Source organism: Topomyia yanbarensis, chromosome 3 (assembly GCF_030247195.1).
Source record: "Topomyia yanbarensis strain Yona2022 chromosome 3, ASM3024719v1, whole genome shotgun sequence".
NCBI classification, from domain to species: Eukaryota; Metazoa; Arthropoda; class Insecta; order Diptera; family Culicidae; genus Topomyia; species Topomyia yanbarensis.
In genome coordinates, this window is record NC_080672.1 from 98963893 (window position 1) to 99465444 (window position 501552).

Consider the following 501552-nt stretch of genomic DNA (forward strand, 5'->3'; position numbering starts at 1 on the left):
AGAAGTAATACCGAGAGGTAGTTCCTGGGAAGAACGATGGCGGAGCCCAATGGAGTTTAGTCGGTATTAATGGCAGCGTCACCATTCGAGCCCGACACGCCCCCAGTGCACCCCGTGCGGTAGATTGGACCCTACCAATAGCACGTGTACTGGGCTAGGACGTAAAGGTCTTCTTCATTGTAAAAAAAATGCTGGATACCCAGACACAGTGGAATCCGCGGAAAAGAGGAGTTGACCGCTTGGTTGCGTTCAGTCGCCACTCTCGCGTCCTATTTTCTAATGAGCTCTCGTCATCCGAAATCGCCTAGGCAAAGACCTTTCGGCACTTTATCACTCTTCGAGGCTACCCTTAGAAAGTCAAGGGAGACGTCGAAAGGTGAAACGAAAACCGAGTAGAACATAGAGCGCTTTCTTACCTCCGCGTGGGTCATACGAAGATCACCCATGCTCACACTATCACCCACGTCAACCCTTTACAACTTGCAGCACAAGACTCACGGTGGAGTACTTACTCATCAACTGCCTGGAGTTAGAAACACCACAACTTGCCTCCTCGATTTGGGAAACACTAGCAAACGACCCAGTACACGAAGAGGTACTGCTTGCTTTCTTAAAACAAGCCAATTTTCTCAAATCCATCAAAAACGGACCGCGAACAAGCTGACATCACACGATCCACCTACCACCATCGCCCAATGGGCCCTTCGCCACACTCAGACCGGGTGCTGGGGATGTTTTTTCCGTCGCGTCTTTACAAACCGCAAGTTGCGATCGTTCAGCGGATTTCAGCCGGAATTCAGGCTGGAATCTGCCACAATTTGGGTAGATATCAGCCTGAATTGCGGATTTTTTTACTGGATAGCAAAATACAAATTTTAAAATCGATGCGATGCTTTGTACCAGTTCTGATCTAGGGCAACTTGCAAACGATGGTGTGGTCTCTGTTACAGGGCTCAAAGCTGCCGATTTGTAAGGACCATTGCAAGATACTCTCGACAATCTGTCTGCTTGGGCTCTTCAGCTGGGTATCGAGTTTCCACGGATAAAACTGAGCTGGTCGTCTTTTCTAGGAAACGTGAGCCGGTGCAACTACAATTTCTATTAATGGGTGTAAGGATCAATAAGGTCTTCACACTTAAATACCTTGGGGTTTGGTTCGGCTGTTAAGTCATCTGGAGATGTCACATTAGGTATGCGAACGCCAACAAATACTTCATCAAACTGGAGAGAATCCAATATCGTTGCTTGCGCATTGCCTTCGGTTGCATGCACTCGACACATACGATGAGTCTCGAAGAGCTGGCAAGCGTTCTCCCGCTGAAAAACCGATTTAGGAAACTCTCATATCATCCGATGCGACATCTTGAACCCGTTAGTGATGGAAAATTTCGAGAGGCTCGTCGAGCGTAATTCTCAAACCAGATTTATGCCTTTGTACTTCGACTACATGGCTCAGAGCATCAATCCTTCTTCGCATAAGCCCAACCGTTTTCGTTTTATAGATACTTTTGATTCAACTGTATTCTTTGACACATCGACTGTGACAAAATGTTATACACTGATGGATCAATTCTCGATGGGTCCACTGGCTTCGATATGTTGTACATTGATATGATCTCCGCTTCATTCAAGCTCAATGATCCTGCTTCAGTGTACGTCGCAGAACTTGTTGCTATTGAGTATACCCTTGGGATCATCGATACAGTGCCCACAGATAACTACTTCATCGGTTCGGACAGACTCAGCTCTATCGAGGTTCTTCATGCGATGAACCCCAAAAGAACAATTCCCGTATTTACTGGGGAAGGCAAGGGAGTTCCTGCATACGTTAACTGTAAAACCGTATCGGAATACCTTTGTTTGTGTTTCTTTTCACTGCTCCATCCCGGGTAATGAAAAGTCTCTCCCTTTAGCAAAGTCAAGCGCTTTAGAAGGTGATATCTTTGAAAAACCAATTTGTTTCAATCATTTTTAGTATTTAGTAAACTCGTGGAGCAATGGGGAGCTTGGACGATGGCTACATTATATTATCCCAGTCTTGGTTCGGGGCGATTGCTATCACGACAACGAGCACGTTGTCTGGGTGTGCGCCGGATTTTGTGGCGCCTGGTCTCAGCTAAAAAATTCCCTTTCAAGACAATGGTAGACTCCCCCAAGTCCCAGTTTAGGATATCCTGGCAACACGCGATCTCCTCTATATGTCCCTTATTTATAACTTTATAAAAACGATAAATATCCCTATACAGCTGATTATTTTTCGTTTTTAGAAATCCCCTGTCCTGCTTTGTGGACCCGACTAGTACCATACTGCCTTCGCTGTCACCACTACGCCCGCACAAGAATAGTAAAAGTAATAAACGCTATCTTCTGATTCTGTGTGTGGTTCCACTAAGGAATCCTCCTAAAAATGAAATATCCCCCTAAAACAATTGGTTGAAAATCAATTATAAAAATGTTCATTAAAATATTGAAAAAAAAATTCGCCCGATAGAAATTTTGAAAAATTGTCTCATATCAAAGCTCTGTTATGGTTTTTTAATTGAGCTACAATCATTTACAAACTTATTGTACCTTTAGGGGAAGATGGGGTAAAACGCACCCCCTAAGGAAATATGATCATAACTCAGCTATAGAACATCAATCGGGAGAATTTAATTAATGATATCGTTTTGCCAACATTTTCCTCTGTAATCACAGTCACAATGCTTTGCAAAATAATCAAGAACATGAAAAATATTTGATTTTTCAAAATCATTAAAAATCACCTTTTGAAAAATAAGCGGAGCAAAACGCACCTGTTCGGGGGTAAAATGCACCACAACAACGGGGCATAATGCACTACAACAACGGGGCAGAATGCACCGCAACAACGGGGCAGAATGCTCGGTGAACAAGCAAGTAGTTTTGTTTTCTAACGAGATTTCACAAGAGTGTGCCATTAAATAGCCTTAGGTTATGCAATTAGTAGGTGTTCAGAACAATTTTTTTGCTTTCGATTAAAAAATCAGCCAAATCAAAGAAGAGTGCATTTTGCCCCCGATGGAGCAGAGATATAAATTTAGCAAATAGTGAATTATTTAGTAGATTTTTCATATATAGTGCGAAAGAATAATGAACAAAGGTATAATTAGAACTGGAATGCACTGATATAATAATACAAATTTCCCTTATAAGAGCTGAAAATCCTTATTGCACGAGCCACGATAATGACATGAGAAGAGCACGATATTGTCTTTTGTTTATTTCTCGAGCTGCTATTGAAGTACTTATGAAATTTTGACAAAGTATGTTTACTTTGGCGGACTTCTGTCTGGTGTTACCCTTTTCTATAAAGTTTCAGCAGTTTTCGATATAAGCAAGGGGTGCATTTTGCCTCGGGGGTGCGTTTTACCCCATCTTCCCCTAATTATTTTGGTCAGACGAGGTCGAGAAAAATCCCTTTAAAAATGTCGATAGAACAGAGATTGTGATTTGCGCTACGCTAACACAGAATACCTCCCTCATTCATGCCAGAAAAAAACAATCAAATTAAAAACAGACGTAAACACTGTCCCTGCCACATCACTTTTAGCTTAAAAATGACAGATGATGAATCTACCTGGGTTCCGGTTTGGCCGCATTGATTAACCTTCTGTGGAGCTCCGTTGGCTGTGCACAAACCATTATGGTGATCTTTTGTTGGAGTAACAAAAAAGAGCGGCTGCCAAAATGGAAATTAATTTAAAATTGTTCCACCCCATTTTTCACGTACACGTGTTCTATCTGCAATGGAGGACAGAACCTTGTCGCGTCCTATTTTGGTTTTCGCCGACTCTCTTTCAGAGGGTAGATCATTGAGTTATTGCTTTTTCGCCGATAATTTAATTCACCGCTCGTTCTCCGTTTTTCTTTTACCCCAGCACATGGCTTCGAAAAATTTTCGTTTTAATATCCGGCGTTGAATATCAGACAGTACAAATAATGGTGGACATTCCACGGTCATAAATAACCATCAAATTGAAGCCACTCCGGGCGCGTTAGGATCAAGAACATTGACGTCAGGAGACGTTACGCGTTGTGCAGTTCGCTCCCGTCAATCCGGATTAAATTAACCGATTTATAGAGTGAAGCTTTTTTCTGATTGTGTTATGCCAGGGTCCAGTGACATAACATCTATCGGATACAAGTGGTCACTAATGACAGGAGATTCATGGCTATAATTGAACACGGGATATCACTCACCAATTTCCGTAGCCGAACATTCAAATGTTTGGTCACCAATAGAGTTAATTATGATGACCAGGAACATTTGTTTGAAAATAATCATCGTTATGATAATGATCTCACAAATTGTCACCTTATCTGCGCCAGCATAAATCATTCCGGTAAATGATCCCATCAAAAGCTACAGAAAAGCAAGAGAACGTTAACAATAACCGCGCGTTCCCATTCCCAGTTTTCACTTAATTTGCGTCCAAAGCCCACCTAGTTATTTTCCAACCAGGATGGCAATTACATACTAATTATCAACGGTCAGTCAGGCCCGCCCTGAAGGGGATTTCAGCCGTCGATGTGTGCATGAATGCAAGCATTATTAAATTGCTACCGAATTCAAGCCAAAGGTCCTCACTACTTGCACCCACTGAAGCACTGGCTGCTTGTGGTATGCGAATGCAGATTCCAAATGAGGCGAAACAGACGACCGATGGATTGAGTTATTCGCAATATCCAACAAACAAGCTCCAACTTGTAAAACAAGGGAGCTTGATCTGATTGATTTTCGTTTGGAGAATGGAACATTAATGGAGGAGGGCATTACTGAAGCTGATGGGAAAATTTTGCTACGGGGAAATGTTGTTTGGTTGTATCGGAATATTCAAATTTTTGTAGGCAGACGTCATTATGATGCTCATTATTTTATAATCTCGTACATGACACCCTTTGTAGTTGTTGGACCTTGTTCGAAAATATTAATGAATAGTATTGCATATAAATTTGTGAAGAAAGCGTTTGTAAAACGGCTTCATGAAAAAATCGAGAAATCCGTATGAAAATTCCACTTACCAATTGAGAGATAAATGGATATTTCAGAACACTAAAATCGCTAAGTTCTGTTCATAACTCAAATTTCTACGCTCAAAGAAAAATTTCAAGATCAGGAACCAAAAATTGGCGTAGCTAGAAATTTTGTTACACGGAGCGGAGTACTTCGTCGTTTTTATCAGAAAAAAATTAAAAATCCTACAAACCAAAAGAGTAAATAATTGCGAATTTGCGTTTCGGCTTTTCTCATCAGAATTCGAAAAATAAATCAATGACAGTATCAAGCAAGCGTCGGATTGACGCTAACGAAAACACCTTTTGAATTTCTGGGCAAACCCTTATAAGCCTCCGTTTTTGGAACTACCGCCAATCCGGCGCTTGCTTTTAGGTTTTGTGCCCTTCACGCACAGAGGTGGAAACAAATAGTTTTACCTAATTTTTTCTCCACTAAAATAAATTGAAACACATTAGCTGACTAAGCCAAACCAAGTCTAGATTTCATCCTTTTTCGTTTCAAGTGGGTTCTCATATTTTTTTTAAGAATTTGATTTTTTTTGTATTTCTTAAAAGGTGTAAGTGTCCACCAAATTGTGCTAAACGGTTTTTTCGATCCAATCATCAAAAAAGTTTCTAGAGGCCATTGTTCGAAGTGCAGTTCTGGCCGCCATTGTACGCTCTCGGCTCGAGACGCGCGTCAGATATTTCGCGTGAGTTAACAACATAATAATTTAAGATGTTGTTGAAGTAGATAATCGAAACTATACGATCGAAAAAGAGAAAGAAAGAAAATCAAAAAAATGCTCCGAAGCGCAAATGTGATCGGCTCAGCAACCACGTGAGCTGGAATGCACAACTTCAATTCCACACTCTGGCGACGACGAGGACACCGAATAAGTCGTTTCCAAGTACAAAAACCAGACGCAGCTGCTGAAAAAACATGTTTTTTCAACATTTTCTTCCGCGGGTTCAGGATTTTTCCCATCATTTGCCATTTTCTCATTTTCTTACCTGAATGACGTCGATGGATTGCATTTATTATCTGTCTTATAATTTTTAAATAATCTGCAGTATTCAGGCTCTCAAAATTCGCCGCCGCTCGAAGACCGGTCTAATCACACGCTGATTAGACCGGTGGACTATGCTCGTGGAGGGCCGCGCCCTTGGAGTTTTCGAACGAAAAGTGTTGCGTACCATCTATAGTAGCGTGCAGATGTAAGACGGAACGTGGCACAGGCGAATGAACCATGAGCTGCATCAGCTGCTGTAAGAACCATTCATCACGCACACCGCAAAAATAGGACGTTTGCGGTGGGCTGGACACGTCGCAAGAATGTCAGACGACGACCCAGTAAAGATGATTCTTGAGGGCGACTCTACAGGAACAAGAAGACGGGGCGCATAGAGAGCACGTTGGATCAACCAGATAGAGGACGACCTGCGGACCCTTCGAAGACTGCGAGGCTGGCGACAAGCAGCAATGGACCGAGTGGAGTGGAGACGGCTTCTGCATACAGCAAGAAACAACAAGGCTCTAGCCTGAACGGTAAGTAAAGTAACTTCGAATATAGTGACATATCGAAACCCCAGATATTGAAAACATTGAAAAAAATACCTTCGCCTTATTTGATTTAGCATGAAAAATATTTTTATCAGGCATTAAATCATTATTGTTAAAGCATTGCCAGATATATAATTTTTCCAACTAGCGCTTATTTTTCAAAATCAGTGCAAAAATGCCTTTGCACGAAGTCGCCAAAAAAACTGACCTAGTCGACCCCACTCTACTCTACTTAGTATTTTAATAGTCAAAGGAAACAATACTAAACTGGCATTCAGAAGAAAATCACCTAAGGAAACATCCGAATGATTGAAACGGAAGCGCACCACCTCTAGTTATAAACTACACGTATTTGATTTAGTCACTTAAAAGCGAGTGTGTGTACAAATGCCAACATTGCCGAAAGTTCATAGCGTCTAGCGCTAATTTGACCGTCCAAATATTATAGTCATGATGTTGCTCGTATGGCATAAGAGCAACAACTGATTCAAATCTCTGAAAAAAAAATTCGTTAACTTTTCTATTTTATCGATTCACAATTGACTTGTTTTATTGCAGAGTTATTAAATTACCAATATCAAAGTTTCTAAATTGGCTTGTGTATAAGTGATTAAAACCCAACTAGTAATACCGTAATTACAAGCGTGCAAACCTTACATAGTTTCGTTACAGAGGAGATATATTAGATTTAAGAATGGCATCTAGCCCCAGATAGTGAGGTAAGACATTCAAAATATCAAAGAGTGCCACATTCGGATCGTACATCCACATGCTTCTCATTCGACTATCGAGTGACGAATGAGACTCAAAAACATATGCGAAATTTATATAATTTCCCAATATTGAATTGCTCGTGTTCCATATTGATGACCCTCTCTGAAATTAAACTGTTTTTTCGCATTACTTCAGGAAGATTTACGTTATTAATAGAAGACACACATACTTCGAAATTGGTAAAAAAATTATTTTAACTGGCAAACATTGTGTAATTTCAGTCAGTACAATGAATTATCATAACGTTCAAACCTTACACCTCTGTTCTATGTGATATTTTTATTACAAGATTAGTCGTAGCCTTGACAAAAAATTTGCGGTAAAGTACGGTTTTTTGTTTTAGTGTTTCGGATTCTCCTCGTCAGTAACTAGCACCAAATGGGTGTCTAGTTAGATGATGTATCTAAGCTAGTACCCAAATTAGCACTAGTTAGACACTAAAATCCAAAAAGTCACACGTCTTGTGTGAACACTAAACAACTGGCTTATACCGAGTGATGTCTCGATAGTAAGCACAGAAGTTCTGTTTGCCGACGAAGAATATGAACCGAAACTGTCTTGTGGTTTGAAGACCCAAACGCCTGAAATTATGCAAATTCCCAAAAAAAATTTAGACTAAGAGAACTGGTCACCCTAGCTGGAGAAAATCAGTCACCGGTGTATTCTCCATCGGAGTAAGGTAGATTTGCCGCTAGGAGCAATCTGACAAAATAGCAATCAAAGCTGGGTGCTAAATGGCTCACGAAAACGGACATCGATTTCGGGATAAATTCCGCCATCGTGCAGCTCGCAACAGCAGCTACGCTAGGGTTACCAAAGAATCCATAATGGCCACTAGACAGCCCAAAAAATAACGAATTTTTGAGAACTCAACCCCTGAGTCGATTCCTGGTACCACCAGGAATCCAGAAGTATTTACAACAAATTTGAAACAAATCGGACAAGTCTAGCTACCGGACCAACATCCCCGAGGTTTGTATGGGTTTTTCGACAATTTGCATGGAGAAAACCCACTAGCTCGCATTTTCACCGCTAGGTGGCACTGTGTGCATCGTATTATAACTGTAAGTGAAAATAAGAAAGATAATTTAATTGTCTACAACTTTCACGAAAACTGCTAGTCAATCCTGCTTCGTTAAAATAAGTTATTAAACTTTAATCGAAGTGATGTCTGAGTCAGTTTTGCATGAGGCCTAGCAGTGCATGGTTGTGTATCAGTACTCGTTTCCCACGAACTATACATGAAATAGTAACGTTGCGTGTTACCACTGTATTACTGGTAAGAAATAATTTCCAATAATGTATCTAGACCATTCTTTCAACTTTTAGAGTCATTTGATTTTTTTTTTCTAATCGGTTGAAAATTTGCAAAGTTATGGTTTATAAAAAAAAACAGTCAAAACCACGATTTGTTCACCTTTTTTTCAAGTCAATGTTTGTGTCATTTATTCAATAAATTCCGTACTTACACAGCTGTTTTCACAATTAAAAAGGGAGGAAATTATATATGACGAATTTCGCGCCAAATCGTATTCAGAGTTAGCAGATCCTAATGAAACTCTCTGTACATGAAGACTTTGTCACAAAAAGTCACTTTGCATATTTTGTATTTCCAAAAATAATCTAGACTGTCTTTTGAAAAGGGCCAAACTTTTTTCACCAATTTTTTTCAAATGGCTATAGTCTAAATATGACAAATCCTGCAAAAAAATGTTGTAGGAGTTGTTTTCACAAAATTAGTCAAATTTTCGAATAAAAATATTGAAAAAAATCTTCGTTGACTCCTACACTGAAAAAAGTCGTTTTTTAAAATTTTATGTAGATTTACAAAAAAAAACATTTTTGATTTGAATGAAATTTTGTTTCAAGGTAGATAATTATGTTCCCGTCTTCTCACAAACTGAGTTTTTTTTGGATTCCGAGATGATTATGACTTTCATTGGTTTAGTTATTGATAAAAATACACTGAAAAAATCAGTTTGGACACGAAGTTTTTTTTTTTCAAATAACTATCAAACCTATCTTGCAACAAAATTTCATCCAAATCAAAAATGTTTTTTTTTTTGTAAAATTGACTTTAAATTTTGTCGTGACTAACAACTTACATTCCAAAATAGGAGCCCATTTTCAAAATTTCGCAAGAAAAACGATGTAAGGTTTTGAACGCTTATATCTTTTGTTGTACTAATTGGATTTAATCAATTCTTTCGGCATTTTGTCGAAAATATTTGTAGCAATGTTGTATTAAATTTTGGAAGATATATTTTGCACTTTTCATATCACAGACCAATACTTTGTTTGATTGATTCAGTGATTTAATATGTAATCTGCAATATACAATACAGAAAAATTATAACCGGTTGACGACCTACACCTACACCTACACCAATCATATCAGAATCGCATTCATGAACAACATGATGAGCCTGAGCATAGTGAACAGAAGTCAGCAGCATCAACGATCCAGCGCATCGCCATCAACACTAACGCCGAAACCAAAGGTTCTTTTCAGAACCACCATTATTACCATAGAGATTTATTTGAAAATTTCCCATTCAAACGTGATTCCGTTGAATATCATTAGATTTAAATTAACGTCACGAAGTGAAGTCACGACGCTCCGGTTATGTCACAGACATTACATCTTTAATTGTGATTAACCCATTATATGACCCCCAGCGTATAAAAAATTCATACGCAAAACGATACACACTTTTTAAAGTCGATTTTTTTTCAGTGTAAGAGTAAATGTAGAATTTTTTCATTTTTTTTATTCAAAAATTTGACTAATTTTGTGAAAATCACTCCTACAACATTTTTTGTAGGATTTGTCATTTTAGACTATAGCCATTTGAAAAAAAAATTGGTAAAAAAAAGTTTGGCCCTTTTCAAAAGACAGTCTAGATCATTTTTGAAAATACAAAGTATGCAAAGTGGCTTTTTGTGACAAAGTTCTCATGTACAAAAATTTTCATTAAAATCTGAGAGGGTGTTGCCATCATTTGTTCGAGTTGGCGCAAAATTCGTCATATTATACAATTCTTTTGCTTGCATTTTTTCCTGTAAAAACTGCGATCAAACGCGTGGTGTACGTTTGTACCCCAGTGCAATATTCAAAGGTGGTAAAAGTAAATGTAACGTTCTAGGGTTAATATTGTGACCGAGTTCTAAGAGAAGCAGGCTTAGTTAATTTTTCAGTAAAAGAGCTTTTGATTGTTATGGGTTGCGAAAGGTATGCGTGCAAAGAAGTAACTTTATTATTGATAAAAAGCGCTGGAACGAAACAAAATTATGATGTTTCTTTCTCTTGATAAAAACTTGAAATGAAAATTTTTAAAATAATACAGAGTTTGAGTTTGGGCATTTAGGGTAAAATAAAGGATGTTTCCAAAAATCGTCGAAATTAATGGTATGTTCCTTAAGATAAGAACGGTTGGTAACCCTAGCTATACAGAAAAACACGAACAACGGAAGAAGAGCAAGAGCACAATACTAGAGATGGTCGGGTTCGGGTTTTTAGACCCGAAACCCGGACCCGACCCGAACCCGATAAGTTTCGGGTCGGGTTCTATAAATTTATGCTTCTCGGGTTCGGGTCGGGTTCCGGGTTTTCAAATTTGAAATTCTCGGGCTCGGGTTGGGTCCGGGTTGTTAAAATTTTGAACTTTCGGGCTCAGGTCGGGTTCGGGTTTTTCAAATTAGGAATTGTCGGGGTCGGGTCGGGTTCGGGTTTTGAACAAAACGACCCAACCATTTTTTGACGCTGTCTATACACAAAACCCAATCTCTTTTTATACTTCGTTATACGGATGGAAGACACATATAACCGTATCAAATGGTACCACCTTTAAATCACTAGAATTCGTCGTATTCTCTGGTGCTCGAATATAGTATTTTTTCATTCTTGTATAAAATTCTTTCTCTTCAGATTCGCAAACTGACTGAATTATTTTATGTTTTAAAAGAACATTCATGAGAGAGCTTTCAACAATACGTGTCTCACATCTAAAATCTCTTTGCGATTTACTTTTAATGATAATTAGTAATAAATCAAGTCATCGGAAATTATTGGTTCAACTGTCTGTTTTAAAATATTAATTTCGACAGGTACTTTAAAACCGATACGTAGGCCGCGGTCAGAGTAAACGCGTAAAACTCAGCTAAAGCGTACACCAAATAGTGTCTAAAGCAAAGCGAGTAGAAATCTACGGGAAGTAGAAACAATAAAAAACAATCTATTGATCCGCTCCTGATTGGTCGTTTTGACAGTCGCGAGAAATCGAGCAGTGGGTGTTGCGAGTGGGTGCGCGACGTTAGGCATACATACGTTAGGCATAAGTACGTTAGGCATAATGGACGATTGGCATAATGTACGTTAAGCATAATGGACGATAGGTATAATCCACTAAAATATAAAAATAATCGCAAAGCTTTCGTAATAATAGAGATTTCACTTGTTTTTTCAGATTAGAAAAAAGACGCTTTGCTATACCATACCGTCGCATAACTTTAGCGAGAAACTTCAAAATGAAAAATACTATGCGAGATATTTAATCCTTGCAAGTGTAGAGGTTTTTTCTATTTTTTTCTCTGGACGAGATGAAGAAAATATCCCTTCATTTAAGTGAACAGTTTAGGTACAAGCTCATTTCAAGCCTCTTAGATGTATTACCAATAGAGTTGCGTCCAAATATTTAAAAAAAGAAAAATAATGAACAGACATTAAGTTTTGGATCCTTTAGAAACTGGCAGAAACGATACCTTTTTCGTTCCGGTAACTCGTCACAGTACAGGATTAATCTCTCTCATATCAAAGAGTTTCCGTAGTTCTATTTGTGATGGCCTCGAGAATACGATCATTGTGCTTAAAAATATGGGAGATAAACAATATAGAACCAGCAATATTCGTATATTCGTTAAATGAACAGTAAAATGCATAATTCTTTCTATCATGAGCTGTTTTTCAAGGTTATATATTTTCTTCTTGAACAATTACATCTTGCATGCATGAAAAACTAATCTAAGTAAAGCATTACATGCCCACCTTTTTTATAGCGTTCATGTAGTTCAAGAAACACGAAAAACCCGCTTTGAAAGATGCTTCTTTAGCAGAGCTGGAAACTACTCAATATTCACCTTCCGGTGCTCAACACAATTCTCCTAGAAAATTTTCAATATTCTATAAGCTAGGAAAAGATAGTCGAAGGCGGTCCAAATTCAGTTTTCAATAATAATTTATCAACGCTAACTGTAAATAGTACTGTTCCAACAGAGTTATATCAAACTAAACTTCAGTTCTTCAGTTCTAAGTTCTATTAGTCCCAGTTACTGGTCTTACTTGTTCTTTGAGTAAATTCTTCCTAAATCAAAAGTTTTAGCAGTTTAAAAACGTTTTTGTTTACAAACAACATGGGCATGAAGGGGTTGATGTGCGTTATTTTTATTTATTTCGTCTTCGGCATATACTGTACAGATAATTCTTAATACAATTGTTAACGTCAATATTAAAAATTTTCAATTGCTAACTTATAACTAAATTTATAAGTTCACCGGATTATTCTGACCATAAGCTAGGAATCCACAAAGGCGGACGATTCCTTATACCACGAGGAGGAACAAACAATCAATTCATACCTATTCATACCTTAATATAAAATAGAACGATTTTAAACAAGAGTTTTATCCTATTTTAGAGATGTGTAATTTGTTCTGCATCTTTTATTTGAGTTCTTGAGGTATTTACAATAGAATAAAATGTAGATCGAGTTTTATCAGCTTCCAGAGTAATTCTACAACATCAAAAAATTTCAAACATTTGCGCTCTTACCACCCGAGGCTGTTATCACCAAAAAGTTATTTCCTTAAAGGATACTTCAACATGATAATTTATGCCTAACGTCCATTATGCCTAACGTACGTATGCCAAACGTCCGTATGCCTAACGTATTTATGCCTGATGGGGTACACCCGTTGCGAGTGCACTTAACGGTAATATTTTTTGCTACGTATTGAATAATAATTGTCCATTAACCCTACAACACATTCGTTTTCGAGCTCTCCATCGAGACAGAGGTTGTTTTTTCTAGTCTGTAGTGCTGTGTGAGGCGATAAAGAATAGTTTTCTAGATCTAGATTCTAGATGATTCGTGCAGTAGGCAAGCCGAAAAGTGTCCTTACTGTGCGGAGAGTCTGCATGATATCTCGGCATGTCCCGCGTACAAACTACGCGGGGATAAACTGAAACGTCCCCTTGCGGGGCGATCCAAACATTCTTTCGCAGAAATGTTAAAGAATGCTACGCCACCATCCTCAGCAAACATCTATACTCACTTGCCTCCTGACGAGGGCGAGGCTGGTAACCCACAAGAGGGAACATCTACTAGGGTGCCTAGAATTTATAGGAAGAGGAGGAACACTTCCTCTCGTAAAGTTCCTTGTAAAGGCCAGAAGGTGTCCCTTGAGGGGGCTCCGAAAGTCACATCTATTGGAAGTGTTGCAACCAAACCGAAGCAATTAGCTCCTGGTCTCGGAGGATTAAGCTCAGAGAAGGAGTTCCCAGCACTTCCAGGAACATCAAAAATCCCAAGTGTTCCTTTGTTTCAGTTCGAGAGTAATCACAGCACTGGAATTATAAAACTCTCAGACATAGTGGACTGGATAATAAAAACTTTCAATATTACTGATCCTATTAAAAGTCTTATGTTAGCTTTTCTCCCTACAGTGAGAACATTTTTGAAGCAGTTGACTGCTAAATGGCCCCTCCTCTCAGCGATTGTATCCTTCGATGGCTAACTCATCGAACGAGGTCACGGATTTGATCACTGTTCTACAGTGGAATTGCAGAAGTATCATCCCGAAAATCGATTCCTTCAAAATTTTAATAAATAATTTGAGTTGCGATGCATTTGCATTATGTGAAACTTGGTTAACTTCCGACATAGAACTCAACTTCCACGACTTTAATATTATTCGCCTGGATCGAGACACCCCCTATGGAGGAGTGCTTTTGGGGATCAAAAAGTGCTATTCCTTCTACAGAATTAACCTTCCCTCGATAACAGGTATTGAAGTTGTCGCTTGTCAAGTAACAACCAAAGGCAAAAGCCTTTGCATAGCTTCCATATATATTCCCCCCAACACCGCGGTTGGGCACCGACGGCTACAAGACATCTTAGAATCCCTGCCAGCACCGCGACTAGTTTTAGGAGACTTTAACTCTCACGGTACAGCATGGGGTTGCCTCTATGATGATAACCGGTCTTCCTTAATTCAGGATCTTTGCGATAACTTCAATTTGACAATTTTAAACACGGGTGAAATGACACGGATTCCTGCTCCTCCAGCGCGCCCGAGCGCCTTAGACTTGTCCCTTTGCTCAACATCGCTGCGGTTAAATTGCACGTGGAAGGTAATTCCTGATCCCCACGGCAGCGACCATCTGCCGATTGTAGTCTCAATCAATAACGGTTCAAGGCCATTGAAATCAATCAATATTTCGTATGACCTCACACGAAATATCGATTGGAAGAGCTATGCTGCCGCGATATCCGACAACATCGAATCTACCCAAGAACTTCCTCCGGAGGAAGAGTACAGCTTTTTGGCTGGCTTGATTCTCGACAGCGCGAATCAAGCTCAGACTAGGCCAGTACCCGGCGCGAACATACAAAAACGTTCTCCCAATCCCTGGTGGGATAAAGAGTGCTCAGACGTGTACGCAGAGAAGGCCGCCGCGTTTAAGACCTTCCGGAACGACGGGTTACCCGCCAGTTTTCGACAGTACGCGACGTTAGACAAGCGAATGAAGAGTTTGATGAAAGCCAAAAAACGCGATTATTGGCGCCGGTTCGTCGACGGATTAACGAGAGAAACATCGATGAGCACTCTTTGGGGAACAGCCCGACGTATGCGAAATCGAAACAGTACTAATGAGAGCGTGGAATATTCAAACCGTTGGATATTCGATTTCGCCAAGAAGGTTTGTCCGGATTCCGCCCCGGCACAGAAGATTTACCGCGCCGCGTCTCCTCACGATAGCGCGAACGAAACACCTTTTTCGATGGTGGAGTTCTCACTTGCTCTCTTGTCGTGTAACAATAAAGCTCCGGGGCCAGACAGAATCAAATTCAACTTGTTGAAGAATCTGCCTGACTCTGCCAAGAGACGCTTGTTGAACTTATTTAATAAGTTTCTCGAGGCTAACATTGTCCCACTCGATTGGAGACAAGTGAAGGTCATCGCCATCCAAAAACCAGGAAAACCAGCCTCCGACCACAATTCGTACCGTCCGATCGCAATGCTATCCTGTATCCGGAAGTTGTTCGAGAAAATGATCCTATCCCGCCTCGACAATTGGGTCGAAGCAAATGGCTTACTGTCAGATACACAATTTGGCTTTCGCAAAGGCAAAGGGACGAACGATTGTCTTGCGTTGCTCTCAACTGAAATTCAAATGGCCTATGCTAGCAAAGAGCAGATGGCATCAGTGTTCCTAGATATTAAGGGGGCTTTTGATTCAGTTTCGATCAACATTCTTTCAGAGAAGCTGCACCAGCATGGTCTTTCAGCGACTTTAAACAACTTTTTACTAAACTTGTTGTCGGAAAAGCACATGCATTTTTCGCATGGTGACTTATCGACATCACGATTTAGCTACATGGGCCTTCCCCAGGGCTCATGTCTAAGCCCCCTTTTATACAATTTCTATGTCAACGACATTGATGAATGTCTTGACAATTCCTGCACGTTAAGGCAACTTGCAGACGATGGCGTGGTGTCTGTTACGGGACCCAAAGCTGTCGATCTACAAGGACCATTACAGAATACCCTGGACAATTTGTCTGCTTGGGCTATTAAGCTGGGTATCGAATTCTCCACGGAGAAAACTGAGCTAGTTGTATTTTCAAGGAAGCGTGAACCAGCACAACTACAGCTTCTATTAATGGGTCAAACTATCGCCCAGGTCTTCACTGTAAAATATCTACGGGGTCTGGTTCGACTCGAAAGGTACTTGGGGATGCCATATTCGGTATCTGAAACAGAAATGCCAACAAAGGATCAACTTTCTTCGTACAATAACCGGAACATGGTGGGGTGCCCACCCAGGAGACCTAATTAGGTTGTATCAAACAACGATATTGTCGGTAATGGAATACGGATGCTTCTGCTTTCGCTCCGCCGCGAACATACATTTCATCAAACTCGAAAGAATTCAGTATCGTTGTTTGCGTATCGCCTTAGGGTGCATGCAGTCGACCCATACGATGAGTCTCGAAGTGCTGTCGGGCGTTCTCCCGTTGAAAAATCGATTTTGGGAACTCTCATATCGATTGCTCATTCGATGCGATATCTTGAACCCGGTCGTGATTGAAAATTTCGAAAGGCTTGTTGAGCTCAATTCTCAGACCCGTTTCATGTCCCTGTACTTTGACTACATGGCGCAGAATATTAACCCTTCTTCTTACAATCCCAACCGTGTGCATTTCATAAATACTTCTGAATCTACTGTTTTCTTCGACACATCCATGAAAGACGAGATTAGTGGAATTCCGGACCACATACGCCCACAAGTGGTTCCAAACATTTTTTATAATAAATTCCGAGAAGTCGACTGTTCTAAGATGTTTTATACTGACGGATCAAACCTCGAAGGATCCACTGGCTTCGGTATTTTCAATCAAAAGTTCACCGCCTCCTACAAACTCAGTGACCCTGCTTCAGTTTACGCCGCAGAACTAGCTGCCATTCAGTATACCCTTGGAGTCATTGAACGATTACCCGCAGACCATTACTTCATCGTTTCGGATAGCCTCAGTTCCATTGACGCTATTCGCTCGATGAAACAAGGCAAGCACTCCTCGTATTTTTTGGGGAAAATACGGGAGCTACTGAGTGCTTTATCTGACAACTCTTTCCAGATTACCTTGATATGGGTCCCTTCTCATTGCTCCATTCCGGGCAATGAGAAGGCAGACTCCTTAGCTAAGGTGGGTGCCTTAGAAGGAGACGTTTACGAAAGACCAATTTGCTTCAGCGAATTTTTCAGTATTACTCATCAGAGAACCCTCGAAAGTTGGCAAACTTCGTGGAGCAGTGGAGAGCTGGGAAGGTGGCTACATTCGATAATCCCTAAGGTATCGACGAAACCTTGGTTCAAGGGGATGGATGTGGGTCGTGACTTCATTCGTGTGATGTCCCGACTCATGGCAAACCATTACACGCTGGATGCACATCTCCGGCGTATTGGGCTCGTGGATAGTGGTATCTGCGCTTGTGGCGACGGCTATCACGACATCGAGCACATTGTCTGGGCGTGCACCGAGTACAGTTCCGCTAGGTCTCGGCTAATGGATACCCTGCGGGCCCGAGGAAGACCAACCAACGTCCCGGTTCGAGATGTGCTGGCAAGCCGCGACGTTCTCTATATGTCCCTTATATACACCTTTGTGAAAACCATCAATATACAAGTCTAACTGCCCCTTGTTATCTCCTTATCATTCTCAGAACGCTCTTCCACCTGTATCAAACCATCTGTATCGAATGAGCCAACAAACACGGGACCTACGGCACGAACATAACACGCTTAACTCGAAATGTAGCCGATCCACATCTGAGCCGTACTACGAAATCGTCTGGAAAAACCCCTGCCATCTTGAGGAGGACCACCCGGCGTCCCAGTACATGATTCTCCTGATGAAGGCCACCCGAGTTTGTAATCCATCCGTTGATCTCACGATGCCTGAAACTGAAATAATTTTCTCTCCCTGCCATCTTTGTCTACCCTCCCTCCCCTGACTCTTATACCCAGAAGTAACACCCCTACCCCCCCCCCCCCCCCCAATATCATCACGAAGCATTTAGCTCTTCTTGTCTCTTCTAGTTTTAACTATTATATTATATAATCTCGTTGAAATTGCCCAACTCTACTACCCACAAAAATAACTATAATTACGAATCTTTACAAAATTCAATCATGCCCTCTAGTTATGCCTAGTTTTAAGTTAGTCGTAAAAAATTGTCCCCCTTAATTAAACATTATTTGCTCCAATAATCTCACTGATAAAAATGTCAAACCATATTGCCACAAAAACTAAATGACCCCCCTAATCTTACGAAAACAATATTATCCCCTTGTGTAGATATATAAGATAGCTATAAAATCGCATTAGTTTCATTTTAAAAAAAATCAATATGTAATCCCCTAGTTTTAAGCAATTTAAAATGTAAAACAAAACAAAATTGGCACCTTTAAGCTAACGCAACGTGCCTTGTCAAATAAACGATTTGAATAAAAAAAAAACCCTACAACGGTTTCGTGACTTTTTATCTAAGTAAACGGTTTTGTGGGATACATTCGTACCCCAGATCTAAAATCGCTCTAATATGCCTAATTTTTATTAAATTTATAATAAAATTGGATAGTTCTATTCCAAAACATACAATTTTACACAAGTTTTTCGCTTACTGTGTATCGATATTTTTCTTTTAAAAAAAGATATAAGAATGTCTTCGGAATTATGTAAACATGATTGATTTATGATAAAGATTGCTTGCAGTTAAAATAAACTGTAACCATTGACTAAAAAGGGCGTTGTAGCCCGGGGACGATTTCACAATTCCCATATATTGAAATCACAAATTTGGTGGTACTGCTGTGGCCAATTACCATAGCTAATTTAATACATGTGATAAATTATACAAAACTGCCTTGCAGGAATGGTTTTACATTTATTAGAAAAGAAATGTATAGAATTCGCTTTTGATACGAAATTAGACATTTGGTTAAGTACGACGGACAAGGTTGTCTGAAACTGTCACCATTAAGTTTTTTGTTTCCCCATGAGTTAGCGACCGATTTATTCTACATTCCGGTTAATATATCGACGATTTGTAAGTTTCTCATAACATTACAAATTCGACGTTCAATAATAGCAAAAAAAATGCGGATTCTACTCGCCAGTGATTCGTTTTGCCATAGGCAAATATAACTCAACGCGTATGGTGCTACTTTAGATTCGAATGGTTCTACTATTCTAAGATGAGCCTAGGGTGCCTAAAATTAAAAATCTTCGAGATCTTTGGTGGATTCTCCATATGTGCAAGTTGGGTTCAGGATCGGGTTTCTCAAATTAAAAATTTTCGGGTTCGGGTTTTCAAATTTTAAAATTCTCGGGGTCGGGTCGGGTTCGGGTTTTACAAAATTTTCATTCTCGGGTACGGGTCGGGTCCAGGTTTTCTAATTTTAAAATTTTCGGGCTCGGGTCGGGTGCGGGTTTTTCAAATTTTAAGCTCTCGGGTTCGGGTCGGGTTCGGGTTCGAAAAAATTGAAACCCGACCATCTCTACACAATACCTCTCGAAATAGGACTATGCTGCTCATGATCGCATATCAGTCCCATAAAGATAGGAAATTCCATAGAAAAATTGGGACAACTATGCGATCATGGGTAGTATTTCAATATAAAATAGAAGAGACAACATGCTGGAATCTCTTAACTTTTAAATTTGAGTAGACTAGAAAAACTCTATAAAGAGAAATGCAGAGAGAAAAACTGTATTTTTGGTAACGTATATCCTGGCATTGTTTGAAAACACGTCCAATGTTGTGAGATAGGCAGGGGTTCGATTAGATTCGTTTCTCGACAAGTAAACCTCCAGGAATCCAAGCAATCCAATCGATCCAAAATGGAGTCTCCGTAGTGCTCTTCCTAGAGTTTTGTTACTTATTTGAAAAATTTGTCTTGCGAACAGTTTCACAACAAAGAAGGGTAAAAAAGAAGGTTGATTTACGGAAATAAGCCTCATTATGATATCGTCATTATCAAATAGTAAGATCCAGATAGATATTTACTTCAAGCTTTCCATGTTGTTGAATCAGCGGACTGAAAAGGCGGCTCTTCTACTGATGATAGATAATGTTTCAAACGCCAATGAAAGACTCACCTAACTGTATTCTTGTGGCACTCACACGTTTTGACCGAAACATTTTCAATTATTAATACAATTTCCATCATCCACCACTGACCGATATATTCCACCGTTCATCACGAACTGAAAGTAAGCCCTTTTGTTATAAATCACTCCTACCCATAAAAAGAACATTGTCCTTTTCGTAAGCATCTGTCGGAAAAGTTGGTTTATTACTTATATCCTTTTTATCATTTCAGCGGTTTTCCATTCTCCAAGCAAAAAAAATGAAAATAAACAAGGATGAAACTTTGTGACTTCTTGCCGACGTCATTCACCGTGTGTCAACCTACTGATTTTATGTTTCATTTATCGCACATGTTTTTCGCAGTTCCAGGGAACGGAAATTTGTTCGTTGTTTATTTCAATGAAATGATGATAAATCAAGATTTTTCGTTACACGGTTGTGTGTTTTCAGATTCCGCTGCTAGCATTCAGGAGGAACCCATATGTGTGTTCATAAAAAATATATATCTGTAATAAATTGGGATATACTTTGGTTTTAAGCCTCATTTTTACAGCCGGTTCTCGACTCGAATCGAGTATACGTAGAGGTATTTGACGATCTGTTACCGCACACGCACGCGGTTCCACATTAACGCATTTGGCGATTATGGTTTGATGATGATTGTTTGCTCAAGATTGCTCTTACATTGACGTTTTGCACGTGGGAACATATTTTTTCGCATATTCAAGGGTTTCTTTGATATCGATCGAATGAGGCAGAACAAAAAGCAAAATTTCTCCTTTTTACGGCAATTTAGAGCAATGGGGCAACCAGCCGGTTTTGGGCCTCTAGATGAAGTGGCTTTATGTTTACGTCGTAAATATGTATTTATCCGTGTTTTATATACAATATATACATTGGTTTGCTCCAAAGCTACTACTCTTGAGTATACTAATTGATGTTTTATTGATGTAAACCTGAAATTAAATATTTTGGACAGAATGAAATTATCCAAATTTTGACCCTTGCCAATTTGAACAATATCAACAATATATTTTGGACGTACTGCATCGAATATATTTTGGAAACTACATTTATAGTTGGGGGCGAAAGCTTAACAACAACAATTTTAGAATAATCACTCTATCAGAATAATCATCGTTCACTTTGCACTCTACAATAAAGAAACATAAACAAACAATGAATTGCCATAATCTGCTAGCTTACCAATTGGAGAAGAAATGCAAATAAAATCCGCGCTCGATCTACCGTTACATGATTCATCGGCGGTCCCAAATAAACATCTTATGATTCAAGAGCCTAACGACCAGTTCAGGGTATCATCCAAACAATATGTGGAATCGTTGCACTATATGGGTTAAAGTTCGTGCATAATATTTTTTTATTAGGGGTGTCCAAAATAAATTAGCAGCAGTTTTTACGATATATTTATTTATATATTCAATTATTTTGTATCTCCAACTAAAGCTTTTCAAAGGAATCTTTTCGAACACAGGAAATGCATAATCCAAGGACAAACAAAATTCCCAGATCATAGAAATACATTAAATTGAATCATATATGTATGTATTTTTATTTATCGGTTATGCAACTATTTTTTTTCAGATCTTATTTTAATGGAAATAATTCTGCCGTTCTACGCATAATTGTCCCATGTTACTTTTTGATCATTTTCACTATTTTTCATCAAACAGTCCTTTTTGAAGTATATTTTCAGAAAACACATCCAAATCATACAGTTTATTTGAGACTCAGTGCAAAAATGCCATATCTGTTTGTCCCATTGTTGAAATTCTACGCATAAATGTCCTACTAACAAATAACCCAAAAAAGTGCACAATAAAAAACTACAAGGGGCAGCTCTATGGGGTTGCACGAACTGTAGACGTAGGACTACACTACTTAATGTTTTTACATTTATTTTCTTAGTACTTAGTGTGTGGGAAAAAACTCCTGGACCGGTGAAGAAAAATCAAATTTTAGACAATATAATCACATCTCATGTATAGAACAAGCTTTCTAGTTGCTCTCGAACAGATCCTAAAAGTTCAAACACCCATGGATAACCCCAAGTTTGTAGATGTGTTTCGATGCCACAGGATTGTAAAATGGTTAATATTACGTCATGAAAATTCACTTCTTCCGTGACAATTTTTTTGCCTGCAAAATGCCCTGTGTGTATGCAAAGCTCATGATTGGCTGGGATATTAGCATTGATCGGAAAATGCTTTCCAACGCTTCGCATTGCATACATACAGGACATTTTTCAGGTCACCAGAAGCTGTTCATTTTACCACCGCCATATGTTCATTTTACCCACTCGCTATAAACATGTCTCATTTTTGGACATGTTTAGAAATCAAGAATCATGTTTGAAAAAATGTGTTTATGACGAAGTATTTTTACCAGATATGTACAAAACATGTCTAACAATAAACATAAGGTGATTGTAATATCTCATTCACTTATTAGTTAGAAAATAATGCTTGCTTAACGTGTTCATTTTACCGCCAGTTCCCCTACCTACCAACACATTCGCCAAAAAACATTGAACCCAAGCGCACAATGCAAAATAAGTCAACGCTGATGACGATGGGTAGAGCGAAAGAGACAACTAGTACCACCACGACACTATTAGCGGATTTCACCAAAATTCCACGCGGCCTTTCCCGATTGAAAGGAACGGTCGCGCTTAGCCCATCTGTCATAATATCGTGATTTTGCATAGCGAAGGGCTGAATGATAACACATTTTGTTCCAAAAAACAGCCCTGCGTTATGCAACACTTTGTGCAGGTTGATTATACCAGTTGCAAGTGGGGCCAAATTCACCAAGTTCCGTAATTACATTACTTAATTTCAAGCGCAAATAGCAAATACATGTGCTAATTAAACCAAAAATTTACTGGCAACATTACAGCGGCATTTAGGAAGCAGTTGGAGCGGTCGCCTGTTGGACGACACAGGGTAGCGTCCCTCCACAGCCAGTGTAACGGACTTCTAGCTCAGCTACACTGGCTGTAAAAAACACAGCGCAGTGATCTGCTTCGCCAGCCGTTCAACAGTGAACAGAGCGTGTCTGGCCAAGTCCGTTCTTTAAATAGTCGATGATGACGTCATTCATAGAAGCGTTGCGCGCTAGGTACACCAATCCGTCGTACAGGGCTTGGGAAGCGCTATCTTCTTTGTGTAAATGCGCGATATTTTGACAAGGTTGCATATTATTTAATTTTTTGATGCTATGATATCAAAAATCTTTGGGTTTATCTATTGGAATCTATTCTTAGAAGTATTTCGGGGCGATTTGTTCAAAAAATTTGAAAATTTATCATGAGATGGCTGAATTATATGCGTTTAAAATTGGACCACTTTTCGTTACATACTATTTTTGTAGAATTTGCAGAGTGCACCCCCATATCGAAAACAAAGACGTAGTCCTACGTCAAAAAATTAAGTAGCGTTTACTCATAACAAAAATTAACTGAAATGTAGTATTTTTCGAGATATTTTAAATTTTGTTTTAACTACACAATTATTTTATTTTATTACGACCTTTTCATAAGTTATTGGCGTTTCTCCATCTACAACAATAGGCTTTTCTAAAAGCCCATGTTTTCCATTTTTTTGCCCTTTGACATCAAGGCGATATTGTAAACCATTTGAAAGCAATACGAAAACAATCAAAATACTATTTAACCATAGGGTCCGATGATTAAACTATATAGTACAGTTCATGGTCTTCGGCACAAAAGGCGAACACGTAGACGAACCTTGTCAAAGAAGAGGAAGTTAGGTATGACAGACCCGGCGAAAGTCACCCGATAGGAGTCTGAGTTGATATATGTCCACCTTCCATCAGCAGCGACTGTTGCTGAATGCAAACGTTTTCACTCCAGTATCTTCACTGGCTACAGTATGGGGTCTTTTATACAGCCAACCTCTTGTTTCAAGATCCTCGCAATTCAAACTTGAATCGGAGACGACCCCGTCACATTCAACCCGATTAGCTGGTACATATACTCTGTACTACTTCGTAAAAGGCCGGTGGCTAGCAATATCATTTGCCTACGTCAAGCTATTTACCCCGACCCAAAGCTTATTGGAGCGAATTGACGATATTTCTGTCACGGCATATTTCTATCGGTTAGAACTCAGAAAATATGCAACAGATTTAAAAAAATGTTGTCGTTGGTCCGGAAGAAGATTACCAACGGTCCGGTTGAGGAGGGTGGGTAAAACTTCAGTCGGGGAGTAGTTTTTTTTCGATATTCATCTTGCCCTGAGACGAATCACTATTCGGGGAAAGCACTTTCGCCCAGTGCGGGATGGTAATAGAGACAAGAATGGAGAATTTAATATTATAGTGGTACATAACTTGTATATGTAACGGTATCCAGGCGGCCTATAAGAAAAGAAACATTTCACTAATGTTTCAAAGGTTTTCTTCCATTTAATTCCACTATGTTTATATGAAACATAGTGGAATTAAATGGAAGAAAATCTTTGAAAAATTACGTACATTCCACTAAGACCTCCGTTCGCGGATATATTGTGAACACTTCACTGCTCTGCTGGCCGAATAACGGTCAACGCACGCACATAAAAGAAGAAAAAATTCCGAAACCTCGAAGAGGTGGAGAACCTTGAAAGCTATTCTTCATTGCGTCACACTGCATGGACTGGGATGGTCCCTCTTATCGGTCTGAGAGTCACCGAATGAATGATAATTGGAAGAGTTATACCACCAAAGGTACCCCCGCGAACCCAATATCATTCTTGTCCACTGTAATGGTCGACGCCCCAGCTTACTGGTGCACAGGCTCGGCAAGGAGTATGACCATTTCTGAGAAGTGATTAAAAACTGTTATATTTAAGGAAAAACTCTTTTTATAGATTTATTTTTCGTTGTTCATTAGCTTTTTTCTAAAATTGTTTATTTTTCCATGCGTTATCGGAAGGAACAGTGAAAAAAGAACCTCTCGTTTGCAGTTAAGTTGTTTTCAAAAATAATGGTAGAAATATTCAAAATTGATTGCCCCTAATTTAAGATATTGCTAGTTATAGGGAAAAATGTGTAAAAATTGATCCACTTAACGAACCTTAGTAGAAATCAAACCCATAAAAGTCAATTATATTTCAAATGAACTATCCTAAATGAAATGCCTCCCAAACTAATAGGCCCCTATCCTCCATTTCCATTAAATATTTGGCTCATAGGTGGTATGGTAAAACAAGGCATCAAAAGCGCCAGTATTCGTGATCCGGAACACTGCCTTTAGCCCTGAACGCCAACATGATCTCATAATGCGATTTCGGAATAATCGCATCCCTCAGCGAAATATGCGTTCTAATTAAAATAGGCACTACCGGTGTTATGCATGTTGCATTCGAGTCACATTTAAACTGTCGTCGGCAGATATTGGACGCGGAAAATGTATGCCCTGTACCTACCGGATGGACCTCTAGTGAACCCGTGGCTGCTTGCTGTCACGTTTTTCGCATTGTGCATCCTGTTGCATTCTTGCATCATCAGCAAAAAGAGCAAAGGTTGCTTCAAATATTTAGGACCAAAAGCCTACTACGATAATACGGCCCTCCAAAAACCAATATTCTCGACAAACATATGATTACGGCTTAAAAGCCAACTGTCAATTCTCTTTGGCTGGGCTAAACTGGCTAAACACAGTTTGCAACAGTTAATGAAAGAGAAAACTTTTCTCTTTTGTTTACTACCAACATCTGTGATTGATGAGAAACGGTTTGTCCGGAATTTCCTTTCAAAGAGAATTTCGACAGTTGGCTTTTAAGCCGTAATCATATGTTTGTCGAGTATTGTTCGCAAATGTTGTATCCTGCAATGCCTTCGTATCCAAACATGTTTACAATAAAGTCCATCGTAATCATCTCCGGCCGAAAGCTACAACAATTAGGTACGTTGGAAATTCGTTCGGAAGAACCACCATCAGCACCAGAACTAACAAAACGCACATTTTTCAGTTATGCCAGCGGATGACACACCGTATCGGTACCGGATCGTTGATATATACCAACGTTTACATGGATGTTCATGATGATGGTGGCTATAATGAGAATAGCACCTGGAGCGAGGTTTCGATTATCGTTTGAAATGAGATAAAATTTGATTGTTATTCGAGATGGAAGCAAAAATTTTGGCATTATCTGCACTGCGAAACATACAGGAATCCTAGCAATATCCCGTATATCATACCATAACGAACACGGAGAAGCAAATACTACTTAGCATCGTACAACCAAAAGATACTCTTCTCAGCCTCAACATGGAATGTTGTTGCTACGTGTAGCAATAATTGGCATGATGAAATTAAGCTCGTTCATTCAATGGACTCTATCCACTGTCTTCAAGCCGAAATCGTGTCGATGCAGACACGCAATGTACGTTTCAGATCTGCTTAACGTAATGCAATCAATCTCTCCAATCCCCTGGAGCCATTGTTCGGTGAGTATATGAATGGCTTTCTCAACAACAAAGCACGCCCGCATGCAACATTGCTACGTACCTTCCATACCTGAACAATGTTGCGAATATTGCTTAGCTCAGTTCTTAATCAATTACTTTACATTTTCCCCAAATGGAATTAGTAAATTTTAATGCAGATCCTCTACTGCTTGGATACCGAGGTATGATGTTGATTTTATAAGTAAGCTCTCAAATGTTTGGGACCCACCAAAAGGAATAAGTAGTGAACCAATTTTACCCAACAGTGTACAAATTATCTAACGGAGAAAAATTTGAATTAAAATAAATTGTGTGCATGAGGCCACAATACTCAACCTAAACAACGTTGGATTGTTGCTTTTCGGATTTTGCTCCTCAGTAACTGACACCGCCTTCGCGCTAGGTAGGCACCAAACCCAAAAAGTCACACATCTTGCGTGAACACCGTATCCATTAATTTGTCATAAAAGGTATAAACATCTTTCACAAGAAAAATCTGCTTGATTTCGTGCGCAGTTACTCAGTTTTCAAGTCATCTATCCTAAGGCATCATACTTGTAGGATTGTATACGATCTAAAATATCGAGAAAAATGTATGTTTTTCTGCCAATCTACATGGGATTTTTCTTCGATTAACAAAAAAAATCGCTAGGTAAAGCTTTTAATTCACCGAGATCTGTTTCGGGCTGTCTCAGTAGCTTGAAATTCTATATTCATGTGATGAAATCAAAGCTTCAGCTTTCGTGAAGTATCATACTTCTCCATTTTCCATATGCAGGCATGGTGTGAACAGTTACAGGATAAAAGCTCACTGATTGAATGCATAAACTTTAGACTTTTACGCGTCAAAGCTTTTTATGGCAAGCGGAAGGATCTAGGTAGAAGGGAATTATGAAATGCGGTAGTAGAACTGCGAGTAAAGTTTTTAATTCTTTAACACTCCTTGCACGAATAACGGTGGGGGAATTACACGGTGCTACAAATTTTTTTGTACTTTTAAAGTGATATAGTAAACGTTGTAGGTATGGTCAAATACAACACAAAACCACGTTGGATCAATTTAATATGCGCTCAAAATCTTGATTTATAGCAAAAAAAAAACGATTTTTCGCAACTTTCGGCACTAAAAAAAAATTTTCGCGGTCATTTTTCAACCTATTTTCAATTGCTTGAGTGTTTTGGAAAGAAGAAGAAATGAAATTTTGAACGGTATGCTGTGTTATGTTCTTTTGTTAAAACTACTATGCGGTTTTGGGACAACAATAAGAAAATTACCATTATCTTGCTATTTTTTCATTAAAAATATGAAAATTGCTTAACATTTTTTATTAGAAAGCGACTTTATTTTAATAAAAATTTAAGAAGAACATTTAATTCCGTATCCAACTACCTATTTATGATCAAAATCGGTTGAAAAATGGCAAAGTTTCGAAAGTATGTGTGTGAACTCTGAACATGAAATTGGATAAAATAACGGAAGATATAATTATAGCATCTTATAGTGCGAGACAATACCTCACTAACCCCTTAAGAGTTCGTGCGAGCAGGATTCTAATTTGAAAAAAAAAATTAACTCAACCATTTTTCATCCGATTTTGATCAAAAATAGGTCATTGGATGCGAAATCAAATGCTCTCCTTAAACTTTTATTAAAACAAGAACGTTTCCGAATAAAAATGCTGAGCAATTTTTATATTTTATATTTAATTGAAAAAATAGTAAAATAATGGTAACTTTCATATTGTTGTCCCAAAACCGCATAGTACTTTTAATAAAAGAACATAACATAGCATACCGTTGGAAAGGAAATTTATTCTTCTTTCCAAAACACTCGAAAAGTTTAAAATCGGTTGAAAAATGATAACGCAAAAAAAAATTTTAACGCCGAAAGTTTCGAAAAATCTTTTTTTTTCTATAAATCAAGATTTGAGGGTATACAACATTTTTCATACATTGTTTGGTGTTGTATTTGATGAGATCTAGATCCTATACCAGGTCTCTTGAAAGTACAAAATCACTGTAGCACCGTGTTATGGTTAAAACCGACACCTTAAGCATGCCCAAGCAACCGTATAAGTTCGTATAAGGGAGCTGCATAAGCTTCTCGTTTTAAGTAATTTTGCGAAACGTTTGATGTTCTAATAGTGGCTTAAGCAGCTTTCAAGTTCCATTAAAGCTTAAGCAGCTTGAAAGTTCGCTAATAACTTTATATCAACTTTAAAGTGTACTTTTAAAGTATTATTCGAAATTCTGGTTGGTTGGGGGTGTTAATGGGTGTTTGTGGCGTGTTGTGTTGTATTAGCTGAATATAAACCCTAGTTTGTATAGAGTTTTTCAATGATCGTTGTGCTGTCTAGCTAACTGGAGTTTATTTTTATATTTGAATTACATGCATGATTATTTTTAATTTATTTGATCATTATTGATTTTATATTTGACTTTTAAATCGAACAGTTCGTTTCAATATTTATTTTAATCCTATCTAGCTAAATATTGATAAGTGATTTTACCACATATATATTAAAATTAATACTAAGGATTACGATAAAGCACAGTGAACCGACGAAAAATGAACGAAAGGTCACATGTCGCGAATAGAAATATACAGTAACAAAATCACAATTTTCACTGTGACAGTACAGTAATTCTACAATAATTTACAACAATAATCTTCAATTTTTTTACAGTAAATTTCAACGTAAAGTAGACTTTTACAGTAAAAACCGATTTACTCCACCTATCAGTGAGATGAGACATTTTTTACACATATCACTGTTGTATTATTCATTAGTTTGCCAAACACACGCAAAGTTGGCAAACAACCCAAACAACTAGATGTGAGATAAGCACAGTTTCTCGGCCTGCTCGAATAACACGTCGAATAAACTGAATAAATTAAAGAAAAATAATAAAGCATATAAAAATTTAAAATAATTATGAAGTAAAAAAATAAAGAAGAAGTTATTCATAAAATGGATAGAATGATTAATATGAATCAAATTAATAAAATAAATCAAATCAGCTCAAATGAAAATTAGACAATATTAAAAAAGTTATGAAATTAAGAGTGCAAATTAAATTGTCTCAAACTGTCATACAATAATAAAAAAAACTATCTAAACCGAATTAATAAAATGAAGAAACTGAATAAAATATATGAACTGGGAAAAATGAACAATTTAATAAAATGAATAAAATAAATGAAATAAAAAATATGAATAAAACTAAAACAAAGTTATTGAATTAATAAGATGAATAATATGAATAATATAGTTAAAACTAACCCTTTCATACATAAAACATATGGGTCATTCCATGCGAAGTGATCAAGGCACGTGTAATCGACCTCCACGGATTTGAACAAAATTTAGAGGAATTGTTCATCTGGGGCCAATATATAAAAAACCAAATTTTTGTGACAATTGAACCACCCCTCGGGTCATGGGAGCACCCCCCGTTTTGGCAAATTGCCAAAACCTTTGATTTCCTTTTGACCATATCTCTGGTTCTATTTACTCTAGAATCAAACCACAAGATGGCTTTTGAAGAAAATTGTTCAGAGTCTATAAAAAATATTATTTTTTGCCGACAGTGTTGCCAACTATGCAATTTTTTCAGTTGAATATTAAAAATTAGTTTTTCTCTCAATACGTATATTTTAGTTTTGAAAATTTTAATGCCATCGCGTTCCTCAGATATTTTTACATAAAAAACACTTATCATCCCAATATAATATGAGCGCATCTTGAGATACACCGTTTTGAAGAGAAAAAACCGCAATTTCCCATATAAAATCGCAAGCGCACAACACTAAAAAACCAACTTGAGTATTCTGAGTTCAAACATAATTAGAGACGTTAGAGTAGACGAGAAATGATGAAAAACAACGTATTTGGTTTGCTTCTAACAGATCAGGGTCGATTTTTATGACAGTTTGAAGATTTTCTCAATTTTGGCCAATAAAAATGGATTTTTATATGAGAAAATCGGAGTTTTTCCCTTCAAAACGGTATATCTCAGGATGCGCTAATATTATATTGGGACGATAAGTGTTTTTTATGTAAAAATGTCTGAGGAACGCGATGGCATTAAAATTTTCAAAATTAAAATATACGTATTGAGAGAAAAATTAACTTTTGATAATTAACTGAAAAAATTGCATAGTTGGCATCACTGTCGGCAAAAAAATAATATTTTTATAGACTCCTTGAACAATTTTCTTCAAAGGCCATCTTGTGGTTTGATTCTAGAGTAAATAGAACCGGAGATATGATCAAAAGAAAATCAAGGGCTTTGGCAATTTTCCAAAACGGGGGGTGCTCCCATGACCCGAGGGGTGGTTCAATTGACACAAAAATTTAGGTTTTTATATATTGGCCCTAGATGAACAATTCCTCCAAATTTTGTTCAAATCCGTGAAGGTCGATTTCAAGTTTACATCTTTTTTTGATCACTTCGCATGGAATGACCCATATATGGTTCCAAAACTGTTTTTCTTAAAAATGTTAGAGTAAAGATTCACAAAAAACCTGTTTTAATCAAAATAGATGCTTGTCTAGCAGTGTGAGAAGCTGCTTAATTTTCACATACCGATCCTTAATACACATCTCCTGCAAAGTTTTCAATAAAGGGCGAACACGAAATTATTGCGACACATTCAACAGGGCATAGCTTTTTTACCATTGGGTAAAAATCAACCAAATTTTGCACACTTTCTCATTGATGTGTATTGTTTGCATGCTGGCAAACTCGAAGTCGTGTTTTTAGATTCAACGAAAATGGAGGTGAACCAACGCGAGTCGAGAGAACAAATTATTTCCAAACACCTGGAATTTCCTGACCTGTCGCACCGGCAGTTGGGAAAAATGTTAAACATTCACCATTCAACCGTCTCCAGAGTGTTGAAGCGGTTCCAGGAGCGGTTGACGTTGGACCACGGCAAAGGAGTTGGAAGAAAACCGGGACCGGAGAACAAAAAAAGACGGAGGGAAAGGTGAAGCGGATGATTAAAGCAAATCCCAACGTCTCAAGCCGTGATTTGGCTAAAAAGATCGGCATGTCGCAGAACTACGTTCGGAATGCAAAGAAGAGAGCTGGACTACATACATACAATGTTCAGAACTTCCCAAACCGCGATGAGCGGCAACAATCGACGGCTAAAACTCGGGCACGGAAGCTCTACGAGAAGATGCTGACAAAATATGGCTGCTGTGTGATGGACGACGAAACGTATATAAAAGCCGATTTTAAGCAAATTCCGGGGTTGGAGTTTTTCACCGGCAAGAGCAAGTTCTATGTGGACGACAAATTTAAGAAGAAGAAAATGTCGAAGTTCGCCTCCAAATATCTCATTTGGCAGGTCATCTGCTCTTGCGGACTGAGGAGTGAGCCTTTCGTGACAAAGGGCACAGTAAATGGCGAGATCTACAAATCTGAGTGCCTCGAGAAGCGCCTTTTGCCGTTCTTGCAGCAGCACGACGAAGTTCCGCTATTTTGGCCAGATTTGGCATCATGCCACTATTCTAAAAGTGTCCTGGAGTGGTATGAGGGCAATTCTGTCCATTTTGTTCCAAAGGACATGAATCCGTCAAACTGTCCGGAACTGCGCCCGGTGGAGCAGTACTGGGCAATGATGAAGCGGGAACTTCGGAAGAGCAAGAAGACAGTCAAAAACGAGAAGGACATGTTAAGAAAATGGAAAAAAAAACTGAGAATCTGGTACCGGATGACACTGTAAAGACTTTGATGGAGGGCATCAAGCGAAAATGCGTTCAATTTTACACTCAAGGCTCCATCGATTAACTTTTCTTTTGATTTTTGAAGTAAATATATGTATAAAACTACCCTAAAATTTTGGTTTGATTTTAACATTATAAGAAAATTGGCATGACATTTTCAGTGTCGCAATAATTTCGTGTTCGCCCTTTAGTTCTATTAGACAGAAAAGATAGCCGATAGCAGTCTACATATTGATAAAATTTATCAGACAGAGAAATTATATCAAAATATAATTTTTCACCGATAACTGAAAATGTCTCTGGCAGCACAGCTCCAGTGAAATCCAATCAGAACAATTACAATAACTTCAGTTTTACTGATATTTCTTGTAACTATTAGCGCTAAATAAACGGTGATAGTCGCAATTATTAGTTTTACGAATATAATCCATGAAATGAATGATCTGGAAAAAATGAGAGCATAGAAAACAAATTTAAAAAAGTTAGTTAAATGAAGTAAATGAATAAAACGAATTTCTCAAATTCAAAAAACATTGTTTCAAAATATTCTGAAGTGCTTGTGAAAATCCCATTGCAAAGAGCACGTTTTCGTTTTTCTTTTCTTGACGGCGCTTCAAGATCATCTGGTGTTTCTACTTTATTGATGGGCCTTAACTAGTCATCAGGAAATCTAGAAATCAGGAATTTGTCTTAGAATTAGAAGATGTCTTTTTGGTCACAGATATCTGAAAAAATATTTTTGCCACGAATAGAATTTTCAGGTCCAGTATTCTAACGCGTAATTGGAAATAGTAAACTGAGATAAGGCCACCTGTAAATAGGATTCATTTGCATTGAAGTATATAGAAAAGAGCATTAAGGGACCATCCATAAATAACGTACCTTTTTTGAGTGATTTGTAACACCCCCTCCCCCATCGTAGCATTTCGTCACAAACCTCTAAATACCCCCTGGTAATTACGTAGCTTGACGGTAACCCTGCCCCCCTTGTCACAGTATTTTTTTTTTAAATTCTATTCCCCTTTAAAAAGCTACGTAGCATGACATGACCCCCTACCCTTCTGTCGTCACACATCATCACAAAGTACAAAACTCCCCCCTCCCCCATATAATCCTACGTTATTTATGGATGATCCCTAAGTATGCATGATATGTTGGCAATTATAATATTGTCGAAGGCACAAAAGCCGTACATTCAGTCGATTGCAATGCTGTTTCTTTCCACCCATCCTTATCACTTGCGTAATGTTTAGTTCGGGAATTATCGTTCTGCAGATATGGGTTTATGAGTCCTACACAAAACAATACCATGACAAAGGAATGTTTCAAACTACCAGTATTTAAATTCATCGAAAAGCCAGTAACCATTGAAAGTCTCCCTGGATATGCTTTTAGTCACATTGATCATGAAAAATGTATATTGGAGTTTTCAGTACAACTCAGTATCAGTTGTAGTTACACAGTAATATGTATGCCTTAAATTCAGTGAGATCAACTATCTGTCCATAGCATAAAGTGTGATTGTAATCCTCGCTAATTTACGTGTAGAACACGGAGCACTCAAACGAAAAGTCTATTGAATTGTCCAATGCCTGTCCAAATTCTGGCATTGCGGTTTCAATTGAACAGTTCTCTGCATAAGGTAAACTTGGGCAATTGAAACCCTCGCTATAAGGTAAATGCATCCTTTTACTGGGATGCAAGTATAGATCGATAGTTCGGAGGCCTTTGAGCGCCATTTTTTTCAGGATCTAATTTGTGGATATTTTTGGAATTTGATCCGTAATTCTACATAAAAGTTCATTCCAATACAATGAATCTGCATTTTCAATAATATTAACCCAAAACAGGTGTTCTCAATTTTCAAATAACACATTTGACCATATGTTTTATTCAAAATTCAGTTGAGATACGAAAAGTTTAGAAAAGTGCACGTGGGATGTCTCTTTTCAACTTTTTTGTCTTCAACCATATTACCTAATTTGAAATACCCAAGGATTTCCGTAATTATAGTATATGAGAACTCTCAGTATAGAATTGAATTAAATTGGAGTTGATGTAGTTTTCGGCTTTTGGTCGTATGACTCTCCTTAGTGCAACGTTTCGAAGGGATAGCCCCTCATCTTCAGAGGAAGGCAGAGTTTGAACATAAATTAGTTATAGTTTTCTCATAATACAACTATTTTGCAAATTTTGCCAGGACCACTACCCAGCCAACATTTTGATTCACTTTAATAAGTTGCAATTTGATTAACTGTACTCTTAAACGATATAAATTGATTGTATAAAATGCACAGATCCCTTCTATGTGAACAAAAGTGGAGGCCATATACGTACAACAAATCGGTATAGTAGAACTATGTGATTTACGACGAATTTTGATCTCATCAGAAGCATTATACAATCATCTAGCTTATCTGTTTATATGTGATCAACTTTACAATCACACATGAAGGTTTATGCAGCTTAAGGTCCCCAATGTGGTAACAAGGAGTATTTTTTTAAAAAAATCAGGATGAAATTTCTATAATTCTGTTATAAGACATAGTTACGCCCACACTGGTAGATATATGTTTTTCATGGGTGAGTTTGGAGTTACTGGAACATCAATTATTAAATTAGCTGCTACGATTTACTTCCACAGTTTCGAACCTGAGATCTTCGTATTCTCAGCATAGCCGCTATGTACTCACCTATTTATACACTGTCAAGCAACGATTATATTTGATCATTTTTATCGCTTTGTGATTACGATCTAAAAATACCATAATCCAACCTAAATATGGCCCTTCAAGATACCTTCTATACCTGTCAAATCAAAACCTACATTCTTTATTCAAGCCATTTTTATTGCTCAAATATTGTCTGGCAGAGAATTTGCGAAGTGCTATAAGGAGGCGACTATTTTTTTTTTTTGAACGATTTTGCAGTTTAATCCAATTGCAAATTAATTTCTATACAATGTTTCAAAATTTTCGCATGTACAATTTTGTTTTAAGTTGTAGTGGACTAATAAATAACTTCAAGTCAAAATTGCATTTCGATCACAGATTTGCATTTTATGTGAACTTTTTACAACAAAACATAATTTTTGTTTGCACTATTTGTAATTTTGATCTAGTCTGTCATTATTTGTAATTTATTGTAAACTTTTATATACGATTGCTGGTTTGCTGGGTAATATCTTCTTTTCCAAGTAGAATGTAATATTTAGTTTATTTCCGCAAGCGCCTCTGTTCTATACTAAAATGAAAAAATATTTATAGGGAAACAGAAGACAAAAAAAAGGTTTGTTTTCTTTAACCTGAACAAATACATCGCAAAATTAAATTAGCTTGGATACTAACAAATATTTCAGATTGGCTGAAGATCTTATGACACATCTTAGAAATGGATTTGGAAATATCAGGATAGATCTGAGTCATGACAGTTGCCACGAACACGATGGGTGGAGGTGGGGAGAGGCGACAAGTGAGGAATGGTAAATGATGGTTAGTGCTGGGACAGTATTTTTATATTTAGGGCGAAATTTTGATTCCTTACATCTTTATTATACATAATGTAACTGATAATTTTTACGCCATAATTAGTAAAACATAAATCTTGCAAATGAAGATAAACTTTCGCTACAATTTTGTTATCCAAAAATACAGTTGCTCTCGGTGATGCTACGAGTATAATATGAATATGAATTACGTTAGAAATTTATTTTCTCACCACTAGTTGGATTATTTGGTGACCTGTGCATTCATATACCATCCAACGTCTATCTCACGGCTGAACGCAACGTTTAATCCAACGGATAAATATATTAACTCTGGACAAATTTTTACTTTGAAGTGAATTTACATATTGTTTTGTCCTTAAAGTGAACTTGCGTAATAATTTTGGAGAAATAGTTAATTAACTAATAAGTAAATGTATAAGTAATCGAATTCCTTGAATCACGCAGATGTGTTTTCATACTTCAATATTCAAAATCGATTTGGTTTTGCCCCTAAAACACCCGTAAAGCAATACGCTGTATGTAACGATCTCATTTTCAGTTAGTGGAAATTGGTTAGCGAGGAATAAAAATACAAAATGTTTAGTATCTCAGCCGTTTGTAAACGGATTTTGACAATCTATAGCTTGTTCGAAAGGTATTTTGACAAGCTTTCTGATTTTGCGCACATAATACGACAATATTACATTTTTCGAAATTACTTTACCTTAAACCCTTTGTGTTTTGACAAAATCATCCGTATCTCAGAAAGTAAACAACATATCGAAAAACAAAAATAATAGTATCAAATGGCAACATTAGGCCTTTGAAACTAATTTCGTTAAAATCGGTTTAGCGGTTGCTGTGATAATTACATGACATTAGTGCACATACATACATACCCAGTGGGTATTACCCACACACACATACAGACATTGTCTCAATTTGTCGAGCTGAGTCGAGTTCGAGTCTCGTCTCTGGGGGGAATTTTTTTCACATGATTGCTTAGCTTCACTCACCATTTCCGATCGTTTTTCCCCGTTGGATACCACCAGTCCTAAATAAGGTATTGGCACTTAAGTCAAAAGACCAAAAAATTGAATTATTAGTTTAATTCGAACGGACGGGTTCGCTCCCGTTATACCTCTGTTCACTGGGCAAGGGACCAGAAATCGACAGTCTTCATTAGCTCTGTCACCCACCGAAGTACGATGGGTAATGAACTAAAATTAGACATCACACGGTAATAAAAAAAACCCGGGGAAATTAAATAGATCAAATGTGTTGTGGTGATCAGCTGCCGTTGTGTGTGATTCTCGCTTTGCAGGCAGGGTACGATCACTGTCGCCAGTGGGATAACCATATGTTATTTCTGGGATGTCACCATACCCAGGAATAGCATAAGGGTTAGTGCATTGGGCCGGAGTCTCAAAAGTTGCGAGTTCGAGTCTCGTCTCTGGGCCCTGGGGGGAATTTTTTCACATGATTGCTTAGCTTCACTCACCATTTCCGATCGTTTTTCCCCGTTGGATACCACCAGTCCGAGCTGAGTCGATTGGTATATGAGACTCGGCCCTCCGGGTCTCGGAAAAAGTTTTCAAAGTTTGAGCGAATCCTATACATTTCTTTTGTAAGAAATGTAAAAAAGGGAGTGGTTATGTATATTAATATTGAAAACAAAGATTTTTCTCCATACATTTTTTTCTTGAAAGCAATAAAATTTAATGTGAATTTACTGTATCAATTTTTTGATGAACAGTAAAATTTGTTGTTACATGAAATTTTATCGTAAATCTATTGCGAGAACTCTGCATCGAACAATGTTGAAACAGTAATAACTGGGGCATATCCGACCTAGTAAATGGTTTTGGCTGTAAAATGCTCATTTTACATCGGATCAAGTCGTTTTATATACCAAATTAAAGGTTAGACTTCTGGGTAACTTTCTATGTATAGCATTTTATTCGTACCTTGCTCGACGAATACTATATTCATTACATTTTTGTGTATTTCGTTTTGTAATTATGAACCATTGTGCAAGAAATAATAAATAATTACAATAAAAATATATTTCAATTTGATAAACGAACAGTTTCATACCAAAAAAGCGGTCTGATTTACCTCACTATTTAGAGGTCGGATTTGCCCCGCCGCGTCATTTTTCATTACGATGCAATTAAAAAAAATATGAAAAAAGTTGGACTAAATTCATCTATGCATTTTGTAGGACTTTAATCAAAGAATTCCTATAAAATTACATTTTTTATACAATCACTTTTAAAATCAAATTTATTGTAGTCAATGATGCACAAAAATCAAATCAAAAGTTGTAAAAACACACTTATTGTCATTTGAGCATCTCAATGTAGACTAATAAAATGACTAAATAAAATGCTTCCGACTTTCGATAACAGAGGGGGGTCGGGTTTACCCAAGGGTCGAATTTGCCCCACCTTACCCTATAATATTTATTGTTTTATGATTGTTTGTAGGGTAAATGCTGTTGTAAAATTCTATCCGGGATGCTTCATGTTACTTATAATGTAAACGATTATTGAAGCATCGTGATTATAGAATTGCCAAAAATGAATAAAAACCTTCGCGAAGATTATTTCGCTAACCTCAACCTCGTGACGCTAATGGTTGATATACGGTTTTTAAATACCAGACCCTTCAACTTGTACGTGTCAAAACGTGTCAAGTTGTCGTATTTTTCTCAATTTAAATCGAAATAAGTGTAGTATTCCTTTATAATAAACAAGAAGTCGTGAGTTTTTAATTTTAATATTAAAAATTTAAAAATGCGAGCGTTTTGCTGTCCCCCTTTAAAAAATTGGAAAAGGACCATCCATAAATGACGTAGCATTATATGGGGCAGGGGGGAGTTTTGTATTTTGTGATGATGTGTGACGACAGGGGGTAGGGGGTCTTGTCACGCTACGTAGCTTTTTTTAAGGGGAATAACTATCATCGTTTTTTTATTTTTTTTAAAGATTTTGCGGGAACAAGGGGGGTAGAGTTACCGTCAAGCTACGTAATTCCAGGGGGTATTTAGAAGTTTGTGACGAAATGCTACGATGGAGGAGGGGGGGGGGGTTAAAAATCGCTCAAAAAAAGCTACGTCATTTATGGATGGTCCCAAATGGCGGTTAAACGACTTTGAATATCCACCCTTCAGTTGTTCTGCTTCTTTAACCTTCTTTAGGTGTTGTGGTCAATATGACCCCATATGAACTTTTGAAATGCGATAACTTTTTAAGTTTTGCACCTAGAAGTTTAGATTTCATAACGTTTCATCTTTCATGGAAAGCAACGATTTTCAATAGAGTTCAAAATTTTCGTTCATTCCTGAAGGGCTGTACAAAAAAGTTATGAATAAGGTGTTAGCGGATCATATTGACCCAGATTTCGAACTCAGTTTTAAAACACATTTTCAACCAAAGCTATATGAATTTGTGCTTAAATTGTTTGTTAGAGTGTAAATTTTCAGTTTCTGGTAAATAATACCGTTTTTCACCCGGTTGGTCAGTGAGAATCGGTGCCGAATGGAGTCATGTTTGGCATCCATAGATGTATGCAGAACCGTCATCATAAATCACAAGTTTATTGACAGAATACTAATAATAATCACAAACAAAACAAAAATGTGAATGTATATATTAAATTTGCACATAATACGACCGATCTTGGATGTCCCAGATTGCGATCCCGATGCCGATTCTGGGGGTACAATAATATACCACCGGAATCGACCAAACATGACCCCATTCGGCACAGATTCTCACTAGCCAATAAGGTGAAAAACGGTAATATTTACCAGAAACTGAACATTTACACTCTAACAAACAATTTAAGTACCAATTCATATAGAATTGGTTGAAAATGTGTCTTAAAACTAATTTCGAAATCGGGGCCAATATAACCCGCTAACGCCTTATTCGTTACAACAATTTTACACCTAAAGAAGGTTAAGAAAATTTAGATTGTAATTTGTAATTTATTGAGGGTGATGATTTCAACAGAATTTTTAATTTGTGGAATCATACTATTTATATCAGTAAGCTTTCATCATTTCGGCAAGTTGTTATTAACAGCATACACCATTGAAGCTCTGGCGAAAAAGTATATTATTATTATTTACCACCTCATTTGGAATATCAATCACAACCCCTCTAACGTACCATTCAAATAAAAATGTTTTATAGCATATTTTGACACCATTATGGCATGTGCAATTACATTCACTCCTATCAGCGTGTGCGCCACTGCGCAATTGCGAACGTTCATAGATTCCGCCACATTCAAAACAAAATATTTTGGTAAAAACGTTTTTATTTGTACGTATATCGTTAAACAACAACATTATTATTTGATCGCCTTCATTTCTTTTTTGGGCCACAATTTGCGGTCACTCAATTCATTCATTTGTGCTTATCAACGCCTGATGCTCTGCACAGCCGATGCCACCAATACTCGTGCGAGGCGAGCACTTGTTGTTTTGACGGTCTATCATCGCCGTTCCGTTCGACCGTCGCGACGGCTCGGCCTAATTGGCCGATTGCAATTTTTCATGTGCAAGTAGGCAATGACTGTGTACATTGTCGAACGAAACCGTCAGAGAAAGCTTCTTCGTGCGTTATGAAGGAAGGGATAGATCTTATCGCGGAATTCGAAGGTTTTCCATTTGAGGCACTGCTGGTTTAGAACTTTTTTCTCGGTGATTTCTGTTCCGTTTGTTTTGTAACTTTTGGCGCTCAGTTTTGCTGCTGCGGTTTTAGTGATTTATGTACCTTGTGAGTTAATTCGTATCATAACTTACGCTTTCACTTGCGATTTCTCTGTGCTGAAATGTTTTGAGTTGCTAGTTCTAGAGAAAAAGTGATTCGTTTGATTACTTTGCGAAAGTGTTTAGTTTTGATTTATACGCCTTAAATTCACGTCATGAGTTTAGTTTCCAAAATTCGAAGAATATGGATGCCTCTTGGGGGCGTCACAGCGAGTGGCGCTGACCAGCGACGTCGACGTCGTGGAAGCCACAACGAGGATGGTTTGCTTTTGGATGAAAGCGATGAACGTAAGTGTTATGCTACTATTGATTCATAATCATGTTGGTTCATTGAAACTTTCATGGCGTGTAACTATAAATATCTAATCTAATTATAAATTATGACCGACGAAGTGAAACACGTATTTGTTTCAAACACACTTTGCAGTCACATAACCGCAACTGGATGTTTACTATAGATATTACTACAATGAAATTGACCCTGTGGGGTCAGACGAATTGTACTTTCTATTCCAACTGGGACCATAAAAGACAAATTATTGATTGGAAGATGAGACTTACTCGTGTTTCGTCACGGCAAGTGCAAATCTATTTGAGTCAGCAGCTGCTAGCAGGTTATCGACTGATAAGCTTAGCCAAGCAAAGGGAATGATTAAAAATTATATACGGGAAAAGCCGAAAGATAAAACCACGTTCTTATCGTAAATTTTCATGAAATTTGTGGAGTATTGAAGATCCATATCTTAGGGAGCTCGCTGATAGTTTCACATACTACTCCTATTTCTACGAGTTAAAGCACGTAGCGTGTGCAATGCTTGTTAGCTTATCAATTTTATAAGTGAACCGAAATAAACACAAATCAGCTGATATGGAATATGGAGCAGAAGAGAAGTGCACTCCTCGGTGCATACTTTTGGGGGCATACGATGCTATAAATTCAGAGGGACAGGTATATGTGTAGGTAGCTCGATGGCAGTTTATTGTAAGATATTTGTTCAAATCTCAGTATAGTATACATAAGCTGACCAACTGTGGGCTAGGAAAAATCCGTACACATTATATCTCAAAATTTATAACACTAAAACTATTTAGACTGTTTAGTATTTCTCTTGTTTACTATATTTTACTACATGTAATGGGATTTTTAAGAATGGTTTTAGGGGTTGGCAAAGCGTAGTTGGTAAATCGATTGGTTCAATTCCAAACCCCGCACGCAGGGTTAATGTTTTTTCAAAAGAGATTTTTCTACCACGAAAAAAGAAGCAAATGACGCTAATTTTAAAACCTCTATAATCGAAATATTCACTGAATTCAATGTAATTGATGGAGCACAGAAAATATATGTCTTAGTTTCTGTACTAGTGTCCTGGTCGGTTTTTCCCATGTACATTTGTTATTTAAGGGGTCTTCCACTCGCGAGGCATTGATAACTGCAAAGCGTGGTTTGTAGATTTATACTGTCGTGTTTTGTATTGTTGGTCCAGGTAGGAAGGACGCAATCTTACCGCGTAACCACTATTGAAATACCTAGGAATAATTAGTTTTTTCATGTGTCCTTTGTAATGATTCCACTTTTCAAAGACCGTATCGCAAGTTCGAGGTGCCATATCGTGCAGTCAAATCTCGATTTTGCCATTATCCATAAACAGGAGGATATTGATTTTGATTCTAATGCGTCACGATCAGCGACTTGTAGATTTTTTGCCAAATGATTTTATTTGCCTGGCGCAATCTATCGAAAATTATCATTATTGGATGTCTGATTTGATAGCATCTGATAGAAGGTGACTTTCGCAAGGCTAAGCTATGAAACCTGTGTGTAAATATTCCAAAAAACTCGGACTAATCCGAAATCACTCGAAGTCACGTTCTTTGACCTGAGTTCCTCTTTTGTTTTTCATATTCGCACATTTCTAAACAATCACTTCGGTAAGAATTAAAATATTACAGCGATTATTGTTCGAATTGGCACTTCCCGACAGATTCTACAATACAGTAATTCCTCCAAAACTCACCCAAAAATCTTTAAAATCGCGAAAGACCCATGAAACATTAGACTTTTTACCAGCATAGGTTCTGAGCACTTTGCACGGCAAAGCAAAGCATTTTGATTCAAGCGCAATACTTTAAAAGGGCCTAAGAGTTTTTGCAGGGTTTACAAAAAAAAATTGGCTTGAGTATTTTGTGCAGCAAAACACTTCGAGAAAAAATTACAGGGAATAATCTTTTCTTTGCAAAAAAACAAACGCTTAATAAAAAGTTTATAATTTTATCAAAATTTAAAACTACAAAAAAACTCATTTTTTAAAAACTTTTGTTTTTTGTCAACGAAAGTCTAAAGAGAATGGAAACATTTGTTGTGGTTACATCGCGGAGAAGTAATTGTTAAAAATGTTTTTCTTGTAACTGCTTTAAATATGTTTCTAAATTTCATACTAACTGGTAGACAAAATCATAATTTTATTACAGAATGCGATTCTTATAGATATTTTAAATTGTGTTTTCTTTCTTTCTTTTTAGAGATTTTTTTTATTCATTTCATTTATTTGATAGGCACAAATGCGTTAGCTTGGCGGTGCCAAATTCTTTTGTTTTTACATTTCGGATATCTTAAAACTAGGAGGTTACAATGTTGAAATATTTTTTTTTTACGAAAGAAAAAAAAGTTTACAGCTATTTTAAGACTAGAAATAAGATTCAATATACAAGAGAGGGCCAAAAGATTTTTTATGAAAAATTTTAAAACAAGGGATTCAGTTTGATATACAAGAAGGGGAGTAATAGTATTTTACGAAATAATTTTCAGTTATCTTAAAACTAACAATATAGTTCAGTACACAAAAGGGGGAACAATTATTTATGAGAAATTTCACAGATATCTTAAAACTAGGGATACAATTCTATTTACAAGATAGAGGACAAGAGTTTCAATAAAGAATAAAAATTACAGCTATCTTAAAACTAGGAATACAGAATACAAATTTGATTTTTTAACGAAGACTTATGCTTGGTCAAGATATTCAGAGGGGGGCTTATTTCCACATCAGTGTAGCAGTAGTTGTATCAAGGACAGGGGAGAGAAGATGTATATGGTGACAGGGAAAGAAGAGCAAAACTTGCAACTTTCGAGCAAACGGGAGATCAGCCAAACAAATTTGCGCCTCAGTCTAGTAAGTCGTCGAGTACCGGATTGGCGGATGGTATTCTTCGGACCCGCGGGGAATCCTTCAAAAGTCATCGGACATCGAGTCGCTCTCGCTTCAGTTTCCTGCTATGCAGGCGTAGTGGTAAGGGCGACAGCGGTTACATAGTGGCACTCTGGAGCTGATCGGTTCCACAAGGCAAGAGGAAATTTCTAAAAACGAGAAATAAAAGAGAGGGGCTAAATTGGGATATTTATCGTTTTCATGAAAGTATAAATAAGGGACATATAGAGGAAATCACGATTTGCCAGCATATCTCGGACTGGGACATTGGGTGGTCTATCTCGGGCCCGAAGGGAATCCTTTAACTGAGACCTGGCGTCGAAATACACGGCGCATACCCAGACAACGTGCTCGATGTCGTGATAGCCCTCGTCACAAGCGCACAGACTACTCTCCGCAAGCCCAATACGCCGCAAATGCGTATCCAATGTGGACATAAGTCGGGACATTACACGTATGAAATCTCGACCCATACCATATCCATCCCCCTGAACCAAGGCTTCCTTACCTTTGGGATAATCGAATGTAGCCATCGTCCAAGTTCCCCATTTACTCCACAAGGTTTGCCAACTGATGAGTGTCCTCTGACGACATATCCTTTTTTTCGAGAATTGTCCTACTGGAACTGTAGAGCTGAGTTCACGGAAGGGCTCCCCATCAAAATCACTCATTACTGCTTAAGTCCAATTGCAGCAGGCCATGATTCTGATTGTGATATCGAATGTACGGTTCAGTTGTGCGGGCATATGGGCTTTACGATCGCGTGGGAATGAGTGTTTATTGGTGTGTACTTGAGACCGCGTTAATGGGATTGGAAGTGCTGTAGGGGTCACTAAATCATTGGGGGCGTTTTTATGTTAGTGAAATCTTGGGCGTAGTTGTGCGTGGATGATCGCGATTGTATGTTTGTCTTTGTGTACCACAGCGAAGGGCTCGGGCGTTTGTATGTTATTGTGTTCGATTGCGTGGGCGTTTGTATGTCGCGTGTGCTAGCGTGTCACTTCGCATGTATAAATTCGATTTTAAAACCGGGTGTCCATTTCATATTAGCGTGTGTTCTTGGATAATCGCACGGACCATGAATCTAATACTTAATTTTCAGTGTATGGTTCAGATGCTAGAAGAGAGTGAGATCTCTATCACTATCAACTCTATCACTAAAGTTTCCGGTCATGTCGCCATGGAACGTATTGTCTAGTGGATATAAGCGTCATTTTTTTCTGATTGGTGCAGCTGAGGGCATGGTACCTAGACTGCTAGGGCCAAGAGGAAGAACTTCCGGACGTAATTAATTCATGATCGCAAGAACACGAGCGTGTGAAGGCTCATTCTTGAGACCGCATTCACGTTCACCGGAGGGCAGGCATGCACAAGAACGGTGCTGCACCGTGTACTATTCCTGTGCACTGGCTCATAATGTATCAGAGCTAAGTTCATTGAGCTATCAAGTAGCACGAGTACCTCTGCCCCGAGATATATCAAAGTAGAAAAATACAACGCGTTAGTGTGTGTAACAATGCTTGCATCGTTTTTTTTGCAGAAACTTGTCGCACATTTACCAACGTATAATTTTCGCTTTGTACTATTCTTTCGTTTAATGGATTACTCTATTGCATTCTACCTCATCGGGCAGGCTTACCGGTGCTAGTTCATTGAGCTAAATTGTGCCAGCTTACCGAGCTAGCTCATCGTGCTAACCCGTTGTGCTAGCTCTTCCAATCCTACAGCTCGAGCACGACGGATACCTAGCCCGATCGTTGTCAGTGATCATTGCATTTGGTTCGTTCAAAGCGGCCTCTCAGCTCGTTTTAGGCTCTCGTGCTGTGTTTCATGCATCCCTGCTGGAGTGTTATCCTGTTAGCAAGAGCGTAAGCGCAGGTATGCATGGATGATCGCGAAAGAATCAAGCGTTTGTATGTTAACGTGTTTGTCGCGTGTGCTAACGTGTAAACTTCGCGTGTATAAATTCGATTTTATAACCGTGTGGTTATTCGTATATTTGCGTGTATTCTTGAATTATCGCGTGCGGACCCTGAATCTGATTCTTAATTTGCAATGTATAATTCAGATACTAGAAGAGAGTAAGTTCTCCCATATCACTAGAGTTTCCGGTTATGGCCAAAGATGCTTCCATGTAAAATAAAATCACCCCAATAACTGAAATATAAGTAAAAAATGTCATCACAACTTACAGCAGTAAATATGAACGGTTTTTGATACAAACGAGCCTGATATATAACACGATTTCTATTATGCCATAATTTTATAAAAGCACAGCATTATAGTAAAAAACTGCTTCTTTGCACAAGAAGAAATTGATTACTGAATATAAAAATAAGAGTCCACGCATTTTGCACTTATGCTCATTATGTGTGTATCAAGCTGCCGGATCAGCTCATCTGGCTGAAAATCTAACGTAAAATTAAATACTCTATTGTACTTAACAGCCTCGTTTCTGTATCTAATGTTCTTCGAGTAGGTTGAAATTTTCGATAAAAACTTTCAAATCAAATTAAAGGAAAAACTAATTAATCTATATATGTAAATGGAAAATTTGAAAGAGTTCCATAATCTACTGCAGATTTTAATCGTATTATGTCTCAGAACTATAGAAAACAGTCGAACTGCAGTGGTAATATTTTGGTTCCGAAAATGATTAAAAATAGAAAATGTATAATCCGGATCATTTTCAGATACCTTCATTGGAGGCAAATTGAGTTGAATCAAATGTGTACATCGAGCACTATACTTTTCATAACGAAAATTAATCGAGGAAATTGCGATTCGACTTAGATAGAACGACTTGGCGGCTGCTAGACACTGCATTTCAAAATACCACCCAACTTGAGGCTTAATAGTCGAAGCGGATAGCGGGATATAAAGTTCAATTATTTCTTTAATATTAGAAAAAATCTTCAAGTTTACTTAGTCCCAAAGTTTATAAGAAAATTTACAAAACTCGATTTTTAGCACTCTTGTTCACTAGTTTCCTTGTGTTTTTGATTGCATTTTTGGAACCTGGGAAACTAGTTTGCAACATTATTTAGTCTGTTTCCATTTGTGTAAGATTTTTTGTTGTCCCGGGGGTACTTCCACTTCCACTGAGGTTGAAAATTCCGTGCAAATTCCGGACAAATCCTTTTCCGGACACACGACAAAAAATCCGTACTGTCCTCCCAAATTCCGTACGGTTGGTCAGCTTAAGTATACACAATCAATTAGGAGGATTTCTCAGTCCTGAAAATTGCAAAAACTTATAAGCGGTTTTTGAAAAATTAGAGTTACCGTCAAGCTACGTAATTACCAGGGGGGGTATTTAGAAGTTTGTGACGAAATGCTACGATGGCGGAGGGGGGTGTTAAAAATCGCTCAAAAATGCTACGTCATTTATGGATGGTCCCTATGAAGATGGGGGCATAAGAGGGAAGGTACGAGAAATGGATGGTGTGGTAGCCAGAGGGTTCTTCGTCATCCACCGGCACTGTAATTTCACGATCGCTATCTGCTCGTCCGTGTACTCGGGGGACCGAATCTTCTTCCGACAGATGATGTCCTCCATCTTGAGGGTTCAGTGAATCAAGATATGGGAGCAGTGATATTTTCGGCCGGCGTTAACGTTTCCTCCTCCTTCTTCGTCATTATCTTCGCTGGGCAGCCGCTACCGATCTTCCGCTTCTCGCACAGGGATACCAGAATCCGGTAAACTGTACTCACGGGCACGTTCTCGTCTCGAAAGTGTTCTTCCGTAAACTTTTTTCCACGATAACCATGCGTTTCGTAAAACCGTACAACTGACAGCATCCGAGCGAATAGAAACATGTCACCCATTTCTAGGAAGTCCAGAGAGCAATTCTCAGAGAGAGAAAATGTGCGCTCTTTAATTTAATTACAGAAAGGTATTGAAATCATTCTCATTTTTTATTGAACACCCGTTAAACCAGCAAATTCAAGTAATTTTGCACCCATTTTAATAAGTTTGCAGCATTTTGATATCACAGTGGCACCAGTTTACATGGACAATTACTGCGTGATCGCTCTCTTCAATTCGTAACTCCGAAACCGGAATTCTGATCGACATAAAATTCTATAGCAACCGATGGGAAGCATTTGAGACTAAGTTTGTGAAAATCAGTTGAGTGTATAAGAAAAATAAGTGACACACTTACAGGGAGCAGCAGAAACAGGCGAGAATCCAGGAGCGTAACGACTCTAACCCCCCCAACAAACATTAGGAGCTGAACTATAAGACTACGTGTTGATTTAAAGCAGATTAAAGGTTATATAAGCTGAATAAAACTTTCGCTGAACTATTTAAACATTAACAGTTTATTCAGCCTATTTAAAATCCAGTATTCGCCAATTCAAACTAGGCTGAACTATACTGCTAATAAATGTAATAGCGACAATATTAAAGCTTTTATTCAACCATCTTAATTAGACTGAATTGCGAGTTGAATAAACAATGCTGTTACCAATACTATTCCCTTTAATCATTAAGCTGCACTACATGTCTTCAAAAGGTTTTTTCTACCTTCACATTTGTCGTTATACCACCTTTGACTTTTAGCTGAATTATGTGTTTAACAAAGGTAATTGTAACTACAGGTATACCTCGATTTAACATACATTTTCCGATTCAATCATGTACGTTAAATCGAATTTTATGTAAAATCGAAACAAAAAAGAAATATTTGTTTTTGAACAGAATTACTTTTTTATTCATCGCACGATATATTTACGAGGATATTACTGATTGCATCCACCTAACAGTGACATAGAAGCCACATATTCACAATTAAACAATTAGATTGCTATTCTGAACATAAACAACATAGTTATCTTAACATTGCCAAGTATTCACCAATTCTAACAGATATTCATTTCATAAAGTTCGTCGCAAAATTTTCTCAGAATTCAGGATAACTTATAAGAATAGTATTATTGCAGTATTAGTTAATTCTTTTTCACGAGATTTTTTCTAAAATCAACAAAGTTGGATTAACCATTGTGTGCATGAAGAGCAAAATGCTTAACTTTAGTAAGTAGAAAATTTGTGTTTCTATTTTGTCTCATCTTTATCTTGGTAGACCAACCTGTCCGTCAGATAATCGCAGAATTCAAAAAGAGAACTAGTCACGAAGTTTTGTAAGCACAGGAGGTCTACGTGCAGAAAAAAACCAATTCGAGCCATTGTAGCGCTATAGTTCTCCTTAAGAAAAAAGTTGGATTAAATCATTTTGTGCACGACAGATACAATACCTCAGTTTAAAAGTCGAACTCATCAGAATGAATAGGATATTTTAATTACAATACAAAAATATTTAAAAAAATAGTTTAATCCTTATGTACGATGAGGAGGTGGAATTCACTAGAATGTTGATGTCACTATTATCGATCTCCAAAGTAGCCGCGTAGCAAGTGATGTTTAAAGCCAAGAATTGATCTACTGGTTTCCTGCTCCCACGTTGTAACAGGTGACAAAGACGGAAAGCTTCTTTTCATTTTTTGGATCTATCTCCTTTTTTATTTATTGGATCTATCTCCTATGGTACTCCTACCTATGGTATTTGGCCCCCATATCAAGAGTCTTCGATCATCTTAAATCGTATGCAAATGCTAGTATAGTTTATTCCAATCCCAATCTCTACTAACGACCATTCTCTACCCGTTGCAGTTGTTGAGAGTAATATATACAGATATACAGAATACGCAGTAATATATAAAGAATATCATCACAATCAGTGTCGGACTAACTTTTCTTTTGTGTGATTCCTTTGTTTACATTAAGTAATGACCGGCACCGGTATTGATAAATAAACACCGTGAGGTTACCAGGAGCCGTACATTGAAGGAAGACTTGTGTCTTCCATCATCATCATCTTTAGCATTTTTTGCAAGAGGATTTGATCCATAACGAAGCTTTATTTTGAAAAATGTCCACATGCACTGAAAAATTCACCTGTTCAATACAGCCTGAGAAAAGATATTATCTTTAGCAGGAATCGTGCTTACGTTCTTTCAAGCTCTAGTTGGGTGCGTTATCATCGAGGAACTGGCATGACTTCATTACAAATTTCCAACAGTTTCGTAATAACCGCTACAGCCCCAATGCCTATTAGTAGGACTCACCGTCCGCCAATATCTCGTCACCGCCCTACACCTTCTATCAACCATATCTTTCTAGTTATCTATTTTTAGCTTACACATAAAAACCTATAAAACTATTATCAGGAAATAACTTGAGCCACAAATTCGTGTATTCATGTTGTTGTGCGGTATCAAAATAAGAATGTTTTTGTATCTCAGAATCTTAAACATAATCTAGCGAAAAAACGAAAATAAATTATTTTTCTTTCAGAATTGGAAGTGGATCATAGAATAAAATTGATATTGATTCTTTACACTTCGTTTTAGTAACACTGAAATTAAAAAAAAATTCAAAGATTTTGCATGTATGTTAAATCGAGGTAAAAATTACGTTAAATCGAAATATGTTAAATCGAGGGTATGTTAAATCGTGAGTATGTTAAATCGAGGTATACCTGTACTACAAAAATTGGCGCGATTAGCAAATCATGAGGAATGGCAACCGACCTGGGTTCGAGTCCCAATACACACACAATATTTTTTTGCTATTAAGTGAAGGATTTTTTTATTATTTCGATATATTTAAATTGAGATGTTTTGCATATATTACAGTTAAGGAGCAATAGATCAATAGATTTATAAAGAAATAGAGAAAGTTTATTTAGCTTTTTTATATCTACTGAGTTTTCACCACGGGAAATACACGATTTACAGTTTTTCAATGTACAAGCTTACCAAATCACACGCGCCCTCGTTTATGTAAATTTACCTTTTAATTCGAAACGGTCTGTTTACTTGTGCAACATGAATATTCTCATATTGAACACAAAAGAAACTTTTTTTTCCAACGTTACTATAAATTTTTGACAACAGCATTGTTACCCTGATGTTTTTTTCTCTCCATCGACTTGCAAACAAAGGTACAATGAAATGATTATTCACGCTGGCGAACTTAATTGATATAAATAAATAAACTATTGAATTCGAACAGCGACTCCCGCTTACCAAAAAAAATCACAATGCAAAGAAAATCATTTGGCAGGGAGTGGTAAATAAATTGAGGAGATTGCCACCTTAGAATTATAAATGACTTCAATCCATCATTCAGTTACCACCACTTTCATATAACACCCATTTTTACTTATCTAAATGTTTTGTGACAACCATAAATCCTCACCTTGGAAACAAAAACGATTATAATCATCATTTTTTGAAATCAATTATCTAATTTAAAATTCCCGAATGTTCTAAAAATTATTAATTAAAAAAATTGAAATAAAAAATTATCGTAGGTTGGGATTCAAACCCAAGCCAGGTAGGTTCACTCACATCTATAGAAGGCTACTGTAGCCTTTGTACAGACTCTATTCAGCAGCCTAGACTTGTCGGTAGCAACTCCGCTAGCGAATGACGGATCTCAATAGTAGCATGTCTGTAATAACATACGTACATGGAACTATTGAGAACCAGAGCTACAGGTCCAAAGCCCTGGTAAAGGAGGATGGTTGTGATGATCCGGGCCGAGATCACCACGTAAAGCAAGGTAGGGCATAACCCCAATTCCAAGGCGTGAAGCGACCCGTGCCGAGGGATGAGTGATCGAGGGGGTGAAAAAGATGCTCGATCGTTAACGGAGCCTGTGGGGTACCTGGGCAACCCCCACAGTAAGCGTCCCTTACCACGCTAATGCGGAGCTCTGGCGTGGCGGACATTTATTTCTCGCGCGACTCGTGGGATTTGATATGGAGAGCAAAAATAAATATACTAAACAAACGGAGGTGCCAAACCCCTTCGCTAGAGGTGGTTTGGCGAGGTCTCCCCCCGTGGGGAGAGTAGTGGAGCGATGAGTGCTGCATCCGAAAGCACCAGTGACCCCCCAGCAGCGGTATGCAATAGCCCTACCAATGCATCGGAGGGGCCAATATCTGCGATGCGCAAAGTAGCGAAGCAACTCGATTCTATAATCGACTTCGCTAGCGCAAAGCAGAATATAGCCAAGGAGTTGAAGTTGAGCCTCCTGGAGCTCCGGAAAGCTGTTCGTGTCGCAAGACATGAACAGCAGGCCTATGTTAAGAGGGTGGAATGTCGGGAGAGGCCCGACAGAGAAACCCAGACAGTGGCCTCCAATAGGGAGGAAAGAGAGAAGGTCGATAGAGGTTCACAGACAGTGGCCTTTACCTTCTACGGAGCAGCCACGTCGATCGGAGCGGCGACCGAGTTCCCCTCGAAGGGAAAAGGAAAGGGCAATCGCAAGACGGCATCGAACGCGAAGCGCCCTAGGAAGTCGCCAGGCGAGGGTGCCAAAACCGACACCACTCGGCGTGCAACCGTCAAGGTCAAACGCCGTCTGGGCGAGGTAAGCGAAGGCGAGAGTGACCTCGCTGTGGAGAGCGATGGTACCAGCAACCCGGCACGACCGGGACAGGGGGGCTCAAACCCCTGGACGCTGGTCACCAAGAAAAATCCGGCACCGAAACCGGAGGTACCGCGGCCTGCGAAGAAGGCCAAGGACAGAGGCGAAGTCTTGTGGTTAAAAACCGACAAGGACAAATACGCCTATGTCCTTAAATCGATGAAGGCGGCCGAAAGCCTCTCGGCCCTTGGGCAGGATGTGCGCAGCGTAAGACGCACCAACACGGGAGAGATGCTTCTGGTGCTGAAGCGAGGCGCACAATCAAGTGCAGTATACAAGGCCTTGGCCCAAGAGGTCCTTGGTGAGGGCGCCCAAATCAGGTCGCTAGGTGCGGAAACAACTCTCCAGTGCAAGCACTTGGACGAGTTCACGACCGCAGAAGACGTCGTCGCAGCCGTCAAGGAGCACTGCGACGTCACAATCGAGCGGGCCTCTGTGCGATTGAGAGATGGACCCTCTGGCACCCAAGTAGCCTACCTCAGGCTACTGAAGGCGGATGCCAAAAAGGTAATCGAGAAAGGGAAGCTGAAGATCGGCTGGTCGGTATGCCCTATTAGTATACCCCAGCCGCCTTCAGTGGATAGGTGCTATCGGTGCCTTGAATCCGGCCACAAAGCATACGAATGCAAAGGCATAGATAGGAGCAAACTATGTCGTCGCTGCGGCGAGGAGGGACATAAAGAGCGGGGGTGCACTAAGGCATACAAGTGCCTTATCTGCACCGCTAAGAAGCAAGCCCATAAACATGCTATGGGCGGACCTTCGTGTCCCTTCGGTGAGTTAAATAAGAAGAAGCCGTGAAAGTCACACAGCTAAATCTTAACCATTGTGCAGCAGCCCAACAGCTGCTGTGGCAGTCGGTCTCGGAGTCGAGGACAGATGTCGCCCTCTTATCAGACCCGTACAGCATCCCTGCCGGCAACGGCAATTGGGTGTCGGACGGGTCTGGAATGGTGGCAATCTGTACAACGGGACGGTTCCCGGTTCAAGAGGTAATACACCCCTCCGCCGAGGGTGTGGCGATTGCCAAGATCAATGGTGTGTTCTATTGCAGCTGCTACGCCCCACCAAGGTGGCCAATAGAACAGTTCTACCAGATGATCGACAGGCTCTCGTCGGTCCTCGTGGGCCGGAAACCGGTAGTAATAGCGGGAGACTTTAACGCTTGGGCAGTGGAGTGGGGCAGCCGCTGTACAAATAGCAGGGGTCAAGCGCTAATGGAAGCGCTTGCGAAACTCGATACTGTGCTAGCTAATGATGGCTCCGCTAGTACATTCCGTAGAAACGGAGTGGAGGCGTGGATTGATGTGACCTTTGCCAGCCCGAGTCTGGCTCCAGGCATGGAATGGAGGGTAGACGAAGGCTACACCCATAGCGATCATTTAGCAATCCGCTTTAAGATCAACTATGGTGTGCAGCATCCAAGGGCGGGAGATCCCTGTCAGGTACGCGGGTGGAAGTCCAATCACTTCGACAGCGAAGCTTTCACCGCGGCCCTGGGACTGGAGGCCAACACCGACAGTCTAAGCGGGGATGCGCTGGTAGCTGTTCTATCACGCGCGTGCGACGCCACTATGCCGAGAAAAACACTGCCAAGAAACGGTAGATGCCCGGTATACTGGTGGAGTGCCGAGATTGCAGCTCTACGGTCAGCCTGTCTCAGAGCTAGACGTAGGATGCAAAGAGCTCGCACCGAGGATGCAAGAGAGAACCGCCGTGAAGTGTTTCGAGCTGCGAAATTAGCCCTTAACAAGGCTATTAAAAGCAGCAAGAGAGCGTGTTTCGACAACCTGTGTGAGAGTGCCAACGCGAATCCGTGGGGTGACGCCTACCGGATTGTGATGGCTAAGACCAAAGGGGGCTCCTCACCCCCAGAACGGTCTCCGGACCGGTGGGCAACGATTATCGAAGTACTCTTCCCGTCTCGAGCCACAAGCCCCTGGCCACCTGCACTACGAGACAGTGCGGGCACGGTCGAAATGGTGGCTCCAGTGACGAACGAAGAACTACTCGCAGTGGCTAAATCCCTAGCAATGAACAAAGCTCCAGGGCCGGATGGAGTTCTAAACAACGCTCTCAAGGCAGTGATTATAGCGAACCCGAACATGTTCAGGCTAGCTATGCAGAGATGCCTTGACGAGTGCCGTTTCCCCGATAGATGGAAAAGGCAGAAACTGGTGCTGTTGCCGAAGCCCGGGAAGCCGCCAGACGACCCATCGGCGTACAGACCAATCTGTCTGATAGACACGACTGGCAAACTGCTTGAGAGGATCATCCCCAACAGGCTCACCCCGTACGCGGAAGGTACGGACGGTCTGTCAAGCAACCAGTTTGGCTTTCGGAAGGGTAAGTCCACAGTGGACGCTCTCAACTCAGTGATAAATACTGCCGAGATAGCGATCCAACGAAAAAGGCGAGGTATTCGATACTGTGCGTTAGTGACACTTGACGTGAAGAACGCATTCAACAGCGCAAGCTGGGATGCCATCGCGCTCTCGTTACACCGGCTTAGCCTACCGGTGGGTCTGTACCGGATCCTGGAAAGTTACTTTTAAAACCGCGTACTGCTATACGAGACCGATGCCGGTCAGAAAAGGGTTCCGATTACCGCCGGAGTCCCGCAGGGCTCGATCCTAGGCCCGGTGCTATGGAACCTCATGTATGACGGGGTTCTGAGACTGAAGTTCCCTCTTGGGGTCAAGATCGTCGGCTTTGCCGACGACGTAACCTTGGAGGTCTACGGGGAGTCAATTCCTGAGGTAGAACTAACCGCAGAGCACGCGATTAGCACGGTGGAGGAATGGATGAGCGCGAGAGGCCTGGAGCTCGCTCATCATAAAACGGAGGTAGTTATCGTCAACAACCGCAAGTCGGCACAACATGCAGTTATCCATGTGGGAGAAGTCGCGATCACTTCACAGCGAAGTCTGAAGTCTCTCGGAGTCATTATAGACGACAAGCTGACCTTCGGCAGTCATGTCGACTATACGTGCAAGAGAGCGTCGACTGCTGTTGCGGCACTATCGAGAATGATGTCCAACAGCTCAAAGGTGTGCGCCAGTAGACGTAGGTTACTGGCAGGCGTTGCCGTATCTATCCTCAGGTACGGCGGCCCGTCATGGTCAAGAGCACTGAGGGTAACCAGTTACCTACAGAAACTGGAGAGCACCTACCGCGTGATGTGCCTCAGAGTGATATCTGCCTACCGCACGGTATCACACGATGCATCCTGCGTGATAGCGAGCATGATGCCAGTCGGGCTGGTCATTCGGGAAGATGAGGAGTGCTTTGAGCTACGTGGAAATAGGGGAGCCCGCGAGCGCACCAGAGCGACCTCGGTCGCCAGATGGCAGCGTGAGTGGGACAACTCCTCGAAAGGTAGGTGGACTCACCGGCTGATACCTAGCATATCGAGCTGGGTGGGAAGACCCCATGGGGAAGTTCACTTCCACCTGACACAATTCCTGTCAGGCCATGGCTGTTTCCGTCAGTACCTCCACAGGTTCGGGCACGCGGAGGTCCCAGTCTGCCCGGACTGCCCAGGTGTAGATGAAACTGCCGAACACATACTGTTCGTATGTCATCGGTTCGACGTCGAAAGAAGAGCAATGCTTGACGTCTGTGGCTGGGACACAACCCCTGATACCCTTATTCAGAGGATGTGTCAATCGGTGGAGAAGTGGAACGCAGTCTCGGCTGCTACCATCCAGATTGCCAGTAGGCTACAGGTAATCTGGCGAACCGAGCAACAGACGACTGGCACGGCTAACTAGTGATTGGTTAGCTGGAGCGAAAAAGGCCAAGCGCAAAATAAGAGAGTGAATGGTCTGTTCATGCCGAGGCAGGTTGGCGCAGCGAATGGCAACCGCGTAAGGGGTAAACCCAGCCACCCCGAAGCAAGACAGAAGAGTGAGTGTATAGGCGTATAAGTGGACTGCCTCATGCCAAGACGGGAGGGTCGTAGCGTAGTATGTTGGAACTAAGCTATCGATGCCTCATGGCGTGGCAGAGGAGTGAAAGGGTGAGCATCCAAGTCAGTCTCACACTGCATGTTAAGGGTGAGCATAAAAGTCTGCCTCACTGGTTGGTAGAGGCTAGCACAAAAGTCAGACTAGCAAGGAATGAAAAAGGTGAGCACAAAAGTCAGCCTCGCATGGTATGTCAGAAGTGGGGCCTAAGAAAAATGTCCCACATGGGATGCCAGAGGGAGTGACAAAGGTACAATAGAGTGGCACGACTGAGAGTGAATCAGGTGATAGGGTGAGCACCCAAGTCAGCCTCACATGGTATGGGTAGGGCGAGCACAAAAGTAAGCCTAGCAAGGAATGAGTAAGGTGAGCACACAAGTCAGCCTCGCATGGAACGTAAAAGCTGAGCACAAAAGTCAGCCTCATGTGGGAGTGTTTGAGAGTGAATCAAAGTGCGATTGAGAGAGCACCCAAGTAAGCCTCATACAGGATGTATGAACGAGTGAGTGAGAGTGAATGAGTACATTTAGTACAGCCATCCCCCCAGAAGTAATACCGAGAGGTAGTTCCTGGGAGGAATGATGGCGGAGCCCAATGGAGTTTAGTCGGTATTAATGGCTGGTCACCATTTGAGTCCGACACGCCCCCAGTGCACCCCGTGCGGTAGATTGGACCCTACCAATAGCACGTGTACTGGGCTAGGACATAAAGGTCTTCTCCATTGTAAAAAAAAAAAAGACTTGTCGGTACATCGGTGAAATCTTAAGCATTCGATGTATGCAAGATTGGTGCAGACAGTAAGGTAAGTGCTTAGTATTCAACAGGTTGCTGGTTCGGATCCAGGTACGTGATATGATATCCAACAAGGTAATACAATTTTTCTCTAACTGTAGCGTAACACTAATAAAAGAATATGGCTTCCAAAGAGATTGATGGTGTGTGTAACTTGAAATAAATGTCTTTTTTAACAATTTTCCTATGATAATTCTCTCAGCTGAATAGCGGTAACGAAAAGGTTTATTGATAAAGCTGAACTGTTGTTTTCTTCAGGTTATATACGTGCTGAAGAATTGTTCTTTCATGTGTTCTTATCAGACAAGCTGAATAAATTCTCCAAATCCCGGATGTTTAAGGGTGGAATAAACTATATATGATTACACGTATACTTCCAATGTTCAGCTAGAGCTGAATAAAGCAACTGTTAAAACGTTTTAAAACCACGAAAAATGTTTGTTGGCCCCCTCCACGAACTACCACGAGCAGGAGAGTTGTGGTGGAGTTTGGACAGCATTGGACTCTGTTAAACCTGCTAAGATTGCTTAGATTCTGTCAAAGATCTTAGCATAAAAGCATCCTAGCTCAACTGGTGTACCAATTGGTACATCAGGATCGACGCCAGTAACATCCTGATTGCAGTATACTAGTCATGACGAACGTCCATAGACAGGACACGGATCACGAATTCAACAGCGACTTTGGGCTGGCAGGCGTGCTATTCTACTCCTAAGTAAGAAAGGGTTGAAATGACAAGTTGGCTGCCAGCACGGCTGCCTCCGTCCCGGGTACGTTCAAAACCCGTCACCAATAGTTGATGGTACTAGGTTTGGAGGGACCCTTTCTGATTTAACGCCGACCCGACTCAGAACACTACTCCCCACGATGAATAGTGTCAATCCTGGCATGGCCTCCCTGCTTGCATAGATAACCATGGGATCACAAGAGCGACTACGTACAACGAGTGGAGATAGCGGCCAGGAGTTGGGGCCCAATAAAATGAAGAAAGAGCCATAAACTCACACTACGGAATACTCACGCGAATCCCTTCGCCGAAAATGTTTTAACGCGGTCACCACCTCGGCAAAAGCAATAAGTGCAACAACATCACGACCAGGAGAAACAGCAGCATCAGCTTCAACAACAGGAGCAGCAATCTCAACAACAACAGCAGTCGCAACCGCAACTTAAACAGTGGCAGCAAAAGCTGAAACAACAGGAGGTATGAAAGTAAATTAAAGTACCAAGCTCGCCCAGCGCAATAGCAGCTAAAACCTGGTGAACGAACTGGATAACTTCATCGACATAAGGAGTAATGTGCACAAGGATATCAAGACACTGGTTCTGGAGATACAAGTAAAACCTCGGATTGGCTGTCAAGGAATGAAGAACCCTGAAACAGGAAGCAGAGTTAACCGATAAGGAGTCGTCGGTGACCAAGAAGCCCTCGGAAATAAGGCAGTGGTTCCACCAAAAATCAGGAAAATCAACGAGGCGAAAGACAAACCCTAAGGAACGAAGACCGTGTCCTTCTCTACGCCAGGGTGATTAAGAATTTCACCAGGTGATGCGAGACCAGTAGGTTCCAAACACAAGGAGGCACCGTAGCCCGCGTAGCGAACGAAGCAGCCACTACCGCGGGTTAAAAATGTCCAATTGGCAATCCGAAAAACGAAAGCTCTCTAAGGGGCGAAACAAAGGTTAAGAACTCATAGTCAAATCTAACGATGGCTCGTAGGAGAAGGTACTGCGCTCAATGCGGATAAACCCGGCACTCAAGTAGCTGCTGGACTCAGACATTAAGAAAGACAAGAGCACCCGCACCGGGAAGATGATCCTGGAATTTAAAAAGAATCGAAAGTCAGACAGCTCTTACTCTCTTACTCTTGCTTACAGAGAGTTCTACGAGAAAGCCATGGATGACGTGGTGGAAGTGAGAGCCTTGAGCCCGCAGGAAACCACCCAATTCAAGGACTTGAATGAAGTATCCTCGGAGCTAACAGAAGCTCTGAAAGAACAGTGCAGATGACGATCCATATGAGAAAGGGACCTTTCGGTACGCAAGTGGCTTTCGTTAGGCTTCCAGTCGAAACAGCAAAAACGGCACTAAACCAGGAAGATAAAAGATGGTTGGTCGCTATGTCCACTGAGTGTCTTTCAACGACCAGAAATGTGCTTCAAGTGTCAAGAGTTCGACCATCTGACTAGAAACTTCGGTGGACATGACGGCAGCCAACTTTGCACAAGGTACGTGAAGAAAACCACAATACACAAGACTGCCGACAGGCTCCAAGATGTCTGGTCTGCGCAAACGAAAAAGCTAACAGCCACGTTACAGGAGGCCCACCATGTCCGGCCTTCAAACTGGCGATTGCAATGAAGTTACGATGTAGGTAAATCAACCTCAACAGTACAACACTTGCAGCGGTCTAGGTGCGATGTAGCTATAATATCGGAGCCATACCGTATTCCAGCCATTAATGGAAACTGGATATCAAATAATGCAAAATCAGCGACGACTATTCTAAGAAATGGTTTATCACGCAGATGCCAGTTTTGTAATCGCCAAAATTAATGGAGTCTTCTTCTGCAGCTGCAACGCACCTCCGCGGTGAACGATTGATCGATTTACAGATATGCTCGATAAGCTAACAGAAGAGCTTACTGATAGGAGACCAGTCATCATAGCTGGTGATTTCAACGCTAAGGCAGTAGAATAGGACAGCCGTCTCTTCAACTCAAGGGGGAGTAGTCTACCCTAGGCCTTTGCAAAGCTGAACCTAGATGCTGCAAACGATGGAACAACCAGCACCTACATCCGGGAAGGTCGAGAAACAATTATTGACGTTACCTTCTGCAGCCCGTGCTAGCTGGAAGTTTGAATTGGAGATTGTGCGGGGTGTACACTCACAGTGACAACCAAGCGATCCGGTACACTATCGCAAGCAATAGGTAGTGCGTGTGACTAAATCAAACGAGCGGATATAGAAAACAACGAAGTTCGACAAGAGAATTTTCGTTGATGCGTTGAGGCGTAAGTGCAAACACCTGTACTTTAGTGCAGATGAAGCGATAATCATGATGCAGTCGCAGTTCAGCTTTCTGGTGGAGCTCGACGTTTGCTGACCTACGTGACAGTTGCCACCGAGCCACATCGTCGTTGAAAAACAGCTCCTATGCATAAAACGACAAGAGCCACACTTGACAAGAAAGTCAAGCTCAGTAAGAAAGCCTGCTGCCTGGATGAGCTTTACCGCAACGCCAATTAAAATCCGTTGGGGTGACGTCTATAGAGTTGCCATGACGAAGCTAAGAGCTATGGAGGCTTCACAGAAGCAAAGGAGAAGATGAAACCGTAACTGCGGGGTACTAGTTGGGCTGCAATCGCCGATTCACTGCACAGATTGGAAGGTCCCGAGTACCTCTGTAGGATTCTGCGGAGGTATTTCCAACACCGGACACTGATCTACCCAACTGATACCGGAAAAAGAAGGCGATAATTTTGGTCGGAGGGTGTTTCATCAACTCAAAGCGAGAAGTCAGACAACTGGGAGTAGTGATAGACGATCGGCTAAACGTTAGTAGCCTTATCGACTACGCATGCGGGAGGGCCGTAAAAGTGATCTCGGCACAAACTCTGATCATGTCCAACAACTCAATGATCAACATCAGTAAAAAGCGACTGCTGGTGAGTGGTGACGGCACTGCAGACGAAGAGGAACACATCTCAGCAAATGAGATTATAACTACTAGTGGGAGCAAAGCGTTTCCATGTATTCACGGACTGAAACATGGGGTCTCGCTCTAGCTTGTTGTATCCCATTACTTTGACATATGTGTACCCGGGGCAATATGTGTCAAACTAATGGGTCTAGCATATGTAAGAGCGAGATGATAAATTATCAGTGTTTTTTTTTTATTCATTTCGTTTATTTGATAGGCACAAATGCGTTAGCTTGGCGGTGCCAAATACTTTTGTTTTTACATTTTGGATATCTTAAAACTAGGAGGTTACAATGTTGAAATATTTTTTTTTACAAAGGAAAAGAAAATTTACAGCTATCTTAAGACTAGAAATTCAATATACAAGAGAGGGCCAAAATATTTTTTTTATGAAAAAATTTAAAACAAGGGATTCACTTTGATATACAAGAGGGGGAGTAATAGTATTTTACGAAATATTTTACGGTTATCTTAAAACTAACAATATAGTTTAGTACACAAAAGGGGGAACAAATATTTATGAGAAATTTCACAGAAATCTTAAAACTAGGGATTCAATTCTATTTACAAGATGGAGGACAAGAGTTTCAATAAAGAGTAAAAATTATAGCTATCTTAAAACTAGGAATACAGAATACTAATTTGAATTTTTTAACTAAAACTTATGCTTGGTCAAGATATTCAGAGGGTGGCTTATTTCCGCATCAATGTAGCAGCAGTTGTATCAAGGACAGGGGAGAGACAGGGAAAGAAGAGCAAAAATTGCAACTTTCGCTCGAACCGGGGGGGGGGGGGATCAGCGAAACAAATTTGCGCCTCAGTCTAGTAAGTCGTCGAGTACCGAATTGGCGGATGGTATTCTTCGGACCCGCGGGGAATCCTTCAAAAGTCATCGGACCTCGAGTCGCTCTCGCTTCAGTTTCCTTCTATGCAGGCGTAGTGGTAAGGGCGACGGCGGTTACATAGTGGCACTCTGGAGAGTAGAGAAATAAAAGAGAGGGGCTAAATTGGGATATTTATCGTTTTTATGAAGGTATAAATAAGAGACATATAGGGGAAATCACGAGTTGCCAGCATATCTCGGACTGGTACATTGGGTGGTCTACCTCGGGCCCGAAGGGATTCCTTTAACTGAGACCTGGCGTCACAATACCCGGCGCATACCCAGGCAACGTGTTCGATGTCGTGATAGCCCTCGTCACAAGCGCACAGACTACTCTCCGCAAGCCCAATACGCCGCAAATGTGCATCTAAGGTGTAGTGGTTGGACATAAGTCGGGACATTACACGAATAAAATCCCGACCCACATCCATCCCCCTGAACCAAGGCTTCGTTGATACCTTTGGGATAATCGAATGTAGCCATCGTCCAAGTTCACCATTGCTCCACGAGGTTTGCCAACTGTTGAGTGTCCTCTGACGACAAATACTAAAAAATTCGTTGAAGCAGATTGGTCTTTCGTATATGTCACCATTTAATGCGCCCACCTTTGCTAATGAGTCGGCCTTTTCATTGCCCGGGATAGAACAATGAGAGGGGACCCAAACAAAGGTAATCTGATAAGATTTTTCAGATAACGTACACAAGGACTCCTGTATCTTCCCCAGAAAATACGGGAATTGCTTTTTAGGCTTCACCGCACGAAGAGCCTCGATAGAGCTGAGGCTGTCCGAAATGATGAAGTAGTGATCTGTGGGCAGAGTGTCGATGATCCCAAGGGTGTACTGAATTGCAGCTAACTCTGCGACGTAAACTGAAGCGGGATCATTGAGCTTGAATGAAGCGGTGATAGTATTGTTGAAGATACCGAAGCCAGTGGACCCATCGAGATTTGATCCGTCAGTGTAAAACATTTTGTCGCAGTTGACTTCTCGGAATTTATTATAAAATATATTGGGGATCACCTGCGGGCGTATATGGTCCGGGATTCCACGAATCTCTTCCTTCATGGATGTGTCGAAGAATACAGTAGAATCAGAAGTATCTAGGAAACGGACACGGTTGGGAGTATATGAAGAAGGATTAATGCTCTGTGCCATGTAGTCGAAGTACAAGGCCATAAATCGGGTTTGAGAATTAAGCTCGACGAGCCTCTCGAAGTTTTCAATCACCAACGGGTTCATAATGTCGCATCGGATGAGCAATCGATATGAGAGTTCCCAAAATCGATTTTTTAGCGGAAGAACGCCCGCCAGCACTTCAAGACTCATTGTATGGGTCGAGTGCATGCAACCCAAGGCAATGCGCAAGCAACGGTACTGGATTCTCTCCAGTTTGATGAAGTGTATGTTCGCAGCGGAGCGGAAACAGAAACACCCGTACTCCATCACCGACAATATCGTTGTTTGGTACAACCTGATCAGGTCTCCTGGGTGAGCACCCCACCTTGTTCCAGTTATTGTTCGGAGAAAATTGATCCTTTGTTGGCATTTCTGTTTCAGATACCTAATGTGACATCCCCAGGTACCTTTAGAGTCGAACCAGACCCCGAGATATTTAAATGTGAAAACCTGGTTGATCGTTGCACCCATTAATAAAAGCTGGAGTTGCGCCGGCTCACGCTTCCTAGAAAAAACAACCAACTCAGTTTTCTCCGTGGAGAACTCAATACCCAGCTGAAGAGCCCAAGCAGACAAATTGTCCAAGGTATTTTGTAATGGTCCTTGCAAGTCGGCAGCTTTGGGCCCTGTAACAGAGACCACCCCGTCGTCTGCAAGTTGCCTTAGCGTGCATGAATTGGCAAGACAATCGTCAATGTCATTCACGTAGAAATTGTAGAGCAGGGGACTTAGACATGAGCCCTGGGGAAGACCCATGTAGCTAAATCGCGATGTTGTTAAATCGCCATGCGAAAAGTGCATGTGCTTTTCAGACAACAGGTTTAGCAAAAAGTTATTTAAAATTGGCGAAAGACCATGCTGGTGCAGCTTCTCTGACAGAATGTTGATAGAAACTGAGTCAAAAGCCCCCTTAATATCCAAGAAGACTGATGCCATCTGCTCTTTGTTAGCATAGGCCATTTGGATTTCTGTAGAAAGCAACGCAAGGCAATCGTTCGTCCCTTTGCCTTTGCGGAAGCCAAATTGTGTATCTGACAGTAAGCCATTTGCTTCAACCCAATTGTCGAGGCGAAACAAGATCATTTTCTCAAACAACTTCCGAATACAGGACAGCATTGCAATCGGCCGATACGAGTTGTGGTCGGAGGCTGGTTTTCCTGGTTTTTGGATGGCGATGACCTTCACTTGCCTCCATTCATAAGGGACAATGTTACCCTCAAGAAACTTGTTAAATAAATTCAACAAGCGCCTTTTTGCAGTGTCAGGCAGATTCTTCAGCAAGTTGAATTTGATTCTGTCTAACCCTGGGGCGTTATTGTTGCACGATAAGAGAGCAAGTGAGAACTCCACCATCGAAAACGGTGTTTCGTTCGCGGTATCGTGAGGAGACGCGGCGCGGCACGTTTTCTGTACCGGGACAGAGTCCGGACAGATCTTCTTGGCGAAAGCGAATATCCAACGGTTTGAATATTCCACGTTCTCGTTGGTACTATTACGGTTACGCATACGTCGAGCCGTACCCCAAAGAGTGCTCATCGCTGTTTCTCTCGTTAACCCGTCGACGAACCGGCGCCAATAACTGCGTTTTTTGGCTTTCATTAGACTCTTCATTCGCCTTTCTAACGAAGCGTACTGTTGATAGCTAGCGGGTAGCCCGTCTTCCCGGAAGGCCTTATATGCAGTGGACTTTTCCGCGTACAGCTCCGAGCACTCTTTATCCCACCACAGGGTGGGAGACCGTCCATGGGTATTCGCGCTGGGTACTGGTTTAGTCTGAGCTTGATTCGCACTGTCGAGAATCAAGCCAGCCAAAAACCTGTACTCTTCCTCCGGAGGAAGTTCTTGAGTGGATTCGATTTTAACGGATATCGCGGTCGCGTAACTCTTCCAATCAATGTTCCGTGTGAGGTCATACGAGACATTGATTGTTTCCGATGGTCTTGAACCGTTAGCAATTGAAATCACGATAGGCAAATGATCGCTACCGTGGGGATCAGGGATCACCTTCCACATGCAATTTAACTGTAGCGATGTCGAGCAAAGCGACAAATCCAACGCGCTTGCGCGTGCTGGTGGTGTAGGAATCCGCGTCATTTCTCCCGTGTTTAAGAAGGTCATGTTGAAATTATCGCAAAGATCTTGGATTAATGTTGATCTATTATCATCATGAAGACAGCCCCATACCGTACCGTGCGAGTTAAAGTCTCCCAGAACTAGCCGCGGTGCCGGTAAGGATTCCGTGATATTACAAAGCGTTCGGTGCCCTACCGAGGCTCTAGGAGGAATGTAGATGGAAGCAATGCAAAGCTCTTTACCTTTGATTAAAACTTGACAAGCGACAATTTCAATGCCTGGTGTCGAAGGGAGGTTAATTCGGTTGAAAGAATAGCACTTTTTGATCCCCAAAAGTACTCCTCCATAGGGGTTTTCTCGATCCAGACGAATTATATTAAAGTCGTGGAAGTTGAGATTTATATCGGAAGTTAACCAAGTTTCGCATAATGCGAAAGCATCACATTTTAAGCTATTTAGTAAAAATTTAAAGGAATCGATTTTCGGGAGGATACTTCTGCTGTTCCACAGTGATCGAATCGGTGACCTCGTTCGATGACTTAGCCATCGAAGGATACGATCGCTGCAAGGAGGGGCCATTTAGTAGTCAACTGCTTCAAAAATGTTTGCACTATAGGGAGAAAACGTATCAGAAGGCTTTTAAGAGGATCAGTAACATTGAAAGCTGTGAAAATTAAGTCCACTATGTCAGAAAATTTCATTAGTCCGCTACTGGACTGAGTATCTGTTTGAAAAAAGGGGACACTTGGGGTTTTTGGTGTCCCTGGAAGTGGTGGGTACTCCTTGTTAGAATTAATATTTCCAAGTCCTGGAGCAAATTGCTTCGGCTTTTGTGCATCACTTCCGTTGGATTTATTGATTGTAGTTGGCGCACTCTGAGTGGACGACACCTTGGCACCCTTACGAGGCAATGTAGGAGAGGCTGGATTTCTCCTCTTCCTGGATTCCCCTGGGTTAACCAAAGATGTTCCCTCTCGTGGGTCGTCAGATTCTTGCTCAACGTTAGCCAAACCAGCATAGGGATTTTCGGACAGGACAGATGGCGAAGCATTCTTTAGCATTTCTGCATAAGAACGCCTTGAGCGTTCCTTAAGGGAGCGCTTAATTTTATCCCCGCGCTGCTTGTACGCAAGGAATGATTTAAGAGCATGTGAAGGGCCCCCGCAGCAAATACACTTTTCAGTTTCGTTGTCGCAAGAGTCATCCTCATGCTCTCCTTCGCATTTGCCGCATCGTTTCTTATTTCCACAATATGTGGCTGTGTGGCCCAACTGCTTGCAATTGCTGCAGCTCATGACCCGCGGTACAAACAGGCGAACTGGTAGGCGAACCCTGTCAAGGAGGATGTAGTTGGGAAGAGAGGACCCGGCGAATGTCACCCGAAGCGAGCCTGATAGAGAGTAGGTAGTCTTACCTCCCTCGGTGTTTGCGGTATACAATTGTTTGCATTCCAAGATCTTAATCTGTTCAAGTGAGGGGTCCTTAAAGCAGCTAACCCCGTGCTCCAACAGTTCTTCGCATTTCAGGCCCGGTTCGGACACTACCCCATCGATTTCACAGGCCACACAAGGCACGTACGCTTTAAATTCCCGCGTAAAGCGCTCACAGCAAGCAATCGCGTTTGCCTGGCCGAGATCATTCACTAGAACACGTATCTTGTTTGCCCGAACACGTGTTATCTGAGTTACGGCCGGGTAATTAGCAGTCAGATCTCGAGAAAGTTTTAATATATTAACCGGTTTCTCTCCGGTCCGAAAATATACCACCCATGGCCCAGAGGAACCTTCTGGGTACTGCTTTATACGGGGAGCAATGCGAGTATTAGGGGGATCAGGGACTTCCATGATTACATCAGATGGTATTTCGCCCTCGGCCATTTAAGCACGAGGGCAGACCGTTATATAAACGGGAATGTGTCTTATTATTTGATTACAAGGTAGAGTAAAAGTAGGGAAAAGGAAAGAAAGCAAACGAGGAAAAAAAAATAAAGCAAAACTTATCTGCAAATAACGTCGATTGTTCCGCACCAGCGAAAACAATGTACTGGATTTACTGCAGGCACCAGCAGAATGGCAGCTAACGAACGAACAAAGGATGACCTTGAATCACTGAAATTTACACACACCGAACACCACTGTGAAATATAACGATCCGTTCCGTTCAAAGGTTGGGAGACGTATGTAAAATTATCAGTGTTAACGGCGACATGCGACCTCTAGTAGTTATAATCTCTTTTATCTCAGCTGAACAGCTAGCTCATGATGATGGCCATTCAAATGTCTAGCGGAATCGAGGCACGAGAGGAGTCCGTAAACCCGAGCCCGAGCTGATATCTTATGCAAGTGGCAGTATCAGTGGGATAACACTGAAACCAGTAGATGGACCCATAAATTAATTCAATGCCTGTCTGTGTGGGTTAACATATCGCACGGCGAAGTGAACTTCCACATGACGCGGTTCTTGTCTGGCCATTGTCATGACCATGTTCGGCCCCGCGAGATCCCCGTCCTGCTTCGCGGGTGGTGATGCAGAAGAAACGCCCGACCTTTGACCAGTCAGTCTACTGAAGAGCGATAAAGGAGACCAGCGGGCTCGACCGCATTAATCTAAATTCACCGCCGGCGTCATCAGGGCACCTAAGAACCGAAAGTCATCCTCCACCCGGAATCGTAGGACTGATCTCACCTAACAGACCATCGAGATAACGGTTTCGAGAGAACTTTTAACGGGGAGAAATTCCTCCGTCAGAGTAGGCTACGCTCACCGCCTGGGACTAGTTTCAGTCGATCATGAAGTAGCACCGGCAACTGATCGTCAGGACGCCTGTGAACTGGAAGTCACCCTCCACCCAGAATCGCAGGAACGGCCTCGGCACCTGCCCCGGTAGCGTCAGTTTCGGAAGATCTTCCACTGGCGAAGAAATCTTCGTCGGAATAGGAAAGATCCACCATCAGGGACTATACCGAGTAGTCCGTAGCGAATCACCGGCTTGAATTGTCTACACCAGGGAACCGGACATAATCCTTAACCCGAAATCGCTGGACAGACCTAGGCACTCAGCTGGACATCATTGAAGCTAACTCAGACATACAAAAAAATTTCAATCTCGACGAACTGAGTCGAACTTCGCATCGAGGATGATAGCCAAGCCAGTTTATTCCAGTTGCAGACTTTTCGAAATGTCTGGTAAGACAATTCGTGAAGTAAAGCAATTGTTGAAGGTGAACATGAAGATCAACAGAAGTTAATGCTGTGCAGTTCCACCATCTACCTCATGAGGTACTGATTAAGTTCAAAAGCATCAACCAAGCAGTATCATTTGCTACGCAGAACAACTTGAAACACGTTGTCGATTGTAATGACATTTAATACAGCATCCTAACATACATAGACAATGATAAAATTGGGACGAGCATAGCGTAGTTGGTGAATCGATTGCCTTGTACGAAGCTCACCGGGTTCTTCAACCCGAAAAGAGGCGAATGACCCTAAGGTTAAAACCTCTATAATAAAAAAAGATACAGTCAAAGTTAACATGACCTGGCACCACATACTAATCCCGCGCTATGAAACAACTCATGCGTGGAAACCGTTAAGGAACTAGGAACTGCTTCCCTTGTCTCCGCAATGCACAGTGGTCCAGAATGCAAATTTAGCATGAACTTTGAGGTGTTACTAAAACTAAACAATATAGCCCTATAAAGCCTTTGAAAAAGTTGTCGTAGTTTGTGAGCCCTTTCTTTTTGTTAAAGCAACAATTAGGGTGGTTCTAATTTTACCAAGATAAAAAAATAACCTTTTAATCATTCTAGCTAGAGCCAAACGACCTTCAGCGAAGTTGTAGAACGACAAATTTTGGAAAAGTTTGCTGAAGACATGTAACCTCTATCTGTCGTACTTTTCATTGTACAACGAATTTAAAATCGAAGGTTAGGATGTTTTTAGTGTTTTTTTAGCAAAACGGTTTTATTCAAATAACTTTGGCGGTATTGATTTAAAACTGAAGTAATTTTCAGGAAACTTGAAGATTGTTTTAAAGCGGATCATTTATTTCATGGCACCACATATCTAATTATTTTCGTTGAAAAGTGTCGAGCGCTTTTTCGCCAAAAATTGGGGTTCTTTGGAATGTCAATATCACTAATTGGGGCAAACAAAAGATATTTTTTTTCAACCACATATAAAATTGAGCAAAAAATGGCGAGTGCTATATTTTTTCAAATTTCATTTAATTGATTTCAAAAAATCATTATTTGCTATTAAAAGTATTTATATTTTTTGAATAATAGAAGCTAGAGTTTTGATGTACTAGAAGATGATGTTCGTCTTCAAATACTCTGAAAACATCTAAAGGACATGCTAGTAAAAAATGAAAACTGCAAAAGTTATATCAAAAATTAGGTTTGTCGTGAATTGACCCTTGGTAGTATTTTAAATTACTTTCACGATGGACAATATAAAAGATATAGCTTCCTTTTTATGATAAAACTTTGCACTTTGTTACTATGTTTAAGCAGTATTTATAAAGTCATTAAGATGACTTTACAAATACTGTAAGATATATTGAAGAACAACAGTTTGTATTAATATACTGAACCTCTTACTTTTTTCGTTACAAAGTTATACAGACTTTTTACGAAAAATGAACTATTTTTTTAAGTAAATATTGCAAGATATGCAAAAATATCGTATTTGTCATTTTTGTTGATTTATATGACAGCAACGGCATTTAATGGTGAGTGCCCTAATCGAAAATAATGCTATTTGAAAAAGTTATATTTTTCTATAAAAGTTCTTATAACTTTGAAAAGAAAAAAGTTAAGTTGTTGGTGTATAAAAACAAATTATGCACCCTATAATAATCTTCAAACTGTCCAGACTGGTACTGGTACTTCACTTTACTGGAGAATAGAAACTACAAAAGTTATAGAAATAAAACCGTTTTTAAGGAACACCCTAAAGCTTACATTTTAATTTGTCGTGCAGTGAAAAGTATAAAAGATAGAACTTGCGTGTCTTCTGCATTTTTTTTCTAAAATGTGTTGTTCTACAACTTCACACAAGACAGATCTCGAACCGTTAAAAAGTTCAATTTCAAATCTTGCTAAAATTAGAACCATCCTAGCTTCTGTTTAACCCTTTCATGCCCAACTTTTTTCTAATGCATGTAGGGTTTCAAAACTATTATTCCTTGAAAACGATGGGGTCAAGAAACTCGAAAAAACTTTTTTCATAAAAGTAGGTGCTTTCCTTGCAGTTCTAGAAGCTGCTCAATTTTTACCTTCCAATGCTCAGTACAATTCTCCTAGAGTATTTACAATAGTCCAACTGCGTGAAAAACGTAGCCAAAAATAGTCTAAATTGATAAATTTTATCAGTTTTCAGTAATATTGCAACATGACGAAGTTATATGAAAAATTAATTTTCCGTCGTAAACGTAATCCCTGGCAGCACTGCTCCATCGCAGTTCAATCAGATTAATTGCAATAACTTCAGTTCTAGAGCTGATCCTTATAACTGTTAATACTCAAATGAAAGCCAATAGTCACATTTATTAGCCTTACTTGTTTTTGTGAGCAAATTTAGCCTCAATCAAATGTTATACCTGTTTAAAACCGTTGTTGTCCACAAACAACATGGGCATGGATGGGTTAAACGAAAAGAAGGGCCTTGCAAAGCATAACAACTTCCCTAAACATATTTGAAGGCTAAGTCATTTAGTTTTAGCCAAAAGTTCCTGCTGAATATGCATTCTAGACCACTATGCAATGGTTGCACAATTGCTAGTGAATCTTACACAATGTAAACAATACACATTGAACTACATTCACCCAAAATTTAAATAGAAAATACCTAATGGAAAAAAACTGCAGAAATATGAAAGTGATGCAATTTGATTCCAATCACTCTTTAAACACAAGAAAATATCAAGTTTTGCCAGAAATCTAAAAAATCTAAACTGCAGAACTTAGCTCGTGGAAAGTTCGGATGAACCAAAAAATTGTTTTGTGTCTAACTTTTGCAATAAATTAGAAAAAAAATCATATGGAACAGTCCCTGGTCCACCTTACCCCTGCGGGCATTCTTATTCCGTCTTCTCCTCACCTCTTCCATTCAACAACTAACGAAAGAATGCTTCGAAACTAAACAACCCCCAGGCGTGATAGGGGATTTCGACCACCGCACGCAATGATTTGATGATGTAGAAACCCATTAAAACTCACCACAAATAGAACGCTAATGACCTAAACGTGGACTTCGTTCCGCGACTAATTTCCAGGAATCAGCAATCCTTCTACTTGGGTAAACATTTGCCTTCGTATCGAATCAATCCAAAGTATGTAGGCCTCGCTGAGAATCCGCTGAAACTGTAATCAATAATGGTGTCATCATCACTATTCATTTAGGGGAAATATCTTCCCCCGATTGGATTGGATTGGATTGGCTTAGTGGCCGATAGAGCAGATTAGACATTGAGTAATGCTCTGGACTGTATTGGCACTCCCTTTCAGCAGCAGCAACTGAACTCGCACCGTTCCAACCGACGGCGAACTTTGGCACACCTTTTCGCTGACAGCTGTTTTGGGCTTCCAGATTGGATTCTACCACATTAAAATCTATCCTATCCGTGCGCTATCTATTTAGCCCGGTTAATGGATTTCCTGTGCGGGTTTGCCGCGAGAAATGGTGCTGCTTCCTGTTGGTATCAGAAAAGGACATTGTTGTTTCATAGCGGGACTGCTAACCAAGGTCGCCGATATTTTCTGCAGGACGCTTTTATACGTTTGGAAATAACTACAGCGGACAAACTTTGTTGATCGAAACGAGCTGGTCATTAATGTTCCTCGTAAAACGATATACCATTGTAATTGAACGTATGTTTAGGTGCTGCTTGCAGCCCAGACTTACAATGTAACGTTTATGGACGTAATAAAGTGACTGTGCAAATTATCGCGGAACAAGATAGCCATTTGTGTAGCCACGACTGAAAACTGTACATCTGTATTCCAGCAATTCCCCCATGATTCGTCCAATTTTTTTTTTAAATAGTGACCGACAGTCTTCGATTCAGATGAAACTTTACACATTTCATCGGCATGTAAGACTAAACATTCAAGAGTAGAAGTTTTTACTGGAAGCATTTTCCAAAAAATCGATTTCTGAATTTTGTACAGCAAAACTATACGAGAAAGAGTTACCGGAAATGAATAATTGCGCAAAAAAATACTCTAAAAAATTGTGCCCTTTTTTCAAACAAAAAAAAATCAAATCAAATCACAAAAACACGTTTTTTATTTTTTATGCAAAAGTCTAAAGAAAAAGTAAACACTTTAAATGTAATTGAATCAAGGAAGCTGTCAACGCTTCAACAGTGTATCATTTGTTTGATTTTCATATTAGTAAAGAATCGTTTAAATTAAAAATAGGTTTAAGTTAGTGTTTAGTCTAAGTCTGTGCGATGTAACTTTTTTAATCGAAGACAATACAACACAAGAGTAGCACCATGAATATAAACAATTTCTAACGAAAACTTTAAACATGTTTTTAAATTTCATAAGATGCGCTCAAAATTTGAAAACTTCTTCCGTGGCCCAGAGGGCCAAAACCGCTCATTTCAATCGACTCAGCTCGATTTATTAGGACAATATCTGTGTGCGTGTGTATGCGTGACCTAACGTAACACTTTGACCCTATTATTTTTGTTTATGGATATGTTGTTTACATTCTAAGATATAGGCGATTTTATCAAAACACAACAAGTTTAAAGCATATAAATATATAAAAAAAAGTCAGGTTGTATGCATGTAATTAGAAAGCTTATAAAAATGCCTTTCTAACAAGCTATAGATTGGTAATATCCATTCACGAACGACAAGAGCATTGTATATTCTTAATCACATTTACCAATCTTTAATAATTAAAAATGAGACGTCAAAGATGAAAAGTAACTTATTTGCGAAGTTGAGGCATTGGTCCTTTTGCATTTAACGTTACTTTTAAACGCGGGGTTGATTTTTGATGATATATGAATAGACAGTTCACTATGGAATCCACCTAGCAGTGAGGGAATGGCTTTCTCCTATATTTAAAGTTCACAGGGTGGCTGTTACGAAGTGTTAGCTAGCTAGAAACCTGTACCATTTTTCGTTCAAAAGTTTTCTTCTTTATACATTTTATATTTTTTATACATTTTATACATTTTATACATTTTATACATTTTATACATTTTATACATTTTATATCTGTATTTTAACACATTTTATTCATTCGATGCATTTTATTCCTTTTATCCATTTATTAATTTCCTTCATATTCGTCATTTTATGCTTTTTTTAATATTATTTTCTATTTGATTATATTGTTTTGTTCGCATTACATTTCTAATTTAGTATGTTGGGTGTTCAGCCACAAGTGGTGACTTTTCATCCCTATTGTTTACATGATTCAGTTAATTATTATTAAGATATAATATGCTTTCGCAGTTACGTATTTTTTTCAGTAGTATGTTTTAAACCTACTTGTCTTGTGAATAAGGAGCTAAACAGGTCGCTTCAAAATCATTTTCAGAATTTTATTCTGAATCCTTTGAAGCGTTTTCTTCCTAGTAGCACAACTTGCCCAAATTGGCACTGCATATAGCTTGTTCTTTAGGCAGAGCCTAGAATTCCTATTTATAAGAGGGTATAAACATTTTATATATTTATCGCATTTTGTTTGGATTCCTTCAATGTGATCCTTAAAAGTGAGTTTTTTATCGTAAATCAAACCCAAGTATTTAGCTTGATCTCACCACGTTTAATTCAAACCATTAAATTTAATAATATGGTTATTATTTGGTTTAAGAGAAGAAGCTCTTGGCTTATGCGGAAACACAATCAATTGTGTTTTTGCCGCATTAGTGGAAATTTTCCATTTTTACAGGTAATCATTGAAAATATTCAAGCTTCGTTGCAGTCGACTGCAGATAATACGAAGACTCCTCCCAGTGACTGAGATGCTAGTATCATCACAGAAAAGTGACTTTTTACAGCCTGTAGGTAGATTTGGAAGATCAGAGGTTAAAATATTGTATAGTATTGGTGCGACGCTTGATCCTTGAGGGACGCCTGCTTTAACAGGTAGCTTATTAGATTTACAATTCTGATAAGAAACCTGTAGGGTACGGTTAGTAAGATCATTTTTAATTATCTTAATTATGTAAATTGGAAAATTGAAATCCCACATTTTGGCAATTAAACCTTTGTGCCAAACACTGTCGAAAGCTTTTTCGATGTCTAGAAGAGCAACTCCAGTGGAATAGCCCTCTGAGATATTTGCCTTTATCATGTTAGTTACTCTCACAAGTTGATGAGTAGTTGAATGTCCAATACGAAATCCAAACTGCTCAGGAAGAAAAATAGAATTCTCATTGATATGTGACATCAGTCTAGTTAGGATGATTTTTTCAAATAATTTACTAATAGAAGAGAGTAAACTAATTGGTCGATAGATAGATGCTTCTGCTGGGTTTTTATCTGGCTTTAAAATAGGAATAATTTTGACATTTTTCCATCTTTTAGGGAAGTACGCTAATTTAAAACATTTGTTGAATATTTTGACCAAGTATCTCATGGTGATTTCGGAAAGGTTTTTAAGAAGAATGTTGAAAATTCCATCATAACCTGGAGCTATCATATTTTTTAACTTTTTCATGATGGATGCCTAGAGACGATACTTGATTTCAAACGTGGAAGCTGGAATGAGTTTCTGAGGTTTCTTAAGAACCTTCAGGGGCGGCGAAACACTTTACGCCCGAGTGGGTAGAAAGCATAAGGTGAGGGGTCCATTAGTAAGGATTTCTTCCCTTTTCGCAATGCACACGCTTACATTACATTCACATTAAATCACGTTCGTTTATGCAAATGGAATTGTGGTACATCGATGTTTTCAAATGTGTGTAGTGCGAGATACATGCGTTGCACATCTAAATTTTTTGAAATGGGTCAAAATTTCGAGTGGGTAATTACCCACTCGATTATTTTCGAGTGGGTAGTACTACCCATACTACCCACGCTTTCCGCCGGCCCTGAGAACCTTAGAAAGTTTCCAGAAAGGTTTAGAATTTGGCTTGATTTGTTAAACCTCTTTCGCGAAATTTTCATTTCTTAAGAGTGTGAATCTATGCTTAATTTCTTTTTGTAGATCCTGATAGATACATTTCATAGCAGGATCACGAGAACGTTGATATTGACGTCTTCGAACATTGTTCAAGCGAATCAGAAGTTGAAGATCGTCGTCAATAATAGGAGTATTAAATTTACTACTGATAAATTTGATTTTTTTGGTACTGATAAATTTCTAGCATCAACTATAGATATACTTAAATTTTGTAATGCCGTATCAATGTCAGCTTTATATTGTAAATCAAGGTCATGATTAAAATTATTCTCAATATAAGTTTTGTACCTTTCCCAATTCGCTTTATGATAATTGAACACTGAGCTAATGGGATTGGAAACAGCTTCTTGAGAAAGTGAAAAAGTTACTGGAAGATGATCAGAATCAAAGTCAGCATGTGTAATCAATTCGCTACAAAGGTGACTTTGATCTGTCAAAACCAAATCAATTGTTGATGGATTCCTTACAGACGAATAGCACGTAGGACCATTCGGGAACAAAATTGAATAATAACCAGCAGAGCAATCATTAAAAAGTAGTTTACCGTTGGAATTGCTTTGAGCATTATTCCAGGCTCGGTGTTTGGCGTTAAAATCACCGATTATGAAGAATTTCGACCGATTTCTTGTAAGTTTTTGTAAGTCTCCTTTCAAGAAATTATTTTGCTCGCCAGTGCACTGAAAAGGCAAATAGGCTGCAGCAATAAAAATGATACCAAGATCAGTTTCAACTTCGATACCCAAATTCTCGATCACCTTGGTGTCAAGAGACGGCGTAACGAAATGTTTGATCCTGCGATTAACCGCTATTGCTATTCCTCCGCCTTCCCCAATATATTTTATAATAAATTCCGAGAAGTCGACTGCGACAAAATGTTTTACACTGACGGATCAAATCTCGATGGGTCTACTGGCTTCGGTATCTTCAACAATACTATCACCGCTTCATTCAAGCGCAATGATCCCGCTTCAGTTTACGTCGCAAAGTTAGCTGCAATTCAGTACATTGGGATCATCGACACTCTGCCCACAGATCACTACTTCATCATTTCGGACAGCCTCAGCTCTATCGAGGCTCTTCGTGCGGTAAAGCCTAAAAAGCAATTCCCGTATTTTCTGGGGAAGATACGGGAGTCCTTGTGTACGTTATCTGAAAAATCTTATTAGATTACCTTTGTTTGGGTCCCCTCTCATTGCTCTATCCCGGGCAATTAAAAGGCCGACTCATTAGCAAAGGTGGGCGCATTAAATGGTGACATATACGAAAGACCAATCTGCTTCAACGAATTTTTTAGTATTTGTCGTCAGAGGACACTTAACAGCTGGCAAACCTAGTGGAGCAATGGGGAACTTGGACGATGGCTACATTCGATTATCCCAAAGGTATCAACGAAGCCTTGGTTCAGGGAGATGGATGTGGGTCGGGATTTTATTCGTGTAATGTCCCGACTTATGTTCAATCACTACACCATGAATGCGCATTTGCGGCGTATTGGGCTTGCGGAAAGTAGTCTGTGCGCTTGTGACGAGGGCTATCACGACATCGAGTACGTTGTCTGGGTATGCGCCGGGTATTGTGACGCCAGGTCTCAGTTAGAGGATTCCCTTCGGGCCCGAGGTAGACCACCCAATGTACCAGTCCGAGATATGCTGGAAACTCGTGATTTCCCTTATATGTTCCTTATTTATTCTTTCATAAAAACGATAAAGATCCCAATTTAGCCCCTCTCCTTTATTTCTCGTTTTTAGAGTTTCCTCCTGCCTTGTGGAAACGATCAGCTCCAGAGTGCCACTAAGTAACCGCCGTCGCCCTTACCACTACGCCTGCATAGAAGGAAACTGAAGCGAAAGCGACTCGAGGTCCGATGACTTTTGAAGGATTCCCCGCGGGTCCGAAGAATACCATCCGCCAATGCGGTACTCGACGACTTACTAGACTTAAGCGCAAATTTGTTTCGCTGATCCCCCTACCACCCCCCCCCCCCCCTCCCCCGTTCAAGCGAAAGTTGTAAGTCTTGCTCTTCTTTTCCTGTCACCATACGCTTTCTCTCCCCTGTCCTTGATACAACTGCTGCTACAATGATGCGGAAATAAGCCACCCTCTGAATATCTTGACCAAGCATAAGTTTTCGTTAAATAAATCAAATTAGTATTCTGTATTCCTAGTTTTAAGATAGCTATAATTTTTACTCTTTTTGAAGCTCTTGTCCTCCATCTTGTAAATAAAATTGTATCCCTAGTTTTAAGATATCTGTGTAATTTCTCATAAATATTTGTTCCCATTTTGTGTACTAAACTATATTGTTAGTTTTAAGAGAACCGTAAAATATTTCGTAAAATACTCCCCCTCTTGTATATCAAACTGAATCCCTTGTTTTAAAATTTTTCATAAAAAAATCTTTTGGCCCTCTCTTGTATATTGCATCTTATTTCTAGTCTTAAGATAGCTGTAAACTTTCTTTTCTTTTGTAAAAAAAAATATTTCAACATTGTAACCTCCTAGTTTTAAGATATCCAAAATGTAAAAACAAAAGAATTTGGCACCGCCAAGCTAACGCATTTGTGCCTATCAAATAAACGAAATGAATAAAAAAAATCCTCCGCCGAATCCAACTATTCGATCAAATCGAAGAATAACAAAATTAGAGTTATTCTTCAATTTAATATTTGGTTTTAAAAAAAGTTTCGGTCATAACGGCTATATACACATTATGTATCCTCAAGAAGTGGAAAAATCCATCTTCACACGTTTTTAAAGAATGAGCATTCCAATTTAATAAATTTAAATGATTATTTAAAGGCATTGTTAAACTTTAATTTCATTACAATTTTGTCAGCAAATTCCCACCTCGCTTGAATAGCTTCAAAGATGGAGGTAGAATTTAACATAGTAATCATCATAGGTAACATAGAGTCTTGCAAGTATTTTCATTTTTTTCCGTTACGCTACCTAGATCCATTGGACTAAAGAAAGCGTTGGGTGCAAACGAGTTTGTAAGCGTGGTAACGGTAGCCGTTATTTTGGCCTTGTTACCTGCCACTGAAGCATAAGATGGCACACCATTGTGGCAGTGGCATTAATAACCTCATTACGGTTAAAATGAATTAAATAAAGCTCCTGGATAAGTCCAGAGCGTACTGGCGTGTTATCGCAGCTAGCATTTCTCTTTATAAGAATAACTTGTGAAGGAGAAAAGCCAAGTATATATTTCAATTCGTTGGATATTTCATCCAAACTTTGACCTTGTGGTAGCCCTTTCAAGACAACCTTGAATGGTCTATCTATCTTGAAATCATAGTAATTTTATGCTTATTATTCATTTCTTTAGTTTATTCGAATTGGTTATGGGATTTGCGTTTCGACTTTGTCTCATCAGAATCCGTCACTAACTTAGTGACAGGAACAAAACTAGCGCCGGAATGACGCTAGCTCCAAAAACGTACAAAATGCGTGTTTCTGAGCAAACCGCTAGTCCTGCATGAAGTCCCTCAAGAAAAGGAGTACTGATAAGACAATAAGAAGAAAGTCGAAATTTGGTTTGGCTCAGCAAGTACAAATGAGGTTTAAAACAATTTTCTACTTAGTGGAAAAAAAGTTTTCACCTGAATATTTCTCAGTAAGAAAAAATATACATTGATCAGTTGATTCAGTTTATTAATTCTACTGATACAATTCGTTTGATTCATTTGATTAAGTTGGTTCATTCGATTCATTAGATTAATTTACATCATTTGCTCAATTTGCTTCATTTGCTTCATTCACCTCATTTACCACTTTTGCTTCATTTGCTTCATTTACTTCGTTTGCTTCATTTGCTGCATTTACCTTATTTACGTCTCTAACTGTTGTCAGATTGATTGTCAAAGTAAAGTTTACATAAGATCTTGTTATTCGAATGCTTTTTAGTAGAATAATGATCCAAGTAACGAGCTGTCCAGATAAAAAGTGTCCAACCAGCAAAACAGAACTGTATACTGATGATGAGGCCGTAACAATCGAAAGAGAAAGTAAGCAAAGAGAAGCTCAAATTTACATTTTGGACTCATTTTGTTCATTTTATTGATTTGATTGTTTCTATTCATTTTGTTTTGTTTATTGATTTACAACATTTTATGTATTTTATATATTTTATTCATTTGGTTTATTTTATTCATCCTGTTCTTTATATTGGTTTTGTTATTTTATTCGATTTAATAATTTCCTTATATTAATTTTGTTTGATAATTAATTATGTTCAATTTATGCGTTTTGTTTATTTAATACAATCTATTTAATTTCATCATGTTATTCAATTTCCTTATTTTATTTGTTGTATTCGCCTTATCCATTTGATACATTTCATTCGTTTTGTTTGTGAATGTGGTTTGTTTATTTGGTACATTTTAGTCATCCTTTTAACCTTTTCCGTTTTATTCATTTTGTTCATATTATTCACTATTCATTTATTTTATTCATTTTATCCACTTTATGTATGTCACTATTTCATACACTTTATTCAATATAATTACTTTCTTCACTTCATTCATTGTATAATGAATAATTGTCTTTTTTATACATTTGTTTCATTTCATTCTTCTTATTCATCTTATTCATTTTAATCGTTTTGTTAACTAATTTGATTTTATTTGTTTTATTACATTCTTCCTATCTCTAGTTGTGTACGTGTTTCCATTTTTTTAAATGATTAAAGGGCAATATTGTTATTAGCAATGTCTCATTTCACTCTTAGGTGGAGATTTTTGAGGAATAAATTGCGATGTATTTAATGAATAAATTTTCAATTTTACTTTTTGAACGGCGCCGGTGGTTGAGTGGTAAGCGTGACCGTCACTCATTCCAGTTGGCCTGGGTTCAATTCCAGCCGAGGTCGTTGAGATTTTTCTGAGGGGACAAAATCTGTGGTCACGTCTTCCTTCGGAAGGGAAGTAAAGCCGTTGGTCTCCGGTCCATGAGTTGATGGATCGATATCTAGTTCAGATTTCAGATAGTGGAGTCACCTCTCTGGTGTCGGTAAAGAAGAAGTAGAATGCAACTTCTATACTCACTAACAAAAGCTTTTCAAAAGCTATTCACATTTCTCCTTTAAGAACAATAACTTTTACAAAATGCTTATGAAATTTCCTATAACTTGTCTTTTTACTTCTAAGCGATATTGGGGAATCATATAAAAGCTGAAATAAAACAATGAATATATTATTATCATATATATATTCTAACTTTATTTCTAACCCACCTAATGATTTAATTATGCCTTTCTCGTGTAGCCATATAGAAATATATCAAAATACTAAGTAATAAATACCTCGATACAACCAGACCCCATTATAAATCATAGTTGCCGCAAATGAATTCTTGCCGCGGAAACATATTTTGCATTTCAAAGAAACACTGCATAATCTCATTAGCATTCACGGCCAATAAAATTGTATCCCCGTATTTTCGTGTCATCCCCTCGTTCATTCTTTTCTAATGACACACAATTTCTTCATCCAGCAAGCACTTCGTCCTACCTTGTACGTGTCGTATATCGGTTGGAAACAATCTAAAATTTCCGTCAATTTGGTCTTCCACTTTAATTTCCAACATATCGTCATACATGTTGACATATACGAAAAACCGTTAATCAAGTAGATAAAATTACCAGATAAAAGGATAACAAAACGAAAAATCAGCCATATCTAGCAATGTCATCGTCTGTGTCGTTTGAAGAACTGTGATCCAAGATGACGCGGTATTCTGCAAAATTATTCCAAACACGACCACCGTATCCAGTCCAACCTACCCCCATTAGAACCAACCCACCACCTCCATCGCCAGATGAGAATGAACTTCAAAGAAACGCGAAACAAGTCGATAATGGTGTACTAAATACAACACGAGCACGTTCACAATTCTACCGAAATTGTTCCTGCCATCGGTCGGTCATTCACAACGCAACGAGGATAATAAAATGTATGTGTTTGGCTCGGTTTACCGTGAAATTTTTTGCTTTGGAAACCCGGACTCGAACGATTCGAATAAACAAAACAAATGAAAAGCCTTTTTATCGGGGCACCCCCCACTCTGGACAATTCTCCTTTTTCACCAGTGTTCGTCCTTCGATTTTGGCAAGAATATACGAGCTTGGGAGGTCATATCCGAATCCTTATAAAAAAGACAAAGATTCATTGGCGTAAATGGAGGCAGTGATGTGCCACAGCAGTACAGATTTCGGAGGTGGATGTTCTCCCCTAGAACCAGCCTCTGATGTTCAGCTGGTCGCTGTTAGTTCTCTTGGAGTTTCAAGGGCAGATGATGATATTATTGTGACTATTGTTTTGCGGGGCAATTAGTACGATACAGTTTTTGGGCTGCCAACCAGTGCCCGCGAGTATTTAGTACCTTTCCAGTGCTGGGTTGACACCATCTTGGTAAAATGGTGGTGGATTACATCGGCGTTTGGTGTTGCTTTAACTCTCCTGAAGTCTACATTTAGACTACCGCCTGAAGCTCTAAGACTATGAATTTAGGTACGTTGGGCATTTAGTGTAATACGTTACTTCCAAAGAGTTGATTTATACTAGATGTAAAAAGAATTGAAAATTTATTTTTGAAAACAATATTTTATCATCGTTATTCAAAAAGATTTTTGGATTTTGTTTCAAGACATCTGTTGTTTTTAGCACGTTTTAAGGCGCGAGCTACATTAGTCCCTTAGATATTGAACATAGCGGTGGGCAAACGAAAATTCACTATTGACGATATTTACATGTCATAACTGAAGCATTACTGGTGTGCATATTGCCCGTGTTTGCGGCGTTCTACTTTCAGTTCGTGAATGCACTATGCTATAATTACATTTCATGAAAATTAAAATCATAATCAAAATTGCTGATTTAAAATTAAAACGAGATTGTATTTTCGTATTGTCAAGAAAACGACAGTCGCTATTTCTGCTATTCGCTTCCGTAGAATCAAAAGAAGAAACCGGCTCACAGTGTCGCCTAGCCGGACAAAACCTCAAAATTTTATTTTTGATTTTTCATGATTTAACATTTTTCTCTGTTTCTTAACAGGTTGAATAGAGTCTTCTCAAAATATTAAATCCTGAGGACGATAGTTCGATTTTTTACATGACTTCAAAGGTGAAATAGATGATAAATTCCGAGGAAAACTATTTTCAAATCTAAGTTATTCAAATGCATATATCTTTTTAGTTAAGTTTCCGATTTGGGTCAAACTGATTTCATGTGAAAGGTTATTCGCTGGACTTATAGCTGCCATTCAATTTAGTAGATACATGCCTTTCTTCTCGCTCAGACATGAAAAACAAATAATAAATCGAGCAATAGTTTAAAGTTATAATGTTCAAAGTGGCTGTACTTTTTTTTGAAACGGTTCGGAAAGATCGCTTGTTGTTCACGATACTCGAAAATTAGTGTACTTTCCGAAAATGAATATCTTGTTTTGCCCCTTTCTGCCCCGAGGTATGAAAAAAGGTGATTTTTCATGATACGTCTGAAGGAGACGCATGGTAGCCTTTGACTACCCAGGGTTCGCAATATAATTTATAGATGTATCATTATCAACAATTGAAAAAATGTGTGTTCTGCTAAAAAATTTACCGCACCTAATTTTTTGAAAGTGAATTTTTCGAAATAGTGCACTTTATATTTGTAAATGTTGAATTTTCGAACCACCCTAAGTGCCAAAATTTTGAGGAAATAAAAAAACAAAAAATAAACATCAAATATGAATTCAGCGTCACAAAATTACCCTAATGTGAAGTTTTCATCAAATTCGGGCCACTTTTGAGGTTTTGTCCGACTTTTGTATGGAAGGATATCACTGTGCGGCTTTGTCTTTTTTGTTTTGCTTTGTATGTATTTGTTTTCTATTTTTGGTCACCGTTGGTAAATGCTATCGTTTTTTATTGATATTTTTCGGTGATTAAATTAAAAAACTCTTACTGTTGACGTTTCAGCTTACTCGATTATAATATCAGCCATCTTCAGAACTCTTTACAATAAAAATACAAAAAAATAGAATAAATTTTACAGATCACAATTTACGTTAAAAACGATCACGACTTACATTTAACCCCATTCGCCTCTTGCTATCGCTGGGGGAAACAAATTTAAACTAAACCTACAGCGTCGTTGCCAGCGTCGTTGCTCCCTCGTCTCCTGTGAATTGCTGCGTTGATCGTAGCTTGTTGAGAAGTCCATTATACGTGCTAAAGAAGCTAGCTGCGTCACGTATGTATTTAGTATCACCATTCGGCCTAATGACGCTTCGGTCTAATGACCCTTCGGCCTAATGACCATTCGGTCTAATGACCATTCAGCCTAATGACCATTCGGCCAAAAGACCATTCAGCCTAATGACCCTTCGGCCTAATGACCCTTCGGCCTAATGACCCTTCGGCCTAATGACCCTTCGGCCTAATGACCCTTCGGCCTAATGACCCTTCGGCCTAATGACCCTTCGGCCTAATGACCCTTCGGCCTAATGACCCTTCGGCCTAATGACCCTTCGGCCTAATGACCCTTCGGCCTAATGACCCTTCGGCCTAATGACCCTTCGGCCTAATGACCCGTCGGCCTAATGACCCTTCGGCCTAATGACCCTTCGGCCTAATGACCCGTCGGCCTAATGGCCCTTCGGCCTAATGACCCTTCGGCCTAATGACCCTTCGGCCTAATGACCCTTCGGCCTAATGACCCTTCGGCCTAATGACCCGTCGGCCTAATGACCCGTCGGCCTAATGACCCTTCGGCCTAATGACCCTTCGGCCTAATGACCCTTCGGCCTAATGACCCTTCGGCCTAATGACCCTTCGGCCTAATGACCCTTCGGCCTAATGACCCTTCGGCCTAATGACCCTTCGGCCTAATGACCCTTCGGCCTAATGACCCTTCGGCCTAATGACCCTTCGGCCTAATGACCCTCCGGCCTAATGACCCTTCGGCCTAATGACCCTTCGGCCTAATGACCCTTCGGCCTAATGACCCTTCGGCCTAATGACCCTTCGGCCTAATGACCCTTCGGCCTAATGACCCTTCGGCCTAATGACCCTTCGGCCTAATGACCCTTCGGCCTAATGACCCTTCGGCCTAATGACCCTTCGGCCTAATGACCCTTCGGCCTAATGACCCTTCGGCCTAATGACCCTTCGGCCTAATGACCCTTCGGCCTAATGACCCTTCGGCCTAATGACCCTTCGGCCTAATGACCCTTCGGCCTAATGACCCTTCGGCCTAATGACCCTTCGGCCTAATGACCCTTCGGCCTAATGACCCTTCGGCCTAATGACCCTTCGGCCTAATGACCCTTCGGCCTAATGACCCTTCGGCCTAATGACCCTTCGGCCTAATGACCCTTCGGCCTAATGACCCTTCGGCCTAATGACCCTTCGGCCTAATGACCCTTCGGCCTAATGACCCTTCGGCCTAATGACCCTTCGGCCTAATGACCCTTCGGCCTAATGACCCTTCGGCCTAATGACCCTTCGGCCTAATGACCCTTCGGCCTAATGACCCTTCGGCCTAATGACCCTTCGGCCTAATGACCCTTCGGCCTAATGACCCTTCGGCCTAATGACCCTTCGGCCTAATGACCCTTCGGCCTAATGACCCTTCGGCCTAATGACCCTTCGGCCTAATGACCCTTCGGCCTAATGACCCTTCGGCCTAATGACCCTTCGGCCTAATGACCCTTCGGCCTAATGACCCTTCGGCCTAATGACCCTTCGGCCTAATGACCCTTCGGCCTAATGACCCTTCGGCCTAATGACCCTTCGGCCTAATGACCCTTCGGCCTAATGACCCTTCGGCCTAATGACCCTTCGGCCTAATGACCCTTCGGCCTAATGACCCTTCGGCCTAATGACCCTTCGGCCTAATGACCCTTCGGCCTAATGACCCTTCGGCCTAATGACCCTTCGGCCTAATGACCCTTCGGCCTAATGACCCTTCGGCCTAATGACCCTTCGGCCTAATGACCCTTCGGCCTAATGACCCTTCGGCCTAATGACCCTTCGGCCTAATGACCCTTCGGCCTAATGACCCTTCGGCCTAATGACCATTCGGCCTAATTGCCATTCAGCCTAATGACTAAATAACAGTCAGTCTAGAATCTAGATTGTGAACTCTGGACTCTGCACTCTTCACGCTGGATTATAGACACCGGGTTCTGCCCTTGATATTCTATGGACTCTGGACTCTGAACTATGATCTCTCGGGTTTTGATTCTGGACTCTGGAATCCGAACTCTAGACGCTAAACTCTGAAGTCTGGACGTTGAACTCTGGAATCTGCATTCGGGACTCTGGATTCTGTACTCTTGGCTCTCCCCTCGGCTATCTGAATTCTGGGTTCTGGTCTCTGGACTATGGACACTGAATTTGAGATTCTGGACTCTTCACTCTCATCGCTGGATGATTGACTCTTGGCACTGGCCTCGAATTTCTGTACTATGCATTCTGTACTCTGAACCATGGGCTCTGATATCTGGGGTCTTGATCCTTCATTCTGGAATCTAGGCTCTAGCCTCTGGACTCTGAACTTTAGGCTCTACACTCGGGTCTCGGGATTCTGGACCGTGGACTCTCTCCTCGGGACTCGGGATTTAATTTCTGGGCTCTGTGCTTTGGACTCTGAACTCGGGACACTGGGCTCAGTATTTTGGGTTGAGGACTCTGGGTTCTGGATTCTGAACTCTGATCTCAGGATTCTCGTCTCTGGACACTGAGCTCTAGATTCTGGACTTTGAACTGCTGCACTCTTCACGATGTGTTCTGGACTCTGGACTCTCGCCTCGAGATTCTGCATTATGGACTCTGGGCTCTGTGCTCTGGAGTCTGAACTCTTGCTTCAGCAATTTGGGTTAAGTATTTCGGGCTCTGGATTCTGGTCTCATAGCTCTGGACTCTGGCCACAGTAATTTAAGTTTAGGATTCTGGGCTCTGGACTCTGTACCCAGGATTCCCGACTCTGTTCTCTGCACTCTCAACTCTGGACTCTGCCTTCGTAACTCTGGGTTTTGAGCTCTCCACTCGAGATTCTGTGCTGTGGACTCTAGACTGTAGACTGTGGTCTCTGAGTTATGAGCTCTGCGTCTTGATTCTGGACTTTGTACTCTGAACTGTGGACTCTGGAGTCTAAACTCTGGACTATGCACTCTGCACTCGGGATTCTGGATTCCGGACCCTGGGCTCTCTCCTCGGGGCTATGGGCTCTGTTCGCTGGGTTATGAAATCTAAACTCTGTATTATCGAATCTGAATTCTGAGCTGTGGAATCTGGACTCTAAACTCTGGTCTCACTATTTTGGGTTAGGAGCTCTGGACTTTGGGCCCGGGGCTCTGGATTATGTGCTGAGGACTCTGGGCTCAGTATTTTGGGATAAGAACTCTAGACTCTGGTTTCTAGTCCTAGGCTCTGGATTCTAGATTTTGGACTCTGGGCTCTGGCATCTGAGCTCTGAACTCTGGATTCTGAACTCTGCGCTCTGGACTCTGAACTCTGCACTCGGAACTCTGGATTCTGGACTCAGAGCTCTGTGTTTGGAATTCTGGAGTTTGATCACTGCGCTATGGACTCTAGACTCTGCATTCTCGACACTGAACTCTGGGTTCTGGACTATAAAATCGCCTCAGTATTTTGGGTTAATGACTCGCGACTCTGGAGTCTGGTCTCTCTCTTCGGGACTCTGGGCTGTAGAATCTGGAGTCTGGGTTCTCTCCTCGGGATTATGGGTTCGGGTCTCTACATACAGAAAAAAAAATATTGGTAAAAGTAAGAGTGTTCCGCTCTTAGCAAAAAACAACCAACGCCAACTATTAGGTTGAAAGTAAAACTTTTAAATTTATCAAGAATAATAATCAAAGTAAAAGTTTTCCTTTTAAGCAAATGAAGAATAGTACTCAAAACAAAAGTTTTATATTTAAACTAAGAGTATGCGTTGGTTGTTTTTTGCTAAGAGTGAAAAACTCTGGTTTTTTTTTGTAAATCGTCTTTAAATTTTTAAAATCGATTTTTTTTTTCAGTGTAGAAGTCGCTGAAATTTTTTTTTTCAATATTTTTTCCAAAGTTTCACAAATTTTGTAAAAATCACTCCTGCAACATTTTTTTCGTGGATTTGTCATTTTAGACTATAGACATGTGAAAAAAATGGTCAAAAAAATTTGACTCTAGATCATTTTTGGAAAAACAAAGTATGCAAAAGTGGATTTCTGTGACAAAGTCTTCTTGTATAGAAAGTTTCGTTAAAATCTGAGAGGGTGTTGCCAACTCTGAATACGATTTAACGCGAAATTCGTCATTCGGCCTAATGTCCATTCGGGCTAATGTCCATTCGGGCTAATGTCCATTCGGGCTAATGTCCATTCGGGCTAATGTCCATTCGGGCTAATGTCCATTCGGGCTAATGTCCATTCGGGCTAATGTCCATTCGGGCTAATGTCCATTCGGGCTAATGTCCATTCGGGCTAATGTCCATTCGGGCTAATGTCCATTCGGGCTAATGTCCATTCGGGCTAATGTCCATTCGGGCTAATGTCCATTCGGGCTAATGTCCATTCGGGCTAATGTCCATTCGGGCTAATGTCCATTCGGGCTAATGTCCATTAGGGCTAATGACCATTCGGCCTAATGTCCATTCGGGCTAATGTCCATTAGGGCTAATGACCATTCGGCCTAATGTCCATTCAGTCTAATGTCCATTCGCCCTAATGTCCATTCGGCCTAATGCCCTTTTGGCCTAATGTCCATTCGGGCTAATGTCCATTCGGTCTAATGGCCGGTAATACACCTGCTAAATATTTAGAAAATTACAAATATAAAAACAATAATTTAATATTTCATTGCTCCCTACGCAGAAAATTGGATTCAACGATTCTGTGCTTGATGAACATAATACTTAAGTAAGTCCAGGAATTCGCGTTTCGTTTTATTTGTAAAAGCAAGTTTTTTTTACTTTTGAATTCAGTGTCTGTCTATTGTTGGAGGATTCGTCGACTTTTTTGAATTTAAGGCCATTCAGTCGCATTTGATACATATTACATTATCTTGATTTATTACTCTTTTATGGCTATACGATCAAAGAAGGACATGAAATGCTCTCAGAGAAATAACATTTATGTCAGCTTGGTCCCGCTAAAATAAGTCAGCCTGCAACTTGTATACAATGTATGTACTATACATGTCATCGATCATATTCCAAATCCTCGTTCGAATAAAAAACTATCACAAGCAATCTCATCCCAATGAACAACATTATCAGCTAATCAGAGTGTTGCAACCGCCACTACTATGTACGACTTATGTTACTGCAAAGAGTTTCCTTCCAAATGCTCAATTCTGCAATTTCCAAAGGGACCATAAACACATCACACACTCAACAACACACCAATTCAAGTAGGGCAAAGAGCTTCCCCGATTTTACGAACCCAACTTGGATAATGCTCAATCAAGTCACAGTTCCTCCTACCCCGCCCTCACAAGCAGTAGCATTTCTGCAGTCGCCTCCGCCTGGCAGCATAATCACAATGCCTAGTCAGAGTTATATGTACCTTATACGAATACCGGCAGTCCCACTGACGCCCCCATCGTCATTATCATCATCGTCGCCATCATCACCATCATCGTTATTATCCTTTTTAAAGGGCTTAGCACAGTGCAAACGTTCTCGGTCTGCTGTGGTTCTCCACTATGCACACTAAACAGTTTTCGGATGTTTTCAGTTCGTCGTTGTCTCTGGTACTGTAAGCATCAAAACTAACCCCCCCCCCCGTAGGCGGTGTTTGCATCAGGCAGGATACTATGTTGTGAAAATCCCCCCGTGCCCAAACGGGTCGAGATATTTGCCACCCACCGACCTTCAACCAGTTCGTGTGTCCTCGCTCCGACCACGCCGCCGTGCCTCCGTGAGAGGCAGGCCCATCTCGTCATCATCGCCGTCGTCGTCGTCGTCCTCATCGTCAGTGGGTGTTGTAGGCTTTTCGAATCGGTTTATGCCAGCAGTGCCTTTTTCGTCGTCCTCCAGAGTGGTCCTGTCACGGGAGTTCTAGTGCTTTGCCAAACGTCAACAAATCGGTGTGGTCGCGTGTGCAATGTTTGCCTTTTGGATGTGTTCTTGATTTATGGTTCCCGAAATTTGCATCATCCCAGCAGGTGCGCCGAGGGGCTCGTCAGCAACGGAGTAAACAAAAAGTGTAAAGTTTAGAGTGATCCAGCTGTTGAATGCTGCCTCTCTAGGTGAATGGTGATATCATGCTGGACCGACGGACGCCATCGGGAGCTGGGTATTGGGTGCGGATTTCGCGCCTTTAGTGCCTTTAGTTGGTATGAACTTGTACTTGGATGTCGTTAGGACCGGCGAACTGTTGGTTGGAATCGCAGAACGAAAGTACCGTCCTTGTTGCTGCTGTGTAGATTAAGTGCGGCTATGAGAACGAGTTTATGATGCTCCGGTGAACAATTTTCTGGATCGGTGACCAAATAGAGCGATGTTTATGAGGTGGAAGCAAACTTTCTTACACAATTGAGAATTTTTGAATGGTAACGGCTTTGGAATGAAATTTTGGTGTCGTAAGTGTTTGGTACATGACTTGCTCGAAAGAGTTTGATTTTCATTTACCAAAAATGAGTCTATTGGGTTAAGATGAAAACTTATTGGGTGAACAGAGTCTAGACATATAACGAATTTTAAGAGAGCTAATCAGATGCAAAGAAAACAAAATAAAACTATGATCAATCGGTCTCGAGATTCGGCTGATAGTATTCAAGTTTTGAACAGCTCAGTGCCTTCACTTTCTGATCCGCAGTCTAGAGCTTCTGTACTTCCTTCCTGAGACATCACTCGGGACCAATCAATTGCTTTAGACGTTCAAAAAACTTGTGTGACTACTCAGATTTAACTGGTGCCAATTTCGTGGTTCCAAATTAATACCAAGTACTGATGAGATGAATTCAAACCAAAAGTTCCCAATTTCAAGAAAGAGTTAAGACAATTCAACGATATTTTAAATGTCCTAAAACGTTATTGAAACCATAGATTGAAAACCTGTTTTAATCCACCTAGCAGTGTAATTGTGCCTTTCTCATTAATCCAAATTACACGGAAAAAAATTTGTTCCCAAAATCGTGAATAAAATGCCATGAATCCTGGAACAATCACGTTATTACGTTATGAAAACAGGACCATGAACAAAAATCATGTGTTTTATAATTATGTTCAATTTCTTTTCAGTAACGCCCGCATAACTCTTATTTTAGTGGAGCTATTTGTTTTTGTTTTGTGAACTTCAGTCACGGTTTTCGCCAAGTTATTTCTAATGCGATTTTCAGTACGCGAACTAGTTCACAACTTTATGAACATTATTCATAACACCAAAGGTTGACTCATGATGGTTTTCATAGATATAGAAGCCTTAGTTCACAAAATCAAAATATTCTGTATATGTTCTCGTGAACTATTTCGCGAGATTCAAAATTGTATTCATGAATCCATTTAATCCTCGTGAACTAATTCATGATATCTAATTTATTAGGTACGATCCAATGTCCGTGCTTGTGAAATAGTTCACGAAATCATTAAATATAATTCATGTATTCGTGAACTGGTCATGATATCTATTTTTTTTTTATTTCGATTATAGAGGTTTTAACCTTAAGGTAATTCGCCTCTTCGGGTTAGAAAAATCTCTTATGAAAAATTTCTAACCCTATGTGCGGGGTAGGGACTCGAACCCAGGTGCGCTGCGTACAAGGCAATCGATTTACCAATACGCTACGCCCACCCGTCATGATATCTAATATAAGTCACAACTCACGTTCATTTTTGTGAAATACTTCACGAAATCCTTAAATATTATTCGTGAACTGGTTCATGATTCCAAGTACATGATTTACAATCTATTTTGTGTGCTGGTGATATTTAGAAGATATCGCTAATCATTTACAATTTCATGCAACATGATAATGAAATTTTCCCGTGAACTCTTTTACAAAACTTTTTTACAAACGTGGAATCATTTTTATTCCATGCACTGTTTTATGAAATGTCCAGCTGCTCGTGACCATAGTAAAAGACACGAGCATTAGAAATTAAAAAAACTATTAGGAACCTCGAACATCGTTATTCGTTTGATAAGGCTAATGGTGATGTCTGGATAGAAAACGAATACTGCGCTGCGTGCAAATAGTGTGCGTGATACAATTCACAGAACAAGATATCGCGAATCAGTCACATTTTTATGATCCAGTTCATATTGTCACGTTATTCCGAATAAAAAAAAACCTGTTTTAATCCACCTAGCGGTGCAATTGTGCCTTTCTCAATCATGAACACTAGAATGTTTGCGTTGTTTATATTCATTAAAAGCTTTCAAATGCATGTATTATATTTTATTATTATACATGACATGACAAATATTCCAGACAAGAAATCATTATTCGAGTTCTAAAATTTTGCAAAAGAAAAAACAGCCACGGTAATATTGAACTGAAAAATGGTGCGAAATCGAAATCGAAAGTCCCAAAAAGTCGATTTTTATGAAAAAAAATTTTTCGTGATAACATAAAATCTCGACGTTTCATGCATTTTAAAGATGTTTGGCATCAAAAATACGAATTCGATTTCTGAAATTTCATGGGGTCCCCCCTTTGAAAAAAAAATGAGCTCCGGCTTATATGGGAATTTCATATGTGACCGGACGGTTCAGTCTATATTTCCGGAACCATATAAGCGATCCGTGCGTGTTTTTAGACATCTGTAGGGATAATATAGCTATCATTTGGGACTAAGTTTGTGAAAATCGACCCAACCATTTCCGAGAAACTGATATGAGTTTGCTAGTTTTGAAAGATGGCCGCTTTTCTCAGGCCCTTCCAGAACCGTCTATGGTGGTCAATGTAGTCAACGAAAGTTTGTTTGGCCGTTGGTGACCTAGAACTGCAAATAAAAGTTTGAGAGACATTTTAGCGATTTTTTTTACCTTTTTTGCTTTCATCGGAGTATCGGTTTGAATCGCAATTTGCTATGTGATCGCACGCCACAACCTGTAACTCCGGAACCGGAAGTTGGATCGGGATGAAATTAAATAGCCATACCGCAATACCTTTCATTTGAGACCAAGTTTAGTTGAATCGGTCTAGCCATCTCCGAGAAACTGATGTGACTGTTATTCTGAATTTAGATACTTCCGACGGGGCTTCCGGAACCGATGATGGTGGCCAATGTGGCCAAATAGACTTTGAATGGATGTTAGTGACCTAATACTACAAATCGAAGCAGCTGTGGTCATATTTTGGAAAAAATTTCACCTTTATACATTCATTGTAGAATTTATTAAAATCGACATTTTCTGCGTGATCGTGCTCACCACCCTGTAATTCCGGAACCGGAAGTCGGATCCATCAGAAATTCAATAGCAGCCTATGGGAACGTTGTATCTTTCATTTGAGACTAAGTTTTTCAAAATCGGTTCAGCCATCTCTGAGAAAAATGTGTGAAATTTTTGGTCACATACACACACACAGACGCACATACACACACAAACATACATACATACACACGCATAGACATTTGCCGAACTCGACGAACTGAATCGAATGGTATATGTCACTCGGGCCTCCGTTAAAAAGTCGGTTTTCAGAGCAATTGCAATACCTTTCTATTGAGAAAGGCAAAACGATTGTAACCAAAAAGTAATAGAACACAATTATGCGAAGAGAATTTACAAATACCATGGTAAAACTGCTGATATCATGAACATTAGTCATATTACTCTTCGTGTCAAATTTGGAAGTAAGTTCTAAAATATAACATTACGATAACATGAACGTAAATTACGAAAATCATGACTAAGATCCTGAAATTATGAACATGAATTACTCTACTTATGACTAAAATATTACGACAACATGAACAGCAGTTTCAAAAATCGTGACTTAGATCCTGAAAGCATGAACATGAAACCCTCTACCCATAACTTAAATATCACGATAACGTGAATAGAAATTACAAAAATCGCGACAAAGGTCCTGAAATCATGAATTTTAACCCCATTAATCTGACAGAAAAATGCGATAGTAAGCTCGTGAATAAGATAGCACAATAACGTGATGAGAAATCACAAGAATCACGAATAAGCTCTTGAAATCATGAACATCATTTGACTGTCGACTGTGTATTCCCAAATCATGAACTAGAATCACAACAAAAACTAAACATGTCCAGAGAACAACAACAGTACCCTAACCAAACATTCTAATGTAACGCCTTGTATATACTCGGAGCGAACTATTGTTTTGAAAAGACAAATGGTTTCATGAATTCGAGTTGTATTATCCATAATTTCAGCAACTTAGTTATGGTTTCCGTAAATTGTTCAGTTCACGAAATCGTGACCTTTTGTTCATAAATTTATGACTGGTTTTTTACGTGTACGATTCCATGGCTAGTTACGTTCAATGTAATGGTGGTCCATTACATATTCAGTACGATTTGTACATACTTACAATGGATCGACAGCCACGAACTTGAGAAGCCATGTGTCGAAGCTAAAACACTTGAACCCAGCAGTGGATCCAGGAGGAGAGTTCGGGGGTCCTTACCAAAAAGTTTCAACTTGTTAACAAATTTTAAATTAGTTTCAATTTCAAAGTAGTTTTCAAATTCAATATCATTTCAAACCAAATTTTTCACTGGTTTTACAGAGCTGCTAGAGAAGTTTATTTTGTAGGAACTAGGAAATTTTCCTTGGGGGGAGGAGAAGGGGTCTGAATTGATAAGGGAAGGATGGTGTGTGATGGGGGGATAGACTGGGATTAGGTTGATGATGTTTAGAGTGATTGCATAACCTTTCTATATGAGAAAGGTAAAAAAGTAAGGTGAACTTATAAATATGGGACATCACTTTTTTGACTTAAACCACCATAACAAACGAAAAAAAACGCACCTGGGCTTCTGAATTTCGAGAAACATCGTTGATTAAGCTTCAAAACAAACGCTATAAAATTTGAGCAGTTCGTTTGAATATACAAAAAAAAGTTATTCTGAAAAATTGGGGTGAACGTATAAATATGGGACACACTATATTTTCCCATGGAACCAATGTCAAAAACTTGAAGCAAAGTGGGCGGAGATCCAAAATTGTTCAAATGATATGAGTTTACTTTGCTATTAGGAGCCCTTTGAGATTTTGACACGATGGTCACACGCAGACATACACACATACGAATACACACGTTTTCAGAACTCAACGAAGTGAGTCGAATGGTACAAGAGTATCGGCCAACAATTTCAAGCAATTTGTAACACATTTTTTTATTTAGTATCATTTATACTTACAGGGTGTTTGGTTCATGGTTAAGAACCTCTCGAGGAATGATTGACTGTCTTATTTGGAGAGAAAAATCGTTCTACACATACTATCAAATCTCAACCGTTACTAAGTTATTGAACTTTTTGTGTTAAAAACTTAGTTGTCTTAAAATAGCTCTAACTCAAAAAGTATAATTTGTATTTCAAATCTTTTAGATCCATTGAATAGGTGAGAAAATTTTCCATTGAATGATGTCCTGACATGTTTCAGTTAATTAGGTTAAGTAACCTTTTCACAGTAATTTATTTAAAATTTAACAATTTTGATAGATTTTTCGTTCATTTCGCGAAAATCTTAATAGTTAACATAACCATTTTAATAATTCAGATAGTTAGTCTTAAAAAGCTGCATAATTTGTTCTTTTACATGATACCCTTATCTTTTCTTGTTTTCATGTGTTTGCGTTATTGAACTGTGATATTTTTATCTAATTTTCACTAATACTAGCTCTTTTTGAAAAAGTATGGCACTTATTGTACCTTTTCTTATTTTTATTCGAAAGCCAGAAAAATTTTGCAGAGGAAGATGTATCAATACCTTTCAGTTTAGTGCATTTAGTATTCTTTTAGAACTAAATTAGTTTAAAGTTTATGTTATTTTTAGCATTTTGTAAATAATAAACATCATCATTATCATCATCGAAATAATGTATGTCAGCAAGTTCTACAATTCTTTCTTTGACTCCATTCAATCATCTCTTTTAATTTCGAGCAGAATCAGTTTTATCACCTCGCTTCATATGCAAAAACAACGATTTCGAGCCCACTACATTGGTGGTGAGGTCATGCTGTGTTAACTATCAAATTGCAGCGAAATGAAAAGCGATAGGGATAAAGTGTCAAACAATAAGTTATAGAGAGTGTTAAGGGACACCAAATGAACAATAGTAACGATAAATTTAGTTAAATAATAATTAGAATAATTACAAAACTCTCCAAAAACGCTAATTTTACTAGTAAAAAGTCATTCAGTACACTTAACTAAAGGATATTTGTACATACATTGAAAGGAAATTTTCTCAGCTTTCCAATGAAGCCTTGGAAATAACGATATAGAGCATATTTTTTAGATTAGAACCTTTTAAACACTTGCAAATCGATTACAGGAAAAGTTTAGCAATGATATAACAAAGAAACTAGAAGAGATAGGAATATGATGTTGAAGAACAAATTATGAATCGTCCTAAAACCCAACTTTTGGATAATAGATGCTGCTATAATCATAATTCATTATTTTGAGAAAATTAACAAAAACCTCATCAAAAACGCCAACTTTTAACCACTTTACAACTTGATGGTAATTGAAACTAGTTAACTGAAAGATATGAGAACACCATTCAATAGAAAATTTTCGCACCTTTCCAATGGAACTAAAAGATTTAAAATACGATGTATACTTTTTGAGTTAGAGGTATTTTAAGATAAATAAGTTTTTTACACAAAATATAACTCTGTATAGGTTGAGATTTGATAGTATGTGTAGAACGATTTTTTTTCCAAATATAATCATCCCTCGAGAGGTTCTTCATCATGAACCAAACATCCTGTATATTGATTACCGGTTTATATGGAAATTTCGCATGTGGCCACATACGTCAACCCGCAACACAGGAACCAGAGCTCCGATTCAAAGGAAATTTAATAGCATTCAATAGGATTATTCTAGCTTTCATTTGAGACTGATTTTGCGAAAATCGAGTCAGACATTTCTGAGAAGCAGATGTGAATTCAACTCAGGAACATAACCACTTTCCCGAAGCTTCCGGTTCCGCCGAAGTTGTCCAATGTGGTCAACATGGATTTGATTGGGCATCCGTGAGCTGAAACCATAAATCCAAATATTTTCGAACATATTTTATGAAGTTTTGCATCTTTTAGATACCATGCTGATTCCGATTTATATGGGAATTTCATGCGCGACCTTACTCTTCAACCCATAACTCTGGAACCGGAAGTCAGAATTGAATGAAATTTAATATATGGAAACGTTGCACCTTTCATCTGAGACTAAATTTGAAAAAATTGGTTCGGCAATTCCTGAGTAACCTGTGTGCATATGTTTGGTCACATATACACGCACACACACGCACAGACATGTGCCTAACTCGACGAACTAAGTCAAATGGTATATGAGACTCAGCCCTCCGGGCCTCGGTTAAAAAATCGGTTTTCAGAGTGATTGCAGAGCCTTTCTACAGGAGAAAAGACAAAACCTGTTTTAACCCACCTAGTGGTGCAATTGTGCCTTTCTCAATTATTAAATCTATGATTTAATAACTGGTTCGTAACTTTTTTACGAACTAAATTCGAAATAACGAACTCTTTTTTGCGAACCAAGTTCGTAAAAAAGTTTGAGTAAGAAATTGTATATAATTTTACACATTCTTAGTTAACTATTATTAATAAAAGTTGGGAATTTTCGAAATCGGGTAAACGAGTTAAATGGCGCAAATCGATGTCTGAAGTCATTTTGAAATCCAAGATGGCGAATTCCAGTTTAGAACAATTCTCTATAACCTCAACAATATGGGTATTTTGGAATCGGATTGACAAGTGCATGACGGGAATCGATGTCTTGAGCCATTGCGTAATCCAAGATAGCGACTTCCGGTTTAGATAGATTTTGTAAAACCTCAACCTCAAGATGTGTATTTTCGGCACGGGGTTGACTAGTACATGACGAAAATCGACATCCAAAGATATTTTTACACATAAGATAGCGAATTCCGCTTTAAATTTCCATATTGTTAGGGTTACTGCTGAACCGGAAGTCGCCAACTTAGATTTCAAAAAGGTTTCAATTGTCCATTTTCATCATCTACTTTTCAAGCCCACTCAAAAAATACCCATATTGTTAGGGTTATCGCGAATATTGCTCAACCGACGAATTTTAATAAGAATGTGGAGCAAACTTACAAACTAGTAAGTATGTATATATGAGTGCACGACTTCCACGTACCTGATGAGCAAAATGTCAACGCTGACACACTAGAAACAAACAAAAGTATAATATTTAATTAGCTTAATTAGCGTGAGTTCAATGTTGTCTTCATGTTAGCATAATTTGAAAAACCAGGTGGTGGGGAAGGGTAGGGGGATAATTAGTGGGAGGGGAGGATGCGTTGAGAACAACCTAGCATATTTTGGTATACGGGTTGGAGAAGGGAATTCGGGTGTGACGTTTGTCTGAGATTGGAGGGGGAGAGAGAGTTGGGGAGGGGTGTGCGGGGTAGAAAGGAGAGGAGTGAATAGGGGGGAGGCAACCGCCAACTGCATATTATACCTTCCATTTGAGATTAGGTTAGTTAAAGTTAGTTCAGTCATCACCGAAGTGGTTTTAGTTCGGGAATATGTCCGGAACCTGCGACTTCCGGAATTATCGATAGTGGACAATATATTTCAAGAATCTTTGATTCACCATTAGTGATCCAGGCCAACGAATCGAGGTAATTTGATGTTCATTTCAATAAACGTGTGACCTATGAGGTATTACGATTGTACCGGTTTATATGAGAAATTCCTATGTGACTGCCATAACCAACCTGTAACTCCGTAACCAAATGTCAATACTGAATGAAATTCAATAGCAGTCAATGGAAGTATTATATCTTTCATTTAAAATCAAGTTTGTAAAAATCGGTTGAAAGTTCGCTGGAAAATAGGTGTGATATTAGCTTGGGCACTTGGCGAGATCAAGAACCGTCATAGGTGGCCAATGTGGGCAAAACTACTTTGATAGGTCGTTAGTGATCTAGACACGAAAATCCAAGTAATGTTGAACTTAATTGAATATGTCTTACATCACTCGGATACCGTTGTGTTACCAGTTTATAAGGGAATTTGCTGTGTGACCGTACTCTCCACCCCCCGTAACTCCGGAATTGGAAGTTTCATGCATTTTAACGACATTTGGCAGCAAAAATACGAATGCGATTTCATGGGGTTCCCGCTTTGAAATAAAAATTTTAGTTCCGGCTTATATGGGAATTTCTTCTGTGATCGGACGATTATTCAATATTTCCGAAACCATATAACCAATCCATACGTAATTTCATATCAGTCTATAGAAATTTTGTATATTTTGTTTGCGACTAAGTTTGTGAAAATCGGCCCAACCATCTCCGAAAAACTGATGTGAGTTTTTTTTATTTTGAAAGATGGCCATTTTTCCGAGCACTTCCAGAACCGTCTATGGTAGTCAATGTGGCCAACAAGATCTCGATCGGCCGTTAGGAACCTGTAACTGCAAATGCAAGATGTTTGACTCCGATTTTAGCAAAAAAAATCCTTTTTGCATTCATGGTGGTATCGGTTTGAAGTTTTCTCCGTGACCACACTCCAAAACCCGTAACTCCGCAACCGGAAGTCGGATCGAGATAATATATTTAATAACAGCTTTTGGTAACGCAACACCGTTCATTTGAGACTAAGTTTGGTCAAATTGGTCCAGCCATCACTGTGAAATCGGTGTAACTATTATTCTGAATTTGGACACTTCCGCTGGGGCTTCCGGAACCGTCGATGGTCGCCAATGTGGTTACAAAGACTTTGACTGGCTGTTAGTGACCTAGAACTACAAATTCAAGCAGATGTGGTCACATTTTGGAAAATTTTCACTTTTATACATTCATTGTTGTATATGTTGAAATCGGGATTTGCTGCGTTTTCGTACTCATCACCCTGTAATTCCGGAACCGGAAGTCGGATCAATTAGAAATTGAATAGCAGCCAATAAGAACGCTGTACTTTTCATTTGAGACCAAGTTTGTGAAAATCGGTAAAAAATTTGATGAGAAATAGGTACGACATTAACTTAGACACTTGGCAAAAACCCCGGGGGCCTCAAGAACCGTCATTCGTGACCAATGTGGTCAATGCGACTTCGATGGGTCATTAGTGATCTAAACACGCGAATCTAAGCAATGTTCTACAAATTTTAATATGTATTGAATCATTTGGACACAATGGTGGTCACAGTTTATATGGGAATTTTCTGTGTGATCGTACTCTTCAACCCGTAAGTCCGGAACCGGAAGTCGGATCAATAAAAAAAATCAATAACGACCGATTGGAAAGTTGTACTTTTCATTTGAGACTTATTTTGTGCAAATAGGTCCATAAACCTAATCCCGACCCGGAAGGTCGTGTCAGTTCGTCGAGATCGGAAAATGTCTGTGTATATGTATGTGGAAAAAATGTCGCCTCTGTTTCTCAGTAATGGCTGGACCGATTTGCACAAACTTAGTCTCAAATTAAAGGTACCCATCGGCTGCTATTGAATTTTTTATTGATTGGACTTCCGGTTCCGGAGTTACGAGTTGAAGAGTGCGACCACACAGCCAATTCCCATATAAACTGAAATAAAAAATTCTCAAAGGGGGTTTAGAGGAAAATTTCAAAATCGAATTTGTTTTTTTATGCCGAATGACTTCAAAATGCATGAAACGTTGAGGTTTGATTTAATCTCGAAAAAATGTTTTTTGACCAAATTTGACTTTTTTACTTTGGCACATTTTTGCCTTTCTTATGTAGAAAGTTTATGCAATCACTATAAAAATCTTCAACCTAATTCCGGCTGACTTGACTTTTATAGGCTTAGGTACAATTACGCAGTGAGTTGTTGGTACTTTAAACTTGAAACTAGTTTTAAATTTCTTAAGAAGTTGCAAATTTTCGGCATGGTCCGGGCCCCCCAGATCTTCCTTCTTGGTCCGTCGCTGGTTTTAAGCGATGATTCAGTGTCGACACATAGTATCTCAAGATCGTGGCTGTCGATCCATTGTATGTATGTGTAAATCATACTGAATATGAAATATACATTTCCACCATTGTATTGAGCATAACCAGCCATGGAATAGTAGTTTGGAGAAATGAGAAATGTGCAATTGCACCACTAGGTGGATTAAAACAGGTTTTTAATGGGGAAAATGGTGCCCACTAATAAAGAAAAAGAAGTGCAATAAACTGCTTGTCGTGAAAATGAACACCCATTTCAACCTCTGTTAAAAATTATTCAAACTTTTCTCTTTAAAACTCCTATTCAACCGCATCGCGCTGGCCAAAAAATTAGCATTATTGTATAACCATTATTTTAATTTCTGCCCTACTAAACTTATTCAGTATACCGCAGCTGCGGAGCTGGTCCACCTCCTTCTACCAAACCGTTCCCCCTCCCGCCGTGGACAAGAGGTAGGTCATAGTCGCGCTCTTGAACGTGCTTCGGCATATAAATATTCCCGATATCCTCCATACGATTTAGCCATTGCCCGTTTGCCAGTGGAATGTACTATGTACTACAAACACTACTATTGCCATTGCTATACTGTACTGTGCTGCTGCAAAATGAAAATTTAATTTGCTATGGCAAAAATATGCCACTATGAAAGTTTGCTTTTGCCTCACCAGACATCGAACCACACAAACAGGAGGCGGAAAAAAACCACCCACCGCAATCCGATCCATGCTGGAAAATCTGTGCCCCGCGGGAGGCCACATGCCCAGTGGACTGGCGTGTGATTCCATCATTTCTGTACGCTGCTTGCTTCTACGCGAACCGCAGTCCGTCGGTGCCATGAACCGGAAAAAAGTGTCCTGTGTGTTTGTTTATGTTATGATTTTGAATTTTTTTTTTTGCGTTCCTCGGTGAAGGTCCATTTTAAAGAGCCTGCTAGCGCTTTAAATCCACCAGTTAATGTTTCAAAACTTATTCCACTGCAATATGAAAAGTCGGGAGTTGATTGTATTTCGTTTTTTTCAACGAAGGTCTAGCAGCAGACCACAAATGGATTATGCAAATTATGCTGCTAGGGACTTTATGGAACGGTTCTGCCCACCTCATAATCAATACGGAAAGTGAATATTAAAATTTGTGTCAAAATCCTGTCATACTCGAAAATTTGTGCCACATTCAACGTCAAGCCAAACGAAGGAAAAATGAGGAAAAGTGCGAATAGTTTATCACCGATCTCACCGCTGCCGAATACACCCCCACCGCAACGGACTTCGCTGGGGGGACCAACGTCACCCAGCCTTTCGCCACCGAGCTCTGCGCACCTGCCGAGCTCAGCCTCCCGGCCGACTCTCAGCATCAACAACACCTCCAGCAATCGCTGCAGTAGTCTTCTGTTTGCCGACGAAACCACCCCCGTCACCTCGCCGCTGCCAAACATCCTCTGTCCGCAGGAGATCTACACCATCTTCAGCCGGGCGGACAGTGGTGCGGAAACCGGACCGGCGGCTAACGCACCCCCGATCGAATCTTCCCGCCTAACGACCAACAATCATAGGAATTCCTTCTTCCTGGCAAACAATGCAAGCGTCGGTGGGAAGTCCCGATCCCGACGGTCCTCGGAGCTATCGCAAAGCAACCGCGGGGATCGGTCGGCATCCGCGTCGATGAAATCGCACGGTTCGGGGACCGGGAAGAAACGCACCTCAACGCACATCGAGATGAACGCGAACGTGGAAAGGCCCCGCTGTTTGAAGTCGTCGTTTCTGCGGCGGAAGTGTAAGGAGTATGCAGGTGAGTTGCGATGCCGATGGATTTGTTTTGTAAAATTTCGCCAGAATGTATTGGGAGCTGGTTTTACCCGAGCTAACACCCCAATATGTTACGAAAAAATCAAAAAGGGCGTAGTTCCTATTTTTGATTTTTAAATTGATTCTTCATTAATTTATTACAATAATTCGATCAAATTTCCAGACAATTTTTTAGTTGGTTGAACTTTTTAATACCTATTTATTAATGTATCGTGGCCGAAAAATCTGGTTGTTCCGAATAATGACCGAACTTATTTCAGACTTCCAGGTAGCCGGCGAACAGGCTTGAGTCTCCTTATACTCAGTAAGTGTATAAAATTTCGATTTCTTTTGATGTAAAATACTTCTAACGCTTCAGCATAGCGGTCCCGTTTCAAAATTTCGACCGGAATTTTACCCGATTTTTTTTAACGTAAATATCTACCGTTGTACAGAATAAAAAATAGATGCTAGCGCTATCAAATTAGAAATGTGCACAACAATTTTGTTACTAATCCCGTAGAATGTCAAATACTAACAAAACGTAAATAATGGATTTTGTGAAAGCAATAATTATCTGCGCTATGATTGGTCCGTACGATTCGAACAAGCAGCGAGCGTTGCTAGGACTGTACCTTTGTCATCCAATGAACTGCGATGCCCGTATAAAAATGAAAGAACCTCTAGTTTCAAGTGCTTTAGCGAGTTTGCTTAAGAGGAGGTTTTCACTCAAATGACCAAAAAGTAAGTAAATTGTTTTTTTTTGTGGGCAAATGAAAAAACATAAAAGGAAACAGTTTTAGGATACAAAAGCTTATATTTTCGTCTTCATTTACAATTTTTTTCAAAGCGAAAAAACAAAATGGCACCCGTGGTTCTGTCTAAGATTAGGTGCGCGTGAAATTCCAAAACTACGTACAACCTGCTGCCTCACGATCGGTCCGAAATACAAAAATAATTATAAAGGTGTAAAGTAAAGTAAATTTATTGAAGAAATGACCTAATAACAGAAAAACACTTCAAATTTGACGTAATGGTGCAATATCAAACTTGTAGATCGATTTTTTATCCCTTTTTTGCCTTCAAGTTTTCTCTAAAATTAATGAATGCAAAGAATTTGTAAATTTTATAGGTCAGATTGCACGCAGTTTTGGAAAATCATGACATGAGATAAACGCATTTAAAGTTTTGAGAGCACTAACGACGAATTATTCGTGGTAGAATATTAGACACATTCTTTCGTGACGTTACTACGATTTGACGAATCTTCATTCGACAAATATGTTATAACTTTTTCAGAAGAACGCCTACATCAAAACTTATTACAGATTCAGAAAGTAGACAAAATTTCACGAAAGATTTGATCAACATTAACTGAATATACTGGAAGAGGATTGTTTTATGACCGATAATGTAACGTGACGTTACAACGCGTGACAAATTAGAGCTTTTAACGTATTTCAATAAATGCAAAATCATCAAATTCTAGTATATTCAGTTTATGTTGATTGAATCTTTCGTGAAATTCTGTCTACTTTCCGAATCTGTAATAAGCTTTGATGTAGGCGTTCATTTGATAAAATTATAACATATTTGCCGAATGAAGATTTGTGAAATCGTTGAACGTCAACGTAAACGTCGTCGTAAACGTCACGAAAGAATGTGTCATTAGTATTTTGTAACAATTACATGGAATTATGCGTTTTGGAGATCGATGATAACGACTTTGAAATCAGTTCAAAATTATCGATCCAATATGGCGGACCCCCACTAAAAATAATTAGTATTTATGCCAAAATCAAGAAAAAAGGTTTTGTGATTTATAAACACGAATTAATAAAAAACTACAAGGGGCAGCCCTATGGGGTTGCACGAACTGTAGACGTAGGACTATACTACTTAATGTAAAATATTTATTTTCTTAGTACATTTATAGTAATAATAAATCAAATATATTTCTTACGTATGGTTTAATCACAACCAATCAACATCGAGTATTACATATTGAACCAAACCTTCTTGGTTATCAGGTCATTTCATTTGTAGTAGGTGATCGAATCCGATTAAACTTATTTAAGAAGATCTAAAGAAAGAAGATAGAAAACTGTGACCGAACTAATATCTGGAACTAAATCTTTATAGAATATGATTAGCTTGTAAAAACTTTTCGATTGTGTGTGGTAAAAACCCGGATCAGTGAAGAAAAATCAAATTTTAGACAATATAATCACATTTCATGTATAGACCAGAATGCTTGGTCTAGTTATATTTTGCCATTATTGTAACTTTCGCACTCGGTATACGTACACGGATGTTTGAACTAGAGTTTGTACACCGTTCGCCTGGGTTCGATGTTCGAGGCGAGGCGCCTGGGTTCGATGTTCGAGGCGAACCTGTCCATCGAAACAAAGCATGTTTGAGGTTGAACGCGTGCACGAAATTTTGTACACAGGTACAAAATTGTTGATGTTGATAAGAAGTCAGCCAGCTGGTCGCTTCAGCCAAATCCTCACAGCGGATGATGGGTGTTGAAGTCCCCCATCACCAAGAAGGGCATGTTCAGTTGTTCCATCAACCGACGTTTAGCGCTTGGAATGGAATATATACGGAGGCCACTGTTCATCTGTGCGTTCGTGTTACGGATATAAGCTCTGTATAGAGTTGCACCGGTGTCGAAGAGATGTTAGTTCAGATTCCGAGGCCAATGGTCTGAAACAATTTGTCTCCAAATGCTTGGTCTAGTTATATTTTGCCATTATTGTGACTTTCCTAAAGTACGCATACAAATATAGCGAATGCAGTTGTCTTAATCATTTACGAAACTATAAATATACAAGAATCGAAAACATTTCTATATATGGACAAGATGCGTTTTTGCAACTGATTTTCAAGTGGCAGTGTATTCATTCATAAATAGGATTTATAGTATGTACCTATTAGTAGAATCAAAATACTATAGGCTGAGTGGAAATGAACCACGTGAAGGGGAAATGAATTGATCGAACGTAAATAATAAACTTTCGTTGTGCAATTTAGTAACAAATTAGATCTAACTACCTACACATTCGACTCAAACGTTAAACCCAAGCGCACAAAGCAAAATGAATCAACGCTGATGATGATGGGTAGAGCGAAAGAGACTACTAATACCACGGCACTATGTTAACCGTGTTTGCAAATGGAGCTCGCATGTACAAACTATTTTGTGTACGTATAAAGTGTGCTGGAAACGAGCACAACACAAAAGATAGCATAGTGTTTGAACGGAAAGCACAGTCGCATTCACTGGGTAGCGTACCTCCACAGGCAGTGTAACGGACTTCTAACTCAGCTACACTGGCTGTGAAAACACACAACGCAGTGACCTGCTTCATCTGCCGCTCAACAGGCAACTGAGCTGCACTGGCGAAATCCGTCCGTTTAAATAGTCGATGATGACGTCATTCATAGAAGCGTAGCCCGCTAGGTACACAAATCTGTCGTGCTGGGCTAGGGAAGCGCTATTCTCTGTGTGTAAATGCGCGATATTTTGACTAGGTTGTTCATTATTTAAATTTTTAATGCCATGATATCACAAATCGTTGGGTTTATCTATTGGAATCTATTCTTAGAAGTATTTCGGGGCGATATGCGCAAAAAATTTGAAAATTTATCGTGAGATGGCTGAATAATATGCGTTTAAAATTGGACCACTTTTCGTTACATACCATTTTTGTAGAATTTGCAACGTGCACCCCTATATCGAAAACAAAGACGTAGTCCTACGTCAAAAAAGGCGATTCCAATATGGCGGACTAAAATGAGACTATTTTGACCAAAATATTTCGTTTTTCACCGTTTTCTGTAGTTATTTGATAATTCACGATTAGTCTGCGATGCCCGTACAGATCAAACCGTGAAATACCTTCTCGAAACCTGTACACATGTACAGTGCAACGGGACGTATTCTGAGAACATGCATAATTCTCTGAAAAGGTTTCTACCTGAGGCGCGCGTCTCTTTCCAAATTCCGATTCGTAGCTTTGATGAACTTTACGCTAACTTATATACTGTGAGCTACGAACATGACAGCCTCATTATACTAATTTCTTGGAAATAATGCTATTGCAAATGCAAACATCAATCTGAAAGACTCTGATGGAGTACATAAGTAGTGCAAATGAGATGTTTCCTGTCGCCTAGCAAAAATTTTTAACCTATCGCTGCAAAAAGTTTCTTTCCCGTAAGATTCAAATTCTTTTACTTTTTCCAAATTCACAATAAGTGATATCTCGACTTGGACCTCAAGGCTACTTTCGATAGAGCTGACCACGGAATTCTTCTTGAAAATCTAAAGAAGTTAGGCTAGTTGTTGGCTATCGTTGCATGGTTCCGATCATACTTACCGAACCGCACTATCTGCGTGGAAATTAAGACATCCACCTCGGAACCTTTCACGATTCAGTCCGAAGTTCCACAAGGCAGCAACTTGGGACTGCTTCTGTTCTCAATCTTTATCAATGATGTTGCTTTGTTACTGTCACCAAACTGCCGTTTGTTCTATCCTAACGATACAAAATTATTTAAGGTCATTAACCACATTTTGGACTCTAGGCGCTTCAACGTAGTCTGAACATTTTCGTTAGGTGCTGTTCGTCGAACTTGCTGACGTTACGCATCGACACCCCTCACTCTATTCCATTTCATTGGAAGTTGAACCCAATCACCTTTGACTATACTATCTCTAAATGCTCCCTCGAACGCGTACAACACATCTTATCCTGGACCTGGATTAGTAATCAAAATTGTTTTAGATCGCTGTACTATTCTCTTGAGCGCTTTATTATTGAAACTAGCGCTGTCGTATGATATCCTTTACACGCTAACTGGTCTGCTATAATCGAGGCCACACAGAAAAGATTCATAAGCTATGCTCTCCGTTATGTTTGTTTAAATTTATTCCCAAACGGAACGGATAATCAATCACCACATCGGGAACGTTAGCTTAGTTGAAAATCCACTGCACAAAATGTAACAAGCATATTAGTGTGGGAAATCCACAATACATCTTTGAAAAAGCCTTCTTGCTCAATACAATCTAGCTTGAGTGTATTCCTATATATTGCGGGTGCTTTTGACAATGTGCCCTTCCCTGTCTGCAAGTATCTCGGGTGGGATAACCGCAATGCTTAGTAACCGAATTCTTTGGTCATCACTGAGATAGATAGATATAAGGAAGTTGAGTATTTGCGGCTGTCCTCAGGGTTCCCTCTCGAGAGGAAAGGTTGTCTGGCTATATTTGAAACAAAAAAAAACAAACGCAAGGGGTCTGTCACACTGACGGTTATCTGAGATTGCAACAATCTCATTCGCTGGGTAGATACTGTACTGTATTCCAAGCAGAAATCTTCGCGATCATGTGCGTGGTAAAATCGGCCCTTCAACAGAGCTTGCCCGACAAAATTATAAACTTCTGCTCCGATAATCAAGCTGCAATCAAGGCCCTAAGATCAAGGCCCCCAATCACGGTTCAAGCCAGTGATCGCAAGCCAAGCTCGAATCGAAGCACAAAGCATTGTCAACACTATCTACCTTGATTGGCTGCCTGGACATTTCGGTAATGCTGGAAATATGAGGGGGTGACGAATTGGCCAGCGCAGGTGCAGCGATTGACTTCGTTGGTCCTGAGCCCGCCTTGCCAATTTTGACAAGGTTGATAAGAGAAAAAATCCGGTCCTGGGTTTTGTCCGAGCACCGAAATTATTGGAGAAATCTACAAACGTAACGCAAAACAAAGGCGTTTCTAGAACAACCGTGTGATTTCGAATAAATTCCTACATTTTTCGAAATTCTACTGACCATGGCTTTGACAGAAAATGCAAACTCAATTATCACATGGCATCTATTCAGTGCGCTGAGTCATTTCCGTGTGATCTGTGTGCCCCGCAGTAGCGCAATTGCGATATCGAGCCCTGACATAGACGACACCGTATTTGGATGACTGAAACTCAGACATACTAAAATTTCAATGCGGTAAACAGCTTTAGATTTTCTCGCAGGCGATTTGAACTACTTACCTGCTGTTTGTGTTTATGCTGGTATTTTTCCCACTCTTCCAATTCTACTTACTACTTTCTCCTTCTATTTTACATCCGATCAGGGGAATGATGAGAAAACATGACAAGACACAAACCCCGGACCATACATGGGGAACGTGCCATTTGAACCAATATATTCTAATTCCTGATTCCAGTGGTGCCAGATCACAGCTAAACGATTAGGAAGTAAGAACCATCCACCATTCCGGTTTTTGATGTATAAGCTATCCGCGAACTCCTCTATATGTACCTCATCTGCCTAGTTTTAAAAACGATCATTATCCAAATCCAAGTACCTCTTCTCTTTCGTTTGTTTGTTATTCTACTTTCTTTTGTTTGTTTGTTATACTACTACGAGACTGCAAGGAAATTAAATGGTGCAATACTGGAAACCTAATGCCAATAGCTGTGTGGAAATCTCGCACCTCAAATAATTCCCTGTGTGTCCAAGGAGAACTAGCCGTCGCACAATGTCGCCTAGCCGAACAACATCTCAAAATTTTATTTTGGATTTTTCATAATTTAACTTTTTTCTCTGTGTGTAAACAGGTTAAATAGAGTCTTCTTAAAATATTAAATCTTGAAGACGGACGATTTACAGAACTTCAAAGATGAAATAGATTATCGATTATGAATAAATCAGTATTCAAACCTATGTAATTCAAATGAGAAGATCTTTTTAGTTGAGATTACGATTAGCGTCAAACTAGTTTTATTTAAAGGTTATTCACTGAACTTATACTTGCCATTCGATTTAGTCGATACAAGCCTTTCTTCTCGCTCAGATATGAAGAAAAATAATAAATAGTGCATTAAATTAAAATTATAATGTTCAAAGTGGTTCAATTCTCAAGGGCCCCCTCTCATATTATGTCAAAGTTCAAATGCCAAATTTCGCATCATTTGGAGAATTTTAGGCTCCCGCCCACTTCGCTTGCAATTTTTGAAATCGGTGCTATGGGAAAATATGGAGGAAACATATATTTAATCCTATAGCTTTTGAAGTAGCAATCAGAAAATTACAATTTATTCCTCTTTTTAAATGAAATAACCTTAGTATTTGAATGGAGATATTTTTGTTTTTAGAAAAATACGGGAAAGTGGGGTGCCGGGTCATTTTGGCCCCAAAGCCCCTATTTTTAATATTTTTCTGCTCCGTGATGCAAATCATACATATTTGGCTAAATACGAGAAATTGGGGCTACAGGATCTTTTGTCTTTCATATTAAATTTTATCACTTTCTCCAAATTACCCCTACATTGTAAAAGGATGGAAAAACGTAGATGTTTGCAAATCGTCGCCTAGCGCTGCCATTGAGTGGTGCAAATGAACCTTTTATGGCACCAAAATGTAGCTGAGGTTTCAAACTAATAATTAGGACCTTTGACCGCTAATTTTTTCACATCTATCCACCTACAAGGGCGATTTGCTTTAGTAGTTCCGAATAGCCGCGGGTTCCCCCATTTTTCCTCCATATTGTGCCATAGTACCAATTTCAAAAATTTTAAACGAAGTGGACGGGAGTCTAAAATTGTCCAAATGATGTGAAATTTGGCATCTCAGCTTACTTTGACATTTGTCACAATATGAGAGAAGGAGGGGGGCCTTCGAGAATTCAAAAAAAATTCTGGCGCCAGTCGCACACCCGATAAACATCAAAACCGAATGCAAGGAATATCTTTTAAGTACGCGAACTTATTCACGAGCATGTAGTATACTATTAACCATGAATCGGAATGAATAATATTCATAGTGTTTGAGAAATTGTTCACCTAACAATAATTATTATAATTATTATAATTATTATAATAGAACAACGCACAACATTGGTTACTATATGACCCATATCATGAAAATGGAAACCTACTGCATGGTTTTGTGAAATATTTCACGGGCATGAATGATTAATCGTGACAAATATAGTATGAATCAGGCATAAATTCTCGAGGCAGAAATAGATCAATGAACAAAATTCTGAATTTTGTGAAATAGTTAACAAACAAATAGTAAAACTGTTTTGATTTTTTGAACTAATTTACAATCACGAAAACCAGATCATAATCAAGATGTAATGAATCTTGAATCAATCCCCACCATATAAAATATCTCCACAAATAAAAGCGAGAGATTCCACGAGAAACCGGCCGACGCAAAATATGACCATCGTCGATTCGAACGAAACTTTGCAGCTATGTTCGGTTTATTAATCTCCACGATTTTCTGGGGCAATTGCAATATTTTGATGCAAGAGCAATTTTTCAAAGGGGCGTAGACGTTTCCATTTGCATCAGTTTAAAAAAAATTTTGTTCGAAAACTGTATTTTAATCAGCCAAACTATCTGAAAGCGAGTTATAGAGAATGAATACTTCTATAAGGAAAAAATATACACTGAAAAATATGTTGTGTCATTTTTTACAAACACAAAAATTTATATTCAAAATTTAAAGCATAGCATAGCATATACGATTGCACAAATCGTGGGTGGCTGTACAATGATCAGCTAATACTTACCAAGATATCCACCATATCGTGTCGCAAGAAAAAAAAACATTTGGGATTAACGTTTTTTCTTCATAGTGGAACAAGCATCACAGTGTACACCTGGCCACGTCCTTACAATCGTCGAGGAAGGGAAAGAATGTTTGTTCAACATCCACTTGCGAAAGTACAAGGAACCCATACTACTTTCATAGATGTTTCAGGAATAGGAGTTTGTGTTAGTAGGGCAGGTTATTTATGAGGAGCTTATTCAACAACATTTCAGTGCAAAATGGATATAGCATACCTCGATTAGCCCGTATTTACAATAAGAAAATTTTTTCGATAAAATATATAAGCATTGAAAAAATAATATAAGCAATTTCACCTGCTCTCAATTAATTAGTGGTGCAAGAATTCTCCTCGGCAGCCCTAAGTTTGCGCCGCTAAAACAACAAAAATGATCCATAAAAAATTTAAAAACGATCCACAAAAAAGTTCTTCATGTTCCATAAAACAAAACTGAAAATACATAAAACAGTGTGAATGATCCATAAAAAAGGGTGATTTGATCCATAAATTATGTAAAATTGAACCATAAAATTGTCGCAAAAGAGCACTAAAATAGTTATAAAAGAGCAATTGAAATCAACCAATGCCCCATAAAAATATTGGAAATTTTCCATAAAATGCTACATTTTGCGCCATAAATTAACTGGCATTGATCCATAGAATATTAACAATGTACATTAAAACACGTCGAAATGTTCCATAATATCGACAAAAATGTTCCACAGTATTACAAAATGGAGCAATAAAATGTTAGAAAAAGTTACATAAATTTGATGAAAATGATTACTAAATAATTTTTTCTTGGTCCATAGAAGATGTAAAAATGAACATTAGAAATGCTATGTTTTGACTCATATATCGAACGTTAAATTATGGTTCATGGATATTTATAAAACGATCCATAAGAAAAGAAAATGTAAAACGATCCATTAATATGTGCTTATGTACCAGAAAAATTAAATTTAATGAATTCATGCGAAATTTTTGCTATTCGAACTAATAATAAAGCATATTACATTTGGTTGAAATTCCAAACTACAACAAACAATAGTTAGAAAACCTAAGCTTTCATATCCCACTAGTCAGGTAACTGACCTTCGCTAACTTGAAAACATTGTGGCAACTCTTTAAAGGGCAGGGTATCTATAACATTAGCGCGCTGAGAGTTATCAGACCACTGATACAGGCTGGCATGACTAATGTGGCTACGCCACATCGCTTTCTAGTGCACTGCCCGACTTCTCTGCCGCTCAGTCGGCTTTTAACTAGCTATAGCCCCTATGTTTAAGTAAACCGGGCAAACGAGAGGAACACAGGTTCGCTTGCAATTCCAGCTACGGGTTAATCAACGCCTCGTCCAACGGATCCTCAGCGACTTTGCGCCGCTTCGGATCCTTGGCCTCGGATATGCGGCCAAGCCGCATCACACTAGCTGACAGTATAAGCTCACTTGTTAAAACACTGTCACTGTTATGAGTATTATTTAGTACAACTTATTTTTTCAGTTTACCATACTTTGGCTAATAATTTTACATTTCCGCTCTCGGATTCGATTTATTTAGGTTAAAATAGTTGCCACAATGATTTCAGGTTAGCGAAGGTCAGTTACCTGACTAATTGGATACGGAAGCTTAAGTTTTCTATCTATAATGTATGCATTGTTTGTTGTAGTTTGAAATTTCAACCAAATGTAATATACTTTATTATTAGTTCGAATAGCAAAAATTTCGCATGAATTCATTAAATTTAATTTTTCTGATGCATAAGCACATATTAATGGATCGTTTTACATTTTCTCATCTTATCGATCGTTTTGTAAATATCCATGAACCATAATTTAACGTTCGATATATGAATTAATACATAGCATTTCTAATGCTCATTTCTACATCTTCTATGTACCAAGAAAAATTATTTAGCAAACATTTTCATCAAATTTATGGAACTTTTTCTAACATTTTATTGCTCCATTTTGTAATACCGTGGAACGTTTTTGTCGATATTATGGAACATATCGACGTGTTTTAATGTACATTGTTTATTTTCTATGGATCAATGTTAGTTAATCTATGGCGCAAAATGCATCATTTTATGGAACATTTACAATATTTTTATGGGTCATTAGTTGATTTTAATTGCTCCTTTATTACTATTTTAGTGCTCTTTTGCGACCATTTTATGGTTCAATTTTACATAATCTATGGATCAAATCGCCCTTTTTATGGATCATTCACACTGTTTTATGGATTTTCAGTTTTGTTTTATGGAACATGGACAACTTTTTTATGGATCGTTTTACAATTCTTTATGGATTATTTTAAATATTTTATAAGCAAAAGTATATTTTCCCATTCTCCTCTATCATCAGTGAAATCGTTGTATCAGCTAGTCATTTATAGATGGCGCTACGCTGAACGAGCGGGTGTATTTTTGGCGGTTAGATACACGCGCATGCATTGCAATTAGCAATAAACGATAAAATCACTACGTAAAATCTCTCTATTTTCACGCTATTCCCACCTATTCACACGTAACTCTATAGAAGAGATGGTTATGTGAATGATTGACTATTGCACGAACAGAAAGACACGTCCGAGCGGTTCGGCAGTGCTGCCACCATTCAAAAATTTATATTCAAAATTTAAACTGCGAAAATAACCCCTTTTTTCTAATTTTTTTATATTTTGTCAACAAAAACCCAAAGAGAAAAAAAAACATTTTGAATATGATAGCATAATGAAAAACTTATCGGTAACTTTTTTTCTAACGATAATTTTATGCATATAATTCATAGTAATTGACATACAAAACTGTTGTTTTATTACAGTATATGACTCTAAGTATCATTTTAAATCAAAATGCATTTAACAAAAATCTTCCAAAATACGATCCCTGTGGAATTTGCTGAAACAAAAACAATATATTCATGCAATGATGACTTTTTTTAAAGTTATTTACGTTTTACCATCATAAAATGTCAGCAATCTAATGATTCTCGTTTTAAAGACGAAAAAGAAACTTTTTCAGTGTATTTGGTTCATGGAGAAGAAGCTTTCAATAAAAAAAAATGTTCCTAACAGCAACTTTTGACATATTTTTATGAGTCATAATGTTTGCAGTCAAAAATACAATTTACTTAAATACCATTCTAAATCAAAATGCTAAAAACAAAAATATTCGAAAATTTTGTAGGTTTCGAGATATTTTAAAATTGGTTTTAACCAAAACAATTGTATTCTTTTATTACGACCTTCTCATAAGCTATTCGCGTTTCTGCAATACGATTTAATTATACAGTTTAATCATCAGACGCTATCGTTGAATAATATTTTGATTGTTTTCGTGTAGCTTTCTAATGGTTCACAATATCGCCTTGTTGTCACAAAGAAAATTATAGGAAATTTTATTAGCTTTTGAAAAAACTTTTGTTGTTGAATGAGAAATCCAAATAACTCATGAAAAGGTCGTGATAGAACAAAATAATTGTGTTGTTAAAACAAAATTTAAAATATCTCGAGAATTACCACATTTCAGAAAATTTTTGTGATGAACATTTTGATTTGAAATGGCGTTTAGAATCATATCCAAAGAGAAAATTGTATTTTTGACTGCAAATAGTATGAATTATAAAAACATGTCAAAAGTTGTTGATAGGAAAACTTTTTTATTGAAAGCTTCTCCATGATCCAATTACACTGAAAAAGTTTCTTTTACGTCTTTAAAACGATAAACATTTTATAATGGGGAAACTCCACCAACTTTTAAAAAAGGCATAATAACTAGACCTGTGCGCCGCTGCGCCACGCCGCCGCCGCCGGTAATTTTTAACGTACGCCGACGCCGAACGGTAGATCGGCGGCGCGCCGCCGATGCATTTTTCCCGCGCCGACAATTCGCGAACTCTAAAATTGTTGACTCATAATTTTATCCACAATTTGTCTATGGACCGAATATACGACGTTAACTGATTGATGATTTATCACATCTTGATCATTATTTGGTATTAGTGGTCGTCAATTGGATTACAAAATTAAAATAATCTTGATATTTTCTCGAAAACCATTACACGACACTTGTTATATAATTCAAAGATCCATTCTTGCTTCGTCAACTGGTTATGATTGTGAGCATATAAGTTTCAATTCACCATTCGTGTGCGTCCACAAATTAAAAAAAAACTTCCACTTTTAAGATATATGTGCCTGAAATTTACGATTACAGGTATACTTCGATAGTACGTACACCTTCGCTTCGTTTAGTGTACGTTCTATCGAAACGTACGTACTATCGAATCACAAAAATAAATTTCAAAATATTACTTTTTATGTTTAATATTGCATGAAAACTTACAAAAATAAGATTTATCACTGAATTAATCCCCATATTAGTGATAAACTGTTCAATCACTGTGTACTTGGTTTTAGAAGAACGGTTTGCTACAACCAGAATGGTTGAAAATGGCATGTAAAAGCATTTCCTCGGACTTATTCAGTTCCTTGACTACGTACGATTTGTCTGAATTTTGCATAAAATATTCTGAATTTGTAATAAAAACCGAAAGGAATAAGATGCCTCTGAATATCGTAGAATATTGGAGAGTTATTGATAAATTCTTTGAATTTGGTAGCATTTCCGCGAGCGCGATGCCATTAACAACATAGGGGAGACCGGGGCTAGTTGGCGGTGTTTTCAGTTTTCATTTTTTACCGCTTTGATTTTGGTAGATCTTGCAAAATAGAACACGTTGTATGAAAGGGCAGACTGTTGGCAGCATCTCTGAATTTTATGAAAATGTTTCATACGTTGTCTTTATTTCTAGAGAAAAAAATATGTGACACGGAAAAGCCGCCAACTTACCCCAGCCTCGGGGTAAGTTGGCGGTATGTGTGGGGTAAAATGGCGGAATGCCCAAAAAATAAGCAATCAAATGGAAATTCGATTACATCAGTGGTCCCTATGAAATGTGCCGATTGTCTTTTCAATAAAAACTGTATATTATTCGACACTTTTCATTATATTCCAGTCTCAATACCCTGTCATTTTCACTTCTACGCGTACTCCATATTCAAAAGCAAATTTTCGAAATTCTTCAGGCAATTGGTCGAAATAATTGCATAGACGAGAGACACAAGAAAAAGTTTCTCTTACTTTGGAGTGAATTCGAGAAATGAAAATATTTGATGACTATTTTTGCACTGTAAATAGTACCGCCAACTTGCCCCAACCGCACTTTTTATAAAAAAGGATTAAAAAAATTACTTTTGTGTATGGATAGGTGTAATATCTATACGGATACTGAAAGCTCTTTTCACGCACTATCGAAAAATATTATCATTCGGGGAATATATTGAAAACCACCTTAAATAACACAAAATGTTTAAAATTAAGAAAATTCACAAAGTATGCTCAAAACACAATATGACCCACAGCTTCTATAAAAAAAATGTTTAACAACAAAAACACATTGGATAATGCGTTTCACATTACTTGAGGTTCACAACGAGAGAGAGCGCTTTATGTCTAATAGAAACGGAGAAAAGGAGATTCCGCCAACTTACCCCAACCGCCAACTAGCCCCGGGTTTTTCTATATCTTTATTTTTTGGTCGCAAAACGGATATTTAAATATATTTGCAATGGCGATTAAATTTTAAATATGTTTTATGACAACATATGAGCTTAAAGATATATAAAGCATAGTTCCCTTTCATACCTTAATCCTTGAACCATGCCAATATGTTGAATACTTCCTTTAATTGCTCGCACAAGTTTCACAAAAGAAGTATAGAAGGAAAAAGGCTCGTTTAGCTGTGTTTGTGCAGATCTGTAAGTCATATTAGTCTCCATCAAATTCGCTGGGCGTACTTGATCCGAATCTTACCCATTCTATTCAAAACATAGTATCTCCTAGAATGTAATGAATTCAGCACTCACATTTTATGGGCATAATATTTGAAAATCAATTAGCAAAAATCGTGTTATCATTGCTCTAGATAGTATACCTTGAAAGTTACTAAAATCATGGTCTTCAGAAAAACTTCTTTGAATTTTGCCGGTTACTTCGAAGTTAGTAATACTTCTCTGATACTTGTGAGACACCGTACATAAAGCATGCAAAAGTTTTTGGTCTACCTTCCATAATTTTGTGAAGTTAACTGTGAGTTTTAGAAATTTACTTGAGGTTCGTTGTAATTTATTTGTTTGAAGTAATATTGCAAAGCTTGAAGACACCCCTTGATGTTTGAATTTTTTTCCATAAATCCTTTAAATACTCTTGAAATTTCGTAAACTTCCCAGAAATTCTAAAGATTTCGATCAAGATCGTAAAATTTTTTGAAGTTCCTTTGTTAAAATTCAGAGAAATGTTCGGAATTAAATGAAACTGCGCTGAGCAAAATACATTACCTAGCCACAATTCATGTCCGTGATTTAATTTAGAAAACTATAAGACGCGTGACTCTGTGTAAAAAATCCAACGGTAAGCTCAATACTAAAATATCACGATAACACGACGAGAATTTACGAAAATCGTTGCACGTCGTTCAATTCTTGACTGTTTTAGTCAATAAAGTTAATACAAATCAATGTTTCATCGAGTTATGAATTAGAATCATAAAAATATTAAACAAATTCAGACGCAACCACCTACTAAACATTTCAGTATAATGTCATCTTTTTTTGCGTGAACTAGTTTTGTGAAAACACAAAAATTATTTTCAATACGAGGTTTATTTATAATTGATTGAATCGTGACCTATTTTAACATTTTTTTTTCTCGAAGAATAGTTGAGCAATGGTAAGATTTCTAGTCTCATAAATTATTCATCGTGTGATCTAGCCCCACTCAAGAAAGATTTTCAGTGTCAGTTGCACCAGCCCGGTATCACAGACAAATAAGACGTAACACGATATGAATTTTCATCACTCATAGAAAAAACGGTCGATTTCAATTACAAATCGGTGGCGTTAGTGAAGAGATTTTGACACAGAGCTAAATGCGTTACTTAGTTTCCGCACCCACCCGAAAACGTTACGGTCTTTTTAATTTCATGCAAACCAAAACAAACAATATGGGCCGGAAATGGGATATTCATTCTTGTCGAAGTGCCCAAGGTGGGAGTTGTTCACAACCATTTCTTAAGTTACAACACGATATCGATCGGTGAGTAAGCACATAACAGGATGTTAGTGATTTAATTGATTCGGTGTATCGAATGTATGCAATGGATTAGAATTTGTTGGTCCCCGGAACTGCTGGAGAAATTGGCGGGGTGCAGGTGCTACGAAAACTAGAGATACGCTCAGACCATTTTCAATCAAACTTGTTTAGTGATCAGTTTCAACCTAACAAGAGCTAACACGTCAAGTCGTGGAATGATTATGATTGATAGTAACTGTATATTTAGGTTTCGTCAGGGTGTAGATCTGTATGATTCCAACACATCGAGCATACTTTGCACTCAAGATAGAAGCAGACCGTACGTTGTATGAAAATGTAGTGCCAGGGAATCGTATTTCTTATCATCGTGGCGATTTTGTACTTAAAAGAAGAAAAAGTAAACACCAGCCTGGAAAATGAAGTAATGTGTCTACCTTGAAAGATGTCCTTACACGATCATTAAAAGTAACATTTCTGCGCAGTAATGCCAATAATAACGCCTCGTGTTAGGGTTCCTGATATCTGCGGGATTCTAAAAGAGCGACGGTAAACAACCCAGGGACAACTTGACAGATGGTGCTTGTTTCATATATGCACCACCGACTTGATGGTGGCGCTAGTATGCCTTCTCTGTATGAGTACCACGAACAACGAAACGAAAAAGTTTCAAGAAAAAAGCGTGTTTCGTTACGTGTGTTATGAACGCCGTCAATGCGGCTAGATCAACATTTAGAAAAAGCTTATTCCAAAATATGAATAAAGAAAACTATTATTAGAGAATAAATTTATCCCTAACTGAAAACCGTCAGCAAAGTTACATAAATCTTATTATATATTTAGCTGGAAGTCGTAGTTTTTAACAACCGGCTCTCTTCCATCCTAAACATGTTTTGGTTTTCTTGTTGTGTGAAGTTTGAAATCGTTAAATCATTGGTGCTTTTTATCTCGAGAAATGTAAATGAAAAACATTTTGGCCAATGAAAGTACATCACCACCAAGCTTAACAATTCGTTTTGAATAGAATTTGTGTTTTTATCAGAATTCTAGCAGCAAAAAGAAATGGTAGAAATGCTTAAATTTGAATATTTTCCACAGATATGGAAAATAATAAATGGGATGCGCCCTTTTTCAAATTTTGCTCCATTCAAGCCGCCATGATATCACCAAATCACCCCAAAATTTGCTTATGACTTCAATATATGGGAGCTGGCAATTGTCCCCGGGCTTACGGTAAAGATGACTAAATAGAAACAAAAAACGTTGCTTACTTTCCCAAATATAGAAGAATAAATAATTATTATGGGTCATTGAAATACAGTTGTTTCTCTGCATTCTTCAAATTTGTCCATTGCAATCATTATTTCATGCGAAGTCGTAGTATGCGACATCGACAATTTTTCTATTTCGTTCTCCAAATTTTACAACTGTAAAAATAGTTCCACCTTTCATTTATTATCTTGCATTTGGCAAGCAGGGTGGGCACTATTGGAGCTTCAGTTAAAAAAAATGGATATGGTTGCGAGAATTACATTTTGTGCAATGTGTTCAACAGATGTCGCTAGTACATCGTGGGCGATGATTTTTTTTTTAATATTTTCTTTAAGCTATAACGTTTGTTTGTATGTGCTGTGAAGTCTGTTACAATAGAAACCGAAAATTTGGGAAAGGAATTATACTGTTAAGATTTTTTTTAGTTACCTAGGCGTCAATATTCGTCACGCCGACACACGCCGGCGCGCCGCCGCCGATAGGTTCCAACGGCGTGACGCCGCCAACGCCGCCGCCGCCGGCCAAAAATGTCGCTTACGCCGCCGCCGATAAAAAATGCATCGGCGCACACCTCTAATAATAACACGAGTTAATTGTCTGTTGGACCAAAATTCGAAATATCTCGACAAACTATTGCATTTTGGAAGATTTTTGTTAAATGCATTTTGTTTTAGAATTATACTTAGTATCATATTCTATAATAAAATCACAGTTTTGTATGCCAATTGCTATGAAATTTAAAAACATGTGTAAAGTTATAGCCAGAAAAACTTTTTTACCAAAAAGTTCTCCATCATACAATTACATTTAAAATGTTTCTTTTATCTTTGGATTTTCGTTGACAAAATCTAAAAAATTAAAAACGTGGGTTCTTCTTGCAATTTAAATTTTTAACATAAATTTTTGTGTTTGTGAAAAGTGACACAACATTTTTTTCAGTGTATATTTTTTTCGTGCAGCAGAAGTAATCATTACCTGTAACCCGTTCTCAGATGATTTTGTTATTTTCAAAAATGGTACATGTATAAACTTTTACACCCTTTTTAAAAAAATAGCTCTTGAGTCAAAATAATCTTGACTGTGGAAAATATTTAGTCTTCCATTCCGGTGAAACGTGTAAAGTTTCATCGGAATCCAATATGGTCGGTCACGATTTTTAAGATTTTCGGATGGATTTTTGTAGAATTGCTCAGAAACGACCGAAGAAAAATAAAACACATGATTTTTATTCACCGTCCTGTTTTCGTAAGGCAAAATTTGATTGTTCCAGAATACATACAATTCACGATTTTGGGGACAATGCCAATTCGTACTTGAAAAAGTAAAGCGCTTCCTAATAAAAAATTTCCATAGAAAACCTAATCATACTTTTCTTTCTACGTTCATAGTTAATTTGCATATGCTTTTTACAATATTGACGTATTCAGCCAAGGTCATCCATACGCCGCCCGTCAGCAAGACTCGGGCAGGTGTCTGTGTCAAGTGTCAACACAACTCATCCCAGGGTACAGGGCGAGGTTCTCCGATCCAGCACTGTTTGTTCAGGTTTATATGAGACAAATAGCTTCAACAACAACGACAACAACAAGAACGCAGTCAGAAGCGGAAAAGCCTTTTCCGAGCGCATCCAATGAATAATAAATGGCCACGAATAGCAGCACAAAAGTCACGACCGTATGAAGAAAGTGAAAACGGGTGAAAGACGGAAGTAAGAGTCCTTATATAAGAGATACAATCCTAATGGGTTCTATGGGTGTAGAGTTGCTGAGGTGTTGCTTGGCAGGAGGTCGTGGGTAGAGCTTTGAGCATTGAATAACAGAATTGGGAATTGATTTCATGAAACGAAATGTGATTAATTTTGCAACACTGAGTCAGCTTATCGGTTTTCAAACAAGATCGCTCGTGCGGCTGCGAACCTGTTTTTTTCAGCTGGGTTTCTGTAACGAAGTGCACCTTCGCAAATTAAATGTAATGGAACAACAATTTTTCAACCTTAAAAAGTTCCTCAGAAATGTTCATGTATTCATTCGTATCATCAGTATCACGCACATTATCATAACCTCAGAACAGCTATAATAATACGAGAGAAAAGTACATTATTGTTCGTCTAAGTAGCTCAATTGCATATAGTAGAAGATATTTTCTCTGAATACCGCAAGCTTATCCTTGTTACTGTCGCCATTATCGTCAATTTAGCCGCATTATCCACTTTGAGCATGCATGACAATAAAAGTGAATTGCCACCCAATCGAATAAATCGATCTGTTTTTCTTGCTTCGGTGGCTTCAATGCATGCGACGGAAAATCGTTGCTTCGAAAGTAGTTCAGGGTGAATGCGTCACGCTGCGATTCGGACACAGCCTCCGGTACCTATAGTATTTGAACAGCCGCCTGATTTCTCAATTCTGCTTTTATTTGCGGTTTGTAGGGGAGAGTGGGATGTAGTGTACCGGATTTCGTGTTGAGCCTTAAACTAAGACGAACATCAGTTGTCAATGTTTCAACTCGTATTCGTAGTAATTTTTTAATTTCAAAATTTGACAAAAGATGTTTTATAAAATTAGTTTCGTAGGTAAAAATATTGTGATTTTTGTAACAAACATAAAATCAGTCCTCTTGATACGGAGTAGTGAACCATGGCAAACAATCGAAGAAAGTAACATATTTTCGGAACTTCTTTTATTTAGAGTTACAAAAGGTGAACATAATAATATCTCTGAAATAAAGTATCGTTGTATTCGTAATGAATCAGTGATCCACGCGTGACCAAGAGACATCACATCTATCGCTCTCTATCATGCTAATCATGGACCTTGGTTCTATACATCCCTGCCAAACCCATTGCGGAACCGGTCCTGATTCTGGAATCGGTTGCTGCATTGTCACTCGGCATATTTGTGACATCGTCACGACGCGACGTCTTCAAGCACTATATAATGTTTCAAATCATATTCTCTTTACCAGCAGGGCAGGAAATATTCGAACCGAACCTATATTCGAATACTTTCAAAGCGCGAAGCTTTGCGTAACTGGTTCGTATACACAAGCTTCGCATCACAATCGCTTACCATCGTAATTGCGGACATTTGGGCGATACTTTTGCATGCTCTTCGGCGAGGACAAATGAAGCTTCTTGTTCATTTCATTGATGTTCGGAAAGATATGTAAAAGCTTTTGCGTAGTTTTCGACGAACACGAGCTAAGCTCTTGGTTCGTGTGATCGATATTTTTGAAACATTTACATGGAGCTTCGAAACGATGTTCGCGAACACAGAAAATAAGATTACCTCGAAGTATTTCAGAATCACGAACATCGAAAGATTATATCAATTTAGCATCGCGAGGGCCATCGTTAACATGTTCGCCGGACGATATTAGTTTTTCTAATTCAAATACCTACCTACTAGTTATGCAAAAAAAGTATATTCTAGACAGAGGCCTTGTATTAAGAATGGAATAGGTGAAAAATAATTGTGACAATGTGTAGCTTATGGATGCTGGGGTTAACTGAAAAGTGACGTAACAAGTTTATTTAAGATACCCTACTGATATATTACCAGTAGGGATAAAATCAAGATTTCGTGACAGGGCGCGGATAAATTTTCAAATGAAATAAATTAGGGCTAGAAAATGAAGTTAAACACAATGTACACAACGTATTGAGTGGTTCGCTTATCTTAGTCATGTTCCTATAGTCACCTACCAGTTATGTCGGTTTCTTGAGGATAAAGATATCGATTTTCATTCAAAGGAAAAAATCGATTATCAGTTAAATAAATAACGTCATGATGTGTATGATGAATCCTAGAAATAAATAGGGAATGTCAATAAACTCGACCATTCCCGATTCATATTTGGCAGTTCTGGTCGTTTTGTAAATCTTGTTTTCGACTAACAGTAAAACCATTTTGATTCAGAAGTATGTTTTAGAAGGGCGCATGTTTTTTCGTGCACTTATTTTTAAAAAAACGCTTTGAATCCATCTACCAGTGTGATGAGACATTTTTTATAACTGTTTTCGAATATTATATCAGTTGAGAACTTTTAGAACATGATATTTCGAGAAATTTTGAAAGTGAAATTCAATCAGTTGTAAAGTTATAGAAAATAGCCTTTTAAAATGAACGGACAATTGAATTATTACTAATACTTTATGAATACATCATCTAAGTTCTTCATTCAATGCAATATGTATGCAAAAAGTTAAAAACTGGATTTCCCTTGAGAACTGGGCCAAAAAATCGAAAAAAATGTGTTGGCGATCCGAGAACTAGAACAACTCTTGGACCTCTGAAGTGCATACGTACAAAATGCTATAGTCTAATGTTTGTTTTCATTCATTTCATTTAAAAATTTTCAGTTGAGCAATTCTGTCGCAAACTGCATTGTGGAGCGAGGGTCATAACTTCCTAAATTTAAGTGTTCCTATTGATTTAGTACACTCTCTTTAACATAAACTACTCTAACGAATGAACGAATGGAAGTAGGTTCAATAAATTTTGAAAGAATCCGTTAAATCAACCACTTAAGGGATTACACCACCGTAAAATTAAAAAAAAAATCGAAATGGATCTTGATTGATTTTATTATTCCATATCAACATTTGAATAGGGCTAATAAGATTTGTGAACAAACTTTTGTTTTGCTGATTTCTCTTATGTGGTTTTTGTTTGGGCGAAACTGAGTCAGTTCCTAACCCCAACTGCTGTCAAAATGTATGAACTGACAGCGGTTGGGGTTAGAACCTGACTCAGTTTCAGGTTCAAGCGAAATCGCCATTAATTTGTTATCATTTCAACACAGAAAACATTTGAAATCGATTCTACCAAGGGCAAAGATGTTGATTCATGTGTATTTTTCATAAAATTCAACTCTGTAGCGGAAAAATGAGCGAAATAAGTTTATTTACAAAAGTCTCATTAGCCCTTTTGAAGAATTACTATTGTATTGAACTAAAATATGGGTCTTCAAAATAATAGATCAAAATATCGAATGCGACAAAAAGCGAATGATAATGGAAAGACAGTATTCGAAAAAGTTCGAGTTTAGAACGACTTTCATTCTACTTGGAGTTATTTATTTCGCTTCTCATTTTCCGAGATTTCCCTTATATAAAGCATTTCGGCTATAACTGATTCAAAAAAATACAGGGGGCCCTAAATATTTCTTACTTTTATTTTTTATTAGTAAAAGTCAAATAAGGAACGATTACATTATGGAGAAGATAAACCAAATTTTGTCCTTTTCAGAATTGTTTTTGGATTTCCAACAAAAAAAAATCACTAGAACATTGTTTGTAAGTTCTTTGCGTTTCTCCATCAGTAATTAGTTAACAAATACAATACAAACAAGTTGGAATATCCTTTTCATTATTTATAACAAAACACATGTACAGGAGTCAGGAAATAAATTTCATAAAAGTGGAACATGTAATAAGTTTGACACTTCATTTATTAAGTCAACAGATTCTGTCGAAAATGTTTGAAGATAAATATTTTGTCTCTTGTGATTAGGTAATCAACCAATAAACTTATAAAACAATATTATAAAAATCATTTGGAAGCTTTCCTCTTGGTTTGGTACAGGTGCCTGGAATGCAACATTATAATTCAACTAATGACAATAATAATGGATTCAAGTATGTAGGTACTAGGTTAATAATTCATTTGGTAAAATTAAAAATAACGTTTAACACACAAATCATCGCACATTATTGAGTGAATATGACTAGCCGATTTACGAATGTTGCGCAAGAACGTTAGAAACCGCAACAAGTTGAAAACAAAGGCCAATGGACTACGCCTAACTACCCCTCAGTGGATGCAAATAACTGAAGTTCGCCGTCTAACTGAACTCAGACGTCAGCTGTGAGATTCCATCCGGAAAATTGTTCTTTTTAGGAAGAATTTGTTTTAGATAGGTAGATTATTAAGAGAGAGGTAATAGTTTTAGCGTTAAAAAACACTATTTGCGATTTTTTTAGAAATTTGGGCGAAGAGAATTGATCAAAACTTTTGTACATTATAATGTATCATTTCATCCAAAAGAGCCATTCACCAAAAAAAAAAAATTCACGCTGAAACCCTCACCCCCTTAAACATACTTTATACATCTTCACCTAAACTCCTTGGCAGGGAAAATATACTCCGATTGAAGAAGAAAAGACGAGTTTGCAATCAAAGTAGCTAGTAAACATAATTGTATTCCGAAAAAAAGAATTTGAATTTCACTACCACTACGCTCATTCAAACTCGTGGCTCATAAATTGGTAAGGTATGCGACGCACCTTATCCCTAAATCCTAAATTATAATCTTAAAATGATCCATTTTATTTATACTCAAAATAAGATTTACAGTTTATGATTTTAAGACAGACAGTCACGTAGCGAACATGTTCGCGGTGGCCTCATGATGCTGATGCTTGAAGCGATATAAAACTTCGAAGTTCGCGATTCTCAAATAAACGAGGTATTCGCTTTATATGGGTTCACCGAATATCGCTTCGAAACTCTGTGGAAATGTTCCAAAAACGCAAAAACCACGAGCCAAGAGCTTACCTCGTGTTCGACGATGTGTGCTTCTAAGGTTAATGTGAACTTTTTCGAACATTGTAAAAAGCGAAATAAATGCGAAGCTCGCTTCGTCCGAGCAGAGATAAGTTTTACCCCTAAATGTTCGCAGCGATTGTGTCAAACTCATCGATTGCATGTGGTATGCTTGAGAAGGTGCTTCGTGAAGCTTCGAACAGCAATCAATTCATTTTTCGAACTTTTCCTGCCCTGTTTACCAGGACCGGAAGCCAACTGCAAAACCAACTACCATAAACTCAATTTTTCTTTGGAGATTTAATAAATAGATTAATATCAATCAATTGCGTGCCAACAGAAAGTAAGCTAACGTCAGCAGTGTTTACCCTAAACAGTGTATCGGATGTTGACACAAGTCACCATTGTCTGCTACCATTTTAACCATATAGCAAAGCTTGAAAATTGGCGCAGGGATATTTTTTATGTTTTGTGAAGCGGACACAACTAGCGAGGAATAAATTAATGTTTTTATATTTTGCCGTGTATTATCTTTGCAAGTTTTCAAGAACGATATTAGAATAAGTTGTATTTCGACATTCAACCTTTGACAGTTAGCTGTAGTAAATAAAATCTAACAGTCTCGTTTTATTGTATCTTTTCAGGTAAGTTCCATTTATACTTAAACATTAGCTGACAGTAATCGTAAAATATGTCGATCCAACGGGTTCCCAATACTCATGGTGGCAACTGTCAGGTGAGAGTAACAAAAATTAAGATTCCGAAGAACAAGGCACATTTTCGGAAATTCTCGGTGATTGTTTGTCGTTGTGCTATCCAGTGCCGTCTTTATGTAATTGCACTACTTGATAGCGCAACTCAGCGTTATAGCAACCCTCCCCCTACTAGAATAATGCAGTATCAAGAAAAAAGTAAAATAATGTTAAAATTAAATTAAATATTATAACAATTACATTCCAAAAGTATTATCTAATAAACATTTCAAAACCCTTTGTTTGAACATCATCAATTGTTCAAATTTATTGAATAATAACAATACTGGAACGAAAATATGATCCCCAATCTTCCATCAGTGCAAAACCTATTATCATCTCTTTTCTCTCTGATTTAAGAGATGAGCAAAAACAGAACGAAAGATTGTCACATACTGAAGACATGAAGTCGAAACATTTAACCCAACTTATTGGCTTATAGATTCAACCAGTTACAACATTTTAGTCGCTTTTCTTCCTCGCCTGCATTTTGGAGGGGCAGGGTGTTAATTTCTATCTTGCTATTGTACATTTCCGTGTCGTGTCATCATCGTAGTAGCTGCCTTTATATTCGCGAATATCTAATTTCTTCCTTACTTCTTGCCCTTACGGGTGTGAGCTTCCTTAATGATGATACTGGTTAAGATTTAGAGGTATTTGATGCAGCTTTTGCCGCTGTCAATAGCTTATTGTATTTGAAGCCGACCTCAGAATGTACGTGAATCGACAGGCATTCTTGAAATTGGTCGGTGTCTGTGCAGTAGAGCTGTCACCTTGCATCACTGGCGGCTCCGGGGGCTGCTTTGGGGGGGAGCACTTTCACGGTGTGGGAAGATGTGAGTGTAGGCTGAAGAATAATAATGATCGTCACAAAGCGATGAAATCTTACTTCACGCTGAATATCATGGGAGTCACCAAACCAAACAAGCTGCTTCTTGCCGAGCCTCTTGAGCAGAACAAGAAGAAGATGTCATGTCAAGAAGGGTTACGTGAGAAAACTGACTTCGGAAAAACTTCAAGAAAAACGTGTGCGTATTTGGTACCTACCTATACTGCCCATAAAAGCATAAGAGTCCTATATGGATTTTTGTCGATACTGGGTTATATGTTGGATAGTATTCTGTATCACCACTGAATCACAATGCACAAATATGATTACCAGTTTTCAAATAATATCGAAACCGAGAAAATACCAATCGAAATAATATAATCGAAAAAATACCAAAACATGGTTGTCCCATCCAATAATATCGAAAAAATACCAAAACATGGTTGTCCCATCCATAAGGCTCAATGAAAATATAAATCTTGAACAGCGTTTTTTCGTGGCTTGCTGTTTTTCCACGTGGGACTCTTATAGTTTAATGGGCAGTATATGGTCTATGGTGTTTCTTCAAACTCAGTCCCCCTGAAAGGTCCAGATCAGCTAACACCGTTAATGTCGGCACTAATCCATTTCCGTGAGTTCCGAGTATCAGTATGCGAGAACATCAGGGAGATGTTCCACCAAGTGCGAATGAGAGACGAAGACCAACATTGCCAGCACTTCTTCTGAAAAAGTACCACCGAGTCGAAGCCGTTTAGGACATTTGGCACAAGTTGTTCACCGAGCGCTGCACAACACGTCAGGAACCTGAATGCAAGACGATTCGAGCAGGACAATAAAGAGGCGGTCGATGCAATTATAAAACAACACTACGTTGATGACACAGAGGAAAACAGTGAAGCTCGCACAGTAAGTCGAAAAGATTCACGAGCAGCTAGGTAAGAAATTTAAAACTGAATATGGAACTCCGCCACGATCATGACAAACTTGATACAGACAACGCTTGAAGAAAAGAACCTAAATATCGATGACGAAGCTAGTACAGAAAAGGTGCCTAGAATGTGGTGGAATACGACAGACCGATTCACTTTCAAAATATCCTCCCGTTACGATGAAAATCCGCTCTCCTGCGGTCGCGGCCAACCAAACGCGAAGTTCTCCACACATTGATGATGGTGTACAATCCATTGGGTTTGATTACCCACCTGTGGATGATTTTTCAAGGTTCTGCTGCAAGAAATATGGAGAACATCAGTGGGCTGGAATGCTGCTATAGAAGACACGTAGATCGTTAAATGGTTAGTGTTCTGCTGGCTGAGATCCGACCACCGGTGATATAGCCCATTCGTTGCGTCTCTCGTCAGTGAAATTTTAGAGTCGACGGAAACTGGCGAGCGACGTTGAATTCCGACGAAGCAGAACGTTGCCGATGAGGGGACGCAGTGGACACGTGTACCCAATTTATTGCAAGACAATCGCTTGTTCTGGGGACCAGAAGTTCTTGGACAAAACGAACACGTCTAGCTATCGATTCCTAGCTTCGACAAACCGACAACAAACCGGCAAGTCACAATCTACTTATTCACTCCAGAATTATGGATCCTGTTACAAGGCCGCAAGAATACTCTAGATAGACCACTCTTCTGACTGGCATGGCTTTCGTTTTTCGGTACGTCGACAACTTGCAGCACTCTACGAGACAAGAACATCGTGTTATTGGACCACTGGTGCAACAAGAGCTAGCTAAAGCAGAGGACTATTTGTTCCGCCAAGGGCAGTTGGAAGTCTACATTGATGCGATCATCGTGCTAGCCGCAAATCACTTCGCGAGCTATGAGTGGACGAAGATAATTAAGAACAACCCACTTTTACACTGCGCCTTCCTCGACAAGAATGGAGTTGTACGTTTGCCGAACGCGATTTTGTTGAACCCGTCATTCTGCTTCGTAATCTTCGCATCAAACAGCTGATCATTGCTGACATTCCCGAACGTTTAAACCACCAAAAGCATTCCACAATCAACAACAAAGCTCTGCAACGCTACCATATTCCTCGTTTAAAGGCCACCTACCATGCGATCTGGAGTGATGCAAAAACGATCGAGCAAAACCGCAACCTTCAGCGATGACTGATCTTCCACATTCTCGTCTGGCCGCTCACCTACATGGGGGCGGATTATTTCGGGCCGATTCTGGTTTTGCTTGGACGACACTCGGAGAAAAGATGATTACCGACTCTTGCGAAATGGCAATTCGAAACATCATGGCTAGGAGGGAAGTACTGGCTGTCATCCATAGCGATCGCGGAACTAATTTCCAAGCTACAAGCAAGGTTATCGAGCAGCTCGATTCCGGAAAACTAGTTAGTGAATTGACCTCAAGTCGCACCCAGTAATTAATCTTCAATTTGTCGTGCTCACCCCACTTAAGAAGATTTGATCCACATCGTTGAGCTGAATTTAAGCAAGCTACAACCCAGTAGACTACCTACCGTCGAAGGGCATCAGAACGCTTTAATCGAGGTAGAAAACATTGTCAACTAGTGAGCACTGACCGACATTTCCCTGAATAACGACGAATCATCTGTGCTAACACCTAACCATTTTCTGTTATCGGAGGTGGAGATAGCGTGGTAGGTAAATCGATTGCCTTGTACGCAGCTCACCTGGGTTCAATTCCCAACCCCGCACATTGGATTAGAGATTTTTCTAAAGAGATTTCTCTAACCCGACAAAGAGGCGAATGAGCCTAAGGTCAAAACCTCTATAATCAAAATTTAAAAAAAAATCTGTTATGATCAGTGGTGGTGGGTTCACTTCGATTGCAGTCCGGTAAATAAAAGGAACTGTCGAACTCAAGTACAGATCATGGCGAACTTATTCTGGAAGCAGTGAATCCGTGACGATCACATGCAGAACTAATTGCTGTCGGCGACATTGTAGTAATCGACGACCCAAAGTTTGACAGAAACTGATGGCCTAAGTGTAAGGTTATCGCAACGCAACAGGCTCCCAATGTACGTGTACGGTACGCCAGTGTACAGACATCAACCGGTCGAATCAACGAGTGGCCTGTAGTACTTTTAGCTGTGCTCGACGTATGCGCTGTAGACAATACGCTGACGGATAACCTCTTGCGCATTCTGCAGGAGAGTGTTGACTACGCCCTATCATCAACCACACCTAATGACTGAGAACTGACATAAAAGTAAACTTTACAATATGTATAAGAAATAAAACAATTGTTTTTGAAATGCTACTAGGAAGTAGCAACTTGCCACTAGCCAGCGCTACGATCAGCCAGCAAACGCTATAGAGGGATTCCATGAGAAACCGGCCAACCGCAAAATATGACCATCGTCGATTCGAACGAAACTTTGCAGGTGTGTTCGCTGTATGAATCTCCATGATATTCTCTGGCAATTGGAATATTTTGGTACAAGAGTAATTTTTCAAAAGGGCGTAAACGTTTCTACGTGCATGAATTTCAAATTTTTTTTGTTCGATTACTGTATTTTATACAGCAAAACTATCTGAGAACAAGTTACAGGGAATGAATACTTCTGTCCGAAAAAAATATACACTGAAAAAAATGTTGTCATTTTTCAAAAAAAAAACAAAAATTTATGATAAAAATTTAAATTGCGAAAAAACCCATTTTTTTAAATTTTTTATATTTTGTTACCAAAAACCTAAAGAGAAAAGAAACATTTTGAATGTGATTTCATGATGGAGAAAAAATCGGTAAAAAAGTTTTCCTAACAATAAATTCGTATATGTTTTTAAATTGTAATTCTATTACAAATTGTAATTCTATTACAGAATATAATTCTAAGCACCATTTAAAATCAAAATGCATTTAACAAAAATCTTCCAAAATGCGATAGTTTTCGAGATATTTGAAATTTTGCTCCTTCAAAAACAATTAATTCGTATAATTATGCTCTTTTTAAAAGTTGTTCGCGTTACCCCATCAAAAAATGTCAAAAATTTAATGTTTATCGTTTTAAAGACGTCAAAGCAACTATTTTAGTGCATTTGGATCCTGGAGAAGCTTTCAATAAAAAAGTTTTCCTAACAACAACTTTTGACATTTTTTTATAATTCTTACTATTTGCTGTAAAAAATACAATTTTCTTTTTGAATATGATTCTAAACGCCATTTTAAATCGAAATGCTCTTAACAAAAATTTTCTAAAATGTAGTAGTTCTCGAGATATTTTAACTTTTGTTTTAACAACACAATTATTTTGTTTTATTACGACCTTTTCATAAGTTAGTCGCGTTTCTCCATCAGCAATAATAGGTTTTTCAAAAGGCCCGTAAACTTTCGTGCAACTTTCTCTTTGACATCAAGGCGATATTGTAAACCATTAACTTTTAAAAAGAGCATAATTACACGAATTAATTATTTTTGAAGGAGCAAAATTTCAAATATCTCGAAAACTATCGCATTTTGGAAGATTTTTGTTAAATGCATTTTGATTTTAAATGGTGCTTAGAATTATATTCTGTAATAGAATTACAATTTTGTATGTCTATTAGTATGAAATTTAAAAACATGTACGAAGTTATTGTTAGGAAAACTTTTTTACCGATTTTTTCTCTATCATGCAAAATGTTTCTTTTTTCTTTAGGTTTTTGGTAACAAAATATAAAAAATTAAAAAAATGGGTTTTTTCGCAATTTAAATTTTTATCATAATTTTTTGTTTTTTTTTTGAAAAATGACACAACATTTTTTCAGTGTATATTTTTTTCAGACAGAAGTATTCATTCCCTGTAACTCGTTCTCAGATAGTTTTGCTGTATAAAATACAGTAATCGAACAAAAAAAATTTTGAAATTCATACACGTAGAAACGTTTACGCCCTTTTGAAAAGTTGCTCTTGAGTCAAAATAATTTTATTACCTGTGGAAAATATTTAGTCTTGCATGACGGTGAAACGTGTAAAGTTTCATTGGAATCTAAGATGGTCGGTCACGATTTTAAAGATTTTCGGACGGATCTTCGTGGAATTCCTCTATAAGGGCGTCGCACAGTGCACTACCCTAGTAACAATTGAGGTTTTATGGTAGCTTTGTAGCCATTCATAAAACTTAGATTGTACTTGTAGCGCGCTATAAAACTTCAATTGTTACTTGGGTATGGTCCCAAAGCTGTATTTAGGAAGACAAAACTGTTTGCGCCAAAACTGTTGGTTTTAGATATATAGTATCTTCGGCAAACTTTGTTAGTACTTTCTTGCCGATTTTTTTATATTAGTTGAATTAGGGTGGTTCTTGTGGTTAGGGTGTTCAAAGTATCGACTTCTTAGATATGTAAAATTCAGCTACATAATGTTCTACAAAGTTATAAATCAATCAAATTGAAGCAACTTTTCTTAAGAAACTATGTGGCTATCTCTAATGGTTCATGTGCTATGATTTTGGCAATATTTAAGGTGGGGTGGCTCCTTAAAAATTGGTTTTCTATTAATATCTCTTTTTGTGTTAATTTCTCGTTAATACTTTGTTCTAGAGGTTTTTAGAACTTTTGTAAATACACATTTTTGCAGAAGCAATAAAGTTTCTATCTCTTTTGTTTGCATAGTTACAGGCGATTTTCAAAACAAAAATGGTTTTTTTCAAAGCTATATATCTTCCAACATTGCAAATAGATTTTCAATCTTTTAGTTTCATTTGAATGATTGAAACTTTTTTAGTTTTTGGTGAAAAAACTGCGAGAGCTTTATTTCTGTAAAATAAATAATTAATTTTTGAAAATGGTGTATTTTTCAACAAAAATCATTCATAACTTTTCAAATAGACGGAATAATAACTTTGTTACGTCAGCAAAAATCTTCGCCATGCAAAGTTCTGTAAACAAAGTATTTACGATAAATCAATGTATGAAGTGACAAATGAAAAATAGTGATTTTAAGTGGTCACGTTTTCATCGCTCAATCTCTTATGGTAAAATCAACTAAGAAATAGTCAATGTATGTTATAATGAAAATCTATTGAATATGTGACACTGTTTGAAAACACAACAATTTACCGTACAACTACATGTTAGCGTGAATTCACAATAGTGTTAATAGCGTACTATAGTAAACTCTAAATAAAAATTATCTATTACGGGGCCAATAAAGCAAGTACCGTCATCATGCATTATATAGATGCTAGGGAATTATGCTTTATGAGTTATTTTACCAGGTAGCGATTTTTAGATTTCTTACTTTTATTTATTTTGAAGTAACAAAAAATTGAGAATCTTTCCTTAACTTACCCACAGCCGTCATTGTAGTCGTTAATTAATGTATACTTTCAAACATTGCATAAATGTTGGAAAAGCATACAATAATTTCCGCTGTTATGAATAACAAACTCGTTTCAAGATTTTATTTTAAGATAACAAGACGTGAACTAAAACATTTTCTTTCTAACACTCGTTTTGAGCACTAGTCCAAACCAAAAAGGATTTACTTAAGTGAGCATAGATAACTTTTGTTGGCCGATTTAGAATTAACGATAGTCTGCAGCTCTACTGTAAATCCACTGTACTATTTAGATGTACGGTAGATTGTTCTTTCAAAAACGTTTACAAATCCAATAGAATTTTCCATGCCATTCGGTATTATCACACTCAATGACTATTTCTCAGTTGATTTTACCATAAGAGATTGAGCGATGAAAACGTGACCACTTAAAATCACTATTTTTCATTTGTCACTTCATACATTGATATATCGTAAATAGTTTGTTTGTAGCACTTTTGGAACTTTGCATGGCGAAGATTTTTGCTGAAGTAACAAAGTTATTATCTCGTCTATTTGAAAAGTTATCAACGATTTTTGTTGAAAAATACACCATTTTCAAAAATTAATTATTTATTTTACAGAAATAAAGCTCTCGCAGTTTTTTCACCGAAAACTAAAAAAGTTTCAATCTTTCCAATGAAATTAAAAGATTGAAAATCTATTTGCAATGTTGGAAGATATATAGCTTTGAAAAAAACCATTTTTGTTTTGAAAATCGCCTGTAACTATGCAAACAAAAGAGATAGAAACTTTATTGCTTCGGCAAAAATGTGTATTTACAAAAGTTCTAAAAACCTCTAGAACAAAGTATTAGCGAGAAATTAATACATAAAAAGATATTAATAGAAAACCAATTTTTAAAGAGCCACCCCACCTTAAATATTGCCAAAATCATAGCACATGAACCATTAGAGATAGCCACATAGTTTCTTAAGAAAAGTTGCTTCAATTTGAATGATTTATAACTTTGTAGAACATTATGTAGCTGAATTTTACATATCTAAGAAGTTGATACTTTGAACACCCTAACCACAAGGACCACCCTAATACAACTAATATAAAAAAATCGGTAAGAAAGTTCTGAGAAAGTTTGCCGAAGATACTATATATCTAAAACCAACGGTTTAGGCGCAAACAGTTTTGTCTTCCTAAATACAGCTTTGGGACCATAGTGCAGTGGGACGGAATCAAAAAAAGCCGGACATTGATATTTGCGACGAAACTATTGGTTATGGCACTTTGATGTCTTCGGAAAGGTTTCTTCATTTTTAAGTAGTTTAATATAATGTTGGAAAAATTTAATTTAAGGGGGTATATACGCAGATAAAAAAAAAACTTTGCAAGTTGTTGCCAAAATTGATAGTCAAGTATGGAAAGTTTGTAGACGAAATGATTTTATGAAACTTTGTTCAAGTAGCGAAATGGCTATCTGTTAAGTGAAAAAAGTTATTGGGTGAAATTGAAGTACATGTCGGAATACCCCCTTAAAAAGTGTTTTTTCATTGTAACTTTTTTATTTGATTTTTTACAGTTTCTCGATGTTCTAGAAAGTTGTTGATGCTTTCAAAACACACCTTTTTGCGAAATAGATGAATTCGCTATCTCTTCGTTTTTAGGATGTATGTCTGTTTTTTTTTGGTTTTTCTGTTATAAGGGGCTATGGTTTCTAGAGTAGCAGGTAGTAGCAGCTAAATTTATTTTTTGATATTCAGCAAGAAATACCCTATTGATACATATATAATTCATAGCGGGATCTAATAGGATCCTTGGAATAATGCGGGGTAAAATAGACTAGCGTTTCAATAAATTATTGGTATTATGAAGCATGAAAAATAAACTATTATGCGAAATTAATAAACATTTGAAATATTATAGTTCATTCCATATATTCCGACATTCAAAGCTATTCTTTTTGTTATTAACATGCTCATAAGTCATCAGTGTCCTGCCAATGATCTCCTTCGTCATTGGATGAACAAAGTAATAATATAACCGAGTATTTTAAGCAACGAAATACCTTGTTCATCCAATGACGAAGAAGATCATTGGCAGGACACTGATGACTTATGAGCATGTTAATAACAAAAAAAAATTACTTTGAATGTCGGAATATAGGGAATGAACTATAATATTTCAAATGTTTATTAATTTCGCATAATAGTTTATTTTTCATGCTTCATAATACCAATAATTTATTGAAACGCTAGTCTATTTTACCCCGCATTATTCCAAGGATCCTATTAGATCCCGCTATGAATTATATATGTATCAATAGGGTATTTCTTGCTGAATATCAAAAAATAAATTTAGCTGCTACTACCTGCTACTCTACAAACCATAGCCCTTAAAGTTAGCACAGAAAAACCAAAAAAACAGACATACACCCTAAAAACGAAGAGATAGCGAGTTGGTCCATTTCGCAAAAAGGTGTGTTTTGAAAGTATCAACAACTTTCTAGAACATCGAGAAACTGTAAAAAATCAAATAAAAAAGTTACAATGAATAAACACTTTTAAGGGGGTATTCCGACATGTACTTCAATTTCACCCAATAACTTTTTTCGCTTAACAGATGGCCATTTTACTACTTGAACAAAGTTTCATAAAATCATTTCGTCTACAAACTTTCCATACATGACTATCAATTTTGGCAACAACTTGCAAAGTTATTTTTTTTTATCTGCGTATATACCCCCTTAAATTAATTTTTTCCAACATTATATTAAACTACTTAAAAAATGAAGAAACCTTTCCGAAGACATCAAAGTGCCATAACCAATAGTTTCGTCGCAAATATCAATGTCCGGCTTTTTTTGATTCCGTCCCACTGTGCGTCGTGTGCAAATTTGGCTGCAATGGTAATCCATCCGTGCGAACCTTTATGCGATAGTGATTTTCAACGTATTTTCATTTAAATTTTTACACAGGTTTTTCAGAAAAGCACAGGTTTTTCAGGAAAGCTGTATGTCTGTTCTCTCTTATAGCAGCGATTGAAACAGATAGTGTTGCTAAAAAGTGTAAAACTCTTGAAGCGGGATTAATAAAAGTAGATAGTACAATTGACAAATTCCAATTGGCCTTCATTGCTGAGAACTCCTAAAACAATACACAAAAGCAATCTTCTCGTGGCAAATGATGGACAATTTAAAGGTGCTGCGTGCTCAAAAATAAATATTCTGATCCGACCGAATTAGGCTACTAAATACTTTCACACGGTTGTTTATCGCCAGTTCTTGTCCCATGGGACTAATATCTATTCCCGAATCTGAAATTATGTTTTGCCGACAAGCGATTTCACACAAATGGTTGTAGCTAAAGACGACTATGTATAAAAATATAAGCGAATTACACGAAAATGTGTTGGCCCCCGAACTTTTAAATCTTCTTTGTATTCCCAACAAAAAATTTTAGATGAAACCCCTACATTGAAAAGCAAAATGTAATTTCCAGCTTACGGAATTTTTTGAATCAATCGTGCATCGTACCGAAAGGATGTATGAACAGAGGGAAAAAAAGACGAGCGTTTCGATCCCGAAAAGACTTTACACGATCGGAACAGATGATCCTGAAAAACATTCCATTAAAATGGCAATCCATTGTTGTACAACAACAGATCTGACAACAAAACAACAAATATCGAATCCTTGAAAAAGGTCCCAAACGGACCGAAACGTCGGATGAAGACAAAATAGTTAGTTTTTGCTTAAAAATTAGACTGGAAAGCCATACACCTAACCTAAAAATTGGAAACAGTCGACTCCAGTTCAAAAACTAAGGCTGAAAGCCAATGAAGAATTCTTCACAGATTACATTTATACATACCTGCATGACGAACTATTAGTTTACTCCCTGACGTGGAACAGAAAGAGATCATCATCATGCTTTAATTATCTATTAAATTAATTGTTCATTTATTCACACATGAAGATATGTGTACAGCTTAAAGTATTGTTTAATGCAATATAGGTTAATCAGGTTACTATTTTCAATGTATTTATCTTCGGCGATGGCCCCAGCTGGATGCTCAAACGAATCCGGCCGACAGTGCGACATATAATCGATATTTATTAAATTCAGCACACATATCGAAATGGTACGTGTTTTCCGCAGTGCCGCATCTTCCCATGCCCACTTGTATATGGTATTTATTTCAATCTAGCGGCTTAGCACGTACATCAATTGCCTTGTTTTCGGAAAAGCAGCCCCTTTTAACGGGGTGGGCCGAGGAAGGTGTGATACATTGTTGCGATCGTGTAGATTGATATGAGTTGGATGTTTTACACCGAGCTAATTAGGTTGAATTATAATCTAAGAAACACGTTTCAAAATTATTTACGTTATTTGAAACACAAAAACCAAAACCAACACATTTGAAAAAGTAATGGTTCCCACCGGTTCCAGATCATTGATAATAGATATACAGACCGTATTGATTAAACATAGTTGGTGGCATCCAAGTTACTGATATTGGTTATTGCTATTTGGCAAAGCTCAATGTGCTGCTAGAATTCTAGCACATACCGTGGGTGGAAACTATCTTTGCGATGCGAATTTTTCATTGCCGGTTATAAAATGTTGCGCAAAATTTGAATTGTTTCAAACGTATTTTATCGGATCCTAATAAATTATTGTTTTCAGAAAAAGCGCTGGTATTTAAAACAATAACAAATATCCATATTTTTAAAGGCTTCATTTGCCAAATTTCAAAAAAAAATTGGATAAAATTATGAATGTTCATATTAAACATACGTAAAAAATACACGAATTTTCCAAATAAAACTTCATTCGCTTGGGAGCACGTACGATTCAATTCAGCACAATTGGTCCCTATACCTTGATTAATTTTGTGACCGTCGATGAACAAAATTCCAACGTCGCCAAAAATAGCTGCCACTCTAATGTACCCAAGTACTCACCTATTCTGCACCGTACGACAAATAGAGCTTCCTGCATACCAGGTCATTGGCGTCGAATGTCAATCATTCATTGGATGTTGTCTGTTCCGGTTCCTCACTTCCCGTATGGCATTCATTGATGGTACCCACCTATAAAACTATTAATAATAACGATTCCGTTAGAAGTGGTTGTTGGGTTTCACCTTAGTTGATGGAAATTCAGAACAAATAGAATGCTTTCGTGCTGATCAATTATGCAGATAAAATAGCTGTCAGACTTTCTAGAAATTCCTTTTAGTATTATTGAACGGAAAATCAAATTGGTTTTCAGAGTAAATACGAGAGAGAAAAGCCAAAATTTGTATTGTGTGCACATTATTATTTGAATAGTTAAATAAAAGTACGCCAAAATGTCAACAGTAACTTCGAGCACACACAAATTCCCTACCGCAGTTCTGAAGGTGCGAGGACACCACATGATTGTGGAACGGAAACCATTACCTACTCCTGATTCGTCCGGGGCCATTAACGCTTTCCTCGACTTTCTCTGCAGCCATCGTATATGGATGTACGTGTGTAGGTATGTAAGTTAAGACAGCTCGCGTGCCGCTGCGCCGTGTCCTTTCCGTACTATGAGCACATGTAGAACCATATCATAAAATGTTCTCCACACGAATCAAGCGGCCATTCCATGCTGAAAACGAGTTGTAAATAGGTACTTGTGCGAAAAGTTTACTCCAATAATGTCATCATTTGCCATTTCCGTTTCATTTTTCGCGCCGTTAGCGTTCACCACTTTTCCGCTAGCTACCTAGTTTGTTTGCGTTTCCAAGTGCTTCGTTCCAGGCCGTGAAGTGTGTCGATATTTCTGCATTCCACCAGCTAGTACAATGGCCAATATGTATAGGTATGACGATAAAGTTGTGCTAGGTTTTTCTTGGTGGGATTAAACTTTTGACTCTGCGCTATTTCCCCCCCAGGCTAAGACATACTGGATGCACTTCAGATGATTTGACACTCGACTGTTGTTGGAGTGTACAGGAAATGCAAGTTTTTCCTTTTTATTATGATTGTGGTGTTTACTGTTATGTTATTGTTCTCCTGGTGTCCTGGATTTATTAAGTCCAGGTAGCTTGTGGCAAATATCATTGATTTTTTTATATCAACGGTGGACTTTGCCTTTTTAATAATGTCTGATTCAAATTCATCAATACCCACAAAACTAACTAGCAGAGATTTAATATTTCTGCAAATTTATACTTTTTAAGTCATTTTAGATAAACAGTAACCAAATCAGTTCCCTCTAAATCTTTGAGCGAACCAGTACCCTTTTTTATATTCATGCAATAAAAAATTAAGGAAAGTTTGAATTTATTTGAAATAAATCGATTTAATTCACCTAGCAGTGAGATGAGACATTTCTTACACATATCACTATTGGATTAGTTTGCAGAACTCATGCGAAGTAAGCACCCAACCACATGAAAACAGTTTCTAGTCCTGCACGAATAAAACGAAATGAAATAAAAAAATAAAACAAAAATGAAATAAAAAGCTTTCAAATTCATAAAATCTGCAGAAGAAATAATATGAATCAAAATTATAAAATACATAAATCTAATTAGATTAGCTCATTAAATGAAAAATTAGACAAAATTAAAAAATAGTTATAAGATGGTTAATAGCAAAAAATAAATTGACTCAAACTAACAAATTGAAGGAAATATAAAAAAGGAATGACTGAACATGAAATGAATGAAAATAAATAAATTAACAAAATGAATTAAATCAATCAAAACAATCAAATGAGTCAAATGGGTCAAATGAATCAAATCAATCAAATGAATGAAATGAATCAAATGAATCAAATGAATCAAATGAATCAAATGAATCAAATGAATCAAATGAATCAAATCAATCAAATCAATCAAATGAATCAAATGAATCAAATGAATCAAATGAATCAAATGAATCAAATGAATCAAATGAATCAAATGAATCAAATGAATCAAATGAATCAAATGAATCAAATGAATCAAATGAATCAAATGAATCAAATGAATCAAATTAAGCAAATGAAGCAAATGAAGCAAATGAAGCAAACGAAGCAAATGAAGCAAATGAAGCAAATTAATCAAATTAATCAAATGAATCAAATGAATCAAATGAATCAAATGAATCAAATGAATCAAATGAATCAAATGAATCAAATGAATCAAATGAATCAAATGAATCAAATGAATCAAATGAATCAAATGAATCAAATGAATCAAATGAATCAAATGAATCAAATGAATCAAATGAATCAAATGAATCAAATGAATCAAATGAATCAAATGAATCAAATAAATCAAATGAATCAAATGAATCAAATGAATCAAATGAATCAAATGAATCAAATGAATCAAATGAATCAAATGAATCAAATTAAGCAAATGAAGCAAATGAAGCAAATGAAGCAAATGAAGCAAATGAAGCAAATGAAGCAAATGAAGCAAATTAATCAAATTAATCAAATTAATCAAATTAATCAAATTAATCAAATGAATCAAATGAATCAAATGAATCAAATGAATCAAATGAATCAAATGAATCAAATGAATCAAATGAATCAAATGAATCAAATGAATCAAATGAATCAAATGAATCAAATGAATCAAATGAATCAAATGAATCAAATGAATCAAATGAATCAAATGAATCAAATGAATCAAATGAATCAAATGAATCAAATGAGTCAAATTAAGCAAATGAAGCAAATGAAGCAAACGAAGCAAATGAAGCAAATGAAGCAAATGAAGCAAATTAATCAAATTAATCAAATGAATCAAATGAATCAAATGAATCAAATGAATCAAATGAATCAAATGAATCAAATGAATCAAATGAATCAAATGAATCAAATGAATCAAATGAATCAAATGAATCAAATGAATCAAATGAATCAAATGAATCAAATGAATCAAATGAATCAAATGAATCAAATGAATCAAATGAATCAAATGAATCAAATGAATCAAATGAATCAAATGATTCAAATGAATCAAATGATTCAAATGAATCAAATGAATCAAATGAATCAAATGAATCAAATGAATCAAATGAATCAAATGAATCAAATGAATCAAATGAATCAAATGAATCAAATGAATCAAATGAATCAAATGAATCAAATGAATCAAATGAATCAAATGAATCAAATGAATCAAATAAATCAAATGAATCAAATGAATCAAATGAATCAAATGAATCAAATGAATCAAATGAATCAAATGAATCAAATGAATCAAATGAATCAAATGAATCAAATGAATCAAATGAATCAAATGAATCAAATGAATCAAATGAATCAAATGAATCAAATGAATCAAATGAATCAAATGAATCAAATGAATCAAATGAATCAAATGAATCAAATGAATCAAATGAATCAAATGAATCAAATGAAGCAAATGAAGCAAATGAAGCAACTTAATCAAATTAATCAAATTAATCAAATGAAGCAAATAAAGCAAATGAAGCAAATGAATCAAATAAAGCAAATGAAGCAAATTAATCAAATTAATCAAATGAAGCAAATGAAGCAAATAAAGCAAATGAAGCAAATGAATCTAATGAATATAATGAACATAATGAATATAATGAATATAATGAATATAATGAATATAATGAATATAATGAATATAATGAATATAATGAATATAATGAATATAATGAATATAATGAATATAATGAATATAATGAATCAAATGAATCAAATGAACCAAATGAATCGAACGAGCAAATAAAAATCCCATCATCTGAAAAATGGCTAATTAATATACAATAGACTTTCTAGGGCTTCAAATCCTTTTTGTTTTAGCTTTTCCTTTTCGTTCTCCTTTATTCGAAGGCGTCGTTTAAGATTAACTGGTGGTTCTACTTTATAAAAGAAATTCTGTACGATGACCCAACACCACATATAATTCCTGCATCCTTTAAGAAAATTAGGTGCAGTAATGTACCAATATTGCTCTCATGTGTGACTCCTGCTTTATTGTTAAACTGAGAATAAACATGAAGAGCCAGGTATTATTTTCCAGACAAAAAAATCCCAATCAGTCAGTAGACGCCTAGTTATTCGGCCGAAGTCATCCTTTAAATTGACATTCTTTGCTTTTTACTAACTTAGGTAAATTCCTCATTCTACGAAAAACAAATTTCCGTTTAATTAGAACAATTTTATCTCAGCCCATAAGGTCGTGGTCGTCCCAACTTTATTATTGGAACCAGCATGTTCAGGAAAACCACAGAAAACAAAATAAGAGAACGACTAGCACAAGTCCAAGTACAAGTGGTGATTCAACCACATTCATTAACGGTCAACCTATTGAGAAGCATCATTTCTCAGTCGTTGACCAGTTGATTGAAATCCGATATCTAAATGCAACATTGAAGGGATAGTACATCATGTTCAAGCTTAGTTAAAATACCCATACGCTTCACACAAGGAAGTCACTTAGAACAATTGATCTTTGGTTTATTCGTTAAAAATCTATGCCATCATTGCGAAAAAACTGAACGCTGAACTATGCGGCGAATCCGTTCTCCGAGAAGGCTACAAATGTCACCTTGCAAGTAAACAACCAAACAGTAGTCCCAAACAACAGGAAACAGTTATCAGGACCCAGGCACGTTACGGCCAGGTGCTAACGAAACCCGACAGATGTTCCTTGATCGACAATGAAACTTATGCGAAAACCAATTTCAAATAGATTGATTAACACGGGGCTCGAATTTTACAAGGCGGTTTGTATCAGTTTAAAGTTTGTTTTCGCGAAAAAAATGATTTGGCAAGGAAACTGTTCCTGTGGCAGGAAAAATAGGTTCGGCAGTCCAATGATGCTTAATTGCGTTATAGTCACATCTAGCAAGTTTCTATAACAGCAAGGAGCATCCAGTTGTGTGTGTTAATCATCCCAACTCCCACTGGCTGGCAGCGGCTTTCAGAAATATTTGTTTTAATCCACCTAGTGATGCGATTATACTTTTCTCATTCATCCAAACTATGATGCATTAGATGGTCCAATATAAGTGCGCGGCGAAGTTCGACGTGGAATAACTTAGTTCCAAATTCTCAGCGTGATGCAAAGTACTAAAAGTTTCCCATATTATTGTTAATAGTTCATAAAAACAATAAACAAAAATGAGACTTTTCGGATCGGAAGAAATAACGATGGTAATATTTTTGCCAGAGAAATTATACCATAAACTTGAAAAAACTTCCTCTGGGGAATTCCTAACAGCGTTTGTGTAGTAAGAATGCCGGTCGAAAAACGTATTGCTTCCTACCAGACAATACCATTTAAAACATAACTTACAAAAGCTACGCAAACCACGCTAAGTACCGGCTGATCAGTTTGTGCCAATATTGTATTCAGGTGACAAACCTTGCTCGGAAGACTCCAAGAAAACAGCATCACAACCGATTGTTCACTCAATCGCTGTTATCAAATCCAAAACACGGCCTTGAATGTTATCATCTGATACACAAATGGCTGTCGAACTTATGGCTGCTTGCCAAATCATAGCGACAACTGCAAAAGCTGCATCCAGCACCTCCAACTGAACAGCACCCTCAGCGAGGAAGCTATTACAAATGACGGTGAGCTTACACTCATGTCCCGTAAGCGCGGGAGACAAGAATAAGAAGGAGAAATTTAACGATGGTGATATTAACATGAACGGTAAAAGGAGAAAATGAATGGTCCCCCAAGATACAGTAGGCTAGTAAACAAATGGTTCCCTGTCGGGAAATAAAGTTCCCGCGGGCAATAGCCTGTTGCGTGAACGAGATCTGACAGACACCGAGTAATATTTGGTTTCAGTAATTTTATTCCATTGCTCGAAAAGAATCTACGTCTGTTTTGAAGTGCGAAATGTTTTGGACTGTCTATTTTTTTCATAACCCTAAATCATTAACTGAGAATCTAAAACTTCGGTAATGTTTTAGCAACCAATGTTCATTTCAGCAGACTTAACAGGATCAAGACAAATATTCCAGGTTTGCCGAATCTTTTAGTTTTTAGTTACACAGAAAAAAAATATTTTGTAATTTTAAATTTATTTCCATGCACATATTTGGAGCATGAAAATAAATGTAAAATTAAGTTCCAGCACAAATACACACAACTTGTCGTGCTTTTGCTCTTGAATGTATTTTTAATCCCATATTTCTGTAAAATACATGACATGTAATATTACACGAACGGAAGTGTACCCAACTTTCGATCTACCCCTTACAAGTAGAAAAATTTGGAAACAAATTCCCAAAGAGTACTTTCCGATAAATCCAAAAAATCGTTTAATTATAAGTAGGTATTATACATCCCTTAAATAACTCTACCACATAACGCCTTAAATAGCACTACCCTTAAATAACACTATCCAAGAATGTAACATTCGAATAATATCTTCCTAAATTTTCATCGAAAAATACTGAAAATTGAGCACGTGACTGTGAATCTCCAGAGTCCCGAAAACAAACTTGTTTTGCGGTGTACATCATATACTCAAAATCTACTAGACCAATAGTTTCGAAATTATGCACAGTAATTCATAATTCCCTATATAGGTACCGGAGCATTTCTTCTTTGTTCGATGTTTGAATTTCTCATAGTACTTTTAAGCCAAAAATCCGATTTTCTATAAAAAAAATCAGTCAAAATGTTATAGTAAAAAAAATAATAAAAAAATTTAAAAAAAAATGTTTCCTGAGAAATGATGTGAACAAGAAATATGCAAAATTTCAAAATGATTGGTCCAGTAGCTTTTCAATTATGATGTACACCGTAAAACAAGATTATTTCGAGACACCTCTGGAGATTCACTGTCACTCGCTCAATTTTCAATATCTTGTAATGAAAATTTGAGGAAATATTGTTCAGTTGGTGTATTATTGTATGTGCAACGCATTTTTTGGAAGTGTCTGTGGAAGATTTGAGTACCTATGACTAATCGCAAAATTGTTGGGATGTAGGAAAACATATTTTTGGGTAAATGTTAGACGATCGTAAAATTACCAAAGACCTTCACATCCTTGCTACCAGCAAGCTTCAATTAGAACAGATATACGGTATACTTACAGGAAGATTGTCAGTTACTCAATTGGACGAGCACGGATTGAAACTGTTGATGAAAATAAATGTGGGAAAGTATGCAGACTGCTTTAACTCAATTAAGCCAAGACTTGTGTCGCGTCGTGCCACAAATCAGCCGGGCCACTGTCTAAATATTATCTCTTACGCGGAGCCGCAGGAACAATCATTCAAATGTATGCTAATTTCTGATCGTTGAACTAGGCTAAATTGGGTCATATGAGTCAATCAGTACGCATTTTGGTGTTAGGCGGATGAGAATATCGTTATTTCTTTTTGTCGTTTCAGTATGGAAAGTATCTTTAAATATTTTATATATATCTCGAAATGGCAACCAGAGCAAAGCTTTATTTCGTTGTGGAACTTGACCTTTTGTTTCGGCGTACTTCGCAGTTGGTTTTTTTAAAATGCGCAGTTCAATTGCAAGACTAGTGCTGCAATACTTCTGATCACTAAGAATCCTTTCTGATTCCGTGCTCGAATATACGGCTGGATGACTTACGAGACCCACGCCTTACCCTCTTAACCGCTGGAATTTTGCCAGTAGGGTTGCTGAGCGCGAGCTCATTTTTTCCCAAATGTGTCTTCATATGTACTCGTACGTCGAAAAAAATTCGTCAATATCCAAGACCTAGGGGTAAAGCTATCATGCACGTCGAAACACTGAAAAGCACGAAAAAATAGGCACATATTGGCAATTTTATTAGACGCAATAACGAATTAAATCAAGATTCTGTAAAATCGAGTTTGTAATATTGATTGAAAAGTACAAAAAACTTTTTTCAAGAAATTGAGTTAATTAAGTTAATTTTATCACAAGATGGCTATGCAGCATTTTAAAGCAAACGCGTTTGTTTGAAAGGATCAACGTTCGGAAATCTAGCCTTTTTATCAGTCCCTTGGTGTATCTTAAGCTAACAAAATGATGATTTTTACAGAATCGGAACATATTTTCTCTTTGCTTTTACTAAATCGAAGTTGTTAAAATATTCCTCTTTAGCCACTTGACATAGCCTCTTTCTGATAATTTAGTATAAATTTCCCTTAAGGCAGTTTTTCGATGATTATGCTCTCTTGGCTCAGTAAGAGCTCATCTCTGACGACCTCCTGAATAAATCTGAATGGCCCGTGGCGTGATCTTCCGACTTATTTGGTCTGGAGTCTTAGTTTTGCGCCCCTTTGGTTTACATTGGCTTTTTTTCAGTTCGACATTTAATAATTCAGTAGTTACCTGCCAATGGTACACTTACTCTGACTTATCTTATGTTATTGCATATTCTTCTTGTTTTACAAAGCAGATCAAAATTTCAGCGCACCCCAACGCTTGCGCCCTTGGCGGGTTAAACCGGGTGTGTCAACATCTAGAAGAATCCGATAATACGGTGCTACAGTGATTTTGTACTTTACAAGTGACCTAGTATAGGTTGTAGATTTCATCAAATGCAACACAAAATAGTGTATGAAAAATATTGTATATCCTCAAAATCTGGATTTATAGCAAAAAAACGGAACTTTCGTAACTAAAAAATTTCTATGCAATCGCTTTTAAATTTTTTGAGTGTTCTGGAAAGAAGAAGAAATGACCTTTCCAACGGTATGCTAGGTTATGGTCTTTTGTAAAAAGAACTTTGCGGTTATGGGACAGCAATATAAAAACTACCATTATTTTGCGATTTTTCTATGAAAATTATGCAAACTGCTCAACATTCTTCTAAAGCAGCGCCTTCGTTTCAATAAATTTTTAGATAGAACATTCAATTTCGCATTCAAAGACCTATTTATCATCGAAATCGGTTGAAAAATGGCAGAGTTATTAATGTTTTACATTTCTTATAAAAGAAATGTATAGAATTCGCTCAAACTTTCAAGATTTTTTCCGAGGCCCGGAGGGCCGAGTCTTTTTACCAATCGACTCAGCTCGACGATTTGGGACAATGTCTGTGTGTGTGTGTGTGTGTGTGTGTGTGTGTGTGTGTGTGTGTGTGTGTGTGTGTGTGTGTGTGTGTGTGTGTGTGTGTCTGTGTGTGTGTGTATGTAACGGACAAATTCTCATTCGTGTTTCTCAGCAATGGCTGAACCGATCTTATCCAAACCAATTTTAAATGAAAGAACTAAAAAACAGTATGAACGCTATTAATTTGTTTTTGATTCTGAGGTTTAGTTTCCAAGATATGAATGTTTGAATGCGCAAAAATGGCGTTTTTTGCAGTTTTTTTAAATTATCTGCCGAAATTGACAATGTAGATTAACAATTTATATGTTTTTAGACAGCTTTAACGAATACCTTTCGAACAAGCTATAGATTGTTGAAATCGGACTATTATCAAAAGAGATATTTAACATTAAATGCGGACGAAAGATTTTAATCATTTCCCATAGCCAGAAATATGACCAAAAACATGTAATCTATTATTAACGCCAAAACGGCTTATTTCAGGTCAATAGTATCTTCGGAGAATTTAATGGAGGCAATATGCCCTTTCTTTTGGTATTGTGCTTTTGCTGATTAATCCCCCTATGAGTGAGATATTTTCACAAATTTTTTTGGAAGTGATTTTATCGAAATGATGCCTTCAGCAAATTTGTAGCTCTTACTTTTGCGAATAACGTTACTGAAGACTTCAAATATCTATTTTGAATACTTTAAAATTTATGGCTTGTTGTTTGTTGATTACTCTTTGTCGCCTATTTATTGTCCAATATAGTAATAATCCATTGAAATAAGCCAAACATTATTTCGATAAAACGAATTTTGTATTTCATTTTACTATCTACAACCGCTAGAAATAATCACCGAACACTTCCAAGTTATCTGGAAGGAACTTGATAACTTATCAGTACAAAAATGTTCATTTGTGCGAACTTTCTGACTGCAATTTTGCTAACTTATAACCATCGGATCGATCTGAAACATATCGGACAATGAAAAGCGAAATAAATAACTCCAAGCAACGGCGTAGCCAAGAGAAGGTTTTGGGGTTTAACACCATACAACCCCCCCCCCCCCACAACACCCAAAAAAAAATTGGATTGAAGTTGAAAATTTATTGATGCAGACTGATTTAATTCAATATTACAATAACAATTATCTGATCCGTAGATTGATAACCTGTTGTTGTAAACATCATGAGGACTTTTGATAAATTGTCGGAATGGGGTCCTGATATGTAACTGATCTCTTGGTCTTGATTTCACAGTTGTCTAATAGCATCAATATCAAATTCCTGTCTGAAAACATTCCAATAGAAAATTCCAGAGTTCTGTAATCAATCATAATCCTCAGATTTATTTTCAAATTGATCTCGTTTTTGTAGAGATGTACTGTAATAAGGGTCTTTATTTAATAGGAAGCGAAGTTAAAATTGATTTAATTCTATGAAACATAGAACTGCTCAACGAAAAATGCATAAATTTCAACAATTGCTTAAAATGTTTTTGCCTTTCTCATTCACTCTAAAATTCGTCGATCTAATCCCGACCGGGAGGACCGAGTGTCATATGCTAATCGACTCAGTTCGTCGAGATCGGAAAATGTCTGTGTGTGTATGTATGTCTGTATGTATGTGTGTGTATGTGTGTGTATGTGTGTATGTGGAAAAAATGTGACCTCTGTTAATCAGAGATGGCTGGATCGATTTGCACAAAGTTAGTCTCAAATGAAAGGTACAATCTTCCCATCGGCTGCTATTGAAATTTTTATTGATTGGACTTCCGGTTCCGGAGTTACGAGTTGAAGAGTGCAATCACACAACAAATTCCCATATAAACTGAAATGAAAAATTTTCAAAATCAAATTTGTATTTTTGATGCCAAATGACATTATAATGCATGAAACATTGAGATTTGATGTAAACTCGAAAAAATAACGTTTGACAAAAATTGATTTTTTTGGACTTCAAAAATTACGGTTTCGGAATTATGCCGTTTAGACATTAAGATCGATCTTCACCAAACCCCCACCAATCGTAAAATTGGTATTGTAAAAAAACGTAAGGGCGATACTTCAATGCTGATAGGTGGGACCGAAAAAGTAAACAATCGCCAAAGGGACTATATACTATATATACAATCATTTTGTCAATTTCAATAGCAAACACAAATTTTAATTTAATAATTTCAAATACTTCATGAAGTTTTGGGTTTCGATCACTGAATCATGCAATCTAGGATGTAAAAAACACAATAGTTCTAAATTGGAAATAAAACCAAGTCTGGAAATATGCACTGTTGATTTTCTTTGAAGGCACTATGAGTCACAAGGGCGATTTTTCGGTACAAAAATCAATAACTCCCAAACCGTTCATTTTAGAGAAATTATGTCTGAGAGAATATTTTTGGGGATTAAATTCGCTTTCTTTTAAAGTAAAATGTAGCTAGGGTGGTCCTCTCAAACATTCTTTTCGAAAAATTATTTTTCGAACAAAATGGTATAGCAAGGTACTTACTTCAGCAAAGTTGTAGAAAAATGTTTTTCAGTTAACATTTTCAAATGAATTAAATCGGTTCGGTTTTTATGTTATAATTATTTTTATTCTTTAACTTAGGGTGTTTCTGAAAAAGTCAGTTTTTTAACTATAACTTTTTTAAATAGTTAGTCTATCTTCATACTCTCTATGAAGCAATTTTAGTACTTTTCATTGCGCATATTTCTGCTGAAGAATGTGAATCGATATCATTTTTCGTTATTGAATTACGATCATTTTTTTAAATAAAAATGATAGTTTTCAATGACCTCTAACTCAGAAGGTTGCAAAAACTAGCAGCTAAATTTGTACTCTTTTGAAAGTGCATCAAAAATACTATAAAATATTTCAAAATCAAAGTCAGCATTTTTGCCCTTCGATGTCAAAGATAAACAACAACACCACGAGTCGTGACAGTTTAATTGGTATCAATCTCATTCATGAATCGAATCGCAGTAGCCGACGACTGCTTTGATCAACGCGTGTAGTGCTTTGTATTATTAGTGCTGTTAAAATGCATAAAATAAAGTTGTTCGATCTCTGGAAAGTGGCCAAAGGTGAAAATAAAAATAAAATAAAAGTTGTGTTTGAGGAAATAATGAGATAATTTGATGTGGGACAAAATGAAAAAAATAAGTTCACTCAGAATGCAAAAGCTGTAACAATTAAAACATGTAAAAGGTTTGATCAATTTTGGAAAGACAGTAATCGAATTGAGACGAAAGTGCTCGATAAAAATTCGAAATATTTTGAGAAGCCGTTAACAGTTCCTACAAAAGATTCAAACTGCACTTCCTCCCAAACCAGCATTCACAGAAATTCGTCGCTTACTTAGAACAGAATGAAGGGTAATCCTTAATTCATTTGCTTTTTAAGGCAAAATGCGCTACATTTTATATTATGTCAACACTTCCATTACCAACAAGTTTCATGAGCGAACAAAGAGCTGAGGCTTCGGAACGATCGACTGAGTCACGGTAGAAATTGTTCAAGAGTCGCGAACATGGAAGATGTTTTCTTTAGAGCAATTGACTCGTCTAATCCGGTTCTTGCAGTTAGAAGATCCCGATACAGTAAACGCACTGAAATAAGTTCAATATTAAATGAGTTAGCACTTTGAGAAAAGAGACACGATTCAGATAACTATAACGACGACGATGCTGATGATGTTGATGATTGTGATTATAATAATTATGAGGATGACGATGATAATAAAGTAGTTACGTAGAATAGTAAAATAAATATCTGTCTGAGCCTAACGTTTTCAATATTTGTGTATATATATTTGACAAGCTCAAAAAATCATTTAACAACTCGACTTTTTGATCTAGTAAAGCAGGTTCTAAATGGCAATGACCAGACCCTTAAAAACAGCCGTATGCTGATGTCATTTAATCATAATGTTGATGTCAACATTTTTCGCTGAATGACAAAAAAGCAAAAGTTGATTTTGAGATATTTTACAGTATTTTTGATGCACTTTCGAAAGAGTACAAATTTAGCTGCTAGTTTTTGCAACCTTCTGAGTTAGAGGTCATTGAAAACTATCATTTTTATTTAAAAACATGATCGTAATTCGATAACGAAAAATGATATCGATTCACATTCTTCAGCAGAAATATGCGCAATGAAAAGTACTAAAATTGCTTCATAGAGAGTATGAAGATAGACTAACTATTTAAAAAAGTTATAGTTAAAAAACTGACTTTTTCAGAAACACTAAAATGACACCCTAAGATAAAGAAGAAAAATAATTATAACATGAAAACCGATAATGCTATAATGCTATAACTTTGATGCATTTGAAAATGTTACTTGAAAAACATTTTTCTACAACTTTGCTGAAGTAAGTACCTTGCTACACCATTTAGTTCTAAACATAATTTTTCGAAAATAATGTTTTAGAGGACCACCCGAGCTATATTTTGCTTTAAAAGTAAGAAAATTTAATTTCCAAAAATATTCTCTCAGACATAATTTCTCTAAAATGAACGGTTTGGAAGTTATTGATTTTTGTACCGAAAAACCGCCCTTGTGACCCATAGTGGAATGGTGGGTTTTTTCAAGAAAAAGCGTTGATTTCTTAATTCTCAGTCGCGTTGGAAATTTGAGTAAAGTATAAACTTCAAATCGATTAAAAAAAAATCGATTTTTTTTGGCTCAGTACAATATACATAACCCCTTTAGAAAAATCAGTTTTCCCACCACAATGCATTGATTGAGGAATTTAGATATTTTATTAACAGAGCATTAACAATAATACGTTTGTATGTCTATTTTATGGGCCATTTTTCGCCTTCTCATTGATTTGGTTTGAGATTTCTAGCACTGATGTTGTCCTATGCTGATTTGAGTGATTCTCTGAGTCCTGCCACTATCCCATGTAGTATGTGTTATCAAAAACATCGCGAAGCATCAAGTTCTAAATGTTCTCAAACGATATAATATCCGAAGAGAGTGATAAGAGTTATAAGAAATGTCTCGTCACACTGTTAGGTGGATTAAAAGCGTTTTTTTCTCTAAATTAGAAACATGCTCGCATGAACTCTTAAGGGCACGGTGTTCTTAAAACCGTTATTAACAAAAAAAATGACCATAAATTTGTCATACGGCATTCGAAATATACAGTATCCAATTGCAAAATGATCCATCGAGGGATTCGAGAGAAATTGCAATTTGAAGTTTTATGACACGTTTCATAAGGCTACCAGCAAACACCCACGGGTTTGGTCCTATCTCTACAAACAAATTTTTTTTGTCTACTTATTTAGTACATGGCATTTGATTACTATATCAAGTATATCCCCTGCAAGTTTGAAAATATTTCATTGACGGAATAGAAATTTATAACGGTTTGGATGTGGTATGCGGTCATAGATGCGTTTTCTACCAGACTTCAAGCGTGAATCCATGTTTGTCCATTGACTATTTAGATCGTTTATACGTGTCGCGATTTTTAAAGGAAAACCTTACCATTTAATTACATAAATATAATGTACAAAAGGTGTTATTTATATGGTACACTGAAGAAATATGAAAATAAGGTTGTCTACCAAACGTTAAATATAATGTGAAAACTTAAAAAATGAATAAAAGTTGGAATGTTTACTTCAAAAGGCCATATCTCAATGGTTTGTTGACCGATTCTAATTATTTTTTTCATTATTGAACAGGTAAACGTTTCATTGTTAATTTACATTAAGAAGAATATAAAACAGAGTCATCTACATCAATAAATAGGCGATATAGTTTATCTCAACTATATGTATAATCATTATTTGGTAAATATTTTTGTTTTAAAAATAGCGGCCTATCCATTTTTATATACTAGTAGATTGCAATTGCTGAATAAACATCTGAATGTCAAATTCTCATGATAAGTTCAATTCGACAATAAAACTGACAATAGTTAGAGATATGAGCAGATGAACTTGTACTAATAACATCCCCTTTGACCAGTTTTAACATCTGTCAACCCAACCAGCGATTGTACAAAATTTCCAACAAAAACCGTATCATAACATAAATTGATCTGAATCAGCAAATACCTTCATATTTTTTAAATATATGGTTTTATTTTTCCATCATTTGTAGTTTGCGTTCGTTGCATTCAACTAATGTATAGGTCATCGTTTTGAATACAAAGATATTCACTAAATAGTGATGATACATATAATTGAGGATAATTATGTTTGAAGTAGGCAACTCTATTTTATATTCTTCTTAATGAAAATTAACGATGAAACGTCTACTTGTTCAATAATAAAAAAATAATTAGAATCGGTCAACAAACCATTGAAATATGGCCTTTTGAAGTAAACATTCCGACTTTTATCCATTTTTTAATTTACACATTATATTTAACGTTTGGTAGACAACCTTATTTTCATATTTCTTCAGTGTACCATATAAATAACACCTTTTGTACATTATATTTATGTAATTAAATGGTAAGGTTTTCCTTTAAAAATCGCGACACGTATAAACGATCTAAATAGTCAATGGACAAACATGGATTCACGCTTGAAGTCTGGTAGAAAACGCATCTATGACCGCATACCACATCCAAACCGTTATAAATTTCTATTCCGTCAATGAAATATTTTCAAACTTGCAGGGGATATACTTGATATAGTAATCAAATGCCATGTACTAAATAAGTAGACAAAAAAAATTTGTTTGTAGAGATAGGACCAAACCCGTGGGTGTTTGCTGGTATGAAACGTGTCATAAAACTTCAAATTGCAATTTCTTTCGAATCCCTCGATGGATCATTTTGAAATTCACTGAGAAGATGCTTGGATACTGTATATTTCGAATGCCGTATGACAAATTTATGGTCATTTTTTTGTTAATAACGGTTTTAGGAACACCGTGAAGGGGTTAGTGAGGTATTGTCTCGCACTATAGGATTATTTTTTCTAATTTTAAGTTCAAAGTTCACACGCATTGCTTTAAATGGTACGTAATCGAGTCAAAAAAAATTTTTTTTTTGAAAATTTTTTTTAGGCCGTCCCCTTAAAAGTTCATGCGAGCAAGTTTCTAATTAGGAAAAAATAACAGCTCTGTCATTTTTCAACTGATTTTGATCATAAATAGGTCGTTAGATGCGTAATTAAATGTTCTCGCTAAATTTCTATTAAAACAAAGACGGTTCCTAATAAAAATGTTGAGCAATTTTTATATCTTTAACCTTTTAAAAGGCCTTGCGAATTAAGCAAAGAATCAATATCTTCTATGATAAATATTAAAATTCACATTGTTTAATGCACGCACATAATTTTTTCAATCAATAATATTCAATAATCATAGTGGCAATATAGTTGCCTTAGAAACCCAAAATGTTGGTGGCAATACAGTTGCCACTGCCCGGAAGGCCCAAAAAAATGTTGGTGGCAATATAGTTGTTACTGCCTTAGAGGTACGAAAACATTTTAATGTATTAACGGATAATAATCAAACTTGTTTTATTTATAGATTACAGGTCAACTCATGTGATAAACTTCACAATCTAACATCTACGGTCCTAACAAACGTCTGTATTTTAAAATATTTAGAATATTGTCGATATATTCAACGAAATTAAGCTTATTTTCTCCCGATGTTTAAAAACGGTAACATGGCCGACACGAGGGCCGGCGGAATACGTGAGTAGTATGGGTAGTACTACCCACTCGAAAATCACCGAGGGGGGAATTACCCACTCGAAAGTTTGGAACAAATCACAACCTGAAATTAATTACGTAGTGTCTCGCGCACAACATGCATGCATCTGAAATTCTCGATGTACAACAATTTCAAATTAAACTTGCAGTTTTTTGACGAACAGAAAATCACTGTCCGGACATCATGAAACGGTTCTACGATTGGCCTTCTTAGATCCGCTGGGAACAGTTTGGATCAGATTTCTAGGTAGCTGTTAGCATGTCAACCGAAAGAAAAGAGATAACTAAATTTGGATATTTATCGGGGGTTTAAAAATATGTGTATGAGAGACAAACAGGATCGGATAACTGGCGCTAGAACACTAGGCGCACGACCAGACAACATGTTTAATGTTGCGATAAACGTCACCAAAAGCGCAGAGACCGTTTTCCCCGACCCTAATACTCCGAAGATTCGCATTCAACGTACCATAATTCGACATGACCCGATATATCACCCAAAGGAATTCACGACCTTCATCCATCCCCTTTAACCATGGTTTGCTGATGCCTTTCGGATTCCAAAACTTTCATTGTTCTGGTCCCCAGAACCAGCGACTGCCCACCGCTAGATTGGGAACACGTATCCACTGCATTCCTTCATCGGCAATGTTCTGATTCGTCGGAATTCAACGCCACTCGCTAGCTTCCATCGACTTCAAAATTTTACTATCGAGAAACGCAACAAATGGGCAATATCGCCGGTGATTGGATCTCAGCCAGCATAACACGTCCTTGGAATCTGTCCAGAAGTACCGCGTGCTAACCGTGATAGACAGTGATGTCGATATCGTATCCGTCAATCGGACACCGAGTAAGGTTGCTTGCAGCCCGGACTTCGGAATGGACAGAAATTTCAATAGTGCTACTCTCGTTTTCGCTTCTACCAACTAGCTCTCAATCAATTTCCACCTCCGCCTTAAGATTCAGCAAAGAAAGCTTGGAAAAGCGGTCATCTTGGAAAACGAAAAAACAGACTTTTCTCACACCGTTGAAAAAATCTTCATGAAAATCTATAAATCCCCCTAATTAATTGATTCATTTTTATGAAGGTTTTTCCAACGGGAATTAGCTCAAGTTATCTTGATGTATAAGATGTTTTTATGTGTAAAACTATCTGAGAAACACAATGGCATAATCATTTTCAAAATAAAATTCAACGAACTGTGTGTAAAATGCAGTTTAAGTTTTAAACTGGAAATATATCATATTTGGCAACACTTTAACCAAAAAAAAACTATTTTTTCTAGATTCCCTGACTCATTTCCTTCAAAATGCATCTCACCGATTGTTTATAGACCAAATGAAGCCAAAGATATGAATAAAAGTTAATAAGAGATGATTTTTCTCTATGGAAAATTTTCCATGACCGATTATGACATGCCATAAAAATTTTGTCATCAATACACACCTATGACACGTGTGAGTGCGACTTTTGTTTACATTTATAGTAAAAACTCGAAACAAAGTCAACTGATCTTCGTAATATTTGAGAAATTAGTACAGAATAGATAGAAGCATCAATTGTCTTCTTTGAATTGTTTATACTATTTATAAGTTTCGACATATTCAATATCAAACTTTAAAAATCGCTTTTCTCGAAATGTGCAAAATGGCGCTTGTTATAAGATAGCCCAACAGCGACGAGATGCTAATAAACCTCAAAATATTTATTCAGAAAAAATCTGGGCTAGAGGAAGACGGAGTAAACATAATCGAATTTGTTCCTTTTATGATTTTATGACTAAAAAAATTTTTGTTTCTTTTCCGATTTCATATCTAAACTTTCCTAATGTCATTGTATTTAGTTTTCAAGTTTTAGTGGCGAAATATTTAGTTTAGGGTAAAATTTAGCATGGAATTCGTATTATTAAAAAAGCGCTCAATCCCGAAATGTTTGCAACGTACAAAAATGTTGTTTCTTCGGAAAGTATATTAATAATATTAAGACCTACAGTTTTTTTCTAAGACACAATATTTATATCCAGATTCATTGCAAAGTTGATAACAGCGTCACTCTAGCGCCTGAATTCCAAACTAGTTTGTTGTAATCAAGCATGGCGCTAGGTGCTACACAGAAACTTTTCCGAAGACACCCTAAAACAAAAGATAACAATCATTGCCACGTTTTTTTCATTTTCTGACCACTTTGTGCCGTATTTCTCTTGATCCCATATTTCTCGGGCAATTTTCAATGTGAAGACATAACACTTTCATTGGAATTTTCGAAAAAATGGGCTCACTAATCTAAAAGTATATTATTGAGTGCATTTTTTTTCAAAAATGCCAGTGAAAGTGTTATGTCTCGACATTGAAAATTGCAATGTCAAGAAATATATTCTAGATAAAAAATAGCCGTACATTGCAAGTATTTGAGCGGCCTTTAGGAACGGCTAAAAACAGTATTATGTCGAGTTCGCCGATATGCGAGCTACAACATAACATCGATAAAGTATTTTTTGTTAAACCTCGGAAAACGAGCGAGAAAACTCGAATTTCCTTAACACACAACGTGGGGCTACCCCTTTTGGACGCCAGTTAGTACTAGGTTTATCTTCATGGTCAACTTTGACTGCTAATAGCACAAAATCAAAAAAAAAATCATATTTCTCAAATGTCAGTACACGTGGATTACATAGAACAGTTAAAAAATATAATAAATGAATTTCTGCAAAAATGGTGGTTACCCCCTTTGGACGCCAGCCATTCTCGGGACATACGTCAACAGTACGTTGCGTTAGTATTGATGAAAAATACATTTCACGTGAATTGGTCATAATTTAACTAAATTTTTTAAAAAAATCGTTACTCTGTGAATAGTTCCCAATTAAACAGAAAAAATCCGAAAAATGGCGCGAAATGACTTTTCATATGAATATATAAAGAGCGATAAAACTGTAATTGTGACCAAAAATGGTATATGGGCAATTGATGACAATTTGAAATGAAGTTTGACAATATCGACAAAGCAGAACTGGAGATATTTGCGATGAGGTGGAAATACATTATTTTCAAAACACGACTATTAGTTGTACCGCGTATTGCAAAACTCGTTCCATGCCAAAAAAATTCTATGGAATTTTCGATTTCAACGAATTATTTCACTACAGAATGAACGTTATGAAAATATTCAAGGTACAATTTAGAGTAAACTAGTGGAATTTCAGATATCTGTTTACAGATTTTTGACACACAAAAATTAAAAAAAAACATGCTAATTTTTTATAAATCTGCATGTATTCTACCATTTTTAAAGTAAAAATCTCAAAGTCAGTGCTGATTTTTTGATCAGCACTGGTTTTGAGAAAACCTCTTTTTAACTTTTCAGTAGCATTTTACATTCAACTATGTTGGATGGAATCTTCATATTGGTTCATTATATGGGTGTATTGAACGATCTTAATTTTCGTCGCCAAATTTTCGAAGATCGAATATAATTTCTTTAAATTTAAATGTAAATTTGGGGAATAAATTAAAACTTTATTTATGAAGATGATATTTAACAAAAATAAAAATAGAAAGTGACGTATTATTCATTGTCATATTATTTTTGTCCGACACTGTACAACCTTCTGTTTTTCCGCGATGATGCATACGTCCCATCGGCGTTCCTCAATTCCATCAGTTTCCACTTTAGTGTTGGTGCATGTTACTTGTAGATTAGTGATGTTTCAACGGTTTCATTTTCATATTTTTTAAACATATATGCATCGAATGTTAATTTTAGAAGTTATCTACTAACAAAGCCCACGTGGTGTACTAAACTATTGTCTTGCCGGTACATTTATTCACAAACGTGTGTGACTCCCAAATGGTACTAATATATTGTATGGATCGGGTCTAGTGCTTCACGCGCACAACGTGCAAATGTAACTTCATTTATCCATCTTCTGCGATATGGATTGGCAGTCACCAACACAATGTTAGGCTAATGGTACATCCAAACGATATTATCAATGAGCACAGTGGGAATGTGATGGGTAAGTTAAAAAAGCTCAAATGGGGGAATACTGTATATTTGTCCATCATTTTTTCAAGAACTAATAATCCAATAATAATGTGTAAAAAGTGTAGGTAAACTCAAAATTATAATTCGAAAAAAATGTAGTTGATACTCTGTTTGCAAAATAAGATTCGGTATAAAGGTTAAATTAAAAAAAATATGTTCAAAAAAATTTCAGATAATTTACGTCTCCTGAATCTGAAATGAAGGAGATTCAGAAATAGAATGATTTTAATAGTATATGACGTTAGACTTCGTATAACTCGTAATTTGACTCCACAATAACGTTTATTGTAAATGTTTAAATATTTTAAAGTTTACTTTTATGAAATGCAGTTATATGTCGTCGATTCGTGGTTTACATTTTGTTTTACTGAAATTGCGTCAAAGATAAACTTTATATTATTGGTATGCATAGTTTGTTAAGACACAAGCTTCGTAAAAAATATATCATGACTTTGAATGTCACAAACATTCAGAATAACAGAAATTTCGCAAAGGCCACAAAATCCATTCAACAATCCGCTTTCGAAAGTATTTTATTCTATTCATGAGTATTAAGGTTAAACAGGTAACGAGAAAAAACGCGGTCAAATCTTTTTACAAAAAAAATGAAAACGGAAACAACAAATTAAACAAAAAGTTTTTGAATATGAAATTGCTCAACAAAACATTACAGTGAACACACTATGCAATCGTCCCCCAAACAAAACTCCAATCTTCATTCTCACACGATGCCCCACGATGTTTACAGAGCTCAGTACACTCACACACCCGAGACCGCCGGGCGCCCGTGGCAACTCTACGCTTGATGCCGTTGCACGCCACGGTCTGTGCACCAGTACCATCGCAGCAAGCCCCCTCATCAATCGATGTGCCTATCGGGTCTCGTCGCAGCTCGCAAGGTTTTTTGTGGTGTAGATTGGTAGGAAGGTACGTTTCACTCGCTAGTCGCTTGTCGCCCGTCGGTTTCGCGTAGGTACCTATTATTCAATATTCGCGGAAAGAAATTCAGTTTGCACACCCCACAGATATGATGTTGATAAACAGCAGGCAAAATATTTTAATCGAATGATAAATTGTGTATTGTGTGAACATTGAGCGAGAGGAAATTTGTCTGATTTTTCTGGGTCAACCAACCGAAGCGGTGGTGCTCGAGTGATGATGCACTACAAAGAAGCGCTGCTGGTGGAATTCTCACTCCCATTCACGACGGGGCGGGTGACAGTCGTCGACGCGTGTGAGTGCGTGGAAGATAGATACGTGTAGGCACTGATGACGAAGGTTGAAACTTTAAAGGAGAAGTGAGAATTGGTGTTGTTTTAATTGTGTTACGTACATAACTGCACAGTAGTACGTAATGGGCGATCTGTCGTAAATGCAGTACGGGATGTTTTGATTTGCGGTGTCTCACTGGTGAGCGGCAGCGGCGTGATCGTGCAGTGGGGAATGAGAAAATAATCTGTTGTTTAGCGTGAACCCCTGGAACCGATCATCAGTGATAGTATGAAAAAAAATTTTTTTTGTTAGTGCAATGTGTGAATTTGTCGAAGTTTTGTGTGTCTAATGAAGTCGGCACGCGCACTATACCTTATGTGTATTTGGTGATAGATTGCTCAGTGACTCATATTAATTTATTGTGATTGCATGTTTGAAGTAGTCGACGGGAAAGGGTTTCTATGGAGTCGTATCAGTGACACACACACACGGTGCTTGTATGTTTGATAATCGCAAACTAACGGAGAAGCATGAATTTTTCATCACTATCGATTTGTCGGCTCAGGAACGGCACTGACCGAGCAACAGTGCAGACTTGAAAGCCATCATTATCCAGTCCTACGTCATTCGTGTGGAATACAAAACAACATTTGCTAACCACCTGTAGTAAAAGGCTGGCCGGCTGAAGCCATACGCTTGCGGTTCTATTAAATACTGAGTATGAGTAAAACTATCGCCAAGTGTTTGTTGGTTTGTTGAAAAATTGTAGGATAAGTTTTACCATAGAGCGATACATTAGACTTTTAAATAGCATTTTATATAAAAAAAATCCTTTTTATTGAAACCATGAAATAAATCTTCGAATCTGAGATATGATTCGTAGGTGAATAATGAAATATAACTTCATATAAACTATATTCAATAATGCTTTTTACAAACCAATCTGAGGTTATAAACTTTCAATTTAATTTATATCTCTTAGAATATACTAGAACAATAAGATAAATTTAAAAGGTTTGTCGAATTTCAACGATTTCTATGAACTGTAGGATACCATAAACACTACCAAGTGTCGTCTGATTCCAGGAAAGCCACTTAATAATTTGTCCTTGATATGTACAAAGCGTACTCTGTATAATGATAGCGTCATATTATAAGGTCAGGTAAGAAGGAATAAGTCGGTTCAACCACAAGCTTGTCCTAAAACACCATTCCGGAATCAAGTAACTGAATTAATTTGATCGATTGTCACGTTCCCTATGTCATTTGAAGATTTATGCCTTGCCACCACATCTCTGTACCTTCCTTATCTAATTTAGTTTCTTATCAATGAATAGTGACACATAAGCATATTTCGTAAACAAATTTAGTTATCATATAACAATGGGGCTACATGATAAGCGCTTTCGACTGGCAGTTGTTTGCGAATAGCAAACACTAACTTCTCCTTGAATTCAAACGACTGTCATTTACACGTTTTCATCATTTGCAATAGCATGGAATACTTTTAAGGTTGAACACATTAAAACATCCGGTATCTTTTAGTCAAGTCAAATGTGTGAATCAATCATCCATCTGCCACAGTATCGTAGCCAGATCTTTGTTCTACGGGAGGCGATTGGTGAAATTCATAGCTTGTTTAAAAAAATTTCAAAATTCCTGCAAACTTAATAAATCTAGAACAGTTCCCCAAAAAAAAATTTTCCAATATGTCATTAAATTTGTTAGACAAACTGAGATTATGAAATAAAAAGTATTTTACAATACAAAAGTCCAACTTTTAAACAAATCAATATATCAATGTTCAAAGGTTCTTCGAAGAACTGTTCCCAGAGATCTAAACTTTTTCAGTTCATTTATTAAACACAGCTCGATGAGCAAGCTGAACAAGACAGATATTTTATGCTTACATTGGATAAATAAAGAAAAACTGCAACTGGATTATTAAATTCAGTAACGTCTTCACAAAGTCATCAATGCGTTCGTCGGCATTGGCGTTTTGTGACTTACGGTCGGTTGTTCAATTCTGGTATTAATAATAATAATTTGATAATAGTTTTCACTATTTTGTGCTACCCTGATTTCGAAATAGCGTCAAATATCTATTTCTGTCAACTCCTGACAACCCCTTTTGAAATAACACGCATATTAAAGATGAATTGCAGTGTTTCTCTGTAACCGGAAGCCGTCATCTTGAATTTTCAAATGACGTCAATCATCATTTTGCGATATCTTCTGACTACCCCTATCAAACGATACACAGATTGATGATAATTTTCACTGTTTTGTGATAATCAGAAGCTGCTATCTTGATTTTTAAAATTGCACCAATCATCATTTACCGGCATCTACTAACTACCGCTATTGAATGAAACCCATATCACAGCGTACAAATGTCTATCTCGAGCTTTTAACTAGTGTAAAACATAAAGGCTTGTTCACAGGTAATCGGGCTATTACCACTAGGTGCGCTACTGACTGAATTGAAAGTTAATAGCATAGAGATTTCAAAATGACTGACTGAATTTTGCTTATAGTTGCAAACGTCGGTATAAGGGCGCTATTATTTAAAAATATATTCGTTGAAATGTTAACACAATTGTTTAAAACATATTTATTCGATATTAGTCAGATTCCATGGTTGTCTGTTTTCTGTGCCTATATTTTCATTATTTTTTGTGGATAGCCAAATTTCAAAATGGCATATCTATTTCCGCCATCAACTGTCCACCCCCTTTCTAACACACCCATAGTGATGATGGTTTTCACTGTTTTGTGATAACGGGAAGCCGCCATCGTAGATTTCAAAATGGCGTCAATCTACTGACCTACTATCGAGATTTACTTGAAATTCTTTAGCAAGGGGAATTTCTCCAGTAAAATAACAACAAAATCGTGTTCAGCTACTAACCGTACCCTTTTCAAAGTCACTCATATTTAAAATGTGGTGGATTTCAAAATTTTGTCAGTCATCATGTTCCGTTGCATTGCGTTGTGACGATCATTTTGGCGGATTACACCACTGACTCCGTCTTGTTTGACTGCTGTTTAGAGTTGCTTAGGAAATGATAAGTAGGAATTCATACCAATCCAACCCACGATGAAACATGAACAGCACGATAGCCCTTGCCAGCCGACCCCATCTCCATCGTTCACGGGGAAGGATGAAGGATTAGGAAGACGGCTTAAATTAGATGCATACTAACACTCACTAACACAATCAATTGCACATTCTGTCATATACACTCACCATCGCTCCCATTCCAAACGTACAAACGCTCGTGGCCTTTGCGATTACACTAAATTGATCACAGACACGAACATGCAACTGCAATCATCCACACATACCTACGCCCGAGGTCTCACCAACATAATAACACCCCAGTAATTAACCCATCCATGCCCATTTTGTTTGTAGACAACAACGTTTTTAAACAGCTGTAACTTTTGATTGAGGCGAGATTTGCTCACAAAAACAAGTAAGGCTCATTAATGTGATTATTGCCTTTAATTTGAGTATTAACAGTTACAAGAATCAGCTCTAGAACTGAAGTTATTGCAGTTAGTCTGATTGGATTCCGATGGAGCAGTGCTGCCAGGGACAGTTTACGTTGACGACGGAAAATGATTTTTTCATATATCTTCGTTATGGTGCATTATTATTGAAAACTGATAAAAATTATTAATTTAGACTGTCGTTGGGTACATTTTCCACGTAATTGGACTATTGTAATTATTCTAGGAGAATTGTATTGAGCATCAGAAGGTGAAAATTGACCAGCTTCTAGCACTGCCTTGGAAGCACCTATCTTTATGAAAATAGGCTTGTCGTGTTTCTTAACCCCACCGTTTTCAAGGAAAAATAGTTTTGAAACCCTAAATGTACTAGAAAAAAGTTGGGCATGAAAGGGTTAAGTGAACTTCTTAGTACCTTTAACTTAGATTCAGTTGGACCAATCCAAAAAAGACGCTCATTTTCACTAGACAACACGTGCCATGGCGACATGGCCGGGAACTCTGCTGATCTGGGAGACTTCTCTTCCAGTATCTGAACCGTACACTGAAAATTAAGCCTCAGATTCACGGTCCGCGTGATCATTCTAGAACACATGCGAATAGGCGAGTGGCCACACGGTTATCAAATTAAATTTTTCCCTCGAAGTTACTATCATGCTAATAAACGAGACAAACACATTAACATACAAATACTTGAGCTTCATCCATGCACAACTACGCCCCAACTACCTACAACCACATGTGTTCGCGCGAGCATAAATCCGTCACGTCCTAAAGCTCCTTACTCTCGGCCCTAGTTGCAAAGGTCCATGCCTTCAGTTGGACCAATCGACGCACATATGAAGACTTTTTTTTCTCTAGGTCTAATCTTCAAAAGAGAGCCTCTCTTTATTTACTTTCTCTTCTGCGAATTACTCGTTCACATTCCTGATTTCCCTTCAACTGTTTGCGAAATAACCTTGTAAAAACCTTGGTATTTCGAAACTAATCAAAAGAGAAAGCGAAAAAAGAGGACTCTCATTTGCAGATTGGACCTAATGAAAAGAACAGTATTCATATCCACTAAACAAGCTCCATGGTGACATGACCGGGAACTTTGGTGATATGGAGAATCTCACTCTCTTCTAGCATCCATCTCGTTAACATACAAACGCATAAGACCTTCGCGATCATCTACGTACAACTACGGTCTCGCAAACATGAAAATACCCCGGTGATTAACTGAATTTGGTTGTATTAGTAAACTTAGAACCGCGATCTCAAGCGGGAACCTACAAATGCCCATGTTTGCGCGATAATGTGTTAGTCACGTCCGGAAATCACTTCTCTCGGTCTTAGCAGCCGAGTGAAAATGAAACTCATTTTCACTAGAGAGCACCTTCCATGGCAACATTACCGGGAACTCTAGCGATGTGGGGAAACTTAGTCTCTTCTAGCACCTGTACCATACACTAAAAATAAAGCATCAGAGTCACGGTCCGCGCGCGATCATTCAACAATACGCGCGAATATTCGAATGGCCACACGGTTATCAAATCGAATTTTTGCACGCATAGTTAAAAACACACTACCACACACGACAAACGCTCGAGCCCTTCGCGATCATCACGCACACCTACACCCGCGATCTTGCAAATAGGATAACGTCCCGGCGACTAAGTGAACGTTTTAGCACTTATTAATCTACAAACGTACCGGTTACGACAGGAAGTCCCTACTCTCAATCCTAGCCGCCTATATCCATGCCTGCAGTTTAACTAATAAAAATCATTACGCTCATATCCGTTGGACAACACCATGATGACATGCCCGGGAACTCTGGTGATATGAGAGAACTGTAGAGTGTCTTCTAGCATTTGAATCGTACACCGAAAATTAAGCAGATTCACGGTCCGCGTGCGATCATCTAAGAACACACGGGAATATGTGAATAGACACATCGTTAAAAAATTGAATTCATACACGCGAAGTTACATACACACTACCACACAAACGCCCACGCAATTGAACACGTTAACTCACGAACGGTCGAGTCCTTCGCGATGATACACGCGATTGTGCAGTCCTTATGCCCGTACATATCTGAACCGTATTATGAAAATCTCATTCAGAAGCACGGCCCGCTGCAATTGTCCTTAAGCAGTGCTTTAGTGGGTGACATTTCCCGTCTCGTCTGCAATTATAGTGCATGATTCTGACGGGGAGCCCTTCCAAAAACCTAGCTCTGCATCTCCAGTAGGACAACTCTTGACATTTTTATAATATATTTGGTTGGCGGCATATCACGTTGTGTAGCTATTCTAAAAATTATATTATTGTAGCAATTCAAACCTGTTCTAATCCACCTAGCGATGCAATTGTACCCTTTCTCATTTATCCAAACTATGATTTTAGGCCTGGTTACGTTCAATATAACATTGTGGAAATGTCTATTACATTCTTATCATACTTGATATGCATATATAAGTGTACGACTCTCACGAACCTGATAAGCAACATGTCGACACTGACATACTTGAAATAAACAAAAATGTAATATTTATATAGCTTAATCGGCGTGAGTTCAATGTTGTCTTCATGTTAACTTCATGGTGGAGAAGGGAAGGGATATAATTAGTGGGAGGTGGAGGATGCGTCGGGAATCACATAACTTATTTTAATATACGGGCTGGATGAAGGGAATGCAGAAGGGAGTTTGGTCTGAGAGGGTGAGAGAAGGGGGGGGGGGGGGTGAGAGGTAGGAGGTGGAGGAGTAGAAGAAGGGTTCAACACCGAACTTCATATTATACCTTCCATTTGAGACTAGTTTAATGAAATTTGGTTCAGTCATCGCCGAAGTCGCTTTAGATCTGAAATATGCCCGGAACCCGGGACTTCCAGAATTATCGATAGTGGACAATATATTCGAATAATCTTTGATTCACCATCAGTGATCTAGGCCTGCGAATCGAAATAATTTGATGTTTATTTCAATAGATTTTAAACCTATGAGGTATTACGATTATACCGGTTTATATGAAAAATTACTATGAGACCGCAGTAACCAACCTGTAACTCCGGAACCAACAGTCAGAACTGAATAGTTCTGATAGCAGTCATTGGGGGTATTATATTTTTCATTTGAAATCAAGTTTGTCAGAATCGGTTAAGAGTTTGCTGGAAAATAGGTGTGACATTAGCTCGGGAACTTGGCGAGTTCCCCGGTGGAATCAAGATCCGTTATAGGTGACCAATGTGGTCTAGTCTAGTAGTTTTCTACTTTGATTAGTCATTAGTGATCTAGACCCGCAAATCCAAATAATGTTGAACGTATTTGAATTTGTATTACATCATTCGGGCATCATAGGGTTACCAGTTTATATGGGAATTTGCTGTGTGACCGCACTCTTCAATCCGTAACTCCGGAACTGAAAGTCCGATCAACTAAAAATTCAATAGCGTCTTATGGGAGCGTTATACCATTCATTTGAAACTGAGTTTGTGTAAATCGGTTCAGCCATCTATGAGAAAATTGAGTGACATTATTTGACACACACATACATACCCACAGACATTTTGCGATCTCGACGAACTGAATCTAATAGGATATGACACTCCGATCCTATTCAAACTTTCAGGCAATAAATTATAACCCATTAGTAAACTTTTCCATATTTATTTCATTCAACTTCGATACCATAACCGTACGCTTGCGCCTTACGCTTAACTCCACACATTAGGATCTCTATGATATCTGGCTACAGTTTCTTCTGTATGGAAACCCACATAGTTGCACGAAGCTAGATCCGGCTAGAAGATCGTATGGCCCTCGTGTTGCTTCAACAGAGGAAGCAGACGCTTATGTAAACACTGTTTGAGGTAGATCTCCCCGTTTACAGTGCCGGTACTCACGAACGGTGCACTCCGTTTGCCACAGGAGCAAATCGCTTTCCAAATTATGCATTTATTGGCAATTTTTGAAAGTTTCTGGAACTTCTTTCGGAACATCAAACTTGTGCTGTGCGGTGAAGAACAGTAGCCCCGGAAGCTACGAACCAGAAGTCCGCCTTGACGTAAATCTCATCATCCATGATGACAATGAGACAGTTTACAGTTTCCGAGCCCGTGACTTTTCCAACGTACGTTCCACGTTTTGGAGCCTTCTGCACTTTGTACATATGCTGTTCCTTCCGATAATTAATCTCCGAACAAAAGACTTGGACAGTTGTTTTCCGATGTCCCGATTAGAAAGCTGATCACTTTCCAGGTGCTTGCGCAAAATCAATTCACAACGTTGCTTTTAAGCTGACCTTACACGACTAGAAATATTATCAATAAATTAATTATTGATCAATATATCAATCGTGTACGGCCAGTTTGAAAATATTTGTCTTGTAGAATTCAAATGGGATTGACGTATTGATGATGTCTTGTCAATATTTTTATTGACAATATTCTGATCTCATCTGGCTTTAGAGAGGCGCCATTTTTTCCAATTTTCTAAAAACTGACAGCGCGCTGCAGCGGACGAATTTCGCGCTAAATCGTATTCAGAGTTGGCAGCACCCTCTCAGATCTTAACGAAACTTTCTGTACGTGAGAGCTTTGTAACAAAAAGACACTTTGCATACTTTGTTTTCTCAAAAATGATCTAGACTGTCTTTTGAAAAGGGTCAAACTTTTTTAAAAAAAATTTCAAATGGCTATAGTCCAAAAATGACAAATCCTACAAAAAAATGTTGTAAGAGCGATTTTACTAAATTAGTTAAATTGAATAAAAATATTGAAAAAAATCTTCATCGACTCCTACACTGAAAAAATCGATTTTCAAAATTGAAAGTCGATTTACAAAAAAACATCTTTCATTTAAACGAAATTTTGTTCCAAGATAGATATATATGTTCCCTACCTACAGTCAAACATTCGAGTTGGGCACTTTTAAGGAAAAAAATTTTTTTTAATTTTTTTCCTTATCTAAACTGAATTTATTTTTTCAGTGTATTTTTATCGAAAACTAAACCAATGGAAGTCATAGGGTTCTTGAAGGAGCGAACCCCATACTTTGCCTTAATCCATGTTGGAGACTACACCATCAATCTCTATTTCCCGGGCGGGTACATAGACATGATACTTCTTCGTTCGCAGCCAAGTGGTATTTCGTTAAATCTCGCATATATCGATGATGTTAAATGGCTCATCTTTTCCATCATTCAAGTTTGTTATGATATATACCAAATTCATTACTGATACTTTTTGCATGTATCAGGCAACTAGTAGTTGGGAAATTGGATTCTGAGACTTTCATTGGTTCAGTTTTCGATAAAAATACACTGAAAAAAATGCAGTTTGAACAAGCAAGTTTTTTTCAAATAACTTTCTTTCCTTAAAAGTTCCCAACTTTAATTTTTAACGGTAGGTAGGGAACATAATTAGGGGAACTGTAAGTAAGACGGACAGGTGGGGTAAGACGAACACATGGTTATTTTAGGCATATAACATATAAAGTTCAAATGCTTTATATGAGTATCCTCTTTTTATGGATATCCTTGAATTATGAAGCACTCAGTAGGCCTTGAATATTGTTAAATATTGCAAACATTGATAATCAGTAGTGCATCTTCGAGCAGATGTAATTTTTACGTCTCTGATTTTAAGGTTTATCGAGGAAAAATCAATTTTTTTCGCGGATTTTTTCTTTTATTTCGATACTGTAACTCTTAAATGACAGCCTCGTGGAAAATAAGAGGTATATTTATATATGAGTAAATAAGTGTAAGCGTTAAAAATATATGTGTACTGATGGGACAAGACGGCCAGTCTTGATTAATTCTATTGATTCATCCTTATATTGGATCGTCATCACAATCCACTTGTATTGAAAATCGACTTTGTGTTCGCTGTGGCTGTGAATGACGATGGCGATTTATTTTACGATTTCAATCAATGCGATCATGATGAATTGAATGCGGAAATTTCACGTGTCAATTGGGCTGAGATATTAGCGACGGTCAGTTTGGATGAATCTGTGAACAGTTTTTATCGCGAACTAGATTCAGTTTTCCAACAACTTGTGCCTAGGAGGAAACGTATGCGCCGCCCGAATAACAAACGACCTTGGTGGACTGGAGAGCTACGGAATCTTCGGAATAGACTGAGAAAAGCTCGAAAACGTTTCTTCAGAACAAGAAGCGAAGCCGACAAATTGTTCGTGCGGGATTTGGAACGCGAATTTGACTTTATGAACGCCGCTCACTTTCGCTCGTATGTCTCCCGAATTGAATGCAGCATGAAGGATGATCCTAAGCAATTTTGGTCTTACCTGCGGAACAAAACGTCCTCCGGAGGAATCCCTACAAGCGTCAACTATCGAGACAGGACATCTACGACACCTGCAGAATCAGCAAATCTATTCTCGTCATTCTTTCAAAACATGCTAAGTAATAACTCACCACCTTTGTCTGAATCATACTTGAGTAGTTTGCCGATGTTCACGTTGAATTTGCCTGCAACATCATTCTCCGAACAAGAGGTTTATATCAAGCTACGCGGTATTGATAATTCGAAAGGACCGGGGTCGGACGGACTTAAACCATCGCTTATCAAGGAATGCTATTCATCGCTTGCTCTACCGGCATCTATACTTTCCAATCGTTCCCTCGCTGAAAATAGTTTTCCTACTAAGTGGAAAGAGGCTGTGATTAGCCCTATCCAAAAAACCGGTAATGTACACGATGTCACAAATTACAGAGGGATTTCTATTCTAAGCAGCCTCCCAAAAATCTTCGAGAGCATGTTGTTAGATGTTATCTATCCCGCCGTAAAACACATCATCAGTTCCGACCAGCATGGTTTTGTGAGAAAACGCTCTACAACTACTAACCTCATGAGCTATGTGTCGTCGCTGATTGACAAGATGGAAAAACGACAACATATCGATGCGGTGTATGTTGATTTTTCGAAAGCTTTCGATCGTGTTCCTCATCAACTTGCTGTAGAAAAACTAAGGCGCAATGGATTTCCGGACTGGCTGACAAATTGCATCTCATCGTACCTTTCAAATCGCAGTGCTTTTGTGCGACTTGGAACTACACTCTCAGATCCATTCCATATTACATCGGGCGTTCCTCAAGGAAGTCATCTTGGACCTCTTCTTTTTGTACTTTTCGTGAATTGTCGTCATCTAAAGTCATGTTTGCAGATGATTTGAAAATGTATCGTGTTATAACAACTATGGTGGACTGTAGCGCATTGCAAATGGACCTCGAAAGGGTTATGGATTGGTGTGACAGAAACGACATGAGTGTGAACATTCAGAAATGCAGCATAATTACTTTCGCACGAATTCGATCGCCCATTGTTTTCGAATACCTGATGTGTTCTGCTCCTGTACAACGAGTCGCATCAGTCAAAGATCTAGGTATCACTCTCGACTGTAAACTACGGTTCACCGCACATGTTTCTTCTGTCATAGCTAAATCCTATGCTGTACTCGGACTCATCAAGCGCAACACTCGTGATTTCAACGATGTTTACTGTCTTAAATCTCTAAACATCGCACTGGTACGCAGTGTTCTGTAATACGGAGTTACCATTTAGGCCCCGTATCACATCGTCCACATTAATCGTCTCGAACGGGTACAGAAGAATTTCATCAGGTTTGCCCTTCGTCGGCTGCCCTGGCAAAATCGATTACTTCTACCTCCATACGAAGATCGCTGCGCTCTTATCAATCTCCCCACGCTACAAAATAGGTGAATTTTTCTTCAACGACTCTTCATCTTCGACTTGCTTACTGACAACATATATTCCCCTGTGCTGCTAGCAAAGCTTGATTTCAACGTTCCGGGAAGGTCTTTTCGGAGAAATTATTTTTTCCGGCGCTCAACACATCGCACGCTATACGGCCAGAATAATCCGCTAGATGTTTACTGCCAGCTTTTCAACAATGTTTATCATCTCTTTGATTTTAGTATAAGCAAAGAATCATTCAAAGTACAAATAGTTTATAGTTAGATTATAGTTATAGTAGTCTGTGCGATGTAATATTTTTAGTCGAAGACAATATACAATGCAATATAATATGAATGTTTTGCGTGTAGAAACGAAATTCTAACAGCCAAACGTGGAGAACCATCCTGTTATGTTGTTATGTTTTATTCGAGTATACCCTTAACATGTCCGTCTTACCCCCAGTTCCCCTACCTACCTTGGAACAAAATTTCATCCAAATTAAAGATGGTTTTTTTTTGTAAATCGACATTAAATCTTTAAAACCAATTTTTTTCAGTGTAGAAGTCGATGAAGAATTTTTTCAATATTTTTGTGAAAATCACTCCTAAAACATTTTTTGTAGCATTTGTTTTTAGACTACAGCCATTTACAAAAAAAATAGTAAAAAAAAAGTTTGACTCTTTTCAAAAGATAGTCTAGATCATTTTTGGAAAACACAATATGCAAAGTGGTTTTTAGTGACAAAGTTCTCATGTACAGAAAGTTTCATTAAAATCGGAGAGGGTGCTGCCAACATTTGTTCGAGTTGGCGCGAAATTCGTCAGCGATAAAAATACAGTGTAAACAATACACTTAAAACTACTTCTACACAAATATTCAAGAGAAAATACCCAATGGGTTATTTTCTACAGCGATGCAATTTGATATGGGACATGCTTTATGATAGTGGTGAATCATAAAAAAATACATGAATATTATGATAAGTAGAAGAGCCCTGTTTAGAAATATTGCAATAAAACTAGGAAAATCAAATGAAGATTCAATTTCTTCGCTTAAATCTAATAATATCACCCAGGAACTTTAATTCGCCTGTTACTAACGTTATGTATTATGTGGCTGCGTGATTTTTTCGTGTTTCCAACACTTGTTCGACAAACTGTTTCGAACGGAATTCGAATGACCCACTGAAAATCTTTACTCAGGGCAATCTAGTTTACCAAATTCGTAAATACACTTGTCTTTCTCGTTTTCTCCACATTAACACGCTCTTTCCACGTTGGTAGGTTGTGTATCAGGTATATACAGCTGTACATATTCAACAACAGCATGTTAATTCGAACTACTGGAACATCGTGCTCGAATTCCAACATGAAGGTGTTTATTGACTGGTCAAACCCGCATCTACACAGAGGGTAGGCACGACGAAGACTGACTTGCGTTGATTGACTCACGGCGGGCGAGTGATATTGATTTCTTCCAAGAAGGTCAACTGACATCAGCCCGACTGGATGCCTACTGCTATAGGAGTCAGTCAGTGTCAGGGTGATTATAACACAACGAACGGATATGTGCCGGTAGTACACTAATGGGGACTATGCTGTTCATTAGTCACTGGGTGGGTGTCATTAAATCGCTGCAGAATGACTCTTTTGCCGGTTTGAATGCGTCGTTAGCCGAGCTAGGCTTTAGGCGTACACGTTCTAATAGTAAAATATTAATTTGCCTACCTTGATGGAAAGGAAAAATTCGCCTGAATGAATTTAAAACTCAAACCAGCTAATATTGTAATTTCTTTGTCAAAATAGCGGAAAACTGTGTGATTACTTATTTAAAACACAAACTCCCATTGGCAATCAGATTACAAAATCCTCTGAGCTGCGTTTCAGGTGCTTCCGACCGCGGAGGGGTTTAGTGGAAACAGATGTAGTGAAGGTCAAATTCACGTACGAACTACCGTTCGTGTTTATAGTTTACTATTTGTGTTCATCTCTCGACGCCAACAGATCGTCGACGGGTGGTTTCCACGAGGTCACATTCGCGTGGGAGTGTTTATAATGATGTAAAGAAACATTCCACAGAATTTCACGCCGAGTGAAACTTTTAACGGGAGGGAAAGGTAATTTTCCAACCAACCATCCCAAGGATTGGGTTTCTGTTTTCGATCGTGTATTTTTAGCACGGATATTTTGATATTGTCGAATTCGAATCGTGTGCAATGTATAGTTGTTAAATTCTGACAAATGAATGTTTCAACAGAACCGTTTTCAACATTTCAAGTTCAAATTTGTTTTTATTGCGTACGCTGGTAAACTAATCAAATTGCCGTCAGACTTAATTGATAGTTTTACTGTTCCCTCTCAGATGATATAACTTCGTCTGCGAAAATACTATACTCACATCAGTCACCATAAAACACTGTACTGACTCAGTTTCGACGTTACAACATATACGCCTGCCGTCTGCTAACAGTCGCTGTTTCTAATCAACACCATAGCATCTGACGCTAGATGATATTGCGCACATTGATGACCCCTAGGCGCCATAAGATGGCTCCACATGTGTATACGATGTGGGTAGAGAACGCTTTTTAATTAAGCTTTAATTGCATTTTGATCCCGCGAAGCTGCATCCTCCGGAAGCGTTTTGTTTTTGCATCTCCTCCCCCAGTCAGTTCTTTCCGCCATCGCGTCGGCAAGCGAAAGTAATGGTGTTGAACCTAATGTCACTTGAATGATCGAGGCGGTGGTGGTGTTCTAATGAGGAGACATCAAACCAAAAAAAAATGATTGACCTTTATATAAAAGGGTAAACCGAGATAGGTGGAACAGAGGAAAGTTGAAACAGCACCCATTGATTACTTTCAGGGATATGTAGCGTATATACAAAACGAATTGCCAGATCTCTGACAGTATTTTTTCGCAGGGCAGTTTTAACTCTTCTTTGTTTTAGATCACTACCCCTACATACCAAAAAAAAACTCAGAACAAGAGAACAGCGATAAGAAAAACTACATTTTTGACAATGCTCTGATATTGTATGGCAACACTTCCAATGTTACTAGTTGTTTAATTCAAAACAGAAAGTCGTTCTCTTTATAAGAGTTTTTTTTTAATACATACTGGTCATTAGTGTTGGAATACGCTTATCACCTACTCTTTTTATTCACTACCTCGTTTGATAAGTTGCAATTGCGTGTTTTAGTTAGTTATGTTTCGTTTTCCCGCAATTGAAGAGGGGATTTATCCACCCTTGACAGTTTTATCTATAACTGGGAGCAGAGGTGGGAAAATACCGGTTGAGTACCGGTACGGTAAACCAAATTTTCACAAGTGTTTATGTTTCCTTTACATTGTGTGCGGTCTTATCGCTGGTTGTGTTTATACGAGACACGAAAACCAAACCGAGTTTCGTTTACACAGCACCGCGGTTTGGTTTTGATTTTCGTTTACCGGTGCACGAGTATGGGAAGGAAACACGAGAATAACGAAACCAAACTTCGGTTGTGTTGCGGTTGTGTATTCGGGTTGATGTTTATCGGCTATGCTAGTGCTGCTAGTATTTTTATTAAGAATTCTAAACAAATTTTTTTATAATATAAGGTATATTTTCAGTAATTGAAAAAATGACTTCAGACATATTTCTGTTCAAATAAATTATGTTCGTGGTCATGAATGGCGTTCCTTAACTCAATATTGCGACATTTTCATAATGATTTATCATCAAGAAGTTTGCAATATGGGTATGTTTAGTATGGGAAACTGCCCAAAAATCGAAAATAAAAAGGAAATTTAATAGCCTCCGCTATTTTTATACCTATGATAGCAGATCAAAATTTAAGATGACAGTATATTCAAGATATTCTGTCATCTAGAATCACGCGACATGGACATTTTAAATATAAGAAATATGTCAAAAGATCGCAAATTGATGCCTGCCGTCATTTAAAATCTGAAATGACGAGCTATATTCAATACTACTGGTATTCAATAACGTTTTAATGGTAAAAATATCATGAAACAAGAGTATTTTTGGTATCGAAAAGTTGTGTAGAGATTAAAAATTGTTATTCATCGTCATTTTGCATCCCAACATGGTGTTATTTTCACGACGATTAAGCATTTAAAAGCGTGTATATTTAAATAGGCATATATTTCCAAGGAAACGAAACTTGAATTGCGTCGTAAATTAGCAATTCAAAATGGCGGCCTATTCATGATGATTTAACAACTAGCATGTGTACATTGTGGACCAATATTCACATTAATGATTGAAGGTCGTTTTACATGTTTTGTTGTAATGAGACAGACAACTTCGTGATTGGACACAATGTGAACATTTTTTTTATTCAAATAATTGCGCAACATTTTTAAAAAATTAATTGTTCTGCAATAGATTTACATACACACATTGACTTGTATCGCCGGAAATATTTTAAAGAAACTTATTTTTTAATGGCGGGCTATAAAATAAAAGTATTTTTGCTATTCGTTAGTTGGTTGCTGTTCTCAATGAATTAAGTTTTTTTGCAATTGAATAATTTAGTGGTAGTTTTCTCTAAACTCGAATGTTCGCGACCAAACCTTCTAGATGTTTCAAAACGATGTACAGTAACAGTAAAAATAACAGAAATACGTATTACCAGCACTGAGTAAATAAGAACCTAATCGTGAGTTTCCCCCACTTGCGTCTGAGTTGCTTACGATATGTGAATAACACATACATACACGCAATTGCCTCTGTGCAAGGATAGATGTATCAATACGATGCGCCGTAGCAGTAATAATAATACAAAATACAAAATGCGAGTGTGTGTTCGAGATTATTCGAGAATCGCCTAAGCGCAAACAGACATGGATTAGATCTCATTGATACGACTATTGGCGATATAAATACAGGCCACTTTGAATACATTGAGTGTTAATGTGAAGTTTCATGTGATTCAAGTCATGTTTAATTGATTTAATTAATTTTATTCATTTCATTAATTTAATTGATTTTATTGTTTTTGTTATTTTATTGACATCGCTGATTTCATTGTTTTCTTTAATTTCAATTTAAACATTTTGACATTAACATCAATTTGTATGCTCTAGACAACTTTGCCAAATCAAACATATCTACATTTCATGGTTCAGCATTGAAACAAACATCAATTGTTGAACTTTTAACAACTGCTCAGAACCAGCCATTTCGATATTACCCCATTAACTCTCAACAACTAATTGACCTCAATTCAGTTGTCTATTCGGCAGCACTGCAGACGAATTTACTGCTTCTTCTTTCAACCGAAGCACCGTGTACAGAAAAAAAACCAGGCTCGGTTTTCTAATGCCAAACTGAAACTGCTGCTGAGAATACATCAACACAAGTTGAAATTCGTACACACATGTAAACGGTGCTGAGTGGCTCGGTTTGGTTTTATAAACTGAGAGTCGGTGGAGGTTTTTCTTTCGTTTACCGTGTGAACGAAATCCAAACCGAGTACGATGTGCATCACTCGTTTACACGTGTTGAGATTTTGGGAACAATACCAGTGTATGTACGTACCGGTTGGTTTTCTTACCCACCTCTGACTGGGAGAGGGTGTCTGATCTACTTAGCACTTTACCCGATTTCAACATGGAAATTTAATGAATGTCACATTTGCTATCGAATTTCAAGTATTGAACTATCCTTTACTGTCTTAATCATAATGATTTGCGTTCTTCTTCTGCTTACATTATAAACAAACTAATTAAATCGCAACAAAACGAATAGGGCGTATAAGCCAACTGCCAAAATTCACTTTTAGCGAAGACTCCATATCAAGAAGACTAATATCTCTTTCCTTCCCCCATACAAACGAGAAGCGACAGAGGTTACAGCGCCTCTATTGGAAGAAGGGAGGAAGCTTTATGTAAAAATGTATATGTGTGTGTGCATCACTATGGAAAGTACCACCTTTACCCGCAAGTGGCGTTGCTGTTACTGTCTCCAGATTCTGGACAGAGTTGCCAGTCTTCTTGATATGGAGTCTTCGCTTTTAGGGAAAATTTCGAACAAACCGTTATGGGACAACCTCCTCTCTTTTGTTTACCATCAACAGCTGTGGTTGGCAGGGTGGCCAGATAGAATTCCTTAATATCGGTAGGGTCACTAAAAGTTTATCGGTAGGCCGGGTTGTTGTCCCAAAAACGTAGTGTTGACATAGAATTCTCGACAAACATATGATTACGGCCTAAAAGCCAACTGTGAAAATCCACTTTGAATGGAAATTCCGGACAAACCGTAACACGCCTATCACAGATGTTGGTAGTAAATGAAAGAGAAAAGTTTTTTCTTTCATAAACTGTTGTGAACTGTGTTCGACTAGTAACGGTTTGTATGGAATTTCCATTCAAAGTGGATTTTGACAGTTGGCTTTTAGGCCGTAATCATATGTTTGTCGAGAATTGTAAAATACTGAAAACACAGATCTCAGATCAAATCCAACCCAAAAAAATGAATGTTGAGTAGGATGTGTCCAAAATCAATAAAAATCGGTAGTTTTCGGTAGGGATAACAAAATATCGGTGGTTTTGCCATGGTCGTCTGTGAACCGGTAGGGAAGACCAAAATCGGTAGGACTACCGGTAAATCGGTAGGTCTGGTCACCCTGGTGGTTGGCGAGTAACGGTTTGTCCTGAATTCAATATTAATTCTTGAGCGTTTTTTCAAAAAGACATATCAATATCAATTCTTCAAAAGGGCTAATGAAATTTTTGTAAACAAACTTGTTTCGCTCATTATTCCGCTGTCGAGTTGAATTTCATGAAAGATACATATGAATCAACATCTTTACCCTTGATAGAATCAATTTTAAATGTCTTCTGTGTTGAAAATATAACAAATTAAGAGTAATCAGCAAAACAAAAGTTTGTTTACAAATCTTATTAGCCCTATTCTAATGTTGATATGGATATCTACAATGAGTGACTCTCTTTGTTTACTTCCTCTTTAGTCACTATAGCACTTTTCACTTATTTTACAGTACAGATCGAAATACGGTGATTTTGACTAGCATATTATGCAAAGAGTTGCGGGATAAAAGTTAAAACGACTGAATTATTAACAGAAGAGAAAGTAAACAAAGAGAGTCACTCATTGTAGATATGTCGTTTTGAATAAAAGGTCTAGAATTCTTCGAAAGGGCTAATGAGATTTTTGTAAACCAATTTATTTCGCTCATTATTCCACTGCCGAGTTGAATTTCATGAAAAATACACATGAATCAACATCTTTACACTTGGTAGAATCAATTTCAAATGTTTTTTGTGTTAAAATTATCACAAATTAAGAGAAATCAGCAACACAAAACTTTGTTTACAAATCTTATTAGGGGCCATCCGTATACCACGTGGACAGTTTGGGGAAGGGAAGAGGGTACAAAACAGTCCACGCTTGTCCATGCAGAGGGGGGGGGGGGGGGGGGTATAGAAATAGTCCACGTGAACTCATACTGATATTTTTTTCTCAATGAGGTCGTAATACAAATTTGCATCATTGGCATAAGCGTTTGATGTTTACCTTCAAATCATTCCAAAACTGTAAGACACTTAAAGAGCTCCTAACAGTATAGCATGTCCACGATATCAGTGAAAATCAACACCCAGTAAAGTGTTGCTCCTAGAAACATTTGATTAAATCTTCTATATCGTTGTCAACAACTATTTTAGAATTTTAAATCAAACTGTTGATTTTACACGACACATTTAAAGTACATAGTTTACTCAAATTTTTCCCCAAATTTTGTGTTAGTATGATGAATGCAAAAAAGTATCTTTAAATGGCTGGCGTCCAAGAGGGGCTAACCCACATTGTGCATTTTGTACAGGAAATAGAAAAAAACTTCCGCATTTCCAAATTAACATAGTTATTATTGTAAAAATACACGATTTTATTATTAGTTCATTGGCTCATGCTGTCTAGAAAATATAAGATCATTAAGGCTTCATGTAAGTTGCGGATAAAGAATGTTTGGTAATTTTTCTTATGTTCTTTAACCATGATGGTAACATTTTATTAAACAAGTTTTTCATAGTAATATTATGCATAATTTTAATTATTTTTGATATTATATAGTTCTTTGCATGAAGATTGTTTTCTATTTAGAAGGGAAAAGCCATTTGTGAATGGATATTCCTCTATCACGGGTAAAATCTATTTTCTTTTAATGAATGGTGTACATTCACATTTTTGGTTGCAATTAAAGTAATTATTTCAAGTAAAACAAAATACTTCTGTTGTACCTATTTAGAGTCATCCCTGTACCTAATATAATAATTGTCATTGAGAAGATATTGAAAATATTTAAAGTACATATTCGCAGTACTTAAAATACTTTGCATATTTATTTGCATACGAGTACGCTATACATAAAATCTCTTTTGCAAATTTTTCGAGAATTTTCGAAAAACTGCCAGTAATTAATGTAGTTAATGGTAAGTGATTAGTTAAGTACGACTTTTGACACTGCATCGTATTGAAGATATAGTGCTTGCCTCTAGAATCAAGTCCCATTTGAAGTAGGTTGATTACACATGATGGTTTTGAGTCCGATCTTCTTCCAGTAACCTTCCCGATTTTCAAAGAAACGGTTTCGAATTCCATTAACTCAGTACTTAACTATCACAACACGAAATAGGAAAGGTAGAAAGCTTATATCAAAATAGAATCATGAATAGTTCTGTTCTTATCATGATTATGATTTAAGGAACAATTCTAAAAATAGGGATATATTAGTTTTAAGTTACACAGTCCAAATACTGATGAATATGCTATGAAATAAATCGATCAGAATCTGCATAAAAGAAATGAAACACTAATTTTAAAAAATTCAAAATTTTGCGAAAGAGAAGAACTTTGCGTGAAGCGAATTGATCGAAACTTGTGTATATTATAACTTATCATTTCAATAACATTCTGTAATTTTTTATGCCAAAATATCGACAAACGACTCGGAGACGAAACTTTTTGTAAAACACGATTTGCGGTGTTACTTCCATTCAACAACTACTTAACAAATTTCTTTCAAAATTTGCAAATATCTCGACAAACATATGATTACGGCTTAAAAGCCAACTGTCAAAATTCTCTTTGAAAGGAAATTCCGGACAAACCGTTACTGGCTAACCACAGTTCATAGCAGTTAATGAAAGAGAAAACTTTTCTCTTTTGTTTACTACCAACATCTGTGATTGGTGAGTAACTGTTTGGCCGGAATTTTCAAAGAGAATTTTGACAGTTTGCTTTTAAGCCGTAATCATATGTTTGTCGAGATATATTCTATGTGAAAAATACCTAACCCCTACGTTGAGTTTTCGAGATAATTTTGTAATTGACGGGATTTTTTACTCACAAAAAGGCGGAATTTTTCGTGGAAAAAACCCCTTAATTGAAAAATTATCTCGGTTTAGGTATTTTTAAATGTTATTGAAATGATACACTATAATGTACAAAAGCTTTGATCAATTCGCTTCAGTCTACCCCCCCCCCCCCTAAAGAATCTCAATTTATTTCAATTCCAGCTTTGGCATAAGATTGATATTTTGAAAATAATAAATTAACATTTGTCTCCCAATGCCCATGGCAGAAGCAACGAACCGCACAAATACTTCCTGCACTTTAACGAGCGTCCATTCTGTCGATGTTCCGCCGCAGCGATAAGGAAGCTACTAAGCAGTCAAGCAGATCGAACGTCCCGACGTGTAAGTACATAGTACAAGTTCAATAGCAATCGAAGCCGGTCAAACTCAAAGTGGCATTAGGTGTATAGAGCGGTAATAACATGTGTAAAACAAAACAATTTGCGGTCACGCGAACGCAAGCATTGGTTTTACGTATGTGAGCCAACCCAGCGCACCTCTGCGAACCTTGAAATGTCTTGACCAAAAGTGCATACAGCGAGGCACGCCGGAACAAGCACCCGCTCCCGGTTTAGTCCAGCGACAAAAAAGAAAATAAAAGAAAATCGATTGATACAACATTTGACAACACTCATTGTTTATTTATTTGTCCTAGCTCAGCATAAGCTGGGCATACAATCAAAATTCTTTCGATAGATGCACCGTTTCGCGATACGTTAAATTACTGGTTATTGCGGCCTTCAAGGAAAACTAATAATTGTATTGAACGATTACTTCGATCAGCTTGTCTTTGGTATCGTACTTTAGCGCATTGCCTTTTGCGGATTTCTATCGGGAAGTGCAATACTGCTTAATGGTCAAAGAAGCCCTATAGTGTGGTGACACTGAATTATGAACCGAACCATGGCTACTTCAAATATGCATGAACACATAAGGGTAAAGCGTGTATGTGTGTGTGTGTGGGTGTGCAACTGCAAGTGAATGTAAATCAATATTTCTTACCGTTTTCCTCATTGACAAAGAAGCTCCAGTGAAAGTAGGTGGCATTTTACTGCAACCATAATGGGCTACAAAATGAAAATGCTTGATTAGTGCTATCTGCAGTTTCGAAGGAAAAAGTTTTAATAAGTCATGAAGTCCAGGTGATGAAACACCCAGGAGCCATAAGTTCCGGTTACTCCAGTGTCCCATATGGAAACTTGTCAGTTTGTGCGCTTTGTTAAAAATATGCTAAGCCCGGCATCAACAGGAACAAGTATCATAACAGCATAAAGACCGAAGCAGCACAACTGGCATAGTGAACATAATAGTGCCAGCAGCGAATACATCATCACATACGGCTGCGATAACATGCCAGAAGTACGAGACTTCCTGCGCGGAGTGACGATCAGAATTCGAAGAAACCGTCACATTCCGAACTTCTGCTGGAGTAAGAAAGCGAAAGCGGAAGGACGTAAGTAGACAATATTTTTCATTTAGTTTAATGTTTATTTAATATTTTGCAAAGTTATTTTATGAGATTTGAGACTGATTTAAGTGTAGTAATGACCCATCGTATGTAATTGTATATCTAAAGCAACAAATTTCTGGATCATATCTGCTATACAATAATAGCATCTTGCAATTTTCAATTCCTCTTCATCTTTTTTCCCATACTTATTTGGACATAATATGATAGCTAACAAAGCTTTATATAAAAAACTAAAAGTTTTAACATATCTAGTTATAATAGGTTAAAAACGGTCTTCCCATGGACATCGAAAAGTTTGCACCTGTATACAAAATTTCGTGCACGCGTTTAACCTCAAACTTACTTTGACTTTGTGTATAGGTTCGCCTCGAACACCGAACCCAAGCGAACAATGTACAAACTTAGGTTTAAAAACCGTGTACGTACACCGTGTGCGTACACAAGAACGGCACACACAAAACAGAATGATTCAACACTAGTGATGATGAGTGATAGAAAGAGAAAACTAGTGTCAAGAACCTGTGTGTACGAACCTGGTACATACATGGGGTTCCGTTGTGCAGACGAACATGTGTACGTGTTTTGGTACGCGCTAGCGCGTTCGAGTTTGCACACAAAATGTGGGTTTAAGATGAGCACAGAACTAGAGCGAATATAGTGTTCGATGTTCATTTGGGAAGTCTGGTTAAAAATGTTAAAATTCTAGAGACAATTCACTTGTAAAGCTTTTCAAAATATTAACGAAATTAAATCCTTTTTAATCCATAAAACCAGCTCCCGACACTTTTGTAAGTATTATGAACACTCTTGATTGACAAAACGACCAATCAGGAGCTGGTTCAATATTCAGGTTAAGACTGGATCAAATTAGCTCGCGATTGTCTTCTCTTCTCTTAGGAATATACATACAAACGTCCACTCCCAAACAATCATGAATCGTCCACGCTCGGAAGCCTCCACACTTGTCCATTCGTTTGGACCATTCTAAAGGAAAAAACTCATATACACTACATGGAAAAAAATCCGTTCATGACTTCATGAACAACAGGTCATGATTTCATGAACTGAAAGATTTACGTAAACCGTGACCAAGTTCCTGAAATTATGAAAAATAAACCTTGTATTCATGAAACTATTTGGTTGGGTTACTGTTGTTGTTCCAAGGACATGTTTAGTTTTTGCTGTGATTCTTGGTCATGATTTAGGAATATACAGCTGACAATCAAACGTTATTCATGATTTCAAGAGCTTATTCGCGGTTCTTGTGATTTCTCATCACGTTACCGTGCTATTTTATTCATGAGTTTTCTATCGGATTTTTCTGTCGGACTAACTGGATTGAAGCTAATGATTTCCGGATCTTAGTCGCGGCTTTCGTGATTTTTATTCACGTTATCGTGATAATTTAGTCATGAGTAGAGCGATTCACGTTCATGATTTTAGGATCTTAGTCACGATTTTAGATATTTATATTTTCGTAACGAGTTGTGTGATTTGTGTTTTTGATGATTTCAGGATCCTAGTCACGATTTTAGATATTTTTGTCACTAGATGCGTGATTTGTATTAATAATTTCAGGACCTTAGTGACGATTTTCGAAATTTCTGTTCGTGATATTTTATTTGTTTCAAAGAGCAATGTAACTAATGTTCATGATATCAGCCGTTTTATCATGGTATTCATAAATTCTTTTCGCCTTATAGTGATCTATTACTTTTTGGTTACGATCGATTTTTTTACTCGGAATACACGTGTTTGACAACTGCACTCCAATTCCCAGTAAAAAAAAATGCGGGCGAACATGGTCAGGCGATTTAAACAGTTTGAGCCTGTGCTAATTGCCCCTAGGAACAAATGCAATTTGCGAATGCGATTTAAAGGCAATTTCAATACTTAGACAAATTTTCCGGCGGCTGAAATGGACTTGGTTGTTTTTGCGCTTTTCAAACATGGCGGTTCATGTTTGGCTCAAGCTTAAAATAGTTTTTTTTAACAATTGGCGTGTTCTCGCTTGTATTTTTGTTTGTCTAGTGCACTTCATTTAGCCACCGAATGTGGGTAATTGTGCATCGTGTGTAAATATAGTGGAACAAGATCTCTGACCTAAAATCTTAATAAAAGTCAGATTGTGGTAAGTTTTGGTGTGCAATACCAATTTCACCGTTGATTCTTCCTATAGTTTGGTGGTGATTATCTAGTGTAGTGATAAGTTTATGTGAGTAGATAATGAATGCCCAAAAAAGTATATTTTGTAATTTTCATATTAGGCAATTAAGGGCGATTAAATGGCGCGTTCCCTGGGCGATTTGGTGGCGATTTAAGGGCAGGTAGAGTGGCAAAAAATGACGCCGGCAAATCGCTCAAATGTTGCATTTAAAATAGCCCCCTAATTGCCAGCAATTTGCCAACAACTCGCCCTTTTTGACTGGTCTTAATTGCCTTATATGAAAATTACAAATAATACTTATTTTCGGATTCGGAAAAACGCAAGTCCTTTTCAGCCACCAGAAAATTTGTCTATGTGTTATAATTGCTTTTAAATCGCATTCGCAAATTGCATTTATTCCTAGGGGCAATTAGCACAGGCGAGTTGAGTCAAACGTCAAACTATTTAAATCGCCTGACCATGCACGTCCGCATTTTTTTTTGACCGGGAGGGCGTTTAAATAGCGCGTTCCCTGGGCGATTTGGTGACGATTTAAGGGGGGGGGCAAAGCGGCAAAAAAATGACGCCGGCGAATCGCCCAAATGTTCTATTTGAAATAGCCCCCTAATTGGCAGCAATTTACCCTTTTTGACTGGGAACTGTATCGCGTCGATCACTGCGCTACCTACAAACGTTTGCCAGACGTGTTTCAGAGTCTGATTTTTGCGAAACTTCAATAGAGAGTATTTACAGGTTTTTCGAATCAAGCCTAACCGTCTGTTATCTGTGCTAATATCAAATCCTATATGTATAGAGATATAAATGTTAGTAGGTGGTTTTATTCATAATGACGTACATGCAAGAAAATTTAGCATATGTAAACTAGAATTATGTGTCACTGAATCCAATCATTAATTATTGTTTATCACATTAACCAACAAAATTATTGGCTTGAAATATTTAATATACAACAAAATTCTGCTTTCAATAAAACATTTTTAATTTTAATATTCTTTTAAGTTTAATAAAAAAAAATGTTAAAGAAAGGGAATGATATTTTTTTATTAAACAATAAAAAAGTTTTATTGAATTCAATAAATAAATTTATTGTCTCCCGACCAATAATTTTATTTATTGAATTCAACCAATATTTTAATTGGACCTACAAATCTTTTTTCTGTGTGTGCAAACGGGAACGCGCAAAAAAATGTGCACAATAGAAACATTGCCATGTCACGTGATGTCACATACACAAATTGCCTTCCAGTGGCAAAACCAACAAAAAAAATCACAAGGGAATGCACATTGCACATACAAACACATGAATATTTATGCCCCTTTGCGTTTGTTACCCGATATGTTGTAAAGCCGCCTTTCGCCAGGAGTGGTTACATTTCCCACAAGCCGCAAATATATCGCAACAACGCAACCAATTTCAGCGAAAAAGTCCCAACGGTGCTCGCAAATGTACACACAGCCCATGTGATGAAAAGTAATTCTCGGAGGAAGCTACCTTTATCACTACATATTTGCTCACATTTTTCCGTTCAAACCCCGGACTGACGACGAGCGGTGAAGAAGTACGGTAGTTTTACCGTTCCTCCTGCTTTTGCGCGACAGGTGAAGCTGCGAATAAAAATAACGATGCGAAATAATCAACCAAAGAGGAAAAACCAAAACAAACAACCTCGTGACACTCACACTAGTAGGACACATCAAAAGCGCAGAATAAAACACACACGATCATAGAAAGGAGTTCTCTCGCAGTTTTATCGCTCTCTGTTGTTCCCGTTTGCCCTATAGATTTGATCCCTTTCAGCAAGGTTTTTGTGAGTGATGGTTGGATGCATGTTGATATCGAATCGATATTAACTTTTCTGACTATCAACATATATTTCACATGGAAACGGTTTGAAATTTGTCTAAGTTTCAGAATCGCGTAAAAATGACATTAGATAAACACTAAAACGTGGCAATCCTGAGACAAATCTTTTTATAGCACTCGACTGCAATATTTTGTCAATGTTCGTTAAATTTCTAAAACTTATTTAGTATTTACGTCCCGGATCGAGAAAAAGATCATAATGACGTTGAACTTATTGTTTACATCCTACATTCAGTATAAAAAAATCAGTGGTTACTTCCCTGTTGTTTATTTCCCTACATTTTTGATGGAGACATTTTTGCAATGTTTACGTTATCGTGTGGCTATTGCTAGGCTAAAATTGAGAAATTGATTAATTACGCCGATAGTGGAATTTGAATTCGAATCCAACCATATCGATATCGATAAACCCACAAAGAACACACGTCAATTTATTCTCAAGCGTTTGAACTATGTAGAAACAAATAAAAATTATTTTTATTTGGTAGAAATTAATAAAGTTTGACTGACATTGATTTCAAAAAGTCCTCTACTGATGAGATCTGCGAGTTACACTTCATTTTGTGGTTTTTATCCAATAAATCTTACGAGCTAAAAGTTAAAAGTTAAATGAAATTCGGATTACGCTCGGACAAGTTTCACATCTACAGTCCATGAATACGTGACAAATGAAATTTTATTTTAAGTCACGTAAATAAAAACAAACAAACAAAAACAGTCGATGACTGTAGAAAATCCTTGCAAAAGGGAAATTTTCGTCCTGTCATCGCGTTCGCCCAGCTATAGTAAAATGAGTGATGCGCCAGTGTTGTTCGAGAATCAACGATGTGTGAGTGCGCGTAAACAGAGGCGATTCACAGCGAACAGGAGAGAAAACGAGAGGGACAGCATTGTGGAAAATAGTCCTTTTCCAAAATAAAACCCAAGGAGGACCTGACATTTCGCGTTTGAGCTCCATGACTGAAAAAAGTGTTTTCTTGCTGTGCTCAGATAAATAGTGTTTTGAATTCGGTTTCCGATCTAGGAAAATGTGCAAAACAGCTGTTTTTCTACCGAATTATCCTGCTAAAGTTGTTGAAATAAGTTGTAACCACGAAGTGGGAATCGTTTCCTGGTGAAATTGAATGCAGGAAAAGGATTGCAAGCCAAACATATGCTTTTGGGAGGGTGAGCTCAAAGAAAGCCCAGATTTTTCCTTCGGCTGCCTTATAGTCTCGTGAGCTGAAAAGTGAAAATTATCAATTAGTTGTAAAGTTAAGTGGAAAACTTGTGATACTAATTGTTAACTAGTGGTGCAAATGGTCGAATCAATTTGGAATATAGTCATGAAATATGCCATAGCGCTGCTACTTTCAAGCGGAAGGAAATATTGATCAGAAAGACTATGGTTGAAAAAAGTATTTTCCGAAGCTATGAATAAACTATTGCTCTCTTTAATCGGCGCGACGAATGCCATAATTACGGGCACTAATGAGTGAAAGCTACTGATTGTGTTAAGACACGCAAAACGATAGCAGTGGAATATTCTATTTTGACCAGGAACAACAACCAACCGAGAATGGCCTTCCACCATATGTATCGTGCGCTGAGGCTGCGTCTTGTGAATCGTAAGATGATTGGCATTTTCTTTTTGTTTAATTTGAAGCATAACATTTGTAAACCTACAGATAGGTACCTATGTAGATAATACCACAATCACTCAGACAGATCGATATTCCTTGCATCATGAACCTTTCGCAGTCAAGAAGCGAAAGTCAGAGGGTATCCTTGCATTGAAAACTTAAAATAGCTTTCACCACAACCGCAACGGGCGGCCTAAGTGGAAAGCTATACCGTCCAGTTACTCGACCCTGCAGGCGTATTGCATAGACCAGCATCTGTACCGGCAACAACCTTCTCGGGTTTAGGGCGATGACTATATTTTAGGTCTGAGTTCGAGTTTTTGTATTGTTTGCCACGTCCATTTGATTCGCTGTTAAATTTTCTCACTATGATTTAATAAGTCACCGAACCGAGGTTTCGGGTTGAAATAGGTTCGCTATCCTAGCCGTGTGGCTGTATACGTCGAGAATGTAAAATGGAAATTGTTTCCACCAACGGAACAGAAAATAATCACTCGAATTGTTGGAACCTTCAGCAGGGATGCATAGATATTAGGGTGGGGCAAAATGATCGTTTTTTCAGCACAGCACTTTTTTGGTTCCTTTTGGGGTCCCAAACAACTGTGCAAAATTTGTGGTCGATTGGTGTTGACCCGGCGTGGCGCATTGCGTTTGAAATTTGTATGGAGATTAGTATGGGAAAACCTACATTTTTGCATTTTTAATTCTACAGACTACAATTCTTCTTGCAGTATGTCAACAAATAGATAGAAGTATAGTACAGGACATGCTGAACAACTTTGCCGAAGGGTGTATGGTGTTAGAATGTCTCTAAGCCAAGTTATAGCTGTTCAAAGTTCGATACATCGAATTAAATGCCAAAAATCATTTTTATTGCCAACACTGCGGATGTACCAATGGTATTTCATATAGCATTCCAAGATAACATTATTTATTTTAGATTTACCACATTGGTACATACCAATTATTCGATGAATCATTCAAAAGCCTTAGCTGAATTTCATGAGCGTAGGTGGTTGAGCAATAGGGAGTAGTGAGGGGTGAGGGGGGGGGGGGGACTTTAAATATGTAGAAATTCGAACTGAAATGTTGTCGAGTTGGAATGTTCAGACGAATTATTTCAAAAAATTTACACAATATCCTACGCATAATAGTAACGTTGAAATAAAACATACTGTATCCTTTTGCCTTGACTTTTATCAATAAAAGATACGTTACAGACTGAATCAATTGATGTCGAGTTGATATGTCAGAGGATTGCATTGATTATATTTCAGTTTAATACGCACTATGATTTGATGGGATGCTCATTTCGATGCTGCTCGATCACCTGAAGCAAAAATTGATGTAGGGATCTGGTAGATTTCATGTTGAAATCCAGAAATTAGCTGCACGCCTCGTGATCGAACAGCATAGAAATGAGCATGCTATCAAATCATGCGTATTATACCGAAATATAATCCTCTGACATATCAACTCGACATCAATTGATTCAGTCTGTAACGTATCTTTTATTGATAAAAGTCAAGGCAAAAGGATACAGTATGTTTTATTTCAACGTTACTATTATGCGTAGGATATTGTGTAAATTTTTTGAAATAATTCGTCTGAACATTCCAACTCGACAACATTTCAGTTCGAATTTCTACATATTTAAAGTCCCCCCCCCTCACCCCTCACTACGCCCTATTGCTCAACCACCTACGCTCATGAAATTCAGCTAAGGCTTTTGAATGATTCATCGAATAATTGGTATGTACCAATGTGGTAAATCTAAAATAAATAATGTTATTTTGGAATGCTATATGAAATACCATTGGTACACCCGCAGTGTTGGCAATAAAAATGATTTTTGGCATTTAATTCGATGTATCGAACTTTGAACAGCTATAACTTGGCTTAGAGACATTCTAACACCATACACCCTTCGGCAAAGTTGTTCAGCATGTCCTGTACTATACTTCTATCTATTTGTTGACATACTGCAAGAAGAATTGTAGTCTGTAGAATTAAAAATGCAAAAATGTAGGTTTTCCCATACTAATCTCCATACAAATTTCAAACGCAATGCGCCACGCCGGGTCAACACCAATCGACCACAAATTTTGCACAGTTGTTTGGGACCCCAAAAGGAACCAAAAAAGTGCTGTGCTCGGTTGATGTGGCTATGATTACGTTTTTCCATATAACAATGCCCCACCCTAATAGATATATTAACAAATGGAGAATTATTAATAATGATAGTGCCCGTGATGTGCTTTTAGTCTGCCATTACAATTAACCCTTTCCTGCTTGTGATGTCTGCACAGCATCATAACTTTAAACAGCGATAGCTTTTGGTTTCCACAAGATTTGTTTTAAAAAAATTGATTGGATTCCGTTCAAGCAGTTCAGGCAAAGGCAAAAAATAAAGTTAGTAACTTTTTGGGCCTGGTTCTGGGCATTGGATTATAATAATGAAGCAGCTTGTAGCACTGCGAAAGAGGAACATATCTTGATCAATAAAGGTTTTTCGTGTTTCATGATCCTAACAGTTCTAAGGAAAAATAAGGTTCTAACCAAAGTCCCTCTAAACAAGGTCCTAGCATGCGTCAAAACTTTTAGTGGTAGTGAGCAGAGACAGCTTATAAAACGTGGTATTGATGACGTAGACGCTACCATTCGCCTTTAGAAACCGTCACACATACGATCACAGAGATAGTTTTCGTTTTGACGCATGCTAGGACCTTCCTATATAAGGACTTTGGGTTCTAACTACCTATATGTGATAGAAAAAAGTTGGCAATGAAAGGGTTACTTTGGGAAGAATTTATAATAACGATTTTTAATAACCAATACACAACCAAACCAACATGGCCTCTCTTGTCTTATTTTTTCAGTATTTCGAGATAAAAAATATGCTTAGTTATTTTGAGAATGGTTATAAATATTGGTTGACAAATATTCTTTCTAATTCTAGATCTGTTTGGCCCATGATTGCCCAAATAAATATGTTAACTGCCCATGAAAATCGCTTTTTACGTATTTTTGTTTCGGGCCGTCAGTCACAATAAACGGAGATCTTAAGAGTACTAAGCTAGCAGCTGACTGCGATTAAGTTCCGTAAATATGATGCGTAATGAGCATTTGGAGCTGCAGTGCAGTGCTGAACGCAGAGTTTGATAAATTCATTAATGATTACAACACAGCTGAACAATTTTACAGCTGTCTTAATACTTTGAATAAACTCTGATATAAGAAATGGAATAATTAACGGAATTGGATGGAATTGAAGCATTGGGTGGTATACATCGGGCCCGAAAGGAAACCTTCAACTGAGACCTGGTGTCAAAATGTTCAGCGCACAACCAGGCAACGTGCGTGAGGTTGTGATAGTCTTCGCCACAAGCCCAAAGACTACTCTTTGTAAAACAAATGCGCCGCATATCTTAATTATGATAACCACACGACTGTTTCTCCAGGTAAAACCGAAGAGGGTATATGTCCTCCCGAAGCTACCTTTGATACTGCACCCCCTCAAAGTCATTTTCGGTTCTAGTCTACCTTTGGACAACATACTTTCGGTTCGGTAGCTGACATTCATCTAGCCATGTGTATTTCAAGTTATGAAGACACCACGACTGTTCCTCCAGGTAAAAGCCAGGAATGTATATGTTCCCTCGAAGCTAGACATGCAGATATTGCCTCCGTTGAAATGAATTCACGTTTCTAACTCCGAATATACTACCAGAACGTCAAAGGACTTCCCACTAAGATCGATGAGCTGTTCGTAATTGTATCCGACGGTGTCATTATCCTGAAAGAAACATGCGTGAATGGCGAAATCAATTCTCTGCAGCTGTTCGGACCTAGATATACGGTATATCGAAACGATCGCGACCCATAGCTGCTTCTATTCGGTTAGCGTCTAAACAAACTCTGGGTAAAAATTAATAGCCATGGTACTAACACATGTGTGGCCGTCTTATTCCTCCCTCCGGACTTCGCAAATATCATAAACAGTATTCAGAATCATATTGAATACACACCTGACATTGCTAATTCGCTAGAGCCCCGAGCGTTTTTATTTGAAGATTACACCCAGCCTGGTCTTGTAAGGAAAACTAGTTTCTTTGGCTCTGCCTACGCCAACCATTCCGACTCATCCCTTTCCAGATCTAGCATTACTTTACTAGGTGGGATGTCGTTACTCAACATGTTAAAAATGCGTACGATGACGAAGACTAAATCGCACGTGGCATCTTCTGTTTATAAATGAGGATGCATACAAGACTTGCCGTGTGTATCGTGCAGATGAGCGACTCGTTGAAATAGATCACATCATCCACCCCTCTTAGTTAAGCACACCTGTCCTCGATACATTATTTTTGACGAGATGCTGTTTTAAAGAACCTCTGACAGACTACGGCTTTAAGATGGTAGCTGCATTTCGCCTCGATAATGGTGCATCGTGGATATCGAGAGGGCTTATGAGCCTTTTTTATGCTTTGTGTTTTTTAAAATTCCGCACCAGCGCAAACCAATTGTCAGCCAACAACCTACGCACACGGACGTGGCCGATTCTCAGGTCACCGTGGATTGACATTTTCTGTGGGCTATGTTTGCAGACATTGTTCAATAGCTTAACGGCAGTGTTTGTGAGCACGTCACGAAGTGGGAGTCATACTGTTTAGATTTATCGGTCGGCTTCGTTAACGTTCGCAGGCATATTAAAAAGTATAACACAACTAATAGGGTTCACGGAATGGATGCAGAACTGGCGTATATGATAGAATAGTGGGTAATCCTTCTTTTTATTGGTTGGTCATTTTTTACCGCTGTTCAACTCGTGCATTCGATTCGATTCATTCGGGAAGATCGGATTGGATAAATTAAAGTACGATTAATTTACCGACCCACGTGAATCATTCATTCACGGTCAGCATAGCGTGGAAAACTTCTAACGAAATGCAATCGTCGTTAATAGTAAATAAGTATCATTAGCTGGAATTTAGACGATTTCAGGTAGTTTGATTGCTTGTTACATGTGTTCTTTTATTATACTTCGTAAGTCTGTTTTTGTTGTCCTTCTAGTAGTTTGATTTTCCACTACTCATGTGTACCAAGATTATTAACGATCAATTTATACGCCTCTACTTAATTTATAAAATTAATAAAATAAATTGATTTTTCTTTCGTATACATTCACAATCCCTCTCATCCCAAATTTACAATCGTGGGCTTCGCGATAACACAAACTTGGTCACAAATGCGAATATGCAATTACGATCATCCACACATACTTATACCCAAGATCTCACCAATCTTAACACACCTCGGTATTAACCCTCCGGAAATCGCGCAAATGGATTGAAAAAATTGAAAAGACATACGAACTTCTGCTTTTTATCAATTATAGGCTCATATGCGCGGTCTCAAGCGCAGTCTTATTAATACATATGTTCGCGCGATCATGAATCGGTCACGTCCGAAAGCTCTTTACCCTCGGCCCTAGTAGCATAGGTCTATGCCTTCAGTTGAACCAATCGAAAAAATGACGCTCATACCAGATAAATAACACGTTCCATGGCGACATGACTGGAAACTTCAGTGGTATGAGGAATCTCACTCTCTTCTAGCATTCAGCACGTTAACATACAAATGCTCAAGACCTTCTTGATGACCCACGCACAACCACGCTCGCGATCACGCAAATATGAATCCACTCCGGCGATTAAGTGAATGTCTTAGCACTAATAAACTTATGAACGGGGTCTCAATCAGGAACCAACAAATACTCATGTTCGCGCTATATTGCATCGGTCACGTCCAGAAATCTCTTTCTTCGGTCTTAGCAACCAAAGTCCATGCCTTCAGTTGGATCAGTCAAAATGGCGACATGACCGGGAAATCGGAAAAGTGATATGGGGAAACTTACTCTCTTCTAGCATGTGTACTATACACTAAAAATTAAGCATCAGATTCACGATTCGCGCGATCATCCAAGTATACAAGCAAATATGCAAATGGATAGACGGTCATAAAATTGAATTTAGACACGTGAAATTACATACACGCTAGCACACGCCACATACAAACGTCCACGCGATCGAACATGTTAACTTACAAACGCCCGAATTCTTCGCGACAATACACAAAGACGAACACGCAATCGCAATCATCCACGCACAACTATGCCTAAGATTTCGCAAACACAAATATGCCCCACTGGTTTGACGAACGCTATAGCACTTCTAATCTGATTAACGTGGTCTCAAGCGCGTAAAAATAAACGCTCATTCCACGCGATCGTACAGTCTCTACGTTCGACCATCTGAATTGTATACTCAATATCACAATCATAATGACGGCCCGTTGCAATTAACCTTAATCAGTGTTTTAGTAGGTAACATTTCCCGTCTCGTCTGCAATTGTAATTAGTGATTCTGACGGGGAACCCTTACGAGAATCCAGCTCTAGTGCGTGTGAATGACCTTGAAGGTTGAAGCCCCAAATAAACAACAACCCAGCTCTGTATCGAAAAAAAATAAATGTAGTCTATTGAAAATTCGTAAAATTCAAAAATTTACGAAAAAAGGGAAAATTACCATTCATGAAGCAGCTTTCTTGTGCAGAGTCATCAATAGGAAGCACCTAAGAGGTTCAATCAAATATGACAGGTTATAAATAGAGGTGCCGCGTGTCTGTTTGATTCATTTGTTGCTACCATGCTACGAGGCTAAAGTGATTTTGTACTTCTCAAGTGACCTAGTATAGGTTGTTGATCTCATCAAATGCAACACAAGTTAATGTATGGAGAATGTTGTATACCTTCAAAATCTTGATTTATAGTCAAAAACCATTTTACGGAACTTTCGGCTCTTAAGAGATTGCTACGCGGTCATTTTTTAACCGATTTTAAATTTTTGATTGCTCTGAAAAGAAGAAGAAATAACCTTTCTAATGGTATGCCACGCTATGTACTTTTGTCAAAATACTTTGCGGTTTTGGGACAACAACATGAAAACTACTATAATTTTGCGATTTTTCTATGAAAATTACTCTATATTCTTCTAAAGAAACGTCTTTGTTTCAATAAAAAGGGTAGAGAGAATATTCAACGACCTGTTTATCATCAAAATTGGTTGAAAAATGGCAGAGTTATTATTTTTGTTCCAAACTAGAAACTTGCTCGCATGAACTCTTAAGGGGTCAGTGAGATATTGTCTCTCACTATAGGATTCTATAATTATATTATATTATTATTATATTTTTTTCCATTTCAAGTTCAAAGTTCATACACATACTTTTGAATGTATGCGTAATTGAGCAAAAAAAAATCCATCTTTTGAAAATTTCATATGAGACTGCCCCCTTAACAGTTCGTGCAAACAAGTTTATAATTTGGAAAAAAATAATAACTCTGCCATTTTCCAACCAATTTTGATCATAAATGGGTCGTTGGATGCGGAATTAAATTCTCTCTATTTTTTAACGAAGACCTTTTCTAATAAAAAAGGTTGAGCAATTTTCATATTTTTTTATAAAAAAAATTGCAAAAAAATGGTTACTTTTATATTGTTGTCCCTAAACCGCATAGTACTTTTGACGAAACAACATAACACAGCATACCGTTGGAAAGGTCAGTTCTTCTTCTTTCCAAAACACTCTGTTGAAAAATGACCGTTTAGAAAAAAAATTCAAATCGAAAGTCCTAAAATGTAGTTTTTTTTTGCCATCAATTAATATTTTGATGAGGGTATATTAAATTGATCAAACGTGGTTCTGTGTTGTATTTGACCAGACCTACAACCTTTAACAGATCACTTTCATTCATTTTTTTTTATTTTGTAGCGCCGTGCAATCGGTAGACGCTATGGGAATATCGTGCGCTCTTCACCAAGCTGCGCTATTCGTAACTTTGCATACATGTACGAGTACTATTTTTATGTTTGTGTGTGCGTTAGGTTAACGATACGGGGAAGTTCTTTTTTCGAGAGTCCTACTGGAGCTGTAGAGCTAGGTTCTCGGAAGAGCTCCCCGTCAGAATCATATACTACAATTTGCAGACGAGACAGGCAATGTCGCCCACTAAAACACTGCTTTAGGCCAATTGTAGCGGGCCGTGATTCTGAATGTGATATTCATTGTACGGTTCAGGTATGTGCGGGCGTAGGGACTCGCGATCGCGTGTATCATCGCGAAGGGCTCGAACATTTGTACGTTAACGTGCTCGATCGCGTACAGCGATGCCAAGTTTTTTTTCCAAGAAGTCTGTCATAATTTTCGAAAAAGTCTGGAATTGTCTGGATGGCCTAATTTTTTTGAAAAAGCTTGAGGATTGAATTTGAGGCTATGAGCTTTCAGCATCTTGGATTGTTGAAATTTCCAGCTGATGCAAACTCAACAAAATTTAATCGCTTTTAAGCGAACAAAAACTTTGCCATTTTGTGTTTCCAGCTATTCTAAAAAGTTTTGTTTTCAAAATCGTAGCTCGAAAAGGTGATTTAAAAATCAACGATGCATTCTTGTATCTCATTTTGTTATTTTTCAAATTGTCTGGATAAATCTGGACAAATTTTCTAAAATCTGGATCAGATAAACATAAATCTGTATGTCTGGACGACGCTTAAAAATCTGGAAGAATCCAGATAAATCTGGAAGGTTGGCACCCCTGATCGCGTATGTCGCGTGTGCTAACGTGTATGTAACTTCGCGTGTATAAATTCTATTTCATAACCGTGTGCCTTTCGCATATTCGCGTGTGTTCTAGAATGATCGCGCACGGACCGTGAATCTGATGCTTATTTTTTTGTGAACGGTTCAGATTCCAGAAGAAAGTGGGTTCTTCTATATCATTAGAGTTCCCAGTCATGTCGCCGTAGAACGTGTGGTCTAATGGATATGAGCTTTATTTTTTTAATTGGTCCAACTGAATGTATGGACCTAAATTGCTAGAAGGCTAACGATTTCCGGATGTGACCGATTCATGAGCACGCGTTTGCGGGTTCGCGTTTGTAACTTCGTAAGTACTAAAACGTTCACATAATTACCGGAGTGTTATCAAGTTTGCGCGATCGCGGGCATAGGTGTGCGTAGATGATCGCGAAGGGCTTAAGCGTTCGTATGTTGACGTGTTTGTCGCGTGCGCTAGCGTGTATAAATTCGATTTTGGAACCCTGCGGCTATTCATATATTCGCGGACCGTCATTCTGATATTTAGTTTTCGGTGTACAGATCACATTCTGACAGGGAGTGAGTTACCCCATATCACTAGAGTTCCCAGTCATGTCGCCATGGAACGTTTTGTCTAGTGGATATGGAAGTTATTTTTCTCTTAATTTTTAATTTTTTTTTATTAATTAACATGGACCTAGACTGTTGGTACCGAGGATAGAGTCTTCCGGACGATCCTGATTCATGATGGCGTGAACGCGGGAGATTGTAGATTGACGCTTGAGATTGCGTAGGTAAGTTTATGAGTGCTGAGACGTTCACCTTATCACCGGGGTATAATCATGTTTGCGAGTTCGTGGGCGCAGGTTGCTTGGAAAATCGCGAGGGGATCTAACGTTTGTACGCTGACGTGATTTTGTAACATATTTGCGTGTGTACTTGAATGATCGCGCCAACCGTGAGTCTGATATTAAATTTTTGGTGTGCGGTTAGAATTCTGGCAGAGAGTGGGATCCCTTATATCGATAGGGTTCCCGGTCATGTCGCCGTGAGACGTGTTGTCTAATAGGTATGAGCTTATTTTCTTATTTGGTCCAGCTGAAGGCATAGACCTAGGCTTCTAGGATCTAAGATAGACTTCCGGACGTGACCGATTCGTAATCACGTGCACGATGGCATTTTTGTAGGATCCCGCTTGAGACCGCTTTTGAGAATGTGTGAGTGCTCACTATCACCATCTTTGCTGACCCAGCTGAATGCGGATGTAGAATGGCAGTATAGGACTCGAAAAGAAGAAATAAAAGACAATCTATGAGAGACGTAATAGATTAGATAGGTATATGATACAGCTGAAGTTATGATCATCACATGAAAGACATACTTTAGTACTTCAAACTCTACCAATACTTGAATAGCCAACCACCACACATAGCACATCCTTTCTCATTTATCTATTTGTTACTGGTTCATTGTTGGTTATGAGTGGGTAAATAGAGGAAAGGTATAGAACAGAAAAAGGCTCATATCAGCCCTCCCGGCCTCCTCGATAATCCACTATCGAAGCGTATTGCAATCAACATCTATAAGCGGACTTCTTATATAAATAAAATCCTGAGTAGTCATAATGATTGGTGAATTTTTAACATGAGAACTAAATAACCTCTAGTAGTAGAACTTGGTGCAATTAGAAACTAAAAAGAGCGAAGGTCCTTATATTTAGATAACTATTGAATCTATTGTGGCACATGTTATTTAATCGGAATTTTTTGTTTTATTGGGAGACCGATCCGTTCAAGTACACCACAATCAATTTATCTTCAACAATCTTTTTGCCTTTCTCAATAGAAAGGTATTGCAATTGCTCTGAAAACCGACTTTTTAACGGAGGTCCGGAGGGCCGAGTGACATATACCATTCGATTCAGTTCGTCGAGTTCGGCAAATGTCTGTGTGTGTATGTATGTGTGTATGTATGTATGTGTGTATGTATGTATGTGTGTGTATGTGTGTGTGTATGTGACCGAAAATGTCACACATTTTTCTCAGAGATGGCTGAACCGATTTTGACAAACTTAGCCTCAAATGAAAGGTGCAACTTCCCATAGGCTGCTATTGAATTTCTAATGGACCCGACTTCCGGTTCCGGAATTACAGGGAGATAAGTACGAACACGCAGAAAATGTCGATTTTAATAAATTCTGCAATGAATGTATAAAGGTGAAAATTTTTCCAAAATATGACCACAACTGCTTCGATTTGTAGTATTAGGTCACTAACATCCATTCAAAGTCTATTTGGCCACATTGGCCACCATCATCGGTTCCGGAAGCCCCGGCGGAAGTATCTAAATTCAGAATAACAGTCACATCGGTTTCTTGGAGATGGCTAGACCGATTCGACTAAACTTGGCCTCAATTGAAAGGTATTGCGTCCCCGTAAATGGCTATTTAATTTAATCCCGATCCGACTTCCGGTTGCGGAGTTACAGGTTGTGGCGTGCGATCACATAGCAAATTGTGATTCAAACCGATACTCCGATGAAAGCAAAAAAGGTAAAAATTTCGCTAAAATGTCTCTCAAACAACTTAAATTTGCTGTTCTAGGTCACCGACGGCCAACCAAACTTTCGTTGACTACATTGACCACCATAGGCGGTTCCGGAAGTGCCCGGGAAAAGCGGCCATCTTTCAAAATTTACGAACTCACATCAGTTTCCCGGAAATGGTTGGGCCGATTTTCACAAACTTAGTTCCAAATGATAGCTATAATATCCCCATAGATGTCTATAAAATTTCGTACGGATCGCTTATATGGTTCCGGAAATATAGACTAAACCGTCCGGTCACATATGAAATTCCCATATAAGCCGGAACTCAAATTTTTTTTTCAAAGGGGGGACCTCATGAAATTTCAGAAATCGAATTCGTATTTTTGATGCCAAACATCTTTAAAATGCATGAAACGTCGAGATTTTATGTTATCTCGAAAAAATTTTTTTTTATAAAAATCGACTTTTTGGGACTTTGCCGATTTTGCACCTTTTTCAGTTCAATATTATCGTGGCTGTTTTTTCTTTTTCAAAATTTTAGAACTCGAATAATGATTTATTTTCCTGTATATAGTTGTCATGTGATGTATAATAATAAAATGTAATATATGCACTTAAAAGCTTTTAATGAATATAAACAACGCACACATTCTCGTGATTCATGATTGAGAAAGGCACAATTGCACCGCTAGGTGGATTAAAATAGGTTTTACTTTTTTGATTTCTGTTGAGCGGTTCGGCTGGGAGAGCGTTCACCGCAAACCTCTGCCAAAAAACACGTTTCGGGAGATAGGCCATAACTTCGCCAACCTTGAATATTTTTTAATTCAATCTGTTTTTTCGAACTTCGATAATACTACTAACGAACTGTCTTTCCCTTTTTCAAATAAAATTTGCATAAAACACTTTAAAAAAAATCACGAACTTAGCTCACTTTTTCGCCACAACGCCTTGATGATTCTTTGTCTTATACAAAACAATCTACAAAACGGGACTGTTTTTGTTTTCATTTTCTGTCTACGTCTGTGTTATTCAGCAATTCATTCTGAACATTTTATACAAAGGTACCAAGTCTCTGCGATGAATATATTCTCATTTATTTAAGTTTTACATGTCTTTGTCGGTGGTGCACTGGCAGTGTTGGAAGAAATAATGAATTTCTGTAATTGATTCGTACCATAAATTTTAAAATCGGTATAACTATTTTTTGAAATCTCGTAGCTAGTTACCGTCTTCGATAAAGATGTTAACCAAGGTTTGAACTATAGTTCTATACTGCTGATCACACTGAGTGAAATAGCGATCTTTATTAACGTAAATGCAAAATAATTGATGTCCCCATATAAAATCTCCTACAAACTTTGAACGCATTACGCAAACCCGAGAAGCAACCAATCGCTACCAAATTTTGCACAAGCATTTGGGACCACAAAAGGAACTCAAAAAGTGCCGTGCCCACTAGTTTAAATCATTTTTAAGTTTTCCCATACAACCGCTAGCCACTCTAATGGTCATATTTTGTAGTCGACCGGTTTCTCATGGAATTATCAGCTGTCAATACACATATACCATTCCACCAAATGGTGTTCTTGCGGGACATCACACAGGAATTGTAGGCTCAGAAACACAAATTGAGTTTTCGTTGTTTGGAGCTAGCGTCAATCTGCCGCTGCCCTGTCACTAAGTTAGTGTCGGATTCTGATGAAAGGAAATAAGTGTTGCTTGCAGAACTGCTCTTATTCCTTAGAATGGCTTTAAAAGCGACAATAAAGGTCGAACGGATTATTTAAGAATATCCATACCATAAATCATATGTTAAACGTTATTTATTCATAACAACACACATTCGAATTTGCTTCTTCTTGCTACGCGATGATACTCCAGAAAGCATAAATTTGCATTGTACATACATACTTATATACACATAATTACACTTTATCACGCATACACCACACATTTTTAATTAAAAATTGGACAAAAAGAAAGTTAAAAGAGTGTGTCGCTTTTACCCCTTCGGGGTGCCAGTCTTGACCACAGCTCTTTTAAAATGTCATTTTGTCCGTGTTATTACAACCAACTTTTTGAAATGCTGAAAAAATATCTCGTTAAAGCAAGGATTTTCCACAGAGTTTATAATTTTAAGAGCTTTGTGGTATTTTCGAAAAAAAGAGTACGCTCAAGGTTCCCCTTCATCTCCCACATGATGTTTCGATAGAAGATCTTCTCCTCTTGTGACTGACATTAGTGAAAAGGGGATGCCACAGCCAATTTTCTTTCTTCTTTTCGTCGCAACTTCTGGTCAACGGCGAAGTGTACAGCGGTCGGCGTTTGAAGATCCCAGTCGTCCCCAAGCTCGTCAACCACACCAGCTGCGTTTATTTTAAAAGTTCTTGTCAAACTTTTAAGGGAGGATCTGGTCGAACAATTTCGTGGCGTAAGCCGAAAAGGAACTAATCAATAAGGCGACCAGAGAGATGAAGAATATTCCAATATCTTTCTTTTCGTTTGCTATGGGAAAAGTTTCGGCCAACTGCCGAATTTGATAGAATCATGAATTGATACAGGAATCAATGAAAAATTGTTTTATTTTCATGCCTTTTATCGTACTTGCAAGCGTTATTTTTTAATTTAAAATAGTTTTCGGGCTACTACAGATAATTTTCCCAAAATAATTTCGTTTCGTCTGATTCGGTTTATCTATTCAATTAACGAATGTTCAACGTATCGACAAGTCGTCTCTGTGCGAAAGAACAAATTGTGCAGCTCTTTTGGAGGAACCATTTGATTGATTATAATAATGAAAACATCTTTATTCAGTTTTTCGAGCCACGAATGAAAACTTGACGGGAAACAATAATGTTCAAATACGAAGTTAGTTGGTTCTGGATGCAGTACGGTACCACCGGATCCGCCCAGCAATAATACGAACAAGGCTATATTTTCCGATATGTAACCAAAGAGTCAAAGGAAAAAAACGAATATGCAAATTTTTGCCGTGTTTCGCAGTTCTCGCAGGAAAATATCAATTTATGAAACAGGACAGCCCATCATTCCTCCACTACACATAAATATCCTCGATACTGCCTGAGCACGGCTCAATAAATAACCTGGCAATATGCGGTTTTTTGTTTGATTGTTGTGATTAACGATCTTTGAACAGTTGGTGATATAAAATAAGAGTTCTATAAACTACGTAAACCATATTATCGGGTACGGAAACTTTTCCAATCCTGTATCATATATTCTTAAGGATCCAAATGACTTAATAATTACTGTTCAGCTTAAAAGCAGTTCCACCTGCTATTTCGTGTTTCACTTTCTATCACTAGTACTAAACTTTAATCGATGTCAATCAGTACCCGTCAGTTTTCAAAAGTATACTATTCTATTTTTACTGTTCGCCTGTTAAAATCTAATACATATTTCAACTGCCGTTCAAGCTGGTTCCTCGTTAGATACACTCGAACAAATAAATCAGTCATCAAGCAAAATCGTAGTCTTTCATACACCAATGAGCGAAATGAAGGAAACTACAACAATGCTCTGTAATCAACATTAGCATATTGTTTTTTTTTCATAACCATTTGAGGTATTTTCCATAGGACTCTACGACTGTATCATTAAACAATCCAGCAAGCTCGAGCCGGTAGGTGTTCCGAGCTCCGACATTGATGTTTCATCGATTACCTATGAATGGAATTTAAAAATTCAAACATCCACTTAATTTCCCTCTGCGCTGACGTAGTTTCTAAGTCATCAACCTAGAGAACAAGTTTTGTTAGACGGTTTTTTTCCTGATAACTTTACATGCACAGTGGAACTAAACCTTCATCTTAACAAAGCGTCTTAATTACGAAAACCATATTATACGCTTGGAGATTTTAAAGGAAGCACGTTTAATATTGTCAGATTGGATCCTGTTTACAGTTCGTTTGGATCCAAAATGGAATCTTCACTGGTTTGCTTCAACGAGCTTTTTTCTAATTTCGATCAGACTTGTTTGCGAGCTATAACAGACCTATCGTCACATAGTGGCGTGCTGGTGGTTCGCACGCCTCTCCACATAACATTCTAGATTCTGGTGGTGAAAGCGTGATTTGCCTATCTTGCTTTCTTCATTCACTGACAGGACTCTATCTAGCTTAGACTTCTCTTCATTGTGCGGATGGTTTTACTTACGTGTTCCATCGTCTATGAAAAAATACTGTGTGGTTCAAATATTGGTTAGACAAATCCACGACTGTAAATATCGTTAAATCATTGGCAAAATACAACTACTCATAGCACAATGTTAATACTTTTTTTTTCTCCTATTTTGTTCCCCCTGCAGATGATGACGATGCCACAACCTCCGGGGTAACGTTGGAAGATAGTGATAAGAGGGCGATACTGTTGAATAAACCTCAACAACAAAAGTACTGCAACAATCATATCTCGACAGCGAAGTATAGGTAAGTGGATGGAAGAAATCGTTGAGCGTTCTGCGGTGGTTTACTGTGCAGTTGCATGCATGAATATGAGTTCCTGAAAACTTGCAAGTGGATTCTGAAATGCTTACGTTTTTACGTCATGAAAATAGGACCGGGGAGAAAAATTATGTAATTGTTCAGCTTTGCGCCCATAATTTTTTAAGAGCGTAATTCGAAACAGTAAGGATGTGTGTTTTAAACCAATTATTTTTCATTTAATTTATTAGTACAAAAAGGCTTATTTTATTGAGTAAAACATTCGTCAAAGCATTAAAATTAATTTTGTATGTTGTGCTACGATGAAGCCGTTGGGAAGGACGGAATCTTGATCAAAATTCTGTAATTAGGGAGTGACCGTCTGTACGAAGCAATTCACTGTGTGATCGGTATGATCAGCGTAGAAGAAGAAATACCTTCAGACTGGTTGGATGGCCTCTTACGCCCTATCTGCAAGAATACACTCGAGTGTATCAATAATTATCGAAGCATAACGATCCGTTATGGTACTCTCCCGCGTTCCTGTGTCATTTGGCAGAATTTTTTGTCGGCTAATACCAAAACAAACTGTTACCGATAATACTTGAATACGACAAAAATAAGATTAAGCTGATCCGCTGGCGATACGTGGGTCTGGTGTGTAAAGGAACGAAATTATTATCACAATATGTTTCATGCACCATGACCACAGATGTGGCGTTTGTGGTTTTTAAAGAACTTCGACAATCGTACTAACTATATACTCTGTCAGGTAGAACGGTGTTGATTCCGAGATGGAAATGGATGAGGTACGGTATTGGGTAGTCTACGAGTTCGTATATTTTGGATCGCTTGTGATCTGTGAAATAGTAGGACGCGAGATAAAAAAGCGAACAAACTGACAAAGAACGAAAGAAAACTTTTATGGTACTATATTACTGCCTGCGATCTCCAGCCATCCTCGTAATGTGTACGTGGGCGGAGAAGAGATCTTCCAAATTTCCGTTGCTGGTGGAACACTGAATACCAAGTCTTCCGACTGTATATTTTTGGTATACTACCAGAATATCAGTGGCATGCATATCAAATTCTCATGTCTACGCTTACTGGTATCCAGCTGCGATTACAATATAGTCGTGTTTAGTAAAAGTTGGCTAAGATCGGATAGGGACAGAATTTTTGTCCGATTTTACAATATTTCGATACGACCGTATCTCATTGACCAACATGGAGCGGAGGCGGAGAGCTGACTGCAGTTAAAAGGGGCTTGAGTTGTGAGCCTATTTCATTCCTAAATCGTGACCAGCTTGAACAAGCTTCAGTTCATGTAAAATCTTAACATCGGTTGCTCTATATTATTGCGATCTATCTTTCACCCAACGCTTCTATTGATATGTATACTGCCCATGATCGCATATTTGTCCATTTGAAACTTCAATGTTCCAAATCGCAGACGAAAACGTTAACGGCTATATTCCATCGAATGTTTCGTTAGAGATTGAACAATGCCTTATAGAAACCATATGCATAAGGTCAACGATATTGTAACTGTAAATGCTACCGACAGATACCCCGACCTTATGTGTTGGAATATATTTCGGAAGGTCCTTACAACAGCGCGTTTTTGTAGCGTTGTTTTTGTATTTCGCCAGTGTGATGGGCTACGTACTGCTTATATCGAACGTATCCACGACAATACTCTTTTCGAGTCTGTCCACAGAAACCGGCCGGTGATGTTCACTGTGTGGCTGTCGCTAACGGTCTTCATCAATCGCGCTCCCAGAACGGCGGCTTGTAACTCCATTGAGTTGAGGGTTGAGAGTTTTTTTCAATGGCGCCACCTTACTTTTGGCTATCACTAGCGAGCACTGCACAGTTCCGTTGGTAACTGCTCGGAAATACGCTGCACATCCGCAACCCGCTTCGCTGGCATCCGTGAATATGTGAAGTTGAAGAGATTGGTACGTACCGGGTCCTACGAGAAAAAAATAATACCGAGAAATCTGTAGCTTTTTTATTCCCGGGTGAAGCGTGGTCCATCGCTTCCATTTCTCGAACTCCGGATCGAGCATTTCTTCACCCCACAAAATACCAGAGCGCCAAGTATCCTGGATCAGCATACAACCGTGTATTGGGTAGGGGGCCAAGTGTCCAAGCGGGTCGAATAGACTCATTATACAGCGCAGAGCTATCCGTTTGGTCGGTCTTCTTTCTCCTAAGATGTATGGATCCAAAGTTTCTCGCATGCCGACAGAGAACAAGAATATGTCGTTGTTAGGATCCCACATCATTCTCAAAACTCTTTCCCACATCTCTTCTTTGTTGCACACGAACGAGAGGGGCTGATGAACGCTGTTTTCTTCCAGTACCTCCAGAACTTCGCGACTGCTGCTCACCCAGTTTCTCATCTCGAACCCTGCATAGCTGTGAACAGTTTTCACTTGCACCGCTCCGGGTTGATGCCTCCATTACTGAATCCGCGCTGTCGAAGTAGTCATCCATGTAGATGTTTGTGATGATGACCTTCGCAGCTTCAGGATACTGCCTCGTAGACTCTTCCGCATTTTTTTCTCATTATGTACTGGGCGGAGCATGGTGAGCATGTCGCCCGAATGTGGCTACATCCATCACGTAGTCATCTACTGGCTGATCCGGATCAAAACGAAAGAGAAACCACTGAGAATGCTTGTCCGCTGGTCTGATTAGGATTTGATGGAACATCTCCCGAATGTCGCCTCCGAAACGATATCGGCTTAGTCAAATCTATTCCTTCCTGCTAACGATTAAGATTAGGCGAACGAAGTTTTCTGTACCTCCAATAAAGGGAAGATAAATCTTTAAGGATGTTGGATTATATTTCGGAGGGTCCTCCATCACAGCTAGTTTTACTACCGGTCTTTTCAGCCTCCCTGAAGCCGTCTCCACAATCGCCTGTCGAACTCTACCATCTGCTGCAGTGATCACTTCTTCGATCCGTCCGCGGATCCAGTTTCTTCGGGTTCCTTCGGTTACGTAAACGACATCGCCAACTTTCACCGGCCTTGTATCGGCTAGCCGTTTCATTCGTTTGATCATGTTAGGGAAGTACTCCTTCTGCCATCGGTCCCAGATAGCGTCTGCTAGATATTAAGATCGCATATAGCTGCTTCGCAACGCTGCTCCCAGATCAGTTAGCATCCTCAGCTGCTCGTGAGCACCGGATGAGTTTCCAAAGACGAAGTGTCAGCGCCTCTCAGTTTCCATCAGTGAGTGTTCGTGAATTAACGAACCCTTCAACCTCCATCAGAACCGTAAGTAGAATCTCATCCGTCAGTTTGCGTCCGTCATCAATGGCTTTCATACCATCCTTCACGCTTCGAACCATGCGTTCCCAAACGCCACCCATGTGGGGAGCAGATGGGGCGTTGAATGTCCACTTGGTGTTTGCATCGGTGCATGTTTCAGCGCATTCCTCGTTGATTCGCTTAATCTGAGCTTGCAAAATCCGGTTTGCTCCAACGAAATTAGACCGTTGTCCGAGAATATCTCAACCGGTAATCCCCGTCGGTGGGTGAAGCGACGATTAGCCATCACGCACGAGTCGGTAGAAAGACTATGGGCGACCTCTAGATGGATTGCGCGAACTACCAGACACGTAAACACAGCCACGTATCTCTTCTCTTTTCTTCTGCCAACACTAACCTCATATGGCCCCATGTAATCCACGCCTACGTAGCTAAACGGTCGAACGTGCGATGTCCACCGTTGCTCAGGAAGCGGAGCCATTCTTGGAGCCTTCGGCTCGCATTTATTTATTTTGTACCACTGGATACTTTGAATAACATTGTCAACCGCAGATCGGATTTGTCTCACTTCAAATCGCTGTCGCAGCTCGTTCACCATTATCTCCTTTCCCGCGTGGCCCAGCTTACGATGGTAGTGATCTAGGATTCGAGAAATAATAAGGAGTTGCCTCGGCAAAATGATCGGAAATCGGGCGTCAAATGGCACGAACTCAGCGGTTGCTGTTCGACCGTCAACTCGAGACACGCCAAACTCGTCGGCAATCGGTGAATCCTTGTAAACTTTGCTAGATTTATCATCTTTTGTTCACCGATTGGTAGGTCTCGATTGTTATGCAATGTGTTCGTCTCATCAGGAGCAAAATTCACTCTGGGCGACTCGCTACAAAGACCTTCCCAAATATTGTAAGGACCTTCCCAAATATATTCCAACATTATGTTTGTCAGTGTACTGGGGCATATTGACCTCATAGCACTACCAAGATCACTTTTACCGATTGACGACCATCACGCGCTATTGATTCTACTAGTGCAATAGCAAAACCGCACTGGGCAATGATGTTGTGAGACTTGACCTATCGACACCCAATGTCTCCTATGAGCAGATCATCACCTCACCAGTTAGGAAATGGGGCAAACAGTGATAATAAATATCTCAAGCCTTGAGCGCAGTCCACGGGACCTAAAAATAAATAACGAGAGAGATTTGGCCCGATCGGTGAGAGGGAGAGGTGATGATCTGCTCATAGGAGACATTGGGGGTCGATAGGTCAATTGAGAGGTATTGGAGGGTGCAGCGGTGATCACAAAAACTGTTGGGAACATGTGATGGCATCATCACAGTTCCTCGATGGTGGAGTGGTTAACGCACCCAACTAGAGACTGACAGATCGCAGGTTCGATTCCTGCTTGAGGACATACCTTTTCTCAGTGTTTCCAAAAAAGGTGCATTTTCACCGTTTCTTCATTCTCACCGTTCCGGTCATTCTTTCTCTGTCTGTTTTCCAGTGGACACGTTCATGATAATTTAATTTATCGACACCTCTGTTCGACAGCTATTAATGCTTGTAGTGTTAACTCAAAGATTGTTCCGATGCAAAATCCATTAATTAGTATTTGGTAATCGTCAGCAAACCTGTAGGTTGTTGGTCATTGAGTTTACTCAACAAGCCATTGACAACCAGGTTCCATATCAAATGTGATAGAATACCACCCTGAGGACAGTCGCAAATACTCAATTTCTTTATCTATGCCTGTCTCAGTGACGAGTATAGAATGCTGTTACTAAGCATTGCGTTTATCTAACCCAAGATACATGCAAATACTCCATGATCACGAATCCCTCCCAGAATAGACTGTAAGGACAAAAGCACCTTCAATATCTAGGAATACACCCAAGCTAGTTTGCTTGAGCGAAAAGGCCTTCTCAACATCGAGAAGCAAAGTGATCATATATTCAACAAAGCTAACGTTCCTGATGCGAAAAACAACCCTGGAGTCACCATGATGACGCCGGTTCTAAGCTCTGCTCATAACCTTCATTCTCTCAAGCTCAGCCCTCCACCAAGGGGTTCCACTAGACGCTTTAACAGTGCAAAGTGGACAAGCTTCTTCGTAGGATGCTACTATGAATGAGTTTGTCGTATTCACGACGGCATCGTCCAGTCGTCTAGTTGTCTAATTGTTGGAAAATATCCATGAAATTCAATCGCTAAGTTTTTCAAAAAGAGGTCCTAGTTTGTATATTTAGGATTACGATATGTTACCACATTGAGGGTGACATCAAGATGATCGAAAATATACATTTGTGATCAGATAGAGACGGCTCAGTTTCAGGTCCCACGCCAATACCCCAGCTCATGCGAAACTCTTTCAGAGCAAAGCGTTATGCCTAACACCTCCTCTCTCCCAAACCTCGCAAAGTTTGGTCAGTTTCCTACATTTAGTATGAAGTAACTTTCCAAAATATAAGTGTCCTTATTGGAAGTACGGTGCTTGAATCAATGCTATGGAAGCTTTATCTTTCAGCAAAACTCGCGATAGATAGATAGAAAACTGAACTTTTCATTTCCAACATATATTGCATCAAAACTAAAGGACATCAAGCAAGCTGGGATGTAAACGCATGGTGCGAGCCATTGCTAATTTCAGTGGGACACGATCATTTGACTCCCACGTTTTGCGAAGAAAATAATGATCCACTGTGTCAGAGATTCACATAACACAAAAAATATGTAAAATCCAAAATGCTCCGTACGCGACTGGTATACTTTAAACCCTCCCGTCATCAAGTCCTCGGCACGGAACCACACCTCCTTAGTAAACAATTGAAGTTTTCAGTATGTTTTAGTCACTCTTAAAACTTAGATTGCACTTGTAGCGTGCTATAAAACTCAAATTGTTACTTGAGCTTGATGTAGGGGTTCCTTTTTTAGTCGCCTCTTGCGACAGGGGAGCAGGAATCCAATGACTCAATTCTAGGCCGGGTGCCACACGGCCTCTGGGCGGGTTCGTTTGTACACATCGAAATTTGATAATCGAAACCCAGCAAAACATCACCAAACTACCATCAGCCGAAGCCCAGCCAGGTTTTTAATAATGCCGATTTTCGACGAAAAAACTTCGGTGTATAGAGCGAACGTTCCGCGCGTAATGCAGCATAGTGAGGAGTTCGCCCGGCTCTTCCCAAACGCCATTGAGAATATTTTAAACCCCTCAACAATTTTAACCATAGGGTCGCATAACAATATGGAATTGGGGTTTGGTCTGTTCGGTAGGTTTTTCCCAACAGAACAGATGGGAAAATCGGCCCATCTCTAAGTTCATTTCCTAGTCCTACTAGCAAGGCTAGCTCTAAACTCGAAGCAAATCGGACAAGTCTAGCTACCGGACCAACGTACCTGAAGTTTGCATGGGATTTTTCGACAATTTATATGGAGAAAACCCACTATCTCGCATTTTTGCCGCTAGGTGGCACTGTATGCATCGTATTATCACTATAAGTGAAAATAAGAAAGATAATTTAATTCTCTACAACTTTGTCGAAGACTGCTACTCAATCCACCCTTGTTAAAAGAATTTATTAACCTTCTAGTGAAGTGATGTCTGAGTCAGTTTTGCATGGGGCCTAGCAGTGTACGGTTGTGTATCAGTATTCGATTACCACGAATCAAAAATTTTTGTGAAATAGTGGTAAGGTTAAGCTCAATAGAATGTACAGAAGAATTATAGCAAATAATACGAGTAATGTTTTGGTTAGAAAATTTTAGTTCCACCTGTTACCGCATAGAGGGCGCTAACACTAACTTTTCAACGGGTAGAGATAGAAAGTAGGTGTCTTCTACAAAGTTATAGAGCAGGCAATTTGCAGTAATTCTTCTGAACATCTCAATATTCTATCTCTCTTCCATAAAATGTTAGTATTAGTGCCCTCTATGCGGTCAAAGGGGGAACTAAAATTTTCTAACCAAACCATTACTCGCATCATGTATTACAATTCTTCTGAACATACTATTCAGCTAAATCTAACCATTATTTCACAAAAATGTATAGTTCGCGGAATTCGCGTACTGATACACAACCAAGCGCTGCTAGGCCCCATACAAAACTAACTCAGACATCATTTCGTTAAAAGTTTAATAACTTCTTTCAACAAAGCCGGATTTACTAGCAGTCTTCGAGAAAGTTGTAGACAATTAAATTATCTGTCTTATTTTCACTTGCAGTGATAATACTAGTCATACAGTGCCACCTAGCGACGAAAATGCGAGCTAGTGGGTTTTCTCCATGTAAATTGTCGAAAAATCCCATACAAATTTCAGGCACGTTGGTCCGGTAACTAGACTTGTCCAATTTGCTTCAAATTTGGAAAAAATACTCCTGGTGGGACTAGGAATCGACTCACTGGGGGGCCGATTGAGTTTTCAAAAAATCATTATTTTTCTGGGTAGTCTAGTGGGGAGTCTGCTTTTTGGTGGACCTGGATGCAGTCTGCTTAGTAAGTTACTATAACACTACTGCTTGTTGCTGCTACGACGAATGATAAGAAATTCAAACCAGAAGTTTCTTTTATGCGTTGCCCCGTTCAAAGTCATCAAATAAAGGCGGGGATAACAATGAAATAATATGCTAGCAAGCCGGTCGTATAGTATATACCAATTTACCTATAGAAGAATGAATTGCCTATAGAAGTGATACATACTTTGAAATGCAACACAAGATTGGTGCACACTTTTCCGACTGATTAATGCACCCATTGTGCAATTGCGTATAGTACAACTGAAGTTACCATCGCTCAAAAACTATTTCTTCTGAAATTTTGAAAAGGAGCCCCTATATTGAAAGGTTGGTCGTAGTCACGACGGAATGAAAATCCATCAATAACCAACAACACAATCGTTCCAAATTAGGGATCATCCATAAATGACGTAGCATTATATGGGGGAGGGGGGTGTTTTGTATTTTGTGATGATGTGTGACGACAGGGGGGTAGGGGGTCTTGTCACGCTACGTAGCTTTTTAAAGGGGAATAACTATCATCGTTTTTTAGTTTTTTTTTTTAAATTTTGCGGGGACAAGGGGGGGGGGGGTAGAGTTACCGTCAAGCTACGTAATTACCAGGGGGTATTTAGAAGTTTGTGACGAAATGCTACGATGGGGGAGGGGGGTGTTAAAAATCGCTCAAAAAATGCTACGTCATTTATGGATGGTCCCTTATGCATGTTGGATTTACACCAAGCTACATGAACGATGCACAGTGGAGTATTTGACCGAAAAAGCTGGCCGAAAGTCAAATTTTCAAAAACCGTTATCAAGGACATTATATTATATCATGATATTCCCTAGTAATTTCTGCATTAGATGGTAACCAAGTTGCGTGTATTTACTGAATTTTGGCAACGCTGTTGACTGTCAAAGGTAGGGGTTTTTAATATCCCAGGCTGATTTAAAGTTGCGCGTGGAAGCAAAATCTTCCAAATATTATTTATTCGAACTGTTTCGACTCAAATATCCCATGTTTTGAATAAACCAAGGTCAGGGTCATATTTTGGTGTAGATGGATCCATAGACTCTAAAAAATATTAGTCTTATTAAACTTAAATACAAAGAAAAAAAACCCGCCATTTTCTCACTTTTCAAAATTGAAAAAGTTCATGTTCCCAATCCGTCCCAGTGAAAACTCTTGTTCCCTGATTAAGTTTAACCCAAATACTACTAGATCGGCGAAAAAATCTTGCACATAATTGCTCCATTTTGAATGCGAGATATTTGAAAAATTTGCCATTTTTGACATTTTTCCTCGTTGTATTACATTGTCCGTGCGCAGTTCGAACATTTACAAGGATATTTCTTTTCGAAATAATGTGTAATACTTGGCAAGATGTAGGTTTAGTTAGCTGGGAAACGAAATGATGGTTTTATTGAATCAGAGCGCATCAAAGTGCTTCGACACCAGCTGATACATTTCGAAACACAGTTCAAGCAACATATGTAGTTCAATTCTGCACGAAAACAAATCGATTCGAAGCACTTTGAAGCGCTCTGGTTCAATAAAACCATCATTTTGTTTCACAGCTAACTAAACCTAAATCTTGCCAAGAATTACACATTATTTCGAAAAGAAATATCCTTGTAAAAGTTTGAACTTAGCACGGACAATGTAATAAAACGAGGAAAAATGTCAAAAATATCTAATTTTTCAAATAGCTCACATTCAAAAAAGAGCAATTATGCGCAAGTTTTTTTTCGCCGATCTGGTAGTATTTGGGTTAAACTTAATCAGGGCACAAGAGTTTTCACTGGGACGGATTGGGAACATGAACTTTTTCAATTTTGAGAAGTAAGAAAAAGGCGGATTTTTTTTCTTTGTATTTAAGTTTAATAAAACTAATATTTTTTCGAGTATGTGGATCCATCTACACCAAAATATGACCCTGACCTTGGTTTATTAAAAATATAGGATATTTCAGTCGAAACAATTCGAATCACTAATGTTTGGAAAATTTTGTTTCCACGCGTAGATTTAAATCAGCCTGGAATATCAAAAACCTTTACCTTGGACAGTGAACAGCGTTGCCAAACTTTAGTAAATACACGCAACGTGGTTGCCATCTAATGGAGAAATTACTAGGGAATATCATGATATAATATAATGTCCTTGAAAACGGTTTTTGAAAATATGACTTTCGGCCAGCTTTTTCGGTTAAATATTCCTCTGTGCGATGGTTTAGATGAAATCACTGACATTGAATTCAATTCTAAGTTGAAACTGCTAATTACTACTTTAGATTAGACAGTATGTTCCCCACGTTATAACTTCAACGTTACATTATGCGTGCGAAATTACCCCGTTGTTGCCAAACACCGAATGCTCTCGAAACAAAAACTATCTATAATAATAACAAATTCCTCGCGGGTAACTTTTGAGCGTCCGACTTGCAGCTGGGAGCTGAGATATTCCACTCGACCGCAAATTGCTTTCCCCGTTCACCGAGAAAATCAGTCCGGCATGAATGATATTGCAACACTCTATTGAGTTGAGGGTGGCATGTGCTGTTAATAACGGCTAGCAGCACGTGCTATTTATAGTAGCTGTCTAGTTAGAAACTATAATATTCGAATATCTTTGCCTTTTGGCCAATTTTCTCCACACCAGATTAAACGATTGCAGTCAATGCCGTAGGGTGGGTGTTCCAGTAGTGATGCTAGTTGGTTAAAGGATTATTTTCGATTTTTAAATAGTAGGGTATCAGGGTAGGGTATATATTTTCCGAATGCATATTGAAATTTCAAGTCTTGTTTCCTAACAAATTGAAAATAACACATTTATAGCATACAAAATCGATGTTTATCCGTGAGAGTCCGCAGCAACCCAGGGTGATTTCAAAGGGGGTCCGTGGTACGAAAAAGTTTGAGAACCGCTGAGGTAGAATGTTGAGCCTGTTTTGCCCATCAACAATCCAATGATTACATTGAAATGCAATAACTTATACTCCGATGAGCTTAGAGATGTCTAATAACACCGAGCATGGACAATTGGATTGGACTTATTCGCATGATTTGTAAAATTAATTTTAATTTCGCCCCCCGAACTCACTTTGAAATTTACGTTCCCGTAAAAAAAACGTGTCTAAAACAGAGAAAACTCTGTGAAAATAAATTTGAAATTTTCTAAAAATCTGTAAAAAATCCAAATATTTACAAAAATCTGTGGATATCTGTGAAATTTTCAGCAAAAAATAAAAAATCTCTATTCTGTGAATAAGAATTTGTAACCAAAAACTGTTAAATAAATCTGTGACATTATAAAAAAACATTGAATATAGCAACCCTGGCGTAAAAAGATCATACACATTAAAGAGACACATTAGTTGTCAGAAGAAGTGTCCCCGTAATCGCGCTCGTAGAGAAATTACCGTTCCCGGAGCGAACTGGTTATTACTAGTTTTACGCCCAGCATTGCCTTGTTATGATCCGGATTTCTTGGCAGATGAAAATTGAATCTCTTTCATCAGCAATCAGATCAATAACTTGAAGGAATTGATGACTTATACCTAGAATTGCTTTACAGTAAATTTTATAATTCATGTTTAGTTTAGTTCAGCGACACTGATGATTCTTTCCAGTGTGTTGGAGGCAGAATTATTAGGTTGATTGTGGTATTTGAAGCAACGTAGCGATAATTAGTACCAATGCAGCTCCGAATCACGTATTACAGCACTAGGCATATTCTATCCGTCGGTATCTTATTAACCGATTAATGAGGTATTCTACGAATAACGTTTTTTACTACTTTTTTGAGGATGGATTACAGTAACCGTTAATGCGAATGGGAGGAGATTTTTTGCGATCGAATCGTTTATTATTGAAATTTAAACATAAATGGTTTTTCGATGTTGTATGACCTCTTTCTGACCTTGAATTTACCCCTCTCAAAAATGTTAGGTCAAACGGTTGGCAGGACCCCAGTCATGCACTTCTTCTGAAACAGAAAATTTAAAAAAATTATTTTATGCCGTGGTAACGGTCTGACTCACAGTTTTTCCAAAATTCAAAGATCCAATTTCCAAAAATGTGCTGTATGCAAAAAACATTTTCCCGTGTTTTTGGTTAGAAAAAAATGCTGTAAGTTTGGTAAAAATGCAAAATTGAAGATAGGGCGTGTCAGATAGGCGATAGTAGCTCGTTTTTTAAACATTTCCCAAGTTGTTCCAAGTCTGTTCATAACCAGTTGCAAAAACACTACTTTTAGAAAACCTGCGCATAGTGAAACGAGCCTCATAATAGCTGATAATTTTGTGAGATTTTAGATGGTTTGGACCTAAATGAAATTTTGAAAGCTTTTTGAAGGGCACAACACAAGTGTTTTCGCATAATCTGTTCATAGGAACTATATCCGGTTAGTTTAAGTTTTCGAAGAAAGGGTTGATTTTATGCAATACATTACTTAAGCAAAATTATCCATTTGAATTTAGTACGTCGTAAAATCACCAAAAATAGGTCACTAATAATAGCCGTAAGCACAAAGCCGTACCAACAGTTTTTAAGCCGGACTAACTTTTAAACCGGACTAAAATATTTGGCTAAGCTTTAATCAAACGATGCTGTCATTTATATGGCTGCGTTCTGATCTGCGTTACACGTCAATGTTAAAAAAACAACAAATTCAAGTTAAAGAAAATATGTAAATTAGACAACATGGTGAATTGTTTTTCTTTCCGATATTTTCGTGCAGTAATATAGTTTTTCTTCGTCAAATGTCTCGTTCTATAGCTTTTGAGAACAATTTTTGTCAACTTGTAGCCGATATGTTTCTGAACTTTGAACTTTAACGTGTTGGATAGTTGAAAGTTGGCCGATGATGTACAGCGCTTTGTAGTGACATAATATTAAATGCACAAAAGAAAATAAATTGGTATACATATGCATGTTTTTATTCAGTTTGAATAGGCGCTCGTCGAGTTAGAGGTGGTGGTTGTAATTGGTGCCATGATAGTTATTTCTCGACAAACATATGATTACGGGTTAAAAGCCAACTGTCAAAATTCTCTTTGAAAGGAAATTCCGGACAAACTGTTACTGGATAAACACAGTTCATAGCAGTTACACACTTAAAATCTATTACCTACCAGCAGGTAATTTAATTTGCTGTCCTTATTTCACGGCCGGAAAACAAGGGAGAGGGAATGATTTTTTTACTCAAAATTAATGGGATGAAGTTTAGTCGGCTTTGGGGAATATCTCATTATTTTGGGGTAAATTTGGACTCCCTCTCTTTCGTTTTTCGTTGGAGGAAGTAGGATTCGCAGATTTAAGATTACCTACTGCTAGGAAATGCAAGTTTTCTGTGTAATGCGGATAAATATACACGGTAAAAAAACATTACCTATTGTATTCAAATTGCCCATTTTCGGAAATTATTCGAGCTGTCAAAAATGGGTATTTGTGCCACTGACAATGAGTGCTTTTTATCCATTTCACAACTACTCGATGAAAAATCATTAAGAATTATTTTAGGCGAGTTAACCTGCAAACTAAGGTTCGTAGCGGAACCTGCAAATTATCGCCCTGCATCTGAATCCGTGGCGGAAACGGAACATTTCGGCAACGCTCATAAAACAACGGCGTTTAGACTACTGAGGATGTTGCAAATATGCGCCAGTTCGGCATTTTTAGAGCAGCCAAAAGATCCAGCCGTCAAAAATATATCCAGTTGGCGATTTTATTTTGTTAAGTAGTTAAAGAGACAATAATGTTAAATGAATGTTAATTTTTGTTTTTTTTTTAAATTTGGAAATAATTCTATTGGCAGTATTTTTCATTATGGCGCGATTTTCATGAATGAATATTTTTTACGCATTTTGTTGTAACAATTCTACGAAAAATAATGGTTAAACATACCCAGGTTGACGTACAAGATCTGTATTCATTTATGGGTATGGACTCTTTACCCAGTTAATGAGTTATTCCACTTTTATTAAAAATGCATTAATTAGTACTTTATTTTATCAGTGTAGTTCGTCAGTGATTGTCTTTCCTACCTGATAAACGAGCAAAGGGAGCCATATTTATCCAGAAGAAAACCGAAGAGAGGATTGAAAATAACGAAATGTATGTAAGAGAAGCATGACAATTTTTTGCATATTTTTGTCTTCTTCCGGTAACATGATGCTGCCATTTGCATTGCTGCGTTCTGGTCAGCAATACACGGCAATGTTAAAAAACTGTACAGTGAAGTTAATTTAAAATTCACTGTTTATGCCATTTATTAGTCTATGTATTTATGTTTTTAAAACGATTTTGAAATTCTCGATTTAGCTTAAGGGGTTACACCACTGTAGAGCACGAAAACATAGCCTTATTTCGAGAATTTTTTTATTGCTCAATAAAAAGGTCAATCGACAGATTGTTGAATGGGATTTATAACATAAGTATTGAATCAAACAAAATAATTTTTTCGAGCAATTTTATCACAAGATGGCGGCTCTGCAGCTTTTTTTACCTTATGCGCGTTTTTTAAAAGGTATTCACGGCCGTGATGTTTAACCTAGTGCCAAAAACTAAAGTTTTTCTGATTCCTTATGTCAATAGCGACGTACGTAGGATATTTTCGATATTTTAATTTTACGCGGAGTGAGTGAAAAAACGTCGAAAATGTCATAAATCTAACTAATAATGCTAACCATGCATATGGAAGACCTACTTTGCTGAAAATGAAGTAATCCAAATTATCAGCACGATTACCCAATCAAGCCTGAAATACCAAAAGTTCAGAAATTGAATTAATAAAAATTACAATTAGTTACTTCCTATAGTCTGCGATCTGTCTGATAATGAATTGACCATTATAAATTTACAAAATGAATCTGATACTGGATGTAGACAGTGAATCTTCACGATCTCGACGAAATCCGGTGTAAATCATATCTCAAAATTTCTTGGACCAATCGTTTTGAATTTTGCACAGTTTTTCTTCTTCGCATTGCCCAGGCTACAACAGCTTTTTGCAAACTGCTTAATGTTATTATTTTACAATAACATGTTAATCGTTGTTTTAGCAATAATCGGACTTTGATTTTAAAGTGCTACGAAAAAATCGAAAATCGACCAAAAAATAAAAGCCTTAGTTACTTGTGAAATGCTGCGAAAAACAACTGTGCAAATGTCTCAACGTTTGGTCCTAAGACAAGACATGACAATAGAAAGGGGCGTTTTTGTTCCAATTTTACGTCAGAATGTTCCAGCTCCTGATTAATTGATTCTGACTTTTTGCACCGTACGCAATGTTACTGCAGGGATAGCTAAATGATGTTTGGCAGTGTTGCTATATTTATAGAAAAATTATGTAATTACTTTTGACAAATAATATTATTATCGTTAAAAGAGTAAAAATGAATAAATGAATCTAAAATTTGTCAGAAAATGGTTTCATCAAACCTTACTAAACATCCATGACATTGAAAAACGGTGCCCTTTATTAATATAATGGATTCAAGATACAAAATATTGCAGGCATAAAATAAATTAACAAGAATCCATTTTCATTTTAAAAAATAGCAACACTGTTTGGAAGATTTCGGCAGGGTGGAAATCTACGAAAAGAAGAATGTCGAATGAAAAACAAGATTGTCACGTCTTGTCTTAGGTTTGGTCCAGTAGATTTTGAGTTATAGTGTATACCGCAAAACAAGTTTTCGATGTGGCGCCTGACTGAAAAGACAAACAATCTTTGTATCGAAAATACCGATAATATTTTACACAACCTTCCTTAAGTTCCGACACGATTTAGGCGATTTTTCCGTATTCAACTTTTTGCTGTTCTATCATTAAGAATTAAACCAAAATTTGTACTTCAGCGGAAATGCAAATCGTTCAAGATATGCTAGAAAAGTATAAATTACGAAACAATATAAGCAAGCTCCGTTAACATTTAAATAACGATCAAAATGAGAATATTTGTAGCAGCTTGTTTGCCGTCATATTTAAAAGTGTTACTTAGGCTATATGGCATGGCTTAATTTCCATTTTTTAATCCAATCTTAGTTTTGAGCTCCTTCGAAAGCAGTAAAAATATAAATAAACTTCCACTTGCTTATTGTGTTTCTTGTGAGAAGATATAACTAGAAAAGGGTACAAATTGTGATTATATATTCTTTTCTTTTACTCTTGTTAATATAACTAAAAAAATGTGAGCAAATTAAACTTCACTCATTTTGATAGCCATAGGTAAACTAACAATTGAAAACAATTTTCATCTTTGAATCCAATTATAAAATGTTGTTCGACGGTTTGTTTCAAAATGATTCGACTTCTGCTAACCTGTAATATTACTCTTCGATGTGGCGTTTTGAAATGAGCGTGTAGCACCTTCTAGATATAGGACGATAAAGAATATTAAAAAAATTGCATTTACAATTCGATTACACCTGTTTTTCGTACGGGATAAAACTTGCTTACTTGCCCTCATATGGTTTGTGTGCAACATGGGTCATGATAATGCAAATGAAGGTCAAAAAGTTGATTCAAATTATTGAGATGTATGCAAGAGGAACATGGCGGCCTTTTACACTGTTTTCGTTTGGTTTCAGGATGCAGCCATTTCTGCAATGACAGGTACTAACGTCTTAGGCCGGACTAAACTCAGGCCTAAAATCAAAGATAGTACCGTGTGGCGGTACCAACTAATTTCAAGTTTACCGCTATAAGTGGTTTAATTATTGTTTAGTTTACTGTTTGTCATAAACTTTTATTGAATTCGAACTTCAGGTGCGCAAACAACAACGCCTCCCGCGAATACCCGCGATCACACTTTACTCATTCGAAAGCTTTCAATTTTCTCTTCAAAATGAGTTAATGCCAGTTTCTGCGAAATCTTGCGATAAGCGAAGTTTAAAAAAACTGTCCATGGAGACGCATGGTTGCTACTGATATTAAATTTAAATAATCACGCGAATACATGCACAACTTACGAATAACATTGAGAGCATGATCTACAATGGTTTCACAGTGAACAAGAGAGAGGAGCCGAGGGGAAGGGTGGATTCTTAAAATTTTAATGATTCATCAAATATTTTCAACCTATTGAAATATTTATGTCATTGAATATTTCTAGGACTATCGTAGGACTATTCGTAACTATCAAAAGGAGTGAACACAGCTGAGTTCAAATCATTCGGCATAACTGTTTTGATTTGAATTGTAGTAATTTATCTGAAGGATAAGCGATATTACCCAAATAAAATCATTTTTGAATTTCTGAATTATTGTAATGGTCCAAAAATGAATGTTAAATTATATTTAATGAAAGATATGAATCCTAATTAACTTAAAACCACAGCGCAATGCCCCAAATATTGCGAAAAAATATTCGTTAGCCACCTTGTTGATTAGTGAATATCATTAAACATTCCACTAAGTCGCTTAAAAAGTTTTATACCTCTGCCTGGAAAACTGTAGGCCACTTTCTCGTTGATATCGTTTCTTTAATTCTTGGTCCGTAGACTCCCGAGCCAGTCAGCTCACCCAATTTAGAACCGTCCGTATTAGGGTTGTGAAAATCCCGGGAATACCGACCGATTTTTGGTACCGTAATACCGGTACTGAACAAAATCCAGTATCGGTATTTTCGGTACCATTCAATTTTTTATGAAAAATATGTGGACTCTCTAGGAGGACCTGCTTCAAAATATTGGTCTGCAATATTACATAATTATGTTAATTACCTTTTAGATAAATCGTTGAGTTGAGTTTACGAGGAAATGAGGTAGGGCCATCATCATAATAATTCTAGAAGTTAAACATTAGTAGCTCTCGTTGTACTGAACGGTATGTTTAAATTCCTGCACTATTTTGTCGCAATAATTTTTTAACAATCTTGTACTAAATTCAAAATATTCACATCTAGCGTAAGAGACGTAAAACCTTTTAAACGTTTTAAACCTTTTAAACCTTTATCTACAAAGGAACGAACAGCGATTTAGTAGCTAACAATTTTAGACTTGCAATTTTAGACCTTAGCTTCAAATGGGGCGACTTGTAATTATTGGTGATCGGAAATTTCAGCAAAACTCCATAGTTTTACAGAAAAGCAAAGACCATCTTTTGAAGGCGACGAAAGTCGCACCGTTTAGCAGTGATTGATTTTAAAGTGGCCTAGATTTCGAAATAAAAGAAGGTGCCGCATACAAAAAATATCTTCTGCTGAAATGAGTCAAGCCATTCCAAAGCAATTAAAAGCAATAAACATGTTTTTGATCAGCACAAATAAATCATCTGAGAATAAGGTCATCAGTTTGAGCATTCAATTTCACTTTGAAGTTTTTTTTTTTTGAATTTAAAAAAAAAATATTCGTGTACCGGTATTTTACCGGTACTGAGGGTGTCAGTACCGTAGTACCGGTTCTCGCCAAAACGGTTGGTACTGCGAACTCTAATGTAACAGAGGCAGCCATAAAAGATAACCTGAATAGTGGTCGTCGCAGTGGCAAAGTTTCCCCTAACAAAAAAATTGCAATAACTTCAGTTCTACGGATGATTCTTGTAGCTGTTAGCGCTTAAATAAAATAGCATTACTTGTTCTTGTGAGGAAAAATTGTCTAAACGTTATTGTTTGTAAACAACATGGATATGCAGGGGGTTCATAAAATCAATAAAACGAATAGAATGAATAAAATAAACAAAATGAAAGAAAGATAAACAAAGAAAAAAATTAATAGAATAAAATCATTAAAATGAAAAATTAAACAATATTAAAAAAAAGTTATAGAAAATATGAGAAAAAAAATTGAATTAATCAAATTGTGTTTAATTAATATTTTGGATGAAATTAGAAAAATTAAAGACTGAAAAAAATTAGTCAGATAATGAAAATTAAAAGAATGAATAAAATGTATGAACTGGAAAAAATGAATAAAATGCATAACATGAAAAAAGTGAACAAAATAAGTTAGTTGAATGATACGAATAAAATGCGTGAAATGAATAAACTTTTCAGAACGCACCCAAGGAATGAAACGCATCAAATAGATAAAATCAGCTCAAATAAACAAAATGAATAAAAAGAATACTGAATGAAAGAAAAAAATTAAAATGAAACGATCATATATTTCAAATTAGTAATTAGTAACTTTTTCCGGATCAAATTTATGGATATTTTTCGACTTTCATCCGTTATTTTTCATAAAAGTTCGTTCCAGTATAATGAATATGGTGCTTCAATGATACCATCCCAAAACAGGTATTCTTAGTTTTCGAATGATGTATTTAAACATATGTTACATTCAAAATTCAATAAGGATACGAAAAGTTCAAAAACGCTCGTGAAATGTCTCTTTTCAAAATTTTTACCTTCAAGCATTTATATTACCAAGGGATTTCGTTGCTTATAGTAGGAGAGACTGAAGAGACTTGATCCCATCGTAACTCAAAGTCGACTCAGAAAACATTAATTGAATATACTAGAAAGTAGCGTGGATTTGTCTAAACATAAATTTCTTTCTTTTTCTTTTGAAAATGTATAACCAAATTTTCACCGATTTAAAAAAAATTTCCCAGAAGAACTGAAGAAGATTTATTATTTAAATTTATTAATTATTTAAATTTATTTAATTTAAATTTAATTTATTATTTACAAAATTTAATTATTTTAAATATAAAATCACACACTATACCTTTTTATACAGCATTCCAAGAGAATATCAAGTAGATGAACACGTTATGATTGACCTGATTTTTTTGTTCAACTATATTTTTACTAAACTATATTTATACATACCGCTGAGCATAACAAAATTCACACCATAACAATTAAAGTAATTGTTGCCATAATAATTTGTCGAAAATGAACGCTTCATCGTACTGTATTTTTTTACTACAGTATAAGTAGCAACAATGCATACCACATTTGACATTACCAACTATAACAACATACAGCTTTCGAATAATTGATCGGATTTTTAGGGAATTCATGTTAAAAAGTGAGAAATGTATTTAGTAACAAAAATGACAACATCTAATCAATATCGGTTTCCATTTAAAACATTGAATAAGGTAAAGGGCCTATTTTGACCCAATTAGGGAAGGTAGCACACTATTTCATTATTTTGGCATTTTTGCTGTTTTTGCAGTATAATAACAAAAATGGCATGATAATGGTGAAATTCTTCTGTTTGAGCGGAGCGAATCGAGTTCTCCAATTATCGCACTACCATTTGAGCCAATGCGTCTAGCAAAGATGGCGGGCGCTATTCTAACCAAGGGGTTCAAATGAGTAGGATGATAATAGAAACAAGGCAAAAATAGGCTCATTACCCTACATGATCTTTTAAACATGTTGTCAAAGATGAATCAAGTGTCCTCGAAGTAGAGATTGTATCTCCACTAATCTAAGTATTTTCCATTTGTTTGTTGTTGTTCATAGTTCTTATCCAGTATGATATTTCCATGTATATTTTCATGATTATTAGTCATCCATAGAAACTATAAAAAACTACAAAAAAATACTCAATTTTTTATCATTTCACGAAGTCTCCTCAGTCCTCCGTATATATAAACGCTCAGTATAGAATTGAATTAAATTGTAGTTGATATAGTTTTCGATTTTTGGTCACATGACTCTCCATAGTGCAACGTTTCGAAGAAACAACCCTTCATCTTGAGGTGAAAGCAGGAATTGAACATACCTTAGTTATAGTTTTCTCATAATACAAACATTTTTAAATTTTGTCTGGACTACAAATATTTTCTTTTTCAAGTGGTATGTAATATATAGTTTGCTTCCGCGAGTGTTCTGCTCTACACTAAAATGGAAAAACTATTCAAAGGGAAACAACAGACTAAAACGCTTTGTATTTTGAGGACCCCCTTAATGCCCAACCTACTATATACAGGGTGTTTGTTTGGAGGTTAAGAGCCTCTTGAGGGGTGATAGAGGATCATGTTTGAGGAACAAAATTGCTCTACACATACCATCAAATCTCAACCGCTACAAAGTTATTGTCCTCTTTCTGCAAATAATTTGCAAATTATTTTTATATATCTCTAACTCAAAAAAATAATTTGTGTTATATCATGACACGGTGCTACAGTGATTTTGTACTTTTCAAGTGGCCTAGTATAGCTTGTAGATCTCATCACATGCAACCCAAAAATATGTATGAAAAATGTTGTACGTCAAAATGGTGTGGAATAAATTTGATAGAAGACTGAGTATACACCAGATTATCACAACAAAGAAGACTACTCTATTGTCTATAACTTGGGTTGGAAAGTTTCATCGGATATCCTTTCAATGGAGTGAGATAGAAAGTTGGTGTCTTCCACAAATTTGCATGAAATACTTTTTTAGAATAATTCGTCTAAAGAAGTCAGCGGCCTATCGATGTTTTTTTTTTTTTTTTTTTTTTTTTTATATCGATTATAGAGGTTTAACCACTATAATCAAAATAAATTCGCCTCTTCGGGTTAGAAAAATCTCTTATGAAAAATTTCTAACCCTATGTGCGGGGTCGGGACTCGAACCCAGGTGCGCTGCGTACAAGGCAATCGATTTACCAACTACGCCACGCCCAACCCCATGAAAAGTTAGTGATGGCGCCCTCTATCTGACAGATTTCGGAACTAGTATTGTCATGCATTAAAATTTTTCGGAACATACCACTATTTAGCCAAATCCGACCATTTTTTGGCAAAACAAATAAGTTTATGGATATGTAGGGGACGGTGGGGAGTTGTGAACACCGCTATGCTATAAATCAACGATTCTCAAACTTTTTCGTACCACGGACCCCTTAAAAATTTCTGCGGACCCCACGCATAAACATTTTGTATACTTTCAATATGTTCTTTTCAGTTTGTTAGAAAACAAGACTTAAAATTTCAATATAAACTCGGAAAATATATTTTTTCTCGCGGACCCCCTGAATCGTCTTCACGGGCCCCTAGGGGTCCGATGATAAATGTGGCAATTACTGTTAAATGTTTCTACTGTCATGACATCACTTTCTGAATACCAATTTTATCCGAAGAACAGGATTCTACCATAATTTTAATCGCTTCGTGCCGCAACCGCGAATTCAGGTGGTTTGGCATTAATCAATTGTCACGTATCAATTGCGAATCAGATCACTTAGTTTAGAAACATCTTAAAATTTATCGTCTATAGACCTAATAAAAATAGATCACAATATTCCATTTCTCTTACTTTTTGTGGTTGTTCACAACACCCCACCGAACTAGAAAATGCCGATTCCATGCTTTTCACGCAATCTGCCATATCTGAAACAAGATATTGATTATTTTAAATTGTTTCAGTCTATGGATGTATCAAGGAGTCCTTCACAAATATCAGTTCAAATATTGCAAATCGACCAATATTAATGGTAGTTAAGCCCCGAAAACAAAACTATGTTCACAACTACCCACCGTCCCGTACTTATGAACCAACCGCTCGAAACACACTCAGATACAACTTTGCTAAAAGTTTTTAAAATGGAGTCCCATATCGATCTCTGGCATCTATTCTTCAAGTCCGTTTCAAAAATACCCATATTGTTTAGATTATAGAGAATTCAGCATTTGCCAAAAATGGGGTGCCGGAAACCGATTTTAGTAACGTTTTTGAAAATTGAAAAGAAAATATGGCATTCAATGTCGAATCACAGACCAGTAGCTGTTGACCACTTGAAGGCTACACTTAGTGTTCGATGCTACTGCATTTTTATGAAAAGTTCCTTTGCAACGAACATGATATCTCAGGAACCAATTTAACGATCATTCTAAAAAAATCACCAGTTGCTCCTTATTATATCATTCTGCGCGAAAATATTTTTATTTGAATGATCGCTTAATTTTTTTTCGACCGGAAAGCTTTGTTGTGCTACGCATAGAAAATATATTCAGCAATAATGGATTTATTGGCATAAACTTGAAAAAGACATTTCTTTATAGCATGACAGTTACTCATTTTGGACCCTTCCACGCTTATTTAGACTGCGTTGAAAATATATTTTATATGAGATATTACTCAACTTGGTGTGTTTTGACAATATAAAACCCGCCTGCTTAGCACCTGTAAACATTTTCCGCGCATGAGGAATAACATCATTTAGTAAGATAGACATGGCATTTTGCTTTCTTCGTACAAACAACTTGAAACACTAAGTTGAATATTTTGTTCTTATAAGCAGTATATATGGCCGATAATATAATCGCTGTACGTCTACATAATCTGTCATCGCTCACCGGTTCTGTTAAGAACTTCACACACATTTATTTCCAGACCCTTAACAATAGACGATGTGTGTAGAAAAGTCAGTTAACTCATAATATTCCATCCTTCTTGACCCTGGCTCATGATACGCCATATACTCAAACAAGTCTCTGTACTTATGAAAAGCAGATTGTCATGTGTCAATTCTGTTAGTAATATGCTGTATATGCATATAAAATCAACCACCAAATACGGTCGTTACTCACAAAATGAAAGCAATGACGATGACAGCATTCAAGCCAACATCTTAAGAGCAAACGAACTAAAGGATACCTAGACGCAGAAAATGTTTCTCCCGCTAGAAAAGGGATCCATGTGGGTGCTTGGAAACTGCTTGAGAAGAATCTATTTTTTTAATTATTAACTGTAAACAGAACAGACTCCCCGTCACCATTAATCTTACGCTTCGAGTCGCATAAATGTCTCTAGTTAAACGCTAAAATCTAAAAGAAATCCATTGAACTTTTTCGGACTTTGTATTCAATCTCACCCTCCTTTGCTGTCACTGATGTAATACGTGTACATATTTTTCGTTGAACATTTCGTTTATTATTATTGTTTTCCCCGATGGCAATAAAGATTGCATATTGTTTTCTGGCAATGATAAATGTTTCCACTCTCGAACTATTTGGCAAGAGATCAATTGCCCAACCATCGCTCATAATCGTTGGACTCAGTTCCGAGCATTAACGGAGATGTTTTTGTTCTGCTTTTTCCTCCCTTTTTCAGCGCAATAAGTTTTATACCGTCGTTTTTGTTCGAACAGTTCCGTCGGTATTCGAACTGTTTCTTTCTGTTCATCGCCCTGCTGCAGCAGATCCCGGATGTCTCGCCAACCGGTCGCTACACCACCCTAGTACCTTTAATATTTATTTTATCTGTGAGTGCCCTCAAAGAGATCGTCGAGGACATCAAGCGGCACCGGGCCGACGATGAGATCAACCATCGCGAAATTGAAACTCTGCAGGGCGGCCATTGGCGATGGATCAAGTGGAAAGAGCTGTCCGTCGGGGATATCGTCAAGGTGCAGAACAACACCTTCTTCCCGGCCGATTTGGTCCAGCTGTCCTCGAGCGAACCGCAGGGCATATCCTTCATCGAAACGTCCAACTTGGACGGGGAGACGAATCTCAAGATTCGCCAGGGCGTTCCCACAACGGCTAAAATCCTGGAGACTAGAGATTTCAACCAGTTTTCCGGTACGTTGGAGAGCGAACAACCCAACCGGCTCTTGTACGAGTTCAATGGGGTGCTGAAAGAGACCGGTAAAGCGTAAGTCATCTCAATAATATGGGGCCCGGCAGCTGCTCTTTTTAATTGTTGTTGTTCTTTCAGCGCGGTCGCCCTCGGTCCGGATCAGCTGCTGCTTCGGGGTGCAATGCTGCGCAACACCTCTTGGATATTCGGCATCGTTATCTACACCGGTCACGACACAAAACTTATGCGAAACTCTACCTCAGCGCCTCTCAAGGTGAGCTAATACTTGTGGATCTTCTAATCAAAAGTTACTAAAATGTAATCTGTTTTCTTTTTTTCAGCGCTCAACTGTTGACAGACTGACAAATACGCAAATTTTAATGTTATTTTTCATTCTCGTGTTTCTGTGCATCTTCAGTTGCATTGCTAATCAAATTTGGACTAAACAGCATTACAAAACCGATTGGTATCTAGGCATAGGCGGTATGTGGGGTGCAAAAGGGGTTTGGAATGCTTTGTGAAAAAATGATATTTTTGCCATTGCAGATCTACTAAGTAAAAACTTTGCCTACAATCTTCTTACGTTCATTATTTTGTACAACAATTTGATTCCGATATCGCTTCAAGTTACTCTAGAGTTAGTTAGGTTTCTTCAGGTTAGTTCCAATAAACTGTTATTTAATTGCTCCATTTTATCAATTTTACCTCTGCAAATTACTCCCCACAGGCAATCTTTATCAACATGGACATCGACATGTATCACGAGGAATCGGATACCCCGGCGATGGCTCGAACGTCCAACCTGAATGAGGAACTCGGTATGGTCAAGTACATTTTCTCAGACAAAACTGGCACACTGACGCGAAACGTGATGGAGTTTAAGAAATGTTCCGTTGCAAGGACCATCTACAATACGGAGGATAATCCAGCCCAGTCACAATTAGTTCAGGTTAGTGTGTCAATTTCCAGCTGACAGAACGGGTCAACAACCCGATGTAATTTTATATAAGTTTTCAATGTCAATTAGATTATCCATAAAACTATCGATTTCGTTCAGAACGAGAATCGATGCCGACCGACCGGTCCACGATACATTGCGACTTATAAATAATTGATTCAAGCATATCACGTTCAGTGTGACCAATAACAGAAAGAATGTTAGAAAGCGCTTGAACAGTCCCCACCCGAGAGCCTTGACTTGGCTACTGTTCTGCTGTTGCAATGCCAAAAAGCACAACAGTGGGAGTTATATTACCGGGCGGATATGATTTTAGGGCCAACACAGTATGTATGCAAAAGCCGGCAAAAAACGTTCTTTGTGGAGTGTAGCACACCATAAGGGAATTGCAGCGTGAATCAATAAATTGGACATGCGTTTCCTGCTTTCAATGACGTACCTATGCTTGTCTTTTCGGGCTTGTATGACGTAAATGCTACAGATGATGCAGTGTAATAAAGGAGAAATAAGTCACCGCAGTGCAGTAGTAGTGAGCCGGAAACATTTCCAGCACACATGTGCTGCCATGATACGCATCACATTCCCGTATGCAAATGTAGGTGGTACTGCCTGTCACAGCAGTGTAATAGATCTCATCCTGGATTCTTCGAAATAAAAAAAATCGCAGTTACATACATATTTGTGTTGGCAGCCTATTTGAAAATATATTGCACATAGAAAGTTGCAGGAATTGTTCTTGTATTGTCGATAAAATTTCTATCGGCCCTTTTGACCTTTTCGGTTACAGGTTAGAGTTTATGTTTATCCTTTATATTTTAGTCCTAGATTCAAATAGGATTCTGTCAAAAACGAGAGTCTTGAGGAAAGATTCTCATTAAAATGCGCAAAATTTGAATAATTTGGAGTTTTTTTGTGGGCTAATAAAAAAACATTTAACCCTCCGGCACTCGCGCCAAATTTTGTAACCCGAGCATTCGCGCGTTGTACTTTGTACAACACAGATAGTCTTTAGAATACTTTGTGATCCGTATGATTTGGAGCACTACTTTATTCTGCAAACTTGGGCAGTAGATAATGGCCTTTCGGATGGGCGAATTAACATGATGGAATTCTACCGCCAGGCGCCGCTAGTGAGCTTTAATTTTTTTCGATCTACTGTATCTAAAGTGTCTGATTTTTCAGCAGATATGTGTCTTCGGCAATTTTGTTCTGGTGATCAAAGCCTACGATGTGGTATGCGAAATAGTTCGATATTCTGGTACTACGTGGCCCTAGTGGCCATACCATTTTTGGTTCTACTGTATCTTGAATTCCTGATTTGTTAGCAGGACGGTATCTTCGATATAGTTGCACAAGCAGAGCTTTCACCATTCATTCAAATTCGATCCGAACGAACCACAATACAGTTCAGTAAAACGCTTGCCTTCACCCCAACCGAATGAATTGCCGCTATGGATACCGAAGCAACAACACGAGGAAACAGAAACAGGAACGAATATATCCACACACGCTTGCATAAGCACGTATTATTATAATGATGAACAGTTGTGAGTATCATTGAGAGAGAGGATATCAGTATTCTCTTCTCTCTTGAATAGTGGTTCCTCTTTGCTTGTTTGATTATTTAGTGAAATTGGTTCAAGAATATACAAGCTGTTGAACCATTCAGATTCATTGTGTAATGCTGAATCTGAATATAAAATTCGTCTGGCCATATTAGCGGTTTTCAGCGTCTTTCGCTACGTCAGTTAAGAACATATGGCTTGTGGAGCGGACATTAGGCAACAGGTACCGCTTATTTGATTCTGCTGAGGTTTAAGGGGGAAAAAATTGAACTTGTGTTCACGATGCATTATAAATTTAGGGAAATCGTGGATATTCAAACATCGATATGCATTTATCAGTTTTTTGGATGTTGGTTCCTCAGATGATTCAGCCCAACACATATAGGTTCATTTTTTTTCTAACATTGTATCTCTAGCTTACGAATATTTGGAATTTTATAATCGTGAACCAAAACGAAGTGGTTATAAGCTTGGTTATAAATTTTTCGCATTTAACAAGGACAATATATGTTTCAAACTATGATGTACTACATTCTTTTCCTAAATGTTGTACAGACAGGTTAAATGTTTACAAATATAATATTAACCACAAATTCGATGAGCAAGATTTATGACTGATTAAATTGGATACCTACTAACGGAGTGTTTAAAATGTACGGCATATTGTGGAATATTTAATAATCAAAAAATTACTTCGAGCTTCGTCTAAAGTTGAGCAGGAATAGCAAAATTACACATGCCTTTTAATCTTTGGGAAGAAATTAGTATCCCGCTTTAATGATTAAATTTAAAATTAGTGATCTGAACAGATTAGTTCGCTGCAATTATTCCGAGCTTGGCGAATAAAGTTTTATTCGGAATATCCTCCAAATGAATCTTGACAGTTGACTTTAATGCCTTTATTCTAAGTTACCCGAGATTTTTATTGCAACCAGGCAACCAAAAATGTTTTCAAATTTTGTTTAAATGGAAAAAATCACACTATATTTTTTCCCCATTCCATCAACATTACTATCCTATCATTCAAAATTTGTCAACTGGTTAATAAAAACTTGACACAATTTAACAAATTGCATTCATTGACATTTAAATCATGATTTACGAAATTCATAGTCATGTGAAATTAAAATTAAATCTAAAACATTTTTGATGCTCTTATATGTCAGGAGCAGAACACGTAAATTTTTACGATTTTTCTAGTTCTGTGTAATACTAAAAAACCCCCTGAGTTGAACTTGAACAACGACTTGCTTATGAATATTTTAAAATATATTGTATTCCATAAGACAAATTGTTTTTGGTTTAATAATTGAATGTATTCCAAAACTGGTTGAAATGTAATATGCAAAAGTATTCTGCGTATTAATGATTTTTTTTTTCAGAATTGATAATTTACTTTTTCAAAAGTTACAAAAGTTTTTCTTTGATCGTTTTTTCTGGTCAAGTCTACCCACCGCGGGAGCCTTGACCAAGGCTTGGGGAGCTTGACTAAGAGAATTTTAAAATATCAGAACAAAAAACAATGGCATATAACATGCTGTTATCTTTTCTTCCCATATTGTTGAGGTTCTTAGTACTACTTAAAAATATAAAACGATTGTATTTCATGAGCTTTGATTTTTTTTAATGCATTGCTTTTTTGGATTAACTGTACTGATTACATTGCAGGTTCACGTGTCACAAAATCAGCCATAAAAAAACATTAGTGTATCTATCTGTGGTGTCCTTGAACGATTTATTGAAAAAAATTTCTCTTCTTTTTGGAAACGGGAACGATTTTTCAAAAAAAAAACACCATTTTCACCTGAAAAAAATTATTAATAAATCCATAACATAAATATGAAAATTTTGACAAAAAAATGGAATCGTTCAAGGACACGGCAGTTAAATTACGAACAAGCAAAAATTAAGTTTCGAAATCCGTTGCAAACTCTTTCGGCACTCGTAGTCACCGCAAATATCGTGATAATCGCGTTTAAAGTTTCAAATATAAGCGTAAGGGAGCAAGATGAAAAACGAAATGAAGAAGATGAAAAATTAGCTGATGGGATCGAAACAAATATAAAAAAATTAAGTACCAAATGAAACACGTTATGAATAATTGTTGAATTTCGTGCTTGGTAAAGTCTCCCCATGTTCCCTTAACCCTATTTCTTGAGCGTTTTTTCAAAACGTCATATCTGCAATGAGTTACTCTCTTTGTTTACGTTCTCTTTCGCTTTTTACGGCGTCACTATAACACTTTTCACTTATTTTACAGGGCAGATCGAAAGACGGTGGTTTTAACTAGCATATTATGCAAAGAGTTGAGGGATAAATGTTAAAGTGACCGAATTATTAACAGAAGAGACTGTAAACAAAGAGAGTAACTCATTGCAGATATGACGTTTTGAAAAAACTCTCAAGATTTGTATTTTCACAATTCGACAGATTCAATAGGTTGAAGACAAAACTAAAAAATATTGCATATGAAACGCGCACAGAACATGTACCTATCTCGAATAAAAATAATAAAAGACAACAAACACATTCTCGTTATGAGCGCTGTTCTCCGGGGCAGCTGGGCGGCATCATTTTTCGTACCTACATTCGCACCCAACAAGCAAAGAGAATCTGGGTGCCTATGTACAGCTTGCTATGGAGAACGAATGATGCATAGCAGTTGATATCTTTTCGAATGGGAAAGAGAATGAGCAACGGGTACTATTACGCTATGCTCATATACCTACACTATAGAACAGCAATGATTCACCAGCCTCGGTGGTGGTGAACCAAAGCCGTCAACTCCGCAGCTCAGTGGTGAATGGTTCAATAGGGTGTATGTTCGTGAAGCAAAGAACGAATGAAGAGTGTTCGTTCTTTTTCAGCTGATTCGTTTTCCAAGCTCTGTGCACAAGAGATAAATACCTACGAAGCGAAACACTGAATAGTTTGGGATTCCGCCACTAAGTAGCGCTAGTTAGCATGCATAGTCATGATTTCTGAATCTCAAGATTGCGACTATTTAGAAGTATGATAGTATAATTCATGTCATAAGTGAGCTATACTATTTTCGAATCAAATCAGTGCGTTGAAGAAATTGAAGAACAATTGTGCTTGTTTAGCATTTTTCTGTACTTTGAAAGGTTGTGTCATTATCTCTGTGCATGTTATAAGCAGCCCCTTTTACAGATTACCATCGAGAGTGGTTGATTGGTGTTACAAAAATGGTACACATGAGTTTTACGATTTCCAAATCTTAATTTCTTTGCGTACATATTCCAAAATTATAAATTAATAAATTAGTTTAGTTGAGTTAGAGGAACGTCATGTGACAATTTAGTAAACTTATTTTCGGAATATCATCAATTTCTTTTTTCCCTTGGTGATATTCACCATTTTTGGTTTTAGTTCGAAGAAAAAATAGAACAACGACCTTCCAAAGAGACAGGAAACTAGATACAGTTGGTCGAAAAAAATTACATGCTCAAGTTCACTAGCGCCTCCTAGTGGAAGAATCCCATATTATTCGATGTATCACCTCGAAGGTTTTAATCTCGCGAGCAACTTTGCCTACTCGCTAATAAATCAGGAAATTGATATACATTAGGTTGAACAACTGACAAGCTCACTAGCGCCGCCTAACGGTAGTTTTCTGAAGCAGCCGTTATACCACCTCATAGGTTTTGATCTCCTTAGCAACTTCGTCGAAAATACTGCCTTTCTAAAAAATCTAGATCTTGAGATATAGTAAGCTGAAAAAATAACCTGCTCACTGGCGTCACCTAGCGGCAGAATTTTATATCTAACTATTTTATCTTCCACTGACTAATTCGTGATCTTCTGAACAAGTTTGCCGAAGGAAGTAACCCTCCACATGATCGAGATGACGAGATATATTGAACAGAATATTGTTTGGTCGAACTGCCCACATCGCGCGTTCTATTGGTCTGGTTTTATCAAACAATTTCAGATTGTATTGTTGCATTTGAGGTATATCAGTACACAAAAATTAGTGTATCTTGTCTAAAACATGATTTCTGAGGAATACATAGTGGTTTGGCATTGATAAATGTCTTTGCAACTAAATGATAACGAAATATCCCAAAGTGTTGTACAAAGTACAACAGCGCGAGTGCTCGAGGATTAAGGATTCAAAAAGCTTTCAAGACGAGCAAAAAACAAAATGGCGCCCGTGATGGCGTACTATCTAAGCTTAGGTGCGCGTGAACCATTCCAAAACAGCGTACCGCTTGCTGCCTCCGGATCGAAAACAAAACTAATAATGAGGCTCTAAAGTAAACTAAATTTATTGGAGGAATGACTTAGGAACGGGTAAAATGCTTCAAATTTGACGTAATGGTGTGATCTCAAACTCTGAGATCGATTTTTTTAGCCCTATTTCCACTTTAAGGCTTCACTAAAATTTCTGAATGAATTTGTACATTTTATAGGTCATTCCTCCAAGGTTTTCTTTCGAGAGGTCTTTAAATTGAACCGTTTTCAAATAAGATTGCACGCAGTTTTAAAAAATCAAATCCTGTTTTGAGATATAAACATTTAAGTTTTGAGAACACTTTCATTACTTGGTCGTTTCAATATTTAGTACAGAACTCTATGCATAATATTCTAGTAATAACCATCGGCTTTCGATATGTACTAGTAAATTAGTGCAAAGTGTTATAGTGGCGTCGTAATAATCGAAAGATAAAGTAAACACAGAGAGGCTCTCAATGTTACTTATGTCCTATTCTAAATTTTCTACAGAATTATGGGTTTTGAAGTTAGTTTTTCAAAATTCAAAATGGTCGTTTTCTGTGGTTGTTTGATAACTCACCTGACGACAGTGACACCCTCTACAGATCAAGCCGTGAAATACGTTCTCGAGACCTGTGCACATGTACAGTGCAACGCGAAGCATTCTGGGTACGTGCATAATGCCATGACAAGGTTTCTACCTGAAGCGCGCGTCTCGAGCCGAGAGCGTCCCGTGGCGCCGAGGACGCCGCTTCGAACAATGAACCTATAGAAATTATTTTGATGCGCGAATCCGAAAATCCGTTTAACACAATATAGTAGACACTTATACACTGCTGGCCAATAAAATAGGTGTGTTATAGATTATTTTGTTCTTCTCTCAATTACACATACCAAGTTACAGCAGTCTCAATCACACCTACCGCACACACAAGCCTTGGTATCTGTCAAGTTACTAGTGGGTTGTTGGCGCTGACTATATTTGCAATCTTTGTCAAGATGTAAGAACAGACTGCCACAGACTTTTTTGTGTGGTCAATATAATAGGTGTGTGAAATATATTAACTGGTTATTATTTTACTCAATACCATTATATGTTTAATTTGGTAAGGTTTGTATTCTGCGTGCTAATAAATGTATTTAAATGTTGAATAAGTCAAAGATTTGTTATAGAATGGGTCGAGCATCTCACTGTACTCAAGTGGAACGAGTTTTGCTAAGAAATTTTGTTAAAGAAGATAAGACGTACAAATAAATCGCGAATACACTTTGGAATTCCGAAAACTTCTTTACAAATGCCTTAAAACCTTTGAAAAAAGAAACACGCAAAAAAACCAAGAAAACATCTACAGCAACTGACCATTGTATTGCATTCTTAGCGAAATCTGATCCATTCGCGTCATCCAGGACTATTACAGCACAAATTGGAAATGTGGTAGGTCCGAGAAAAGTTCGCCATAGGCTGTAAAACACCAATCTTCCAGAAAGAATTGCTAAAAAGGTTCCACTATTGCGAAGCAAAAGACTTCGCAGAACTATGCAATTTACTTTTCAACACCGTTAATGGGCCTGGTTCAGAAGGAATCAAAATATGGCGACATATCCTTCGGAGGGACGAATCAAAGATAAACCTGTTTTCCTCCGATGCACAACGAAACGTTAGACGTCCAAAGTGCAAAAAGTTTGATCTGCGATACACGCAAAATATGGTAAAGCACGGAGGCGAGAACAATGAGGTTTGGGGCTACTTTTCGTGGAATGGCGCGGGTTCTATTTTTCGCAACACCACTATAATGGTATGATTCGAATGCAAGCCTAAAGAATGGACATCCTAAAGGATGTCATGCAGTCCTATGCCAAAGATAACGTGCCTCTATATGGCAGTTTCAGCAAGATATTGATCGAAAACACACATCGAAGTATGTAAAGGAATGATTTCGGGATAATAAAGTGACTATAATTTCGGACCCTACCAATCTGTCATTAATCCCGTAGAAAATCTACGGAATGTACTTAAAAAGAAGTTATCCGGTCAAAATTTCAGAAATAAGGGTCGTTTGTGGGAAGCAGCTTAAAAGGAATGGTACACTATGCCAACGGAAACTTATCAGCGTTTGAATGACTCAATGCCAAGGCGAATGGATAAAATTTGGTTGAATAAGGGAGGTTACACAAGCTACTAGTTGTCAAAAATATTAAAGTCTTAAAATCATTGGATTTGAAATTTTTTAATGCAATGGATTACAATACACCTATTTCATTGACCAGGGGCTTTTTTGGATTTCATGGGGAAGAGAGAGTTCCTGTAAAGCATAACAATTAATTTATAAAAAAAAGTGTTCTTTTTCATATTTAAGACTGTGCCTAACTATAAAATGTTGGAATAAAAAAATATTTTTAGAGAAAACTCAAAATTTCATGTATTTTTATCTCGCACTTATTTTATTGGCCAGCAGTGTACCTGCAAAAAAATCAAATTTTCTGGAAAATTTTGAATGAAAACCTCCCGTTAAATGAGAGGCTGAGAGTAAGGGTTGAATTTTTTTTTCAGGACAAAAGTGGGTTAAAATATTCGATTATATCAGAAATAATATATTTATCACAATTTCGCGCAAAAGTGGGTCAAATATTAATTAGTGTAAAAATGGTTCGTCCACATTATCAGGACAAAAAGGTATAGAATATTAACCAATTTTTGCACCAAGAAAATAATACGTAGGTTGATAACAAGCGTTAAAAACATTTCTTTCTCGGAGCTGTGGGTAATGAAAATTTAGTAAATCTTTCGACGCCCTAGAAATTGTGAGACATATGATCCGTATAGGTCAGTAGCTAGTGGAAATTGTTTATTGACGCCACAGTGAAAGCCAAGATGGCGACTTCCAGTTACCACCAAATAGATCGGTATGGATGTCATTCGAAAGTGGGTGGTCAGTACATATCGAGAATTGATGATTTGCGCCTTTTTGAAATCTAAGGTGGCGACTTCCGGTTACCACAAAAACGTGAGAACCATCATCAATATGGATGTCATTTGAAAAGTGGTGATCAGTAAACATCGGAATTCGATGGTTAGTGCCATTTTGAAGTCCAAGATGGCGATTTCCGATTTCAACAAAATAGTGAGAATCATCACCACTATGGATATCATTTGAGGGGGGGGGGGGGGGGGGTGATCAGTAGACAACGGAAATGGATCCACGTTGGGGACTTTTTTTTTCTTTTTTTTTCTTTTTTTTTTCGAAATGTAGAAGCGCATGATCGGATGGTGATCAATGAAAGAATGTGCAGGTTGATGATCAAGGTTCCGTTCTTCAACTTCAGCATAATTAACGTGCACAGCCCACACTCCGGAAGCACGGATGATGATATGGACGCATTCTACACGCAGCTCGAGCACGAATACGACAACTGCCCAAGCCACGACGTCAAAATCATCATAAGTGATTCAAACGCTCAGACTGGCCAGGAGAAGGAATTTAGACCGACTACGCAGTTCAACGCACACAAGCTGACGAACCACAACGGCCTAAGACTAATTAATTTCGCCGCTTCCAAGAACATGGCCATACGTAGGAGCTATTTTCAGCACAGCCTTCCATATAAGTACACCTGGCGGTCACCACAATAGACTGAATCACAAATTGACCACGTTTTGGCACATTTTAGACGTCAGCACTTATCGTGGCGCCAACATTGACTCGGACCACTACCTGGTATTGGTAAAACTGCGCCCAAGACTTTCCGTAATTAACAATGTACGATACCGACGCCTTCTTCCAAAAGTCCAGAAGTCACCACAACATAATATGGTACAACTGGCGATTAGCAAAATGAAGGCTTCAACCTCGGCAGGCCCAGATGGTATACCAACTATTATTCTAAAAAATGCTCTGCCGGTCTAATTGAACCTCTTTGTCATCTGTTTCAATTGTCGCTATCAACCGGAGTATTTCCCGAACTCTGGAAATCCTCCTTCATGTTTCCAGTTCACAAAAAAGGTGATAAAAAGGTAGTTGACAATTACCGTGGTATTACAACGCTAAGCGCAGTTCCTAAGCTGTTTGAAATGGCTGTGTTGGAACCCATCTCCAGCCACTGCAAACAGTATATCTCCGAGACTCAGCATGGATTTATGCCGAAACGTTCAACATCTACGAATCTTCTGTCGTTCACAACATATGTTACAGATGCTATGTCGGACGGCCTTCAAACTGACGTTATCTACACGGATCTTTCAGCTGCTTTTGACAAGATAAATCACGCTATTGCAGTGGCAAAATTGGATAGACTTGGCTTTGGTACTAATATTCTCCGTTGGATGCAATCGTATCTCAGTGATCGTCGTCTAGCAGTCAAGATAGGTGATTGTGTATCCGAAGAGTTCTTTGCATCATCTGGTATTCCGCAAGGCAGCCATCTCGGTCCATTGATTTTTCTTCTGTATTTCAACGACGTTAACTTTTGTTTAGAAGGACCACGGTTGTCTTTCGCCGACGACATCAAGTTATACCATAGAATACGGAATACTGATGATGCAGCTTTCCTTCAACGCCAACTGGAAACCTTTGCGGAATGGTGCGAGATCAACCGAATGACCCTAAACCCCAAGAAATGTACGGTCATTACGTTCTCGAGGAAAAAAACGCCAATTCGATTCAATTACTGTCTAGCTGAATCCACAATTGACAGAGCGAATTTCTTCAAAGATCTCGGAGTTTTTCTCGATGAACAACTGACGTTTAAACAGCATATCAGCTATATTGTCGCAAAGGCATCACGCTGTTTGGGGTTCGTAATGAGAATATCTAAGCACTTTTCAGATATTTACTGCTTGAAATCTCTCTACTGCTCACTCGTTCGATCAACTCTGGAATATTGTTCAGTTGTGTGGAACCCTCATTATCTCAACGGTGTCCATCGAATTGAGACAGTACAGCGCAGATTTGTTCGGTTTGCCCTTCGTCGAATGCCTTGGAGCAACCCTCACCAGCTGCCAAGTTATGAAAGCCGGGGTTTGCTTATTGGACTCGATACATTGCAAGTGCGACGGGATCTATTCCGTGCTATGACGATTTCGGATATTTTGCAAGATCGAATTGACTGCCCCGAGCTTCTCAGTGCGATAAATATGAATGTTCGCCCTCGCGCCCTTCGCAATAATTTATTCCTCCGATTACCTCTTCGCCGGACTAACTATGGAGTAAATGGTGCCATCATTGGTTTGCAGCGGACCTTCAACAGAGTGTCATCCGAGTTCGATCTTCACATTCCACGTAGCAGATTACATGTTGACTTTTTAAATAGATTCAGAAATTATCATTAGGACCAAAGTGTGTCTGTTGATATTAATTAATTATAAATAAATTATAAACATATGCGCAGAATCTGGAGACAGCGTTACCGAATGAAGGTGCACTCGATAGGGCCCCTCTTGAGGACTGCTGGAACATTATCAAAGCAGCCATAAACAACACAGCTGAATGCGTCTTAGGTTATGTGGAACGAAGTCAACGGAACGACTGGTAGAGGGGTTTTAGAAGAGAAGGAGGCAGCACGGGCATTGTTGCTGCACTATGAAACGCGGCTGAACGTAGAACGATACCGACTGAAGCGGAATCAACAGACCCGCCTATTCCAGAAGAAAAAAATACCGTCTGGAAGAAGCAGCGTGTGAATAAATGGAACAGTTGTAGGTACCGCTGTCAAGAAACCCGAAAATTCTATCAGAAGCTCAACGCATCCCGCAAAGACTTCGTGTCGCGAGCCGAAATGTGTAGGGATAAGGATGGAAACCTTCTGACGGATGGACGAGAAGTGACTGAAAGATGGAAGCAACACTGCTTTGAACACTTCAATGACAATGAAGAAACGGATGCAGAAGACCAAGGCAGCGGAGGAGAATACTACATCAGTACGGCGGACGATTCCCACGCTGGGGGAAGTTAAAGATGCCATTCAACAGCTCAAGAACAATAAAGCAGCTGGTAAGGATGGTATTGAACTCATCGAAATGTGTCAGGAAACGCTGGCCATTTGTCTACACACACTGATAGTCGGAATCTGAACAGCTACCGGAGGAGTGGAAGCAAGGGGTTATTTACCCCATCTATAAGAAGGGCAACAAGCTGGAATGTGAGAACTATAGAGCGATCACCATCATGAATGCCGCCTACAAAGTGTTATCCCAGGTTATCTTTCGACGCCTAGTTACGTATTAAGTTTTATAAATAGTTTATTGAAAAGATTACACCTGTCCGAAGACAGAGACTGAACTGAACTGACGACTGGGCTATCTGTTACCTACAACCTGGGTACCTAGTCGGGATCTGTTGTGTCGTGTAAATGATGACCTGGCGTCTCGCTTCTGATTACTGGCTGATGCAATATTGGTGACCAGATGCGTTCACTGGTGGTGCTTGTGCATGTGGAGATCGGGTGATTGACTTAGGTCAAACAGTAAACATGCACACTTGATGACTTCTGGGCACATGTATGCATAACTGCCTATCATCTATTACTAATGAGTTCGTGGGAAGCTATCAGGCCAGTTTTATCAATGGGTGCTCTACAACAGGCCAGATCTTCAGCGTGTGGTTAATCCTCCAAAAATACCGTGAATACAAGGTCCCAACGCACCACCTGTTCATCGATTTCAAGGCGGCATGCGACAGCACCAACCGCAAAGTGCTATGAAAAATTATGAATGAACATGGCTTCCCCGGAAGGGTGCAAATCTTTGAGAGGATATCGGGTAAACTCTCAAGCTCATTCGGAGCCGGGTTCAACAACCGAGGTACGATTTTTACACGTTTACAGCCAATTTGTTGTATGCTTTGCGGATAAAATGGACCTTATTATGAGAACATTTGAAACGGTGGCTGAGCTTTACACCCGACTGAAACGAGAAGCAGAAAAAGTTTGATTGAGTGGTGCGTGTGTCTAAAACAAAGTGCATGCTGATAGGAAGCACCGAACGGGAAAGAACGCTGATAAGACCGGTGGTCCTCTAAGGGCACGAAACCTGGGCAGGACACGTTGCGAGAATCCCGGACGACAACCCTACTAAAATTGTGTTCTGCTTAAATCCGGTAGGTACAAGACGACGAGGAGCACAGCGGGCTAGGTGGGCTGACCAGGTGCAGCAAGGTATCGAACGCAACCGTGGGTGGAGAGAGGCAGCCGTGAACCGAGTATTATGGAGAAGGATCATTGATCAGATATATCAAATTAATTGAAGTAACATCATATAAATAAAAATAAATAATAAAAAAGTTACCACAACATAGAGAGAACCGTTGTCAATATGAATTATTTGAAAGGCGGTAGTAAGTATACATCGGAATTTGATGATTAGCGCCACTTTGAAATCAATAAAATGGAATCATCTTAAATGCGGATGTCATTTGAAAGGAGGTGGTCAGCAGACACCGAATATTGATGATTAGCGCCATTTTGATGTACAAGATGGCGACTTCCGGTTAGCAAAATATGGTGAAAACCATCATCAAACATTGTAGGTGTCATTTGAAAGGGGGTAGTCAGCAGATATTGGAAATTGATGATTGAGGCCATTTTGAAATCCTAGATGGTGACTTCCGGTTACCACAAAATACTGAGAATTATCATCAATGTGGAATGCATTTGGAAGAGGTGGTCGGTAGAGAACGGAGATTGGTGATTATCGCCATTTTAAAATCCAAGATTGCGAATTCCAATTATCACAAAACAGTGGAAAGCATCATAATGAATCATATGATTACTTCAAAAAAATTAACAGAATCACTTCCTCTAATTTCATGCTAGATGCATTACAATGGCCTATTGTGGAGCAAATAATCTGTTGTTTCCCGAGCAAACGGAAAGTCCATAATACCCCCATGCTCATGCGGCTTGACATGGGTGTTTGAATGGGTTAAACCCATGAAAACACCATTACCATGGTCCGGTAGATCCCACGTAACACAATATGTGGGGATTTTATGGGTTATTCAGACCATTTTATGGTGTCTTGATGGTTGGGAATTTTGGCACGGACCATGTTTAAGGTCTGTGTGGTGTTTGAACCCATGAATATTTACTCGGGTTGACAATGATGTTCATGTTTTAAATTATGAATGGAAAGCTGCCTTGATATTTATGTGACCAAGTTGGAAGATGAGCTAATGGCTAGGTGCACTATAAGCGCGTCTAATGCAAGAACCATATTTTTTTTAGTTTATCACATAATTCCTTGTACAAAGAATAAGCTTTTTTTTAATTCGATGCCTAGATAGCTTCAACTTGCAGCGCCATTGACGAAGTTCAAAACACTATTTATTACAGGGTCCGGCACTCGAAGTGTAACCAATTGACCATAAATTCGGCTTCAAAAATTATTTTTATTTACTTTAAAATTCAGAATGTGTGAAAATAATCAAAAATTCAGAAATGATTCACTTTTACTCGATATGACCACCTTTTGCCTTGACTATGGCCTTGAGACGGTCAAAAAACGAATCGCAAGCTGCCCGAATGTGACTTGCCGGTATTTTGGCCCACACACGGACAATGGCTTTCTTGAGCGTCTCAAAGCTGGTGTATTTTTTTTTATTGCGGACCATGCTCTTCAAAATGGCCCAGAGAGAATAATCTATTGAATTCGGATCTGGTGAATTCGAGAGCCATTGTGTGGCCGAAATGAAATTCGGAACGTTGGTTGTCAACCATTCCTGGTTCACTCATGCTTTGTGGGACGGTGTCGAGTCTTGTTGAAACGTCTATCGTTTGCGACCGAAATGTGTGTCTGTCCACGGCTTCAAAGCAACCTTCAGAACACTTTTCCGTTGATATGTCAGATTGATTTTGACGCCATGATCGGTGAAAACGATTGAAAAGCACTCATCTGCGGTTACAGTGGCCCAAACTATTATTTGTGCGGGTGCTGCCTCCTGGTGGCCAACCCGATATCCTCATCTGAACGGTGGGTCAAGTGAACCTTATCGTTTGAGAGTTTACGAATTGCTCAATTTGCTTTTTTTTGCTATCGTCAGAAAACACGATGTGCGAAATTCGGCCAAGCGCAGCAACTCCTTCTTTTGAATTCTATCACAGATCACTTTGTTGCATTTACTTCTGGGAAAATGCTTTTGTGCGCTTATAAACTGGCGAACTGTCATTCAGACAATTTATAGACAGCTGATGCCAGTGCGAAAGCTGCACAACGGTCTGAAGTTGGTTCACAACAGCGTAGTATTTGATATAAGAGTTTCAAAGCACAAATGTTTCATTATTTAGAACAGTTTTTTTCGAGCTTTAAAAGTGGTTTACGACCGCCCTATTTCAAATGAAATCTATACTGATGATGGTTTTCACTATTTTGTGATAATCCGAAGTCGCCACCTTTGATTTCAAAATGGAGGTAATCATAAATTTTCGATGTCTTCTGACCACCCCTGTCGAGTGACTCTCATTTTGATTATGGTTTTCACTATTTTGTGATCACCCGAAGTCGCCATCTTGGATTACTAAATGGCGTAGTTAATTTAAATTTCCGATGTCTATTGATTGATGATAAGTTTCATTATTTCGTGATAACCGGATGTCGCCATCTTGGATTTCAAAATGGCGCTAGTAATGAATTTTCGATGTCTACTAATCACCTTCTTTCAAATGACATCCATATTGATGATGATTCTCTCTGTTTTTAGTAACCGGAAGTCGCCATTTTGGATTTAAAAATCGCGGTTATCATTGATTCCCAATGTTTACTGACCACCCCCTTTTCAAATGACATATTAATGATGGTTTTCATTATTTTGTGATAACCGGAATCCGCCATGTTCGATTCCAAAATGGCGCTAATCATCAATTTCCGATGTCTCCTAACCACCCTCTGCAAATGACATCCATATTGACGATAATTCTCACTATTATGTTGTAACCCGATGTCGCCATCTTGGATTTCAAAATGGCAGTCATAATAAATTTTTGATGTCCCCTGACCGCTTTCTTTCAAACGACTTTCATATTGATAATAGTTTTCTCTATTTTCTGGTAGCCGGAAGTCACCATTTTGGATTTGAAACTGGTGCTAATCATCAATTTCCGCTGTCTACTGACTACTCCCTTTCAAATAACATCCATATTGGCGATGGTTCTTACTATTTTGTGGTAACCAAAATTCGCCTTTTTTCATTTCAAAATGGCAGTAATAATGAATTTTCTATGTCAACTGACCACCCCTTTTCAGATAACATCCATATTGATAATAGTTTCCTCTATTTCCTGGTAACTGGAAGCCGGATTTCAAAATAGCGGTTAACATTCATTTCCGAAGTCTGCTGACCAACCCCTTTCAAATCACAACCACGATTAAGTTTGAGTCAATCGTAATTTTTGGGGCTATAAGCTTCTTCTTATGATGCTATGTTTTATTAATCGCCCTAAATCACCCTCCTGATACGGTTGTTGTTATGACGACGCCGTTGCCAACTAACTGTGTAACTGTGTCTTTCACTTTCCTCTACAGCACATTCTGAACAACCACCATACGGCTGCCATTCTGCGGGAGTTCCTCACACTGATGGCCATCTGTCACACAGTTATACCGGAGAAATCCGACAGCGACAATATTAACTACCACGCAGCCAGTCCGGACGAGCGAGCGCTGGTCTACGGGGCGAAAAAGTTTGGCTACGTATTCCACACCCGCACGCCCAACTACGTCGAGATCGAAGCCCTCGGAGTGCAGGAGCGGTTTGAAATACTGAACGTACTCGAGTTCACCTCAACGCGCAAACGAATGTCGGTTATCGCGAGGAACGCCAAGGGGGAAATCAAACTGTACTGCAAGGGAGCGGATACGGTGATCTACGAACGGTTGGCCGTAAACGGTCAAGTTTATCGGGACTCTACACTCCAACATCTGGAAGAATTTGCCACCGAAGGTCTACGGACACTATGCTGCGCGGTGGCCGTCATTCCCGACGATGTGTACGACGATTGGAAGCAAACGTACCACAAGGCGTCGACTTCACTGCAATACCGGGAACAGAAAGTCGACGATGCTGCGAATCTCATCGAAACCAATCTGATGCTACTGGGGGCCACCGCTATTGAGGACAAACTACAAGACGGTGTACCTGAAACGATTGCCTCACTGATCGAGGCCAAAATTAACGTTTGGGTGCTGACTGGCGATAAGCAGGAGACTGCAATCAACATAGGTTATTCGTGCAAGTTGCTATCGCACGGCATGGACTTAATTATTTTAAACGAAGATAGCTTAGATGTGAGTATAGTTTCAATATTCTGATCAATTCGCTTAAGTTTAGTTTTTTTTTTCTTACAACAGAACACACGAAATTGCATCCAGAGGCACATAGCGGACTTAGGCGACCAGCTGCGAAAGGAAAACAACGTTGCGCTGATAGTGGACGGCAAAACGCTAAAGTATGCACTCAGCTGCGATTTGCGGACGGATTTTCTAGATTTGTGCATTTCTTGCAAAGTGGTCATCTGCTGTCGGGTGTCGCCAATCCAAAAAGCAGAAGTAGTGGAGCTGGTCACTACCAACACGAAATCGGTGACGCTTGCCATCGGCGATGGTGCAAACGACGTTGCCATGATTCAAAAAGCTCACGTCGGAGTGGGCATTTCCGGCGTGGAAGGACTGCAGGCGGCATGCGCGTCCGATTATTCGATAGCACAAGTATTTAGTGCTGATATTGTTTATTAAATGATTAACCATCATCGTGCTTTTTTCTTCTTGAAATTACAGTTTAGTTATCTACGAAAGCTACTGTTGGTTCACGGAGCGTGGAACTACAGCCGAGTGTGTAAGCTGATTCTATACAGTTTCTATAAAAACGTCTGTCTGTACGTGATAGAGCTGTGGTTTGCAATGTACTCTGGGTGGTAGGTTTTCATCGTATTGTTTTGACGCTTCACCAAAATTATTGAACATTATTTGCACATTCTCACAGGTCTGGCCAAATATTATTCGAACGTTGGACAATCGGTTTATACAATGTGTTTTTCACTGCATTGCCTCCATTTGCGATGGGTCTCTTCGATAAGGTGACATCCGCGGAGCAAATGTTAAAGTACGTAATCTTTTTCATAGATGATCAAACATGATCTAATTTTTTTCTCGAAACGCAGAGAACCAAGGCTTTACGCACCATCCCAAAGTGCCCAACTATTTAACGTTAAAGTATTCTGGTACTGGATCCTAAACGCTCTGGTCCACTCGTTGCTGTTATATTGGCTGCCAAAATTCTCCTACGAGGGTGACGTGATCTGGGGGAACGGACGGGACGGTGGTTATTTAGTGTTAGGGAATATAGTTTATACTGTAAGTTACCTCTCGAAACAAATACCGGTATAACAGTAACCACTAATCGGATTTATTTTGTTTCAGTACGTAGTTGTTACGGTGTGTCTGAAAGCGGGTCTGCTGACAAACTCCTGGACGTGGCTGACGCATTGCTCCATTTGGGGCTCGATTTTGCTCTGGTTTGTGTTTATCTATATTTATAGGTGAGTTTTAATTGAAAATAATTGGTTCCATTATTTTTAATAACTTGTGGTTTATCCTTTCATCTCGGTGTGCAGTAATATCTGGCCAGCGCTGCCGGTTGGTGCGGTATTTACCGGCATGGATGATATGATTTTCTCATCACCCGCATTTTGGTTAGGTTTATTCCTGATACCTATTACGGCACTGTTACCCGACGTCGTGGTTAAAGTGTAAGTAAAAGCAATTTTATTTCAATCATTAACATAAAATAATCGATACGGTCCATAGCTTGGCAAGCGTTCCATGTTTCACCATCACCAGAAAGCTTACCGAAGTTGAAGTTTTCTATCAAATCAAGAAACCTCCGATAAGATGTAGTGCCTGTATCGTGGGGGATGAATGTACTATAACATCCACCCCTTCTGATCGGAATTCAGCTTGACTAGATATGATGAAGCAAAATGTTTTATTTTATTTTTACCTGTTTCCAACATATTTGGAAATGGACCAACTGATGGCATCGTTTACAATAAATGTTTCCTTCAAATACCTGAAAAAACTGAACGTATCGAATTGTATTTGAAGCTGATGTGCATCGTATTACTAAGTACTACATAATGTACAACTTTGATGGTGTCAAATCAACGAAATGTTGTTCGTAGGTAATGTAAAATGCTATCACACTTTAAACACAAGACCAGCCCAGTAAGATGCATACTGATACTGCATTTTCTTGTTCATCGTGCTTCAGTAATGACGTAGTCTCCGCTAGTAACAATTAAAGGTGTATGACCCTATTGTGACTTTTTTCAAACTTAGATTGTATTATAAACTAGAAATATTACTTGGGTCTGGAAGTAACGGTGACCAGACCGTATCAGACGCGTAAAAACCCAGAACGTTGTTCTTTGCGATGCAATTATGAGCTGTTTTGTAAAGAGAGGTGTAGAAGTCAAAGATTGGCTTTCGTCATCATGTTAAAATCGGACATGGTGAACCAACATTCGGTACGAGAGATTTTCATATAGATTTTTTTTATCTCTAATCACTGGAAAGGGATATTTTGAGGAAAGAAAATGTGCCTAGAGGTCAAAATTTGATATTCACCGAATTACAAAAATTCAAGGCGATCAATTATCATTTGAAACTACTGTTCTAACATTTTGGTTTGCTTCTTGTTTGATATCCAAGATCGCGACCCTGAATTGTAGATGGAGGCTTCTGGATCTGGGGCATAGGATCAGTTTCCCTGGTGGTGCAAAACAGTTAAAGAACAAAACGAACCTTGTGTATGTTTGTTTATTCAATATTGAAAGGATGTGCTAGTGTCTGATATCTGAGGAATTGCGCATACAGCTTTGTGTAGGATGTTGTTTAGATGGAGCAAGATGAACATCATCATTGTGTTCAATCAATCCGTTAACTTCGAATCATTATCGAATGTATTTTAGATTTTCAGCTTGCTCTATCTCGGGCCGTCATTCTCCAGTCTCTTTGAACGCCTGCCGTGCGCATCTGTCTGGGTTGCTTACTGCCAACGAGTGCCGGGTCTGCCCTAGCTCCTCTTCCATTCTTTGCTGAGCATAACTTTAGCCAATTTCTCTTACGCCGTTGGCGTTATAATCCCAGCCCACTGTAGTCTGCCTTGTTTTATAATCCTTCCGATGTAAGCATATTTCTATATTTGGTAAAGCTCGTTGTTCTTGCATCTGCGCCATTCTTCACTCTGTACTGAACCGCCGGGTATTGCATCTTTCAAACACACAAAGCACTCGATAGTATGCTTCAATCGACACCCAATATCTCAATATCCCAATATACAGATTGAATCGTTCCGTCTAAGGCCGTAATGTCCTTTGCTGTATCAAGAAGTCGTCCCCAGTTCACTCGATCCATGACTGTGTTCGTCACCAGCCTTGCATTTCCCCTTCAACTTGATCCCGCCTTGCTCGTTGTGCACCTTTCCTCCTTGTCATATTAGTTTCGAGAACGATGGGTGATTCTCCGAGCAACTATTACAATTCGTGGTTCATACGTCGTCTCCACATTCCGATCGTCCATGTTTGCTCCGTCTTCTTCGCTGTACGGTGCCACTGGTCAGGTAGTTGGATCGTGCTTCGGGAAGAGACGCCCAACGATTATCTTCAGCTTAGCCTGGCACATTCCGGCTGGCGTCAACGGGCCCTTCATTTTCGCCATCACAACTCGGTACGCGACTCCTTAGGGATTGGCGTCTGCCACTTCTTGAATGGAGAATCTACCCAAAACTTGCATCGCATCCGTTCCCGATCTATCCGCCACCCAGTTACCGTTATCAAGGGGGATTTGATACGGCTCTGAAATCAAAGCAACGTCATAAATTGTTTCTGTCGTAGACTGCCGCAACAGTTGCTGTACGGTGTCACAGTGTTTCAGGTTTATCTGAGCTATCTCCGTTACCTTTGACCTGCAGTCACCCTTTAGCAGGCAAAACATTTGAAGCCACCCGTCTAATGGTCGTTTCCGTCTACTGTAGTGCAAAACATGAACTTCGGCCATTGCGTGCAGTCTCTCGCAAGATGGTCGTCTCTCCGCATTTCCAGCACATCCGGGATCTATTCGGGCCTTTGCAAGCCACTGCCAAGTGTCCAAAGCCCAAACACTTCAAGCATTTATCCGTGTGTTTATTTATTCGAGGAGCGGCTCTCAATGGCCATCTCGACTGGCTCTAACTTTACCTACCTCCATCGCCTTATTGGCAGCGGTTACCGGTAAACGAATTATCGCTATCTGAGTTCCTCCTTATCCCTTCTTCAATCGGATCGTCATATGCACCTCGCCCATGTTATACTGTTGTTTCAGTGCGCCTCTCAGCTCGTCTTCCGTCGTGATTTCATCAAAGTCCTTGCATACAATCACCATTTCCGGGTTTAAGGATTTAACTTCTGCCTTTTCACCCATTGATTTAGGGATAGTCTCCTGCAAGGTCGAGCTGCTAGTCGTGGAATTCTTCTTCAGCTCGAGGAGCATATCGCCTTTTTGGGTACGCCTGACCCACGTTTTCCCCTAAATCCTTCAACTCCGGGTCCTCTATGACCTTCTTGAGCAACGCTGCATACGCCGTCGCGTCATCGGCTACGACGAGCACTCCTTCTCCCTTTGGCGCCTTCTGACAAGCTAGTGGTTTTCCGTTTCTCTCCGCTTTACTTTTAGTTCTTCCCGTGTTTTTCCTTCCGACCTACAACGGTACTCCAGCTTTCTCCCTGTTGCGTAACATCCTTTCCGTAACAGCGCCCTGGAGCATCTGCCTCTTGGGCCCGCCTAGCGAGGTTCCCGTCCTCTTAGAAGTCTCTCCACTTCAAACTGCTTCAAACTCCTTCCCCTGCTTCGGGGGGAGCCAACGCCAATGCTCGCTCAGCTACATCAATTCGGATTCTGAGAACCATCTCCTTAACGTCCTTATGGACTTTATTCTCAGATCCACAAACCTGTGGAGCTCCTCCACCAGGTACTTCGCTGGCTCTACTTTTGGCTTCTGTGGGGTGTAATTTATTCCGCTCTGCTGTGGCTGTTGTTGCTGCATGCTTCCCCTTCTCTTGTTCTTGCTGAATAACTTCAGCTGCTCCTGGTGGTGGTGACCTCACCAAACTACCTCTGGCGAACGGATTTGCCGCACCTGCTCCGTATGGGTGAGTTTCTATATTTTTCTCCATTTTATATTTTCTGATTATACTTCATATTAACATGATTTAATCTGTTCTACAATATTCCGCCACGTCACTCGGTCAGTTGCTGCTCGTCTCCAACCTCTCAGGTGCCCGATGATCGCCAGATCCTGCTCCACTTGGTCCAGCCACCGGGAACGCTGCGCTCCTCTCCGTCTTGTACCTGGACTGGGTTGGAGATGAAAACCAACTTGGTGGGGTTGTTGTCCGGCATTCTCACAACATGCCACGCCCACCGTACCCTTCCAGCTTGAGCTACTTTGCGGCTACTTGGCTCACCATAGAGTCGCGCAAGTTCGTGGTTCATCCTTCTCCTCCACACGCAATCCTCCTGCACACCACCGAAGATCGTTCTCAGCACCCTTCTTTCGAAGACTTCGAGTGCTTGCAGATCCTCCTCGAGCATTGTCCACATTTCGTGCCCGTAGAGAATCACCGGTCTGATCAGTATGTTGTACATGGCGCATTTCGTGCGGTGGTGAAGCTTCCTGAATCTCAAAGTTTTGTGGAGCCCATAGTAAGCACAACTTCCAGAAATAATACGCCTTCTGATCTCCTGGCTGGTATTATTGTCCGCAGTCACCAATGAGCCTAGATAGATGAACTCTTCAACCACCTCGAACTCGTCGCCGTCGATCGTAATACTACTGCCCAAGCGTTCCTATCGCGATCAGTTCCACCAGCCAGCATGTATTTCGTCTTAGACACATTTATCTTCAGTCCTACTCGTGCTGCTTCGCGCCTCAGGCGAGTATACAGATCTGCTACCGTCTCCTTGTTTCTACCGAATATGTCCACGTCGTCAGCGAAGCACACGAACTTTCCGGACCTCGTGAAAATCACGCCCCGCATGTTGAGCCCCGCTCTTCGCATTACACCTTCCAGCGCTATATTGAACAGCAGGCAGGACAACCCATCGCCTTGTTTTAGTCCCCTGCGTGTTTCAAATGGACCTGAGAGGCCGCCCGAAATTTTGACACAACACCTTACACCATCCATCGCAGCCTTAATCAGTCTTGTCAGTTTCCCAGGGAAGCTGTTCTCATCCATCATTTTCCATAGCTCTACACGGTCCACCGTGTCATATGCGGCTTTAAAGTCGATGAACAGGTGATGTGTCGGGACCTGGTATTCACGGCATTTTTGGAGGATTTGCCGTACAGTAAAGATTTGGTCGTTTGTTGATCTGCCGTTGATGAAACCTGCCTGATAACTTCTGGTAGGCGCCGGAACAGAATCTGGGATAGAACTTTGTAAGCGGCATTTGTCACTGTGATTGCTCTGTAGTTTTCACAGTCCAATTTGTCGCCTTTCTTGTATATCGGGGTGATGATCCCTTCCTTCCACTCCTCCGGTAGCTGTCCCAGATTCTTTCAATTATTCGGTGCATGCTTTCCGTCAGTTTCTCCGGACCCACCTTCCGCTCCTAGACCATCCTTACCAGCTGCCTTGTTGTTCTTGAGCTGTTGAATAGCCTCGTTAACCTCATTCATAGTGGGCGCCGGTACATCCCCGTCGGCTGCGACACTGACATAATCGTCCTCCTTGAACGCCCGATTGTCCGCCTGCGCACCATTCAGATGTTCATTGTAGTACTGCCTTCACCTTTCGACCACCTCACATTCGTCCGTCAAGATGCCACCTTCCTTGTCTCTACACATTTCGGCCCGCGGCACAAAACCGTTGCGAGAGTCATTCAGCTTCTTGAAGAACGCCCGCTTTTCCTGAGAGCGATACATAAGCAGCTCCATCTCCTCTCTCTCTCATACTCTTCCAGGGGGCGCTTTTTGTCCTGAAAAAGACGAGTCTGCTGTTTTCGCTTCCGTCGATATGACTCCACGTTCTGACGAGTGGCTTCAAGCAACATCGCTGCGCGTGCTGCATTCTTCTCGACCAATATCTCTTGGCACTCGCCATCGAACCAATCGTTCCGTCGACTCCTCTGTACGTATCCCAGGACGTTCTCCGCAGTGCTGCTTATGGCGACTTTAGTCCTGGTCCAGCAATCGTCAAGGGGAGCATCGATGAGGTTCTCCTCCGGTGGCAGCGCTGCTTCAAGATGCTGCGCGTACGTTGTCGCGACGTTGGTTTTCTCCATTTTGTTAGGTCCCAATCCCAGGGCCACTATCTCCACTCGTTGTACATAGTCGCCTCTCGTGATCCCATGATAATCTATGAAGCAGGATCGGCGTAAAATCGGGAATACTCCAACCGTACCTAGTACAACCAACTAAATGAACGTACCCGGAGATCTGCCAAGGTTTTGTCGGGACGGAGGCAGCCGCGCTGTTAGCCCACTCGCCATTTCAAGTCGGTGTCATCCTTCTTTACTCAGAGAGTAGAACAGCACGCCTGTCAACCCAAAGTCGCCGTCCAATTAGTGATCCACGTCCTTCCGTTAACGGTCAACGTTCGCCATGGCCAGTATGCCATAATCAGGATGTTACTGGCGTCGATCCTGATGTGCCGGTTGGCACTCCGGTTGCGCTAGAGTGCTTTTTTGCTAAGATTTTAGATTATTGGAATCTTAGGATCTTAGCAGAGCGGCAGAGCTTTTTTAGATGTTTAACAAGAGCTCAACCCACCATATCCTAGCAAGGCTTCCCAACTCTCAGTAGGACCGGCAGGGGAGGGGGTGGTCGTTAAGCCTCTAGACTCCTCGTCGCTGTTGTGCTATCTTATGACAAACGCCATTTTGAGGTGAACTGAGTTAGATATGCCATGTTACTAAATTTTAAAATCTATAAAGTCGCGTTTTCAGAATTTTGAAATTCTGCTGGGTTACTGAGATATAGCGAAACACGATTATGACAAGCGCTAATTTCTCGAGTGATCGAGTTGTGCTATCTTATGACAAAGAAAAAAGAGACAACATTCTCAGTTTGTTGGCTTGCTATAAGCCAAAAAGCTTATAGCACGCCAACAGATGTCTCTGATGACATAGGTAATTTCTATGCAGATCAACCATAACCATTAGCTAGGTTCTTGTCTCGGGAGCAAAACTTTTCCTACCATAGTTTTTTTCTGGGAATTGTTGGCTTACATTTTCAACATTATTGAACAAATTTCCTTTGGAGATTTCCACTAGTTTTGGAAAGTATACCGAAATGTAATGATGGATTATGCAACAAGAATATTTGTTTCTACAAGTCGCCAGACAACAATAACATTGTTTGATATATATTGTCTCTAAATTGTTGATGAAACCAACTTTTGTTTATTGTTTTCCCCGAATGAAGGAGGAAAATTGGGAAAACTTTGTGTTCCAATACCATCATTTTGTAACCTGATATTGCTGCTATCGCATGGAAAAGTATAGTATTGGTACCTATCTCTAACTCATAATTTTACGAAACAGTTATGATTCATTTTTATATGAAATCGTCTGTGTACATTTGTGACACGTGATACATATTTTATCATCAATATACACTTATAACACGTATGCGAGCGACTTTGGTTTACATTTTAAGCAAAAACTGTAGATATAGTCAACCGATCTTCGCACAAATCGAGAGATTACTTCAGAAAAGATAGAAGCATCGAATGCCTTCTCCGAAAAGCTTCCAACATTTATAAATTTTAAGATATTCAATCTCAAACTTTAAAAATCGTTTTTCTCGCTAAATGGCGCTTGTTATAAGATAGCACAACAGCGACGTCGACATCCTCCCTGCCCTTGCCATATTAGAGTGCAACTGGACCAAATAACACACGTCCCAAATCAAATATAGTTTTATTCGATAAATACAGTGTTGACCCGTTTCATTCAATCGCCATGGTGCATTTTTGGCTGACAAAATGGGGAATTATATTTGAGCACTGGCGAATCGCCCGGACGTGTTGTTGTTAACGTCCAATATTTTCCAAAGTTTTTCAGTGATATACAATATATTCAACAGGAAAACGAAGTCAATCGTTTAGTAGGTAGTTTTTCCTGTCACAACAAAGGTTCGGTTATGTTCGGCTATGTTCGGATTACGTGCAGCATCTGTGTGCGGTTAGAAAGTACTATACCGATATGAGATGGCACGCACACAAGCGTATCGTTCAGCAATCAGCTGACTGATTTTTGCACCACGTGTTTCATTTGTTTTGAAAAATAAAAGGGTACAAATTTCCCAAACGAATCAAAATTCATCAGCTTGTGCTAACATGCCTGCATACAGTGATACAATTTCTAAGCAATCTGATATAAGACATTCAAGTTACAAAAGATTTTGTCTTGCGCGCCAATGTAATGTTGTGATTTTGCATAGAAATTTGTCGTCACATATTTGGCATTGAAGTATGTGAAGCAAGACGCGAAAAAATATGCCCGTTCGTTCCGCTTAGCGCCTGCAGCGCCGCCTGGACCTGAGTAGCTGATGCAACAATTTTACGGATGGAGGAGATTTCTTAACAAAAATCTCATGAACTTATTTATTCAGAGCTGGTGAACTTATTTATTAATTTTTATGTCATTTTTTCAATGCTTGTCTACCTTCATAAATATTTTCCTTTTTGTAAATATGTGCCAGAATCAAAAATATGTTTCATTCTGGAAGTGCGAATATATTGCAAATATCCAATTGATACGTGGATGTATTCGCGTAGGGCTTATTGTGTATGAAGGCGGCCTCAGAATGTACGTGTAGGAACAGGCATTCTTGAAATGAGTCATTGGATGTTCAATAGAGCTATCGCCTTTCATAACCAGGGCCAAACATGAGTACATCTATCGATGAAAACAAATATATCATTACATAGGTGCAGACAAGTTTCTTCCATAAAAGCACTGCCGGACAGTGGGAAATGGATTGTATACACACACAAAATGGGGAATTATATTTTTCTTTCAATTTAATAAATCGAAGTTTAGAAGGGAACATAGGAGTTTTGTTTAACAGTGGTGCCAGGCATAATTTCAGTTAAAGATGAAAAACTAAAATTATATATATTTTCGTTGTTTTGAAAAATTATTGTAAACTGAACAAATTTGGACAGTTTTCGACTAGCTTCTCCTTGTGAAAAGACTATTGTAAATAAGCTATAAGAATTTTTTTTTGGCATCGAAAGGAAAAAAAATTTAACAGGGTTTTTGTGGTTCTTAGCCCCAATAGTCTCAAGAGAAAATAGTTTTGAAACCCTATATGCGCTAGAAAAAAGTTGGGCCCGATATCTCCATAGTCGCAGGACTGATCGATCTGTATGCAAGCTCTATTTTTTCCTAAAGGAAAAAATTGGTTGTACCAATTTGTGCTTAATGGCATAAAACCTAATTTAGAGAAGTTGGATTTGAATGTTTCGTGTTCCACTCGTCAGCAACTGACACCAACTTGCTACCAGTTAGACGATATATCCAAACTAACACCAAATTGGCGTCAGTTATATCAGTCTTATCCTGCATTACGACGTATCATTTTTTCGAACGAATGTGGTTCGCATTCTCAATAACGACAACAAAATCAAACGGGAGCCTACTTCGATCGAACCACATTCGCTCGAAAATGTGATACGTTGTAATGCAGAATAAGACTGTATATCTTATAAAGCTTGCATACTCACAGGCGTTTAGCTTTAATGCCAAAAGATAAGAGTTTGGTTCCCCATACTCGTTAATGACCCAGAGCTACTGTGCTTGGCTAACCGAGACATCACTCGGTACCAGACAGTTGCTTTAGACGTTCACACATGTTGTGCGCAGTGATGCCACAAGTATAGATTTATCTAGAAAGGCACAGATTTTTGAAGCATTTTTGGTACAAATTCTGTACGGTAAAGATTGCGGATTTTTTTAAAAAAATTACTGATTGGTACAGATTTTTTTATATGACAGCAAGGTAAAATAATTTAACGTTGAGTTAGGCAGCAGTCAAAAAGCTGTAGTGGAGCTGGTACTGATTGAGCTTGAACTAAAGCTGACATTAGAATGCGATATGCGAGAAACCTGCAGCAAATCAAAGGGATGATGTCTAAGTGAAAGCCGCGCGAATCTTCTCGGAGTGCATACGTTTACTCTGACCTGATCCATTTGAATTCCTGCAAGCAGGTTCCTCGAATCCTTTTGATATTACCAGCCTCATCTCAACTTCTCACCGCCACTCTGTTGGTTGCAGTCGCAGCGAGAATTTGAGCTGGAGCTGATATTGACATTACCCAGTCAAAGTCATCCGGAATTCTAACTGGTTTCTTGCAAAATTCCAGCTCAAATAAAACAACCGAGTCAGAATGTCTGGTTTGATTTCCCCTCAATGAAAAATATGTATAAGAAAAATGATTTTTAAAACAATCTTGTTATTGTTTGGGTACAGAATCCGGTACAGATTTTTCTATAGAAGAGTACAGATAGAAAAGTTTTTTCAACTCCCGGTACAGATTTAATTGTGGCAACACTGATGTGCGAACTGTTTGGTTTTAATGTCCAAGTGACGCCAATTTGGTGCTAGTTGGGATACATCGTCTAACTGGCAGAAAGTTGGTTTCAACTATTGACGAGGTCAACACGAAACATTGAAATCAATCTTCTCTGATCGATCTGATTTTTCCAGTAGTTTCTTATTTGAATTTTATTTTGGAGAAGATGTTGTTAAGTGGTCGCAAATTAAGAAGACATCATCTTCTGAGTGGATTCCAAGAAGTTCCGCCGGATTCTGACGAACATCGAGAGCAAGAAAAACGAAGGGCTTCTTGGAATGGAATCCCCAAGTTTTGCGAAAGGCTGACTGCAAAATTACCAGATGAAACGAACCGAAACCGTATAAAATACTTGTAAAATAATTATATATTTTAAAATATTATATGTTTTATTCCACAGAATCTAGAAGCCATCATAAACCGTGTAACTAAAAAAAATCTTTTGTGCCGTCCACAGGATACTAAACCGAAACCAGGATATCGCCGCCCCTCACCCCATCAAGGAATCGCGTTCTTCGTAAGTATTGCCCTCAATTGCTTTTACTTTATTGCTAAAAAAAATTGTCCACTGTGAAACATGAAAAGCACCACAAGCAAATGAACCCTCACGTGTCCCAAATACCCAACACTCATACAAAAAGAACTCGATAGAGAAGACAGCTACATTTTCAGATAGTCGTACTGTTCCATTGCTCACATTTGGACTTAATTCAACTTCTAGAATATTTCACGGCAAAATCTAAGATTGAATAGACAAAGTTAAGATTATTTTCTTTTTGTTTATGTTTTCCTTCTTACTTTCTAACCTTCTTCATTGACGATTTGTTTTTTTTCCGACAGTGATTGTTATTCTTGTTTAGTTAGAACTTATTTTCAGATGTTTCCTATCCAGTTCTCGGAATATATCCCCCTAGCTCCCACTCCTCCTACTACAGTTATCTGTCAAAATCTGTGTTTTATCAATGTTGCTGATGTTGTTTGTTTGTTGTTTCCTATAAATAATTTGATTTAATATCGTGTTGATTGTTAAACAAAGTTTGTTCTTGTATTTTAAAATTCAGCTTTATTTTCAATTTTTTTGTTCAATTCATATGATTATATGATTTTAAAAAAATCAATTAAGCCCAGTTTCTGTGTGTAATGTTGTGTGCTTCCATTATTAATTTTAATGATTGATTACTTCCAATTTATTTTTTGCGTGTTTGAATTCTGCTCTATTTTTGTTAGATGCTTTATTCGGAATTAGTTAATTCAATCTTCTATATACTAAAACTTTTGGTTTCGTTTGATAACAAATAATTCGCTTGATAACACCACTACCTCAGGATACGTCTCATCAAATCGACAGAATTCAACTCTTAACACCAAACAATGGAAAGCCATTGCACTTTTAAGATAGACAGCCATTCGAATCAATAAAAACGCTAAATCTCAACCTAACGCTAACACTGATCAGCATTTTCTTTCGGTATTTTATCATCTTTCATTCCACAACCTAACGTGTGCTCAATAGATCGAGCCCGGAGTTATCGGTTACGCACGTAACAGTTGCGATATCAACACACATGAAAGTTGAAAAATACAGGTTTTTATTGATGCTAAATAACCCTCTAGTATTCAAAGTTTCGCCCCTAACACTACCTATACCTAACAACTAACACCTATAATAACTGAATTCGTAGCAACAATGATCTTTCGCCTAAGCAATAGCTAGATTTTACTATTCAACAAGCACAGTAATACGAGAAAGACATTTTGTTTAGTAGAGCTATTAACTCTAGATAGTAGAAATTGGACCCTGCTCTAATGCATGCATTTCACGTAAAATAATTAGACAGTAGGACTAACACCCCGATGAGAGATTAAGAAGAGCTTGAAATGTATGTGTACCATCATTTGGTGAAGTATAGAAAGTAACCCTAGTAATAAGTTATAATTATAGTTGTTTCAGAAATTGATATCAGCTGGTAGAATAGGGACGTGTTTACACGATCAATCAATAAGGTAGTTAGACAGTGAAAGCGTGCACCGTCGTATATTTTTTTCCAACAACCTTCTTCCTTTTTGATTAAAAATGTATGCAAATGAAAGGTCAACTCATCGAGTGTTCGGTTGATAGTCATGTGGGTAAACAATGATTCGGCCATTTTTAAAGTTGATTGGATTATAGTACCACGTTAGTTCAAATGGTTTAAATTATACAATCATATGCAGTTATTGGGTGTATGTTGACTTGACAGACGTAATTACTATTGTATTATGTTTTATGTATGTTCCCGCACAGTAGACTAGAGATGGTCGGGTTTCATTGTTTTTCGTACTTTAACCCAAGAATTTTGAAATTGAAAAATTCAAAGTCAATTTTTAGAAGACTCGATCCAAATCTGAGAATTTTCAGATTTAAAACCCCGAATCCATTTCATAATTTGAAAATTGAAAAACCCAAACCCGACCCGAACTCGAAAATTTAAATTTAAAAAAATCAAGATGGACAAACAGTTAATTCGACAGTTAATTCTTTGTGGCAAAATTTGGAAATAATCAAAATCAGAGAGTTTTGATGAAGAAACTGAATCATTTGAAGGCCCCTCATAGATTGACAACACTATTATCTTGCTCCGAATATACCCATTAGAAATGTTCGGATTGTGTTCCTGCTCCATGGCGTACGATGTGACTCTCTTCTTGATTCCCTACATCTTTTAGACTTCCAAGTATATTATTCATTTCTTATCGGGCCCTATTCTCACAGTCACGTCACGTAGTAACTAGAACAAAATTTCCTTCTAGTCACTAGGTGACGTGACTGATAATAGAATAATAACAAACGAAGTGCGCGTGAAATTGTTAGTATGCCCGTCATACAAAGTGAGGCTTTCGGTACAGTTAATGCTTATTTCGGGCCGCTCAAAATTATTTCATATTCTCGTCGCCATGTATTCGATAGTTTTTTAGTTGTAACCTCAGTTTATGTACTGAATTTTTTTAAAACTATTTGATGCTTTTCCTTTGCCTACTTTTTTCTGTAGAAAATATTTGATGACTAGATATTTTCGCGTATTCCAATGAACAATATGGGATTACCAGGAGTTGCACATTTTGGGATGATTTGGTACTCCCAGCCATCATCATCTGTTGATTCTCTGCGATACTTCAGTTATTTGATTCTTCTTTAGAACCGAATATCATTGACAGTATTCATATCACAGACATAACACTCGAGGTCACCCGTGTTCAAATTTTCATTACTTGCTTATCATTTTCATTACATTCCCGGTTTTATCGCAAGAGTTGCTCAACCGTATAGCATGATTGGTGAGAATTATCAAATACACACTATAAGGTAATACACAAGACGTTGTTTGAGGACAAAGAATACTTTTAATTGTGGCAACACTGATGTGCGAACTGTTTGGTTTTAATGTCCAAGTGACGCCAATTTGGTGCTAGTTGGGATACATCGTCTAACTGGCAGAAAGTTGGTTTCAACTATTGACGAGGTCAACACGAAACATTGAAATCAATCTTCTCTGATCGATCTGATTTTTCCAGTAGTTTCTTATTTGAATTTTATTTTGGAGAAGATGTTGTTAAGTGGTCGCAAATTAAGAAGACATCATCTTCTGAGTGGATTCCAAGAAGTTTGAGGACAAAGAATACTTTGACTACGAAAGAAGAACGATGTGGTAGGACCGCTTGAACGCATGTATGTACACCACTTCGTTGTTCAGGCCAGGAAATAATTTTTCATAAGACACAATGTGTTGTGGGTCCTTTCATAAATGAATCGCTCCACTATTTTCGTTTTCTTTAAGTAGTAAGTAGAAAACTGGGTTTGAATGTTTTCTGTTGTCCATCAGTAACTGACACCATTAGACGATTGGCGTCAGTTAGACACTAGATCCAAACAGTTCACATAATATGTGTGGCCGCCTAAAGCAACTGGCTGATACCTAGTGACGTATCGGATAGCTAAACACAGAAGCTCTGAGTCGCTGACCAGTATAGCAAACTGAACTCTTGTCTTTTGATATGAAGACTAAACGCCTGCGAGTATGCAACATTTGTTTTTACCATAAACGAGAAAACGAATGTTGGAGAAACCGAGGAGGGTTGAAACAGAGGAGAGTTCAAACAACGCCCATTGGTAGCGAAACCATGCCGTTAGAAATCTGGTCGAAGTACTTTAGTTTCACATCTTTCGTATATGTTTAACGTAAGCATTTTTGTAAAATTCCCAACGGTATGGTCTTGCTAGAAATGGGAATTGTTTGAACTCTCCTCGGTTTCCTCCGGTTTGTGCATGAGTATGTATTTGAATGTTTCGTATACCATTCGTCAGTAACTGATGATATATCTAGTTTAAAAAAACAAATCTTTCATAAATTATAACCTGCAATAACAATATAACGCTTTGAATTCAAAGTTATGGGCCGAATGAAAGTTTACCATGCTTGATTGCCGCGCTTCCATTTATTATCGTTCGATAATGCGGCTCATGCTGTAACAGCCATGTTGGTCCATGCGGGTTCACGGCAACTTAAGCTGTTTACGCTTTCAATCTGTTGCTCGATATCCGTGCGCGGTAGAGTTTGGCGTGGAATAACTTAGTTACAAATGAAACGGGCATTTGTTCCTCGGTGATATCTTGTTGAGTACTAAATGTGGTATATCTTGATGGTTTCATTGCTGATTTATTCTTTAAAAACGGCCAATAAACTTAAAATCAGTCAAAAAACTTTAAGCTTTAAATACTAATACTCCAAAGACCCGTGTCTATCAGCTCCTTAGTGTATTTTAGGCATTTAGGATTGATCCACTGACTGAGTTCCCGCTCCCATCGGCGACATGATGATTTCAAAAGGGTTGTATCAGACTGTAGCAGAAATGGGTATCCACTCTTAATTGGCAGTGATGCAAACTCTTACAACATAATTTGAGAGGCACTGAATTGATGGAATACTTGAGTAGTACAAATCTGCACATGACTAATGCAGGAAATCGCCCAACATTGGCACGGGCTGGCATAAAAGATATAGATGTTAGATGTAACTCTCTGCTCTGTCGGTATTGAGATGGCAAAACTGGCTCGTATCCAAAGAGCTCGAACTGTCGTTATCTAATCGTCTTTGATCATTTAAATGTTTAGTTCGATATCGTCACATATCGTAATCCCAAATTTACGATCTTGAACCCCTTTCCAACGATTGAATATTCAAGTGACTTTGACGAAGTCGTGGATAAAACTAGCTCACTCATACCAGCAGCATACCAAGAGGCTTGTCCGGCTTCGAGTTATGCGTGCTTCTAGAAGTATCCCTTGGTGGAATACCAAACTTGTTCGACTCAAACGGTTATGTAGAAGAGCTTGGAATCGCAGATGCAGGGACAGGTCGGAGGCATTTAAGTCGATTCGCGAAAATAAGTGACATACTTTTTTGATGTAGAATACATTTAAGCTTTCAAGGTTCAAATTTTCACGTTTCAAAATATCGGCGCGTCAATTTTTCAACGTCAATAATTTTCGTTGTACTGAACGGATTGTTTAAGGTTTTTCACTGTAAGACTGAAAATAGTTAGGTGAGACTGAAAATAGTTACGAGAGCTTTCTCTCGGCTTAAGTGGTCGTTAAATCCGAGACGAGATCTCCTCTGTTATCCTAAAGAGACACATCGAAGCTTTGGTTACTCCAGTTGTACAGTACTTAAGTGACGAACAACACGGCTTCACGTCATACTGTATCTAACATGCTACGTTTAATATCCTACATAACAGAGAGCATGGAACGCTGCACTCAAACCAACGTCGATAAGATAAACCACGATATTTCAATAGCAATAATGGAGAGTTTTGGAATAAATGGTAGTGTTTTGCAGTGCTTTCGATCCGACCACACAAACTGAGAGATTGCGGTTGTCATAGGAGATTGCCAGGCCCCTACATTCACTTCTGTGCTAGGTGTACGCTTTACGCATAATTGTCCCATGTGTATAGGGAATCCCATAGCACATGTGACAGTTATGCGTATAGCGACAGTATACCTCAAGGTAGCCAGTTGCGAACGTTGATGTCCCAAGTAACAATTGAAGTTTTATAGTTTTATAGCACGCTACAAGTGCAATCTAAGTGTTATCAGTGGCTATAAAACTATCATAAAACCACGATTGTTACTAGGGGTTTCTGCTATACTTCAATGATGTACATCTAGTTCTGAAGATTCCACGCAAGAGATCTCGAGATGGTTTGTCTAATTCATTCGATTGATGATTGCAGAAGTGACACCCGAATTTTATCTTTTCAAATTTTTCATATTTTCGGCAAAGTTTTAGCAAATATCATTACAAAAAAAATTGCTGAAGACCCCAAGTGTCCTTTTCTTAAACTGATTGAAATATCAAGCATTTTTTACAAAAAACGCTACAACGGTTGTTGTATTTCCTTTCCAAAAAGCTGAAGAAACAGATGCAGCTGTCAAAATTAATCTTTTAGAATAGCGTTTCCACAAATATACACTAGGGTGGGGCATTGTTATATGGAAAAATGTAATCATAGCCACATCAACCGAGCACAACACTTTTTTGGTTCCTTTTGGGGTCCCAAACAACTGTGCAAAATTTGGGGTCGATTGGTGTTGACCCGGCGTAGCGCATTGCGTTTGAAATTTGTATGAAGATTAGTATGGGAAAACCTACATTTTTGCATTTTTAATCCTACAAACTACAATTCTTCCTTTAGTATGCAAACAAATAGATAGAAGTGTAGTCCAGGATACAACAACTTTGCCGAAGGATGTATGGTGTTAGAATGTCTCTAAGCCATGTTATAGCTGTTCAAAGTTCGATACATCGAATTAAATGCCAAAAATCATTTTTATTGCCAACACTGCGGGTGTACCAATGGTATTTCATATAGCATTCCAAAATAACATTATATATTTTAGTTTTACCACATTGATATGTTTGGATGAATTAATCAAAAGCCTTAGCTCAATTTCATGAGCGTAGGTAGTTGAGCAATAGAGCGTAGTGAGGGGGGATGGGGGGAGGCTTTAATATGTAGAAATTGGAACTGAAATGCTGTCGAGTTGGAATGTTCAGATGAATTATTTCAAAACAATTACACAATGTCCTACGCATAATAGTAACGATGAAAAAAACATACTGTATCGCTTTGCCTTGACTTTTACTTTGGGACCCCAAAAGGAACCAAAAAAGTGCTGTGCTGAAAAAACGATCATTTTGCCCCACCCTAATATACATCTGGTTTCACGCGTTTTTGCAAGGTCTTTTAAGCGTATTCCGCGTAAAAAAAACCGCGTTAATTGGAAAATCCGCGTAAAAAACCGCGTTAATTCGAAAATCCGCGTAAAAGAAAACCCTCAGCAAAAGAAATTTTTTGTAAGTTTTTTTGTGCGGATTTCACAAAAATATTCCTTTTGAATGCAAAAGACTTAGAAGATTATCGGAAAGATGGTAGAGACGGGCCTGGAAGAATTCTTACGGCTCGCACCTCAACAGTATGGGTATTTTCGGAACGGTCTTGACGAGTAGGTGCCAGAAATTGATTTTTGACGCCATTTTGAAATGCAAGATGGCGGCTTCCGGTTTAGCGAAATTCGCTATAACTCAGAAATTCTTCCGGACTTCCGGCTTAAAGAAATTCTTATGTGTATTTTCGGAACAGTCTTGACGAGTAGTAGACAAAGGTCGATGTTTGACGTCATTTTGAAATTCTAGAATGTCCCGCATAAAAAATCTGCTCGATCATCCAAAACATTCTCGCATATAAAATCTAATCATAAACCAGCGAAATGCAAAATATTTTTATGTGTTCATCTAGAAAAGTGCGGTGAGATTGGAAGTGCGAAGGGAAAAAGAAAGATGTGCTGTGAGTTGGGGGTTTGAATTGATGAAAATTAAACACATTGCTAAATTCAAGTAAATTCAACTGTTTAATTAAAACTATTTGTACTACAACTTCAACTTCCAAAAATCTCCTGATTGATTGAGTATAGCAAATTTCAGTAAACCGGAAGTCCACCTTGGATTTCAAAATAGCGTCAAAAATCAATTTCTGGCCCCTACTCGTCAAGATCATTTAGAAAATACCCATATTCATTGGGTTATAGCGAATTTCGCTAAACCGAAAGTCATCTTGGATTTCAAAATGGCGTCAAAAATCAATTTCTGAAACCTAGTGGTCTAGTCCATTCCAGAAATGCCCATGTTGCATGGGTTATAGCGAATTTCGCGAAACCGGAAGTCGCCATCTTGGATTTCAAAATGGCGTCAAAAATCAATCCCTGGCACCTACGCATCAATACCATTCCGAAAATATCCATATTGATTGGATAATAGCGAATTTCACTAAACCGGAAGTCGCCATTTCGGATTTCAAAATGGCGTCAAACATAAGTTTCTGGCACTTACTCGTCAATTCCATTCCGAAAATATTCATATTGTTGAGATGCGGGTCATAAGGAGTCTTCCAGACCCGTCTCTACCATCTTTTCAAAAATCTTCTAAGTCTTATGCATTAAATTGGACTTAAAATATTTTTTTGCAAAAACCATGTTAATTGTAAAATCCGCGCAAAAAAACTGCAAAAATTCTTCTAAGTTCTTTGCATTCAAAAGAACTAAGAATTTTTCCAGGAAAAAGTCTTAAGTCTTTTGCATTCAAATATTTTTGCGAATGCAAAAAAAGTCTTTTGCTAAGGGTTTTTTGCAAGGATTTTCGAATTCAAATGGTTTTTTACGCGGATTTTCCAATCAACGCGGTTTTTTAAGCGGTTCGTATCCCCGCGTAAAAAACCTGAGTGTAGTCAGAAAATCTTCGGGGTTCGAATTACCCCCACGATCTTAACAGCCCCGGGTTCTCCTCTACTGATTACGAAAGAGCCTAACTAGTTGTAAAAGGACCTAACTGTTTTAAAAGGGCCTAACTCGTTCAAAAGGGCCTAACTAGTTATATACTCATTATACAAGGATTATAAAGGATTATTATATTGTAACTGATTATAAATGAATTGTAAAGGCAACGCAACACCTGCTCGATGAATTAATCGAAACTACAACTGCTTTAAGCTCAACTTTCCCATAATTTATATAAAGGGCCAATCTGATTTTACATTGATCAAGGAAGCCAATCCGGTTATCAAATTAGATTTCACTTATTTCTTCGGTGCAATATCCAACCTGAAAAGTATTTACTTGTGCGGGGTGTCCAAGTAGAAAAAAGCCCAACCAAACGAAATAAAAAAGTATAAAGCTTCGTTTGCAATTTTCTCAATGTTTACGTTTGACAGTTAAGCTCTTTTAAAATGTTTAGCTACAAATGTTACTAGAGATCCATTGTAACAAAGAATTAAACAAGTGCCCTCCGTTGTAACCTTAGCTCCAGAACGGTGTGCCTTCACGCACCAAGGTCTGTTCAAAACGATCAATTGGAAGACCCGAAGCGGATTTTGGAAGTAATGGTCTCCTATGAAAACCGTCTTTTTCATGACAATAAGAAATTTGACTTCCGTACATTTGCGCTTGCAATGACACTTGGGCAGATTACTTTTTACCATTCCTTTCTATCAACATACTTGGCATTACTCAATCCATTGGTTTTGGTTTTGGAAAAGTAATTTCTTTCAACAATTCTTAAAAAAATTAAAACTTTTTGAGCGACTTAGTGGAATGTCACAATCAAACCTCTTAAGACGAATTTCTTCCGTTTACTTCCATTGCTTTCAATGCTTTTCGCCATCAAACAACAGATACTAATATTTCGACTATGAGGTATAGTTTTCGTCAGTATTCTTATCAGTTAGTCGGATCAGCCAGCAATTGTCTTTTATTACTATTGTAGTGCCATTAAACAGGAGACATCTGTCTTAAGAGGGTTATTTTCGTCTCTCTCCGCCAGGATAGGAAACTCGCAAATAATAAAACATACTTAAAGAAGAAAGACCTGCTGAAATTTTGGGTTTGTAAGAATAATGCTAATGTTACCGATAAAATTAATATGCTTACGCAAACGAAACTGCCTTATGAATCAACGTTCACGTTGGAGAGCATTGAGTTCTACAAGATGACGACACGAATGAACTCATGATGAATGTAGTTTCATGTTTGACAATTCTCGGTGGTTTGTTTACTTTGTCAGTTGCGTGAGTGCGACTGCAACGGGTGCTCATCTGTTACATTGGAACTCACGTAACTTCCATGTAAACAAACCACCGAGAATTGTCAAACGAAGTTCATCCGGCTTATTTTGTAGGGTGATATCTGTTGGTGTAAAACCTAATTTGCACATCTAGTAGAATGAAATGATAGGTATGAAACCGTGTTGTCAGCAGATTTTGAAGTTATTTTAATAATGTTAACGTGTTCCATGTATCAACCTGCCCTGATCGTTGAAGTTTCGGAATCGCCGAAGATGTTCTATACAAATACAAGAAGATAAAAACCGTCTGTTTTTATTCTCACTTGATTCGGTTGCATTTCCCCATGCAAGATAGGTTAACCTAGTAATTAAAATGAATTGAGCAAGACGATAATAACAAAGCAATTATAAGAAAACAAAGGAAATAGTTTTAACGTATCACAAACAATAACCTAATCTAATCCCCAATATCATCAAATAACTCATCATAAGTCTTGTCGGTGGTAGAGTCATCCGCTATATCTTTTCCATAGGAAGCATGAAGCATTTATTCGGTTGCCTTCGGCACACAATAATTACACACAAGTTTTTTTTATTCCAATTTATTCGTTTTTGCAGTATTTGAAAAAAATATCGCTTTCGATAAATTGTTATGTTCAAAAATTGTTTCTCAATACAATTACATTGAAAACATTCTCTTTTCTACACGTGTGTGGGTGTTTTGCACCTGCTGCTAATTGTTTATAGATTTTATAAAAATATAATCTAGAAAAAAATAATACTCTAGAATCAGCTTTCCGTTTTTGTTTTGACTTTCGATCGATTTCTTTGGCCTTTCCAATATCCGGATCATTATTCTCTGGTGGAATTTACATGTCGTTTATTTTGTTCTTTTCTTTCTTTCTTATGTTTTAAAAAACATAAAAAATCACCACCGAAACACGCTGTGCACCTCTTCCATTGAAATGCAAAAAAAAACAAACTCATCTCTCGTGGCCCCCCTCATGCATGTAGAAGTCTCGTGAAGACACTTACCTGGCGACGAAGGAATTCGGTGGCCCCGCAACCTGCTTGGAACCATAACAGTGTCAGTGTGACCGAGCTACACATCTAACCGTGTGGCGCTTACTTCCCAAACAAACGACGGTTTCAAAAACAGTATTAGCGAGTGCAGAGTCGAGTATAGTGTACAATAGATCAATTTGTAACTATCTCACTAAAAAAAGTAGGGAAAGCTAGTGTAGATGAGCTGTCATCAAAAGGAAATAAAGTTCTTGTGTAATCCAATGTAACGAATCCGCCCAATATATTGTGCTAACTGATATATAAAGAACGGATAGAAAAATAGGCAATTTAAAATTTTGTGATAATTAGGATAGGATAAACGCATTATTCATCGCAGTCACGAGTGCAATAAGTGAAAGCATTCCATAATATTTTTTATACTTAAATGATATCCTATGATCGTATTCATCATGGAAAATGTGTGTTACTGTGCGACAGTTTGTTATTTGTTTTTTACTCTGTAATAAAACGAACATTAACTCTATTGTATAAATAACAACCACCGATAAAGAATGTCAAAAGCAGTTTGTCATAATCTCTACAAAAGATTCTCACTACACTTCTTCTGTTCCGGTCAGTGTTTTGTTCTAACTTAACGTATGTTCGTTTAATAACCTGTAAATAACTGATGAATATATCAAATTAATTGAACTAGGAAGGTGCTAGAGATTCGCTTTGTGTCCAATCATGTCTCCGGTGATCCTGGGAAGCCCAAAAATGTAGCCTTTCAGACCTATAAAACATACGCTGAAAAACTGATACCATTGAATTGGTTTACTTATCGCCAGGTGAAGGGTTTCTATGTTGCGCGAAAAAGCGCGTCAGTCATCGCGCATAATGATTGATGAATGTCGTCCGCATTATATATTCTTCACAGGTTGTATTCCACCTTTACCCTGCTGGAGCCGATTAGTACAGACGATAGTTATCCGATATAGAAGATGGTGTTCTGTGCGGTGTGGAAGGAGTTAGCTTTCCAACAGGAAAGGTAATAATGATAGGATTAAATTACTCGTGGACCTCGCATCAATCACACTCGAATATGGTGGTTACAATAAACGCTAGATACTGTAGAGCGCTATTTTGCAGAAAGCTAGAATGTTTTGAAGATGAGAAAAAAGTCCTTCCCTTAGTTGTATGGTACATTCTGTAAAATTTTTATTTTATCTATTTTTAGTTTTTTATCTATTTTTAGTTCAATAATATAAGCAACACTACGTACACCTAAGATTTCCCCAGTGCAAATAATGCATTACAGAATATCGTGCATATTCCGAATTAGAATAATGCCTTCGTTGAATTGTAGGCCAAATATAGCTTTGGCATTGTACCTACCAATACATGCTACACAAATATGTCTCATTGGTGTTTTACGAACTTTTATCAACATACACAGGGACGCTGTTTTATCTGCAAACGACTCAATTTTGTACATGCTATGCCCTGGTACACATGTAACCTTTACACTAGTATGCGTGTGAAATACGCGGCGAGCCGTCCCACGGCGAAATTGATATATAGGTTCCGTGAACATGTATGAATATTTTTAGAACACTGGTCACTTATACATACGAATGCACATTTGTACAAGTGAAAGTGTGCTTTGCATGTCTATTAGTGCAGGGTTATTTCAATAGCAATACTCTGATAACTTTGAATTCCAATTATGGGATTGTGTAGGCTTCTACGGTGTAATAGCAGCATAATTCCTTTTTTGATTCGGACCAATAATCCTTTATATGCATTGTACCAGCTATAATGCATATTTCGCATTAGAGTCATACTTATTAGTTTGTAAATCATATGGCTCGCATTTTGGGTGTAGTGGTCTATCCCTCTACACTTGCGCATATGTCAATAGCTTGTGTCATCACTTATGCGACCACAGTCCTATATAAAAATACATTTAAACTGTCAGGTATTGGCAACTACGTCAAAACCTAAAAAGATTAATTAATTGTTTATTTCGAACGGCTGGTTCGCTCCCGTCATATTTCTGTTAACTGGGCAAGGGACCAGAAATCGACAGTCTCCATTAGCTCTGATACCAGCCGAAGTACGATGGGTAATGAACTAAAATCAGATATCAGACGATAATAAAGCCTTGGCATCTAGCGAGGAAATTAAATAGATCAAATATGTTGGGTGGCAGTGGTACGATCCCTGTTGCCACATGCGTTCTTTCTGGGATGTTATCGTAGCCGAGGGATAGCATAAGCGTTTGTGCATTGGGCCGGAATCCCAAGGGTTGCAGGTTCGAATCCTGCCTCTGGGAGGAAATTCGTTTAACTCACCTATTCAATCTCTTTCCCCCGTTTGATACCGCCAAAAGAGTCTATTTATTGTACAATCGAAGTTATAGACCGTTATTTGTTAATGACCCCTTAAAACCTTTTTTTGTAATATACCTTTTTAAATATCGTGGATAAAGCTCCAGCATGTTCCAGAAAGTTGTTCGTCTTATCTAGATACCTATCTTTCCAGAAGATATCATTGATCGATCTCTTGTGGCTTCCAAGTTATTGCGTAATTTTTGATAAAATTAGCAAAAATTTCAAAAATACAAAAGTGTACTAACTTTTGAACGAGCGAAAACGGGCAGCTAGTATAGTTGTAATTGGAAGAGCTACATCAACACTATAAAATACAACGGATTTCAGTTGTCTATAATTGTCTCTAGTAGATGATTTAAAAAAAACTATTGTTTTTCAAAAAAGGTTCAATATATTTCATGACTAGAATAACTTGATAGAATACATGAAACTCGTAGAAATGATAGTTGAAAAGATATTTAAAATAGAAAATTTGAAGATCATCTAAATATAATGAGCTATAACTTCTAAAGCAAATAAAGAGGAGACTTAGTGTGTTCAATAAAGATATTCGCGAAAGCGATTTCCACGATAAAACACTGTGCACTCGTACTTGCACATTGTGCATTAGAAACAATGAACAGTCTTCCTTATTCCTACTGTAAGGAAGACCGCATGAATAAAAAATGAGTGAAATTCAAAAGCAATAAGTGGCTCAACTTCAAATTAATATAGTTCCAGTTAATTTGAAATTCTGTAAAGTATGCCACTCTTTTCGCGAAAAAGAACATTTAGGCGTAGGGCAAATAGTGCTATGGATTATACAAAGTGAAGAAGAAAAAGTGAGCTAAGTTCGTGATATTTTTAAGAAACAAATTTTATTCGAAAAAGTGAAAGACAATTTGTTGGTAGTACTAAACCAAGTTGCATTTAAAGGAAATATTTAAAATATTCGGAGTATGACCCTCCCACGAAACGAGGTTTTTTTTGCAAAGACTTAAGGAGAACCGCTCAACTGAAACCAAAAAAGCAAAAAATATTGAGGAAAAATCTATTCTGGTGTACTTAAACGGTTCGGTTTCAATTAAATAAAAAATCTAGTTATCAAAAAAAATCGATTTATGGAGAGCTCAAAAATTCAAACGAAAATTCATTGCAAAAAATCAACATTTTTTGGATAAAAAAAACGTTTAGGTACACGAGAATGTAAATACGAATAATTAAAAAACATGAAAATCGGTTCAATAGTTTTTGAGATACAGTGAAGACCCGTTTTTATCAGCCCCTTAGTGAATTTTAGGCTGATAAAACGGGAGCATTGACAAAATCGGGACATATATTTTTCTTTCTTTTTAAGAAACCAAGGCTCTTAAAATATTCTTCTTCAGTCTCTAAATATAGCCTCATAACCTTTCCTGATTATTAGTTTAAATTTCCCTTAAGGGGGTCTGGTAGTGCAAAATTTAAATAAAATATTAAAAAATTTGCATATTTCGGATCTCCAAGATATAAAAAATATACTCAAGAAAGGATTTACTCGAATTCAACTTGATTCGTCTGCAAGAGCCCATCAAACTACCAACTGTTAATTTTTATATGGGTCTTCACTGTATCACGTTCATCGCAACGGTACTTTTCAAAAAAAAACTCCATTTCAAGATAATTGTGTTTAAAGTTTTGTGTTAACTTCATTCGTAGATGAAACCAGTGCGACTATAACGTTAAAAATCTAGAAGAAATTTCGCAAATATTTTCGAAAGTGTGTACTTTCAGAACATGCAATAAATTTGTATTTTTTCTATTTTAGATCCTCAACTTTGTACCTCAATAGACGTCTTCTCTCTAGTAATTTCTAGGATTTAATTAAACATATGAAAGGGCACTTGTAACAAAAATTGCGCTTGTAGTGTTCTAAAATGTTAATTAAGATGTATTCAGTTTCATCATGTGAGAAATAAAACATTGATTCGAACTTCTTTGAAAAATGCGTGTTCAACCACAGCAAAAATCGAGCACTTTACCAAATAGACTTGTCTAACAATAATAAAATCTCTTTGTTTACTTTCTTTTTTGATAATTAGGGGCCCTCACAAAACTTTCCAATACTTTACTTGTGTAAATTGAATGGTGATTGTTTTGGCTAGCTTATCATGCAAAGAGTTCAGGGGTAAACGTAAAAATGTCTGCATAATTAACAGAAGATAAGGTAAACAATGAGAGTCTTCAATTGTTAGATACGTCTTTTTTGAAAAAGTACTGCCGGGACTTCTGATCAGATTCTGTAGAGCCACCTCGTCCAATTTGTTCGCCGCGGAAAGCCAGTTTTCTTTAAGCTGGTTCTCACTTCCAATTGTTCTGTTGAACACATTTTAAACAAAAGGTTTTGTCGAGTTAGAGGAAGGCCATATTCAAAACACGAAAGACAAAGTTTTTCGTTTCAATTTCACTGTTATGTTGACATAGTGTAGATGGAATGCTAAGTTATAAGTGTGTTAGGTTTTTTAAATTTTCTTCCTTGGCCTTTAGTGCAGTGCTTCTCAATTCGGTCATTAAGCCATATGCTGTTTTTGATTAAGATACGTAATCAAACTTTTTTTCGCTTTTTTGTACACAAAATTACATTAAATTATTTTATAAAATTGAATTATCGCGACCACACCTTCCATTAAACTACCTTGATCCTTATCCTTTTTGCTGGAATAACTGTCAAAAATGCTAACTTATGTGAATGAATTCACTGTCAAGGAAGATCAATAGCAAACGAGAACGTGTTTACATTATTTTTTAAACAAATTAAAAATGATTCTGAAGTTTTAAAGGTTGACCATATATATTGTTATATTTGGAAAGATGACCCAATTGGGTGGCGGCATACCACTCCGTAGCCTTTTCCACAATGATAGGATGCAACAATAGTACAAAACAGCCCGAAATAATCGCTTTGCTTCAGGAAAGGTGGCAGACCCTCGTTCACGTAAGCTTCTTGGTTGACAGTCCCGGTTTCGATGATGTCACTTTTCAAGCACGGGTACAGATAGCCTGCCAAACCAGATATTCTTTAGCGAACTTTGACAGTTTCATATGATTGAAAACGTCTCGCTCCCCTTCCAATTACCATATAAAACTAAGTCCATAGAAGTCTGCTTTGACGTAGATTTCGTCATTCATTACCACGCAATTGTAGGTCAATATCGTCATGTACAACCTCCGGGATCGAACTTTGGCCATTTTTTCGTTTGTTCATCGTCGTGATTTCGAGTCACTATTTTCTTAAAAGTTGACAGTTGGGTTCGTTTTTCAGTTCAATGCAAGACACTCCTAGCTTGTATGCGTCTTTTAGGGCAAAGAGGTTGGGGTTCGGCGTGGAACCGCTGGCCACTTTATGCCGATGCTGCCAATTCCGAATTTCTATTTATCCCCGATTCGGGATTTTTATCAGTTGATAAACGTTCTCCGAACCCTTTTATTACATCGATGACGATTAATTGGTCCACTTTTCACAATTTTGTTAATTCGGGTTCGGGTTCGAACCAAATTTTGATACGTTGCTACTTTTCTTTTGACGCCATTGATAACTGAAAAAGGAATGTAAAAATGAAAAGAGAGGCATTATTCTGCACGCACCCACTCACAAAATTAGGAATGCTAAAGTAACAACGTTAAGGTCACCGACAAAACTAACATTCTGAGTAAAATCAGGTTTAAATTCCTTACACGATGTAACTGGATTATATAAATGATCCGTTTCAGGAACGGGTGGAGCAATTTACCCAAAATCAAGTGCCACTGTATTTTTTCGAATGTTTTTATATGTAACTATAGTGAAATACCTTCGTTTAGTCTTCTACTGCTAATTGAATATCATTGGAATGAAAATTAGTGGATAACAAACCGAAGAATTGAAGAGGTTTTTGAAAAACTGGATATATACTCAAGAAATCCTACTTTTGGGTTTTTGTCGTTAGAATTTGTTAGAATTTAGTTAATTAAAAATCCATATTATAACTCATTTCCTTTTAAACTAGACTAATTTTTAAAATTTTTAATGACGCTGGATTTTTATTTAAAAATAGCGATTCATGGTCGGAGAATATATGACTTGGTGGTATCCAACGGGGAAAAACGATCGGAAATGGTGAGTAAAGCTAAGCAATCATGTGAAAAAAATTCCCCCCAGAGGCGAGATACGATGGGTAATGAACTAAAAATTAGACATCAGACGATAATAAAAACCCGGGCCTTGGTATCTAGCGGGGAAATTAAATAGATCAAATGTGTTGGTTGGGGTGATCAGCTGTCGTCGTTGTGTGTGATTCTCGCTTTGCAGGCAGGGTACGATCACCGTCGCCAGTGGGATAATCATGTGTTATTTCTGGGATGTCACCATACCCAGGGATAGCATAAGGGTTAGTGCATTGGTCCGCAGTCTCAAAGGTTGCGAGTTCGTATCTCGCCTCTGGGGGGAATTTTTTTCACATGATTGCTTAGCTTCACTCACCATTTCCGATCGTTTTTCCCCGTTGGATACCACCAAGTCCTAAATAAGGTATTGGCACTTAAGTCAAAAGACCAAAAATTGAATTATTAGGAGAATATATTCTACAGCTTCGAAAATATTTTGGAAATGCATATTCTATTTGTCTGATTGAACACCTGTTTAAGATACATTCTTTGCATTTGCGAGATTGTTTATGATTTGTTTTATTATATTATTTTACACCTCAATATGTTAAACATGACGTTCAGTTAGTCTGCCTTCTCTCGCGTCATCGCCCACTTAAATATAGTCATCGCTACTGAAATATTGTTAGCGATCTGATGTGCTTGTTTGTTTCTTGTTCTTATGACCCGTTATTCTCTATCTGTCTTCATCGTAGTTTGCTTTTTCCTTCTGATGCTGCTTGTTTGTTTGGAGGAACTAGGCGCAATCATTGTTACTTCGCTGTTGGTACAGTTTCGAGATATACACTCCTGTCCTTGTTTACGAAGAATGTGAGATTCGAACGTAAGTGGTTCCTATTTTCGTTTACGACAGCAAAATGAAATGGGCTTACTATTCGTTCGAACAAATCTCGCATTCGACGCAAACAATAATAAAGATGAAGGTATCAGTTATTGGTTGGTTGTAAGATTGTGTTTTAGCAGCAGATGTCGAATGCTGTCGGTCTTGATTTATTTTTCCTAGCGACTTCCCATGGCTCTTTGTAGTGTGTCGTCTGCTTATCGAATTATTTCAATCTGGGAAAGGAGGCTTGAGGGATGCCCCAGAGGCAAACGGTCGATTGTACCTGCATTAGCGTCCACCTACAACTCCAAGCAAAAATAGTGATTATTGCGAAAATCTATGGAATGATGGGTAAAATCAGCTAAATCTTTATGGCCATGGTCCGGGACTACCGGCTTATTTTTAGTACCGAAATATCGGTACTGAATAAAAATAAGTACAGAAGGAAGTATGTGCCATTTTTGATGAAGAACAAATCTAAACTTTCAAAATATTGGCCAATAACGTAACGTCTTAAGTTTAACGTAAGTCAGTTTGAGTTTTGAAATACAGTTTTTAATTTTTTTATGTAAAAAGTCTTAGAGTTCTTATAACATGGCCACCCATAAACTCCACCATATAACCCTTTAAAAAGACCATAAATGTGTTCCGCGCTAAGCTTTGCAACTATCAAAACACCATAAAATGGTCTCAATAAGCCATAATCATGGTGTTTTCATTGGGTTGTTTTCAACTTGACGACACCATTCTCAACAACATATGAAGCTTGTTGCAACAAATTAAAAAATGTGCCAACGCAAATACCAGTGATAACCATCACCGAAACCATATGTAGGAGATCCAAGCCCATTGAGGTTCCTCAACCAGCCATCCCCGACAACATTCCATAAAAGCGGCGAGAGCACATCATTTTGAGGGCATCCGCCGACACTTAGTCTTCTAATATCTACTTGTCCTAATGATGAGAACAGATGTCGGTTGTTAAGCATTGCGTGTATCCTGTATCCAGTGTTTCGAAAATGGATTCGAAAGACACGTTATCAAACGCATTTTTAATATCTATCAAAACTTCTAAGCTTGATTGCTTCTGCAAAAAAAGCTTTCACAATATCTGTCTATAACAGTCCATCTAGTGTAACAGGGTGGTAGTAGACTTTCCACGTGACATGCATGTTGCATTACACGATGCGGGTTGAATTTTATAATTATTTGCTGCCCTGCTAATGGAATTTTTAAATAGAACTAGAATGAAGCTGTTTTAATTGTGAATTATACGGAGAAAATCTTTCAAGCGCCTCGATTCGGTTGTCAGTTCTATGACAAAATGCCCAAGATTCAGAACTCAGGACAATCTTCGATCATGGCTCCGTACAGCCTGGAAGGTGTGTTCAAAAAGACAGTTGAGTACTTCATCTTCGTTAAACGAGTATTCGTCATTTACAGTTCTAATTGAACCGACATCAAAGTCTTTCGATTTTGAAAGTAACTTATTTGATCTACTCGCCTTGTTGAGACTTGAGACCAGTGCAGTAAAATTTCATTTCATTCAATCGAAACTGAATGAACGCAGTCAATCAGTCGTCTACGGTAGCATTCATATTCATTTAACGCATCAGTTGCTGTTGATCTGAAGCTCAGTTCGTGGCACTTCACTCATCGATGCTTTCAAATGAGTTGCAATTCATATTCAACCTCCTTCGTTTGATCCTCCTCTGGTTTTCTGGTGGTAGAAACTAAACAGGCAAAAACGTCAAATGACCAGAACCTGTTATTCATTTGACAGTGAACTCTGAGTGACTCAAACGAAGACGGCAGCAGAACTCAATTGATATAGTGGTGGTATGCTTACAGTGAAAGACTCGCAGTTTCACTTGAAACGAATATTTTCGTTTGAAATTGATATTTTACCGCACTGCTTGAGACATGTGTGCAAAGGTTTTTCTCTTCGCAGAGAAGATCAAAAAAACGTTACGGTATGCTTTGTGAGCCGATATAAATGCCTCCGACCTGTCTTTGCTTCCGCTTGCAATCTAGCTCAACAAAACCTTTTAAGTACAGCCCGGTCTTCTTTCAACCAAAGGGTAGTTCATCTAGAAACACGCATAACTCGAAGCGGACAAGTCTCTTGGTATGTTGTTAAATACTATGAATGAGTTTGTTCCACTAACGGTCATATCCAAGTAACTTGGAAATTTAATCATTGAACGTTTAACTGATCCAAGATGATATATTTAGGATCAGATAACGACAGTTTGAGCTCGTTCGGTACGAGTCAGTTTGCCAAATTCTGTGTAATACTGTCGGCGCAGAGAGTTACAGCTAACACCTCTTTCCTGCTAAATCGGTCTAGGTCAGTGTAGTTCCAGTTCTTTCTCTCTCTCTCTCTCTCTCTCTCTCTCTCTTTCTCTTCCTCTCTCCCCCTTTCTCTGTCTTTAAGCTTATGAAGTACATGGTATTGACTAGTCACCAATAACATTTCAGCCGTCGTCTGCGGTTTCTGGTTATTCCTGTTTTTGTTGAACATACTTCGATAAAATAAATAATATGAAATGTACTGTAAAACGTGATAATATTGTGGGTAATTCTTTACAACTTTAAATTTTCCAATATTTGATAATAAAAAGCTTCACCCGATTCCCCTGAATCCTGCGATATGATTGAACCAAGACGTATTCTGCATTTACCTTTTATATACACGATCGATTTTTTTGTTTCAGTTACACTTACATATTATGTGAAGACTAATAAATGTATTCGTGAAATGTTTGTTTTAAAAACGCAGCTCGCCTTGTAAAGAATACACCTTACCGGACGCTCAATTTGTCTTACCAAAATTGTGTTAGATAACTGTTATTTAATTTTAGTAAAATAAGTACTCGAACTAAAATCCGTTGCTAGATAGGTAAACTTATGATAACAAAACAAAATGTGTATTCAAATTTGAAATTTTAAATAATAAATCGGAGGTTTTAAAAAAATATAATACCTACTTCTTGTGTGGCCAATAAACTTAAAACTTTCAAAATAAACACGAAATTTCCTTAGTTCAAGACTCTTCCTAATCTCTCTGTCTCCGGGGAAATCCTCCTAAAACCCATCTCGCACAGATATGCAGCACTTAGTGATTTGATTTGTCTCGTACAGTTGAATTAGTTATAGAAATGCGTTTCGACTTCGTCTCATCAGAATCCGGCGCTAACTTAGAGCCGAATCTCAGGAAGAAATATAGCTTAGTTTTCCGCAGTTTGTATATCATTGAAAATTTCCAAGCATTATTAAACCTAAATTAAAGATAAAGAAAAACATCTCTACTCTGTGCCTGATTTGAGTCTTCGACTAGAACCCAGTGTGTAGTTGACTTCATGTTAGGATAGGTACAAGGTCCGTCAATTGAGTACTTAATTTAACAATTATCTTTACTAAACGTTTAATATTTATACGCTACCGCTATCTGGGTTAATTGCTATAATAATGCAAATGTTTGGTTTGGCGATAAATAAACCATTAATCAAATAGATACTAAAAAGTGGAATGATCCGTGGTGAACGATTTAGTTATTTTTACATTAGAATATAGTGTTTGAAACGTTGTAATGATTTGTGTAGACTAGGATGACTTTTTCCCTATTAGTTTCTTTCTATCGCATCAGTAGTATTTATGATTGTAGTAGTACTTTACAATTTGTTTTATTTTTTAAATAGTCGCAATTAAAATTTCGTATTTTTAATGTCTAAACCTTTATGACAGTCCCAATGCAGACGCCATAATGAATGTTTCTGATCCCTGAACTAATTTAAAAAATAGAACTTCCCTTTAGTAATTCTGCCTTCAATATCCTCCAAGTATTAATATACTGCATTGAAATAAAAACAATTCACACACACCATCTATCACCGAAAAAACGTACATTCCCGTTCAGAAAAACACCCTTAACTTTGAATTTTTCGATTTTCTTCAGAACTATGCATGCCCTTGGATCAATAATCAGGTGTAAGTAAACACTACCAATGGTGACTCGCGGATAGTACAAACAAACCGGCCAAAACCCAAAATTTAGCTAAAGACAACACCAACACCACACAACCCAAGTGCTCAATAATAAAAAAACAGATGCTCAATTAGATAGTTAATTCGTAATTTCGCCAGTCATGAGTGAAACGAAAATTGGTTTTGATGGTCACCATTAGTAAAATAGTTTTGTACTCGAAAATACTTTCACAAAAAATAGAAAAAAACAATAAAAAAGTGTACATAAAACACATGAATTTGTATAGAACCGCACATTACCAACTCACTCATATCCACCAATCACTCAACCAATAAAAAGTAACAGTAATGTAAAACACTATGTACTATGTCTGCTCTCGTAAATATTTTTAGTTATTCACAAAAATCGCTTTTCGCTTTTCTGTACCTGAATATATAAATTGGTGTTTGCTGTCCTAAATCGAAAATATTCGCACTGCTCTTTCTCTCTCTGTCCTACCGTATTTCAAAGCACAATTTGTACATACACGAAAAACCAAACATATGTCATTGTTGCTCATTTTAGTTAAAATAAATGTGTGTGTCACAAACGCTACAGCAAAATACTTTGCGAGGCCAACTTATCAGAAAAAATTAAAATATATGTTTATATTTTGTTTACATTTTTTGTATATATATCCGGGTTGATGAGTTGTTTTGCATTCGTTTCTCCTAGTTTTGTTATTAAATCAGGAGTTTATTTTTAGTCAAAACTAACAGCATCAAACCATTATTTCGAAACCTCTCCGCAGAGGTTCTTTTTTGTTGTTTTTAAGTTTTTCCCAGTATACTATTTTCGTACTAAATCTGCATATGTATATTTGTTTGATTTTTTTTGTTTTAAAAATCTATCCTTCCCGTATCTGAGAAAAACCTACGATCATAGCAGAAAGAAAATAAAGTGTAGTATGCCAAGTATTTTACCATCTATCCTCCAACAAACAAAAACAAGAAACGACCCAAAACATATCTAAAAACCACATTGTACCTAAATATCGCCATAATAAAAAAAAAACAAAATGAAACACTCCCGAGTAAACGACAATAAAATTGAAATTCGCTCCGGCCTCTTCAAACCCAACCCCCCTTTTGCAGATTAACCGAAACCGCCCGCCTACTAAAGCGAAACGTACGAAGAGTCTTTACCGGCCGGTCGCACACAACCGAAACTAAAGAACTAGAACTGAAGCGTGAGTACCCCATATACAACCAACTATGCGAGTGTGAGTCTATTTATATATAATGTACAGGATTGCTGTGATTTATCACCATTTTTTTGGTTTGTTTTATTTTTGCAAGAAACTTTGCATTGTTTAGGCTAACAGTCAATTGTAGATTAAGACCAAGTGGGTAAATTCTACAAAGTGTGGCAACGTTTGCCTCGGGTAGATATTATTATGAAAATTGTTTAGATGGTATTGTGAAAACCAGCGAAACACTCGTTATCTCAATCGTTTATTTGCCATGTATCTGTCAGCGTCATTCCAATCCAGTACGAGATCTGTCAACAGTACTGAATTCGTGGGAAATCTCGGCGAACCCTTCTCGATCGACGGCCATTGACAAGTTTCATGCTAGATTAAAGATTAAATGACAGATGTCGTGTCTTTGTACCAGATATTCAGCATTTTTAGTGTTTGCGGCAAACATTGAATGTTTGATTCATGGATAGAGAAAGTGAAACTTGATGACGTAAGAACTCTGCGTGTAAAAAAAAATTATTCCTACGTAATCTGTAACTATTTCCTGATTATCGTTTTACTACCTACGCCTTGTAGAATTTACCTAATTTATTTGAAAGCTCTGTTCCATACTAGACAACGGCAGACATAACATAACCTATACTAACAACTGTTTTAGTTGGGCTTTGTTTCGTTGAGTTTAAGTTTTCTTCCGTTGAATATTGACATTTTCCTTGACTTCGTTTTTTTTCTGTTGTTTCTAATGATTTTAAACAAATGGATTAGTTTTGTTTTCCTTTTATCAATAGTTTATGTTTCTGTGAATTTAACTAGATATATGTTGTTTTTATTTGCTTCTGCTGCTAAAAGTAAATTTTATTCAGCATAGACATGTGGTATTGCAGTTTCTTTATATATTTATGTTAGTTTGGAAATGTTTAGAAATAGTTTACATTCCATCCATCCATCTACATTCCGCTGTAAACCGTGGTGAGCTTAATTTCCAGCTAGTGTAGTTCGTGGGCTTTGGAAATCGTATCATTGCTCTAGGTTTTAGCTGACCTAACATACAGGGTGAACACGAAATTATTGCGACACAGTTTATTTACTTGCAAATCTGGATGTATTCGTCGAATAAAAAAAATAGAATTTAAAGTTCAGTTTTATAATTGCTTCGGGTCGTTTATTGGATCAATTGTCAGCTGTGGACACTTTCGCTTCACGTCGTCCACAAGAAATTGAACAGTCAAATCCGGATTTTTTTCATTTTTATACCTCCTTTAACGTTCTTTAGGTGAACAAAAATAAGAATGTACGTATCAGTTTTCCACATAATTGAACCGATTTTGGATGTTCCGCATTACGCTTTCGATGCTGATTCCGGCGATAGTATAATGTTTCTTATAATACTGAACAAGTGACAATGTGGTTAATCATTGAAACTGATTCCAAAGTTTTGTAATATTCTTGAAAGCTTATGTAAAATCCCATCTAAAATGATATTGATACTATGATTCAAATACTGGATTCTACATGAAAATCAACCGGAACATCCGTAGAGCTGTCTAATTCAACAATTTAGTACCAGAATTCTGCAGTTTTTTCGAAAATATTTATTCACGTTGCATTGACATTCTAGTTCCGAGTGAAAAATTGACCGTATTGGTCACATAATTTTCTAATATTTTGAAGTCATTGGCACGAAACTTTTTTCAAAATTTATATTTGCAGTTTTCTTTTGTTTCGATACTAGATTTTGATGTTTCATGCTAAAAGTTTGCTTTTTCGAAACAATAAACATTTTCTACTTAGTTTAATGAGACAATAAAGATGATCATTTTTATTGCAGCTCTACTTATTGAACATCCCTAATTTTCCATACAAACTTTGGTTTTAAACTGCGAAGCACCGTCCTATTTTTTTTTAATTCTTCACCACGGTTTTTTTGGGACCCTAAACTTCGGGTACTTTTCTTTTTTTCTGCTCTCCGATCTAGTGGCGAACAGTGTAATTACTGGTGATGAAATGTGTAGTGCTGTGATCGACAACAGTTCGAGTAGTAAAAATTTATCTTCAGCATCAACGTCCAGTTACTATGAATCTATCCCGCCTTATACTGGAAGGAAATGCTTTCAATGCTTTGGCTCATGAACAGTATTTCCTTCAAGGAAACTTTTTTGTTGGAAAGTTACTTAACACCGTCTTTGTCGCTTACAACAAAAATATTATGACGAACCGAACCTGAAATGCCTCGTGCGAGTATACTTGCGAAAAGTGCTGTTGACGCATGTGTTATATTTGACCTCACAACTCGCGTTATTTGTGATTGCACAGCGAACATTAATATCAGCCAGTCTACTGTTCGGAATCACCTTCTGCTGATTTCAAAAAAGGTGTTATAGTTGTGGCAAAAATGGACCTCCATTCATAATTTGCAATGATTCATATGCCCATTGCATCATTAAAGGTAGCTCAGAAATAAATTTGAGGGCACATCATTGATGGAATACTCCAGCAGAACTAATCTGCATATGCAGTATACACTCATTGTAGTAAATCAACCAACATTTGCACGATCGGTCAGGGAAGAGGTGTTAGATGAAACTCTCTGCTCTGACAGTATTACGCAAAAGTTCGCAAGCTAGCTCGCACTGAACGAGTTCGAAGAGTCGTTGTCTGATCGTAAATAGATCATTATTGCTAATTTTAACGTCTCCATAGATATCGTCACATATCGTAATCCCAAATCTACGAACTGGGACCCCTACGAGAAGGGCTTGACGACTAAACTTTCTGGGTATACCCATCGATTCAATTTCAAGTGACTTGGATAATGTCAGGGTTAAGACTAACTTACTCATAGTAGCAGTATACCCAAGGGGCTTGCTTGCTTCCAGTTATGCATACATGCCCCTAGGTGGAACCCCTAAATTGCTAAAATCACAGACGCAGAGACGGGTTAGAGGTATTCTAGTCGGCTCGCAAAGATTACAGTCACTTTCGAAATCGAAATCAGTTCGATTAGAACTGCTAATGGTGAATATGGTCGGACGAAGAAGAAATACTCAACTGCCTTTATGACGCATGCTTACCAGGCTGTACGGAGTCATCACACACGATTGCCCCTGAGATCTTTTCAGGTCGTTCTAAATCTTAGGAATTTGATCGTACAATATGACAACCGAAGCGATCGAATGGGTGCTTGAAAGTTTTGCTCCCAAGCAGTTTCCGAGTAATGGATAAAACACACGAATATGGAGAACGTGCCAATCGGGTCCATTTATTCGTGATTCCTAATTGTATTGATTTATAAGCAGTAATGGACCTCATATCTCACTAGATGTTCAAATGAGTTCTATAGATAGAAATTCTTTGTCCTCTCCATTTTGAAAGCTTAAACTATACTGAAAGAGTAAAAATTTTACACAATGGAGATTATAAACCGACACTGAATACATGATTTAAAAAAAATGATAGCCTAAAATTATGGTAGAGAAAAGCTAAACATTTGAACTAAATTAATGTTGCTTGTTTCAAAAAATAAATGGTTCGGCTCGGTTGATTTGTTGAACTACAATTTATTTTCCGTTTTAGTTACACCTATTCTGAGACACCCTATTAATTTCACCAATGATAGTGCTTATTGTGATGATAATTTCTCTTCGCTATCCACAGGTACAAATTGCGTGCCAAATAAGGCATTTCGTTTGAATTTTGAACTTGTGATCCAATGTCATACATCTTTTGCATTAATGGCACGAAAATATAGCTCTCGCATACACGTTTCTCTGGAAATACCATGTGTAGTAGTTTGGATGTGTAAAATGGGTAACCCAATGGTTTTCACCCGGTCATCCTAGAAGGTGAATTATACCCCTCATCGCACACCCCTGTTAAAATCCAGAAAACCTGTCTATGTCAAACAAAATTGACTGGAGTTAGATTGCCTTTTTTTTTATATGAGAAAGGCAAAAATGTGCTAAATCAATTAAATCCAAAAAAGTCAATTTTCACCAAAAATGTTTTTCGAGATTACATCAAATCTCGACGTTTCATGCATTCCAAAGACATTTGGTATTAAAATTACAAATTTAATTTTTATATTTTTCTGAGTGTGTTCTTTGAACATTTTTCAGTTCCTGTTTATATGGAATGAAGAATCGTCGTAGGTGACAAATGTGGTCAAAGCAACTTTGGTTAGTCATTTTTGGTATAGACTGGGATTCAAGTAATTTTGCACCCATGCTAATAAGTTTTGCATCATGGTGGTACCCGTTTATAAGTAATATCGCTTCCTGGCTCCACTCTTCAACTCGTAACTCCGGAACCGAAACTTCGGTCGACAAAATATTCAATAGCAGCCGATGGGAAGGTTGTACCTTTCACTTGAGACTTTCAGAGTGTAAAAATGTAAAAATGTTGCACTCTCCAAGGCGAACAGCTCAACTGAAATAAAAAAGCAAAAAAAAAATAAGAAAAATATGTTGTGGTGTACTTCAACGGTTAGGTTTCCCAAATACAAAATTAACTGGCAAAAAACAGATTTTTGAGGTGCTTCGAAAAATTTCGATTTTTTGCGCATAAACTTTGTATATACCTTGTTAAACCATTCACCGCGGGAGACAACGGAAAAAACAATTCGTTTTTATTGTACTGAACCTACATCCATCTAAATGCTAATATTTCATAATGGTGAATGAAACATCTATTTATTGTGAAGCTGACGGTTGATAGCATCGCTTCGAACATTCGGGTTAAATTGTTTCTTATTGGAGATAATTTAATGTGTCAATTTGCTTTTATGCATTTCTGTCATCAGTACATCACTAGAATATTATGTATCATGGATCGCAGTATTTTTTTGAAAATTGAAAATAAAATGCGATGAAAGAGTACTCCAGAATATTATTAACCAGAGTTACAGTTATTCAAATTCATTGAATGAAAATTGATCATATTCAGCCGCATTCATTTTCAATATTCAGTGACGCAGCTGAAAACGTCAAGCGAACAAACCGGCCCATGCATCCATGCAGATTTTCATTCGTCTCCGATTATTACACGAAGTAAACGTACAGCACCGAATCAAACGCATCAAAGTAGGCCCTGGCACAATGTAAGCGGTGATAATTGTTGTTTTATACGCTTTACCGGCTTTTGTAAAGATTTGATTAGATAATTAGTGAAATGAATATTATTGTACGATATTCAAGTGAATGAATAAAATGAATTTTTGAATATTGAAATATTTTTTCTATTCACTACGAGTCGCATCAGGTTCATTTTCAGCCGTCAAAAAAGAGCTTAGATTATTTTTACCTCTGTTATTAACAATTATGCCGAAAACAATAACTTACTAGGAAATTCAAATTATTTATATGAATTTATTGTTTCTGTCAACAGTGTAAATATGCCACAAACGCCTACAGTTTAATCCTAAATATTTCAGAACACTTTTTTCATAAATATAGTTGGGATGTCAAAAAATCGATTTAATTCACCTAACAGTGAGATCGAACCATTCTGATTCATCACATCTATTATTTATAATCACTTAATTGTCAAGTTCTGATTGATACAAGACTCATAAAAAAGTGATTAGTTGTTAAACGCATTCTGGACAAACTTTTCATATGATTGGTTTTCAATTTGAGTGAAATAGCGATTTGAACGAAACGCGAATATTTAGGAAGCAACCAATAACCTCAAAATTTACAAAATTATTTGGAACCACAGAAGAAACTCAAAACGTGCTGTGCTGAAAAATTACTTATGCGAGTCGCTATGGTTTGCAAAATGAATTAACCAAACTGCAGATTTTAAGAAAGCTTTATACGTTATTAATGTATTTAATGCTTTATGTGTCAGTTCTGTATTCCTTCGTTTCGCACAAAACAACACCCAATCACTATCATTCAAAAACCTTTCATATGAGAAAGGCCAATTATCAAAATTGCACTTTAAAATTCAATCTTTAATACAGCACCTATCTATAAAAAAATTAAACTCGGAAAATACAATAAACTACTGTTCGGTAAACTGACAAACAAGAACTGAACATGCAGGTATCCATATAATCGCCACCACCGAGCACTAATCGAAAGAGCACCCATTATTTACTCACAAATCCATCAGCCTTTCACCAGTCACATCAATAATGCAACATAAAACATCAACAATGAAATCTCTGGTTAGAACCGGTTGATACCGGACAATACGGAAGTTTTTCTGTTCAGCATGTTCTTGATGCATACGACAATCCACGGTAACTACTCCATCATCGTATTAGCGTGTGCAAACGTAATCAGGGAAACTCGATTTGAGGTCGTTGCTTTAGTACATAAAACATAATCTAATAATAATTATTAGGGCTAGACTCTGGCGTAGAAAGTGAGCATTTTATACTTTCTGTTTTGTCAGCTACGTTTAGAACATAATAATATTACATTTGACGTAATATCGCATCGTATTTAATTTACAACTTTAATTTCTCGAGGCAACGATGACAAGCTGAAATTATTGGCCTTAGACATAGAAATTCTTTATTAGATAATTTTAATGTCCATACAAGCATTTGTTTATTGTACACTGTGTTCTATATATTTGGATACCCTTTCACGAGCATTTATAACTTTTCTCTGCGTATATATTTTTTTACATTTGTTGGTAACAGTTTTACCCTAATGTGTGCACTAACAAATACGCGTGGAGTAGGCTATCCCAAAAAAAATCTGTGCTCGAAAAGTCATGGTGCTCAAAACTGGAATGAAAGATATGCATATACGAAGCAGTTGTGTAGAGCAAATCAACTTTCTAAAAATCATTTAGAAGTTCTGCAAATGTGATTTATGAAAAATGGTCATTTTTGAGCAAAATTGTCGCATATAGGCAGTTTTTGCAACTAGTCTAGTCATACACTAGTCTAGTCATGAACAACCGTACCGACGGTTTCAGTTCAAAGGAGTTTCGACAAATCGTTAGGAGTGACTTAGCTAAGGTCGATTTCTTCAGCCTCGCTTAACTTTTAAACCTGGTTCGCCAGTACGTTTAAATCTAGCTTAAGCGAGGATGAAGAAATCGGCCCTAAGAAGGTTAATGTCACTCCTTTGGTCCCAAATTCCTGGGATGGGGCAGAGGTATTTGAACCTAGCTAATGAGCCTAGGTTAAAGCGACTTTACTCGCTCTTTGAAATAAAGAAAAGGAAAAGGCACAAGAAAATGAAACTAGGGACCTCGGGAGCCGTCGATGATGGACAATGTGTGCCACCACGGATTAAAGCCAACTTTGACATAAATCAGGCAGCTTTCAGCAAGATCTATATCACACATCCAACGCCAAACGTGGTAAAACGCGTACAAGAAAGTTTGGATCAAATATTAAGTGCTTACAGTAACTCAGACATGAATACTCTCGAGTATTTCATATCGGCCACAAGAACCGCCCAATACAATACAGATCATACATAAAAACGAATATAGTGAGATGCTGTAAGTAGCGGGTTGCCCACTACTGGGGTTATTTCCCCGGCACACCCTTTTGTCAGGGAGAGCTAGGTGCCTCTACAAGAACAAAAAGGGAAACAATAAATTAACTTAATTTTACCGTGTTTATTTTCTCCGACTCTCCCTTGTTGCTGTTCGCTGTCACTGCTGATTCGCTACTGCTGGTACCGGAAGGAAGGTGTCCTACCGGCTGGGACTACAACGGTCGAGTTCTCTCGATTTTCTTTGGCTGCTATCGCAGCGGTCCATTTCGATTAGCTAGGGATATGAGCAAGGCTCTTTTGTTGGAACCTCCCTAGCAACAGGGCTAATAATCACCCAGTACACTCACTCCCCGTAAATGGCCCAAGTATCTTCCGGGGTAAACTACCTCATCCGTAGATCCGTTGTCCTACCTGCTTCGCCCTTCTTTGCGATTATTTGTGGAGGAGATGCTCGTTTGACTGATCCTCCACAGTGAGGGAGGCGTGGTATCACTGGGTCCTTTGTTGTCGGCCGGAGTAAGCGAGTGGCTCCTTTGCAATAAGCTACCCTTTTCCAGCAACCCAACACTACAAACTTACGTACTCGAACCACGGGCCGGCACTTTCGACGGATATCTACCGTCGCACCCGCACACTAAACTTTTCGTTACGGTGGCGGGAAACTGTCCCAAAAAAGCAATAACTTTCTGGACATCTGATCACTATCATGGTTCGTCGCTCTCTCTTGACGATTAGCAGTGGAGGAGAGCGTTCGGTTGATCCACCACTGGGATAGCGGCTTGGCGTCTTCTGGGTCCTTTATGGCTAACCGGAGAAGCGGCTACTTAACGATTAGCTTCCCTAATAGGCGACGCGACACCAAACCAGAGCTCACGAACCACGAGTCTGCACTTTTGCGGGAATTTGCTTCCGCACACACGCGTTATTTGGTGGGTTGGATTTTCCCAGCACCAATTTGACACCACGAAACCAAACCGAACTGAACTGCAACGTGGTCCGAAACTAATTGGCTCAACTACGACGATCGCCTTTCGGACAATGTAAATAAATCGCTCGCCTTGCACGATCGCCGTAGCTGACAGAGGAGAATTGTAGCCTATCTAACCCTATGTTACTTATTCACAAACATAAAATAAAAATTATCTAACCTATCTGCACGAACAAAACTGTTCACAAACGCGAAAATGAACAAAAATTTACAACAAAATGTGAACAGCAGTGAGCATAATTTTGTGTAAACAAACACACTCTACGGAGTGTATACACAAAAACAGGTATATTTCCACCCAGTGCTAAATTGTTACCCTGACGGGCTACAATGACAACAATTGATATTCAGAGCTAAAGTTACGAAACCACGAAGCAGAGGATGAATAAACGGATTTTACCGTACACATGAAATTGCTTTCCATCGAAAATAGAGTTTTGCAGACAAATCGTTTATCCAACAAGCATAGGCGTGCGTAGCTTACTTCATTTGACACTTTCAGTTATCGCAAGGTATCATTATAAAGAAATCTAGAGACACCTAAACAGGTTGTTCTATTAGTTAATGAAACTTTTTTTTCTACTTTTGTCAATTTGACACGGCTCAATACTTTAGTATAACTGAGCGGTGGGTCTTTTTTAATTTTTAAATTATGTAAAAAAAAGAGTTAATTTTCACTATACCTGTCCATCGAGTCTTGTTGACGTAGCTTGCTACTGCGTGTTGAGATCTTCTTCGTTGGCGGTGAAACATTAGCTGCCGCAACTTGAGGGTCATTCAGTCTGCTTTCTCTCGCATTTTCGTTCACGTTCATGTCGTCATCGGTACAGCATTCATGTTACTCACGGTCGGATGTTTTCATTTGTTTTTTTGCGCTTACGGGTCGCTGTTGTAGATCGGTCTTCATCGGCATCTGATACTTCTTTTTATGTTGGTAGTTGATTTGGAAGCATTTGGTATGATCGTTGTAATTTCGCTATTCGTAACAGTAGTGTTCACATCATACTCAAACACGACATTGCCCGATAATTATGAAGTCTCGATTTGTTTCACATTTTATGGAGTGGAAATATGTGGACTGCTTTCCAGCAGGAAGGGAATATTCCAGTGGTGAGTGATACCTCGAAGCGTCGCCGTAGTGGTTCAATAAGCCTTTTTCTATAAAGCAATAATATCTCTTATTATTTGCTCTTCCTTTCGATTTTTCAAGGCACAATATCTCAAACTATTGCATGAAGTTCAGGTGTACTCAGAAGGTTGCAGCTTCTGTATGAATGGAAGCAGCCGTTTCAGCAGATACTCTTACGTAAACCTGTTGATTAGGCCGTATTTGCAGTTATGAAGATATTGCTGTTCAAACCACAACTACAGGTAGCGTGCCAAACCATATACTTCTTACGATCTTCTACAACCAGGAAACAGCTTAAACTCTACGTTCACATTTGTTTGGGGTTTTTATTATCTTGAATGATTTATATTCTGACCACACCATGGATGGAGGGATTCGGATTTCGCCTAATCATCCTGAGTACTGCATTCCGCTACGATATGAAGTTATCCTTCCTCTTACTACCAGATCTTGGTTTCTGATCGACATTTAACCGATCTTACTGTCGAGCGTTGGTTTCCGGTCGATTTTTATGTCTCATGATTCGACATAGTTGGACTCTCCACACTTATGTGCAAATTGTTCTTCTTTGACTCCATTTTCAAAACATCCCAGCAAGCTGTATGGTAAGACGTCCACAACCGCAATGACGTTACGTTAACGATGTCGGTTATATCTTTATAGCGACAAATAAAAACGATATCGTCGCTGTTGTGCTATCTTATGACAAACACCATTTTGGGGTAAACTGAGTTAGATATGCAACATTACTAATCTGAAAATTCTCTACAAAATGGCGTTTTCAGAATTTTGAAATTTTGCTTGGTTACTGAAATATAGCGAAAAAAGTGATAAGAAATTGTCAGTTTTTTGCTTTAAATCACTTTATCTTGGGATTCGCTTAAGTAATGTAGAAGTTTTAGATGTTTTTATATGTAAAAATGTCTGAGGAACACAATGGCATAATAGTTTTTAAAATAAAAATACATGTATTGCGAGAAATATGCAGTTTTACTTTTAAATTGGCAATATTTCATGTTTGGCAACACTGAAATTAAAAATTACTATTTTTTTCTAGATTGCTTGCTCAATTTCCTTCAAAATGCATCTAATCGATTGTTTCTAGGCCGAATAAAGCCGAAGATATTAATAAAAGTTAATAATTGATGCTTTTTTTCTATGGAAAATTTTACATGCACAATTATGACACGCCATACAAATTTTGTCATCAATACACGCCTACGACACGTGTAAGTGCGACTTTTGTTTACATTTATAGTGAAAACTCGCAACATAGTCAACCGAACTTCGTGATATTTGAGAGTTTAATACAGAATAGATAGAAGCATTAATTGTCTTCTTTGAATTGTTTTTACCATTTATAAGTTTCAAGATATTCAATCTCAAACTTTAAAAATCGTTTTTCTCGAAATATGCTAAATGGCGCTTGTCATAAGATAGCACAACAGCGACGATATGGCTAATAAACAACGGCTGTGCGCATACCTTATGTTGTAAAATGATTTTTAAACGACGACTGTGAACCGCTGAAATATATTTCGTGTCATATCAACATTTTTCGAAAAAATTCTCCACTTGAATCGACCTGTCAGCATGCTTGACGAAAGTATAATATCGTTGGCTCGTAGGGTTTTTAAGTTCTCTTTCACGCAGGTCTCGTCGTCCATAAAAATGAATACATCTGGACGCTGTAAAACTCTCGAATTCAAATTCCGGGCCCTTGTTGCAGTGAGCTGCTTTTGTTATACACTTTTTTGGCGACTTTCTGCTTTTTACAGGTTATTCCGTTTCTTGAAACATTGAATTATTTCGAGGTCCGTTCCCCTTTTAATTACCAAATCACATATCGACATTCATTTATTCTTCCTTATTGAACCAGAGGGATGTCATCCACTATGAAGATATACAGACTTTGACAGTAGTCAACATATGATGGACCTACACTGATAAAAAATCACACTATAAAACCAAAGGAAATTTAACATCATTTTCAAGTGCACTTGCCTGTTGAAAAGCAAATCAAATGATTTCCCTTCGAATTTCACATGAAAATCTATTAAAACGCAGTTCATGTGCTATTTCAAATTATTTTCATACTACTTTCACATGAATACGTTATGTTTTACCATTGAATTTTGGTTGCCATGCTATTGAGTCGCATAGTATGAACTTTCCACATGAAATTCATGTGAAAAACATATAGTGCATATCCATATGTAAAATTGATTTCGCCGATTCTTCTACCCATTAAATCTATAGGTAAAACTAATTGATATTCACGTATAATTGATTTGGAAATCTTAGTCAATGGTATTTCTTATGATGTTAATGTGATTTTCACATAATGTTCGCAAGAATTTCACTTGAAAATCATATTGTCCCCACTCTATTAGATATTCAATTGGCAAACGTATCCTTTTCATGTGTTTTACAATTGAATCAATTTAAGTGTTTTCCACATAATGTTAACGTGTCTAGTTTTTTCAGTGTAGCCGCTTCTAGGCACATGCAATAGCATTGGGTTGCTTTGATTTTAACAAAGGCAGCTGTTGGCTGGGACAAAGTGGCCGCCTAGCAGGAGCCTGAATTAAACCTTCCACTTTATGGTCTAATTTCGGGTTGGAAGATCCGGGTTTTCTACCTTTTCATGGCAGTTAATCCTCAATTTCATATCAATTTCAAATGAACGATATATTGAAAACGAAGAATTAGGCTGTGCACGCTGACGAAGTCGACTGATAAGCCAACATAAAATGACATTTACTGTGAGCCGTGTTTACCAACAATGCCATTAAGCTGTCAATCAATGTTGGTAAATACGGCTCGCAGTAAAAGTCAATTTAAACCGACTTGCTAGTCGACTTCGTCAGAATGCACAGGCTAATTCAAACCGTACAAAAACATAAACAAACGAAAGATGAGAGCCAAAAGCACAGCATACTGCGATAGGCACCTTAAAACCATCACAAATACATGTTTAAAACGCCAATGTGTTGGAATGCAGTATTCGACAATATGGGCAATATGGGACTATGGTTAGGTTTAAATAAAAAATTTAAAAATCGACATTACTAAATTGTGGCATATTTTACCGCAGAGTTGTTGATGCACCATATCATTAAAATATACTAACAAATTGAACATACAACCAAAGATAAACTCAAGATGGAGTAGTTAGAGATTTCCCATGTACCATCCAAATAAGACCCCTCGTTGAACCCGGTTCACCGTCAGAGTGACAGCTCCATAAAAAAACAAAGCAAGGTCGTAAGACCGCCGTCGACCTTTGCCAAGACGGATACGGGTGTGCACATTTTGTTCTGTGTGTGAGTGCGGTTTTCATTTTTCTTTGATGAAGCCGAAAAAACAAGAGAATATGAAGAAGAAAAGTACAAACAAATGACGTAGTAGGCCTTTCGGTTGCCATAAGTTTTGTTTCGGTTCGGCCATAGTTCATTTAATCGGTTTTTTCGTGGTAAAAAGTGTCCCTAAGTGTTCTAATCGGTAGATCGGATGTGAAGCCCAGCCTTTTCTCACTTTTCACCAAAGAATCATGATGATCGTTCGGATGTTTATGTTTACTTCAAGGGTCCCGGCGCTTGCTTAATTTTGCAAATATAAAACTAATACACTCAAAAGTGTCAAATGTTCCCTCCTTTCTCTCCATCTTGGACCTTTGCGTTGTATCTATTGGCGTTTTCGCTTGAACCCGAAACTGAGTCAGGTTCTAACCCCAACGGCTGTCAGTTCATACATTTTGACAGCAGTTGGGGTTAGAAACTGACTCAGTTTCACTTCAAGCAAAAACGACATATGACAATAGGTTGTTGTGAACATATGAACCAATTTTTCGGCAGCAAAATAACAGACCGTGTAGTTCTTATAGTTCGATAACTAGTGAATAGATAATGATTTTTTCACTATCGCGGATCATTTTTACACAATTAGAACATATATAAATGTTGCATAATGTTCCATGGAATATTCGACTTCGCACTATATTCTGCGTGAGAATTTAGTGAAATTTCAATTCGGCGCACCTATTTTAAATTACAACGTACGTTACACGGTAAAAAATCCTCACGTTGATGGAAAGTGATTTGCAGTTGATTTCGCACTACTTGCTCAACATTTCAATCTGTTGGAATGGATCATTTAAAGGCACTATGAAATCAACAGAAAATCACTTTCATTTGAAATGTGTTGTACATTGCTTCTAATAGATCTTGCATTTAACTATATACTCCTTACGGTATATCCCATTATGGATTACCTGAAAAAAAAAACAATTACATAATTAACTACAAGTAAAATATACAATACTCACGTTCTACATTACTTTAGAAATGCAAATTTTCTATTTTTGCTCCTATTTCCGAGCATACGTTTGCAGTCGATTAAAGACTTTAGTGTTTTGACACTTGTAATTAAAGATGGAACCACTCAAATTCAATAGATTAGTACAGTGGTGCGAATTCAACGGATGTTCATTTCAATTTAAAGATCATTTCTATTAAATAGCTTTCAAAGACCAGGTCATTCTGATACGAGTTATAAATCCTTAGAAAATCAATGCTAAATCACTTCAATTGTTAGTGATACATGATAAACTGATTCAAGTGCAACATCATTTGAATTAGACGTGACAATTTTTTACCGTGTTGTAATACCAACCGATCTGCAATGGTTCATGTCATAGTATGTCCTGAAACAACCATTCTCTTGCCGCACTATTTATTCAGAATATCCAGTGATCATGCTATGAATTCTTCGTAACGATTTGACATCATGATTACATACGGCACGAGAGCTTTTCCTTGTTTGTGTTGTAACCATAGCTTCCTGTAAACGCATTCAAATAAACATCGACGCCTATTAACGAGGGGGCAGCAAAAGCATAAAATCTTTTGTATGGGACATAGTAATCTTTAGTTTATCTTTGATACAACTGCTACATTTTACCAACTCATTCTGTAAGCCTGTTTGAATATATTGAACACGATGTATAATGATGCTACACTAATATCTACTACGTTAGCGTAGATAAGCAAACGAAGCTATATAAATCTACTACGGCAGGGTAAACCATTCAGACGAATTTAGCTAATTGAGCACACAATATTAGCAAATAGTATCAGTCATAAATCTTTGAAAAATACACTCAAAAATAAAACTAAAATTTTTCAAATGTCGCCATTTTTTCTTTTTTCTCTCCTCCCTATTTGTTCCCTCCGGAACACCATTTGTCTCCCTCTCCCTTTCCCTCTCCCTCACACAACACAGATGGTTTCGCTTTCTCCCAGGAGGAAGGTGGAACCGTAACGCAGACCGACGTCATCCGAGCCTACGACACCAATCTGCCCAAACCGGATGGGAACTGAGAGTGCCGACACGATTTCTGCTACGAAAACTATTTTTCCGTGTGCTGAAGCGGAAACGCAGGGGGCACCACCATCACCCCAACAACAACAACAGCCGCCGCCGGAAGCAGCATCTGAGCCTACTATGATCATCACACAGGGGGGAGGGGAGGATGTTGCTTATGGTCAACTGGTGTGCGTTCCGCCAAATTTTAAGGCCTTTCATGCTTTTAGGTATACTACTGAAAATCTCAACAGTAACTTATGCGTAAGTATGTTTGTGTAATTGTGTGTAATGTAAACAAAAAACACTATTATTTATATATGTACGCATGTCGGAAAGAATACAAACAGACGGATGTAGATCGGTCAAAGGAGGTATATTTATACTAGAGGAGTAGTAGATTATTTATTTTTCGTCAAGTAATGTGTAGTGAATATTTATAGTCGTTAGGATTAGTTAGGCGCAAAGTGAAGCGGTAATGTTTCCTGAGTGCCGGGGAAAAATTGAATCATTAATAACAAGAAGAAAGTATTATTTTTGTATCAAAAATGAATCAATTATACAAATTGTAAGCTTTTGTCTTGTTTAATAACTTATCTTAATTTCAAACGTTTATCTTCAACCGAAAGCTTTTCTACTCTACTCTAAGTTTAGTTTTCTACGAAAACAAGTTAACATTTGGAATAAAAAGGGTAAGCCAAAAACTAGGGAATCTATAATAAACCATACTTTACCAGACACCTTCAAGATCCAATATCCTAAATCAAAAACGAAAAAAAGTAAAACATTTGGTATCGCCTTGACCGAAACTAATCTACGATTGAAACACAACCTTATCTAGCAGTACACAATGTTATCACCAATAACAAACTACACAAAGAAAAACCTTAACAAAACTGATCAAATTGAAAATCTGTGAAGTGAAATGTGAATATAATAGATTAAAATGAGGCAAAACTATCACCAAAATCAGTAGATACCGTGGGTATGATTTTAGCCCTGCCGATGGAACTATCTGTCCGAGAGGCGATGGCTACAATCGACTATAGGATATATAGGAATACAGAAACTTTAAAATCTTGGTTAATGTTTGTTGATGGAACATTTAAGAACTGTCAAATATAATAAATATTATCTGGAAAATTGCAGTTATGTATTATTCGAAATATTTCTTTGCAAGAATCGCTTCGAAAATTCTCCCTCGAAAAAGTCGACCAGATGACAGCTGAATCTAAATCTTTGGTTTTTTTAGAAAGGATATACAACGTGTTTAATTTTTTCGTCATCCTCAAAACAAAAATCATTATAATGGTAAAACCGTGATTAAAGCAACAAATAAAAGTAAAAAAATAACAGATAAGAGCTTTGGAAAGCTTGAGGCTTCTATTTTATATAATTTGTTGTAAACACAGATATTGGGCGTTTACAACCATTTTTGGGTGTAAACACAGATATCTTCAAGACGCTCACCACTTTTATGCGAAATGAGCGTACTATTCTATTCGGACTCCCTACTCCATCAACAACCGTTCAGCGGCTTGCGGTTACACACGCGATTATTGTACATGCCACAGTAAAGAAAATACATGATTCGCTAAACTCGACAGCTTTGTTTCTCCAATAAATATTTCATAAGTAACGATAATTCTATTATTAAAAAATGACGGTCTGAATTATCCCAAAGGGAGGTCCGAATTACCCCTACATTGTAAAAGGATGGAAAAACAAAGAGTCAAATCGTCGCACAGCGCTGCCATGGAGTAGTGCTAATGAACTTTTATGGCACCAAAATGTAGCTCAGGTTTAAAATTAACAAATAAGACATTTGACTGATAAATTCTTTCACATCTTTGAGCTTGTGCGACCATCCCTGCTGCTTCTTCGTTATCGATCTAGACTAGCTGAAGTTGCACAGGGAATCAGTAGATAATTATGCTTGGGAGTAGTGAAACATCTTTCAATGTGCAACTCCTGGTAATCCTAAAGTTATTGATCAATAAAGGCGCCGGCCAGGCCCGAGCGTAGATCGCAGAAGGAATGTTAGTCCGATACTTGCTTTTACTAGAGGCCGTATATACTACTGCGCACTCCACAAGTATCACGTGAGGAGGATATTTGTTAGTAAGTATAGAACTTGGATTCTACTTCTTCTTTATCGACGTCAGAGAGATGAGACTCCACTATCTGGACTAGACATCGATCCATCAACTCATGGACCGGGGACCAACGGCTTTACTTCCCCTCCGAAGGAAGACGTGACCACAGATTTTTTCACCCCAGAAAAATCTCAACGACCTTGGCTGGAATTGAACTCAGGCCAACTGGAATGAGTGGCAGTCACGCTTATCACTCAACCACCGGCGCCGTCTCTTTGACCGATAAATTCTTTCACATCTATCCACCTAAAAGGGCGATTTGCTTAGGTAGGTCCGAATAGCCCCGGTTTCTCCTATTCAAACCCGTTTGAAGAACTGCAATCAATTGACAAAGTAAATCTTTGAAAAAAATTGTTTTTTTACCTTTTCCAAAAGTAGAATAAATCGGGATATTATTTTTGAAGATAAATAATTTTAAACGGAATCGTTTTTCATCGTACACAAAACTTCACTTGCGTAGCAGGTTGGTACATCGGTGTTCCTTGGGTAAAATCACTCGATAGCGGACGTCGTACGGTCGGCTGGAATTTTGGAGTCGACCAACCAAGTCGCAGAGTGCCATCAGCGTCGATGTAAGGAAATGATGTTTTTAGCTTACTATTGCACGGAAGGGGGATGTTCTTCATCAGACTACTTATTTCCAAGCCGTTGTGTCGCTGTCGGTCAATCCAGCACAAAATGCGCCGAATTTGCGCCAAATCTGAATAACGATTGAGCAGGAATGTCAGTGTTGCATGGTCTCCCCTGGGAGGTGGTGTAGCACTGACTAACAGACAGGTTGTCGTCGTCCGATTTTCTAGTAGGTCCTCCTCATCAATCGAACGTACTGAACATACTGACCACTTGTCTTTCATTTCAGGCAGCCAGCCGGTGCCCCTCCACCACAATGGATGTATCAATAGTTCTCAAGGTGTGCTAGCTCGTGAGGCGCAGTCAGCAGTGTTATCTCTTGATGACACATGGTGCCAGCGATTTCTCGGATGGTGTTCCAAGATCTTAGAAGTGCGATTGGCCACGAATGTCTTCCACTTTCTCGATAGCAACGAAAGACATCCGAATCGCTCCAAGCAAACAACTCCACCTCTAGATGTGAAAACGACTCCATCACCTTCATCATCAAGTCGACAAGTAGTTCGGCTACCATCAGTTCTAAGTGTGGCAGTGAAACCTGAAGAATAGGAGTCTTGGCCGCAACTAGATTCTTTTCAATCCTTCCATTTTTGTCAACCGAGCGTGCGTAGACGACAGCAACATACGCAGCTTTCGACGCGTCTGCAAACCCATGAAGTTGCAGCTTTCCTACAGAGTGTGGAATCCATCTATTGATTACAATCCTTTCAATGTGGTGCAGCGTTTCATTCAAAGTAATCACCTCCTCCAAAATGTAGGCAGGAAGTGGGTCGTCCCAACTCATATCATAGAGCCATAGATGTTGGAACAATATATTCATTCGCATGGTAACCGGCGCGATCTAGCCGAATGGATCGAAAAACTTCGACGAATCGGACAGCAGCTGACGCTTAGTATTCGCGCTGACGATGTCAAAGGTGATTTTGAAGCTGAATGTGTCTTATTGAGGAATCCATTTGATCCCTAAAGCCTTGACGGAATCACCCTCTTGTGCTAGCTTTAACGAAATAGCTATAACGGAATAAAAAGTTGCGGTACGTTAGAGCACCACTTTCGTAGTACGAAACCACAGCTTGCCAGAACTTCAGTGCACTGGGAAGTTTTGCTTCGTCGATGGAATCCGCTCCGGAGAGCAAATCATCTGCATAGAAATTTTTCAGATTCTGCTCAGCTGTCAGTGGGTGTGATTCTTTGTTGTCTTGAGCAACCTGTTGCAAGGCCGCCATGGCTTGGTACGCTGCGCTCACCGTACCGTAGGTAACGGTCAGCAAACGATAATGTTCTAGAGGTTGTTCCAGATTGTCGCGTCACGCCACTCGGAAATCGTAATCTTCCTTGCTAACAAGCACTTACCGATACATCTTTTCTATGTCGGCACAAAATGCAATCTTGTACGTACGCCAGCGGGAGAGTACGTTGAAGAGCGGCTCGTTCACATTTGTCCCACTAGCAGACGAGCATTCAATGACACTCCGGAAATACTCTTGCTCGAAGCGTCGAACACGACACGAAGTTTCGTCGTCGTACTGTCCATCTTCCAGATAGCGTGATTCGGAAGGTAGTACTCCATGTGACCGAGAGTTACATACTCAGCCATAAACTCTTGGTAGTGTTGCTCAACAGCACGAAGCTCGTCTGGGGTGAGCTGCTTGGTTTTAGATATTTCCACCACTTCCCAGAATTTCGGGAGTGTTTGGTCCAGGTTGATTGGTGTTGTTAAGCCGAGTACCGCACGACGTCTGTTGGTATCCGATGTGTTGAAATGACTTTCAACCCAGTAGCCAAAGACGGAATACTGTACTATTGGTATACCTCGAAAAAAGAGCTTCTATGTCCAACAGAAGATCGATCTTACCGCACTTGTTGTAGTTTGGATCAGCAAGAGGTGCCTCGGTCAAAGCACTAGTATGGACGTCAAACTGTTGACTCAGTTGATCCGGAACCAGATGATTCAAAATTAAGGCCTCCACCACAATAGCGATAGGATCGTCGAATCGCGATGATATTTGCAGCGTGACTGCTCCAGTTGTCTTGCTGGGTTTCCCGTTGGTGATACCGCTCACAAGAGTGTTAGCATTGCGCCTTTCCAGGCCAAGACGTTTGACGCTGATCAGCGAGCTCATGCAAGCAAAGTCGATCAATGCACATACTTCGTGGTAGATGTTGTTTTTACCCAATACCTTAATTACAGCCGTTGGTAACAAACTAAGAAAGTTCTCAGAGCAGCTAGTTTTGAGATTCGTGACGTATGCTGCTACGGAATCCGCTTGTTTCACTTCTTCCACCTTGGTTGACTGTTGATTCTTCGCATCTGCTGATTCTTCGCAGATCTGGCCGGAATCGGAGACAGGGCAGCTACTACTTCTGCAGAGCAGTGAATGATGCTTTTGTTTGCACTGTTTGCAAACTCCTGCGGACGTACAGTTCCTCACAACATGAGTAGGTTACAGACAATTGAAGCAGAGCTTGGTTCGCTGGATCAATTCCCGACGATCATTTACTGACTTTAGATTGTTCTGCTTAACTTCGGATATTGATTAACTCTTCGATCATGTTCCTTCTTCATTGTGGTGTCAGTTCCCTTCTTGTAAAAGGACGCACAGGTCTCCATGGCATCGCATCTTCGCTCGAGGAACTTGACAAAATCTAGGAAGCTTCATCGACATCGAGCCCACAACGAACGGGTTTCACGGTCGAGTTTCTCCAATAACACGGGTCTCGTACTCTTCGCTTAGAGCCTTGAGTTGCTGCACAACTTCCAACGAAGTGGATACAAGTTTGCGTAGATGACGCATTAACCGATGGTTGTTCCAAAATTTCTTTGACAAGTGCAGCCACAATGTACTTCTTCTTGTCGTAGAACTCGTTCAACTTGTCCCAAACATCCACGTAATCCACGTCGGTGATAGTGAAAGTACAAACCAACTTTTTCGCATCTCCTTCTAGGTGGGAAAGTAGGTACTGCAGCTTATTGGAATCCGTGAGGTTTTTTGAATGTATGCAGCTTTCATAGAGGTCCTTCAATGAGGACCATTGTTTTCGGTCGCCCTTGAAGATCGGCAATGTGATGGTAGACAATCGCACCTCGAATGGAAGTTGGGATCCGGGTGCTTGAGCATCAGCGAACGATCGGGAAGGATTACGGAACCAACTTGGCCAGCCATTTGTGACATGGTGTTCGAAGCTGCAGTCTGTGACGTCATCAGAATTCGTTGCGAATCGAGAAGCAACTTGATTGCTTCCTTCAGATCGTCTGTTGGTTCGACGATAGTTCCTTCACTGCTTCCGTGGAGGTTATGTGCACCGAGTAGCGTGATGTAGCGCACTTTCACATGGTAATACATTTCCTCGAATTCCAACCGGTTTATTTCTTCGAGCGACTTTGCACTTTGTCGAATTGTTCACAAAGACCAGTAAGTTTGTGCAAGCGCTCCTGGATCTCGCTAGCAGGAGGTTTTCATTTTTCCATTGCACTGGAATTCCCATGTGCTCGTAAAGTACATCGCGACGTTTCGGGATCGTTTCCATAGTGGTTTCGTAAAATATCCGGCGACGAAGGTCCAATGTTTCGGCGAAAGATAGCAAGCGGGATGAATTAAAACGCGGCCAACTACAAAAGAAAGAAAAAGTGGACTATATTTATTTCGCTTTAACATTTTGTTTTGGCACGTTTTTACGACTGGTTTGTCTGACGATTGATTTCATTGTGTTGTCTGGTTGTCTCTTGACGAAAGATTTTTATTTATGTTGGTAGCGCGCGGCGACGATGGTCTGACATCCGGTTGTACGAGGGGTAAGACCTCGAACGAAAGTCTGGTTGAGCGCATGAACATCCTATATTCCTTTGTTTTTTGTTTAACAGTTTATTAAAACAGTGATTCTCAACCTGGGGTCCGCGGAACCCATAGGGGGTCGTGAAGTCGTTACTGGAGGTTCGCGAAGAAAAACATATTTTCCGAGTGCGCATTGAAATTTCAAGACTTGTTTTCTAACAAACTGAAAATAACATATTGATAGCATACAAAATCGATGCAACACAGGGTGATTTCTAAGGGTTGAGAACCGCTGTATTAAAATATCGAGTCTTTAATCCTCCCTTTTTGCGACATTTGAGTAGTTAATATTTCTTGATGCAATGAAATTCGATATCATTTTTCAAATACTCTCAATTTCGTTTACAATTTGTGCAAAAGATATTATTGAATATGCTTTAAGCCCTTTTTCAACTTCAAGAAGCCAGAGGGGAGTGGAAAAGAGATTTTCGCATGATGCTAAAATGTTTTTTGAAGACCAAAGTGTGTTTACCATATGCAACCTCAATATATTTTGTCTTCCTGTTTTCAAGAACAGAACTTTGCAAATAAGTCAGAAAACATGATAAAAGCTATGATTCTAATCCCCATTAAATTATTTTTCGAAAGTTTAGTTAAAAGAGGAAGGCTAAAAAATACCAAGGGGCGCAAAACTAAGACCTCGCCAAGGGCGCCAAAATTCCACGCTATGGCTCTGCTTGCAAAAACTCAAAAACCAGCTGTCATAGCTACGAACTGTCTTTAGAAAAAGATGTGCTTTTTGAGTGAATCTCCCAAGTAACAAATGAAGTTTTATACCACGCTACAAGTGCAATCTAAGTTTTGTCAGTGGCTATAAAACTATCATAAAACCACAATTTTTACTAGGGCTGAAAGCGTTTTCGTTGTTTTCTTTGTGTTACACTGGTGTAGTGCAAAAAAAAATCAATAGACTGACTACACCCAAGTTTGAATGAGTGTAGCACCGGCTACACCGGTGTAGTGTACCTACTGTCAAAAACGAAAATGCCTTAAAATATAGCATACCATATATTTTTAAGAAGTGCAAGATGACATATTTCCGAGCTTCCTTCTTAGGCGAATATTTTGCTTTAAATGACGATCCGTTTCCTGAAAACCTTCTGATTTCGAGCATGCCATCGGCTCCATCACGTCCTTGCAATATGTCGGGACGCTTGGCACGTGGTGCCGACGGTTTGCGGTACTATACTACCAAAACGTCAGAGGGCTAAGGACGAAATTTGTCCACTTGTACTTGGCTGCTCTTGACGGCGACTACGATATTTACGTTCTGGCGGAAAGTTGGCTTGATGATCGTATTACATCGATGCAGTTCTTCGGGGATTCTTACGCGGTTTATCGTGCAGATCGAGGTGCTCGTAACAGTATCCAGCGGGGGAGTTTTGATCGCTGTTTCTTCCACACTTGCCTCCCGTGAATTTGGTGTGTATAGTTCATCAAGAATTGAAGCAATTTGGACGAAGATTACTACGCAGATGAAGAACACCTTATTGGAGCTGTTTACATTCTTCCAGAAAAAAACGACTTGATTGCTCTATTACGCAGCACCATCAAGATTCCATAGAGCGCGCTTCTTCTCATGCAGATGCAAGCGATGTGATGATAGTTCTTGGCGATTACCACTAACCAGAACTCATGTGGGTTTCTTCTGGACGTGGGTACGCTTACCCTAACCCATTACCGTCGACAACAAATCCTGCCAGTCGCTTACTTCTGGACGGGATGGCTTTTCACGCACTAAATCAAGTAAGTACGATTTCCAGCCATCAATCTCATTTTCTTGACTTTGTCTTCGTCAATGAGAATACTTTTTAAATTCAAAATGTAAAACAATGAAAAAATGGCACCTTTAAGCTAACGCATACGTGCCTTATCAAATAAACAAATTGAAAAAAAAATGAGAATACTTTGCCTGAGTGTTCTGTGAGTGAAGCTTCCAGTGTTGTCGTTCCTTTGGATAACTATCATCCCACTTTAGAAATATCCATTTCCACCATTAGTTCACCACTAGATGAAGAAGCTTTAGCTGAGCGTCGTCGCAATTTTCGCGAAACTGATCTAGTAGCTCTACGTTGCTCACTATTGCTAATCGACTGGAGTGTACTACTAGATCAAGTAGATGTAGATGCTGCGGTTGATCTCTATAATCGATTACTCCTTGACTGTATTGAAAATCGGAATCTGAAACGCATCCGTGCCAAAGCTCTACGTACGTACACAAATCGACGTTGCCTTACTCTCAAGCGCTTTTTCGCAATAGCCAGGGGTGGCATTCCGCATCTCGATTCGAGTGACTCGATTCGAAACGTTTTGAAGTCGTTTCGACTAATTTGCGGCATTACGTATCACATTCGACCAAGCGTTCGAGCTTGTTAGATTGCGGTACTAGATTTCGACTGCCTGTTCGAGCGCAAACTGTCAAATAAGAGTATACACTGAGAAAAAATATTTTTAATTCTGCTACGAATAAGTTTCATAAAACCAACTTTGGTAAAATATAGGAATTGTTTTAATTTGTTTTTGGTTGCTTGTTATCGAAATATATTTGGATAAGTTTCGCAAATCTAACATTTTTTTCTAGTACACAATAGGGGTGATCTCTTTGAAATAGAATAGATGTTGTCAAACATAGATCCAAAAAGATCCGATGTAATACGGAAATACGATTTTTTTCCTTTTATGTACGAAAAATAAATTTACCCTTTTCAAAAATATTTATACTATATAAAACAATTGATAAAAGTACGAATCATTTAGTTTCATTGACGAAAAATGTTTTAGACATCGATGATAACTTTTATGCACCGTACGGGCCAATCAACGTCAGATTTGCAAATAAAATTTTAGTTCATTCCAATTTTTTTTCTTGCATTCTTCAGCTAAAAATATTTGACAGGTATTTTTGTTATGGCTGAATATAATATTTACTTCAAGGTATGAGCTTTCAACTTTTGAAGTTAGAAAAATTTAACATTTTTCAATCGCTGATAGCTCGTAAAGTATTTGATGCATGGAAAAAATATTAAATATAAAAAGTTGCAGTTTCGCATGAGCTTGCCGGAAAAATCGAGTTTTTTTTTAAAGTTGAATCAAATTTTTTGCTTATTTTTTCATCAAATAATAAAAATCATGTTAGAAATATTGTGTAAAATTTTTGCAGTGGATCTCAAAATGTTTTGCGAGAAATTACAAATATATCGTTAAAGAGGGCAATTTTACATTAAACGCCATGTTATGAGCCAGCTTTAATTGAAATATCTCGTAAAGTAATAAGGTTCTCAATATAATTATAAATATTTTCATTGAATAAAAAACTTATTAGTCCAAGCTTGTTTTTTCGATATGTTTCTATCATTTACAGAATTCATAACATAAATAACAAAAAAACTATCAGATTTTTATTGGTGAATTCATTCGAAAGCGCACTTTTTATTATTAATAAATTTTTCGTACAACTAAGAGTTTCCGAGTTATCAGTGGTTGAAAAATGGTCCAATTCATAAAATTCAAAAACTCATAACTTGAAAAAATCTGTCGTATTCAGCCAAAACAAAAAATAGATGTAAATTATTTTGTGCTAAGAATGCAAGAAAATTTTTTGGCAGAAATTAAAATTGTGGTTGTAAATTTGACATGAAATAACCTGTACATTAAATATGTAAAACTACTAAACTTTTCGTTCATCAAGATGCCATTAGACGAAACGAACTATTTACAATGCAAATTTGCGATTACAAAAACGTGTAATGATTTTGTTCATATCGTATGATAATTTTAATTCCAACTAAGAATTTTTTTCAGTGTAAACAAAATTGCAGTTTGTTTTGTTTTTTTTTCGATGAGCGTCAAATTCACAGAATATAAATAGTGATAGTGGTAAATAAATTGACCCAAGCATGTTCATAATTTGTTCACGTCATTCTCCCTCACCACCTTTTTCAATGCTTGGGCATTATTTTAGTTTGATATAACTGTATTCTTGAACTTCTTACCACAAATTTTTAATATATCTCGCTGTTTAAGTTGATGCACCGAAACATCAAAATGCCTAGCTGGTAGTGTGTCTTATTCGGACCTCAGTCGCATGATGGAATGTATTATCTGCAGAATGAGTTATTCACAATCATTCTTAGAATAAAGACCATATTTAATATCTAAATAATTGTTTAAAACAACACAATTTCGGGACCGTTTTTTCTCAAATCTTTTGGAAAATAATCATAGCGAGCATTGCATTGAAATTTTGGTTTTCTGGGTTTTTTTTTCAGGAAACTGATAACTTCCAAAAGTAACAATTTTTTTCAGCAATTAATGACGCAAAAATTTAAAAGCTTAAAATTCGTTAAAATAGTCATTTTTAGTTGAAATAGTCAAGACAAAAATGCGTTTTCGTGTTTGCGGAGTTGTTCGTGTACTTGTTAGTTAATTATTCTGTTATAGCACACAGAGATAGGGAGAACACAATCAAAATGAAGTTTTTCCAGAAATTGCAGATGGCATAATTTCAATCGGTTGATGCATTCAAATTTGTTGGTAATTCAATTTGATTCAAATTTCTTTGCTATATAAGATAATATTCTGTATTTTCATGCATTTAATACAAATGACGATATAACAACTAATTCTGTTGGTGTATAAAACGTACATTATGACATTGAATTCAAGGCTGTATTGTGATATTGAAAACAATTGAGGTATAGTCGGGAACAAATGCATCAATTAGTTTTTTACATTTTAACGACATTCAATTAGCTAGAGTCATTAGTCATTAGACAGGCTTAATATCGTACAGGCTTAATCTTTGTCTTCTGTTAATGAGGGTCGAGCTTAGGCAGAATCAATTAGAATATAAAATTGTTTAAATCACCACTTTGAAATCAAGAATGATTGTGATTCTATACATCTATTAAATAGCGATTAGACAAGTCAAGGTGTCTTCACTTTGTTCCAACACTTTTTATTATTATTTGATGTAAGATAATTTATTATCAATATTTAGTATTACTTTTTCCAAAAAAGTATGTTCTTGATGGTGAAAATAGATATAACATAAAGAAACTCAAAGTACGTGGGAGCTTTTTACACCTTTTGGTAATTTTATATCCTCTAAGTATTCCGAAATAAAAACACAAATCATAATCTCGAACGACAGTCGACAGCAATAAAACTATCGAGCAAATACGTTCGACTCTAGTCGCTTTCGAGTTCGATTGTTATGGTTCCATAATGCCAACACTTCTCGATAATCTAGTACTTCTTCGAGCTAACTCGAACGAAAATTTACTTTCGAGCTCTGTTCGAAATACATAATGCGAAACAAGGTCGAGTCGATAGAATTTTGATCGAATCGAGATGCGTAATGCCACCCCAGTAATGAGTACCGCTGCTGTACAAAGGGTATGCGAACCGCATCCAACAAAACTTACGACGAAATTCGAAGGGATTCTGGACTTTTGTTAATACGAAAAGAAAGGAAACAGGTCTTCCGTTTACGATGGTCTACAATGGGGAAGTAGGGACTATGACGGCGACAAAGTGCTCCCTATTTGCTAGCTACTTCTCGAGTGTCTTCACGACTGATGCGCCATCTGCCATCGAGCTCGACAAAGCGGCCCGTGATGTTCCCGTTGGTGCGGTGGGTGTGGATGTATGTATCATTTCAGAACAATCGTTTTTCTCTCCAATACAAAAAAAACGAAAATATCTTATGCTCCAGGACTAAGTGCTATGCCTTCAGCTGTTCTGGAAAAAATGTTCCGATATTTTAGCGAATCCACTGATGCACCTTTTCAATGTGTCACTTCAGCAGCAAAAATTTCCCGATGATTGGAAGTGTTCAGTCATGTTTTTAGTACACAAGAAAGATGACAAAAGCAACATCGAGAACTACCGCGGAATCACTTTGCTGAGAGTCAAGTCCAAAATTTTCGAATCGCTTATCAACGAGGTGCTGTTTTCTGCTAGTAAACATTACACAAGCACTTTTCAGCACGGATTCTTCCCTGATCGATCGGTTAAGGCGAATCTAATTAGCTTCACATCGTTTAGCATAGAAAAAACATCCAAGAAACTCCAGGTGGACGCTGTCTACACCCATCTTTCGACACAGTTAACGAGATACTGCTAGCAAAGCCTGATAAACTAAGATGTACCAAGAGATTTTGCCACTGGCTGCGATCCTACCTTGTACGAGGTCGTCGTGCAAATTGGTGACAACGTGTCTGAATCCTTTTCTAATAATTCCGGAGTTTCTCAAGGTAATACACTAGGTCCGTTACTATTTTCATTGTTCGTAAATGATGCGGATTTTGTCAGTTTTGTCATCAGTTGTCATCGTACAAGAGACATGCTTAATTTCAACTACAAAATTGCTGGATCTCAGCTGCAACGCGTTGACCACGTAAAGGACTTAAGTGTTATTCTTGATGAAAGGCTTACTTATACCAATCAGTTATCAGCGACTATTGAGAAAGCGAATCGATTGCTGGGTTTAAAATTTCACGCGAATTCTGAAATCCTTTGTGTTTCAAGGCATTATATCGCTCAGTTGCGCTTGCAGTTGGAATTTGCAAACATTGCCTGGTGCCCTTATCATGCAACGTGGAGTGAAAGGATTGAAACTGTCCTGCGCAAATTTATACGGTATGCTTTACATCAACTTCCTTGGAGTGACCCGCTGAACCTGCCACCATATGAGAACCATTGCAGGCTATTAGGACTACATACTTTGCAAGAACGTAGACACGCTTCGCAGGCCATTTTCATACCAAAGCTTATGTTGGCTGAGTACGATGTACCCGATATTTTTGGAAAAATCAACCACTACGCTCCAACCTGAGTTCTTCGCCCTCGGACATTGCTACACATCGATATGCGTAACACTAACTATGCTGTTTCAACGAGTTTGCCGAGCACTTCGACTTCGACACCAATTCATCACAATTTCGTCACCGTTTGCTGTTGGGTTAATTATTTTAGGTTCAGTTCATTAAGACTAATAGTCAGTTGAACACCAATTTTTAAATATAAATATAAATATAAATATAAATGTAAATATAAATATAAATATAAATATAAATATAAATATAAATATAAATATAAATATAAATATAAATATAAATATAAATATAAATATAAATATAAATATAAATATAAATATAAATATAAATATAAATATAAATATAAATATAAATATAAATATAAATATAAATATAAATATAAATATAAATATAAATATAAATATAAATATAAATATAAATATAAATATAAATATAAATATAAATATAAATATAAATATAAATATAAATATAAATATAAATATAAATATAAATATAAATATAAATATAAATATAAATATAAATATAAATATAAATATAAATATAAATATAAATATAAATATAAATATAAATATAAATATAAATATAAATATAAATATAAATATAAATATAAATATAAATATAAATATAAATATAAATATAAATATAAATATAAATATAAATATAAATATAAATATAAATATAAATATAAATATAAATATAAATATAAATATAAATATAAATATAAATATAAATATAAATATAAATATAAATATAAATATAAATATAAATATAAATATAAATATAAATATAAATATAAATATAAATATAAATATAAATATAAATATAAATATAAATATAAATATAAATATAAATATAAATATAAATATAAATATAAATATAAATATAAATATAAATATAAATATAAATATAAATATAAATATAAATATAAATATAAATATAAATATAAATATAAATATAAATATAAATATAAATATAAATATAAATATAAATATAAATATAAATATAAATATAAATATAAATATAAATATAAATATAAATATAAATATAAATATAAATATAAATATAAATATAAATATAAATATAAATATAAATATAAATATAAATATAAATATGAATATAAAATATACATGCCTTCAAATTATTTGAATGTTTGGAAACCACCTTTTTTCATCACTACCACAACTACTAAGACCGCTGCCCTACATCATTTTCATTTTTTTTGGTAAAAGGCACTGCACCGATGTTGTAGCGTTTTCTTTTTTATCTGGTGTATTGGAGAAATTATACCAAAGTTTGAATGAGTGTAGCACCGGCTATACTCGTTCAAACTTGGGTGTAATCATTCTATCTCGCTTTTTTCGCACTACACCGGCGTAAGACCGGCTAAAAACGTTAAAAGACCAAAATGCCATGTAGGCTGTTAACTTATTTGTTACTTATTCGCTTCTGGCGCGCGTTCGATACACCACGTGTATTGAATCCCGCCTTAGCGCAAACCGATCCCGCCGCGCGCAACAAGCGTTGCTTCGCGTATAATTGCAGCGTAACCTTATACCGTGAAGTCAAAATGACATAAACGATTGACGTTTCATTACAACAAATACAACACTTCTGTCAGGCAATATTATTTTACCTCTTGGACGGTCCTGATTGTTCCGAAGAGCTCGAGTTTCGTCTGGATTTTTGTAATCCGGTTTTCGCAAATCGCATTATAACCATGAGGATTCCATTAGGCAAGAAACAAGCTGAACAGGCTTCGCTGTGGTGAGTACAATTTTGATTTTACGGTAGATTGTCTTCCTGCATAGGATAAATTGCAAGATCTCTAGATTACATAATGATTGAAATCAAAACTAAAAAACCAACAGGACCATTCTCGGACTGTAATTTAAACGAAAAACATTATTTTAATAGTTCCACTGCTAACCAAATTCATATACTAATGTTTAGAAACATTCATAGCATTAACTACATTGTGAGCAGTACAAAACCATGACTAAATCTGATGGCGTTTTTGCTTGACCCATGAACTGAGTCAGGTTCTAACCCCGACTGCCGTCAGTTCAAACGTTTTGACAGCAGTTGAAGTTGGAACCTGACCAGCAAAAACGACAAGAGTCCGGTTCTAATTCGAACAGCTGTCGCATGAGAAGATATATTTTGAAAGCAGTTGAGTTATAAGCAGACTCAGTTTCACCTAAAAAGTATATTCATAGATTAGCTTTGTCTTAACGCAAAATATTGGTCTACACACGATCTGATGTGGTTTGGGTGATTGTTTACTTTAGGTACTTTTCCCCCTGTAAGTGGAAAACATGTTTTTTTCGTGAATATGCTAGTTTAGTGTTGTAGATTCATAAAAAAAAGAGGCGGAAAGCGAAAATTTTAATAATTCATTAACAAGTTTAAACATAAGTTGTACCTACCAACCTTTCTCGTATGGTTATTGTGCTTTCAAAAGTAAGGCTTTTGGCGAAGCTGGCTTAATGCGGCTATGCCGCATAGTCAAGTCCAAGGATCCAAAGTGACGCAAAACCGCTGAGGATCTGCCAGACGAGGTGGCTGTGTTACTTGTCATCGGAATCGCAAGCAAACCTGTGATCCACTCGTTTGCTCGGTATACTCAAACATAGAGGCTATCCCTAGTTTCAAGTCCGACTGAGTGACAGCGAAGTCGGACAGCACAAGAATGAAACGGTGTGGCGCAGCCACATTAGGCAGCGGCAATATTTTATTTTTTTTGTCAATGAGTACTATTCTATTGTTAATAAATAAGACATTGTTAATGCCTAATGTGGCTACGCCACACCGATTTTTTCAAGTGAGGACTTAAACTAGAGATAGCCTCTATGTTTGAGTATACCGGGCAAACGAGTGGATCACAGGTTTGCTTGCGATTTCGATGACAAGCAACAAAGCCACCTCGTCCGGCAGATTCTAAGCGGCTTTGCGCCGCTTCGGATCGTTGGACTCGGTTATGCGGCATAGCCGCATTGTTAGCTTTTCCAAAAGCATTACTTTCGAGAGCACAATAAACATACGAGCAAGGTTAGTAGGTACAACTTCTTTTCAAGCTTATTAATGAATTATTAAAATTTTCGCTTTTCGCCACTTTTTTAAGAATCTACAACACTAAACTAGCATATTTTTAAAAGAAAAACATGTTTTCCGCCTACAAGGGAAGAAGTATCTAAAGTAAACAATTACCGTGGTTTGTATTAAATCAATTATGAAATTACTGCTGTAATCCAAAATTTAGTGAAAATCCAGCTATAACAATTATGCTCACTCTTGCAATGCAGGTGCTAGTACATTTAAAAAGACCGTAGATCAAAGATGTCAACGAAGTTTGCATTAAAACTTTAGTAATCAAGACATGATATTATTAAAGCTGAGACGAATGACTATAAGATTAAAACCTTTATAAACAAAAAATATACTGGAATCCTGAGTTTACAAATATCAAATATCCTAACACATTTAATGTTTGAAGAATATAAAAGTCATCTTAGACCAGCATAAATACAAACACGATATAGTAAGATGGCCAAATTCGCTCAACAATACTTTTCAATTTATTTTAGGCTCTCGTCAGCGATGGGATTCGGTGCAACCGCCTCTCTTTTTGGACTTTACCTCACCGACTGGAGAGTGATCGTCACGTACATCCCATTCTACGGTGGTAAATTCAAAGAGGAGAAGACAGAATAAACCATCCATTCTTCATAATACATCGTAAAATAACTTAGTGGCATTATTTTTGCCCTTTCAAAAACACATTGCGACATTCGACGAACATGTGTATTCGAGAAATCTAAATCTCCGTTCAGCGATGAGTTAGAATATATTAATCACGATAAAAACACAGTCTGTTGATCATAAATCATAGAGAAATAATACCTTCTACCTACAGCTCAAGCTGTCTGTGCTTCATTTGGGCTCAACGAGAAGTGATTTTGTGCGAAACTCACTGTAAGATTTGAGAATGTATTTCGTAAATAAATATAGATAACCAAAAGTAACATACTTCTCTTCCGCCTCCTTCCGCATCTTTTGCACGGCTAACTCTTGCGGATGCATTCGCTTCCGATGGGCGTAGTAATTGCCACTAGAGGCAAAAGTTCGCATGCAGAACTCACAGCTAAATTTCTTCAATCCAGTGTGCTGGACGTGATGATTAACCAGCGTGTTTTTCAACTTGAACTCCTTTCCACACACATCACAGGCAAACGGCTTCAGATCGGTATGCTGTACTCGCATGTGATTCCGCAGGCATTGCATATTAGCGGCCGAGTATTCGCACAGATTGCACTTGTGTCGTACCATCGAATGCTGGACCATGTGCTTTCGCAGACACAGTTTGTTCTTGAGCCACTTCTGGCACTGATCACATTGCACTTGATGAATTTTGGGTTGATGAGTGGTCAGATGATAGCCCAAATTACTCTTGGATGTGAACTGTTTTGCACAAATGTGACAAACGTACGCGTGTTGTTGATCTGACTTACAATGCACCGTTTGAATGTGGTCCGCTAATCGCTTCGCCATGCTGAAACGTTTGCCACACTCGTCGCACACATGCTGCGTTCGTTCCCCTTCCGGAAGGTGTGACTGGCAATGTGACATCAGAGCACTACCGTAAGTAAATCGTCGCGGACAGATGAGACACTGCAGCGGTCGTTCCTCCTCGGGTCGGTGGTTCTGTATGTGATACTGGAGGATTTTTGGGGTGGTCATCAGCTTGCCACACTCAGGACACCTAAAAACGAAAGGTAAAAATATATTTGAGGTGAACCTTGGAAACGTAATGTACATACTTAAAAGCTTCCGGTTGCAGGTGTCTCGCCATGTGCATTGCCATCATACGTGGTTTGGTGATTTTCTGACTACAGCACCAAACGTGACCCTTAACATTGTGAGCATCTTGGAAATGCGCGACGTATGCATCCATGTCCTGAAACTCTAACCGTTCGTTAAGGACCTCCAGGCAAAGCTCACAACTAACATCATAGAATTTTGCCATCAGACTGGACAGTTGCTTTCCCTTTATAGTCAATTTATTTTCATGGATTAGTTTGTTCGGAAATGCACCGTAATCGTTTGGTTTCTTCTCCTCGACTCCATCGCGCGACTCGGAGGGTTCTTCTGTCTCGTTTTCCAGTTGGGTGGTAAACTCTTCGTCATCATCGTCCACCTCATCGTCGTCTTCCTCTTCATAGTCCTGGTTGTTCTCTTCGAGCGGTTTCTCTTCCTGAGTTTCAACGTAATTAGCTGAAACATTGTTTTAATTAGATTGAAAATTTATTGTAACTCGCTTTAATTATTTTAACTACATTATACATCTACCAAACCCACTCTATTCCACGTGACGAATGAAGACCTTTTAAGGTCACGTAAATAAAACTAATAATAATAACAACACTACTCCGTCACTACTCTTGGAATTTGATGTCTTCAGCAGATAGCATGCATATGACTCTGTCAATAGTGGGGTTCTGAGATTCCGCAAGAAAACTCATCAATAGTGCGGAGAGTAATCACGATTGTCGCAAGATAGTTTGTTGATATTAGGTTGGCAAGCAATTTAAGGGCATCTCCAACATACCCGGAGAAACGGCTTAGGCGGTGGGACCGAAACAAATTTATTTTCGACTTCCATTCGTCCGGGGAAGGGCTCACATCGTGACCATCCTTTCGACGATCCTTCAAAGATGACAATACATACTTACCATCAACACCAATCTCTTGCTCGGTTACATCCAACCCAGCGACTGTCATCAAACTTTCCTGCCTGACACCCTCTTCCACTACGGCAATCGCCTGCATCTCTTTATTTTTCTGTGCTTCATCGTAGGTGGGTAAATCCGAAGTAATATCGTTAGGTGTATCGTCGCCCCCAGTGTCGCTGCTTACAGGCAGTATAACTCTAGTACCACTAGCGTCTATAGTGCTAATCACAGTCGTCGTTAGCTGACTAGGTAACTGTAGTAGAGTCAACTTTGTCGCTGTAGCATTTTCGCTTTGACCGGAATCAGAAGGTTTGTGAAACTGAATGCTGCTTTGAGCACTTAGACCTGAAATCTTTACGGACGAACTGCCGTCGTTCAACTCAATGCAGGATTGTCCAATCACTTCCTCCTCACGGAGGATGTAGGTTGTGTGTGAGCTCTGATCGCTAATCACTATCATTCCCGGTTGGCTACTGTAGGCAAAAACCGTTTGGTTCTGCGCAACCTCTTGGAAGAACACATGAAAATTTTCTACGGTTTGAAAACATTTCAAACATATTAGTTTTGGAAGACAATCATCTTCCTTCACCTAGAAAAAGTGATCGGTTTAACTGAAGTATGATTTTAAAAATGTCTGCATTGGACCTACCTCAAGATTCAAATATTGCTGTAATTTCTCTTGCAGCTTAGCTTCCCGCTGACGATCGCCAAATATCGGCAAAATATCTTCATTGTTGTATAAGCATAACCGGCAAACTAAGTTACCTTCCATCGTGAAACCCTAGCACCTCTATCCTTCAATAAAGTACCGTTATCCTGTCCTAATTAAACTAGATTGCAATTCCTGTGTAAGTACAACTTTCCCTGTTATGATTTTTGCACACTGTTTACAATCGAACCCGATTTCTCTTAGGACAGACACAAGTGTCACCTCATGAATGAACGCACACAATCACATTTAATGAATGAAATGAATTTTTATACATTGATGGTGATACACTGAAATAAAGAATGGTTGAAAAAAGATGTTATGAACCAAGAAAACGTTTCCAATCAATTTTAGCTGATGATCCTGTTCCCGGTCAAACCATTCGTAATTTGATTCGGAATCCTGAATGAAGTCAGTATGGATTCCAAATCAAATGCAACAACCGATTCTGAGTCGGAATCGGTTGTTGCATTTGATTTGGAATCCATAATGACTCCATTCAGAAATCCGAACCGGTTCCGGAATGAGTTTAACTGAGTTACTGCGTTGCGTAAGCACGGTATATTTCGTAGATTCCCGGATAGAATTTTACAATAGCATTTACCCTACAAACAATCATAAAAGAATAAATATTATAGTTATTACTGTTTCAACATTCTTCGATGCCAAGTTCTCACAGTAGATTTATAATAAAATTTCATGTAACAATAAATTTCACTGTTCAGCAAAAAACTGATACATTGCATTCACATTAAATTTTACTGTTTTTGAGAAAAAAAATGTATGAAGAAAAATTGATTTTTTTAATGTTAAGATACATAACCACCCCCCTTTTTCACTGTAAAAGTCTATTTTACATTGAAATTTACTGTAAAAACGTTAAAATTTTTTGTTTTTGTATTGTAGCATAACACTAAAACTTACTGTAAAATATTGTAAAATTACTGTACTGTCACAGTGAAAATCATAGTTTTGTTACAGTAGATTTCTATTCGGGTTGCAAACTGATGACACTCATTCCCACTCAGAATACTTGAAGAACAATGCTTGGGAATAACAATTATCCCTGTCCAGGTGAAAACTAGGCCTGAGAGCCATCATAGGAGTGTCACTGAGTCGGTGCCTTCCGTTAGTCAGGATTCATTTGAAGCAAGTCATACGATTGAGAATATAATTTTGTGTTGAAGAAGTTTTGTACACTCAGGTTTTTTACGCGGGAGATACAGGCCGCGTAAATGAAAACCGCGTAAATTTTAAAATCCGCGTGAATTTAAAAATCCGCGTAAATGAAAACCGCGTAAATTTCAAAATCCGCGTAAATGAAAACCGCGTAAATTTCGAAATCAGCGTAAATTTCAAAATCCGCGTAAATTTCAAAATCCGCGTAAATGAAGACCGCGCAAATATAAGAATCCGCGTTAATGGGGACCTAGTTAACGGATACCGCGTAAATTAAAAAAAAAATCGCGCAAATGAAAACCGCGTAAATTTCAAAAACCGCGTTAATTTCAAAATCCGCATAAATGAAAACCGCGTGAATTTCAAAATCCGCGTAAATGAAAACCGCGTAAATTTCAAAATCCGCGTAAAAAAATACCGCGCGAAAAAAACGCGTAAAAAAACCTGAGTGTATTTAATAAAAGCTGAACAGTTCACTATACAATTCGATGTAAAATATTGAGGCTCTGTATAACCCATTATCGAGACTAAATCCCATTAGAATCAACTTGAACTCCAGACAGCCGGCTATCGGGAGTGTTGTGAATCTGCAGAACTTGCTTCTTTATTGCTTGTAGACAACCGAAATTTTGTGCTCGTAGAAGGAGAGTAATCAATTCCTGTAACGTAATGTAGAGAAAATATACAAAGAAAGCGTCACGAAAAAAATTGATATTTAGTGCAACTTAACGGTGAATGCATCGGTAAATGTTCGGATATAATTTCCGAAAAGGCTTTCATGTTCACCAAAGGAAAGGATTGGTTGCTAGCAATATAGCGATCGACTATAACGTGTACCAAGTGTTTACGGTGTTCGAGATCCAACACACCGTGTTTTGCGTAGTAGTGTGTAATTATCTTCCTTTTTTCATTGTTAATCAATAACGAATACAATATTTGGGCCGTGATTTCAGTAGGTAGATACCTAAAGCGTTGGTTTGACGGGCCGGACTCATTCCAGGTATCTTGTTCTCCACAGCTGTTAGAGTAACACCTATGAGATGCATCTCGTGTGAATAAGACACTTTGCTCCCAGCAAACCAATTTTTGCCGGTAAGCGTGCTTGTGTGCCGTCCACTTTGCCACCGAAAATATATCCGCCAAAGCGCGATCATTTAATATTTGAAGTAATTTCTATTGACGCCGTGCTCTATCGGAAGGGAATATAATACTTAACACTTAAATTATTTGACAAGCATGAAAATCTTTAAAATTGCATTTCCAACATAACCTCAACTTACGGATCAAAATCGAATAAATTTCTGGACAAAGCGTAAATTCGTTGATAATAATGTCTTTTAATGCTTAATTTTCATCATGTTCTGGAAATTAGGATTTATTACACGGATGAATTATAAACATTACGTTTACTCAAGGTCTAAATAATTACCGCTCAAATATTGAGGATCCGCAAGGTAATCGTCAATTATTACCTCTGCCTCTTCATTTCTCTGACATTACACTGAACTTAAAGAACATCGAAAAATTTATAATTTTACACGCAGAGAAATGTATATTGAATTCCAAAATAATCCGCTTTGAATTCAAAAATATATTTTTTTGAACCACGGCCTAATTGCAATTTTTTTAGATTCAAAAATATTTATTTTTACCTTCAAAAAAAAGTTTGTTGTTTCTATTATTGGACTATGTTAGATTTAATAATGTTTTTATTTAAATCTATCATATGTTTATTTTTGAAACAACGCAAGTTTTTTTTTGCTTGAAATGCGCTTTTCATTTGAAAACAATGAAAAATATATTTAATCCAAAAGCATTTTTCTTTTGTTTAAAAAAAAAAGGTTTGGTTAATATTAATATTCTGATTATCATATTTTTCTGGAATCCGTATGTGCTCATATTTTGCGCCGATTCCTAATTTCGCTCATTGTGATCTAAACCAAGATTTTCAAAAAATGTCATAACTTACAGAAAATAAGTAATTTTTGAATTTTTGTTTTGAATTTTGCGATTAGATCGTGAACAGAATTAGAAGCCCGCGCAAAATATTGCAGCACCTCGTTATAGATTAAACGCAAGTCTGAGATTTTCGGCTTTTATGCTATATATATTATATTTACATAATTACAGTTTCTAAGGAACAACTTTCATGGATGTATGCATTTCGTCCTTTCCGCCAGAAAAACGTGTTGTGTTAGTCCCTCCACATCCTTATGTTCGATGAATTTTAGGGCATCAATAGTGTCTCCGTTTTGTGAAATATTAATATATTAGGTTTATATTACATTATTAACAATTAATTTACTCACCTATAAAAGCACTCACTATCACATCGCAATAATCAAACGATTTTAATATTTTAAAAATATCCAAATCTTCTAATACTAGTGTCTCGACCGCAATATCTGCCTGATGCGTTCATTTTTTCGTTTGCGTAATGTAACAAAATGACGGATATCTAACCATACACGGTCATTATTTTAAGCAATATTTTTAAATCTAAAGCAAGTATTTTTGTTTCAAATGGTATTATTTTAAAACCAATAAAATTTTCTTTTGGCTCAACTAATTCCTTGAATTTGAATCAAAGTTTCAATATATTTGATACGAATTTTCCTTTTTTCCCTAAAAGATTTTTGAATCAAATTGCAGTATTTTTGTTTCTAATATGAATATTTTTGAACCAACACTGTCCGGTATTTGAAAAAAATATTTTTTTCCCGTTTCAAATATTTTTTTGAATTTGATTCGAAGTCGCAAAATATTTGAATCCAGTATGCCTTATTTCTCTGCGTGTAGCATGTTGATATTCTAATTTTCTGTAGTTTTTACTCACCTGGTGCAATATAATTTAGTAAAAATTTAATTTATTTAATTTATTCCCATGTGTGTCACACATGAAACTTTTCACTGCAATGGCGGGGTCATGTAGAAATTCAAAATGAAAACACAAAAAAAATGACAAGATGTATAGTCAGTAGTAAGACACAGCATAGTCGAATTAAAAATACCATACGCCGAAAGGGCTTTAGACAAGGGTCACGTTCACATAAACAGTTATTTCAACAATGCATTCTTATAACGACTAAAACAAAAAGTAGTAATAACATTCTAGCTGATTTATATTTAAAGGTTTACATTTTTATTTATTCTATTTGTATATTGTTGGAGTGACCATGTTCGAAACGTCATAAATACCAACAACATAGTTAGACAGTAATCAAATTGTCTAGTATATTTTACGATACCGATCTCATGGTCGTTACTACTATTTTAGCGAATAGTTAAAATAATCAGGAAAGTCCAGTCATGGATACTGTTTTTTTTCTCTGTGTAGTCCTACGTCAAAAATCAACTAATTTTTTGGTTGAAATTGTTATGAATCGGTTTTCCGTGTCTTATGTGGCGTGCTCAGTTAAAATTTATATTATTTAGATATTGGTATTCACCAACGTGTGCTCACGGCTCCCCAGAGTGTAGTATGGTGGACACACGGGAGGGTGCATTGATGTATGCTCTTTGGATTACATTTTTTGTAAGGCAGTGCGACTTTACACTTGGCATGCAATAACAAGCTGATATTGTTTTCCGCTAAGGTTTGGTTTCCGTAAAGTAAAGTTTTACAAGCATTACTTTACGGAATATGTCAAGCTACTGAAAAAAAAAATTAAAATTTAGCATTGAATTGGTAATTTTAGGCGGCAATAATTTATTTACAGTCACCAAAATTTAGCGGGAGCCCGTTATATTTACTTGTCTCTAATTTTGGGTAAAAATCATTAAAACAGCTTCTCATTTGGCCTTTTAATGCTAAACTAGAACTGACGAGCGCGAATAATTTTTTCTCATTCAGATAGTTTATTTAACACGGAACGTTCGTAATAATTTGATATTTTCAATATCAAATTCAATTAAAAACAAAGGTGAACGATTTGTGAATTTCATTAAACTAAGATTACAAGTTGATTATTTTCATTTTGCTAAATGAATGGATTAAATTCACTTAAAACTAGGTAGATTTATTATTTCATTAAAGACAAGTGACTTACAGTGGTGGACACAGAATTAGCACACTCATATCCCCAACACTTATAGAACGGATAACGTAATAAAATCAAATAGATCATCAACTATTTCTTTCAAGACATGTACTGTACTGTTAGTGGGTACATGAAAATAAATCGTATGACATGGTATTAGACGAAATCTATAATTATATGAATGAAATTAACAAAGAAGTTCAATATAGCCTGGACACAGAATAACCACATTTTTAAAAATTGCTATTAATTTTGATCGGGATCAATACTGTTTAGTATTTAGTCGGGAAACATTTTTGTTTCAAAACTGTACCTAGACAACGGGAGACACTTTCAACCAGCTTACAATATTGCTCCATTACAAATAACTGGTCTCTAAATTTCGACTCATCGCTTCAAAAAACATTTGTGCATAAAGCTGCAGACTTATTTCCGTACAACTTAGGAAAGTTTATTCAAGTTCTCGAATTGTTTTTAAAAATAAGTGGCTTATGTTGTGCAATAAGGGAGATCAAACGCTCTTCATATGTAATATTCGTATGGTTTTGCTGCTCATTGACATGCCATGATCTTGTTCAACAATTTTTTTGATTTCAGTCGACGAAATTGATGGTTTTTTTTTATCGTGGAGGCGAATTACATTTCAGAGAATTGGTTGTAATATGTTGCTCAAAATGTTTTATTACATTATTGAACTGCTTCCTGGAATGCCCGACATATTCCGAGATTTATTTCACGCTATTTTCGTTATTTTTCACGTGGAAAATAATTTTCTGGTATGGTCGATGCATGATGCCCTAACCCATCGATAAAAGATATTCGAATAATGTACAGAAATATCGTATTTTAAAGCTTACTTGTTGTGAATACACAAGGTTTGTTTCGTTTATTCGGGAAATAGACACAAAAAACTTCAACTGTGCTAATTCTGTGTCCACACCTTTCCAACTACAAAGCACGTGTTTCGTCAGAATGACAGCTGCAACCAGAATATAGCAGCACTCACTAATTCAACTCCAAGAAGAATAGGTAGATTGTACGCATACAAAGTGTTTAAAACTGTGTAGTAACTATAACGCGCTCAGCACGCGCTGAAATGAAAATACATGTATCACTGTATAACTTAAGGAATATTTCAACATCGGAACAGTATAGTATCTAGACAGGTGATAGAGGATGGACAAGAGCGCGAATCCTCGTTGAGCACGGGCTTTTAATAATTTTCTCGTTGCTGGCAGAAACTAGGATTAGCGCATGACCAGGTTTTAGAGTTAAGACAAAACGACATTAATGTACACTGCCGTTCTACGCACAATTATCCCATGAGTATTCCCATAGAACACGGGACAATTCTGCGTTTAAAGGAATTTAGCTGCTATCTTCTGAATGATTATATTAGATCATTTATTCCGGAATCTATGAAAATCTACGACGAAATTTTATATAGTTTTTGGCAATGGGAAATTATCAAAAAATTCTATAGATTCTTGTATGATACCTCTGAAATAGGTTTTTAATTTTTCTAGTGTTTAATTGAAAACTTTCTTCATCATTCTAATGTTCCTGATTTTAATACAACATTTCCAAAGATAGTAACAATTGCTGCATGCAAATTAACAGGCTAAGGTGAATTCTATTTCACTCCGGTTATGTCTGTGACATTACCAAATCATCATTTTGAACTATATTTTTGTCACCATAAAGGATACGGTTTATAAAAATATGGGAAAATATTATGGTTCAGATATGATGACTGCACGCAGAAAAAAGATTTGTAGGTTCAATAAAATTATGCATTAAATTCAATAAATTAAATTATTGGTCGGGATACAATAAAATTATTTATTGAATTCAATAAAATTTAGGGTAACGAGGGTATTTTGGACCAGTACTATATTTTGGACCACCTGACGTTGATTTGTACATTTTTTCATTTAAAGCTCATAACAAATTGAAATATTGCTAATGTAACACTTAAATTATCATGTTAGAAAGCACCTCCCGTTATATTCTGAGTGAAATGGTTTAATTGGAAGCAATGAATTGAAAACTTTTAATCGTGTTTTTACATTTCAGCTGAACTGGTCCAAAATCAGGAGGAGGTAGCATTGTTGTAACCAACATCGAAGAGTTATTATTTCTAAAGTGTAAACATTTCATTCATGCAAATATCGTTATTATGCTTATAAAATTCATAAGAAATTGATTTTAGGTTGAAAAAAGCAATTAGATGTATGGAAATTGTTATTTTTGGTATGTCCAAAATATGTTAGCTATTTCCAAACGATAACATATTATCGCCATGCTCCCAATCAACTCTGACAGCTCTTGGCATATCTACTCTGCATTTAAAAAAAGTTCACTTTTTGTTCTTAGAAAAGCACTTCTTAGTCAATCATGTACAAATTCATCATACAAAGTAAGATATGTGAACATTTAGATGGTCCAAAATCTGCTGGTGTCATTTTTTGGATTTAGTGTCATTTTTTATTGTTGCGGTACCCCATCTAAGTGCCATAACGGTGGTTTCGGAAGCCTGCACCTGTTACAGACCAGCCAAGTGAATTTGGTGAGATAATTCTAATTTATAATTAATTTTTATTATCCATATAGTTAAATGTTATATAAATCACTCCAAACCCACATCTCAATTCCCTTCCCTACTAACCAATTCTAACATTGGAGATTGTGTGGGTTTCCCACATCTTCTTAAGCAGGTATTCAATTAACATTTCCTTCCCTTTGGCGATCGTAAGCACATGGCCAAGTGTGTAGTGAACTATACTATTGTATACAAAGATGTCACTGTACCAGCCACCCATGATGATTGCGGTCGTTTTTGTTATGCTATGCTATGCTATGCTATTTAGATGGTCCAAAATCTGTTTCGAGATTTATCCAAAATATGTTTGCAGCAATGGCACAAAGGATTATCGATGGTCCAAAATATGCTTTGTTTACGGTTCAAAATAAAGTTGAGTGGTCCAAAATAAGAAAAATGCGCGTTAACGATTATTCATTTTTCCCAAGTATTTTTGTTTATTTGACTATTTAGAACACTATTTATCCAAAAAATGATAAGTCCGTACATATTAGCCCTGTTAAATGATCCAAATTACGTAGCCAAACCGTATTTTTTCAGATTTTTTTCTCATGACTTCCTAAAGCGGTCCAAAATACCCCTGTTACCCTATTGTTTCAATAAAAAAAATTATCGTTCCGTTTTTCAATAATTATTTTATTGAAATTAAAAGAAAATTACTAGATACTAAAAATGTATTTATTGGAAGCAAAAATTTGTTGTTGTTTTAATAAAAAAATATTTTCAAACCAATAAGTTTGTTTGTTAAAGTGATAAACAATAAATGATTGGATTCAATAACACATATTTTTGGTTTAAATATGCTAAATTTTTCTGCGTGTGTTTTAATTACCCATCGTTTATAAGGTCGATTATGAAAAACCGAAATTGATATTCGATTTTATACTAAACAATGGTTATTATACTACTGATTGAACCATATTAAAATTGGATTTCCACGAGTAAAATTAACAGTTGTTAATATGGTGGCCATGTGTTGTACATACGAATAAAAGCAACAACTGCCCGCTGCGGGTCCCTCGCTACATATTCAGTGAATTTCTCCTTTATCCCACCCTGGCTAACTGCCTGGTTTGTCGGGTTCTCGTTCAAATACAAACGACTGGTTCATGAATCAACTTCGAATGCACCAACGTCATACAGCCACACTACACTAGTACAACAGCAATTACAACGGGAGTGAATGTTGATAGACGGAGCTAGCTACCCGCCGTACATTTATCTTGAATCCGCAATCTTGACACGCACACCACCCAAGGCTTAACAGTTCTTCAGTGGGTTCAGTAGATAGTCAAGAATGCCTCCTCGGCCAGGCCAGATCGAACCTTTTTGCTGCTTTTTCTCGCACCGCGCTCGGAATCACTATATATGCACATACATTCATACCTTCGTTTCTTCTGAAATTCCATTAATGAAAATCTGCCTGTAATTATACAAATTTCTATCGATAATTATCCGTTGTTTCGTTAGATCGTACAATTCGGAAATGTTGATTGCGCTACGGCTAAAATCCGCTCGGCCATTGTGAGAACAGAGCCTGCTGGAACCAGTTCAACATCCGGGGGTCATCGGTGCACACGAATGCGAAGCTATCTTTTTGCTCTCCTGTGGAGGGGTTGTGAAGTGTAAAAAATTCAAAAAATTGGAAAGGAGACGGGAGTTTACTGCTAAGTAAGGAATTGCATCCCAGCGAAAGGGTGACCGCAAGGAGATACGACTACTGCCCATCCAATGCGAGCCCTAGAGGTTTAAGTAAATTAGTGTATTTTTCTGCGATGGCCAAGATAATGGCAGTGAAAAGGAAATAAAAGAAGCCAGAATCTGGTGCTACAGGTTTCGGAGGTGTGTAATTGGCGAGCAAGTGCTTTTTATGAAAATGCGATGAAGGGAAATCATAAAAGTGTTGAAATCTTGGAATGTTGTGCAATATTTTGGGAAATATACAGAAATCGTGTAGTATATGTGCATATATAAGCTAGTGTTCTGCCAAGCAGAGGCGTTTCGTAGAAATCGGTGCAATAATTGCACGAGGATAGGATAAAATGGATGAAAGATTGCTGAACGATCTGCTGGAGTGCTCCGTGTGTTTGGAACGATTGGATACATCCTCCAAGGTGCTACCCTGTCAGCATACCTTCTGTCGGAAATGTCTGGAGGTAAGATGGGATCGTGATGATTACATCTCGATGTTTGAGTGGGGCTGGCGGAGGGAAGCCAAATCCCATAAGCGTGAAAATATGGTTTATGGGGATTGGCGAGGATGGGGAGGGGCGGCGAAATTCCTATCTCTTTGTACCATATCCAAATGCCTCATTCTCCATACCTCGCCGTACGCGCATGTGTTTACTTACTGCCGTGGCTCATTTTTGATGCTGGAATCTTGATGTATATACACGTATATACACGTTAACTTGACTCGATGGGCATCTCGGTTCAGTTCTTCCAGCCCTGGCGATAATGTTGGTGCTCAAGTGTTTGTCTTCACGTTTTTTATGCTGTTTTAGTTTCCCTCATTCGTTCACTGGGGGGCCTGAACTGGGATCTGCTTTCCATAATGTCGTTGGTCGCATTTGTTTTAACATAACCATACCCGATAGGATATTAAACGTTTTGTATGCATGATTTTTAAACAACTTGTTCATCACGCAGGGTTCTGTGAAGGATTTTATTTGTTGGTGCATTATTGCGGAACTAGATACAATTTTGTTGCATCTTATAATTAGGTCTTTTTCTATAAGGCGATGGAGCACATGTTCCAAAAGCCTTACGTCTAATTAATTTCAACGGTTTATTTTAGTTGCTTATGGAAAGATCATTCTGTTTGAAAAGTAATGAGAAAGAGAAGAATGGCATGTAGAAAAGAATGATCGAAAGGAAAATGAGAGAATTCCTTCTGGAATAACTGGAGATTTTTTTGCGATCAATACAATTAAAGTTGTGAAAGAGATCCTCTAAGGGGCCGTCCATATATCACGTGGGCAGTGAATGGGTGAGAAGGGGGTACGAAAAGTCCATGCTTGTCCATCGAGAGAGGGTGAAGGTATGAGAATTGTCCACGTGGAATTTTATCTTTTTTGAATGTAGAACAAATTTGCAGCCCATTTGCTTGCTTTTTTTCCATCCAAATTTTTCCCAATAGTGAGAAACACTTAAATCGCACATGCAACAGGTTTGTAACTGACAGCCCACTATTTTGCTCTCAGAAACATTTGATCCAATCTTCTGTAACTAATTTCGTAAATTCCAATTATTTTAATTTTTAGAAATTTGATAACTTGACACACGATGAATCCAAGAATTGATATGTTATTTTAATTTTACATTATTATGATGAATGCAAAACTGTATCTTTTACACTCAAAAATTTAAAAAACTTTGTTCAATAATGTGATGTTTTTACTAAAGGGGTTGGGAAGGGGAGGAGGGTTGCTTCTCTAATCTTCCGGCCATCACATCACATGATTTGATATTCTTAGGCTGTTTTCGATTTTAGAATCGAGTCGCTCTAGGTTCGCTCTAATGTTTACAGTTTCCATACAAAAATGACAGCTCCGAGCGAACCTAGAGCAACTCTGATCTAAAAACGAAATCAGCATTAGTATATATAACAAACATATAGATGTGACATAAGCAGAGCCATAGCGTGCGGTTGGTCAAGCTGGCCCCCGCCAAGGGTGCCAACCTTAAGGGGGGCGCTTCAATCTTGATCTGCTTCATAAAGTAAGTGAGGTTAGGCCATAAAAAAAAGTCAGAATAGGAGTATCATTCTTAGGTATAAACAAAATTACTCTTTGAAAGTCTAACTGAAACATAAAACCAATGCAGACAGCAAAAATGCACATAACTGAGAATCTACCAAAGTCGCCAGAAGAGTACGGTCCTGTTAAACAACGAACAAGGCAATGACTTCAAATTTCAACAAAAATAGCGAAAATTATTGCAAACTTTTTCGCTCGTTTTCTCAGTGTCATAGGAACAAGGGAAATGGAAATGTGGCCTCCTTTTTAAAGCTGTGGCAAAGATCGTAGAGTAAGCTAGATTAATTATCATCGACAAAATAATTCCATGTCGTACCGTGAAAATTGAAATCTCCTCGATGCAGGGAGGAGTTTCACAATACCATAAAGTTACCGGTTACCAACCTAGGTCCAACCAATCCTGTACTAAGTTGAATATCTGGTTAAAATATCACATGAGATTTTCGGTGTTCCTGGAAGCGCTGGATACTCTTTGTTTCGTCTCAATTGTCTAAGACGATGTGCTGTTTGCTTCGGATTTGTGACAGAGCTTCCTCTTGATGGTATATGACGGCCTCTTGGGAGAGAAAATAGACTTTTCTACGGCTCATGTACGTACACGCCACAGAACACAAATACTACATCACAAGCTGGTGGAAAATAATAAACAAAGACGGCAAAATTTAATGGGATTGTTTTCAACCAGAAAACTTCATTAGTGTTCGTGAGACCGGTCGCAAAGAACTCAATTGACGACCTCTCAAGAGAAAAAAAATAGCACTGCAAAGACCCCTTTTTTGCATGCATAACGCGCGGCCAACCGACCGATTATGCAGACGATCCTTGTCGAAGAAGATGCAAAGCAGTCTCGCCAAAGGTCACCCAACACTAGTTTGAAGAGACACACCATTTCGTATCGCCCGGTGCGATTGTCATTCAAAATCTCCACTCACTGGAGCAAGGGGTCTTTGAAACAGTCAATCCCGTCCTTCAGTAGATCCACGAATGCCAAATTCGAATCGATAACTACACCATCGATCTCCACTTTGTGAGCGGGTATGTAAACGCGTTAGTTCTTCATAAAAGTCTTGTCGCCAGTAACGTCATTTATTTGCTTTAGACAAAATATTACAATTCTGAGCTTATCTAAGCGAACTTTCGATATATATATATATATGGCACAGCTGAATATTTCTGTGTCTTGCGCAATATTAGAATACTTAGAGGACTCTCTTTAATCCGAAAGAAGATCGGACATGGTCGAACCCAGTTCAATGTGTTTGATTTTAAATGGAATCTCGGAGTCTTTGATGACGAATCTTATTCGACATCCATTAATTTGGGTCATTTCAAGAGAGTTCATTTATGCACGGGCCTAAAACCAGACGCAAAGTGCAAACTGTAGAATATGAAGGAAGAGACAGAAATCATGGGGGTATAATTTGAAAGTCAAGTTTGAATAAAGGAATAGTGTGTCTATCTTCACTCCTTCCCCAAGGTTGAGAGGTTTGACGGTATTGCAAAACCTCTGACAGACAATTGCTTTAAGATGGTTATTGCATTACGCCTCGATAGGGGTGCATCGAGAAGACCGAGAGGGCTTTTGCGCCTTTTTTATGTTCTATGTTCTTTCATACTCTGCACCTGCGCATACCAACGCTCAACCACTAGTCTGTGCGAGGTGACGTGGCCGACTGGCGGGTCGACGTGAATTGATTTTTGCTGTGTGCTGTGTTTGCAAACATTGTTTCACAATTTGATGGCGGTATTCGTGGACGGGGCGCACAGTGGGAGTCATTGTGTGTCCATTTATCGGTAGACTTCGTCATCGTGCATAGACTAGTTAAATTAATTTGATGATTAAATTAATTTAATAAATACATAAGTAGAAACCTATTAGTTGTCGTTTTGTAATAATCGTAGTGTTTCGTACTAGTGTACAACTCTCGCGTTGTTTTTTGAAAAGGGGCAATAAGCATACTGTCAGAATTCAATTGGAAAGGAAATTCTGGAAAAACCATTAATCGTCGATTATGAACCACAACAGCAGACGAAAAAGAAAACTTCCCTTTCATAAAATGTTAACATCCATCCTAGGCGAGCTACGGTTTGTCCGGAATTTTCTCTCAAAGTGAATTTTGGCAGCATGCTTATTGGCCATTTACAAAAAAACACGCGAGAATTGTTATGTACTAGTCGTATGTCTATTTGTGTTTGTCTGAGTATTTGTGATATTTGGGTCAGGGAATGGATGCGGAACTGGCGCATAATACTTCCGGTATTCAATTTGCGCATTTGGTTCTATTCATTCAGAAAGGTGGGATTGGATAAATTAGGGTATAATGAATTTACCGACGCACGTGAATCATCCATTCCCGGCCAGCACAGCATGATGAAAGAGTAACACAATGCAATTGTCGTTAATGGTAAATATACAACATTTGCTGCATTTAGATGTTACATGGCCAAGGCTCCGAAAATGGCTACCACAGGCGAATTTTTTTTTTTCAAACTTTGCGTTAACTACTTTTTTGTATGTATATAACCTCTAATATTTAACAAAATAAATTATGAGCCCAGATAAAAATTCCATGTCTGTCATTTATAAAAGTATGCTGATGCTTCTTGCATGACCTGAACATGACTAAAAGACTGTAAGCAGATAAGAGGTAAACAAAATCCATATTTTCAACTTTTTGCTTGGAACCACATTTTTTCATCGCAGGCTAATTTAAATTTTATGATATTGCTTGAAAATTTGAAGTAAATATGAATTAATATTTATTTTTAATTGTTAAGTAATGGAAACCAAATAACTTGTAACGTGACAGATCAAAAATTGGAAAAAGTTTTGTGGACCACACCGACAGCTTACATACAATGTCTAACCTACATTTTTTCTTACTACTTTGAGTCTACTTTTTGAAACTGTATTGTAAAAAACCTTAAAGTTTTATTCATTTTTGAGAAAACACAGTTGATCTCATGTAACGTGACAGATGTTTTCTGCTATAATCAAGTATTGTATCAAGTTTGATTCAATTACGTCAAAAATGGTGACCATCTTCGATTCTGATGAAACTTTTTACGTTTCATCTATATGGGAAACTAAGTATTTTGAATTGCTGAACAAACAATTTTTATTCAAGAGTAATATTTAAAAAGGTCGTATGCGATCTTGAATGCACTGCTTTCAAAATATATTCTTCGAGAATCGCCATTTGTACAGACAAACTATATGATAACGAATTTTAGGGAATTACTTCTTCTGTGTGAATATTTGTTGTTAAAATGTTTCAAAAAGAAAAGACAAAAAAGTTGAGAAAGTATAAGGCCATTGCAAATCTTTTTTAAAAATTATGTCACCCCCCCCCTTCAAAATCGCTGAAAAAAATCAGGGGGCAAATAATTTTTTTATAATAATCAAAATTCAAAAAATTGTCACGTTTTATAGAGCAACAATAGCTGCCATAGAGTTTTGCTTTTCGTAACTGAAAACTATTATGGTAGTTTTAGAAATTACCATCCCATGATAATTTTTATTTTGACCATTCTCGGGTAAATGTGAATTTTAAATGAGATCATCGATCCAGTCCAACATCAAATGAAACGTTTGCTGGTCGCGGAAGGAAGGACCCATCTGTGTATTATCAAACGAAAATCTCATGGCAAGGCTAATACAGACCGACTTCTGAATCGATTTCATTTTAAACGCAACAGTCGATAGAGACATAATCGATCGTTGCATTCGAAAATAATTTCGATAAGGAAACAATCTGAATTCAAATCAGACTCCTGGCGATTTATATGTGGTTCAATATTCAGTATACATGAGCTTTACCGAAAAGTTTTTGACAATTAAAGATTTCATATGGGATCGTAGTGTTCATACCGTATTTCCGCAGCCATATGTGCGATTCTTATGAACTTGATCAGATCAAAATCTGCTACCAAACCTTCCATTTAAGGCTAAGCTTGAAAATCGAATAAGTCGTTTTCCAAGAAGCCGAAGAGACATTAATTCTGAAATATTCCAAGAACCAGAAACGTGCGAAATTTTCGAGATAGACGCTGGAATCAAAAGAACTTTGTCTGGCCATCAGCGATCAAGAATGCTCTAGCAAAGCTAAATATAGATCTTACAAATAATGGTATCATCGGCACTTACCGCAGGGGGAACCGGCAATCCATTATCGATGTCAATTTTTGTAGCCTTGGAGTAACCGGAAAGATGGACTGAAAAGTGTGCGAGGATATATCCACAGCGACCACCAAGCGATCTGGTACAGCATTGATAACAGGACTATGAACCAAACATGAATTTGAATATGTGGGAGATATATAAACGAGTGAAGATGGAAAACAGCGATTTTTCACAGGAACGTGTCCGTCGAAGAACTTGAATTTGAAGGTATCCTCTTCAACCTAAATGCGAACGAGTTCACGGCACTACTAACAAGGGCGTGTAATGCGACCATACCAAGGGATGGGAAACCGAGAAACGGTCGCCGGGTGCAATACGACGATTATCGATCTACGTATAAGTTGCCTCCGAGCTTGGAGAAGAAGTCGGAGATCACTTCGGTTTCTCATCTCGCTCAGTTCAGAAGCTAGAAATCGCTCCGCTGCAATAGCAGGGCAAATAATCAAATTTACCCGCGCGACGCTTGGTCTATTTGCAAAGAAAAAATTGATTCCTTCTGCCTAGTGTGTGAAACGTGAACAAACAATGAGTGACGATGCAAAGCAAAAGTATATCACGATGCGGGCAAACTGTGTTGCTGTTGACTACACGAAATATCCGGTAATACCATCAATTCATGAAGGGGAGCAAATGTTGAAGGTGAACTTGAAGTTCAACGTAGCTTGCGGTACTTTATGCGGTGCAATTTCACCATTTACGTCATGCGGTACTGAATATGTTAAAAAACATTAGTCAAGCAGAATCATTCGCTTCCCAGAACAACATGAAACACGTCATCGAATGTAATGACATTTTATACAGTATCCCAACGTATATAGATGTTGACAGTATTGAAATAAAGATACATGACCTGGTACCACGTACTAGTTCCTTCGCTATCAAACAAATCCTGTCAAAATACGGAGAGGTGAATAGTGTTAAGGAAGATACTTGGAGGAACTTCTTCCCAAGACTCCGCAACGGCGTTCGTGTGGTGAGAATGCGTCCGACAAAACCTATTCCCTCTCACTTGATTTTCACATGCAAATTACCTCATGGTGTTGAATATTCTCAACGAACACTAGTCACAAACCTGTCATTATTGTGATCATCCGCTACACCACGGGAAACCTTGCGCAGAGACTGCTAAAGAAATTCCACCTGATACGACCAAAGCCGGTATACAATCATCGTATGTTAAACCACAACCAGTTGGTAAACCAACGACTGCAGACCGGGCATTCACAAGCACCAGCTTAACAACGATCGGCCCCAGTACCACTAAACCAACTGCCATTACCAACATCGAAGTAACAACGAGTACAGCAAATGTTTCTAAACCAACAACCAACACCACCAATAAGGAATCTAATACCGATGAAGAAGGATTTACAATAGCGACCCGTAAGCACAAACAACAAATAAGAACACCCGACGATGAGCAAGATGAATGCAGTACCGATGATGACATGGACGTAAACGAAAACGCGAGAGACGACGGACCAAATGACCCCCAAGGTGCGCTCCACGGCTCAGTTGTGCTAACGCATTGAGCCGTGTCAAATATATTTAAAATTAAAACAGATGTCAGAAAGCTCAAGGGAAGCGAGCTGCAAGAACCGCTCTCAACAAAGCAGTCAAGCTGTACAAGAAAGCCTTGCCACAAAGCCAACGCGAATTTCCTTAGGAGAGACCTACAAAGTTGGCATAACAAAGATAAAAGGCTCAGCTGCACCACCTGAAAGGTGCCCGGAAAAGATGGAGGTCACCATCGAAAGGTTTTCCCCACAACATGAATCTATTTTCGCCGTACAGTGAGGAGGTTGATCACAAAGATGAAGATCGATTTACCAACAAACAGCTTATCGAGATGGCGAAAGCCATAAAAGTGAAGTGATACATGAGAGACCGGATATATTCAAAACGATCCGATAATTGGAAGCGACAAAAGCTGATGTTGCTTCCGATGCCGGGACAACATGGAGATCTTTCAGCGTAGTCAATATATCCCTTGGTAATGTTAGAGAAAAGGAGTAATCCTGAACAAGCTAACGAAGTACGCGGACCGTGAGAACGGCATCTCATGTAATTCGGCTTCCTTATAGGCAGGTCTACAGTGAAATCCATCCAAACGGTTGTGGGAGCTTTGGAGACAGCAGAGATAAGGATATCGTTTTTGCGTGGTGGTTCCCTTAGATGTGAAGAATGCTTCAATAGTACTGGCTGGGAAGCAATCGCCCATTCGCTGTACAGCATGAGTAACTCTGCAGGATATTATAGAGCTACTTTCAGTACCGAACATTACGAGACAGACAAGGGAGAATCACAACTACAACTGACGTTCCTCGACTCGACGCTGTGGAACGCAGTGTACGATGGAGTATTGAAGCTGAACCTTCCCAGAGATATAACGATTTTCGGCTTCACGGATGATGTGGTGTTCCAAGTAATCGGACAATCGCTAGAAGAGGAGACACTCGACACGGAGACGATTGCCCATCATAAAACAGAGTTGGTGATGACTAGCAGCCGAAAGACAGCGCGGTGGGAAAATATATCATCGATTTGAACTTTTAAAGTTACGATGTATATGTTAAGGGGAAGGCTGTGAGAGCAACCACAGCTTTGCTTGAGGCGCCAGTGTACTGGGCATTACGAACCAGCTGGAATCGCCGGACCGAAGCATGTGAGCAGACTAGTTTCACCGTCAGGGACAAGATCGAGTAGGTCGAGTGAAGCACCAGCGGTGGGTCCTCGAGTTTTCAACGAACCGGAGTCAGCGAACCAGAAGCTACGCTCCATCCGGTATCGCCGAACCGTCCTCTCCAAGTACTGGTTGGCCCTTTGAGCAGGATTTATGGACTATGCGAGAAGATTGCGACAAAACTGGGAGCTAATTGACTCACGCAACAGGCATCGGTATCGGGAGAACTTCCGACGAGGAATTGAGATGGCTCGCGAAAACAGGAACTAAATACTTCACAGAAACGGGAGCCAAACGGCTAACGGAAGTTCACCACTGCGATTAGCCGGAAATGTGTTCGGAGCTAAACCGCTCTAATGTATCATTTTGTCTTAAGACTGAATCAGCCTCCCCACTATATAACACTTCAATGCAGTCTCGTGGAACAAAAGGAAGGAAGAGAAGTAAGGACTATTAGTAGCGGTTACGCACAAAAGTGAATCCCATCTAGAGCCAATGCACTTTTGAAGCTATTTAACCATACTATAAAACATACAGACATTTTCAGATATCGACGAACTGAATCTAGTGGTATATGACACTCGACACTCCGGGTGTAGCTTAAAAAGTCGAATTTCAGAGTGATTGCACAGTCTTCCTTATATGAAAAAGGCAAAAAATGAACTGATGATTGCTATACATTTCATAAATCCGTACGACTATCAAATGAATTTATCTGATTTGGCTACCTACTGCGCAACAAGATGGAGAAAAATGCAAAGATTTCGAAGATGTACACGGAACCGAGCCGAATTACTATCATGTACCAAACAAACAAATCTACAAGTCTTCAATCACAAGCGATAAACCAAAGCTGATGTTTCCACTAGAGTTTGAAAAAGTATAGTATGCACAGGATGTACGTTCGCCAGGCTACTGTATACGAAATACGCAATAGAAAAAAATATCAGAGAAAACCATATCTGAGATGAATAATTCCATTGACGCACACTTTACCTTTGGATTCATTCCAGAATGTTTTCCAAAAGTCCATAAGTGAAATGTTGCAATCCTGTTTCTGTACATTGTTATCAAGCAGGGTCATCTTTGACCGATTTTCATGCCTTGTGTGTAAAGACCGGTCCATGTGCCGCCACGACGGAACGAAAACTATTCAAACAACCAAAAGTTAATACCTTAAGGTACTCTTAAATGTTTACATTAAGTTCTTAGAGAACTTTCAAGCTTTTATTGGGAATTTAAAAATTGCACTATTGGGAAAATTATTTAAAACGAAAACTTTAGCATTCCTTTCCTATGTGAACTTTTGATTGATTCAGTAATGTTTGCTTGAATTTTTCTAGTAAAACAAATAGCTCAACCCCGCTATACGAAATCACCCTGCGGAAACGTCCACGAGAACAATCGAAAGAAAATGCAAAAAGATAAAAAAAATTGTGTTTATTAAAATAAATATTTATTTTTTGTTTGCCCCCCCCCTTCAGAAAAAAATTTGCACTTGGACATAATTTTTAAAAAAGATTTGTAATGGCCTAATTACAAAAAAACAATGTTTTTTTTGTTAACGCAAGCCTAAAAATAGAAGAAACAGTAATTGCATTATTCAGAAGTTATTAGTAAGAAAGCATTTTTCACAACGACTTTAGGTATGCTTCTAAATTTCCTAATATTTTCCAGTCATAAATATAATTTTTTTATACAATATTAATACAAAATATCATTTCGAAGCAAATTTCTCTTAAGAAAAATTTTGCGAAATATTCTATTTTTTTTAATATCCATAGTGAAACTACGCCCTTTTAATAAGTTATTGACAAATGCCAAACTCTTAAAAAACATAACGCATTTAAAATTTAATAAAACAAAAAGATTTAAAATATAATTGCATTGTGGAGAAAAAACCAATAATTGATTTTATAATAAAAATATTAAACATATTTCAAAAATCTTTTAATTTTTAATTATTAATTTATTTTTTTCTGTAAATAATTTAGTTATAGAATGTATTTCAAAATGTTTTTGCAATTCAAAATATTCAAGAAAAATTGTCCTTTAAAATGCAGATGTTTTTAAGTAATTTTAAATTTTCTTTCGACATAATGTGTTATTTCGTGAAACTACGACGTTTTCATAAATTATTCACGTTTGTTAATCAAAACCAACATATTCTTCAAAATAAACATAATATGTCCCGTTAATACTCAGTTCCCCAATCAAGGCTGATCTGTGTATGACAGTCTCGATATACTTGCTTCAATAAAAATACCGAATTGTAACGTGACAGATTCTGGTTGTAACGTGACAGATCATTCAGAATACTCCATAAAATCGAAAAAAAGTGTTTCTTCAGGAAAACTATATTTTAAAGTCTTCTCTGTTTTCCAAGCTTCAACTTAAGACTGTGTTCATGCAAATTTGGGGGCCAACGGAACAGACTTTTTCAATTTAGTCGGGCAACCTTCAAACTCACAGCGACAATTGTGTAACGTGACGGACGTATCAAAATTACAACAAAGCGAAAACCGTTTAAGATAGAAAATAACTTTCTGTAGAAAAAGTGTGTGGCTTAGTGACCATAATAATGTGCAATTGCGATAGAATCTGATTTTATTGTTTTTGCAGACTTATCTTATGAAATATACATAAACTTGTTACGTGATAGACAGAAGCCTTGACCACATGTGTTTTTATATTCTACTTTATTAGTCTGTTTCTTTTGTACATCTATTAGTTTGCTTTTCCATACACCTCTAATCAAGCTCTTTGTATCTTTTCTTCTTTATTCTGCATGTTATGATTCCTTTTATTAGTATATACCTACTATACGCTATTTATACTCATATAGGTACAAACGCTCGTGGCCTTCGCGATAACATAAATCTGGTTACAAACACGACCATGCAATTGTAATAATCCACTCATACTTACGCCCGCGATTTCGCCAACATGAAAACACGCCGGTAGTTAAGTAAACGTAGCACCTTTAAACTTACAAATGCGGTCTCAAACATTAACCCCCTACTCGCACGATCAGGAAACAGTCACGTCCGCAAGTCTTCCCTCGGCCCTAGCGGTCTGGACTAATGCCTTCAGTTTAACCAATAAAAACGTGACGCTCATATTCACTAAACAACACGTTCCATGGTGACATGACCTGGAACTCTAGCGATATGGGGAAACGGACTCTCTTCTAACATCTGTACCATACACTAAAAGTTAAGCATCAGATTCACGGTCCGCGCGCGATCATTCAGGAATACACGCTACATCATTATAAAATCGAAATTATACACGAGAAGTCACAAACACGTGACAAACACGTTAATATACAAATGCTTGAGCCCTTCGCGACCATCCCCGGCACCTACACCCGCGATCTGGTCAACATGATAACATCCCGGTGATAAAATGAATGTCTCAGCTCCTATAAATTTTCAAACGCGGTCTCAAGCGTGAACCTAAAAATTCCCGCACTCGCACGATCATGAATCATGACCGGGGATTCTAGTGATACGGGGTAACTTACTTCCTGTCAGAATGTGAAATGTACACCGAAAACTATCAGAATGAAGGTCCGCGTGACCATCCAAGAACGCACGCGTATATAGGAACGGATAAACGGTTACAAAATCCAGTTTTGTACACGCGAAGTCACATGCACGCGAGCACTCGTGACAAACACGTTAACGTACAAACGCTTAAGCCCTTCGCGATTAACAACGCACACCTACGTTCGCGATCGCGCAAACTTAATAACACCGCGGTAATAAGGAGAACGTTTTAGCACTCACGAAGTTTCAAACGCTGTCTCAAACACGAACCTACAAACGTCCGTTTTCGCGCGCTCATAAATCGGTCACGTCCGGAAACCATTACTCTCTGTACTAATAACTTAGGTCCATACATTCAGTAGTACCAAAAAAATAATAAAGCACATATCCACTAGACAACACGTTCCATGGCGACATCACTGGGCATTCTAGTGATAACGGTCCGCGCGCGATTATCCAAGAACACACGCGAATATGCGAAAGGCACACGGTTATAAAATAGAATTCATACACGCGAAGTTACATACACGTTAGCACACGCGACATACAAACGCATACGCGTTCAAACACGTGAACGTACAAATGCTCGAGCTCTTCGCGATGATACACGCGATCGCGAGTCCCTACGCCCGCACATACCTAAACCGTACAACGAATATCACATTCAGAATCACGGCCCGTTACAATTGGCCTAATGCAGTGTTTTAGTGGGCGACATTGCCTGTCTCGTCTGCGAATTGTAGTATGTGATTCTGACGGGGAGCCCTTCCGAGAACCTAGCTCTACAGCTCCAGTAGGACAACTCTCGGAAAAAAAAGAAATTGAAAACATTTTTGAACAAATATTTAAAAGTGGCCAATTTCAGGTAAAATCAGCCAGTCTTTTTCACCATACATCAGTACATGGTTTGAAAATGTTTAACGTGAAAAATTTGTGTTGCGTTGAAAAATATGTAATGATTACTTCGAAAAGTGATCAATGTCACTCCGATTTACGGTACCCGTTTTAGCCTAATTCTTCCCGTAATACAAATGTGAAGTTATATCTTATTCAATATTTTAGAACGAGACAGATCAAAAGTAATTTTATGTTAAATAACATAGTATAACCAACGAAACGTGTGTACCTCTTTTACCCCAATTTCCAGTGTAAAGTTAAACCTGACTCATTTTTTAAAGAGGCTGAAGTCAGCTGATCAAAAGTAATAATTCTTATGTAAAAAACTTCCGGAAATCGATTGCAGGTAGTTAGAATAACCACACGAAAAGTGTTAACCCGTTTTAGCCAAACTCCAGTTTGAAGCTAAACCTGGCTCTGCTTCTCGGAAAGAGGCTGAATGCGGCAGAAGTAGCGTTTCTTATGTAAACAATCCCATGGAATCGATTGCAAAAAGTCAATTTGATCGCATGAATCATGTGAATCTGTTTTATCCTCATTCTTTCCATTACTCAAGGTACCACTTAAAATGGCTTTCGATCTTTGAAGCATTTGAGATTAAATGGGGAAGTTTGTTTCGTGAGGTATTTTCCATTAAACGAAATCAGTCTCCATCCGAGATATATAGTCATACTCAACTGCAAACTTCAGTTATGGGAAGATTGAGGGTAAAATGATTCACTGAAAATTAAGCATCAGATTCCTAGTCCGCACGATCATTCATGAACACACGGGAATATGCGAATCGACCCATGGTTATAAAATCGAATTTCTTCACGCGTATTACATACACGCTAGTAGACACAGGAGGCACATTGAATATTTTACGACGTCACAAATGAGCTGAGTGTTCATTTTTGACAGTTCACTTGTACTGTTTACATGGACTTAGAAAAATTCTTTACGATTTGCTGCGAGTGAATCTAGTCGTCCACAAGCTTTTCTAAGTCCATGTAAACAGTACAAGCGAACTGTCAAGAAAAGTGAGGTTAACTGTGTCAATAAAGAACCTAATTAACATACAAACACTTGAGCTTCGCCCACTACGCTCACGATCTTACAAACATGAAAACACCCGGTGATTGAGTTAACGTTTTAACACCTATAAACATATACACGCAGTTTCAAGCGCGGACCTACAAACATTTGTACTCGCGCGATCATGGTCACGTTCTTTATGTCTTTAGTTGTACCGATAAAAAATGACGCTCATAGTGATATGAGAAATCTCACTCTCGCCTAGCATTCAGCATATTAGCATACAAACGCTTAAGACCTTCGAGATCATCCACGCACACCAAAGCTCACGCTCTCGTAACATGGAAACACCAGTATGATTAAGTAAGTGTGTTTTAGCACTAGTAACCTTATAAACGAGATCTTGAGAGGGAACCTAAAAACGCCCATGCTCGCGATCACGTTCAAAAATCTCAACCTTCAAGTACTAGCAATCTAGGTCCATGCATTTAGTTGCACCAATCAAAAAAATTACGCTCATACCCACTAGACAACACGTTCCGCGGCGACATGACCGAAAACTCTAGTGATATGGGGAAATTTCCTTTCTTCTAACATCTAAACCATACACCAAATATTAAGTTTCAAATTCACTGTCCGCGAGTGATCATTCAAGAATGCACGCGAATTTGCGAATGACCACAGAGTTATAAAATCGAACTCATGTATGCGAAGTTACACACACGCTAGGACACACGAAAAACACTTTAAAATATTACCACTCGAGCCCTTAGCGATCATCCACGTACACCTACAAACGCCCGTGTTCGCGCGATAGTAAATCGGTTGCTTTCGGTAGTTCATACTCTCGGCCCTAGCAGCATAGGTCCATGTCTTCAGTTGAACCAATCAGAAATAATGACGCTTATATTCACTAGACAACACGTTCCATGGCGACATGATCGGGAACTCTAGTGATATGGAAGAACTTATTCTCTTCTAGCATTTAAGCCGTACACTGAAAATTAAATATCAGATTCACGGTCCATGCGATCTCCCAAGAACACATGCGACTATGCGACTCCCATGCCCACGCGACATGCAAACGCCTACGTGATCGAACACGTTGACTTACAAACGCCCGAGCCCTTCGCGATGATACACGCGAGCATCCACGCACAACTACGGCCAAGATTTCACAAACACAACGATTTTTCGATCGCTACAGCACTTATAATCTGACTAAGACTCGCTCTGAAGCTGGCATAAATAAACGCTCATCATTCCCACGTGATCGGAAAGTCCTTACGCCCGCACATCTGAATCGTACACTCACTATCACAACCAGAATCACCGCCTTCTGAGAAATTATGACTCAAATGTTACCTTGAAGAAAAAATACTTTAATTTTTGAAATTTTGACCTCCGTTGAACCACTGTACGTTTACACAACCGCTTCTAACATGTTGCGGTGGGTCCATGAGTTAGGAAGCTTTCCGTATGATTTTATGGTGCACATATCAACCTCAATCTGGACCCATTTAGTCTTGGCTGTGTTCGCTCATGCTGTGTCTGGTATGGAAATCGGTGGGGCCCATGCCTAACAACAATAAGAAGAAATTCGCAAAATGCAATGCAAATATTTTCGCGATGTGCTGTGCACGAGTTCGCCTTTGCTCCACACTTTGTATTGGAATGGAACAGAGACAACCATTAAGACCCGGTTTTTCGAAGCAATGGGGGCCCACACTGAGCTGAGCCGAGAGAGTTGGACTTGGCTGAAAGCGTACAGTAAACCGGTATGTCTGGTATACGTGATGCATGAGCTACTAAGCACACACTTTGATCACGTTGTTCCCCTGCGAAGGTCTTCCGAAGTGCTGCCTGATATGTTAGGGGCGGCAATATGTACCTACATATCGTTGCTTAGCGGGACCTGTGTAGACAAGGTAGACAGTTCCATTCCAGTGCCTGAGAGCTGCATATAGGACATGGTTTGATGCTAAACATGCGGTCGGAAAACAAAGTGCCGGATCCAATGAAGCATGGTACATAAATGTCGGTTTGATGTGGCCAGGATAAACATACAAAGAAGCGCCAGGTACGTTGAAAAGAAGGAAAACTGCTTCCCTTGGAGATTTACGATATGTATTGTATTGACCTACTCGAAACAGTTACTAGAACATTTTCAGCATAATATTTGTTTTTATGTACATGTCACTTTTTTAACGCATGAAGCATTTTTCATAAATATATGCAAGAAATCGATTTGTTAAAAATGTCTAGTTGTTTTTTACCACTCTGAAATAATATACGAGCGAATTATGGCACAAAAAAGTCGGCCAATGGAATAACTTTTCACTTTGCCTTAGTTCTATGATCTAAATCTGAAAAGCCGCCCTACTCGCCCGGTAGTAAGTTTACTAGTAGTTCGTTCGAACTAAGGTTTTGATAGGTTTTAAAATGTTATTTATGTTTTTGTTGAGTACAAAAGCAAAAACTCTTCTTTTGACTGGGCGTAATTAATGACCGTTCGCAATACTCATGCGAATCTAGATCACCTAATCAATCATGATGACCCACTCCCAGTCACAATTCGATTGCGTGAATGATACGACGCTCGACAACTAAAAAAGATATAATCTTCAGCATCATCAGTAACGCAACCTCTCCCCCACATGGTCGGATCGTTGCGAACCTACTCGCAGTAGAACAAGTGTGTATTAAATTAATTCATGCACCAAGCAACTAGCAACGCCGTTTATCATTTGATTGCCGTTGAAATTATATGGCGGTTAACTGATTTCTCAGTCCCACTCGTCAAGGGAAACGGAACGATAATAACAGATGAGTTTCATCATGTGCTGCCTGTCATCGACGCTTGTGGTCGTCTCGCGCATGGTTGAATACGGAATGGTTTATTTACTACCATCCATCATGGGTGTATGCTTCTCAAGTTGATTTGCACTTTGAACCACAGTTTTAAATGACGTTGTTTGTTATTAGTTTCACAATTTCTAGGTTTAAGGTAAACGAAGCTAAGTTTTTCTCACCTACAAATATCAAATTAAACAGTAACCGGGCCTACTTTATGCACACAAGCTCTGAACTTTAAAAACTTATTTGTGTAATAACTAAAGAGGGTACTACCACATCAAGTATCGTATATCCGGTGAACCGTTCGAGAAAATCGTGAATGTTTATATAACTTCTGAAAAGTATTATAAAATAAATGTTAATCTGTATGTGCCTACTTATAACAGAATTAATAAAGACCAGTTAAAGATTAAATAAACACTTTTGCAATTGGAAACAGCTCTATTGCGCTGTAAATTCTGATGATGACCGGAGACTACTCTTCCGTTTACACGTATCGGAAAGTTTCGTCGGTCATGTATCATACAATAGGTACCCTAGTTCCATATAGCCGATTGTAGAATGTTTTCTAGCATAGAAACTCGTTCGCATAAGTTCTGAATAGAAAAGGTAGGATATTGAATAGCAACCTCTTCTTTTGTATGTCCTCGGAATGTTCCAGAAACATGTGAAAATTAGCATCCCGAACTAGAGCTGTGTGATGTGCATTAGACAATACAAAATAGTGCTGCGATACCAACTGGAGGTGAGTCTTCACCGTTAAATATTTGGTTGAGCTCACATAGGGAGACCGACTATGCACCGCTAAACATTGGTATTTATTTTTTTTTGTTTATTTAATATGTCTATCTTTAAAACGTGTGCATTAGAAAGCTCGAGCGGAGTTTTCGCTACACTTTAGGGAATACAGTATCTTGAATGGAACGGACGAGATCCAAATGACGCGCACGCAGTATCGAGCATCGAGAGTAACAGGAAAAAGTCTTGTTCACTTTGCAGGATGAAACACTAAATGGGGTGAGCTTGGTTTCAATGTTTTGAAACTTGCGGGCTTTTTTTAAAAAAAAACCTTTTTACTATATTGACGTGATTAAAGGTTTATTTTGTAACAGATTTAAAACTAATGTAATTTATCAAAACTATAATTTAGATTTTTTCGACGCAAAAAAGAATTTTTTTTCGAGAGTTATCCTACTGGAGCTGTAGAGCTAGGTTCTCGGAAGGGCTCCCCTTCAGAATCACATAGTACAATTTGCAGACGAGACAGGCAATGTCGTCCACTAAAACACTGCATTAGGCCAATTGTAGCGGGCCGTGATTCTGAATGTGATATTCATTGTACGGTTCAGGTATGTGCGGACGTAGGGACTTGCGATCGCGTGTATCATCGCGAAGAGCTCGAGCATTTGTATGTTAACGTGTTCGATCGCGTGTGCGTTTGTATGTCGCGTGTGCTAACGTATATGTAACTTCACGTGTATGAATTCTATTTTATAACCGTGTGCCTTTCGCATATTCGCGTGTGTTCTTGGATAATCGCACGCGGACTGTGGATCCAATACTTTATTTTTTGGTGTACTGCTAAGATGCTAAAAGAGTGTGAGATCTTCCATGTCACTAGAGTGCCCGGTGATGTAGCCATGGAACGTGTTGTCTAGTGGATATGTGCTTTATTTTTTTTTGTCCTACTGAATGTATGGACCTAAGTTATTAGGACAGAGAGTAATGGTTTCCGTTCCGGACGTGACCGATTCATGAGCGCGCGAAAACGCACGTTTGTAGGTTCGTGTTTGAGACAGCGTTTGAAACTTCGTGAGTGCTAAAACGTTCTCCTTATTACCGGGGTGTTATTAAGTTTGCGCGATCGCGAGCGTAACGTATGCGGAATGAAATTTGGACAACGCTTCCAGCATTAAAACAAAAATGCAACCGGTTGCAAGGCATCATACTAAACGTCATACTCTAGGCACACTTGTTTTAAACATCCAGTGGTAATTTCGACCCGTTAGGAGATACCATGTGAACGAAATGGCAGCGAGCGCCCAATCTGGAACCTGGCTATTATGCCAAAAAAAAGTTTTGGCGCATTGGAGGATTACGGCATACCTTTTGTACCAAAGGCTGATAAACCTCCAAATGTATCACAACTTCGCCCAAATGAGGATTTCTGGAATAATTTGAAGCAGAGAGTATATGCCAATAATTTTCGACCTAAAACAACCAAACGTGATAATCAAAATTAAGAAAGAAATTAAGAATATGCCAACATAATTTTTTTTTTGACTCCTTTGCAAAAAGTTCCTGTAAACTATCATAAAGCTTCTCGAATGCGCTCAATTTTTTCTGCATTAAGTTAATAAGCTGACAAATGTTTTCATACAGAGAGAACATTTAATAAATGGTTTTCTACAAAAAAATTGCCTTTTGAATTTTGTCCAAATTTTATTCCGCATACGTTAGGTGTGCGTTGTTAATCGCGAAGGGCTTAAGCGTTCGTACGTTAACGTGCTTGTCTCGTGTGCTCGCGTTCATGTGACTTCGCGTGTACAAGACTGGATTTTGTAACAGTGCGGCATTTCCGCGTGCGTTCTTGGATGGTCACGCGGACCTTCATTCTGATAGTTAGTTTTTGGTGTACAATTCACATTCTGACAGGGAGTAAGTTACCCCATATCACTAGAGTCCTCGGTCATGTCGCCATGTAAAGTGGTGTGCAGTGGATATGAGAGTTTTCTTTTTTTAATTGATCCAATTGAAGGCATAGACCTAGTCTGCTGATATCAAGGATAGAAACATCCGGAAGTGACCGATTCATGATCGTGCGAGTGCGGGAGTTTTTAGGTTCACGCTTGAGACCGCCTTTTCGAAAATTTTTAGGAGCTGAGACATTCACTTTATCACCGGGATGTTATCATGTTTACGAGATCGCGGGTGTAGATGCCGTGGATGGTCGCGAAGGGCTCAAGCATTTGTATATTAACGTGTTTGTCACGTGTATGTGACTTCACGTGTATAATTTTGATTTTTTAATGATGTAGTTTGTATTCTTGTTTGATCGCGCGCGGACCGTGAATCTGATGCTTAGTTTTTAGTGTATGGTACAGATGGTAGTCCGTTTCCCTATGGGGAAACTTGAGTTCCAGGTCATGTCACCATGAAACGTGTTGTTTAGTGAATATGAGCGTCACTTTTTTGATTGGTTCAACTGAAGGCATTAGTCCAGACTGATAAAACTTTTGGACGTGACCGTTTCATAATCGCGCGAGTGCTGGGTTAATGTTTGAGACCGCGTTTGAAAGTTTAAAGATGCCACGTTTACTTAACTACCGGGGTGTTTTCATGTAGGCGAAATGGCGGGCGTAAGTATATCTGGATTATTGCAATTGCATGGTAGCATTTGTGGCCAGGTTTTGTTTTATCACGAAGGCCACGAGCGTTTGTACCTATATCAGTATAGATAGCGTATAGCAGAGATATACTAATAAAAGGAATCATAACATGCTGAATGTAAGTATTGGTTTGCCCACTACTCGGGTTCTTGTTTGCCCGGCGAACCCTTCTTTTCAGGGCGGCCTAGGTGCTCCTACCGGAATTTCGGATTTTCGTATAATAACAAACAAAAAGAGAAAAAAAAACAAATAAATTCTAACTTTACCGTTTATTCTCCCGAAACTCTCCTCTGCTGGTCGTTCCTTACGGTCTGCTGCTGATGACGGCGGGAAGGCGACGGTTTTTTTTCCGACCGGCCGGGAACACAACGGCCGCGTTCTCCTTCTGGTGTCGTTGGCTGCTCCGGCAGCGGTCCTTGGCTTTTAGCTAGGGAGGTGAGCTTGGCTCCTTTGTTGGAACCTCCCTAGCGACGTTGGCGACGAATCGCCGGATCGTCTACTCGCCGTAAACGATCCCGGAAGTTACCGCAGTAAACTTCCCAGGGGGAACCTTTGTCCGCCCTGCTTCGTTCTCCTTGGCAATTAACTGTGGAGGAGAGCTTGGCTCGTTCGACTGATCCTCCACAGTGAGAACGGCACTGGTGTCACTTGGGTCCTTTTTATTTAGCCGGGGAAGCGAGTAGCTCCTTAGCGATTAGCTTCCCGTCTCGGCGACCCTACACCAGGACTTTTTGTATGCCCGGACCACACACCGATACACTGACGGATTTCACTTACCGTCACACGCGCGCACTGAACTTTTGTTACGGTGGCGGGAAACTGTCCCGAAAAAAAGGAATAAATTTGGAACGTCTGTTCCTGGCTGTGGTCCGTCACTTTCTGTTCACTCTAACACGATGGCCGCCTTCCGCACTCGACCAAAACAAGCACCAAAAAAACGCACCGCCGCATAGCTGTCATCGCTATAGCACAGCATAGTCAGACCACTTTTGCAGCGAAAGGAGAGCGGTAACCTAACTAAACCCTATGCTATTTATTTACAAATACACAACAAAAATTACTACACCTATCTGGACTAATAACAACGTTCATGGACTATTATTTAAACGAAATTTACATCAAAAACATGAACGAGCATAATGAGCAGCGGTGAGTTATGTTGCAATAACAATACACTCTACGGAGAGAGTACGCACAAATAGGTATATTTCCACCCAGCGCTAAATTGTTACCCTGACGGGTTACAATCTCGCCCACACCGGGTGGAAAAAAATTGGCAACAATTTTTTTCTAACCTAACACCTAACACCGATACAATAATAATACGCAATGAATAAATAAATAAATAAACAAAGAAAAACTAACTACACCTAATTATTTCTTCCGCAATTTATCAAAATTCATCAAAAAAAAATAATCGACCGGATGTCCTCATTGGTGAAAAGTTTGCCTGTGTTTGGTCCGATAATACTGACAGCATACGCGAAGCGAGAGGTTGTCAGCCATCGCCATTACTCGGTTATGGGTTGAACCCTAAATCCAATCCGAAAACAAGATCGGTAACAACTCGATATTCCTAAAATTCTGCAAGTGACATTGACAATTTTTAATCTTCCAACTTGCAGGGGAACGGTTGTCGGCATTATTTTGTTCGTTTTTTTTCCTCGACTGTCCAGAAATGTCTTACGTGTCCTTACGATACCAGTACTACACACCTGTGTTGGGGATTCCATCCAAATACATTCATACAATCCCATTCATTCATCCTCAATCACTGGCCTGCTCGATCATTCCCATTCCGATAAGCACTTCGAATTAACCCCAAAGCAATTTTATCTTATCATTCACACATGCATTCATTCACTCTGTTCGATTCCACACTCATACATTCACTCATACAATACCGCATAACACGTCATCGTTTCTCCCACTCACAGACATTCCGGACAAAAAATTTGTATATTCGTCTCTTTTCGCCTCAAAACGCTTCGTACAGGGCAAAAGAAACGTTTGAGAGGGACCAAAGAATGTCTTTCGCATAATTTTAAAAATATCAAAATGATTCCCGCTGGAATCAAACGAACCACCCCAGGTTTAACCACAAACCCAAAATTATGCGAAATAAAATTGTATCTATCGACCCGAAATCGAAGACACGGTATCGTTTTACCCCATTCGCTCTTCCACTTACACCACTCTGATCCAAATCGGGCTACACCTGCATGATGCAGAGCATTGATGCGAACATCGGGGAAACTGTCAAAATTGATGATGGTATCATCATCAAAACAAAACAATACGCGAAATCGGCGTCGCAAATTGTTTTTATTCGCGATTTTTTTTGTTTCCGCGCGATTTCGAGTATTATTTCGGTCGGGAATTAGCCGTGCTAATGTTTGTGTCCCTATTGGAAAAGGGAATAGTGATTTTGTGCTCCCAACAAGGAGATTTTTTTACATTTTCTGCACCCGTAGGTGCTGGTGTCCCCCTATTGAAAGGGGTTTTGAATAAATTTGTTTTGCCGGACACGGCGGAAAGTGATGTATTTGATGCGGTCGGGGACCACGGTGTGTTTATTGAAGTGGATAATTCTATCCTTCCGTGGCCAAGACGGGTCCCCGACCATACATTAAGTGAGATAATTTGATTACCTCACTGCGTGAGTGGGGCGCAAAAGAATTTCGCTTCTACTTGCCGAACACGGCAGGTTGTGTATTTAGATACGCCCGGTGCCCGGGAGAACGGCACGGTATAAGATTAGTGTTTTTGTTTTTAGTGGAGTATTCCACCCTACCGTAGTCGTCACCGGGGCCGGAGCATATATTTCGTGCGAGTGTTTGCTTACCACACTGCGCGAGTGTGGCTCTGAAAAATTGCAGGAGGGAGTGTTTTGAAGAACCTTCCCGCAGCAGTTTTGGTCTTCCTCGAATTTAATAGAGAGGACAGAGAAACTTATTTTATTTTATTCGGACCAAAGTCCGTGTTGTTACCGTCGGGAACTGACGGCTGCTTTTGGAAAACTCCCAAGTGAGTAATCCATATAAAAGCATACCGTCAGTCCACAAACGGCACGGAAAAGTTTTTTTTATGCTGGTTTAAGGAGATTTGCTGGCCAAACTCCGAGATTTTTACCTGCTAAATCCTCCAGCTCGTAGGAGGATACACCTTTTTTTGAGACAATTTTTGCCGGTAAGTATTGTGGTCCAAGTTTAGCATTGTAAGACTCGAGTGCATTCGACAACTTCATGTTTCGACGGTATACCATTTGTCCTGTTTCAAAAGGTTTGGAGAACTTTCGATGACGCAAGTTGTACTGATGTCGAATGCCCTCGCTTGCCTTTGCCAAATTTTTGACCACAATCTCCCGGATTTTGTCTATCTGTTGGTGTCTTGTTTCTAGGTCACCCTCACCGGAAATCCTGCTGAAGTCATCGGCAGATGCCATTTCACACCCGTGTATAATGAAATGAGGACTAAATCCAGTGGAGGAATGAACGGTAGTATTTAGGATGCGCTCCACATCACTGATGTGGACATCCCAGTTGCGCTGCTCGGTTCGAGCATATGCCCGGATTGCGGTGTTTATCGAGCGATTTGTTCGCTCCACTGGGTTAGCCTGCGAATGATAGCGGGAGTTCAGCCAATGTTTGACGTTGGTTTCTTTTATGAATTGACTGAACTCCTTCGAGGTGAAAGTGGAGGCATTGTCGCTTAGCAGAATTTCCGGGCTACCATGGCGATTGAACCACTGTTCGCGCAGTATCGTACAGAGTGACGTACTAGCGATTTTGCGAACGGGGGTTAACATGACGTACTTACTGAAGACGTCGAGGACGACAAGCAAGTGTTGATTGCCACGTTTGCTTTTTGGAAGAGGACCAATATAGTCCACAGAAACCATTCGCCATGGTGCATTAGTCGCACGCGACTTACCCATTTCGGGCTGGACTGGGACGAAAGGAGCTTTGATTTCCTTGCACGTCCCACATTCTCGAATAAACTTTCGTACTTCAGATCCCATACGAGGCCAGTAATATCGTAACTGCACTTCGTGGATCGTTTTATCGTATCCCACGTGAAGCAAATTTTCGTGGGTACGTTGAATCAAATCTTGACGGAACTCGGGTGCTGGGACGAGTTTCCAACTGAACCGCGAGTCGCACGGAACAACTTTCGAGTTTACATACTTGAAAAGTTGATCATTTTCTACTTTGAAGTCGGCATAGTCGTCAGGATTTTGGATAACTTTGGACTTCATGGAACAGTACCAGTCTGAGGTGGACAAAGCGGAAACGGCTGCTACGGCCCGGGATAACGCATCTGGAACGACATTGTCCTTGCCTTTCCGGTGCTCAATAGACATGTCGTAGAGTTGCAATTCTAAACTCCAACGACTCAAACGTGAACTGGTTTTCCATTTAGTCTTCAGTATCCATGTAATCGCTGACGAATCAGTGACCAGTCGAAAATGATAACCTTCCAAGTAACCTCGAAAGTGTTCAACCGCCATTATCACCGCCAGACCTTCCTTTTCAGTGGCATGATAGTTCCTTTGGGGAGTGGTCAGTTTGTGCGAAAAGTAAGCAACTACTTTCTCACCCTCGGGATACTCCTGCACCAGAACAGCAGCGACTGCTACGTCACTAGCGTCTGTCTGAAGAATGAATTCTTTGGAGAAGTCTGGTGGGATTAAAACTGGAGGAGTGACTAGAAGTTCCTTAATTTTAAGGAACGCGAGTTCTGCCTCGGAGTTCCAAACTAAGCTCTTGGTTTTCGTTTTGAGCAGATCGGTCAAGGGAGCAGTGACCTCACTGAACCGATCAATGAAACGGCGGTAATAACCGCACATCCCGAGGAAACGACGAAGTTTCGTCACGGTAACCGGTCTCTCGTAGTCGAGAATCGGCTGAATTTTGTCAGGATTAACCTTGAGTCCGTCCCGATTCAACAAATAACCAAGAAACTTTAGTTCGGGGACTCCAAAACGGGATTTTTCCAAATTGATGGTTAGATTGGCTCTTGCTAGACAATCGGCCACTGCTTTGAGCAACTGTATGTGATGCTCGAACGTTTCGCTTACCACGATGATGTCATCTAGGTAGACGAAAACGTAAGGTTCCCATTTACCTCGTCCTAGAACCTGGGCCATCAGTCGCGCCAGAGTAGCGGGGCTGTTGACGAGACCAAATGGTAGACGGGTAAATTGGAACATACCCCTGCCGGGAACACTGAATGCGGTATATTTGCGACTATCCTTAGCCAGGGGTACCTGGAGAAAGGCCTCCTTCAAGTCTATGGTAGACAGGTACTTCGCCTTGGGTAAGCCGCCCAATATTCGCCCAGGGTGGGGCAGAGGGTATGCATCCCGTACAGTACGCTCATTGAGAGGCCTAGCGTCTAGACAAAGGCGGATTGAGTCGTCTGGTTTCGTGACCGCCACAATATTAAGCGACCAATCCGAATCAGACTCCTCGATAATTCCCATAGACCGCCATCGGTCAACCTCTTCCCAGACCTTTGACAGTTTCTTTGGGCTCATGTGATAAGGATATCGGCAAACGGGTGCCGCACCTTGGAATTCATCTTTGATGACAATCCTGTGCTCTGTGAATGAGGTTGGGCTTAGCTTTCCGGGCTTTACTGCCTGGAAACACTTCTTTACTTCTTCTACGCGCGCTAACTGTTCCGAAGTGAGTATCGACTCACGCGGTACTTCATCTTCTTCATCGTCTTCTGATTCCTGACCTGAGTTCAACAGAGCACAGTTTTGTATCTCAGGAGAAATCCCAAAGGCGCGCCAAAAGTCCATACCTAGAATGGAGTTGACGGTCAGATGCTCTACTACAAGAGTGCATAGGACCTTTGTCAAATTTTGAAAAGTATACGGGAGATACGCTTGTCCAATGATTGGTAAGGATTGACCATTTGCAGAACGTAGTTCGAATGGTCGTTCCAACCTTTTCAAGGGACTTTTCGAAAACTTTCGGTATAGCTTTTTAGTTATAATTGTGGCGTTACTACCACTGTCGAGCAAGGCTTTGAAGGATTTGCCGTACACAGCGACTATTGCAAATGGACGGTTATCGAACGGGTCGTCAAGGACGATGGTTTCGACAGACAACGAATTATCATAGTCCTCATCACGAGCCGGTCGAAAACTGTCGTAAATCTGGGGATGGATTGTTAGTTGTTCTTTGGAGCGCTGCTTTACTGCCAACTGCGACTTCAGTTGGTTCTGATCCCGTTTTTTAGGCAGTAAGGGCAACGAGAAACATCAAAACCTTTAAACCCACACACGATACAGAAGACCCGTTTTGGTTTCCGGCATTCCTCATATCCGTGTCCTTTGTCTCCACAATTGTAGCAGACTCCGAGCACGGGAGGACGATGCTTTTCCACCAGATACTCCAGACACATTATAGGTTTCTGCGGTGGTTCGATTGGTTTTTGATTGTTTCCCTCGAGATTCTTGCCATCCTGATTCCCTTGCTGTTTCTTTTTCCGGTTGTCAGGAGGCTTGTTTGAATCAAGACCTGCCGGTTTGGCATTCTTGCTCCAAAACGTTTTGGATTTTGCGTTGCTGTTATTCTGTCCACCTCCCTTTTGGTTTTGATTATTTTGTTTTTGTTTGTTTTGTGGTGGATTATCAGAATAAGCAGCAACTTCCCGAGAAGAACCGAAAACTTTCTGATAAATCGGCGTCTTGGAGGCGTCGATCGATTTACCAAGACTCATCAATTCTGAAAGCGTGTTCACTGGCCTGAGAATCAGCATTTGTTTATAATCGGCTTTCAGGTTCCGCTTGAGCACGTCGAGTTTTTCGCTCGGTGCCATTGGAACCGTCATAGCACGAAATATTTTTTCCATTTCCAGGAAGTATTCCTGGAAAGATTCGTTACGCATCTGCCGGCGCTGGAGAGCCTTCATTTTAAGCGTAGCATCAAGTTCAGGATGTACGAAATTTACCTTGAGCTCGCAAACAAGATGGTTCCAGTTAAACAACCGGTTTTGCGCACGCATAGCCTGATACCAGGTCAAAGCATTGCCAGTGAACAAATGCATCGCAGAATTGAAAAGTTCATCTTCGCACATTTGTTCACACGCAGCGTAATTTGCTACGGTGTCCAAAAACTCATTAAGTCCAGTTCCTTCATCAGTTCCAGCATACTTCCGAATCTTCCAATCAGCGACGCGTTGCGGGTTTCGCGAGTAATTCCTGGGGGCCACTATCGGTCCGTTTCCCGCATTGGTGGATATCGAAAAGTTCGGATATGATGGTCCCGCCAGCTGTTCGGTCAATTCAGGAACGTAAGGCTGGTTCTGAGTTTGGTACGGGGCTGTGAATCCAGTATTCTGTTTCGGTTTCTCGATAGGAAGTGATGGACATAGATTTTGTTGACCCGAGAATCCTCGCTTCAACACAAATTGATCGGGACTGGGCGCCAGTGTTGGGCGAGGAATCTCTGGTGCATCAAATGAATCGGGTACGTCCATCAAACGCAAATCTTCCAGATCGGTCTGCAGATCCATCTCGGGAGCACTTTCCTTCTGATGTACTAGTGCCCGAAGTTCACTGACGGATTCACGAAGTGAGACAACTTCTTGAACCGTCTTTCTTAAAACTGACGAAATGGTTGTCAGTGAAGCAATCCCACCCATTAGCGTTTCAGTAGCTTTTGAAAAAGCATCAGACCCCTGAGACGCTAGGGCTCTATTATCGTCGGATTGCTGTCGCAATTGTCGAATCTCGTCCCTCATCTCGCACAAGACACGCAACAGGTCGTCTCCTACGAGCTGTTTAGAAAGAGATCCTTCGTTATCGGAAGGATTGGATCCCTGTGGAATTGCAGGTACGTCTGTACTCAGCAAATCTCCCAAAATCTCTCCATCCTCCCCTTCTTGGTTGTCGGGAGGAAGTGCTGCCTGTTCGTCACTGAAATGACTGGCATAAACTGCTAGAACTTCCTCCAGCAACCCCGAAATTTCCTGGTTAACCTCCCCTGCCGCATAATTTCGGATAACCTGGAGCCTAGACCCCAAATGAAGCAACCGTGTTCGGTAAATCTCCTTGTTTGGGCACCGGTACTGGAGATCTTCCTGGATTGTTAGTAATTTACCAAGGCAGATCTCCTTTTCTTCACCCACGTCACCCCGGAAATTGCGTACTAATTCCCTCCGAGACGACCGCTCATGCGACAAAATTCCCCGAAGACGCCGCTGCCGCTGGACACCCGAAAGATCCGAATCAGGAGAGATAAAAATGCTTCGAGATAGCAACTCAAAATCCAGCTCATCGAAATGCAAATGATCGACGCGCATGAACACACACGCTTGGTTGAATTTCTCCAACGCCATCATAACTTGCGCTATATTGGAAGAAATCACCAAGACACAAAGCATGTAAGTACTGACACGGTATTATTTTCGATTTTTCGTCCACTAACGATTCCCTTAAAATTTCAGGAAATCAAGCTGTTCCAAAAATGTCTCAAACCGGATTGAGAATTCAAGGCGATTGACCACCGCAACCGAATAATAACAACAACCTTCAAACTACTCGTCCGGCAGACCAAACACAAACAACGCAATCCACAAATTCGGACAAAAAAGGAAAATGCAAAAATCAAAGAAAAACAATACCAAAAATGTAAAAAAATAAATAATACGACCGCGAAACAATATTGCGGAAGAAACCTCACCGACTGTTCTACGAAAATCCTAGATTTAGTAGAAGCACCCCACACTCCGGAAGAAAAAAATATTTTCCAAAATAGGAAAATATTTTTTTCAGTGTGTTTTGCGCTGTGCGCCAAATGTAAGTATTGGTTTGCCCACTACTCGGGTTCTTGTTTGCCCGGCGAACCCTTCTTTTCAGGGCGGCCTAGGTGCTCCTACCGGAATTTCGGATTTTCGTATAATAACAAACAAAAAGAGAAAAAAAAACAAATAAATTCTAACTTTACCGTTTATTCTCCCGAAACTCTCCTCTGCTGGTCGTTCCTTACGGTCTGCTGCTGATGGCGGCGGGAAGGCGACGGTTTTTTTTCCGACCGGCCGGGAACACAACGGCCGCGTTCTCCTTCTGGTGTCGTTGGCTGCTCCGGCAGCGGTCCTTGGCTTTTAGCTAGGGAGGTGAGCTTGGCTCCTTTGTTGGAACCTCCCTAGCGACGTTGGCGACGAATCGCCGGATCGTCTACTCGCCGTAAACGATCCCGGAAGTTACCGCAGTAAACTTCCCAGGGGGAACCTTTGTCCGCCCTGCTTCGTTCTCCTTGGCAATTAACTGTGGAGGAGAGCTTGGCTCGTTCGACTGATCCTCCACAGTGAGAACGGCACTGGTGTCACTTGGGTCCTTTTTATTTAGCCGGGGAAGCGAGTAGCTCCTTAGCGATTAGCTTCCCGTCTCGGCGACCCTACACCAGGACTTTTTGTATGCCCGGACCACACACCGATACACTGACGGATTTCACTTACCGTCACACGCGCGCACTGAACTTTTGTTACGGTGGCGGGAAACTGTCCCGAAAAAAAGGAATAAATTTGGAACGTCTGTTCCTGGCTGTGGTCCGTCACTTTCTGTTCACTCTAACACGATGGCCGCCTTCCGCACTCGACCAAAACAAGCACCAAAAAAACGCACCGCCGCATAGCTGTCATCGCTATAGCACAGCATAGTCAGACCACTTTTGCAGCGAAAGGAGAGCGGTAACCTAACTAAACCCTATGCTATTTATTTACAAATACACAACAAAAATTACTACACCTATCTGGACTAATAACAACGTTCATGGACTATTATTTAAACGAAATTTACATCAAAAACATGAACGAGCATAATGAGCAGCGGTGAGTTATGTTGCAATAACAATACACTCTACGGAGAGAGTACGCACAAATAGGTATATTTCCACCCAGCGCTAAATTGTTACCCTGACGGGTTACATGAATAAAGAAAAAAAGATGCAAAGAGCTTGACTAGAAGTGTATAAATTGAACAATACTATTTTGGTATACATAAATAATAGAAAAGCAAACTAATAGATGTTCAAAAGAAACAGACTAATGAAGTAGAATAGAAAAACACATGTAACATGCAATCAAACTCGTCTAAATGCAGCAAATGTTGTATATTTATCATTAACGACAATTGCATGCTGTTAGACTTTCATCAGGCTATGCTGGCCGGGAATGGATGACTCACGTGCGTCGGTAAATTTATTTTACCCTAATTTATGCAACCCGACTTTCCCGAATAAATAGAACCAAATGCACAAATTGATCACCAAAAGTATTAGCCACTGATGTCGCTTACCCCTACGTTGTGATTCTTTAATTTACTTCGTTGCCAGAATCTCTCCGGTGAGACAAGGGCAATTATCGGTCCAAGTACCCTACTTGTTGCAGCTCATAACACCTGGCGCAGGTAACTAAAATCGTCACTGGGCAGCAGCCTCACGACGATGGTTTTCACCACCTACCAACAGCTCGCAATGAAGGCGAGCGAAAACCTCACGAAAAGCAGCAACAGCTAGCGAGATCTGCAATCGTCAGATGCACCGAATAAGCAGCAGTGGCGAAACTTAGCACGGAAATTCTTCAGCACGTAAGTATAGTGCAATTTCACGGTAAGTAGCAAACACTTTATTTCTTCTGCATACGACAAACAATTTTGCACTTAACTTTTTTAACTAGATTTTTATTTTTTCAGGAGGAGCGATCTAACTCGGTTGCAGGTTTAATTTGGACTGAATTTTCTGTGTCATTCTCACAGTGTGAGTTAATGTTGGCTCACCACTTCATATTATCGCCCGGTTGCCAGAAGGGCTAGAAAAACCGGTATAACTGGTGCCCGGTAGCACCGATCCTCGCGTGAGAACGAAACATCTCACGCAGTGGGGCCAAAACTAATAGTGCGAACGAACAGCCACTATTCTATCATATGCGCCAGTTCTGCATCCATTCCCTGGCCCAACTGTCACAAGTACTCAGTCGAACACATACATAGATAGACACACGACTAGCACATAACAGTTGTACACTAGTACGAAAACCTACGATTATTGCAAAGCTACAACTAATAGGTTTCTACTTATTCTACTTTTTAAATTAATTTGATTATTAAATTAATTTAATTAGTATATGCACGATGACGAAGTCGATCGAAAAATGGACAAAAAATGCGTAAATCGTTGAGATTTGATGTAATCTTGAAAAAAAAATTTGCCGAACATTGACTTTTTTGGACTTAAGCACATTTTTGGCTTTCTCATATAGAAAGGTTATGCAATCACTCTAAAAATCTCGGCCAAAATTTTTTTGACTTATGCAGGGTGTTTGGTTCATGGTTAAGAACCTCGCAAGGGGTGATTGACTGTCATATTTGAAGAAAAAAATCGTTCTACACATATCATCAAATCCCAACCGTTACAGAGTTATTGGACTTTTGGTGAAAAAACTTATTTGTCTTAAAATACCTTATTTTATACTATGTGGCGCGTCGGCTTCGCCTCATCAGAAACCGACACTAACTTATTGTCGGAATAGATTAGCGCCGGCTTGACGCAAATCCCTTAAAACTAAAACACACTATGTGTTTCAATCGAACGGCTGATCAAACGTGATGTCCCGTTCGAGCAGAAGTTCTGTTTATGCCGATGAGACACAGTGAAGCCGAAACTTGTCTTGGCTTAGCAGGCCTATGCGAAAGTATTATGCTATATTTCACCCTAAGGAGGAAAATTTGGTAAAAACCAAAATTTCTCAGTAGGGTGAAAATTTGTTGGTAAAAACCTTCTGCTCGAACGGGACATCACGTTTGATCAGTCGTTTGATTGGAACACATAGTGTGTTTTAGTTTTAAGGGATTTGCGTCAAGCCGGCGCTAATCTATTCCGACAATAAGTTAGTGTCGGTTTCTGATGAGGCGAAGCCGAAACGCAACATAGTATAAAATAAGGAGCCCTCCTTTACAAAGACTAAAAAATAAAGCCCTCCTTTACAAAGACTGGTTTTTACCAACAAATTTTCACCCTAGTGAGAAATTTTGGTTTTTACCAAATTTTCGTCCTTAGGGTGAAATATAGCATAATGCTTAAAATACCTGTAACTCAAAAAGTATATTTTGTATTTGAAATCGATTAGTTCCATTCGAAAGGTGAGAAAATTTCTTATTGTTAATTAGTTTTAATTACCTTTTAGTTATAAAGAAGTTAAAAGTTAGTGTTTTTGGTGGGGTTTTTGTTAATTTTCTCAAAATAATGAATTATGATTATAGCAATATCTAGTATCCGAAAGTTGGGTTTTAGGACGATTCATAATTTGTTCTTCAACATCATATTCCTATCATTTATTTCTTTATAATTTCATTCCTAAACTTTTCCTGTAAACGACTTGCAAGTGCTTAAAAGACTCTAAACTAGAAAATATTCTTTATATCGTTATTTAGAAGGTTCCATTGGAAGGCTGAGGAAATTTTCTGTCGGTGTAGGTACAAATATCTCTTAGTTAAGGGGAGATAAGGGTTTCAGCGTGAAAAAACACTGAAGCGAGTTGATCAAAAATTTTGTACATTTTAGTGTATCATTCCAATAACATGCTGTAATTTTTCTATGCAAAAATATTGACAAACGACTCGGTGACGACGATTTTTGTAGAACGTCTCTGAAAAAACACGATTTGCGGTGTTACTACTTAAACTACTTAACCGATTTCTTTCAAACTTTGCATACACATTCTATGTAAAAAATACCTAACCCCTACGTTGAGTTTTCGAAATAAATTTTCAATTAAATACTAAATTTGTAATAACGAACTATTTTTTTACGAACCAAGTTCGTAACAAAAGTCTGAGAAAGAAGTTGTGTACTGTGCGGTATCTTTGATCACCGGGGTAAGTTTGATCATATGAGACTTTTTTCAGTAACGTGCGATAAGATGATTCCTTCTAACAAAATCATCGAAACAAAAAATAAACCATATTCTCAATGAGTACAAATTCAAACTGAAAATGATACAACTCTTGTGCATCATTCCAATCTGTTCGAACAATACCTTGTATATCAATGAAATCAGTCAACTTCAACTAAACTGATTTTTTTTAAATGTTTTTGTCCAATAATTCATTTAAAAAGTCCGAGATTTATGTTGTTAACTATTTCTTTTCGAATATTTTCCTGAAAAAGTTCGATAAAAGCCAACTGCATCCTTCCAGGAAATTTTGTTCTTGTTCGAAACGTCACAATACCGGGCGATAAAATTGCCTGCATATATGCAATTTACGCAACATTTCAAGCGTCAAAGTTACCCCAAAAGCAACGAATGAAAATTTACAACAAAATAATTATTTTTTATATTGTAAAACCCAATAAAATACCCAACTATTTGAACATTGTCAATCTATGATTATCAGTACTTGTTTTAAAAATGCAAACAGTTACATCTACTTGAAGTGAAGATAGTTATTCGAAAAACTTTGGAAAAAGAGATCAATGTTCCCCGTTTTTCAGTACAATTTTACATATCCTTAGCTAACTGTTTCTAATAAAAGCTGCATATTTTCAGAATGGGGTTGACATTGACATAACAGGAATCGATATCTTGAGCCGTTTTGTAACCCAAGATGGCAACTTCCGGTTTAGATAAATTCTCTATAACCTCAACAATATGAGTATTTTCGGAATGGGGATGACGAGTGCATGACTTGTGTCTCGACCGAGCGTTCGAAAGCGAATGAGTAAAGGCGCTTTAACCTAGGCTTATAAGCAAGGGCAAGGTGTAAATACCTCTGTCCCATCCCAAAGGACCAAAGGAGTGACATTAACCTTCTTAGCCAAGTCACTCCCAACGTTTTATCATATTCCCTTTGAACTGGAACGGTCGGTACGGTTGTCCTCGTTTTTTCCTTCGGTAATTAAATTATTCACTAATTTAATAATTTAATTGCCGTCTAATTTTGAAACATTTTCAAACCCAACTCTGCGCAGTAGGCCTGGCCGTTTTAATATTTGCGACATATGAAAATATGCTTCAAACATTAATATTGACAAGAAAAACACCACAAACTAACTGCAGTGCTTTCCAGGATGCTTTTCAATACTGGTTGTGTAAGGGTTAAAATAGAATAGAATAAGTATTCCAGTATTACCGGTACTGTGATCTTCAGTACCGAAGAATCATTTCTCGCCAAAAAACGTCGTTACTAGGAACCCTACTGCGAATTGAACATAGTAAGATCAAACAAACCTATTGAAAATTAGCAGCTCTGTTTGGGACCACAAAGAGCGTTTAAAAAAGTGCAGTGCTCGCTAGTTATGATCATTTTTAATTTTTCCCATTCAACCTTAAGCCAGTCTAATGTTTATGCTACGTAGAGATTAATTTGTGCAGCTTCAGCTATTGTTACTCAGAGCTATGCACATTTCATCTCCAGCACTTTGATTTATTGACTACTGGTTGTGTTGCTTACGACGACACGGCAGCAGAAACCTGGTGAAATATTTGCTAGACTAAGATGAACCGGATGCCACACGGGTTGTGTGTTGGTTTCCTTAAAATAGTGTTTATTATATGCAACCAAAACTTCTATATGAAATTATTAAAAAAAGCATTAATTACCAACCAAAATTGAATAACTACATGAGTACATCTAGTCTAGTTAGTATATTTAAAACGGTGAATAGTTACAGGTACTTGGTATACCATATCACAATATAACTAGGTAATATCCATAATTAGATAAGAGATAGATTTGTTTATACTGCCACGATCATGATATGACGTCTTCTCTATGTACCCCTCAATTAGGCCTTGATATCATACGGTTCACCGTTATCTCCATAAAACGCGTTGCCCCCTATACTGCTCATATGTGACCCACTTGATAAAGCGTCATATATGTACGTTGATAATACGAAGTAACTTGAACTAACAGATGATTTGTTTCTCTCGGTTTTCAGGAAATTGTTGCCAGTCACCAGGAGCTGCGATGTCCCGAATGCCGAGTTCTTGTGGATATCAAAATCGACGAGCTTCCGCCAAATGTCTTGCTAATGCGGATCTTAGAGGGTAAGTTCGAACAGACAAATCCCAATTCGATTAGTGATTCCAAAAAAACCAAAAAAGCAAATCCGTTAAAGTCCCTGCTGCGCCGGGGCTTATCTCTTTTCATTATCACTTTTTTTTGCTATCTCTTGCATCAAACAGGCATGAAAACAGCTGAGCTGAACAATCAAAATACAAACATAAACAAAGCGGTACGCACTGGCGTCGGAGGTGGGGGCGGTAACATCTTTAACCTGCAACTACAGCAGCACAACAACCACCCAAGCATACCTTATCAGCATCAAGGCTCGTCTCAGCAACAACAACAGCAGCAGCTTGCGAAAAACAACAAAACTGACCAACTGCATCAGCAACCCCACCATCCTCACTCTCCGCAACAGAATCAGACCCAGAACCAGGCCCAGCAAGGTCAGCATGCAGCGAGCCGTATCATTGCGCCGTCCGGCAACAATGCACTGGATCTGTCGAAAATCCCACACGCAAAGGCATTCTACGATTTCGCCTCCAGCGAGACCAGGTATGCGAGTTAATACACTCATTGTAGGTAGCCCAGTAAAACGGCAGAGTCACTATATTATAGATTAAAGTAATGGGGGCAAATCACCATTATCAAACGCTTGGTGCGTGTTATTCCAAGATCATTCCGCATGTCGTGTGCCTATCGACATGTACTGAGATGTACTTATTGTCACGCTATTCAGAGAAGGGGGAAACAAACACCGGCAGCGGTAAGCCAATTTGAATAATATGGTGAGAATCGGAAGCCGTGATCTTTCCCAAAACAGTATCACATCCAGCCGGTTGTGTTGGGCTGTCTTTGATTGAGTCCGTTATTAATGTTATGTGACAGTACTCGGTGATTAACAAATCGTTTTTTATACAATTCATGTTCTATGTTAAAAATTCTTGGGTAGAAGTATATTTTCGTATCTAAAGTATTTTTGAATTTGATAGCTCATTCTCATAAAAGGTCATCGAACTGGTCGAAGTCGCATAACTATGTTTTATAGAAATAAAAAAAATCAATGTGCTTCATTTGTCATAAGACTCAACTGTAGGGTAGACGTACTATTTTTCGCCATCCTAAAACATTTGTTTAGAAAAACTCTTATAATTTTTATAATTTGGATTGCAATCACGAGTTTTATTGCATTATTCTAGTACAGCATCCTTTAATCTGCGATACCCATGACCAAAAGTTGTTTTAAATACTATTTTAATCGCAATTTTAGCATTAAGGCTCAAGTTACTTTCTTTGAGCATGAACGCTTGGTAGTATGCGTAGGAAAAATTGTGTACAGCTTTGCCGCCGATTTATCTTTATAAATCATTCATTAGACTCTAAAAGAAGAAAATCAGTCGATTTATTAGATAGTCGATTTATTAGATTATTAGTCGATTCAAATCATGCAAAATAGTTGGTGGAAAATCAATTGACCGAGCGGGATGGTGCTTTTGAAAAAGTGGCTGTGCTTTTTTCACTACGCAGTTGTGTTGCGTGCCCCGGGACAGTGTTGTGGTGTGACGAAAAATCACCGCCACTTTTTCAAAAGCACCATTCCACCCGGTCAATTGTTTTTCCACCAACTTTTTTGCATAATTTGAATCGTGATAATGTAATAAATCGACTGATTTTCTTCTTTTAAAGTTTAATCGAAGACTACATATTAAGAAAACTGATATCTCTTTCATTCTCTCATACAAACGAGAATCGACAGAGGTTACAGCACCTCTACTGTATGAAGGCAGGAAGCTTAATGTAAAAGTGTGTATGTGTGTGTGTGCATCACTATGGGAAGTACCACCTTTACCCGCAAGTGGCTTTTCTGTTACTGTCTCCAGATTCTGGACAGAGTTGCCAGTCTTTTTGATACGAAGTCTTCTGTTTAATAAATACTTTATATGGATAAACCGGTGACAAAGTTGAACGCATTTTTCCAACACATACTATCAAGCGTTCAATTCGTGTAGACGCTCACCGAAAGTTCTTTGAACCTTAATGATGTTTTGATTTTCGTCCCCTCAAATTTAATCTTGGTTAATCTTATGCTCTAATTTTGCCCTAATCACAAAGAACACAATAACCTTTCAGAAACTTGTTAATTGCATAATTATAGAAGATTTCATACTTCACGCGCTATCGATGCCAGCTAATTTTGCAAGCGAAAATTCGATTTTTCTCTCCTTTTTTTCGCTTCCGCATTATGACAACCAGCCTCCTGGCATCCCTACACTAATATATGGAGTTTGACAGCGACCTACATATATGGGGCGTTATAGCTATAAAGCCCCAAACAAACAATAATTTTTGCGCTTTGCATAATATTCAAGCATTTCAAACGACGTTTTGCATCTTACGGGATAATTAGACGCCATATCATTAAAAAAATCGACTTCGTATCCAAATACAGCATGTAGGGGAACTATGGGTAAGACGGACAGATGAGGTAAGACGGACACATGGTCATTTTAGGCATATAACATATAAAATTGTATTGAATTTTGAAACCCTCAGTAGGCTTTGAACACTGTTTAACGCATATCATTTAAGCAAAAATTGATAATCAGTAGTACTTCTTCGTTCGGATGTAATTTTTAAGTCTCTGGTTTTATGGTTTATCGAGGAAAAAGTCAATTATTTCGCGGATTTTTTCTTGTATTTGGATAATGTAACTCTTACATGACATCTTTGTGGAAAATAACAGGTATGTTGATGTATGAGTAAATAAGTGCAAACCTTTTAAAGGTATATGTACTGGAGGGGCAAGACGGACAAACTTAATTAATTTAATTGATTCAACCTTATAGGAATGTCTCGCATATAGAAACGAAAATCTAGTGATCAAACGTAGAGCACCGTCAAACTAGCTGAAGTCTGTAGTTTTCAGGATGCGCGTTAATGCGACCGAGGCTAAATACGGAATTCTTAGAGCCTGGAAAAGGTAGACGAATTCGTGCACGTCCCGCTTCCTGGCTATGATTGTATAGCTCTCTTTATGATAACATCAAAAACGATATAACACATCATTTGCTTCAACTCTAAATTGAACGTATTTTTCGCCTCGAATTGAACATACATATTAAGAACAACACCAGAGTATTCAAAAATATCCGTTAGAAACAGTAAACTGTGCTATTTTTTGTTGTGATCATCATATCCCCAACATGTCCGTCATACCCCCACCATATGTCCGTTTCACCCGCAATCTAGAAAAAGTTCAGACATTTCTTCGTTTTCTATTTCTTCAAAAAAAGATATTCCTTGATTTTTGTAACTTAATCCCTCTGAACCAGGGTTGTTAACCCGATGGATTCAACGTTATCGTTTTAACGCGATATCGTTGAATCGATATTTTTTCCGTTGAATTCAATGGCGTTGATTTTTGCGTTGATTTCATCGTTCATCGTCAACGCACATCGATGAATGTAACTTTAACGTTATCGGAAAATTTGCGTTGATTTCTTTTTTAATCCTCCAGAAGTCGCGAAAAAGGCTCGCTGAACGGGCAGGCGCTGTTGCTTTTCCAAAAATGATCTAGACTGTCTTTTGAAAAGGGCCTAACTTTTTTTACCAATTTTTTCAAATGGCTATAGTCTAAAAATGACAAATCCTACAAAAAAAATGTTGTAGGAGTGATTTTCACAAAATTAGTCAAATTTTTGAATAAAAATATTGAAAAAATTCTTCATCGACTTCTACACTGAAAAAAATCGATTTTAAAAATTTAAAGTCGATTTAAAAATAACCCATTTTTTATTTGGATTAAATTTTTTTTCCAAGATAGGTAAATATGTTCCCTACGTCAAAAATTCAAGTTGGGCACTTTAAAGAAAAAAAAGGCATTCGAAAAAAAATTTTCCTTGTCCAAACTATGTTTTGCAGTGAATTAAGCGCAGAATGGCATTTTTTGCAACATCCCATGGAAAATGACCCTCTCAAGCGAATGTCAAAAAGAGCCAGTCTTGCTCGCGACTATGAAAATACCATAACAACTTCCAGAGAGTTATACAACTGGGCAGTAGAACAAATGGATGAAAATATAACAAAATTAAGTTTCTGCTACATATCCACTGAACAGTACAACAAATGAAGTAATAATGGAATATTTATTTAATAACAAGAACTATTTTCAATGGGATTCTTGCATAATAAAAATATATATTTTTATTTATCGAGAATCCCATTGAAAAGAGTTCATGTCATTAAACAAATATTCCATTATTACTTCTTAGTATATACTTAGCTGCTAAATTAGACAATATCTTCTCACAAACTGAGTTTTATTGGATTCTGAGATGATTATTACTTTCATTGGTTTACTTTTCGATAAAAATACACTGCAAAAAATTAGTTTGGACAAGGAAATTTTTTTTCGAATAACTTTTTTTCCTTCAAAGTGCCCAACTTGAATTTTTGACGGAAGGCAGGGAACTTAATTACCTATCTTGAAGCAAAATTTCATCCAAATCAAAGATAGGTTTCTTTTTAATCCACTTTAAATTTTTAAAAGATTTTTTTCAGTGTAGGAGTTGATGAAGTTTTTTTTTTCAATATTTTTATTCAAAAATTTGATTAATTTTGTCAAAATCACTCCTACAACATTTTTTTGTAGGATTTGTAATTTTGAGACTATAGCCATTTGAAAAAAAAATCGGTAAAACAGTTTGACCCTTTTCAAAAAACAGTCTAGATCGTTTTTGGAAAAACTAAATATGCAAAGTGGCTTTTCGTGATAAAGTCTTCGTGTACAGAAGTTTCATTAAAATCTGAGAGGGTGCTGCCAACTCTGAATACGATTTAGCGCGAAATTCGTCAAATGCTTCAGAAACTAACATCAGAATTTGTATTTCAAATATAATTGAATTATATCTTTTTCTATAAACACAGCTGAATATAAAATTTAAACTTCTTATGAATACACTATATAATATCTCTGACGAAAAAAGGACGAAAACAGAAATCAACGCGAAAATTTACGATAACGTTAAAGTTAAATTCAACGCAGTGCGTTGACGATGACGATGAAATCAACGCCAAATTCAACGCCGATAATGGCGCTGAATTCATCGTTATCGGCGGTAAAGTTGAATTCAACGTTAACAACCCTGCTCTGAACACTCGAAAGCCAACATATGGAACTACAACATAGAGTATAACATGTTGACAAAAACAACCCCGGAAGAAGAAAAAAGTGAAGAAGAGGATACAGGAACGATTTTCTACCTGTTAATAAACCTATTGTTCAAACACTGGATCAATTTTGTTTATCACATGAACACTTATTTGTTCCATACTATGTTGCGTTTCGGCTTCGCCTCATCAGAAACCGACACTAACTTATTGTCGGAATAGATTAGCGCCGGCTTGACGCAAATCCCTTAAAACTAAAACACACTATGTGTTTCAATCGAACGACTGATCAAACGTGATGTCTTGTTCGAGCAGAAGTTCTGTTTATGCCGATGAGACACAGTGAAGCCGAAACTTGTCTTGGCTTAGCAGGCCTATGCGAAAGCATTATGCTATATTTCACCCTAAGGAGGAATATTTGGTAAAAACCAAAATTTCTCACTAGGGTGAAAATTTGTTGGTAAAAACCAGTATTTGTACAGGAGGGCACAAATCCTTACTATGTTGCAGAAACCGACACTAACTTATTGTCGGAATAGTTTTTACCAAATTTTCCTCCTTAGGGTGAAATATAGCATAATACTTATTTGTTATAAGGAATCAAAAATCTACCAAATCAATATTAAACAGATATTTCTGTAATCTTCCCAAGAGCAGACGTCTAAAGGAACAATTTCTAAATACATCTAAAAGAAACGCTTTCAAAAGAATTAAATTGAATAGAGAATTCAAGAAATTTAATGTAAAGAAACCTAGCGGTGCAATTGTGTCTTTCTCAATCATGAACACGAAAATTTTTGCGTTGTTCATATTCATTAAAAGCTTTCAAATGTATATATTACATTTTTATTATACACGACATGACAACTATATACAAAAAGAAAAGAAATCATTATTCGAGTTCTAAAATTTTTGAAAAGAGCGACGGTAATATTAAAGTGGTCTTGTTCTCTCGCTTCAAAAAAATTTTTTTTTAAATTTCCATATATATGCATCTGAGAATACGCCACAGAAAGGATTTGGTGAGAATCATAGTTTCTTGTTTTTTTTTGTGGACGAAATAATCGTACAGAAGAAAGAATGCGTCAGACATGTTGTGAAGCGTATGGGAACGAGATCACGAAAACTGAAGAAAGAAAACAAAGGTATCAGTGGGGAAGGAAAGGAAAATTTGACGGACAAATTAATCGGCGAGCTAACAAAATTTTATGAGCTTACAATTCGGAGAAACTTAAATTCTATAGAATATATGCGAAATGCAATCTGGGCTTCCCTCGTCATCGAACGAAAATCGCCAACAATCACAGCGTCCACCCGGCGAGGACAGTTGGTGAAAGTGGCGTCAGGCCGATGGAAAAAGGAACTTTAGAATCTTTCGAACATGTCAGGATCCCCATCGCTCCTTCCATCGTAGAATTATTGAAATTCTATCACCTAATGATTGAATAGAAAGATGCTTAGGAGCTCACACCCAAAACAACAATGAGTCTCTGAATAGTCTAATCTGGGGCCAAAACACTTGTACAAATTCTGGCAGGCAGGTGGTCAATGTTGCGACTTATTTGGCAGTCAGCATCTTCAACCATAAGGTTTTTCATCGATATTACAAGCTATGGAAGTGATTGGAAGTACCTTAAAGAATGAAGCTAAAAGATTTGCAACTCGAATCGACGTTGAACGTATAACTCATTCTTAACGTAAAATGGGCGTCGCGGCAAATCAGGCCCAAATTCAACAGAGGGAGCAAAATACGGACAGCAAAGACCATTTTCGTGATGAGGAAGGTGTGCTCAACGGCCCCGGTAAAGCAGATTAACTATTAAACACTTTTACCGTTGTCTTCCGTTTTAATTCCACTATGATGAACAAAAAAGCACTTTACTGTTACAGATACGTATTTCGGCAACGACTTGCAGTGTATTGTATAAGAATGAAGAAAATACCCTCTGTACCGCTTTATGTACCGAGTAGACAGGTAGAAATCAGGTAACTTAGGTGTGTAAAGATGATCATTAGCGTACGGGTAATGTTTGGAAAAGCCATGTATATCCGTTACTTTGATCTCGATTGAATAAAGGTGAAGGGGGTTGTTTAAAAAATTCTAGGCTCTCAGCTACATCCAATTTCCATGGATTAGAAGTTTGACGTTGAATTTTTATATCCTCGGTAGTCAGGTCATGTTTTTCTGAAAAGGAATACAGAGGGTATTTTCTTCATTCTGATACAATACACTGAAGAAGGCTGCAAGTCGTAGCCGAAATACGTATCTGTAACAGTAAAGTGCATTTTTGCAGATTAACTAGTAAGATACTACAATCGAGTTATACACTAGACTGATTCAATTCAAACAGGGTTGCTATGGTTACTAATAAAATTCACTTTTTTTGAAGTCTTACCGCTTCTTTAGTTAATAACTTTTCTCAACGAATTTTCATAAACTTGCAATGTTCCCCGAATGTGTTCAGTTGAAGAATACCTTTAGAAATATATAGTGTTCTGATTAATTGATTGATGAGGTGATTTTTTAAGAATTTATTTTCAATGATAACCGATTTTCCATACAAACTTCCATAAAAACTTTGAAATTTTTGGAGGGTCCATAGACACAACCGATCGGTACCAAAATTTGCACAATTACTAAGGACCATAAAAGGAATCAGTAGAGCCTGGTGGAGCTAAGAGTCAAAAATTGAAGCAGTCTATTATACACCGTACTTTATCTTTAAACGCGTTTTCCCGAAAGTAGTGTTTTTTAAGCGGTCAAATAAGACTTTTCATAGAAGTACTGGTCCTATTTCAATATTTTTTTCTCCAATTGTTCAGTAAACATACCTCTATGTTTTCCCGAGAGGGATTTTCAAAATGTCAATTTGCTTCATTTTTATAGCCACTAATAGCCCAAAAAATTATGAAAATATTGGAAATTTTCATAAATTGTTACATAACTTTAACAAATCGTAAAATAAAAAAAATCCCTCTCGGGAAAACATAACCGACATGACCATGGTTATTAAAAAAAATGAGTTTTCTGATTTCAGATTACCCAATTTGCCACAACTTTACTTAAGCGGGCCCCATGCAGTTTCAACATCAATGTCATCAATGAAGTTTCAAGGTCGCGAGAGATTTTTCTTTTCGTCTTGAAAAGTAAAATTGAAAAGTCAAAACATGTATCTTAAAAATAAAAAAAAAAAAAAAAGATTCAAAATCCATTGAGTAGATGCTTTACAATTTATTCCCAAAAAACTGTTCAATTTTAGGCCGTGCGAGTAGAAGACCCCCTTAAATTGAAAAAGGTGCGAAATCAGCAAAGTCCCAAAAAGTCGATTTTTATAAAAAAAATGTTTTCGAGATAACATAAAATCTCGACGTTGCATACATTTTGAAAATGTTTGGCATCAAAAATACGAATTCAATTTCTGAAATTTCACGGGGTCCTTTGAAACAAAATTTTGAGTTCCGGCTTATATGGGAATTTCATATGTGAGCGGACGGTTCAGTCTATATTTCTGGAACCATATAAGCGATCCGTATGAAATTTTATAGACATCTGTGGGAACAATATAGCTATCATTTGGGACTAAGTTTGTGAAAATCGGCCCAATCATTTCCAAAAAACTGATTCGAGTTTGTTAATTTTGAAAGATGGCCGCTTTTCCCGGGCACTTCCGGAACCGTTTATGGTGGTCAATATAGTGACGAAAGTTCGGTTGGCCGCCAGTGACCTACAACTGCAAATTTAAGTTTTTTGAGTGACATTTTACCGAATTTTTTAACGCTTTCATCGGAGTATCGGTTTGAATCGAAATTTGCTTTGTGACCGCACGCCGCAACCCGTAACTCCGGAACCGAAAGTCGGATCGGGATGAAATTTAATAGCCATTTACGGGGAAAAACACCGTTGATGTGAGACTAAGTTTGATCGAATCGGCTAAGCCATTTCCGAGAAACCGATGTGACTGCTATTCTGAATTTGGATACTTCCGCTTGGGTTTCCGGAACAAATGATGTTGGACAACGTGACTTTGAATGGTTGTTAGTGACCTAGTACTACAAATCCAAGCAGATGTTGCCACATTTTAGAAAAATTTTCACCTTTATACATTCATTGCCGAATTTGTTAAAATCGACATTTTCCGTGTGATCGTACTCATCACCCTGTAATTCCCGAACCGGATCTATTAGAAATTCAATAGCAGCCTATGAGAACTTTGCACCTTTCATTTAAGACTAAGTTTGTGAAAATCGGTTCAGCCATCTCTGAGAAAAGTGAGTGAGATTGTGTTCACATACACACACATACATACACAACTCGACGAACTGAATCGAATAGTATATGTCACTCGTCCCTCCGGGCCTCCGTTAATAAGTCAGAGCAATTGCAATACCTTTCTATTGAGAAAGGCTTAAAGATGCGTGGGTTATGTCAGAGACATAATCACTAAGTGGTAGAATACACCTAGGATTGTCTATATGAAAATGATACTCGACCACTACACACCGCTCATACAACTTTTTCAAAATACAGCTTTTCGTTATTTATAGTAGTTGCACATTTTACCAAATTAGATGCAACATTGGGATGAATACAGTCGGTCAGATAGTGCAAAAAGTTTGTCATTTCAAAAACTGGAAAAAAATTTCAGCATAAGATTTTTGAACCGGACCCCTGCATTGATGTTAGAACTTGTGTTCTAATAAAGTTTGTTGTGATTACCGTGTGTACCTCCAACGAATTCTAACATTTTCTGCGACGTATCTGCCAGATATATTAAAAAAAAATAAAAGCACACACGGGCAATGCCATTCAATCATAACATACACTCCTTCTAATGAGCTGCTTATCGACTATACCTTTTCCTTCCCATGCCTACCTAATCAACGACCGATGTATATAGTGACATCAGCTTCAAGAAGGGTGATATAATCATTCTGAAAAAGAAAATCGACCACAACTGGTGCGTGGGCGAAGTCAACGGAAAAGAGGGTGCGGTTCCATTGAACCACCTGCAGGTCATAGTGCCGCTACCGTACCCCCAGTGTAAGGCGCTGTACGACTTCAGCATGGGACCCAACGAGGAGGAAGGTTGTCTCACATTCAAAAAGGGAGCACTGATACACGTGCTCCGCCGAGTGGATCAAAATTGGGCCGAAGGTCGAATCGGTGATAAGATTGGGATATTTCCCATTTCCTTTGTGGAAATGAACATACTCGGAAAACAGCTGATGGACTCTGCGCTGAAACAGTAAGAATTTAATAAGTAGGAAGTTTTAACGTTATGCTATAACACATACGAATTTCAGTTTGCTGGCAAATGCTTCTAACAACCGAACCGTTCCTCCGACACCATTTGATCTGAATGCTAGCGATACGACAAGTTCCAGTGTGACAACGAGTCCGAACTCTTCCGCAAGTACGACAAGCTCAAACTCTAGCACTGCACCTAGTAGTCCAACTTCGCTGTTCCTAGCGACTCCGGCAACAGGTGCTGTTAGTGGACATTCAAAAAGGGACCATAAAGAAAAGCGCCATTCCCTGACTACCTTCATGGCCAATTCCAATGGAACAAATGGAGCCGCGGTGGGAGGGCCACTGAGTCAACCTAACCGGTAAGGAATGTTAAAACTATCAATACTTCAGCATGTGAAATTATTTTTTTTTTTTTCAAGCCACTCCGTTGAAATTCTTAATGTACCGGAAGCGGAACGATCACAGCAGCAGCCTGCATCACAATCATCGATGAACGAATCCACTGGGACAGGTGCTTCTGCTGCTGCCTCGGCAGATCATTCTCAGACCAGTCGACCAGATATGCTCAACTATCAGAAGTCTAGCACTGGCAAGACTAGTCAGTCATACCATCCAATTCCACAATTACCAGCTACCTATGTCGCTCTCTACCCCTACAAGCCTCAGAAACCGGATGAACTAGAACTTAAAAAAGGATGTAAGTTTAGTTTGATCATCAGACGTTTAAGATTTTTTAATTTTGTCATTTTTCCAGCAATCTACTACGTCACAGAACGATGTAAGGACGGTTGGTTCAAAGGTGCCAATCGGCAACAGAAGTGTGGAGTTTTTCCCGGTAACTACGTGACTGTGTTCAAAGGCCGCGAAAGTAGTCATTCCAACCGCAGCCCCAACCCCCAGGGACCATCCACCAGTACCCAAAATCCGTCCAGTAATATAGCCCAAATCACATTACCTGCCTTACCACCGCGAGATAACACGACAAACGCTGCCGGTCTCGTCTGGACCAAGCAACCGAATCAAACCGGAAACTATATTGATTCACTGTTTGGACGGAAATCCGGAAGTTCTCCAGCAGATAAAAACTCTACCGCAGCAGCTATTCCGGCAACTGTCGCAGGGGAACCCTCACATCCAACGAACCAAGTTGCTAAGGAAAAGAAAGATTCATCAGCGGTGAGCTTGATGAAACGATTGACCAACATCAAGCGATCGAAATCTCCGACATCTGCTGCTAACAGCGGAGGAACCGCTAATCCTGCCTATACGATGGACAATCCAATGTTTGAAGATAGTACGATTGCTGCGGTTTCGCCTGCAGCTAAGCCAAATCTACATCAAATGATAAACCCAGTGCATGTCAGGTGAGTGCTTTAAATTCACATCCGTCAACATTTCAAAAATGACTGGTTTTTCAGATCCGGATCCTGTCCCAGTCAACTTCTGCAAAATCTCCCGGTGGATCTCCTGATGGCCCAAGGCCGCGAAAATGTTCCTTACCTGTACGGATCCCAGCGGGTGAAACCCCACAAAGAACGACCATCGATGCACGGGTAAGAGTTGTTTACTCCTTAAGTTAAGCATTATCATGAATACTAACTAATCAATGCGTTCATTCGTAGTCTCAAAACCGAAGCTTCCAGGAAAAATTCTAGCAAACATTTGGCGGCTACTAACGCTGCCTCCAGCCAGCATCAGTCTCACGAAGCACCCGCTTCTACGTCATCTAGCGCACATGGAACTAAACAATCTCTACCATATCATCGCAAATCTCAAAGTCTCGACGCTTCAGCCATTATATCCCAGGTGAACGGGACGCCATCAAAGTCGAAATCGCACTCGCAAACGGTGCGAGAGAGGTGAGTTCAATTCTTTTTTCATGACATACACAGATGTGTCCCCTATCTTTTATTATGATCCTAATACGAAAAAGACTTCACGAAGAGTAGTTAATAGCTCATGCTGCACAATACAAGCATTTGGACAAACATTCTGTGGAGTGATGAGTTGAAGCTTAGTTTGCTTTCTGGTGCAGCATCAGTAGAAAAAAATATTTCAGGCTCATTTGGAGCCGTTTGCCGAAGAGAACTGGTCTTTTAGTTGGACATTTACGCATGACATCGGCCCCACACGCACATGTTGTTGCGTTGTTAAACAGTGGCTTTTTGATCAGAAGGTCAATTTATGACCATGGCCTCCACACAGTCCTGACTTAAATCGAGTAGAAAAAATGTGGAATGATGTGGAAACCTATGTTAAGCCAAAGAAGCCCAAGAACATGAATTGTTTTTGGATCGCTGTTGGTAATGGATGGATGTCGTTCCTGGTGCAACGAGGTTGTGAATTTGTAGGAGGCGTTTTTTGTCACTTGGAGACTGAGATCAATCAAAAAGGGTCTTCAACTGAATACTAGGTTACAATAAATAATTATTCCACATTTAGACTGAAAATAAGGGAATTGATAGGCTTATATTATTCTGTGTCCGCCGCTATATATCTAAAGTCGTTGGCTGCATTCTAGCTGTAATTAAAATGCTAACTAAAAATGACTGTTTCAATGAGAATTGGGATTCGTTTGTATTCCCAAGTTGCTCTAATTGCTACCACAGCTATAATTTTTTTTGTTGAAATATGAAACTATTTTGATTCAGCTTTGTTAGTTTTATTTTCAATCTGAAGGAAAAATAAGAATTTTAAGATTCCAAATAATAATGGAAATAATGGCTAATTACAGGTTCAAGTGCATTGTTCCGTACCCGCCGAACAGTGAGTACGAGCTAGAACTACGCATCGGAGATGTCGTGCTGGTGCACAAGAAGCGTGACAACGGCTGGTACAAGGGCACTCATCAGCGGTCGGGTAAGACTGGTCTGTTTCCGGCTTCGTTCGTCGAACCGGATATGTGACATCAAAACTAGACACTCGAGCGAATCTTCATTTGTTTTAAATGAAACCGAAGGTATTACACATTCGTGGAGCAGTATAACGGGCATGTCGTCAGCATGTGTTACTTGTTTAAGTGAAAGTGGTACTAGAAGTATATTTTAGCATTTAGCAATTCAATTGATTAGTGGTTAGTATCTTAATTAGGGCAAACAAATATGACAACACCTTGAATTAGACCAACAAAAGTGCAAATCTGTACCTAATCGTTCTTTATTGGGTCCCCAAAAAGTCTGATTGATTATGAAGTTAGAACATGTTTTAAAAACGTTATTATTCCGAAAACAATGAACCCACTAGCAATGAAAATCGATCCTGAATTTTAATAAAAAGAAAAAAGATCACCAAAAATACTCGATGGACTACAAACGATTACTCTAATTCGAATTAGTTGCAGTGTCATTTGCATTTCTATTCTTGTGCATTTTTATAAGCTAACAACAATCGTGCGAACATCTTGTATTGTGTGTCTAAAACTCTAAATATTGACTCATTCCAAGTAAGGTATAATCAAAGTGACAGAGATTACTGTACAAATGTTCTAGAAACATTAGCCAAATCATAGATGTTGTGTTTAATTGCGAAACTTTAACAACAATAGTAAAGGAAAACTTTATTCGTTTAGATAATCTATATAAGCAGCAGCAACAGCAACCGACAGACAGACGTAATGTGTTTCATGTACACCATACTAGTAATTGCGCAAATCTATATCACACCATAACGAAATCATATTTGTCTAACAAAAAGATCCTGAGAAACTGTTTATGTTACACTACGAGAAATTTAAGCATAATATAAACCCGTAAAGGTATTTATCGCGCAAAATCTGAGAGATATAAAACTAAACGCTCTACTAACAGCACGTGTTTCAAAACTAAGTTTTCGTTCTGAAAATCGTGAGAATATTTAATTAACTGTTGTTCTGAACGTCAAAAAGTAAGCAGAAAAAATCGAAACAAAAAAAAGGCGGGGGGTGGAACCATATTCCTGAATAGGCGTGCATTATAGAAAATTCAAAAATAATGTGAAAATTAAGCGAGGCTAACTAGCACAACCATTCGGAACAGGGTAAATATATTTGCCAGTCGAAATTTTTGTTATCAAAATTAGCAAAACAGCAGATGCCTTCAATGGATGGGATGATAAAAAGATAGTCTGATCGGTAGAGACATTTTTGTGCCTCTCGAGGAACTATGAATTGCGCAAATAGAACGGACCTTTTAGTATTGTGTGCCCCGGTTTAACGTGATTGGCCAGGTAGTGCTAATAAATTTGTATGTATAGTATAAATAAAGCCATCTTGAGAAAGTGAAAGAAGCAATGCAGTAATTGCCAGCCCAGCATTGTGGTAAACGCAATAAAACCCGTGTATAAACGACTTGAAACAGGTATACTCGTACTTTAAAATAAATGACTAATTTGAGAAGGTAGCACATGTTTTTCTTTCTATGGTATCGTTAAACCAATTGTATCACAGCCTTTTATGGTCTGGACTAATGTGGAAAATATTCTCAACGGTTAAAGTGATTCTAGATAACATTTTGAAAGTCATCAAAAATTCGACTTGTGTTGAGGGGAGAGGGATAAGGTTTCTATTTTTTACAATATCATGTCATCCGAATTTTTCTAGCGAAATTCGGATTTTTGACTTCCAAGTCCCACAAAAGTCCCAAACTAAAGAAAAGAAAAATCGTTACCCATATCCCAATATGGACCAATTTCAAAGCGATTGGTCAAGCAGATTTTAAGTTCTAATGTACACCACAAAACATTTTTTTTCGAGGCGCCTTCGCCTTCACTTGCTCAATTTTCAGTATTTTGCAATGGTAAATGAGAAAACGCTATTCAATTGTATGGTATTGTTATTGTTATTTATCAGTGTGTTATCGGGCTGTCTCAACAACCTATTGCTGCAACCTATGTGCATTAACTGTCAATCATTCGCTCTGCTTCTTTTTTAGAAAAGATATCTTCAGTTGTATAAAGCAGAATAAAATTTTGATCAAGTTTGATCAGCTTCCAGTATAATTCTTAGATCAAAAATGTTCAAACATTCATGCTCTTACCGCCCGAAGCGCAAAAAAAGTTCCTTGAAGTGACACTTTAACATGATAATTTATGCCTAACGTCCATTATGCCAATCGTCAATTATACCAAACATCTATTATGCCTAACTTATATTGTGCCTAATGTCCATTATGCTTAACGTCTTGATACATAATGTCCATTTTGTCTAACGTACGTATGCCAAACGACCGTATGCCTAACATATTTATGCCTAATAAGGTACAGCCGGGAGTCTATAATTATACATCTTCAGTTTTTTTTTCACGTTTAACTTCAAAGTTAACACGTATAGTTTTGACGTATACGTAGTAGACCGGCAATATATTTGACAGGTTTTGGGAACACTGCTAATTCAAATGGGAACTGGATGCACAAATCATATGCAAAATATGAACTTTCTCCGGTAAATCTAGCTCACTCACAAGAGGTTTCAGGTTTCTATAGTAATATATATATATATGGAAACTCGGAAATAAAAAAATCAAATAAAAAATTCTACAGTAACTCTGTATACCTCAAAACTTATGGTCGCATAGCTTATTTTATAACGAACAGCTTTGTTGAGGGTTGCATATTGATTGGAATTTCTCCGACAAAGTTATTTAACTTTAAAAGCCAACCGATTTTTTTTTTGAAATTTCCTATTCTAAGCATGTGCGAGAAAGAGAGGCAACACATAACTTTATATGAGAATATCTTTTTACTGCAAAATCGGATCAATTTGCAGTCTTCGGTAATATTGATCCTTATACCAGTAGCTAGGTATCTGTAGATTGTGGGATCCACAAGATGATACTGGCATTGTGTACTGAATTTTTTATTTCTTTTGCCTGTGTTTCATATATTTACAAACTTAAAAACTCTTGTGAGTGAGCTAAAGTTTTCGGAAAAAGCTCATATTTGACAAATGGTATGTGGGGCCAATTACCGTTTGATTTAACAGTGTTCCGAAAAAAGTCGAAATTGTTGCCGGTTTAATATGTAATCTAGCAAAAAAATCATATTTATTTTTATTATATTTATAAATTTTATATGAGACCGTTCCCTTAAAAGTTATAATTTGGAAAAAAATATGAACATTGACTTTTTTCAACCGATTTTGATAATAAATATGTTACTGCATACAGCATTACCAGTCTAAATATTTGTTCATAAATACATAGTTTGTTCTTTGGCCAGAGCCTAGAATTCCTGTTTATAAGAGGATATAAACATTTTATATATTTGTTACATTTTGTTTGGATTCCTTCAATGTGAGACTTAAAAGCAAGTATTTAACTTGCGGAAACACAATCAATTGTGTTTAGGCCACATTCGTGAAAATTTTCCATTTTTTAAAGTATTCATTGAAAATATTCAAGCTTCGTGGCAGTCAACTGCAGATAATACCTGTGGCTGAGATGCTAGTATCATCACAGAAAAGTGACTTTTTACAGCCTACGGGTAGATTTGGAAGATCAGAGGTAAACATATTTATAGGATTGGAGCGACACTTGATCCTTGAGGGACACCTGCTTTAACGGGTAGCTTATTAGATTTATAATTGTGATAAGATACGGAGGAGGAGGAGTCGAATACCAAGATGGTTTTCGTGAAGGTCGATCAAAAACGGATCAAATGTTTACACTGCGACAGATTCTAGCTAAATTCCGGGAAGACAACTTGCAGACACACTATCTGTTTATTGATTTCAAAGCGGCGTACGATTCAGTGAAAAGAAACGAGTTATGGCAGATAATGGTAGAACATGGTTTTCCGACGAAACTGATTAGGCTGATTCGTGCAACGCTGGATGGATCGAAATTAAGTGTTCGGGTTGCGGATGAGATTTCGACGTCCTTTGTAACCTTAGATGGATTGAAGCAGGGTGATGCGCTGTCAAACTTGCTGTTCAACATGGCTCTTGAAGGTGCCATCAGGAGAGCAGGCGTGCAAAGGAACGGTACCATCGTCACTCGGTCGCATATGCTCCTAGGATTTGCGGACGATATTGATATCATTAGAATCGACCGCCGAGCCGTGGAAGAGGCATTCGTGCATTTTAAAAGAGAGACAGCAAGAATTGGTCTCACAATCAACACCAGCAAGACGAAGTACATGATAGCTGGAAGAATACGTGGGTCCAATAGAGATGTTGGTGGTGAAGTGGTGTTAGGTGGTGATAAATTTGAAGTAGTGGAAGAATTTGTGTACCTTGGAACTCTAGTGACGTGCGATAATGATGTTACCCGCGAGGTGAAAAGGCGTCCTGCAGCTGCAAATAGGGCTTTAAACGGACATCGTAGCCAGCTGAAGTCCCGTAGTTTTCAGACGAAGACTAATTTCGCGTTGTACAAGACATTGATAGTTCCGGTTGCCTTGTACGGCCATGAAACGTGGACGTTAAAGGAAGTTGATCGTAGAGCGTTCGGTGTCTTCGAACGTAAGGTGCTGCGAACAATACTCGACGGTAAAGAAGAAAATTGCATCTGGCGGCGTCGCATGAATCACGAGTTATACCAAGTATATAAAGGAGTGGATATTGTCAAGCTAATGAAAAACCGCATGCTGCGGTGAGCTGGTCATGTGGCACGAATGGTGGAAGAACGACAGGCGACAGATATATATATATATATATATATATATATATATATATATATATATATATATATATATATATATATATATATATATATATATATATATATATATATATATATATATATATATATATATATATATATATATATATATATATATATATATATATATATATATATATATATATATATATATATATATATATATATATATATATATATATATATATATATATATATATATATATATATATATATATATATATATATATATATATATATATATATATATATATATATATATATATATATATATATATATATATATATATATATATATATATATATATATATATATATATATATATATATATATATATATATATATATATATATATAAAACGTAAGGAATCTAGAATTTGTGTGCCTTATGAATCTAATTTCAAGTTCCGTTATTGCTAACAAGCCCGTGCATCAAGTTAACGATCCTTTATATATCCCTTCAATGGAAAATAGGCAATATTTTCTTCGATTTATAACATCTCGAGCTATCATAACTCTTTGTCTGTACAACGTGTTATCACTCGGTAGTTTTCAACCCAATAAATATATCGTAGGTAAAGAATAGCGAAATTTGCCTGAATACTGGTGCAATAAAATGATCCGGCCCATTATGCATATAAGATTAGCTTTTCTAGGCAATACTCCTACGGTCGGCTGTGTGGAGTTCAAATTGCTTTTGTTTAGCAAACATAGGATAATCTCGGTAGCCGACTACCCAGAGTTTAAAAAGAACCAAAATCTAAACAAGATCTACTACCTAATAAACCATGCTTTGCAGGTCGCATCGCTTGCTTGGAGCGAATACTAGACCTTATACCCTCCAGTTGTCATATGTAAAAGTTTCAGCCAATTTCAACGTTTGAACTAGTTTGTAGGGGAAAGTGAGGCAATATAAGCACCCTAACGTTGAAGGTAAATATACCTGCAGTAAAACAAACACACAATCCCAAATTTCTCACTATTGGTAGAATACAACATATTCTTCACATGCAGTTATTAAACGTGCTAAAGAAAATTCAAATTTTTGGAAAATAATCGTTGTTTTTGATGATCGATTTTTGACTTGGTGGGGCAATATGAGAAATCTTAATGGACAATATGATCGTGTCGCAAAAGATTATATTTCATTACAACATTTAAAATGAATTTCACTTATTTTAATAAGAATCATATTTTGCATTGATGTAGTGACATATTCTGCCTATGAAATTCATCGTATAGGTTTTTTACAGCATTTTCGGAACTATTAAATTCAAATTTCCATTTTGTTCAAATAACATCTTTGCGAGCACTTTTCTCGAGCAAATATTATTATTCATCGTTCTTAGTAGCTTCAGGTATAAAACGTTTACATATGGATAACTTTTCGGAATTTAATGCATAAACTCGTATGAGATTTGTGTGGTGCTTATTTTTCCCCATGATGTACAGTTATTTTCTCTGATTGTTTGTATAAACTAGAAAGTCTTGTTAAATTATTTTTATGTTCAAAATGTTTGGAAAGACGTTAAATATTCATGTGATTTTCAATTACCGCACACATAAGTTATGCGAATGCTTATTTCGTATGGCTTGAATCTTATAACATTTTCAGTTCTTTGACATCCCGTCAGATTTTTGTATTTTTCATGATTTAAGATTTGTTTATTTCTCAATTGAAGTATTACATCATCTAATGGTGATTTGATTGATCGATTCGCACAAACAAAAAAATCACAAATTGTTCATAGATTCTTGGAAAACAGGGGTACTCAACTCGCACCACATGACGATATTGTCTCACTTTCCCCTATTTATGATGGTGTTAAAAGGCTCTATGTCACTGTAAAACTTACGGGGTCCATCATTCAAACCTTTCTAACCGAAAGGCTATTGTAAATTTGTTTTTCTTCACTTATCAGAACATTATGACAGGTGAAGCGAAACAGATCGATTCAGAACCCCTATAAACCCACCGAGATTGTATACCATTCCCCCAGAAAGCCATTTCTCAGAAAGCCATTCCCCAGTATTCGATCACCCAGAATGTACAGTTCCCCAGCAAAACATTCCCCAGAATGTACCACACCCTAGAAAGCCATTATCCAGAATTCATCATTCCCCTGAAAGTTATTCCTCAGAATGCCCCATTCCACAGAAAAGTTAATGTTTTTACTCATTTCTTTTGTAGTGAAGCCTAAGGTTTGTGCAAGGAACTGATGCGGTGTAAAGCTGCTGAGGATTTGTCACCGAAAGAGGCGACCCCTCACCAGCAAATCTGTTATCCACTTGTATAACTAGTTTACTCTAACATAGGGATTGGTTCCTTCTTTCAATCATGAGCAGTTCTTTGAATGTGCATGCCAAAAACCTCTTGCACGAAAACTTGTTATATTTTTGTCTGACCAGTTTATTCAAACATACACTCAGCTAAAAAATACAGTGAACTTTATAAGTATATCGTATATTTTTTAGCCACAAGCAGGACGCATGTAAATCATAAGACAATCTTATGAAGCGGCATTTATTTCGTCAAATCGGTTTGCTATGATTTAATTTTCCATAATGCATCTTCGATTTTTCATAAGACAAAATAATATATTTCTCTTATGTTTATGTGAATCATAAGATGCTCGTATGAAAATCTAGCGAGTAACGTTTGCAATATCCAATAGAGTCGTATTTTTTCATGATCATCTTATGAAAACATAGTTTTGTTATTTTTCTATACATCATAAGATAATTCTTATGTATGATTTGGCTGGGTGTAGGTGTTGATTCGAGCTTTCCTTGAATCTATATTAAAATCGAAATGAATAACAAACGGTTTGGTGTGTTTTTAGAGCATTTATCTATTTTGCATTGAAAATGTTTCGTACGCAAATGCACGATCTACATGATTGCTCAGGTTACTCAAACATGTGGCACTAAATACATTCGAAAGTATTTTCATACCTTATGACAAATGGTACTTATACCACAGACTAATAGACATAATACTCAACAACAGTTCTTCGCCAACGTTAGCGATCATTTTGGATATATTTTTAGTTGGGACTGTGCTCGCATTGACGATTACCCAGTAAACGAAAAGGATAGACGGATTAAACTAGATACTGGCGAACGATAGGCTATTGAATCTTTGTTCTAGGCTACCCGCCGTAATTTGCCGTTTACTATAAAAGTAGTGTGGGTATGGGAGGGTTAACTAAGTTGTAAATGAGTGGTTGGAACCGTGTATAATGTTTGACGGATCGATATTTTTTCAGGAATTCATTATAGTGTTATGTCTGTTTGTCTGTGCTTATACTACACGACAGTTATGTGAAATGGCCAACCAGCATATAATGCCTTATGTCAAACGATATTATGCCAAATGGCTTTATATCAAGCAGGGTAATCTTGTTCAAAACTTGGCACAATTTTCAAAGTGTTATGTTGCACTATTATTATTTTTCATATAAATACATTTTCTATAAGTTTCCCTTCCCTTCTTTTAAGTTTAATTTTTTAATTACACTTTTGAAGATACGCTTGGCATAAAGCCATTTGGCATAATATTGTTTGACATTACACATCATATGGTAGTTGGCCATTAAACATAACAGTCGTGTAGTATAGTTACCGTCTACCATTTACTTTAGAGTGTATTTAATGCCAAATGTTTTAGTAAACCGATCGGGCAATCAGGTGAATCTAACTGTTACGTACGAAACATTTGTAATTCAAACGAGGGATAAATGCTCCAAAACACATCAAACCGTTTGTCAAAATGTGCATTCATTTCGATTTGAAGAAAAATAAGAAAGATTCAAGGAAAGCTCGAAAAAGTGTTGAAGAAATCAAGTCCTATGTTTTAATAAACCGTGCTGACGTAAAGATTACAAGTTTGGGTGCATGAGATATTCCGCATGAAGATTAAATCAATTCATACATGAAAGAAGGAATCAATTCCTACGTTCGAGTAAATCGGGTATGCGAATGGATAGCGGGCTTGCTTATCAGGAGCCACCGCTTTTGGCAGCTCATCCTCAGCAGCTTAACACCACATCAGTTCAATTGCTTAGGTAATGCACAAAGTTTGAGTTGCACCCTATAACCTTACTTACATAACACTGTTTCATTCTTTTGGATCCTAGGAAGGGACGCTACCGCTTCCTATGGTTGTTGCCAAATGGCTCTCAAAACACACCTGTACTGAATTGGTCCTACTACATGTTTGGTTATATCACGAAATGTAAAAATAATGCTATTGTTTAATGCTGCCAGCAGTGCACTCTTCGAGGGGAGCAAAATGGCCAACATTCTGAATAAGATTTACGATTTCTATGAAGATTTTGCCAATTCAAAGCAACATGAGTGCTTTCTCCATATTATAAAAAATGTCTTGGAAATGGTTATACCGGGGAATGAAGGTGTTTCCAAAGAATCACGAATGTAGTACGTTTGAAAAGATCAAATCAATAAAAGAATAAAACTTCTGGGGAACGGGTTTCTGGGAAATGGTGCATTCTGGAGGATGGAGTTCTGGAGAATAGTATATTCTGGGGGATGGTATTCTAGGGGGTGGTATTATGGGAAATTGCTTTCTGGGGAATGATTTTCGGGGGAATAGTATACAACCAATGTATCATTACAGACTCTTTTGAAAAATCCTGCTCCACAAGATGGTAAACTTATGTCGTTTTCGATTGAGAACCTAGAAACTAACCCAGGTTAGTTGCTTCAAACGAACGTTTTTAATGGAACTGAGTTGCTTTCTCGCCAAACAGCGGTGTGTGAGCGAACCCGAAATATATTTCAGAACCCAACCCGGTTTCCAGTTCAGTGGCGCATAACCTAGGTTGGAAACTGGCTTCTAACAAACGGTTTGACAGCAGTTAGGTCCGAAACTGAGCTAATTTCTGCCTCAAGCGAAAACGACATTAATATCAAACTAATAGGCCCTCGTATAATTAATAAATTACAATCACAATCAATTGAAATCCATCGCCATATGGTCGGTGTTAAGTCAGACCGGACTAAGTGACAAAATATTGATTTCAAGAAAAACGGGTTTAAAGTTTGAATCGCAGCATCCTCTACGTTATAATTGGAAATTATCTTTTCCCATAATTCTTGTTTATGGTTACATATTTCAAATCTGGCAAAAGTTGAATGTAGCTGAAGAATTTCTCTATCCTGTGTTGGAATTATCTTATTTTTTGGTGTTTTGCGACTTAGTCCGGTCTGACTTAACACCGACCATATGATACCTTGTTTTACGTTAACTCACCCCTCGTACAATGAATGCTTCTGCAACTGCAAATGTGTTCGTGTAATCACTGTTTTACTCTCGTTGCTTTGTGCGCTCTCTGCTTTTATTCATCAGTACCTTGATTTAAAGGGATGAACTAACTATGAATGAATTTGTAAAACGGTACAAACCGTAAAACGCACACACACTAATCGTTACTTTCTGACAGATGTTGGACACGAATGATGTAGCGTAAAGCAAAATGTAAACACTAGACAAGACTGCCACGGTTTTCGTCGCGCAAAATGGACTACGAAAACGAAAAAGTTTTGAAACTTGTATTCCCAGATCAGTATGAAGGTATTTTGTGTTTCTAATTGCGTTGAATGTTCCTACACTGTATCAAGAGTTCTTTTGCAGAATTTCTTAATAGCGAAAACTCCAAGGATGTAACCGAGTATATGTTTAAGCTAGGTTCGTTAAAAATAGACCAGTTGAAAAAGGAGAAAATTCGGTTGCAAGATGAGACCAAACAAAATGTAGAACAAACTCAGGACCTGGCGGTTAACAATTATAAAACGTTTATCCAGACGGCCGAGTGCTCCCGAGAAATATATCGGAAATTTGTCGAAGCGGAAAAGCGGGCTGAAAGTCTGGAAAAGAAATTGCCGGATTTTGCGAGCACTTGTGAAAATTTTCTAGCCTCCTCCAGCAACATTAACGCTGCACGAAGGCTAAATTCTCTGACACTAACTCGCAATGCAGAGCTTTTGGAAATTTTAGAGCTACCACAACTAATGGAAACTTGCATTCGTGAAGGGAAGTACGATGAGGCATTGGAGCTGGCTGCCTACGTGCAGCGTGTTGGAAGCAAGCACGGAAATATTCCAGTGATTTCTGTAAGTAAAGTAGATAGCGACCCTGCCAAAATTGTAATTGAATAATATTTTGTTTCTTTACAGGACATTCAATCAGCTGTGGAAGCCGCTTGGCATACACAGCTGTGGAAGCCGCTTGGCATACAATGTTGATGCAGTTACTTTCGCAGCTTCGAACGGACCTGCAACTGCCAAAATGCTTGCAAGTGGTTGGGTATCTAAGAAGAATGCAAGCATTCTCAACGGCTGAGCTCAAGTTAAAGTTTCTTCAAATTAGAACCAGTTGGTTTAAGAATTTGCTCGCTAAAATTCCACAAGATGATGGTAATATACATAATTGACCGTCTTATCTAGATTGTTCTACTTACTTTTAATATTCTAGCACACTTGCATCTGACAAAAACAATTGAAGCGACGCGTGTTCATCTCTTCAACATTATCACCCAATATAGGGCAATCTTTTCAGAAGTCGATGATGCCACATCCGGTGTGTCTATCTCTATCTCTGCAGATCAGAATGCTGCCGATGAAGGGAAAATATTTCACAGCTGGCTCCACGATCAAATAGTCGAGTTTATCACTACGCTTGAAAAAGATCTCTCTTCAAATGAGATCAATTCCTATGATACTATCCTTGGACAGTGTATGTACTTTGGGCTGTCCTTCAGCAGAGTGGGCATCGATTTCCGTGGATTGATTGCTCCTGTTTTCGTTAAAGTCATCTCGCTGAAGTTTCAAACAACTATTGCGAAAATTACACATCAATTCGAACAAGATTTAGAGCAATACACTCTGATCAACAAAGTTCCAACAGGTATTAAAAGGTCAAAGGTAGGGGACAACACCGAGTGCAACAATCATCCTCCTGAAAGTCTGCTTGATTTTACCCCTTTGGCAATCTACTGCAACGAAGTTCTGACAATCTTCAACGAACTCCGCCTGTGCGCTCCAATTGCGTTGGCATCCACGGTCTCCGAAGTGCTGGAAGGTTCTCTGACAAAAGTATGCAAAAACATCTTATCGTTCTACCGTCAAGAGCAGCAAGCATTCACTGCTCCAGAGCGAGAGTGCTTTATCCGATTCTGTTCATGTTTTGCGTACGATTTGATTCCATACCTACAACGGTGCGTTCATTTGATTTTCCCTCCACCATCCATCGCAAACCATCTCGGTATTAACGTGCTGACACTGCAGAAACATGGTATAACTTATTTCAAGCAAAAGAAGATTTTGGAACCGATCGCCTACCTGTTGCCTGATAAGATTGACGCTGTAATTAAGCAGATAACCGAGGTCAGCATTGGGACGCGTGTTTCACAGCCCACAGCTGTTGAGAGCGATCAGCCGATAGAAGATAAGAACGACGAGTAGGACGGTCGTTGACTAACACAGGTGCTGCCTATTTCAGCACAGTGCATCACGTTACCAAGGACGACAAAGAAGTTACGATAAGCTTGCACTGATGAAGTATAAATAAGATCAGGAAATATGTGGTGTGCTGTTTGACTGATATGGATCGAAGCGCATGTTGTTAATCTTTCGGAACTGATAAATAAATTGAGAATTGGAATCGAGGTTTACTGAATGCATTCAAGCTTTATTCTACGGATTAGAAGATTGTAATTTTCTACCGATTTCACCCAACTTGAAAAAATTTGGAATTGTTGTTCACTTAGTTTAGAAAAGTTTACGGTAGATACAGCATTTTCAAACTAATTTTTGATTATCTGGTTTGAGAGCGTTTTCTGTAATAACCCCGAATGCCGTGATCTACGAACACCTCATAGAGCAAACGATTGTAGAGGGTGTAAAACGTAATATTTTGTTAATGATTAGCGAGTCAAAAATCGTTTTTTATTATTCTAGGCATTATCACACACATTGACTATTTCTCAGTTGATTTAACCATAAGAGATTGAGCGAAGAAGACGTCACCCCTTAAAATCACTATTTTTCATTTGTCATTTCATACCTTGATTTATCGTAAATATTTTGTTTGCAGCACTTTTAGTTTGCAGCACTAACTTTGTACGACGCATATTTTAGCTGAAGTAATAAAGCTATTATCTCGTCTATTCAAAAAGTTATGAACGATTTGTGTTAAAAAATACCATTTTTAAAAATTAGAGCGAACAAAGGCGCTTTAACCTAGGCTCATTAGCCAGGGCAAGATGTAAATACCTCTGTCCCATCAAAAAGGACCAAAGGAGTGACATTACCTTTTTAGCCCAGTCACTCCCAACGTTTTTAACCCAACCCCCCTCAAACTGAAACGGTCGGTACGGTTGTCCTCGTTTCATCCTCATTCAAGTTTCAAAACGATTCGTTGGTTAAATTGTTCATTAAATGAATAATTCAGTTGCCGAATAATATTGAAACAACTTCAAACCCAACTCTGCACAGTAGGCCGTTTTAATATTTGCGACATATTTTAATATGCTTCAAATATTAATGTTGACAAGAAAAACACTAAAATATAACTGCAGTGTTTTCCAGGATGCTTTTCAATACTGGCTGTGTAAGGGTTAAAATAGAATAGAAATAGAATAGAAAAATACCATTTTCAAAAATTAATTTATTTACAGAAATAAAGCTCCCGCAGTTTTTTTAATAAAAACTAGAAAAGTTCCAATCTTTTAAATGAAAATAACAGATTGAAAATCCATTTACAATCTTGGTTTTTCGTATCAAGATGAGGACAATTTTCTCGCTTATTTTGTGATATCCTGCCATCTGAAATGATAATAAAGTTAAATCCTTGTATATGAATATTCTATTCTAATAATCAATTGGGGCTGTTTGCCGATTTTTAGCCGAAATGCTAACGATGTGACCATCAAGAATACGTCAGACAGCCACAATTGACCCCCTAGACACCAGTTTGGCCTTACCAAGCCGTAACATGGGTGGCGTTGTGAGAGCTGTCGAATAGGAGTTGAGAACAGTACGAAACAGCATCTGATGTTGTTTCAAATGTATATGATCGAGACACTATGTCTTGGATCCGCTATCGAGGCTAGTTTGCATTTGCGTACCGTACATAACTAGACTCACTGTTCTCCGTTCACCCACTCTTCGGGTTAGAAAAATCTCTTATGAAAAATTTCTAACCCTATGTGCGGAGTCGGGACTCGAACCCAGGTGCGCTGCGTACAAGGCAATTGATTTACCAACTACGCTACACCCACCCCCTTGATCATTCTACTCTGAAGCAATCACTTCAATTATAGGAGCCCCTTAGCTCAGTAGTGCCCAAGGGTCCCGAGTGGACTTAAGACGACCCTGTTTGTACATTAACGTGTTCGATCGAGTGTATGTTTATATGTCGTGTGTGCTAAAGCACTATTTAGACTCTCCATGAAAATGAATGTGAACATTAGAGTGACAAGCAAAAATGACCCCTATCGACCTGAGTCGATTCCTAGTCTCACCAGAAGTGCTTGCTCCATATTTGTGGCAATTCGAACAAATCTAGCTACCGGACCAACGTGCTTGAAGTTTGTATATGGGTTTTCGACAATTTACACGGAGAAAACTCAATAGCTCGCATTTGCGCCGATAGTTGGCATTCTAGGCATCATATTATCACTATAAGCGAAAATAAGAAAGATTATTTAATTGTGTACAACTTTGTCCAAGACTGCTAGTCAATCGGGCTTTGTTAAAAAAAAGTTATTAAACTTTTAACGAAGTAATGTACGAGTCAGTTTTGCATGGGGCCTAGAAGTGCATAGTTGTGTATCAGTACTCGATTCCAACGAACTAAACATTTTTGTGAAATAATGGTTAAGTTTAGTTCAATAGCATGTTCAGCAGAATTATAGCAGATAATACGAGTAATGTTTTGGTTAGAACATATTATTTCCACATGTACTGCATAGAGGCAGGCCCGTAGCCAGGATTTTGTTTCGGGAGGGGCTTAAAAATTATTGCATAAATGTATTAATTCTGATGACTTGAAACAATCACTGGAAACTGAACGTAATTATGAAAAGTTCTTAGTGAAAACAATTCCAAAAATAAGACAATAGACACTAAAAACTCTAATAATATGTTGCCTGTTACAAGAAAGGCTATAGTGCATCGACGAATTAAATTTGATTATTTTTGATTTACAAGTTAGAAATTTCTCTAGTTACAAAAATGAATAGTCAAGAGCTCAAAGTATTAAGGGCTGCTTGAAAATGCTACGCTGCATGCTACGCTGCTTGAAAATGCTACACATTCGATACACCTTTACAATTTGTAGAAGACGCTAAATTGGAATGAGTAGAAAAATATCCAAAAACCCGTCTCATGAAACTTTACACGCATTTGCTAATCAGAAGAACGAAACCAACGTCAAGGTTGTCCCCATGAATAGGAATATATCAGTGTGAAATCAAAGTTTACCGTTGCAAAGAATGCCCGAACAAAGTGAATGTCGAAATTTGCTTCAAATCTTCTGATAAGGCAGGCGATTTGTAGATGCAGAAAATAGGTTCAACTCCTATTTTCATGATCAGGTTTCTTTCTACTATTACTAGTTCTGTGACTTCATCCGAAGTTTGCTTTAACTCGACTTTATGAAATTTTCAATTTAAATGATACTGATCATGTCGTAATCAAAACAATCCTGAAAAAACACATGTTTTTTCATTTGACTCTCATAGGTAATGGGTTAAAGACTATCTTCGACAACATTATCAGGCAACTCAGAATAACTATCTTTTTATCTATTTAAGTTGATTCTTTTTAGGTACTTTTTATATCATTGTACTTATGAATTAAAAATATCGTAGACTGATTTTCCTAGATCCATAAAACTATAGTAAAAGTCAAAATGTAAAGTGAGTGCAAAAACTACTGATTTCACTACAAAGCAAGAATGCCTTAGCTCTATTGACTTTTGACAATCTTGCAAAACCGTTGTAACTTGAGAAGATTACCTAGATTAAGTAAATATTATATTTGAACATTTTGGTTTTATTTATTTATTTGAAGGTTTCATTTCGGAATTCGTGGGTTTTTGGACAATGTCAAATATATATTTCAATGATTTAATCTACTAATGGAAACTACCCAGAATTTAATCTACTGAGCGAAACTGCTCAGAATTTATTCACAAATCGAAAGAAAATTACTTAGCACTGATTACTCAATGCTTCTAATTTACATAAAATTTGGTAAATATAACATTGATGACACCACCAAAATAACTAGAGACTATAAACATAGATAATAATTTCAGCATCACTTGCTTCCGACACATGGAAGAGAACACATCGCACTTGCACCTAATTTGCCGAGGCTTTCTTTTAGAGTTGTCTGTTTTTAAATTACAGCAAATTATCCGTTTCCTGTAAAACTTTTGCAAAACTCTTTGTCAATTCATTAAACAAATATGAACACTAATCTGTTTAGTAATAGGTTTGTTTGTGACTAAAAATAATTAGCTCTTGATTTTTTTCAATCATCATCAAGATTGGAAGAGATGTATGATTTCTTGAAGAAAGTTGTAATGCTTGTCTGATTACATGTTTGTTTTACCACTATTTGGGAAAAAGTTTCAATTAAAGTTGTTGCACCTAACGCAACGAAGACGAAATGAGAAGATCAGAGCGCAATTCGGAAAGAACTCGTGTTGAGTGTATAGTAAAGATAAAAGAGTGATCTTGAGTCGATTTAGATTGGTTGATTTTTTCCTCTCTTTGCTCTCTTATTTAAGATTATCTCTCTCATTTTATTCCATGACGAGCAAAAACGGAACGAAAGACTGTCACATACTTAAGACATGAAATCGAAACTGTTATCCCAACTTATTGACTTATAGATTCAATCAGTCCCAAACTTTTAGTCCCTCTTCGTGATTGCCTATTATTTTACCACTTTTTGCCCGGTCCACTTTTAAAAGAATTGTTTTTGCACGTTTGTCGAAGATATCACGGATTTACGGATTAACAGTGTATTAGTACGGAACGAATTACTCGTAACAATGAAATGAAGCGTTAATAAAAATGGTATTGCGTTAAAATGACGCGAAATGAAAATTCTATTCTCGGCTCAATCGTTCTCAGATAAATTGAAATACTTTTTGTGTAGCGCAGAGTAGTGTACAGAGAACAGAGTGTACAGTGTGCACTGACCTAATACAGAAATTGAAAATTGTGTGCAATTCAAAAACTTATCATTTAAAAATAACAAACTGGGTCGTGGGTCATATATTTCCTTATGTAACCAATAAAAATAATATAACGAGTTTATGTGGTTGTCCTACAGATCTCGCGCAAGCGCTTAGCCATTGCACGTGCAAACCTGTTTACGAGGCGAGGAAATATTTTTTTCATCACCAACTATGTCTTGGGGGGGAGTAGTTCATTTCTATCTCGCTATTGTACATTTCCGTGTCATCATCGTAGTTGCTGCCTTTATGTTCGCGAATATCTTCCTTGCTTTTCGCCCTCAATAATTGTCCTTCCAAATAGATTTCATCTCTCCCAAATGTGACATTAATCTGCGAGTAAGCGGTATCCGATCGGATACCGGAACATTCATTTTCTCATCGTCCATATAAAGGAGGATCTTAATTATAGCATTGTCACACACAACCTTGTGCTTTAAGTTGTGCGAAATGAATGGTTTCGTCTGCACTAATTTGTTGAGCGCTAAATGCCTACCATGGTAGAACTCGATAGAGCCGGTTTCCGAAAGTCTAATCTCTATTTACACCTTCAGGATGCGAATGATCAATAATTTTATAATCACCGTATTTGGCTGGAGCACCAATTCTTGCTTCTGCTAATCACTAATCTCGACAGATTATTACAGCTACAATTAAAGTAACAGTCTCTTGTATTCTTCAGACAAGGCACACAATATAAAAGTTACTTTTTTGTTGTTCGCTTCGCACTGGCTCGAGCAAAAGCATAAAGCACACTGAATTTCGTGACCATTGCCTTCGGTGGTTAGAAATAGCCTTCTTTAACTTTTTCTCAATAATTTGTTCAAACCAAATAAGCAACAAGTTTTGTTAAAAGTCACCGGTTTTTTAAATTTATTTTTGAAAAATTTCGGGGGGGGCTTTAGCCCCCTAGCCCCCCCTCTGGCTACGTGCCTGCATAGAGGGCGCCAACACTAACTCTTCAATGAAGAGGTGTCTTCTACAAAATTTTAGAACGGGCATTTTCCAGTATTTCTTCAGAACATCTCGATATTCTATCTCTCTTCTATGGAAAGTTAGAGTTGGCGACCTCTATAGGTCATCGGTGGAACTAAAAGTTTCTAACCAAAACATAACTCGTATTATATCCTAAAATTCTTCTAAACATATTATTCGGCTAAATTTAATCCTTATTTCACAAAAATGTATTAGTTTCGGGACTCGAGTACTACTACACCACCATGCACTACTAGGCCCCATGCAAAACTGACTCAGAGATTACTTCCCTAAAAGTTTAATAACTTCTTTTATCAGAGCTTCGACAAAATTGTAGACAATTAAATTATCTCTTTTTTTGTCACTTTTAGTGATAATACAATGCATACAGTGCCACCTAGCGGTCAAAATGCGAGATAGTGGGTTTTATCCATGTAAATTGTTGAAAAATTCCATACAAACTTCAGGCACGTTGGTTCGGTAGTTAGGCTTGTCCGATTTGCTTCAAATTTGGAACAAGTACTCCTGGTGGGACTAGGAATCGAGTCAGGGGTGGGCCGATTGAGTTTCCAAAAATTCATTATTGCGAATCTTTTCTAAAATCCACATCGAGACATTTCAGCCCTGCGCCACCAAGTCGTGCGCCGAATTACGCGCATGTTCACTTTGCATTGGTGCAAGCGAAAAAACGGTTTGACGTTTATTTTTGTTTCGTTCGCACTCATTTTTGTCACATATAGCAACAAATCGACGAAACGCTAGGTTATCTCGGGATAGGCAATATTTTTCTGGGCAGTTTGTCAGAACATTATGCAATCTGGTATTCGGAGGTGAATGTTCACCGTGAACAGCGATGACATTTGTATTCAGCACTCCGCATCGATTCCGCCCATCATCGCGTTTACACTCGCGGTGAACAAGTGAACTATCCGCGGCGATATATTTCACTGTGGAATATTTAAAATGATCGGGGAATATGAATATTATTGCATTGATTCAATGACATCGAATAATTCTGCATGGATTCGCTAAGTATATTAATGTACTATCACAGATAACAGACGTTTAGGCTCGATTTGAATCGTGTGTAAAATACCCGCTGCTGAAATTCCGAATAAATCAGACATCTGAAACATGTTTGGCAAACGTTTGCAGATGGCGCAGTGATCACTACAATGGAGTTAGAGTGCAGCTGTCAAACACGTGTAGCAAACAGTTGCGCAGATGGCAATAGTGAAGCACGGATTTTCAACGTATATCAATTTGAAAGTTTACACAGGTTTTTGAAGAAATTTTGTTCTAGCCTAAACGTCTGTTATCTGTGGTACTATCGTTTGGTTCCATTTTCATCAATTTCTGTGCACTAATAATTGAGATATTGGAAAAAGCAATTTGGCGCGCATGGAGTTCACGTTCATTTTCACCGAGGGTGTAAATGGGCCTTAACATGTATGAAACTTCGCGTCTTTAAATTCTATTTTATGACTGATTTTATAACAATGACCCCTGCGGCGAGCTGTATCCACCAACACTGCACAGTGGTCCAGGAAGCGAAATTAGCGGGAAACAATTGTTAACGCATTCATCTTTAGGTTTAGAGATTTCGTGTCTTAGAAACATGCGTGACAAACTGCATATTTTGGCTGAAACGGTTTTAGGGTGGTCTTTAAAATGTCAAAGTTGTAGACATTATTTCAAATTATAGTTCAGAGAGAATGATACTTTCTTCTGCAATATTCTAGAACAATCAATTCTGAGCAACTTTGTATCTCTAACCGTTTTCATTTTATAGTGAGTTCCATATCATAACTTAGGGTGTCTCTCAAAAAAGCAGATTTCTCCGAACAGTTTTTTAATATGATTTTTCTCACAAAAGTACCCTTCATAGCCGTAAGCTCAAACGCGTACTAACTATATTTAAACCGAACTAACTTTTAAACCGGCCTAAACTATTTTGTAAGCTTTAACCCAACGATGCTGTCATTTATATGGCTGCGTTATGATCTGCGATACACGACAATGCTAAAAAACAACAAATTCATGTTAAAGAAAATGAGTAAATTAAACAACATGGAGAATTATTTTTCATTCCGATATTTTCTTGCAGTAAAATAGCTTTTCTTCGTCGTGTGTCTCGTTCCATAGCGTGTGAGAACAATTTTGTAGTGACATAATATTTAATGCACAAAAGAAAATAAGTTTGAAGTGGTTGAACAAAAGAGATTATAACTACTAGAGGGAGCAAAGCGCTACTGTCTCCATGTATTCACGGACTGAAACATGGGGTCCTGCTCTAGCATATTGTATCCCATTACTTTGACAGGATTAAACCCGGGCAATATGTGTCAAACTAATGGGCCTAGCATTTACATATGCTAGGCCCATTAGTTTGACAGCGAGATGATAAATTTTCAGTGTTAACAGCGACATGCGACCTCTAGTAGTTATAATCCCTTTGGGTTGAAACATCGTTTGTAAGTGGTGCCATGATAGTTATTTTAAACTTTGATTAAAAAATTGGTTGAAATCTTTCAATTTGAATTCAAAATTAACTGTGAATATCATTATCACTGAACACGATACCTGTCGACACGGGGGAGAATATTTATATTCGTTTCAAGCTAATTTTCACAAGTTTGGAATAAATATCAATTACAAATAAAGATTAGATCACACTCTGCGAATTAAAATTGTACAAGTTTTTTTTCAGCGAAGCTTAAATAAAAAGTAAACAAAGGTCAAACAAAAAATAAAACTGACAGAATGATCACAAGTGTTATATTTCATATTGTTGATTGCATATTTCTGTAATGCATTAATGCAGATTGGAACGATTTTATTTGGTAACAACGATTCTACGATTTTATAAATAAACAGAAATGAAAGTTTTGAGCATCCTAGTAATACATTTTTACGAACAAATATATTGCGTTCGCAATCAATTATAAAATATTTTTATTTGGATGTTTTATGTGAGTTTATTCATAAAGGAAAAATGCGTATATTTAAAATCTTTTATTTAATATTTGCTTAGGGTATTTATAGAGTTACTTTGTAAGCAGTTAACATTCTGATTCAATTTGTGAACTGGTAGTGAAAATAAGAAAATTTATAAAATAGTGCATTTTACGATCTATATCCGATTGTCATTTATTTGGATCTATCCAATGAAAAAAACTATTTTTTTCGTTATTCACTTTCTTTGATGTGAGATACGACAGATATATGGGCAATAATTCGTGATCACATGTTATTGATTTATATTAAGGAATAAAATGATCTCTCTTATTCTCACAGCGATATGTAAAAGAAAAGAATCAAAACAATTCTTATTGCAGTTTTGATTCGAATTCGCAAAAACAAGTTTGATCTGAATATGAGATAATCGATTCGATATATCCAAATTCTCCTGTAACTCTTCGATGAGCAATTGGAATCAAGCGTGTAGAGAGAAGGAAAGAACAGAGAAATCAAAAGTACAGGTAAATATAGTTTGACGGTGATTGTCTTTCCTACCTGTTAAAACTGGCTTATTTATTGCCATCTTTATTGCGAGCAAAGAGCGTCATATTGATCCAGAAGAAAGCCGAAGAGAGGATTGAAAAGAACGAAGTATGCGCAAGAGGAGCATGTGATATTTTTGTCTTTTTCCGATAACATGATGCTGCCATTTGCATTACTGCGTTCTGATCGGCAGTACACGGCAATGTTAAAAACCGTACAATGAGGTTAATAGAAAATTCACTGTTTAATAGTCTGACGTATTTATATTTTGTTAAAATAATTTTGGAATCCTCGATTTAGCTTAAACAAAGTAACATTAGAATTATTTAAGATTCAAGTGGCTAATACTACGTTCACACAACAAGTAAAAACGTGTTTTAACGCTATCTCGATGACATTTTTCTTGTTGCTAATTATTATAACATGTTTTAACTCTGTAGTGTGAACATGGTATACAATGTTATTTCACTATTTTGCTAATAATGATGCATACTATCGTGAACGTTATAAAGTTGTATTGGTAGTCTCTAGCCACTCCAAGGATTGAAAAAGCTTCTCTAACATTATATTTAGTAGTCAGACAGTTCAGCCAAATCTGACTATTTCAAATTAAATCAAATGCTTACAGAACAATAATGGAAGCTTACCTTTTTAGAATCGTTTGTATTAGTTACTGTTCTGCAGCACATGAAAAAGCCAAAGAATTATTTATTTGCTTCAGATAATTATGTGGTCATTGGAAAAGAAATCTGACATTTTAGACTGGTGGGGCTTATTATACCATCCTACCCAACTACTCCACTAACCATGAATATAGAATTTACGCAGACCTACTTTGCTGAAAATGAAGTAATTCAAATTATCAGCACGATTATCTAATCAATCCTGAAATACCAAAAGTTCAGTAATTGAGCTGAGAATTTGACAACTTCAAAAGCTGATTTTCAACGAAGTAAATCTGTCAAATGGGTTAAATCCAAATTGCTGAGCTTTCAACAAAATTTGAGAAAGCTTCAAATCCTGGTTACAAAATAATAAATTACAATTAATTACTTCCTAAATGCTAATCGTCCAAGGTCTGATGGAAAATTATAAATAGTGAAACAATATAAGCAAGTATCAATCAATATTATTTAAATAACGATCAAAATGAGAATATTTGTAGCAGATTGTTTGCCGTCATAGTGTTACTTAGGTTGTATGGCATGGCTTTATTTACAATCTTTTATTTAATCTTAGTTTGGATTCGTTCGAAAGCAGTAAAAATATAAGAAAACATCCACTTGCTTATTGTGTTCTTTGTGAGAAGAGTAGAAGTAGAAAAGGGTACACATTGTGATTATATATTCTTTTCTTTTCCTCTAGTTAAACTAACTAAAAAATTGTGGGTAAATTAAACAGCTTCACTCATTTTGATAGTCATAAGTAAACTAACAAACGAAAACAATTTTTATTTAATGCTCCAATTATAAAATTTCGGTCTACGGTTAGTTTCAAAATGATTCGACTTCTGCTAACCTGTAATATAACGATAATGAATATAAAAAAAAATGATATTTAAAACTCGATTATACCTGTTTTTCGTACGGGATAAAACTTGCTTACTTGCCCCCATATGGTTTGTGTGCAACATGGGCCATAATATTGCACATAAAGGTCGAAAAGTTGATTCAAATTATTGAGATGTATGCAAGAGGAATATGGCGCTCCTTTACACTGTTTTCATTTGGCTTCAGGATGCAGCCATTTCTGCAATGACAGGTACTAACGTGTTAGACTGGACTAAACTCAGGCCTAAAATCAAAGATAGTACCGTGCGGCGGTACCAACTAGCTTCAAGCTTACCGCTATCAGTGTACTTTTAGAGCATGATTAGAGGCAACTTTGCTGAAGAAAGAAAAAAATTATCCTGTCTGGTTCAAAAGTTATACTTAATTTTCACTTAAAAATACGCCCTTTTCAAATGTCGATATGTCAAACGAAAATTGATAATTTTGATTGCATTTGAAAGGCTGTACTTTTGCCTACAATATATTGAAAAATTGGAGAACGCTTTTTTGTCTTTCTCAAATAAATCAAATTTAAGTAAAAGCATTTTTGCGTATAATCCTACAGCACTCATATTAAAAAATATTTGTTTTACGTGAATTCTGTCAAGACTTTTCAAAGATCACATATATTTGTAGGCTTTTCATATTGCAAATAGGGCGATGGCCCTATTTTGGGCTCACTTGTTAGGGTGGCGCACTCTATCATTAAATACTCGACCTATGTACAATCGTTGAAATGCATATAAATTATGATCAATGCGTTAGGGTCAATATATTTGCTTTATTCCTGAGAAACAGTATATTAAATAACATGTATACTAGAGTTGGACATAATTATATGAAAAAAATAACATTTCGCTCCGAGTAACTTTTTGGGTCCCATTTAGCTCCCAGAACAACTCTGAAAATTTTTAGTTCGATCGGTGAAACTATATTTTTGCGCCCACAGTTTAAAGTTTACATGGGATTTCGTATGGGGAAAACGTCTTTTGCAAATTAATTCTTCCAAGAGTCACCCGTAACCTCCTAAAAAACAATAGATGTCTGATTTTTATAGGAAATTTGTCAAGGAAACAAAGTCTAAAAGACCACAAAACGATCTGATGCTTGTGGAAAAAGTTATTAAGCAAAAACCGATTGATGCCCTGAAGATAAATGAAAATTTTACTTTTCATAGCATCACTGCTACTGACGGTCGAATTATATACAAAATCTTTAATTTTCTCTTATTATTTACAAAAGAAGACTCAATTTATCCCTCAAAACTTTTGCGAAGTGGCCAAAGAGTATAGAAAAATGATTTAGACACATTAAGAGAAGATCAAAACAAAATTGCATATAATTCTCGACAAACATATGATTACGGCTTAAAAGCCAACTGTCAAAATTCTCTTTGAAAGGAAATTCCGGACAAACCGTTACTGGATAAACACAGTTTGTAGCAGTTAATGAAAGAGAAAACTTTTCTCTTTTGTTTATTACCAACATCTGTGATTGATGAGTAATGGTTTGTCCGGAATTTCCTTTCAAAGAGAATTTTGACAGTTGGCTTTTAAGCCGTAATCAAATGTTTGTCGAGAATTGAACAACCAACAACAGTGGTGCTAGAAAAAATGAATATTTTATCAATCGTTAGAGCATCAATTGCTTTCAGCTTAAGAACTTTTTTCTCAAGCGTCAGATCGTTTCGTAGTTTTTGAGACTTTGTTTCTGTGTTAAATTTCCTACAAAAGTCATATAACGGTTTATTTTTAGGAAGCAATGGGCGAGCCCTGGAGGAATTATTTTGTGAAAGTTAATTTTCCCATATAAAATCCCATGTAAACTTTAAACAGTGGGCGCAAAAATATAGTTTCAGGGATCAAGCTAAGAATTTGCACAGATGTTCTAGGACCCAAATGGTACCAAAAAAGTTGCTCGGAGCTGGAATCTATTTTTTAAATTGGCACACAATTTCAACCACAAACTTTCAAATCCAAAATTAGTGGTATTTGACCAAGTCACCTAAGATTGAAACAAATGAGTCAGACAGAATTTTTTTCTCGGATTTTGCTTCGCACAATTTCTTCTGACTTTTTTGATGATACCATACCACACTATGCTGTTATAAGCACTTTGACTATTTTAAAACTTGACAAAAATTTGAAAGTAAGTGCTGACACCAATGACGATACAAAGATATTTTATTTCATTATGAAAGACAAAAATATAATGTAAAGTCCCCGTGGACATATTTCCAGTACCGTCACCTCCCCCCCCCCCACGGACAAGCGTGAACTTTCCCATGACCCCTACCCTCCCCTAGATTTTCCACGTACCCTAATACATGACACATGTCGAACTGAATTGAGTGCATATATACAAAAGTGCCATGAAATAGATCATGTTTACTGAAAAGTTAGTTATTTATGAAGTTTGTCGAAGTATGTCATCATAAAGGTTACCGAACAGAAAAAAAACTTAATTCGAGTGTGTACACTAACTTAACATATACAGTCATTCATTGTCCTTATTCGTCGAGTTGATTTGATTCATATATACGACTCAGTATTTCTAGTCTCAGTATTTTTAAATGGGTTCTATACCTTTCTCTTATGCGAAAGATAAATTGAAACTGGTAATGCAGGAAATGAACCAACTAGCGTTCATCGACGCTGCAAAATTCATCATCAATGAATAAAATCTAAGAGTAAAAGTAGAAGAAAGAGTGAAAGCAATGACTGGTACAGAGTTTAGATTCTTTTGGTTTGTTCTTGATATATTATAGTTTAGGTTTAGACATAGTCAACCAAAACAAACTGGTAAGCTTCATTATACCTAGATGGCAAAAAAGTGCATCAAATAAGAATTCTCCTTAACTCAAACATTTGAGACTGTTTTACAATTATGCACACAATCAATAATTCACATACTATTAAACCATTGTATCCAGCTGTTCCCAGTGTATATACAATATAGAAGCAAATCCACTATATTCATCACGCTCGCAAGAGGTGAAACAACTGCTCGAGAATTTCCCTACACATAAAGCACCAAAGCAAAATCTACAATCAGTTGCTCCACGAGCATAGCGCATTCGGTCTGCATTTTACTTCGCCTCCCACCCGTTCTCTACCCTGTAGGACCCTCCTATGTCCGGTAAATCATCTTTCAAATTCAGTAATTTTTTCTGGGTGTTTTAAGACCAGACTTGACCTTCAACCTTCGGCAGGTACAACCGCTTTTTTTTTCTTCGTGAAATGTTCCATCTATCCCACCGGCTGATTGCACGTGGCTTCAACTTAAATACGAATAATTTAGCCGGCAGAAATCACTTATTCAGGCAGCCAGTCTGCCTTGCCAACCAATTTAGTGGAATTGTTCAATTTAGTGGATACTGGCGGGTGCGAGGATCACTGAGCAATCAGATCGCTGGAAGTGTCTGCACTGAAAACTGTTCAAACCGGGTATGTATACAATGCAAGTGTTTTCTACGTGACGGGAAAATGAATTAAAAACTAATTCCTACAAATTGAATACACCTTTCAGCAACTCGCTATGGCATCCAGAAGCAGTAGCTCAAAGGTGACCTCGAATGTTATTCGGATTTACAGTGTAACGAAGAATATGCATTTCTATAGCTCGACGAGAAGCAACTGAGATAAAGATCCGAAAACCTTAAGGTTAGTTTATTTTTGTATGTGTAATAATGATATGACAAGTGAAAAATTTTAGGCTGAAACAGCAAGTGGATAAACCACTGGTTCTGATATTAGCGTGGCTACAAGCATCCGAAAAGCATTTACGAAAGTTTGCGGAGTTCTACATCGAGCAAGGATTCGAGGTTCTGGTGACACACATTACCCCTTGGCAGTTAATGTGGCCCGTTCTTGGTTCCCAGGCAGTTGCCGGTGACATCGTAAAATTTCTAAAAAATAATGAACTAGCAGGTGGAATCGTGTTACATGGATTCTCCGTCGGTGGTTATCTTTGGGGTGAATGCCTAGTCAAAATCCACGAAAGTGAAGCTAATAAAATAGTACTGGACAAAATAAAAGGCCAAATCTGGGACAGCGCGGCTGATATTAGTGAAATTCCTGTCGGAGTCCCACATGCCATATTACCAAAGAATCCTACACTCCAGGGTGCACTTCGTGGCTACTTAACGTAATTTTATTCCGTCACGCTTAATTTAATATCGCAATTAAAGAATCATTTCTCTACCAATACACAGGTACCACTTGAAATTGTTCCACGAGGAAGCCACTCAGTATTATCAAAAATGTACCAAATTGTATTTCAACGAACCTGCTCGCTGCCCTGCACTTTTGTTGCTCTCGAAAACCGATCCGGTCGGTACGGAAAGTGCCAACCGAAGGCTGATGGCTGCGTGGGAATCAGTTGGCATAAAGGTGACTCAATGAGCACAATTTTATTTTATTAAATAACTGCTATTAATATCATTCAACAGACAACCTTCAAATGCTGGGATCGTTCGCCGCACGTGGGACATTTTCATAAACATCGTGATGAGTATATTGATCTTTTGCTGGACCATCTCGGCTCACTCAACATCACAGGTTATACCCCGAAAGCAAAACTGTAACCAAAAATCATCAAACCGTGTCCTGTGATATAAAAACGACATGAAATTGGTCAACGGAAATGCTTTTTTGCTAGTACCACAATTGCAGCGTTTAAAGTAATTTACCGCTCAAGATAAATACACGAAAAAAGATGAAAACCAGATAAATCCGGACTTGTTTGTTCAATGTGTTTACCCATCTGCATATATGTATGAGATACAATTATATACAGTACAGTAACAAATGTATATGGCATATGGAAATAGCCATAAATTGATTTGGAAATACATGAAATACGTCTGTAAATTGCTGTATTTTTACCCGTTATAAAGACAGAACGAACCAACAGCAAACTACCAGATCAAAAATCGATTTTATTTTTTCACTTCAATCGCCTAGTAAATTTCTGGATGTTATGAATTCAAAGTTCAAGGGATCAATCTATTTCATGAGATGCAAACTGAAAAGCTCAAGGCGTGGAATGAAGCTAATGAAAACTTTTGGAAGGTAACGCCTATGTTTCATGATATGTTTTTGACTTCCGCGAATAGGATACCGGGAAAATACCAATTTAAACAACACAAATATTTCTGGAGAAAATTTAGAATAGAACGTAAGTAACAATGAGAGATTCACTTTGGGGTCTTTCTCTTCTGCTCATTACTCGGCCGTTTCAACATTTAGTACTCAACTCTTTGCATAATATTTGTGTAAAAACCACCGGCTTTCGATATGTACAGGAAAATTCCATATCAACTTTTGAATAGGGCTAATAAGATTGGTAAACAAACTTTTGTTTTACTAATTCCTCTTAAGGTGAAGATATGTGGAAGCCACGTTGCTAGGCACCGACTCGCTTGTTTACATTGAGAAAAACTGAAATCTGAAGTGAAAATTCAAACGCACAAATGAGAGTTTCCGAACATTTTCCTTTGGTCATCTGCACATTGGCAGAAAATTTGAAGTTTTGTTAGTAAACGATTAAATTTTCGCGAGTGTTTATGCAGTGTTGTGTGAAAAGAGTGCATTTGAAAAAGTGCAATGAAAACGAGAAGAAAAACAAGAGAGTTTCGAAAAGAAACCCAAGTGAAGAGGAGTGATATTTTCGCACAAAATAGGAGCTACAGATGGCATTCCGTCAAAAACTAGGATTGATTGTATAGGAACATGTTCTAGCTTCCTTAAGTAGCAGTTCCGTGGCACACCACCCGAATATTTGGTGACCATTCCTGTAAGATAACCGCAATGGTATTTGGACCTTAAAAAAACCATTCCCTGAAGCTTCCTCTTGTCATTAGCGAAACGATAAACCAATGCTACTGACAATCATATTGACTATTCCACTTATTCTACACAATGTTGCAAATTGACAACTTGATAATTCCAAAAATACTCCAAATAAACTATATATGTGCAAAAGACGACAAAATCGCAAAGAAATTGCTGTTCCAGCCAGTGGTGCAAATTTTCATTTTCAAATGCCAACTTTCAGCTCAATCAAACCCAACCATGATTCAAATTCAAAGCCTCCCCTAATCATTCACTTTCAAGTTGGCGGGATTTTCATAACCAAACCGTACGTCTTCATTTCAAATTGATGCTTTTTCATTCACCAACCAAAGCTGTCATCTGCTCTGTAGAAGCCAGTCTAGGTTAAATGTTGACATATTTTGCGTTTTCCATGGACAGTAAGCAGTATGTCCGGAGTAGTTTTGCTGGAAAAACCTAGTCAATATCCCAGTACAGAGATATTCACAGGGTCAATGAAATCGAAAATGAATGGAAAATGATTGAGCAACTCGGCTATTTGAATGAATGATGCAAACAAAAAACTGCGAATTGAACATAGTAGGGCATGATTTGAGATTTGTTCTTCCTGCAAGTTCAAAACAACCTGGTGAAAATTTGCAGCTCTGAAGCCCAGTAGTCTGCAGCAAGTTCTCTCGTTCAAGACCCAGCAAGTTTCGCTCAGCAGCTATTGGAGGGGCGTTTTGATCCGGGTCAGCAAATTACCGCAAACGTTCCGCAAGTCCTTAGAGGAGCGGAGCAGCGAGACCACGAGCAGCGAAAAGCCATTATTATAGATACATCGACGGTTTGCGAAAACACCACGAACGTGCGGTAGCACCGCGAGGAGAAACCCCAGAAAGCGAGAAGTCGCCCAACATCCACGAGTCAACCGTCCACGAGATTACCACCCAGAAGTCCACCGTTTTCAACCGCGAGCCCGTGACCGCCGGCCGGCCAGCGGCTTGCCACTTCACACACTCACGCATACACACTATTGTAAGTAGGTTATAATAAAAAAGTGTAAAAGATAAGACCGTGCATTTTGATCCTTGATTAGTGTCATTGTCCTTGAGCCTCCGAACCTCAAGGTCGTGCTAGCCAGCAAAAGAACCCTTTGGAGTCCACCCCAGACGGTCCCCGTGGCTCTGACCAAGGACTAGGGGTAACTAAGTAGCGGGTCATTCTGATCCGCTACGTAACAAGTTCAACAATTACGGGAGATAGATTCCCGGCCGTGAACCCTTTTCAAAACGGGGGAAAATTGTTGCACAGCCGCCATTTTGTGATAAAATCACTTGAAATTTTGTTGATGCTTCACGATTAGTAGGGGAGACCGGGGCTAGTTGGCGGTATTTTCTGTTTTCAATTTTTACCGCTTTAATGTAGGTAAATCTTGCAAAATAGAACACGCGGCATGAAAGAGCAGACTGTTGTATTGTCTCCATTTTTAGAGATAAAAATATGTGACGCGGAAAACCCGCCAACTTACCCCGATCCCGGGGTAAGTTGGCGGTATGTTAGGATGCGCCAAAAACTAAGCAATTAAATGGAGATGCAATTATTTCAAGGGTTCTTTTGAAACGTGCTGAATGTCTTTTCGAGAAAATTTATATTAGCCGACATTTGCTATTAAATTTCAATTTCAATATCCCGGCATTTGACTTTGACGCGTACTCCCTATTCAAAAGCAAATTTTCGAAATTCTTCATGCAATTGGCCGGAATAAATGTCTCCTACATTGGCGAGATACACAAGAAAAGAATTTTCTTACTTTGGAGTGAATTCCAGAAAAAAAATTTTTGATGATTTTTTTGCACTGTAGATAGTACCGCCAACTTGCCCCAACCGCATATTTTATTAAAAACTACAGCAATCATTCGGTAATTGGGCGCTCTTTAACCGTGCTGCTTTTTAACTGGGCGTTCGGTAAGTGGGCTGCAGTCCAGTTACAAAGCAGTTAAACGTCCAAACGTAGACGTCAAACGTGATTTGACATTTTAGTGTCAAAACTAACAAGGAGCCAGCGAATGGAAAACAATGTTGACAAATGAATAACAATAATATTAATTTCAATTTCATCAACCAATAAAGTGAAATTGTTTGTTAGGAATTAGGTGGTCGTAAATCAGCGATTCGCCGATTTTTTCACCGCTTCACTGAGCGAACATTGAAAGGTATTTGTCAATATTATTCGGTAACTTATTAAATAATCGACTTCGTAACCATAACATCAATTTCCGATTTCTCTTTAGCCCAGTCTTAGCCCAGTTGCCGAACGGTTGCTGTATTTGAAAAATAACTGTTGTTTGTGGATAGAAGTAATATCTAAACGGATACTGAAAGCTCTTTTCACGCGCTATCGAAAAATATAATCATTAGGGAAATAAATTGAAAATCACCCTAAATAACGTAAAGTATTTGAAATTTAGAAGATTTACTTGGTACGCTTAAAAACACAATATCACCCACAACTTCCACCAAACAAATCGTTTCTTTTTTCGAGAGTTGTCCTACTGGAGCTGTAGAGCTAGGTTCTCTGAAGGGCTCCCCGTCAGAATCACATACTACAATTTGCAGACGAGACATGCAATGTCGTCCACTAAAACACTGCTTTAGGCCAATTGTAGCGGTCCGTGATTCTGAATGTGATATTCATTGTACGGTTCAGGTATGTGCGGGCGTAGGGACTCGCGATCGCGTGTATCATCGCGAAGGGCTCGAATATTTGTACGTTAAAGTGCTTGATCGCGTGTGCGTATGTCGCGTGTGCTAACGTGTATGAACTTCGCGTGAATAAATTGTATTTCATAACCGTGTGCCTTTCGCATATTCACGTGTGTTCTAGAATGATCGCGCGCGGACCGTGAATCTGATACTTAATTTTTTTTTGTACGGTTCAGATTCCAGAAGAAAGTGGGTTCTTACATATCATTAGAATTCCCATTCATGTCGCCGTAGAACGCGTGGTCTAGTGGATATGAGCTTTATTTTTTTTTTTTTTGATTGGTCCAACTGAATGTATGGACCTAAATTGCTAGAATGAAGGCTAAAGATTTCCGGACGTGACCGATTCATGATCGCGCGCGTTTGCGGGTTCACGTTTGAGACCGCGTTTGTAACTTCGTAAGTACTAAAACGTTCACACAATTGCCGGAGTGTTATCAAGTTTACGCGATCGCAGGCATAGGTGTGCGTAGATGATCGCGAAGGGCTTAAGCGTTCGTATGTTGACGTGTTTGTCGCGTGTATGTGACTTCGCGTGTATAAATTCGATTTTGAAACCCTGCGGCCATTCATATATTCGCGGACCGTCATTCTGATCTTTAGCTTTCGGTGTACGGATCACATTCTGACAGGGAGAGAGTTACTCCATATCACTAGAGTTTCCGGTCATGTCGCCATGGAACGTTTTGCCTAGTGGATATGGGAGTTATTTTTCAATTTTATTATTTTATTATTGGCGCCATCACTAACTTTTCCACGGAGAGAGATAGAATATTGAGATGTTTGGGAGAATTACTGCAATATTCTTGTTCTACAACTTTGTAGAAGACACCTAATTTCTATCTCTCTCCGTTGAAAAGTTAGTGTTGGCGCCATCTATGCGGTCAGGTGTGGAACTACAATTTTCTAACCAAAACATAACTCGTATTATGTACTACAATTCTTCCGAACATACTATTCAGCTAAATCTAACCATTAATCCACAAAAATGTTTAGTTTGTTAGAACCTAGTACTGATACACTATCATGCACTGCTAGGCCCCATGCAAAACTGACTCAGACATCACTTCGTTAAAAGTTTAATAACTTTTCGTATTGGAGTCGGATCGCTTTGCAGTCTTCAACAAAGTTGTAGATAATAAAATTATCTTCTTAAGTTTCACTTTTGGTGATAATCTGATGTATACAGTGCCACCTAGCGGCGAAAATGTGAGCAAGAGGGTTTTCTCCATGTAAATTGTCGAAAAATCCCATGCAAACTTCAAGCACGTTGGTCCGGTAGCTAGACTTGTCCGATTTGCTTCAAATTTGGAGCAAGTACTCCTGGTGGGACTAGGAATCGACTCAGGGGTGGGCCGATTGAGTTTGCAAAAATTCATTATTTTTCTGGGCAGTCTACTGTGCACGTTGACGAGGTCGACCAATAAATCGACACACAATGACTCCCACTGCGAGCCGTGCTCAAAAAGACAGCCGTTAAGCTGTTGAACAATGTCTGCAAACACAGCCCACAGAAAAAGTCAATCCATGGCGACCCGCCAATCGGCCACGCCAGTGCGCACAGGATCTTAGCTGACTGTTAGTTTGGGCTGGTGCAGAGTGTGAAATAACAAAAAACATAAAAAAGGCCCATAAGCCCTCTCGGTCTCCTCGATGCAACACTATCGAGGCGTAATGCAATAACCATCTTAAAGCAGGTGTCTGCTCAAATATGCTTGAAGATATTTGCAATACCGTCAAACCCGTCAACCTAGGAGAGGGGACTTCCACCAAACAAATCGTTTTACAACAAAAACACATTGGATAACGGGTTTCATATAACTTGAGGTACACAAGAAGAGATAATATAAATAGATAAAAAGGGATTCCGCCAACTTACCCCAACCGCCAACGAGCCCTGGGCTCCCCTACTATAAATCCCACTTTACAGGATTAACGTCTATAGATGAGTAGGCTACAACATATTGATGAGACGAAACTTTGATCTAAACTTACTAAAATTAAGTAAAACAACCATTTGGTCAGTAGAGATTTTACGTTGATCTGAACAATTCTATATGCGATATTATTAGAACCCTTCATATAATTTTTTAACGAAGTTAATGATAAACTGTTTAATTTTTTTCAATAAACCGGAGTGAAGCGAAGGCTGGCAACACCGAATTTCATTTTGCTTTGTCACCATCCACTGTTGCTGTTTCTCCATATGTTGGATTTAGTTCATTCAAGGCCATGGTGTTGAGTGGATTCGCGAGACGACCCTAGGGAAACTATGCTCAAAATTTCTTTGAATTGCTATAATCATCTGGCTAGAATGTACAGCTGATTTTGTGCATGAGATTGGAAAATTAATTTGGTACTGACTGTTTTGTTGCTGACGATGTTGGATAAACGCCGCTTTCATTACCAATCATCTTGAGTGTTGATAATAGAGAAATAAATAGTGTATAGTGTCTACATTTTAAGCGGCTAAATATAGCGATCTAAAAGTGCATTTCCTAAAATTCTTGAAAAGAAACGGTGTTTGGAAGTAGTGACTATGTAAAAATATTTTCCTCGATTTTTGAAAGAAAAAAATAGAATGCATAATTAATTATGTAATTGCCTTACACAAATTTCACCAATTGTAACACAGCCCAACTGAGCCGGGCATAATTCGGATCCACAAACATTCTAGGAAGTACTGGAGTTTAGACCCAGAAGAAAATAAAAATAATTCAATCTAGTCATATCTAGCAAACATCGTGCCTCGCGAGACAAGACGGTCTACACTAGTACTAGTAATATTTACATGCAGACGGTAACTGTGGAACTGTTCATTCCACGGCACGGGTCGCATGTCCACAATCGCAGTACATAGGAGCAAAAACCGCAAAAACAGTATCAATACAGCGCGCTCGGTCAGTGTTGGTGCCTTTCTGCGAGAAAAAGGGGGTGCACATGGTATAGTAGTGGTGTAAGTACTGTGTGTACCTTTGTACCTCGACGTTGTTCAGTCATTTTCGCTCATAAGATATTCAGTTTATATTTTTCGTTGTTCCGTACCACACTTTGAATATTATCAACCCAATAAGTCGACCGAGACGGCAATTGCGAGTGCCGAACCTTGCTTCAATAAGAGCCGTTCGTCGCTTTGAGTTTAATTGACGAAGACATTGTTGATAGCAAGTGAGCAATTCCTCCAATAGATTATCAAGAGAAGTAAAACTAGTTAAACCCAGTCTGGTGCAATGGCGTTTCTCACGGTGCGACTGGTTGTTACGGCTGCGGTAAAAAGTGCCAACCAGAATATTGCGGGCAATATTAAAAAGTTTATGCTGACATCGTTGGATCAGCAGATTGGGCCAGTCGCAAGGTTCAGTGCCCTGGCCAGTTCACCGAAATATGACGCTCCGCAGAACCAGATTCTAAGTGCTACTCTCCGTTCCAATCAACATGTAAGCTCAGTGAGGTCTTAACATTCCTTAATTAATAATCGCTAATCTGTTACTACCGATGCATGCATAAACCATCAGTATGCGAAGCTTGTTAACTACAACCCAACCAATGGTGCTAGATTAGACTTATCAAGTGGCAAAGATAGATATATGATTCCGTCCGACCATAATGATTGATCGGAAAAATAAATTCTGCTTGGACTTTGTACGGGTTCGTTACGAGCCGCTCTTGCTAGTGTTGTATGCTTACTATATGTCTGATGGGAAATGTGCATACATGCATCGGGTGCGTGATGAGAAGTGAAACCTGCTTGGCAGCTATGTATTGCTTTATTTTGCTTGCTGCACCAACCCACCCACCTTGCAAATTGGATCTTGGACTACATTGGGGTCGTTCGTCAGAAACAATCAAAGAAGAACCAAGACGATATACATATCTTGGACAGTTGAAGAACTTGCGACTGAGTAGATTCTAACAGCTTCATAGGTGCATTAATATCTGACCGATTGATTTCAGTGATCACACATTTTATCTAACTTTTCTGCATAATAACCAAAATTATACAAGCGTTTATAGTAATCATAACGATAAACGATAGAATAAAATGTGTTCAACGTTAACGCATCAAATTTAATTTGGTTTGTTATCTATAAAAATTAATTTTTTATCTGTGAGGCTAGGTTAGCTAATCCTAACGTTGTCTATGTATTTAACCTCATACGACATTAGCTTTTCCATTTTGTACACATCAACATTTATCTGGGTACTGTGTTAGAGATTAGCAATTATAAATTATATTTTCCCAAATGAAAAGCTTTTTTTTGCTATAAATGGTACCGTCATATAACATCAGCTGCTTACAATTATCTATAGAGTTTAGCCAAAGAGATATCAAATTAAGATTGTCAAATTAATCTTAGATGCCCGATTGACCGTGAAACAAATCGTAACATTTAAGAGAATAACTTTTGAGTATATCTCGAAAAAATTCTAGGCCCACAATAAAACTTGTCAAAACTCATTCTGTGAAGAAATTTCGAACGATCCTAATCTACTGATATGCTCGGAAAGAGGCCGGAGTTACTAGAAAGTTAAAAGATTTTTAATTAGTTATGGAATTTGCGTTTCGACTTCGTCTCATTAGAATTCGACACTAACGTAGTGACAGCACTAAGCTAACGTCGGATTTACGCTAGTTTCAAAAACGAAAATATTTTGTGTTTCTGAGCAAATCCTAGTTCTGCGTGATGTCCTGCAAGAAAATATGTTCTGATTAAGCTGATGAGAATTAATGAAATCGAAACTTGGTTGGGCTTAGCAAGCCGATGCAATATACACTATGCTATGGTTCTCTTTAGTGGAGAAAACTATTTTTTCTCCACTAAGGAAAAAACATTTTATAACCACATTTGTTAAGAGTACTTAACAAAATTAGTTATTGAATTTGCGTTTCGACTTCGTCTCGTCAGAACATTCTTTTTTTTATTAAACTAAAATGTGTTCTATCAACGACTATGCGGTAGACTTGGATGGAACGCCCAATTCCTACCAGCAGAAGGCCAAGGATTCTTCATATTTCCTAACGATTTTGTCAATATGAGCCTGCCTAGTTCTAGTTTTCCGTTCTAAGTTTGTGACTGATTCGAACATGAATACGCATATTCCTCTACCTATCCTTCTTTCAACTTCATTTCTTTCGTTTTTCTTAGTTCTAAATTTGCTGAAAATATCCAACACAACCGATAAAGTAAAAATATTTTTGTTATCATTCTAGTTGTAGTGTTCTTGAATTTTAGAAGACTTTTTATTAGATTACAGTTAGTGATTCTTACGGGAAGACTGAATCAAAAGAATACAATAATAACGCCGATTTACCCACTCTAAGTTGTCCACAAGTGATCAAAAAGAGTATATGCATAATATTCAATCGCATTATTCCTGTAGGAAAATGAAACATAACAACATAATGCAATCACAGCCAAAAACAATAAACAGCCTGGATTCTTCAATAATGCATCCAACTGATGAAGCCTATAGCTCTTTATCACACTGGATTAGGAACAATAGCATAGCCTTGAGTGTTAGCTTTCTGTACATTAGGGTTGGGTACAGTTGTATGGAAAACCTAAACCTGACCGCATCAAGCCAGCACAATTTTTTTTCATTTGGAGTCACAATCAATTATGCCAAATTTGGGGTCGATTTTTTTGTTACCCAGCGTAGCGCATTATATTTGAAATTTGTATGGGTTTTCGTGTGGGAAAACCTACTTTTTTGCATTTTCATATCTAGAGTTGCAGAATGCAACCTGTACCGTATAGGGGAACATGGGGAGACTTGACCAGGTTTTCAGCTAAAACTGCATAAATCTCTAAAAAAGCCTTCAATCCCCCAAAAATCATTCAGATATAATGCGCAAAGTTATTGCGCGTCTTCATGATTTTTTACAGAATTTTTAATATAATTTTTGAAAAGTTACAAAAAATTTTCTGTGATCGTTTTTTCTGATCAAGTCTCCCCATTGCGGGGAGACTTGACCAAGAGAATTTTGAAAAATCATAACAAAAAATAATGACATAAAACATACTGTAATTATTTTTTCCCTATTGTCGAGATCCTTAGGTAGCAGTAAAAAATATAAAAGAGTTGCATTTGATAAATTTTGATTTTTTTAAATGCATTTCTTTTTAAGGATTAACTGTACTGCTTGCATTGCATGTTCACACGTCACGAAATCAGTCCTACTATTGCTAACTTTGCTTACAAATTTTAAAATATAAAGACTTATGTTTGGGGTGGGATTTTTTTATGGCGTGATTAACATTAACAGTAGATACCAAAGCATAATAAATATTAGGAATTTTGCATCTTTCTTCAGCTGATCGCCACTTGGTCAAGTCTCCCCATAAAATCTTGGTCAAGTCTCCCCAACATTAGTTATTGCGTTCAATTTCATGCGAATTCCAGTAATAACTATTCCAATGTTCCAGTTTATGTAAAATCTTTTCACTGCTTCACAAGGATTAAGATGGTATATTAGTCCTTTAATAGTAATTAGTAGTCGAGTAGATATGTCCATACAAAGTTTGATAAATTACATCATTTATCGAAAATTTATTAATCACGTAACATTTTCTGCAAGGAAAGGATTTTTTACTCCAAACTTTCAAAATTACCTTAAGGGATCGAAACAAGTATAAAAATATTTTTGAAAAAAAATTAAGAATCGAATAGAAGACGCCATAGCTGAAAATAGAATTTTGCGCTTGGTCAAGTCTCCCCATGTTCCCCTATGCATTAGAGTGGGACATGGTTATATGAAAAAATTTAATTTCGCTCCGAGCAACTTTTTGGGTCCTATTTAGCTCCCAGAATAACTCTGCAAATGTTTAGTTCGATCGGTGAAACTATATTTTTGCGCCCACAGTTTAAAGTTTACATGGGATTTCGTATGGGGAAAACGTCTTTTGCAAATTAATTCTTCCAAGAGTCGCCCATGGCCTCCTAAAATAAATAGATGTACGATTTTTATAGGAAATTTGTCAAGGACACAAAGTCTAGAAGACCACGAAACGATCTGATGCTTGTGGGAAAAGTTATTAAGCAAAAACCGATTGATGCACTGAAGTTTAATGAAAATTTTACTTTTCATAGCATCACTGCTGCTGACGGTCGAATTATATACAAAATCTTTAATTTTCTCTTATTATGTACAAAAGAAGACTCAATTTATCCCTCAAAACTCTTGCGAAGTGGCCAAACAGTATAGATAAACGATTTAGACACATTAAGAGAAGATCAAAACAAATTTGCATATAATTGGACAATCAACAAAAGTGGTGCTAGAAAAAATGAATATTTTATCAATCGTCAGAGCATCAATTGGTTTCACCTTAATAACTATTTTCTCAAGCGTCAGATCGTTTCGACGTCTTCGAGACTTTGTTTTTTTGTTAAATTTCCTACAAAAGCCATATAACGGTTTATTTTTAGGAAGCAATGAGCGACTCCTGGAGGAATTATTTTGTGAAAGTTATTTTCCCATATAAAATCCCAGATAAACTTTAAACAGTGGGCGCAAAAATATAGTTTCAGGGATCGAGCTAAGAATTTGCACAGATGTTCTAGGACCCAAATGGTACCCAAAAAGTTGCTCGGAGCTGGAATCTATTTTTGTCCCACCCTAATATGCATAGTACTGGATACGCCTAACAACTTTGCCGAAGGAAGTATGGTGCTAAAATGTTTCTGAACAATGTTATACTTGTTCAAAGTCCAATGGTTCGAATTGAATGTAAAAGCTCAGTTTTTTTTGACAAAACTGCCAGTGTACCAATGGAAGGTGGATTTCATAGTGAATATGTCCCCAAATTTCCATGGAGATCCATGCAATTGATCGTAAGTTTCTGCGCTTAGAAGCGTCAAGAATCCGTGAACACTGCCATAAAAGTTTATAGAAATTCAAACTTTCCTCAATTTTTTTCTGGAACAATGGTTTGCAACTCGTTTTCAGTGAAAAAACAAGCATTATTTGATAAAAAATATTGATAATTGGTGGAATTGAGGTCTTTTCCCCGAAACCCTTTTTTATTTAAGCGACTTGCGGGGATTACGATGGTAGTCCAGCAGATCAACTAAAATCTTAAAGCTCGAAAAATTCGAAAGAATCATTAAGATACGAGAAAAATTAATTACGGACCATTGAAAAAATAAAGAAGATTTGTTTAGGAGTTTTTTTGGCAATTCGGTGATAATGGAAAAGCTATTTTCGGAGAAATAATATTTCGAGATAATCAAATTTAAAGTTTCATGTTACCACTGCTCTTGGTAGCACTGGAACTTTCGATTTTTCGCTCGGATCTCTATGGAAATTGGGGGAACTATTCTCAAAGAGTTGGACTTTCAGATAACACATAGTTTCGTCGATAAATATTATATAATGATCACAGGAATTTGCACACTTTTTGATCTGATGCAGCATGCCTTATATGTTATTGGAAAACTGTATCTTCATGTTGAGCTATCAATTAATCCAAATAAAACATCAGTGATGTTTTTCACGCAACGACTTTGAAATTATTATCGCAGATGCTTCCTCGACAAGCCATCGGCGACAAGGTTCCAAAAAAGTGGTGACAGTACACCACCTTGAGGACATCTGCAGACGCTCAGTTTCCTTATCTCAACTCGTCTTAACGATAAGCACAGATGTCGGTTGTTAAGCATTGCGTGTATCCAGTTCGTGATATATAATTGCTTCTTGTTTCACGTATAACCTCGTGCTGCTTCCAAAATGGATTCGAAAGACTCGTTGTCAAAAGCACCTTCAATATCAAGGAAAACTCCTAAGCTTCATTGCTTTAGCAAAAAATCAATTTTAGTTTTGTATACAACATTGTGTAGCAGGGTGGAGGTAGATTTCCACCGCAGACATGCATGTTGCATTGAATGCAGTGGGTTCTCACCCATATTAACATAACGAATGTAGTGGTCTATTAATCGTACCACTGATTTGAGAAGGAGGGAGGTCAGACTAATCGGTCTAAAGCTCTTTGCCCCCTGATAAGTAATGCGACATCCTTTGAGAATAAATTGTACAATTATTTCCCGCTACGCTACTGGAAGGTATCTGCGGGAATACTGCGAGAAATAACTTTTTCAAAATCATTTGAAGATGATAGTTCATTATGCGGAAAATATGCCGAACAATTGTATTTCCTATTTATGTTATCATCAGTCATATTAAGTGTGACAGCACAACAGCAGAGATCAATCACACTATTCGCAAGTATACATGCACGAGGCATTTCACGTTGTCATACCATTTTTTATAGCAACGAAGACGGCGTTTACTAGCTTTCCAATACAGAGTTTCCTTTATGGAAATACGGTTTTTAAACCAAAACTATGGAAGCTGTTTTTTCTTGTACAAGGGGGCATAGATTGATAGTTGCTGTAGGGTTATGCAAAATATTGATCTGTAGTACTCTAACACTCATAGCACTACACATTTCATCATCATCCTATAGCGAACCCCGAAATGGGTATCAGGGACATGACTGTCATTTGAATCCCACGATTTGCGAACAAATAAAAATCCACTGTGCCAGAGATTCGCTTAACACAGCAAGGGTAACACTCAGGAGAATATAATGTGCGATTGGCATATTTTGATCCTACTAGTCATTCAGTCCCCAGCACGGAGAAACACTTTGACTTGAGCACCCCTATTTTCAATCGCCTTTTACAATTACCATTACAATTTAACACTGGTTTGCCAAAATAGAGTTCACCGATAAATACCGATTTTTTATTCAAAGTTATACCGATATTTTTTAGGGGTTTCGGTTGATGTGCACCGGTATAGTGGAGTGCACTGTTTTTGCAGAAAACTGGCTACGTTCTATTGACTCAGACCCGACGGGCTTCGGATTCTACAAATTTAACATTTTCGGGTTCGAGTCGGGTTCCAGGGTTTTAAATTCGAAATTCTCGGATTTGGGTCGGGTTTTAGAAATTTTAATCTTTCGTGTTCGGGTCGGGTTAGGGTTTTTCAAATTTGGAATTTTCAGGTTCGGGTCTGGTTCGGGTTTTGAACAAATCACACCCAACCATTCTTTGACACCGTTTTCGTCTATACACAGCACCCAATCTCTTCATGAACGAAGATGGCACTCACATGGTGATGGTATACTAGCGCCGCTATCAAGTCAGTGGTACATATATGAAACCAGCACTTTCTGTCAGATTGTCCCAGGGCTGGGCCGTTGCATGATCAGGTTTCCTCCATGAAAATACATGAATTTTCAAGATCTTAAGGCATTGATCGTAAAAATATTGTGTGCTCTGTTCAAGCCATTGGCAGATTTGTAGAAGTTTGGAGTCGTTCCGAGAGCTCAATTGGAGATGTCGAAGCATCTCTACTCGCGCGGATATCGTGCTATCTGAAGCATAAAAGAAATTATATTCCGCATCATAGACGATCGTCTTAACACTAATGGGAAAATGTACTTTTGCATATAAAATATTTAAAATAATCCATAAAGAATTGTAAAACGATCCATAGAAAAGTTGTCAATGTTCCATAAAACAAAACTGAAAATCCATAAAACTGTGTGAATGATCCCTAAAAAAGGGTGATTTGATCCATAGATTATGTAAAATTGAACCATAAAATGGTCTCAAAAGAGCACTAAAATAGTAATAAAAAAGCAATTAAAATGAACCAATGCCCCATAAAAATATTGGAAATATTCCATAAAATGATACATTTTGCGCCATAAATTAACTGACATTGATCCATAGAATATTAACAATGTACATTAAAACACGTCGATATGTTCCATAATATCGACAAAAATGTTCCACGGTATTACAAAATGGAGCAATAAAATATCAGAAAAAGTTCCATAAATTTGATGAAAATGTTTGCTAAATAATTTTTCTTGGTCCATAGAAGATGTAAAAATGAACAGTAGAAATGATTCATATATCGAACGAAATTATGGTTCATGGATATTTACAAAACGATCCATAAGAAAAGAAAATGTAAAACGACATATTAATATGTGCTTATGCATTAGAAAAAATAAATTTAATGAATTCATGCGAAATTTTATGGTGAACTTAAAAAACAAGTTGTGCTTAATAATTCTCATAACAGTGACAGTGTTTTAACAAGTGAGCTTATACTGGGAGCTAGTGTGATGCGGCTTGGCCGCATATCCGAGGCCAAGGATCCGAAGCGGCGCAAAGCCGGTGAGGATCCGTTGGACGAGGCATTGATTAACCCGTAGCTGGAATTACAGGCAAACCTGTGGTCCTCTCGTTTGCCCGGTTTACTTAAACATAGGGGCTATAGCTAGTTAAAAGCCGACTGAGCGGCAGCGAAGTCGGACAGTGCACAAAAAAGCGATGTGGCGTAGCCACATTAGTCAGTGTTCGTGTATAGTGTCCGTTTTCGCTTCAGATTGTTATTCAGATAGTATTTGCGACTCATGTCAGCCTGTATAGGTGGTCTAGTAACACTCAGCGCTCTAATATCATAAATACCCTGACGTTTAAAGCGTTGCCATAATGATTTCAGGTTAGCTCTCGCAAGAATGATTTTCGATCAAAAAAATTAAAAAAAATGGTGAAGTATGACGGGCAAGGTTGTTTGAAATTGTCATCATCTTTTTGTTTCCGCATGACTTGGCCGCTAATTTATTCTACTTTCCAGTTAAGATATTGATGATTTATGAATTTCTCAGAACATTAAAAATTTGACGCTTAATAATAGTAAATATAAATGCAAGTTCCACTCGCCAGTAATTCGTTTTGCCATAGGCAGATAAATTAGACGCGTATGGTGCTACTTCAGATTCGAGTGAATCTATAATTCTTAGCTGAGCTTCTGATCTAAAATCTTCGGGATCTTTAGATAGTTCTCCGTATTAAGAAGTCGGGCTCGGATCGGGTTTCTCAAATTATCAATTTTCTGGTTTGGGTCGGGTTCGGGTTTTACATAATTTTAATAATCGGGCTCGGGTCGGGATCGGTTTTTCAATTTTAAAATGTTCGGCCTCGGGTCGGGTTCTGGTTTCTCAAATTTTGTACTTTCGGGCTCGAGCTTTTCAATTTTCAAGCTTTCGGGGTTCGGGTCGGGTTCGAGTTCGAAAAAATTGAACTATTCGCAAGTCCCGTCCCAGGTTTGTCCAGAGAAAGATGTTTGTTTGTTTATTTTTATTAACGTGACTCAGTAAAAAATGCATGAACTAAGTATTGGAGGTATAGTTTATCATTCAAAAAATATTGAAAGTCTTACATTTGACATGATGAAATACGTTGCATTCAATGCAACTTTCAGTATTGGTTTATGCATAAGTGGGATGAGTTTTGGCCATGAATCAGCTTAGTACCTTAACGGTATGTGCGGTAAAAAGACCATCGTAAAGAAATAGGTCTAAATTTTAAAATCTAACTCCGGTTTAACTTGATGAAATCTAGCTCTGTTAATATTTTTCTGTAAAGACTTTAAGAGCTAATGAAAATAGGATACATACATTAACACCCACTGAAAATATGCAGGATTTTTTATTTCAAATTCCGAATTAACGAAAATCTACTTCTCACAGGTCAACATGGTGGTCCCGAATCGAGACCTCACTGTTCAAGAAATCTCCCGCAGTCTACAGATATACTCCAAAGAGCGAAGAGATGTCGAAAAGGATCCGAAAACGCTTCAGTAAGTATTATTCAATATTCAAGAAATTACTTTTTCGTTACAATAGTTCAGAATCACAAAAAATTAATGCTGTTGTACATACTTTACATCGCTATCAGATTTGTTTGCAACCAAACAGTTTAACTTATTCCCAATATTTGAAATCACCTGCAGATTGAAATCTGGGTTCGAAAAACCAACTGTTCTAATATTTGCCTGGCTGAACGCCAAACATAAGCATTTGGTCAAATATGCCAATTTGTACACAGACCAAGGATTCGAGGTTGTTGTGACGCAGCTCACCCCATGGCAGTTGCTTTGGCCTGTGAAAGGCTCTCAGGTTAGTGTGTCTTTCATAACCTCGTCGTAACCCGTACTAAGGTTGACAATCTTTATTTACCTTAGCTGGTAGCAGCCGATATCGTCAAATTTTTGAAGAATAACGAATTCAGAAATGGTGTCATTTTTCACGGATTCTCAGTAGGAGGTTACCTGTGGGGTGAATGTATGGTTCACATCGCTCGAGATCTTCAAAACTACCAAATTGTGCTGGATCGTGTGAGGGGCCAAATCTGGGATAGCGCTGCTGACATTACGGAGATTCCTGAAGGGGTACCGAGAGCTCTGTTCCCAAGGAACCCAACGCTTCGCGCTGCATTGCGAAAATATATGATGTGAGCAGTGATGGAATATAAAATCTTAAAGATTCTTATTTTATATCTCGATTTTCAGTTACCACATGAAGGCATTTCATGAACCAGCCACATCACACTACATCCGCTCCAGTCAGATGTTCCACACAAACATGCTAAGATGTCCAGCTCTTTTCCTAGTGTCGAAAACAGACCCCGTGGGAACGGTGGAAGCGAACACCCGGGTCAAGGACAGCTGGGAGAGTAATGGAGTTAAGGTAATGAATTATTTTTTAGAAAGAGCTTTATCCATACATAACTAAATTTCGTTAAAACAGTGTACCTTTAAATGCTGGGACCGTTCGCCTCATGTGGGCCATTTCCGCAAACACACCGAAGAATACACCGAAATTCTGTTTTCACATATTCGTCAGTTGGATATGGGAGGACACAAACAGGCACTGCGAGCGAAGCTATAATAGATGGTAAACATGTTCTGTGATACTTAAACACAATGCTAAAGGCAAAAAATCGAATTAGTTCTGAAATCACATAGCTGGCAATTGATATCTTTCATGAACGTACATGTTTTAAATAGTTCGTAAAATACCCCGTCATTTTCAATTTGATAAGTTGCTACATACACCACATACCCAATAATCAATCTACATTACCAATCTATAGCGGTTCACAACCACCGTCAGGTTTATTAGGGAAAGTTTATAAACCATTCGACAAAAAAACTAATTCGGACACTTTGTACAAATTACTTGGATATTAAATAAATATTGGACAATTGTAGTTTTAACGGGTGTACTGTAACAGTTCAATAAAACAAGTCCTTCAACCTTCGCTGGTAGCCCGGAAGGTGATTATCACATTCCTCCCTGAGACTAAGAATTTGTCCATAACAACCAACTTGCTCAGTTCGCATTGGTCTAAGGGTGCTTACAGAGTGGCGGCGAGAAGCTGTGCGAGAAACCTTCTTGCTGCAAAACAAAGGGATGATGTCAGAGTGAAAGCTGAGCGGATCGGCGCTGACTGCCTGCTTTTACTCTGTTGGTTCCATTTGATAAGCTGCAAGCAGGTTTCTCTCATCTCGTATTCTACTGTCAGTACCAGCCCCTGCTCAGCATCTCGCGGCCACTCTGTAAGCACCCTAAGAGTTAGAGTTGTACAGCCCACTGGTAGTTTTTGGAATAGCTCCCTATCCTCACCATCAGCACAACTATGGTGATAGCGCAAAGAACGATCATCGCATGACCTTAGGTAACTGTAATCACCTAAAGTGAGTCCGACTTAACATGCCATCGATTCAGACAAAACACTTGATAACTCTTTTTTCGAAAGGCTACCTAGAGCTTTTCAGCAGCGAAACAGATGAGCAGGGCAATTGTGTTGTTGAAATATCTTAATCAATTTTAAGAATCACTCAGTCTAGCGATTTTTTTGATTTTTCGACGACTTCTTGCTTTTTTCGGGAAAATCCTGACGGTTACTATGATTGATCTTAAAATGTGCAATAATTCATCTTATTCTAATATCTATTGCGGTTAACGTAGTCAAAAGGGCTCTGTACACGAGGCGTTAGTAATGTCATGTCACTTTTAATGAACGTGTAAGGCGAGTAATGAAGGAATTCCCATACAATTCCAGTAATGACACTACTTAGTAATGACACTTTTATTGGTGGTACGACAATCAATTGGTATTTTCACCCATTCTTGCACGATCTGATGGAAGGGATCATCTGGATTCTTAAACGTACGAACACGAATTCGTTGCTCGAGTTCCTCCCATAAGTACTCGTTCGGATTAAGGACCGGTGATTGTGATGGCCACTCTAAAATCAGACACTTTTTGGTTCGGTCACCTTGACTAGAACAGCCTTCGGGTAGTTCCTGAGCTGTTTTAACTGGAATTTTAAGGGAAGCGGCGGGGAACTGGAATTTTAAGGGCGTAGCGTAGTTGGTAAATCGATTGGCTTGTACGCAGCGCACCTGGATTCGAGTCCCGACCCCGCACATAGGGTTAGAAATTTTTCATAAGAGATTTTTCTAACCCGAAGAGGCGAATGACCATAAGGTTTTTTTTTATTATTTCGTTTATTTGACTCGGCTCATGGCTGTAGCTTAACGGAGCCGTGTATCTTTTATGTGTTTACAATATGTAAAAAATAAAAAAAAAATATTGATTGTCCGTTGGATCTCGTGCGCGCAACTTTTTATTGCGAGCGGAGACCTTCTTTCGCGTCTCGCCTACTGCGTCATGGAGACCATTCAATTCTCTCCTGTCCTCCACATCAAGGTCATCATCGTTAAAAGTGCCTTGGTGCTCTCGACCAGATGTTCTTTCCTGCTTCTTGCACTTACGGGTGACCAATGTAAATCCTTCGTCATTGGTATTATCTTCTTCACCGATGTTGCTTACAGTGGTTTTTGGGTGCTGGATGCTGCTTTGGCAGTTGTCAATATGGACTGAACAGCTGTCACAAATTTGGCAACCGTTTGTGGTTCAGGTATTGGTATTGAAAACTCTTTTTTGGGTTGGTTTGCGTGGGTGCGTTGGCAATCGGTAGAGATGCATTCTCCTCTGCATCTTCCGCGCAAGGTTGACCGTGGTGCGCTGTCTGATTACAATACTTGCACGTAGGAGTTTGTCCCTCATGGGTGCATAACGTAGTTTGGTTAATAGTAGCTTCGTGGGCTTTGAGTTTTATAGTCAAGTGGGAGGGGATAGGTTTTTCGATCCGCATCCTCACCACAAGAACGCCGTTAGGTGTACCCGGGAAGAAATTTCTCCACGTATCACGTGTAACGGATTCTACTTCTCCGTATTGCGACATAAATTTTGCGATTAGATGGGGTACGTGGTGATAGGCCATGTAGCTTTACATCTACATAGTCTTTTTCTATATACACGGGAATCTTAATTCCAACTTTATCACTTTCAGCTACGTGCTTCAAGTTATTCTGCAAAACGAAACGTTCGGCTTGGGCTATCGTGTTGAATGATATGAGCACTACATTGCGAAGATGATGATACTGTAGATACATAACATCCTTGAGCCTAAGCTGCATATTCACCTTCAGCAGGTATTCCACTTCACGAAAACTCAATCTTATTGAACAGAATTTAAAGTCAACGACCGCTGTGTTCGGTCGGAGCAGAGAGTTTTCGTCAACTTTACTCATGATCGCAAGAATTATTTAAAAGTTTCCTTTGTTCTCGAGACAATGCGCACTAGATCGAGAGGTTGCTAGTTGTTGTTCACTTGTTTCGATTGCACGTCTGACTTGGGCAGAAGTAGAAAGTAGACTATACCTTAAGGTTAAAACCTCTATAAACTAAAAAAAACTGGAATTTTAATATATGTTTAGTGCTATCTACAGTTTTTATTTCGGTGATAGTAATTGTCTCATTCTTTCATTTAAAGTTTCATACCTGTGATATTGCAGGTTAACGCTACTTAACTCTTCTGGCATTTCTACACCGTCAGTCTGTCGTCCTATACTATCGAAATATTTGTCATCAAATCCACCATTTCTTGCAGAGCTCTGCTGGCACGAATACCAACTATCTGAAGCGAAAAAGACATTATATATCACATTGTACATATTCCCTAATCCTATAATCAACAAAGGCACACAGCGATTCTATACCAGAAACGCTTATGATGTGACCATCAAGAATACGTCAGACAGCCTTAATTAACCCCTTTCGACACCAGTTTGACCTTACCAGGCCGTAACGTGGGCGCCGGCATGAAAACTGCGGAATAGGGGCTAAGAAGAGCTTGAAACAACATCTGATTTTGCTCCAAATGTATGTGATCCAAGACTGACTTGGATAGTTCCATCGAGCTTAGTTTGCATACCTTACATAACTAGGCTCACTGTTCTCTTTTCACCTACAAAAAAAAAACCAAACCGAGCCGCCAAATTGCAAAAAATTAAAAATTTAAACCTAAGTTCTTTTTAATTAAGAATTCCATCGTTTAATTTTCGTTTTTAGCAGCGTAGCCATTTCATTTGATTTCCATTGCGCGGCGGGCTAACATGGAATTAAACAGAGTGGTACGACGATCAATTGGTATTTTCGCCCATTCTTGCACGATCTGATGGAGGGATCATCCGGATTCTTAAAGGTACGAACCCGAATTCGTTGCTCGAGTTCCTCCCATAAGTACTCGATCGGATTAAAGTCCGGTGATTGTGATGGCCACTCTAAATCAAACACATTTTGGTTCGGTAATCTTGACTTGAACAGCCTTCGGGTATGTTTGGGGTAGTTATCTTGCTGAAAAATCTACCCATCTTCCATGTTTTTTTCGGCATATAGAAGCATTGTAATCTCTAGCAGATCTTTATAAATCAGAGCAGTCAAGATATCTTGAATTCGATGTACTGGTTGAACGCCGAGTCGACTGAAGCATTTTGTTATTTGCTAGCAAATATGTATTATATTATTATATTATATTATTTAACATGTTTCATGGATATATTCCTTGTTTGGACGTGAGTATTTGTTATTTCCTTTTTCATGGATTTTTATGAACGTGTCCCCTGGAAAACAGACAGAGAAAGAATGACCGGAACGGTGAGAATGACTAAACGGTGAAAATTCACCTTTATTGGAAACACTGAGAAGAGATATTTCCTCTAGCAGGCGATCACGATACTGTTGGATTGTTGTTTCATACCGTTAGATGACAGATGCCAAACTGCTCAGCGATTGTGCGATTTGTTTTTCCAGAACATGTAGCCTAAGAGAGAGCATATTACACATAATTACTGCATGATTTCCTCATATCTAAGTTGCTTCGATTATTAATAAAAGAAAAATAGTTTTGAGAGAAAAAGTAAACTGAAATAGAACAACATATGCCTTGGTGCATTTTATTGTTCGGACCTATTTTGACAATTGTGTAGTTTATCAGATACACGCTATTAACCGAATGTTTGTTGATGGTACCCCATGTCATTGGTAACATCATTGTCGTCAACTTTCTGAAAAAATAGCCAAAAAAACTTTAAATGGTATAAATATTTTCAAAAAGTGTAATTGCAGCATTTTCATGTTCTGTACTGTAGCTTACAAACTGTTAAAAACAGGCCGAATCAAAGTTTGGTGGTCAGTGTGTTCATTGAAGGCTGTTCCTAGAGTTGGTTGGAGAGATTCTGCGTAATATTCTGTCGCTGATGGATAATATGAATTAAAGAGTTAGTGAGCAGTACGCACAACGACCATCAGGAGATCCACCACGCCATTGGCCGGATAAACTGTACTGTAATGCTGAGTGAGCGCTGGAAAATAAAGGACTTTAACAAGTACCGTGCAGACTATCGTTCCAAGCCGATGAGCTACCGGAAGCACTAGCTAGGGCATGTGACTGGCTCAAATTGCTCGTTACTCATGTCGATCGGAGATTTAAAAGGTTATTAAAAAAGGAAACAAATCGAGCATTGATAATTATGGGGGAATCTGGTGTTCAAGCGCCGTTTCAAAAATATTCGAGCTGGTTGTTTTAGATTGCAAACCGATGCTTTTACATGGATCTATCTGCGGCCTTCGACAAAATCAACCATCGCAATAGCGAAGCTGGACAAATTCAATAATTATGGACAATTTCTGCGCTGGTTTCGCTCCTAGCACGATTGAAGACCACTCCAAATCATCATTAAGGACTGTCTATCTGTACCATTCTTCGCTACATCCGGCATCCCACAAGGAAGCCAGCTCGGTCCAGCAATATTCCTCCTCTACTTTAATGACGTCATCACACTACAAGAACTCCGCATTTCTTTCGCGACAACATGAACATTTTTCGACGAATACCGGATAAAACCGATGCCGAGCTTCTTCAGAGGGAACTGGAGAGCTTTAGTAGGTGATGTGATCTAAACAGAATAGTTCATGGGGAAACTTAGATTAACTCTCATTTATTTGACTCGAGCATTCCAAGGCAATTTCACATCAAGACTTTTGGATTCATCATGGATTCGGCACTAACTTTCAAATCATATACTATATACATCGTAGAAGTTCTGGTTCATCTTTCGAATAGCGAAAAACTTCAGGAACGTTTACTGTTTTAAATCGTTAGAATATTGTTCTGCTGTTTGGAATCAGTAGTACCAGAACGGGATTGACAGAATCGAGGCTGTCCTACGCCGATTCATACGCTTCGCCCTTCAACATCTCCCATGGCGAAACAGACTACGGGCCCTGTTCTCACAGTCACGTCACTTAGCGGCTAGAAGAAAATTTTCTTATAGTCACTAGGTGACGTGACTGTGAAAATATGCCGAGCTATGAAAACTGTTGCCAGTTACCTATCAGCTTAACTACAGCTTCATATATCACGAACTGGATACACGCAATGCTTAGCAACCGACATCTATGCTCATCGTCAATATAAGTAGAGAAAAGAAAACTGAGTGTCAGCGGATGTCCTCAAGGCGGTGTACTCTTACCACTTCTATGGAACCTTGTTGCTGATGGCTTACTGAAGAAACTTGCAATAACACATTTTTTTATTTGATGCAGCAAGCCTTCTGTGTTGAACAATGGTATCTTCACGTTGGACTATCAGTTAATCCAAATAAAACATCAATGATACTTCCTACGCAACGAAGGATTACAACCTGAGCTCATCCGCTGTAATTCTTTGACTCTGAAATTATTGTCGCAGATCAAGTTACGTTGAGGTAATTCTTGACTCAAAGCTTAATTCGACAGCTTACATTGATTTCAGAATCAAGAGAGCTTGCATGGCCTTCGGTCAATGTAGACGGTCTTTCGACAAATTTTGGGGACTCAAACCCAAGAACATTCAGTAAATCTAAACAATTACTGGACCAATACTAGCTTACGGGAGCCTTGTGCTGCTTCCAAAATGGATTCGAAAGACACATTGTCAAAAGTATCTTCAATATCAAGAAAAACTCCTAAACTTGATTGCTTTTGTGAAAAAGATTTCCGATGTTGTAGGCAGCATTGTATGTGTATTGTGCATGTGTATGAAGTGTTCATATTCTCTTTGAAGTAGAACTGGAATGACTCCATCTTTTCCCGCAGAGTCCTGCGAAGCAAAACTTTCAATCGTCCATTTGGTCGATTCGGTTGTCACAATTCTACGACAAAATGCTCAAGAATCAGAACTGCTTGAATAGAACGCAGGGGCAGTCGCCAATGATAGCTCCAGACAGCCTGGAAAGTGTGTGTCAAAAAGACAGTTGAGTCCTACATCTTCTTCAGACAAGTATTCACCATTAGCAGTTCTAATAAAACTGACATGAAAGTCTTTCGATTTCGAAAGTATCTTATTTAATTTAGTAGTCTCGTTGAGACTTGAGACATTTGTGCAGAGGCTTTTCCAACCATTTCGCATTTCTCTATGTATTCTGTATTCCGGACAGAAGGTAATTACTATAGGCTTTACAAGCCAATACAAATGCCTCCGACTCGTCCCTGCGTCTGCAATTGCAAGCTCTTCCACATAACTTTTTAAGTTTGGTAAGAGCTACCATCAGAGCAGAGAGTTTCATCTAACACCTCTTTTTGTCAGCTCTTGTGTTAGAGTTAGCTAGCAGTTCACACATAGCGACCACCAGCTGATCCACTACACCATTGGTCGGCTGAACTGTACTGTAACGCTAAGAATGAGGACTAGCGAACGGAAGTGGGAAATAAAGGACTTCGATGAGCTGACGGAAACACTAGCGAGGGCATGTGACGTAACAATACTAAGGAAATGGAGGAGGTGGTGAACTGCCAGCGTCCGGCGAATCGGTGGAGCGAAAAGCCAAGCACCCTCCGTGCTACCTGCGTGGAAGCCAGACGACGCGTTCAGTAAGCAAGATCTAAGGCAATCACAGAAAGGAGTAAAGCGACATTCCAGGCGGATAGGACTACTTTTAAACGTTCGATTGTGCTGAGCAAGTTCAGCTGTGCAGAGAAGTAGACACCAACCCCTGGGGCTAAAATCCAAAAGGATCCAACAACACCAACTGAAATATACGCTGACAAACTGAAGACTATCGTGGACGGCCTCTTCCCGAAGCACGACCCAACCGCATAGCCGGATATGCGTGCTTGAAAAATTTCTGGAAAGGGTAATCCTCAACAGACTGGCAAACCACGCTGAAAGTGAGAACGGGCTATCGCAGAAGCAGTTCGGATTCCGAAAAGGGACCAAGCAGCACCCTCCCCCTGGTTGAAAATATTTCTTACTACGTCAATGCTTGAATAGCTAAAAGCAACCATTATTTCTCAAAAAATATCACTTCATGGATAGGCCGGAACCCTTCGAAAAAAGTATGGGAAAGTAATGCAATATGAACAGTGATTACCCTAAGGTTGAATGCCAATGTAGAGCGAGTTCCAAAAGTCATGAAACATATTTTTGACGTACCCCTACTGCCGCAAGTGTGTTCGAACTGATTGGGTTAGGGGTGATGAACAGTACACCAAGGGTTTAGGGTCAAAGAGAATTACCAGCAATCCTTGGTCAAAAAGATTTTCTTATCAGAACTGTGTTAGTGTGTTAGTGACACAGCACTCTGTTTGGCCCTTAGGATGATACTGCTAGGAGCATCAGAGGAGTCAGGATAGCTAAAATACTGCTTATAATCGCAAGTCAGTCCCATGTAGATAGGAAATCCCATAGAACATGAGACTGATTTGCGATTATGGGCAGTATTCTGCACCCTTGTTTCGAAACCAAGTCATGAGGCGTAATGGCAGATATTCAAACAACCAACTCAAGACTCGTCAATTAGGTAGCCGATACTAACAGATTGCTTAATCAAGTTTACAAGGAGTAAGATATATCGAATGTGCAATTTTCTGATCAGATGAAACTGTTCCAGAAGGGACATGACGGATTTAAGACGGAATGGCTTCCACTCTGAACGGTCAAATCATCAGCAGTTACCAAACTTTCAATCTTTGAAACTAGTCATTGACAGAATTAAATTAGTGAGTATGAAGCCCACAACAAAGAATCGTGCATTCAAATCGACCACGTTGTGACGGTCGACACTTCTCCGATGTCACCGATGATCTTCCAAAACCAAACATCGATCTTGGGCATTATCTGGTACCGTGAAAGGTCCAGAATAACCAATTCCAGGCGTTAGAGGAAGTTTTACTAAATGCGCTTTTTATTATTTTATTTTGAAATAAAAAGCTTAACTCGTTCAAATACATTTTAAATATTTATTTCCAGCAACTGTTTGTTCTCCTGTCTCATATAATTAGTAACTTGATAAATGAACGGCCTCATTGTATTTTGACCATTCTTCATCACTGGTAAGGTTTGTTTTCTTTTGTATGCATTTGCAAATTATAATTAGTGTTATTACTGGTTGTATCTAAAGTGGAAACGAGTAAGTTTTTTTGTTTAATTTATTTTATCACCAGCACATCATCACCGTTTTTTTTATTTATAGTAAACGATTCAATGTCATGCACGCGCACACTCTTCAAATTATGTACGGAATCATCCAGCCAGCTGAACTCAAACTCCGTGCGCGTTTTGAATTGATTTTCTTGTTTGCTATTTGCGTGTTGGAATTTATAAACGTTACTGTTACAAGAATGAAATAGTTGTTTGAATACTTTGTCACATAGATTGTGGTATGTATATTTGTTCGCCTTTCTTATATAAGAAAGGTGCTGCTGTAGGTAAAAAGGAGAGTAATAAAATATGACGATCAAAAATAAATTTCTCTACGGATTTGTAAGTTTAATTTTCTTATTTCAACCAACAGTACTGTAATTGATAACAATATATAATCTTTATTATGGTGATTCTTTTCTCCTTTTTTAATATTATTAATTTTATGTTTGTTCTTTTCATTGAAGAAATCTACTAGTTTCTAATAATTTTCAATTTTCTGATTTTGTTCACCTGCATGCAGTAGAATATACTTTGTATTTATTATATAATCTTGTTAATCTCTTGGTATTTTTCGAAATGTTATTCGTTTGTATGTTTTACAACATATGTGCATCAGAACAGTTTAGAATGTACCATAAAAGTTTACTCCAGTCTAGGTCATTTCCTTCTTTCTTACATTTTGGAACATTTGCCTTGCCTGTTTGTGTCAACGGTAGTAGAGTGTAAGTAAATGGAAAATATAGGATCGTTAGAGTTTGCGATTTACAGTTCTTTCTTTTCTGTTCATGTTTATTTTCTTTTATACAAAACAGAAAGATTAATTTTTACTTTTTCCCGTGTTTGTAACTGCCACTACTGCTACTACAGCCATGTTGTTGTTGTTGATGAACGTTGCGTTCTGGAGATTGGCCGCCGTGGGAACAGCACTGGCACTCGCACCCTCAGTTAAGCCCCAAATGTGATTGCTGTTGAGATTGTTGTTGTAGCTGTTGCTGATGTTTTGCTTTAGAGAGGAGATCTGTTGTCCGCAGAATCGGATGCCGCAGAAGAAGCGCACTTTCAGCGGATATAATCGGTAGCGAGTTTGTCCAGTGATAGTTAATAAGATGACTGATGCTCTCGAAAATTCGGTCTTTGGTTCGTACCTACGGCAAGCGGGACATTGAGAATAAAGGCAACCGAAAATGTTGTATTGATTTGATACTCACAATCCCTTCTGGATCTATTAGTAGCAGATGCTTGGGAGAATTGCTCTGCATCCCGGTAAGCACATATTGGCCCGGCGTTCCCGCGGATTCCCGTACTAGGAAGTCACCATCACTTTTCAGTAAGTGTTCACTCTGGGCACGACTTATGTTACCATGATACCACGATTCAGTAAGCAGTTGTGATTTTTGAATCTCTGACGAAATTGCAAACGGTTCTAGTTGGGAATAAATTAGCTTATTGGCAAAAAATTCGAGACACAGGAACCACACACAACTTACGCATATCAAAAACATCCTTCACTATAGAACTGGAAGATACCGACTTATTGCTGTGCGAATTTGTATTAGAATGCTTGTCGTTTACGTAATCGTGACTGGGGAGTGGTGTATTCAGATCTATCAGGTTACTAGAAATCCTTTCACGCGTCTACAAAGCAAATCATGAATGAATATTGCGATTAGGAGATTATGTTTAATAATTTTAGTTTACCCTCACGCTGGAGGAACTTTGCGATTGCGAGGAATGATCGTTCTCAGTCAGCAAATCTGGCGGCATTTTGTCCGGTAGATCGTTGTAATACTCCTTATCGGTTTTGACAAACTCTCGGAATTTGTTCTGCGTTTCCGGCTTGTTGAAAAATTCTTTATATCGCAGCTCGAACGCTTGACCAATCGTTGCTATCAGATCCTGGGCTACCCCTCCACCACATTCTAGCACGTAGCACGCACGCCATTCTTCCATATCTTTTGCAACGTAAGCCACAAAATCCAGCGTGTCCTAAAACGATATAAATATTAATTCCATTATACATTTTCCAGCGAGAATCGCTACTCGTACCGTGTCACCACCGGAAGCGAACGATATCCGAGGCATGTCGTGCTGGGCGATCACATCTCCGGTGTCAACGCTCACCAGTGAAAGGTACTTGCTCGATACGGTCAGTGTCACATTGGTTCCCGCGTGTTCCATGTGCGGTGAGTCCGATATGCACTGTAATACCCGCTTGTCTACACGTCGTTTCTTGGAGGACTTCAAGCTAGCCGCTTCGCATACTCGGTTGATGCACTCTCTGCAAGTGGGGATTGAAGGAATGGATTATTTTGCCAATATGTCATCAAGCTACGGGATCGCCAATATTTTGTCTGGTACTTACTTTGCCACCTGTGATCGTGTTGCGAAATCTAGCGTTTTCATCGAAGCCCTTATCTCCAGACAGCCAATGTACTGTAAAAGCGAGAAGAAACAAACACAAAACTAAGCTTCGGTGCTTTATGCATGTGATACCCACTATTCCGGCCATTTAAAAATAAGAAAAAGTGAATTAAAAACCGAAAACTAAGAAAAGAACTGAATGCGAAATGTTTCAACAAGTGAAAATTGACTCAAAACTTTTTTTTTGTCATTTTTTTAGTGAAATAATAATGAAATAAATCGATCGACAAATTATGGGCATTGAATATTTACAAACTGAAATATTCTATTTTCTGATGCAACATTGAATGCCACCGGAATACTCTAAACAATTATTTTTTTAGCTACTAAAATTGGTTATCGGCTCCCCATTTTTGTGGCAAATGCTGAGTTCTTTATAACCCAATCAATATTAATTTTTTTGAAACTGGTTTGACGTGTAGATGCATAGATTGATTTGACACCTTTTCGAAAACCAAGATAGCGACTTCCGGTTTACCGAAATTTTCTATATCCAAATCAATATGCGTATTTTCGGCTTGGTTTTTATGAGTCGATGCCAAAAATCGATGTCTGATGCCAATTTGAAATCCATTTCTATTCTAAAATTACCCACCTATTTTCTATTCTAAAATTACCAACAGAGATTTTCAGATGAAACTATAGTAAAACATCCGTAATAGGCGGTGGTCAGCTGTTTTCGTTCGCTTCCCTTATCACTTATTTTTATAAAGTGATTCATCAGTAGTGCTATCTTTGAAAATGAACCACCTCCGTTATGTAACTAATTTTTTCGATCTTATTTTAATGCGCATAATTAAGCTGTCTCCATTTCGTTACATTCTGAATTGCACATATTTTATAAATTTTAAATGTTCTTTAATTTAATGGAATTGTACGGGAATACGTATCAGCCGGTTGCTGCCAAGCGAGCTTACATTTCTTTAGACTGAGCAAACTAATTTCTTTGTTTGTTGAGTGTTTATTTGATCAACTAGGAAACTAATCCACAGGGTATTTAATGCGCGCTTGGAATACGCATTGTCTTGTCTGAGTTAATGATGACTTTTGAATTATGTATGAAGGTTGAGAATTAACAATTCGCAAGAAGTATTCAAAACCAGTTACCAATTTTCGGCAGTCATATCAGCACGAAGAACAAATATTTTATTGTCATATTCATTTGTTTACTTTTAGTCCATTAAATCATCAATAAATTATATTGATTGTTCTTATTGTATTGAGTACTTGAATATGCTTTGGAGTAGTACATACACTATATTACTGTCACGTTAATTATATTTCTTCATCAGTATAAAAATATTGTAGCTTGATTATTGACACAAAAGGTGACAAGTAAGTTTCTTTTCGTTCTTATTATTTTCAATACACGATAAAAAAAACCGACCATTTCAACATTAATTCCAAACCGAGCATTTCACAAACCGAGCATTTCAAAATTAATCCACATAAATCGAGCATTTCACAAACAACCAAACAAACCGAGCATTTTAAAATTAAAAAACCGAGCATTTCAAACTTAATTCAATAAACAATTAATCTATGATACATTCTCGGTAGCCAGCTGCCCAGAGCAATAACACATGATAACACTACTGAGAGTTGCATAGATCGTATCACTCACCAAGGTGAATCAAGATTTGTGTAACTCTTTACCCCATCCTACTAACAAAAACTTCTTCCCGTTGCAAACGTGGAGATGCAGAGATATACACGGTCTTCATAACAACGTTTGTTACATTAACATTCCTCCCCATCCTCGATGACTGTAAAGGCGTGCCAAGCGCCGTTATTGGTATTTCAAAGTATAAAACTCTTGAAACGTGCCCATTGAGGATGGATAGCTACTCCAGGCCTAGGTTCGTGATTCTCGGTGCAATTTCGCTTGTTCTGGTCAATCACGGAGTAGCAACTACAAATTATACGATCATCATGCTCGTCCTCATGCTCATTAAGCTATATAGTAAAAATTCCGTAATTATAGGTATAGCTTTGACATCTTGGATTTTTGTATGGTGTTGAATTTCAGTTTTATGACATGTAGACACCCTAGACACCCACTTTATTAATAATAGTAGTCTACTACTACTACTTTACTGCTTTACTATTAAAAACCCGAACCAGAAAATTAAAAATTTGAGAAACCTAACTCGAACTCGTCCTGTTAATATGAAGAATCAAGCAAAGATCCCGAAGATTTTGAATTTTAAGCACACGAGCCGGATCCTAAGCTCATCTAAGAATGATAGAATCACTGGAACTAGCACCATACGTGTCCAGTTATAGGGTTACTCTGTCCTAATTCATCTTAGCAACTCTATTCATCCCACCTATTTGAACACATCAGTTCGAGTAGTGTCTGCTGTCTCTATTCAACGCATTAGCTAAAATGGTAGGATGAATAGGGGTGCGTTCTACTCGACATTTAGCTTCACTCAAACATGAGTATTTTACATTTTTTAAGTCGGATTATTTATTTATCTGCTTCTTGGAAACGAAGCAAGATGTTGATACCTATTTTTAAGCGCAATCACTGTAAGCCGAGTTCTCAGCGAGATAGTGTGACATCATGACTAATGAGATGAATAAGGGCTCGTCTACCCTATCAGCCTGTGGCAAAACGAATTACTGCCGAGTGGAATTCGCCTTCATATTTACTATCATTGAGTGCCAAATTTGTAATGTACTAACAAACTTACAAGTTGTCGATATCTTAACCGGAAATAAAAATAAATCGGCGGCTTACTCATGAGGAAACAAAAAGCTTACTGATGACAGTTTCAAACACTATTGCTCGTCATACTCAACCAAAATTTCTATTTTTTTGTCGGCATTTATTCTTGCAAGAGCAATTTTGTATAATTTCCTACATGTATTAAATTCAGCAATGGCAATTCGTATTCGACAGTTCACACGACGTCACACGCGTTACGGGTTGGTACGAGCAAATTTGTGTCGAAGGGTGTCTTTCGTGGCTGTCCCTGTTTACTCTATATGTTACAAATTGCCCGAATCCAACGCAGTTGGAAGCGAGTTGTTTGTTTGTCCACATGTGTCGTCCCAACCGGATAGTACATTATTAATGTAGTTGAGGATCCGTTTGGGACAGGTATGCCATACCTCGTGAGGCGTCATATGATGCCTTCCGAAGTATTGCTCCTTTCGAAAAAAATAGTACTCCACAATGACAGAGAATATGTTCCGAGCTCTAGGGCTCGTAGTTACAGAATCGACAAATGTCATCTTGACTGTTGCCATTTTGACATTGAAAATGTCTTACTGCACTATCTGGGGCAGGGTGTCATTCTAAAATCTAAAATCAAGCGAGGTCACGTTTTTGTGTCACTATTTTGAACGCTAATAACTTTGTTATTTATGAACGGATTTCCGTCTGGTTATCACCAAACAATTTGGAATTAACTGAAATTATGTTTTATTGCTATAGTGTTTTTGTATTTCAATTGCACGCTATTGAAAAACAAGCAAACATGAACAGATCTCGAAAACGTGAAAACTCCCATACATCAGTCAATCTATCCCCGGCAGAGCCGTCAATAGGGAGCAGCTTAGTAATTCAAACGAACACGAAAAGTTATAAATAAATGTGCCGCGTGCCGGTTTGAATCAGTTGTTGCTCTTTTGCCAGACAAATAACAACGTGCCTATAGCGTCTCGTACGACAGATTTGAGCACCCAGCACACTACGCTTCTATGAATGACGTCATCATCGACTATTTAAAGAATATCATTCTTCGAGCGACTTCATTCTCCTGTCAAACGTCGAGCCGTAAAGAACAGCAGTAGCAATCATGCATGTTGACAATTCGATGAGTGCTGCATTTGATCACTGCTACCGCTGGGGGTGATCCGATGTAAATAGCGCGCGGCTGGAAGAGTTGGCAAACCTCAGTTGAAGCTGACTAATTCTCGAGTAATTTTTCAAATGGACGTATGTAACATTTGGTGCCAACCGAGAAAAACGGGTTTGAAGTTTCCAGCGGAAATTTTTGAATCCTATTTCAAAAATACTGGAGAAATTGCAGCATCGATTTTACATATAACATTGTTTGCCACACCTTTTTTATGTAACGTAACATTTCTACACGTTTTATGCATGTATCATGTAAAAAAGAGAAAAGAAATTGATACGTCATTTCGATTTCTTGACTGTATCATACACCGCCATAATCGTCGTCTTGAAATATACGTTGTTAGATACGTCAAGTCAGATTAGACTGTTTGTAATTTCTGAAAGTAGTTACGTCTTATGGTTTTTACGATTCTTTGAGCGTTATTTTTATCAAATTTAAACATTGTGTTAAATATAATCAAATTCCGAATACTTTTTCAAATAGACGTATGAGATTTTTGGTAGAAACCAAGAAAAATGGAAAACATCAGTTTCTTGCGTAAATTGTTAACTCCTATTTCAAAACTACTGGCAAAATTCCTACATCGATTTCACATTTTCATTTCATTTTCACACCATTTTACGAAAGTAATCGTTTTAACTTGTTGTTGCGTGAATTATGTTGAAATTGAGAAAAAACCATGATACGCCATTTTGATTCCTTGACTGTATCATACACCTTTAGATTCGTCGTCGGATTAGACTGTTACTAAATTCTGAAAACAGTTACGTCGTTTGGTTTTTACTATTCTTTGAACTTTAAAATTATTAAATTTGAAAATAGTATAAATATAAGCAAATATCTGCCACAGTTACACTAATGGATTTGCTTGCTCAAAGTGCACTGGAATAATATCCGACTTGAATAAGTGACGTCCTCACATTCTCAACAACATAAGTGAGTTTATGATAACATGAAAACTACCTTGCATATATCTCGGGTATAGCTGACCGTCATACCGTAGGAACATCAACAATCTCTCCGTTGCACTCTGGATGCACATATTCTTCCGCGAACTTAAAATCAGTTAGGTGATGTTGAGCATCACTCCTGTATGCTTCTCGTAATGCAGTGCTTCAGCTTGGCAATAACCATTTCGATCTTCGGCACGGCACGAGAACAGTAAGTCAGCTTACGAACAAAGTACATATGTTTCACTATGTAGACATTTATCAATGGAGAACAAAATCGTATTACCCGTCCTCGCGGTCGTCGGTCTTAGCACCGCTTCAACTCCAGCATGTATGCGTACTACTTCGGGTACTCGTGCGGAAAGTACTGACGCAACTAAACACAAAATACTTTCACTCGCGTTTGTAGAAACGTTCTTGACGTATGTCGACATTGTGAAAACTGTTTTTCTTCGTTACTTACGTCGAATTTATGAGTGCGTATCTGTGCTTTCCGTACAGCTGGTCAATTTGACAGTTTCGTCAGTTCGTTTTCAATATGGTGTATCCGCAAAAAATGAGAAACGTGTGAACATGGAAGTTTCGCCGTTTTGTAAAAATAACTTAAAACACTTTAAATGTGGGAATGTCATAATTATCTGAAATTAGAAGTATTTTTGGCGACATTTGAAGTCACGTACAATGAAAACCCACTTTGTTTACATTTTGCGACTTACGTCCATTTGAAAAAGTACTCGAGAATTGTTCTATTCTGCATGTTATTATTATTAAATTAAAAGCCCTTTTAAGGGCTATAATAAACAATAAAGAACAAATTTGAATATTTCCAATCGTTGACAGCGATAATTCAATTGCGCAGTTTATATTCGTTATGTATTGCTTGCGCGTATATTGACAATCCGAAATTTGCAACAATCTGTTATTTGTTTAAATTTATCCTTCCGAAACAATACAAAAATGTGAAGCTACTTAAAGGTACATTTCCAGGCTGAAATTGGTGAAAACCTGTGATTTATTAAAAATAATCTTTCGGAAACAATCCAAAATTCTGCAATGTTTCAGAAAGTTGGAGGATGTGGCAACACTTCCAACTAGCGAAAGCCGTACCAAAAAAAATCCACATATTTTTCGTTATTCTGCATGAAGGCAGTCCTTCCATCATCAGTGCAAAAGTGATAAAAGCCGATGTCACGTTTAAAGCTATCAGTATTTCATATTAGCTGCTGAAGGGTAAGGTTGTTTCTTTTCATTTCTAAATATTTATCTGATATAAGTAGCGCGCGGCTGGAAGAGATGGCCAACCTTTTTTTGCAGCTGACTAATTGTTCCATTCTGCATGTTATTTTTACTAAACTAAAAGACCTTAGTTGGTTTAGTACTTTTCATTCCATAGCACGCGTGTTTGTGGATCCCACAAATAGTCCTTTTTCAGAATTCCACCAATGGTCCTTTTCAGGACCTCATATACAAGAGTTAATTTGATGGTTCCCTTAAAATGGTTCTTTTTAAGACCCCAAATATAGAACATTTCAGAATTATTGTTAATTAAACCATTATTGCCCAACCTACTATTTATAGTAGGTGCTAAGAAGAACTCCTATTACTAAAACAATAACGCAGACCAGGCATTATCAATGAGTTAATATTGTTCATATACTCTTGTAGAATACGTTTAGAGAAGTTAGAGTGATTAAACTGGCGTTTATGTTTTGTTTTCAATCAATTTTTCCTTAAGGGGTTACACATTTTTGTCAGGATGAAAAAAATCGAATTTTTGCAAATTAGATATTCTGAAACTACATACGCTGAGGTAAATTTTCTCAAAATTTCATTAAGATCGGAATACTACATCTTGAGTTACAGCTATTCAAAGGCCGCTACCCATCGACCACTAGTAGGCGGCGCGTAGTGTTTGATACGCTAGACCGTTGACTCGCTGCACCGACAGTAAAACTCGATTATCTCGGAGTTGTATTTTGTTGAAAAGTTCATTCGCGGCGATCACGATATCTCAAGAACCAATTTATCGATCAATCTGAAATTTTCACAGGTTGTTCCTTATTATATCAGCTACTTTAAGTACAGAAATAATTATACTGGAATGACCACATCATTTTTTCCGATCGGAAAACTTAATTTGTGATGCGCGTGAAAAATAAGTTGGGCAATAATGGGTTAAAACCATCGAATATATAAAGATACATATGTTAAACTTTCTTCGTTTACGAATAATTTGATTTATGACCAGTTATTTTCTTATCGTGCTTGCAAACATTTAATTTGATAGCAGGCATTTAAAGAGGGGTAAGGTTTTGTTTGTAAGCATCATTAATTTAAAAAATTCATGTGTTGCATCAGATGTTCCCATTTCGGGGATTTAAATAAAACTTTAAAACGAATTTGTCACACTACAGGTTATCGATTTTAATTTAAAAATTCAACAATTAACTCTAGTGAAGAATAGCATAGCTGTGTGTAGTTTTGAAACAGTCGATGGTATTAAAAGGTTTTAATTTGACCACGAATAATATTGTTTGCTCATAAAACTGGCTGCATTTTTAATGTCATCGTGGTCGTGTCTTGTACACAACACTTAAATTTTTTTTCAGGTGATACTTAGCAGGACAATGTACCATAAATAAACGTGTAATTATACGTAAATCTTTTCGTGTTAGATCCATTAGTTTTTTGGCTCTCGTTGTATCTGGATGTATGAATTTATTGGCATGTCGAGCGCCAGTAGTAGTTGGTCTCTTGCCCAAGCCGAAAATTCTAGTTTGATGGCACAGGTATATATGCCTAGAGATGGTTCTGTTTCAACAAACATGTTTGATGAACCACGCCTGGATAATACATCGGCCACTTCGTTACCATCGATTCCTTGGTGGCTTGGTACCCAGAATTTTATTACTTTATTCCGTGTTGCCAGTTGTTGCAAAGATGTGATGCACTCCCAAACCAGTTTGGACTCACATTTCGACGTCCTTAAGTGCAGCCTGGAAAACTGTAGGCCACATTTCCATTGATATCGCTTCTTCAAATCTAGGTCCGTAGACTCCCGGGCCAGCCAGCTCACCCATTTTAGAACCATCCGTATAGAATGATATTGTAGCTTGAGGTAGTATGGGACCCACTACATCCCATATCTGAAGATCCACTATGTGGACCTCATATGAGATATCAAAGTTCCATTCCATTTTATCTTGAACTGTAGTCAAGAAAGGGTTTAGTTTGAGTTTATTTTATTATACTTATGTACCATTTAAATCCCCATCAAATAGTGGTTTACCCTTTAGCACTTTCAGAGAGCTAAGTCTCTCTACTCCATAACACGTTTGTGCAATGAAGGTAGATGAAGCACGGCTTCCATAGCTGTAGTGGGTGTTAGCGCCTGTGATAGAGACATGGTAGCCCCTGAACAATAGTTAGTTTAGTTTGGAGAGGTCTTTTGATTAACTTTGGGTCACCACACAATGGAGGGATAAGTTAATCGTAATCAGGGGTTAGTTGTATAGAACCCGTAGGCCAACCTCGGTTTCCCGAAGAGTTTACTGCACGCTCACAGTGCTATTGTTGCATTTTTAACGGCGTATGTCAGGTGCAAGTTCCAATTCAGTTTATTGTCTAGGATAACACCTAGGTATTTCGCTTCTTCTGCATAATTGACTGTAATTTCACTGAGAGTTGGGGAAACCAACTTCAGTTTTTTCCTATTGGAAAACGGTACAATGACCGGGTTCACGTTGAGTCCCTCTTTGAAACACTATGTCATGATGAAGTTCAGGGCTAATAGGGATCTTTGGGGTGTGCGGGTTAAGGCATATCATGATGCAGATTAGTACCGTGAGTTAATATCTCAGTCCTTTTCCAATTTTTAGGCCCGAAACCATTGAAAAAAACATTTTTTAATTTGTTTCCTTTTAGGACAATAACACATCCAAACCAATGCGACTTGCACGATTCTATAGGTTGCCTTATCAGATCTACCATAGTTTGCAGATGAAACTTGGGATGGCAGGCTGTTAGCGGATTGACAAAGTACTAGATCATGCTGTGTGGGGTGCTGTTCCGGTTAACAATGAGGCGAACGAGATATTTGCAGATATGTCATTTAGTCGGACAACTGTCAGTTTGTTGGTTGAATTTAATTTGGTTTTTTCTAAATTTAAGAATCAGAAAAGAATAATTAACGTTTGAGAATGATATGAGTGCACTCGTAAGGATACCTGCTATCAATAAATATGAAAAACTGGCACAATTTTTCCAAATTAAAGATCCCTATTGAATCGCTTAGTACAGATTCATGTTTTCCCCTCACAATTAGGACAATGTCATCTGCATATCCAACAATCTTGAAACCCATTTCAGCCAGATCATTGAGAAGATCGCCCACCACTAGCAACCAGAGCAGGAGTGATAGCACGCCTCCCTGGGGACAGCCTCTATTGGCTATTCACGAACACTGCTGGGGAGTTGTGAACACAGTCAGTACGCGCTGAGCTATAAATTATAAAAATTTGGTAATTACTGTTAAATGTCTCTACTATCATGACGTCGCTTTCTCATTGGCGAATGTTGCATTAAATCATATTTTTAATCGGCCTGTGACGCAACCGCGAATTTAGGTGGCTTAGCACGAATCATGTTGTCACCTGCTCCTTGCGAATCACTTTCTCCATTCCATCATTAGTTTAGAAATATCTTAAAATTTATTTTTTATAGTCCTAATAAAAATGAACTACAAAAATATTGAATTCCTCCTACTTTTGCACAACTCCCCACTAAACTAAAGAATTCCGGTTCTACGCTTTTCATGTAATATGCCATATCTAAAACAAGATAACGATTATTTTAAATTGCTTCAGCCTATGGATGTAATAAGCTGTCCTTCGCAAATACCCGTTCAAGTATTGAAAATCGATCAATGTTTATGGTAGTTATGCCCCGAAAACAAAACTATGTTCACAACTCCATATTCCACGTGGACAATTTAGGGGAGGGTAGGGGTCTCAAGAAATTCCACGCTTGCCCAAGGGGAGGAGGGAGGCGGGTATTGGAAATGTCCACGTGGACTTTCATTATATTTTTGTCTTTTATAAGATAATAAGAAAATGAAATAAATTTGTATCGCCATTGGTGTGAGCGCTTACCTTCAAAATTTTCTAAGATTTTGAAATAGTCAAAATGGTTATAACAGCATAGTGTGTGATGGTAACTGTCATCAAAACAATCAGAGGAAACCACACGAAAAAAAAATTGAGAACAGATTTCTGTCTGAATAATTTGATTCAATCTTCTGTGACTTGGTCAAACATCACTAATTTTGGATTTGAAAGCTTGTGGATGAAATTACGAACCAATTGAAGAATCCATAGGTTACTTAAATTTTATATCATTAAGATGAATCTTTAAAACGTAAATATAAAAGATCATAATGTCGTTCAGAAATCAGATATTTCCATGGAAATTTCATAAAAGACGAAAGAAGTGTATGATATCCTATGGTTGAAGTTTGAAAGATTTTCATTGCCCTTTCTCACCATAGTAGTCTAACATAAACGAAAATTGTTTTAAAAATTTTTTAAAAATCCCGGAAATTTTTTTGGAAAGTTCACGTGGATATCTTAGGTAGGGGGTAGGGGTACAGAAATTGTCCACGCTTGTCCTCGGAGGGGGAGGAGGGGGTAAAAATTAAAGGTTTTTTTTGTCCACGTGGTATATGAAGGGCCACTTAGCTGCTACACCATGGAACATCACATGAACCGTAAGTACAAGTTATTTATTTTTCCTTTTTTATTTCGATATGTAGTCACATTTTCTTTTTTACATTTTAACGACGTTCAATTAGCTAGAGATTACTGGGTAGGGAAAGTTATTAAAAAAATTAGAGCCATACTGCCTATAATCGCAAGTCAGTCCCATGTAGATAGAAAAACCCATAGAACATGGGACTGACTTGCGATTATGGGCAGCATAGTACTCAAGTGAGAGCAAGGATGTAAAGTATACAGATCGGAAAACTAGAATTGGCTGAGTCATTAGAACAGGCTTAATACCTTACGGGCTCTGCTGATGAGGATCGAGCTTAGGCAGCATAACTACGAATCACTCAAGTTCACCAGCATGTTTCTTGGCAAAGACAGACTTGTCCCTCTTTACCGTGAGGATCGACTGTATACTTCACATCCTTGCTCTCACTTGAGTACTATGGATCTATATTTTCATAACTTTCCCTACCCAGTAATCTCTAGCTAATTCAATGTCGTTAAAGTGTAATAAATAAAAACATCAGACCGTAAGCATCATGAATACAGTACCGATGACATGAACGAAAACGAAGATGGACCGAATGACCCCCAAGGTGCGGCAGACAACGCTGTTAATGGTTCATCGCCAAGGAAAATCCTCTCAAGTAATTGGGATCGAATCCTGGCCAAAATTAATTATTACTGCTATTGCTGTTATATCTTTTCGAATTCTAGTAATATCGAAGTGATTTGACGCCTGTGCACATATTCATAGATACATTTTGCCAAATATAGTATTTGGCCCAACAACATTTCGGTGTACCTTTAATTAGTAAAAATTTCAACATTTTCAAATAGCTTGGAATTTGTGAATCGAAAAGATCGGAAGAGTTTGAATGTTTTTGGATAGCCTGCATCAGGTTTTGTAATACTGCTTCAGCAACTTTGCCGGATTTCGCCGTATAGTGTAACTTTTTTATCATTCAAATTTGGCATGAAATGGTTAAATAAAACATTTTTGAAGCTGGTGCAAAACACAGTAAACATTATTACTATTGCTTAGTGCAGCTTCAACCTTATGGGTCATTCACCTGATAAACTACACATTCGTATGTTATGCCAAATGACTTTCAATGAGATCACTTAGCAAAATTATGCCAAATATCCGTTATGCCAAATGTCCATTATGGCAAATGACCGTTATGCCAAATGATCGTTATGCCAAATGACCTTCATTGTAATCAATTCTCAAAATTATGCCAAGTGATCATTATGCCAAATGACCGTTATGCCAAATGTCCGTTATGCCAAATGACCTTCAGGGTAATCAATTCTCAACATTATGCCAAATGACGATTATGCCAAATCACCGTTAAGCCAAATTTCCATTATGCCAAATGACCTTCAGTGTGATCAATTCTCCAAATTATGCCAAATAACCGTTATGCCAAATGTCCATTATACCAAATAACCCTATGCCAAATGACTTTATGCCAAATGACTTTATACCAAATGGCCCGCTCCCGTTTTCCACTTACGGGGGAAAAAGTACCTAAAGGAGGTAATTATCTGTAAAAATCATAAAAGACCCACAGCTCAGTTGTGCCAAGGCATTGAACCATGCCAAATAAACAAGGAAAAAAGTTTGAACTATGGTTGTATAGAGCTGATTTTTCATGTTGAGTGAAATGGCGACATTTATTAACGTAAATGAACTCAAAAAGTGCTGTGCTGAAAAATGACCTATGTTGAGTCGTTCTAGTGCCCCGTTTGAAGCGTTTCTTTTACAAGATCCAGCAGATCGTGTCGGATGACACGATGGCAATATTGTAGCACTTTTGCGTTGACTTTCTCGGTAGTAGTCTTTTCTCCCAATGAAAAACAAATATCCTTAAACTTTTCGAAAGTGATTGGATCAAATCCATCAAATCTACAATTATAATTAAACGGTTGTTTTATTTCCACAGGTTCAGTTGGTCACTTTGGTTGACCAGTTGCACGTTGTTAAAGAAATAACTATTCAGTTTTTCAGATAGTATTTGTTCAGATTGCTCTTCTACACCATTAAAAGTTATGGACCTTTTAACTTCAGGCTTAACTAATTCTTTGGAGTTTTCAATAACTCTTTGATGTTGATCGATAATTTTTAAATCGAGCTCAACACAAACCTAATAAAAGACAAACACCTTCATTCATCATTGGCTGTTGTTGCGTCAATTTCAATTAATTCAACTAAATTTTATTTACTTTACTTATAAATATAATAATTATGATACCCTTAATAAACTGCTTTATATGAGACTTCAACCATATACTTTAAAATCATCAGATATTGCTATATTTAAAAATTATAATCTCCTGTATTTCATTTGATAATAATTGTAACCATTTATGTAAAAACAACTTATCAGGAATGACCCATTACAATAACATTACTTACATATGAGATCACCCTCGTGTAGAATAAGTCCTGTATGCATACATCCACGTATCAATCGGATATATACAATGTTTATCATTCCCAGTAGTTTTGGACTTTTTATATTGCAACTATCGTGAGGAGTGGAAATCAAATAATACGGATGAGCAATATCCGAATATAGCTTTATTCGCATACGAATGTATAGAAAACCGGAAATGTAATATCAATATTATCATGAATTATTCATCTAATTATACATGCAAATTATCGCGTGTATCAAACGGTCTAAAAGATGGATAGAACTCTTTTAATGTCGGTTTTAAGGGTGCAGTATTTTTCGATGGCTTTAAGACCACGCAATCCGGATACTCGTTCAAATATACACAGCAAATAAATGATAGACTCCTGCTCCTGCTACATAGTTTGTAGGCTTTTCCTTTGATTTTGATTCAATCCTAATTTGGAGAGATGTTATTTTCAAATTCTGTAGATTAATATGGTTGAAAATGGACCAAAAAATATATAGACATCTTTGGGCAAATCAAGTGATCGTTCGCACAAATTAAAATAAAAGCTGCCACATTTTAACATATTCAACCCGGAAGGCGCTGCGGCTTAACCGCATTACGCTAACATCGCCCCAAACCTCTTTTTTAATAGCACAATAACTAGGTGAGCTATGATGTTAGAAGGTACATATAAATTGCAAAAATTTTCGCTTTCCTCTTCTTTTTATGAATCTACAGCGCTAAACTAGCGGTTTTGGACCTGAAACGATCACACGGTATTAACGCATGTCTCGGTATGAACAAAACTCAACCACACACAGAACAAGAACGTTAATAATAATAAAACCTGCTTCGGAAATAAATGCATATCTATGTACCAAAAATAAAAAAAGGAACCCATCAAAAGTCACTTACCCGCACATCAAACGTGACACCTTCATTCATAATGACATGGTCCGGATGTAGCCAGTCGGGGGTCGATTTGCTGTTGAAACCCTTATCCAAGCCGGATGCTTCACCGTTGCGTGGCATTCTTCCTGTCTACGGAACGGCTCAGTGTACTAGTGTTGGATCTGTGATTCTTTAAGATGCTATCCAGAGGTTTTCCGTTTTAAATTACTTATAATCAATATCTATAGCAGGACATGCGCGACTGTGTTGGATTCTCCGCTGCTTCACTGAATTGCAAACGAATCCGTCAGCCTAGATATTCATTCATTCATTCACTTTACTCAGTCGCTCTTTAATTTAAAGCACTAAGTCGTTCCATCCATACATATTTCTTTTGTTCCACTACATACCCTTTTACTTTATGCACATCGTTCTACTGTTAGATGTTTTCTGCTGGTACGATGACGGCAGATACTAATGGGTCATGTGGGGGTGTTCAAAAGATGAGTAATATCCCAAGTAATTTGTTAATTGGTTTTAATTTAGCACAGCTCTTGGTAATCTTTGATCCATCTGTTAGCAACACATTTTGCCATAACTAACCAAACTACTGCATACTGAAAAATCAATGGAATTTCGAGTTCTGATTTCTTAAAGAATAACTTCTGATCACAAGATTTAGAATTTGTATTCTCACTTTACCGGCCACTCAACACTTGATTTCGCGTGTTTGCCAAATTATTTACTCCTGCAAGAGTCCATTATGATGTTGCTTCGGAACGAATGTTCTGAAAATAGGAACTCCCACTTCCCGAAAACGGAAAAGATTAGTCATTCACTGCTCTTTCTTTTCTGGGTTCTGCTTTGCGTAGATACATTCTGCATCTATGTTGCAACCCGTTATGGAATACAAAAAGTATAAAAGCGAAAAGAATAGGTGTGACGACGTTTAGGTCATAGTTGAAAAATGCCACCTAACAAAACATGACGGTCTGAAACACTTGAATCCGAAAGGCTCTACCCGTCAGATGTTGTTTTCATCTATCAGCAGCAAATTACTTCGGAACTGTATCTAACTTAGAACCGAAAACTACTGATCCAGGCACAGAAAAGGATTTTCAACGCTTTGAGCACATTTTTCAACGAAAATAACAGTTTTTCACGCTGCACTCGCAAATCTTAAACAGAATTTCTTGTGCGGAGGAATGTTGAAAACAAACTTTTTGGAAAACTTTTCTTCTTCCTTTCATCGTTGTACATATGTGAGATTGTGTGCGTGTAGTGGTCGGGCTTTGACATTTCGACCGTCAAAATTATTTATAGCAACATGAAAATTTATAGCAAAGACATTTTACACACTTCAAGGTTTTGAAGCAATTTGGGTAGAACGCATAGTCTATTAAGGCTGTGAACCATTTGGTGATTTTTTTAACCTTTAGATAAAATTTGACAGTTCGAAAGTTATTTTCTCTTGAATGGAAAAATTGAACCGAGAGAGCGAACCATTTCAAAAGTTGACATATGGATAGTTATTTAGAATTGACAGCTGCGATGACCACAAGTTGGTAAAGGTGTGAACATTTGTCGACATTTTAAAATAAGTTTTTTTATTACATTAAGTATGTCAGTCATAGCCTCGAAAAGTAAACATCACATCATGAAATAACCCAAACAAATCTTAACACGTTATCGTTTCCATCTTTATCTCTTAATTTTGTATTAAAAAATATTGACAACCTCAATTAGGTACAGAAAATGTTCCCACTTTTTTATTCTGCATCATGGGAAAATTTTAACCATCGAGCAGTCAAATTTAACTATCGCTCTGTCAATTTTAACCATGCTCCAGAGTAGGGTTATTTTGCAAATAACTTTCGAAGTGTCAGATTTTAACTAAAAGTTAAAAATTTCACCAAATGGTTCACAGCCTAAAAACTAAATTTTTAAAACATGCTTGATTTTATCGGAAGTCAGACAAGATTTGCTAATCAAGCAAAAAGGAGTTAGATCCGACGAGAAAGGGCTTAATAAGTATTCTTTCAAGTAAGACTTTGTATGATTGAATTACAGACAGATTATCGAGCGGAAAACTACCGACAATTAATAAGGAAAGCCAACACATTTTTGACCACTAGAGAAAGTCACGTTTATTGCTTACGTCGAAAAAGATATATTTGCAAGTTTACTTGCTTTTCTTTTATATGAAATATACTATATACTGGTGGAAAGTAATAAACAAAGACGGCAAAAGTAAATGGGATTGTTTTCAACCAGGAAACTGCATTAGTGTTCGTGAGACCGGTCGTCACCCAAATAACCACATGCATTATAATGAAGCATTATTTTAACATCGATAATGTTCATTTGCTCTAAAACTACTTTCTTAAAGCAGTGCTACCATAACACAACATCCCAAATGTTTCAAGACATTGCCTCTTATGAGCAATGTAACAGGCATTATACACACCTTTAGAGCAACGGTTTAGTGTTTGATTGCATTGCATTTACAAATGCTTTGACGCTCTACTACGCTACACTTGAAAAGCATATAATGCTTGAACTAAATGTTACGAAGCATTAAAATAATTTGACGTTCATGAAGAAAATGTTCTAATCAAAAAATATCAACCTGAAACAACATGGAGAGTAGAGTGGCAAACGGACAATTTTCTACGAATGGGGCAAAAATATCGGAGCAATGTAGCACCTATAGCTTTTAACCAATCCTATTTCCGTGGAGTAATACATGAAATTAAACAACACGAGTATGCATCCCTATAATTTCCAACTCAGATGAAGCATATCATAGAGAAACCACTAAATGCTCATTATTTCATCTGCACAATTTGATGTCAATAGTAACCATGTTTGGAATCTCTACTAAAAACTAATCTCTGCTTCGTTTGTTGATGTTTATATTTCGCGATCCGAGAGCCACACGATAAATACTAATCTACTCAAAAAATGACAAATGTTTGCACCTCTCCTTCTATACCGACGTGTCATTGCATTAACAAAGGCTATATAATGTAAAACGTTATTCATATATTGCAAATATCATTCCGTCGGCAGCTATCCTCCACAGATAAGAGTGCTAACGGCCTACCTCGTATGAAGCTGATGTCAGATGATCATGGTTAGGATCCCCTAAAATTAATTTAAAAAATCTGAAGGAATTGAAATTTTGTGGTGATGTTAATGTTGTATCTGACGAATAAGAATAAGATAAGTGGAAAAAAGGAAAACGTTCATTTTTCCATTTTAATTATTTTCATTTTGACATTATATCAGCTTTATGTTGTGTTATATAACATCGATCTGTCAAAACGAAACAAACATTATTGTAGCATCTAGTAATGCTTTTAGCAGACTAAAGCTTTATAAGAGCGTTGTTAATGTAAAATAAATGCTTTCTTTGACAGTTCTTACATCAGTCGCTTAATCGCCCTTTTCCACTTTATAAAAGCATTGGTGTTGCATTTACAGCAATGAAGCATTTTATCGCATTCTACGAACGACTGACTGTTAAGACTGTTAACTTTGCATCATTTGAAGCGTCGTGGTTACTTGGGCAAGAACTCAATACCTTTTGAAAAAAAAAACTTTCAGTGAGTGTTTCATTAATTGGCATAAACTTGAATGTGACATTTCTCTACAGCATTAAATTTGCACATTTTGGGCTATTTCATTTTAATTTGAACTGTGTCGAAATATATTTTGGACACACTCAATTTGACAACATAAACTTTGAAAACGATGAAGTTAATTCAACTGAACCGAGATACTCTCTCGTTTTAATTACAATAAACTTAATTTGGACAATTTTTTTATTTCGGTTATACCGGTTTTAACCACAGGGTCATTCGTCTATTTTCGGGTCAGAGAAATCTCTTTGGAAAAATCTCTAACACTAAGTGCGGGGTTGGAAATCGAACCCAGGTGAGCTGCGTACAAGTCAATCGATTTTACCAACTACGCTGTGCCCGCCCCTAGTTTGGACAATTTTCAAGTATGGTCACGAAGCGTGGATGTTGAGGTAGGCAGATAGGAGAGCATTCGGAGTCTTCGAGCGTAAGGTGCTGCGGACAATACTCGGCGGGATATGCGAAAATGTAGTGTGGCGCAGACGCCTGAATCATGAGTTGTACCAAGTATACAAAACTGCAGATATTGTTAAACAGATAAAATAGGGCAGACTGCAATGGGCTAATCATGTAGTACAAATGTCGGAAGAAAGAATTGCCAAAAAAAATATTCAGCAGGGAGCCAGGAAACTTTATGGGAGGCCACGAACATGTTAGCTAAACGCAGCGGAAGAGGACCTGATATCCCTGAATGCGCGGTGGAACTGGAAGGACGCCGCCCAAGACCGACAAAAATGCGCCCGGCATTGGCAAGATGACGCTGTAGCCGACAAGGTACAAGGTATTTTATTTGATATTGACATGATTTGTCAACTATAAGATTTTCACTAAGAGATCAGTTACAAGATTTCCCATAATTGACCAAGTCCCCATGGTGTTTAAAACATTAATGTTGGTCGTACTTATTTCGGCGTCTTTTCAGCGAAAACACACAGTGAATGTCCCGTGTGAATGTAGCTAAAAGCTAAACGTATATTTTAATTATGTTTCTCATTAGATAGTTTGTATCACTTACATTATAAGTAACCTCAAAATAAGCACATGTACGTTCCAACAATAAGTTTAGATTTAAGAAATATAAATATATATAGCTGCAAATATATGAACTTTATAGTTATAAGTTAGGTATAAGTTTTAGTTGTACTCACTGCAGTGATTAATAAATTCAATATAAATTCAATATGCAATTTTAGATTAATTAATTTTAATTAACTGCCTCGTTCTACTGACTGCGATGATAAAGATTTTCCTACTTCGATCGTGCTTGACAGATCGTAAGCCTATCTCTTGCCCGTCTATCATTACCCACACCACTCCACGAATGTGTCAGCTAGATTGACCGAGGGATTTCGCTAGGACCGGCAAGATAAGCCGTAACATCCTCCGACCCGTAAAACTGGTCCTGGGTTTGTGATCCAGTTTTACCTTCTTGTACGTCCAAAAGTGCTAGCTTCGTGGCCGGTCTTAGCACAGTACCCGTCGAAGTCTGGATTACGGCTCGACGTACTCGTCCATCCCGTCCAAGCCGGGTTTCCAGCACACGACCCCTAATCCAACCGTTACGAACCGGTTCCTCAACGATCACCACCAGATCACCGGACTGCAATGACCTTGTATCCTTCAGCCACTTTGTGCGCCTGGTAATCATAGGCAAGTACTCTTTAACCCATCTACGCCAAAAGAGGTCAACCAAGTGACGGCATAGATTCCAATCACTCCTACCAACGGATTTCAGTTCACTCAAAGTTCTCGCAGGTTGCACAACACCGTTGGAACTCGCCAAGAGAAAGTGGTTGGGCGTCAAAGCTTCCTGAGTACCGGCTTCCAAAGGGACGAATGTTAAAGGCCTCGAATTGACGATTCCTTCTGCCTCAACTAATAACGTGGCGAATGTTTCTTCATCCGGGCATCTGGAAGTACTCATCGCGAAAAAGGCAGCCTTCACCGATCGAACAAGTCTTTCCCACGCTCCTCCCATGTGTGGGGACGATGGTGGGTTAAACAGCCATTTAGTTTTGGCATTAGTGAACGTTTCTGCAAGCTCGCCATTGATGGATTTTAGCTCACTCTTCAACTCGTTACTCGCACCTACGAAGTTGGTCCCATTATCGCTATAAAATTCGACTGGCGATCCCCGTCGCGCCACGAAACGCCGAATAGCCATCTTGCAGGACATCGTTGAAAGCGAATGCACCACCTCGAGATGAACGGCGCGAATCGATAAGCAGGTGAATAAGGCCACCCACCGCTTAACTCTGGTACGACCAACGCGAACCTGCATAGAACCAAAATAGTCCAGTCCAACGAATGAAAAGGGACGATTAAAGGCTCCTAACCTCGCCGGTGGCAATGGGCCCATCCGTGGAGTAGTGGGAGTTGCTTTGTACACTTTGCAGTACATGCAGCTTTTTATTACCTGTTTTGTTACTACACGCAGGCGTGAAATGTGAAAGCGCTGCTTAATTTCATTCACTACAGTTTCCGTATTGCAGTGTAGATATTTTTGATGATAGGGTGATGAGCCTATTTTCACCATACTAAGCAAGGTGCTTCACTAATTCGGTAATCTCTTGCCTTACAATCAATGGAATACGTAAAAATTGACATCAACCGCTTTGCTTCGTTGTTAAGAACCAATATAATAGCATAAATGCGTTGAAAACAGTAAAATTCTCGTGTTTGAGCACAATGAAAACTCGAATCGAGTGCCCCTATTGTTGCGCTACCATTTGACCCAATGCGCTGAACAAAGATGGCAGACACTGCTCTAACCAACGGCTTCAAATGGGTAAAGTGATAATGGAAACATGGCGCAAATAGGCTCATCACCCTACCATGCGACGATGAGTATTGTAACTCGGTGATCACGCGGCAATATGATTGGGTATTTCATGTCATAGGATGCAAATGCTGCTTCGGATAATCGGCTTTCCATGCGCAGTACACCTTGCTCGTCGAAGAAAGGGGAGAGTGACTTTAATTTACTGTTACTCTCGAATTCTCGGGGAGAGCCAGCCAGTTTCGATTCTTTCAGCGACGTTAACACAGCTACCTCCCTAGAATAGGCTTCCCCTTGAATTTGACGGAAAATAAACATTTCAGCAGCTGCAAGTTCCTTTTGCGACAACATCGTCTTATTATGTGACATTGCCTCATGCTCACCTCGCAGATTTCCAACGTAGCGATATATATAGCCAACTGAACGCACTAATTTTGTCCACTGCGAAAACCTGTCCCACATAATGAATTTCGCTGGATCTTGATGATGAACAACATACACACGCCGCTCCTCTAAGGTATCCGCCACGACGTTGGGCTGTGTCGGCCATGCGTTCTGAGAATCGAAGAGAAATTTGGGTCCTTGGCACCATCGACCTTCGGGCATCAAGTTCGGCCCTAAACCCCATTTTGTCGCCTCGTCCGCCACGTTCTGTTTGCTAGCAATCCATCGCCATTCTGTCGGGTTCGTTAGGTTGAGGATTTCTCCTACCCGAACGGATACAAATTGACGGTAGATTCGTTGATCCGATATAATCCACGATAGCACTGTACGGGAATCTGTCCAGATGAACCTCTGACAAATAGACAGCGAACAGGAGGAACTAATAGTTTGTAGCAAACGAGCGCCAATCACAGCCGCCTGCAGCTCTAATTTGGGAATCGTCAGTATTTTGAGAGGTGCTACCTTTGATTTTCCAGCTACGAGTGCACATTGAATTTGTCCCGATACGACGGCTCTGAAATAGGCGACACAAGCGTAGGCTGACTCACTCGCGTCTACAAACACGTGCAGCTGGAGAGACTCGATCTCAGTTGATGCTTTACCCGGAAAATAACAGCGTGGAATCCGTGTTTGATCCAGTCTGGAGAGTAGCTCGGTCCATTTGTGCCATCTAGCAGTCAATGCTTCCGGAATCGGGTCATCCCATCCGGTTTTGCTTCGCCATATGTCCTGAATGAGGATCTTGCCGTGTACGATAAGATGGGACAGTAAGCCAAGAGGATCAAATATTCTCATGACCGTTCGTAACACCTCTCTTTTCGTTGGGCGACCGGGCGGTAGAGCTATCGCCGCGGTGTACGTGAAAATATCTTCCTTCGGAAGCCACTGCATGCCTAAAATCCGTTCTATCCCGGTGCTACTCTCGACAACTATGTTCTTCTCATTGGCGGGCTCGGTTTCTCCGACCCGTTTCAGGACCTCTTCGCTATTTGACAACCAGGAGTGAATTTTGAAGCCAGCGCAGGAATGGATGTACTTGACTTCTTCCGCTCTCTTGACAGCCTCCGAAACACTGTCAACGCTGTCGAGATAGTCATCCACGTAATGTTTGCGCTCAATTGCTTCTGCAGCCCGTGGATATTTGTCCGCATGTTCTCGAGCGTTGGCGTTTTTCACATACTGGGCCGAGCAGGGTGAACTGGTCGACCCAAACGTTGCAACATCCATGAGAAAAACTTGGGGAGGTTCCGAGGGGTCATTTCTCCATAGGATTCGTTGAGCATGCCTGTCTTCTTTTTTCATCGCAATCTGATGGAACATTTCCTGTATATCGGCGCATATGGCCACCTTGCGTTCCCGAAAACCGCTGAGTACAGCCGGGAGAGACACGAGAAGGTCCGGGCCTTTCAATAGAAAACTGTTCAGAGAAATGCCATCGACAGTAGCAGCCGCATCGCAAAATATCCGAATTTTTCCCGGTTTCTTTGGATTAACAGTCACTCCCAACGGAAGATACCAGATCCTGCGCGGATCTGCGTCGTCCAACTCCTCTGATGTAGCTAGATGGATATAGCCCTTCCGCTGATATTCTGAGATCTGCCTGATCACGCTGTCTCCTATCACCGGATCTGCCTTCATTCGTCGTTCTAGACATTGCAGTCTCTTAAAGGCCATCCCAAAACTATCCGGAAGTTCAATGTGGTCATATTTCCACAACAGACCGGTCTCATACCGCGTACCTATTCGCTTCGTTGTGTTCTGCAGGATGCTGAGAGCCCGTTGATTATCTTTAGAATCTGGAGCCTCCTGTAGCGATATTCCCAATGATTCAACCGAGAAGTACTGCTTAACTAGCTCGTGCAATTTCGATGTGTCCTCCGAGCACTCGCACATGTGTAGACTATAATTGTTCATCGCACTCCGTTTGGTCGACCCGTGTACCGACCATCCTAGTCGTGTCTTGGTCGCAATTGGGTCACCCAGTTTGCCCTCTCGCGTTTTGAGTGGTACAGCTAAGTGAGCGTTGTCGATTCCAATCAGAATTCGTGGTGTAACGTTGACATAATCCTCGATTGGCAGCCCTTGCAAATGTGGATATTGTATTGCCAGCTCACTGTACTGGAGCGACTGGATTGGCAAATCGAGATTTTGAACCGTTCGTGCGTTTGAGATAGTGTAGAGTCGAGATACTTGAGAACCGGATATGGTAATGTCTATTCTCTTCGAGTCCTCTTCTATGCGTTTCACGTTCGCTGTCCACGTTAAACACAAAGCATCGCTTTCTCCTTTCGCACCGAGCTGTTCCGCGATACTGTTCTCTACAAGCGTTATCGAGGAGCCATCGTCCAGAAAAGCGAACGTCTTCAAAATTCGATTCTTTCCACGTAGAGTTACCGGAACAATGCGGAAGAGCGACGAACGTCCTTCTTGATGATGATTATTCACCTTGGCATTCCCGTTCGCCGGGTTTAGTTCGTTCTTCTTCGTTATGAAGTGCAGCAAGGGGTGGTGCCTATACTCACAGTCATTGATTCCGCATCGCGATTTCGTCTTACACGGACGTCTGCCATGAGCAAACAAACAACACCGGCATAGAGAATGTGATACAGAAACCTTCCATCGATCATCCACTTCCATTTTTTGGAAAACTTCACATTCCTTTACTCTATGGCCGGGATTGCGGCACACTGGACATTGCTTTCCTGTTGCTACCTCTGACTCATCCTTTATCGGCTCGTTTTTCTTCTGGGGCTCTCCAGTATGCGCTAAGACAAGGTTTTTCTTCTCTGCTCTTTCTTGTTTGGAGAATGAAACGACCTGTTTTGAATCCACGTATAGTGTGACCTCCGAAGCAGCTGACACAATGGTCGTCATGTACTGCGCGAATATCCGAAGATCGGCAACCAAAAACTGTCTTTTATACATAGCCCAGTCCAGTTTTAAATGAGCCGGAAGCTTCTCCACGAGCTCATACAGTAATGTTGGGTTGTTCAGGTGAGCGTCCTGGTTACCAGCCACAAGGTGGTCGCAAAGATTTTGCACTGCCATGCCAAAGGAAATTAGCGTGTCTAATTTTTCCGGTTTGGGTGACGGAATATCCCTCAACTTCTTGAGCAGCGTATGAATAAGAAGCTCGGGTCGCCCGTATAGCACTTGCAGGGTAGCTATAACTTGCGGAACTGATGCCGGCAGGAGCAGTCTGCTGCGTACAGCTTCCAATGCGTGTCCTCGTAATGATCGCTGTAAACGTATCAAATTTTCAGCATCTGTGTATCCACACGCTTGGGTGGAAGTGGCATATGAGCTAATAAAGAGTGGCCAATCCTCCGGATTGCCAGAAAACACCGGTAGTTCTTTCGGCATAACCTGCCGAGCAGCCAGTTGCTGCGGTGCTGTACCCCACCCTTGAGGCAACGGTTGATTATAATGCGTATGCTGAGACGGGAAAGCAAATGAGGGACCCGGTTGTTGCATTGGTATCTGAAAACCTGCATGCTGACCAGCATCCTTGGCCATATAGGGATCAGAATGTGGCATAAACGAGTGAAAGTTTTCGGCAAACGATCTTGGCACCAGATGTGGGTTTAAAGTGGCTTGCACTCCAGGGTACCTATACTGATCATATGGGCGACCGGGCACATTTCCAGCTGGTCTTAATCGTGGTTCATCATTCCTGGCAATATCATCATTGTGCAATCCACTTCCCTGTGAGCATTTGGTCCGAGGTGGTTCAAGTGGAATCATCGACGATCGGTTAATAATACCACCCATTGGATTCTTCTGTTGGATTGGAACATTTTGATCTACATAACCTCTCTCAGCAGCTGTCGTAGTCATAGCTGGGCGGGGTGCTGTTTCTGGGTTGACAGTGACCATAGTCGAGCTGGCCTCTCCACCTAGATGTCGTTCCCATCTCCACTCGTTGACTTTACTGATGCTGCTCTGTTGGGACTTGTTGCTCCGCTGATCGTCGTTCTCGCCATCCGCTTCAAGATCCAGTACCCGATACATCTCGTCACTGAACCGTTTATCCAGCTCGAGTTTCTTCCTCTCGATCTCGCCTTCTTTTTGCAGCCTCTCTTGTTCGTGCCGTCGTTGCTGGTCACGTTGCTCTAACTCAATTTGCCGTTCCATAAGAGCTTTCTGTTCTGCCAGCCGTCGCAGATTCATCCGAGTCCTGGAAGTGGACGTGGTTGATGACCCGATGACACTATGTAAAACTTCCGAGCAAATTTTGCAGACGAAATCCTTTTCGCTAATGCTATCGTTCACGCTAGCACACTGATAATGCCACCATGAATTGCATTTGTCGCAGGCAACCATCCGACTATCATCCACTTGCTCACAGCCTTTGCAGCTGTAGCTCACTGACGTAGCTTCTAAATCCGATGGCATGATATTATAATCTTTTAGTTTGTTGGTCGTACTTATTTCGGCGTCTTTTCAGCGAAAACACACAGTGAATGTCCCGTGTGAATGTAGCTAAAAGCTAAACGTATATTTTAATTATGTTTCTCATTAGATAGTTTGTATCACTTACATTATAAGTAACCTCAAAATAAGCACATGTACGTTCCAACAATAAGTTTAGATTTAAGAAATATAAATATATATAGCTGCAAATATATGAACTTTATAGTTATAAGTTAGGTATAAGTTTTAGTTGTACTCACTGCAGTGATTAATAAATTCAATATAAATTCAATATGCAATTTTAGATTAATTAATTTTAATTAACTGCCTCGTTCTACTGACTGCGATGATAAAGATTTTCCTACTTCGATCGTGCTTGACAGATCGTAAGCCTATCTCTTGCCCGTCTGTCATTACCCACACCACTCCACGAATGTGTCAGCTAGACTGACCGAGGGATTTCGCTAGGACCGGCAAGATAAGCCGTAACAATTAACATCTCAATGTAATGGTCAGATCACAAGCAACCAAAAGTTCGTATAAGGAAGCTGCATAAGCTTCTCGTTTTAAGTAGTTTTGCAATACGATTTATGCTCTAATAGCGGCTTAAGCAGCTTTCAAGTTCCAATAACGCTTAAGCAGCTTGAAAGCAGGGATGTTATGCACCTCAGAGCGAATAAAGAGAAGAATAACAAACGCTCTTTGCACTTTTCATGAGAACCACCGCTCTTCTCTTTCACAATAAACCTCTTCACTCCGATGCGTGTTGCTCCCACACGTGTATTCTACTCCATGGCTGCACGCCACAAAGAGTAGAAATAAAGAGGCTCTTTAGTGTGCATCTTGGTCCCACGCGCACGTAGGTAGAGAAGGCAACCAAAAAACATTTTTAAAACGTTCTTCCGATCAAACTTTATCTGAATTGTAGTTTGATTCGCCTTCCTATCTGCTTTCCAGTGAGGGGAGGCACAAAAAAGTGGCTCTTCAAGGTGACTCTTTGAACGAAATTGTGCAGCCCTTGGTGCACAGATCTTACTCTATTTGGTTTTCAAGTTTCTCTTTGTGCGGACGTTCTGCACATCGCAGTGTTTTTGTGCTGCTCTATTTTTAATCGGTGTATTTCGCTCTTTGTGGTTCAATGTGTGAGCAAATAACAAGTGTGCTTGAAAGTTCGCTAAGAACTTTATGTGAACTTTAGAGTGTGCTTTTTAAGTATTATCCGAACTTCAATTTATTCACTGGATGAAAACCGGTTTTCGCTGAAAACCAGTTTTCGGGTTGCTGGTGGCCAATTTGCCGAAAACCGGTTTTCGACGAAAACCCGTTTTCATCCAAGTGAAGAAATTAGCCGTAAATGTCCATTTTGTCAAACCTATTATACCAAACGTCCAATATACCATATGGGGTACACCTACTCATCGGAATTTTCGGATAAAATGTGGTTTAGGTGAGGAATATTTCAATTTTATTTATTTTTTATTCAAATGATAGTTGTCCTGAAATGGACGGTTTTTGTTGACGTTGTCGTCGGCGTTGATGGGGAGATGGGTTAGCTTCGATTCTCGTTGGATGCTTCCCAAGCAACCAAAAGTTCGTATAAGGGAGCTGCTTAAGCTTCTCGTTTTAAGTAATTTTGCAATATGTTTTATGTTCTAATAGCGGTTTAAGCAGCTTTCAAGTTCCATTAAAGCTTAAGCAGCTGGAAAGTTTGCTAAGAACTTTACTGGCCATAAAGGCATAAGAGTCCCGTCAGGAAAATCACGTTCCGTAGAAAACAACGATTGAAAGTACAAAACATCTTCCAATTAATTAAGAAAATGTGACTAACATAGTCGAAATAAAACAGGAAAAAAGAAAAAGGAACTGATGGGAATCCATCGGCAGCGGTGGGTAGCCACTGTAGACACAGCCATTGCCTTACACAATGTAGCAAACCCGCTACGACTGTAAGCACAGTGACAATAGTCTAATAAAAATCTATCCCGGCATTCGAAAGGCAAACAGAGATGAACAGCAGCAATCATCATTGATTGATGCTAATCGTCGACAGGTTTTCAGTGGTGATCTTGAGTGGCTTAATTTTTGTCGGTTGTCACGGTAAAGATGGACTTGTCTGTCTGTACCAGGACACATGCCTGTTGAACTCGGGTGATTCGTAGTTATGCTGTCTAAGCTCGACCCTCATTAGCAGAAGACAAAAATTAAGCCCGTATGATATTAAGCCTGTTCTAATGATCCTGCCACTTCTAGTTTTCCGATCTGTTTACTTCACATCCTTGCTCTCACTTGAGTACTATGGCTCTAATTTTCATAACTTTCCCTACCCGGTAATCTCTAGCTAATTGAATGTCGTTAAAATGTAAAAAAAGCAAATTTTAATACTACAATGCTGAACATATTTTCGACAAAATGGCCTGACCCATCAAACCATTCTATTAAGTATAATGGAAGTTATAAACGTTCAAAAACTGACGCGGCTGCAACAGCCAATTTTTTGAAACGGGACCCCTATGTGGAAAGCTTAAATGTATTCAACATTAAAATATATCCAATTTAGATGTCTATGAATTTTCTCTAAATGAAACATACAAATAATTATTGTTAATGTATCTAGTAAATTATTTGATTTATTTAACATTTCTAAATACATTCCAAAGAGTTTACATTAGTTTTTAATTAATATCATCTGAATCGTAAGGATTTTCTAATGAAAAGGTAATGAGTCAATTATTACACAACACAGCGTAAGCTAGTAAATGAACTTTCTCTTAATTATCCTCGTTGTCAGAGATGTGCGGAGGAAAAAACAGAAAAATTGGGAACCATTGTTAAAAGCTAACAGTGCTACCAAATAATGGCGGGTTTGTATCGGTTGGCTCTAAAATTTTACAGTTTCTCTGGCTCCATATGGCATCTTCGCATATCTCTCCCTAGAGGATGACTACTTTCTCTTGGTACTAGAAACATCTTTACTAAATTATACCTGAAATAATCATCGAATTTCACCATCTCGGCAAGCCGCCGTTGTTGCTATCCATTTTCTTTGCATTCAAACTAGTGCATGGTTTCTGTTGGCGCCAAAATTCCTGTCTATTGTTAAGAAAATTAATCGCGTCTTTCGCCAACTCTGAAACACCCTCAGTGTTAGTGTCAGCCTTCTTAAGGTCTGGATGTTTGAGAAGATTTTCCAAGTACTCCTTATCAACGTAAAGATCACCCAGCAGTCTGCGAGCAGCTCTCTTATCCATTTCTTCTCTCGATAGAGGAACCTTCTTTGTAGTTTTCGGTTTATCCACTTTGGTTGGTTTTTTCGGTGGTAAATTTTTGGTGTTACTACCAATAGTGTTTTCTATTGCTTCCTGTGTTTTTTGAACTCCTACGAAATTGATTCAATTAAAAATACATAAGTTGGACAAAAATGTTTCAGAACAACTTACCCAACCTGAAGCTAGCCAGCTCAGGTCGTAATCTTAACCCACGATGGAAGAACATTAAGCTGTGCTCAAATTGGCCCAAATAGTATAAAGCTTCCGCTTTCTGGTAAATGGCTCTTATGTTGGTTTTATCCAATAGAAGTGCGGTTTCGGCATCCTGAAGAGAATTATTATCTAATATTAATAATATTGAGCTAATTGTGTTAAGGACTACTTGTAGGGCTTTGGCAGGTTCACCCAGCTGAAGGTAGCATTTACTTCTAGCTACCAGCGCGCTTTGGTCATTGTTGTTCATATCCAAAGCCTGTGTATGATAAATAAAATATGTTATTTCATTGTTAAAACTTGATATTCTAAAACTAAAAGGATAAACAAGTAATGGTGCCTTGGATAGAAAATGGACGGCGTTGTCCAGGTTCCGATTTTTTATCTCACGCATTCCAAGTGCCAGAATTGCGCCCGGGTCTGCTTGCTCAGGCAGTTGCAACGCATCGTGTCTCTCCGCACGGCGCTTGTTGAGAAGGTTTTGCTTTATGTCATAGCTCCCTGTATTGAGAGTACATTGAATGTTAAGTGTGATTAGAAATTTTCTTCATGAATGTTGTATTTCCGTTTTTTGTTTACCAATGCTAACTGCGGCTGCACGATCTTTGTCCGTGTACACCTCGTCGAAGTACCGACGTTTTTTCATGTCGATAGGTTCGTTGAACAAGTTTCTAAAAAAGTAAAATTGTCGGATGTATTTGTTACCTTAATGGCATAAGAACCTGTACAGGCTTTCGATTTGGAGATGCTCATTATTGTAATACTTCTGGTTATAATCTCAGAGGACAGAGGACGTAGGACGACTTTTTTTTTATTGAATGGATGGTGTAAACAACTATTGTCAAAATGTGGACTGTAGACATATTACGAACAACACGGAGTTGACTGCCATTATGGCACGCAGAAAGTGAGACATGTACCTAAAAATGAAATCAATACATCCAACCTTTCAAAATAAAAATTAAAGGGTTGTGTACAGGACACGACCACAGTGACATTAAAAATGTAGCTTTTTTCAAGAGCGTGCAAATGAATTTTATCTATCACACATATCGACTCACGTTCTTGCTCACTCGTCTACTTTCATATGTTACAATTTGCTATGTACCCTCCCCATTAAAACATAATTGATTGAAGGTCATTTAACGGTTATCTATTATTACAATTAATCAAGTATCTCACTAGGTGATTGGCATTATTTGGCTGATCCATCTAGTAAAAATAGGCTGGTCTGTCCAGAAAATATATTCAAAAGAAAAGTTCCATATTGAGAACTGTGATGAGGAAGCACATGCAGAATCTCCATGAAATATGAAATTTCAATTTCCATTTAAATTTTCAATAATGTACTAATAAACTTAAGTAAACAATTTTAAGGTTAAGTATTTCTTGATCGATTAGTGGTTGAACAAATGAAATTATTTGATAAATTACATTGTTATACAACGTTCGCACTACCAGTTAAAACGGGTTTTTATGCTATCTTGGTGACATTTTTCTTGTTGCTGATTATTATAACGTGTTATAACTCTGTAGTGTAAACATTGTATTATTAAACCAATGCTACAGCGTTTTATGTTACATAGGTGTTTTATGTGGTAATAGGACTGACATAATTATATCTTCAGTACAGCGGTTTGTTTCATAATTTAAAACAGATTTATTTTAAAATTTAAATTGGTATAGGTACCTAACCGTTCTATTTGTTGTATACTTTGAAACGCGATTAGAACTGTGTTTCAAATACATAGGGCAGGACAGATACTCTGACTGCATAAACTGGGAAAACAATTTTAAGTCCAGTTATGCTTAAGACATGGCTTGAATTTTAATCGAAAAGGAACACCCGCTTAAACTGCTGCTGGGACGGTAAGTTCTGTTTTAAAATTTTTCGTTTTGTACAGTACGAAACAAAAGTGTTTGAAATTAGAAAATAAAAAGTTCTGCTGGGAATGTGATTGTTTCCGATTCAATTACAGGTTTTTTTACGTGGGGGATACAGGCCGCGCAAAATGAAAACCGCGTAAATTTCAAAATCCGTGTAAAAAAATACCGCGCAAAAAACCGCGTAAAAAACCTGAGTGTACTCTCCTATATAAAATACTACGCTGCTGAACAGTGCAATAACTACAGAAGCACGTTGTCAGATGCCTTACTGATAAAAAACATATAACCGAAATATGAAACATATGAAAGATAGGCTCTTTACCCTACGCAGCTACAAAGCGCCGTAAACATGGATTAACAAGTTATAACGCACACGCATGCATAAAAATAAATATTTTTTTCAACGCAACACTCTCAAGCAGCACACATAAGTCGCATCCTGCCGTATTGAATTAAATCCAAACCACCCCACCCACCCACTTTGCAAATCATTCTGTGACACCGTGCTGGTACCCGAAAAATCCGCACACGGCCACCGTTGCTGAAAATGCATAGCGTCTACCGCTTAGTGTAGCGTTCAGACGCTGCAGCCATGATCTTACCCGTTCGACATAAGAACAAAAACTGATTCAAACGTGTACGCGTCACCTCTATTTATAAACTAACCGTAGGGTGATGAGCTTATTCGCGCCATGTTTCTATTATCACCCGACCCATTTGAAGCCGTTGGTTAGAGCAGTGTCTGCCATCTTTGTTCAACGCATTGAGTCAAATGGTAGCGCAATAATAGGGGCACTCGATTCGAGTTTTCATTGTGCTCAAACACGAGAATTTTACTGTTTTCAACGCATTTGTGTTATTACATTGGTTCTTAACAACGAAGCTAAGCGGTTAATGTCAATTTCTACGCATTCCATTGATCGTAAGGCAAGAAATTACCGAATTAGTGAGGCACCTTGCTTAGTATGGTGAAAATAGGCTCATCACCCTATATGGTTTAGTCACTTAGGTACGAGTGTGTGCAAATGCCAACGTTGCCGAAAATCGATAGCGCTTATTGCATCGCCCGGAGACGATGTTGCTCATATGGGATATTAGCAACAACTGATTTAAACGGACATGCGTCGCTTCTATTTGTGACTTTTCGTGTTTGATTGAGTTGCTAAGGTGCCCTCTAATGACGGCTGTGTCTGAGAAATATGCCTCACGAATGGTAATTTTCCCGTTTTTCGTGAACTTTTTAATTTTACCAATTTCCAAAAGTCTACTTGTATTGGGGAGATATTAAATTATTACCAATATTTAAGTTAGGTGTTTCTGAATCGGTTGGTGTATGAATGATTAAAATCCATCTAGTAATATCGGAGTTATAAGCGTGCAAAAATTACATAGTTTCGTTACATGGGAGATAGTTTAGATTTTAGAATGACACCTAGCCCCAGATAGTGGAGTAAGACATTTTTAATGTCAAAAGTCGGTCTGTATGTTGGTTAGCATATATATTATTCCAGTGCCAAATTGACTCAGAAGAATGTATAAAATACTTTTGAAATACTTTGATTGTCTAACCGTTAAAACACTATGTGGGCTTCTCCTTATATTTTGGGAATGGAGAACCTTGATATCAAAACGTCAAATTGGACATTTTTTGCGTGAAATTTGACATATTTACCATAAACGTACTCAGTCCGTTAGGCTGAAAGAATAATCTCAAAACAAAAAATTAAATCGCACAGAAAAGAAAAGAAGGAACCCATTTTTGATACTATATAAAATTATATTTATGTCAAGATATATACCTATATGTAGCAACCAACGTCAGGGTTGCCACATTCACTATTTTTTGTGTAATATCACAGATCTATTTAACAATTTTTGGTCACAAATTCTTTTTCACAGATGAATGATTCTTAACAATTTAATGAAAATTGCACAGATTTTTGGAAATATTTCGATTTTCGAGTCTTTGGCAATTTCACAAAGTTTTCCACTGATTTGGGCATCACAGATGGTAAAGAGAATTTTCTGAGTGAAACACAGATTTCAATGTGGTTTCCTTGACCTACCTACCAATACATGCCAATAGCAAATAGTAAAAAAACTGGGTCGCAAAAAATGGAAATATTGCTTCGTCGACGATTTCAAAGCATGGGTTATTTAAATTGCATGCATGTTTTATATTTGAGACGACAGATATAGATTAAGTTCGTCTGTTACGCAAACATTTGTTTCTTGACCGCATCTACTATTTACGGACAAATTGTCCTAGTCGTTGCCGACCTTTGTAATACCAATCAATTATAGTAGCACAATAGTCAAATTTATTCAACCGGTTGAAACGATTTTTGAGAATCTGTTTGATTTGTTTAGATGTCTGACAGATAACATGCGCCATAGATAATTCAACACAATTGTACATTCAAATTTAGGTTACTTTGTATTCTCAAGGTTATAGTGCACATATCTGTAGTATTGATTTTTCCGGAACACATGCGGATAATTAGTGTAGTTAATTTTCAAAATAAAAATAAACATTTGTCAACCTGAATTTCTAGAACATCCCCAAAGAACCTGCATATTTTTTTTACCTGTACTTTCGGGGACCATTTTTATCGCTAAATTCCGACATATGGTCAGAGTATTGTCGTACTAGATGTTGTTCACCTTTCGGGTGGCTCATCCGGTGAGGCTCGGCATTTCCAGATGCACCTAAACCACCACCACCACCACCACTGCCACTACCACCACCTCCCGAGACGAGATTTTGCATATGCTGACCATCGCCGCCCCCTTCAGAGTGGAGTCCCACGCGAACGAAGCTCTGCAGCAGTTCATCGTCGCCACCAAGAATGCCAACAGCCGTTTTACTCATTTCCACGTGATACGAATTGTTTCTGTTGGATTGATCACTTGAGAGCCTCGATGCGTCGCTCTGGTGACACACTTTTCGATTAATAACTATCACAAAGGACAAAACTACTTAACGAGGAATGCGTTGTGACAATGCTAACTTCCACACTACCCAAAGGACTTTGAAGGTACGATGGAATGTTTAGACGAGAGCGAGTGAGAAAGGGTAAAAATGTATCTTATTGACTTCCCGTTCCGACACCAACCCAGAGCTGTTGGAACGGTACACCTTTGGTGATACAGAGTCATGGAAACAAACACTTGATAATCGATTTGTCATAAAAGGAACCATTCCGAGAAAATGCATACATACTATCACTGAAAAAAGGGTAGCGCGAACATTCCATTGAGGAGATGTAGTAAGTGTATAAAGACTATGAATGTGTTTTATCGCATGTACGAAACCTCTTTTTCGACTGAAAATAGAAGCGAGTGATGCATTTGAAACATGCAAACACTCAGCATGGACCTGACGCAAAGTTTCGTCCAAATCCTTCCCTATTTAATGACTGCCTGAAAATGTTCACACTTCGGCCATCCAGTCGGTAAGCAGTTCCACCGGCCGCCATCAACAAGTGTCACTTATTGGTATAGCCATGTAAAATAATAAGGTAAAGTGTTACGGGCACCATGGACAACGCCGTTTTGTTATTTATAATCCGAAGACTCGTAGAATTAGATAGGAACTGTGATGCTTCAATGTAGAACATACCTGATCATATAGACCTAGAGCTTTGTTGAAGTTTCGAGCCTGAAATATGCACGAGAAAATATTCCGTGAAGTTTATCCCTTTTTCGTTATAAATAAAGCTTTCAAAGCTTCATGCGGAGCTTTTACCTTCATATATTTGAGTGCTTCATCGCGTAGTTTTTTGCCCGCCACTTCAATTTCATCAACCAAGGGCTTGGCGCTTTTGGGACGTTTTTTAGTCGGTTTATTCATTGTTTTCTTTTGCTTCCGCTGAAAAAAGAATAAAAAGTTTAATAAAATCGAATTTTTTGGAATACCTATGGTTGAAATAAATCTCGGGAAATTTGTCATACGCCATAGCTTATTCTTGTTATTCAATTTTACTAAGATGTATGTCGAGAATTCTGCTTGAATGTTGTGGAATTCGGACAGATTAATACACATGGTACGTTAATACAACATCATATCATATCAATCAACATTAATTAAAACCTGACAACATGGAATAGTAGCTGCACAAATGTCTTCCGAATTGAACGTCACACTGAAAATATAAATTCGTGAATATAATGAAGTTGATCGTGCAATGCACGAGTTCATTCGTCGTCGTGAACTGAGGAAATGGCCGCTTGATGAACGAAAGTTTTCGTAAAATTTACATATTTAGTGTACATTGCATGAATCTTATCGTTGCTAACGAAATTATTTTTCGTAAATGAAATAAAATATATCGTTATTTTAATAAATATTTGCACAGTCGTCATTCGCTGGTTGGTTACTTTTTAACTGGGCCGCTTTTTAGTTGGACCTCCACTAGTTAGACAATTGTTCAATTACAAACCATTTGAATGCCAAAATCTAATGCCAAGTTTATTTTGACAATCAATCTGACAATAATTAGATATGTGTACTGTTGCATTTACACTACTGACGTCTTTTTTGGAGAGTTTTTGACATCTGCCAGTCGGTTGAATTAGCGAATCAAATTCTTTAGTTGGATAGAGGCTGTGACCCAACCAGCGAATCACAACTGTAGAGCTATATTACGAACATTTACGCTGGTCGCACGAATTCAATTTAGTTTATCTTAGAAAAGTTATCATATTAAATACTTTATTCTTCCTGGTTTTTGCAAACGCTTTCCAAATACTTTTAATATATTGGTGACAGTTGATTTTGCAACATTCGACAATTTCATCACCTTGGTATGCGAGTAGTGCTGATTTTCGCGAAACATCAAGTATCGCACAGTTTTACGATGCTATTTTCACAACTGAAGAGAAAATGTGAAAATCAAAGAGTAGGTAAAAACGCTTTTAATCCACCTAACAGTGTGACGATAGATTTCTTATAACTGTTATCGCTTTCTTCTGGTATTATATCGATTGAGAACATTTAGAAGTTGATGCTTCGTGATGTTTTTGATAACACATACTACATAGGATAGTGGCAGGACTCAGAGAATCGCTCAAATTAGCATAGGACAATATCAGTGCAAGAAATCTCAAAGGTTAAACCAATTTAATGGAAAAGCGTAAAAATGGCCCATATAATTTGTATTACTAAACGAATTCTTGCTAATGCTCCGTTTATAACATATATAAATTCTTCAATCAATGCATTGTGTAGGGAAAACTGAATTTTCCTAAAAAGGTTATGTAGTGCTGAGTTAAAAAATTCGAAAAACAAACTTTCGAATGGATTTGAAGTTGATACTCAATAGCGTTTATTTCCAACGCGGCTGAGAACTAAGCACTGAAATTTCAGCTCTTGATATCTCGCTACCTCTGAAGTGCATGCGTGCATAATTCAAACTTTACTTCGATATCGACTTTTTCTAAAAATCTTTGATCTGAATTACTATCCCTTGTCCTAATGCCAAAAAAACAAATAAAAAACTCTCGCAACCCGTTAGGAAAAATCATTATGATTACAGCAATTTTCTTTTTCACGAAACTTTTCGATAACCTGAAAATTTATAAATTTTCTCTATCTGCAACATATAAACCTTTAAGTATACCAATTAATGCAGGATACCCTTTTAACATAAACTATCGCACGAATGGGAATAGGTTCGCTGAATTTTGGAAGAAATCGATAAAATAACCCCTTGAAAACTACCCAAAAATTGGTGTAGTTCGATGCAATATCCTCAGAAAATTGTGTATTTTAGGCTGACAAAATAGGGACATTGACTAAATCGCGACATTTTTTTCCTTCTTCATAATAAACTGAAGCTGTTAAAATATTCTTCGCTTCCCTTGATGTAGTCTAATAACTATTTCTGATTTTTTGATATAGTCTTATTGCGCAAAAATTTAAAAAAATGATTTTTTATAACATTTTTTATGCATATTTACTAGGGTGGCACGAGGATATATGAAAAAATTGAATACCGCAGAACCAAGTAGGAAAAATTCGTAATTCTTCAAAGAACTCCTACGCTAAATTTGAATCATATCTGTTGGAGCATGTTTTAGCACAAATGATTCTAAATTTGTATGGAGTTTACTACTAAAAAATAATACATTTTCATTAAATTGATAAATATGCCGCCTAGTGCCCCTGAAAAATATATTGTATGCTACATTATATAGATTCAGTCAAGTAGAACAATTTCTTCTAAAGACAGTTCATAGCTATTGTGGGGAATAAAGCCTGGATGTACATAAAGCAAAACGCATTACGTGTTGGCGTAGTTTTATATTTAATAAGAAGCTTGGTGAATATGGGCATTTCATTTCCCTTCTGTATGTGCATTTGCCCTCGTATTGCATATTCTATACGACTTTGAAACGAGCAAAAACTAATACGAGCACTAATACCGCCAAATGTATCGCCGCTTGCTTTATACCTACGAGTGTATGTATGCGTTAAAAAATCACATCAAGCGAACGGGTACGAAAAGGTCCACAGCGTGCTTCGAGAAAGTAACATCCGAGTTCACAATCTACCTTTCGCTCACCTTCCTACCTGTGAGTGCATGTATGCGTATAATAATCGCGGTAGATTGAGCGAGAGCAATATTCTGTGAGTGCAAGAATCCGAAACTAGCATCGGGATAATAGCTTACCCATGTATGCGTGTGAGACTGTCCGATATGTGTGGATTAGCGAAAGAATTTCAGCGTCGTTCTTCATTCACCCGATCAAGTTTACCGCGTATGGACGGCTCAATGGAGAGCGCTCATTAGCCTGGCAAAATTCACGACAGCTATGACTACTGGTTCACGAGTAATTGCAAAATTAAACTTTCGTTGCCCTTAAAGCTATGAAAATACAGTGCAGTCTCTGGCTACCCGGTGCACAGTGATCCCAAAGAGCAAAAAAGGGGTTTTCTAGATTTCGTCAAAACGGTTGACTTTAGCAATATGGTGTCTTTGAGAAAGTTTCTTGGAGTAGAACTCCCCTTCTTTCTGTCTTATCAGATTAATGATTAATCCCTCTAATAGTGAGTTACGGAATTTATTTTCTCCAATAATTCAGATAGACAAATACTTACTTTAGCAAAGTTGTAGAGAAACTCATTACAAACATTTTACCCGAAGACTTCAACTCTCTATCTTTTAAGGTTTTTGAGATATGGGACATTATTTGTAAAAGGCCCCTTAAAAACAGTTTTTTCATCATAAGTTTTCTTCTAGATTTTTTCCATTATATAAATGTTCTAGAACATTGTTTGGACTATTAAACTGCACTACTCTGCCGAAGACGGAAACTTGCTATCGCTAGTATGTGTGGAGATATTCACGTTTTTTGATTGAAATTAGCTCTTTTTCCAATGCCGATAACTTTTAAACGGGCAAAAACGGGCAAACCACTTTGTAAACAAATTAAAGTGCAAGAAAAGCACAACAAATGCTGGAAAAATCAGATCTCCCCAAGGCGGCCCTCTATGGAAATACTAGAGCCTAAGTTTGTCCATACTAGAGCTGTTCCGGCATTAAATACATCACCATATATTACTGTTAGTTTTTTTATTTCGATTATAGAGGTTTTAACCTTAAGGTCATTCGCCTCTTCGGGTTAGAAAAAACCTTCAATCAAGTGAACCTTGACGTATTTGTTGTGGTCTCCAGTTATAACGTTGAAGTAAAGCGATGTAATATAGTTCAGATAGTATCATCCGAAACATGTGATCTAAAGGACTTGTGATCGAATTGTAACAATTATTTTAATTTTATTTTTTGTACAATAATATACGTTGAGCAAATTAACATTTAAACGAGACTGAAGCGGAAAAAATCCCGTTATTTTGAAGCTCAACTGATTTTCACCACATTCCTGTGGAGCTGGAACTGGAACTGCTATAGAGTGTCCCGTGAACTAAAGGTAGGTTAATTGAGTATGCCGGACAATATCTGTCACTATACGCCAGCAAGAGTATCTTCGGCCATGAAGCACGATTTGATTTTAACCAAAACTTTTGAACGACTCATCTAGGGATTAAGAATGGAGTAGCATCGTGAATATAACGTTAGAACGTAACTTTGCTAAAAAAAATAATACCTCAGAAATAACGGTTAAGATCTCCCTTATTACTTTATTTTAAACTAACAATTCTACATAATAATGTTCCCGCTTTACAGGCAGCAAAAAATTAATATTAAAAATAAGAACAGAACTCAAGTCCTTCAGATTGTCTATTTATGACGCTCGCATCTGAGCTATAAAACTGTCTATGTTGATAGCTGCCTAATTCGGTTTATGGCTAGCATGTCATGGTTAACTTGATTGAAGTATCAGCCAGAGTATCCAGATAAATTCAATTTTCACCAACGATGTAGACACTTAAGCATTGTGTAAAGAATAACTTTTGAACCAGAAGTCGTAGTCTATTATCCTCTTCGGGGAAGTTGTACACGGTACTCGTATCTACCGAAATTAGCAAGGCATATATTTTTAGAATACATTGCAACGTGTCTACGAAATATTAAATAATGTGGATCGTTTATCCATGTTAAATCACATACAAATTTTAAACCATTTGTGCAACCTATCAAATCAACATTTTGCATGGTTGAATGAGGCCGTATAGCGAGTAGTTTTAGATCGGTTCAACTGAATTCTAAAATTTGTGCTACCCTAATATTTACATCTTTAAGGTAAGGAATACATAGTCAAGAAAGGATTTACACAAATACAGCCTTGTTTGTCTGCTAGAACCCATCAAAGATATTTTCATATGAGGCTGATAAAATTGGTGGTTGATCAAATCGGGTCTTCAATGTATTATAATAGATAGGCAGTATTCGAAGAAGTTTCTTGTGGACTTGTATGAAAAATTGTAACAGAGTTATTGTCTTTAGCGACTTTCATTTAAAACAACTTTATTGTAGGCATTAATACTACGTATATGGAGTTATCGAGCTATAAAATGATATTTACGAAGTGTTCCTTAATCTAGTTTTTTTTCTAAAATAACTTTCTATTGTGAGCATCACAAACTCAAGCTTTGGATAAAATGTAAATTTTATCGTTTATAAACAAATAGTGTCAACCCGTCGCGCGTTGCTGCGACTTTCAACGAAATAGGAGTAAAACACAATTTGTTTCGAAGCGCCATCTGGCGGGCAGATAATCCTGAACCAATAGCACACAAACACGCTCCATAACAAATGTCTACTACGAATACATTTTTGTGGCAATCGGTTAAGTCGTCTATAAATCATATACATACAAACAATGACTTATATATATATATATATATATATATATATATATATATATATATATATATATATATATATATATATATATATATATATATATATATATATATATATATATATATATATATATATATATATATATATATATATATATATATATATATATATATATATATATATATATATATATATATATATATATATATATATATATATATATATATATATATATATATATATATAGATAGATAGAAGGGATTTATCATAAACAGTAAAATCATAATAATTCAATTTAAAATTAAATAGAAATAGTCTAAAATGTGTTAATACCTTGAACAAATGGAGCCTTCATGTCTTCAACAAAGTGGTTTGTTGCACTCCCTAAAATTTTGCTGAAGACAGTAAGTCTGGAACTAAATTTGTTTAAAGAGAAAATTCGCCACTTCTTGGAGGATATAACGCCAAAATTATTTTATCAAATGATGTGCTGTTTAACGTTTGTAAAATTCATCGAAGATACTAAACCTGCGAAAATGGCGGAACGGAAAACGCCATTTTTCATTAATCCCCCTACTTTTGGAAGGTGGTTTTCTCGTTATTAATTCTATACCGTTTTCGTCTCAACTCGACGCATTCCCAAAATAAAAACATTTTCAGCAAATGTTGGAAGTTATGCAATTTTTCTTGAGCAGTTCTAAGTTTCATAGACCTTAAAGCAATTCCAGTTTCGCTTCCTATTCAAAAAATACCTTAATCCATATTACAGTACACCCCTTCAAAACTGAACTCAATATGATAGGAAATTATGATTATGATTATCATTGATTTCAGAGCTCTGGAATGAGTTGAGACCAATAGATCAGTTACAGATAAGGATCGCATTTCCACAATTTTTCAAAGGTCCTCATGATGTTTCAAACCATAGGTTATCAATGTACTGATCAGATAATTATCATAGTAATATTGAATTAAATCAGTCAGCATCAATATTTTTTTTACTTCAATCCAATTAATTTTTTTGGGTGAGTGGTGTGTTAAATCCCAAAGCCTCCTCTTGACTTCTCCGCTGCTTGTTATTTATTTCGCTTTTCATTTTACGAGATATGTTTCAGATCGACCCAATGGTTATAAGTCAGAAGGTTCGCGCAAATGAAAAATTTTGCACCGATAACTGATCAAGTTTCATCTAGACAACTTGGAATTGTTTAGTGGTTATTCTAGCGGTTGTAGATAAAAAAGTGAAATACGAAATTCGTTTTATCGAAATAATATTTGGCTCATTTAAATGGATTATTACTATATTGAACAAAAAATAGGCGACAAAGGGTAATCCACAAACAATAAGCCATAACTTTTGAAGTATTCGAAATAAGTATTTGGTGTCTTTAGTAAAGTTATTCGCAAAAGTAAGAGCTACAAATTTGCTGAATGCATTTTTTCAATACAATCACTTCCAAGAAAATTCATGAAAATATCTCACTCTTAGGGGGATTAATCAGTAAAATAAAAAAAACCAAAAGAAAGGGCATATTGTATGCTTTAAATTATCCGAAGATACTATCGACCTGAAATTATCCGTTTTGGCGTCTTTGGTCTTATTTCTAGGTATGGGAAATGATAAAGATTATTCGTCCGCATTTAATGTTAAATATCTCTTTTAATAATAGTCCGATTTCAACAATTCGTTAGTTCGTTCGAAAGGTATTCGTATAAGCTTTCTAAAAATATATAAATTGTTTAGTTATGTCGTCAATTTTGGCAGCAAATTAAAAAAAAAACATTCTTCAAACATTCATATCTTGGAAACTAAACATCAGAATCAAAAACCATTTAATAGTCTTCTGTTTGGATGATAGGCCTTTCATTTAAAATTAGTTTAGATAAGATCGGTTCAGCCATTGCTGAGAAACACGAATGAGAGTTTGGCCGTTACATTCACACACACAGACATTGTCCCAAATAGTCGAGCTGAGTCGATTGGTATATAAGACTCGGCCCTCCGGGTTTCGGAAAAAATCTTGAAATTTTGAGCGATTTCTATACATTTTCTTTTCTAAGAAATGTAAAAAATATATGTTTCAAAATGACATTTTGCAGTTTTTTAATGCATGCTGGGAAAAAATGCGTTAAGTTAAAGTTGACCAAGTTTTGGTCAATAGTAGATAGATTTAATTATTTTCGTATAGTAGATTTTTATTTATATTCCCGCTATCAACAATAGTTCGGTTAATATTAGATCAAATTCCTAGTATGAGCCACCTCAAATGCACTTTTCCAATAACAATTATTTTAATAAAAACCTTGCCCTGTGATTAACGTTCGCGAGCAAATATTCTACGCTGCCCCTAGCAGATCCAGCTTCATTCGCAGTTTGCACATCTAGTGACCCACTGTGACGCTTTCTCAATCCCATTCGCTTGGTATGTTATTCAAAGTTATGAGCGAGCTCACTTTGCAGTATTTTTTTCGCTTATATTTTCGTGGAGTAGGGAAAAGCCCAGTGAAGTGGATCTCCTTTCAAGATATGTCTCCATCAGGCATAAAACCTTCTCATCTTTTGAAAAAAAAAATCTTTTAAAATAACACAACATCAACAGGCATTGTTTAACTCTAATGACATTACAATAAGCTTAAGCCTTAATAACGACTAATATACAAATAAAATCACCTATAACACTAACAAAATTGCCTATGGAAGCGTCGCTGAGTCGGTGGCCTTCCTTAAGTAGGTATTACATTAACATTTCCTACCCTATCCTAAGTATCGGTGAAGATGAATCGTGCAATGACGATTATCATGCTATTGGTTTATTGAACAGAAAAGAGATAAAGCTCATTCCAGATCATTTATCTTACAAGCAAGATGAGTTAAACTACCAATAAGCAACATGTCATCGTTAGTATGCAATCTACGAATAGCACCGTGCTTCGCAACGCAACGCACGGAAACAATACATTCAGATGGTGCAGCGCACAATACTGTTTTTCTAGTATATTGGTCTTATACAGTCCCCGGGTAAAAGCTTTGTCGAATTCAGCTAGCTACAAGTGATGGTATTTATCAGTATGTTATTAAAAAACTACTGGCAGATATATTGATAGCCGGTATTTAACTTCAAAACTTGAACACCAACCGACCACCCCCCCACCCTAATTTTTACGTGCTTGTATATTTTATATTTATTTAAAGGGGCACACTGCACGCAACTTTGGGGGGAAGTTCCGGTATGAATATAATGCCAGCGAAAAAAGCTATTGTCATTAACTTTCTCCTCCTTACTTTATTAACTGTAACAATTCTGTTCTTGAATCGTCTGTTTGAGCTTTTAGTTCGAATACCACGTCTTCTTGGACGGGCAAAATACTAGGCAGCGTCGCGTGTGGAGCCAACTTTTCTCATAATTATTTTTTTACAATGATAGTTTTAATGGCTTCGGCAAAATAAAACTATTATCCGACTGAGTAGTAAAACTATTCTACGTCCCAGTTGCCTGAAGAACACAAAATGACAAACGCTTGCATGCTCATTTTAGCTTTTTGGCACAGAGAACAGTGCACGATTTGTGTAAAAATTCACGATCTATTCAATGGTAATTGTAGTACTTGCCACTAGATGTGCAACGGAGTTTGAGATAATTCTAAAATTTTTGGATCGGTTCATTTTATCTCTTGATTTATTCCTTTGAGTGCACGTTTAAGTGCGTCACGATGGCTACCGGAAAACACAAACCACTCCCGATGTGCAAAATCTATGGCACAACTGTCGTTTCCTCAAGTTCCAAAGCGACTAACGCTAATCCATTCAGAAATTAATAATATTTGAATAATCGGCAGCCATTCTAATTTATTTTGCTTGACTGATCACACGGCGAGAAGCCAAAATACCCCAGCTCAATAACTTCCGGCAGGTAACCACTCTCACCCACCATAGCGCTATCCGAAATATCTTCGCGATGGCAACAAAATATAAACGCAGCCGTAGACCTTGAGCGGTGAGACTATGTTTATAAAACTGTTGGCGATAAAATAATTAGACTTTCGCAGTTTTTTTTAAAGTTTTGTTCATTATTGCTAGTATTTCACTTTTATAAATAGTTCCAGTTTGACGCCCAATCACTGGTTGTTATTGCACGACCACGTGCCGGGAAGTGTTTGGTCTTGCCAGTTCAGGCGGACTGGCATCGATTCAACAGTTTAATAACTATGCTATGGATGAAGTTTAGCACTTGATTTGAATTCATCGATTCTGGCGACTGCTATCAGTCCTTGATTTTCACTATCTACTAAAGGTTCCGTGAGTTATCACAGAAACCGCAAGGGGCGGTAACAGTTTTAGTTCCTACACATTGCACGCAACTTTATGGAGGCTTGCCATGCATTGTACTAGATATATATTCAAAAGGTACTTGAGCTAAAAGCCTACAGCAATATGCATTCCATTTTTACTTTGAAGGCTAACCAATCACACTGTTATAAAACATTTACAAAATACTAGCTGTTGGAAGAAAAAAATTAACTGTTGATTCCTACGACTTGTATGATTCAAATAGCGATAAGATACGATGACAGCTTAAATTTTATGATAAAAACTCACCCGATTTAAAATGAAACATGCATGGGATTCGCAGCTTTGCCGATTCTCATTTTATTTTTACAGAATTCAGGATAAATCGTTATAATGGGGATTCAAACAGCAACACAAGAAGCGTTTTGCGACAGTGATATCGACGACCAAACGGATGCATGTCATCATGTTGAACTGGGATAACACTGCGAAACTAAATAAAAAGTTGGGAGCAGAGCAACAAAATAGCGAAAGTTTGGGGTCCCAGGAAACCCCTAGTGAAGAAATTTTAAAAAAATGGAACAGAGCTTCACAATTTAAAACCAAAGTTTGTATGGAGAACTAGGGTGCATCTATAGGGAAGCTATCAGTGAAAATGGTCATCTTAAACTTTCGCATAAAGTTTTATATAAAATACTTATTACATCAAAAAAGTAATCCGTGCAATGTTCTAGTTAGACATCATTAAGGGGGTGCAGTGTTCGAATATTGATTTTTTTTAATATTCGAGAAAATCCAACAAGAGCTAGTGTCAAAACAAACGAAAACCGCTGAAACAAATTTAAAAAGTTTTGAGCACAAAGTAAAAAAAATCGGACATCAAAAATTTAATTGTAATGCAAAATGATTTCAAGATGTCAAAGCAAAAAAGTAAGATCTGAAAAAGCAAAAAAAGAAAATAAGTGCGATAAAAAAACGTAAAAAGGATTTCTTGGAGATATTCTAGATGTAAAAAGTCTTTCTTTGGAGCTGGCAAAACTTTTGACCATCAAATTTGCCTTATGCACTGGGCTTGCGAGCAGAACATATCCAAATGATGGCAGCGGTTTTTTTTCTTTTTTTTAGGGGGAACTTTTCCACTGCTACCACTATTCAGGTTAACCCTTTCATGCCCAACTTTTTCTCGTGCATGTAGGGTTTCAAAACTTTTTTTCCTTGGAAACGGTGGCGTCAAGAAATACGAAAAGCCTTTTCTCATAAAGATAGGTGCTTCACGCGCGCTGCTAGAAGCTGCTCAGTTTTTATCTTCCAATGCTCAATGCAATTCTCCTAGAATATTTTCAATAGTCCAATTGCGTGGAAAATATATCCAAAGACAGTCTAAATCGATAAGTTTTATCAATTTTCAATAATATTGCAACATTACGAATAATTCATATTCCGTCGTCAACTTAAACTGTTTTTGGCAGCACTGCTCCATCGGAATCCAATCAGACTAATTGCGATAACTTCAGTTCTAGAGCTGGTCCTTGACACTATTAATACTCAAATGAAAGGCAATAGTCACATTTATTAGCCTTACTTGTTTTTGTGAGTAAATTTTGCCTTAATCAAAAGTTATAGCTGTTTAAAAACGTTGTTATCCACAAACAACATGGACATGAATGGGTTAATATTTATAACTGCCGCAGCTTTCTCTACATGTTACAAATTGCCGAAATCCAATGTAGTTGGAAGCGAGTTTTTTATTTGTTCACAAGTGTCGTCCCAACCGGATAGTACATTATTAATGTAGCTGAGGATCCACTTAGGACAGGTATGCCATACCTCCTGAGGCGTTATAATATGCCTTCCGAAGTATCGCTTCCTTCGAAGAAACAGTACTGCACAATGGCAGAGAATATGTTCCGAGCTCTCGGGCTCGTAGTTACAAAATCGACAAATGTCATCTTCACTTTTGCCAATCTTTTCAGATGATACTTAGCAAGACAATGTCCCGTAAATAAACCTGTGATTATACGAACATCCAGATACAACGAGAGCAAAAAAAAATAGTGGATTTAAAACGAAAAGATTTCGTTTTAAATCCATTAGTTTTATGGCTGTAGTTTCGTTTCCTACAGATCTCGGAGCAGGTGTATATTGCATATACCTCTGCCTGGAAAGCTGTAGGTCACTTTCCCATTGGTATCGCATCTTTGGTCCGTAGCCTCCCGAGCCAATCAGCTCATCCATTTTAGAACCATCCGTATAGAATGATATTATATCTTGTGGTAGTATCGGACCCCCTACATCCCCCATCTGACGATCCACTATGTGAACCTCATATGAGATATCGAAGTTCGGTTTAGCCTCCATTTTTAATTGAACTGTAATCAAGACAGCGTTTAGTTTGAGTTCCTTTATTATACACAGGTGACCAATTAAATCTCCATCAAATAGTGGTTTACCCTTTAGCACATTCAAAGAGCCAAGTATCGCCTCCCCCATGCAATGTTTGTGCAATGATGGTAGATGAAGCATGGCTTCCATAGCTGTAGTGGGTGTTGATTTCATAGCGCCTGTGATAGAGAGGCAGGCTAGCCTCTGAACTTTAGGTAGTTTAGTTTGGGCGGTCTTTTGTTTAACTTTGGGTCAACCCACAATGGAGGAATAAGTTAATAGATGGTCGTGTAGTACCAGTAAGGCACTCAGTTTGAGACCCCAAGTTTTTTCGAAGAGTTTTCTGCACGCCCACAATGCTTACTGACATTGGTTTAGGTTTCCAACTAAATCATTGTGAAGAAATTTTTGAAACTAATTGGAAAGAAACAACACAAACGGAGCCTCGCAGTTCAAATCTAAAGTTTGCATGAAATTAAAAAAAAATACATCTTCCAGGTGAAATTGATTATAGAAATAACTATGGAATGGATAATTCACAAATATTCAGCTCACGTGAATTGGTGGGTTCAAGTAAAACATTACACTGGAACATATCGCATGTGAGAAAAATGTCTAAGTAGGCCTAAATCCAATCCGCTCAATACTCCTATTACATTTGACATCGCCGCACATGTTTAAACGCGGCATGGCCAACCGATCGATGAAGTTTGCATTTTGTTTTGTGTATCATGAACACTTGACCATTTACCGAAAGGATTGGACTTAGGAGCAGAACAAATTCAAATGATGGTAGGAGTTAAGGGGTCCAACTAAATCAATGCGAAGAAATTTTTGAAAAAAATGGAACGGAGTTTCGCAGTTTAACTCCAAAGTTTGTATGAAATTTAAAAACCTTTTTTAAGCCACCTAAAGGTGCGATGGCGCGTTTCTCATTTATCTAAACTATGATTCATTAGCTGGTTATATTCAATATAATTGTCATTACATTCTTATTACACTTAGCACGTAGTCCACGACTATCACGAAAGTCGTCGCTGCTACGCTTGAAACAAAAAAGTATAATATTTAATTTGCTTAATCAGCATTATAACATTGAACTGTTATCCTCATGCGATCATATTTTGAAATGCTGGGGGAATGGGATTCGAAGCCCCTCTTCTTCCTTGGGGGTTAGTAGAATGAGAATTGAGGATGCGTCAGAAATCTTATTTTGTTATGCGGGGTATATGAAGAGAAAGGAGGTTTGAGGGTGTCCAAGGTAGAGGGAGGGTGGTTAATGCAACACCCAACTGCATATTATACTTTTCATTCGAGAATTCGAGACTTGGCTTGAGAGAATCGATGTGACATTAATTGTGCAATATGCCCAGAAGCCGTGACTTTCGGAATTGTCGGTAGAGGACAATATATTCAAAAAATGTTTGATTGGTAATCAGTGATCTAGACCTGCGAATCGAAGTAATTTTGTGACGATTATAACGGTTTATATGATTCTACATGAGAAAGGCAAACCTATAACTTTGATGTTAACAGATCGTTGCTACATACTTCAAACTTTCCTCACAACAAGGTGTATATCCCATTAAAGTGGCGCTCGGACGTGTTGTTAACGTTCAATATTTTTCAAAGTTTTCCAGTATATTCAATAGGAAAATGAAGTCAATCGTTTAGTAGGTCGTTTTTCCTGTTGAGTTACGTGTTAAATAAATTCAAAAATCGCAACAAAAGTGTGATTTAGCATAGAGATTTTTCCCAACAACTTTGCCATTGAAGTATGTGAAGCAAGCCGCCAAAAAATACGCCCGTTCGTTCCGCTTAGTCCCTACAGCGCCATCTGGACCTGAGTAGCTGATGCAACAATTTCACGGATGGAGGAGGATTCTTCACAGAAATCTCATGAATTTATTTGTTCAGAGCTTGTGAGATCGTTTCAATTTTCTAACCAAACATGACTCGTATTACTTACTATAAATCTTACATACTATTGACCTAAACCTAACCAATTTGATTCGTTAGTTGGACCGACTGACAAATGTCAAAAACTCTCCAAAGAAGACGTTAGTAGTGTAAAAGATTGATAGATAGATTGTCCAAGTAAATTTGTAATCCAACTAGCAGAGGTCCAACCAGTGAATCACGCCTGTAATCACATTTCCCAACAAACAATATATTTAAAATAACCGTTAGTGTCGGACGAAGAATTGTTTTCGAATGTTTTGTCTGTTAGTCTGTGTGAATACCGCTATTCAAACTCTAAACTCGAAATCAAAAAATTGTCACTTTGTCCGGTCTAAATTATTAACGAGCGGTAAAATATTGTTATATTCATTCAGTTTTCAATTTAGTCGAAGAGCTATGAACGGTGAAAACATGCAAAAAACAAAACCTTGGTGCTACATTCCGTCGCAGAACTTTCTATTTCGACGGATAGATAGGTACAGGACAATTTCAGGGCAAATCCTAAAATATTACTGATCAGTAAGCATTCTTCCTGATGCTTTACTTTTCTTCACGAAACCAGCGCCTTACACGTAAACTTCCAGTAGATGTGATATTATCATATTGTTGAACATTTTGAATTAAGAGTAGAAAAACCAAATACAAGTCTCAAACTGAATTGTTTACTATCATAATGTACATAACGAAAACACGTGCTATACTAATAGTACCTGTATATGAACAGCTGCTTGAAATCAGTACATCCAGAATTCAAGCAGGAAGTAATGGTCACCCTAGAGCACTCTAGTAAACCATAGACCTCTATTAAGTACTAATCAAATAATCAACACATCATTAAACTTTAACAAAACATGAACAAAATGTTCCAACACCTAATTATTACGATATTCCCGAACATCTTCCGTATCACAGAGTACAAGTACAATACACATCACTAAGCATATTCCGATCACATGAAAGTGAAAACTTATGAATGGCATTAATCTGCCTGGCTGGATCTCAACCAAAAACAACACAACTTTCGTGCACAAATCCTTACGGAGCCTAATTTATTCGATGGTGACTAAACATAATCAAATCACATATTTTCAATTTCCTACAACAATTTCGTCGTACTTATTATTATACCGCGTCGACCGTTGATGTAATCCGACCGGCGGACGACAGACGATTGCTGGTAAACGGCATGAATAGAACCTATTCGGAGCGCGTCTTCCACCTGTGTTTGGAACTGTGCGATAGTAGAATGCATGGTAGTGAAAGTGTGCTTACAGCCCAAATACCCAGCACTCCGCTGCAGTCGCTATTCATCTTGATGTGTTTGCACAGAGCCGCATTCAAGGGTTAAACAATGGTTTATGAATACTTGAAATAAGTCATGAGAAACCAGTTTCCGTGGGTTTACTTAGAATAGTTTTGATATCCGTTGGGCTTACGGTGCTTCAACTCATATATGTTATTCAAAAAATTTCTCGACTATTTTATCGAGGTGCATAGAAAAACTTAGAGCTCAAACCGAAGGTTATTTTGGTTTGCGATTTTGAAAGCAAGGTTACAATGACTTTTTTTGCAATGTTAAGATTTATTTATAAATTCAGTGCGTACGAAAAAAATATTTTCCGTCACGCAGAGCCACACATAGGAGCGTTCCAAGAGTAGACGTCCAACCATTTCCACATCGATGAGCGCCGCGGCGAACACGATAACTGTCGATAAAATTGGTACGGGAAGTTCAATATGTTTTGTAAAGCTGTAGTTAGTCGATGAACCATAAAAATAGAAAAAAGTTCGAGTTTTGGTAAATGACTTCATGAAAATCTCATATTTTACTATAAAATTCGCTATCTTTCTTAAAAATAATAGGGAGAATTTTTTTTTACTCAGTTTTCTTAGGTTCATCGACAGGCTACACACATTGTGCATTCTCATACAAAAAATCAAGTCAATCCGTTGCAATGTGGTGGATTTGCCCAAAATCCTGGCCAAAAGTCGAAAATTTCATGGTCGTACTTTGGGTTCTAGTACATATATTGTCCTTCAGATGGTGCTGCCGCATGCTATTTTAAGTAAAACACCCCAAAATTTCCATATTTGAGGTGTTGGCACATCCAAACAGCTTAAACTATCGCGTTTTGTAAATATTTTTTGTCAAGCGCTCGAAATATCAATGTTATTCAAGTGTAGCTGGATTTTGATAAAAGTGTCGATTTCAATTATGGAATAATGGAAAGTTATGTTGACAGAACAGACAAACAGACATAACACTCATGAACGCTTTTCTCGTACTCGTAAAAAACGGCGATTTTGAATATTCAGTAGTAGGCCAATCATCCGTTCGTAGCGCTAGTATCTCCATTTCATGACGTTTACTTTTCCACAATTTTTGGTGCACTGCACATTTCGACATCCAACAACAAAAATGGGACGAGGCGCAAAAACATTTTTCTCATTTCCTAAGGATAATGGAAAGTAAGTATTTCTATCGTCAAAACTCAACTATTATTCTAATGTCAAACTTATTTTGGCAGATGCCAGCAATGGGTAGATATTTGCTGTTCCGAAGAGCTGTCCAAGAAAATTCGACGCAGGTGTAGTACAAGCTGTGAGTAATCTGAAGATCTGCGCAGCAAATCAATAATTATGTATCATACAGTGCATTCTTTGCAAGCTTTTCGTGACTGCCGCGATTGCTACCTATGCAGAATATCTCGATATAGAGGTACTGGAACCCGAGTATCAGACTGCAAATGACAACGATGCCACTGCAAATAACTCCATCGCAACTGGATAACAAAAATAAGTGTAACATGCTTCAAAGATTATATTGGAAGACGGTTGTATGGAAGTTAATCCCGAAAGCGAAACCGAACATCTCAAAGAACCTGTAGCAAAACTATTACACATGAAAATAACTACAGCCGAGGAAAATGTAATCGCAAAGTATCTCGTCTGAACCTTCCAATATAACATATCAATATACTTTTCACAATATGGCAAACAAGAAAATAAAGTTTCATAATTGTTTTATTTGTACTTCATAGTACGATCGTAACGAAAAGTGGACTTCTATTTAGGTCAACTTGCGTTTTTTTCTACCGTTTTGTTTAGTGAATAAGTGGATTTTAGAATGCCACTGGCGTTGTTCCTAGCTGTGGAAAAGTTTCCTTTTAAAATACTGTCCATATATTCAAAACCAATTTGTGCTTACCAGAATTTGAGCCAAATATTACTTCGAAGTGATTGTTTTCAGAGCTCAAGCTTCGAATATAAATTTTAACTTGATATTCTGCTAAATTCTCACACCAAATGTTAGAATGCCTGTAAAATGTTTGCCTAACAGTTCGACAAGCGAGTGTTTGGACTCCGAAATGACAAACAGAAGCCAGGGCTGCCAGAGTTACTGCTATGGAAAATATAATGGTAGGCAAATCTTCCACCAGATAGCGTAGTAGTATATTATTACGAGGTTTCTTAGAGATAATTCGATTAAGTGTTATGTCTGTTTGTCTGTGTTGACAGTATGTACTTTTTTTATATGTATTGATGTCAAAAGATATTATTTGTTTTTGTTTATAGAAAATGTCAATAACTTACGCGCTTTCGTAGCAGTCGTTTTCAACACTCATTTTCGCTAAATTATTGAAATACTTTTTTTGTCCACGTATGTCCACCATGTTTCAAGGTAATTTGTGTTCCTTGAACGATTTTCTGTTTGGAACGTTATAGAATTCTTTCTCAAATTTTCCCGTTTTTGAGTAATCTTTGATTAACCCTAGAACGTGGCACTGGGGTATAAATGTACCCCACGCCTTCTTTGGAGCCGTGTGAAGACGAAAATTCGGCATTTATAGACCTGGGACCCTAACCATAATTCAATTTAGAGTTCCTAGTAAGAGTAGGAAAAGGAGGTATAGCCAGTTTGCTTATAGACTTCGTGGAAACAGGTGTCAAAGTTAGCGTGCGGTACAGTTGTACCCCAGTGTACGGTTGCCGTTAGTGTTTCGTCAGGCTTTGTGCTATCAGTGCAAATGTGACTCATGACAATACCAGTTTAAATACTGATTGTTTTACTACGTAAGTAACAATTAGTATTATATAAACGTTTTTAATCGTTTATTCAATTAATTTAATTTTGAAGTAGAAAAAAAATCGTTCTCATTTCTGCTGATGTTTATTGTTTTATTGCTTATTTTTTAGTTTTTCAAAACAATGCAATGGCTCACAAGTATAATTTGTGCACAGTAACTGCTGAAACAGTAACGTTGCATGTTACCACTGTATTACTGATCAGAAATATTTTTTTCATTTCAATTTCCATTTCGTGGTATTTTCCTAATATCGAAATTCCATTTTGTACCGTTTCTAGACCATTCTTTCAACTTTTAGAATCATTTGATTTTTTCAAATCGGTTGAAAATCAAAACTATACCAGGAAGCAGTACAAGCATGTTCTGACCAAATATAACGCATGAATTTATATGGATGCTTCATCATAATAAAGGACTTTGGACTAACCCTCGGTCTAAAAATTTAAATAAAACTATAAATCTTAGTAAATTTCACTTGTTTTCATATTTTTATCACATTCATTTTTTAGTTACTGCAATTTACATGCAAACTTGTTGTCAATTTTCACTCCATACATTTTGTCGCAGAATCGGCTTATTTTCTATAATTTGGAAAAATACCATTTTTCGTTCTTTGAGAAATATGTGCATCGGATAGCAACTGAATAATAATCGTACAGAGAGTTTAAAAGTTTTGTAACTATGTTAAATAATATTTCAAAATACATAGTTTGAAATGACTAATAAAACCAATTCTCATAATAACTACATCATCTAGACCAGTGTATTTCAACCGGGGGTGAATCCACTCCGAGGGGTAAATTAGACTATTGCAGGGGGTGAATTGCGCGGGATAAATTTTAACTTGTTATCCTAACGTTCCCCTCGGACAATTTTCTTTATACATTGTTTCATTGTTTTAAGAATTGAGATGCTTACTGAGAGTGAACAGGAACAGCTTTCTAATTGGATTTGGATTTTGATTTTCATCCAACTGAAAATATTTTTTCTGACAGGGTAACGATAGTAAGCAATTTTAAGAAAGGGGTGCATTATGGAGATCAATATTCGGAAAGGGGTACATGGAACAAGAAAGGTTGAAAACCACTGATCTAAACACCCAAACATCTTAATGCGTGCAAATCAACAAATTCTATCATTTAACTACGCACAATTTAAAATTTGATGCATTACATATAAACGTTATTGGCATATACTAGAACCATTAAATCTTCATTCATGAAAATTTACTTATATTTAGATTAAAATGTATCCGCCATTTTGAATTTTGAAAATCTGACATAAAAATGGTAATCTACGCCCTAAAAAACCGTGGTATGTACCATCGCAGTTCAATCAAAACCATTTTCGACTTTTGGCCAGGTTTTTAGGGAAATCCGCCACTGTGCGTTAATCAGTTTTTGAGTTGTCGTGTTCGCCAATTTGAAAAACGCGGTTTCGAGAAAAAACACAATTAAAAGGGTGTCCCACATCAAATTTCATCACGGAAAAAACGCTGTAGAAAATGATTTATTGGGTATTTTCTCTTGAAAATTTGGGTAGAAGTAGATTAGAATGTATTGTTTACACTGTATTTTATCGTTGTCAGTTTTTCGAAAATTGTTGTCGATAGATTGAAATCTGCTTGTGTTATAGCAATTATGCGCGGGGGAGTACAATACACATGGCTGCTTAAAACGAAAGCGTGGCCACCGAGATAGCGGGAGACTATTCTAGAGGTTCAATACTAAAAATTAAACGGATAAAAAGAAGTCGATTTTTTTCCACCACACCAGACGCCCCCCTTAAGGTCGTCAATCGGCGGGATAACAAAAAAACATAAGTTTCCTATCTCATGCCTCCACGCGAGTCTAAGTCTATTGATGACATTTGGTCCTTAGACCGGCGACGACTGGGTGCTATCAACCTTCTGCCGATATTAGCAGAATGAGAGGGTGCGAACAGATCTATTCTAGAGGTTCAACACTAAAAATTAAACGGATAAAAAGAAGTCGATTTTTTTCCACCACACCAGACGCCCCCCTTAAGGTCGTCAATCGGCGGGATAACAAAAAAACACAAGTTTCCTATCTCATGCCTCCACGCGAGTCTAAGTCTATTGATGACATTTGGTCCTTAGACCGGCGACGACTGGATGCTATCAACCTTCTGCCGATATTAGCAGAATGAGAGGGTGCGAACAGATCTAGCCGAGAAAACATTGCCGTAAAAATGAATAGTTGATCGGAAATTAGCCCCAATACCACTAATCTGACTAGTATCTATGATCACGGGTCAATACGTATTGAAAATTCGCAGCGTCTGTTTTTATGAACCTAATTTCAAGCTCCGTTATTGCTAACAAGCCCGTGCATCAGGTTAACAGTCCTTTATATTTCCCTTCAGTGTTCGTTATTATCGCTGGTCAGTGGCGTAGCCAGAAATTTGGTTTGGAGGGGGTTTTGACGAAAATCGCAAATTTTTTGAAAAAATGCTAAAATTTAATATGAGTTTGATAAATTATTGAAAACTCAAAAACATAAGTAGTCTAATAGATGTGATTTCAGTCTACAAACAAGAAGGATCAACATGGAACAGTTTTCAAACCTCTATAGATTATTTTCTTGTATAATATGTCAATGAAGTCAAAAATTGCGATCTTTTAAAGTGGGATAAATGATCTAAAAAAATTTCAACGTTCAAGATCACCTAATATAATAATCCTTGACTTTGAAGGTTTGACAAATTCGGGAAGTTATCAACATAAAACAGCGCCTGCTTTGATATAGAAATTTTAGTGATTAACGCTCATAGAGGTAATTATGGTGAATTAATTTTTCAAAAATATTAAGAGACATGGTGCCTTCAGAAAAGTTTTTGATAATGTCATTTCAAATAATTTTGTTGAAAATATGAAGGCTACATGAATTCAACATATAGGGATTTAAATGGACTGGGCCTGCTATATTTCTTCTTAGTGAAGAAAAATTTAGGTGAAAACTATTTTTTTCTGCGCTACGGATAAAATTGTTTGAAACAATAATTGCGAGTTGAGAACACAAAACCTATAACTAAATTATGGATGGATGGAACTGAAACTTGCGTTTCGACTTCATCTCATCAGAATCCGACACTAACTTGGTGGGCGGACTAAGCTAGCGCCGAATTGATGCTAGCTCCTGAAAATGGAATCACTCTTTGTGTTTTTGATTCCTTTTAATATCTGAGAATTATTTGTTTTAAATCCAGTTCCCTTATTTTTTTTGTAAGCTTCAAAGGAACGCAATGTGAATTTATTATTTAATTACCACAGAAGAGATTTATCAAATACAGTACTTTCAGAATAGCTTGTTGTAAAGGTTTTCTACTACTATATTTCGATACTCTGAATATGTGGGATATTTATGTCTTTGACAAAGTTGTTTGAAATAGCACTTTCGAAGACTTTACTGGAGACATTAAGTCTCGACCCAAATTTGGTTGAAGAGTAATTCTTGTCTATAATTTCTTCTAAGAGGATTAACCGTCAAAATTATTCTATCAGCAGATGAACAGTTTTACGTTTTGAAATTCTTCAATGTTACTTAACATCGAAATTTGGCAGTTTCAAATGAATGTGATCGTGACCGTTAAAAATTTATCGAGCATTAATTTTACTTTTCTTCATTAGTCAACCTCACAACTTGCAGTACTAGTACGTAGCACACAAAATTTTAGTACGCCATTCATTGCATCCTGCTAAGAGGCTATTCATTTAGTTGATAATACAACAAAAATCCAATGCTCATAAAACCGATCCTGACCTGCTAGAGACAAAATTACATCAGCTTTCAACTAGTTTCTGAAATGTTATTCTTGTTGTTAACCATATTGAATTGTTGTCTAAACTCTACACAATCTAAAAAAATACATTTTCAGCAAATGTTGAAATGTATGTAAGTTTTCGGTAAACAACCTTATGTTTTATATGCAATCAACCTATTCAAATTTAGATTCCTATTCGAAAAATTGTCTCTAATCCATATTTTGAAGCATCTTTCCAAAAATGAGCTCATAATAATTCAGACAGTTATTTTATTTTACATTGAAGTAATTTGACAACTATGGGATTTTGGCTAAGAGATAAGTTACAAGATCCCCTTCTCACAATTTTCCAAAAGTTCTCATGACGCTTTAAACACAGTTCTCAATGTAGTGACCAGAGAATATTTTTCCAAAAATATTTTGTGGAATATTAAATTAAATTCGTCAGCATCATTTTTTTTCAATCCAATTAATTTTGGTTTGGGGGGGGGGGTTTAACCCCCAAACCCCCCCCCCCCCTGGCTACGCCACTGTCGCTCGTATACTTGTATTCCACAAACAATCCGATATGGAAAATAGGAAATACTTTACTTGATTTATAACATCTCGCGCTATTTTTGCCTGTATAATGTGTTATCCCACGGTAGTTTTCAAGCCAATAAATATATCGTTGAGTTGAGAAGAAGTAGCGAATTCTGTCCAAATACTGTTGCAATGAATAGTGATCCGGCCCATTACGCAGATAAGATTAGCTTTTCTAGGCAATACTCCCACGGTCGGCTGTGTGGAGTTCAAATTAATATTTGTTTAGGGAACACAGTATACTCTCGGTAGCCGGCTGCCCAGAGTTTAAAAAATAACAAAAACTAAGCAAGATCTACTCTTTTTCGGGTGATCGTGCACTCGAAGACTAACTAAATGATGGCTATCATGCTGTTGAGGTTTTAATATGGGTCGGATTGGTATGAATTCCTACTTACCATTTCCTAAGTAACTCTTATTAGATAATCAGCAGTTAAACATGATGAAGTCAGTGTGCAATCCGCCAAAATCATTGTCACAACACAACGCAAACGCAACCACACCAGACGCCCCCTTAAGCCAGTGAAGCTGTCAAATTTTTGTGCCAGCCGGTACAAACCAGTCATTACTTGGTAGCACTGCTAGCTTTAAACAATGGAATGAAAGGTTGTGTCTGCTTTTTCCTCCGCACATTTCTGACTATGAACCCAATCGGTTTAACATCAAGTCTTCGCAGTTCTCTTTCTATGAGTTTTTCATAAGAAAGGGTATCCGATATATTATTTTAAAAAAATAGTAGCATTTAACTAATTCCATAGGATCGTTGTACCAGCTCTAAAATTGGCATGTAGCCATCCAAAATTGGATAAGTTGCTATTGCTTTTTGTAAGATTATATTGTCATTTTGGTAATAGACCATGCAATTGCACATAGTGCACCATTATCTGATGGTGGGTGGAATAGCGAACATCTGTAGCTGTACATGTATGTGTCAAGCTCGGCTCTGTTCGTATGTGGGTTAGTTCGGTCGATTCCTGTGATTGTATTGGTATCGAGCCAAACCAGCTGGCTAATTTCAGCCGAAATACAGGCAGAAACCAGCCGAAATTAATTTTTTTTGTCAGAGTAGTTTGGATTGCATAAATTTTTATCGATACGATGCTTTGAACCGATCTTTCGCTTTGGGTTCCAGATGCCATTTACTGCCGGGATCCCAAATCCGGGATAGATCACAGATCCAGACCAGCCTATGGATCCGAACTAGTTTAATCTGGATTAAGACCAATTTCAGGATCCGGACCTAACCAATTCTCTTTCCCCGTGCCAGGTACGCACGTGGGTTTGGATCCACACAAGTGTCTGGATCCGAACCCTCGGTTCGGATATGTGGATCCAAACTTTTGGTCTTGCTTCCCGCACAGGACGGGAAGGACTGTTTATAGTTTGTGCACTCGCTACCTTGTTTTTGATATCTGGATAGAATAGCGATTTTAACTGAACAAGGCACGAACCATTCCACCCCTATTTCGAATCGGTGTTTTGTTTGACTGTGTTTTGAAACTGTCCGAGTGTGGGCCGATCTGTAATGTCGTTTTCGATTGAGAACCTAGACACTAACCCAAGTTAGTTGCTTCAAACAAACGTTTTTGGTGGAACTGAGTTAGGTTCTCGCCAAAGAGCGGTGGTGTGAGCGAACCCGAAATATATTTCAGGTTGGAACCCAACTCGGTTTTCAGTTCAGTGGCGCATAACCTAGGTTCGAAACTGGCTTCAAACAAACGGTTTGACAGCAGTTAGGTCCAAAACTGAGTTAGTTTCTACCTCAAGCAAAAACGACATAAGTATGAAAACGTGTCGTGAAGTTAAAAACGAAACCCATCTTCCACCACATTATATTCGCTTTACATGAGGCTTAATACACTGACAAGCAACATGCCACACACTTTAAGAAGATCCGAAGTGTTTATATGTATTATATAAGAATTGATGAAAAGTGAAGGATTTTATAATCCACTTGAGTACGACACGTAGAGGGCTTGAATGTGCTAATTTCGCCGTTTGGGGAATTTTTTCTTAGCACTTTTTAATATTAAACGTCTTACTATTAGAAAATTTCCTTCTTATCGTAAAAGTATTACGGCCTATAGTTTTGGATGTATATATGTCATAACTTCCCGACTCCGGCGGTAGAAGCGGTACGCTGGTACCCATGTGGCGATGTACAGACTTTGAAAGTAGTTAACATATCTCGCGTGTTTTTTGAGAAGTGCCAATAAGCATACTGTCAAAATTCACTTTGAAAGGAAATTCTGGACAAACCATTAATCGCCGATTATAAATCACAGCAACAGACAAAAGAGAAAACTTTGTCACAGTTTTTCCTAGTAGTGGAACAAACCTATTGTGTAACTCGGTCGAAGTCATTCAATGTTACAGCAAAAGCTGTAGTTGCCAGAAACAAAAAAAGTGGTCATCCTTTTATGCAGTGTTGCGCATTCCGCACTCTTAAAAAACACAGACTCTAGTTTAGATTTTCACAAAAGCATGGTTTGGCATGAAATAAATAACTGCCAAGCAAATGGCTGGGTAGAAGACAAAGGAGTATGTCGTGGATGAACATTATGCTTGCTTACCCTATTCCACATTTTCCTATACTTTCCTCTTCAAAATAATTGACTGTCACTTGAACGGAAAGTTTTCAAATAATCCTTTAAGATAATTACAGTAGTTGATGTTGGCGTTGGTGTTAATGGGTGATGCACTGAATTCGAAGATTACTGGATCCTGCTGACTTCTGTCATCTACGTTCAGGCTCATTTGTTGTTTATGAATGCGGTTCTGATTTGTTTGGTGTACTTTTCAAATTTCTTTTTTTTCTGAATGGCGTGATATCGATTATAAGGGCTCTTTTGTTTGCTTCGCCCCGGTTCGCTTGTTCTTCCCCGGTTATTAACACGGAGTTTTACAAACTAAATAATGAAGTCAGTCCACGGAAGCGGCCACATCCTAACAATCGTCTTCTCTCCCGGTGTTGATTTGCAGTCTTCCGGCAAGAAAGCATCCGAAAACTTGAATTCGAATTAATTCACAATTCTTTCTGCTCAAGATTTGCGTTTCGATGCATGAAATTCGAGGGAACCTATCGCGAACGAAAACATATGATCCCCGACCGCTTCTCCTTGATTCTATTTCAAGTCTCACCAGGAGTGCTTGCTCTAAATTTGAAGCGAATCGGATAAGTTTATCTACCGGACTAACGTGTCTGAAGCTTGTGCAGTCCTGTGGGGCTTATTTGGGCACCTTTTTGAATTCTGCCGAATTATATGGACATATCGTCAACGTGTAAGTATTATCCATGCCAAATATGAGCAAAATTGGTTCAAAATTAAAAATGTTGTTAATGACGTTTTAAAATATTATGTATGGACTAACTGGGAACTACTTTGTACACTTTTTGAATTCGGTAGAATTCCATAATAAGATAAATAAAAATTAACCAAATTTTCAACTTTTATTCAAATATCATGCATTTATGCTCATATCAGAGAATTTTCAACAATAAAATAGCTTTCATCTATAGTATTTTATAAAAAGAGGAATGTTAATTTAACAATTATACTTAATATTGTTCGTCCTAATAGCAACTTGAGTGGATTGAGACTAGAGCTTCCATCCCGGAAATTTATTTCCCGGGAATCCCGGGATTTGTGGATTTCCCGGGATTCCTGGGAAATTGTGCTTTCTCATTCCCGGGATTCGGGAATCCCAGGAAAAAAGATTTTTAATTTATTTCTAAAGGGTTAGGTTCTGTGAAAGAAATTCTGTAGGAAATATCTTTATCGGCAAACATTTGGAGTGAGCAGTGCATGCAGATGCTTTTCCAACTGATTTGCAGATCTTTGGACTATATATCTTTAGGCTCGCTGATATGTTTTCATGATTTTTTAGGTATATAGTCCAAGCTTTACTCAAAATACTACTGAAAATGTTGACATTTTCACGCAAAAATGGATTAATGTGCCGGCCGTTGTACCGAAGCATTTCCTTACAGTAGCGTTAGTGATGCGCACGATATCTCTGCAACTGTTCTTTTAATAGTTTATTTTAATAGTTAGATCTTGAATGAAAGTTTGCGAATGATGCAGGCAGAATTTTTGAAGGGATAAGATCAAGCAATCTAGATACTCGTCCGGAACAGGAAATTGATGGTAGGCTTCATCCATCGCTGCACAGTTTATCCATTATCTGCTTGATTTTGATTCACACTTAATTCGGATTGATGCTGATCCTACTGTGACAGAAATGGATTCCATATATCACATTTTCTCATTCGATCAATACCCTGAAGCAGCTTAATCTTTTCATTCAAGATTACCAAAGAAGGTGCTTTACATTAAATTGATCCATCGTATCAGAACAACGAATTCCAATTTTGGACAGTAACTCCAGCCGCTGCGTTTAGTATATCGTCCCAATCGTATCAAATGATTGAATGATGTGTATGACACCAAATCGCCTTCTTCTGACAACTGCTTTTAGAACAGATATACATGCAATCAAACGGGTTTGAAAACTTTTCAATTTATTCTTTTTTTCTTAAGAAAATCGTTCACCTTTTTATTTTGCTTCTGTATTCCCGGGATCCCGGGATTTCCCGGGAAATATATTTTTTATTTCCCGAATCCTGGGAAGCTGAAAACCGGGAAATGGAAGCTCTAATTGAGACTTAATACTGAAACAAATCTTCGAAACAAGTGTTTTATGGTCAAGATTACATAATTTCGGAACAGTCAACTTTGGAGGTTTAGTGTATTCGAAGAAGTTTTGCAACATAATACAGTGTATCATTTAATAATAATTTATGTGAAATTATCCTCCTAGAAAAAAATTATTAAGAATTTACTCAAGACATTATTTAGAGGCTTGGTATCTTCGGTAAAGTTGTTGAGAATAAGTCGAGGAAAAACTTTTTTGATGGCACGAAAATCTAGAAATGCTCATAAAATCGTTTGACGCGTGTGGGATGAAAAGAGGTTCTAAAATGAATTAGGGCCCAGTAATCCTTTTAACTCAAATTCGTGTTTATAAATCAGCAAACCTTTTTTCCTCGATTTTGGATGAAATACTGAATTTTATCTGCAGATGAAAATCAAATCCCTTCAATAACTTGAAATAAATGATTTCTTATACCTGAAATACCGTTTCATAACACTAAGCTTATCCCAACGCCAAACGATTGCTTTAATTGTGAATTAATCATACATAGATCCTCTAGCTAAAATAAATGCAAGTAACAGTGGAACATTTAAGTTCAATTTTAATTGAAAGTTGGATTTAGACGGTAGATATTATTTTAACCAGTTCGTTTATAGGATAAGAACATTTGTGTTTGTCAATTTCTTTGTTTTACATTTTAATTTTCTTAAAACTATGAGATAACACGCTGAAATTATGTTCTATAATAAAGTGAATCCCTTATTGTCGATCGTAATAAAAATCGTTAAGTTCAGGTTAATAATCCCTGCGATGAGAAAATCCGGTCCTGTGTACCTTTGTTCGTTAGTTTCGCCAAGTCATAATTTACAAAGAAGGTTTATTGTGAAACTTTGTAATTGGTGTTAAAACTATGGTTAGTTAGTTTTTCTAAAGGGAATATCTTAGTCATTGCTTCAAATGCTACTATAAAAATATCGTCTACGTGGAAAAAAAATCTACTATTCTTGTGAAGTATATATTTCACTGCGAGAAAAGCGAACGTAATTGGACTGGCGCAGTTTTTATTATTCCGTCTCCAGAAAGCGCTAACAAAATCAGACAAGGACTCGTCGCTCTTGTTTGTTTTCAGCTCTGGTATCTTACGCCAACCAACCAAAAGTAACGACCGACGCAAAGATACACAATTCGAAAAGAATCAGATTCGACACCAACGTCGCATAGAATACGACGTTGAATACGTTGAAGCTATCAATAGCACAAGTCAACCAAATTATACTACCATCATTATGTATATTTGTGGACGTGGATTCGTCATGCAAGCTGGTAGTACTCACCTTGGTTATATTGTTCAATTACGAAGGGGGTGGGCCCATAAATTTGATATCGAGGGTAGATTTATTGTGTCTAAAGTATTATCCGCATTAGAAGTAAATAGCGCTTTAACAAAAGATAAATCTTTGTAAAACCCACCAGTTCTAATGTTTATTGGGTATAGTATAAATAAAAGTGGGTTTCAAGATTTCGAGCTATTGGATGTTTCTCCTTTTAGTGCTAAAAGAAAACTACATTTAAAATGAAAAATTTTATTTGTTCAAAATAATAAAATTTCAATCAAAACTTTACAGGATGGTTTTATAATTTTTCTTCGAAACTTGTGCTTTTTATTGAATTATCCGAAATTCCGTTGATTCACACACCCAATGCTTGCCGCATCCAGTATCCGTAATGTGAATTTGACACGCTTTCACCGCCCCATCGTTACGTGCGCGATATTGTTTGGCAAAATTCATGCTGGCACGATATTGATTAGACAAATATAATTTTAACGAAAGCCGCCGATAAATGGTAATAAAGCGATGAACTTTATCTTCGTAAAAGCTGAAAGGCATATCGAGTTTTCAACTGTAACCGTATTCTTACAGAAGCTCCACGTGCCGTTCAAGGGGAGTTCGGGTCTATTATTTTACAGTGGTTGGAAAATCTTCAATGCTCCGATCGCTTTCAACCTTCACTAGGAATAGAAGCAAAGTCAATAATCATGCACTAGACGGTCATGGCGTCACCAATATATGATAACGGAATGATACAACTGATAGAATCTATAAAGAAAACTAAATGTTTCTATTTCTGTGACATCATGTGAGATTTCAAGTTTATCTCTGATATGTCAAAACAAACATGAAAATTAAAAAAAACCTGTTTTAATCCACCTAGCGGTGTAATTGTGCCTTTCTCACTTATGATCACTAGGATTTCATCACAGACAAACAGACGTAACACTAGAAGAATTTTCATCGCCCACAGAAAAAACGGTCGATTTAAATTATGTAAAATGCGCCATCTCACCGAGCGTGGCGCTTGTGAAGCGATTTTGACACATAGCCATAATGTGTCACTTTGTTACCACAAGAACCCGAAAACTAAGATGAAGGGAAAGAAAGGTGGGAACTTTCGTCACTTTTGAGTGTATTAGTTTTATACATGTCAAATTGAGCAAGGCTTCTACGACTTATAAAATAAGTAAACATAATGATCGGAACGAGCATCCTGATTCCATCCTGGCGCACGATGGAAGGAGAGAAAAGGCCGAACATCACCATGAATCTTCCGATTCGAGCACTTAGAAACACTTTTTAATTTCGAAACTAGCGATAAAAATAATTATGACTGAACCGAATCAAAACCTTTGCCCACTACGTTATTTGTTTATGTTTTTCTTCTTCATATCCATTTGTTTTATCGATTTTAACGAAGAAATATGGCAACAGTATGCATAGCTGAAACAATGTGACATCCTGTACTATCTTGCCCGAAAACATAACCGCCATTTTCATTTTATGCAAACCAAAACAAACAAAATGGTCCAGAAATGTGAAATGCATTCCTGTCGAAGTTTTCAAGGTAAGAATTGTTCAAAATCATTTCGTAGTTTCCTGCACGATGCTGATCGGTGAGCAGATACATTTTAGGATCTTCCTAATTTAACTGGTTCGGTGTAACAAATCTAACCGGATGTATGCAACGGATTCGAATTTGTTGGTCCCCGGAGACTTACGCAGAAATTCAACTTTGGCGGGGTGCAGGAGTTACGAAAATTGAAGATACGCTTGGACCATATTCAATCTAGATATATTTAACGATCCGCGGCAACCCAACTATCAAGTCGTGGGATTATTATGAAAGAAATCACTACATATTTAGATTGCGTAAGTATATAGAAGACCAACACATCGAACATACTTTGCACTCAAAACAGAAGCAAAGATTTCGTTGAAAGGGAAAGTAGTGCCATGTACTCGTATGAATCATCGTGGCGAACCATCCGTTTAGAATTTTATAAAATTAAATTCTCCCATAGCCTACATAATGAGTTTTCACTTACGGAAAACGTTAAAAATGAAATCGTTGATGTGAATTGATCCTGATATTGGCAAGGAAATTTTAGGGGTTGTGTCTCCGTGATCTTGGTCCAATGATGACCTCGATAGCACAGCCGACTCTTTAAAAATAGACTAAATAAAATTAAGAGTACGTGATGTCTCCGGGATTCCAAAAGAGCGACGACAAAAAAGAATAAATAGAGACAAAAATCAATCATACGCCCAATTGACGACAACAATTGATTTCTTCACACGAAAAGAAAAACAATTTTGGCGTTGCTTAATTTCCCGTAACGATAATGGTTGTGTGGGTTTAAAAATGTAGTGGTAGCTCTGCATTTTTTAAATTTGTCAATAGCAATAATTATGCCATGGAAAATTGAAGTACGTGACAGGCGATTTTTTAATTTCACTCTTCAAATTTAGCAACTGCAACAATGCCCCTACCTTTCATCTACTATCTTGCAGTTGACAATCGTTGTGGGCATTGTTGCCAGTACTTCGGTTGAAAAAAAAATTGTCCCATGGTTGCCAGAATCTTATTTTGTGCAATGTGTTCAACAGATGTCGCTAGTATACCGTGGGCGATGATTTTTTTTTAATTTTCTTCGAGCTGTTACGTCTGTTTGTCTGTGATTTCATGGTTGGTTATGTTCATTATAAACTTCCTAATGCACAAATTACATTTTCATTATACATGGCATAGTTGCCAATGTACAAGAAAAGAAATCAAGATTCAATTTTTAAAATGTTGTAAAAGAAAAAAGACCACATCGAAAATTTGAAAAATCAGGAGCCACCATCTGTAGAAAGGATCTTTTATGCCCAAAAGTTCTAAACGCCAAAAAAGTGTTCACAATTTCTTTTTTGGAACACCCAGGGAATTATTACATTGAATGTGACATCGAAAATACAAATTTGATTTTTGAAATTTCGTGAGTTCATGCTCTTTGAATATTAAATTTTAGTTCTGACTTATATGGGAATTTCATATGTGACCGGACGGTTCAGTCTATATTTCCGGAACCATATAACCGATCCGTATGGAATATCATAGCCGTCTATGGGGATAATATAGTTTAATTTGGGATTAAGTTTGTGAAAATCGGCCAAACCTTATGAGTTTATAAATGTTGATAAGTGGTTACTTTTCCGTGGCACTTCCGGAACTGTTTGTGATGGTCAATGTCGTCAATGGGACTTCGGTTGGCCATGACTGACCTAGAACTGCAAATGCAATTTGTTTGACACACATTCTAGCGAAATTTTGACCTTTTTGCATTCATCGTGGTATCGGTTTGAATCGGAATTTTCTATGTGACCGCACGCCACAACCCGTTGAGGAATTCCACGAAGATCCGTCCGAAAATCTTTAAAATCGTGACCGACCATCTTAGATTCCAATGAAACTTTACACGTTTCACCGTCATGCAAGACTAAATATTTTCCACAGGTAATAAGATTATTTTGACTCAAGAGCAACTTTTCAAAAGGGCGTAAACGTTTCTACGTGTATGAATTTTAAAATTTTTTTGTTCGATTACTGTATTTTATACAGCAAAACTTTCTGAGAACGAGTTACAGGGAATACTTCTGTCTGAAAAAAATATACACTGAAAAAATGTTGTGTCATTTTTCAAAAAAAAAAAACAAAAATTTAAATTGCGAAAAAAACCATTTTTTTAAATTTTTTATATTTTGTTACCAAAAACCTAAAGAGAAAAGAAACATTTTGAATGTGATTTCATGATGGAGAAAAAATCGGCAAAAAAGTTTTCCTAATAATAACTTCGTACATGTTTTTAAATTTCATATTAATAGACATACAAAATTGTAATTCTATTACAGAATATAATTCTAAGCACCATTTAAAATCAAAATGCATTTAACAAAAATCTTCCAAAATGCGATAGTTTTCGAGATATTTGAAATTTTGCTCCTTCAAAAACAATTAATTCGTGTAATTATGCTCCTTTTAAAAGTTATTCGCGTTACCCCATCAAAAAATGTTAAAAATTTAATGTTTGTCGTTTTAAAGACGTAAAAGCAACTTTTTTAGTGTATTTGGATCCTGGAGAAGCTTTCAATAAAAAAGTTTTCCTAACAACAACTTTTGACATTTTTTTATAATTCTTACTATTTGCAGTCAAAAATACAATTTTCTTTTTGAATATGATTTTAAACGCCATTTTAAATCGAAATGCTCTTAACAAAAATTTTCTAAAATGTAGTAGTTCTCGAGATATTTTAACTTTTGTTTTAACAACACAATTATTTTGTTTTATTACGACCTTTTCATAAGTTAGTCGCGTTTCTCCTTCAACAATAATAGGTTTTTCAAAAGGCCCGTAAATTTTCCTGCAACTTTCTCTTTGACATCAAGGCGATATTGTGAAACATTTTAAAGTTACATGAAAACAACCAACATATGATTCAGCTATATAGTTTAATCAACAGACCCTATGGTTGAAATATATTTTGGTTCGGTCATCTTCGAGTAACAGATGCGCAATTGTTGGTCACACACATGCACACAGACATACACGCATACGCATACACACATTTCCCGAACTCTACGAAGTGAGTCGAATGGTACAAGAGTGCATTGATTATACAGGTTTGTATAGGAATTTTGCATGTGGCCGCATACTTTAACCCGTAACACAGGAACCAGAACTCCGATCCAAAGGAAAGTTTTAGCATTCAATAAAGATGTTGTGGCTTTGATTTGAGTCTAAATATGTGAAAATCGAATCAGACATTTTTAAGAAGCAGATGTGAATTCAATTCAGGAACCTAATTACTTACCCGTAGCTTCCAATTCCACCGAACGTGTCCAATGCGGCCAACGTGGATTTGATTGGGCATCAGTGAGCTGATACTATAAATCCAAACATTTTCGAACACATTTTATGAAGTTTTGCATCTTTTAGATACCATGCTGATTACGATTTATATGGGAATTTCAAGCGTGACCTGTAACTCCGGAAGTCGGAATTAAATAAAATTCAATAGCAGCCTATGGGAACGTTGTACCTTTCATTTTAGACTAAGTTTGAAAAAATCGGTTCAGCCATCTCCGAGTAACCGATGTGCATATTTTTGGTCACATACATACACACACGCACAAACGCACAGACATTTGCCTAACTCGACGAACTGAGTCGAATGGTATAAGAAACTCAGCCCTCCGGGCCTCGGTTACAAAGTCGGTTTTCAGAGTGATTGCATAGCCTTGCTATAGGAGAAAGGCAAACATGAATTTTATAATTCGCAAAAGAATAAAATCTTTCTCGGAAAAACATAGCCAACGTAACTATGATTACGAATAATATTGATATTCTGATTATAGGTTACCCAATTCCCCACAGCTTTACTTAAGGGGAACTTCTCATCAATGGCTCATGAAAAAGATGTTTGTTTGAGATTTTTTAAACAACAAGAGAAACAATTTATCTCTTGCGAATTTTTGAATATTTATTTACGCAACAAAAAGATTTTTGAATATCAAAACTACAAAAAACCGAAGCTTGACTTTATCTTATTTTTACGAAGCTTCGTAAAGTGTCTATTTTTATAAAACGAACAAAATCTCAAATTTTAGCAAGAGTAATAAATCCCAAGCAAATTTTTATTTTTCTTTAGAGTGGGATGTGCCAAATTTACTTTTAAGAGTTTTCTGATTTTAAAAACAATTTTTTTTTAAACTAGTTGGCAATTATTTCGCATTATTTCATGCTAAAATTCGAAATATTTTTTTATATTCAATACTCCAACGTGTTAAAATGGATGAAACTTTTTGTACATTGATAAACCACTGAAATAAAAAAATTGCAGTTTTAAATGTTTTCAGATTTTTTTATTATAGTGGGACACAAATTATACGAATTCTGGTCACTCGATTTTTTCAGTAAATTGAAATACTTTGTACAATACCAATTAACATCTTAACAACCCTCTGGAAGTCGCGTTTATGGCCCACTGAACGAGCAGCCGCTGGTGCCCTACGACGATTTCGCTAGATTTTCAGAGCAGCGTGCGCTCAGTGCACTAGCGCGACTGCTGGAAGGTTAACCAGAATATCCATATTTTTTTAAACAAACATTTGAATAAAAACATTGACATCAAAAACTTACATGCAGGTTATCGAAGTCACCCCGGAATACGAAAAGGGACTTAAACTTCAAATACTTTTGGGAAAAATATCTGTAGCGAAAAATTTCAGGTAAAGCCATCCAATCTTGTTTTCCATACATCAGTACATGCATAAAAATATTAATCTTAAAAAATGTGTTGGGACTCAGGAAGTATAAGAGCTTAAGAATGTTATGACGAATTTTCATAGTAATTCAAACAAAAGAAGCAAAGTTACCACGTTTGTATCCTCCTTATAAGGGTGTGGCTTACACTTGAAATTTCAAATGCAATTATCTCACCATCGTGTTTTTCCAAAAACGTCGTCTACCGAGAAAGTTTTCGACCGATTTCAGTATTTTTTATTGTTTACAATTTATTTGCCGTGTCCTTGAACGATATCATGAAGAAACCTTTTGCCTTCTGCTAAGTAGGTAATACCTTTTGGGAAATATAACAATCATTATTAAAATAAATTCACAAAATGTTCTTGCAATAGAATTCCTTGAGCTGCCTTATCTTAAAAGGTCTAAAAGCAAATCAATAAAAATAAGCGGTCCCTGTCACAAATTGATCTTTGGTTTGCGATCCTTCTTGCTAATTGTCAATTCTCATACATGGTCATTTCACTCAGACGAAACGATGCGCATTCCTTGGCCAAATAAACTATAAATAAACAAAGAAAAAAAATCTCATCGCATAAAATTGCATGCGACAAAAAATGTGAAATTTTGAAAATAATAAAATGACGACTGTTGCTTATTTGCAATAAAATAAGATCAGAAAATGAGATACATTACAAGACGGTTCATTTGCAAAAATACCACCGTAAACGAATCATGGATCAAAAGGTGATTGAAGATACGGATAAAGATATCCGACCACCTCAATTTAAAAGGAACATATTTTTTTTATAATTCGCAAGCTGTGAAACATTTTCAAGTTACTCGTTCAAATGGTTTCGGTTGGAAAATTGATTCAAACAAAAATTAAAATGTTCAGAGAATATATTTGGAAATCGCTAAGAATTAGTTTCTTACTGACAATTTTCATAAAATAATCGAAGTTTTCGTACATATGATGAATCATTCGTAGTTCTATTAAAACACATTTATTTTTATTACGAATTTTTCGTAAAAACCACAAAACGACTTTCGTTGGCTTATT

At 37.9% G+C, this 501552-nt stretch overlaps 9 protein-coding genes and 1 pseudogene across 35 annotated transcripts; 5 read left to right on the forward strand and 5 right to left on the reverse strand.

The window, feature by feature from the left end:
- The first annotated feature begins 40518 nt into the window (after positions 1-40518).
- Positions 40519-297370, forward strand: LOC131691630 (probable phospholipid-transporting ATPase IA). 21 transcript variants are annotated; one of them, XM_058978168.1, is made up of 19 exons: positions 89237-89471; positions 101251-102124; positions 203782-203902; positions 227675-228217; positions 228281-228416; positions 228484-228625; positions 228689-228798; positions 228870-229091; positions 245412-246173; positions 246237-246593; positions 246663-246799; positions 246868-246987; positions 247046-247238; positions 247305-247423; positions 247499-247633; positions 257961-258020; positions 259017-259088; positions 281161-281255; positions 296134-297370. In XM_058978168.1, the coding sequence occupies exons 2-19, from the start codon at positions 101536-101538 to the stop codon at positions 296229-296231; spliced, it is 4011 nt and encodes a 1336-aa protein (XP_058834151.1). In that variant the 5' UTR covers positions 89237-89471; positions 101251-101535; the 3' UTR covers positions 296232-297370. The 21 variants fall into 21 exon arrangements, 15 of the variants coding, with proteins under 15 accessions (XP_058834158.1, XP_058834151.1, XP_058834153.1 ...); XR_009305815.1 differs by lacking the exons at positions 89237-89471; positions 281161-281255 and adding exons at positions 269600-269710; positions 279998-280029 and having other exon boundaries at positions 101278-102124; positions 296134-296324; XR_009305817.1 differs by lacking the exon at positions 89237-89471 and adding an exon at positions 279998-280029 and having other exon boundaries at positions 101278-102124; positions 296134-296179.
- Positions 297371-313211: 15841 nt separating this feature from the next.
- LOC131690852 (transcription factor grauzone-like) lies at positions 313212-316339 on the reverse strand. 2 transcript variants are annotated; one of them, XM_058976915.1, is made up of 5 exons: positions 316051-316338; positions 315402-315990; positions 314490-314943; positions 313700-314431; positions 313212-313642 (listed from the first exon to the last, which is right to left on the reverse strand). In XM_058976915.1, exons 1-5 carry the CDS (start codon positions 316171-316173, stop codon positions 313603-313605), a joined length of 1938 nt encoding a protein of 645 aa, XP_058832898.1. In that variant the 5' UTR covers positions 316174-316338; the 3' UTR covers positions 313212-313602. The 2 variants fall into 2 exon arrangements, with proteins under 2 accessions (XP_058832898.1, XP_058832897.1); XM_058976914.1 differs by having other exon boundaries at positions 313212-314431; positions 316051-316339.
- An 8863-nt stretch (positions 316340-325202) lies between these two features.
- LOC131687269 (E3 ubiquitin-protein ligase SH3RF1) lies at positions 325203-376079 on the forward strand. 2 transcript variants are annotated; one of them, XM_058971341.1, is made up of 10 exons: positions 325203-326087; positions 361220-361328; positions 361467-361842; positions 371355-371702; positions 371761-372066; positions 372127-372404; positions 372462-373071; positions 373126-373260; positions 373330-373566; positions 374442-376079. In XM_058971341.1, the coding sequence occupies exons 1-10, from the start codon at positions 325974-325976 to the stop codon at positions 374611-374613; spliced, it is 2685 nt and encodes an 894-aa protein (XP_058827324.1). In that variant the 5' UTR covers positions 325203-325973; the 3' UTR covers positions 374614-376079. The 2 variants fall into 2 exon arrangements, with proteins under 2 accessions (XP_058827324.1, XP_058827325.1); XM_058971342.1 differs by lacking the exon at positions 325203-326087 and adding an exon at positions 341479-342100.
- Positions 376080-383392: 7313 nt separating this feature from the next.
- Positions 383393-387040, forward strand: LOC131691051 (conserved oligomeric Golgi complex subunit 8). The gene is made up of 5 exons (XM_058977206.1): positions 383393-383408; positions 384807-384937; positions 384998-385480; positions 385579-385779; positions 385838-387040. Exons 2-5 carry the CDS (start codon positions 384883-384885, stop codon positions 386824-386826), a joined length of 1728 nt encoding a protein of 575 aa, XP_058833189.1. The 5' UTR covers positions 383393-383408; positions 384807-384882; the 3' UTR covers positions 386827-387040.
- A 13301-nt stretch (positions 387041-400341) lies between these two features.
- Positions 400342-420306, forward strand: LOC131688859 (transmembrane protein 53-A-like). Of its 5 annotated transcripts, none has more exons than XM_058973435.1 (7): positions 408456-409179; positions 409412-409660; positions 418778-418887; positions 419041-419206; positions 419272-419540; positions 419599-419776; positions 419837-420306. In XM_058973435.1, the coding sequence occupies exons 2-7, from the start codon at positions 409454-409456 to the stop codon at positions 419975-419977; spliced, it is 1071 nt and encodes a 356-aa protein (XP_058829418.1). In that variant the 5' UTR covers positions 408456-409179; positions 409412-409453; the 3' UTR covers positions 419978-420306. The 5 variants fall into 5 exon arrangements, with proteins under 5 accessions (XP_058829421.1, XP_058829418.1, XP_058829419.1 ...); XM_058973436.1 differs by having other exon boundaries at positions 408456-408579; XM_058973438.1 differs by lacking the exons at positions 408456-409179; positions 409412-409660 and adding an exon at positions 400342-400445.
- On the forward strand, positions 401178-402515 carry LOC131688860 (uncharacterized; annotated as a pseudogene).
- An 8400-nt stretch (positions 420307-428706) lies between the features above and the next one.
- On the reverse strand, positions 428707-446429 carry LOC131689209 (SHC-transforming protein 1). Its single transcript, XM_058974142.1, has 7 exons — positions 445240-446429; positions 431267-431337; positions 430951-431182; positions 430603-430890; positions 430392-430539; positions 430113-430327; positions 428707-430049 (listed from the first exon to the last, which is right to left on the reverse strand). Exons 1-7 carry the CDS (start codon positions 445354-445356, stop codon positions 429846-429848), a joined length of 1275 nt encoding a protein of 424 aa, XP_058830125.1. The 5' UTR covers positions 445357-446429; the 3' UTR covers positions 428707-429845.
- A 3760-nt stretch (positions 446430-450189) lies between these two features.
- Positions 450190-451260, reverse strand: LOC131687094 (uncharacterized). The gene has a single exon (XM_058971132.1). The coding sequence runs from the start codon at positions 451258-451260 to the stop codon at positions 450190-450192; it is 1071 nt and encodes a 356-aa protein (XP_058827115.1).
- Positions 451261-451689: 429 nt separating this feature from the next.
- Positions 451690-456477, reverse strand: LOC131687095 (uncharacterized). The gene has a single exon (XM_058971133.1). The coding sequence runs from the start codon at positions 456475-456477 to the stop codon at positions 451690-451692; it is 4788 nt and encodes a 1595-aa protein (XP_058827116.1).
- A 2672-nt stretch (positions 456478-459149) lies between these two features.
- LOC131691303 (outer dynein arm-docking complex subunit 4) lies at positions 459150-465458 on the reverse strand. Its single transcript, XM_058977587.1, has 6 exons — positions 464450-465458; positions 460554-460645; positions 460315-460475; positions 460144-460233; positions 459933-460086; positions 459150-459871 (listed from the first exon to the last, which is right to left on the reverse strand). Exons 1-6 carry the CDS (start codon positions 464731-464733, stop codon positions 459498-459500), a joined length of 1155 nt encoding a protein of 384 aa, XP_058833570.1. The 5' UTR covers positions 464734-465458; the 3' UTR covers positions 459150-459497.
- Between the last annotated feature and the right edge of the window lie 36094 nt (positions 465459-501552).

Coding starts and splice junctions, on each gene's coding strand:
- LOC131691630 (XM_058978168.1), top strand. CDS start 101,536: ATGAGGAAAAGTGCGAATAGTTTATCACCGATCTCACCGCTGCCGAAT. Junction 246,594..246,662: donor CCGATTATTCGATAGCACAA/GTATTTAGTGCT, acceptor TTGAAATTACAG/TTTAGTTATCTACGAAAGCT. Junction 259,089..281,160: donor ATGAAAGTTGAAAAATACAG/GTTTTTATTGAT, acceptor CCCCTTTTGCAG/ATTAACCGAAACCGCCCGCC.
- LOC131690852 (XM_058976914.1), bottom strand. CDS start 316,173: ATGGAAGGTAACTTAGTTTGCCGGTTATGCTTATACAACAATGAAGAT. Junction 314,944..315,401: donor GCAAGAGATTGGTGTTGATG/GTAAGTATGTAT, acceptor ACAATGTTTCAG/CTAATTACGTTGAAACTCAG. Junction 314,432..314,489: donor CTGCAACCGGAAGCTTTTAA/GTATGTACATTA, acceptor TTTCGTTTTTAG/GTGTCCTGAGTGTGGCAAGC.
- LOC131687269 (XM_058971341.1), top strand. CDS start 325,974: ATGGATGAAAGATTGCTGAACGATCTGCTGGAGTGCTCCGTGTGTTTG. Junction 361,329..361,466: donor GCTAATGCGGATCTTAGAGG/GTAAGTTCGAAC, acceptor TGCATCAAACAG/GCATGAAAACAGCTGAGCTG. Junction 373,072..373,125: donor ATAAACCCAGTGCATGTCAG/GTGAGTGCTTTA, acceptor CTGGTTTTTCAG/ATCCGGATCCTGTCCCAGTC.
- LOC131691051 (XM_058977206.1), top strand. CDS start 384,883: ATGGACTACGAAAACGAAAAAGTTTTGAAACTTGTATTCCCAGATCAG. Junction 385,481..385,578: donor TATTCCAGTGATTTCTGTAA/GTAAAGTAGATA, acceptor TGGCATACACAG/CTGTGGAAGCCGCTTGGCAT. Junction 385,780..385,837: donor TAAAATTCCACAAGATGATG/GTAATATACATA, acceptor TTAATATTCTAG/CACACTTGCATCTGACAAAA.
- LOC131688859 (XM_058973435.1), top strand. CDS start 409,454: ATGGCGTTTCTCACGGTGCGACTGGTTGTTACGGCTGCGGTAAAAAGT. Junction 419,541..419,598: donor GCATTGCGAAAATATATGAT/GTGAGCAGTGAT, acceptor CTCGATTTTCAG/TTACCACATGAAGGCATTTC. Junction 419,777..419,836: donor GGGAGAGTAATGGAGTTAAG/GTAATGAATTAT, acceptor TCGTTAAAACAG/TGTACCTTTAAATGCTGGGA.
- LOC131689209 (XM_058974142.1), bottom strand. CDS start 445,356: ATGCCACGCAACGGTGAAGCATCCGGCTTGGATAAGGGTTTCAACAGC. Junction 430,540..430,602: donor AAAGTTCCTCCAGCGTGAGG/GTAAACTAAAAT, acceptor TTTGCTTTGTAG/ACGCGTGAAAGGATTTCTAG. Junction 430,328..430,391: donor GAAGGATGTTTTTGATATGC/GTAAGTTGTGTG, acceptor ATTCCCAACTAG/AACCGTTTGCAATTTCGTCA.
- LOC131687094 (XM_058971132.1), bottom strand. CDS start 451,260: ATGTACTGCAAAGTGTACAAAGCAACTCCCACTACTCCACGGATGGGC.
- LOC131687095 (XM_058971133.1), bottom strand. CDS start 456,477: ATGCCATCGGATTTAGAAGCTACGTCAGTGAGCTACAGCTGCAAAGGC.
- LOC131691303 (XM_058977587.1), bottom strand. CDS start 464,733: ATGAGTAAAACGGCTGTTGGCATTCTTGGTGGCGACGATGAACTGCTG. Junction 460,646..464,449: donor AATGGTCCCCGAAAGTACAG/GTAAAAAAAATA, acceptor TTACTTTTTTAG/AAACTTGTTCAACGAACCTA. Junction 460,476..460,553: donor TGCAGCCGCAGTTAGCATTG/GTAAACAAAAAA, acceptor CTCTCAATACAG/GGAGCTATGACATAAAGCAA.